This window comes from Xenopus laevis, chromosome 7L (assembly GCF_017654675.1).
Source record: "Xenopus laevis strain J_2021 chromosome 7L, Xenopus_laevis_v10.1, whole genome shotgun sequence".
Classification (NCBI taxonomy): domain Eukaryota; kingdom Metazoa; phylum Chordata; class Amphibia; order Anura; family Pipidae; genus Xenopus; species Xenopus laevis.
The window spans coordinates 234,386-811,101 of record NC_054383.1 but is presented as its reverse complement, the minus strand read 5'-3'; the positions used below and the strand labels follow the sequence as shown (position 1 = coordinate 811,101).

Sequence of the window (576,716 nt, the reverse complement as noted above, 5' to 3'; positions counted from 1 at the left end):
GATCCAATCCCTGTGCTGGTTACTTGCCAGTGACTGTACAATTTGATTCAAATACTGCAAAATGGGACTTTTACATTGTGAATAAGGGAACTGCTATACTTGGAAGGGATCTCTTTGCTGCATTAAACCTACAATTAGTTGATGTCTCATTACTACAGCACCAGTGCCTGACACACAACCAGTGTCTAACACTTCACCACAAAGCGACACTTCACTGGGCTGTGCAAAGAACTTTATACACAAGAGATCAGATATAAAACCAGTACCATTCCCTGATTCAACATGGGATAAACTTGCTATTGATATTGTCGGTCCTTTTACAGATGCTCCTATAGACTGTAGATTTGCTATAACCTTGTTAGACTATTACAGTAAATGGCCTGAAATTGCATTTGTTTCTCATATAACATCAGCTACAGTAATAACATTTCTGTCTACAGTCTTCAGCAGAGAAGGTAATCCAAAGGAGTTAATATCAGACAACGGACAACAGTTTGTTTCATCCAAGTTTGAATCCTTTCTGAGAGAGAGGAATATTGTGCATAGGAAATCTTCAGTGTATTACCCATAAGCAAATGAAGAAATCGAGTGATTCAAGTCTGAAAGAAGCACTACAGAAAGCAAATCTTACTGGGAAATCTTGGAAAGTATTTACAACAGAGTTCCTACATAACTACAGAGCAACGCGCCATGCAACAACCCAATCATCTCCAGCTGAATTATTACATGGCAGACAGATGCGCACTAAGTTACATGTTACAGACATCAAACTTCATCAAAATACTGTGCCTACAAAATCATCTACTGCTGACATTGTCAAACATCAACAACCAAATGCAAGACTTATACTGACAGAAAATGTGGTGCAAGAGAAGTGCACTTTCAGCCTGGATCTTTAGTCAGAATTAAGAAACCAGGAATACTGAAACAAGGACAATCTAAATGTATTACACCACTTGAAGTGAGACGCCAGTGAGGACCATACACATATGAACTGTCTGATGGACGCATATGGAATGCAAGTCGTCTTGCTCCTGTTAGATATGACTTTGGAGAAGCTCCATTTGATGAATAACATTTTCCTACTCCTGATGTCAACTGCAATAGGCCTGAAGAAAGTGAACCTATAAGGCGTACTGAGAGAATTAGAAAACTACCTGCATGGACCCAGGACTATGTGATGTGAATAATGTATATTATTGCTTTACGATGGATTGCTGTTGTTTATTACATTTTCCCAAATGTTTTCCTACTATAGGAGGAATATGTGGTGTTAATACAAATGTAGATGTCACTGTGCTCAGACATACAGTAATGTGTAATGTGCAGCTTAAAAGTGAAAGTGAAAGCTTACTGTTGTGTAATGGCTGCATGAGAACCTGCTAATAAAGCAATGTTATACTTTCCTCATCCTCGGCTGCCCAAAACATAACAGTAGAAGCTGTCGCTGTAAAATACCCCACTTCTATTAAGTTCAACCTTCTGTGCTAGCCAAACCTACCTGCCTAGCCAAAAATATAGGTGCTACACAAATGTGTTGGGGGAGCAGATAAATAATTTGTGGGGCCCACGGTTTCAGAGAATAAGTTATTACCCCAAGACAAAAAAGGACCCCCAGGATCTTCTGCATGACAAAGGATTTTAGAGGCTTTATTGCCTGTGGGAATTTATCTCTATATAATGGAAGAGACTTAACATATGTAAATTGAATCCAAAAAACAATATATTTCTTTGGTTGCCCTTTACAGAAATGAAAGCACTAGAGGCCACCTCATAAATCCTGTAGGAATTGGATCTCACTGGAAGGGGCCACGGGGCCAGTATGAGTGGAATTCCAAGTGGCCATTTATGATGCTGAAGAGTCAGCAGTGAATTATCTCCACTGATGGGACATAATATTCCATTACCTGCCGAAATGAGAGGCCGCTGCTCCAGACCCATTCTAATCCCAGTTCTGTGGCGCCGAGTGGTACCGTAACTACTGAGTTGTAATTAACTTATCAGCACAATTATTAGCTCCTTCTCTTCCCATGAGCCTTGGGACTGGCAAACACTGGCTTCTCTGTACTCACTGCTCTGCTACCTGAGCTCTCGTTTCTTTCTCATTCAATGTAAAACCCTATCTATTCAGTAGGGGAAGGGTTAAAGTGTGACAGAAGCGATGAAGAGAAGTAGCACCCGGCCGGTAGCCCTTTGGCCCTTGTTGAATCTGCTCAGGGGCCACTGGGAACCTCATTGCCTAATGTGCTGAATGAAACTGACGGGCATGAGAGGGTTAATCTGGTCGGAGGATTTATCTCAGGAATCGGAGCTGTAAATGTTTCTGTAAATTCCAAATCGTAAATATCCAAAATGAGATGAACTGGAATCAATATTAATGGGATTTTATGTAACAATTGGATCAGCGCCCAATTAGAATGAAATTCCTGTAGAACTTGGTCTCTTCATCTTTTTTCCACGTAACCCTTTCAAGTCCGCTCTGTAATTGGGACCATTCATGGGCAGGGGATCACCTGTGAGAGGGGCACAATACAAGGGGTTTGGGGGCCACAAGTTCCCTCATTAACCTAAAGTAACTGCCCTGCCTTTTACACTTAGTGGGCTCTGTGGAGCTTTGGGGACCCCAGGAACATTGTACTTTGAGTAATTCTGCTCCTGAGAAATTCCAGCCCCTCACTTCCTAATGTAGGGGAGTCACATTCAGTCTGGGGTTCCACTTTGGGACTGGCTTTATTTTGCCCCTTCTTGTCATTGTTTTGCCTTCTACAGCAGTACAGCAGTTAAGTGGGGTATCCACCTGTATATATCACCTGTATATATCACCTGTATATTTCACCTGTATACTGTATATCACCTATATATATCACCTGTATATATATCACTTGTATATATCACCTGTATATATCACCTGTATATATCACCTGTATATATCACTTGTATGCTGTATATCACCTGTATATATATCACCTGTATATATAACCTGTATATGTCACCGGCATATGTCACCGGCATATATCACCTGTATATATTACCTGAACATATCACCTGTATACTGTATATCACCTGTATATATCACCTGTATATGTCACCTGTATAAATCACCTGTAAATATAGCCTGTATATATCACTTGTAAATATCACCTGTATATATAACCTGTATATGTCACCTGCATATATAGCTTGAATATATAACCTGTATATATCACCTGTATATATATCACCTGTATATATCATCTGTATATATCACCTGTATATATCACCTGTACATGTCACCTGAATATATCACCTGTATACTGTATATCACCTGTATATGTCACCTTTATATATCACCTGTATATATCATCTGTATATATCACCTGTATATATCACCTGTACATGTCACCTGAATATATCACCTGTATACTGTATATCACCTGTATATGTCACCTTTATATATCACCTGTATATATCATCTATATATATCACCTGTATATATCACCTGTATATATCACCTGTATATATCACCTGTATATATCACCTGTATATATCACCTGTATATATCACCTGAATATATCACCTGAATATATCACCTGTATATATCACCTGTATATATCACCTGTATATATCACCTGTATATATCACCTGTATATATCACCTGTATATATCACCTGTATATATATCACCTGTATATATCACCTGTATATATATCACCTGTATATATCATGTCATAGCTTCTACCACCTGGTCAAAGTTAATGAGCCCCCCAGTGTCGGACTGACCCACAGGGAGACCAGGAAAACTCCCGGGGGGCCCAGGTGTCAGGGGCCCCTCATGCTGCTAAACATTTGGCCTATTTCATGGCCATTCCCTATTTCTATGAGAACAAAGAGGCTAAATAGAGGGAATAATAGATTATAGTCTGTAAAGAAAAGAGACTGGAGAATAGAGGCTGAGTGAGGAGAGGAGGAATAATAATACTGAGAGTGGCCCCTGGTCTAAGGGTTTTGGGTGGCCCCTAGTGTCCCAGTCCAACACTGGAGCCCCCCATAACCCCCTCTATACATGGGGAATACGACTGGGCCCATTGAACTGTTGCTTTAGGCGTCGGGATATTTAATCTCGTGTTACCGCTCGTATGGTCTGCGGATCTGACAATCACCGTCTCCGTTCTGTTCCGTCTGACGCGGCAAATAAATTCTCTCTGGAATTAACCGACTATTGTTTCCTATTTCTCATTCCACAAACTTTTATTTGACTTTGATCCAGAGTTAATAATAGGGAAAAGCGAAAACGGGAGATTTCTTCCAAGATTCATTACAGCCTCTTGTCTCCACGGTGACGCTAATGTGTAATCAGAAATAACTCGCGGATTAAATTTATAGGCGAGAGATAAAAGCCGCATGAAATACCTTGTATTGAGTTGGAGGAGAAATAAAACTTAATCACGGGCGATGAGAAGCTCCAATTTGTTGCTTTGTGCCGCCAGCTCCATGAATCAGACAGGGAAGGATCTGTTAACCAGAACCAGCAACACAGAGAGGGACAATTACACAGAAATAATCCTCCTTTATATCAAATTCCTCCCAAACACCCACCCCTGCCCAGCGCATTCCTCATCCAAAACTGGTGCCACTTCTAAACTCATTCATTAACAATCACTCGTCCTGCCCCCCGATTTAATGATGTTCTCTAGACCAGGGCCAAAGGCTGCAATAGGCAGGGACAGACCATTAAGCCATTGTCTGGGGGTTACACCTGCCATGGTTTGTTCTACCACCAGCTACACATTGTATAATAAAGGGACAGTAATGAAATAGAGAAAGTACAGAGAAGAGCAACTAAACTGATAAAGGGAATGGAAGGGATCAGTTATGGGGAAAGGCCAGTTGGGATTGTTACACTGGAGAAGAGACAGTTAAGGGGGGTATGATCACTATATATAAATATATAAGGGGGATATGATCACTATATATAAATATATAAGGGGATATGATCACTATATATAAATATATAAGGGGATATGATCACTATATATAAATATATAAGGGGGATATGATCACTATATATAAATATATAAGAGGATATGATCACTATATATAAATATATAAGGGGATATGATCACTATATATAAATATATAAGGGGATATGATCACTATATATAAATATATAAGGGGGATATGATCACTATATATAAATATATAAGGGGATATGATCACTATATATAAATATATAAGGGGATATGATCACTATATATAAATATATAAGGGGATATGATCACTATATATAAATATATAAGGAGATATGATCACTATATATAAATATATAAGGGGATATGATCACTATATATAAATATATAAGGGGATATGATCACTATATATAAATATATAAGGGGATATGATCACTATATATAAATATATAAGGAGGATATGATCACTATATATAAATATATAAGGGGATATGATCACTATATATAAATATATAAGGGACAGTAATGAAATAGAGAAAGTACAGAGAAGAGCAACTAAACTGATAAAGGGAATGGAAGGGATCAGTTATGGGGAAAGACAAGTTGGGATTGGTTACACTGGAGAAGAGACAGTTAAAGGATAATTAACCTTAAAAATAAGTGAATATAAAATGAATGAGGGGGCTATTCTAAGCACTTTTGCAATGTACATTCATTATTAATTTTCTTTTAATTGCAAGATATTAAGGGATACATGTGCTGTTAATATGAATAAATTGTGTTACAACAGCGCCACCTGCTGGTCAGTTTCCCACCAGTCTGACCAGCAAGTAGTCAAGGAAGTTGTCAGGAGAAAGAAAGAGGCTGATGTTCTTCTGCTTAGGAATAAAATTAGAAACCTTTCTCACATCTTTCCTAAGCAGAAGAACATCAGCCTCTTTCTTTGAAGTCCCTGGTTCCATAAGGAGAGGAGGAGGGTAAGGGCCCCTGTGGCCCCAGGGCAGTGAGTAGGACTAAGTGACTTTCCTTGGAATGTCTCTGGTGAGGGCCAGTGATTGGGAAGGTGCAGCTCAGACAGGGGCCCCTGAGTGAGAGAGAAGTGACCAGGTGGGGCCACATGTAAATCTGGAATCATCGATGTGTCTGAACATCACAAAGAAAATAATATCACAGACTTAATGATAATGTAAAATAATGTTAAAAAAGAAGCAATTTATTGAATTTGTGCATTTACTGAGAAATCAGAAAAGATAAAATCCAGATTTGATGGTGGGAGGGAGGAGCCCAGTAATAAATCTCTTCTATTCTCAGCCCAATATTCCTACATTGCACTTGTCTCCCTCTTTGTACAATAAATTCACTCGCACTTTTCTTCCTCCATTAAAATCCCATTTCCCCGACTCTATATCTTTCCCCAGCCCTTTTTATTACAATCTCCAATCAAATGGCAGAGAAAGATTCCACCCGGCAACTGTCTCCATTCCAACCACATGTTCAGATACTTTATGGGCCTTAAATTAGATCTATCAATGTCCACTGCTCTATCTGCTCCTCAACCTGCTCCTCTACCTGCTCCTCTCTCTCTGCTCCTCTATCTGCTCCTCTCTCAACTCCTCTCTCAACTCCTCTCTCTGCTCCTCTCTCTGCTCCTCTACCTGCTCCTCTACCTGCTCCTCTCTCAACTCCTCTCTCTGCTCCTCTATCTGCTCCTCTCTCAACTCCTCTCTCTGCTCCTCTCTCTGCTCCTCTCTCAACTCCTCTCTCAACTCCTCTCTCTGCTCCTCTCTCTGCTCCTCTATCTGCTCCTCTCTCAACTCCTGTCTCTGCTCCTCTCTCTCTGCTCCTCTATCTGCTCCTCTCTCAACTCCTGTCTCTGCTCCTCTCTCTGCTCCTCTCTCTGCTCCTCTCTCAACTCCTCTCTCAACTCCTCTCTCTGCTCCTCTCTCTGCTCCTCTATCTGCTCCTCTCTCAACTCCTGTCTCTGCTCCTCTCTCTGCTCCTCTCTCTGCTCCTCTCTCAACTCCTCTCTCTGCTCCTCTCTCTGCTCCTCTCTCAACTCCTCTCTCTGCTCCTCTCTCTGCTCCTCTCTCAACTCCTCTCTCTGCTCCTCTCTCTGCTCCTCTCTCAACTCCTCTCTCTGCTCCTCTATCTGCTCCTCTATCTGCTCCTCTCTCAACTCCTCTCTCTGCTCCTCTCTCTGCTCCTCTCTCAACTCCTCTCTCTGCTCCTCTCTCTGCTCCTCTCTCAACTCCTCTCTCTGCTCCTCTATCTGCTCCTCTATCTGCTCCTCTCTCAACTCCTCTATCTGCTCCTCTCTCAACTCCTCTCTCTGCTCCTCTCTCTGCTCCTCTCTCAACTCCTCTCTCTGCTCCTCTCTCAACTCCTCTCTCAACTCCTCTCTCTGCTCCTCTCTCTGCTCCTCTCTCAACTCCTCTCTCTGCTCCTCTCTCTGCTCCTCTCTCAACTCCTCTCTCTGCTCCTCTATCTGCTCCTCTATCTGCTCCTCTCTCAACTCCTCTATCTGCTCCTCTATCTGCTCCTCTCTCAACTCCTCTCTCTGCTCCTCTCTCTGCTCCTCTCTCAACTCCTCTATCTGCTCCTCTCTCTGCTCCTCTATCTGCTCCTCTCTCAACTCCTCTCTCTGCTCCTCTCTCTGTTTCTCTCAACTCCTCCAGCTCCTCTCAAATCAAATCAAATGAGCTTTATTGACAGGAGCAAATACATATTAAGCTTTGCCAAAGCAGGTAGAGGGGTGAAATGGGAGGGATTAGGGGGGGCAGTTTATGGGAATAGGGGAAAGTGGGGTCTCTCTCAGTCTATGACAGTCTCTTACATATTGTGCAGCTATTGTTACTGTCAGTGTCTCTTCTCCCAGTAGGAAGTGGAGTTTCCTCTTTTCTTTTATGGATGTGAAGTCTGGGATGTGACGGGGGGAATCTCTGGAAGTGGGGGTCCCTCAGTGCTGAGTATTTGGGGCTCATCCTCCACTGCCTCCTGGTCACATCGCTGGCACAGTCTGTTCTCTGTGGGTCTGTAGGTCTGTCTGTCCCAGTTCTGTCTCCAAGTTGTGGCCACTCAGTCTGTACATACTCACCATCTGTCTGTCTTTGGGCTTCTGTAGCCTTTCCACATATGGGGCCAGTCTGTACTCTCTCCCCAGTGATTGGTCGATAGAAAGTTTCTGGCAATTTGATATTTCCTTCCTCCAGTCACAGACGTATTGCTCTTTGTATTTGTTTATTGTTTGTGTTATTTGGCCTTTAGTCAGTTGGTGGGAGTGTTGGGTGGGCAGGGTGCTGATCAGTTGTTATTTCAGGGTGCTGATGAGCTGTTATTTCAGGGTGCTGATGAGTTGTTATTTCAGGGTGCTGATGAGTTGTTATTTCAGGGTGCTGATGAGTTGTTATTTCAGGGTGCTGATGAGTTGTTATTTCAGGGTGCTGATGAGTTGTTATTTCAGGGTGCTGATGAGTTGTTATTTCAGGGTGCTGATGAGTTGTTTCAGGGTGTTGATGAGTTGTTATTTCAGGGTGCTGATGAGTTGTTTCAGGGTGCTGATGATTTGTTATTTCAGGGTGCTGATGAGTTGTTATTTCAGGGTGCTGATGAGTTGTTATTTCAGGGTGCTGATGAGTTGTTTCAGGGTGCTGATGAGTTGTTATTTCAGGGTGCTGATGAGTTGTTATTTCAGGGTGCTGATGAGTTGTTATTTCAGGGTGCTGATGAGTTGTTATTTCAGGGTGCTGATGAGTTGTTTCAGGGTGCTGATGAGTTGTTATTTCAGGGTGCTGATGAGTTATTTCAGGGTGCTGATGAGTTGTTATTTCAGGGTGCTGATGAGTTGTTATTTCAGGGTGCTGATGAGTTGTTATTTCAGGGTGCTAATGAGTTATTTCAGGGTGCTGATGAGTTGTTATTTCAGGGTGCTGATGAGTTGTTTCAGGGCGCATGGTTTGCTCTGGGTCTGGTTGTTCAGCCAGGCTTTATGGTGGTGGCTCATGGGGCTACTGTTGTGTAGATGTGAGAGCGCCCTCTTGTGTATGACAAACATTAGGGCAAATGTGCCCAGCTCAGGTCGACAGGCAGAGTTTGAGGTGCTCCTGTGGACCTGGAGAAGGTACTTACAGAATTCCAGGTGGAATATTTCTGTTGGACTAGAATCCCATTTGGATTGGTCTGGGTAAGTGACAGGAGCCCACACTTCGCTTCCATAGAGGAGGATTGGAGTGATGAGACTGTGGAAGATTCTAAGCCAGACTCTCACTGGTGGTTTAAGGTGGTACAGGGGTCTTCTGATGGCATAGAGGGTCCTGCAAGCCTTGTCTTTTAGGGCAGCTATTGCTGGTTTAAAGCTTCCTGATTGGCTGATTTCTAGGCCAAGGTAGGTATAGCTGTCAGTGCCATTCAGTGGGAAGTTGTTTAGTGTGAAGGAGGGATTTTTGTGTTGTTTATTCTTCTTTTGGAAAACCATGACCTTCGTTTTGTTTGGGTTAATGGGCAATGCCCATGTTGTGCTGTACTTCTCCAGTACTGCCAGGCTTGCAGGCCACTCTCTGTTGGTGAGAGGAGAAGGAGATGATCAGGATACAGCAGAACTTCACCTCTCTGTCATTTCAATCCTGGTGCTGAGGAGGAATCTAATGCTGCTCCAGTTCATCGCTCCACACCTCTCCAGGTCACAGATCATTTCAGTTCCATCTCACGTATAACAATGAGAATTAAAGTAATTGAGCCCATGTAAAAGCTTCTCATTTCATTCCTTGTACAGAAGTGACAGCTCTGATGTGTCTCCAGACTGTTCCCTATAGAAAGTTCTATGTTTATTTCAGAGGCTCATGGGATTGTAACCCCTTCGATACTGAACTGCTGAGTTTATCCCGTGGCCCCAACTCTGAGCTTCTGAGCCAAACACAGAAATGTCCGTTAGAGGAACCCCAGGTCTGCAGCTTCAATCTGGTTCCTCTCAACTTCATCTGACACCTCCTTCCACCAACCCTTTATATTGTGCTGTAAGATCAAAATCCATTGAATATTAGTGGGGACAGAAGGAAGAAATGACATTTCTGTGATTATATGGGCAGGGGCAGGTTTAAAAAGACAGGCCATTGTGTATGTGAGTGTGTATGTGAGTGTGTATGTGAGTGAGTGTGTATGTGAGTGTGTGTATGTGAGTGAGTGTGTATGTGAGTGTGTGTATGTGAGTGTGTATGTGAGTGTGTATGTGAGTGTGTGTATGTGAGTGAGTGTGTATGTGAGTGTGTGTATGTGAGTGTGTTTGTGAGTGTGTATGTGAGTGAGTGTGTATGTGAGTGTGTGTATGTGAGTGTGTATGTGAGTGTGTATGTGAGTGAGTGTATGTGAGTGTGTATGTGAGTGAGTGTGTATGTGAGTGTGTGTATGTGAGTGTGTATGTGAGTGAGTGTGTATGTATGTGAGTGTGTGTATGTGAGTGAGTGTGTATGTGAGTGTGTGTATGTGAGTGTGTTTGTGAGTGTGTATGTGAGTGAGTGTGTATGTGAGTGTGTATGTGAGTGTGTATGTGAGTGAGTGTGTATGTGAGTGAGTATGTATGTGAGTGAGTGTATATGTGAGTGAGTATGTGAGTGTGTATGTGAGTGAGTGTGTATGTGAGTGTGTATGTGAGTGTGTATGTGAGTGAGTGTGTATCTGAGTATGTATGTGAGTGTGTATGTGAGTGAGTGTGTATGTGAGTGAGTGTGTATGTGAGCGTGTTTATGTGAGTGTGTATATGAGTGAGTGTGTATGTGAGTGTGTATGTGAGTGAGTGTGTATGTGAGTGAGTGTGTATGTGAGTGTGTATGTGAGTGAGTGTGTATGTGAGTGAGTGTGTATGTGAGTGAGTGTGTATGTGAGTGTGTATGTGAGTGAGTGTGTATGTGAGTGAGTATGTGAGTGAGTGTGTATGTGAGTGAGTGTGTATGTGAGTGTGTATGTGAGTGAGTGAGTATGTGAGTGAGTGTGTATGTGAGTGAGTATATGAGTGAGTGTGTATGTGAGTGAGTGTGTATGTGAGTGAGTGTGTATGTGAGTGAGTGTGTATGTGAGTGAGTATGTGAGTGAGTATGTGAGTGAGTGTGTATGTGAGTGAGTATATGAGTGAGTGAGTATGTGAGTGAGTGTGTATAAATAGTAATTAGAGGAGTAAAACATATTTATTTGCCAATTGCATATTTAGTGGGTCCATTGCAGAACGTTGGCGGTGCCCTGCAGGCTGGAGAGGAACTTGTATTAAACAAGACACTTTAATGGAGAGTAATTTGCTCGCTGGTTCGTTAGTCTCCCTCGTCTTGTCTTGGTCTCACTCCAGGAAACATTCAAATTGCCAGAGAAAGATACAGAATTTATTGGGCTCATTTATTAACAGTGGGCAAATCTGCACTGGGGCAGTAACCATAGCAACCAGCCAGTGACTGGCGTATTTAAGCAGGCTGCAGGTAAAACAATGAATGCAACAATTTCATTGGTTGCTATGGTTACTGCCCATTGGCATATTTGCCCAGTGTTGATAAATGACCCCATTATTTCCAAATCCAAATGTATTTAAATAAATGTCTGTCCTCACCTTCCTCTGGACCTTGTGACTTGTACCACTGCCCACCCTTAGCGGCGCCACAGATAGAGGAGAAGGGCCCCTCTCAATGGACAAACACTGGGGACACAGAGTAGAGAAACAAATGAAATCATTCTGTAACACTTTGTCTGTTCATGAACTACAACTCCCAGCATTCTGCTCAGACACGTGTACCCGCAATACTAATTTCTATCTATGACATCACTGAGGACTGTTTAGAACTGATGACATCACTGAGAACTCCTCACTGGGATTTACATAATAGGGAACTTGTGGCTCGTTTCTAGAAATGCTAATTATGCGGCTCTTTAATTCAACAATATAAAAGTGAAGTGATCTTGACAGCGATGAAGCAAATGAAACCTTTTGTGTAAAGAATAATGTTAATTCTGCAGATAATTCCTCATTATGCTCCACTGTGTTCCCTCTCTCTCCACTTCTCAGTAACAACTTAATTACTACTTCTCTTTATTGGTTACACATGATAAATGAGCAGATACTTTATCTGGTGGATTCACTCAGAAATCCCATATTCCAACTCACGTGAGAACTGAGTTTAACCTTCACTTTGTATTTTGGACTTGGGGTTCGGGAGAAGAGAGACAAATGGGGGAGAAGAGAAATATAGAAGGGGAGAGAAGAGGGAGGATGGGGGAGAGTAAGGCCAAACAGTTGTGGGAGAAAAGGAAAGGAGAAGGGATGAGAGACAGAAGGAGAGAAGGGAAAGGAGGTTAGAGAGAAGAGAGACAAATGGGGGAGAGGAGAAATATAGAAGGAGAGAGAAGAGGGAGGATGGGGGAGAGTAAGGCCAAACAGTTGGGGAGAATAGAAAAGGAAAGGAGAGGGGATGAGAGACAGAAGGAGAGAAGGGAAAGGGGGTTAGGGAGTAGAGAGACAAATAGGGGAGAGGAGAAATATAGAAGGGGAGAGAAGAGGGAGGATGGGGGAGAGGAAGGCCAACCAGTTGGGGAGAAAAGGAAAGGAGAGGGGATGAGAGACAGAAGGAGAGAAGGGAAAGGGGAGTAGAGAGACAAATGGGGGAGAGGAGAAATATAGAAGGGGAGAGAAGAGGGAGGATGGGGGAGAGTAAGGCCAAACAGTTGGGGGAGAAAAGGAAAGGAGAGGGGATGAGAGACTGAAGGAGAGAAGGGAAAGGGGGTTAGGGAGTAGAGAGACAAATAGGGGAGAGGAGAAATATAGAAGGGGAGAGAAGAGGGAGGATGGGGGAGAGTAAGGCCAAACAGTTGGGGGAGAAAAGGAAAGGAGGGGAAGAAAAGAAAAAAATGAAGATGGGATTAAGAAGGGGGTGAGAGACAGAAGGAGAGAAGGGATGTTCTTCTCAGCCAGTGACCAATGGGAGGCAGTTGAGCAGTGACAAGTTGTGACTGTTGATATAAATGTTGTGGAGTCGTGTATCGGGGTTCACAGCTGCAGCAGGTGGAAGCTTTTCAGGTGCCTTTAAGTCTTGTTGAAAGAACTGGAGCTGCTCCCGGGGGAATGTGATGTTCAGCAGAGTTTTCTGGAGAGTGGGTTGGGTTCAGGCCACAAGCAGCAATGTGTATATGAATTGTTACAGGAATGTTGGGGGGCTGAGGAGTGGGGGTGCAATTACCTGTTGAGCTTTGTTGCACAGTTATTTGTGACTAAAGACTGAGGAGTTCAGGAGTCGCACTGCCTGTAACTTACTGAACACTAAGGGGCAAATTCACTAAGCGCCGAAGAGCCGAACGCTAGCGTTAATTCGCTAGCGTTGGGCATTTTCGTTACTTCGCAAATTCACTAACGAACGCTGGCATAGATTCGCTAGTGTTACTTCGCACCCTTACGCCTGGCGAATTTTCGCTACGGACGTAACTACGCAAATTCACTAACTTGCGCACTGTACTGAACGCTACCTTTTACGCCAGACTTCCTTTGCCACCTCAGACCTGGCGAAGCGCAATAGAGTAGATAGGGATTGTTTCAAAAAAAGTCAAAAATTTTTCTAAGTCCCAAAAAACGCTGGCGTGTTTTCTACATTATGGGTGATAGGCTGAAAAAGATCGAAAAATTTTTTGGGGCTCCCCTCCTTCCCCCCTACATTTCCTGACTCATGGCAACTTACCTAGACAGTGGGCACATGTGTAGGGCAAAATAACGTTTTTATTTGATGTTTTGAAGGTTTTCTAGACATTTGTAGTGATTCTACGTATTCCTCCACTGAAATTTGAATTTGGCGCCGTATGCAAATTAACCTTCGCTAGCGTAACTTCGCTTCACTTAGTGAATCAACGCTAGCGCAACTTCGCAACCTTACGCTACCCCTGAGCGCAACTTTGGATTTTAGTGAATTTGCGGAGCGCTGGCGAAACTACGCCTGGCGAAGTGCGGTGAAGCGCGGTGAAGTTGCGCCTGGCGCAACTACGAATCTTAGTGAATTTGCCCCTAACACTTTCATGTTAAAGTCCCGGCACTCACATGACTTGTGTAACATGAAACTCTAATATGAAATTAACTGGATCTGGTTCTGGGGCTCATTCTCAATGTCCCAAAGTAGCGAAGGGAACAGGTTGCGACTTTTAGTCTGAGGTGCGACTGATAAAGAACAGAAATCTCAGAACTAATCAGCAGAACCAGCGGATCAGAACCAGAGAACTTTATCTGTTGCACATTTTAATGGCGTCGTCTGAATATTGAGTCTGATGATGAGAAACGGTGTTGACTCCTAATGAGAAATGGGGCTGGAGGAGGCGCTAATGGGCTTTCTCTTGACACCCCAAGTTCTGCTCATAAGGGGGATCATTAGGGCCCGACACAAGGAAAGATCTGCTCATTAGTCGCATTCACCAGCACCTGATATTTTAGGAAGGAGGAACCCTGGGAAGTTAAGATGGAAGATGGTGTTAGGGGACAAGCAAAACAAAACCAGCCAAAAAAGTAGCCACAAAGTAGCCAAATGCCATTATAAAAGTAGCCCAAAAATAGCCAAATTTGCACAATGAAAAATCATATAAACCTGTTTAAAACTGATACTAATTCAGTTAGTGAGAAAACAAGGAGATCAAGCTAAAAAAATGCTACAAATGTGCCGGAGTTGCACTAGTAGCCAAGATACAGAAGTGCCGTAGTCCCACATGGGGGAACATTCCCTCCCTGATTAGTCTTTCCTCTATTCACTACTGGGGGGAGAATGGGAAAAATCCATAAACTAGAGACCACCCTTCATATGTAACAATCTGAACTAAAACACTGGCACAACCATCACACTCACCATGGGTCTCTCTCTCTTTCTTCTACACAGCCAAACCCACAGCAACTTCCAAAACTAACCCAAATCATTTTTAAAGAAGCCCAATTTGGTGCTAAACCCAAATGGAGGAACAGACCCAAATGTCACATGAACTGCCTTTGATACTTCAGAGCTTGTCATGTAGCAACTCCCTGCAACCCTAGCCACATTATTTAATGTCCCCGATACCTAACACTTATACTTTCTCCATCTTGTCCTACGGTCTCAATATTGCTCTACTGTCTCCATCTTGACCTACTGTCTCCATCTTGTCCTACTGTCTCCATCTTGCCCTACTGTCTCCATCTTGCCCTACTGTCTCCATCTTGTCCTACTGTCTCCATCTTGACCTACTGTCTCCATCTTGCCCTACTGTCTCCATCTTGTCCTACTGTCTCCATCTTGTCCTACTGTCTCCATCTTGTCCTACGGTCTCAATATTGCTCTACTGTCTCCATCTTGCCCTACTGTCTCCATCTTGTCGTACTGTCTCCATCTTGTCCTACAGTCTTAATATTGCTCTACTGTCTCCATCTTGACCTACTGTCTCCATCTTGTCCTACTGTCTCCATCTTGTCCTACGGTCTCAATATTGCTCTACTGTCTCCATCTTCCCTTACCATCTCCATCTTGTCCTACTGTCTCCACCTTGTTCTACTGTCTCATCTTGCTCTACTGTCTTCATCTTGTCCTACTGTCTCCATCTTGTCTTGCTCTCTCCATCTTGCCCTACTGTCTCCATCATGTCCTACTGTCTCCATCTTGTCCTACTATCTCCATCTTGTCCTACTCACTCCATCTTGTCCTACTCACTCCATCTTGTCCTAGTGTCTCCATCTTGTCTTACTTTTTCCATCTTGCTCTACTGTTTCCATCTTGCCCTACTGTCTCCATCTTGCCCTACTCATTCCATCTTGTCCTACTGTCTCCATCTTGTCCTACTGACTCCATCTTGTCTTACTTTTTCCATCTTGCCCTACTGTCTCCACTTTGCCCTACTGTCTCCATCTTGTCCTGCTCTTTCCATCTTCCCACACTGTCTCCATCTTGACCTACTGTCTTCATCTTGTCCTACGGTCTCAATATTGCTCTACTGTCTCCATCTTCCCTTACCATCTCCATCTTGTCCTACTGTCTCCACCTTGTTCTACTGTCTTCATCTTGTTCTACTGTCTTCATCTTGTCTTGCTCTCTCCATCTTGCCCTACTGTCTCCATCATGTCCTACTATCTCCATCTTGTCCTACTCACTCCATCTTGTCCTACTCACTCCATCTTGTCCTAATATCTCCATCTTGTCTTACTTTTTCCATCTTGCTCTACTGTTTCCATCTTGCCCTACTGTCTCCATCTTGCCCTACTGTCTCCATCTTGTCCTACTCATTCCATCTTGTCCTACTGACTCCATCTTGTCTTACTTTTTCCATCTTGCCCTACTGTCTCCACCTTGCCCTACTGTCTCCATCTTGTCCTGCTCTTTCCATCTTCCCACACTGTCTCCATCTTGCCCTACTGTATCTATCTTGTCCTACTGTCTCCTTTTTGTCCTACTGTCTCCTTCTTGTCTGACTGTCTCCATCTTGTCCTACTGTCTCCTTCTTGTCCTACTGTCTCCATCTTGCCCTACTGTCTCCATCTTCTCCTACTGTCTCCTTCTTGTCTTACTGTCTCCGTCTTGCTCTACTGTCTCCATATTGTCCTACTGTCTCCATCTTGTCCTACGGTCTCCTTCTTGTCCTACTGTCTCCTTCTTGTCTTACTGTCTTTGTCTTGCCTTACTATTTCCATGTTGTCCTACTGTCTCCATCTTGTCCTACTGTCTCCATCTTGCCCTACTGTCTCCATCTTGTCCTACTGTCTCCATTTTGTCCTGCTCTCTCCATCTTGTCCTACTGTCTCCATCTTGTCCTACTGTCTCCATCTTACCCTACTGTCTCTTTATTGTCCTACTGTCTCTATATTGTCTTTCTGTCCCCACCTTGTCCTAACATCTCCACTGGAAGGGGACACAGAAGACCCATATGGCGCTGTTAGAGCTGCAGATACAGGGGACCAGGTAAGAAGGGGGGGTTGAGAGCCTCAGTGCTGAACTCAATAAGCCACATGGTGGGTTTGTACATTAAGTAAAATTAGGACACGACCCCCCGACACTGGCAGTGCCACAAATACTCACCCGCTGGGCTAATATGTGAGTGGAGGTTAATGTTCTATATGAGGAGTCTGGTGTTAGTGATTTAGCTCTTTCATTAAGTCGGGAATGGGCCGGTTCCTTCTCCCCAGGACTGGAGATATGAAGCTCATTAAAGTACATTTTTGTGATTAAACATTGAAGTGCTAATTGGGTTCTAAGATTGGAATCAGGGGGGAATTTATTTCAGAAATGGGTCTGAATCAGGCAAAGTGATTATTTCCATCAATTCTGCTCCGAGAGCCCGGGAAGTCTTTATTTACTCTGAGCAATAACGGCGCCGAGATTGGATCTGCCAGAACCTTATTCATGTCCTGCCTTGTTTCATTGTCTCATAATGTGACAGTTTGTGTAGAACAGGGAGGCTACAAGGACTGCAGGGGTTAATGGGCACCTCCATCTCTTCTGTACTGACCAGTCATGTAAATCAGATACATTTATTCATGATATTAAATTCATGGGGAGCTGCACTTTATTATTATTATCCATAAAAAAGGGAAATGAATGTTACAGATTATTCTCTTGTCCCGGGGGGGGGGACACAATGTCGCTCCTCAAGTGCAAGTGGTTCAGTCCCCCCCCCCCGTCTTTATTGTGATTCTGAGACTTTCACTTCAAAACCTCAAAAAAAGAATCAATTTTAATCGAATCATAAAACAATAATATAATCCCCCCCCTCGTGTCTCTCCAGGTCCTACGAGGGCCCCTTGTGGTCAGAATGAGAAGAGAAATGTGGTACTTTGTTTCGACCAATAGGAACATTCCTGCACTTTAACCCTTTCATGGAGTTGAGATTTCAAACTAATAAAGTGTCAGTTACTGAAATCCCATTATTTTACTGGACTTGTAGTGACATCATCGTCATTGAACCAATCATATCCTTCAGCTCTTCAGCGGCCCCAGGGAATTCTGGGATTCACTCGAGATGAAGAACAAAGAAATGAGGAAAAAGCTGAAACTGAAATGGAACAATTTCTGAAGAGGAGAAATCAGTGAAATCAGAGATGTTTCTAGGGTTTGAGTTAGGATTAGGGTTATGGTTTGAAATAGGTTTAGAAATAAGGGGTTGGATTCGGGTTATAATTTGGGTCAGGCCAAGATGAAGTGCTCAACCCATTACTACAACTCCCAGCGAGGCTACTGAAGCTGCATGTGATTGTAATAGGGAGATGGAATGTGCTTGTAGTAAAGGGGAAATACACCCCAACTTGTCTTTCCCCATAACTGATCCCTTCCATTCCGTTTATCAGCTTAGTCGCTCTTCTCTGTACTTTCTCTATTTCATTACTGTCCCACCTTATATATTTATATATAGTGATTATATCCCCTTATATATTTATATATAGTGATCATATCCCCTTATATATTTATATATAGTGATCGTATCCCCTTATATATTTATATATAGTGATCATATCCCCTTATATATTTATATATAGTGATCATATCCCCTTATATATTTATATATAGTGATCATATCCCACTTATATATTTATATATAGTGATCATATCCCCTTATATATTTATATATAGTGATTATATCCCCTTATATATTTATATATAGTGATCATATCCCCTTATATATTTATATATAGTGATCATATCCCCTTATATATTTATATATAGTGATCGTATCCCCTTATATATTTATATATAGTGATCATATCCCCTTATATATTATATATAGTGATTATATCCCCTTATATATTTATATATAGTGATCATATCCCCCTTATATATTTATATATAGTGATCATATCCCCTTATATATTTATATATAGTGATTATATCCCCTTATATATTTATATATAGTGATCATATCCCCTTATATATTTATATATAGTGATCATATCCCCCTTATATATTTATATATAGTGATCATATCCCACTTATATATTTATATATAGTGATCATATCCCCTTATATATTTATATATAGTGATCATATCCCACTTATATATTTATATATAGTGATCATATCCCCTTATATATTTATATATAGTGATCATATCCCCCTTATATATTTATATATAGTGATCATATCCCCTTATATATTTATATATAGTGGTCATATCCCCTTATATATTTATATATAGTGATCATGTCCCCCTTATATATTTATATATAGTGATCATATCCCCCTTATATATTATATATAGTGATCATATCCCTTATATATTTATATATAGTGATCATATCCCCCTTATATATTTATATATAGTGATCATATCCCCTTATATATTTATATATAGTGATCATATCCCCTTATATATTTATATATAGTGATCATATCCCCCTTATATATTTATATATAGTGATCATATCCCCTTATATATTTATATATAGTGGTCATATCCCCTTATATATTTATATATAGTGATCATGTCCCCCTTATATATTTATATATAGTGATCATATCCCCCTTATATATTTATATATAGCGATCATATCCCCTTATATATTTATATATAGTGATCATATCCCCCTTATATATTTATATATAGTGGATCATATCCCCTTATATATTTATATATAGTGATCATATCCCATTATATATTTATATATAGTGATCATATCCCCTTAATTTATATAATAGTGATCATATCCCCTTCTATATATATAGTGATCATATCCCCTTATATATTTATATATAGTGATTCATATCCCCTTATATATTTATATATACTGATCATATCCCCTTATATATTTATATATTACTGATCATATCCCCTTATATATTTATATATAGTGATCATATCCCCCTTATATATTTATATATAGTGATCATATCCTCTTATATATTTATATATAGTGATCATATCCTCTTATATATTTATATATAGTGATCATATCCCCTTATATATTTATATATAGTGATCATATCCTCTTATATATTTATATATAGTGATCATATCCTCTTATATATTTATATATAGTGATCATATCCCCCTTATATATTTATATATAGCGATCATATCCCCTTATATATTTATATATAGTGATCATATCCTCTTATATATTTATATATAGTGATCATATCCCCTTATATATTTATATATAGTGATCATATCCCCCTTATATATTTATATATAGTGATCATATCCCCCTTATATATTTATATATAGTGATCATATCCCCTTATATATTTATATATAGTGATCATATCCCCTTATATATTTATATATAGTGATCATATCCCCCTTAACTGTCTCTTCTCCAGTGTAACAATCCCAACTTGTCTTTCCCCATAACTGATCCCTTCCATTCCGTTTATCAGCTTAGTCGCTCTTCTCTGTACTTTCTCTATTTCATTACTGTCCCCCCTTATATATTTATATATAGTGATTATATCCCCTTATATATTTATATATAGTGATCATATCCCCTTATATATTTATATATAGTGATCATATCCCCCTTATATATTTATATATAGTGATCATATCCCACTTATATATTTATATATAGTGATCATATCCCCTTATATATTTATATATAGTGATCATATCCCCCTTATATATTTATATATAGTGATCATATCCCCTTATATATTTATATATAGTGGTCATATCCCCTTATATATTTATATATAGTGATCATGTCCCCCTTATATATTTATATATAGTGATCATATCCCCCTTATATATTTATATATAGTGATCATATCCCCCTTATATATTTATATATAGTGATCATATCCCCCTTATATATTTATATATAGTGATCATATCCCCTTATATATTTATATATAGTGATCATATCCCCTTATATATTTATATATAGTGATCATATCCCCTTATATATTTATATATAGTGATCATATCCCCTTATATATTTATATATAGTGGTCATATCCCCTTATATATTTTATATATAGTGATCATGTCCCCTTAATATAATTTATATATAGTGATCATATCCCCTTATATATTTATATATAGTCGATCATATCCCCTTATATATTTATATATAGTGATCATATCCCCTTATATATTTATATATAGTGATCATATCCCCTTATATATTTATATATAGTGATCATATCCCATTATATATTTATATATAGTGATCATATCCCTTATATATTATATATAGTGATCATATCCCCTTCTATATTTATATATAGTGATCATATCCCCTTATATATTTATATATAGTGATCATATCCCCTTATATATTTTATATATGTGATCATAATCCCCTTATATATTTATATATAGTGATCATATCCCCTTATATATTTTATATACTGATCATATCCCCTTATATATTTATATATAGTGATCCATATCCCCCCTATATAATTTATATATAGTGATATATCCTCTTATATATTTATATATAGTGATCAATCCTCTTAATTATATTATATATAGTGATCATATTCCCCTTATATATCTATATATAGTGATCATATCCTCTTATATATTTATATATAGTGATCATATCCCCTTATATATTATATATAGTGATCATATCCCCTTATATATTTATATATAGCGATCATATCCCCTTATATATTTATATATAGTGATCATATCCTCTTACTATATTTATATATAGTGATCATATCCCCTTTATATATTATATATAGTGATTCATATCCCCCTTATATTATATATAGTATCATATCCCCCTTATATATTTATATATAGTATCATATCCCCTTATATATTTATATATAGTGATACATATCCCCTTATATATTTATATATAGTGATCATATCCCTTATATATTTAATATATAGTGATCATATCCCCCTTATATATTTTATATAGTGATATATCGTGTCATATCCCCTTTATATATTATAGTGATCATATCCCCTTATATATTATATATAGTGATCATATCCCCTTATATATTTATATATAGTGATCATATCCCTTATATATTTATATATAGTGATCATATCCTTATATATTATATATATGATCATATCCCCCTTATATATTTATATAGATCATATCCTCTTATATATTTAATATATAGTGATCATATCCCCCTTATATTATTTAGTATAGTACGTGATCATTATCCCCTTATAATTTATATATAAGTGATCCCCCTATATCTTCTATATAAATATCTTATATTAGTGAATCAATATCCCCCTTATATATTTTATATATAGCCGATCATGTATCCCCTTATATATTTATATATAGTGGATCATATCCCCCTTATATCATTTATATATAGTGATCATATCCCCTTATATATTTATATATAGTGATCATATCCCCCTTATATATTTATATATAGTGATCATATCCCCCTTATATATTTATATATAGTGATCATATCCCTCTTAACTGTCTCTTCTCCAGTGTAACCAATCCCAACTCTTTCCTAATAACTGATCCCTTCCATTCCCTTTATCAGTTTAGTTTCTCTTCTCTGTACTTCCCCTTTATTTATAATTAACTCCCGGAGCCCAGAACTGTGTTGCTCAGATACTTCGGGGTACATTGCTTCGTCTCCATTGCAGTTAAAAGTGTCTGGTTGCAGCTGTGAGAAGCATCAAAGCCAATGCTCATAATTTGGCTTGATTGTGAGCTCAGTGACCCAGTGAGTGTCAGCGAGACACAGCGAGAGTTGGGGGTCACTGGCTGCCAAGACTTAGGGGCTCATTTTGCTTTTATGTGAGTCGGTTGTGGAATGAGAATCCCTGATGGATGTCACAATGGTGGAGCTGCTGTCAGTCTGATGTAACAAGAGAAATCCCCGAATATCAGGAGCCTTTTTATATTTCCTCTGGTGCCGGAGGGGGGATCTCTGTATGAAAACACCTTTTAGACCCCAAATTATTTGAATTATAAAAAAAAAAATGTATTTTAACCCTCGCACTGCACTGAGTTAGGGTTTTATCTTTTGTACTGGAAAATATCATATGGAATTACCCCAAATAATAAACCCATTGGCCCTTCCTACACCCGCATCTGATAGTCCCAGGGGAGTTACCCCCCTAATCAGCTCTGGTGGGGGAGGGATAATAGAGCAGTTGCTTTTACACCATAAAAAGTGGGGGCTGCCACAATCCAATGTAACAGAACCCAGGGAACCCCCACCCTTTAGTTACAGGGGTCACACAGGGAATTAGTTACTAACACGGGACAAAGGATTGAGATTTGAGGAGACCCTGTGACTGCTGGAGGCCTGAGGGGGGCCCAGACAATCTGTTATTTGGGGTAACATCCCCCACTGCACCCCATTACTCACATAGTCCCCATGCAGAGCTTGGTCAGTGCCTGGGCCGGGGGATCCCATTGTCTGGTGGGGAGTCTCCTTGTCACAGTTATGTCTATAGAGAGGCAGGTGGGGGAAGGGATGAGGTCCCTTAAAGGGGCAGAACACATCTCTTTGCCCCTCTCCTCACAATAAAATACCAATTTCTTTTATTCCTTCTCATTCTCTTCAAAAATGGGTCAATGTTTTGTTTTTTCACTTTTCTACATTTCCAGTTCGCCTTCTGTTCATTTCTCGTTGGAGAAACGAGTGCACGCTCTGTGGCACCAGACAGAGAAGTCTGGGCAACAACTCTGATCCCCCCTGAAAATGAAGATGTATTAGTTCTGCATTCACCAACTGTATCAAGATCAAGGCCTGACGCATTTTGGGCACATGGGCCCTTAGTAACAGTCATTCACGTTCCTGCCGCAATTCTAACGATACAGGACAGCGCCCTCTACTGACACAGAATAACATAACAATCCTCAGTCGCTTGGAAGAACCAGGAGGTGTTGGAAAGGGAAATTGCTTTCAGTTACACCCTTTGTCCTGTGCAACAAATAAAGGACAAGTAATATATATATATATATATATATATATATTATCTGCAGTTGACGCTGATCTATTGGTGACTGGCGCTGAGTAAGTTACTGGTTAATAAATGTCAGTAAAGATCTAGGGCTGATGTTGCACATGGAGGTTTACTGCCCCTTTAATATTTAACATTCAAGTCCAGTGTAGAAATGAGCAGAGTTTGTTGTGTGGGGGGGGTATTTACTAAAACACTGGGCTTGTGGCAACTCCCAGGCATCAGCCATTAGAGTCTCCTCGGAGCTGTGAGGGTTAATGTGTCCCCTTGGAAACAGCAGTAATTAAAGTGACAGTGAATTTGTTGGACTAAATGTCAGTTGGGGGTCCAGTCCCTAAATCTTTAATTAAAGTAACAAAAAGGACCAAACAATGGGCAATTAATTTGCAGATGAATCAATGGGATGGAGTGGGGGGGGGGGCGACGACCTTCCTGACGATAATTAAGAGCCGGACACTTAATAAATTCCCAATTCCAATTAATTCCACTAATGAGACACGTGTAGCGGCTGAAACATCGATTTGCCCCCCCCCATCTCTTCCGACGTCTCTAATTGTGGGAAGCAGGAGGGGGGCACTTAGTAAAGTCACATAATGAGATTCCTGCACCGTCGGTTTCTACTTACGACTCCCCTGCACTGGCACAAGCGACTCCTACAGGTGACGAATAAAGACTGAGCTCAAGCACTGGTGCCCCCCCCACATCAGGGCCAGAATGAGGGAGGCAGAAAGAGGAATGAGTCTAGGGGGGCAACAGTTTTGGGGGGCACAAGGTAAAAGCCTTTGATTCTATAACTGCAGCAGAGGGAGGGGTGGGATTCATGTTTGTGGGTGACGAAAATGTGGGGGGCAATAAAGACAAGGGGCTGGTTATAAGGGGGGGTGGCACTTGGGTCCCAATAGAAGCTGCACCAATGTCAGTTAAGTGGGGGCTTGTGGCTAAATGTGGCAGCTGAGAAGTGGGGGCAAAGTCTGTTCTGCACATGTGACACTTGGGGAGAAGGTCGACGGGGGGGTGGTCATTGGCTTCTGCAGCTTCTAGGGACCCCCAATATTCACCCCCAAACTCTGTAGTTGAGGAGGGTCCTTATGGCTTTGCTTCTGTCATTAATAATAAAGGGGGTCCCTGAGAGACCCCCAACTTACTGAATCCTGTTTGGCCCCTGTATCTCTGGGCCCCACTCCTGATACAACCAGTGGAAACAGACAATGGGGGGCACTGGGGAAACAATGTCACACCGTGGGATTTAGTGGGATCAAAGAGATATAACGGGACATAACGGGATATAACGGGATACAATGGGATATGATGGGATTGTGGCTAGTGTCAGTTTGGGGGCAGGTAACTGAATTCATTGGGGAATTAGATGTGGGGGACATGAGGAATAAATGGGAGGGAGGGGGGAGATATTGTTACAGCCTCTATTACAGAGATTCTCTGGCTCTTTTGGGGTCCCCCCCCCCTTCAAAGTCCAACAATGAACCTCCCCATTAGTTATAATTAGACTAAAGATACAAACTGTGGTGCCAGTGCACTGGGGGCTCTTATTTGCCTTAAATAACCACCCCCTGTATAATGTTACCCCCCCACACACACGGGCCCCAGACCCTCAAAACTCTCTCCCTATTGGTCGATATTGTACATTAATGAATAAGTGACAGCTCCCCAATAGGCTTTAATGGAATATTTGGGGTACATGCGGACTGGAAGAATCTGCCCCTCACTGCGCATGCGCACACAGATCCGCTTGAGCCGCGGGAGAATTGGCTGGTGCTGCCGCCTGGTGGTCAAACTGCGAACTGATCTCTCGTTACAACTGGGTTTCCCTTTTGTCAGTCACAACCGCGGATCCGTTTATTTGTCTCACACTCAGTCCATTCATTGGCCGACCCCATTCACTCACCGACCCCACTCATTACAGGTCACACTGCTGCCGATATCACTGAGGAGCTTTTCCCTCCCACATTTATTATCTCCGCCTTCCCCTGGGGCCCAAACTCATTGGCTGCTCCTCTCCTGTTACGTCACTCACCATCTGCACAGGTAGCCACGCCTCCACTCACACCTGTTCCCTCTAACTTGTAACTTTTCAGCTGCCACACTGACTAACTGTCATACTAACTGACTGACTGACTGACTAACTGTCATACTAACTGACTGACTGACTGACTGACTGACTGACTAACTGTCATACTAACTGACTAACTGTCATACTAACTGACTTGTTTATATACAAGGAGAGGCTGATATACAATAAGGCAGTGATCCCCAAACACTGACTCATGAGTAACATGTTACTCCCCAAACCCTTGGATGTTGCTCCCAGTGGCCTCAAAGCAGGTGATTATTACTGAATTCCAGACTTGGAGGCAAGTTTTAATTGTATAAAAACCGGGTGCCAGCACTAACACCCCAATTTGACACCCGAAGAACATTTTTCATGCTTGTGTTGCTCCCCAACTCCTTTTACTCTTAAATGTTGCTCTCAGCTTCAAAAGGTTGGGGATCCCTGTAGTAAGAGCTCAGTTACAAGGAGAGGCTTCTTCTGGCTGGTTTGGCTTTCTGGGCAGGTAAGGACTGTGTAACTCCTGGGCTGTATCAGTGTAGGAACTTATAGAGAAACTAGACGGAGTGCTGTCCCTTTAAGGAAAACGCCCATAAGGCAGTGATTAGACTAATTAGTTAACATTCAGCCTGATTCATCACCTGCAGCCTCTGAAGCCTCAGTAACTGAACCTCTATTTGTATAATAATAACCTTTGTGTTATACTAATAAGAATTCTAGTGCTGGGGAAACGTTGTGTAATTAGGTGATACTTTATGGGGTGATGGTCATTTGTCTACTTACGTCTTACTCAAGAGTAAATGTCCTAATGTTAGGGACCATAGAGATACGTGCAAGATATTTATTCTCCAGCTTTGTGTAATTCAGCTGCTGTGTGTAAGGTTTGTGTAACTCCTGAGTTGTATACGTGACACAGACTTGAAGGAACAGAAGTTATTCAGCTATAGCAACTACATATACCAACACGTGCTGGGGAAGGAATTACACGGACCAAGTCACAACTGCTTCATATTGTTACTAGTGTGATGCTCCTACCGTGTGTGTTACTCTGTGTGTACTGACAGTTGCATAGTATAGTAATACTGTGTATGTTCCTACAGATCATAATTATCCTCTTTCAACTACAATGTATGTTAATATGTAAAGAGTAGGGATGTAGCGAACAGTTCGCCTGCGAACTTGTTCGCGCGAACTTCGACCGTTCGCGTCCGCCTAATGTTCGCGAACGTTTGGGAACGTTCGCAATTTGAGTTCGCGACCATTCGACCGCTAAAATCGAACGATTTCCATTCGTTCGAACGATTTCCATTCGTTCGAACGATTAAAATCCCTCGACCGTTCGATTCGAATGAAAATCCTTCGATCGAACGATGAAAATCCTTAAAACGTTCGAATCGAACGAAAAATCCTTCGAACGTTCGAATCGAACGATTTTGCGGGTGTTCGAAGCTCGCGAACGGTTCGCGAACCGTTCGCATTTTTTGCCGGTGTTCGCGAACGGCGTTCGCGAACACCAAAACGGCGGTTCGCTACATCCCTAGTAAAGAGTTACAGTTCATCATTGCTATAAAACTGCTGCTCCGTGTATTCATTTCATGAGCTTTTCTGCTGCTCTTATTTACCTTGTTTCCCTAATTGACAGTAGTAGGTGGGGTGATATTTAAGACCAATGTAGACCCAGTCACTAATCCCCTCTCTGGTTTATTTCCCAGCATTCCCTGTGTTTAATATCCCAGAGCTGGGTGCTGCCATACTGCTGTTCTACTCCCCCGTGGAGGGCTGCTTGGTAAGGGGAATAGCGTTGTAAGTGAGCTACAATGATCCCTGCTTGCACTTTGACCCGAGTATATTCTAATAATTTGCCGTTATTCTGAGTTGTAGTAAAGAATGAGTTCCAGTCGCTCTTACTCAGGTTCCAGGGGGTGAGTGTATCTAGAGAGGTTCTCTTAGGATTGTATTATATGATTTCATGGGAGTCCACTAACATGGGAGGAAGATCCCAGATGAGAGTCCACAAGAAGAGAGTGTTCAGCATGCGGTGAGACTGCTTTGCACACAAGAGACTATGGGCAAAGTGTTTGGAGGAAGCAGCAGGGACAAATATCTCAACTAATGACCTGGATGAAAGAATCGTTGGACAAACGGTGGAAAAACTTACAGACAAGGTCCTACATAATCTGCAGAAATCTGAGACCACTCCAACAACCCATGGCAGACAGGCGGGTGCAACAGGTTTGGCCAGTTCTCACATTAGGGCAGATTTGGAAATTGAAGACAAAATGTTCAAAGCTACTGTCACATTTCCAGTCCATGAGGGAATTTTCTTTAGGATGTTCCCCCTAAAGTGGACAAGAGTGGCCAGGAGTTCTCCTCTGCCTGTAGATGAAGGGGTTTCCCTCATGGATTCCACAGAGCCACACCAGAATACAATTCATAAGAAAACCTATAAGCTAATGAAATATGGCTGCAAGAATTGGAGGGAAACATTAAACATGGAGAAGATGGAGCTAAACTATTGAAAATGCTTCAAGACATCAAGCTGGTGGATAATTATTCAGCAGAAGCTTCGATATTAAAATTGACCGCAAAATCTATGTGCATTTGGGTCACAACCAGAAGAAAATTGTGGTTGAAGCATTGGCATGCCCATGTTCAGACCAAGCAAAACGCAGGTTCCTTACCCTTTAAATGGAAGTTGTTGTTTGTGTGGGAGGAAGACTAGCGAATTCAAAGCGGTGTGGGCTGGAGAAGGTTGGGACTCATGGGTGTCAATTATCACATCCTAAGAAACCCAAAAGTACATTTCATTTCCTCAGAAGCCCAGACAGCGCTGGAAAACATTATTCGAGATCTACTGAACAGAAATATAATTTCAAGAGTTCCTCCGAGACTCCAAAATTCGGGAATTTTTTCTCATCTCTTTTTGAGGGGAAAAAACGCCGAACAGAGAATTCAGAGTTATCTTCAATCTGAGCTACTTGAACCCCATGTTGGTTGTGCCATCATTCAAGACAAACTCTGAGGTGAGGTTTGAAGAACTCCTACTTACATATTCCCGTTTGGAAAAATCACAGATAATTCCTCCTAAATCAATATTTTCATTACAATGCCCTCCCCACGGCTCCCAGGATATTCACCAAGATCCCTGCGTCACTGATTGCCAACCTCAGACTGTAGGGGAGACAGATATTTACTCACTGAGAGAACATTTTAATAACGGAATCTTCCCAGGAGATTCTGTCTCGCCGTGTGAAGACCACAGCAGATCATCTGCAGGATCTGGTGGATAATCAATTGGGAAAGGTCATTTCTTATAGAATAGAATTCCTGGGAACATCCCTCAACTCATCCTACTAGAAAATCCCAGAGATTCAGTTGGCCGGATTCCCTAGGACCAGAGCAAGAGAATGTCGGCAAGTGATAGGGAAACTGTGTGAGATCCAGCTCTCCCGGATGCTTCTGTTTGATTTCCTTTCCAAACGGAATGAGAATTGTGCAGAACCAGATCACATTGTCCATTTGTCCAATCAGATGGTGCAGAATTTGAAGTGGTGAATGAGTCCAGTCTTTGTGCACCATTTTCCCTGGAAGTCCTGATCCCTGAATTCAATCACTAGAGAGAAACCCCAGGGGGCCGAGAGCAAACTTCATTCCGCTAAATCAGAGGAAATGGGGTCTTTTTTGCATAGACCTCGTGGCTTCCAAATGCTGTGTAATGTTGAAGTTTGTGTGTTGGACAAAGGATCACAAAGCTGAAGCAACGGGCGCCTTTTCAATCAGTTGGAACTTCAGCAGAGCTTCTCTGATCCCGAGATTCCTCAAAAAGATCAAAAACAACAAGGCAGAAGTGGTTCTGGTTGCACCAACCTCTTCATCTCCCAAACAGACCAGACCTGCTGACTGACCCGACTCTAACCAGCAGTCCCTCAGCCCGCGCCCGACTTCCTTTTATTGATCTGCGCTTCCTCGCGATGACGTCACAAAAGGGGCTGGTTGAGCGTGTGGTTATAAAGCCGGAAACAGCCATTTGAAGGTGGTGGGTGCGGTTTAAGCTCTTCTCCTGCTCTGTCCGCCACCTTCAAATGCCGGTTTCCGGCTTTATAACCGTGCACCTGCTCAACCAGCCCCTTTTGTGACGTCATCAGTGGGACGGGTAAGTGCAGGTCTATAAAAGGAAGTCGGGCACGGGCTGAGGCAGTGCAGGTTAGGGTCGGCACCCGCAGGGCCGGCCTTAGGCCTATTGGACCAATTGGGCCCAATAGGACCCCGCACCATAGATAATATTTCCCCCAGCACATGATGGTGACTGGCCTGCCCCCAACTTTGAGAGTCCAGCCCATCCCCAAATCCATAGGTCCAGCCCACCCCCAACTCTGATAAGCCAGCCTATCCCCCAACTCCATAGGTCTAGCCTGCCCCCAATCCAACCAAGCCTGCTCCCAAACTAATTGGCCCAGTCCACTCCCCTATTTCCTCCCTCTCTCTCTTACCCTGTGTTGTGCCCCTATTATGTGCCCCTATTTCATCCTTCTCACTCTCTTACCTTGTCTGCCCCTTTCCTTTCTATTTTGTGCCTGTATGCCCTTATTTTCCTAAATACTTGGTGTGTCAGTAGCCAGCAACACTTTGTCTAGGGGCCCCACCAACATGGTTCCAATTGGGCCCCACATTTGATAGGATCAGCCCTGGGCACCCGCATAGAGGAGTGCGAGGTCAGCCTGAACTCCGTGGGTATTGGGCCTACACATCACTAGTGGCCAGGCTGGCTAACCTCAGGGCTTGGCTTTTGAAAGAGTAAGTAGCCTCAAGCCTAGAGTATGTAGAGTGGATCAGTGCCGTACAGAGAGATTTATCTTCTTGCTGTACAGGAACAGGGTTTGACCCAAATGGCCCCTATAGTAGAATTCCTTCAGAGAGGATTTGAGAAAAACCTCAGTACAATTTCATTTTCCTCATCCATTGGGCAGAGAAACCTTTTGATCTGTAGGTTCTTCCAGACCCCAAAAAGACTGAAACTCTGAGTTCGATCACGAGTGCCTCCCTGGGACCTCACCCTGGTTCTTAGTACATTTACCTCTGTCCCGTCTGAAGCTTTGGAAGAAGTTTCCTTTAAACTGCTGAATCTGAAGAGGTTTCCCCAGCCGACTCTTCTGCTAGAAGGGCGAGTGAATTCCAAGCACTTTCTATAGAAGGGGAGCCGAGCTTCTTCCAATACATTTATGCCTGAGGTGGTACCAGATCTCAACGCATCGTAATTCCAACTTCAGAATCCTCAGATGAGGAATAAAGATGTCTCACCTTGGATGTCTACCTGGAAAGGCTCCTGTCAGAGACCAACTGCCTCCTGGTAACCCCGGCAGGTGTAAGCGCAGAACTACAACTATCTACATGTATTATTATCATCAAACTACACTCCAGCAGGGCTATGGCAGTGCCTTGGACATTCCAGGCTCAATATTGGGTCGGAGGGCATCTGTAAAGCGGCAGTTTATTCGTCTTTACATATTTTTTTCAAGTTTGATTTTTTTTCTAATAGGGATCTGTCTATCGGTTCCTCTGTCTCAATGGCAGCATTAAATACCGGACTATCCCTCCCTTGGTGTTATTTGGTTATTTCCCATTCGTTGCCAATTGGCAGGAAGAAGAAACCAGGAAATCCTGTCACTAACCGACAGTTTCCTTTCCTGGACTGGAACATGACAGTCAGCAGGGACTTCTCATCCTTTTCGGGGGAGGACTGGTCAATAAAGATGGCAGCCGAGGGCAGAAGTTTTTATAGGACAGGATATTATAGGATATTCCTGTCCCGATCACATGGCAGGGGGAATTAACCCATTCATTGTTCCAGTAAAGGAAAAGAAACTCTGGGCAAGTATAATAGGATTTACTGTTATCCGGCGGCTTCTCACTATAAATGCCCAAAGGAACGGCCTTGGCAAGTGACTGCACTCTTAAGGGGTGGAGCTAGAGGTGGGTGGGACAGAAGAGGGCTGAATTACAGAAAAGAATATGGCAGCTCCCACTCATATGAATAAATACAGAAACCTGTCAATAGCCTGTGCCTGGTTCCTTACTATAACCTTTAGGGAATATAACACATACAGATTCCCATGATTCCCTGTTGTGCAGAGGCTGAAGGACGTCATTAAATACTGGAGAATCGCTGCCCCCCCCCCCGGGTCCTGCCAGACCCCGCCCCCCTGCAGTACCATGCCCCGCCCCCTACAGAATGTGCCACAGGCTCTCTGCACCCTCCTATTGAACAGCTCAGAGTCCATCAGAGCCCAATATTTAGTGTTACCCCATCAGCGCAGCCCATTAATGGGGCCCCTAGCACACCCTCGCCTTCTCCCACCCCTCTGTTTTCTGCTTCCCCCATTGATCCCCAATGAATTTATCCTACTCACCCCTAATCTTCTCCCTTTACCCCAATTTCCCCTGTCCTTGCTCCTCCCTCTTCTCTGATTCCTCTTAATCTCACTCCCCCACAGGACCCCAATCTGCTACTGCGGCCCCCTGGGGGAGTGGCCTGTCTGTGTGGGCACCTTTGTTTATGTCCAGTCCCAGGGTCCTTACTCTCACCCTTCTGGTCCAACTTTAAACAAACTCTTAGTGGGGTGAGATGGTCCCAAATTGCTTTGTACTCTTCAGGAGAATGCGGAAATTAATTAACACAAAAGCACAACCAATAAGAAATAAAGACCAACTGCAATTTCTCAGAGCTTCACCATATTACAAGTTAATTGTAGGTGCAGTTTCCCATAAATCACGATGAGGAACAAATGAGCAGCTGCCCGGCTGTTGGCCAGAACCAGAATTATTATATGGACATGTGAATCTGTTGGGGACAGGCCCAGTGGTGAAAAGAATTCATTTGATATTAACAACCTTATGGGCCCTGGGTCACACTGTGGCTCCCACTAATGCAGATTGTTTGTTGAGTCCATGAGGAGGTCCATGATTTCCAGTCCCAGTAAGTGCGCTGACACTGCCCGACTGAGCCCGGGAGCTGCCATGTGTATAAAACCTATAAAATGCCGCTAGTTGCCTTTGCTAATGGGCTGCGTTTCCCTTATCAGCCACTGAAGGGCCTCGTTCCGCCCCTGTTTCTCCAGCTCCGCCCCAACCACTTCTCTGCATTGTCTATGGTACTCGTTCAGCCAATCAACCTGCAACCAGGGAGAAACAATTCATGTAAAGGGAGGGACCCTGCGTAACTGATCCCCGGCCTCCCCACTTACCTCTATCTATAATTACCCCCCCAGCCATCCCACTTACCTCTGTGTGTGTAAATGCCCCCCGGCCAGCCCACTTACCTCTGCTTGTGTCAGCAGTTGAATGTTGATCATTTTGGCCTGAATAGGAACCAATGTGATTGGCTGGAAGGTCAGGCTCCCGCGGTCCCGGAAATTGTACTGGAAAATAAAATTAGAGATTACTTTTCTCTCCTGTCTGTTCCACTAGCTGAGTGTGAGTGACCGTGTGAGTGACGATGTGAGTGACAGTGTGAGTGTGGTCGAGGGAGAGATGGGGGTGCTGACAGTCACTACTGAACATTTCTTCAGAAAACATTTATTTTATTTATGGGCAGTAAATCGGCATAAAATCAAGAAACCCCTCCCGTCTGATGGGGCAGATTCTGTATCATTGTCTTTTTATGGAGGGACATAGAGGACACAGATACAGGGAACTGCCTCCCAGAGAGGTGGGAGCCATCTTTGTTCTACACCCCCAAAAACCCAACAGAACCTCTCACCTTGGTCTTAGCTGGAACCACCAGAACCAAATTCTCAATCCTGATGCCAAACGAGCCGTCTTCATAATACCCGGGCTCTGCACACAAGAACTTCATTAGATTCCCTATAATACATATGAGCGTCGCCCACACCCTCCACACAGTGGTACGGCCCAAACTCTATTACTCTCTAACCAATCAGCTGCCAGTCTCTCTGCACTAATGTAATGGGGAGGGTACAGGTTCCTCTATGGGCCCCCAAATGACTCCAGGGAAGATCTATATGAAAGTGGGCGCAGGGGGGTATCTGATGGGGGCCCTTGTGTTGGTGCCAAGTAGAGCCCAATGCTTTGAGCCTGTGGGTGGGAATATTGGTGGCCCCGGGGAAACACTGGACCCTACACTAACACTGGGCAGTACCACGGGCCCCATAACTCAGGGGTGGGATCTCACCGTCGGACAGAACCATTCCCGCTTCCAGGGGTTCGTCTGCAAACGTCTTGTAGCTGATGCCACACGGCCCCTCGTGCACATTGAGGAAAGAGCCGACTCCGTGGCCAGTTCCGTGCAGATAGTCCAGTCCGGTGTCCCACAGAGCCGCCCGGGCAAATGAGTCCAGGAGATGTCCTGCAGGAGAGACACATGAATTAGTGGGGAGCAGTCTCGGGGGGGGGTATGGAAGATCAATACAAACCTTTGGTCCCGTTGGGGAACACGGCAGAACTGACAGCGATGTGCCCCTGTAACACGTATGTGAAGCATTCCTGGGGGAGAGGAAAATAATTCATATGGGGGGACAGGGAAGCGTTGGGGTGAGTTTACTAAATGGGGTGCAGGACTCTTAATAAATAACCCGAGTAACTCCATGGTACTCCCTGCTAAGCCCCTCCCACGTGGTAAATGATAAATTAATTAAGAAGGTGATTTCCACTGTACATACAACATATCTTATTTATACACACACACACATATATACACACTCCCATACACACACACACACACACACACACACAGAGCTCTCCATGGGCAGGGAATTACCTTCTCATAGTCAGTGGGGGTCCCAAAGTGCAGGGTCCTGGTAACATCGGTGGTGCCGTCCCTTCAGTAAAAAGAAATGGGCAGAGATTTACTAACAACCTCCCATCAGTCAGAAACTCCCAGCGACCTACTCACGGGGATCCCACATTCCAACATTTACCAACACAAGTACAAAATCACAGGCAGAATGAGGGGTATTTACATTCAGCCCATGTTCATTCCTTGCCCAGTGTCCTTTAGTGAGTTAAAGGAAAACAATATCCCCAAAATGAATACTTGAGCAACAGATTACATCTCTTGCCTTGAGCCACCAATTAATGATGGTCTGTGTGCTGCCTCAGAGATCACCTGACCAGAAATACTGCAGCTCTAACTGTAACAGGAAGAGACCACCTGACCAGAAATACTGCAGCTCTAACTGTAACAGGAAGAGATCACCTGACCAGAAATACTGCAGCTCTAACTGTAACAGGAAGAGATCACCTGACCAGAAATACTGCAGCTCTAACTGTAACAGGAAGAGATCACCTGACCAGAAATACTGCAGCTCTAACTGTAACAGGAAGAGATCGTGTGGTTTGTGATGTGTGCACCATGAATCCTACGATCTCAGGGGGCGGCCCTTCTTTTTTAAAATGGCAATTATCTATTTATGATTACCCAATGGCACATACTACTAGAAAAGTATATTATTATGAAAATGGTTTATTTACATGAAGCAGGATTTTAGATATGAGCTGTTTTATGCAATATATTTTTTACATTGTTTGAGGGGTATAGTTTTCCTTTAACAGGAGAATTAACCCTTTCCCTGAGCCACTGGCACTTCTACCACTCACATTGCATCACATGACTGATCCCCCCTTACTGATGCCGGTAATATTCACGTTATTTTGTGGGACCCACTTTTCCTGCAGAATTCTCTGAACCACTGCACTGTGGGTAAAAATGGCAATTCCCATGAATTTCTGCCTTTTGTACTTGTGTCTGTAAATCAGCTCAAATATGGTTATTCCTACTTCAACCAGATCCCACCCCTGGGGAACACAGGCAGGCCCCACCCCTGGGGAACACAGGCAGGCCCCACCCCTGGGGAACACAGGCAGGCCCCACCCATACAGGGATTAGAGTGAATTTCTTACTTGAATTGAGCTCCAGAATCCAAGAGGAAAATCTCATTGGCCGAGAGCTGCCGGTTTGTTTCGGGGACGGGTCTGGCACAAAACAAATCGCAAGTTAAATGTTTCGGGTCATAAAAGAAGGATTTGGGGGTTACAGGCAAGAGGAGTCTGGGGGTCACTGACAAGTTTTGGGGCGATAAAGGTGACAAGAGCTTTTCTGAATGAAATAGACAAACAAAATTTGGGGGGAGGGGGTCTGTAAGACAGGGGTTTGGGGGGGCTCACTTGTAATGGATGATGGCGGCGTTAGGTCCTGAGCTGGAGATGGTGGCGAAACTGAGTTCTACAAAATCCACTTGTTGCCTGGAGACAGAAAAAGGGCAGTGGGGCTCATTCACTAATTATAAAATAAACTCCTCCCTCACCCCCTGCTCTACCCCCCACATTACTCTACTTAAAGGGCAACTGTAATCTCATGCCCAAATCCCTCGTGACAAACATACATATCACCCTGTGCCCCCCAGTCTATATCAGATAATATCACCCTGTGCCCCCCAGTCTATATCAGATAATATCACCCTGTGCCCCCAGTCTATATCAGATACATATCACCCTGTGCCCCCCAGTCTATATCAGATAATATCACCCTGTGCCCCCCAGTCAATATCAGATAATATCACCCTGTGCCCCCCCAGTCAATATCAGATAATATCACCCTGTGCCCCCCCAGTCTATATCAGATACATATCACCCTGTGCCCCCCCCAGTCTATATCAGATCATATCACCCTGTGCCCCCCAGTCTATATCAGATAATATCACCCTGTGCCCCCCAGTCTATATCAGATACATATCACCCTGGTGCCCCCCCCAGTCTATATCAGATACATATCACCCTGTGCCCCCCAGTCTATATCAGATAATATCACCCTGTGCCCCCCAGTCTATATCAGATACATATCACCCTGTGCCCCCCAGTCTATATCAGATACATATCACCCTGTGCCCCCCCAGTCTATATCAGATACATATCACCCTGTGCCCCCCCAGTCTATATCAGATACATATCACCCTGTGCCCCCCAGTCTATATCAGATACATATCACCCTGTGCCCCCCCAGTCTATATCAGATACATATCACCCTGTGCCCCCCAGTCTATATCAGATACATATCACCCTGTGCCCCCCAGTCTATATCAGATAATATCACCCTGTGCCCCCCAGTCTATATCAGATAATATCACCCTGTGCCCCCCCAGTCTATATCAGATACATATTACCACCCTGTGCCCCCCAGTCTATATCCAGATCACACCTGGTGCCCCCAGTCTATATCAGATAATATCACCCCAGTGGCCCCCCCCAGTCTATATCAGACTAGTACATATCTGCCCCAGTCTATTATCAGATACATATCATCACCCTTGCCCCCCGTCTAGTATCAGACTATAATCACCCCTGATCCCCGCGCAGATTCATATGTGAAATTAATATCAGTACCACTGCTGCCAGTGTGCCCCAACCCCAGTCTATATCAGAATACATATCACCTGTTGGCCCCCCAGCTCTTATCAGATAATATCACCATGTCCCCATCATAATCAATACATACACCTGTGCCCCCCAGTCATATCAGATACATATCACCCTGTTCCCCCCAGTCTTATCAGATACATTCACCCTGTGCCCCCCTATCTATATCAAATACATATCAACTGGCCCCCCAGCTATATCAGATACATATCACCCTCTGTGCCCCCAGTCTATATCTAGATACATATCACCCTGTGCCCCCCAGTCTATATCAGATACATATCACCCTGTTGCCCCCCAAGTCTATATCAGATAATATCACCCTGTGCCCCCCAGTCTATATCAGATACATATCACCCTGTGCCCCCCAGTCTATATCAGATAATATCACCCTGTGCCCCCCAGTCTATATCAGATACAATATCACCCTGTGCCCCCCAGTCTATATCAGATACATATCATCCTGTGCCCCCCAGTCTATATCAGATACATATCACCCCTGTGCCCCCCAGTCTATATCAGATACATATCACCCTGTGCCCCCAGTCTATATCAGATAATATCACCCTGTGCCCCCCAGTCTATATCAGATACATATCACCCTGTGCCCCCCCAAGTCTATATCAGATACATATCACCCTGTGCCCCCCATTCCATATCAGATACATATCACCCTGTGCCCCCCAGTCCATATCAGATACATATCACCCTGTGGCCCCCAGTCTATATCAGATACATATCACCCTGTGCCCCCCAGTCTATATCAGATACATATCACCCTGTGCCCCCCCAGTCTATATCAGATACATATCACCCTGTGCCCCCAGTCCTATATCAGATACATATCACCCTGTGCCCCCCAGTCTATATCAGATAATATCACCCTGTGCCCCCCAGTCCATATCAGATACATATCACCCTGTGCCCCCCAGTCTATATCAGATAATATCACCCTGTGCCCCCCAGTCCATATCAGATAATATCACCCTGTGCCCCCCCCAGGACCATATCAGATACATATCACCCTGTGCCCCCCCCAGTCCATATCAGATAATATCACCCTGTGCCCCCCCCCAGTCTACATCAGATACATATCACCCTGTGCCCCCCAGTCCATATCAGATACATATCACCCTGTGCCCCCCCCAGTCTACATCAGATACATATCACCCTGTGCCCCCCAGTCCATATCAGATACATATCACCCTGTGCCCCCCCCAGTCCATATCAGATAATATCACCCTGTGCCTCATTCTCACCGGCGGAATTCCTCAGCTTTATCCGCAGCAGAGATTTCGGTGACGGTTCCCTTTGGGATCTGTAGGAAAGAACAAAGGGATCTTGGAATAAACGCACAGAAACCTCATCCAATAGCAGTGGAGGGAGGTGAGGCCAAAAGTAGAGATCTCATTGGATATGGTACATTGGTCTGTAATCCCTGGTGATCTCCCACCCCAGGGCTTCAGGTGGGTATATTTTGGGAGGGTTCAGACACCTGTAATGACCCGCCCACAGCACTTTGTCCCTCCCACTTTCTGACTGGCACACACTCTACACTCTATGGGCAAAGTATCCGGACCCCCTTTCCAGAATCAACCAACCTCACTAATGGCTGAACTTGTGGCTGAATGGTAGCAACTCCCTGCGACAACTCCCAGCGACAATATTCCAACATCGAATGAAACCTTCCCAGGGGCTGGGAATGAGATGTTGGTGGGGGTCCCAGTTTTTTGGGCCATAGAGTGGAAATGAAGAATAGAAAAATAAGTATCTAGGGGGAGGTGCAGTTCTACTCTGTCGCTATGTATAAATACTTGGTGGGAAGTGGTTCTCATGTGACAGAACCAGTAGAACCCACTCAGCAGCTGATCACATGATCCACACACTGGTACTGTCAGTACATTAGGAGATAAGAGGGGGAGGAATTGCACCGACACTTCCTGTTTCTTTCAGAAGAATAGACCCGCCTACCTCCTTTTCCAGCCAATTAAACAGCTCACAGAGGGCCACGGCATCTTTCACCTGCAGTGAGTGGAGGAGAAGAGTTTGATTGACACTCAGCATGGCAGCTCCCACCCATACGTCTCAGTGATCAGTACACAGGGGAGGTTCAGTTAATATAAATAATAAGGGGAGATCACACTCACGTGGGCCCTTCTCATCCCCTCTGTCTCCACCGGGTTCTTCACGGCTTTGGCCAAACAAATGGGGCTGTACTGGGACAGGAGCCTGTGGGTCTGGGAAAGGGACAAATATACTGAAACACCCCCAATCCACCTCCCATAGCCCCCCATTACATACCCCCCCCAGCCCCAGTGTCATGGCTGCACATTCAGTGGGACAGTCATGAGGGTGGGTACGGGCAGGTAAGTGGCGGGGGTATTAGGGGACATTATGTACCTTGGGAATTGCCTCCGTCAGGGCATAACTGGCCTTGTCACTGATCCACACTTTCTCCTTGGCAGCGAGTCCGGAGCAGATGCCCTGCAGGGTGGCCAATATGGACTCATACGGCTCCAGCTGGACCAGGAATTCGGGTGGGGGGGAGGAGTCGAGCAGGAGGTGCTCCCTGAATCCCGGATCTGCCACCCGCTCTCCACTGATAAACAGCCTGTGATTGGATAACCAACATGGAGGGCACCATATTACCCTGGGCTCTAACCACTATGTTACCTACTGATATAGTAACCCCGCCCACAGACTCCACCAAGCTCCTCCCCCAAAAGCTCTGAGAAAAGGAAACACCACCCTCCCAGCAGGTGAGGAGTTAATTATTAACCAATAATAAACTGAAGTAAAGAACCTATGCTGATGGTGAAATCTCCTTTCCTCCCCACAAATGAATCACTCATTCCCCATAACCTGACTGTCCTTACAGTAAAGAACCCCTTCCTATGCTGATGGTGAAATCTCCTTTCCTCCCCACCAATGAATCACTCATTCCCCCTCTCTTGGTAGGGAATCCCATAACCTGACTGTCCTTACAGTAAAGAACCCCTTCCTATGCTGATGGTGAGATCTCCTTTCCTCCCCACCAATGAATCACTCATTCCCCTTTCTTGGTAGGGAATCCCATAACCTGACTGTCCTTACAGTAAAGAACCCCTTCCTATGCTGATGGTGAGATCTCCATTCCTCCCCACCAATGAATCACTCATTCCCCTCTCTTGGTAGGGAATCCCATACCTTGACTGCCCTTACAGTAAAAACCCCTTCCTATGCTGATGGTGAGATCTCCTTTCCTCCCCACCAATGAATCACTCATTCCCCCTCTCTTGGTAGGGAATCCCATAACCTGACTGCCCTTACAGTAAAGAACCCCTTCCTATACTGATGGTGAGATCTCCTTTCCTCCCGACCAATGAATCACTCATTCCCCCTCTCTTGGTAGGGAATCCCATAACCTGACTGTCCTTACAGTAAAGAACCCCTTCCTATGCTGATGGTGAGATTCCTGTGTGGCCCCAAGGCATAGAAGCAGCCAATTTCCCTGGATTTATAGCCGGTACAAATGTGCAGGAGTCTGACCTGATAGTGCTGCTCCCTATGATGGCATAAGCAAAGAACACGGGGTTATATTCCACATCGAGGCCTCGCAGGTTGAAGAGCCCTAGAGTTGGGACAGGAGGGGGGCATGTTAGATGCAAATGAAATATTGGGGTACATGATAATATAATGGGGGTACAGGACAGAGTGACACTAGTAAGAAGGTGCAGCACATGACACTGCACTGGGACTATGCTGGGATTTCTTGTGAGGGGAGCTAGAAGGTTAAATAAAGGAGCACATGCAATAAGACGTGTACTTTACCCTTATGTGTTAATTCTGGTATCCAAAGCCATTAATATTTAATTCCAAAGTGAAGTTGTAGATACAAATCTGAGAATGTGCTGCAATATGTGCCTTTATTCACAAACACGACATGTTTCGCTCTTCCTTGCCCTATATCAGGTGTATATATATATATGTGTATATATGTGTGTATATATATATATATATGTTTGTGAATAAAGGCACCTTTTGCAGCACATTCTCAGATTTGTATCCACACCTTCACTTTGGAATTAAATAAAGGAGTACAGAAATGAGGGTACACAGGGCGTATGAACCCCCAGAATCTTCTCCATTCACTCACTGTGTATCAGGGCGATGATTCTCATCCCCCCCCCCCAAACCTACAGGCGACTTCATCCAATCCCGTCAGGACGATCCAGGAGGCTTTCTTCTCCGCCATCTTGGCTCGGAGCGACTCAATCTTTGCCTTCCACGAGAGCCCTGGAGTGGGGGTACAAGGACATGTGAGGGGGCAGTAGGGGAATTACCCTGGTCTGTCTGAGCCAATCACAATCCTGCTTCTCTCCCAGTGATGTTCCTGCTCATTTCCCACAATTCACTGGCACAAAAGAACCCCCTGTAACTGTAACACCCCCAAACAGCAGCAGCTACAGGCAGGGCCCCCGGCTCATATGGAAAGGGAAACATGTGACCTACAAATGAGCTTTTTTTTTAACACAAATGAAAGTGGCAGTTTTTGGCAGTGAATTAACCCATTCTGTGCAGGGACAGAGAAACTGACCCCCACGCAGGGTGTGTATTAAACCTATAGCAGATCCCCTCCCCCCCACTCTGCCCATAGAGGAGTCTGATAGAGAGATACAGACCGGTGTAGTTCAGCCCCAGAGTTATGAGGGGTCGGCAAGGCCTGGTGGGTCGTTGTGCCCAGATGGAGTCGATGAGATTTTCCTGCACAGGAACCAGATGGTGCCCCGAGTTCTTGAGTGCGAGGGACAGGCTCTTCCACTGGTCTGGGGTGAAACACAATGATCCTTTAACAGCAAAACAAGTGGGGTCCCTGTATGGAACAGCCCCCCTCTAGGGATTGAACCGTCTGTGATAGTCCCCTGACTCTATACCTGTCGGCTCCCACCCAATAAGCCCTGAACCACCCCCTACCCCAGATGAACCTGATTGGATGTCCCTGATTGGATGTCCCTGATTGGATGTCCCTGATTGGATGTCCCTGATCGGATGTCCCTGATCGGATGTCCCTGATTGGATTTACCTGTTTGGATGATAAATGGGTCGACTCCAACCCGGGACGAGTCTGGAAGAACACTGATGAGCCAGTCCTCCTGAGTCGGGGTGTCCTTTAACCCTAATAGAGAAACACAAGGCTGAGTGTCAGCAGTACCACCCCCGCAATGGACTTCTCTGATTGGTCTATGCCAAGTCTCACCCATCTTCATGAGGGACCAGTTACTGTCCATTTGCTGCGCCGCCTGCAGGAAGTAACGTCCGTCTGTCCACATGGCAGCTCCCTCCTCCGTTACTATGGCTGTCCCTGTTCCCATGGACATAATGAGAATTAGATACAGGGGGGCACATGGGGTACCAGTCTGATTCCCTAGTGAGGGGCACCTACCTACCATCAAATCCATTCCCTAGTGACGGGCACCTACCTACCATCAAATCCATTCCCTAGTGACGGGCACCTACCTACCATCAAATCAATTCCCTAGTGACGGGCACCTACCTACCATCAAATCCATTCCCTAGTGAGGGGCACCTACCTACCATCAAATCCATTCCCTAGTGACGGGCACCTACCTACCATCAAGTCCATTCACTAGTGAGGGGCACCTACCTGCAGAGCCATCAAATCCATTCCCTAGTGACGGGCACCTACCTACCATCAAATCCATTCCCTAGTGACAGGCACCTACCTACCATCAAATCCATTCCCTAGTGACGGGCACCTACCTACCATCAAATCCATTCCCTAGTGACGGGCACCTACCTGCCATCAAATCCATTCCCTAGTGACAGGCACCTACCTACCATCAAATCCATTCCCTAGTGACAGGCACCTACCTACCATCAAATCCATTCCCTAGTGAGGGGCACCTACCTACCATCAAATCCATTCCCTAGTGACGGTCACCTACCTACCATCAAATCCATTCCCTAGTGACGGGCACCTACCTACCATCAAATCCATTCCCTAGTGACGGGCACCTACCTACCATCAAATCCATTCCCTAGTGACGGGCACCTACCTACCATCAAATCCATTCCCTAGTGACGGGCACCTACCTACCATCAAATCCATTCCCTAGTGACGGGCACCTACCTACCATCAAATCAATTCCCTAGTGACGGGCACCTACCTACCATCAAATCCATTCCCTAGTGAGGGGCACCTACCTACCATCAAATCCATTCCCTAGTGACGGGCACCTACCTACCATCAAATCCATTCCCTAGTGACGGGCACCTACCTACCATCAAATCCATTCCCTAGTGACGGGCACCTACCTACCATCAAATCCATTCCCTAGTGACGGGCACCTACCTACCATCAAATCAATTCCCTAGTGACGGGCACCTACCTACCATCAAATCCATTCCCTAGTGACGGGCACCTACCTACCATCAAATCCATTCCCTAGTGACGGGCACCTACCTGCCATCAAATCCATTCCCTAGTGATGGGTACATACCTACCATCAAATCCATTCACTAGTGAGGGGCACCTACCTGCAGAGCCATCAAATCCATTCCCTAGTGACGGGCACCTACCTACCATCAAATCCATTCCCTAGTGACGGGCACCTACCTGCCATCAAATCCATTCCCTAGTGATGGGTACATACCTACCATCAAATCCATTTCCTAGTGAGGGGCACCTACCTACCATCAAATCAATTCCCTAGTGACGGGCACCTACCTACCATCAAATCCATTCCCTAGTGAGGGGCACCTACCTACCATCAAATCCATTCCCTAGTGACGGGCACCTACCTACCATCAAATCCATTCCCTAGTGACGGGCACCTACCTACCATCAAATCCATTCACTAGTGAGGGGCACCTACCTGCAGAGCCATCAAATCCATTCCCTAGTGACGGGCACCTACCTACCATCAAATCCATTCCCTAGTGACGGGCACCTACCTACCATCAAATCCATTCCCTAGTGACGGGCACCTACCTCCAATGAAATCCATTCCCTAGTGAGGGGCACCTACCTGCAGAGCCATCAAATCCAGAAATGAATTCCCTCCGGCAGTCGCACGGGGCTATGTACTCGCTCTGGGGGAGGAATGAGAGGGTTAAGGGTTAGTGCTCGTTCCATATTCCCAATGCCCCCCAGATACCCCAAGTCCAGTTCTGCCCCTACATAGTGTCCCCCGTGGGCACAAGGATAAAACCCTCCCCTGACCCTGAATATAGTGGCACCCGCCCCACCCTGGATGTGACCCCCAGATACTCTGTGCCCAAACTGCACCAGGGTGTCATTCCAATTGGGGCAGTTGCCATGGAGACCTGTTCATGTTCATGATGAGAGGACACAATACACCCCTTCATGCCCAGGTTACCTTTACAAAGTGGAAACTCAAATCTCTCTCTGAAGCAACATATTGGCCCTCAGTGTACCCCAATAACCAGCCCAGAGAGAGAAACAATACAGGGGGGAGGGTTCGGTGCCAGTGATTGGCTCTGTGTCTGGGCACAATACCTGGTGGGCGTCTCCGGAGGGCACAATATAGGCCTGAAGTGACCCCGACAGGGACGAGCGCATGGCGACTCTCAATTGGCGCAGAATTTCTGTCGTTACTTTGGGGGCCATTGTCAGTGCCTGGGGGGATTAGTTACACACATATTTATATATATTTATATACACACACAGTTACACATTGGGGCGCCATAAATAAATAAATAAACAAAGAATTAAATAAATAAAGTGTTGTCCCCCCCCCCAGTACATAAGTGGCACATCCCCCAGTTCTCTATATATTTATATAAGTCCTGCTCCCCCAGTCACACAGTCAGTCACACACACACAGTCACACACAGTCACACACACACAGTGACACACAGTCAGTCACACACACAGTCACACACACACAGTCACACACAGTCACACACAGTCACACACACACAGTCACACACAGTCACACACAGTCACACACAGTCACACACACACAGTCACACACACACAGTCACACAGTCACACACACACAGTCACACACAGTCACACACACACAGTCACACACACACAGTCACACACAGTCACACACACACAGTGACACACACACAGTCACACACAGTCACACACAGTCACACACACACAGTCAGTCACACACACACAGTGACACACAGTCACACACACACGGTCAGTCACACACACAGTGACACACACACAGTCACACACACACACACACAGTTCCATATTTAGGGGACACATAGTCACTCAGTAGAGCGGTGTCGGTAGAAGCCTATGTGGGAGCAGGACACTCAGTTACCGTGCGAGTCTGTCTGCTTCTCTCTCTCCTCACACTCTGCGGACTACCGGGGCGCCGGGATTGTGGGTAATGTAGTTCTCTGAGGCTGCAACTGATGAAGCCATAGAGGATGATAAATCAGAAAAAAAACTACATTTCCCAGAACATCCCGCGCCTCCGCTCCGGCACAATTCTGTGCGACACAGACCGACCAATGGAATGAGAGAGAGTCACTAAGAGAGTCACTCCGGACTTTCCCCGGAGCGGTACTCACACTCACCCGCCTCTACTCACACTCACTCTATATAGGGAACAAGATCCCTATTTCTCCGCTTTATACTTGAGACTAATGACCCTCCCCCTGTTCCCCAGTCCTTGTTATAGGAATAACGAACAGCCAATCACAGAGCAGCAATCTTGCACCTTCAGAAGCACAAACCAGACAAGCTCCTCCCCCACTGGTACCCCCTGTCCAATCACTTACCTTCTCTCTCATTATTCTCTATATTGTCTCTTGTTCTTATATAAACTGTATGGGACCGACTTCTGTTATATACACTGTATGGGACCGACAGTCTGACGGTTCTGTTATATACACTGTATGGGACCGACAGTCTGACGGTTCTGTTATATACGCTGTATGGGACCGACAGTCTCACGGTTCTGTTATATACGCTGTATGGGACCGACGGTCTCACGGTTCTGCTATATACGCTGTATGGGACCGACGGTCTCACGGTTCTGCTATATACGCTGTATGGGACCGACGGTCTCACGGTTCTGTTATATACGCTGTATGGGACAGACAGTCTCACGGGTCTGTTATATACGCTGTATGGGACCGACAGTCTCACGGTTCTGTTATATACGCTGTATGGGACCGACAGTCTCACGGTTCTGTTATATACGCTGTATGGGACCGACAGTCTCACGGTTCTGCTATATACGCTGTATGGGACCGACAGTCTCACGGTTCTGCTATATACGCTGTATGGGACCGACAGTCTCACGGTTCTGCTATATACACTGTATGGGACCGACAGTCTCACGTTTCTGCTATATACACTGTATGGGACCGACAGTCTCACGGTTCTGTTATATACACTGTATGGGACCGACAGTCTCACGGTTCTGTTATATACACTGTATGGGACCGACAGTCTCATGGTTCTGTTATATACGCTGTATGGGACCGACAGTCTCACGGTTCTGCTATATACGCTGTATGGGACCGACAGTCTCACGGTTCTGCTATATACGCTGTATGGGACCGACAGTCTCACGGTTCTGCTATATACGCTGTATGGGACCGACAGTCTCACGGTTCTGCTATATACGCTGTATGGGACCGACAGTCTCACGGTTCTGCTATATACGCTGTATGGGACCGACAGTCTCACGGTTCTGTTATATACGCTGTATGGGACCGACAGTCTCACGGTTCTGCTATATACGCTGTATGGGACCGACAGTCTCACGGTTCTGCTATATACGCTGTATGGGACAGACAGTCTCACGGGTCTGTTATATACGCTGTATGGGACCGACAGTCTCACGGTTCTGCTATATACGCTGTATGGGACCGACAGTCTCACGGTTCTGCTATATACGCTGTATGGGACCGACAGTCTCACGGTTCTGCTATATACGCTGTATGGGACCGACAGTCTCACGGTTCTGCTATATACGCTGTATGGGACAGACAGTCTCACGGGTCTGTTATATACGCTGTATGGGACCGACAGTCTCACGGTTCTGTTATATACGCTGTATGGGACCGACAGTCTCACGGTTCTGTTATATACGCTGTATGGGACCGACAGTCTCACGGTTCTGCTATATACGCTGTATGGGACCGACAGTCTCACGGTTCTGCTATATACACTGTATGGGCCCGACAGTCTCACGGTTCTGCTATATACGCTGTATGGGACCGACAGTCTCACGGTTCTGCTATATACACTGTATGGGACAGACAGTCTCACGGTTCTGCTATATACACTGTATGGGACCGACAGTCTCACGGTTCTGTTATATACACTGTATGGGACCGACAGTCTCACGTTTCTGTTATATACACTGTATGGGACCGACAGTCTCACGGTTCTGTTATATACGCTGTATGGGACCGACAGTCTCACGGTTCTGTTATATACGCTGTATGGGACCGACAGTCTCACGGTTCTGCTATATACGCTGTATGGGACCGACAGTCTCACGGTTCTGCTATATACGCTGTATGGGACCGACAGTCTCACGGTTCTGTTATATACGCTGTATGGGACAGACAGTCTCACGGGTCTGTTATATACGCTGTATGGGACCGACAGTCTCACGGTTCTGTTATATACGCTGTATGGGACCGACAGTCTCACGGTTCTGTTATATACGCTGTATGGGACCGACAGTCTCACGGTTCTGTTATATACGCTGTATGGGACCGACAGTCTCACGGTTCTGCTATATACACTGTATGGGACAGACAGTCTCACGGTTCTGCTATATACACTGTATGGGACCGACAGTCTCACGTTTCTGTTATATACACTGTATGGGACCGACAGTCTCACGGTTCTGTTATATACGCTGTATGGGACCGACAGTCTCACGGTTCTGTTATATACACTGTATGGGACCGACAGTCTCACGGTTCTGTTATATACACTGTATGGGCCCGACAGTCTCACGGTTCTGCTATATACACTGTATGGGCCCGACAGTCTCACGGTTCTGCTATATACACTGTATGGGACCGACAGTCTCACTTGGAATTAAAGGGACAGCTCTTAGAAATCCCCCACAGTCTAAGGGACCCCAGAATGTGTGAGTGGCAGTTGCGTGTGACCAATCAATGACAGTTGTTGGTTCCCAGTCCCAAATCAGAACGTTCCCCTTACCTGTAGGTCCTGGTGCTGCTGCTGCTCCTCAGTCACTGACGGCTCCTGCCTGGGGGTAATTAGACTTTAGTCTTTAATCACATGATTCTGCTGCACTTTGACCCCACAATCTAATTCCTGTAGGATCCTTGTGTGACCCCAACCAACTCGTAAAGGGGAAGTCTGCCCAAAACTTCTCTTTTCTGTTATTAAACTGATGTCAATGCACAAAAGTGTTTCCCATGATGCACCTCCCCCCATAACTTCCCAGTCTCTATTTATTCTTCCTTCCTGCACTGCTGGTCCTGACTCCTGAAACAATGTAGCACAAGTAGGAACACCCCCCGAGCCCACATGCAAGAGATCATACAGGGGATATTCTGGGGCCCACATGTCCGGCAAGAAAAAGAATTTGGGGCAAGATTAAATGTTTATTACAAAGTACAAAATCTGTAGGTAAAATACTGTTTATTTGTGATTGCGCATGAATTAGCGACACGACTAGTTGCAATTGGTCGGCTATTTCTAGGTTACGTTTCTCCGGTGGCTCATTCCTTGCGCTAAAGTGATACATAGAGCGGGAGAAGAAAGGTGCGACTAGCGGTCCCATATAATCTCATATAGACTCTGCATTTATATCATAGAAAACATAGAGATATACACTGGGCCCCTCCCACAACGCCAGCGATTGGCGACGTCTCACTCTCCAGCGCCCCCTTGGGACCATGGGAAATTTGCTTTTTGTAACTGGAAAGATTTCCTAGTGCAGTGATGCTCAAGTACTACAACTCCCAGCAGCCTCTGTGGTGCCCGTACCCCCACGTGCAGTTAAAGCTGGAGTCTGGGGCCCGTTACCCACAAGGCTTTGCCCAGGAAACAGTCCCAATTCTGACCCTCGTCCAATGGCAGCACTTACATTTTACTGCTTAGAGCCCGCCCCTTTAATATCAGCCCTGCATATCCTGGAGCAAGACTCCGCCCCTGTCCCAGCCCACTGCTAATAATGGGGACAATCTGGTATTTGTGCTCCACCCACTGAACTGGCCCTGGGCAATAGAATGTGGCTACTAATGGCTACTGATGGGGTGGCCCAGAATTCATTATATATTTATATAGGAAGGGGCACAGAGAGGGAACAGACTGGCCCAGGTCAGGAATCTTTGGTTCAGTAAAACATTCTCTATTTGCCCCAAATCCCGGCCTCCCCCCAAAACCCCTCGTGCAGAGACTCCGCCCACTGTCCCCAATTGATGGCACTGGGGGGGGGGCACTGTTTAAAGAGAAAGTATAAGAAGAAGAATAAGGTTGAATTTCCCAGCATGCACAGTAAGATAGTAATGGGGCGTGGCGGTGTAAGTGTAGGGGTGAGAGCTGCCATAGTGTTTGCAGCTATTAGGGGACAGTCGGTGGCACCCAAAGCTCACAGCTAAACTCTCTTGTCTAATAAATCTCCCCCCTTGGCTCTTTCCTTTAACCAAACGACCAACTCAAATCACCCCCCAAACTGTGTCCCCCAGTATTTCACATTTAAATCCCACGCACATTAGTAAGAGCTTTACATGAACCGGCCTGTGGCCAATCTCCCTGGGGTCAGTTTGCCAAGAACTACATTTCCCAGAATCCTCTACAAGAGAAGCTGAGCAGAAGGGGGGTAGTACTGATCTCTAGTCTGAGCGTCTGAGCTGGAGCAAATAGTATGGCAGCTCCTGTGCATGGATGTTATAGTTACACTGTGGAAGTGGCGTGTAAAGACATACTACAAGCATGTGGCCCCGGGGCCCGTACAAGAGCCCAGAGCCGGCTGCTAATAAAAGTGTAAAATTAAAGAGAGATAAAAGCGGCTGGTGTAGAGTGGTAATAAGTATCCATGGGGCACAACTGCCACGTGGAATGCAATGAAGACTGAGGGAAGGTATAACCTTGAAGGTCTGCCCCTCCCCCACACTAGTCTCCTCCCAGGAAAGCAGTCTGGCCACACCCACAGCTAAGCCTTGCCCCACCCCATTCTATCTTCATATTGTGCCTAATATCTGACTCATTTACTAATGGGAAACCAATGACCCTACTTTTTGCCCTTTGCTTTTAAAGGGGAAATAAACCCAAATATATAACATTGCAAGAAAATGGAATTCTGGGTAACCTCCCAATATCCAATCATTCTCATTGGGTTGACCATTACATATAACTATTGGCAGCAGTGTCTGTACATCCTTTGCTATTTCTGCACTGCTGGTTCTGGCTACATGTACCACTAGTCAGCGCTTGCCAAGCCTCCCATTTCCCACAAAGCTTAGCACACACCTGTCTCTTAGACTCACCGCATGCACGACTTTGTTTCAGTGGTGTATGGAGTCAGGGCCAGCAGTGCAGAGGGACTTGCATTTTTATTGTAACAAGAATGAATGAATGGGAGAATGGCTGGCAATTACATTCTATATCGGGGTTTACTTCCCCTTTACACTGAAGAATTAAGGGCAGAATACGCTGTGGGGTGCAGAGAACTGGGGGTGCAGAGAACTAGGGGTGCATCTCTTACCAGTGAAATAAAAAAGTAAATATAAAATAATTAACCCCCCCATTTATAAAACTCCCTGCACTCACGGGGGGGGGGGGGGGCTTATATAAAATCACTTTAGTTTAAGAAGCATCACCCTTGCCCCTCCCCCTCCAACAGTGGCACCTTAATAAAGCAGCAAGGGGTGGGCCTTGATTTGAAGCTTCTCAGACACTACAACTCCCAGAATCCTCTGTAAGTAACAGCCAAGCTGAAGCCACAGACAGCCGGATACAGAGGATGCTGGGAGTCCCAATCTATTTGCAGCCATTAGACAGGACGGCCTCCCCCTTATACAGAGAGACCCTTAGATCAGTACTGCCCCTCCCAGCTCATACTCAACTCCCAGCACATACTCAACTCCCAGCACCCTTTGCAGGCCAGGGATAAGCAATTTAGAGGCGCAGACTTTAGGCTAAAACTGTGGCTATAAAATATATATATATTCTGCTATAGGACAGAAGTGCCCCCGGGGGAATCTGAGGAATAAGTGATAAAATAACTTGGGGTCACACTACTCGCCCCCCTGGAAACATGAATGAGCCCCACGATGAGAGGAGAGTCCCTGGGAAGGGCCCAATACGCTGGTGTTCCAGAAAGACCAGGAAATGAAGCAAAGTTTAACAAACGCTGTGCAATGAGACCCAGGTGCCCCCCAACACTGGAGAAGGGGCTGAACCTGCTCCCCAAAATCTAGTGGATTTGTCCCCAAGTGACCGTTAGGCCTCCAGCTTCTCCTTCTTTTTGTTCTTCTTCAGGAAAGACGGGGTGCGGAATTTCTTCTTCTTCTTGCTGGGGGATTTGGAGGGTGAGCCCTCGGGGGTTAAATCCCCTTCAATAATCTTGTCTGAGGGTCGCACTGTGATCTCCACCGTCTCCCCCACATTCACGTGGCCGACCTGCACCCTCGGATCCTCCCCGTGGCCCCCGATCTCCTTCCCATTCACCACGGCCAACAATTCCGACTGGAACATCAACTCCACCACATGTTCTGTAACAGTCACACACTGGGCTCAGTCTCAGAAAATATCAGCAGCAAACAGTACCGCCCCCGAGGAGCAGATTACACTTCATATTAGCAGCAAATACTCCCTCCCGAGGAATACATTGGGCTCAATCTCAGCAAATACTCCCTCCCCTGAGGAACACATTGGGCAAAATCTCAAATATTCCCTCCCCTGAGGAGCACATTGGCTTTAATCTCAACAAATACTCCCTCCCCCAAGGAACACATTGGGCAAAATCTCAGCAAATATTAGCCAGAATTACTCCCTCCCCCTAGGAGCAAATTGGGTTTAGTCTCCTCAAATATTAGCAGAAAATACAGATTACTCCCTCTTCTGAGGATCAGACTGGGTTTAATGTTGGAAAATATTCCCAACAATTACTCCCTCCCCTGATGAGCAGATTGGGTTTATTCTCATTAAGTATTAGTAGGAAATCCCTCCCTCCTCTGAGGATCAGACTGGATTTAATGTTGGAAAATATTCCCAGGAATTACTCCCTCCCCTGATGAGCAGATTGGGTTTATTCTCATTAAGTATTAGTAGGAAATCCCTCCCTCCTCTGAGGATCAGACTGGATTTAATGTTGGAAAATATTCCCAGGAATTACTCCCTCCCCTGATGAGCAGATTGGGTTTATTCTCATTAAGTATTAGTAGGAAATCCCTCCCTCCTCTGAGGATCAGACTGGATTTAATGTTGGAAAATATTCCCAGGAATTACTCCCTCCCCTGATGAGCAGATTGGGTTTATTCTCATTAAGTATTAGTAGGAAATCCCTCCCTCCTCTGAGGATCAGACTGGATTTAATGTTGGGAAATATTCCCTGGAATTACTCCTGCCCCCTAGGAGCATATTGGATTTAATCTCAGCAAATATTCGCAGGAAATACAGATTGCAATTAATGTACAAATGTATCATCAGAAAACAGCCTTGTCACATGGGGCAGTCATTTTATTTCAACTCGCGAACAACCAATCACCTCCCCTGCCTCATTCCACTGGTTTATACAGTAAAACTGCAGCTCCAGGGTGCGACAGCCCCATGTGACTACGATTTCATTCTTCCATTGGGCTATAACAGAACTAAATTGGCCACTATATCTATATAGCTGTATATAGCGTCTGCTCATTCCATGCTCTGTCTCCCCTAATCTCCCAATAGTGACCCAATTACCTGTACTGGTTACTGGCGTCTGGGGTGGGGATTGAGTTATTACAATTGGTGCAGCATCTTCAGGGGTTAATTCTGGATCAGCATCTGTGGGTTAAGATGTGGGTTAGTGGCCATGCAGAACTCCATGCAAAGGCTGCTGGGACCCTCTATAGCACTGGGTAAGTTCTTGCAGTGGAACATGCACTCCTGAACCAGCAGTGACTAGAACTACAACTCCCAGCATAGTCTCCCAAGCTCAGCTTCCAGTGGGATGCTGGGAAATGTCGATATGTCATGGTTCAGTTCATGCACAGTGTGAGAGGTTAGAGATTTAATAGGCAGAAAACAAGCAGGAAGGGGTTAATGCTCACCTAGATCCTTGCTGTCCAATCCCTCAGTCTCCTCTTCCAGTAATTGGCTGAACGGGTTGGGAGGGAGTGGGGGAGCATTTTCGTCTTCTTCAAACTGATACTGCTGTAAAGGGAAATGAAATGATGAGAAGGGGTCTCAGAACTAAACATGGAGACGGGAGCAAGATTAGCAGCAAAATGGAACCATTAGCCGCCTCTCCCTCTTTCTGCTTTAGTCAATAACCGGATCAGAACCAGCCTCTGCCAGTAGAGAATAAAAGCCGGTTTTACTGGTCCCTTCACATCAGTATAGAAATCTCAATGCTCTCACTTGAAATCTGTGAGATTCCTGACTGCTGCTCCTGGGCGCATATTGATGCAGCTATTCCTACATTCAGATCTGTTCTATCCAATCTCCACTAGAGGGCACTATAAGACAAGTGCTTTGCTCTCAGAGGATAAGTAGTGTTGCTGCTGGGGTTCTGATGGAACATCTAGTGCTGACGCTTTTATAAGAATTATATGCTCAGAGACAATGTATATCAGGGGGCTCTGCTACCGGACTATACCAAGTGCCTGTAGTAGGTGAGTGGCAGTTAGACGTGCGCAGTATCAGTGTGACTTACAGGACTCGGATTCTCAACCACGATCCCAGCCAGAACTTGAGACTGTGGCCCGGCCGTCTTTAGGTCAAAGCGGTTCTGTTCCCGGATCTGCAGGAAACAAACATGGTGTCACTCTCCTGCCTCAGGTTCTACTTAAAGGGGTGGTTCACCTTTAAATTAACTTTATTTTATAGAATGGCCAATTCTAGGCAACTTTTCAATTATATTCCAGTCTTGTCTTCAAATCAGTGCATGGTTTCTAGGCTACTTTGGACCCTAGCAACCCAATTGCTGAAACTGCAAACTCAAGAGCTGCTGAATAAAAAGCTAAATAACTCAAAAACCACAAATAAAAAATGAAAACCAATTGCAAATTGTCTCACATTCTACAAACAGTTAATTCAAAGGTGAACAAACCCCTTTAAAGAGCATTGAGCAGAAATCCAGACTTGGGCCCAACAGGAGGTCCATGAGTAAAGGGCACTGACTGGCCACAGGCATGAGCCCACATTCCACTCACAGTGTGGGCATCTCACGTATAACTGTGCCATCAAATCATTGGGTATTGGCTGCAAAGACTTCCAATGTCAATCAGAATACAGATGGTAAATGCCCCCCCCCCCACACACAGAGAATGAAGAGTATAAAGGACACACAGACGTTGGGGTATCACACACAGGACTGGGGGGGTTAGAAAGACAAATGACCTTGTTCCTGGTCTGCAGGACGTGGGTGGGGTTGGTGTTTAGTGGGACAAACTGGTTGGGGTCTTCTATTTTGATGGGGAACCCACTGCTCGTCTTATTCTGCTGCTCGGCCTTCATCCACTGGGGAGTGAGATAAGAACAAGATGTCAGTGTAGGTCTAGTCTCTATACTCACTGGCACGTATAACGTATATAGGGGATCTCACCATGATCTTGGTGCGGGGGCTCATCTCCCCACTGTACGACTCCTCGGGGACACGGACCCTCATGTAGGTGTTGGGGGAGTTGAGCCAACGAGTTTTCTCTCTCTGCTGCTTCTGAGCGATGAGTCTCAGGGGGGAGTGTTGCATCATGGGATCCTCGTCGAATGAGAAAGCCGTGACAGTTGCCGGGATCTCCACGTCGCTCTTGTGCCGGGGCTTGTCCCGAGTCAGGGGGCGTCTGTAGGCATAGCCCGTGCGGTAGCCCTGGGGGGGACAACAAGCGGATAACAGAAGAGCCAATCCAGTGTGTCATTAGCTGGGCACCTACAAAACACTGACTGGCACAGCTGAATGACAGTTTGGCCAACATTAGTCATAGAAACCTCACCCAGTCAGGAGGGAAAACTGCTCCCTATTAGCAGCATGGCAGCACCCACACATACTTTATAGTTGGGACGAGAGGCAAGAAAACAAACAATGAGATAACATTATATGAAAGTGAATGTAGTATTAGGAACTGCCACTCATATGTGTGATGTATAGGGAGAAAAAAGATGCGCGTCAAAAAATTTTTAGACTTTAATGGGCGTCTGCGACTATTCGCCGGCGGCGAAACGGCTCAGATTCGCCCATCCCTAGTGATGTATACACCCCTCTATATACAGCACTGGGGACTATTAGGCACTGCCCCCCATATGTGCGATGTATACACCCCTCTATATACAGTACTGGGGACTATTAGGCACTGCCCCCCATATGTGTGATGTATACACCCCTCTATATACAGCACTGGGGACTATTAGGCACTGCCCCCCATATGTGCGATGTATACACCCCTCTATATACAGTACTGGGGACTATTAGGCACTGCCCCCCATATGTGCGATGTATACACCCCTCTATATACAGCACTGGGGACTATTAGGCACTGCCCCCCATATGTGCGATGTATACACCCCTCTATATACAGTATTGGGGAATATTAGGCACTGCCCCCCATGTGTGTGATGTATACACCCCTCTATATACAGCACTGGGGAGTATGGGCTCTCAGATGCCCCTGTAGTAGTGGAACCCCCACTAGTACCCCACAAACATAACTAGGGATGCACCAAATCCAGGATTCAGCCTTTATCAAGCCAATCAGAACTTGCATTTGCAAATTAGAGACGGGAGGGAAATTGTGCGACTTTTTGTCACAAAACAAGGAAGTAAAAATGTTTTTCCCCTTCCCACCAATAATTTTATATGCAAATTCGGACCTGTTTCGGCCGAATCTTTTGTTAAGGATTTGGGGGTTTGGCCAAATCCAAAATAGTGGCTTCAGTCATCCCTACATATAACTATATACAGCTATGGGACCTGTTATCCAGAATGCACAGGACAGATAAGGAGTCTTTCTATAAATTGATTCCAATAAGGATAAATGAAATAGCTGGGGAACCCCAGATCAGGGCTGGGGGTTACATGGGGGGATTGAGCAGATCTCTGGGTGACACTAGGAGCTGCCCCCTGATTGGTTGATCTCCCCATTACCCAAGAGTCTCACCAGATTATCCAGCATTCTCATGAGGGACTCAAACTCCAACTCCCCGACTTTCCACTTGTGATCCCCTTCCATGTTAACTCCGCCCGCTCCATTCGCAGCAACGCAGTAAGTGGCGGGTTTGAATTTCTCCAGATCCAGTAACACCAGGTTTTTAACCCCTCCTCCTCCAGCCAGTGCATGAACCTGCAGGGGGATGGGGGACACAGTGTGAGGTCAGTGCAGAGAGACAGAAGTGCTGGGGATTAGAGTGTCTCCCCCTGCTGGACATACCTGCACCTCACAGGCCAGCTGCACATTGTATATGAAATGAAACGCTTCCTCCAGACTCTCCCCCAGGGCCAGGACCCCATGATTCCTCAGCACCAGAACCTGCAAAGACAATGGACCATCAATGAGTAAATGTCTACTTCCCCTTGAAACCAGATCCCCTGAACAAATAATACCTTAGCGCTGGTCCCAAGCACCTTCTGCAGCTCAATCCTCTCCTCCTGCTCATCCAGAGACCCCTGGTAATTGTAATAGGCCACGTCCCCCAGCAGCATGGCCTCCTGGGATATGGGGAGGATTCCACACTTCATAGAGGAGACCTGGAAACAATAATCAAGTAGTAAGAAACAACAAGAACCGGAGCCCAACAACAGGGGCCCAGGAACGTTCTGTGCATGTGCTTCCTGGGAATGTTCCAAGCTCTGCCTGCAGGGGGCGCCGAGTGGCAACGTCAGACATTCTCTGTTTAATCAGTAACAAAAGCTTCTGTCTGGGTGCGGCTTCAGTTTTCCTTTATAGTGGGTTAGTTATGTAAACTTTATGTGCACAAACACACAGAGTAAACCACTCCCGGAGACCTGCGGAAACCAGTCATGCACGCTCTATACAGACCACAAACACTCTCTGACCAGTTCCATGACCATATGAAAGTATAAGGCTGAAGGAAGAGTGTTTTTATACAGGTCATGGAACTCCGAGGTAACTTCTAATATCCTTATATTTTACAACCGGGGTACTTTATTTATTATAATCGACTAAGTTTTAGTGAGTCATGTGACAAAAAAATTACATCACTAAGCTCCATTTATAACCGATGACATCACTAAGAGCCGTAAGGATATAATTTACAGGATATTCCTGGCTCTTGTGTATTATAATAAATAAAGTACCCCTGTTGTAAAACATAAGGATATTAGAAGTTACCTCTGAGGTTACAATACCTGTATAAAAACACTCAGCCTTCAGCCTCATACTTTTATATGGTCATGAAACTCCTCTGTGACTTATAATATCCTTATAATACACAAAAGCCATGCATATCTTGTAAATTATATCAGTTATAAACGGTGAGTTGTGATGTCATCAGTTATAAACGGTGAGTTCTGATGTCATTTCTGTCACATGACTCACTGAAACTTGTGTATTATAATAAATAAAGTACCCCCAGTTGTAAAATATGAGGATATTAGAAGTTACCTCGGAGTTCCATGACCTGTATAACTCGGCCTTCGGCCTCGTACTTTTATATGGTCATGAAACTCCTCAGTAACTTATAATATCCTTATATTTTACAAGAGGGGGTACTTTATTCACTATATAATACACACACTATATATATATGCTATTATTTGGTTGCTAAAGTAATTGGCCCTAGCAACCACTCATTATTTGGAATGAGACACTGCAAGATGAACAGATAATCTGGAATATTTCCCGTTGGATATGAGGAACAGCCGCTCACCCCAGTGCAGGTGTTTCACCCCCAAAACACACAAGTGCCTGAGCAGGGCAAACCAGTCACAAGTAGCCCCACGTGGGCAGAAATGGAGGCAAGTAGCCCAGTACTCACAGCAGCAGTTGCGGGCGTGTGGATGTGGATGACACAACGCACATCCGGGCGAGTGGAGTAAATGGCGGCGTGTGGGCTGAAGCCAGAAGGGTCGACTTGCAGGTTTGTGCTCCCCTGTTCTACCACCTCTCCGATTATGTTCAGCTTCACCTGCAGCAGAGAGGGCAGAAGATTTGGATGGGGGTGTCACAGAGAAAGATACAATAATGGGGAGAATTGCAGTTGTACATGGCAGGGTGGAGCCAGAGCAGCACATACAATCAGTAAGGGTGGAACAGAGTCAAATACAAGGGGTGGAGCCAGGCAGCAGATAGAAGGGGTGGAGTCTGGGGGAGGCTACTTACCAAGTTGGAGGCTGAAGCCTCTGAGAAGGAGAGGCCTCTGGGCATAATGAGGATGTGATCTTGTTCCTTGCTGACTCTCACCTGCCAAGCGCCAAACACAACATGGCGGCATTAGGTGTGGTCACTGACATTCCCCCCCGCCCTCAGCACCAACCAATTCAATCGCACATTTTATTTCTATGTTGATTTTCTTCGATGTTGTCATGCAGCTCAGTCTCAATGTATAGAAACAGATGCAGGTGGGTCTAGTAACCCATAGCAACTAACCCATAGGGAGAGGTTCCTGCTCTGCCAGAGACCCGGGGCAAATGCTGCCATTACAGTAAACTGCTTTCTGCTTGCAATAATGTGACAAATTGAAATATAGAATAAGAAGACCAATTGCAAATTGTTTGTTTTAGGGAATATCTAAAGGACTGCTGCCACCTGATGCCAGTTATAATAATGTGGGCAGTTCTAGGGGTGCAAACAGACTCTTGCTTCAGTAACCCCCTGCACCCAATCAGCAGATGCCCCCCTATTTGTTTTACTGGTTGTACCAGGGCAACTCTACCCCCCCGAAGCCTTACTGTGCCACTCACCGTTATATAGGCATTGCCCAGGTGTGCCCAACCAAACAGATCCGCCAGTCTGTACATACAGGCCAACTTGCAGCGCGCCAGCCTCTCTCCTTTACCCATTGTGCCTTCAACCACCGGGTGTATGTCGTTAATCGGGGTCACCGTCCCCACACCTACACAACAACAGACCTTACACAATCATCCCCAGGATTTGTACCAAAATTATAGGATTCCCTACCAAGAGAGGAGGAATGAGTGATTCATTGGTGGGGAGGAAAGGAGATCTCACCATCAGTATAGGAAGGGGTTCTTTACTGTAAGGACAGTCAGGTTATGGGATTCCCTACCAAGAGAGGGGGAATGAGTGATTCATTGGTGGGGAGGAAAGGAGATCTCACCATCAGCATAGGAAGGGGTTCTTTACTGTAAGGACAGTCAGGTTATGGGATTCCCTACCAAGAGAGGAGGAATGAGTGATTCATTGGTGGGGAGGAAAGGAGATCTCACCTTCAGCATAGGAAGGGGTTCTTTACTGTAAGGGCAGTCAGGTTATGGGATTCCCTACCAAGAGAGGGGAATGAGTGATTCATTGGTGGGGAGGAAAGGAGATCTCACCATCAGCATAGGAAGGGGTTCTTTACTGTAAGGACAGTCAGGTTATGGGATTCCCTACCAAGAGAGGGGGAATGAGTGATTAATTGGTGGGGAGGAAAGGAGATCTCACCATCAGCATAGGAAGGGGTTCTTTACTGTAAGGACAGTCAGGTTATGGGATTCCCTACCAAGAGAGGGGAATGAGTGATTCATTGGTGGGGAGGAAAGGAGATCTCACCATCAGCATAGGAAGGGGTTCTTTACTGTAAGGACAGTCAGGTTATGGGATTCCCTACCAAGAGAGGAGGAATGAGTGATTCATTGGTGGGGAGGAAAGGAGATCTCACCTTCAGCATAGGAAGGGGTTCTTTACTGTAAGGGCAGTCAGGTTATGGGATTCCCTACCAAGAGAGGGGAATGAGTGATTCATTGGTGGGGAGGAAAGGAGATCTCACCATCAGCATAGGAAGGGGTTCTTTACTGTAAGGACAGTCAGGTTATGGGATTCCCTACCAAGAGAGGGGGAATGAGTGATTAATTGGTGGGGAGGAAAGGAGATCTCACCATCAGCATAGGAAGGGGTTCTTTACTGTAAGGACAGTCAGGTTATGGGATTCCCTACCAAGAGAGGGGGAATGAGTGATTCATTGGTGGGGAGGAAAGGAGATTTCACCATCAGTATAGGAAGGGGTTCTTTACTGTAAGGACAGTCAGGTTATGGGATTCCCTACCAAGAGAGGGGAATGAGTGATTCATTGGTGGGGAGGAAAGGAGATCTCACCATCAGCATAGGAAGGGGTTCTTTACTGTAAGGGCAGTCAGGTTATGGGATTCCCTACCAAGAGAGGGGGAATGAGTGATTCATTGGTGGGGAGGAAAGGAGAGCTCACCATCAGTATAGGAAGGGGTTCTTTACTGTAAGGGCAGTCAGGTTATGGGATACGGTAGCAGTAATTACTGCCCAAAAGCATCTGGACCTCATCCCCAGGCTGCTCCTCTGTGTGCGGTTCTTATGGGATAAAGTATGTGCCCAAATGCCCCTATGATACAGTACAGGCTCACCTGGCCCATGTGACATCAGACAATGTATTCAGCAGTACCAGTATATCAGGGAAAGCTTGAGCACAATGTGAAGCCAAACTATAACTCCCAGCAGACAGCAGAGGCCGTGGATCCCTGTGCTGGGAATTAGGAATGTAACCCAGGGAGAGCCCAGGATGGGAAACAACACATGGATGTCTCTCCTGTATATCACCCTGTCTGTAGCCTTCACCTGACTCTAAATATGGGTGACAGGAAGGGGTGCCCTGCCCAAATATAATAATTCTTTGTACAAAGTCCAACTGCTTTTATGGCCTGGCACAGTCTTATCTGCCAGTTCTGCAGGCTTGCCCACTCTGCACCGGGGCTCAGCTGACTTGTTCCATGAACTCCCTGCACATTAACCTGGGGGCTTAGAGGTTGCTGGGAGTTTATTAGAGAGTGGCTGCAGTACCAGCTCCCACCAGCAACATCAAACCCCCAGTGTTTCCCCAGGAATGTAACAGAACAGCGCCACCAGTCATGTGGGCCACTATAAAGTGCAAGCTCTTATGCTTGTTAACCATTTCCTATGCATTATGATTTGCTTTAGCAGAGTGGGGAGAGTCCGGGGGAGAGCCTTGCACCCATACTGTGCCACCTCCATCCGTGCAACAACAGGAATAAATAAGACATTTCAGACATAAAAAAACAGAACTTACCAAGTTGTGAGGAGGAGAAGCCAGAGATGGCGCTGGCGGTGATATAATCAGAGATCTGCTGCAGGGCCAGTAACTCCGTGGGGGTGTTGCCCTTATTCATCTGGTCCAGGATCAGAGTCTCCAGATCATCACGGAAAGCCTGTGGCACAGGGAGGGCACAATACAGGTCTATGCTAAACAGCATGGCATCTCCCACCCAAGAAGAAGAGCAAAAGCCACACAAGCCCTTGGGTCTCTTAGCTTCCCCTTTAATCTCACCCCGATGCATTAGTGAATATGACACAAGCCCTAGTGTCTCTTAACTTCCCCTTTAATCTCACCCCAATGCATTAGTGAATATGACACAAGCCCTAGGGTCTCTTAGCTTCCCCTTTAATCCTCAAATGCATTAGTGAATATGTGGGTGTGTTCTCCAGCGCATGTCACAGGTGAGTCACGCCCCTTTACACGCCCACATCACTATACTCACCAGTCCTGCTGCACGGGCACAATGGCAGCTGCTGGGCTCCCCCCACACACACGGGGCATTGGGATGAGATTAAAGGGGAAGCTAAGAGACACTAGGGCATATTCACTAATGCATAGGGGTGAGACCCTTTTGAGGCCTGGGGCTTGTGGGCACATTAAGGGCCCCCTGGTTGGGCACAGGCCGGGGGCACAGAACTGACAGTTGCACATTCCCCAGAGCCACAGCTTCTGCCAACTGGGAGCAACCTGTGCCCCACCCCCGCCATTAACCCCTCCATTGCCACCGCCTGTGTTTCACTGTCTCCAATCAGGGGTACAAGAAATAAGGATGCGTGTGTGGGGGTGCAGTATAACTCCTTGGGGTGTCCTGTTTCCTGAGCCAGGGGGAGTAATCAGACTGCCCCCCCCTTGTGATGGGAGGGGCACAACTTTATTATGTACATCCCACAAACTGGTTAAAGTTGACAGCCCCCGCACTACCCCAATTGTGATTGTGTAACGAGGCGAGAGGAGAATGGAAAGAATTACTCACCCCCCCCCCAAAATGGGTCTCCAGTGCCAACCTGTCAGGGACCCCCTCACTACTGGGGGCTGAAATCACGGGGGAGCCGCTGACTGTGCAGAATTGGGGAGATGGGCTGAATAAAAGAAGGAAATACGGGGGTCGACGTGCGGCTATGGGGGGGGGGGAGTATATGTGGGAGGAGCCAAGTAAATGCTGAGTTACAATTAACCCTTCCAGCAGCACAAAGAGCTCAGTGGAGACAGGGAGAGTACAGAGAGTGCCCCTGGGCGGTGGAGCTCTTGATTAACCCTTTCAGTATTACAGTGGGGCAGAAAGGGCCCATGGGGGAGGGATTAGGGGAGCACTGGAACTCACGGGGCTCTTTAGGATGTGAGTGACCCTCTTCTTCTGCTCCATCATGTTGAAGTCCTGGCGCAGGTCGGGGGACATGTTTCTCTCGCGGATGTAGCCGGGGTCATTCTCATTGATACGGTCAAAGTAGCCCTCCTTGTGAGGCATGCTGGGAAGGGGTGGGGCTGTGATCACTCCTTGGGTGGAAGTCATGTTCAGTCTGTGGGTGTCACCTGTATGGGGGAGAGTCTGAGTTTAAGACATGATAGAGGAAAGTGATAAAGGGCAATTGCTATGAATATGCAGGAGGGCTGCAGCAGGGTCCATGTGCTATATAAAGTACTGATAGGAAATTCAGTCAGCAGTGTAGCCTGCAGCAGCCTGACAGTTACCCCCACACCCAGCAATGGATTGAGAGAAGGGCAGGGGCTGCACTGCTGATCTCCCCTCTGACACACTGAGCACAGGGGATGCACTGCTGATCTTCCCTCTGACACACTGAGCACAGGGGATGCACTGCTGATCTTCCCTCTGACACACTGAGCACAGGGGATGCACTGCTGATCTTCCCTCTGAAATACGGAGCACAGGGGCTGCACTGCTGATCTCCCCTCTGAAACACTGAGCACAGGGGCTGCACTGCTGATCTCCCCTCTGACATACTGAGCACAGGGGCTGCACTGCTGATCTTCCCTCCAACATACTGAGCACAGGGGCTGCACTGCTGATCTCCCCTCTGACACACTGAGCACAGGGGCTGCACTGCTGATCTCCCCTCTGACACACTGAGCACAGGGGCTGCACTGCTGATCTCCCCTCTGACACACTGAGCACAGGGGCTGCACTGCTGATCTCCCCTCTGACACACTGAGCACAGGGGCTGCACTGCTGATCTCCCCTCTGAAATACGGAGCACAGGGGCTGCACTGCTGATCTCCCCTCTGACACACTGAGCACAGGGGCTGCACTGCTGATCTCCCCTCTGACATACTGAGCAAAGGGGCTGCACTGCTGATCTCCCCTCTGACACACTGAGCACAGGGGCTGCACTGCTGATCTCCCCTCTGACACACTGAGCACAGGGGCTGCACTGCTGATCTCCCCTCTGACACACTGAGCACAGGGGCTGCACTGCTGATCTCCCCTCTGACACACTGAGCACAGGGGCTGCACTGCTGATCTCCCCTCTGACATACTGAGCACAGGGGCTGCACTGCTGATCTCCCCTCTGACATACTGAGCAAAGGGGTTGCACTGCTGATCTCCCCTCTGACACACTGAGCACAGGGGCTGCACTGCTAATCTCCCCTCTGACACACTGAGCACAGGGGCTGCACTGCTGATCTCCCCTCTGACACACTGAGCACAGGGGCTGCACTGCTGATCTCCCCTCTGACACACTGAGCACAGGGGCTGCACTGCTGATCTCCCCTCTGACATACTGAGCAAAGGGGTTGCACTGCTGGTACCGGCCTCAGTAGGAAGGAGCGGGGCCGGAGATAGGGGACAGGACTCGGGAGTCACATGAAAAGCACAATGCGACCTCCCTGCACTGCAGCATGCGATTACATGAGGGTTTGGGCGGTTTCCATGGAAACGCAGTACAAACAACAGAAGCTCTCCTGTGGAACGTGACACAAAACAGAGATTTCTTTGTGGAAGAGACACGGGGTCCTTGTACCAGTCACTCAGGGGCCCATGAAGTCATGTCAGAGCAGCGAGCCAAGGGGTTAACACTTTATGTGCAGCAGGAGGGACACACTCCTTCTGGAATGTAAAGAGTAACCCCACTCCCAGACATTAGCCACATTAGGATTGTGGGAGGCTATGACATCACAGTGTGAGATTATTTCACTGGATGCGTCAGAATGGGACCGAGGAGGGATAGAACCCAATAATTGCCCCATCCCACCCCAGCAGACAAGACAGACTCCTCCCCATTAAAGGCCAAATACACCCAGGATATTCTGTAGATAATAAAGCTTATGGCCCGCGGGCAATCTCTGCTACAGACTCTCTGTCTATTGGTTCCCACTCTGCAACGGCAGAGGCTGTACCCATGTACCTAAAGGTGCTGGGAATTCAGTTGCATGGTTTCCTCTTATAATTAGAGTGGTTTCCCCTTATAATTAGAGTGGTTTCCCCTTATAATTAGAGTGGTTTGCCCCACAATGTCTCTTAAAGAGGAGGGTCTGACTGCAGCATAAGGGCTGGTACCCAGAATATAAATGCCCATTGGCCCCACTGACTCTTATTGACTGGTGTGTGCCGGGCCAAGGCCGCAGGGAGTTGGGTGCTGGGAGTTGGGCCAGTGGGATTTGGCCGCTGGGATCACAAAAGCAGATTCCTACAGGAGCCTGTTGGCAGCAACTGTCAATTGCCATTTATAAACTGCCCCAAGCAGGGGAATTGTTATCCCAAATCTGCCCTTTATCTTGGGAACAATATCGACAATCACTTCTACCCAAAATAACAGCGCAACAAATCGGGTAATCCGGAACATCCCGGTCACATGACATCCCTAGGATATAAAGAGTCTTTTACCATTGGGTAATAGGGCGCTGTGAGATCATGTGACATAGCAGGACGCACAGACGGAGCAGTTACCCTTTAAACAGAATCAGCTGCAACAAACTTTCCATTAATGGGGTGCTTCACTTTCACATTAACCTTTAGTATGTAAGAGAAAGGCCAATTCTAAGCAACTTCTCAATTGGTCTTCATTATCCATTATAGTTTTTTTAATTATTTGCCTCCTTCTTCTGACTTTTCAGCTTTCAAATGGGGGTCACTGACCCCCATGTACAAAACAAATGCTCTGTAAGGCTACAAATGTATTGTTATTGTTACTTTTCATTCCTCATCTTTCTATTCAGGCCTCTCCTATTCATATTCCAGTCTCTTATTCACATCAGTGCATGGTTGCTAGGGGAATTTGGACCCTAGCAAACAGATGGCTGAAATTGCAAACTGAAGATCTTCTGAATAAAAAGCTAAAATAACCACAAATAAAAACCAATTGCAAAGTGTCTCAGAATATCCCTCTTACATTATACGAACAGTTACTTTAAAAAGTAAACAACCCCTTTAAAGGGCTAGTCCACACGGGGAGATAGCCCTGCGTTTGCGGTCGCGGCGACAAAGCGCCGCGCCAGTCGCCGCGACCGGCGCAGGCGACAGTTTTGTATGGGCGCCTATGTAAAAACGCCTGTGCTAACCACACGAGGCGATGCGCTTTTCAACAGTCGCCTGAAAAAGCCTGGCGAGGCATTTTCAGGCGACTGTTGAAAAGCGCATCGCCTCGTGTGGTTAGCACAGGCGTTTTTACATAGGCGCCCATACAAAACTGTCGCCTGCGCCGGTCGCGGCGACTGGCGCGGCGCTTTGTCGCCGCGACCGCAAACGCAAGGCTATCTCCCCGTGTGGAATAGCCCAAAGGGAAAGTAATCCTGTGCTGTGTGCGACTACTGCTCTCACCCTCATCCTACACATACCAGCAATACAGGCTACCCCCGCCCCGTGGCCTTAATGGGGAGGGGCTTCCTATGTAAATAGAGTAAGTGGGCGCTGCTCTGGCTCTTATCAAAGGGCTCCTACTCCCCGGGGGCTGAGCAACTGCCAGTTCTCAGGCTAAAGGAAGTCAAACTCCAGGAAACCACGACTTCTACAAAACTCACTTATTAACCCCCTTTCCTGCCCTATGAGATTACTGGCACCCATCACTGTGCCTGGGGGTAGCGGGTGGGCCCCCCAGTGGGGCTGTGCTTCTCCCTTTCCTCAGTCCGGGCCCCAAATAGGAAGCAGATGGAAAGTGTGGGCCACAGAGATGAGACAATGTACCCCGGGGGCAGATGATCACACGGGGTTACAGGGGGGGCACGTGGCTGTGGAACTGCACAAACACACAGTCCATTTCTGGCGCAGAACTAAATGTGGGGATTCGCTTCCCCTTTATTACAAACAGCTGGAGGATCACAAGTATGTGGGAACACACCCTTATTAACCCCTTGTATGACTGCACGCCAGCATCCTTAGTGAGCGAGAAAGCCTTGCTGCTCCGGTGATGAGGGGGTTAATAGAGTTGATCACATTCCTAATCTCTTCCCTTGCAAAACAGGAGCCACGGGGCCCTCTAACCCCCCCCAGGACTGAGAGAAGTACAGTGCCCCCCCATACTTCATTGTATAAGTGATAGCAGTCACAGAGCTGTGAATTAACCCCCACAGGGATGGGCATTGTGTGGTACGGAGGGTTGTGTGGTACACATTGCACCCCCTCTTCTCTGTTTAGGGGGATCCTGGTGGGAAAGTTAAGACTCCAGATGAACTAATGGCCCCACATTTATTCATTGGCAGGGACACCCCAATAAGAACAAACCCAGAGCCCCCGTCAGATGCAGCTGTGGCCCCCGGTGACGCGCATTCCCTGCAAGTGCCGTTTCCCCAGGAAGATAAAAGCGATGCACATTTCCTGACAGGAAGTCTCTTCCCAAACTGGGGGATGTATCTCTGATGAACCACTTACCCTCCCCCGTCTGATCCACCTCTAAACTGACCCAAAAAATACCCCCCCCCAAGACTTTCCCTGAGTACAGTCGGCACTGAGTAAATAGAAACCACAACAATGTGTAACAATGTATTACAATGTATAACAAATGTATAAGAATGTGTAACAATGTATATCAATGTATAAGAATGTGTATCAACATGCAACAATGCGTAACAATTGTGTATAGGAATATATAACAGTCTAAATCAATGTATAAGAATGTATATCAATGTGTTACAATGTATAACTATGGATACCTGTGTATAAGAATGTGAAACAATGTGTAACAATGTATAACTGTATATCAATGTATAATAATGTGTAACTGTATATCAATGTATAATAATGTGTAACAATGTGTTACAATGTATATCAATGTGTTACAATGTATAACTATGGATACCTGTGTATAAGAATATCAATGGGGCCGAATAGTCCCAATATGCGGTGCCCATGAGCCGACTATAAACCAACAGGCAGCACAGGTTGCATATGGCTCAGTGAATTCCAACATCATCCCCCAGTGTATTAAGTGGAGTGAGTGTAAGCTCTATGGACCAGGCCTTACACAGAAGGACTGCTTGGCTAAGGGAGGGGCCCATACAGAGCCACAACAGCCAATCTTTTAATGGAAATGCACCGAAAGTCTGATTGTAGGGGCTCTATTGTGCCATGGAAAGAGGGGCCCCCCAGCAGTGCACATCACACACGGGTCACAACACTGGGGCAGTTCCCATGAGGTGAGGGCACATCCTACTCCCACTCCTCTCCTGAACTCCATCCGCCACTTCCTCGGCTGCTGCACTACTAGAGGTCAGCAAACACACACGCAGGGGCCGGGGGCAGCGGGACCGGAGGGAGGAAATGGATGAGACACACATATAAACAGCGGCCAGATGGGGAGACCCCGCTGTCACTGAGGGGCCCCTGAACTCTAATAAACCCAGACCAGCCTGCAACACAGCCAATGAGAGGGGGAGACAAGTGAATGGTTTCCAGTGCATGCTGGGAGCTGTAGTCTGCAGAGTTTAGGGGCTGCTCTATGTGGGTTTCATGGGGTACCAGACTTTACTTGCACCCCTAACTACTAACAACAGACCTGTACATCAGCAGCATCATAGCAATCACTCCCAGTCACCCACTAATTCATTCATATACGGCCTCTCTACTCCCTGCAACCCCACCCTGCCCCGAGCACAACACACAGTCCGACACCTCTCTTCCCACATGTAGATTTTGGGTGGGGGCATCTTATTTCCTGAGTGTTAGTCCCCCACCCAGTGAGTAACATCCAGCATGGCCAAGAAAGCAGCAAGCCCCCAACAGACAACACGGCTATTAGTACTCTGGTCTCAGAAGCTTACAATCTAGCAGTTAACACTCACCAAAGGCCAACACAGTCTAACCTTCCTTTTTACAGCAAGCTGCAATGTTTCCCACACCTTAGATCAGAACAAATTAGACTGCAAGCTCTTGAGGCCAGCAGAAGGTAGAGGCTGGTAGACTATACTGCAGCCATAATGCATTGACCCAAAAGCCACCAGTTTACCTGCAGGTTGGGGGGGCTCAGGTTGAATTTTGGGAAGGATGGGGGTCAGAATAAGAAAGTGCTCCCCAACATCCCCTGTCCTGGAATTAGAGGTAAGATGGAGCAGAAGATGTGGGTACCCACTGGCAGCGGGTTCAGTTTTCCTGACCCCCCCCCCCACATCACTATTCGGACCCCCCATCAATGGGCTCTTTACTCAGATACAGACAACACAATGGGGGTCTTCCTGCAGGCTGGGGAGAAGCAGAATTGTCTGAGAGAAACAACTGAACAGAGAGTCACAGAGCAGCCGATTAGCAAAGAGGAGAAAAGCAGAAAAACCAGTCAGCCCACCCAGTCCCTTTCCAGCAGGATAGAGTTCCAGCAAGTACTCAGCCGTAGTAACTACTTATAGTTCCAGCAAGTACTCAGCCGTAGTAACTACTTATAGTTCCAGCAAGTACTCAGCCGTAGTAACTACTTATAGTTCCAGCAAGTACTCAGCCGTAGTAACTACTTATAGTTCCAGCAAGTACTCAGCCGTAGTAACTACTTATAGTTCCAGCAAGTACTCAGCCGTAGTAACTACTTATAGTTCCGGTAAGTACTGAGCCGTAGTAACTACTTATAGTTCCAGCAAGTACTCAGCCGTAGTAACTACTTATAGTTCCAGCAAGTACTCAGCCGTAGTAACTACTTATAGTTCCGGTAAGTACTGAGCCGTAGTAACTACTTATAGTTCCAGCAAGTACTCAGCCGTAGTAACTACTTATAGTTCCGGTAAGTACTGAGCAGTAGTAAGTACTTATAGTTCTGGTAAGTACTCAGCAGTAGTAAGTACTTATAGTTCTGGTAAGTACTCAGCAGTAGTACATAGTAGTACTTTCCTGATGGATAATATACTCCCATACTACAACTTCCAAGTTGTAGTATGGGAGTATATAATCCATCAGGAAAGTAAAGAGCCTCTACTCTTTCACAAGGGGCCTTTAACATCCCTGCATTGACTGATTGGGGTATGAAAGGGTTAATCTGCAGGGGGGGGGCAGATGAGGCAGAACAACAATACCCCAAAATAGTCCCCTGGATATTACTGAGGGATAACCTGCCCCAGCCATACAAATACCATTACACTCATGTGCCAACTGATGGGGGAGCTGCACCCCAAACTGGTTCTTTTGCAGAATGACTGATATTTCCCCAATACCCCCCCCCCCTTACTGTTCTCATTTGTATCTGACTTGGCAAATAATATAGCTGTATTGGACTGTATTCAAGTCTCAAAGGGGTAGTTCACCTTTAAATTAACTGTTACTATGATGTAGAGAGGGATATTCTGAGACAATTTGCAATTGGTTTTTATTTTTTATTATCTGTGGTTTTTAACGTATTTAGCTTTTTATTCAGCAGCTCTCCAGTTTGCAATTTCAGCAGTCAGGTTGCTAGGGTCCAAATTCCCCTAGCAACCATGCATTGATATGAATAAGAGACTGGAATATGAATAGGAGAGGCCTGAATAGAAAGAGAAGTAATAAAAAGTAGCAATAACAATACATTTGTAGCCTTACAGAGTATTTGTTTTTTAGATGGGGTCAGTGAAATAAAAATAAATAATAAAGACCAAGTGAAAGGTTGCTTTGAATCAGCCATTCTATAACATAGTAAAAGTTAACATAAGGGGTAACTCCCCTTTAAACACCTGGCTACTGCTACATTGATTCAGGAGTCGTACCCAGGAGTGCAGACAATACAAACTCAAAACCCAGTAAGAATGAGGAATGAATGGACATTGGGAATTAGATTTTCTTTCATGTGGCATAAAAAAGTAAATAAATAAAAACAGGTTTTGGGTGGAGTTGCCCTTGAAAGGGGCCCATTTTCTTGTCACTGCTGGCTGAGAATGCTGGGATTTGCAGTTCAATAGCAGAGTGCAGGAAGAGCACTTTATTACTGTACATTACGTCTCAGTATAGAGGTATTTATACATAGGGTAGGAGCTGCCATGTTGTTTGCAAAGTGCCCTGAGATAGCAGTGAAGCTGAAGGGCAGTGGAGGAATGTAGCCACATCTCATGCCAATCTCTGACACTAGGGCTAATTGTCAGCTCAGGTGTCAAATCCCCCCCCCCCCGAGCGAGACCCCTAGAGCACATTATATTTAGAAACATTTCCCAGGCACTGAGCCAAATATGTGAGCAGGATTTGCTCTATCCCTTGGGGGACATAATGATTAACTGCAGAGGAGAGTGTGGGTGTCTCTTGTACCCCAATATACCCAGCACCCCCCCCCCTCGCTCATCTGAGTGCTTGAGATGCTCATTATATACAACTCCTCCCACAAACAGTGGCAACACTTACAGGTATATCTCCTGCGGGGGCCCACCTGCCCAATGTACATCCCAGTGAGGAACCAGCCAAAATAATTCCCTCCCAACCCCCAGTCTGATGCACTGCGCCTGCAGGATTCCTGCCCCACAACACTGCACTAAGGAAATGTGACCTGCCAGGAGGAGGAGGAGGAGGAGGAGGAGGAGGCTGAATAAAGTACAATACTGGGCACAGGGGCAGCGTGGGGAACCCAGTTGGGAAATGCATCTACGGTTCCTTCCTGAGGTCTCTCATACACCTGTTCTACACTGACACACACAGGCTTTCTACTGCTAACATGGAACAGACACAGACTGTGGCGCAGCAAGAACGAGAGAGAGACAGCGGGGCGAGAGAGCGACAGCGGGGCGAGAGAGCGAGAGAGCGACAGCGGGGCGAGAGAGAGACAGCGGGGCGAGAGAGAGACAGCGGGGCGAGAGAGAGACAGCGGGGCGAGAGAGAGACAGCGGGGCGAGAGAGAGACAGCGGGGCGAGAGAGAGACAGCGGGGCGAGAGAGAGACAGCGGGGCGAGAGAGAGACAGCGGGGCGAGAGAGAGACAGCGGGGCGAGAGAGAGACAGCGGGGCGAGAGAGAGACAGCGGGGCGAGAGAGAGACAGCGGGGCGAGAGAGAGACAGCGGGGCGAGAGAGAGACAGCGGGGCGAGAGAGAGACAGCGGGGCGAGAGAGAGACAGCGGGGCGAGAGAGAGACAGCGGGGCGAGAGAGAGACAGCGGGGCGAGAGAGAGACAGCGGCTTGGCAAGAGAGAGACAGCGGCTTGGCAAGAGAGAGACAGCGGCTTGGCAAGAGAGAGACAGCGGCTTGGCAAGAGAGAGACAGCGGCTTGGCAAGAGAGAGACAGCGGCTTGGCAAGAGAGAGACAGCGGCTTGGCAAGAGAGAGAGAGAGAGAGAGAGAGAGAGAGAGAGAGAGAGAGAGAGAGAGAGAGAGAGAGAGAGAGAGAGACAGTTACATAGTTAAATTAGGTCCATCAAGTCCAACCCCTCCAAAGTAAAACCCAGCCCCATACACACAGCCCTCCCTACTGTCACATAAATGATATATCCCCATATCTATACTAACTATAGAGTTTAGTATCACAATAGCCTTTGTATTATGTGACAGTTGGGGGGCAGATATTGGACAGGCAGGTATAAATGTAGACGCCCGGGGGTGCAGTGAGTGAGTGCAGGTAGAAGTGGGAGAGGAGAGACAGCAGTGCAGTAAGTAAAAGTAAAGGGCAAGTAGGAACACGGCTGAAGTGGAGAAGAGAAAAGGGTGTGAGTGACACAAGTCGAGTGTGAAATCACATGAGAAGCCGTAGCCAAAGAAAGTTCATTGTGTCCCTCGGGGAAAAGAAAAAGCCCCCAAACCAGAAACAGAGCCCCTCTAACTGCACAGCTGCACTCACACAAGAGGGGCCACTGGGGCAGGGGTATCAGGGATCTGTGGCCCTCCAGTTGTTGTGGAACAGTCATCTGAGTTCTGGGAGTCCCAATGGTACAAGAGCTGGAGGTGATACAAGATGCCCCCCCCATGTACCCTCATCCACTAAACACAGGGGTCACTGCTCCATCCAGCGCTGAGACTTAAAGGGACAGTGATTATAAACTTCTCCTGGGGGGCGGGGGTGCAATTTACTATCACACACCTGTTTCATTCAGTCTGGAGCCACAATCATCTCCTCCCCCCCCCCCACCCCCAATGCAACACATGTGGGATTTTACCTGGGAAGTGCCAATGGATATCCAACAGATCTGCAGCAAATCAACTACAACTCCCAGCACCCCCCTTACACCCACATATCTGCCACAGGAGTAGCCCAAGGGGAGTGATGGCTAATGGGGGGTCGTGTATAACACAGGTAGGTCTGTCACATGACTTGCTAAGCATTCTGGGGGTGCAGAGATCACAATAACGACTGGGTACGACCCCCCAGTGACAGGCCACTTACATTACAGCTGCCAATGGCAATATCCCCAGAATTCCAAAGTCATTTGTCCCCCAGTAACACCCCCTCCCCCCAGGAATGTACATCAGCCTATTGGCCCCGGGGCCCCAGATCAGGCTTCCAAAAATAACACCGACTCCTCTCTGCTTCCCGACACTCACACTTGCTGCTGAGAAACTGAACAGAGGGGCCACCAATCCCCTGATAACGGCGGAAATTTCCTCTCACTCGCACACTCACACTCAGTCGCTCGCACACTCAGTCACTCGCTCACACTCAGTCGCACTACAGGTATGGGTGGGGGTGTGAGGCCCCAGTGCAGAATCAGGTACAAGACAAAGCAACAAACCATTTGTTGCAGCTGCTGGTGTGTAATTACATGGGGGGGGGGTGTAAGGAATGAATGTGAGTAATGACACCAGAGAAGTGAGGGGTCCCACACTATCCCCTCATTAACTGATGCAACACCAATCAGAATTCAGACGACTCTCCTATAATCAGCGGTGTATCAGCAGGGGGAACCAACTGTGCAACTCAACTGCACCTCACTGAACCTTCTAATTCTCCAGCACCAACCCAAAAATCCCACAGCCCCCCGACCCTGGTACCAACCCAATAATCCCACAGCCCCCCCGACCCTGGCAATGAAGTGTCACTAACCTGAACCCCAGAAATACAGGGGTGTTGTACAGGCAGATGAGCAGCCTCTGTCCGTCCCCAGATCTCAGGAGCAAGTGAGGGAGTAACACTGGGACTGTAAATACTCGGCTCCTCCCTCCCCAAATGCCTCTCCCCAGTGACCGTCTCTTTCTGTCTCACACTCCCACTGTGACTGTCTCACCCCCCAGCACATTTATGTGACAGGCCAGGAATAAGCAGGGGGGGGGGGGAGATAGGGAAACTTATCTCAGGGCTGGAGCTGCCACAGGTCACAGTATTTAGAGGAAAAGGGGGATGGAAAAAATCCCAAACACCCAGCACTTAACCCCTTCCCTGACAATCCACTCCATGTAGAATGAAACCAATCACTGGCCAGAGATTTAACCCCACAGCTCCTGCACATACTCACACTGCATCTCCATAGTAACAGCAAGGAGTTCCCTTCTGCACAGACAAATCACGAATGGCACCTCCCCAATCTCCCAGCTCATTCCTAGGGAATTGCCCCACATCTATTGCCCCACACCTAATGCCCCCCACACCTAATGCCAATGGGAAGTACAAAAGAAATGTCACTGGGGTAACAAACCATTACTTTTCTGGGGGGTATTATGGATGAAATTCCATTACCCAGCGACACCCCCGAGCAGGGCAACAAGTGGCAAATAAAAGTAGGGTGAAACCCTTGCAATTTATTAGTGACAAAGCAACTTTTCGGGGGGGGGGGGGGGGGGGTAAAGCCCCTTTTCACTAATAAATTGCCCCCGCTTGTATTTGCCACATGTGCCAGTGAATATTCATGTGCCCATTGGATTGGGAGGTGCCGGCCCTCCATCATTCAGCACCGCAGGGATTATTGTATTTTGCAGGGCAGGGTGTGCGGGTTCGGATAGATTTTGTCGGACCCCCAAGCAGGGAGAAGGCATAAGACACTGACACCTCCCTATCGGTCCCCCCCCCCCAAGCAGGAATGTGGTGTCTCTCCCATCAGCACAACCTCCCCCTCAGCTCAAGCTAATGTGGCCCCTATTGCCCCATGAGTGTACTATATATAACATGTGGGGGGTAAGGGTACAAGCAGGGGTGATTATTGCACACAAATAGCCCATGCCTCTCCCTGCAGACACAGGAGCCAGCTGATTGGCTGATATCGGCCTGCGTTTGTACCCAGACTATCAATCACCCCAACTGGCAGTAGCACCTCCAATATAGGCCCCTCCCCTGGGCTGCCAGTTGGCAGTTGTGCTGGGGCAGTAAGTAAATGTATGGGACAGGCACTATGTTAATAAAGGAAGAAGAGAGCGAAGAGAGATAAGAGAGATATTCCCCCCCCCTGCTGCACAACAACAGGAAACCATCAACATCCACCCACAAACCCCCACCCACTAACCACTAACCCAAAAGCACCCCCTGCACCAGTAACACACAGTCAGGAATTACCGCAGTCTAATAGAGAGTGGGGGCCCCAGGGCTACTCAATGTGTGACAGCAAAACTGACTGATCAGCACTCACTGAATATAATGGGATTTATACCCCCAGTGACAATAACACAAATACCTGTGCTCCCCCCCAAAATACCTGTCACCAAATACCCCTGCCCCTATAGTACCTGCCCTGCCCCTATAGTACCTGTCCCTATAGTACCTGTCCCTATAGTACCTGCCCCTATAGTACCTGCCCCTATAGTACCTGCCCCTATAGTACCTGCACTCAGCCCAGACCTATTATTTCACACAATGTCACAGGATTGAAGGTGAATAGATCAGAAATCCTATTTTATATTTCAATTAAAGAGGAAGGGGAGCTACAGCGGCAGAACTTTCCTTCAGTCCCAGAGCAGCAGCCCAACAAGAAGCAGCAGCAGCAGCACAACAAGAAGCAGCAGCACAAGAAGCTGCAACAGTGAGGGGTTGTCAGGAGCGGAATATTTGCACAATGATTGGGCTGAACAAACACATGGAGCAATAGAGGAGCAATGAGGAAAGTGCAGAACTACAGGGACATTTACACAATACAGTGACGAGGTTCTGCTTATAGAGTGACCCACGAGCACAATATCACTCCGTATCTCTGCAATGCATTTGCCCATTACACACGGCACCCCCTCTTTATTGTGTCCCCCCTCACTCACTGCCACAAAGCCCATTGGCTCAGTAGAGGGGGCTCCATAAAGAGATCCAAAGGCACACGGGACTGACTGCAACATTGCCTTGTGTGTTTAATGTGGAGTGTAACGTTTCGGGGTCACACCCTTTTTCATGCTTTATGCTGCTTAATAAAGGGGCGTGACCCTGAAACATTGCACCCCACATTAAACACACAAGGCAACGTTGCTCACATCAGTCCTATGTGCCTTTGGACCTCTCTTTATGGAGCATCATACGTGAGACGGCCGAATCTCTCTCTCTCTGCACCACATATCTTTACCTTCATTTAAGTTAGGGTGTGCGAGAGGTGGGTGCCAGTCTGTAGGGTGATTACACACAATAGCACTAAATGTTATTCACAGTTTAAAGAGGAACTTACCCAAACACGTGTGCAGCAGGCTCCTCTGCCTCACTGATGTCTCACCTGCAGGGAACATACAATATTAATTAGTGCTGAAGCTGCCATACTGCATATTAATATTACTAAACCGAGTATTGTACTACTCACACCCTCACCTGAACCCACACACTAATGATTATATGTCACCAAACAGCACAACACTCTCATACACTCTAATGCTCTGCTGCTCTGCTTACTTTACTGAATAACTGAAGGGAAGTAGAGACAGTCACACGAGTAACAGAAGGGAAGTAGAGACAGTCACACGAGTAACAGAAGGGAAGTAGAGACAGTCACACGAGTAACAGAAGGGAAGTAGAGACAGTCACACGGGTAACAGAAGGGAAGTAGAGACAGTCACACGGGTAACAGAAGGGAAGTAGAGAGAGTCACATGGGTAACAGAAGGGAAATAGAGACAGTCACATGGGTAACAGAAGGGAAGTAGAGACAGTCACATGGGTAACAGAAGGGAAGTAGAGACAGTCACATGGGTAACAGAAGGGAAGTAGAGACAGTCACATGAGTAACAGAAGGGAAGTAGAGACAGTCACATAAGTAACAGAATGGAAGTAGAGACAGTCACATAAGTAACAGAAGGGAAGTAGAGACAGTCACACGAGTAACAGAAGGGAAGTAGAGACAGTCACATAAGTAACAGAAGGGAAGTAGAGACAGTCACATGGGTATAAGAGAGTCACCAGGAATGCACCAAATCCACTATTTTGTGATTTGTCTGAAAAATAAATAAATCACAATTTCCATGTTGATGAGACAAAAAGTGATAGAATGAGGAGCCCTGGAAGCTACAGGGGGGCCCAGCCTGTGAGTGTCACCTGTAGGAGCAGTATAAGGACGGACACACAATATATACACAATATATACACACAAGAACACTCGGGCAGTGTAACTGTTTGGAACATTCCGGCACAATCCGGTGCTGTGGTGTATGTACAATAGGAAGGATTCCTGTGACCTTGATGGATACGTGGCCCCTGGTCACACGCAGGAGGTAGAACAGGTATGAGGCAGGTAATTACATTAGGGAATGTGGAACCTTCATCGCCCATTACTGATCCCTGCAGCAGGAACCTGTTCAACTACTCCCACATCCTGTGATGTGGCCTTTAATCCAAGGGTAAGTAATGGGAGCAGGGAGTTAAGAGTCATTAGGGAGAGAGAAAATCAATGTCACACAGGAGCCCCCCCCCAATCATGCAGGGGATATATAGGAGGGCTGGAACGTCTGGGCAAGAAGGAGTTAAGTGCTGAGAGTTTCCATGCAGCCGGCCAGTAATCCAATTAACAGGCAATTCCTGGCACTGAGCAACTGCCATCTCTGTAATGTAGCAGCCAAAGCCACCCCAGGCCACAGTAATGAGGGTAAAGGGTAAGTTGACCTCACTAAATGGCCAACTCAACCCACACAAGGTCACACTGAGGGTCTGAAACATTGGGGGCTATAAACTCCACCCTCTGCTGTTAAGAGGCAACAGAAGAGTTAATAGGGTTATACTGTAAGTCTCAATGTGAGGTACCCTCTGTACAAGCAAAAACTTCCCACGCTGCCCAGTTCTGTACCTCACAACTGTGTAACCAGCTGCCATCACAAGCCGCCCCCCTGTCCATGTCACTTACTGGCCCTGGGTATATATGTGATAATAGTGACCCGCCGTGGGTATATATGTGTTATTAGTGACCCGCCGTGGGTATGTCCAGTAATAGGAAAAGAGTAGAGGGCACTGGGAATGAGTAGTTAAGGGCAGAACAGATGGTGCAGGGGTTGGGAGCAGGAAGGCAGTGCATTGGTCATGTGCAGGTGCAGCTGTAGGTGAGACTTACACATCACTCTGTATATCTGCAGGTACAGAGCAAGGAAGCGCTGCTCACAGGGGAAACACTACTATAAACCAGATAAATATATAGGAAGGTCAGTGATCCCAATGTTATTAATAGGGAATAAAGATAAATATATAGGAAGGTCAGTGATCCCAATGTTATTAATAGGGAATAAAGATAAATATATAGGAAGGTCAGTGATCCCAATGTTATTAATAGGGAATAAAGATAAATATATAGGAAGGTCAGTGATCCCAATGTTATTAATAAGGAATAAAGATAAATATATAGGAAGGTAAGTGATCCCAATGTTATTAATAGGGAATAAATATATAGGAAGGTCAGTGATCCCAATGTTATTAATAGGGAATAAAGATAAATATATAGGAAGGCCAGTGATCCCAATGTTATTAATAGGGAATAAAGATAAATATATAGGAAGGTCAGTGATCCCAATGTTATTAATAGGGAATAAATATATAGGAAGGTCAGTGATCCCAATGTTATTAATAGGGAATAAAGATAAATATATAGGAAGGTCAGTGATCCCAATGTTATTAATAGGGAATAAAGATAAATATATAGGAAGGTCAGTGATCCCAATGTTATTAATAAGGAATAAAGATAAATATATAGGAAGGCCAGTGAACCCAATGTTATTAATAGGGAATAAAGATAAATATATAGGAAGGTCAGTGATCCCAATGTTATTAATAGGGAATAAAGATAAATATATAGGAAGGTCAGTGATCCCAATGTTATTAATAGGGAATAAAGATAAATATATAGGAAGGTCAGTGATCCCAATGTTATTAATAGGGAATAAAGATAAATATATAGGAAGGTCAGTGATCCCAATGTTATTAATAGGGAATAAAGATAAATATATAGGAAGGCCAGTATTGTTTTCCAGAAAAGGTGGCAACCCTATTACAAAAGGGTTAAGTCTGGCCAGGGTACCATGGTTATATAATAGACTATGCTGTAGGACACCTCAACTGGTGGCCCTCTAACAGATTTTAATGCCCCCCAGCTCACTTAATGGCCACAGACTTCTTCCTATAACTTTATTAGTGTAATGCAAATATGCAATGCAGTCAAGCTAGGTCTAGGGGTGCACTAAAGGATTTGGAGGAACACTGAATCCTAATTTGCATATGCTCATTAAGGTCATCCATTGTCATGGGACAAGCAGCAATTTCTGTATTAAAGGGGTTGCTCACCTTTAAATTAACTGTTATTATAATGTAGAGAGCGACATTCTGAGACAATTTGCAATTGGTTTTCATTATTTATTTGTGGTTATTTAGCTTTTTATTCAGCAGCTCTCCATTTCAGCCATCTGGTTGCTAGGGTCCAAATCCCCCTAGCAACCATGCACTGATTTGAATAAGAGACTGGAATATGAATAGGAGAGGCCTGCAAATGAGTAATAAAAAGTATAATAATACATTTGTAGCCTTACAGAGCATTTGTTTCTTTAGCTGGGTCAGTGACCCCACATTTGAAAGCTGGAAAGAGTCAGAAGAAAAAGGCAAACATTTAAAAAACTAAAAAAAAAAAAAATAAATAATAAAGACGCGTGACATGTACAACTATGGCCCCTGTGTGACACATACAAATAGAGACCCCGTGTGTAGGAAGCTGAAGTGGTTGGAAGTTGAGTGGCAACGAGAGGAAAATAAATCCTTTCAGTGAAAGCCCACTGTGCCCATGCCCACTGCACCCACATCTCACAGCCTCTCACCCATCTGCAGCACCCACAACTGAACCCTCTGCTGTGGCCCTGGCACTTCTACATGTGAATGAAGTAACGCTCTGTGGGCAAATCTTACTGGTGCCAGTCACTACCCCTGCAGCTGAAAGCAACACTGCTGCTGCTGGCATCCTATTGTAACGCAACAGCAAAACACAAGTCAGTAGCTCGGCAGTACTGGGTTTATTAGGAGTCAATGGGACAGCAACCCAAGAGTTACCAAGCAATAGGGCCAATCAAATGCCAATCAGCACAGGCCACACCCTTGGATTGGGGATAATGAATTTAACACATTAATAGCGATGTACCGAATCCAGGATTCTGTTCGGGTCCTTCTGCACGGCCAAACAGAATCCTAATTTGCATATGCAAATTGGGGGTGGGGAGTGAAATTGCGTGACTTTTTGTCACAAAACAAGGAAGTAATAAATGTTTTTCCCTTCCCACCCCTAATTTGCATAAACAGCCATTGGGTTAATAGGCCCCCCTCATGTCACGTGGGAGCTGCAGATACCCGGCAGGGAAAGACCAGGGGCAGATAATGAAACGCACGGGGGGTCCCAAGGTAATAACTGCACACTGTACATTATTTAGGCACTAACCTTCATCATTTGCAGGCTAATTAGCTGAAGTCCATTAGTGAGAGATGCAGGGGGGGGGGAGGCTGGGGCCCCTTGGGCAATTAACCTGGAATCCACAGTGAGGCTGAGAGGGGCAGGTACGGGGGGGTAGAGTTCTACAAGTTACAGCCCAATCAGAGCCACTAACTCACATGTTCCCTTTGTGGTTGTGTTGGGCAGACAGTTCTGGGTCAGATCTGACTAGGAGAGAGCACATGACTTACGCCCTCACTTCTCAGGGGTTGCTGGGAGTTGTAGTGCCACAAGCTGGACTCCCTGCACACCAGGAAGGGCTACAATGCCCAGTACTAAGGGTAAGTTTTGGTGGGTCATACACAGCTGGATCTCACACTGCCACATCTGCTTCCCATTAGCAGAACTGAGAGACAGACAGAGACAGAGACACACAGAGAGACAGAGAGAGCGGCTGTTTATCACTTCTAGCAGTTTAACCCTCAGTTTGCCAGCAGTACACAGCCAACATAGCATCAAGCGGCACTAAACACCCACCCGGCAAACACTTGTATGTGACCTGATGCCAACATGGCAGCTTCTGTAGCAACAAGTGAGTCGATGTGCCGGTCAGTACAACAGACACAACTGGCTTCCTACAACGAACTAATGAGCCGACTATCAGCTCTTCTGTACAGCTCCCATGCAAAGCCTGGTGCCACCCAAGTGAGTGTCAGCTCTTCAGTAGAGCAAACCCCAGTGAAGGACAGGGGGTTGTTTGCAGCTGGCAGGTGTGACAGTTAAATCAGATGCCCCTGTGGTACCAGTGTCTGACGCTGGAGAAGCTCCCAGATTGCCACAATGACAAGGGGATTCCCAAAATGTGTCAGTCTCACGTGGGTACAAGAGTTGGGACACCTGCTATAGTCCAGCCATTGCCCCCCATTTCTGCACATACACCCGGGTACTCTGTCCTGCCATGTGATGCTACAGAAGCAATAGGGGGGCCACACACTAGAGTCTCCTCATACGATCAGTCTGTGGCACACGTAACAGACTGGGCACCGGCACTTTAATTCTCACCCCCAGGAAACACACACAGGATCTGATTGCACACAGATTTGTTTCCCTAAACTGCCCCAATGTACAGAAACCCACGGGGCAAAACCACCCAGTGCCCTGACCACTGCCACCGCCATGTTCAGCAATATGGCAGCTCCCTCACATATATATTAGCAGTAAGCACAGGAGGGGTTAAGTACAGACACAGGACAATAACCGAGTTAATGGGTTAATAGCCACTCCCTGCAGCCGTTACTAGAGTACAGGCTAATAAAGGAATATAAAGAGTGCCTGTGCCAATCCCCTGCTGTGCAACATGGCAGCACCTACACCCCCTCAAGGGTGTGACCCATATTCTTCACTTTCTCCAGAACTTGGACTGAATCATGGGAAATTTGCAGAGGATCATGGGAAAGAGCTCTGTGCCCTGTTGTACAAAGCAAACTACAACTCCCAGCATCCTCAGCAGCTATTCTCACAGGCTCAATGAAAGGGTTAAAATGATGGTACTGCCCATATCCATGACTGGGTGACAAGGAGCTGGGGGTCAGGCAGGATCTTATCCCAAAAAGAAATCCTGAGCGTGGGAACTGGGGAGGCAAATGGGGGAGGGGCAGATAAGTCTATTCTAGGTGCATTTCTCAACTATTTCAGATAACTACCCCCCCCCAGCTGTTGGTTAACTCTATAAGTGCCTGGGGGCCCCTCACTCAGCAGAGTAACAAATGAGAATCTTTACTCCTGCTCCCCAGATCCACCCCCAAAGCACCCAATTGACCTGCCCTGGGGGCAAATAATACCAATGCACTAGCAGGGGCCAAGGGTAAAAGATCACTGCCATTTGCTGCGCATTTTTATCTGCACTAAAATCTGACACTTGGAGCTGTTGTACTTACTGACCAATCATTGGCCAGAGAGAGGGCCCCGGGCCCCAGTAACAGGCAGCGTAGATATCTGCATGAAGCACAAGTGCATGCGACTCCCTGCGCCCAACAGGAATGTGCCCCCCCACACACCCGTGTACATGCGCCGAGGTCCCTATAGAAACTGACAGTCAGGAGGCACCACTGTAACTTCATTATAGGAGACCAATTAGTGGCCTGTGGGGGGGGTCTGGATGGAGTCTCAGCTGTTTCCTGGGGATCAGGGTCACACAGCGGCTACATTACACCCACAGCACCCTCCCTACTCAGACCCCTACTCCACTGCAGGAATTTGGAAGATAACACATAGATATAGGAACTTGACCAAAGGAGCTACATATATTAATTTAAAACAGGAACCATTAGGTCTTCTCTTTCACTCCCCCAATCCTCAGGTCTCTATCTCCAATCCTCAGGTCTCTCTCACTCACCACCTCTAGGGTCTTCTCTCTACCGCTAATCTCCAGGTTCCTCATCCTCATCACATCACTAACGCATCTGGTCAAGGTTTCTTTCTCTCATCCCCAAAATCATCCAGGTTCTCTCTCTCTCACTCACCCCCATCCCTCCAAGTATATATTCTCATCAAAAAATGACATCCTCAAGGTTCTCTCTCACTACGCATCCCTTAGGTGGAATCTCTATTCACCATCCCAGGTCTACTCTGATACATACAAAGCCGATCTCCCAGGTAATCTCTCTCATACACCCATGCCTCCATGAGTTTCTCTCACTCCCCCATCCTCTAGGTTCTACCTCCTCCCCATGCTCTCTCTTAGGTTCTTCACTCACCCAATCTCATACAGTCTCTTAATCCCCTCATGGGAACCTCAGGTATGATCTCTATCACCCCATGCGGCAGGTCACAGGTCTCTCATCCGCGTCAATCAAACCATCTTCAGTCTCTCTCTCCGTCACCCACCTCAGGTTCTCTCACTCACCCCATCCTCCAGGTCTCTCACATCATAACAATAAAACCTCAGGTACTCAGGTCACGTCACTACACACCGCACCCATTCCTCTCCAGGTCTCTCATATGAACATCCTATCAGGTCATCTCTCACTCACCCATCCTCCAGGTTATCTCTCCTCAGCCCATCCTACCGGTTCTCTCTCACTACATTAAGCTCAGGTATTCTCTCTTCGATCAACTCACATCCTCCAGGTCTTCTATCACATACAGCTCAAGTCTCTTCACTCACCTCATACTCCGGTTCTCTTCACATCACCCATGTAAGGGTCCTCTCTCCTCACCACCAGTCCTCAGGTTCTCTCTCTCTTAGTCACTACCCATAACTCCGGTTCTCTCACTCACCGCCATTCCAGGTTCTCTCCTACTATTAGAAAACACCCGATCTCCTCCAGGTTCTCTCTCATACACCCCCAATTCCCTCAGGTCTCTCTCTCTTCATACCACCATCTCCAGGTTCTCTCTCACGCATCCTCAGGTTTCTCCTACTCACCATGAGCCTCCAGGTTTCTATCCACCATCTCCAGGGTCATCTCTATCACCCCAATCCCTCCAGGTTCCTCTTATTCACCATTCCCTCAGGGTTTCTCTTATAATGACACCCATGCCCTCATGTTCTTTACTCACCCATCCTCCAGGTCTTCTCACTCACCCCATCATCCAGTCTTCTCCATCACCATGCCCTCAGGTTCTCTACTCACCCAATAGCTCGCAGGTTCTCCTACACATCACCCACATCCTCAGGTTTCGTCACTACATCATCTCAGATCTTCTCTCAATCCCCATCTCGGGTTTTTCTCATCACACCGCATGCTAGGTCTCTCCTCACTACACCAGTCTGAGGTCTCTCATCACATCAATGCACCATGCCTCAATGGGGTCTCTCTACTCCCCTATCCCATGACAGGTCTCTCTCTCACTGACCCATCCTCCAGTTCTCTCTCCTACCCCCATCCTCAGGTTCTCTCTCCTTCACGCCGCATCCCTCAGGTTCTCTCTCAGCCATCTCCAGGTCTTCTTCCAGATCCCCATCCTCCAGGTCTCTCTCATCACCCTATCCTCCAGGTTTCTCATGCAACCCCAATTCCTCCAAGGTCTCACCTCACTACCCTCCCATACTCCTCCAGAGTCTTCCTCACTCCGCATCCCTCCCAGGTTACCACATATCACAGACCATCCATCCGTCCTCTCATCACCCCTCATTTCATACCTCGACACAGATACTCGAATCATCACATCACCTCCAACCCTCCCTCAGGTATGCTCTCTCACTACACGCCCATTCCTCACAGGTCTCTCTCTCACTCAAACCCATCCTCCAGGTTCTCTCTCTCTCACTCACTTCCCATCCTCTCAGGTCTCTCCCATCACTCCCCTCCCTCACTTCTCTCTCACTCCCCCATCCTCCAAGGTCTCTCTCTCACTCACCCTCCCTCTCCCGGTCTCTCTCTCAGATCAACCATCCCTTCAGGTTATCTTCTCTGACTCTACATCCTTGCACCCATACTGGTCTTCAATAACTCACACTCCTCACCAGGTTTCTCACTCTTAAATACAGCACCCCCACATCCTCCAGGTTCTCTCTATCATCACACATCACTAGTTCTCTCCTCTCCTACTCACCCAGCTCCAGGTTCTCTCTCAACTCAACCCATTCACCTCAGGTTCTCATTACATCACCATCCCTCCAGGTCTCTCCTCCTCATCACCCAATCCCTCGGTCTTCGATCTTCTCATACACTGCCATCCCTCCAGGTCTCTCATCTACCCATACCCTCAGGTTTCATGATCCTAATCGCTCAGCAACACCACACAATCACCACATCCTGCAGGTTCTTCAACCTTTCCGCTCCCTGCCAGGTTCGTTCATCCACATCCCTCGGTTTCTCACTTCACCCATCCTCGGTCCTCTATCATCCTCCTTCAGGTCTCTCTCTCATCCATCCTCCAGGGTATTATTCACTCACCCCTCGAACCCTCGAGGTCTTCTCACTCACACATCAGCTCGGTTATCATCCACTCAAACCAATACCTCCAGGTCTCTCTATCAACCCATCCCTCAGGGTTCTTCTCAGTCACCCATCCTCAGGTTCTCTCTATACCATAAACCTCTCAGGTACTATTCTCATACCGCCCCAAATCCCAGGTCTATCATACCACTCACACCCATCCTCAGGGTCTATCTCACTCTACCATCCTCAACCCCAGGTTCCATAACTCACCGCCATCTCCCAGGATTCTGCATATCACCTCCCTGCAGGTTCTCATATTTCTCAACCATCTCAGGTTCTCACTCATAACACATTACAACTCTCCCAGGATCTCACTCACTCGATCCTCGAGGTATCTCTCTAATCAATAGACCATCACTCAGGATTCTTCCCCACACAGCAAATCCTCCAGGTTCTCACTCCCTCACAACCCATCCTCTCAGTTTCTCTAACTCAACCCATTCCCTCAGGTTTCTTTCTATCTCATACCCATACCTCAGGTCTTTCATCACCCCATGCTCACAGGTGCTCTCTTCCACTCAACACATAATTGCTCTCCAGAGTCTCTCTCCATAATCCTCCAGGCTCTCTCTCATCACAAACTCATCCCTCCGGATATCATCCCCCAATATACATTAGAACGTTATCCTAAACCAATATCTCTCACTTATCACCGATTCTCTGCAGGTCTCACTTTCATCCACCCAACCTCTAGGTCTCTCACCTCCCATCCCATTCGTTCTCTCTCTCATCCCCTAACCATCCTCAGGTTCTTCAAGGCTACTCCCCGCACACCCATCCCGGTTAAAACTCTCTCATCACCCCATAGTCCAAGGTCTCTCAAGTACACATCAGTCGCTCCAGGTCTCTCATCACTCACTCTCTTACAAGGTTCTTCAACTTCAACGCATCTTGCAGTTTTTTTCACCGCTCCCACAAGTGATGTGTTCCAGCATTCATCCACATCCCCAGCGCTCAATAGTCATAATCGTTGCGTCTCGCGCCTGGATATATGGCAGATTCGGCGCTGGCTTTTGGCTCCTGCGCGACTCGAGACCGCCACTATGTAACAACTGGCCTGCTGCAATTCTCGGATACTGCAGTCGGCGTAGTACAGTATGTCATTTTTCAAATTGTCTTTCCCGATCATAAACCAGAGCTAGCAGTGGAGGTGGAGCTCGTTTGCATGACCCCAAAGTCTTGATTGTACGTTTGTACTCCTGCCCTCACAAAGCTTTACCTCTGGGCACAACACTGGTTGCTCTCACAGATCATACAGGCACTGGTAACTTTCCACCATGCTGGGGGAATAGTACAGGCTCTGTGGTGCGAAGTCTGCCAACTATGTTTTATGCGGCGTCATCTTCCAGAAGCCTACAGGATGTGCTGCGATATCAGTGCGGGAAATTGTTTAGATCAGATTAAAGGGCGGCAGTGGCGTTGGGTTTTGGTGTATGGGACCAACAATTAGTTTATTTTGAGGGAAATTTGGATTCACCAGAGAGTGTTTTGGCCCCGTTGCTAAACTGACTATCAGGTGGGATGACGGAGAGAGGGGGAGGATGTGGCGCGTCATGTGCTTATGGGAATATACCAGATCATACAGGCGGAGGAGTGTGAGTCAGTGAATCCACGGGCGATTAAAGCTGCTGAGATCACCATGAGTTAGCATTTTGTGCAGTTTATCTTGCATGTGTGTGAGGATGCTTTGTATTGCTGTCGATGTGAGGAGACCTCTTCCTTATCTGAGCTGTGTTAGGAGAATTCAACAATCCCAGAGAGCTATGATTGAGATGTACTTGAGTGAAGATGGGTCCTAAAGTCGAGTAATCTAGCACGTAATTGTTGGAAGTGTTCTAAGTGGTAGAGTGATGCGCTTCTGTGATAGAGAATAGATGTCTGTTTGATGTCCTCTTAAATAATTAACATTCCTTGGAAGTAAGAGGACATCATTTTTTTTTCCGCATGTAGCGGAGCAATGTTATTGACAACCCTTTCTGTGACCAACCCTGATTACATGTTTTTTAACAAATTGGCAGGTTTATGAAGTTTGAAAATATTTCTCTCAGTTAAATCCTGTGTTTTTTGTGTTAAGAATTGGTTACAAGTTCTCATTATGCCAGACTTTCGGCTGTTCTGGGCTCTCTGCTACAGCAATTCGTGAAAGCATTATTTGTTTCTTTTACTGGTGTGATATCTGTACAAATGAGGGCTCAGAGGGTTAGTTGTCAAAAGAGGGACAGTCTACGAAAAAGGACAGATAGGAGGTATTACACACCAATGAGCATAGACTAGGTTCCTTCAAAAGGCTACCTGATCAACCAATTTCATCACACCCAATGAACGATCGACGCCTATCCACAAGTCTTCTGCGATATAATCGCTCTTTTCCCATACGCTCTGAATATCAACGTAGCGAAATTGTTATCATTACCGAGAAAATTCTCATGATAGCGTTCAATGCGCACCTTATAAGAAGAGAAAATTGAAATTTATCAGCTATATATACATAGTGTCACCTTGGGACATATTCTGCGAAATGTCAAACAAGAATAGATATACTCAGTTGTGTAGGCACTAATATTTCACTTATATGCTTTAGCCAATAGACCTTGCTAGATAATTAAATAATTATTTATAGACCCACGAATGTACAAGCCATACCTAGATCTACCGTATAATAACGTATTAAATGTATAATATCCTAGAAAAAACCCCAAAATATCTACACAACTGACAGTAAGTGTATAATATATAGAACCCAACCTATCCATATCCACCAGAACAGTAACATGTAATACTATTAAACCCGATCATCAATATACAACACGACAGTAATGCTACTCTTATAGACCCACCATACGTCATATAGCACACAGACGTAATGTTTAAATGAGACACATATACCCATATACCACACAACGATACAGTAGTGTTAATTTCGACCCCATATCAATATACCACAGACACGTAAATGTATAATATATATTAGACCCAACCCATATCCATCTACCATCGACAGTAATGTGTAATATGTAGACACCCATATCATATACACAAGACAGTAGATGTATAATATATAGACACCCATATCATATAACACCACAGACAGTAAGTGTAAATATAATAGACACCCAATCCATAATACCAGACAGTACTGTATAATTAATGCCTTGATATATAACAAAGACAAGTATGATATAATATAGTAGAACCCACCACCATATCTAGTACGACAAGACAGTACAGCTGTATAGCTCTAAGATAGAGACCACCATATCATAATACAGGACAGAAGTGTATAATCTGGACAAAACCATATCATATACACACAAACACCTTATGTCTGTCAGACAAGTATGTTAATATATAGACACGTTTCCATGATCATAGCTACAACAGACAGTAAGATGTATATATATACTAGACCCTTCCATATCATATACACACATAAGACAGTCGTGTATAATATATAGACACACCATATATATTTACACACAGAAAGTAAGTGTATACTATATAAGACGCCCATAATCATCCTAACAACGACAGTAATGTATAATATATAGAACCACCCCATCTATATACCACCGACATTAAGTGTAATAATCTATAGACCCATTATCACCAGAAGTAAAGTTTTAATATATAGAACATAATACTATCCACAGACAGTAAGTGTATATATTAGACACCCCATATATTCCAGACAGAATGTATAATATATAGACACCATTCTAATACTCCGACGTAAGTGATAAATATATAGACCCCATATCATATCAAACAGACAGTAGTGTATATAATAGAACACCCCATAATATACAACAACAGACGTAACTGTATAATTTAGACACGTTACCCCCATATCGTTAATCAGATAATAAAGGGTATGAGTAAATTAGTGAGTAGGGGAGGAGTAAGTAAATACAGACATATTGAATCCCAGCAGCATGTGGGGGAAGTTGTGTTTGGGCTGAGGCCGGGGATGGGGTAAGTGGAACTTGGGGAATAATATTCAGCTGATTGTTTGTTCTGACTAATGGAGCACGAGGTGGGTTGGAGTAGGATATAACAGTAGAGAGTGAACATTTCTGATCAGTTAATAAATCGTTAATGTCCCTAACTGCAGGTGCCAGAGGGAATAACACGGGAAGGAGAGGGGCATTAACATGGGAGATGCACAATCACTTGCAAGTATAGAGATTATATGCCAGGGCTGCTAATGGGAAAGTGTGGAATTTTCATGGATACTTTGGGAAGAGAAGTGGAGCAGATAGAAGAGTAACTTTAGAGGTATTTGGATGTGTTACTTCTACGGGCTGTTGTGCAGGTGCGGGGAGTGCTGGGAGTAGCAGGGCACACTGTTGGCTTCAGTGGGAAAGTCTTATTCAGGCACTTGCTGACATACTAAACGTTTAGCCAACCAACTCAAATACCAGACCCCTTCATTCCCCGGGACCCAACAACATCTTGTTGATGTATCTTTTTTAGTCACAACTCCATTGCACCATTAATGTTTTTAAGGATTATGGACGCCACACTTTCCCTTGTTTCGCTTATAAGTTTACTACAGAGCAGCTGGTCTTGTTGTAGTCTCCTCTTTCAGCTAAAGTCAGGCCAAATAATTGGACAAACCGACGCACTTTTGGACGTATTTACTTGAAAGCGACAGTAAAGTTGTATAGTAAAAAGTATCAGTCCTAGTGTACAATGTAATAAGAGTCGCCCAATATGAACAACAGTGCTGCGAACTGGCGACCCTTGTGTGCCAATGGTCTGCCTGCTGTACTGCTTTATCATTATATAAGCTTTAAAACTGGTATTACTTAACTGAGCCCTGGTATTGTTTACCTAAGATTCGTTACCTCACTATAACTCGTAAGCCTGTAGCTGTAAACCAATGGACCCAGAATCATTATCCCCATGCAACAAGGGCACCAGCATGTATCATATCATATAAGTCCTATCAAGTTCTCTAATCTCCTGTGTAAATTCTACCTGCCCTATGTCCATTGTGTGTTATTACTCTGGCCTGCACTATCTCATGGTGAATACTCTGTCTTACTATTGCTCGTGTGTGTGTCATTTGCGCACTATGCTCGGTAGCCCTTCTACTGTTACCTACATCTTCTTTTCCTTTTCCTACTGGGTTTCTTCATATTGCACTAACCGTCTCATCTTGGGTCTCTGTTCTTCATGCTCTGTCTAACTGTCTCATCTGCTACTGTTTCAATTCTTTGTCCTACCTGTCCATTTGCCCTACTGTCTACTCTTAGCCTACTGTTCATTTGTCTTGTTCCTCTTGCCTATGTCTCCATCTTGCTACTCGTCTTATCTCTTACTGGTCCCCGTCTTGCCCTACTGTCTCTGTCTCGCCTGCAGTCTCGGTCTCGCCCCCCTGCTGTCTCCGTCTTGCCCTACTGTCTCAGTTTCGTCAGCAGATTCGTTGCCAGAAGTCTCCCCGTTCCGCCTATTGTCTCGAGCAGTCTCCGTTCCCCTAGCTGTCTCCATCTCCTAAGTCTCCGTCTCCCTACTGCTTCCATTTTGTCTCTGTTCCCTTTGTCTTTGTCCATCTTCTATGTCTGTCCTAACTGTCTCTATTTGCCCTACTGTTAGTATGGTCTACTGCATCATTTGTCTACTGCTCCATTTTGTCAACATGTTCACATTTTGTCCAATCATGGTCTCCATTTGTCCACTTTCATCTGTCATACTGTCTCCATCTGTCCTACCTTTCGTCTTGCCTGTCTCATCTAGTTGTCTGCCAGCAGTTCCGTCTCCCTATGTATTCCGCCTCCCATATGTCTCATTTTGTCTACTCTCTCCATCTTGCCTACTGTCTGACATAAATAACTATGTCCTAATCTGTTACGTTTGTTTATTTTCCGTAGTCGGCACTAACCAACCCTGTCTCCCTATTTCATGGAAGCTGGGGTCAGGCCACTGCGAGTGGATGGGGGTGATCTGCTCAGAAAAATGACCAAATTAAGAATACAGGAAGCATGATCGGAACAGTCTCATGGTGCAAGTGGCTGGTTCGCATATGAAACGAATCTCAAATATGTGATTTGCGCTGTGATGATGTCACAGGTGATGTCACAGGCGTGAGACACGACTCCCAAACAAGAGCGATGGGGGCCCCGGCATCCAAGTAGGTGTACACATATTCCAGTATTGGGGGAGTGCAGCCGTTTAAAATGCAGCCTTGAGTGCAATAAACTGTGGCCCCCATTTAGTACATAATATTATCCAATATATAAAATGTGTCTCGGGTGTGCCCACAATTGGTGTTGTATCCGTCAGGGCAAAGTGTGTGTGTAACGGGAAAAATTGCATTTCAACTGTGTAACCTATGAACACGTACACATGGGGCCGTAACTAAGCTCAGCCTCTTCAATCTACTTGAAGGGGCAAACCAGGATATCCTACACCGCAGATAGAAGCACTAAGTTCCTAGTGCCTTGTAAAATGAAGGTCAGTGTGCCATGTGTGAGTGAGTGGAGAGCCCCTGTGCGGTGGTAACTACCCATAGGCATTGGACAGTAACTATTAATATAGAACTAGAATGAGTAGGGGATAATGGGTACGCGAGACGTTTCAAATGAGGTAGAACCAGGCGAAAACTGAATTAAGTAATACACATACACAGGAAGCACACATATGGTTGTTAAGTCAGGTTCAGTCCCACCCCCAGAATGGCACAGGTGCAAGTTATGAGACTTTTGCGAGCGAAGACGGAGTAATTGTGCTGTGTCACTCACGATGCAATTCTGTGAATGTCAATGCTGAGACGGAGAATAACATCACCCACATACAAACAGAGGTTACTTCCTTGATAATTTTCATAAAACAACGCTCCACTGTACAGGGCTGCACCTTAAGTCCGTTTTCTGAGAATTACAAAGTTATTTTGGAAAAAAAGGAATTTTTGATAACAGATCTGAGACGCTCCATTATAAAACTGACGGGGGGGGGAGCCGGGAGAAAGGGCCCAGTAAAAGAAGACATATGAGAATAACACAGCACTAATCCTATATACATACAATATATAACATTTAATATATACTGTAATACTGCGTGTGGTGTTGCCACTGATATTGTGAACCTGATTAAACTCGCCTGAGATTAACAGGGGCACGAAGGGGCGGGATCTATATTCCTGGACTGCTGTTCTGTGTTCCTTCTGGCCGGGAACAAGAACAAGAGACGTGGTTTAATTGCTTTATGGCAAGGAAGAAAGAATTAGGGTCTGTACAACTAGTGTTGACTTGATCTTAGGATTCCAAAGAGGCGGGCAATTAGGATGGCTCTAATACAAAGCTTACCTGGTACGAGGAGGGATATTTATGCTGATCACTACTATACATACATACTATAAATGGCATCTCTACTGATTATCTAATAATATTAATAACTAAATATTGTGTATTGACCATTGTGCAACTATAAGAGCACTTTTATGGGGGAATTAGGCAAGTTTGGTAAGAGCAAGGATAAGTTGATGATTAAAAGGCTAAAGAGAAGGGACATCAAGGTTCAAGAAAAACCAGCTTTATTAAGAGTGGATAATTCACTCACATTAAGGGAGAGAAATTACGTTCAAGCCAGACGTTCAGTTCGCAGATTCCAAAGTAGACATGCAGGGTAACCGATATACGCAAATATTCAGGGTTTTCCCCTTCATTGGTCGCTTCACATCAAACAGGAAATCTCCATCTTATATAGAAAAGATATAGAGAGACTGGAATTTCCCTTTGGGACTCATTAAGACCCAACTGAGTCCCTATTAATCTCTTTTATTTCCCCAAGGGATTTAAGGATCCAAGCTTGAACTCTCTTCTGCGCAGTTGTCTTAAAGACCCTACTTACTGAGAACCTGAGATTATGTCACAACTCTAGCCTTTCTGAGGAATCTTAAATTGCCCTTTTGCGGACGAGGGAATATTAACTACTAAGCTGAGGTTCTCTGACAAATACATGCAAGTTTAAACCTTTTATGTGCATTACTCTTAGACAGTGATGCTCCCAAACCTGTATATATACTTAATATTTAATCTACTCTATATATTATAATAATTTAAATATATTACTTATAATTTACCATACTTTATAAAATCTACGTATACAATATTATATAATCAACTCTTATATAATTATAGATAACTCAGCCTATAATATAACTCCTATATAAACTTATGCTTAACATGTAACTCTATAAGGGTGCACTATAATCTAATAATGATAATAAATCCTACATAACACAATAGGTATGACAGATCTATAATAACTCTAACACTAAATAATCATAAATCATACTAAAATATCTGTATAACTTTATACATAACTCAATAATGAATTCGTACATAAATGTAGATAAATATCATAATAAGTATCTAAATAAAATCTATAATAACTCTCAACTCTATAAGACTTACTCATATAATCAAACATTTATTTAACTCCTATAATAACTGATTTAGGTAAAGGGTTTCAGCTGCAGCACTGGGACAATTAATCAGTTAGGGCCATTAGTAATTCCATTCTCTAAATCAGGAAATTTCAACCAGCAATGTCTATGTCAGTTTTACAGGGTTACCTCAATAATCTAATAAAAAAATACAACTGCAGGTCGAAAAACTGCTGTAGGAATACTGTGTATTTAGTAGCAAGGGTGCGCAAGGGATACCTGAATAAGACGGCCAGGCATAACAATCCTAAATGTCTCCTCCTTGGTGATCCATGATATAGATATAACCAGGGTTGAGCGAGGACATAAAGAAGGGGTGTTAAAAAGCAGATATGGGTAAGTTAGGATAAGGGATATTGTAAGATCGTTTATTCTGGAATATGTCTAGTATATGAAACCGAAGGCGTTGTAAGGGAGATATAGAGATATATATAGAACTGGTCTGATTGGGCCCAGCCCAAGGCATATTGGAGAGGCCTTCATTTGGGGTTTTTCTCACACCAGAGTACTTAGAGAGTATATTACAGATGATAAAGTTGAACTGATCATGTTGAGGTCTTTGTCAACTATGTTACTGTACTCAGTTTTATATGTTAGCAATGCGTTACTATATATGTGTTACTGTGATGACTGTCATATGTGTTAATATATCACTGTGTTACTATATTCCTGTGTTACTATAATATTGTGGTTACTTAATACTGTGTTACTATGTTATATATCAGTGTTAATATAATCATAGATGATATATATGATATATAATACTGTGTTATTATAGATTCAATCTGTGTTCTAAGAAATTACTGTGTTATATAATTAAATAGTGTTACTATATTATGTGTATAACGAAATGTTACTATAACCATTACAGTGTTATTATATATGTTTACTCGCTAATCCACATATGAATGTGGTTACTAAATAAATATATCACATGTGCTTTACTAATACATTATCGTGTTTAATTGTTACATAATAGTATACTATACGATTATGTTTACGTATATGTTCTATCGTCCTGTGTTACCATCGTTATATTAAATGTTTATATCATACAGTGTTTGTGTAAACTGTATACTGTGTTACTATCACCAGAGATATATATTATTGGTTTCATGTATATGCTGAAATACACTAGGTGTTATTTAATCAATAGCTTAGGAATATCTCGGGTGTTCAAGTGTCTAACTGTATATGATTACTATATTTAATAGCTATTGTACCATAATCTGTGATATACTCATAATTACCTGTCGCTTACTTTTTATGTTTATCTGTGATGAGGCTGATGTTATGAATGTCTGGATACTATACTAGTTATACCTAAGGTGTTACTAACGGTTTTATAAGTTTCTCTGTGATTATGTGATAACTGTGATTACTGTGATCCTGTGTTACTGCTGTTATAACAAACAACAGATCTGGCTGGTGAATGGCCAAATGTGACTGCCGGGCCCATAGTCTCTCTCTCTCTTTCTCATGGGATTGATAAAGGGTAACTAATCCCTATATTGGCACTTTCTCACCCGTGGGACGTGTAACTGCAGAACCAGCAATACCCATAATTCCTTCCCACTGACATGAACACGGGGCACAGGGGGGTCACTCTGAACATATAATAACCCCCCCCCATAAACCTCAAGAATTTTCCACCTGGGGATTGGGACCATAGCCACCACCTGGGGGAATAACCCCCCTTTCACCTGTCACCACCCCCAACACATGGTACAGGTGAGGCCACAGCACCCGCTTTATATCACAGTGGGGCCCCCCAATGTCACATTTCCCAGCAGTAAGTGTGGGGAGCAGTTTTTGTTGCTCTTCATATTTGGGAAGTACCATGTGATCTCTGTGACAGGGGCCCACACTCTCTGTGAATCATTAACGTTGCCCAAGGGACCCACTTGAGACTCATTCTCAGCACAAAGGAATCCTCCTTAAAAGCCAATTGCCGACACTCGGTGCTTGTGATGTCAGAGCCCCCCCAGAGGAGCCCAGTAGCAGCATCACCCTGAGCAAACTGCCCAATATCTCACTGAGCCTTTACCCACCATCCCACAATTGCGCCCTCATTATATACTGTATATATATATATATTATATCCATAAGGCCCAAATATCCAGAACCCCCCTTCTCTGACTGTCCTTGTACCACAACTCCCAGAATACCCTACCAGACTCCATATCACTAACCCACAGAGATACAGTGGGACCGTCTCTTTTGTTCTGTACTGGGGCTACAGACCCACTGAGCACCCACAAGTACAAGTACAGGGGTCCTGGGTGAGTAATTTCCAGGCAGACATAAAGGGTTAATTTGTATGTTTTGTGGTGAAACTGAACTACTCCTCTCTGTCCTTATTGGGTCTCACCTGAACTACTGCAAACCACTGCCCCCCACTCTCCCCTTCACTCACACCCCAGCTCCTCCCCTTCTTTCTCACTTACACTCCCAGCTCCTTTCCTTCACTCACACTCATCCCCCAGCTCCTTTCCTTTACTCCCACTTAGACTCCTCCCCTTCTCTCTCACTTACACCCCAGCTCCTCCCCTTCTCTCTCACTTACACCCAGCTCCTCCCCTTCTCTCACACTTACACCCCCCAGCTCCTCCCCTTTTCTCACACTTACACCACCAGCTCCTCCTCTTCTCTCACACTTACACCCCCCAGCTCCTCCCCTTCTCTCACACTTAGACCCCCCCCCAGCTCCTCCCCTTCTCTCACACTCACACCCCAGCTCCTCCCCTTTACTCACACTTAGACCCCCAGCTCCTCCCCTTCTCTCACACTACAAGAGATCCTGCTTCAGCTCTATAATAATATAAATGACAAGGGGCGGTGGAACAAACCAGTGGGACCCTGCACATCACTTTATTGGTTGAGTGAGAGAAAGTGCCACGTTATATCCAGACTCTGTGCTGCCCCCTTGTGTCAGCTCTGAGGATTAGCCGTAACTCTGAAAACAGAAAATCAATACATTCTGTACTTACTGAGATTTCCTGGACTGGAACATGGCAGTGGGCACAATAGGGTTAATCCCTCCAGTCATGTGGACGGAACAGGAATTAGTAAGAAATAAAACCAGCTCCCCTCCCCCGTGCCGCCATCCATTGGTTTTCCATTTCCTCTTCCTTCCACATGGCAGTGGGCACAATAGGGACGTAAAAAAGCAACAATAAGCAACTTTTACTTATTCCAAACACTGTTAAGTACTGAGGACCCAACTCTGCAAAGACTTTTGGAATAAAGGTTGAATTTGTAATGTTTTGCAAAAGTGTTCCAAGAAGTCCACACGCTGCTCTGCAAATAGACCTGGGCTCGGAGTGGCTACAATGTACTATAGAGGTGTGGCCTGAACTATAGAGGTTACTGCAGAAGACTTCTCTGACTATGTCCTGAAGTCTTTCATCCAATTGGCACAAGGGTTTTTGGAAGGTTGTCTTCCCATTCTCGTGCCTTGAGCTAAAACAAGTAGGGAATTGCTTTTCCTTATCTCTTTCATTCTATTAAGATTGATCTTTAGGCATCTTACTGCATCGAGAGTCCGCCATTTCTATTCTTCCCAAGGAGCGAGGGTTTTCTAGGAACGTACGAAGAATAATGTCTTGTGACATGTGAAATTTGGATTTAACTTTTGGGATGCACCTCACTGCTGTAGTGTTGTCTGATTTGATCAAGACTGCTTTTGTTGATATAAGAGAGCTGTATGTCAATAGGCTTAGGTGAATTGCTTTTAGCTCCCTCCAGTTGGATGATCTTTCACTGTCCTCTGTGTTCCACCAACCTTGGGTTCTGTATTGTCCCATATGGGCTCCCCATCCTGAGCTTCTGGCCTCTCTGGTAATCAGGACCGCCATCAGAAATCGCAGGGCCCCATATGACAAAATTTCCTGGGCCCCTGGGCAGCGCCCTCCCCACCACACAGTAAAAAAACTAAAAAAATATTGGTGGCTATGGTTCCCACATGTTAATAAAAAATAAAAAGATATTGGTGGTCAGAGCCCCCCATAAAAAAACATTTGTGGCCAGGGCCCCCCATTAAAAAATATTGGTGGCTAGGACCCCACATGAGAAAAAAAAATTGGAGGCCAGCCCCCCCCCCCACATTATAAGATAATTGGTGGCCAGGGCCCCTTAAACGTTCATGCCTTCTCGAATTTAGTGTGGCGTGGCCGGGCCCCCTTACCCTCAGGGCCCCCTACAACTCTCCCCCCCTGGTGGTAATTATGGTCCATTAGCAATGGCATAGGCACCAAAAGGTGTATCTCCACCCCACCCCTCATTCTCTTTCTGCTCCCACTTTCTTCTCCACTTTCTGCTGCCCCACCTTCTGGTCACCTTCTGCTCCACTTTTTGCTCCACTTTCTGCCCCACTGTACCGGAGGTTATACATGGGCAGTTTATGGGTGCAAATGAGTGACAGTGGGCATGGGGCCCATTACTGTGGGTGAGGGGGTAATTCTGGGGGTACTCACAAAAACTACAGGTGAGTTGGATACAATAGAGGGTGGGGCAGAACCAGGGATAGTTTCAGCCAATGGGAGTGAATCATTGTGCAATGACAATGTGGGGACCACCAAGCTTGCCCCCCAGCTATGGGTGTATTTACTACAGGGGCAGGAGGGCCAGTCGTAGGGCAGCAGCAGCTTTATGGGGCAATGGGTTTTGCTTAATGTCACCGTCTTCTCTTGGAGGGTTAAAGGGTAAAGAACTGGGGGTATAAGTGGGGGTATAAGGGAGCTTTACATTCAGACACTAGGGGGCCCCATCATGTGGTGCTACTGGTGTCCCAGTGACAGGCTACAGTGTGTAAATGACACGAGTCACTGGCACAAATAAGGTTTCAGTAGTGCCCCCGGGTACTTACCAGCTCAGGTGCAGCTGAACTACCCAGTCTGACCCACAACATTCCAGCACCTTAGTGATTGGCACACAGTTTAGCCCCAATGTGAGGTGGGCACACACATGCTACAATCCTGCGTCTGCTGCAACTGTGTTCAATTCATTCACTTGTTAGTAAATGTGCCCTCTGCTGTCTCATGGGAGGAACTGCAGGAAATAAACAGATTCACATTTACTTCTGTTACTTCTCTGCGGTTCTGATCCAGTTCCCTCAGCCTGGAAACAATTCAAGTATTTGCTTCAATTCTGCGTCTTAGACTTTAAATGAGGTGCTGCTCTCAGGCACCCCAACAAGCAGCTGGTAAATGTCACCGATACAAAACTTATGGTCATGAAAGTACAGACCAACTGCAAGTTATTGTAGAAAATCACTGTAAGGTGAAGAACTGCAGGACTATGGGCAGAAGAGCTTGCAATCTACACTGCACTGACTTTTCTACTGACTGCTGAAACCTGTTTGGAGAGATGACGAGTCATGTGACTGACAGAAGGGAATGTACCAAAACTGTACCAAAAATGCTAGAAATGCCCCCAGTTCCAGTCCGAACTGGAATATACTGAAACCTGTCCCAGTTACTGAGCTACTGACCCTCCCCCGATCTCTTATACAGAGTCACCGACCAGCACCCCCAGACCCAAAGTCTACTAATAGCCGTGACGTGTTTATGGGACACGTATGTAACATATGACGTACATGGCTGGGGGAATGTATAGACAAGAGACTGCTGGAGGAATCCTCTGGGCACAGAATATTCTGATTGGCCGGGTGCAGAATGAGGCCCCTGTTACTGGGGGGAGGGGACTATTTTATGACAAGACGTGATTGGTTTGTGTCCTTTCCATAAGAAGATCCGGTTATAACATGTGACAGTTCAGGTGCCACACACTATAAAACCTGCTCCAAACAACTGGATCTCTCCCTGATGTGGCCACCAAAGTCATCTGATATTGGGCCAAACGATCAGATTACAACGATGGCCAATCAAGGGAGATCCGGGGCCCATACACAGACAGATAAGCTGCTGAATTGCTCTAAAGCTGCCCATAAACATAGAGCTTGGCAATTTCACCAAACGAGCAGCTCTCGTCCCAATATGATCACATTGAGTTGGGCGACATCGGACTGATCCAATCGTGGGTCTCATCACAGGACTCATCAACGAACAGACACCATCCAATGAGATCTTTAGCCCTGCCCAATCAACATCTGCCCACTTTCCTCACAGTCCCCCATCAACTGGCCCCATACACTGGCCCCATACACTTGCCCCATACACTGGCCCCATACACTGGCTAATAAGCTGAGTGGTCATGTTCTTCTGCTTAGGAAAGATGTGAGAAATGTTTCTAATTTTATTCCTAAGCAGAAGAACATCAGCCTCTTTCTTTCTCCTGACAACTTCCTTGACTACTTGCTGGTCAGACTGGTGGGAAACTGACCAGCAGGTGGCGCTGTTGTAACAAAATTGATTCATATTAACAGCACATGTATCCCTTAATATCTTGGAATAAAAAGAAAATAAATAATGAATGTACATTGCAAAAGTGCTTAGAATAACCCCCTCATTCATTTTATATTCACTTATTTTGAAGGTTTACTTATCCTTTAAGGACCCCAATCAGCAGTTTAAATCTGCCAATGTGAGTGGAACCCCCCATCCACTGACTCCTCATCGCTGTGACTCCAGTTCTGCTCCACTTGTTCTACTCCACATCCCACTACAATGTCTCACTCACACTTAGTCTCACCTCAGGATCTCACACTCTCCAGCAACTTCTCCTTTAATATGATCCACCCCTCCCACTCACCTAGGCAACAGCGAGCAGCCAATAAGAGAAACCTTCATGCAATTCTAGCCAATGGGATTGAGCGTGCTGCTGCAGCCGCCTGTGTGGGAGGGGCTTAGCTGAGTCTGTGACTTGCTGGGACACACGGGAGCCGAGCGATCTCGTCTGACCGGGCGGACATTACTGACGATTCTCATCGCTTAGTGTCCGGCCAGACTGGAAGTTTAGTGCCTGTCCCAAGTCACGTCCCTGTTGTTGCTCCGGGCAGCGTCTAAGTGCGCGTACAGGTCATGTCTCAGAGCAGCCAATCAGCGTGCCTCCCCTGTGCTTGGGGGTAAGGCCTCAGCCAATCAGAACACGTTCTTCTCTAATTCCCTCTTAATTCCCTGAAGCAGCTTCATGGCCGGGGTCACAAGATGAACGAAATTGAATTCCAGGGATTGTGACCTTTGTGAACTTCACGTGTCAAACTGCAGGTTCCTGGGAGTTGTAAGGTGAGTGGGAGTGCGACTGTGAGACAATTAAACTGGGCGTGTCCCTATTTCTATAATAATAATAATAATAATGCCATGTGTCCCCATCTGTACTCACTGGGGGTTCCCATTACCTCACTGGTTTAACCCTCTCCCTGCCACTGAAATCCACCTCCACTGAGCAGAACATGAGGCTTCTCCTGGGCTCCTATTGTAAGGCTTCTCATAGACTCTGACAAAAAGGAAACAAACACAATAATAAATATTTAGATCAAATCTGGACCCGCAAAGGACCATATGGACTTTTTATTGTAATAAATAATATGCACCCCCACCCTCGTCACTGACATTCCCTGATTGGCCCCCAGGCATATGTTTAACCCCTTAATCACCGTAAACCCCCTCCCATTATTATGTAAACCTGTTCAGTGCAAAGTAGACCAGCGTTATGAAACCCGCCTGCTGGCCAGTCATTTAAGGGTTAATATTGAAGTGCTGCCAAAGTCCATCAGTAGGAAAAGCAAATCTCGGGGGTCCACTTACATCAGTGCCAACTGGACACCCACAGATCAGAATAATTAACACTCTCAGCAGATAAGCAATGAGCAGCTTGGTGCTCTGGCTACAGAGGGGTTAATCTTTAGTCTTACAAAGCAGAACATTTCCCATCATGCACAGCTTTCTGCATATTCATAGGGTAGGACCCACATTTCTGCTTTTATTCCAGCAGAGCTTTTTTCCCAGAGTCCAGCTCAACATCCTCACCCTGCCCGCAGAGCATTTCTTCCTCTTCCAGATCCACAGAGCATTGCACTTTGCCCTTGTCTGTCTCACTAGTTTCTGTGGCTCTCAGGCTAAAAATTTCTGTTACTGCAGAGTCCTTGGCCAGTCCTGCAGAGCATTGTACATTGGTTTTGTGATGCAGAGCAGTCATCCTTGCAGAGCATTGTGCCTTGGCTTTGTCCTGCAGATCAATAGTCCTTGGTGATTCCTGCAGAGCATTGTGCCTTGGCTTTGTCCTGCAGAGCACTGTACATTGGTTTTGTGATGCATAGCAGTAGTCCTTGTGGAACATTGTGCATTAGTCAGTCTTGCAGAGCAATAGTCCTGGCCATCCCTGCAGAGCATTGTGCATTGGTTTTGTCCTGCAGAGCATTGTACAATGGTCAGTCCTGCAGAGCAATAGTCCTTGGCTAGGCCCACAGATCATTTACATTGGTTTTGTGCTGCAGAGCATTGCTCCTAAGCCCTTTCATGCAGAGTATCTGCCCAATCACTGTGTAGTTTCCCTCTGTCCTGCAGAGCTTGCTCTCTGTTCAGTGGTCGTTTGCTCAAAATCCTCCTCCCACTGTATCTCGGCCTCTCTGTAATCTGGTGGGGGGGTGAGGGGCTCCGGCCAACGTTCCTCCAGGATCACCCCATTGTTCTTAAATTCATGGATGTCGGAGCTGATTCTCAGCATGGTGGGGCGCTGCACCCGGATCCCCCCCATGGGCTCCACCTTCCCACCTGTGATGTCTCTGTATGGGGGGGGCTCAATATCCGGCACCGGCCCAATCGTCACAGTCCAGACGGTCGCAGGTCCATGAACCATCACATCCTCATAGCGGGGGGCATCGTACTGGGCAGGGTCCCTGGGGGGAGACAGAAAGTGAGTGAATAATATTGGGGGGGGAGATAAAGTGAGTGAATGACATTGGGGGGGGGGGTAGGTACTCAGTACTTACATGTGTGTCTGTCTGTGAGTCTGTCCTGTGCCCCGGGCTTGGGCCTGTGCTCCCCCCTCCTCCTCATTGTCGTTCCTCCTCCTCTTCCTCACGCAGGACGAGACAGAGACCAGGAAAGAGCCAATCACCACCAGGCTGCCGAGCCCCAAGAAACAGGCCCCCAAAATGAACATTCGGTCGGAGATGGTGAGAATCACAACGCCCCCCAGCAGGAACGCCATCCCGAAGGTCATAGCCGTGCGGTGGATCCCCCTCATCACCAGCTGGGACACCATCTTGTCTGGGGGGGAATTAGGGGGCACAATTACACATTGTTGTGTCTTTTTCATCTTTCTCTACTTCCCCCTGGGGGCCCAGGGTTAATCCACTTTCTGCCTCCCCCCACAATCACATGGGGCAGATCCCCCCAGTCACACTGAGCTGCTCATAGGAGGAAACAGGGGGAACTCTGGGAAATAGTTTAGGGGTTGGGTTATCCGACTGGCACATCACTGTGACGCAAGCCTTGTGGCCAAGGTCCATACAAACCTGGCGCCTCTGGGGTTAAGTCACATGACTGTGACTCAGTAATTCCGTGTCACTTCCATGTGGCCTTGGGAAATCATGTGACCTCTCTGCCCGGGTACTGAAATTGTAAGCTCTTGGGGAGAGGGGCAGCCATAGCAATATATAAGGATTAACCCAACCAAAGTAACTGCCATGTATCCACTTTTCCTGTTAGGGCCCAACAAAGGGAACTATTTTGGGGCCACCTGTTCTATATTGGTTATTGTTTTTTTAGGGTCCCAGTGAAGTCTGAGCTTCCTAAAACTTTACCCCCAGTGGGTGCCCTGCAACAAACTGAGAATGAGCAGAAAAGTGTAAGAGAGCAATTAATACAATATGAACCCCAAAACACAGGACTGGGGGTGCAGCTGTCTGAGCTCAGTCTGATCCCACCCCATCTCCTCAGCCGCTTCTAAAACTACTGCGGCTTTTGGAATTAAGGGGTGCTGGGAGTTGTAAAGACCCAGAGGAATGTAGGGTTCACTTTACTGACGTATGAACTGACTGTGTCTTTCACTCGGGCCCTTGTGTCTCCCCTTATCCACAACACGGGGCCACAGACTGACTGACCCATTTAATTCACCAGCACCTGCTGCTCTTCTGTACCTGCAGATTTAATGGGAAAATCCCTCTTATTCCTCATGCCACGTAAGGGGTCACTGACTCTGGGAAAACACAGGGGTCTCCACTAGATGAATACGGATAGATATACAGTATATATCTAGTATAGGTCAATCTAAAAACAACTGGACTTGCTGAGTAATCAATGAAGACGTTTCACATCCGAGCAGCTTCTTCAGTACAACTGACTGGTGTGGGAAGTTCTGGGCATATAAACTCTTCCACTAATCCAATCACAATGGCACTGATTGTAACTCCTGAAATTGATTGTGTGTAGTTACTGTGATAGGATTATCCAATGTGTCATGTGACTCCTACATACAGGTGTTAGTTGTGAGAGTTACATGAATGGACGTGTGACGTGTTGTACAGAAGTTAGAACACATTGTATGTAGCAGACAAGTGGTGTCGAAGGCCCCCGCCTCTGTTCAGGGATGGTTTCTCCACCTTGACATGAATCGTCTCTTTCACGCCTCGTTCAAACCAGCGTCTTCTTTATCCAAGATTTGGACCTTGTTATCTTCAAAGGAGTGTCCCTTGTCTTTTAGGTGTAGAAAGACAGACGAGTCTTTCCCTGTAGAGTTTTGCCTCCTATACTGACCCATTCGCTTGGTGATCAGTTGCTTTGTCTCCCCAATGTATAGATCTGTGCTCTCCTCACTACACTGGACTCTGTATACCACATTGCTTTGTTGTTCTTTTGGTGTTGGATCCTTTGGATGTACCAGTTTTTGCCTCAGTGTGTTGCTTGTTTTGAAAAACACAGAGACGTGGTGTTTGTAGAAAATCCTCCTGAGTTTCTCTGACACTCCAGCTACATATGGGATGACTATGTTTCGCCTACTATGTGTCTCCGGGCGGTTATTTCTATTGGTGTTCCTGTTGGGCTCGGTTGCTGCTGTTTTGACAAAGACCCAGTCTGGGGAGCCACATGCTTTCAAAGCTCCTTTGAGATGTTTTTGCTCTTTGTCTTTGGACTCTGTATCAGTTGCCACACATTCCGCCCTATGGTGCAGAGTTCTAATGACTCCCAGTTTGTGTTCCAGTGGATGGTGGGAATCAAACAACAGATATTGATCCGTATGAGTGGGTTTCCTGTATACTTCCGTTTTCAAGGTTTGAACAAGGCGTGAAAGAGGTGATTCAGGTCAAGGTGGAGAAACCATCTCTGAACAGAGGCGGGGGCCTTCGACACCACCTGTCTGCTACATACAATGTGTTCTAACATCTGTACCCGGCGGATTCAGAACACGTCACACATCCATTCATGTAACTCTCACATGTGACAGCTGTATCTAGGAGTCACATGACACATTGATAATCCTATCACAGTAACTACACATAAATACACCTCTGTGAGTCTCACCTCTCTGAAGAGTTACAATCAGTGCCATTGTGATTGGATTAGTGGAAGAGTTTATATGCCCAGAATTTCCCACACCAGTCAGTTGTACTGAAGAAGCTGCTCGGATGAGAAGTGAAACGTCTTCATTGATTACTCAGCAAGTCCAGTTGTTTTTAGATTGACCTATACTAGATATACTATGACCTGGATGAATTAAAATCTTCATAGTCAGTATATATATATATATGTTCTTACTGAATTTTATATTCCCTTACTGCACGTACGACCCCCATTCACCTGAGTGCTCACTCACCTAGTGCACGTCTGTCTCACAGCAGGATTTGCTTCCAGGTGTCTCTCCCCAGGGAAGTGGGTCTCGCTGTTTTAAACCCCAAATTCTCTCTGGGAGGTTCTGACAGGTAAGTCCATTCACCTGGAAGTTCTGGCTCAGAGATTCAGTTTGTTATTTCCTCATGTGTCTCCTGATTGGGAATGAGCTTTGTTCCCCCAGATTCTGATCCCCAAAACTGAAGTGGAACCCACTGTCCAAACAATGCAATCAGGAATCACTTTGACCCCGGAATCTCTGTCTCATTGCATGTTCTCTCGCGGCTGTGTCTGTCTCTCACTCTGTGTGTCTCTGTACCCGTGAGTGCGGTGTCTCTGTACCTGTGAGTGCGGTGTCTCTGTACCTGTGAGTGCGGTGTCTCTGTACCTGTGAGTGCGGTGTCTCTGTACCTGTATGTACCTGTGAGTGCGGTGTCTCTGTACCTGTATGTACCTGTGAGTGCGGTATCCCAGGGAAAGGTGAGTTCTTTATGACAGAGACAGGCTGTTCTCCCCTCCCAGTCCAGAGCTGAGATTCAGGCCATTCGTAGGGTGTGTTTGTACCAACTGGAACCAACCAGTCACAGAGCTGAACCTCAGAAATATATTTGGCCCCGCCCTTTCTGAGTGCTTCCCATAAGTGACTGTACAGCAGTGTCGTTCCTCAGCCGCATTCCTACTGGGGCGGCCAGAGACCTGCCGGTTACATAACACCCTGTTATTTACTATTGGACTGGGACACAAACAGACCTGTCACTGCACCCAATGACTTGAGCACCCCAATACCATGCACTCCCCCACAAGGGGGGACAGTAATGAAATAGAGAAAGTACAGAGAAGAGCGACTAAGCTGATAAAGGGAGTGATCACTATACAGTATATATATATATATAGATAGATAGATAGATAGATATATATAGATATATATATATAGTCAAATACAAGAGTCCTCTGCACTCAACCCATTATCAATATATTTAAGACAGCGACATTTTGTGCTACTGAAAAATGCCTTACCCTTTAAACAAAACAGGGATTGTTTGTCCATATATTGCAATATATTTAAGCTGAACAACTACGTCACACTCATCCCATATCTGGCCAGTCCTACACTTAATTTTCATCTGATTCATTAAGAATTCTGTTGCTTCATTATACATTTTACACAGGGACTAAGTTTTACCTGCAACTTACTTGCTGCTTTCAAAGTAAAACTCCATAGTTTATACAGGAGCAGTGACCAGCTCCAGGTTGTAGCTCCCACCCTTCCCAGCTATAGTCAGGTGATCCCACTGGTGGCCAATAAAAGGGCAGCCAAGTTTGGGAGTTTTACTTTGAAAGCAGCAAGTTAAGTTGCAGGTAAAACTTAGTCCCTGTGTAAAATGTATAATGAAGCAATAGAATTCTTAATGAATCAGATAAAATTGAGTGTAGGACTGGCCAGATATGGGATGAGTTTATTATTAAATATATTGCAATATATGGACAAACAATCCCTGTGTTGTTTAAAGGGTAAGGCATTTTTCAGTAGCAGTAGCACAAAATGTCTCTGTCTTAAATATATTGATAATGGGTTGAGTGCAGAGGAATCTTGTATTTGTCTATATGTATTTTGTGGTCTCACCCTCATTGCACCCCCGCCTAATGGTTTTTAAAAAATAGTGGTGAGCACAACTTTCCCTTGTTTGTTATAATATATATATATATATATATATATAGATATATATATATATATATATATATATATAAGGGAACAGGTCGGCTGCATTTTTGGAGTCAATAAGGATCTGTGTATTTTCCCATCTTGCCTATGATAAAAGCAGATTAATGGGGAGGGCTAGATCCCCCAATTCAGAAATGTTGGGGTGCTGGTCCTACAGAAAAGTGGGGAAGGCTGGAGTCGGGACTGATCAGGTTCTTTCTGCCACTACTTATTATTATTGTAGAAATTCTCTGTGATCTTGTTCTTCCCATTGGATCATTCCGGGGCCCTCCCGCTGTTTCCTGTTGCCCAATATCCCGGGCTCTTCCTGTTCCCCAGTCAGATCATTATGTAAAGTCTGTCCCTTAATTACCCAGGAAATGAGATAACGAGCGCAAGTCAAGGTCTCAGTGTTACTGACATTTCTATAACAAGACCAATAAAATCTTCTTGTAAGAAGGAACCAGAATGAAACTCCTGGCGGAGCTTGTCACATAGAGAAATGAAGGAGAAGACTGGGGGGCCCCAGGGCCACAGCTCTAAGAGCCATTTGTCCCTCCGATGTCTTTGATTATTGGGGCAACAATGGGTCTCATTTAATCACTGCCCTTGGCTAACAAACCCCACCCCCGCGGGGTCTGGCGAGACCAAACAACAAGTGAAGAGAAATAAACGAATGGTGTTTCACCTGCCTCTTCTTCATCCCACCTATTGGCCACTCATAGGCTCCACCCCTGCACTACATTCAGCCAGAGACTATGCTGATTCCCTGCAGCAGACTAGGGGTTAACTGAGGTTCAGGGAAATTAACCTTTTCCATTGATTAGTGATTATACGCGGGGCAGCCAATCAGATTGTGTGACACTATGGAAATTCCACATTTCTTTATCTCCCAGATATTTCCATAGCGGCCGAACCCTTCGCTTATCTCCCCAACTTTTTACCCAGCAGAGCATTGACCCCCCATTTCTACAGAATACACCCCCACTCACTTACTGACTCCAATGTTGTGTAGAGAAATCCTTAGGGACCACTGGGGCAGCTCCACCCCCAGAAATAATTGGGGCCCACTTATTGTCCCCCCACTTACCCAGCCTTCCTCTTCACTGTCCCCCCACTCACCCAGCCTTCCTCTTCACTGTCCCCCCACTCACCCAGCCTTCCTCTTCACTGTCCCCCTCACTTACCCGGCCTTCCTCTTCACTGTCCCCCCCACTTACCCAGCCTTCCTCTTTACTGTCCCCCACTTACCCGGCCTTCCTCTTCACTGTCCCCCCCCACTTACCCAGCCTTCCTCTTCACTGTCCCCCCACTCACCCAGCCTTCCTCTTCACTGTCCCCCCACTCACCCAGCCTTCCTCTTCACTGTCCCCCACTTACCCGGCCTTCCTCTTCACTGTCCCCCACTTACCCGGCCTTCCTCTTCACTGTCACCCCACTCACCCAGCCTTCCTCTTCACTGTCCCCCACTTACCCAGCCTTCCTCTTCACTGTCCCCCACTTACCCAGTGTTCCTCTTCACTGTCCCCCACTTACCCGGCCTTCCTCTTCACTGTCACCCCACTCACCCAGCCTTCCTCTTCACTGTCCCCCACTTACCCAGCCTTCCTCTTCACTGTCCCCCACTTACCCAGTGTTCTTCTTCACTGTCCCCCACTTAACCGGCCTTCCTCTTCACTGTCCCCCACTTACCCGGCCTTCCTCTTCACTGTCCCCCCCACTTACCCAGCCTTCCTCTTCACTGTCTCCCACTCCTTGGGGAAGAACCTTATTGAGTTGGCTCTGGGGTTCAGCAGAGGAAGTGGTTTTGGCAGCAGCACTCGGGGGGTTAAAAGGAGCAGCAGAGAAATCAGTGTTTCCTGGAGATAAAGTAGAAATATTTATGGAGGTGCAAAGTCTGACCCTGGGGGGGGAGGGGTTGTGCTCTGGGGAGTGTCACCTGATCAGTCACCGGGAGATTTGTTACATTTTGTTATAATTATTCATTTACCCCAGGGGCTGAAGGGGCTGCTGAGAAATGGAGCGACTCATGGACCAAGTGTAACAGTTGCTATGGGACAGACGTTAGTAACGCTCAGGGATGATGCTCACTAGGGGCTGCTGGGAAATGTGGCCCCAACAATGAGTGTGTGTGGGGGGCACTGTGACATCACATTATTCCTGGAGTCTCAGTGACATGTGACATTGCCCGTAGCTGCCCCCTGGCACCTCTAGATACAGTTTGGGGGGATTGTGGGAGTGGCTGTACCCTATGCCCATGGGCCAATCACAACATGCGGGTGCAACAAGGATATAGAGAACAAACACTCCCTCTGGTGGTGAATAATGGAACTGACAAATCACTAACCAGGGGTTTCTGTGGGGCCCAGTACAAGGGTAACACTTGGGACCCCCTGACTATTACTCTACACAGATAAATCATCAAGATTAATTAACAAGATAAACCCAACGTTCAGGCCCTGCAGCCAAGTGTCGCCCCACAGTCATGATCTGGCGGATAGTGGGGCGCAAATCACTCAGGTGGGTGCCAGGAGTCCAAAACCAATGAATATATAACATAGTGAATAAAGTACCCCCTCTTGTAAATTATAAGGATATTACAAGTCACCGAGGAGTTTCATGACCATATAAAAGTACGAGGCCGAAGGCCGAGTGTTTTTATACAGGTCATGGAACTCCGAGGTTACTTCTGATATCCTTATATTTTACAACTGGGGGTACTTTATTTATTATAATACACAAGCTTCAGTGAGTCATGTGACAGAAATGACATCAGAACTCACCGTTTATAACTGATGACATCAGATCTCACCGTTTATAAGGATATAATTTACAGGATATTCATGGCTTTTGTGTATTATATTATAAACTGTATTATATAATAATAAAAGAAACAGCAACAGGCAAATCCTTGTATCACAATAGGATCAACTGGGGCTCAGCACCAACATGTGACTCACAGTGAGCCCCAATAGTGTAACTTTAGGGCCCACTTACCTAGGGTACAAACCCCTCACAGCTCTCAGTGGGGCTAAAGGCTGACACTCACAAGCCATCGAGCAGCACAGAGATTGTCCTGACTGAGGGGTTAATGCCGTTGCCAGGGACAGACAGCAGGAGTCTCCCTATGAGCCGGCAGTAGAAATACAATGAGAGAGGGATGGGGGTACAGAAGGGGGTGAGGGCTTCTTGTCTGTGTCTGGCCAGGGGTCCTGCACTCTACAGGGGGGCTCTGACTCAATGTCTCTCTGACATTTCCCTCTGCCTTTCAAGTGGGGACCGTGACATTCATTAGACAGACAGGCAGGACAATGTGGGGGGTCTCTACCTGCAGCCTCGAGACTATCACAGACACAGAGCAGTCTCACAAGGCAGCGGAGCGACAGACTCACAGGGACCATGTTCTCCAGAAAGAGAAGCTTCACATTTGGGGCCAACGGTGGGTGAGTAGCCGTCTCTTTTACAGCAGTCACTTACACTCAGCTCACTGCAAGCACTCACACTCAGCTGTCTATTACCACAAGCAGTCACTCACACTTAGCTGTCTCTCTCACTGCAAGCAGCCACTCACATTCAGCTGTCTCTCTTACTTCAAGCAGTCACTCAGACCCAACTGTCTATTACCACCAGCAGTCACTCACACTCAGCTGTCTCTCTTACTTCAAGCAGTCACTCACATTACCACAAGCAGGCACTCACACTCAGCTGTCTCTCTTACTTCAAGCAGGCACTCACATTCAGCTGTCTCTCTTACTTCAAGCAGTTACTCACACTCAGCTGTCTCTCTTACTTCAAGCAGGCACTCACTCAGCTGTCTCTCTTACGTCAAGCAGTCCCTCACACTCAGCTGTCTCTATTACTTCAAGCAGTCACTCACATTACCACAAGCAGTCACTCACACTCAGCTGTCTCTCTTACTTCAAGCAGTCACTCACACTCAGCTGTCTCTCTTATTTCGAGCAGGCACTCACACTCAGCTGTCTATTACCACAAGCAGTCACTCACACTTAGCTGTCTCTCTCACTGCAAGCAGCCACTCACATTCAGCTGTCTCTCTTACTTCAAGCAGTCACTCAGACCCAACTGTCTATTACCACCAGCAGTCACTCACACTCAGCTGTCTCTCTTACTTCAAGCAGTCACTCACATTACCACAAGCAGGCACTCACACTCAGCTGTCTCTCTTACTTCAAGCAGTCACTCACACTCAGCTGTCTCTCTTACTTCAAGCAGTTACTCACACTCAGCTGTCTCTCTTACTTCAAGCAGGCACTCACTCAGCTGTCTCTCTTACTTCAAGCAGTCCCTCACACTCAGCTGTCTCTATTACTTCAAGCAGTCACTCACATTACCACAAGCAGTCACTCACACTCAGCTGTCTCTCTTACTTCAAGCAGTCACTCACACTCAGCTGTCTCTCTTATTTCGAGCAGTCACTCACACTCAGCTGTCTCTCTTACTTCAAGCAGTCACTCACACTCAGCTGTCTCTCTTACTTCAAGCAGTCACTCACACTCAGCTGTCTCTCTTACTTCAAGCAGTCACTCACACTCAGCTGTCTCTCTTATTTCGAGCAGTCACTCACACTCAGCTGTGTGTGTGGAGTAGGTGGAGCTTCTGAGTGGCCGCAACCTGATTGGATGGAAATATCAGCACTTTCTGCTGTTTCTTCCTGTGAGTGTTTGTGGGGTGTTACCAAACGGTGTCCCCCACCCACTTGCAGGGGCCCCTGAGGGTTTGACACTGTTTTGTTTTTAGGAAACCAGAGGACACTGCTCTCTGTATCGCTGATGCGATGGACACTCAGGGTGAAACCCCCCAACCGCCTCCGACTCACACTAAGGTCAGTTGGCCCCTGAGGGCCCTAATCTCTGTATCTCTATTGATGCTTTTCATATATTGGGGTGATAGAACAATAAAACTGGGGTGATGCATCTGAGTCTCTCTGTTTCTTTCTTGCCGCACAGCCCGTTGACTTGTTTGAAATGATTGAAAAAATGCAGGTAATAAATTAGCGTGTGCCCCATGTGCCCCTGTCTGTACCCCATCATGTGTCTAATCCCACCCACTGCTGTAATTCATGCCCCCCACCCACCTAATGCATAACCAGAATATAACCATAATAAAAGGGTAAGTAAACCTTTAGAATGGAAATGAAGTTAGTGAGGGCTCTTATTATCTGCTAATAGAATGAATTTAGTACCAACAGCGCCACCTGCTGGTCAGTCCCTGCAACTGTACAGACAGACAGACAGAGACGATCAGAAGGAAAACAGGGAACTGGTCCGATGTTATTCTGCTCAGGAAAGAGATGATAAAATCCATCGGAGGTTTCTGATCTCTTTCCATCTCTCTCTCCCGTCTCTCCTGTCGTGCAGTTACAGCAGGTGGCACTGTTGTTATAAAATTCTATTGGCAGCCAATAAAAAGGTTTTCTTATCCTTTAAAAAGCTGCCCTACAAGAGAGGCTTCCCAAAATAAAAATCTAATTATAAATTCCCCAATAGTCGCAACTTTGTGCAATGTAAGCTGCCATCAGACTGTCCTAGTCCCACCCACAGCTCTAGCCCCACCCACTTTGTGACACTCCATCTGCTTCTTTCCCTTCCTCTCGTGCTCAGCCTCATTCCCACCTGTTCTCCGTTCCCTTAAAGACACATGCGCCTGCTCCTCTCCCTGTACTTCCCTCCCTGCTGCCCCTGGATCCTGTGTTATTGCCCCTGTGTTTCCATAAGTGCCCTGCCCCCTCCTGACTGGTCTCTCTATTGTGTATTGCAGTGCAGCCGACTGGAGGACCAGCGCTGTGTCTTTCCCTCACCCCTCAAGGTCAGTGCCCTACAGATCTGGTTCTGTGCCCCCCATTTGCCCCTTCCTTATTATAGGGCACAGTCCTTATTGGTCCCCCTACACTGTATTTATATGTATGTGCCAATCAGTGTTCCTGGGATGTTCCAGCACAACACTCCATGAGAGGTGGAATTTTAGGGAGCTTCTGTGGCTTATGGTGGCCCCGGGGCCATATTGCTTTTTGTTGCTGTTTATTTGTCTGGTAAATCACATGTTAAGGGATCTGCTTATCATGTAAAGTGTCCAATAGACCCAACACAACACACAAGTCCCGCCCCCAAGGAGCTCTCATGTTCAGCAGGTGACTACAGGGCCCCAGAGAACTAGTTGCCTAATTAATGAATTGATTCTGTCTCTTTAGGGAAGGGGTGATGATGCCACACACCCGGGGATACATAAGGTGAGATTTATTTTTCATACCCCCCAACCCTTGTCTCCTCAGAGGGTCCCACAATAAAGGAGCTCATCAGTTTATATATCTGGGCCCCAGGGTCTAATTAATTGCTGACCAATGGGAGAGCTGATCTTGTAGCAGCTGCTTCATGTTGCCCCCATCACATTTACCCCTCAGTCAATAAATTTGCTCTTCAGCCACTCCCATTATGTCTCTCCGGATCTCTTTCCTCCCACAGATACTAAGGCGCGGCCCCCCTCTCCCTCTCCTTATCCCCCCTCCATTCGGGGGCTACTGGATCGAGGGCACGAGCCACACGTTGCCCCAACCCAGCTCCAACCTCCAGGCCCCCAATGAAAGACTCCACATCCTGCAGTCGGATCCCACGGCCAGGCTTTATAGGAAGCACTTCCTGGGTAAGGTAGGCCGACCTTTAACCTCTGACCCCATGTCCAGCCAGTGCCCCCCATTACCCCAGAGCACATATATAAATGGCCCCTATCAGACACCCCCCTGTAGCTCAGCTTTATTCTGTGCCAGGAACACCACAACTTCTGTACCCAAGATCCTCGACTTGGGGCCCTCGTCTTGTCTGTGAAACTGGAGCAAAGATCTGAGAGACTGCGGCTGATGCTCAGGTGAGAAGAGGCGGCCATATTGGCCAGAGCCATTGATCCATCAGATTCAGGGGTCACTGATGTTGGTATTGGCAGGATTTGCAGCTCAGGGAATGGGGGACCCTCCCCTCTATGTAAGAGAAATGTCTGAGTTTTCCATTTTTATGGCATTTCCTATAGGTGGGATTTCAGGCCGGTTTCACCCTTAGTGGGGCTTTTGTGGGGGGACTTCAGGATTTTCCAAATTATTCTTTCCCAGGATTCCAATTGGAAATCCCATTGTGCAGCTTTATTGGGATCCTTGTGTGGATATAGAATAACATTGTGTCTGCTGATTGGCTACTGAGCCTCAGTCTGTTCTGTACAATAAATGAGACCAATCGCTGGGCAGGAGCCGCTTGGCATTTCTGTATATAAGGGAGGGGCAGAGAATAGGGGTTTGGTGGGTGTGTGTGGGGGGGTGTTGTTATATTGGGGGGGCTGCACTGAAATAACCAGTGAGTGGAGGGTCTGTCAGAGTGAGGGTCCCTGTTTTCTGGGGGCACAGGCCAAGGAGAGGACCTTCTTATTCCAGCCACTAATTTGCCCTTTCATTGTCCAACTCAGATCCAGGACTGGCACAAAACATCAGCTGATAAACACGTCGGGGCTCAAACACTTCCCTGGAGTTGTACAGATGGCACAAGTAAGGGCCCTTTAGTCTTCCTGTGGCCCCTCTTTCCTTTTTGTCTCTTCTCCTTCTTCCCCTGATTTCTATTTAGTCTTTAATGTGGCTCCCCTTCTTTCCTTTCCTTCCTTTAGCTCCACCTCCTTTATCAAACTCCTCCTTCCTTCTCTCTTTAGCCACTCCCCTACATTTAGCCACTCCCTTACCTGAAGCCCCTCCCCTGCATTAAGCCCCCTATTCCTGGTATGTCTGCTCTCTATTGTCCCCCACAGATGCTGTGTAAGGAGTTGAGTGCAGAGAGGTTCTTCCCTGTTCTTTACCTGAAGGTGAGGGGGAGCTGATGATTTGGGGGGGAATGTTGGGTTATTAACTGGGGGAGACAATAAATTCATCACCAGTTGGGGCATTAAATCTCTCTCCATAGGCCTCACAGCTCCTGGTGACCTTCGATGAACATCTCATGAGCAACAACTTCAAGTTTGGGGTCATTTATCAGAAAGAAGGACAGGTGAGGGGTGAGACATGGGGGTCTGGGGAAAGGGGATGGGGGGCAGGTAAGAGGTCGTTGGGGTAGAATCACAATTAATTCCAGAAGGGACGAGAAGAAAAAAGAGGTTCCAGGTGTCCAGCACAAAAATGTCTCCTACAAAATGGAAAATACAGGTTTTTGAAACAAATGGGTGGATATAATGATGGATATAATGGTGGATATAATGGTGGATATAATGGTGGATATAATGGTGGATATAATGATGGATATAAGGGTGGATATAATGGTCGATATAATGGTGGATATAATGGTGGATATAATGATGGATATAATGATGGATATAATGGTGGATATAAGGGTGGATATAAGGGTGGATATAATGGTGGATATAATGGTGGATATAATGGTGGATATAATGATGGATATAAGGGTGGATATAAAGGTGGATATAATGGTGGATATAATGGTGGATATAATGATGGAAATAATGATGGATATAATGGTGGATATAATGGTGGATATAATGGTGGATATAATGGTCGATATAATGGTCGATATAATGGTGGATATAATGGTGGATATAATGATGGATATAATGATGGATATAATGGTGGATATAAGGGTGGATATAAGGGTGGATATAATGGTGGATATAATGGTGGATATAATGGTGGATAGGATATAATGGTGGATATAATGATGGATATAAGGGTGGATATAAAGGTGGATATAATGGTGGATATAATGGTGGATATAATGATGGAAATAATGATGGATATAATGGTGGATATAATGGTGGATATAATGGTGGATATAATGATGGATATAATGATGGATATAATGATGGATATAATGGTGGATATAATGATGGATATAATGGTGGATATAATGGTGGATATAATGATGGATATAATGGTGGATATAATGGTGGATATAAGGGTGGATATAATGGTGGATATAATGGTGGATATAAGGGTGGATATAAGGGTGGATATAATGGTGGATATAATGATGGATATAATGGTGGATATAATGGTGGATATTATGGTGGATATAATGGTGGATATAATGGTGGATATAATGGTGGATATAATGGTGGATATAATGGTGGATATAATGGTGGATATAATGGTGGATATAATGGTGGATATAATGATGGATATAAGGGTGGATATAATGATGGATATAATGATGGATATAATGGTGGATATAATGGTGGATATAAGGGTGGATATAAGGGTGGATATAATGGTGGATATAATGGTGGATATAATGATGGATATAAGGGTGGATATAATGATGGATATAAGGGTGGATATAATGGTGGATATAATGATGGATATAATGATGGATATAATGGTGGATATAATGGTGGATATAATGATGGATATAATGGTGGATATAATGGTGGATATAATGGTGGATATAAGGGTGGATATAATGGTGGATATAAGGGTGGATATAAGGGTGGATATAATGGTGGATATAATGGTGGATATAATGATGGAAATAATGATGGATATAATGGTGGATATAATGGTGGATATAATGGTGGATATAATGATGGATATAATGATGGATATAATGATAGATATAATGGTGGATATAATGATGGATATAATGGTGGATATAATGGTGGATATAATGGTGGATATAATGGTGGATATAATGGTCGATATAATGGTGGATATAATGGTGGATATAAGGGTGGATATAAGGGTGGATATAATGGTGGATATAATGATGGATATAATGGTGGATATAATGGTGGATATTATGGTGGATATAATGGTGGATATAATGGTGGATATAATGGTGGATATAATGGTGGATATAATGTGGATATAATGGTGGATATAATGGTGGATATAATGGTGGATATAAGGGTGGATATAATGGTGGATATAATGATGGATATAATGATGGATATAATGATGGATATAATGGTGGATATAATGGTGGATATTATGGTGGATATAATGGTGGATATAAGGGTGGATATAAGGGTGGATATAATGGTGGATATAATGGTGGATATAATGGTGGATATAATGATGGATATAAGGGTGGATATAAAGGTGGATATAATGGTGGATATAATGGTGGATATAATGATGGAAATAATGATGGATATAATGGTGGATATAATGGTGGATATAATGGTGGATATAATGGTCGATATAATGGTCGATATAATGGTGGATATAATGGTGGATATAATGATGGATATAATGATGGATATAATGGTGGATATAAGGGTGGATATAAGGGTGGATATAATGGTGGATATAATGGTGGATATAATGGTGGATATAATGGTGGATATAATGGTGGATATAATGATGGATATAAGGGTGGATATAAAGGTGGATATAATGGTGGATATAATGGTGGATATAATGATGGAAATAATGATGGATATAATGGTGGATATAATGGTGGATATAATGGTGGATATAATGATGGATATAATGATGGATATAATGATGGATATAATGGTGGATATAATGATGGATATAATGGTGGATATAATGGTGGATATAATGGTGGATATAATGGTGGATATAATGGTGGATATAATGGTCGATATAATGGTGGATATAATGGTGGATATAATGGTGGATATAAGGGTGGATATAAGGGTGGATATAATGGTGGATATAATGATGGATATAATGGTGGATATAATGGTGGATATTATGGTGGATATAATGGTGGATATAATGGTGGATATAATGGTGGATATAATGGTGGATATAATGGTGGATATAATGGTGGATATAATGATGGATATAAGGGTGGATATAATGATGGATATAATGATGGATATAATGGTGGATATAAGGGTGGATATAAGGGTGGATATAAGGGTGGATATAATGGTGGATATAATGGTGGATATAATGATGGAAATAATAATGGATATAATGGTGGATATAATGGTGGATATAATGGTGGATATAATGATGCATATAATGATGGATATAATGATGGATATAATGATGGATATAATGGTGGATATAATGGTGGATATAATGGTGGATATAATGATGGATATAAGGGTGGATATAATGATGGATATAAGGGTGGATATAATGGTGGATATAATGATGGATATAATGATGGATATAATGGTGGATATAATGGTGGATATAATGATGGATATAATGGTGGATATAATGGTGGATATAATGGTGGATATAAGGGTGGATATAATGGTGGATATAAGGGTGGATATAAGGGTGGATATAATGGTGGATATAATGGTGGATATAATGATGGAAATAATGATGGATATAATGGTGGATATAATGGTGGATATAATGGTGGATATAATGATGGATATAATGATGGATATAATGATGGATATAATGGTGGATATAATGATGGATATAATGGTGGATATAATGGTGGATATAATGGTGGATATAATGGTGGATATAATGGTCGATATAATGGTGGATATAATGGTGGATATAAGGGTGGATATAAGGGTGGATATAATGGTGGATATAATGATGGATATAATGGTGGATATAATGGTGGATATTATGGTGGATATAATGGTGGATATAATGGTGGATATAATGGTGGATATAATGGTGGATATAATGTGGATATAATGGTGGATATAATGGTGGATATAATGGTGGATATAAGGGTGGATATAATGGTGGATATAATGATGGATATAATGATGGATATAATGATGGATATAATGGTGGATATAATGGTGGATATAATGGTGGATATAATGGTGGATATAATGTGGATATAATGGTGGATATAATGGTGGATATAAGGGTGGATATAATGGTGGATATAATGATGGATATAATGGTGGATATAATGGTGGATATAATGATGGATATAATGGTGGATATAAGGGTGGATATAAGGGTGGATATAATGTGGATATAATGGTGGATATAATGGTGGATATAATGGTGGATATAAGGGTGGATATAAGGGTGGATATAATGTGGATATAATGGTGGATATAAGGGTGGATATAAGGGTGGATATAAGGGTGGATATAAGGGTGGATATAAGGGTGGATATAAGGGTGGATATAATGGTGGATATAATGGTGGATATAATGATGGATATAATGGTGGATATAATGATGGATATAATGGTGGATATAATGGTGGATATAATGGTGGATATAATGGTGGATATAATGGTGGATATAATGTGGATATAATGGTGGATATAATGATGGATATAATGGTGGATATAATGGTGGATATAAGGGTGGATATAATGGTGGATATAATGTGGATATAATGGTGGATATAATGATGGATATAATGGTGGATATAATGATGGATATAATGGTGGATATAATGGTGGATATAATGGTGGATATAATGGTGGATATAATGGTGGATATAAGGGTGGATATAAGGGTGGATATAATGGTGGATATAATGGTGGATATAAGGGTGGATATAAGGGTGGATATAATGTGGATATAATGGTGGATATAATGGTGGATATAAGGGTGGATATAAGGGTGGATATAAGGGTGGATATAAGGGTGGATATAAGGGTGGATATAAGGGTGGATATAAGGGTGGATATAAGGGTGGATATAATGGTGGATATAATGATGGATATAATGGTGGATATAATGGTGGATATAATGGTGGATATAATGGTGGATATAATGTGGATATAATGGTGGATATAATGGTGGATATAATGGTGGATATAATGGTGGATATAAGGGTGGATATAATGGTGGATATAATGTGGATATAATGGTGGATATAATGGTGGATATAATGGTGGATATAAGGGTGGATATAAGGGTGGATATAATGTGGATATAATGGTGGATATAATGGTGGATATAAGGGTGGATATAAGGGTGGATATAAGGGTGGATATAAGGGTGGATATAAGGGTGGATATAATGGTGGATATAATGGTGGATATAATGGTGGATATAATGGTGGATATAATGGTGGATATAATGGTGGATATAATGGTGGATATAATGTGGATATAATGGTGGATATAATGATGGATATAATGGTGGATATATTGGTGGATATAATGGTGGATATAATGTGGATATAATGGTGGATATAATGATGGATATAATGGTGGATATAATGATGGATATAATGGTGGATATAATGGTGGATATAATGGTGGATATAATGGTGGATATAATGGTGGATAATGGTGGATATAAGGGTGGATATAATGGTGGATATAATGGTGGATATAATGGTGGATATAATGGTGGATATAATGGTGGATATAATGGTGGATATAAGGGTGGATATAATGGTGGATATAATGGTGGATATAATGGTGGATATAATGGTGGATATAATGATGGATATAATGGTGGATATAATGGTGGATATAATGGTGGATATAAGGGTGGATATAAGGGTGGATATAATGTGGATATAATGGTGGATATAATGGTGGATATAAGGGTGGATATAAGGGTGGATATAAGGGTGGATATAAGGGTGGATATAAGGGTGGATATAAGGGTGGATATAATGGTGGATATAATGGTGGATATAATGATGGATATAATGGTGGATATAATGATGGATATAATGGTGGATATAATGGTGGATATAATGGTGGATATAATGGTGGATATAATGTGGATATAATGGTGGATATAATGGTGGATATAAGGGTGGATATAAGGGTGGATATAATGGTGGATATAATGTGGATATAATGGTGGATATAATGGTGGATATAATGGTGGATATAATGGTGGATATAATGGTGGATATAATGGTGGATATAATGGTGGATATAAGGGTGGATATAAGGGTGGATATAAGGGTGGATATAAGGGTGGATATAAGGGTGGATATAAGGGTGGATATAATGGTGGATATAATGGTGGATATAATGGTGGATATAAGGGTGGATATAAGGGTGGATATAAGGGTGGATATAAGGGTGGATATAATGGTGGATATAAGGGTGGATATAAGGGTGGATATAATGGTGGATATAATGGTGGATATAATGGTGGATATAAGGGTGGATATAAGGGTGGATATAAGGGTGGATATAAGGGTGGATATAATGGTGGATATAAGGGTGGATATAAGGGTGGATATAAGGGTGGATATAATGGTGGATATAATGGTGGATATAATGGTGGATATAATGGTGGATATAATGGTGGATATAATGGTGGATATAAGGGTGGATATAAGGGTGGATATAAGGGTGGATATAAGGGTGGATATAATGGTGGATATAATGGTGGATATAAGGGTGGATATAAGGGTGGATATAAGGGTGGATATAAGGGTGGATATAAGGGTGGATATAAGGGTGGATATAATGGTGGATATAATGGTGGATATAATGGTGGATATAATGATGGATATAATGGTGGATATAATGGTGGATATAAGGGTGGATATAAGGGTGGATATAATGGTGGATATAAGGGTGGATATAAGGGTGGATATAATGGTGGATATAATGATGGATATAATGGTGGATATAAGGGTGGATATAAGGGTGGATATAATGGTGGATATAATGGTGGATATAATGATGGATATAATGATGGATATAATGATGGATATAATGGTGGATATAATGATGGATATAATGGTGGATATAAGGGTGGATATAATGGTGGATATAATGATGGATATAAGGTGGATATAATGGTGGATTTAAGGTGGATATAATGATGGATATAATGGTGGATATAATGATGGATATAATGATGGATATAATGGTGGATATAATGATGGATATAATGGTGGATATAATGGTGGATATAATGATGGATATAATGGTGGATATAATGGTGGATATAAGGGTGGATATAATGGTGGATATAATGGTGGATATAATGTGGATATAATGGTGGATATAATGGTGGATATAATGGTGGATATAATGATGGATATAAGGTGGATATAATGGTGGATTTAAGGTGGATATAATGATGGATATAATGGTGGATATAATGATGGATATAATGATGGATATAATGATGGATATAATGGTGGATATAATGGTGGATATAATGATGGATATAATGGTGGCTATAAGGGTGGATATAAGGGTGGATATAATGGTGGATATAATGGTGGATATAATGTGGATATAATGGTGGATATAATGGTGGATATAATGGTGGATATAATGATGGATATAAGGTGGATATAATGGTGGATTTAAGGTGGATATAATGATGGATATAATGGTGGATATAATGATGGATATAATGATGGATATAATGATGGATATAATGGTGGATATAATGGTGGATATAATGATGGATATAATGATGGATATAATGATGGATATAATGATGGATATAATGATGGATATAATGATGGATATAATGGTGGATATAATGGTGGATATAATGTGGATATAATGGTGGATATAATGATGGATATAATGGTGGATATAATGATGGATATAATGGTGGATATAATGGTGGATATAATGATGGATATAATGGTGGATATAAGGGTGGATATAAGGGTGGATATAATGGTGGATATAATGGTGGATATAATGGTGGATATAATGGTGGATATAAGGGTGGATATAATGATGGATATAATGGTGGATATAATGGTGGATATAAGGGTGGATATAATGATGGATATAAGGGTGGATATAATGATGGATATAAGGGTGGATATAATGATGGATATAATGGTGGATATAATGGTGGATATAATGGTGGATATAAGGGTGGATATAAGGGTGGATATAATGGTGGATATAAGGGTGGATATAATGATGGATATAATGATGGATATAATGGTGGATATAATGGTGGATATAATGGTGGATATAAGGGTGGATATAAGGGTGGATATAATGGTGGATATAATGTGGATATAATGGTGGATATAATGATGGATATAATGGTGGATATAATGGTGGATATAATGGTGGATATAATGGTGGATAAAATGGTGGATATAATGGTGGATATAATGGTGGATATAATGATGGATATAATGGTGGATATAATGGTGGATATAAGGGTGGATATAATGATGGATATAATGATGGATATAATGGTGGATATAATGGTGGATATAATGGTGGATATAAGGGTGGATATAATGGTGGATATAAGGGTGGATATAATGATGGATATAAGGTGGATATAATGGTGAATTTAAGGGCAGACCTTTCCTCACTCTTCTCTCTTCTCCCCCTTTTCTCTTCCCGCCTCTCCATATTCTCCGTCTCTTCTCCCCTATGATCCCCGTCTCCCTGTTTATGGCTCAGGCGAGTGAAGCAGAAATGTTCAGTAACACAGAGGAGAGTTTGGGGTTCGTCGAATTTCTTGACTTTCTGGGGGAAAAAGTTAATCTTCAGAATTTCAAAGGGTGAGAAAGAGAAAATTTGCCTCGGGGGCATCATCGGGGTATTTCCAGGGGTAATGGGGGGGGTCACAGAATCTGTTTGTCTGATGATTTTAACCTTTCCTGACAGGTTTCGGGGGGGTTTGGATGTGTTCCAGGGGCAAACAGGATCCGAGTCCATTTACACCACATTCCGGGGGCATGAAATCATGTTCCATGTATCAACCAAACTGCCCTACACCCCTGGGGACCCCCAGCAGGTCTGTGCACTGGAGAAATCTATTGACTGTTGTTCTACTATTTGTCTTGAATCTCCCCCCCCCCCCGAGTCACCCCCAGTCCAGTCCTGACAGTGCCCCCCTGTATTTACAGCTGCAGAGAAAGCGCCACATTGGGAACGACATTGTGTCCCTGGTCTTCCAGGAGGAGGGGGCCGTGTTCTCCCCAAATCTCATCACCTCCCACTTCCTCCACTGCTTCATCGTTGTACAGCCCTGCAACGACCCCACCGGGGCCCCTTACTTCAAGGTGAGCTGGGGGTCTTCCCTTTAAACTGACCTGTCAGGTAAATGTTCTTTCACGTTCTCTGAGGCTCAAATACCTGGACCCCCCCCATGGCTCAGACCCAAATCAATTCATCTCTCAGTACAATGGCCCCCCCCCACCCTAATTCCTCTGCGGTGTCTCTTGCAGGTATCGGTCACTGCCCGGGATGATGTTCCTCTATTTGAGCCGCCGCTCCCTAATCCCGCTGTGTTCCCCAAAGTGAGTGCAACCTCAATGGCCAAGTCATTTATTATTTTCTTTTGCACAAGTTCCCCTTAATTATTCTGCATTTTAATGAAAGTGTTAAAGGGGACCAGTCACCCACAAAAATTATTCAAAATCCTGTTTTATTAAATTAGTGAAGCAAAAAGAACTTCAATTACACTGTATAAACTATTTGAATCTTGTTTCCTTCAGTCTGGGAATTCATAATTATAACAAGCAGACAGGAGCCACTTTGGGGACACAAGTCTTGTATCATCTCAGAATCTTGTTTGTGCAGCAGAATGGGGGAGCTGATGTCCATCCCCATGTCCTGGTTACACAATTAAATGGTGAAGAGATTGGGGGGAATGTGGGGAGAGCAGTGACATGTAGGAAGTGCTGAATGGAAAGTGAAAGTAATTGGCTAAGGCATAGAGGAGGGGCAGACAATATTTGATTGACAGCCGAGATTTTTAAATGAGCTTACAACAGCTATGAATGCTTTAATAAAAAATAGAAATTGGATTTCATGTTTAATTTGAAAAGGACTTTTATTATACAGATTTTAGTGTCTGGGTGACAGGTCCACTTTAATGTTCTGAGTGCAGTGGATTATGGGCTGTGTCTGAGGTCCAATGTTTAGTCAGGGCCCCCCTTAGCTCATACCAAGGTTACAGATATATAGAAACATTGGGGTGTCACCCTGCTATAGTTCCAGGGGTACCCAGGGTACAAATAAACACTCACCCCAAATCTCCCCCTAACTGACCTTCAGACTGGGCCCCCTTAGCTCATAACAAGGTTACAGATATATAGAAACATTGGGGTGTCACCCTGCTATAGTTCCAGGGGTACCCAGGGCACAAATAAGCACTCACCCAAATCTCCCCCTAACTGACCTTCAGGCTGGGCCCCCTTAGCTCATAACAAGGTTACAGATATATAGAAACATTGGGGTGTCACCCTGCTATAGTTCCAGGGGTACCCAGGGTACAAATAAACACTCACCCCAAATCTCCCCCTAACTGACCTTCAGACTGGGCCCCCTTAGCTCATAACAAGGTTACAGATATATAGAAACATTGGGGTGTCACCCTGCTATAGTTCCAGGGGTACCCAGGGCACAAATAAGCACTCACCCAAATCTCCCCCTAACTGACCTTCAGGCTGGGCCCCCTTAGCTCATAACAAGGTTACAGATATATAGAAACATTGGGGTGTCACCCTGCTATAGTTCCAGGGTACCCAGGGTACAAATAAACACTCACCCCAAATCTCCCCCTAACTGACCTTCAGACTGGGCCCCCTTAGCTCATAACAAGGTTACAGATATATAGAAACATTGGGGTGTCACCCTGCTATAGTTCCAGGGGTACCCAGGGTACAAACACTCACCCCAAATCTCCCCCTAACTGACCTTCAGACTGGGCCCCCTTAGCTCATAACAAGGTTACAGATATATAGAAACATTGGGTGTCACCCTGCTATAGTTCCAGGGGTACCCAGGGTACAAATAAACACTCACCCCAAATCTCCCCCTAACTGACCTTCAGACTGGGCCCCCTTAGCTCATAACAAGGTTACAGATATATAGAAACATTGGGGTGTCACCCTGCTATAGTTCCAGGGGTACCCAGGGTACAAATAAGCACTCACCCCAAATCTCCCCCTTACTGACCTTCAGACTGGGCCCCCTTAGCTCATAACAAGGTTACAGATATATAGAAACATTGGGGTGTCACCCTGCTATAGTTCCAGGGGTACCCAGGGTACAAATAAACACTCACCCCAAATCTCCCCCTAACTGACCTTCAGACTGGGCCCCCTTAGCTCATAACAAGGTTACAGATATATAGAAACATTGGGGTAACAGTCACCCTGCTATAGTTCCAGGGGTACCCAGGGTACAAATAAGCACTCACCCCAAATCTCCCCCTAACTGACCTTCAGATTGGGTCCCCTTAGCTCATAACAAGGTTACAGATATATAGAAACATTGGGGTGTCACCCTGCTATAGTTCCAGGGGTACCCAGGGTACAAATAAGCACTCACCCCAAATCTCCCCCTAACTGACCTTCAGACTGGGCCCCCTTAGCTCATAACAAGGTTACAGATATATAGAAACATTGGGGTGTCACCCTGCTATAGTTCCAGGGGTACCCAGGGTACAAATAAACACTCACCCCAAATCTCCCCCTAACTGACCTTCAGACTGGGCCCCCTTAGCTCATAACAAGGTTACAGATATATAGAAACATTGGGGTAACAGTCACCCTGCTATAGTTCCAGGGGTACCCAGGGTACAAATAAGCACTCACCCCAAATCTCCCCCTAACTGACCTTCAGATTGGGTCCCCTTAGCTCATAACAAGGTTACAGATATATAGAAACATTGGGGTGTCACCCTGCTATAGTTCCAGGGGTACCCAGGGTACAAATAAGCACTCACCCCAAATCTCCCCCTAACTGACCTTCAGACTGGGCCCCCTTAGCTCATAACAAGGTTACAGATATATAGAAACATTGGGGTGTCACCCTGCTATAGTTCCAGGGGTACCCAGGGTACAAATAAACACTCACCCCAAATCTCCCCCTAACTGACCTTCAGACTGGGCCCCCTTAGCTCATAACAAGGTTACAAAGAGTTGGTTCCAGTCAATCCCAGAGTGAAGTAATGACCAACCTGATTGAGTGAGATCTAATGTCAGTGCCAGTAGGAGCCTCTGGGTGGCAGTGTTGCACAACTATAATTATGAAGCCTCAGAATGAAGCACAAGTGGCTGCATTGCTACAGAGTATCTAGGGGGGGGGGGTCACATTTATAATGAATTTGGGGTGACTGATCGTTGTAGGGTGAATGTGTGATTTTTTTAGTCCCCTGTTTTACACATGAACATATAAAGTGTCCCCCCCCCATGTGGGAAAAAACCAGGCACATCTCTCTTACTCTCTCTCCCCCCCCCGCCCCCCCCCTCTCTCTCCCCTGTTTATTCCATACAGAATTCCCAATTCCGGGATTTCTTACTCACAAAAATGATTAATGCCGAGGTCAGTTGTTACCAGGCCGAGAGATTCTCTAAACTGCAGGTGAGTGTCTCTGTCCGTCTGTCTGTCTGGTTGGGGATGTCTCATTGACAGATTTGTTCTCTCTCACAGGAACGTACTCGGGGCGCTCTCATAGACAGTCTGTATGAGGAGCTCTCCGTGCACAACCAGAGAGTGCTGGGGACACTGGATGAGAGCGCAGGGGAGAAGCTGGAGAGTGCGGGGACTGGATTCCTGGAGAACATTAAGGTGAAGTGTTGGATTGTGGGACAGAGAGCGCTGATTCCATCAGATCCCCCCACTCACTGTCCAACCCTGAGTCTGGCACAAGGGGTCACCTCCCCATCCTGAGCCCCCCATGTTGGGTACTGGGGATCCCTATAACTATCACTTTCCTTCAGGCACGCATGTCACCCCCAACTCCTTTACTGCATCTACTGGCGCAGAGCCCGACGCATTCCCAACAAATAACTGACACTGGGGCAGAGCCCGACACATTCCCAACAAATAACTGACACTGGGGCAGAGCCCGACGCATTCCCAACAAATAACTGACACTGGGGCAGAGAACAGTTGCTGATGCCCCACTCCCTGCAACTCTCTGTCTATACAAGGTGCCATTTGGATATGGGGTGGGGCTTAATGACCCAGAGGGGGAGGGATCTTTCAGGTGATTGGCTTGTTGTGTCTTGGAAGAGATGGTCCCTAAATACTGGAGCAGACAGCAGGAGTACTGCAGCATTAATACTGTATTAGTCTCTAGTAATAGAAGTATTATTTGATGGCATCATGTGAGGCTACCGGTACATTCCTGCAAATACTGTACATATAATAAACCAATAGTCTCCATCGCTACTCACAGAGCCCGAGTTTTCCCAACTAATGTCCCACCAGGGAGCTCAACCTTCTCTCTCCCCACAGACTTTCTCCATGTCCCTGCGCAGCCCCCAGCGCTCTCGTGAGACCCTCACACGTGGCACCCGAACCAGCAGCATCGCAACTGAGGGACCCCCTGATGAGAAGAGGTATCACTCATGTATTATATGGGATAATGTACCCCCTACTGTAAATGATAAGGATATGAGAAGTCACTGAGGGGTTGTTCTGTGACCATATAAAGGCACAAGGCTGCAGGCTGAGTTATACAGGGAACTCTGAGTATCACTCATGTATTATAAGGGATAATGTACCCCCTACTGTAAATGATAAGGATATTAGAAGTCACTGAGGGGTTGTTCTGTGACCATATAAAGGCACAAGGCTGCAGGCTGAGTTATACAGGGAACTCTGAGTATCACTCATGTATTATAAGGGATAATGTACCCCCTACTGTAAATGATAAGGATATTAGAAGTCACTGAGGGGTTGTTCTGTGACCATATAAAGGCACAAGGCTGCAGGCTGAGTTATACAGGGAACTCTGAGTATCACTCATGTATTATAAGGGATAATGTACCCCCTACTGTAAATGATAAGGATATTAGAAGTCACTGAGGGGTTGTTCTGTGACCATATAAAGGCACAAGGCTGCAGGCTGAGTTATACAGGGAACTCTGAGTATCACTCATGTATTATAAGGGATAATGTACCCCCTACTGTAAATGATAAGGATATTAGAAGTCACTGAGGGGTTGTTCTGTGACCATATAAAGGCACAAGGCTGCAGGCTGAGTTATACAGGGAACTCTGAGTATCACTTATGTAATTTTGGGGTTAATGTACCCCCTACTGTAAATGATAAGGATATTAGAAGTCACTGAGGGGTTGTTCTGTGACCATATAAAGACACAAGGCTGCAGGCTGAGTTATACAGGGAACTCTGAGTATCACTCATGTATTATAAGGGATAATGTACCCCCTACTGTAAATGATAAGGATATTAGAAGTCACTGAGGGGTTGTTCTGTGACCATATAAAGACATAAGGTTACAGGCTGAGTTACAGTTTGAGGGTTCTGAAGAAGAGATGGCAATACCAGACAGACAGACAACAGCCTGGGCAGATTTCGGGGTACAGTCTGTATGTTCCTGTAGGGAAGGGGTGTCCCCAGCAGAGGGCAGTAGATTTACAGTGACAGTTTCAGAGGCTGCACTTTTATTACAGGCCAGAAGGGGGGGGGGGCAGCAAAGGTTCTGGTGCTGGAAAGGGTTGAACCCACATTAATAATATCAGAGGATGAGGGTGAGAGGGGCTAAAATGAGCCAAAAAGCCCTTCATGTACAAATCATGTAACATAAATCAATGCCTTATTGTGATGTACGGGCGACCCCCACTTCCACTGCCGGGGTCGGTAAAAGCCGCACATCACTCCTGTGTAAATTGCACAAATGAAAGTTAAACATGAGGCATTAGGGGCGGAGACATGCAAATCACTCCATTATGTCCCATATATGTATATACCGGGTCACTAACCAATGGGTGAATTAGTTCATAGAGAATTAACTCTTTGGTGCCTGGACGTCACATTAAGGTTTCTGCTTAGAGTCATTTACTCTGCTCTGACCCCTTTGGGGGGGCTTTAATAGTCCCACAGAGATGATCCCGACAGCTCAGGTGGGGGCATTTATCTGCGCAGGACATAGTGGGAGCCCCCAGTCCCACTGCCGCTCATCACCCCTGTTCCCTCCCCTTTATTTGTGCAAATTTTCATCATCTGGACAAGAGCAATGGGGATTGGCTCACGGGAGATTTAAACAACATTGTATCCCCAGCAAATCCCCAGTGTTTTTGTACCAATGTGGCTGTGATTGGTCAGAATGCCGCCCCCCTAAAATCCTGCCGCCCGAGGCCTGGGCCTACGTGGCCTTTCCACAAATCCGGGCCTGGCTCCACTCACTTCCTCTTTATGATACAATTATCTGGAACTAGACAGGAAGTGGTAAGTGCAAGAGAATCTCCTTCCCCCACTCTGCTGATTAGTTGAGATGCATGCCGCAGACTGAACTGATTTCTGTGCAGCCATGTGGTATTCATCTAAATCAATAACTGGTCCTGTAGGACGTGGCTTCAGTATGTGGCCGGTATTAAAGGGGTGAGGTGGCCCCCTTACTGTTAGTGTCCCATGGGCTCCTGGCACATTGGTAGGAGAATATTCCCAGGCCGGGAGCCTATAGGAGGGCGGAGCTGTGGCTTTGCACGTCGGCAGGTGAGAACTCAGGTGTGGGACACATTCCAGGAATAACACAAGATTAGGTTTTATCACAACTGGTCCAACAAGTTCCAACACACAATGATTGTGTCCCCAGTGCTGGGTGCAGAGTTGCCCCTCCCTCATAGCAGCACCCGAGCACCCACATTCCCTCGCACCACTCATTGTGGGGGTCAGTCAGTCAGGAGAAGGGAATGGGGGAGTACGAGGGGCCCAGAAACTCTGGTGTATTTGGGGCTCAGCAGGATAAATATATGGGGGGCTGCTGGGGATTCAAGGGCCCCTTGCTCTGGGCCCCACAGTCAACTGCCCGTGGGACTTAATATTTATTCCCATTGATGATTCTGATGCCGCAGTGGGAGGAGCCAGGGGAGTCACTGCTGTCACTATGGGGCCCTTGTAGGGAATAAATCAGTTTTCAATTTATATAATATACATTTCTATACACTGTGTATCTATCACAGGATGAGTCAGGGGAATGATTTATATGTTTTTATTAAGGGAAATAAAATTACCCCACCCCCACTAAGGAACCTACAAATGGTTAATGCCAAATAACTAAGAAATAATCTCTGGAATGTTCCATTTGGGTCCCCCCCCTCTGTGTCATATGATTGTCCTGGAGAATCGGGGCCCCAGGGATGGAGGGAGGCCACACTGACCTTTCACCTTAACCCTTTCATCTGACCAACCAGAAGGCAGATCTGTCCAGGGGGCAAATTCCTCCTCGAGCAGCAGCAGGTTGTCACATGACTAAGTACACCTGTAACATGTTGGCACTGGGGCAGGACTTGCCCATTTCTGGCCTTTCATACGTTTATAGGAATAAAGTGCCCCCCCCCTTATTATCAGTCTCTATTCCACGTATGAAGGGGGGGTGGATTTAGTCAATATTCTGTACAGTTTGGGGGCCAGGAGTCAGTTCTGATACTGTGTGTGTTATTATACGCATTGCTCAGCGGTCACATGGTAGAGTCACATGGTAGAGTGCAAGCTTCTCATTCTCTCTTTCTCTCCAGGACATTCTCCTAAAATGATGGCGCTCAGGGGCCCAAGAGATGGACTGGCACCAATGCCCCTAGTTGATACCCCAGGAGATTCTCACAGATTCACAATGTTCCTTTTCTTACACAAGACAGGGGCAGTCACTGCTGTACAGAGTTTAGGGACTCAAACCCCTGATTTCCCTCATTCCAATTAGTCACTTACTCAATTAGCTTCTCTCAGCCCCTCCATCTCCATTTTACCCAACCATCCCTCACGTAGTGCCTTCCACTACCTACCTACTAACTACCTACCTACCTACCTACCTACTAACTACCTACCTACCTACTAACTACCTACCTACCTACTAACTACCTACCTACTAAGCCCCCCCAACCACTTTCTCACTGATAACCACCATCAGCTAGGCTCCTCCTACTTGTGTTTCAATTGTGACCTTGTGTTACCTTTGTGTGTGACTGTGGTGTTAATATGCCAATTATCCAAATAAAAACGTGAATTTATCCCTCATTCACCGAGTCTCTTTATCCATGTGACAAATGGTCAGAACCAAGATCAATTCTTGGACTGGGCACAGGCGGAGGGTAATTTGTGTGATTGGAGAGGGTAATAGAAGGAATTTTCTGCATAAATTCCTTCTTTTAAATGTATTATACCTTAGAACACACAACAGATAAATACAGGGCCAATTCCATGTATAATACCCCAGAACCCACAGCAGATAAATACAGGGCCAATTCCATGTATAATACCCCAGAACACACAGCAGATAAATACAGTGTCAATTCCATGTATAATACCCAGAACACACAGCAGATAAATACAGTGTCAATTCCATGTATAATACCCCAGAACACACAGCAGATAAATACAGTGTCAATTCCATGTATAATACCCCAGAACACACAGTAGATAAATACAGGGCCAATTCCATGTATAATACCCCAGAACACACAGCAGATAAATACAGTGCCAATTCCATGTATAATACCCCAGAACCCACAGCAGATAAATACAGTGTCAATTCTATGTATAATACCCCAGAACCCACAGCAGATAAATACAGGGCCAATTCCATGTATAATACCCCAGAACACACAGCAGATAAATACAGGACCAATTCCATGTATAATACCCAGAACACACAGCAGATAAATACAGGGCCAATTCCATGTATAATACCCCAGAACACACAGCAGATAAATACAGGACCAATTCCATGTATAATACCCAGAACACACAGCAGATAAATACAGTGCCAATTCCATGTATAATACCCCAGAACACACAGCAGATAAATACAGGGCCAATTCCATGTATAATACCCCAGAACCCACAGCAGATAAATACAGTGCCAATTCCATGTATAATACCCCAGAACCCACAGCAGATAAATACAGTGCCAATTCCATGTATAATACCCCAGAACACACAGTAGATAAATACAGAGCCAATTCCATGTATAATACCCCAGAACACACAGCAGATAAATACAGGGCCAATTCCATGTATAATACCCCAGAACACACAGCAGATAAATACAGGGCCAATTCCATGTATAATACCCCAGAACACACAGCAGATAAATACAGGGCCAATTCCATGTATAATACCCAGAACACACAGCAGGATAAATACAGTGCCAATTCCATGTATAATACCCCAGAACCCACAGCAGATAAATACAGTGCCAATTCCATGTATAATACCCCAGAACACACAGTAGATAAATACAGAGCCAATTCCATGTATAATACCCAGAACACACAGCAGATAAATACAGTGCCAATTCCATGTATAATACCCCAGAACACACAGCAGGATAAATACTGGGTCAATTCCATGTATAATACCCCAGAACCCACAGCAGGATAAATACAGGACCAATTCCATGTATAATACCCCAGAACACACAGCAGATAAATACAGTGCCAATTCCATGTATAATACCCCAGAACACACAGCAGATAAATACAGGGCCAATTCCATGTATAATACCCCAGAACACACAGCAGATAAATACAGTGCCAATTCCATGTATAATACCCCAGAACACACAGCAGATAAATACAGTGCCAATTCCATGTATAATACCCCAGAACACACAGCAGATAAATACAGGACCAATTCCATGTATAATACCCAGAACTCACAGCAGATAAATACAGTGTCAATTCCATGTATAATACCCCAGAACCCACAGCAGATAAATACAGGGCCAATTCCATGTATAATACCCCAGAACACACAGCAGGATAAATACAGGGCCAATTCCATGTATAATACCCCAGAACCCACAGCAGATAAATACAGGGCCAATTCCATGTATAATACCCCAGAACACACAGCAGATAAATACAGGACCAATTCTATATATAATACCCCAGAACATGTAGGAAAGTCATGGCCATGCCCCCCAAGCCTTCATTAAGGTCCATTATGTTTCTATCAGGAAAGCAGACATGGGGTACACCGGGACATTTTTGGGTGGAGCTGCCATACTGCGTAACAGTGTAAATAACTCAGCAAATCCGATGGGGGTCCAGGTGCACATGCCCCAGACCTTCAGCTTCAAGGATTGTGCCCCTCTAAATATGAAATGCATAAGTCTTGTCTATTAGAGGAGGTTTTCCTTTAAATAAGACCATTTAACTGCATCACTTCTGGTTTGTGCATCAGTCAAGTCATTTGGGAGGATAACTTTTCCCCATAGAAAGATTTGATTGGATATTTGTGCAGGAGGTGGGGCTTGATGAGAGACCCAGCACAGAACAAGCCCCACCTCTAAGGTTGCCAAGAGCCCTGTACATTGGGGTAAGGATTTTGCTCCCCTGATGTGACTCAGAGAACTTGGGCCAGGGGCAGATTCACCACAGTTGCCCTGGAAGGACACAGACTCTCTCCCATTGGTCAGGAAATCCTAAGAGACAAATGACTCTTTGTACAAAACAGTTTATTGGTCAATAAACCCCCCCCCCCCTAAAAAATACAGGGAAAAAAAAGCGACACATCATAAAAAAAAATCATTTGTGTAAAAGTGTTGCTTCTCACTTGCCCCCTCTCTGCCACTCTGTGCCCCGGGCCAGGAGTCACATCCGACTGGAACCTTCAACACAAGCCCCCCCTCAAAAACAGAGGTGCCCTGTGCTAGTGGCGTGTATAGATGGGGGCAGAGAGAGCGCAAGCAGTGAGACGAGGGACACTAATGGCTACCAGCTAACTGCCACCTCACCAGCTGCCGCCCACTAGTCTCTGGCACTGAAGCTGGAAACCGGCTAATGACTGGGCTACGGGCGGAGTGTCAGGAGGTCCCGAGTCTTTAGGGCCACAGACTGATGACTCGCTGGATCCTGTAGCCACAGGCAGTGGGGGGTCATCACAGGGCAGCGCGGGCACGAACAGTGTGGCACTTCTTGCACAAAACATGGCCGTCCAATGGGAAGCAGCCGGCATCATCCGCCTCAATAGAGAGGGGGCAACCGCAGTCCTGTGGGGCCAAACATGGGCATGTGAGATGGTACCAGGGGCAAGGGGCTAACACGTCAGTTTGGGGGGGAAGTGTAAGAGAGAATGAAGCAGAGCGCCCCCTATAGAAAGGGCAGGAACTCACCTCACACTTGTAGCACATCATATGGAAGTTCTTCTCCAGCGCCACCACCCTCACTGTCTCGTCCCGGCCGGGTTCTGGGGCAATGGGGTCTCCACAAACACAACAGCGGGGGGCGTAGCGCCTACAGGGGTGAGAGGCACAAACAGAGAATGTGAAGGAGGGGGGCGGGGGCTGTACAGATAAGGGGGTGACTACAATGTGGGGGGCACTGACCGGTGATAGTCGTTCACACAGTGCGGCAGTTTGTTGTCGTCCACAATGAAGGGTTCGCCCTGGAGGGAGCACTTACACACGGCACAAGAGAAACATGAGGGGTGATAGGATTTCCCAATGGCCTTCAGCAAACGCTCCGTGATCTTCTTGTCACAAACAGCGCAGCACTCGAGTGTGTCCTGTAATTCACAACATTCATTTCTAACTGGGCACCAACTGGCACCAACCCAACGTACCCACCGGCACAGTAACCCACCCCCAACCCAACGTACCCACCGGCACAGTCACACAGTAACCCACCCCCAACCCAACGTACCCACGGGCACAGTCACACAGTAACCTTCCACCAACCCAATATACCGACGGGCACAGTAACCCACCCCCAACCCAACGTACCCACCGGCACAGTCACACAGTAACCCACCCCCAACAAAGCGATGAACTGACCCTCCCAGTGGCACTTACCTGGTAACACTCCTCACACAGCGGCTTCCCCTCGCTCTCGTAGTACTGCTGCCCCTGGAGCTGCTGATCACACCTGGAGCAGGTGAAACACGCCACGTGGTATAAATGCTCTCCGGCTCGTACCACAGTTTCTGTCCGTGACAGGCCCCGCCCACAGATGCCACAGAGTTCTGCCAACAGAGAACTTCATCATGTTACACACCAGCATTACACACTCACCAGCATTACACACTCACCAGCATTACAATCATTACACACTCGCCAGGAACAGCTAATGTGCCCCCTCTTCCAATTCGTTTTTTGGGGCTGTTTTGTTAAGGTCCTGGAACTGGTAAATATAATGTGGCACTAAAGGGCAAGTAACACGAGCAAGTATATAGTTCCATAAATGCATAATTCTGTCTCATGGGGGGGGGGGGGCAGCAAGGGTCAGGAATGAAAAGAGACCCCTCCCCCATAGGGTGATGTCACATGTTGTGACCCGTCCTGTTCCAGGGTATTTGTCAAATCCAAATGCCCAACCCAATGTACCGACAGGCCCAGTCACATAAGCCCCAACCCACTGTACTGACAGGCCAGCTGAGTGACCGCTGAGTGACCGCTGAGTGACTGCTGAGTGACCGCTGAGTGACCGCTGAGTGTATTCCACGCATTACTGGTGAGAAATTGGCTTCCTGTGATTCACATGGCACCAGCCAATGGCAATAGAGATCGGCTCCTTTTCCAGTAGAACCCGCCCCTTTCTGAATCAGTGATTGGCAACTTCACAGCGAGTCACAGAGACAGAAGAGACTCCAGAACCCCAATCTTTACGTACCCATAGTGTGAGCCTCGGCTGCGGGCGGCTTGTCCATCTCTTGCATTAGCTGTTGGGTCAACATCTCCAGCTCCTCCACCTCCTTCATGTTCAGCCCTTGGGAGCCCGACGTTTGGCCCTAGAAGGAGAAATACAAAACCATCAGCCGCACCCCCTAATTTGCCTTGAGAAGTCAGGAACCCCCCAGCCATTTACTGATGGTGCAATTAAACAAGTGTAGCTGTTGCTTTAAAGAAACCCACCTGCTGCCCGGTCACTTTGGGGCCACTGTGCTGCCCCCCGGTTCTGTGGATCCCGTCGGACATGGGCTTTTGGCTCTTTGGTGCTTCAGGGAGGGGTTTCATGTCCTTTCCCCCAGTGAACTGAGCCCCAAAGCTTCTCCCATTCTCTATCTGTGGCCCCAAACTTCTTGTTCTCTGCGCTTGGACCTCCACCGTTGTCTCGAGTTCTGGCTCCGACCCCTGAACATTTGCTCTTGGCTTTTCCAGGACTCGGGGTCTCTCTCGCTGCTGCGCAAAGCTGAACCCGGGGGCTCGGGCACTTGATGAAACTGTAGGGGGAGGAGCTTCATGTTTGGCTGCAGGGGTCACTCTGGGACTTGACTGAGCTGCAGGCAACTTCTCCTGAGATGCCTCTGCGGGGGGTTCTGTTGGTTTTTGGGGGTATGTCACTGAAGGTCTAGGAGTGAATGTATGAGGTGCAGATTTGGGGGAAAATGTGGGTCCAGTGACTGGTTTGGGGGAGAACGTGTGAGATGGGGCAGAAGGGGCAGGAGAGAAAGTGTGAGGAGCAGGTGATGGGGGTGCAAAAGAGACTGGGCCAGAGGGTTTAGCAGCAACAGGTGGGGGAGCAAGAGGCTTTGGGGCAACTGCCATTGGGGCGCTGGGCTTAGGGATGAAAACGGAGGATGCAGTCTTGGGGGCCACAGACGGGGGCTCGGGTTTAGGGAAAGCGGAAGGAGGAGGCGGCTTGGGAAGAACCATTGCAGGTTTGGGCGACTCGCAAGGAGCAGAAGGTTCAGGAGGAGGGGGAGGAGGAGGTGGGGGGGCTGGTACAGGGAGGTCCTGTAGAAAAGACAAAGAAGAAGTGGATTAAAGTCCAGAGCTGAATTTGTTCAATGACCCAATGTCTCCCACTACTCACACTCACCTGAGTGTCACTCACACATTCCTCCAGCGGGGGCGGAGAAGGAAAGAATTCCTCTATGGGAGGTGGGAAGGGCTCGGAAAACTCAGGTGGGGGAGGGGGTGGGAATGAGCCAGAGGGGGAACCCGGTCCCTCATCCCCAAAAGAAGGTGGGGGTGGGGGGAAAGAAGAGCTGGGGGGTGAGATCAATTCCTCACTCGGTGGTGGAGGCGGCAGGATAAAATCTGCAGAAAAGACAAAGCCCCCCCCAATCAGAATCTTGTGCTTGACATTTCTCAGATCTCCGGGGACCTTCCCCCGCTCACAACCCCCATCATTTGACTCAGATGCAGCTGATTGGCTGGTTTGAAAGTGACTTGACTGTTTCCAGCCAATAAAAACCCAGGAAGGGAAATTCTTACCTTCATGGTCACCCCCAGGGGGCGCTGATGGGGGGATCGCCCCAACTTTCCCCACAAACGCCCGGTGCAGCCCAGGCCCAGCAGAATTCTCCTGAGCAACTAAAGACTGTGGCTCCTCCGGGGCCTTGAAAGGGTTAACCTTGGGCTTGGGCGGAACCACGGGGGCAAATTTCTTTGTGGGGTTATAAAAGGAGGGGGTGGAAATGTTGATGGTGAAGGAGGAGGTCATGCGGGTGGCAGGGGCCGCAGGGTCCATAGTGACGGCTAAAAACAGGGAGAGAAAGATTGTCAGCGACAGGATCAACACAGGCAGCAAACTGTTAATTCTCCCCCCAAGGGCCATTTAGTCTCTGCCCTGTGGAGCCCCCGTTATTTTCTACTTATTCACAAGTGTTGTAAGAGCAAAGTATATGGAGAGTTACCCCCAAATCTGCCTGAACCTTCCCTTTCATTTGTACCCCAACCCCCCACCTGAAACTCCTCTTCCTCCCCCCAAACATGAATTCCTTGTTTCATATCTACCCCCTCCCCCAAAATCCAAATTAATTAACCCCTTAACTCACATATCAATATACAGATGATGTGCCCCCGGGGCATGGAATAAAACCCCCTGGGGTCCCGCCCCCCTTGTTTAGTAGAGGGGGATCATATTGGGCCCCAGGCAGATATTACTCAATACTCCGCTTTCCTTAACCCATTATTAGCCAGCTGGTAATTGCATGAGGCCTGTGTCAGATGAAGGGTTAATAGCGCACGTAACCCTACACTCACTGGGATTCCCTTTGGGCTCCTCGCGCCTGAGCCCTCGCACTCTGCGTCTGTTCCTGCGTTTCCATAGAAACCGTCCCCGGGGTTTTGTGCAAAGCTCAGCAGATGAGCCAAGTCACAATTATGGGCCGAGGTTGAGGCCCAGTGTGAGAAGCAGGCGGCCGTGCAACAGGACGACAGGAGCGAGCGGCAACAGCTCAGTCTGGATTTAATGCTTAACCCATTCAGTGCTATAAACAAGCTTTACTTATACAAAGAGTTAAAAGACAAATCAGGGCTGTGCTTTCTGCCCCTGTCACTGTGATTGTTCTGCCTCCCTGACGCCCCCAGCAGGTGAGGTTTAACGTATCAGTAGTTATCCCTCATTTATATAGCACTGACATACGCAATAGCACTGTACAATTATATATGTCATGCGCAGTGAGCTTACAATCTGAGGTCCCTATCACATTCTCATCAGTCCCTATCCCAGTGAGTTTACAATCTAAGGTCCCTATCACATTCCCATCAGTACCTGCCCCAGTGAGCTTACAATCTAAGGTCCCTATCACATTCCCATCAGTCCCTGTCCCAGTGAGTTTACAATCTAAGGTCCCTATCACATTCCCATCAGTCCCTGTCCCAGTGAGCTTACAATCTAAGGTCCCTTTCACAATCATACAAAGCCAGTTGTATCAGGAAACAATTAACCTGCTAGTATGTATTGGGGTGTAAGAGGGAACCCCACATACATGTTCCTTGACCTGCACTGGCAGGTAGTAAATCCAGAATTGAAATCCTGCTCATCTGCAACTCTTCTCACTGTACAACTTGCCCCCAGCAGGGAAGGGGTTAGTGACATCACTTTACTCCTTGCAGCAGAGTTTCAGTTGTGCAGTACAGGGGACCAATGACCTGGGGCAGGAATGAGGTTGCTATGAGTGTGTCAATGTGTGAGTGTCAGTGTCAGTGTGAGTGTGTGAGTGTGTCAGTGTGAGTGTGAGTGTCAGTGTGTGAGTGTCAGTGTGTGAGTGTCTGTGTGTCAGTGAGTGTGTGTATCAGTGTGTGTGTGTCAGTGTGAGTTTGTGTGTGTCTGTGTGTCAGTGAGTGTGTGAGTGTCAGTGTGTGTGTCAGTGAGTGTGTGTGTGTGTATGTCAGTGAGTGTGAGTGTCAGTGTGAGTGTCAGTGAGTGTGTGAGTGTCAGTGTGTGTCAGTGAGTGTGTGTGAGTGTGTGTCAGTGTGTGAGTGTCAGTGTGTGTGTGTCAGTGAGTGTGTGTGTGTCAGTGAGTGTGTGAGTGTCAGTGTGTGTCAGTGAGTGTGTGTGAGTGTGTGTCAGTGTGTGAGTGTCAGTGTGTGTGTGTCAGTGAGTGTCAGTGAGTGTGTGAGTGTCAGTGTGTGTCAGTGTGAGTGCCAGTGTGTGTGTCAGTGAGTGTGTGAGTGTCAGTGTGTGTGTCAGTGAATGTGTGAGTGTCAATGAGTGTGTGAGTGTCAGTGTGTGTGTCAGTGAATGTGTGAGTGTCAGTGAGTGTGTGAGTGTCAGTGAGTGTGTGAGTGTCAGTGAGTGTCAGTGTGAGTGCCAGTGTGTGTCAGTGAGTGTGTGAGTGTCAGTGTGTGTCAGTGAGTGTGTGTGAGTGTGTGTCAGTGTGTGAGTGTCAGTGTGTGTGTGTCAGTGAGTGTGTGTGTGTCAGTGAGTGTGTGAGTGTCAGTGTGTGTCAGTGAGTGTGTGTGAGTGTGTGTCAGTGTGTGAGTGTCAGTGTGTGTGTGTCAGTGAGTGTCAGTGAGTGTGTGAGTGTCAGTGTGTGTCAGTGTGAGTGCCAGTGTGTGTGACAGTGAGTGTGTGAGTGTCAGTGTGTGTGTCAGTGAATGTGTGAGTGTCAATGAGTGTGTGAGTGTCAGTGTGTGTGTCAGTGAATGTGTGAGTGTCAGTGAGTGTGTGAGTGTCAGTGAGTGTGTGAGTGTCAGTGAGTGTCAGTGTGAGTGCCAGTGTGTGTCAGTGAGTGTGTGAGTGTCAGTGTGTGTGTCAGTGAATGTGTGAGTGTCAATGAGTGTGTGAGTGTCAGTGTGTGTGTCAGTGAATGTGTGAGTGTCAGTGAGTGTGTGAGTGTCAGTGAGTGTGTGAGTGTCAGTGTGAGTGCCAGTGTGTGTCAGTGAGTGTGTGAGTGTCAGTGTGTGTCAGTGAGTGTGTGTGAGTGTGTGTCAGTGTGTGAGTGTCAGTGTGTGTGTGTCAGTGAGTGTGTGTGTGTCAGTGAGTGTGTGAGTGTCAGTGTGTGTCAGTGAGTGTGTGTCAGTGTGTGTCAGTGTGAGTGCCAGTGTGTGTCAGTGAGTGTGTGAGTGTCAGTGTGTGTGTCAGTGAATGTGTGAGTGTCAGTGAGTGTGTGAGTGTCAGTGAGTGTGTGTGTGTCAGTGAGTGTGTGTGTCAGTGTGTGTGTGTGTCAGTGTGTGTGTGTGTGTCAGTGTGTGTGTGTGTGTCTGTGTGTCAGTGAGTGTGTCAGTGTGAGTGTCAGTGAGTGTCTGTGTGTCAGTGAGTGTGTGTCATTGTGAGTGTGTGTCATTGTGAGTGTGTGTCATTGTGAGTGTGTGTCTGTGTGTGTGTGAGTGTGGGGTGGAGGGGGGTCTGCACAGAGGTGAGTAATATCTCAGGATTGTAAGGAGGGGGGGTTGTGTCCCTCCCCAGCTTGGAATCATTAGGTTGAGGGGGAGGAGAGAGTCCGAAGAGACAAATAGAGAGTAAGAGACTCACACACTATATACACTATATACATATATACACACACACACACACTATATATACACACACACTATACACACACTATATACACACACACTATATACACACACAGAGCTGCAGAGAAAGGACAGAGAACTTCACTCCCCATCAGAACTGACACTGGGTCTGTAGCCCCCCCCCCCCCCTTGTTCTGAGCAGATTCCCTTCAACAAGATCCAAAAAAGTGCAAATCCGGGTCCTGCCCCCGACAATCAGCAGAACCCGAGTGACAATGAAGTGTCAGAGACTGAGGGAGAGGAGGCTGCTGAGTAAAGGGCAAGTGCACCCAACCCTCCAGCCTTCGCCCCACGTCTGCCCCGAAACTCACACAGGCCCTGGTATTTGACTCAGGCTCCGCCCCCACAGGCCCAAATCATTTGGTACAGGACACGGCCCAGACAATGTGACAAGTACCAGAGTCACGTGACACAGACCAGTCCTTTATATTGGGCCTGGGGGGTCCTCTACATGAAAGTGGGGGGGACTGGTTTGAATTTCAGCTCAGATCTTCCCTGTGGCATTTGCCAAACTTTCCAGATGAGCAGCCGGTCCTTGTGTCCCACAACAATCCCAGTACAGTCCAGTGGCATTTCGGCTCAGCCCCTGGTACTCTCCACTCCTAGTGCAGCCCAACTGCCCCTGTATAAACAACCCCCTCCCAATTCCTCTTGTCCCAGTCCAACTGCCCCTGTATAAACATCCCCCTCCCAATTCCTCTTGTCCCAGTCCAACTGCCCCTGTATAAACAACCCCCTCCCAATTCCTCTTGTCCCAGTCCAACTGCCCCTGTATAAACAACCCCCTCCCAATTCCTCTTGTCCCAGCCCAACTGCCCCTGTATAAACATCCCCCTCCCAATTCCTCTTGTCCCAGTCCAACTGCCCCTGTATAAACAACCCCCTCCCAATTCCTCTTGTCCCAGTCCAACTGCCCCTGTATAAACAACCCCCTCCCAATTCCTCTTGTCCCAGTCCAACTGCCCCTGTATAAACAACCCCCTCCCAATTCCTCTTGTCCCAGTCCAACTGCCCCTGTATAAACAACCCCTCCCAATTCCTCTTGTCCCAGTCCAACTGCCCCTGTATAAACAACCCCCTCCCAATTCCTCTTGTCCCAGTCCAACTGCCCCTGTATAAACAACCCCCTCCCAATTCCTCTTGTCCCAGTCCAACTGCCCCTGTATAAACAACCCCCTCCCAATTCCTCTTGTCCCAGTCCAACTGCCCCTGTATAAACAACCCCCTCCCAATTCCTCTTGTCCCAGTCTAAATGCCCCTGTATAAACAACCCCCTCCCAATTCCTCTTGTCCCAGTCCAACTGCCCCTGTATAAACAACCCCCTCCCAATTCCTCTTGTCCCAGTCCAACTGCCCCTGTATAAACAACCCCCTCCCAATTCCTCTTGTCCCAGCCCAACTGCCCCTGTATAAACATCCCCCTCCCAATTCCTCTTGTCCCAGTCCAACTGCCCCTGTATAAACAACCCCCTCCCAATTCCTCTTGTCCCAGTCCAACTGCCCCTGTATAAACAACCCCCTCCCAATTCCTCTTGTCCCCGTCCAACTGCCCCTGTATAAACAACCCCCTCCCAATTCCTCTTGTCCCAGTCCAACTGCCCCTGTATAAACAACCCCCTCCCAATTCCTCTTGTCCCAGTCCAACTGCCCCTGTATAAACAACCCCCTCCCAATTCCTCTTGTCCCAGTCCAACTGCCCCTGTATAAACAACCCCCTCCCAACCCCCATACAATTCCAGTACAGACAGGCTGTCCCAGTATAATTCCAAGACAAACTCCCTGTCCCAGGCCAGATCTCTTTGCCCAGTCTAATTGTACAATCCAGTACAAAGTGTCCAGTCCCAGGGGCAGGTCGGTCCAATCGCAGAGAAGAAACTTACGGTTTGTGGATCCGGAGCTGTCGGTGCCGGTGGGCGCGGGAGTCACACAGGGAGAATGAGGCGCAGGGCAGGATGGGCGGGGCCTGTACAGAGAGGTTTGGGAGGAGTTAGAGGTTTCTGGGGACCGCCCCCATCGCAATGTGCGCGCCCCGCCCCCCTCTGTGTCACAGTGACGTCACCAGCATGTGTCTCTCTGTAATGTGAGTCTGTTCCTGACTGTACTTGTGCAGCCGCCAGTCTCCTGACCTCTCCCTCTTCATTCTCTTTGCCCATAAAAGGCACAAACTCCCAAATCAGCAGGAAATGAGAAGAAGAAGAAGAAGTAGAAATACCAGAGCTGCCCCTCCCCCTCCCCTAATTAACATTATGAGGTCATATATCACTGTCTGTCCTTCTGTCTGTCACTCTCCTCTGTCTGTCCATCTGTCTCATACAAGGACTTCCTGTTGCTATTTCTGTCTGTCTGTCCCATCAGTAATGATTCGTCCCCAGTATGACAGTTATTACAGGACATTCAGACTGACCCACAGGGATCCCAGGAAACTCTCAGTGACCCCAGGAGTCAGTGACCCCTCGTGTTGCTAATAGGAAAGAAATCCACGGCACACAGGCTACTGCAAGCAAGGAACCCCTTGCACGTTTAATGCGGAAGTGAGCAACGTTTCGGGGTCACGCCCCTTTGTCAAGCCCTCGTGTTGCTAAACATAAGGGACATTATTTATTTCTATGAGAACAAAGAGGTTCAGGGTCAGGCCACACAGGGCGTTTTGGGGAGATTTGGTTGCCTGGTGACTAATCGCCTCGTTTTTGCGGCGACCAATCTCCCCAAACGCCTTCCCTGACTCTGCGCCGGCGCAAATCACACGCGACGGTTCGTTTTCCGAACTTACGGCAACTTCTGTGTTTTTTCATTTTAGCCGGCGCAGAGTCAGGGAAGGCGTTTGGGGAGATTGGTCGCCGCAAAAACGAGGCGATTAGTCGCCAGGCGACCAAATCTCCCCAAAACACTCTGTGTGGCCTGACCCTAAATAGATGGAATAATAGATAATATTATATAAAGAAAAGAGACTGGGAGAATAGAGGCTGAGTGAGGAGGAATAATATTAGTACTGAGAGTGGCCCCTGGGCTAAGGGTTTTGGGTGGCCCCCTGGTCAATGCCTTTAAGAAGGACTTGGATGATTTCTTGGACAGACATAATATCAAAGGCTATTGTGATACTAAACTCTATAGTTAGTATAGATATAGTGAATAAAGTGCCCCCTCTTGTAAAATATAAGGATATTATAAGTTACCGAGGAGTTACATGACCATATAAAAGTACGAGGCCGAAGGCTGAGTGTTTTTATACAGGTCATGGAACTCCGAGGTAACTTCTAATATCCTTATATTTTACAACTGGGGGCACTTCATTTATTATAATACACAAATTTCAATGAGTCATGTGACTGAAATGACATCAGAACTCACCGTTTATAACTGATGACATCAGAACTCGCCGTTTATAAGGATATAATTTACAGGATATTCATGGCTTTTGTGTATTATATGGGTATATATCATTTATGTGACAGTAGGGAGGGGTGTGTGTATGGATGCTGGGTTTTCATTTGGAGGGATCGGACTTGATGGACTTTGGCTTTTTTCAACCCAATTTAACTATGTAACTAACTATGTAAGTCTAGGGGTAAGGAGATCTCAACATCAGCATAGGAAGGGGGTCTTTACTGTAAGTCAAGTGACAGACCAGGAGGAAAGTGCAGCTACATTGTTTCAGGAGTCACCTTTAAATGAAAAATAAAGCAGAGAAGCAGGAGCCCATGAATACACCAGAGTCACACAGAGTATTTGACGTTTCAGCTGCTGCTTATTAGGGTTCAGGGGTTCAGAGGTTCAGGGGCCACTTCTCTCAGGTCCATGTCACATCTGTCTGCTGGAAAAATACAAGTTGTATCTGCCACAAGCACCCGCCCTCAGACATTTCTATTGGTCAGTAGAACCAGGAACGACCTACCCTGCCCTCTGTCATGTGTGAACCTACCCCACCCATGAGGTGCCTCTACCCCACCCACGAGGATATGCCTCTATGCTGCCCCCCTACAGACACACTGTATATTAACATATAAGAGACAGCTCAGCTGCGCCCCCTACAGACACACTGTATATTAACATATAAGAGAGCTCAGCTGCGCCCCCTACAGACACACTGTATATTAACAGGTATATTTGCATGTAGGAGACAGCAGAGACAGATCATATAATTCGGGGCTCACTCCCACACAAGCAGCTGTGTTTGGATGAGTTGTATGAGTGTGGGGACCCCCCGCTAGGCCCCATTCCTATTCCTGTCTCAGTGCAAGTTCTGTTTCTCTCTCAGTAAAATCAATGAGTTGCATTAAGTGAATAATTCCCTTTATTCAGCAGCTGAATGTGCTTCCCATAAAGACTGTTCTGTGCCCCTTACTCTATAATTCTGCTTTTTGTTGCAGCACCTACAGCAGCTCTTTTCTCTGGGTCACCCAGTTCCCCTCAATACCAATAAGAAGAATTATCATTGCTGGGTGTGGGGGATTCTGGGTGCCAGAATACACGGATTATTTGCATCTTTATATAATATGTCATTGGTTATTTGCACCCAGAGCTCAGCCCAGCACCCTAAAGCTGTGGTTAAGTTTTCAGTAAAACAAGAGCTCAGTCTCAATGTAGGGCCCCCAAGGTGTGCTGAAGTAGCTGAGGCGCTGCAGGTGGGTGCTGCTGTTTTGTACATGTCTCTGTCTGACCGAAATAGGTGCCCAGGGTCTTAGACCCCTGGAATCCCCCTGAGGTTGGGGGAGTGCAATGTACTTACTGTATAGTCAGGCAGTTGGGGATGAGTATAACAGAGTGTGAGCTCCTGGGCATCAGAACGTTTTGTTCAGCTTGTTACAATGTATCAGTTGGTTTGAGCATCGCTATGGTTACAGTTTAGGGGACAAATCATACTCGGCATCTGCAGGCGCAGCACAAAGGGAGGTTCCGCTGCACAAAACAGATAAAAACACAGAACTCTCCGACCACAAAGGGGAAGGAAAACCCAACTGTCCGGAAGTTCAGAGAAAATTGAGGGTAAATATCATAATAACAAACTGACGGTAATAGAATCCTGGCAGAGCTGCTCTTAGGGTGGGGCCCCCGGCACCAGAGGGGGGTTCAATAACATCAGTACCTGCAGCCCTGCAACTCCCAGCATCCTGCTTACAGCTGAAGGCTTCTGGGAGTTGTAATTACAATAACAACAGTGGGAGGACGTGTATAGGTCCATATCTTTCCCCATCAGACTGAGGGATCACCCCGGTCCCCAGGTTCTATAAGCAGCATCGGACTGCGGGACACCAAGAAAAAACCCAGTGGGCCTGGAGTTGCCTCACACCTCACCCCTTTAAAACGGAAAACACATATGGAATCCACAGGCTAATTAACACTTCATTTAGGGCTCTTACATACGGGCGGTTTTACTTGCGCTCCCCTGTGTTGCGCTTTTTTCAGCCGCAGGAGTAGACGCAGTCAAGTATTTTGAAGGGGGGCTGTACTCACACAGACGCATGGAAGCAGTAACGCAGGTGGGACACAACATGTTGCATTTTACCTGCGTTTGGCGCATACAAGCGTCGGTGTGAGTACAGCCCCCCTTCAAAATACTTGACTGCGTCTACTCCTGCGCTCCACTGCGGCTGAACGGAAGAAAGCGCAACACAGGGGAGCGCAGGTAAAACCGCCCGTATGTAAGAGCCCTAAATGAATTGTTAATTAGCCGTACAGCCTGTGGATTCCGTTTTAAAGGGGTGAGGTGGTAACCCTGGGTGGGTCCCTCCGGCCAAGACATGTTCCACAGAGCCGGCACTCTGGGGGGGAAGAGGGACAGAGGGGACCCTGCAACTGGGGAGGGGGGCCCTTGGGGGGATGGGGGGGCCCTGATCCAGTCCAACCCTGTCTATGAGTTTACAATCTCTTACAAGTTTCTCAGCAATAGGGAATCTGAAGCTTATTAGTGAGTTTTATACAAGTGCTGACCATGTGACCATGAAGGACTGGGGTTGGTCAGTAGCAGCTGACACTTAAGGCTTGTCTGTGATTGGCTGGGAAGCCATAGGGCGGGGCAGAGATAACGGCCGCACCCCCAGATAGTCGTTGCCATAACAGAATATTAGTGGCAACAATAACAATGATTTGTGTGTCTGGATTATTTTCTAACCCCTCCCTCCCCCATATCTGCCCCAAACACTTACCCTGAGAGATACAGGCGACATTGCCATTGGCTCTTGTGCTGCTCATTGTCTCCTATAGTGTAAATCAGTATGGCAGCATTTAGTGGGAAGGGCACAGGGAGTCATTAGGATTTGTTGTCACCCCTGTCACAGGGAGATTTAAGCATCAGCAAAGTGAGGGGGTCTCTGTAATGTGAATGAGAGTGAAACAATGTGCTGGGAGGCTGCAAGGAGCTTGGTTGTACTCTAGGAGCCCCCATACAGCCCTCTCTATTTATATAGGGCCACACACAGACATCAGCAGTTCCAGCATTGGGCATGGGGGGGGTTAGAGCCAGTGTCAGGCCAGGGCCCTAGAGAATGTGCATGTGCCAAAGAGCTCACACTCGAGAGAACAGATGCTGCAAGTTCTGCACAAAATGGTCTGAACTAGGGGAAGGTGTAAAGAGGTACCTGCCTGGCCCCCTCTGCCTTTGAGCCCTAGGCACGTGCTCTTCTGCCGACCCCTAGTTCCGACCCTGGTTAGAGCCAAAGCCTTTGTGACTCCCATGGCTCCAATTCTTATTGAATTAACAGCATTTTGTGTTTAGGCTTCAGCCCCCCGGGGGAGATAAGTAAATACGTGTGTTTGTGACGGGGGCGGGGGCAACACACTCATTAAAGGGTAAATAGAACAGACAAAGGGAAATAGATGTAGAGATGTGGCCCATGGGATTCAGGCTGAGAATTGGGAGAGTGATAGGGATCTGGGATAGGACCCTGGGGAAGTGGTGCTAGTGAGGGGGCTACAGACTGGCAGTTGGATGAACTCTGGGGGCAGAGCAGGTATGGGGGGGGGTACATAATAGGGACCTTTATTGTAATCACAATGTTATTGGTATGTGAAATAGGTGAATAGGGTTCAGGGGGTCGGAGGAAGAGGCGAGGGGAGGAAGTTTGTAGGGAGCAATTATTGGCATTATCATTGGCCACTCTGAGCCCCAATATTTTCAGCAGATCAATACAAAATAACAAGGGGTGAGACCAGAAAGGAATCGTGAGCACCCATCCCCCATACTACACGTCAGTTCTATATAAATGATACCCAACAGCACCCATCAGTCTAACCGGACTCCCAGCCAACTCCCAGCCAACTCCCAGCAGGTCCCACAATACGTGAGAGTGAAACAATGTGCTGGGAGGCTGCAAAGAGCTTTGGAAAAACATGGAGGATCATAAGGAACATCCGGCGCAGATGGAGCTGGGCGGAAATATCACTTATTATTTAAAGGACAAGGCAACCCAAATAACAAATGCCCTCAGCAACCAGACATGTGACCCGTGGCCTGTTTTGTGCATCACATGGTGCCCTGTTTACTCAGCAGAGAGATGCAGTTCTACTACAACTATTATCCCCCCCTAATCCTCGCTAAACTGGAGGGGGGCATCAGGACCCAGAAACTTTCCATAAAGTACAAAGTGCAAAAACCAACACAAATTGCCATGTTCTTTACCCACAATGCAGCATTTACAGAAAGCCTGCAAGTAACGGCTCCTTAAGGCAAGGGTTAATTGCTGGCATCTCTAGTGGCCCTTGTACTGAAGTTGTAATTAGAGTGCCACTAAACAGCGCCAGATTCTGCACGTGACAGTTGCACTGGGGAATGAGACAGGGGGACAAGGAATTGCAGAGTAAATAATGTGATGCAACATCTGGGACACTGGGAAAGTTCTGCATTCCACTCCCATTAGTCACTGAGCAAACAGGTCTGGGCAGCACAACTCCCAGCACTCGCCACTCACTCGCCGCCCTCACTGTCACTCACACTTCCAGCAAATCACACGCTCAAAGGGGAGGGGCAGGGAGTCTGTAACTCAAGCAGTGGGTGGGACTGCAGTACTCTGATGGGAGGGGCAGGAAGTCTACGACTCAAGAAATAGGTGGGGCTAGAACACTCTGATGGAGACAGGGGGGAAATCTATGACTCAAGCAGTGGGTGGGGCTACAACACCCTTCATGAGATTTCAGCTCAACCCTGTAGCACGTGGGGTTAATTCATGTCCAAAAACAGTTACAATGATAAATGTCCCAATATCCATTACCCAATCCTCTCTGGGTTTATAGTTCTGTGTAACTGTCATTGTGTCTGTCCCTTTCTCTGCACTGCTGCTTCTGACTCCTGATACAACTTCCCAATATCCATTCATTCCTCATTCTCTTCTCTGCACTGCTGCTTCTGACTCCTGATACAACTTCCCAATATCCATTCATTCCTCATTCTCACTGGGTTTATAGTTCTGTGTAACTGTCATTGTGTCTGTCCCTTTCTCTTCTCTGCACTGCTGCTTCTGACTCCTGATACAACTTCCCAATATCCATTCATTCCTCATTCTCACTGGGTTTATAGTTCTGTGTAACTGTCATTGTGTCTGTCCCTTTCTCTTCTCTGCACTGCTGCCTCTGACTCCTGATACAACTCCCCAATATCCATTCATTCCTCATTCTCACTGGGTTTATAGTTCTGTGTAACTGTCATTGTGTCTGTCCCTTTCTCTTCTCTGCACTGCTGCTTCTGACTCCTGATACAACTTCCCAATATCCATTCATTCCTCATTCTCACTGGGTTTATAGTTCTGTGTAACTGTCATTGTGTCTGTCCCTTTCTCTGCACTGCTGCTTCTGACTCCTGATACAACTTCCCAATATCCATTCATTCCTCATTCTCACTGGGTTTATAGTTCTGTGTAACTGTCATTGTGTCTGTCCCTTTCTCTTCTCTGCACTGCTGCCTCTGACTCCTGATACAACTTCCCAATATCCATTCATTCCTCATTCTCACTGGGTTTATAGTTCTGTGTAACGGTCATTGTGTCTGTCCCTTTCTCTGCACTGCTGCTTCTGACTCCTGATACAACTTCCCAATATCCATTCATTCCTCAGTCTCACTGGGTTTATAGTTCTGTGTAACTGTCATTGTATCTGTCCCTTTCTCTGCACTGCTGCCTCTGACTCCTGATACAACTTCCCAATATCCATTCATTCCTCATTCTCACTGGGTTTATAGTTCTGTGTAACTGTCATTGTGTCTGTCCCTTTCTCTGCACTGCTGCCTCTGACTCCTGATACAACTTCCCAATATCCATTCATTCCTCATTCTCACTGGGTTTATAGTTCTGTGTAACTGTCATTGTGTCTGTCCCTTTCTCTGCACTGCTGCCTCTGACTCCTGATACAACTTCCCAATATCCATTCATTCCTCATTCTCACTGGGTTTATAGTTCTGTGTAACTGTCACAAAATGTATTACAAAAAAAGATACTTCATCTAATACTCCTGATACTCATCATTACTGGACCATTACTGCCCCCAGCCCAACAGTTGCCTCCAAGCAATGACCCCCCCTAGTCCCACACGGAGGAATCTCTGCAGTCTGGGGGGTCGCATGGAAAATATCCCACAATACAAGAAATGTCACAGAATGAACCTCGTTTTCCCTCTGGATTTTTTTCTTCTTTTTTAATGAAACTGCGGAGATTGTGAGAGAAACTCCGGCCAAGGACAAAATGTAGGAAAATTCTCTGGTATTTGTGTAGAAGGAACTACAGGTTTAGCAGTGGCTGTAGGAGGGAATGTGACTGGGAATTTGATTGGGAATTGGGGAATGTGTTTGGGAATGTGATTGGGGAATGTGATTGGGAACGTGATTGGGGAATGTGTTTGGGAATGTGATTGGGAATGTGATGGGGAATGTGATTGGGGAATGTGATTGGGAATGTGATGGGGAATGTGTTTGGGAATGTGATTGGGGAATGTGATTGGGAACGTGATTGGGGAATGTGTTTGGGAATGTGATTGGGAATGTGATTGGGGAATGTGATTGGGAATGTGATTGGGGAATGTGTTTGGGAATGTGATTGGGGAATGTGATTGGGAATGTGATTGGGGAATGTGATTGGGGAATGTGATTGGGAATGTGATGGGGAATGTGATTGGGAATGTGTTTGGGGAATGTGATTGGGGAATGTGATTGGGGAATGTGATTGGGGAATATGATTGGGGAATCTGATTGGGGAATGTGATTGGGAATGTGATTGGGAATGCTTAGGATTTCTGCTCCAAAATTCACCTTCTTATCACATAATGAACTGAGCATGAAATACTATGTCAGGGGCACCAACACCTTCATTTACCCTTTTGTCTAAAGTTGGCCATAGACGCAAAGATCTGATTGTAGGAATCGAGGATTCGTATGATTTTCGGACCGTGTGTGGAGAGTCCCGACATTTTTCGTCCGTCGGAGATCGGTCGTTTGGTCGATGGGACAGGTTAGAAAATTTCTGTCGGCTGCGGATAATATCTCTGTGTGTATTGGGGATCGTAGGATTATCAGTGGGAGACTCACCAGCTTTGGTTGGACATAGATATCGTACGATTACTGTCAGGGGCAGAACATTGCTGATCTGTTCTTTAACTAATCTGACTGGTAAGACTTTGATCTGAATGGTTAGTGGCGGGTCGGGAGATGGGAAAGTCCGATCGTACCATGATTCCTACGATCAGATCTTTGCATCTATGGCCAACTTTATTCTGACAGTTACAGGGTCACTCACATATACTGTATATATATATATATGATTTACAACTTTATTCACTATATATATATATATATAAAAGCTGTCCGGCCACCTGACCCCACACAAGCATGAGGGGCACACAGTGGCAACTGGGGGAGGGGTGACAAGCGGGGGAGGGGCAGTGTGCACAGGAGTCTGGACTGGGGGAGACAGATGAGGGACGTGTCTGGCTCCCCCCGACTGTTGCACCCTAGGCATGTGCCCACCCTTAGCTCCAGGCCTGTATGAAGCCGGCACAGCAGCGTGCAAGCCCGAATTTGTGGAGAGGCCACCAAGGCCCGGGCCTAGGGCGGCAGGATTTTAGGGGGCAGCATTCTGCCCAAACACACCCACATTGGTTCAGAAATACTGGGGAGGCACAGGAGATCCCCATTGCTCTGGTCCCGATGATGAACATTTCATTGAATAAAAGTGAGGGGACGGGGTGACAAACAACATCGGGCCTAGGGGCACCTGCTACATAAATACGGCCCTGGCAGCGTGGGCACTAATATACTAATATACTAATATACTAATATACTAATGTACTAATGTACTAATGTACCAATATACCAATATACTAATATACTAATATACTAATATACTAATATACTAATATACTAATATACTAATATACTAATATACTAATATACTAATGTACTAATATACTAATGTACCAATATACCAATATACTAATATACTAATATACTAATATACTAATATACTAATGTACTAATATACCAATGTACCAATATACCAATATACTAATATACTAATATACTAATATACTAATATACTAATATACTAATATACTAATGTACTAATATTCCAATGTACCAATATACCAATATACTAATATACTAATATACTAATATACTAATATACTAATATACTAATGTACTGATATACCAATGTACCAATATACCAATATACCAATATACTAATATACTAATATACTAATATACTAATGTACTAATATACCAATGTATCAATATACTAATATACTAATATACTAATATACTAATGTACTAATGTACTAATGTACTAATATACCAATATACCAATATACCAATATACCAATATACAATATACCAATATACTAATATACTTAATATACTAATATACTAATATAACTAATGTACTAATATTCCAATGTACCAATATACAATATACTAATATACTAATATACTAATATACTAATATAACTAATACTAATGTACTAATATTCCAATGTACCAATATACCAATATACTAATATACTAATATACTAATATACTAATGTACTGATATACCAATGTACCAATATACCAATATACCAAATATACCAATAACTTAATATACTAATATACTAATGTTACTATATACCAATGTATCAATATACTAATATACTAATGTACTAATATACCAATGTATCAATATACTAATATACTAATGTACTAATATACTAATATACTAATGTACCAATATACCAATATACTAATATACTAATATACTAATATACTAATGTACTAATATACCAATATACCAATATACCAATATACCAATATACCAATATACTAATATACTAATGTACTAATGTACTAATGTACTAAATATACCAATATACAATATACCAATATACATAATTAACCTTAACTAATATACTAATATACTTAATATAGCTAATATACTAATGTACCAATATACCAATATGAATAATATAATAATATTACTAATATACTAATATACTAATATACTAATTACTAATATACCAATATACTAATATACCAATATAATAATATACTAATATACTAATATATACTAATGTACTAATATACCAATATACTAATATACTAATATACTAATATACTAATGTACCAATATACCAATATACTAATATACTAATATACTAATATACTAATGTACTAATATACCAATTATACCAATATACCAATATACCAATATACCAATATACCAATATACCAATATACCAATATACTAATATACTAATATACTAACTATACCAATATACCAATATACCATATACCAATTATACCAATTATACTAATATACTAATATACTAATATACCAATATACCAAGTATACCAATATACCAATAGACAATATACCAAATAATATACCAATGATAGCTAATTATACTAATATACTTATGATACTAATATTATACCAATATACCTAATATACAAATATACCATAATATATACCCATATACCAATATTCCAATAATCTCCAATATACTGAATATCTTAATATACTAGATGTTACTAATATAGCTAATATAACCAATATACCAATATTACAAATATACCAATATATTAATATAATAATAATACTAATATACTCATATAATAATGTACTAATGTACCTAATATCTATATACTAAGATAGCCAATATAACCATATACTAATATATAGATATGATACATAATATACTATATATAATAATATACTAAATGTACTAATATACTATATGACTTAATAGTACTAATATAGCTATTGTACTATATACAAATATACTATGTACTATTAATACCTAAAAAAATAACCCTTTAGGAAAAAAATTTTACCATATGTACCAATATAGCTAATATAGCTTAATGTATACTAATATATACTATATAACTAAGATATATAATGATACTAATGTACTGATATACAATGTACCCAATAGTATCCAAATACCAATATACTGAATATATCTAATATACTAATATACTAATGTACTAATATATACCAATGTACCAATATACCAATATACTAATATTACTAATATATACTATACTACGTCAATGGTCTAATTATAGCTAATATACCAATCATACCGATATATATAATCAATATACTAATATATCTAATGTACTAATGTACTAATATACTCCAATGCTACCAAATATACCAATATACTATATATGTGCTAATATACTAATATACTAATATACTAATGTACTAATGTAGTATCTAAACTACCAATATATGCAATATACCAATATATCCATATTTATAATAACTAATTTACTAATACTAATGTACAAATGATACCAATATACTTAATATAATAATATACTAATATATCTAATATAGCTAATGTATATGCTAAATACTAGATATACCATTATACCAATATTATCATAATATAAATAAATATACTAATATACTCATATAATAATATACTAATGTACTAATATAATAATATACTAATATACTAATATACTAATATACTAATGTACTAATGTACTAATATACTAATATACCAACCTACAGCTGCCCGGGGCTCAGGCACATGACTGTGGGTCATTCAGGGAACTCCCAGGCACATAAAGAAGGACCCCCAGCTTTTCCCAAAGTCCAGACACACTGGGACCCTGTGAACAATAGTGGGAAATTCTCCGAGGGACAGAGAAGTGATGGGAGAGAAGACACCAGACCCAGTGACTAAATAGAGAATCATGTGAAACAATGTATCAGGGTAATAAACTGCAAGTGAAACATTGTTTCATTTAATTGTTACTGATCCCACAATGGGGGGCAACGTGGAGTGTAAATGAGCATCGAATGGTAACTGTAAAACCAACCCAACGGGGGTCTGTGAGCGGCTGAATGAGGAACCCAGAAAGGTCCATAACGGCAAATATAGAGTTTCTGTTACTCACCCTAAATCTGATCCCAATTGATATTGACTGAAATATGCACCGTAGCCTGAACATGTACCAACTGAACCCCAATTTGTACCCACTGAACGCCAATTTATATCCACTAAACCCCAATTTCTATCCACTGAACCCAATTTCTATCCACTAAACCCCAATTTATATCCACGGAACCCAAATTTCTATCCACTGAACCCAAATTTTTACCCACTGAACCCCAATTTGTACCCACTGAACGCCAATTTATATCCACTAAACCCCAATTTCTATCCACTGAACCCAATTTCTATCCACTAAACCCCAATTTATATCCACTGAACCCAAATTTCTATCCACTGAACCTCAAATTTAACCCACTGAACCCCAATTTGTACCCACTGAACCCTAATTTATATCCACTAAACCCCAATTTGTATATACTGAACACCAATTTCTATCCACTAAACCCCAATTTCTATCTACTGACCCCCAATTTCTATCCACTGAAACCCAATTTGTACCCACTGAACCCTAATTTGTACTGAACCCAGATGTCAGTCACTGAACCCAGATGTCAGTCACCTCTGCATGGTATGTATCACAGGCTTTAGCAACATCTAAGTAGATCACATCCACTCAATATCTACACTTCCCCTTATCCCTAATGACCCCCTGCAAAAGAATTTCTACCCCTTAGGGGGGATCCTATATACAAGGGGGAGATATTAGGGTGCAGAATGTTGGGAGTGAGACTTTGGGGTGCAAGTGAGATATTGGGGTACAGAATGCTGTGAGTGAGATATTGGGGTACAGAATGCTGGGAGTGAGATATTGGGGTGCAGAATGCTGGAAGTGATATATTGGGGTGTACAATGCTGGGAGTGAGATATTGGGGTGCTCGGGGTGAGAGTGAGGATGGTAGAAAACAACAGACAGAAGATTCTCATGAGCGCGCCTGGTACCCAGTAATGCGCGGCCCCGTCAGAGCAGTCAGAGCGCGCGCCCCGCGCAGCGCAGCCAATAAGAGCCGCCGCTCGCCGCCTGTTTGTGAGTGCTGGAGAAAGAAGGGACGCGCGGATGTCACGTCCGGAACCTCCCGGAATGATGGGCACCGCAGTGACAGGGGAGTCCCGCCCTCGCTTCCCAGTATCTGTCTCTTCCCATCCCCCCGCTCTTCCATTTCGGTGCTTCTTCTCCTCGCCCCCGCGGTCCCCCCAGCCGCTCCCCCGCCTTGGGGGGGGCCCCCCCCCTCCGAACCGCCTCCCGCCCTGCACTGTATCCAAACGATCAATCGGGCTGCATCGGATCCCACAGTGCAGGTAAGTGGCACCCCCCGACCTCCCACATTATTCTGTGATAAATAGACCCCATAATATTACACAAATACTGTATAATACCCCATATATACATCATCTGTTATATATTAACCCCCAATATAATACAGCACTGTAATATAACCCGTCCATATATACAGACTGTAATAATAGCACCCCATATATACACACTGTTATATAAGCCCCCATATATAACACATCTGTATAGTATTAACCCCCACATAGTTTTTGTATAGATAACCCCTCATATGATACAGTCCACTGTATAATAACCCCCATAATAGCACACTGTACTAATGAAGCCCCTCATATGATCGCATCTGTATAATAAAACCCCCATATACACACGGTATAATAACCCCTCATGATTTAGTAACAACTGGGTATAATAACCCCCTATATAACACTGTATAATACGCCTCACTATATACACACTGTATGAGATAACCCCGATCTATACACACATGTATTAACCCCCATATTACACACTGGTATAATAATCCCCCCATATAACACACACTTTATAATAACGCCCATATATCCACACTGTAATAATAGACCCGCATATATACACACTGTATAAATAACCCCCCATATATACACACTGTATAATAACCATCATATATACACATACTGTATAATAACCCTCGAAAACCATAATATACACATCTGTATAATAACCCCCATATATACACACCTGTCATAATAACTCCCCATATACACACAACTGTAATAATAACCCCATAATACACCACTGTATAATAATCCCGCATATATAGCACACTGTTAATAACCCCCATTAGGTACACACAGTACTAATAACCCCCCTATAGTACCACTGTATATGATAAACCCCATATATACTAACTAGTATAATAACCCCCATATGTACAACACTGTATAATTTCCCACATATATACACACTCGTATAATATACCCCTCCAGTTACGTAGCACACTGTATAGATAACCCCGCCCCATATATATCACACTGTACCAATTACCCTGTTCACCCATATAAGACACTGTAATAATACGGTCGCCGCATATGATGATCGACACTGTATAATAACCCTGCATATACACCTTGTTAATAACCGCCCATATATTAAGCATGTATAAGTAACCCCCTATCAGGTCCGGACTGAGATTAAAATAGGCTGGCATTTCAGGTACCACAGAAGCCCAACGAACTCCACATAGAGGCCCAAACAGCTCCCCACAAGCCCCACTTAAATACTGACTTTCTCCTGGCACTTGTATGGGCAGCCCTTCTGGGCATTTTGCTCAGAAACGCCACAGATTGCCCAGTCCGGGCCTGCCTCATATATGCACACTGTATAAGTATACCCTTCAAAGTAATATCCACGACTGGTATAATAACCCCCACATATACACACTGTGTATATACCGTCCGCATAATTATACACCACTGTATATATAAACCAGTGATCTCAATAATATAGCAGCATGCTGTGATAATAACCCCATGATACAGCACTGTATATAGACCCTCGATATATACACTGTATAATGTACCCTGCATCATATACCATCTGTTAATTAACCCGCCCACTATACACACTGTTGTAAGTATCCCCCATATATACACACTGTAATATAACCTCATAATATACAGCACCCTGTATAATGAACTCGCGCATAGTACACACGACTGTTACTAATTACCGCCCATATATACACACTGTATAAGTGATAACCGCCATATATAACACATGTTATAATAACCCCCATATAACACACTGTATTAATATACCCACCCATATATACACACTGTATGATAACCCCTATACACACACTGTAATAATAACTCCTCATATATACACACTGTATAATAACCCCCATATACACACACTGTATAATAACCCCATAGTATCACACTGTATATCCACCCATATATACACACTGTATAGATAACCCTCATATATACCACACTGTATAATAACCCCCCCTAATATGATACAACTGTATAATATACCCCCATATACACACAGCTAGGTATAATAAGACCCCACCATATATAACACACTGTATAAGTAACCCCATAATATAGCACCCACTGTAATAATAACCCCGCATAATATACAGCTATCTGTTATAACTAACCCACGCATATACTACACACTGTATAATAACCCCATATATCACACTGTATAAATAATCCCTCATCATATACACACTGTATAATAACCCTCCATATATACACACTGTTATAATAACCCCCATTAATATACACATGTATATAACCCCCATAGTACACACTGTATAATAACCCCCATATATTAGCCACTGTATAATGAACTCGCTCCATATATACACACTGTATAATACACCCGCATAGATTACACACTGTATAATTACCCCGCATATATCCACACTGTATGACATAACCCCCATATACACAGCTGTATAAATAACCCCCATATATAACACACTGTATAATAACCCCCAATATATACACACTGTATACATAACCCTCATATTACACACTGTATAATATAACACCATATAAGTACATCACTGTATAATACCCCCATATACCACACAGTATAATAACCCCCGCTCGTCCATATATACAACACTGTAATAATAACCCCCAATTATACACACTGTATAATAACGCCCATATATTACACAACTGGTATGAATAACCACCATATATACATCACTGTATCAATAAAACCCCCATCATATACACACTGTATAGATAACGCCTCATATATACACACTGTATAATAGACCCCATATTTATACCACATCTGTATAATAACCCCACATGGTATACTAACTATCATCATACCCCATAATGTACACACTGTATAATTTCTCCCACATATATACACACTGTATAATAAGCCCCCCATAATGATATACACACTGGTATATAACCCCCCATAATGATAACATCACTGTACAATTACTCCCTATATAGCATCCTGTATAGATAACCCCTCATATATACACACTGTATAATAACGCCTCATAATACACACTGTATAATAAACCCCCAATATATACACACTGTATAGATAATGTCATCATATATACACTGTAATAATAACTCCTCAATATAAACACACTGTAATAATACCTCCATCCATATAGCACACTGTATAATAACACCTTCATATTACACACTGTGAATATATTACACCCCCATATTTATATCGACACTGTAAATAATAGATGCTGCATATATATACACTGTATATATAACCCTGCATAATGAAACACAACTGGTATAGATAACCTCATTATACACACTGTATAATAACCTAACATATACACACTGTATAATAACCCCCATTATAAATCAGGACACACTGTATAATAATGCTTCATATATCAACACTGTGATCAATAACCCTCATATATACGACTGTATAAATAACCCCCATATTATAAATCGCATGTATAATAACCATTATAATATTACGACACTGTATATATAACCCTTATATATACACACTGTATATAACTCCCATATATACAAACCACTGTATAATGTACGCTTCATAATATGACAGCACTGGTATACTAGACCTCAATATATACACAGCTGTTGAAGATAATAACCCTCTATTTTATATCAGCACTGTATAAAAAAACCCCATAATAACTACATCACTTGTATAATATAACTCCCAGTATATACAACTTGTAATATTAGTACGCGTCCCATATATGACAGACATTGTATATACCTCCTCATTATACACGACTGAAGGTAAGTACCGGCTCCAGTATGATGGTGATGTCACATCTGTGTGGTATATAACCCTCATGAATTATAACATGGCACTGTATAATAACCCCATATGATTTAATACGTGGTAGTAGGATAACTCTTCCATATAGTACACCAGGCTCTGGTTGTAATTATAATGCGGCTCATGGATATACACACTGTTAGTGAGTGTATAATCCCGCTCATATAAACTTCGACAGCGTTCGCTGTATAATAACCCCCATATATACAGACACTTATAATAACCCCCCATATTTACACACTGTATAATAACCCTCAAATATACACATGAATAATACGCCCGCCATATATACAGCACAGTATAATAACCCCCATATACTACATCACTGTATAATAACGCCCCATAGTACAGCACTGAATAATACCTCCCATATATACACACTCGTATAAAGCGGTGCCACCTATTATACTACACTGGTATAATAACTCACTCATTGATATACACACTGTAATAATACCCTCCATATCAGTACACACTGTATAATACCCCCCATATAATGAGACACTGGTATAATAGACCCTCTATATAGCATTGTATAATACCCATATATTACAGCACTGTATAAATAACCCCCATATACACACGTGAATAATAAGACGCCCCCGCATAGTATAGCACACTGTATAATACCCCCCAATATAGTATCAACCACTGTAGGAATAACCATAATATATACTGATCACTGTAGTAGATACCCCAATTAATGAAGTGTGACATACTGGTATAGATAACTCCATATATATCACCATGTATATGATAACCGCTCATATAACAATGAACCGCTAAATAACCTCATATATCACGCATGTGTATAGATAAGCCCTGTCGTATGTATATTACACACTGTATATTATACGCCCTCATATATACAACTTGTATAATAACGCGCCCCTATATATACAGCACGTGTATATAAGCCCCTCATACTATAGACACTGGTATAGGGGTTGATACTCATATACACACTGAATTAAATACCCCCATATATACAACACTGTATAGATAACCCCATGATATACATAACTGTGTAAATAACTCCGCATATTAGGTTAAGCACACGTGTATAGTGATAGATCCTCATATATACCCACTTACACTGTATATAACCTTCAATATAGTACATGCACTTGAAGTAATAATATCCCGATATGTTATGCGCGACAGGCGCTTGTTATAATAACCCCGCATATATGACACACTGTATAATGACGCCCATGAATATACACACTGGTATAATACCCCCTCATGATATAGAAACATGGTAATAGTAACGCCTCATTATATACACACTGTATAATAACCGCCCCCCGTAATATAACACTGTAAATTAATAACCCCTTGCATTATAGTAACAGCTGTATTAAATAACCTTCCCATTCATATTAGACACCGTGTATGAATAGCGCCCATATAAGAGTACTGTATGAATACACTCCCATATATACGCACTGTTAAGTAATAACCTCGATGTTTATATAGCACGTAGACTAATGGCTGCTGTAGTATATAGACCGCCCCATGATATACAAGTGGTATATGTGATAACCCTGATATATACACCTGTTAAGATAACCGCTCATGATATACACCTGTATAAATATCACCCTCATATACTTGATCGAATGACTGTTAGTATATAATCCATCATGTATATAACACTAGTATATAACCGTCATATATACACACTGAAATTCAAGTAGACCCCCATATAGCTTCAGTCACTGTATAATAACCCCCATATATGACACACTTATATATACCTACCCATATATACACACTGTATAATGACCCGCCCATATATACAGACACTTTGTAATAATAACCCCCCCAGTTAGATACCGACACTGTATATTATAACCCGTCTATATATACACAGTGTAATAAATGACCCCTGGCTACGTTGTAGCATCTACTGTTATATTATAACCTGTCTCAATATATCAGCACTGTATTAATAACCCCCATATATATAGATGTCAGTATGAAGTAAACGTCCCGATATATAACACTGTATAATAGACCCTGTCTCCATATATACTACATGTATAATAACCCTGCAATTGATATGTGACCCACTTGTTATAATATACCTTCATATATACACACTGTAAGTAGATAGACCCCTCATATGAGATTACACAGCTGTAGTAATAACCCCATAATGCATAACTGTATACATAGACGCCCCATATAAGTACATAAGCAGCTGTAGTAGTTACGTCTATCCCATTAGTAGAATATGCAGTTGATAATAACGTCCCATATATAGTGTATGACTTGTGTATAGTTTTGTATAGACCCCCATGAGTATAGCCATCTGTATAATAACCCCCATATAGTACATCAGCTGTATAATAACCCCATGATACAACCAGCTGTCATATGATAGCGCCTCCGATTATAACTAACACTGTATAGGATAACCCCATAAAAGTATGATCATGTCGACTGGTAGTGTAATGTATCCCTCAATTATGTATAACACTGGTATAGTATAACCCCTCCGTATATACACACTGTATAATAACCCCCATATATACAACTGTTAATAACTCCCCCTATAGGTATACACACTGTATAATAACCTTATACACACACACTGTATAATAACCCCCCATATATACACACTGTATAATAACCCCCAATATATACACACTGTATAATATCCTCATATATACACACTGTAATAATAACCCCCCGTATATACACACTGTAAATAACCCCCATATTACACACTGTATAATAACCCCCCATATATACACACTGGTTATAATAACCCCATATACACACTGTATAATAACCCCCATATATACACACTGTATAATACCCCCATATGATACACACTGTTATAATAACCCCCATATATAGATACTGTATAATAAATATATACACACTGTAATAATAACCCCATATATACACACTGTATAATAACCCCCTATATCACACTGTATAATAACACCCCATATACACACACTGTATATATAACCCCCCATATATACACACTGTATAATAACCCCCATATATAACACTGTATAATAATCATATATACACACTGTATAATAACCCCCCGTATATACACACTGTATAATAACCCCCATATATACACACTGTATAATAACCCCATATATACACACTGTATATAAACCCCCGTATATACACACTGTATAATAACCCCCATATATACACACTGTATAATAACCCCCATATATAGATACAGTATAATAACTCCCATATATACACACTGTATAATAACCCCCATATATACACTGTATAATAACTATATACACACTGTATAATAACCCCCATATACACCACACTGTATAATAACCCCCCATATATACACACTGTATAATAACCCCCATATATACACACTGTATAATAACCCCCATATACACACACTGTATAATAACCCCCCCGTATATACACACTGTATAATAAACCCCCATATATACACACTGTATAATAACCCCCCATATATACACACTGTATAATAACCCCCATATACACACACTGTATAATAACCCCCCATATATACACACTGTATAATAACCCCCATATATAGTACCAATCTGTTCTCCTTTGTGCCGCACAATAAGGGGCTCTGCACATTGTGTATATTGTGTTTAATATTCAGGGAGTTCTATTTGTTTCCATAGGCAGTGAAGGGGCACCTCTTGACTGGAAAGGGTTAAAGGATGCTGACCAAGGAACCATGGAAAACAGCTCAGTGCACGGCAGCAGCACCCACCGGCCTTCCAATGAGGTACCCCAGTGATTGTACCCCACTTTCCCCTCTTATGTTTATTTCTGCAGAGAGGGGAAGTTGAGACAAAAAAGAAGGAGTGAAAGAAATTAGAATTGGTGTAAAACGGCTGTTTCCAACACTCACCATCCACCGTGTGATTTGTAGAATTGGAAACAGACCAGGAGTGATCAATGTGCCATCACCTGTCATTGGTGCAGTATCAGGACATGTTTCGGGAGCCAGTCCCTTTGTCAAGTGAAAACAAAAAAGCAAATGAACACACTTTACATAGAATCAGAACCACATCCCTTTGGTGCAGGAGCTGGTGATAATCACCATTAGTCCATCCCATAATCACATGTGTAATATCACCGCTGACATTAAATCCATTGCGTTGAAATGAAAAAGTCCCATAAATGAACAGTCCATTAGGGCTCTTACTCATGAGCGTTTTTACCTGCGCTCCCCTGCGTTCCGTTTTTCGGCGTTCAGCCGCAGGGGAGCGCAGGAATAGACGCATTACATTATTTCCAATGGGGCTGTACTCACACAGGCGCATGTAGGCGCCGAACGCAGGTTGAGACGCAACATGCTGCATTTTTCCTGCGTTCGGCGCCTACACGCGCCTGTGTGAGTACAGCCCCATTGGAAATAATCTTATGCGTCTATTCCTGCGCTCCCCTGCGGCTGAACGCCGAAAAACGGAACGCAGGGGAGCGCAGGTAAAAACGCTCATGAGTAAGAGCCCTAAGTTCATATATATAAAACACAATGATATAATTTAGACACTGCGCATATTAAAGTAAAAGCATAAGGACAATGCCTGCCCTAAATACCACTCAATCTCACAGGTCGCTATTTTATATACACTTACGGGTTATATTTACTTATGGTCCAATATCGAGGGTTAATTAACCCTCGATATTCGACTGTCGAAGTTAAATCCTTCAACTTCGAATATCGAAGTCGAAGGATTTACCGCAATTTGTTCGATCAAACCATTTGTATGAAAAAGCGTTCGATCAAACGATTAAGTCCTTCGAATCGCTCGATTCGAAGTATTTTAATCCATTGATCAAACGATTTTTCTTCGACCAAAAAAAGCGACCTTCCCCATTGGCTAACATTGACTTCGGTAGGTTTTAGGTGGAGAACTAGGGGGTCAAAGTTTTTTTTAAAGAGACAGTACTTCGACTATCGAATGGTCGATTCGAAGTCGTAGTCGAAGTAGCTCATTCGATGGTCGAAGTAGCCAAAAAAACATTCAAAGTTTTTTTTTATTCTATTCCTTCACTCGAGCTTAGTAAATGGGCCCCTTACTGTGTCAATAGGAAACGTTCTACTACACTTACTTTTTGTATCTCTATTCACTTTCTATGTCTGGGACCTGCAGAAAACAAAGATACATTAGAACTTTATTACAAGAAACATTTGTAACTAAGTTGGTTCATTCTATCTAATTGTCTTATCCATTTGTAGTAACAGATTAACTCTTTCTCCAGCTCTAGAGTTTGCTTCAACCCTATCAAGGACTCTCCATCTTAACTGCCAAATATGATGCTTGGCTTCAAAAAGTTTCTCAAATAGGAATTTGTTAGGTTTTTTAGGGGTTAAAATTCCTTATATAGCCTTTATGTTCTCCTATACGGACCCTTACTGGCCTAGTAGTTTGCCCCACATATGTGCACCCCCAGGGACATTTAATTAGAATTGAATATACACATTTATTATATAATAATAATTTAATTTATTATACTACATGGGAACTTTCACTGGCGGCACATCTTCTTACTGATATAATAAATCATATGAAGGGAAGGGTCACTCGTTCACCTTTTATAATGGAATTACACAGCCCACAGATTAGGCAGGAAAAGTTCCCATTGTGGGTTTGCTTAGAAATTTTGGGGTGTTGTTATAAAGCTTTTTAAAGTGTGTTAATTTGTTTTTTTTGTTTTTTTTCACTTCAAAGAGGGACTAGCTCCCCAAAACATGGCGTGATATTATACCAATAAATAGTGATTGCAGACGAAGCACTGCTGACTCCTGCTCTGTTTCCAATTCTACAAATCCATTAGGGGGATTAGAGTCAGAACTTGTATCAGTTTCTTATCATTTACAGTAGGGGGTACATTATCCCTTATAATACATGAGTGATACTCAGAGTTCCCTGTATAACTCAGCCTGCAGCCTTGTGCCTTTATATGGTCACAGAACAACCCCCCAGTGACTTCTAATATCCTTATCATTTACAGTAGGGGGTACATTATCCCTTATAATACATGAGTGATACTCAGAGTTCTCTGTATAACTCAGCCTGCAGCCTTGTGTCTTTATATGGTCACAGAACAACCCCTCAGTGACTTCTAATATCCTTATCATTTACAGTAGGGGGTACATTATCCCTTATAATACATGAGTGATACTCAGAGTTCCCTGTATAACTCAGCCTGCAGCCTTGTGCCTTTATATGGTCACAGAACAACCCCTCAGTGACTTCTAATATCCTTATCAATTACAGTAGGGGGTACATTATCCCTTATAATACATGAGTGATACTCAGAGTTCCCTGTATAACTCAGCCTGCAGCCTTGTGCCTTTATATGGTCACAGAACAACCCCTCAGTGACTTCTAATATCCTTATCATTTACAGTAGGGGGTACATTATCCCTTATAATACATGAGTGATACTCAGAGTTCCCTGTATAACTCAGCCTGCAGCCTTGTGCCTTTATATGGTCACAGAACAACCCCTCAGTGACTTCTAATATCCTTATCATTTACAGTAGGGGGTACATTATCCCTTATAATACATGAGTGATACTCAGAGTTCCCTGTATAACTCAGCCTGCAGCCTTGTGCCTTTATATGGTCACAGAACAACCCCTCAGTGACTTCTAATATCCTTATCATTTACAGTAGGGGGTACATTATCCCTTATAATACATGAGTGATACTCAGAGTTCCCTGTATAACTCAGCCTGCAGCCTTGTGCCTTTATATGGTCACAGAACAACCCCTCAGTGACTTCTAATATCCTCATAATACCCAAGAGCTATGAATACCCTAGAAATCCTTATAATCAGAGCTTAGTGATGTCATTTTTGTCACACGACTCACTGAAATGTGTATATTATAAAGTACCCCTTCTGTAAAATATAAGGATATTAGAAGTCACCTGTGAGTTCTATGACCTGTATAAAAACACTCGGCCTTGGGACTTGATTTTTTATATGGTCATGAAACTCCTCGGTAACTTATAATATCCTTATATTGTACAAGAGGGGGCACTTTATTCACTATATTATTTAACGTGGGGACACAATGCTATACAGTAAGAGATACATAATATCGGATGTTTAATACAGTAAAGGGCAGATTCCGCCATGTAAATCATTAGATAAAATGACTGTGCAGCTCATTGTTATGGGAAGTTTATTCATGTCACTAAGTGGTAATTTTTCTATTAGTGATGTCACAAGCTAAGGATTGTATCTCATGATGTCACAATTGAATACTGATAACAATATTATTAGCATCTATTAATGGAACACAAACAGAAATTATAAAGTATTCCCATCAGTCCCTGCCCCAGTGGAGCTTGCAATCTAATTCACAGTCACACATGTTGTGGCCAATTTTGTCAGGATTCAGGAATTGATACCAAACACACGATGGCTAGTGTACCCCCTGTCTGACGAAGGGGTACGCCCCTGAAACATTGCATCATTGACGTAAATAAACGTGCAGGGGTTCACCCCGCTACACTAGCCATTGTGTGTTTGGTATCAATTACTGAATACAAAGTGGGAGAGTCGCCGACCTCTCTCACCAACACCGAGCAGACACAACAGGAGAGGAGGGGGAAGGGAACACTGTGGTTCGTTTGCTACAGTTTCGTCAGCAGCCAATGAACCTGTTTATATATTTTTGGGATGTGGGAGGAGCTTGAAGTGCGCAGAGCCCGGCTCTTATATTAATGGAAAGCACCTGCAGAAGGGACGCAGCTCAGTATTTATAGGAAGGTGCAATCTTAGATTCTGGGAGTGCCGAGCTGTTCCCTCAGGGCAAACTGCGGGGGAGGGTATAAAGGGCAAACATTTGGTGCATTAAGCTGTTTTTGCACTTTGCAGCATGTCCTGTTTTTTGTAAATTAGGCCTTGTTACAAACTCATTGCGTTGGGTTTCTCTGCCATCTAGTGGCCAAGTGGAGCATGACAGTAACAAGGACAGAGAGAAAGAATAGAAATGAGATTTTCTGCAGGTAAATAAAGGAAACGCTGAGCAGATTATACAGAGATAGCATCCCATGATGCTTAGCGGCACGTATACAATATCCAGGCAGTCTGACTATACCAATATTCTGCTTCCCCGCTGGGAGAGGGACACCCCAGTAGGAGCTGCAGTTTATGGAACTTGAGCCCAATATTTCAGCACAAATGGGGTTCAGCCTGGGGGAGAATTGTTGTTAAAATTAATTAACTCCCTTTTAGTAGTAGAAGTGTCTCTTGAGATTAAGTTTTGTTGTTATTAGTTTCTCTTTGGTGCAATTAGATAATGAAGAGACTGGGCACAATGTAATTCCATCCTGCCCCCCAAAATATCAGCAGCCCTGCGGGGCCCGGGGCCCTATAGTGAGCTCAGTGCTGCACAGTTATACTTGATATTTCTCCATCACAAATTCAACAGGAATAGATGTAACAGTAGTTTTTTAGAGGTTCTGTGACCATATAAAGGCACAAGGCTGCAGGCTGAATTATACAGGGAACTCTGAGTATCACTCATGTATTATAAGGGATAATGTACCCCCTACTGTAAATGATAAGGATATTAGAAGTCACTGAGGGGTTGTTCTGTGACCATATAAAGGCACAAGGCTGCAGGCTGAGTTATACAGGGAACTCTGAGTATCACTCATGTATTATAAGGGATAATGTACCCCCTACTGTAAATGATAAGGATATTAGAAGTCACTGAGGGGTTGTTCTGTGACCATATAAAGGCACAAGGCTGCAGGCTGAGTTATACAGGGAACTCTGAGTATCACTCATGTATTATAAGGGATAATGTACCCCCTACTGTAAATGATAAGGATATTAGAAGTCACTGAGGGGTTGTTCTGTGACCATATAAAGGCACAAGGCTGCAGGCTGAGTTATACAGGGAACTCTGAGTATCACTCATGTATTATAAGGGATAATGTACCCCCTACTGTAAATGATAAGGATATTAGAAGTCACTGAGGGGTTGTTCTGTGACCATATAAAGGCACAAGGCTGCAGGCTGAGTTATACTGGGAACTCTGAGTATCACTCATGTATTATATGTATAATGTACCCCCTACTGTAAATGATAAGGATATTAGAAGTCACTGAGGGGTTGTTCTGTGACCATATAAAGGCACAAGGCTGCAGGCTGAGTTATACTGGGAACTCTGAGTATCACTCATGTATTATAAGGGATAATGTACCCCCTACTGTAAATGATAAGGATATTAGAAGTCACTGAGGGGTTGTTCTGTGACCATATAAAGGAGTTATACAGGGAACTCTGAGTATCACTCATGTATTATAAGGGATAATGTACCCCCTACTGTAAATGATAAGGATATTAGAAGTCACTGAGGGGTTGTTCTGTGACCATATAAAGGCACAAGGCTGCAGGCTGAGTTATACAGGGAACTCTGAGTATCACTCATGTATTATAAGGGATAATGTACCCCCTACTGTAAATGATAAGGATATTAGAAGTCACTGAGGGGTTGTTCTGTGACCATATAAAGGCACAAGGCTGCAGGGTGTATTTAGGGGAGTCGGTGGTGCCAGGGTGGGCAGGAGGGGTGAGAGGGGGTTCTAGGGGGTGTTTGGAACATTATGTGGATGAGAATTTCCTTCTGTTGTTGGAGATGTTGGTGTAATTGTTCCCCAGGGTCCCCCCTCATTTCTTGTGTCTGGGAGTTGCTTCTCCCCATATTTCTGCCCCCCTGTGACTCTGTGTCTGTCTCTTTTGTGACTGTTCTCCCCTCTCTCTCAGACCCGCACTGAATTCTCCTGGGAAGGATTTAATGTGAGTTCAAATGATCTTGTGCTTCTGCCCCATTTTACTTTGCAGCTCCCCCCCCTATCAGGCCCCCAGTATCATCTGTTTTTCTTGTCACCCCCCCAGCCGGGTGCTATTGAGGTCTCAAATCATTCACCAACTAAACACTGGATTTAATACGCTCCCCCCATATTCACATTTTCACCCCCAGTTAAACAGGAAAATAATAAAGTCTTATCTGAACACTCACTTCTCTCCTCGCTCTGTCTCCCCCGTCTCCACTGCCTCTACAGTCTCTCTCCTGTCACCTCTCTCCTGTCACTTCTCTCCAGTCTCTCTCCCTGTCTCTCTCTCTCTGTCTCTCCAGTCAGTCTCTCTCTCTCCTGTCACTTCTCTCTAGTCTCTCTCTGTCTCTGTCTGTCTCTGTCTCTCTCTCTCTCTCTCTCTCTCTCTGTCTCTCCAGTCAGTCTCTCTCTCTCCTATCACTTCTCTCCAGTCTCTCTCTCAGTAGACTGCGCCCCCCTGGCATGTTGTGTGCATGTGTCACTTGCCCCTATGCCCCCCCTGTACCCACATAACAGATGTTGTCCCCCCTGTGTGTTGTCCTGTTGGAGGGTCACGCTGGTCTCTCTCTCTCTCTCTCTCTCTCTGTCCCTCTCTCTGCTCTGAGCGAATGTCTCCTCTCTCTTTTGGTCTGACTGTCAGTTCTCCATGGAAGATACCACCTCGATCCTTCCTCGACTGAAGAGACACTCTAATGCCTATGGAATTGGTGCTCTCGCCAAATCCTCTGTCAAAGGTACTGTACCCCTCCCTAAGTGAACCTGAAGCCACGCCCCCAACGGGCACACCCTTACACCTCTTCTACCAGTCACGTTCCATTTCATAACTTGGCTCCTCCCTCTCTCTCCAAGGTGTCTCTCGGACCATGAAGGATCATGTGACCAAGCCAACTGCCATTGGGTCAGGCCGTGTTGCTCACATGATTGAGTGGCAGAGTTGGGGCCAACCCCCGGCCCCCACAACTGAGACCACCCGAATGGACAGCGATGCCTATTCTGACCTGAGTGACGGAGAGAAGGAGGCTCGTTTCCTTGCAGGTGAGTCACAATATATCAGTGCAAAGCCAAAAACAGGGCATGCTGGGAATTGTAGTTCCAATACATGAACATGACTAATAACATAGTATTTGCCTGGCACTGCCTCATCCTATCTGCCCCTCCAAATCCCTCACTGCCCCATTAATCTGCTGTGCTCACCCGTTGCCTGTGTGTCTTTGAGTGTGAGTGGGAATACATTGTGTGTATGTCCTGAGTGTGAGTGTCAGTATATAGTGTTTGTATGTCCTGAGTGTGAGTGTAAGTGTGAATACATTGTGTGTATGTCCTGAGTGTGAGTGGGGACTGTTCTGTGCTCACCCATGGAGTGTGACTTTGTGGTTAGTGGAGGGGGTGCAGGATCGCAGGCAGAAGGTCAGGGTTTCGGGTGACACTGGCAAATGCGACTCATAACTTTCAGCAGAAAGAAGACCCGGCAGTGGATAAAGAACAGTAAAGCTGAGTCCGGGGAATGGAATGTGCCTGTGAATAAAGTCCAGGACAGTGTGGCTGGTACTTCCCCCGGGTGCTGCTCAAACACTGAGGGCAGGTAGGGGCCTGGGGGTGGGGGCAGGTAGATTTTAGGGAAGAAGAAGATCAATCCCTTATCTGTAAATCAGACACATTTATCAGTCCAACACTGCAATTCAGCACAGTCACTTTCTGACTCCACCCTCCCATTATCTGAGCCCCCAAGTGGGTGATACTGCTCTGAGGTCTGGTATGGGGGGGTGCATGTTACCTTTACTCCTTCTGACTTTATTTCTATTTATTTCTATTTATATTTCCACTTGAGGGTCAGTGCCTGGGAATAAAACAATGTGTCCCACACCCTCCCCCCTTGGGAACAGGAGGCTGTGACTTTGGGAGGAGTTTGGGAACAAGACGTTGAAGGGAAGAGGAAGAGATTGGGAACAAGACGTTGAAGGGAAGAGGAAGAGATTGGGAACAAGAGGTTGAAGGGAAGAGGAGAAGATTGGGAACAACATGTTGAAGGGAAGAGGAGAAGATTGGGAACAAGAGGTTGAAGGGAAGAGAAGGAGATTGGGAACAAGAGGTTGAAGGGAAGAGGAGAAGATTGGGAACAAGAGGTTGAAGGGAAGAGGAGGAGATTGGGAACAAGAGGTTGAAGGGAAGAGGAGAAGATTGGGAACAAGAGGTTGAAGGGAAGAGGAGGAGATTGGGAACAAGAGGTTGAAGGGAAGAGGAGGAGATTGGGAACAAGAGGTTGAAGGGAAGAGGAAGAGATTGGGAACAACATGTTGAAGGGAAGAGGAGGAGATTGGGAACAAGAGGTTGAAGGGAAGAGAAGGAGATTGGGAACAAGAGGTTGAAGGGAAGAGGAGAAGATTGGGAACAAGAGGTTGAAGGGAAGAGAAGGAGTTTGGGAACAACATGTTGAAGGGAAGAGGAGAAGATTGGGAACAAGAGGTTGAAGGGAAGAGGAAGAGATTGGGAACAAGAGGTTGAAGGGAAGAGGAAGAGATTGGGAACAAGACGTTGAAAGGAAGAGGAAGAGATTGGGAACAAGACGTTGAAGGGAAGAGGAAGAGATTGGGAACAAGAGGTTGAAGGGAAGAGGAGAAGATTGGGAACAACATGTTGAAGGGAAGAGGAGAAGATTGGGAACAAGAGGTTGAAGGGAAGAGAAGGAGATTGGGAACAAGAGGTTGAAGGGAAGAGGAGAAGATTGGGAACAAGAGGTTGAAGGGAAGAGGAGGAGATTGGGAACAAGAGGTTGAAGGGAAGAGGAGAAGATTGGGAACAAGAGGTTGAAGGGAAGAGGAGGAGATTGGGAACAAGAGGTTGAAGGGAAGAGGAGGAGATTGGGAACAAGAGGTTGAAGGGAAGAGGAAGAGATTGGGAACAACATGTTGAAGGGAAGAGGAGGAGATTGGGAACAAGAGGTTGAAGGGAAGAGAAGGAGATTGGGAACAAGAGGTTGAAGGGAAGAGGAGAAGATTGGGAACAAGAGGTTGAAGGGAAGAGAAGGAGTTTGGGAACAACATGTTGAAGGGAAGAGGAGACGATTGGGAACAAGAGGTTGAAGGGAAGAGGAGAAGATTGGGAACAACATGTTGAAGGGAAGAGGAGAAGATTGGGAACAAGAGGTTGAAGGGAAGAGAAGGCGATTGGGAACAAGAGGTTGAAGGGAAGAGGAGGAGATTGGGAACAGGAGGCTGTGACTTTTGGAGGTAATTGGGAAGTATCCAATCTTCTCTTGATCCCCCCAGTCTCCTCTTCCCAGTCTTTAGCTGATCCTTGTGACCTGTTATTCTGTTTGTCCTTCTATTTCCTCCGACTTCCTCTCTATTCCTCCTGTGCTCAGTCGTCTCTAATTCTTGCAGTCCTCTGTATTCCCCTTTGTGCCCCACTTTTCCCAGTTTCTTCTGCATCTCTTTCTCCCCATCTGTCCAGGGTGTAGGATTTTATATACAATTTATAGATACTATGTATCATGGATCAGCTTGTTCTGTAGGTTTCACCACCCATTTATTGTTCCTGGTTGTAATGAAGGGCATTTCCATTTGCTAATTATGTGCTCGGGGCAATTAGGCTCCTCTTCTGGGGGAGAGGGGGGGCAGGTTATAAAAAAAGGAAAGTACTGAAAATGAACAAATTCCCCAATCTCTGGGGCGACATTCCCTTCCTGACACAATATCCAAATGTAATTTGGTGCTCCCTCTATTTGTGCAGTTTTATTCCCCCAGAACCCCTCAAATCTGTCTTGTCATTGGCAGGAGTAATGCAGCAGTTTGCCATCTCAGAGGCAACTCTCATGGCCTGGTCCTCTATGGATGGGGAGGAAGAGAGCGTCAACTCCAACCAAGAGAGACAGAGCGAGACCTACCAGGAGCTGCTGGAAAACCAGGGTAAGAGGCAACAAATGAGAGAAATGGGGTCCCAGTGAATGAGGCAATGTGACCTCAGAGTGGCGTCTCCCAGGGAAAGGCACCCCTAAAATTTATTCCTCATTAAGTGTCTGACATCACTTGAGGGCGGAGCAGAAAAAAGAGCTAAGAGCTCCTCCCCTAACTGCCAATCTCCCTGCAGTATGTGACCAATGAATGGAACCTGACAGAGTGATCTATGGCCATTAGGAGCCAATGTCAGGATTCCACTGCTTCCTGGTACCAAGGGTTAATGTTAAAGGTGAACTAAATCTCAGCGAAGAATCTGAGCGGAAATTCTGCACATTATGTAGGGGTCCTGCCCAGGGCCCCCACAGTCCTTTCGCATTACAATCACAATATACAGTATATAGACTATAACAGGCACAATATACACTATATAGACTATAAAAGACACAATATACAGTATATAGACAATATGACAGTCACAATATACTGTATATAGACTATATAACAGTCACAATATACAGTATATAGACTATAACAGTCACAATATACAGTATATAGACTATAACAGACACAATATACAGTATATAGACTATAACAGTCACAATATACAGTATATAGACTATAACAGACACAATATACAGTATATAGACTATATAACAGACACAATATACAGTATATAGACTATATAACAGTCACAATATACAGTATATAGACTATATAACAGTCACAATATACAGTATATAGACTATATAACAGTCACAATATACAGTATAGAGACTATATAACAGGCACAATACAAGGCTGATTAGTGATGAATTCACATCACATGGCAATATAGAAATCAGTGCAGTCTGTAGCATCAGTTTCCATCAGGTGAAGAGTCTGGGGGGCTGGAGAGAGGGGGGTCACTTGTCCATCATACATTCCCTCTTCCTTATACGTCACCCCCGCACTCTGTCCCCCCCCCTTCCATGTTTACCCTCCGTCTGTCGTTGTCACCCCTTGGGAGGAAAACTCTGAACTGACATGTGTGGGGCAGACTGACTCTCGGAGCACCCTGGGGGGCAGTGTCTCCAATACGGGTGGTGGGGGGAGTGCAAGGAAGGAAAGGCAGGTTCTAGTTATAGGGGATTCAATTATTAGAAAGGGGAATCTGTCGTAAGGCCCCTACATGCCCAACAGTCTGCTGCTTGTCTGGTGCTGGGGTTCTGCATGTGGTGGAACGAGGGGACAGATTATTGGGAGGGGCTGGGGAAGACCTGGGAGTTGGGGTACACATAGGTACCAATGACAAAGTTAGAGGAGGAGGTGAAGTCCTCAAGAATGATTTTAAAAAACTAGGTGCAAAGCTGAGGGCGAGGACTTCCAAGGTCATTTTCTCAGAGATATTCCCTGAGCCAGGAGCAACACTAAGGAGACAGCGGGAGTGTAGGGAGATTAATGTGGGGCTGAGAGATTGGTGTAGGGAGGAGGGTTTTGGGTTTTTGGAGAACTGGGCTGATTTCTCAGTCGGCTACAGGCTCTTTGCTAGGGATGGGGGCACCTCAATGATGATGGGGCAGCTGTTTTGGGAGAGAAGATGGCTAGAGGGTTGGAGGAGATTTTAAACTAGGTGTGGGGGGAGGGATCAGTAAAAGATTCAGTGGAAGACAGGTTAGATGAGATAGTGGGCAAAGAAAGGGAAAATGGGGGAGGAGATTTGGCTGGGGGTTAAGGATAGGGAGGAGCACATGTCACATGTTCAATATGGGACCAGTATTAAATGTATGTTTGTAAATGCAACAAGTCTGACTGGTAAAATGGGAGAACTGGAGTTGCTGGTACTGGAGGGAAAATATGATGTGATTGGCTGAAACATGGCTGAATGAGTCACATGACTGGGCAGTAAATATCAGTGGCTATACTTTGTTTCGGAGGGACAGAGGCAAAAGAAAAGGAGGAGGGGTATGTCTGTTTGTTAGGCAGGATTTAAATCTAATATAAAGGAGGAGGTTATGTTAGAAAATGAGGGGGCAGAAGTCGTATGGGTGGAGTTCTTCACCAATTGTAAAGAGTCCAGCAAATTAATTGTAGGAGTCGCTATAGACCCCCTAATGTAAGTGACGAGGATAAGCTCCTGATGCAAATAGAAAAGGCTGCTAGTTTAGGTAAAGTAATGATAATGGGGGATTTTAATTACCCAGATATTGACTGGAGCAACGGTACTGCCAGATCAGTTAATGGGAACAAGTTTATAAACTGTTACATGACAATTTTATGGCACAGGTTGTTGAGGAGCCAACCAGAAAAAATGCTATTGTGGATCTAGTGATCTCTAATGAGCCAGAACTTATAGCAAATGTGCAAGTCATTGAACCCCTGGGTAATAGTGACCATAATGTTATATCATTTAATGTCTGGTGCAAAAAACAAATATATACTGGGGCAACAAAAACCAGGAATTTTGGAAAAGCTAATTTTAGTGCCTTGAGGGCTGCCCTACAGAGTATTGATTGGGGCATTAGGTTTTCAGCTAAAAACACAGAACAGAAATGGTTGTCATTTAAACTGATATTAAATCATTACTGTTCTCAATTTATTCCCTTAAGGACTAAACGTAGAAGCTCTAAGAATCATCCTGTGTGGCTTAATACAGAGGTAAAGAAGTTAATGGGAAAGAAGAGAAAGGCATTTAATAACTACAAATCTGTAGGGACAGAAGCTGCATTTAATGAATATAAACACTGTAATAAATGTTGTAAATCAGCAATCCGGAAGGCTAAGAAAAGAAATGAAGAGTACATTGCGATGGAGGTGAAAACTAACCCTAAAAAGTTTTTTAAATATATTAATAGTAAAAAGATGCAGGTTGAGAGTGTTGCTCCATTAAATAATGGTACCAGTATGGTTGTAACAGATACAGATAAGGCAAATGTGTTAAATCAGTTCTTTTCTTCAGTGTATACAATAGAGGAGTGTGAGTTCCCAGGCTCACTTTATAACTGCACTAATGGCTCAGCTCAATCTAGTCAGTGGCTGACTCAGGATATGATTCATAAAGCTTTAATACAAATTAATGTAAACAAGGCTCCAGGGCTATTCTTCCACTGTATAGAGCACTGGTAAGGCCCCATCTAGAATATGCCCTACAGTTTTGGTCTCCATCACTCAAACAGGACATTATTGTATTAGAGAGGGGACAGAGAAGGGCAACTAAGCTGGTAAAGGGAAAATCTTAGCTATGAGGAAAGACTGGCCAAATTGGGGATGTTCACTCTGGAGAAGAGGCGCTTAAGGGGAGATATGATGATTATGTATAAATATATAAGGGGATCATATAATAATCTCTCTAATGATTTATTTACCAGTAGGTCTTTCCAGCTGACACAAGGTCACCCATTCCGATTAGAAGAAAAGAGGTTCCAGCTAAATATTGGGAAGGGGTTTGTTACAGTGAGAGCTGTGAAGTTGTGGAATTGTCTCCCTGAATCAGTTGTACAGGCTGATACATTAGATAGGTACAAGGAAGGGTCGGATGCTTTATTCACCAGTAGCTCCTCCCAGCAGACAGGAGGGAGCCAATGAGATTAGAGGAGGGAAAGGGGTGTTACAGGGAGAGCTGGGAAGTGAATCAGGGGTACAGGCTGATACATTAGATAGGTATAAGGAAGGGTCGGATGCTTTATTCACCAGTAGCTCCTCCCAGCAGACAGGAGGGAGCCAATGAGATTAGAGGAGGGAAAGGGGTGTTACAGGGAGAGCTGGGAAGTGAATCAGTGGTACAGGCTGATACATTAGATAGGTACAAGGAAGGGTCGGATGCTTTATTCACCAGTAGCTCCTCCCAGCAGACAGGAGGGAGCCAATGAGATTAGAGGAGGGAAAGGGGTGTTACAGGGAGAGCTGGGAAGTGAATCAGGGGTACAGGCTGATACATTAGATAGGTATAAGAAGGGGTTGGATGGTGTTTAGCAAGTGAGGGAATACAGGGATATGGGAGAGAGCTCATAGTACAAGTTGATCCAGGGACTGGTCCCATTTTGGAGTCAGGAAGGAATTTTTCCCCCCTCTGAGGCAAATTGGAGAGACTTCAGATGGGTTTTTTTGCCTTCCTCTGGATCAACTGGCAGTTAGGCAGATAAAAAAAACCCAAAAAACTAAAAGGTTGAACTTGATGGAAAACTTACTTACTATGTCTTTAATCATTGGTCTCCCCTTGTTTTCTCTGTTTGTCAGATAACATTGCCCAGACGCACTCTGATTGTTGGCCGCACTCCTATGTGTCCCAGGGGCTGTACTGTCTGGGCTCGTCGGAGGCGTGGGCGAGCAGTGAGCAGTCTCTAATGGGGTCCCCTGCGCCCCCTGGAGGACCAGACTGTATCCCGGGCCCCGAGTTTGAGGAGAGACAGCTGGAGAACATCTGTGAGATTAGCCCTCAGCTGCTGCACTCTAAAATCTCCCCCATGGAAGAGGATGACGTGTTGTGTCACGACCTGCAGTCTCTGTCGCCCCAGCGGGAGGATTGCGAGACCCCCCCACACAGCCGCAAGGTGTCCGACGTGGCCACTTCAGGAGTGCAGTCGGGGGAGGAGGAAGAGGAGCGAGAGATGGAGAACTGAGAGTGTGCGAGACTGCTCTGTGTGAGACGCTCTGGGTGTCATTTATCATGGGGGCGGCATGTACGTTTTCCTGCGGTCGCTATGCAGCAAGGTGGGTAGTGACAGGAAGTCTGTGTTTTTCTAGCGTCTTTTATTTTGGGGGGTCCTGCGTCTGACCCCCCATTGTGATATCAACACTTTGTGTGAGTCACCTTCATGCACGTCACATGCATTCCTGCCCCCGCACGATTCCCACAGCAGGGGGGTTAGTGCCATTCATGGGGTGCACGTATTAACCCTGCAAGTGCTGGGGGGCTGTGACAAGCCTTCAGACATCACTGGGCACAATTCTATGCATCTGAAACGGGGAGCGGCACCAAATGTTCCATCGTCCCTTCTTGTTGTTTTGTGCGGTGTCAGAATTGTGTTGTTTATTTGTGCGACGGTTCTGCAGTGTGGCCCAGTCTCCCCAGCAGAGCGGCAATTGGTCCCCAGGCTGCACTCGGGGGGCACTGTCGGCCACACAAACCAATTGGCTTTCTCAGGAACTGCTCTTTCTTTTCTCAGTGGGCATTACATTTGCTGGCCGGCCAATCGGGGAGCTTTTTATTGACGTGTCATACGCAGGACCTGTTCAAAGTCATTGGTTTTCCTTAACGGCGCAGTTTTATGCTCTCCTTATGCACTTCAGTTAAGAGCCCAGGTATGGAAGTGGGTGGGGAGGAAGAGGCCAGTGTTGCCCCCCGGGTGGCAATTTGTCTGTGAACGAGTAGTTTTAGCGTCAGTAGAATAGTCCGTAGTTAGGTGACATCTGAATGGCAGTTCCCTCAGTTAAAGGGGAACTATTTGCAAAAAAAAAATGTGCGTAACCACAGTGAATGTATCCAATAAGGGCTGCGGGTCAGGGAGGTGACTCTGTGTTGATAAATGACCCCCAGAACGTGAGAGTGTTGGACAGAACCATCATCTCCCAATTGAAGAAGCAGCGGCCGGACTCCGTGGCCCCTGGCAACTCGTCTTCCCTGGTACCTTGGAATGTTCCCGTGGTCCAACCTGGAAAGATCAGGGGGCCCAATTTCTCCAGCAAACTGGATCCAACCTTTGTATTGGCAGCGGGATGGATCCAACCTTTGTGCTCTCTGGAAGAAGGTGGAGCACTTGGTGGGAGGTGACTGCTGCGCTGGGGGAGGTCTCGCATGCCTTACAGTGACCTCCCCAAAAAGACCCGAATCATTGCCAAAACCCTAAAACTGTGTAACTACATTCCTGCCAAAGACCTGCAGAGCCCAGCTTCTTTAACCCCATCCCTGCCAAAGAGCTGAAAGCATTGCTCCTAATTGCCAACGAAAGCCCCCGGGGGATGCTCTGTTCCCCCACTGCCTGCTGACGCTCAGGATCACTCTACTAACAGGTGACCCAGCAAAGTAACCATGTAATTCATTGGCCGAATCCTGCAAAGCTTCTCTGTACTTGTGTCTCCCCCATCTGCAGAGCGTTTCTTCCCAGACACCTGCAGAGCATTGCTCTTCCCTGCACTTAACCCCGCCCTAAACCCCTGCAGTCTGCTCCATCCCTGCACATTTCCTAATGGCGCTCAGTCTAACAGTCTGATTGGCTTGTTCAGAGCAGCAGTGAGTTCCAATGCAAGTGGTTTATGGGTGGCACTGTGATACTGTGGGGCATTGCGTGGGGCATTGTGGGGGGCATTGCATGGGGCATTGTGGGGGGCATTGTGCTGCCAGTTTATACAAGGAAAGCTTTTGCCGCGAGTCTCTAGAAATCCAGGCAAGAGTTTTCTATAAAAGGGAATAAGTGAAAATTGGAGAGATAATGTTATTTGTGCATATTTTGTATCATGAGTCGGAATTCTAAACCTGATGCAGACGCAGATCAGTCCAAGTTACACTAAATCCCAGTGGCCAGTGAACTCTAAGAAAAGAAGGGCTCTGATTGGCTACTGAGCATGGATCCAACTCAGCCAATCACAGGGACACAGGGAGATTGGAATTTTATAAGAAACACAGAGAGCCTCAAATGGTCAATCTTTCAGATTCTGCCCAAAATTACTTCCACCCACCCAACTGTTGTTAGACACACTGGGGCTCATTTATCAACACTGGGCAAATGTGACCATGGGCTGTTACCTATAGCAACCAATCAGTGATTAGCTCTATAAAGCCGACTGCAAGTAGTACAATGAATGCAGCAATCTGATTGGTTGCTATGGGTAACAGCCCATGGGCAAATTTGCCCAGTGTTGATAAATGAGACCCACTGACTGACTGACCAACTCACTGGAGCATCAGCAGATTTTTTCAAGATGTTCAATAAATGAAGCAGTTGATGTGGATGACACATGTATATGGGTTGGGATGGAGCGCCAGAGTATATGTACCAAATAGTTGCATGTCAGGTCTATGGTATCGGTATGGCAGCTTTACAGTCTGAGTGACAGTCACATGTGTCTAAGCAGGTTCTTATGTAGGGTTCTAATTTAGGACCTGTTATAGCAACCCATACTGGCCCATACAAACCCATACTGATGCATACTGATCCATACAGACCTATACTGACCCATACTGATCCATACAGACCTATACTGACCCATACTGATCCATACTGACCTATACTGACCAATACTGATCCATACAGACCTATACTGACCCATACTGATCCATACAGACCTATACTGACCCATACTGATCCATACTGACCTATACTGACCAATACTGATCCATACTGACCCATACTGATCCATACGGACCTATAATGACCAATACAGACATAGCAACCCATACTGGCCCATACAGACCCATACTGACACATACTGATCCATACCGACCTATAATGACCAATACAGACCTATACTGACACATACTGATCCATACAGACCTATACTGACCCATACTGATCCATACTGACCTATACTGACCAATACTGATCCATACTGACCCATACTGATCCATACGGACCTATAATGACCAATACAGACATAGCAACCCATACTGGCCCATACAGACCTATACTGACACATACTGATCCATACAGACCTATACTGATTCATACTGACACATACTGACCTATACTGATCCATACTACATAATGAGACCCAATTAACCAAACGAGTCATAGATATAATGATTGTTTTGTAATTATTGGGATATTTGTGTGATGTGCCCCCCAGGGATTCGCAGTTCATTTAAAGTAGAAATTAGAGGGAGGGGTCTAATTAATGGGATGATAATATGGGGGCCTGGCCTTATTTACAGAATACAAATTTGGGGTTTGCTATTCAGGTCTCAGATTTTTTTGGGAGGGGAGGGGAGTCATGGCTCCAACATAGGAGAGTTCTGAGAAAAAACAGGTATTTCTGCTCTCCTGGCTGGAAATGGTTACAGAACTATTTCTAAAGAGTTTGGGTCCCCCAGCCCCACTGTCAGGCAGATCCTGTACAAATGGGGGAGATTAAACCCCACTGTTACCCTCCCCAGGATCGTCGGACCAGCAAATATCAGACCAACAGCACAGCGGGTATACGGGGGTCTCAGACCTGAGCTGAAGATGTTTTATAGGGAGGAATGGGTTAAAAGTCCAACTCCGAGCCGACGTGTCTGGACTACATAAGGGTACGAGGCCGAAGGCTGAGCAGGTCATGGAACTATAAGGTGACTCATAATATCCTGATATTTTCGAACAGGGGGTACATTATTTATATTAATACACACGTTTTAGGGACTTGTGACAGAAATGACATCACTAATCACTGACTATGACCTATGACATCATCATCACGTCACCTCTACTTATCCTTACATATAACATTATGCATGGGATAAGTCCTTTATATACTTCTGTATATTGAACAATATTATATCATGAAGGGGCCACATTCAGGAGGGTCCAAGTTCTGTGCTACTGGATTGGATCAGTACTGACTGGGCTCACAATTGGACTCAAACTAGCAGAACCAATAAGTTCAGATGAAGCAAGTTCTCTCCAGTCCCATATCAGCTTTTATGGCGTGGACTGGAGGCCTTAGAGCCCAAGGTACCAAAGAGCTGACGTGAAACTCAAGCAGTGAGTATGGGCTTTACCCCCATTGTTGTCCCAATCAGTGGCACCTTCTCAGGCTGCTGTACCACCACCCCTTGGCCACTGTCCCTCATGGTACCACAGGCCACTCATCTTCTTCATCCCCTTACCTGGGCCCATTGCCTGTAGTGAAAGCTTCTAGCCATGGTATACAGACTATTGTGTGTCACTCATATACACTATTTATAGGGATTCAGGGTCACAGGCACCAGCTCTCCGACTCTCTGGACCCCACCAGCTACTTCAGGATTCACAGTGTCTCATTGTATGTGAATGTATCTCTGTGGAGAAGCAACGGGTTCCTTCTGCCCAAAGCACAAACCTGAAAGATCTTACCCAGCACATTCTATACATGGCAATAAAGCCCAAGTCACTCAAAGTACCTTCAGCTTCCACCAGTGAGACCCATACAGACCCACATATGTACTAATGGGAATACCACTGAGCATCATGGGAGATTCTCCTGTGTGTTCTGGTTTCAGCCAGGGACAAGTGAAGTGTTCAGTTGGGTTGTGCATTAATGGCCGGTGCCGGGCACATCTGTGGGTGATGGGGATGGTCGGTGCCTCTGTATCAGGATTTAAACGCTTTCTGTCTCATGGGATACTGACCAATAGGGATGCACTAAATCCGGCATTTCGGTATCGGGACAGGTACCGAATCCTCCACAAAAGAAACCTAATTTGCATATTCCAATTTGAGAAAAAAGTAAAAGTTGCTTCAGTTGTGAAGAAAATTGTCACATTCAGTTGTCCAGAGCTTAAAGTCCTATGGCCAAACACTAGATCCCCAACTGAATCCTGGAATTGGTGCATCCCTGGCCCAAAGTCTTTTCTTTGGTTACCGTGACCCTCCTTTTCATTACTGGCCAGTGGCCCCCAGAAATGTCACTGTGAGTTCATGGTCGATGGATTCCCATGTCTCTTAGTGGGCAACTCTGTGCCAAGGGCTACTGTTGGGTGAAGGAGAGACAGATGTAATATATGTTATAAGTAGAGCTGCTGAGCTCCGCGCGGGAGTCTTGCTCTGCACAAGCTTCTCTCAGCCCAGTGTCCCACCTGAACATACAAAGCTCTGCAGGGCTCTGCGGGGGAGGCTCTGTTATTCTGTACCCCCAGTCACTGGGATTTATGGGGTTTTTTTTTACATTTCTGATGTTTTGATTTTTGCCTTGTATCTCATGGGACTCCTATTTTTATATGTTTATATGTGTATATATATATAATATGTATGTATGTATGTACAGAGACACATACACATATATATACAGTATATATACACATACCCCCACGCACGCAGGAGTAGATATATTCCAGGGGGAGGTCAGTCAGCATGGGGAGGGTGCACGGAATAAACAGAAGTGACAGACAGCTTTCCTTGCCTTATTGCTCTGTCTGTCTGTCTGTCTGTCTTTGTACATTTATCTGTGTGAGAAGCCGATGCCCCATGTCCCTCACTGAACTGCACTGGGGTACGGCTGGAACTTGGGGGGTTCCCTATAGGGATTGATAAGTCGCCCAGTTTGGATGTGGAGTCTTTGGATTCGTTTTTGTGGACAAGAAAATCTGGAGCATGAACATCTGTGTGTATAGGGGCATGAATGTGTATAGGGGCATGAATGTGTATAGGGGCATGAATGTGTATAGGGGCATGAATGTGTATAGGGGGGCATTACACCCAATCTTACATTACTCAATCCTTACTGAAAGGAGCAGTAACTGACAGTGAACTTTGTGATACATTTGATACGAGAATTCATTTCCTTTTATAGTTCTGTAATTAGCAGCGAATGGCTTCTGATCCATGTTTCCCCCCTGCACCTCTGATCCCATCTCATTCCCCAACATTCCCAATATGAGAGAAGCCATTAGACCTCTGTGTGGTAGAATTTGCCTTTGTATGGCCAGCGCCACTAATATATAGGGATAAGGGTAGGAAAACTTCCCCTTTAAAGCAGTTGTTCACCATCCAAACACTTGTTTTAGTTCAGTTGGTTTCAGATTGTTCCCCAGAAATAAAGACTTTTTCCAGTTACTTTATTTCTGGTGAAGTGTTGGAAGGTGAACATTCCCTTTAAGGATGTGTGTGAGTGTATGTGTGTGAGTGTATGTGTGTGTATGTGTGTGTGTGTGTGAGTGTATGTGTGTAAGTGTGTGAGTGTAAGTGTGTAAGTGTATGTGTGTGTAAGTGTGTGTGTGTAAGTGTATGTGTGTGAGTATATGTGTGTGAGTGTATGTGTGTGTATGTGTGTGTGTGTGTGAGTGTATGTGTGTGTGTGTGTAAGTGTATGTGTGTGAGTGTGTGTGTGTAAGTGTAAGTGTGTGTGTGTAAGTGTATGTGTGTAAGTGTATGTGTGTAAGTGTATGTGTGTGAGTATATGTGTGTGAGTGTATGTGTGTAAGTGTGTAAGTGTGTGAGTGTAAGTGTGTAAGTGTATGTGTGTGTAAGTGTGTGTGTGTAAGTGTATGTGTGTGAGTATATGTGTGTGAGTGTATGTGTGTAAGTGTGTAAGTGTATGTGTGTGTAAGTGTATGTTTGTAAGTGTATGTGTGTATGTGTGTAAGTGTATGTGTGTAAGTGTATGTGTGTGAGTGTATGTGTGTAAGTGTGTAAGTGTATGTGTGTAAGTGTGTGAGTGAATGTGTGTAAGTGTGTAAGTGTATGTGTGTGTAAGTGTATGTTTGTAAGTGTATGTGTGTAAGTGTATGTGTGTGAGTATATGTGTGTGAGTGAATGTGTGTAAGTGTGTAAGTGTATGTGTGTGTAAGTGTATGTTTGTAAGTGTATGTGTGTAAGTGTATGTGTGTAAGTGTATGTGTGTGAGTGTATGTGTGTGAGTATATGTGTGTGAGTGAATGTGTGTAAGTGTGTAAGTGTATGTGTGTGTAAGTGTATGTTTGTAAGTGTATGTGTGTAAGTGTATGTGTGTGAGTATATATGTGTGAGTGTATGTGTGTGAGTATATGTGTGTGAGTATATATGTGTGAGTGTATGTGTGTAAGTGTGTGAGTGTATGTGTGTAAGTGTATGTGTGTATGTGTGTATGTGATTATGTGTATGGCTTAGCAGGAGGTTTGGGAACTGGGATGTTGGGACACCATTGGAAGGATAAGCAATATCATTGGGTAGAAATGTCCCAATCCACCATTTTTGTATTTGGTTACAAAACACACAGCTGATACTCCATTACTAAGAAATTGTGTGTCTGTAAGAATAACCACCATTTTTAGTTGCCTGGCTCTTTAATGATGTGTTGCACCCCATGTCTTATAATGTAAGGCCACTGTCTAACCCAGGAGTCCCCAACCTTTTTAACTTGTGAGCCACATTTAAATGTAAAAAAGAGTTGGAGAGCAACACAAGCATGAAAAGGTCCATGAGGATGTCAAATAAGGGCTGTGATTGGCTGTTTGGTAGCCCCTAAATGGACTGGTAGCCTACAGGAGACTCTGTTTGGCAGTACACCTGTTTATTTATGCAACAAAACTTGCTTCCAAACCAGGAATTCAAAAATAACCTCCTGCTTGGATACTGCTGGAAGCAACATCCAAGGGGTTGGTGAGCAACATGTTGCTCGCGAGCTACTGGTTGGGGACCACTGGTCTAACCCAAAGGGATGGGTGGGAGGTGGGTGGGCAGAGTATAAGGAAGGCAAGATGGAAGGACAATGGACCCTTCTTATTAAATGTGTTATTTGTTTGGTGCTCGGGACTGACGTGGGCTGGAACAAATGGACAGACTAGTGGAGGGCCGGAAAAGAGCCAACCCAAATACAAATAGTCATATAATGGTTCTAGTGTAATAACCCAGAATATAAAGCAACGGTGCAGTACCAGGACCCCTGACTAATACTGACCATAATATTCTAACCCTTCTCTACCGTTCATCTTTACAAAGAGAAACACATTTTAGAAAACAAAGAATCTAGAAATGGCAGGAAAAGGGAATTTCACCAGTTTGGGGCAGTACTTCGAGTATGAAACACAGAACAGAATCATTGTCCTTTATTATGTAAAAAGAATTGAAAGGCATTATGGGTCCACCTATATGGCTAAACTCAGATGTGTGGCCACTAATATAAGGGGACAGACAGACACATTGTATTGTTCCTATAATTATCTCAGTAAGTAATAAAAAGCAACAGAAACAAGAGATTACTTGTAGCACTTAAGACAAATCCCCAAACCATATTAACAGTAAAAAGGTGAGGCTTGAGAGGCTCCATGAGAAATCGGAATATTTTGGTGACTGGGGATTGTAATAAAGCAAATGTGATGAATGATTGTAATTATATAGAGGGGCCAGTGTTACAGGACTTACAGTGTAGCAGTACTGAAGGTTTAGCTCCAAAATAATGAGCAGCAGCTGACACAGGGCATGGGACTCACATATTTAGCAAAGTAAATGGGAACAAGATTTTGGGGGCTGTCAGGCTGCCTAAATCAGTTGAAACCCAATTACCCCCAGAATGTCTGTGAGTTGCCACATGTGCTGCCTGATAAGATACAAATCTCTTTTCACTTTCACTTGGTTCTTATTATTCAGAATTCCATTAGAACCCCAAATCTGCAGTAGGGCCCCTCAGATGAGATTCATGTGAATATGGGGTGTGGGTGGGGGGAAGATTATTTAGGCACAGTCCGGGGCAGCTAGAATTGCAAAAAAATATTCTGATTATTTCCCATTTGACCAATGAACAAGGACAGCCAATCAGGTTCATTTTGAGCGTGGTTTGGGATCAGCACTGGTCAGTTATTGGTTATTGTATAAAACATATGAATAAATGGGGATTTGTCCCAAAGCAGCTTATATTTACCCAATGAACCCATTACAGAATGAATAGAAGTTGCTCTGTATGTATGCAGAAGAATAAGAGAGAATTATTTAAGGACTTGTGGGTAAATGGGCACATGTGTAAATACAGTCGCCCTGTGTGGCCAATCATTGGCTTCTTCATTAATCTTTATTCACATTAAGACTTTATGCTTTTTTACATCATGCTGAGGCTGAAGCCCCAGAAACGATTATGTAAACTATGAATCCCACCATTGGTTTTACATTAAAAAAAAGACAGTAGGGGCCATTATGGGCAGCAGGTCAGATTACGTATCAAAGACTGGAACCCAAAACCCCCAGCCTTTTATGTTTATAAGAAAATGAATGAAATGTCTGAATACCACTTTCTTCCATCTCCAGTTACTACAGTGATCCAGGGCAACCATACTGGTTGTGGAATCTGTATAGGCCCCTAATATTTCTGAGGGCCCTTAAGGGTAATAATACTGTCAGAAGGTCCAGATTTTCTTCAAATCCAAATGATTTCCTTGCCAGGAGCCTTGGCATGGAAAATAACTCAACCAGCATCGCTATACTAGATGGCACATGACATAGACAAAGACCTCAGCTAGTGCCCAATACTAGATATCACCAGACATAAACAAAGGCCTCCACTAGTGTCCCTATACTAGATGGAACAAGACATAGACAAATACCTCAGCTAGTGCCCAAGTACTAGATACGACCAGACATAAAGAAAGGCCTCCACTAGTGTCCCTATACTAGATGGAACAAGACATAGACAAAGACCTCAGCCAGTGCACCTATACTAGATAGCACCAGACATATCTACTTTGGTAATTGTGTTTGGAGGCCAGATCCCATGTAAGTTTGTACAATGAGTAGAGCTATGAAATTCCTTATAAGCACATGAAGGTGGGGGGGTATTGTAAACAGTGAATAATGTATCTTTGGTACCAGGAGGTTGCTGTCAGGCAGTAACTTTCATAAAATCCTCAAAATCATTAGGATTCCAAAGGCTACAGCGGTGCATCTTCATCACTGTGCTCGGTGGAGACCTGGAAGTCTTTGAGAATTTGGGAGACGTTTTCTGAACCCTGACCAGACAGATCATCCAGATCAGAGTCTGGGGTCGCCAGGTTTGTAGGGTCATCAGGCAGCATAGAAGGGTCAGGGGAAGGAGGAGCCTTGGGGACTGGTCTGTGGGAATTCTTCTGAGACATTGACCTCCTGCTATCCCGAAAACTGGCCAAAGGAGGGCGCAGACGAACCCCCGATTGGGCAGTTCCTTCAATGGCTTTTTGCAGCTACAAGAGGAAAAGAAATTAGTGAAAAATCTTTAAGGTGATCTTTATTAAATGTTACTTTCAATAAATTTAGTAGATAGAATGTCACATATGACATCTCTTTTGGTTCAGGTGTGGTGGGTTTAATACTTTTGGGTTCAAATATCCATTTCATTGACTAAAATGTGCTCCCCAACTAGTCTTCAGGCTGGACCCCCTTACCCCATAACAAGGTTACAGATATATAGAAACAGTCACCTTGCTATAGTTCCAGGGGTACCCAGGGTACAAATAAACACTCACCCCAAATCTCCCCCTAACTGAGCTTCAGACTGGGCCCCCTTAGCTCATAACAAGGTTACAGACATATAGAAACATTTGGGGTGTCACCCTGCTATAGTTCCAGGGGTACCCAGGGTACAAATAAACACTCACCCCAAATCTCCCCCTAACTGACCTTCAGACTGGGCCCCCTTAGCTCATAACAAGGTTACAGATATATAGAAACATTGGGGTAACAGTCACCCTGCTATAGTTCCAGGGGTACCCAGGGTACAAATAAGCACTCACCCCAAATCTCCCCCTAACTGACCTTCAGACTGGGCCCCCTTAGCTCATAACAAGGTTACAGACATATAGAAACATTGGGGTAACAGTCACCCTGCTATAGTTCCAGGGGTACCCAGGGTACAAATAAACACTCACCCCAAATCTCCCCCTAATTGACCTTCAGACTGGGCCCCCTTAGCTCATAACAAGGTTACAGACATATAGAAACATTGGGGTAACAGTCATCCTGCTATAGTTCCAGGGGTATCCAGGGTACAAATAATCACTCACCCCAAATCTCCCCCTAACTGACCTTCAGACTGGGCCCCCTTAGCTCATAACAAGGTTACAGACATATAGAAACATTGGGGTAACAGTCATCCTGCTATAGTTCCAGGGGTACCCAGGGTACAAATAATCACTCACCCCAAATCTCCCCCTAACGGACCTTCAGACTGGGCCCCCTTAGCTCATAACAAGGTTACAGATATATAGAAACATTGGGGTGTCACCCTGCTATAGTTCCAGGGGTACCCAGGATACAAATAAACACTCACCCCAAATCTCCCCCTAACTGACCTTCAGACTGGGCCCCCTTAGCTCATAACAAGGTTACAGACATATAGAAACATTGGGGTAACAGTCATCCTGCTATAGTTCCAGGGGTACTCTGGAAAGGATACTAGCACTCACCCTAAATCTTATCCTAACTGGGCTTAATGCTGGGCACCCTAACCACTGATCTAGGCCTCTTGGGCTCCAATCAAAAGTGTGGGGCGCTCTAGTATCTAGTACCCTCTCACCTCTTTCAAAGCGACGACTCCTCTGAGTTTTCCCCCGTGGGTTATGTAGGCCTGGCTGAGTCCGAGGAGGGAGAAGAGAGTGTGAGTCTGAAGAGAAGAGACAGTCAGTGAGTATCATTATAACTGGGAGGCCACTTAGTGCTACTGGGCAGGAGGGTTCCCTACCTTATGAAGGGATGTTCGCTCCACAATCTGGAATGGTGACGGGTCAATCAAGCAGCTGTCGAATGAAGCCCGTTTTGAAAGTTCCTGCTGCTCCCACACAGTGATCTGCAAGTGCAAAGCCTTTCAATGTAATTTCAATACCATTTGAACCTGTTGCTCTATCACATCCCTCTGGATATTTTTCATGGCAAAGCATTGTTTCTAATTGCAAGGCTCATTTCCCAAACATAGGGCCAGAATGGGACTAATATCTGCTAAGACAGGGGCCTTTTACCCTCTATTAAAATACCTCTGCCTTTTCTCTTACCTCTTCCGGTGTCATTTTCTCTTCAGGCTCTGATTCCTGTAAAGAGTCGACAGTTATGCCTGTTAAATTATAAGCTGCAGAGCATTTCTTATTTCTTTAGAGGGAGGGGGTGCAGACATTAAAATTCATGAAAGGGTGCTTCTTCTGAAGTTCTTGGGACCCTAATATGAATTCTGTGGGCTCAGTAATGAACACTAAAAGGGCAAGATGGAGACAGTAGGACAAGATGAAGACAGTATGGCAATATGAAGACAGTAGAAAAAGATGGAGACATTAGCTCCAGGTGGAAACAGTAGGACAAGATGAAGACAGTGGGGCAAGATGGAGACAGTAGGACAAGAGGGAGGCAGTAGGGAAAGATGGAAACACTAGGGCAAGATGGAGACAGTAGGACAAGACGGAGACAGTAGGACAAGATAGAGACAGTAGGGCAACATGGAGACAGTAGGACAAGACGGAGACAGTAGGACAAGATAGAGACAGTAGGGCAATATGGAGACAGTAGGACAATATGGAGACAGTAGGACAAGATGGAGACAGTAGGACAAGAGGGAGGCAGTAGGGAAAGATGGAAACACTAGGGCAAGATGGAGACAGTAGGACAAGACGGAGACAGTAGGACAAGATAGAGACAGTAGGGCAAGATGGAGACAGTAGGACAAGATAGAGACAGTAGGGCAAGATGGAGACAGTAGGACAAGATGAAGACAGTAGGACAAGATAAAGACAGTAGGACACGATAGAGACAGTAGGACAAGATAAAGACAGTAGGACACGATGGAGACAGTAGGACAAGATAGATACAGTAGGGCAAGATGGAGACAGTAGGGCAAGATGGAGACAGTAGGACAATCTAACACTTGGCCCATATTCCTGCAATACATTTTTTTATCACCTCACATACTGCAGATCATTCATCCTCTCCTCTAATTCCTGTTCAACATGAAGCCATATTTGCATAGAGCAAATGATTTTCTATTGTATCATCTCAGCACAGACCCTCATATTCCTCTGACCTGTGGTGTGTCTTGTGGTTTTGGTGCCTCAGAGCCACAGAAGATTCTGTAAATTGCTGCACGAAACCTTCCACAGGAACTTTCTGGAAGAGAAAGAAAGTTGGTAAAGGAACCAGTAGAAGCCCGAATAAATAATACATTTGGTACAGTATTGACAGGATGGAGAAAGGGGGTTAGATATTGATCTCTGCAGCAGGAACTCTGAGACTGGGTTATTTACCAACTTATTTGGGTACTAGTGTCCCAGTGTTGCACAGTCTGCAGGGAAAGCTTAATCTTTTGCTCACTGGAGATACCCAATTCTTATGGGGATCTTACGCAAGAGTTGGAGATAGCACATATGGGAAAGTCTACCCTCAGAAGGAAAGAAGGGCTGAGGGTCCAGAGTTTAACTCTTCTGCCCATTGAGAGCCATGATGTCCTCATTTGGCATTGGCACAGATGATATTTTCTGTTTCTCTGTTGCTTTGGGTCCAGCCATGATTGTTATGGAGGATTGATCTGTATATTCTTGGTTCCTAAATTATATCAGTGATGTGGCTTACCTGGTTGTGCCTGGGAACTTGGAGGCTCCACTGAATTATTTGAGGGGATGGGACCATTACATTCCTCAATAGGCTGAAAAAACAAGAAACAAATTACATCCCATTGTGCTCCTTGACACTCTTTAACAAAGAGGGTTGGTTGTGATGTAATTTATTTTAATAATATGTACGTTTGTGGTTTCTTGCTGTGTTTGGTCATTGGCTGCTGCTAAATTCCACTTCTGGGCTTTCACTTCACCCCAGGAGCACAAATGAAGCCTGTTACATACTCACCATGACTGCAAGAGGGAGGCTGCTGTAACCACCAATCAGGCAAATTAGGGACTTCTCACTGAGAAACTGCCCCCCCCCTCATTAATGACCTTACTTGCCTCTCAAATGCTTCTCTGTTTTCATACCTTACCTCTTTCTTCTCTTCCTCTTCACCTGCCGTCTCCTCTTCATCTACATATTTGAATGAGTCTCTTTTTCCTGCTACATCTGCAGCCTTTTGACCTCTGTATGGTGGAGAGGCCAGGTGCTCCCTTCGCTCTCGACTGAGGAGTCTCTCCAACAGCGCAGTGATCTCGGATCTTTCTACAGAGCCAAGCAGGACCATACTATCTGGAATAAATAGTTTCACTCAGGGTGACTGGGGAATGGGGCCGGTTCTGGGTTCTATAATTTTACAATGTAAGTTTCTAGACCGACATTGTACATTGCCTAAAGCTTTGTACCTGCTGACTCAACCAGAGGTAGCGCTTTGTGGGTGCAGCTTTGCAGAACCTTGAGCAGGTCTCCATAAGTGCAGCATGATGTGATGTAATGGATGTCTCTGACCATGATGTCTTCTACAAAGATGTTATATTTACTGGCAGAAAGGAGAAGATAGTCATATGCTAAGTACATAGAAACAATAAGAACAGAAAGAATTTGTGTTTGTGCCCTGTTCGGTTCTGTGCCCAGATTCCCCAAATTAGCCAATACATTTTGGAACCAACCCAGTTGGCCTGGCAGTATTTTGTTTCCAGAATGGGCAGCTACCCAATAGGTCTGGCCAGTACAGCCAGAACACCTGCCTTAGGTGGCACATACCTCTTGTTGGCTCGGCATGGAGGGGATAGAACTAATGTTAGGAGGATTTTCAAGCTTTTCTTTGGCAATAGATTAGCTGAGCAGCAATCGGGCAAATGTTTGCAGTGGTATGGGAGGTCTCACCTAACATGGCATGAGGAGAGATCAGGCAGGTACGGCAACCTCTTGGTCTGGATGATGGAGTCGTATAAGCTTGGCTGAAGGTTCTGGGCAACAACATTGGCCATAATGACAGAGATCAGCATGGGAAGGATGTGAGAAATCTGCCCGGTCAGCTCAAAGCAGATCACAGCCGTGGATACGGTGTGTGTAACAGCCCCTGTAAGAGCTGCAGCTCCTAGAGAACAACCAATAGGGAGAAGGGTTAGATGGGCTCAAGCTTCAGCTCTGTGATCAAGCTGCATCTCCCAGGGAACAGACAATAGAGAGAAGAGATAGATGGGATCAATCTCCAACTTTAGGAAACAACCAACTGGGTGAAGGGTTAGATGGGATCAAGCTTGGGCTCTTAGGGAACAACCAATAGGAAGAAGGGTTGGATGGGATCAAGTATCAGCTCCTAGCAAACAGCCAATAGGGAGAAGCATAGATGGAATCAAGCATCAGTTCCTATGGAATGGCCAATAAGGAGAAGGGTCAGATGGGATCAAGCATCAGCTCCTAGGGAATAGCCAATAGGAAGAAGGGTTAGATGGGATCAAGTATCAGCTCCTATGGAACAGCTAATAGGCAGAAGCATTAGTTGGGATCAAGCATTAGTTCCTAGGGAATGACCAATAGGGAGAAGGGTCAGATGGGATCAAGCATCAGTTCCTAGAGAATGGCCAATAGGGAGAAGGGTAAGATGGGATCAAGCATCAGCTTCTAGGGAATAGCCAATAGGAAGAAGGGTTAGATGGGATCAAGCTTGGGCTCCTAGGGAACAGCCAATGGGGAGAAGGTGGGATCAAGCTGCATCTCTCAGGGAGACTACTATAGGGGGAAGGGTTAGATGGCTATTATTAGGATGTTATATTAACTCCCAGTGAGAGAACACAAAGGTTCCCAGCAAGTGGACCACGATGGAAATATAATCACCAATTACTGCGTAGCCTCCAGGTACGATCTTGTACACAATTCCATCAAACAGAATTCCATTGGGGAAGAGATATGCCATTAGCTCCCCAATTAACCTCCCAAAGGCTGCCCCTGTGGAACAAAGTAAATGTTCAGCCTCTGTTTGTCATGATGGAGTCTTTTTTATATACAATCTGGCACAGCATAAAATCTATCGGCTATAAAGTTCAAAGCCCTTGAAATCCAATGGCAGGAGAAAGTAGAGTCACCCAATCAGAGGCAGGTTTGCTGAATTTGAGGAGATCTGCACCAATCTTTGTCAGGAAAGAGTACAATTACCACTGGCATTAATATAATGATACCACCTTTCCCCCCCCCACAGTGACCGGCTGGGTTTTTCTAATATCAGACCCGTTCATCTCATCACCAGTCTCTTACCAAGCACAAAGACTGGCATGAAGGTGCCACATGGTATTGGCATTGTAGTTGCAATGACCGACATCAGGAACTAGAAAAGGAAACACAAGAGCATTGAGCTTATTAGAGAAAACTGTTACATACAGTTCAGTCCTGTCCCGTCCATGTTACATACAATTATCATTAAAGTCTATACTGCCTGGTTCTGGTCCTTCCAATCTATTTTACGCAGTCCTGTCCCTTCCATGTCCCATCTATATTCCTTTCCCTGCACTGAGAGCTCCCGGTACCGGAGGCCCAGTTCATCACAAAGACTTCTGTCCATCCAGCAACAACCTTGCCCCTAATGTGCCCCACTGAGCCACTTTAGCTCCAGTTCTAGTACCAACACGATGGGCACTGCATTTTATATTATACTATAGAGACTAGACCAAGTGCTCTTCCTACATTAATGACAGCACCCAACAGAATGTGTATATATTATGTCTCTAGCCACTAATACCATTAAGATCCCTCATATTGGCCCACCTATAGCGCAAAGGGCACCCTGACTGTATCTGCTCTGGTCACAGGTCTAATCTGACGGACAGGTGGGTGACTTACCTTCATGACAAAGAAGAGTGGAAGAGTGATAAATACATTCGGATAGACAAAAGCAGCAGAACGACCCAGCAGTGAGGGGTCCCCTGTATATTTTGTCCACGTGTGGTTATCAAACAGGACACTGATACTCTCCCGTGGCATGAGCTGTGGGGCAGTGAGAGAAAGACAAGGCATGAGACAGGGCAAGACAGGTATAGGGAGAGATAAAACATAAGGGACAGTTGTGAGTTCCAGTTCCCAAACTGGGGTGACATAAAGGCAAACAAGGAATCTGGATCTAAAATACCCTTGACTGCCAAACTGTAAGTCCACATGGCAGGTAGGTCATGGTATGTATCAGCTGAAAGTGCCTACTCACTGCCCTTTAGAGAGAGGAATTTTTTTTTGACGCGCGTCTTTTTTTTGGACGCACAATAATGCCATACAAGTCTATGGGGTCATTTTTGTGGCAAAACAAGGTGAAAAAATGTGCCCATCCCCACAAAGGACCAAAGTGCAGAAATGTGGCATTTGGATGGTTCTAGGAGTGATTCCTGGGGGGGAGGTGCGGGGGGTACTTACCGCTCCAGCCATATACTGCCCAAAGCCCGGAGGGAAGGTGAGAGTCGCAATGCAGAAGGTAATGGCAGCAGGATAAATGAAACGACTGGCACAGACACAAAGTAAAAAAAAAAAAAAGAAGAGAAATTAACTTACTGTTATAAAATCATCATTTAATTCCATGGAATTTAGGAAATCTCCTATATTTAGTCATTTCACATTTACATAGAAGGTGAGATTGAATAAAGACACACAGCCATGACCTTGCTGGTCGTTCCTGCTACTAACGCCGGTATTAGGGCATTTTAGAGAATATAGTAATGGGAATATGGAATTGTTGAGAGCTGAGGGTGTAGAGAAAATGATCTTAGGTCCTAGTGGGGGCAATTTCCAATCCAAATGACTACGTGAGGAGCTGCGATGGATTTATAAATGATACACTAGGCAAACCCAAGGATTAGTGATGTGTGGGCCGGCCCGAAGCCCATGTTTCAGGTGGGTTTGGTTGACACCTGCTCCCGAACTTACTGTGCCCCACTCCTGTGTAAGTGGAGTCTATTTATAGTCCCCACCCCTTCCGTGACATCAGAGTCAGGGACGAGTCGGGCTCAGATATATAAGGATGCAGGCGGGGGTGGGACGGGTCGGTGCGGGCAGCACAACATTAGGGGAGGGTTGAAAATTTACCGACATGCACATCACTACCAGGGATTAAATTCAGTATTTCATATTAGCGATGCACCGAATCCACTATTTTGGATTCGGCCGAACCCCCGAATCCTTCGCAACAGATTCGGCCGAATACCGAACCGTATGTGAATCCTATTTTGCATATGCAAATTAGGGGTTGGAAGGGGAAAAAATGTTACTTAGTAATTTTGTGACAAAAAGTCACGCAATTTCCCTCCCCGACCCTAATTTGCATATGCAAATTCAGATTTGGTTCGGCCAGGCAGAAGGATTCAGCCGAATCCGAATCCTGCTGAAAAAGGCTGAATCCTGGCTGAATCCCGAACCGAATCCTGGATTCGGTGCATCCCTATTTCATATAAACTGTGCTAATATTCTAGATAAAAGGAGATTCCATATACTGTCACCCTGCTGTCCGACTATTGCACCCCCACTGTCCTACTTCATACCTACTACATCATGAAAAGCAATTAAATGCGTGACATGAACTGCCCCCCATAAAGCCTTGTGTGTTCATAACCATAATGACATTCTTCAGAACATAATATTAAATGTGATCCCATAGCAAATCTTCAGATAACCCCCACATATGTCAGACTTACAGGCCTATAATTGCCAGCCTGAGATTCCCTTTTTAAATAATGGAATTTCCTTAGCTTTCCTCCAATCTATATATACCATACCAGATAAATGTAAGTTTGAGAAAATCAGATAAAGCAGCCTGGTGAAAACTAACGTAAGTTATCTAAGTACCCAAGGGTGTATTCCATAAGGATTTGAGGCCTAAGTACCATGTTTGAGCTAAGCCTTCTGTACTACTACAGAGTAAGTTCTGTTACTGCTCTGTCTATATTCAAAGGGAAAGAAATGATTCAGCACAATTTTCAAAGACCACAGTTACCAAACCATTTCTCTCTTTTTTGGGGCTTGCCTTCCCTCAAACTTTGGACCAAATCATTGTATATTTAATATTCGGGTTTAATCATTTTTGGATTTGAACCCAGCAGCAGTTTCTTTTCAGCTGAACAAGAAGCATATTCCAGTCCTTAGCTAATGAAGTTCTAGAGCAGTGTTCCCCCACCAGCGACTTGCAGGCAACATGCTGCTCAACGACCCCTTGGAGGTTGCTGCCAGTGGCCTCAAAGCAGCTGCTTATTTTTGAATTCTTGGCTTGGAAGAAAGTTTTATTTAAAAAAAAAACAGGTCTACTGCCAAATAGAGCCTCCTGGAGGCTGCCAGTCCACATAGGGGCTAACAAATAGTTGATCACAGCACTTATTGGGCACCCCCAGGAACTATTTTCATGCTGTGTTGCAACTCTTTTTAAATTTGAATGTGGCTCATGGGTAAAAAAAGGTTGGGGACCCCTGTTCTAGAGAGTAGACCAGGAGAGTATTTGGCTTGATAAAAGGGAAGTGTTCTGGAGAAAAAAAAACCCAATGATCAAAATGCCTGGCCCTTTGGTGTCTCAGTCTCACTTACTAGCGGCTGAGGAAGCTGCTCAGAGTCTGGTTCCGGCGGATCCCTTCCACCACCTGTCGGTTCATGAACACAAAAAAAGCACCAAGGAATCCGCAGCAGATTCTGTAACGGAACAAGAATTATTTTACTCTTAGCATGTGCTGGGCCAGATCCTATTGGATGAGAAATGCTTAAGTCATGGTTCCCCTGAATCAGAATTGAACTAGGAGAAACTTTTTCATGACATTGAATCCAGTCAATGAAAGAACTACAGGCAATACCAAAGAGGTTCTGGATAACAACCAGCCAGCGGCCCTACATTTATATGAGCACATCTTACCCAATGACAGCAAATGCCGGGAGTTCCTGGAGGTCAAAGGGAAACTCCATGCGGAAGTTGGTACGAAAGAGAGCGGTGATAGTAACTGAAAGAGAGGGAAAACGCACAGGTACATATGTCTAGGATTTACCTACAGAGACTATAACACAGATAGTTGGAGGAGGAGTGGCTGGGATTATCTGAGGCCCATCTGTATTTATTGTAATCTAAAGATGTGACAATGCTACATATAATCTGTATATCATAAAGCATTCAGGCCTAGCTATAGCCAATACAAGATTAGTAGTTGGAGGAAGAGAGGTGGACCTATCTATAGTCATTATAAGGTGATTAGTTAGAGGAGGAGAGGTGGGATATAAGGAGACCTAGCTATAGTCAATACAATATTAATAGTTGGAGGAGAATAGGTGGGATTTTAGGAGACATATCTATAGTCAAAACAAGATTAGTAGTCGGAGGAGAAGAGGTGGGATTATAGGAGACGTAGCTATAGTCAATACAATATTAATAGTTGGAGAAGAGGTGGGATTATAGGAGATTTAGCCATAGTCAATACAAGATTAATAGTCGGAGGAGAAGAGGTTAGATTATAGGAGACCTAGCTATAGTCATTATAAGGTGATTAGCTAGAGGAAGAGAGTGGGATTTTAGGAGCCATAGCTATAGTCAAAACAAGATTAGTAGTTGGAGGACAAGAGGTGGAATTATAGGAGACCTAGCTATAGTCAATACAATATTAATAGTTGGAGAAGAGGTGGGATTAAAGGAGATTTAGCCATAGTCAAAACAAGATTAGTAGTTGGAGGAGTAGAGGTGGGATTATAGGAGCCATAGCTATAGTCAATACAAGATTAGTAGTTGGAGGAGAAGAGATGGGATTATAGGAGACCTAGCTATAGTCAATACAATATTAATAGTTGGAGGAGTAGAGGTGGGATTATAGGAGACCTAGCTATAGTCAATACAATATTAATAGTTGGGGAAGAGGTGGGATTAAAGGAGATTTAGCCATAGTCAAAACAAGATTAGTAGTTGGAGGAGTAGAGGTGGGATTATAGGAGCCATAGCTATAGTCAATACAAGATTAGTAGTTGGAGGAGGAGAAGTGGGATTATGTGAGACCTAGCTATAGTCATTATAATAACTATAGAGGAATGGTTATTTAGATGGTTTTGAATGGAATTTATGATTATGGGGTCAAGACAACATGGCTAGGGGTGTAGATGTCAGAATGTTGTGTTGCAAGGCAACAGGTTACTTTTCATGTGAATTCTTCCCTAAATTGTACCATCAGTTAATCATGTGAAACATCTACCCACCGGCGTCCTTGTTCCACACGGCAAATACTCGGAACATGAAGGCACTAAAGGTGGCAGCAAAGAAACCCCGCCAGTAGTTCCTCACCGCAAAATAGGAAGAGGTCACCTCAATACTAAACAGAACACCTGTAGGAGATGGAAGGGGCAGGAAAATACAGTATGAAATACATTAAGTGCAATGTAAATATTTCTTCCTTAAATTCTCAGATGTGACCAGAATCTCTCTACACTGTGCCCCCCGAATCGAATGATCTCATGCCCCTAGTGTATATGTTCCTGCCAGTTCCCTAACCCTGTGCCACCAGCTCAACTGCCCTTCAATCTGCTTCTGTATTTATTAACCCCTTACCCATATTGTGTATGTTCCAAGCACTTTCCTTACCCTACTCCTACTTAACCTTCCTCCACACTAGACCCAAGTCTGCTAAACTATTGCCCCCTATTGGGTATCTTCATTTTGTTGCTGTCCAGTGTCCAGATTGTTCTCATCACAATTCCATACAGACAGGCCAACTTAATCCATATCATCCAGTCCTTGATTTCCTTCTGCCTCCTTGTACTTTATGCTCCAGGGGCAGTAGATACTTAATACCATTACCCTGCTGGTGCCATGGAGTTAGTTGACCTCTCTGAATGTGATCAGTTTCTCAGTTTTGAGTCAATATCCTATCACTTGCCTCCCAGGGGGGTTCCGAAGCAGCATCCAACACCAACAGCACATCCCACTGTGAGAACGTCGGTGTAATAATACGCTTGCTACTGAGAGATGGTGGTAGGACACATGACACAACCAGCAGAGAGACACCATCGGGAAGAAGTCATGCCACCAAGGAGAGAGGCCCAGCCAGGAGAGAATATTACCATCATTAAGAGAGGCACCACCAGGGCAGAGTAACACCATCACCACCATGGTGAGAAACACCAAGCCACCATGAAGTAGTATCACCACCACCAGCAGGAGAGGCACCACACCACCAGGAGAGAGTACAGTCATCATTGAAAGAGGCATCACATCATCAGGAGAGAATAAGGTCACCATGGAGAGAGACATCACACCACCAGGAGGGAGAACGTTTGCCATTGAGAGAGGAACCATGTCAACAGGAGAAAGTTGGGCCACCACGGTGAGAGGCACCACAGAATAGAAGATTACATATCCACCCAGGGAATAAGAGAAGTAGAAACGTCAAAGGCAAGATATAGGGAAATAATCCAATTAAACAGACAAAAGCACAAGGGGGGCAGAATATAGTGCATGTGATGTTAAAAAGTAATTCATCAGAGAGACACTGTGAGACAACCAGAAGTGACAGACAGTGAGAGAGATGCAAGTAGTATGAGACACAGAACTACAAGTATTATAATTACGGAGGCCACACACAGTACACAAGAGAGGGCACACGGTGAAACAGTGGAATGGAAACTTATTATGGGATATGCAAAAGGCCAAACATATTAGTGGGACCGTGGGAGAGGGGCAAGAGAGCTACATGTCTGGTAGGGACAACAGAAACAGAATTTTGTGCATTTTGGTGACAAGGTGAATCTTGTTTAGTACAGAGAGAAGCTGTTATCTCTGGGGAGAAAAGCCCAATGGCTTGAGAGAAGGTTCCAATTCCCATTGAGAAGGCTCCCAGTCCTATGAGGAAGTATCAAAGGTTCCAACTCCCATTATAACCTGTTCCAACTCCAAGTAAAAGATTCTGACTCCCCATTAGGTTTCAATTCCCAGTGGAAATGTTAAACTCATAAAAGAAGCTCAATTTTCCTTTTAGGGCTTCAACTTCCCATGATAAGGTCTTAGTTAGAGAATATTCTTAAACCCTCGGAGAAGCTTCCACCCCTAGATGTTACTAACTGAAAGAAATATGATTACACCCCTAGATGTTACTAACTGTAGTAGAGAAGCTTCCACCCCTAGATGTTACTAACTGAAAGAAATATGATTACACCCCTAGATGTTACTAACTGTAGTAGAGAAGGTTCCACCCATAGATGTTACTAACTGTAGGAAAGAGGGTTCCACCCCATGGCACTTCTCGTGGTTAAAGGGATTCTGCCCCTGCCTGTGTGTAGCTCCCTCTGCCTCTCTCTTGGGCAAGTGAGTGAAACAAATATGAAGGAAACAGAAAATGGCTTTAAGGTTAACACAGAGGGACCAGCACTTGCCTCCCATGGGCGCAGCAAAGCAGCATCCAACCCCAACAGCGCAGGCAGCAGGTAACAGTTCCAGAATCCGGAAAGGATCCTAAGTGGGGTGTTATATACATGTATATATATATATATAGGGCTTTATACAGTGGGGAGGTCAACACATATGTAAAGACACAAACACGGTCTCTTTTACTAACATACGGCCTGTTCCACATCTGCCCAGGGAAATATCCCATAGCAATGCAGGGATGTGCCTAATGTAAGACTGGTCGCTAGGGATGACTGTATGGGCAGATGTATTCCTATGTTAGTAAATGAGAATCACAACGTCAGAGAAATAATCTCACAATTTCCAGTGACCATTGTCAAACCAAACAGCACAAAGTTGCCCCAGGGTGTGAGGGGGTCACTTGTCATTAGATCAGACATTGTCTCCCATCTGCAGGACATTACACAGTTGTGTGGCTGACACATTGTTATGGGACTGTTGGTTGGCTGCTATCAGCCTACTGACCTGTGCTCATCTTGACCAGGTTTATTGGCCAGGCTAACCTTCAATTTGGCTTCTGTATGTCAGGATTCTTCTTAACTTCCAGGATCTGGCCTCCCTATCTAGTAGCCAGTCCACCACCCTCTCCATATTGCTCCAGAGACCTTCAATCAACATAATCCAGAATCTTTCTACCTATACATACTGCTCCAGCATGCTCCTTACACTCAACTCCACTATCTAGTTTTCCCTCCAAGCAACCCTCTCATGTCCCATGATGTCCCATGATGTCCCATGATGTCCCATGCCCCTATCCAGAGTTCCTCCTCCTCTTTCAAGTTCCATCTTCCACTACAATGTTTCTCTTTCCCCATCCTATTCCATCTCCCACTGCAGTGTTCTACTCCTACTCCAGTCTGTTCTACCACTTTACCTCCCTGCTCCATCTTTTTAAGTTTTCATGTTGGACCCTCTCCCTCCTGTCTCAGCATCTACCCCAGATGTTCTCTCACTCCATCTTCATTTTTTCACTTCAGTTTTACCTTGATTCATCCTAACTCAGCTCCCATCCCTCCCATCATTCTCCTACTCTTCTTTATACCACCTACCAACCCTCATGCCCCACACTGACCCATCTTTCATCCCCTCATTCTCCTGCTCCATTCAATTCCAGCTTCCAACCCTCCTGCTCCATTCTGACTGATCTTCTACCACCTCATTCTCCTGCTCCATTCAATTCCAGCTTCCAACCCTCCTGCTCTATTCTGACTGATCTTCTACCACCTCATTCTCCTGCTCCATTCAATTCCAGCTTCCAACCCTCCTGCTCCATTCTGACTGATCTTCTACCACCTCATTCTCTTGCTCCATTCAATTCCAGCTTCCAACCCTCCTGCTCCACCCTGACTGATTCATCTTAACTCAGAATTTCACAGACAGATATGCTGCAGGGTTCAATGGGTTTGTGCAATGTGTTGTAAGAGTAGTTAAACAGTCTACTTTAGGGCCACAATGGGGCCCTGCACTGTTCTGTATAGATGCTGACTGTGTGTTGAAATGTTCTACTGAAGCACTGGAGGTACCTGGGGTCTACTCTATGTATTACAGGATTGCTATGGCCTGTGTAATGAACTGCAGGGGTTGTGCAATGCAATCTATGGGATCATGTACTGCACTGACCATCTCAACTGCCACTTGTGCTACCTAACTGCCTTGTTGGTTTAGAAACCATGGCACTTGGAAGAGTACAGACAATCTTATTCTATGTATGGGGCCCCAAAATGGGTTTCAGACCTGTATATGGGGTCTCCCATTACAACATGTAATATGTTTCACTTGAAGACAAAATAAATCATTCATTTAAAAGGAGTTTGTGACCCCAGAATTAATGTGGCTCAAGACAACACAGCAGAAAAAAAGATATTGAATATTTTTGATTTTTGAGTCCCCCTAGTTTAGTAGAAAAGTCACCCCAAGAGGAGGAGAAAGGGGTATAGTAAAGGTTCAGCTCCTCCACTCCTCTGTGACTAGGGACTATTACTAATCACTAGCCGTGGAGTAGTCAGTAATAGAAGCACTAAAGGGGCTGCTCCCATGGAAAAAAGAATATGGGGGAGCCAAATCCACCCCACGTGATAAAGGGTGGAATTTAAATATCTCAATAGAAATTGTCCCTCCTGCACAGAAAGCCCAGTAATGGATGGGTTAATTAGGGCCCCTTCAGTAATATTGAATGGTTTGTTGAAAATCCCTCCCCTGCAGAGAGGCCAGTAACAGACAGAAAAATAAAGTTCCTATACATAAAGAATACATTGATTCCTCCTGGGTGGATCAATAAAAGTCACACCCCCAGCAGAAAGGACACACCCCTGGATGAGTTCACAGAAGCCCCTCCCCTGCAGAAAAGACACTCACAGCAGCCACTCCAGCTTCACAGCCAAAGCCAGTTGTAGCCAATCAGAATCATCACAAGAGTCAGAGAAAAGGAAACAGTTGTGAATCCAGAGGCACATTCAGTAAGTAACAGCCGGGGGTGGGGGGGGAACAGTGTGGGGCCCGTCCAAGGCAGCTCCTTACCTGGTAAACTCCACAGAACACCGACATGAACTTGCTGAGGACAACTGAGCAGATACTTGCAATGTGGACAAATGGACCCTAAAAAGAACACCGACACTTATTATCCAATATTCTAACCCCACCCCCCAGGAAGCTTATTTCTATGGAACCTTCAAAATAAGGGGGGGTTGTAATTGTATTGAATGGCCTGACCTGCTTCTGGCTCATAATAACATGTGTGGGCTTTACAGCACCAGACATGGGCTAGTGAGTAAGCAGGGATACAGTCATTTTAATATTTCATTAGCCCCCCTATACCCCCTGTAACAGAGCAGTAGTAGGCAGTCCATACAACTGTCACTTCTTCTTCATGGACACAGCCCAGTGTACATTTACACCTCCTATTAATTATCTGGGGATCTCTGATACAAAACCCAACTGCTGTGTAAGGAGCCTCCCATGTGTTTCCATTGGATATATCTGGGTGCAATATAAACTGGGGTCCCCTGTATATGTTTATGTGGAGGTGCGACTGCAGGAGATTGTTATGATGGTACTTGGCTAAACAGAATTGTATCATCGTTACATCTTTCTGCCTATTAATTAGCTAATTATATCATTATAATGTATGCAATAAAGAGGGCACCTTGAGTTACTTACCTCCTTGCCCAAGGGCATGCCACTGCCCAATGAGGCTGTCAGACCAATCACTTTGGCTACAAAGGCTTTTAGGGTCAGATATTCCTTCAGCACTACCCCACGAAGTATCACTTTCAACTCCGGGATTCCTGAACCTGCCAACCCCAACATAGGGTAGATAATTACTCGGAGCCTACGTCATCTTGTAGCAAATTCCTTCTCTGAGCCCACTTTACCTCAGGGTAAATGACTACTCTGAGCCTACTTCATCTCAGGGCAAATACTACTCGGAACCTACTTCATCTCATGGCAGAGTACTACTCTGAGCCTACTTTATCTTAGTGTAAAGGACTACTCTGAGCCTATTTCATCTCAGGGCAAATGACTACTCTGAGCCTACTTCATCTTGTAGCAAATTCCTACTCTGAGCCTACTTTATCTTAGGGCAAATGACTACTCTGAGCCTACTTCATCTCAGGGCAAATGACTACTCTGAGCCTACTTCATCTTGTAGCAAATTCCTACTCTGAGCCTACTTTTTCTTAGGGCAAATGACTACTCTGAGCCTACTTCATCTCTGGGCAAATGACTACTCTGAGTCTACTTCATCTCTGGGAAAATGACTACTCTGAGCCTACTTCATCTCAGGTCAAATGACTACTCTGAGCCTACTTCATCTTGTAGCAAATTCCTACTCTGAGCCTACTTTATCTTAGGGCAAATTCCTACTCTGAGCCTACTTCATCTCTGGGCAAATGACTACTCTGAGCCTACTTCATCTCTTGGCAAATAGAACTGAAGACTGCTAGTAAGTGATATACAAAGCCCATTTCCCAGGGGCAGACAATACACAGTACCTATGGCCTGTGGAGATACAATGTGGCAAAACACTGCAGCAAAGAGAATGAGGACGAGAGGATAAGAGACCCAGGCCAGATACTGGATCCAGACGTTTGGAGAGAGGGACTCGTACATCCACCTGTAGGCTGTGAGACATGGAAATAAGAATCAGGCTCCCAGGGCCACTTACAGACAATCATAAGGCAAATTTGCCAGTTCGAACCAACACCCATCATACCCACTAACACCCCATTGCCCTGCTCTAACTAACCATGCCCAGCCCCACCATCACCCTGCCCAGGTCTATCAAACCCACCCCTTCCTTTCAAGCTGCTCCCCATTTGTGCCAAGAAGAAGAGGACAAGTTGCACCATCATTACAGTGCGGGGGGTTCTGCTGGACTCTGGGGTTGGACAGAAGGGCAAATCCCATTGTGAAAGTGAATGCCGTTACCCTGCAGACTTTTGGAACTGGCATAGTCCATACACCAGCTGACTATCGCCATCATAAAGCCCAACAGAACCAGGAAAATCCAGTCTTCTGCAAGCTTCTTTATGATGTATTGTTTCAGCCGGTGGATAAATCCTGCAACAAGATATCAGGGGGTGAAACATAGAGAGGGAACCGGCTGAATCCAGACATTTGGCTCATACAGCATCACTCTGTATAAAATACCACCACCACCACCACCACCACCACCACCATCATCATCATCATCATCACTCTATCTGCACTGAAATGAATGGGGTGTTCTGCATTCTCATGACCAGTGGCAAAACTAGATGGTACTGGGCCCCACAGAATTTTAGGGCCCCAAACATATCCATAGATTGCTCTGTTCTACCAATAGATATTGAAATTGCTAATTTTCTGGACCTCACAGGGCCCCCAGGGTCTGCTTCCCCTGTAGTTACACCCCTGCTCATGACAGCGCTTTGTTTTACTGTTGATTGTTTGGAGAGATTGGGGTTTCCCTGTAAGAAGTGGGAAGCCGGATCATTTTTAGAATATTCATTGAGCTCAGTCCCCCCCTGATAGGTCTTGTTTTTGTCCACTGACCCACCATAAGTCCTGAGGCAGATGAATATTAATTGGATCAGGTCATTGTATTTCATTCCTTCAGGTTACGGACAGAAATTGTATCGACTCACTAATGGGACTTTTATCTCATTGTTACTTATTATTTGTGCTACAAATACACTGCAATCGTAACACAACAAACACACAACAATGTAGAGCTGCACTTACTGTGGCACTTGGAGTAACATTCTTTGTGGACCTCAGTGGGTTTGGGGGGTTCCACTTGCTCCTTTTCCTGCAGTAACTTCACTGCTTCTTTCCGTGCAAATTGGGAGAGCTCCTCCGTGTAGTGTCCGTACGTCTGTGAAGGCACCAGGTACAGTTACAAATAGAAATATATGAGATCTGATCTCTCCTGTCAAACATGAGCAACCCTACATCCTCACTATTCTATTATATGGACAAGATGTCCAGGGTTACGGTTAGGGTTACAGTTAGGGTCACAGTTGGGATTAGGGTTATGGTTAGGATTAGGTTTAGGATTACAGTTAGCGTACAGTTGTGATTAGGGTTAGGTTTAGGGTTCTGATTACAGTTAGGGTTAGAATTACAGTTAGGGTTACAGTTGGGATTAGGGTTAGGGTTATGGTTAGGATTAGGTTTAGGTTTAAGATTACAGTTAGGGTTACAGTTGGGATTAGGGTTAGAATTAGGTTTAGGATTAGGTTTATTGTTAAGGTTAGGATTACAGTTAGGATTAGGATTACAGTTAGGGTTAGATTTACAGTTAGGGTTAGATTTACAGTTAGGGTTACAGTTGGCATTAGGTTTAAGGTTACGGATAGGGTTAGGATTAGGTTTAGGTTTAGGGTTAGGTTTACAGTTAGGGTTAAAATTGGTATTAGGGTTAGGGTTATGGTTAGGATTAGGTTTAGGATTACAGTTACGGTTACAGTTGTGATTAGGGTTAGGTTTAGGGTTCTGATTACAGTTAGGCTTAGAATTCCAGTTAGGGTTACAGTTGGCATTAGGGTTAAGGTTATAGTTAGTAGTAGGTTTAGGGTTACAGTTAGGGTTACAGTTGGCATTAGGGTTAGGTTTAGGGTTCTGATTACAGTTAGGGTTAGAATTACAGTTAGGGTTACAGTTGGGATTAGGGTTAGGGTTATGGTTAGGATTAGGTTTAGGGTTAGGTTTAGGATTACAGTTAGGGTTACAGTTGAGATTAGGGTTAGGTTTAGGGTTATGATTACAGTTAGGGTTAGGATTACAGTTAGGGTTACAGTTGGGATTAGGGTTAGGGTTAGGTTTAGGGTTATGACTACGGTTAGGGTTAGGATTACAGTTAGGGTTACAGTTGGCATTAGGGTTAGGGTTATGGTTAGTATTAGGTTTAGGGTTACAGTTAGGGTTACAGTTGAGATTAGGGTTACGGTTAGGATTAGGTTTAGGGTTATGATTACGGTTAGTGTTAGGTTTACAGTTAGTAATACAGTTACTATTAGGGTTAGGATTATGGTTAGGGTTAGTTCCAGCTACTTGTCTCTAGCATCAAATTGTAGATGTGCATAAACTCCTACTGTCACTGATTCCTGGTTCAAATATTTGGATTCCAATCCCTCCCGATGACACCCAGACCTTCAAGTCTCCTCCAATTTCCTCTTGAACACAATTCAAATATAGACACATGCCCCCTATTCTTTGCTTCTATACTTCTTCCTCTTCTCATTGTATACCTTTATCCCATTCCCAACTGGAAAACTTCTCTCCAGCTTCTGCCTGTCTCTACAACTCCCTGCACAACCTTTAGGTCTCTACAACTCCCTGCACAACCTTTAGGTCTCTGCAACTCCCTGCATGACCTAAACGTCTCTGCAACTCCCTGCATGACATATCAGACGCCTCTTCCCTGCAAAGACCCCCAGTTAAGAGACACATAAATAATACACATTGATTAATCTGTTTTAATAAACCCTAATCCACAATCTTGTCATTTGTTTCCTTGCCCTTTAGATTGTAAACTCTTGTGAGCAGGGTCCTCTGATCTCATGTTTATTCTGTATCTCCTGACACCAGAAATGATGCCTTTTTTACATCTATAATAATATTGGCTTAGCACGCTACTTATAATTTTTCCATAAAGTATTTTCCAGATGCTTTTACATTACCTGTCTGATCCCCCATATTCCTGTATGAGGGGGCGGCCATATTTGTGCAGCAGGAGTCCGTTAGCATTAAAAACTTTAACTGACAGTTTGAGATTGGACAGTCAGATTTAGGAACTTCAACTCTCAGCAAAAAACCAGCATGACCTATAGGTAAGTTTTATTGTACATTCATATTTTAAAAAGTAGTTTTTTAGTGTCAGTATCACTTTAAATGAATATGAGACCCCTGTTTGTTAATAATAAATGTAAAGACCTGCGTAAGAAAGAAATGATGATGATGAAGATGAAGAAGAACAGTGACAGGACTGACCTCCCTTATTATTAATTCCCTGTTTTACATCAAGTTCCTAATTAACCCTTTGAGTTCTGGTCACTGTTTTGGAACCACTTCAGCAGTTAAAGAGGATTCTCCTGCCCTATTCTTTGTTTTTAACCAAAATGGTGTATTTTTTCCCCAGTGTGAAACATTAGGAAAACTCTGGGAAGCCACAAGAACATCTGCACCACGGTATATGTGTGGCACGTGCTGAGTGTGGCGGGGGGGATTCAGTAATTACAGAACAACTGAAGCCCCATTACATTGAGAAGGGAGTAAATAATTCACAGCATTGGGATATAAGATGTGGAACCCCTCTGCCCCCCTTATTCATGGTCCCATTACCCAGAATTCTCTTTGTCCTGGAGTAGGATGGAACGATACTGGGGAAGAGCTGGGGGCAGTCAGTGCATTGAGTAATAGACACAGGTAGTAACAACCTCCCTCCCAACAGCCCCAATAATGGTTCAGCACTGACTCTCTCCCAGCAGCTGGTGTATTGAATCAGCAGCGCTACTCTCTCCCAGGACCCAGTGTATTGAATCAGCAGAGCTACTCTCTCCCGGGACCCGGTGTATTGAATCAGCAGTGCTACTCTCTCCAGGCAGCCGGTGTATTGAATCAGCAGAGCTACTCACTCTCGGAACCTATACTAACAGATTAGTAACTTTGCTGAATACCCAGGACCTCCTGGAGCTTCTGGACTAGAATCACAACCCAAGTGTAACCCCTATAGACCCTGTAAGGGAAAATAGATTTCAACCCCCCCCCCCATAGATCATACTCCCCACCTGCAGACTGCAGAGAACATTACCCCCAAATCTTTGGCTCTAAGAAAGTGTGGCCCTTGACGTTAGGGGCCGACCCCCGGAAAGTCTTGTTTGTGAGGTGAAAGTGTTACAGATGTTACAGACCTGCAGGTTAATATGAGTGGCCCCTGCCCCACACTCATTATGTACAGCAACTCCGCACGTCACACTCACCTTTCCCTTTATTTACCTTATAATTAACCCTTATGTCTCTTTAATGAGTCTGCACCCGGGAACAGCTCTCACCTTCAGCCCCACACAGGTAAGTACCACAGAATTACTACTGATTTATCCTCTACAATCATCCCAATCTGTAACTGGGGTTATTTACTAATGAGCCGCTGAAAAACTTTGGGCCCTGTAAGTAGTGGGGAGTATAATTGGGGGGTAAATGGGCCCTGTAAGTAGTGGGGAGTTCTTTTAGGGGTAAATGGTACCTGTTTGTTTCATTGTTAAAGCAATGGCTGGGGAAAGATGGGGGTGGACTGATGGTGCAAGGGGGGGGGATGATTATATTTTTGGGAGGAATCAAGGGGTGACATGTAGGGAATGGAATGTAAAAGATAAGAATTTAACAGGCATTGGGGGGCAACAAGAAGGTATGACAAAAAGGAAACTCTTGCTGGGGGGGGGAGCTCTATTCTTTGGTCTCTGCCAGCACCTTCAGTACAGGACCCCTATAGTAATGGTATACCCCAGGCAACTGTAATTTTCATGGGCGGGTCTCTTAGATTGCTCCGCCTACAAAGGGGAAATTGAGTTTGTACCTGAGCAGGATTTCACTGACCCAGCAGCCAGAAGTGTTATCATTAGGGAGGGCCAGAGATAAGAAGGTACAGACCCAAAGTGTTTCTCATTACTGGATATAATGGCAATAAATATACAGACCTAGTGAACTTCCCCTTTAATAATGCCTTTACCTAATGTAAAAGTTTAGTGGTGCTTCACCCACAATCTACTGACGTCTCCCTGCTGCACCCCTGTACATAGAGTGGCCCTTAGAGACTCCCCAAAAAGTACAGTACTCCCCAAAAAGTACAGTGTCACCCAGACACAAAAATCTGTATAATAAAAGTCCTTTTCAAATTAAACATAAAATCCAATTTCTATTTTTTATTAAAGTATTCATAGCTGTTGTAAACTCATTTAAACATCTCAGCTGTCAATCAAATATCACCTGCCCCTCCTCTATGCCTTAGGCAATTACTTTCACTTTCCATTCAGCACTTCCTACATGTCACTGCTCTCCCCACATTCCCCCCAATCTCTAATTACCATTTAATTGTGTAGCCAGGACATGGGGATGGACATCAGCTCCCCCAATCTTTTCACCATTTAATTGTGTAACCAGGACATGGGGATGGACATCAGGTCCCCCATTCTGCTGCACAAACAAGATTCTGAGATGATACAAGACTTGTCTTAATAACAGTGTCCACTAAATGGCTCCTGCCTGCTTGTTATAATTATAAATTTCCAGACTGAAGGAAACAAGATTCATTTATATAGTGTAATTAAAGTTCATTTTGCTTGACTAATGAGATAAAATAGGATTTTGAATATTTTTTTGGGTGACGGGTACCAAGAAATTCTAATTTCTTTCTATGGGACAATCTGACAGTCACATGAGTACCAGGAAATACACTCCCCCGTGCAAAGGAAGCAGAGACAGTCACACGAGTACCAGGAAATACACTCCCCCGTGCAAAGGAAGTAGAGACAGTCACACGAATACCAGGAAATACACTCCCCCGTGCAAAGGAAGTAGAGACAGTCACACGAGTACCCGGAAATACACTCCCCCATGTAAAGGAAGTAGAGACAGTCACATGAGTACCAGGAAATACACTCCCCCGTGCAAAGGAAGTAGAGACAGTCACACGAGTACCAGGAAATACCCTCCCCCGTGCAAAGGAAGTAGAGACAGTCACACGAGTACCAGGAAATACACTCCCCCGTGCAAAGGAAGTAGAGACAGTCACACGAGTACCAGGAAATACACTCCCCCGTGCAAAGGAAGTAGAGACAGTCACACGAGTACCAGGAAATACACTCCCCCGTGCAAAGGAAGTAGAGACAGTCACACGAGTTACGAGTGCAGAAATGGGAGCACCCTCAGCTGTATTACATGCAAAATACTCAAGTTACTGCAAATCAGCAGAAGATTTGGTGCCAGACAATTCAGTTTGGAGTAGAGACATTAAGGTGCTACTTGGGTGGGACATGGGTTTGCACTTTAAAATTCATGGAAATGTGCAGTGTGTGTATAGGGAACCCTGTTGGACTCTACAGCTTGCTCTTCACTCATATCACTTGTTTATATAATGAGTGTATTAATGGGAGGTGCAATATACGATCTTATGGGTGCAAATCTGAGCAGGTTTTGGCCCTAGTGCTGCACCTGATAATAGAAATGGGGGCCCATGATCATTTAATCCATCATAGTGTCCCTGTACCCAGAATGTCACATTATACCCGAGTGGAACTGCCCCTTCCTAGCATGCTCGCCCCCCAGTAAAACCAGTAGGTCTATAAATAGCCCCAGGAAAATTCCCAGTTTACACCTGGTTTGAGGTTTTGGCGACCTTCCTTTCCCAATTCCATCAGATTGGCACAGGCCCTACCTGTTTTTGAGATGGGCGCTGCTCCTCCAGAGTTTCCTGTAGAGGAGGGGGTGATGTCTCGCTGGGGATCCCATAGCTGGAACAGTCTCGCAGTTGCATATATTGGTACTGAGGATCATCTCCCCACCAGCCTGACTTCCGCTCATTGCCTTCACTTGCCTTGGGGTCCTCCATGTGAGATAAGTGCTTATCTTTGCTCATCCCTCTGCCTGTCAATCATTCCTCCTTACTGTCCCTTGTCCCTCATAGGAATTAACCCTACTCTCTGGATGTCTCTTTCTCTCTCTCCTCAGAGTTGACCTCACTTTTTCTTTTTAGAATCGGCCTCTAGATTCCAGAAGTCACTTTCCAACTGAAGTCTCCATATTTGACAGGTATCTCTCTGCCCCCCAACAGTCTCTTACAGTCTAGAACTCCTGTAGCTGTCTCAGACTGACAGTCCTGTGCACTCCTTGGACAGTCTGTCCCTTGAGGGCTCCACTAGAGACATCTGGGGAAGGTTCAAGTACAGGTATATGGAGATGGGGATATATATAGACCAGCACGTGACCACTTGCAAAACCTGAGATATTAAATAACAGTCAAGGAGCCAGAGACGTGTGGGTGAGGGAAGTGACAGTCACATAGGGACAGTGACACCAGGGCAAGAAAGAAAGAGAGAGTAAGGAGGGGAGTGAGACTAAGTGCACTGGGGGTGCAACAGATGGAGAGAGACAATCAAAAGTGACAGATGGACAAGAAGGGAAAGAGAGATGAGTGAGGGGTTCCCTAGTGAGTGAGGGCAGTGTGAGACAGATACAGGGGTTCCCCAGTGAGTGAGGGCAGTGTGAGACAGATACAGGGGTTCTATAGTGAGTGAGGGCAGTGTGAGACAGATACAGGGGTTCCCCAGTGAGTGAGGGCAGTATGAGACAGATACAGGGGTTCTATAGTGAGTGAGGGCAGTGTGAGACAGATACAGGGGTTCCTCAGTGAGTGAGGGCAGTATGAGACAGATACAGGGGCTCCCCAGTGAGTGAGGGCAGTGTGAGACAGATACAGGGGTTCTATAGTGAGTGAGGGCAGTGTGAGACAGATACAGGGGTTCCTCAGTGAGTGAGGGCAGTGTGAGACAGATACAGGGGCCCCAGTGAGTGAGGGCAGTGTGAGACAGATACAGGGGCTCCCCAGTGAGTGAGGGCAGTGTGAGACAGATACAGGGGTTCCTCAGTGAGTGAGGGCAGTGTGAGACAGATACAGGGGTTCCTCAGTGAGTGAGGGCAGTGTGAGACAGATACAGGGGTTCTATAGTGAGTGAGGGCAGTGTGAGACAGATACAGGGGTTCCTCAGTGAGTGAGGGCAGTGTGAGACAGATACAGGGGCCCCAGTGAGTGAGGGCAGTGTGAGACAGATACAGGGGTTCCTCAGTGAGTGAGGGCAGTATGAGACAGATACAGGGGCTCCCCAGTGAGTGAGGGCAGTGTGAGACAGATACAGGGGTTCTATAGTGAGTGAGGGCAGTGTGAGACAGATACAGGGGTTCTATAGTGAGTGAGGGCAGTGTGAGACAGATACAGGCGTTCCTCAGTGAGTGAGGGCAGTGTGAGACAGATACAGGGGCTCCTCAGTGAGTGAGGGCAGTATGAGACAGATACAGGGGCTCCCCAGTGAGTGAGGGCAGTGTGAGACAGATACAGGGGTTCCTCAGTGAGTGAGGGCAGTGTGAGACAGATACAGGGGTTCCTCAGTGAGTGAGTGCAGTGTGAGACAGATACAGGGGTTCCTCAGTGAGTGAGGGCAGTGTGAGACAGATACAGGGGTTCCTCAGTGAGTGAGGGCAGTGTGAGACAGATACAGGGGTTCCTCAGTGAGTGAGGGCAGTATGAGACAGATACAGGGGCTCCCCAGTGAGTGAGGGCAGTGTGAGACAGATACAGGGGTTCCTCAGTGAGTGAGGGCAGTGTGAGACAGATACAGGGGTTCCTCAGTGAGTGAGTGCAGTGTGAGACAGATACAGGGGTTCCTCAGTGAGTGAGGGCAGTGTGAGACAGATACAGGGGTTCCTCGGTGAGTGAGGGCAGTGTGAGACAGATACAGGGGTTCCTCAGTGAGTGAGGGCAGTGTGAGACAGATACAGGGGCCCCAGTGAGTGAGGGCAGTGTGAGACAGATACAGGGGTTCCTCAGTGAGTGAGGGCAGTGTGAGACAGATACAGGGGTTCCTCAGTGAGTGAGGGCAGTGTGAGACAGATACAGGGGTTCCTCAGTGAGTGAGGGCAGTGTGAGACAGATACAGGGGTTCCTCAGTGAGTGAGGGCAGTGTGAGACAGATACAGGGGTTCCTCAGTGAGTGAGGGCAGTGTGAGACAGATACAGGGGTTCCTCAGTGAGTGAGGGCAGTATGAGACAGATACAGGGGCCCCAGTGAGTGAGGGCAGTGTGAGACAGATACAGGGGTTCTATAGTGAGTGAGGGCAGTGTGAGACAGATACAGGGGTTCCTCAGTGAGTGAGGGCAGTGTGAGACAGATACAGGGGCTCCCCAGTGAGTGAGGGCAGTGTGAGACAGATACAGGGGTTCCTCAGTGAGTGAGGGCAGTGTGAGACAGATACAGGGGCTCCTCAGTGAGTGAGGGCAGTGTGAGACAGATACAGGGGTTCCTCAGTGAGTGAGGGTAGTGTGAGACAGATACAGGGGTTCTATAGTGAGTGAGGACAGTGTGAGACAGATACAGGGGTTCCCCAGTGAGTGAGGGTTTAGTTCTACCCTGATGGTTCTAGAGCGGCTCTGTCTGATCAGATCCCCACCAGATGGACATGGTGCCCCCCAAGCACAAGTCTCTTTGTATAACATTGTGAGGCCACTACAATCATAGCCAATTACCCCATGTATAGAAAGCCTTGGCAGGGGGTCTGAATGGGGCAACAGAGCTGACTTACCCCCCATGCAGAGGGGTGACCAGAGCTTGCGCCACAAAACCCCCAAAGTGATGGCAGCAAATTGTCCAAAGTAACGGAGCAGGAGGGCAGAGTGAGGCAATGAGGAAGCTCTGGTGGCACCTCTAATATTAATGAGAATAATAATAATAATTACTTTATGGGCACTGATAGGAGATAATAATGTTCCAGACTCGTGCCCGGCCAGAGGTGCCAAGTTCTGAACTGAGAGATAATTGTGCCCAGATATTCCCAATGGTCCCACTAAATGACACCCTCACCCCAATTCCTGCAATCGACTCTTCTTGACCCCCACCAACCTGCTCCAGATATTAACTGCCCCTCAGTCCCCTCATTGGCTTCCCAATTCTACAACTCTCTGATTGGCTAAAGGAGTCTCCCCTGTGAGGCTGAATTGGAAACTGGTCAGTATGGGGGGTACTTGCTTCTGCAAATTAGGGAACCCATCCCCATTTCTTTAGAGGTAACCCCCCAAATCCACACTTACCCAGTTTTCACCTGCTCAGCTCGTGTTGTCCACAGTGTGCAATTAGTGTACCCCAATCTGCGCCCCAGAAAGGGACACTCCATTAACTTTGTTGGTCCTACTAAATAATGGGACAAGTCCCTATTGGATAAGATTCTGAGAGGGGACAACGATCACTTACCCAAACCTTTTTGTTCACTGACATTTCTCCCTCTTGATAAATCCTTGGTGTGGCCCCTCAGATGAAGTCTCTCTCCTTGTGTTCTGGGCAGTGCTTGGGGCCCCTCAGATGCAGTGTTTCTCCTTTTCTTCTGGGCAGCACTTGGGGCCCCTCAAATGCAGTCTCCCCCCTTTTCTTCTGGGCAGTGCTTGGGGCCCCTCAAATGCAGCGCTTGGAGTTCTAGAAATGAACTACCTTTTGTTGTATTGTGGGCAGCCCCAGGGTGGGGTCTCTCTGATGAAGACCCCCAGGTGTATATTCTCAGCAATGCTTGAGGTTTGTGTAATGAAGTCTCTTTCAAGTCCTATAGAGGAATGTCTCTTGTGCGGCTGTCTCTCAGTGCATCACTCTGCCAGGCAACTGTCTCACCTTTGTGTGCATAGAAATATGTGGGAGAGTCTCTCAGGCTTTATATTACCCCTGCCCTCCTGCCCTCCTGCCCTCCTGCCGCCTCCAATTAAACTCCATCACAGATATGGGACCGTTCCCTTTTCTCACAGGAGCAGTGACATGTGGCCTCTGTGTGATTTATAACCTCTCCGTACCTGTGCCCTTTATATCCTTTGCCCCCCTAGCCTGGCACTGGCCCCGGACTCTTGTACTCATTGTGCCAACCTGCCCAGCCTGGGATTCCACCTTCTTTTCTGCCATTTATTCACAACACACCGGCACCCCAACATCCTGAGATACACTATAAACAGGCACCCCAACATCCAGACATATACTATACACAGGCACCCCAACATCCTGACACACACTATACACTGGCACCCCAACATCCAAACATATACAGTACTATACACTGGCACCCCAACATCCTAAGATTCACTATACGCAGGCACCCCAACAACCGTAAATTCGTGAAATGAATGCATGCCGATTGGTCAGATACAATAAGGGATCGGCCAATACACGGGCAGCTTTAGACTCAGCTGGTTCCAAAGCCTTATTGGCTGGGGCATTATTGTGGCACAGGGAGACACCAGCTGGACTCAAGGTTATTGTGCCATGTGATATTGGGCACACGAGAATAGTGAGGCACAGCGGGCACTGATCTTACTATAAAGTCTCTATCTGGAAGGAATTGTGTTATTATTTTGTTTACTTCATTGTTGTGTTTAATATTCAGTGTGACCTTGTGGGACCTCACAGTGCGGTGCGACTATAAATCACTTATGGGCTTTCAGCCCAGTTACACAGTTTCCCATGAGCCCCAGCACTTCCGGATGTGACAGCTGATAAGCCAGTGCTGATAAATGGCCCCAGTCACAGGGGAGATAAGGGCCCCGCAGGCCCAGGAACACAACATTCAGTACCAGCGGGGCCACTCCAGGGAGAGACATTGAGTGATTGGGCAGAACTGGTTAATCATTACTGATGGGATGTGAGTAACTGAGCATTGCCCAAATCATCATCACCAACGTAAAACCATCATCATCATCATCCTCATCATCATCCTCATCACCGGTCCGACTCCCCAAGTTGCTCAGTATCTCATAATCCCACACCCCAAGTTGCTCAGTAGGTCCATGTCCCTCACCTCAAATCAGCCTGAATGTCCATTAGCCTAAACTGCCTAAAGCCCAACTCCCACAGAAGAGTAAAAGTAAGAAAGTTTGGGTGAATGAGCGGAGGGTATCGGTGCCGGAGAGAAGCCCCCGGCTGGTTCAGTTGCAGAATATTAATAACAGAGGAATTTCCCAGAGGATTAACATGAGATTGAGATGAACAGGTTCTGATTATGGAGAGAATGTCCCGGGAGCAGAGAAATCCCAATTCTTACCATAGAAATCGGCCAATGGTGATTCCTGTTCATCCTTGTGGGTTCCTGAGTGGGAATGAGTGGAAATGAGTGGGAATGAGTGGGAATGAGTGGGAGTGAGTGGGAATGAGTGGGAATGAGTGGGAGTGAGTGGGAATGAGTGGGAGTGAGTGGGAATGAGAGGGAGTGAGTGGGAATGAGTGGGAATGAGTGGGAGTGAGTGGGAATGAGTGGGAGTGAGTGGGAGTGAGTGGGAGTGAGTGGGAATGAGTGGATCGGGCACTGGAGGGACAACTGGCAGTGAGGAGGGAGGCAAGTGGCTCAGTGAGAAAGTTGCAGATCAGAGATAATCTCAGAAAGATATGAAGCCACAAAATCTGTCATCACCTTTTCATTGGTCAGATAAGCCGAATATAATTGTTACCCGTGTGGCATCACCCACAGGACAAGAGTGGGGGGGGGGTGACCTGCTTGGGATCAGTCTGGGGCTGCGCAGTCATCTGATTCCATGAAAGTTTGAAAAACAACCGTATTAAAAGGGGCTGAATGAGGATTGGGAATAGCAATTCAATGTGATGATGCGTAACAACTGTAATCACTATATGACATCACACGAGCGATGATGCGTCATTATTGCACACAAAGTTCCTCCCTCACTTGCCTTTCTGCAATGGACACGGAGAACCAGGGCTTTGTTGTGGGGCGACTTGTGCCCATGTTTCATTCAGGGTCAGAACTAGGGGTGCCAGTGGGGGCACCTGTCTGGGGCACATACATTTTGGGAAAAGGGAGGGGCTCATATTAAGAGAAAGTTTATTTCAGTTTTATTTTCCAGTGATCAATACCAGTCTTGCCTCTCCTCACTGACTCCCCCACTAACTCTGCCAGACAGTGGGACATGGGGGGCTGCTATAATGGGGGACACAGATATTGCCCCCGGCTCTCCCCCGTTCCAGGTAGTTTGTCCCGAGTACCAAGTGAACATTGTGCCGCAGATTTAAGTGGCCCCCGTTGTGGTGGAATTGGTGGATTTGCTGCACTGGAAGGAATGAGCCAGTTTGGGTCTAATCAATCCCTTCCTTTTCATTGGCTGACACACAAATCTCTGCCAGGTTGTTATGGGCCATGTCAGTCGGCAACCAGAGGGCTGCTCACATTAAAGAGGCACAGAGCAGGAATGTAAAATCAGATTTAAAAAATGCTTGAAAACAAAAAGAAGACCAACTGTAAATAGTGCAACAATAGCACTGACCTAAAGTACCCATGACCCTTTGCAACAATGTTTCCACTGAATGTGAAGTGTGGCCCCGAGGAGAATGGGCCCAACAGGGAGAACAGAGATTGTGAGAAGAGAACACAGATCCGTCTGGGGGTATAGAGTACAGTAAGGAGCACAGATGCAGTTGGGGGTATAGAGTACAGTAAGGAGCACAGATGCAGTTGGGGGTATAGAGTACAGTAAGGAGAACAGATGCAGTTGGGGGTATAGAGTACAGTAAGGAGCACAGATGCAGTTGGGGGTATAGAGTACAGTAAGAAGCACAGATGCAGTTGGGGGTATAGAGTAGAGTAAGGAGCACAGATGCAGTTGGGGGTATAGAGTACAGTAAGGAGCACAGATGAGGTTGGGGGTATAGAGTACAGTAAGGAGAACAGATCTGTCTGGGGGTATAGAGTACAGTAAGGAGCACAGATGGAGTTGGGGGTATAGAGTACAGTAAGGAGCACAGATCTGTCTGGGGGTATAGAGTACAGTAAGGAGCACAGATGCAGTTGGGGGTATAGAGTACAGTAAGGAGCACAGATGCAGTTGGGGGTATAGAGTACAGTAAGGAGCACAGATGCAGTTGGGGGTATAGAGAAGAGTAAGGAGCACAGATGCAGTTGGGGGTATAGAGTAGAGTAAGGAGCACAGATGCAGTTGGGGGTATAGAGTAGAGTAAGGAGCACAGATGCAGTTGGGGGTATAGAGTAGAGTAAGGAGCACAGATGCAGTTGGGGGTATAGAGTAGAGTAAGGAGCACAGATGCAGTTGGGGGTATAGAGTACAGTAAGGAGCACAGATGCAGTTGGGGGTATAGAGTAGAGTAAGGAGCACAAGGGGTATTACAGGTTTATTCATTATTCTCGGGGTACAGCTTTAGAGATAGGGTGCCCTATGATATCTGATTATTGTTAACTCTTTCATTCCCTTTATTTGTTTGGTTTCCCCTCTGTGCACATTTCCCAGTTCAATTTAAACTGCAGATTTTCCCACAGACAACAATGGAGTTTTAATGAGAAAACCAGAAGGTTATTTTGCATTTAATCAATTCTGCCCCATAATTCTCGTGCTGGTGCCGAGTGGGAAGTGAAATATTAGAAGAGATTTGAGAGACGGAAGCAGCAGCCTGAGCCCAATCCCTGTGGAGCACAATGATCCCGGGGGCACATTCATTGCCCCCCCCATACACAGTCTGATGCCCCTTCACATCCCAGTCCCCCTGGGAATCTAAATCCCTCGGCAGAGCAGGGGGGGGTGAGCAGGTGCGGCTATAAACCCGGAAGTCGGAAGTGTAAGGTGGGGGGGGGGGGGAGGAAGAAGAGCTCGACCCGGACCCGACCGCCACCTGCACGGGGGTGTGTGATTGGCCTGAACCCGACCCACTCGCGGCCCCCACGGGTATTGGGCCGACCCCCCATATCACTAACCCACAAGTGCTGTATATTGTGACACACAGACCAGACACCCACTCAGTGGCGTAACTACCGGGGGAGCAGGGGGTGCGATTGGTCCAGGGCCCCCACCCCTCAGGGCCCCCCGGCAGCTCGTGCACCACTGGATTCAACGCAGAAAATATCGTATGGGGGGGCTCGGCTGCACGTCCCGCGCCAGGGCCCCCCCCCTCTAGTTACGTTACTGCTCCACTGCCCCCAGTCCCTCTGTCACACAGATTTGTGGGGAGGACCCATGAGTTTAGGGGGCGACTGCCCAATCACCCCCCATTGGTTCAGTAACACTGGGGATACACTGGGGACACAACAGTTACTTCAATCTCCCTCCTCACAGACTGGGGCCCCACACTCTCACAATGGCAATATTTCCCCACCTTTTCCCTATGAAATATTCCTTTTTATTCACATCATTTATTGAAAGTCAAAACCATTAGGTGTCAGGAAGGAGTGGGGGGAAGCTCAGCTACAATGGAAAAGAAAAGGTGAATCTCAGGCAAATCACATGGAAAATTGGGGAAATCATTTCATTATAAAATGGAATTTTCAGGTGAGAACTAAAAGCAGTTTCCATATTTGGGGTGAGAGGAATGGGGGGGCTTGGGTAGGAAATAAGTTGGGGACAGACAGACAGAAGCCATGAATCCCACTGGGAAAAGCAGGAGATTTCGGGGCCCACTCTGAGTCTGTTCCTAAACCCCTGGAAACTCACCTCCCACTCAGCTCCACTCCTACTTAGCTCCACTCCTACTCAGCTCCACTCCTACTCAGCTCCACTCACCTTCCATTCAGCTCCACTCCCACTCAGCTTCATTCACTCCCACCCAGCTCCACTCACCTCCCACTCACCTCCCACTCAGCTCCACTCACCTCCCACTCAGCTCCACTCAGCTCCACTCAGCTCCACTCACTCACTCCCACTCAACTCCACTCACCTCCCACTCACCTCCCACTCAGCTCCACTCACTCCCACTCAGCTCCACTCCCACTCAGCTCCACTTCCACTCAGCTCCACTCCCACTCAGCTCCACTCCCACTCAGCTCCACTCACTCCCACTCAGCAGCAGCAGCTTCTCCAGTCAGATGCCTCTCACTCAGCCAATGGGGCACGTAGAATTGCTGCTGCTTGTTGCTCCTGAGAGCTGTTAGTACATTACATGGAGGAACTCACCAGGGTCTGTTGGTAAATGAGGGTCTTCCTTGGTGACTGAAAGCCGGACATGACCAGGAGGCGCCAGGAGATCAGGAATCTGCTCCAATAAAGAGAGAGACACCAATTCCATAAGTGCCGGGTGTTCCCTGTATTTTCCCAACACTCACTGGGACCAACAGAGACACATCGGCTGTCACACGAGACTTCTGCTCGAGACATCAACTGTCACATGGACAGCCAAGAATAACTGTGTGTCAGTGTCTTATTGTGTGTCCTGAAGTGTCAATGATTGTCAATCAGATCTGGGGGGGTGATCAGGACTTACAGATTTAGGGGGAGCAAATAGTTACATAATTACGTTGGGTTGTAAAAAGTCCATTAAGTTCAACTCCCCCCCAAAGAATCCCAGATCCATATACTCACACTAAATACACTATATACTCATATACTAACTATAGAGCTTAGTATCACAATAGCCTTTGTATTATGTCTGTCCAAGAAATCATCCAAGTCCCTCTTATAGTCATTAACTGAATCATCCCCCGGCAGTGCATTCCCCAACCTCACTGTCCTCACTGTGATGAACCCCCTACTCTGTTCCTTTAAATGAAACTTCTTTTCCTCTAGTCTGAAGGGGAGGCCTCTGGTACGTGATTCTCTTTATGGGTAAAAAGGTCCCCTGCTATTTGTCTATAATGTCCTCTAATGTACTTGTAAAGTCTAATCATGTCCCCTCACAAGCGCCTTTTTTCCCCCAGAGAAAACAACCCCAACCTTGTCAGTCTCCCCTCATAATTTAACTCTTCCCTCCCTCTAACCAGTTTAGTTGCACTTAGTCTCTGCACTCTCTCCAGCTCATTTATATCCCTCTTAAGGACTGGAGTCCAAAACTGCCCCCATACTCCAGATGAGGCCTCACCAGGGACCTATAAAGAGACACAATTATGTTTCATCCCTTGAGTTAATGCCCTTTTTTATACAAGAACTTTATTTGCTTTAGTAGCCACAGAATGACACTGCCCAGAATTAGACAACTTGTTATCTACAAAGACCCCAAGATCCTTCTCATTTAAGGAAACTCCCAACACACTGCCATTTAGTGTAGAACTTGCATTTATATTATTTCTGACATTTAGTGTATAACTTGCATTTATATTATTTCTGACATTTAGTGTATAACTTGCATTTATATTATTTCTGACATTTAGTGTAGAACTTGCATTTATATTATTTTTGCCAAAGTGCATAACCTGCATTTATCAACATTGAACCTCATTTTCCAGTTTGCTGCCCAGTTTTCCAGTTTAGACAAATCACTGTGCAAAGTGGCAGCATCCTGCATGGAACCTATAGTTCTGCACAATTTAGTCTCATCTGCACAAATAGAACCAGTACTTTCAATGGCCACCTCCAGGTCATTAATAAACAAGTTGAAAAGCAAGGGACCTAGTACAGAGCCCTGCGGTACTCCACTAACAACACTGGTCCAATTAGAAAATGTTCCATTTACCACCACTCTTTGTAGTCTATCTTTTAGCCAGTTCTCTATCCAGGTACAAATACTATGTTCCAGGCCAACATTCCTTCATTTAACCAGTAACCTTCTGTGTGACACTGTATCAAATGCTTTAGCAAAGTCTAAGTAAATCACATCCACTGTCATCCCAGAATCCAGGTCTCTACTTACCTTCTCATAAAAAGAAATTAAGTTAGTCTGGCAAGATCTATTACACATAAAACCATGCTGGCACACACTCATAGTATTATGATTTGCTATGAAGTCCAGTATCTTATCCTTTATTAACCCTTCCATAACCATTCCTACCACTGATGTCAGACTAACTGACCTATAGTTTTGAGGCTGAGAGCGGGATCCCTTTTTGAATAGAGGCACCACATTAGCAATTCACCAGTCTCTCAGCACTATGTCAGATCTCAATGAATCCTGAACAATGAAGTAAAGAAATTTGGCAATCACAAAGCTGAGTTTGTTTAGTACCCTGGGATGAATCCCAGGGAGGGGTAGAAGTGGCAGAAAGGCAAGTGTCAGATGAATAACCAGTTCAGTAATGGCCTCAATGCCCAGTTGCTCCGGCTCAGGACTGGGAAGCGAGGAGTTAATATTTTATAGGGTTACTGCATCTGCCGAGCACATTCCTGTGGGAAAAACATTTAGTGATGTCACTGGAATTGACGCAGAGGCTGGAATGATGTCACTGAAGTGTTTCCCACGGACACAGTTTTGTGTCAATCTCCTGAAATAAAACATTAACCAGTGTGACACCGGGGGGGGGGTCATTATTTACACACAAGTGTTTCTTCCTAAGGGACAGAGATTTAACAACACGTGCCCCATACAAGATGGCATAAATAACCCCCTGTTCCCCATCACAGCCCCCAAACCTCCAGCCCTTTCCTTCCCACACTTTCTTATCAATAAAAAGCTCCAGGGTGAGAGTGTGGCCCCTTTAAATAATAATAATAATAATGTCAATATAAAAATAGACAGAAAAGCAAATGTGCTGAATCAGTTTGAGTGAATCCAATAGAGGAGTTAGTGGGGAACAGATGCCTCAACTCAACCTCCTCTGTAATAAGTTGCCTATTGGGGTGCAGTAGTCAGACACTGGGGGTTCAGTAGTCAGACACTGGGGGTGCAGTAGTCAGACACTGGGGTTCAGTAGTCAGACACTGGGGGTGCAGTAGTCAGACACTGGGGGTGCAGTAGTCAGACACTGGGGGTGCAGTAGTCAGACACTGGGGGTGCAGTAGTCAGACACTGGGATGCAGTAGTCAGACACTGGGGGTGCAGTAGTCAGACACTGGGGGTTCAGTAGTCAGACACTGGGGGTGCAGTAGTCAGACACTGGGATGCAGTAGTCAGACACTGGGGGTGCAGTAGTCAGACACTGGGGGTGCAGTAATCAGACACTGGGGGTGCAGTAGCCAGACACTGGGGGTTCAGTAGTCAGACACTGGGGGTTCAGTAGTCAGACACTGGGGGTTCAGTAGTCAGACACTGGGGGTGCAGTAATCAGACACTGGGGGTTCAGTAGTCAGACACTGGGGGTGCAGTAGTCAGACACTGGGGGTGCAGTAATCAGACACTGGGGGTTCAGTAGTCAGACACTGGGGGTGCAGTAGTCAGACACTGGGGGTGCAGTAGTCAGACACTGGGAGTGCAGTAATCAGACACTGGGGGTTCAGTAGTCAGACACTGGGGGTGCAGTAGTCAGACACTGGGGGTGCAGTAATCAGACACTGGGGGTTCAGTAGTCAGACATTGGGAGTGCAGTAATCAGACACTGGGGGTGCAGTAGTCAGACACTGGGGGTGCAGTAATCAGACACTGGGGGTTCAGTAGTCAGACATTGGGGGTGCAGTCGTCAGACACTGGGGGTGCAGTAGTCAGACACTGGAGGTGCAGTAATCAGACACTGGGGGTTCAGTAGTCAGACACTGGGGGTTCAGTAATCAGACACTGGGGGTGCAGTAGGCGGGATGTATTTGGATTGTACCAAAGCAAATACTGTGCCCCAAAAACATCTAACAGCTAATTGTTACTAAACTGGCTACAGGATCGGGTACAGAGGGTGGTTGTTAATGGGACATTCTCTACTTGGAGTAAGGTTCTTAGTGGGGTCCCCCAGGGCTCAGTATTGGGGCCACTTTTATTTAACTTGTTCATTAATGACTTAGGGGAGGGTGTTGTAAGTAATGTATCAGTGTTTGCAGATGAGACAAAACTATCAGCCCAATTAATTCCATCCAGGATGTGGCACTTGCAACAGGATCTTGACTAACTGTCAGTCTGAGATGAAAAAAAGACGTAACTGCTGCAATCTAGGAGGCCAGTCGAAAGAGCTATAGTTTCTGGGATATAGTCCCCCCCCAGTTCACAGGGTGAACACAAACACAAACCCCCCCCCCCAAAAAAAAGAAACTCTGTAATTTAGTTAAAAGGTGTCACACAACTGGTATTCCTTACGCGTTTCATACCCTCTGGTACTTATTCATGGTTATTCCAGTCTATGGAAGTGAAACTGATTATAACTATTAATTTTTTCCCTTAACATGTGGGGGTGCTGAGTGTTTCAGGCAGCAGGGGGCGCCACTCAGTACTTGGTGTTTCTGTATTTAGTGCCCCTCATACAGATGCCCAGAGGCTGCAACTTACACGTTGCTCTTTAGCCAGACATTCCAGGGGCTCAGTGGGTTCTAGTGCTGAGTTTGATTTTTGCTTGGGTGCTTTGTGAGTTATATGTGGGTGCTGTGTGGGTGCTATGTGGGAGCTGTGTGCTATGTGGGTGCTATGTAGGTGCTATGTGAGTGCTATGGGGTGCTGTGTGGGTGCTATGTGGGTGCTGTGTGGGTGTTATGTAGGTGCTATGTGGCTACTGTGTGGGTGCTGTGTGCTATGTAGGTGCTGTGTGGGTGCTATGTGGGTGCTGTATGGGAGGAGTTTGTATGTGAGGTTTTCCAAACACAGGCAGCAGGTTCATTGGCTCCTGATGAAATCAACCCTAGTGTATGTGAGAATATTATAGGGACCTGAAATTGTATCCCCCCCCCTCCTCTTTACTGCTGAGCAGAGACTGTCCCGTCCCAAAGCCTAGAGACCCCCCAGGCACTGAGTAGGGATTGGGCCTGTGCAGCAGCCGTAATGAAGTGCAAGCTCATTGGTCACAGCTCAGAGGGTGTCTCAGTGTTATTGCTGCACACGCAGGATCTGATCAGGGCTGATTTATAGGAACTTTCAAAGGCCAATTAGCTCAATAAATCAGATTGGCCGAAGGAAAGTAAATAAAAGCTTTGCCCGGGTGTGAGACAGTTCCATTCCCAGCCCCCAGGCCCAACTGTCAGTGAGGGAAAGGGGAAGGTGAACTGACAGTTTTATTTACCCCAGTATTTATGGCCTGACTGAGAGTAACTGCCACCCGGACCTTGTGTTCAGCAAATCAGCACCACTGGCTCCTTCCACCCTCCCAACATTACTCTACTCTGAAATGGGCCAGATTGTAAGCTCCATAGGTTTCGCTTCACTGACCCATTCCTTATCCGCAGCACAAAGCAGACTAGGTGGGGGCGCTGTTCTACTGTAGCCCAATGGGAAACAATGGTTGCTGTGACTGTTGGTGGGAAGTGGTATTACAAGTAATCAGCTATTAAACCTTCTCCCCTCTCAATGGAAACTGACCGAGCCCTCGACTGCAAGCTCTCTGGGTCAATTTCTACTTTAATAAGAATTCATACAGTCCATGTTACACTATTAAGGAATGGGGCGCACAGTGCGGCACCCCAGAAATACACAATATAATTACACCCCAGAAATACACAATATAATTACACCCCAGAAATACACAATATAATTACACCCCAAAAATACACAATATAATTACACCCCAGAAAGTGCCCTCGCATTAAAACCTGTGGCTGAGGGAAAAGGTGCTTATTCTATAGATAATGATTGGGAAAGGCTCTCACTTTAGAACCTACAATTCCTGGGAAGGGAATTAAAATGTAGAACAATATTATATAAATGGGATTCTTTGTTTTACAGGTGATAGAATCTCTGCCCTGAGCCAAAGCACAAAGATCTGAACAGTGACCCGGCACAATACATTTCTGCCCAATATTGAGCCATTTTGTCCAAGGCCTGAATATTATTATTAATAAATATTGAAGTATAAATATGAAATATTAATGGAGCTCATAGAAAGGCTCCCAGTTTTGGCTGGTTATTGGGAGGTGCCAATAATGTCTATATAATATGAGGGGTGCAATGTGATAGAAGAGATATTATAAGAGATATATTGAGTGAGTTGTGGGGGTGAATATATACCCAGCTATGTTGCTGTATCATTTCTTGCAATATAAAGGTGCAGGTGAGTAATGCATTAAATGCGTCCCTGATAAGAGAAAGGACCAGAGATTTATGCCTCAAACCAAAACCCCCGCTGGCTCCCAGGGCAGAATCTGACACTTTGGTGAATGTACAGCCCCCCCCCCCAGGCATTTGCTTTGCCCACACATTACTCATTTGGGACTTGCTGTGCCAACAATGTGTCCCAGGGCTCTGACGTCTCCCAACAGCTGCTCCTTCAGTCCCAGCCCAGGGCTCCCCCACATGGCAGCTGTTGGTATTGCAGGGAGCAGTTTCATGCAGTGGGTGCAGGGAGTGCAGTGGGTGCAGGGAGTGCAGTGGGTTGTGTGTCAGGGCCCCTGACTGTAATGAGGAGCTGCCAGTGATTTGTGGGGTGCCACCCGGGCCCAGGCAGCTGTAATGAGATGCCAGTGACACGCCGTCACCACAGCAACACAAGGGTCGATTTCTTGTTGTCAGCTCTGTGGGTGTTAAATTCCCCAGGGGGGGGGAGCTGTGCGCCTCTCATGTGCCCCCTGCTGCTTTCTATGGGGAGAATCCAAGCACCAAAGCTCCGTCTCATAGAAAGTCACATAAATGGAGTGTTTTTATCTTATTTCCATGAAATGATCAGAGGGGAACGCCGGGGGGTCCTGCTCCCTAATGCCCTCCAGCCCCCCTCTCCTTGATGCACCTGCTATTACTGCCTGTCATGTGACCTGGAGCTGACAGTTAGTTGTTTCGCCATTTTATATGTTCAGTGTGGGGCTTTTTAAGACCCCCATACACAGCCGATAAAAGCTGCCGACAGAGCGAGTCGTTAGCTCATTGGCCAAGTGGGGGCCATCAAACAGGCTTCCCCGATCAATATCCCCATCCAGCAGGTTAAATAATCGTCTCGGGTTGTATCTGTGCGTCTGCGCCCGAGATCCCACCACCCGTAACGGATCCATTATGATCCAATCGTTGGGCCCTAGGGATCCGCCCCGATATCACCCACTTCAATGTCCCCATATCGGGAGAGATCCGCTCGTTTGGTGACATCACTAAATGGGCGGATCTCTATGTCTATGACAATGTGCAGTAGGAAGTGAGTTGCCCTTTGGCAGTCAGAACCGACAGTTCACTAGGCAACATTACATTTCACATCAGCCCTGATGCCCCCAGACAAGAGCCCCCACTCTGTGCCTATTACCCCCAGACAGAGAGGCAACGCAGGAGGAGGGTCGTGATTATATTATAAGCAACTCGCATGGCTTTGTACAACAGTACAGCACCCCCACACTGGAATATTAGGGACTTGGTTCCCCCCAGTGTGAGGCTCCAGGTGTTTAACCCCTCGCAGGCGTTGGACTCACTCCCCTCAAACTCATACAATAAACTCACCAGCAACTTCATGGGACAAACACAATGTGACTTTATTGGAATAACTAATGAAACTTTGGATATTTCCCCAAATATCTCCCTATTCCCGGCCCATGAACAGAAAAATCTCCAAAGAAACTCCTGTCTCAAATAAGTAGAAGATAAATAGCGACTAAGGTTCTAGTGGACCCAAGTGGACTCTCTCCTTGTGATTCCTCGTGGCTCTTTCATATCAGACATGCGGCACCCGGAGAGACCCCTATAGAGAGAACGGCAAGAGATAAAGGGGAAATAAAACACAATGGCACTGGGAACACCAGATTGTTGCAGAAATGTGCCCTATGATTGGCTATCGTATGTCACATGTCACTATTAGGCTTTCAGCAGCAACAAATGGCCGACCTGTGGATAAGGGGCATTTTCAGTAATGGGGGCATTTCCATTAATATTCTCAGCCCTGCTTGTCCTGCAGACACAAGTCTCGAGTGCCGCTCTGGTTCTTTTCTATACAAATATACATATATTGGGAGGTTTCCGTATCCTCCAATCACAGGGCACCCAGCGAGCCTCATTATCTACACAAGGGGTGTGCGAGTGTCAATTAAACAACATTGAGGGGAACACGAGGAAGGGGAGAGATGTCATGTGATGCCCCCTGGTGGCAGGACTGTGACATTACAGTGTTTGGATCACTAGTTCTCTCACAATAATGAGGCTCAGAGGATCCCCCAAACCATGAAGGGGAACGGGGGGCTGCATGAGAAAAGAGGGGGGTCAGGTTGCATGTACCCCCAATGTGAGAGCGAGGTCAGACCTCCCTCTGTTTCCTCTACCCCCCCAAACCCCTGTGGTCTGTGGCCCAAAATGTGTCCCCCGCAGGCAGAAGGCTAAAAGGCCGACACTGTAGGTAGCGACTTCTACCAAGCCCTCACTTATAGCCAGTGTTTGTCTCCATAGCACCCAACACCATTGTGATAGCCCCTCCCCCATGTAGACAAATGGGCTTGTGGGAAATAGTCACTTATTCAGTGAGGGGTCCTGTCTCCCCCATATCTGAACCCAACCCATTATATTGTATACGTCCAACTGCCAGATCATTCTATAGACCCCAAACATTACCTGTAGCACATGTGCCCCCCAGCTCGGCCCTGCAGGAAGGCTCCTGTGCCCCCATATGGCAGCACACCCGGGGGGGGGTTATTAGCAAGCACAGTAAGGAAGGAGGTCTCCTCAGGACATGTTGGAGTCTTTGCACTGGGAATACTGGGGAAACTGGAATGTTGTTGGCTTGTTGCTTGGCTGGTACAACTGACCATAGTCTCCTGCAGGGTAGGGGCCTGAAAGCAAAGAGAAAATATACAAATATCAGAACTCAGCTCTCTGGGTGCAGAACCAGGTGATAAGTCTGACACACAGCTGAGATGCCATTGGCCAAGAGGGACAGCCAATGAGCTCACAGCACAGGGGCCTGATTATTATGAGCCAATGACGTCATAGAATTCTATTGAGATCCTCTGGCCAGATCTCATGGAGGGCCACATCCAGCTCTGTTCCTCTTATCAGGGCTCCATATTGAGGGTTTCATATTGAGGGGTCAATATTCAGGGCTCCATATTGAGGGTTTCATATTGAGGGGTCAATATTCAGGGCTCCATATTGAGGGTTTCATATTGAGGGGTCAATATTCAGGGCTCCATATTGAGGGTTTCATATTGAGGGGTCAATATTCAGGGCTCCATATTGAGGGTTTCATATTGAGGGGTCAATATTCAGGGCTCCATATTGAGGGGTCAATATTCAGGGCTCCATATTGAGGGGTTCATACGGCTCAGTCGGTGCAGTTGGTGCCAGACGCCTGTTCCTGTATCTGAAGCATCACAAACTCAATATCTCAGTACTTACACACACACATATATATATATATATATATATATATATTCCCTCCCTGCCCCCCAGTAACAAGGGGCTGTTCCCCCAATTAAACCTGCGTTGGCTCCTTTATACTCAGGGCCACTGTCTCTTGTTGGGGGTAATTTCGCTCAGGGGCAGCTACAGATACCTGGGGATGAATCCTGCCCCATCATCTCTGCCTGTCCTGTTTCCTATTGGATTAATTAAGGCCAATAATGGGGATAATTAGGAGTTAAATGACAGTTATTACCCAGAAGACACTGCTGCCCATACCTGTCCTGTTTGTCCTATTGACACTGCTGGGGGTGATAAGAAGGGGCAATTAGGGCTAAAAGTGCAGATAATTGGGGATTCAATAGAAATGATTAACCAGCTGCCAGGGCTCCTCGTCCTCTTGTTGCTGCTGCTGAACCGGTTCTGGTTCCTGATCCATTTCTCTGCCTGTCCCGTTTCTTCTCTATTTCTCTGGCCGGTGCCACTCGGTGCAGCAGGTGGGGGGTTCATTGGGGGGGCACAGGGGGATCTCGGTACAAAGAAGCTGCTAATGGAACTGGGGAGGGAACCCGTCAATTAGAAGTTGGGGGATTCCCACAGAGCAGAAGCCCAAGCGCTGAGGGAGGGAGATGTTTGAATTGTGAGCGCCTCCCCCGGCCGTGAATGGTTTGTCCCAGGTAGAGGCTCGGGCCGGGGCAGTTGGAAGAGACTAAGGAGAGGGAGGGGAGAGTCGGGAGGAACTAGTTGTGTGGGGGGAGGAGGAGCAGGAGGGAAATGTCCCGCCCACGAGGAGCAAAAGCAGAAAGACGTGACAGTGTCAGACTATAATAATATGTGGGGGGGTCAGTGGAGTAAAGAGGTTCTGCAGCGGCCAAAGCCCGAGACTCATTCTGAATTCTGACTGGCCCTGCGATAAATTCATCTAAACAAACTCGTCTCCTGATTGGTTCTAATTGTTGTTTAACTCTCAGGGCTCCGTGCGGCTCCTGATTGCACCAAACTTCTCTTTTCTATTATATTAATGTCTCGATGTTATTGGATCAGTCGGGGCTCGGGGGGAGGGGACAGAAACCCGCGCACACGGGAGAGATGAAGGCGAAGGGGGCGGAGCAGAAGGAGAGACTCCGATTGGTGATGGAGACACGGGGGAGGAGTCACACGTGGGACTCAAACTGGACATGTGGCCCCTCCCCCTCTGGGAATCAGCGCGAGACTCGAAGCCACAAAGCGTCGCGGTTCCTCGTTATTTGTTTCTATTTGATTCTTCCGTTTCCTTCACTGTGGGTCACGTGTCTGTAGCCTCGCGGGGAGGAGCCAGTTACACATGTGACAAAGTACAGGTGCTGCACTACTTACTGTACAACATTACAGCTGGGGGGCACTGACTGACTTTAATTCATTTGCCCTGAACTGGGGGCTCACATGAGCCAGACTTGCATTTGCCCACAGTCAGGTGACAATATAAAGTGTAATATAAATACAAATAATATGGAATAAGTAGAATTTTATGTGCAGACGACACCCCCATGGGCCCAGTTTATATAGAAGAAGATCAGCGGCACATTTACACCCACTGACACTTACACGGACCCCTTTATACCCCTGAAACGCTGTTCTCTGCCCCCTCACATTTGTCTCTTCCCAATTCATGGGGGGGGCAGTGCCCAATTCTCTAGAGACAGACCCACGTGACACAATCACATCAATAAACAGGAGATCCATTGGCTCAATTGTTTCCTTGTCACAAACACAATCAGTTCTGACTGCCCATAAAGAAACTCAGCAGTCGCATCAATTCACTTTCTCTACTGGTACAACTGTACACTCTATTCACACTATCACACCAGTATGTCAAGTTGAGTGTAAGCTCTGTTGGTCAGGCTAAGAGTTAAGTGCAAGGTGAGTGGCTCAGGTTGAGAGTGTAAGCTCTGTTGGTCAGGTTGAGATTATTGCTCATTGTCCAGGCCAGGAGTTTTGCTCACTAATTCATTATAATGATATAATAATAATAATAATAATATTGAATTTACTCTGTGCACTTTCACCCCCAAGCCCCACCCTCTGGCGCATAATATTTAGATGATGTCATTTCCTGGTTGGTGCCAGGGGGGGGGTGTCTGGGAGTTACAGCAGGACTGGGGGGGGGGGTGGCCGGGAGTTACAGCAGAACTGGGTGTGAGAGGAGATGGGTCTCACCGTGTGGCTGTTGCTGTTGTGCTGGGGGCTCTGTAAGGAGACAGTGGGGCCCCTGAGGGGGGTGTAATCCATGTGCCTGGGAGAGACAATGAGATGTAACGTGTGTTTCTTCTCAGCAGGTTTGTGCCAAGATGGGCGTGTGGTGCAGGTGCCATTACTTTTAGTCGCCCGTGTGGGGGCTGAGATGTCCCTGAGGTGCCGCGTGACTGACAGCAGCTTGAGCAACACCCTGTGGTACAGACAAGGGGGAGACGGGCCGCTCACACTGATTGGTCACACGTACAGGGGGGGCACCCCCAGCATTGAAAGTTCCTTCTCTGGGACAAATATAACAATTAGAGCCGAGAGCACCGACAGCTCCCTCCTCCTCATCTCTGGTGTCTCTGGGCAACACTCTGGCACCTACTTCTGTGCCGGCAGCACCCACAGCGACACGGGGAGGGGGAGACTCTGTGCAGAACTCACACCCCCTAAACTGTGTAACTGACCCCCCCCCCAACAGCACAAACTGCTCCCCTACACACAGACCCCACAACTCCCAGACCCAACTCCCTGCACAGAGGAGCTCGTTCCTGGGGAGGAGCCAATCAGAATAAAGATTTATTATCAGGGGGAGGGGCTGGGGAGCAGTTTGGAGAAACTGAGAGTATTTGTGCCTCTGCCAATCCCTGCACTTGTCTGTCCGTTTGTCTGAGCCGAAGGTTGGTGTGGGGGGTTAGTGATGGCACCCCCCCTACATCTCCTCCTCCACGTGTGGGGGCTGCACTGTGAGTAGAGCTGGGGGGCAGTTCCTGGTGCCCGTGTGTCGTGGGCAGGAGACATATAGGCATGAGAATTAGAGATGCTGAGGGGGGAGACATTTAGGTGACACTCAGGGGCCCACATGGGATTTTTAGGCTCATTTGCATTTTACTGCGATTCACAGAGGCACTTGGGTCAGTGGGAGAGAGTAGTGTACGGTGAGTGTATACTCAGTGTACAGTGAGTGTAGGGTGAGTGTATAGTCAGTGTAGGGTTAGTGTATAGTCAGTGTATTGTGAGTGTAGGGTTAGTGTAGGTTGAGTGTAAGGTTAGTGTAAGGTGAGTGTATAGTCAGTGTAGTGTGAGTGTATAGTCAGTGTAGGGTCAGTGTAGGGTTAGTGTAGGTTGAGTGTAGGGTGAGTGTAAGGTGAGTATATAGTCAGTGTAGTGTGAGTGTATAGTCAGTGTAGGGTCAGTGTAGGGTTAGTGTAGGTTGAGTGTAAGGTGAGTGTATACTCTGTTTAGGGTGAGTGTGTAGTCAGTGTAGGGTGAGTGTAAGGTGAGTGTATACTCAGTGTAGGGTGAGTGAGGTAAGTGTTGGGTCGGTCTCACAAGTTCTGTCTCTGTCCCACAGTCTGTCTCTGTCTCTCGGCTGATGTTGTACAAACCCCCGGACTGGTTGTGTCTCGTCCCGGGGCAAATGTCAGTCTATTGTGTGAACACAAGGACTCGGGTTTCCTCTATAAGTTCTGGTACCGACAGGAGAAACACCGACCTCTGACCTTCATAGGGTCCGTACACACCACCCAGAGGCCCAATATGGACAGAGAGTTTGATGGGAGAATAAAGATCCAGCCCCAGTCTGCCCAGTCGGCTCAACTAATAATCTCCAATGTGTCCCCCAGTGATGCAGCGATTTATTATTGTACCAGCAGCCCCCACAGCGACACGGGGAGGGGGAGACTCTGTGCAGAACTCACTGACACCCCCCACCCTCCCTGCACAACTGTCTCACCCCCCCATACGTACAAATGATGTGATCCAGAGATATTGTCATGTGACCCATGTGCCCAACAGACTTCTTCTGCTTCTGGGGGGTCTTCAGAAGTTCCCCATAAGCGCAGCCCCCTGGAATCTCTGGGTGTTTAGTAAATAACCACAATTTGGGGATGCAGTGACCCTATTTAGGGTGGATTGTACCAAACTGCTGACATGGAGAGTACAATTGAGGGGTGCGATTAATTACTCCCAGGGTTGACAATTCTGTAAGAAACCCCCCTAGTTAACTCACTCCGCCTCTAGGTTTGTTTTCTCCGGCCGTGCCCCCCAGTCTATACAGCGGGACATGTGGGACCCGAGACCCCTAATTTGTATTTGGGTTAAACCCAAAGATTTTGGTCTGTTTACTGGTCATAGGGATGGGGGGGGGGACAAATACTGGGTCTTAGGGACCCCACAATCTACTGCATGTAAATCAGACTGGTAGTGACATAAATTGGCCACTAGATGCCCCCCATGAGACATAGTTGAAGTTTCCCCCATAATAAGATTTTAACGCAGCGATTGAATAGGTGGGACCCCCAGCCCCCCAACAAATAAGAGAGAGTTCTGATCTCCCCCTGTTGAGCCCCCAGTCCCAAATGATGAGAAATATCCACCTATTAATAAAGAAATAAATCCTGAGTTAACCACTAATTAAGGATTATTATTTAATTAATGCAGTAAATACTAATGAGCCATTCGTTTTTTCGCTTTTGCAAAACCCCATAAGATTTATATGAGGGAAGTGGAGTCACTTGGTGTCTGAAATCTCACAATGCGCCTAAAATACATGTTACCCTGGGGCAAATAACAGTTCATGGGGCAGATTCACTGCTGGGCACTTTATTAAGTTCTATATCAGTAACTGGGTCCTAATGTCAGGGCTGCAGGGGCAAAGAAATGAGCAGAAATATTAGGAATTGCTTTGCTTCCCCTTTAACAGTCACTGTCTATCACAATGATGTCAGAAGAGTCAGTGATGTCATTTCCTGCTTGGGGCCCCCATGCATCTCACCTGGTTCAGCCCTCAATGTGTCTGTGGATCTCGGGGTGATGGGACCCTTTTTGTGCCTCTTTCTTGCCCTGTGGGGGCCACAGTGTAAGCAGATGAGTATTAGTGTGAGTAAGTGTGATTATAAGTGTGATTATAAGTGTGAGTGAGTAAATGTGAGTATAAATGTGAGTGTGTAAGTGTGAGTGAGTAAGTGTGAGTGAGTAAGTGTGAGTGAGTAAGTGTGAGTGAGCAAGTGTGAGAAGAGTTGCAGAATTGAGTGTCAGCTCATTACACTCTGTTTCCCAGCAGTCTGTGTGGCGCAGCCAGTTGTACAAATTCCCAGGTCTCTGGTGGTCCGGCCGGGGGGTGACGTCACAATTGAGTGCCAACACAATGACAGCAGCAAGCTCAGCAAGTACTGGTACCAACAGGAGGGGGGCAAAGCGCTGGTGCTTATGGGGTACACCTACACCACCAGTACCATAGAGATGGAGAAAGAGTTCAGCGAGGGGAGATTCACCATCACCCCCAAATCTACACAACACAGTGTCCTGACCATCTCTGGTGTCTCTGCCCAGGATAGTGCCACCTATTACTGTGCCAGCAGCACCCACAGCGACACAGGGAGGGGGAGACACTGTGCAGAACTGACACCCCCCGACCCCTCCTCCTTGCACACACTCCTCCCCCTGCACCCCCATATCCATGATCCACAGTAACTGACAGTTTATTAGATACACAAATAGTAATAACTGTAATTGTACCTATTGGTTGTGATAACGTGGCACAGTGTAAGGAGGGTGCAACAGTTGTTGGGGTTCATTCTTATTTCTGCTTCTAGATTGTAAGCTCTGAGTACCAGGGCCGCTGAAACTGTCAATAAGTTAGAGCAGTAATTACATTAATTAGGATCAGTTTGGTGCAGAACGACACGTGCTACATCCACCATCTCTCATATAACGGCAACACGGGATGTGGTTTGTGGGATTTTTGGTTCTTAGAAATTGCTGTTTATTTGCCTGTCCCCCCCCCCCCCCAGTTAAAAGAGAAAATGAATGAAAAAAAACCACCAGTTCATGAGAATTGTAGGGGCCCAACCACACAGAAGACTGAAGGAGGCTTGGAGTGGAGGGGGGGGATAAAGAGGAGCCCAGGTGCTGGTCTATTGGACAGAGACTCCCTATGACAGTTTAAACTTGGGGCACCCCAGCCGTCAGCACCCATATATGAGACTGGGAAGAAGGGAGAGTTGGGGTGGTGGGTTCCCTACTCAATACTTTGTGCTCAGGACAATGAGGTCAACCAAACTCCTCCTGGGAATGTGATTAAATACACAGGGAATTGCTCATTGTGAGGATTGATAATGTTTCCTGATTTAGGGCAAGAGATGAAGGGGGCAAATGTAGGCGCAGGGTGTGGGGGGCAAGGGGCCCCTGTTGAAAAGAAACCAGGCAGGATGAAAAGAGAAGGGTGACTACTGGCCCTAAGTAACTTCCTGTGGCCCTACATCTTATTGTCATTGGTGCAGCTGTATATAGGGAATGTAGGTGGGCGGGGTATGGATCTTGAAACACTGTCAGTCACACGAGTGGGCGTGGCATTGGCTCAGAACCAATGAGAGTGCTGGTGAGGCATTTAATCAGGGGCCCATGTAACTCAAATTCTTATAACCTGGAGTCCATACACAGCCTGTAGGAGACCCTGGGAAATGGTGGGATTTCTGGGCCAAATTCTGCTCCTGTACATTCCAGCCTGTAAGTCTGACCCAATGGAATAATGGAAGAAGGGGGTGGTGGTGAAGCTTGTACATTAGTAACCCATGGGACCAGACCCATTTGGGGGTGTAAGATGTCAGATTTGGATAAAACAAACCCTGTGACTGTTGGGGGGGGGGCATGAGAGATACAGGGGCCCAATGGGACTCAGAGAATTGTCTTCTTATTATTCTCTTGTTATTCCTCAGGTGTCGGGCAAGTGACGGTGACACAAAGCGAGAAACTTCTATTAGTGAAGAGAGGGGGGTCGGTGCGGATCACTTGTCACCAATCTGCTGCTGATTATTTCAACATGTTCTGGTACCAACAGAAACCGGGGCAGGGCCTGAAGCTCATGGTCTGGTCAACTGGTGCCAATGATGGCAAAATGGAGGGGGAATATGGGCAGAGGTGGCAGTTGCACAGAAGTGACACCCACAATTGTGTTCTGAATGTGACCGGAGCAGAAGCAGAAGATGATGCCCAGTATTTCTGTGCCGCCAGTAACACAGACACAGACACGGGCACAGACACTGGCACAGAACCCACGGGCGACACCTACTGGCACGACTGCCCATTGGCAGGTGTAGGGGCAAAAACCTAAAGTCTGTATTTATAGTAAGTTCCCCTTTTATTCATAATGTTTTCCACACTCACCCCCATGTCCTTCTGATTATACTGGTGCCGCCCAACTGTCCCAAGCCCCCCATTTCTTACTGGTCAATAAATACCCTCCTGTATCTCTTCCCTTTACTCTCGGATCCAGCAATTTCCTTACCCCCAATTCTCCCATACACAGGACTTACCTCCCCTATTTTCTCTTGGATACAGGACCTCTCCCTATACCCCCCGCCAGCTTGTGCCTAAATTCAGCAAAACAGATAAAAGTAACAATTTCTATATTTCGACATTTTCTGTCTGTCCCAATTCATAGGACATTTCATATGACGACATTAAATATCCAGTTAAAGGGACACCACCTCTAAGTTAACTCTTAGCATGTTACACAATGGCTAATTTTAAGCAACATTTTAATTGGTCCTCATTTTTTAAATAGATTCTGAATTATTTTGCATCTGCAGCTGACTCTTTCACTGACCCCATCTAAACACCAAATGCTCTCTACAACAAATGTATTGTTATTGCTACTTTTTATTACTCATCTTTCTGTTCCAACCCTCCCCTATACATATTCCATATTCTCATTCAAATCAATGCATGGTTGCTGGGGTAATTTGGACCCTAGCAACCAGTTTGCTGACGTAAACTGGAGAGCTGCTGAATAAAAAGCTAAATAAGTCAAAAACCAGAAATAATAAAAAACAATTACAAATTGTCTCAGAATATCCCTCTCTACATCCTACTAACAGTTAATTTAAAGGTGAACAACCCCTTAAATAACCTAAAATGAGATACATCTTCCCCAAGAGTATCCAAATTCTTCTCTGTATAATAGATTCTTTACCCTGTCCCCTAAATCATATACAATTTCAATAAATATTGGTTAAACAGGTCAATTTCTTAATTTGCTGTTGGGCCCATTAATCTCTAGTTAGGCCACTGGCCCCACCCCTAATATTGAGTCAGTTGTTCCTCTTATAGGACAAGGGAACCCCAGAAAGACATCAATGTGCCCCAAATGAATCCTCAGAAACTAATTTTCTACAGGAATCTTCTCATTTCTCAGCCTCCAGCAATTTCTTTTTACTGAGAATTCCTTTGAATTAGTTTCTTTCCTTATTTACCCAAGAAGATATTTCTGGAGGAAGAAGCAACAGTCGCCCCCATCGCCGTCCCTCAGACCTGTCAGAAAATCAATTTTATTATTTGAGACTTTTTTTGAGCCTGATCCAGGGTTTGTACAGGTGGGACGGAGGGACAGAGGCTTTCAGTCTCCATTGTTCCCAAAAAGTTCCAAAAATCCAAATTTCTCAACTTGTAGAGTTTAACGTCAGCCAAATGCACGGGGTCAATAGGAAGGCAAAGTTAAACTGGTGCAGAATCACGTTCATTGCTCTTCATTGTTACACAAGCTCCTCCCCAATGTAACAATGGCTCCCATGATGCCAATTTCTTTCAAACATGGCGGCCGGTCTCCCATATAGAAACAGGGGTGACTGGGTCATGACAACTTTGTATCCACAACCTCAGCACTATTAGTATCTCCAGCATGTGACAATCACAAGTCCAGCAGTTTTGCTATAGGATGTCGCATGCTCCGCCCACACAGCTCCGCCCACACAACTCCCGCTGCACATCACTCTGCAGATTTGAGATCCTCCAGCTGTACCGGGGGGCACCACTTTTTCCTCCCTATCAGTAAAATTGGCATCAGGCATCAAACCAACCCACCAGGCAGTAACGTACCAAGGGGGAGGAGCAGTGGGAGGGGCACAGAGGAGAATGTGCTGAATGTTAATCAATAAGTGAATGTATGGGAAGCCATGATAAGGACTTCAGCAGGGGAGGGGCCTGTTCTCACTTGGATGAGAGGGGGAGGGGTATGGTAGCAGGTGAAATAACTGCTGCCAAAAGGGGTGGGACAATAATATATGCACCTCCCCCATGAGTCAAGTAACTGTGAAAGGGGGTGATTCTATTGTGTTTGTCTGTGGGTCCATTTGGATCTATTCCACCCGCTCAGCAGAAGCTTCAGGAGAATGAGCCGGAGTCTGGCAGTGCCCACAGGGCTGAGCTTTCTGTTGTGTCAGTAACACTGGGCTCTAACGCTGGGCTTTAACGCTGGGCTCTAACACTGGGCTCTAACACTGGGCTCTAACACTGGGCTCTAACACTGGGCTGTATGGGCAGGGTGTGTGCAATAGACTGGGTGCAGGGAGTTTCTGTGCTGTACTGAATAGACAGAGAGGGTGATATACAGAACGTCTTGCCGGGATACAGGAGGATAGACTGTAACTATATATTACACAGTACATTCCCAGGATACAGTGGGACATGGGGTAACAGTATATATATATATATATATATTATAACAAGGTACTTATTTATATTCTTACAGGTGTGTGCCAGGGGCTGGTGGTGACCCAAGAGAAAAGGCTGCTGTTGGTACTGGTGGGGGGGTCGGTGGAGATCCCCTGCCGGCAGGATGGAGACAACCTCTACATGTACTGGTACCAGCAGAAGGCAGGAGAAGGGCTGGAGCTCATGGTCGTATCCGCAGGGGCAGATGCCAAACAGACAGTGGAGGGCAAATACGCAGGAAGGTGGAGCCTGAACAGAACCGTCATTGGGAACATGAGCCTAAAAGTGACAGGGGCTGAGGCTGGAGATTCCGCCACATATTTGTGCTCAGCGAGTCTCACAGACACTGAAGCCACTGATCAACCTGCCACAAAACTCTCTCCAATGCAATTCCCCAGTGTGACCTGCAGGGGGAGGCACTTCTGTAACGTTGCACTGAATCCTCCTCTCATGTCATCTTTCATTAGTCGTATTCTTCTTTACTTATACTGCACAGTCCTGCAAACAGACAATATATCAGTCCCTGACCCAGTGAGCTTACAATCTAAGGTCCCTATCACATTCCCATCAGTCCCTGCCCCAGTGAGCTTACAATCTAAGGTCCCTATCACATTCCCATTAGTCCCTGCCCCAATGAGCTTACAATCTAAGGTCCCTATCACATTCCCATCAGTCCCTGCCCCAGTGAGTTTACAATCTAAGGTCCCTATCACATTCCCATCAGTCCCTGCCCCAATGAGCTTACAATCTAAGGGCCCTATCCCATTCCTATCAGTCCCTGCCCCAGTGAGCTTACAATCTAAGGTCCCTATCACATTCCCATCAGTCCCTGCCCCAGTGAGCTTACAATCTAAGGTCCCTATCACATTCCCATCAGTCCCTGCCCCAGTGAGCTTACAATCTAAGGTACCTATCACATTCCCATCCATCCCTGTCCCAGTGAGCTTACAATCTAAGGTCCCTATCACATTGTCATACGTCCCTGCCCCAGTGAGCTTACAATCTAAGGTCCCTGTAACATTCACACACACTAGGGACAATTCTATCAGGAGTTAATTAAGCCGTCTGTATGTATTTGGATAGTGGACACGGATAGACACAGGGAGGACATACACCCCCTGCAGGGTCACAGCAATACAACTGACAAGACTAACCAGGAATAATAATAATAATAATAATGATAATGATAATGACAGGAATAGCAGGACAGGGCCAGCACCCAGTGCTGAGGGAAAGAGATGGACAGGACTGGGTACCTGAGGATTCTTAGTTGCACCAAGAGTTGTGGGCTCAGTACCCTGGGGGCGGGGCTACAAGTGATAGGAAATTAAACTGACCATACAGGGGTAGGTGGGTGTGTCTGTATCTTTATGGGCCCTCCCCTCTCAGGTGGGACTACATTGGTGCATTGCTGCTCCTCCTCTCCCAATGAATCTGCAGAGGCACAAGTTATGATCCAATCAGAATGGAGATGGACAGCAAAGATCTTCTCGTTTGTTGACCTGGTTAATGTGTGTGGCCCTTTAACAGTCATTCCCCAGAGTAATAGCACCACCCATAGAGCTGTGAGTATTAGTACTGATTGTTACCCAAATACACCCCCACTCACCCCCTATATCTGCAGGGGCTCCCCTGAGAGTGAGACTAACCTGTGCTCTGCTGTGACGGGTGTTGGGTGCCCCCTGCTGGTGGCTATTCCCTGTGCCAGGCTCATATGCTGCAGTACCAGTCCGGCTGCCCAAGGGACATTTCCTTTTCTTTATGGCATCCACCCCCCTTCCAAATCTAATGCCCGTTTTAGATTTCTTTTTCCTGCTCCGCAATGAGCCACTCCCCCATATCGAGAGACTCCTCCTCCCAGCTAAGCCACTCCCCTATACTGAGCCACTCCCAGGTGGCTCCTCCCATTGCACCCACATGCATCTCGGCTGAGCAGCCAATGGCACAGGTGGGGTTCCCATTATCCTGTTCTGGGGCATCAGGGGGTGCCATGGACACAAATCATTTATTTTTCCCAATATAAATGAAATATGAAGAAGATGCTTCTCCCCAGTTACACACACAGGGTGACGGGACAAGAGAGGATAGAGGGGGTGGTGATAAAGCCTGGAGGTTGGGGGGCACCTGTGTTTATATTTGAGGTGAGTATGGGGGGCATCTGCACTAAGACTCAGGGACGGTGAGTCTAAGCCCATAGGTTCCCAATAACAGGGACCTAAAACTTCACCAGAACTTCATTAGAGACAATATCTGAATCCTGTAGTTAAATATCCTGATACCCCAGGGGCCACAGTCTCCAGTCCCCCAGTTATAGGGAAGGGGCAATATATTTGTCTTATGTCCTACCTGTGGTTTAATTACAGTAACTGATCATTTCCCAGGGGCCAACAGCAGCCCCTTACACTGTCATCTGGTGGGGGGATCTATCTGGTGGGGGGATCTATCTGGTGGGGGATCTATCTGGTGGGGGATCTATCTGGTGGGGGATCTATCTGGATCCAATATGAAAGTGTTACAAGAATTTATCACTTTACAACAGATTAAATTGTGCTTTTATTGCCACACAACATGTTTCCAGCTTGTGAGGCTCTTTGTCAAGTGTGAAACAACCAATAGAAAATGGAAATTGACTTTACAGAAGTGACATATACAGGTGTAGTTCCACCTCCCCTCATGTACTAACCACCAATGCATTTACATAAGCAATAGAAAAAGTTCAATTAAAGTCAAACATGCAAATAGAGTGAGGGGGTGTAAAGAATAACAATCTGTTTGATTGGAATGAGCATTACCTGCTTCTGCCTCTATATAAGCCAAGCAGCCCATTCAGAGAACCTGTGTATTAGAACAACTTTATATATAACACTGACAAAGGTTCTCATGAATTAATCGTTAAAGCTTCGCCCATACGTTACCGTTAGCCGTATTCTGATTGTTCATGACAATCGACTAGGGCAAGAAATGTAAATCTGGAAAGTAAGTAAAAGAGAGTCATTTTCATACCTCCCAACTGTCCCTTTTTCGGAGGGACAGTCCCTCTTTTGACAGCTCAACCCGCAGTCCCTCATTTGTACTGGAAAGTCCCTCTTTTCTCTGCACTGAACAGCCAGAAAAAGAAACAACGTTTCTCACTTAATTGGCTTTTAGCAGAGAGCCCAGAACAGCCAACAGGTGCAAATAAGAGACTTTGTAACAATTTTGAGACACAAAAACACAGTTTAGATAAGGAGAAATATTTTCAAACTTTCATAACCTGCCAAATTTTGTAAAACAAACATGGAATTAGGGGGTGTGGCCACAGAAAGGGGTGTGGTCAAGAAATTGCTGCGCTACATGCGGGAAAATTTTTTTTGTCCCTCTTTTTACTTCCAAAATGTTGGGAGGTATGTATTTTAGTATTTACATTGCAGTTTATAGGAAGCATTTTCCACTCCATGGATTGACCACATTCAATTTCTTGATCCATTTCTCTTTGTGTTAATGTCAGTTCCAGGTCTCCACCTCTAGGGGGCAACACATACTACTTCCAAGAGCAACCGCTTTAGTTCTTTCAGATTGTGGTTCGTTCCTGACAAATGTATCTGTGTAAGTGTGTATGTTCCCTTCTTATAATTACGGATATTCCCACGTGTTCCATAATTCTTCTTTTCACTGGTCCACCAGTTTGTCCCACAGAGACCTTCCCACACGGCCATTTAAGCAAATAAACGCAGGTATCACAGGTGCATAGTGTTGTAGTTGGACTGGGGGACCATGTTGATTGAACTTATTACTGTTAATAATAGAGGTACAGAATACACATATGTGCCCTTTTAGGTTTACCCAAGAATCTCTAGGCTTTTTTTAGGGGGATCCTTTTGGATGGATGAATAAGTTGCCTCTTTTATAGCTAAATATAGGGGCAGTACTGGAACATTTACTGAGTGTCTTATGTTGCTGAGTAATGGAGTAATATTTAGAAACAATACTCTCTATAGCTTTGCAATATGTACAGTATCTGTTGGTGCTCTTTGCTTTGTACATTGAGGTCTTTCATTTCTACCCGTGACCTCTCGTCTATACATTTGTCAATAGACTTTTGATTATGGCCTTGGCTTTAAAATCTCTCTTTTAAGTTAGTAGTAGACTTTTCTAAATTATTATCATTATTATCTGACGAGATCCGACGGGCTCTTAGGAACTGTCCTTTAGTGATGCCTTGATGACATGTAAGCTGGTTATATGTAGCATGTTCTTTCTATCTGTGTCCTTATGATAAAGGCATGTTTGATCCTTTCCATCTACTACTTCAAGATGTACATCAAGAACATTGAGAGTGTCCCCCCTATTTCAATGTTAAGGTTTTATGTGTCTGGTGTGCTGAGTCCGCCATCTTTTTAAATGTTTCTACTGGGCCGTTCCACAGTATGAGGGTGTCCTGCACATGGGGGTCGTACCGAATAATACGTTTGTTATACCTGCTCTCTAGGAACAGCTTTTCTCCAAATCTTATACTGACACATTTGCAAAAGTGGGTGCGACTGTCGCCCCCCATAGTTGTACCTTGATGCTGCCAATAATACTTCCCTGCAAACCTAAAATAGTTTTTTTGTTAAACAATCAACAATAAAGTATATGAATTGTGGTGTCAGGTTAGTATCCATCAATGCCCCCTGTACCACTTGTATCCCCTCTTCTTGTGGAATGGAGGTGAATAAGCTTCGTATGTCAATACTGACCAATTTCATTTCAAGCTTTTCTAGGGCTTTTATGTTACACAACAAATCAATGGTGTTTCACTTATTACGAGTTGTAAGAAACCCCTAATATGGTAGAAATGGTGGACTCAGCAAAGCAGGCACATAAAACCATAACATTGAAATAGGGGGGGACACTCTCAATGTTCTTGATGTACATCTTGAAGTAGTAGATGGAAAGGATCAAACATGCCTTTATCATAAGGACACAGATAAAAAGAACATGCTACATATAACCAGCTTACATGTCATCAAGGCATCACTAAAGGACAGTTCCTAAGAGCCCGTCGGATCTCGTCAGACATAAATAATTCCAAAAAGTCTACAGCTAATTTAAAAGAGAGATTTTAAAGCCAAGGCCATAATCAAACGTCTATTGAAAATGTATAGACGAGAGCTCACGAGGAGGCGCACACAAGAATAGAGGCACAATACTATCTACCAAATTTCCAGGATTAACAGTCGCTCCCTTAATTTTTCTTGGGGTGTCTATCTTGTGGGGGTGTCTATCTCATGGGGGTGTCTATGTGATAGGGGTGTCTATGTTGTGGGGGTGTCTATGTGATGGGTTTGTCTATGTGATGGGCTTGGGGTAGAAAGGGGAGACCACTGTTTGGGATCCAGGATCTTAAAAGAGAAATTGTGGTTAAAGCCCTGGGGGCCAATTACAGGCAGGGCCCAACTGAGATGTGTAATTAGCCCAATCCTGGCAGAACAATGTTCTATATGATCATTTCATTGGCTGGTCTTGGAGAAAGTGGGAGGTGTCCAGGTTTTCTCGTTTCCTGCTCTGGGGCCCCCCAGGCATCTCAGCTCCTCCATCTCTCACTGAGTCTGAGGCTTCTAATCAATGGGACCCCTATTGCGCCTTTTCCTTACCCTGCGGGGGCTGCAGTGTGAGCAGATCAGTGTGTCTGTCTGTCTGTCTCTGTGTGTGTCTGTCTGTCTGTCTGTCTGTCTCTGTGTCTGTCTGTCTGTGTCAATGGATATTTGTGTTGCCATAATACAGAGAACATAGTGGAGGGTCATTAAGGGACAGTCTCCCCTGACTGTAACTGTCTCTCTGCCCCGCAGTCTGTCTCGCTGCTCCTGTCCTCCAATATCCAACTGTGCAACTGTCTCACCCGGGGGACAATGTGACTGTACAGTGTGAGCACAATGACGGCAGCTACATCAGGAAATACTGGTACCGACAGGAGAACAACGGGCCCCTCACACTCCTGGGCTCAACCTACACCACCCAGGAGGCAACTGTGGAGAAGGACTTTGCTGGGGGCAGAATAATTATCCAGCACAAAACTGCTCAGGGGGCCGTTCTGATAATCCTCCGTGTCTCCCCCCAAGACAGTGCCCTGTATTATTGTGCCAGCAGCATCCACAGCGACACAGACAGGGGGAGACTCTGTGCAGAACTGACACCCCCCAGAGACACCCCCCCCCTCATCCCACAGCACAAGGCACATTATCAGCAGCACCAAGTCAATTGTAATTATACACAAACTGATTGATTTAGCCCAAATATTTCTACTCACTGGGCAACATTTCGGGCTCTCAAGACCCTTTATCAACCCACAGCACAGCGTCCCCCCTTACAGACACCCTCCCCCCTTTCAGACTAGATGGGACAGACATAAGACAGTACTGGGGGGGGGGATAAATATGAGTCCTTAAGGGTTAATGGCAGATTCGTGGAGATAAGTCGCCCCAGCAACAAATCGCCTCTTCTTCGGGGCAACAATCTCCCCAAACTGCCTTCCCACCAGTTATAATGAAATATCCCCAGCGGGATGCCACTCGCAGCTCTTCGTTTCCCAAAGTCGAATCCTGCTGAAAAAGGCCGAATCCTGGCCAAATCCCGAACCAAATCCTGGATTCGTTGCATCCCTAGTTTCCTCGCAAGGCGACTTCGGGCGACTTCAGAAAACAAATCGCCGCAAGTGCCATCCCGCTGGGGATATTTCATTATAACTGGTGGGAAGGCAGTTTGGGGAGATTTGTTGCTGGGGCGACTAATCTCCCCGAATCTGCCCGTGTGCCGTTACCCATAGGTAGATAGTGGAGGCGACAGACTAGATGGGACAATCATTATTTTTTCAGCTCATGCCCCCAGTTTTGCCACATTGTTGGGGAGTCATGTGGACACTCCAGTAGCCTTTGCTGCAGTTGCCCCGTGACCCCATTGGGTGTAAATGGGCCAATAAGATGCAGTTTGTCTGAGTTATTATTAATGATGATGAACTTGGAATGGAATGTGAGGGTTACAGGGAGTTGCAGATCTTTGTGTCGTTGGTGGGAGTGAATGAAAGAAAGGGGAGTGGCTAGTGAAACAGCAGCGGATATTATTGGATATTATAAGAAGCAGATTGTGCCCCACACTGATGTTCCCTTGTGTTGCGGGAGAATTAAGGAGTAGTTGGTACCATGACAAAACAGCTGATTCTGCTCATGGCGCTGATGTCCCCCCACTGTAAGACTAAACACGAGGCATTGGGTGTCTCATTAGATAATGAATCGTTATGTTACTGGGGCCACCGACAGAACCAGTACCATGATGTCCAATGGCTAATTCTATATAAATAATTAATTCTATATAATTAATTCTATATAAATAATTCTATATAAATAATTCTATATAAAGTTTGTGTGTCCCAGGTGTGTGCCAGGGGGTGCTGGTGAAGCAGGAGAAGAGGCTGGTGTTGGTTCCATTTGGCCAGTCAGCTGACATTCCTTGTAATCAGGACCAGTCCACTCACCTCAATATGTACTGGTACCAACAGAACCCCGGGGAGGGCCTGAAGCTCATGATTTACTCTACTAATGAGAAGGAGGAGAAAATGGAAAAAGAATACGAGGAGAGATGGAGCCTGAATAGACCTGACATATACAATTCTGTTCTGAGGCTGAAGGAGGCAAAGATGGAGGACGCGGCGCAGTATTTTTGTGCATCTCAGAGTATCACAGACACAGACACGGGCCCAACGGCTGCCACAAAACCCCCCGACTGGGAACAACCAGCACCTGTGCCCCCCCAGCCTGAAACCTCCGGAAGCACAAGCCCCCCCTGATACTAACTATTGCCTGGAAACATCTGTTATTTACTCCCCTCTCCTGCCCCTTCACTTCCCCCCAATAAACGACTGGCTCCCCTGTCACACACAGTAAGACTCCTGAATCCCATTATAGACCTGGGGCCTATTCCTTTAATGACACCAAACTCCTGGGACACCCATATTCCTTGGCAGCACCTCACCCTCCATGTAGCACCCGAGATGCCTCCTACTCTCTACCCTATTGCTGTGCAGGAAGGAGAATTTGTTCCCATTTGATTGGGCAGAGCAGGTAGAGGCATCAGGTTAAAATGCACTGATTGGCTGTTATTGGCCTGAGTGTAAGGAGAGCTGAGTGTGAGGAGGGGAGTTGAGTGTGAGACGGGAGCCGAAAGTAAGGAGGGAGCTGAGTGTGAGAGGGGAAATGAGTGTGAGGAGGCAAACTGAATGTGAGAGTGGTGCTTAGTGTGAGAGGGGAGCTGAGTGTGAGCTGAGTGTGAGCTGAGTGTGAGCTGAGTGTGAGCTGAGTGTAAGGAGGGGAGCTGAGTGTAAGGAAAGAGCTGCGTATCATAGGGGAGCTGAGTGTGAGAGGGTCAGTAGGACATATTGGACCGAGTGGGAAGGAAGAGCAGATGGGATGAGCTGATTGGTTGTTATTTTGCTGAGTGTGATGGAGGAACAGGAGGAACGATTTAATTGACTGTCAGTTAATTTGCATTGATGAAATTGGAGCCAATTCAACTGAAATTCAAGTTAATTTGCAGGTATATTTGTTCATGTGACAAACTTCTCAATATCCATATAAACCCGAGTATCTGAGAATGGAGACCCCCCCCCCGGCAACTACAGGGGAGAATAATGTGTCTGACCCTATGGGTGCTGGGGGCACTATCTGTAGCCAATCAGGGCTCACAATGAATATGGGGAATGATTGGTGTTTTTGTGGGTGGTTAAAGGGGGCTCTGAAGTTTCATGTTGGACTTCTATATACAGTATATATATATATATATATATATGTCCCACACTGAGTATTGGAGGTATGAGTGTATATGGGAGTGTATATGGGTGTATATCAGTGTATATGGGAGTGTATTTGGGTGTATAATGGAGTATATGGGTGGAGATCAGTGTATATGGGAGTGTATATGGGAGTGTATATGGGTGTATATTCGTGTATATGGGTGTATATTCGTGTATATGGGAGTGTATATGGGTGTGTATCAGTGTATATCAGTGTACATGGGTGTATAATGGAGTATATGGGTGTATATGGCAGGAATAGAATTATAAGTGACTGGGTGATTGGGGGAGTCACCTTCAGTACTTGGTGGCTGTATAGAGTTGGCAGATAGTAGAATATAAGTGACAGTTGGTGGTTGTGGGGGTGTCAGGGCAGGAAACAGAAGGGAATATTATTATGTTTTGTATTTTAGGAGAAGAAAGAACAGAAGGAGCTGTTGGTACCAAGACTATTTGGCTGCTTCTGCTCCTGGCGCTGATTTCTCCTCACAGTAAGACTGGAACCCAAACTCTTTGCCTCTCTCTCTTTATGTTGTGGCCCTTCTGGAAGGGACCCCTGTACTGGTCAGATGTCACATTGAGACACACACAGGAGTTTAGATTTCATTCTCTTGCCCCAGTCTGTACAGTAATTGCCCCTCTTTATGTCTCACAGATGTGTGCCAGGGGGTGCTGGTGAAGCAGGAGAAGAGGCTGGTGTTGGTTCCATTGGGCCAGTCAGCTGACATTCCTTGTAATCAGGACCAGTCTACTCATTTCCCTATGTCCTGGTACCAACAGAACCAAGGAGAAGGTCTGAAGCTCATGGTTTATTCTAGCGGCGCTGGGGACCAGAACATGGAAAAGGAATTTGGGGAGCGATGGAGCCTGAATAGATCCGACGTATATAATTCTGTTCTGACGCTGAAGGAGGCAAAGATGGAGGATGCAGCGCAGTATATATGTGCATCGAGTATCACAGACACAGACATGGGCCCAGCAGCCGCCACTAAACCCTCTGGTTATAAACAGCACGTGTGCCCCCCCCAACCCAAATAACTGCTCCTCTTCCTTATTAGCAGTGCACTCCCACAAACCCCCAGCCTTTCTCCTATTAACCATTGCCTGTCCTACTCCAGCCCCTCCCTGTGCACATCCAATGAGCTCCCCCTGCCATGGTAATAGTTACCCCCTTTGTGCCCCTCACTCACATCCCATAATTCCCATCACTTGTCCTACGTCTCCCAGTAGGGGCACATTTAGTTTTTCTAAAGAGACTGGACCCCTAAAGAGAAGAGAAATTGCCCATACCCATAATGCTCTGGGGGAGATCCTTGAATTAAACCAAGGGTTTCCCTGCAAATGAAGCCTTGTGTGCCGGTATCTTTGTTCCATGGAACACTTCTGTATCCTCTATTACTGAGCACCAGGCTGTTGTCTCCAGGGGTTGCCGTGGGTGGGCGCCTGCTCTATCCTTTTCCAGGAACTTTTGCACCTTGCCATAAAGCACCGTCTCACTGTTGCACTAAATACCTCTTGAACCTCACAATCCTTGCCCCACATTTCCTGCCGTTATTCATTGCTGACTGGTCCCTGCCCTATTAAAGGGTTAAATTCCTGGGGTTCTATCACCAGTGCTCATCTGAGGGGGGGACTGGGGGACATTGGGGGGCTAACAGCACCTTGCAGGGATATTAAGACACTGCTTAGCGTTACCTGCAGTTAATAGAGACGGGGGATGGGAGTGAGGGGCAATAGGAAACCTCAAAAGAATTATGGGGAGGGAAGAAAATGCCCCATAGATTACACTGAGATGATAAAACATGTACATCTGTCCATTGTATTGTCTGTCTGTCTATCCAGTGTCTGACACAATACACACACAGGCTAAAGCATCAGGATATATTGTAACAAATACTAATAACTTGTGTTCCCTATTGGGTAGTGCATCTATGGGGACAACCTGAGCCTCAAGTTAATGTGGGAATGAGACTGCTGCTCCTTTGTTTCACTGGCTGTCTGTCTCCTGCCTGTCTGTCTATACCAGATACTGTCTCTTCTTCCCTTAACTGGGTGACTTGTCTATCTGGACTCCCCCTGACACCCCCCGTCCATGGCTCTTCTTCCCTTATAATGAAGCTGCTGATGTGGGAAGAACCCCAATACTTCCCTGACATTATGTCACATTATTTAGTAACTAACATTTCCCTGTATAACACACGTAATATGAAGGGGGTGGGGTATGTATGAGAGGGGGGGGGAGTGTGGGGGTTAGTGGAGGGAAATGACATTTTGTCTCATGAAAAACTCCAAGTATCACAAGACAAAGGTCCAAGATAGACAGACGGAGACAGAGTGAGAGACAGTGAGAGACAGACGGAGACAGAGTGAGAGACAGTGAGAGACAGACAGAGACAGAGTGAGAGACAGTGAGATACAGTGAGAGAGTGCAGTACAGTCTCACAAAGACCGGCAGGTTCTTCTTTATTGAGCAGAGAGATCTCAGCCAAGATATGAGTGTGCAGATCCCTCTACTATTGACTTTGACTCCCCTCATATGTAAGTCTGGGCCTGGGGTGGCCAAGCTGGGGCAATATATATACAAATGTGACTTTGAAGGGCTGGATGGACTATTTGGGTCGTCTGTTTTATGTGGGGGAGGGTGTAATTCTGCAGTTTTTCCCACTCACTTTGCTTTGTGCCCCACAGCTCTGTGTCAGGGGATTGTGGTGACTCAGGAGAAGAAGCAGCTGACGGTGAATCCTGGAGACTCTGTGGCCCTTCCCTGTCACCATGACGATAAGTCTGGCACCTATGATACTATGCTCTGGTACCAGCAGAAATCAGGGGGGGCACTGATGGTCTTGGCTGTATCCATAGGAAAGAACGATTCCACCATAGAGGAACAATTCAGGGACACTTGGACTATGGAGAGACCCGATATCGAAAACTCAGTTCTGAGCAGGGGGAATGTGGCCCCCCAGGACTCAGCAATGTATTATTGTGCAGTGAGGAAACACAGACACGGAGGCTAAAGTCTCCCCCAACACAAAACTGACTGGGGCACAAACCCATCTGCTCCCACACTGGCCACCAGAAGGCGCTCTGCCCCCACTAGTCTCTCATTCCCCTTATGTTTGGGTATGTATGTATGTATATGTATGTATGTATATGTATGTATGTGTATGTATGTATATGTATGTATGTATATTTTTATTTGTATAGCGCTCCTTGAGGGCAACGCACTGTACAACAAAACAATAAATTAGTAGTAACAAACAAGGGGTCATTAGAAATACAATTCACATAAATATAAAAAATATAATTACAATACAGATTAAGTGCTCAATGTCATGGAAACAAAAGGCTAGAGGACCCTACCCCATAGAGCTTACAGTCTAAATGGGAGGGTAACATACAGACACAATTCAGAGGGGTATTAGAGGGGTATTAGAGAGAGAGAGAGATAATGGGGCTGATTTAGGGAATCTGATACTAAAGTGCAAGTAGCCAATAGCAATTAATCACTAGTTAGATTTAATCAGTTGAATATTTTTGTAAAATAAAAGCAAAGACCTGATTGGCTAATGCCACCTGTTAATACATCAGCCCTTATACACAGGAGCCCCATAGAATCGGAACCTACAGGAAAATCTGATCCAACAACCGGTGCCATAGCTTGACTGATCCCCTTTAATCAGCCACTGGACCCCCACCATGTTCACAGTGTAATGCAATTACCCAACATTCAGTGCTCATATCATTGTACCTTGGCCAAGCCCTACAAACCCAGGACTCTACCCTACACATCCCTAGTGTCCCAAAGCCCCATGGCCCTACAGCTACATTCAAGTGTGACATTCCCAAGCCTGGAGAATAGAACTGGGACAGAACCCAATCTTAGGACAAGTCATTGGGCAGAAAACACAAACAGTATAATTTGTCTTTGGCAACTTTGGTCCAACTACCCAGACTACAACCAGGGCACCATAAGACTCTGTGCATTCCCATTCCTACAGTATAAAATAGATCCCACTGGATTCCCCTTGTTGCCCGTAGCCTTTCCATTGTTCCTCAGCTTTGTGCAACTTCTCCTCTCATCTATTGTAGCTCTCGGGATGTTAAATTGCACCTGGCAAGATTTCAGTCAGTTGGGAGGTTCTATAGGAGTCGTGTCTGGCAGTGAGTGGGGCGGGTGGAGGTTAAGGGAGGTGGTTCTGAAAGGAAATGAATTTAGAGGGAAGTCCCACAGTCCAACTCAAGCTTCAGGCTCATCAGAGAGAGATGGGGAGACAGATCCTGTGGCTTTTCCTCATCAGTGCCCTGAAATGTATGATTTATACAGGGGGGAACCTACTGGGGGTCACAGACATTTCCATTAGTGTGGCCTTGGGGCATGTCGGGCTCTTCCCCCACTCACTTCTCTTTCTGCCCAGCAGGTCTGTGTCAGGGGGTTGTGGTGACTCAGGAGAAGAAGCTCATTGTGGCCCATCATGGAAAGTCGCTGGCCATTCCCTGTCAACATGATGCCACTGACTATCTCAATATGCTCTGGTACCAGCAGAGGCCGGGGAAGGAACTGAAGCTCTTGGCTATATCAGCGGGCAAGGGAGATACCACCATAGAGAATGAATTCAAGGGCAAATGGACAATGGAAAGGCCTGATGTTCTGAACTCAACCCTGAACAGAGATAAAGTGGATGGAGAAGACTCAGCAGTTTATTATTGTGCTTCCAGCCAACACAGAGACAGAAGAAGAAGTCTCAGCCGACACAAAACACCAATTATCTGCTCTCAAAGTCTCCAGCAGGAGGCGCCCTCCAACTTTCTGTCTCTCCCACGTGTCCTGAGCTGGACCAAAAACAATAATGATGTATGATGAATGAATAGTTCATATAAATCAGTATTTATTAGTAATAAATGAAGGTATTATTACATATAGTTATGGCCAGTGAATCTGTTATTTCAATATTATATTCATTATTCTACATGAATTCACTAATAATACATTTATTTTTCCCAATGCACTGACTTTCCATGTGGGAAGAGATTTGGTCGTTATCCCCCATTGGTACCGTGATGTACTGACCAGGACTGGTTGATCTCTGACCTTATTGATCGTTATTGGTTATTGATTGAGTATTTCAGCACCTGCACAGCCCCAGTATCTTCAGACACTTTCATTCTGATGCCAAAATAAGGGCCCAAATAAGTTTCTTGTTCACTCTATTTAGTAACAATCTGCTTAATGACCTCCCACCCATTGCTACATAAGAAAATTGCTCCAGTAATTGATGTCTGATTCTGAACCTCTTGATCTTTCACTGCAAGGTCCTAAACCAGACTCAATGTTGTATCTATTTTGACCATTTTTGAACATTTTCCACTGGGACTGCCCATTCCCTACCTGAGATCAGACTATTCATGTTCCACCTTATTTCCTGCTCAGGGGAGCCCCGTGTCCCACCTAATCTCTTCCCCTACTGGGTTCTATGTTTCTATGGATACTGACCCATCTGGGCTCCCATTCCCTTCCTGCCTGAGATCAGACTATTCATGTTCCATCCAACTTCCTGCTCAGAGGAACCTTGTGTCCCACCTAATCTCTTCCCCTACTGGGTTCTATGTTTCTATGGATACTGACCCATCTGGGCTCCCATTCTCTTCCTGCCTGAGATCAGACTATTCATGTTCCATCCAACTTCCTGCTCAGAGGAACCTTGTGTCCCACCTAATCTCTTCCCCTACTGGGTTCTATGTTTCTATGGATACTGACCCATCTGGGCTCCCATTCCCTTCCTGCCTGAGATCAGACTATTCATGTTCCATCCAACTTCCTGCTCAGAGGAACCCTGTGTCCCACCTAATCTCTTCCCCTACTGGGTTCTATGTTTCTATGGATACTGACCCATCTGGGCTCCCATTCCCTTCCTGCCTGAGATCAGACTATTCATGTTCCATCCAACTTTCTGCTCAAGGGAACCCCGTGTCCCACCTAATCTCTTCCCCTACTGGGTTTGATCCGTTTCGCATGTACAGACTCCTCCTTCAGACAAACAAATAGACACTATAGGGGGAGACTGGAGAGGTGGGTGGGGATAGAGACGGGGAAGCGATCAGGAAACACCTGGCACAGTCGGGCCCTTGGCAGACACTTGCGTTGGGGTTTTTCCCATTAGCAGAAACATTATTGGCTTTAATTGGAGTGAAATGAAGATCCGTCTGTATCTGCTGCTCAGCCTGTTCCCGTGTAAGAACTTTATTGGGGTGTCCTGAGCTCAGTGGAATGAGTGGAGGCAGATACAGGGTCAGCTGACTGGGGCAGATATAAATATATGGACGGAGGAAGAGAATTATAGTAGGGGTAGATATATATAAGATATATGTATAAGAGATATATAAGAGATACAGTATATTTGGCTGGTTGGAGGGGCAGATTTAGTCTGGATACAACAGAAGGGCCTGGAGTGGGAAATATAGTGAATTCCTTGTGGGACCGACTGTCTCTCTCCTTTCCAGATCTCTATGTGGGGGTTGAAGTGACTCAGAAGAACAAGCTCCTTGTGGTTCAGGCTGGGAGCCGAGTGTCCCTAGAGTGTGAGCAGAATGACAAGAGCTATTTCTATATGTCCTGGTACCAGCACAGGCCGGGGCAGGGGCTACAGCTCATGGTTTATTCGGATGATAAAGACTCAGGGAACATGGAGAAGGAATTTACCTCCTGGAGGCTGGAGAGACTCAACATCCTGAACTCCAACCTGATTCTGGAATCTGCTGGGAGTGAGCACTCGGCTGAGTACTGGTGCGCTGTCAGTATGCACAGCAATGGAGCCCGGGGCTGCGGGCAGCACAAAACCTTTTGCATCCAATGGAATCTTTATTATTTCCTTATAGAATATAAGTGAGTGCACCCTCTGCCCAAACTTCTCACCCACTCACTCATGGTTATAACCCTATGGCAGCTCCACCCATACAAACCCTTTGTACCAGGCAGTGACACAGAGTCTCATTCCACTCATATTTTCCTGAGATTTGGGAAAGTTTTATCCTTTTATTTGGCCTCATTGTGCAGTAAGCAGGAAAGCTCTGCACTGACCGGTTGCTAAGGTGAGTACATTTAGCAACCAGCCAACAATGAATTGCAAAGAGAACTTTAATATTAATACTGATATAGTGCCATTGCAGTGTCATACAGAGTATAGGGGTGCAAACACAAGGGGTTACATTTCCCCAGAATAGACACACAGTTACATTTGCAAATTGCTAGGGGGGAAATGGATGATATCACAAGAGCTTACAATCAAAGATGAAAATGATGGGAAAAAGTAAGACAGGAATTTATTGACTGACACCCCAAATCATGCAGTGATCCTGCAGACAGTTGTGGGGAGCAGAGGTGAATGCAGAGGGAACAGGTTGAGTTAATTTTGGCCCCTTCGTGTAGTGACCCACCCAGACCAGACGACCAGTTTGTCCATGAAGCACTGCTAAAGCTCAAAGAGATTTTATAAGTGTGTAACAGGGAAGTTTGGGGAGGGGTGTTGGTGGGGGAGGGGAGACATTTGCTGGGGGAGGAGCCTCTGAGAACAGCTCCAGGGGAATTGGTATAAGGGGAGGAGCCATACAGAGGGAGGAGGAGCCTGTGCATTGCTGTCAGGTGGAGCAACTGAACCTATCGGACCTGCACTGGCTTCTCATTCAGGGAAAGTCAGGCCAATCTTTTGGGTACAATGAGCAGAATCTTTCCTCTGGGTTTAGTCCTGAACCTTCTCACATGTAAGACCTCGGGGTACAGCTGGGGGTAAAGACCCTAATGTAAGCGAAAGGGCACCGGGGGTGTCTATTTGGGTATTGACTGGTAATGGATTTCGGCTTCAGATTCTGCAGTTACAGACTGAGATACAATGTAACTGCTCAGACAGTGAGACACAATGAGACACAATGAGATAGAATAGAATAGAGCGAGACAATGAGACAGTGAGATAGAATGAGATAGAATCAAATAGAGTGAGACAGAGCGAGACACATAGAGACACAGCGAGATACAGTGAAACAAAGTGAGACAGAGTTAAATACAAAGAAATACAGTGAGACACAATGAGATACAATAGTGAGACAGAGAGAGACATCCCCATCAGTCTCACCCACTCCTCTGCTCTGTCTCTCACAGGTCTGTGCCTTGGGGTGAAGGTGATTCAGGAGCCAAAGCTTGTGGTTGTCCAGGCTGGGAAACCAGTGAATGTTGGGTGCAAACATAACGACAGCTCCTACATCCCAATGTTCTGGTACCTCCAGCAGCCGGGCCTGGGGCTGAAGCTCATGGTTTACTCAGCTGGTACTGGATTGGGGGATATGGAGGAAGGGTTCAAGTCCTGGAAGCTGGAGAGACCAGAGGTGCTGGAGTCCAAACTCACCCTGGAATCTGTAGGGAGCAGTAATTCGGCTGTTTATTTCTGTGCTGTCAGTATCACAGCCACAGGGTCCAGGACAGGCGGCAGCACAAAACCTGCTGTTTAGGGTGATGATCCTCTAGATGGAGCTGTTCCCTGGCTGTAGATTCACTCCCTATAAAAGATACAGTTATGGTACAGAGGGAAAACAGGGAAGAGAACCACGTGTGGTTAAAAACATTTTTTGACTTCATTGTTTCTTGGATTCCAAAATAATGGGTTCAGTGCATCCCTAAACAATTACATTTTAATACAAATAATTTAACACAAATTTTTTTTGTAGACACAAAAAATGTATTCACTTTTGTCTTTCAAAATTAATTTTTGTATTCAGAAAATGCATTTTGCTGACAAAATTATTTTTGTAGACACACACTTAGTTTGCATTCATAGAATGAATTTTCAGATTACAACATAGATTGGGCTCATTTACTAAACTAGTATTGTTTGCAAAGTGCAAGATAATGGCACAATGTGTCTTTGCCAACAAATATACAATGTGTGGATTTTGAATTTACAAAATGTATTTAGTGTTTCAAAATGTACTGTGTATAAACAGTGTTCTGGGACTAGTCAATAGACAAACAAAAGCAACATTTGATGAATGTCCAGTTATAGATTAAGGGGCAAAAAATCCTGTTGGGGCAACATTATGGGAACAGATTTACAGGCAGAGCTCAGTGTCAGGGGCAGAGAATGAGATTTTAATGTTTATGTGACCACAGTCTGGATATGGGGCTGTATAGAATCCAGGTACAAAATATCATTATTATTATAAACATGTATTTATATAGCACCAACATATTGTGTAGCGCTGTAAAGTAAATGTGATTATACAACTAAATCACATGAATTCTATACATAGAACATATGGAGTTACATACATCACAATCAATACCGGTACAAAAGGTGAGGAAGGCCCTATGCAGAAAGAGCTTACACTCTAAAGGGAAGGGAGTAATACACAAGGTGTGGGAGTGGGTAAGATCAGAATTAAGTATCATTAGATATTGTTGACAGATACAAAGGGTTCAGTTACAGGTGACAAAAGTCTCAGAATAGTCTCTGGGGCACAGTCTGAACAGTTTGGGATGTGGTTCCCTATACAGAGATATGACTTGGTTTAGTTAATGGGATCATTTTAAAGGGATATTGTATGGGGAACTGAGTCTGTATTATTATTACTGTAAATGACGTCAGAAAATTTTCATGATTCACCCCCAACCCCCAACCCCCAGTTACTTCCTGAGCTGGAATGGAAACGGCTGAGATATTTCACTTGTAGCGAAAATGAATGAGAAGCTTTGAAGCACTTGGGAGAGGGGGTACAGTATAGTAGGGTTAGCCTAAATAACCAATGATAGATAGAAAGAGAGAGATAGAGAAGAGAGAGAGAGAGAGACAGAGAGAGAGAAAGATACAGATAGATAGATAGATAGATAGATAGATAGATAGATAGATAGATAGATAGATAGATAGATAGATAGATAGATAGATAGATAGATAAATAGATAGATAGATATACAGATAGATGGATGGATGACAGATACATAGATAGATAGATAGACAGATATACAGATACATAGATAGATTGTCTTACAATGAAACTTTTACTTTCTCCCAGGTAATGGGATCCCAGAGACTGAGCAGAACAATGAAATTAATCCTATTGCTGTTGGCATTGGACATTCCATCATGTAAGTTTGGTATAAAAGAATAAAAGGGGCTCATTAATTCACATCCCTCAAAATACAAGGTGCAAACCATTAGGGCCACTACATTTGCACCCCCACAGTTCCTTTATCTCTTGCAGGTCTGACCCAGCTCATAAATGTGACTCAGGACTACAGGTTCCTAGCGGTGCCAGAGAGAAGTCCCGTGAAGCTCCATTGCAGTCATAGTGCTTCAGGCTTCTACTCTATGTTCTGGTACCAACAGAAACTGGGCCAGGGTTTGACGCTTATGGTCCTTTCATCAGACACAAAGCCTGGGAACATGGAGGAGGGCTTTAAAGAATGGAGCATGGAACGGCCCGATACCCAGAACTCCTATCTGAGTATTTCTCAAGTGGGGTCTGAACACTCGGCCGTGTATTTCTGTGCAGCCAGTGATCACAGTCACTAACATGGGAGTCAGTCTGGGCAAAAACCTTGAGCTGAGAGACAGAGAACAAGGAGGAGCCTGCCCAGACCAATAGAAATGTATATTCTTACATAGGGCTGAGAGCTGTCGGCCAAATTGCTTTCCCTTTCCTTTAATCTCTATTTACCCCCTGTATCTCCCCATTCTCTATTACCTCCTAAATATTTCTGTCCTTCTCTCTTTTGCACCTGTTCCTCCATTTCTGCAGGTGCTGAAGTCTGAAAGCATAAGTGGGGTGTTGGGCTTGTGGGTAGATAAGGGCTGAGGTTATAGGTGGGGCTACTATATACACTATATAGAGTAATAGTCAACGGCTGTCCCTAATTTGCATGCCCCCCCCCAGGTACTTCCTAAATGGGTAAGGAAGTCGGAAGTGGTGGCTTTGAGATGAAAAAGCCCTTTGTAGTAGAAATGGTTGGAAAGAAGAGAAGCTGAGATACAAGGGGGGAGAGGAGGTACAGTCTGTAGGTTTAACCAAATGGGGGATTGTTGGGTGACATTTATAAGGAAACTGCCATATTGCCATTTTCTTCCAGGTAATGGACTGCCAGGTACTGAGTGGAAGAGCGAGGTCCATCATATTCCTCTTGGTGCTGGATGGTTTCCTTTGTAAGTCATGGGCATAAGAATGGGGCTTATAGGAGTTAGTTGGGGGTTTCCATATTAAAATATTAGTGCAGGATGTTATGGAGAAATGCAATGGGTTACAATGGGTTAAAATCCAAATTGATCTCTGAGAACCTTTAATACTTATTTATAAAGTATTTATAAAAACACTCAGGTTTAAATAAAAAAAAAGATGTAGATATAGAACACTGCCCCTCCTGCCCCCTCACATTCCCTCTGTCCTTTACAGGTTCAGCCCAACAGGTGAAGGTCATTCAAGACCAAAAGTTCTTAGCGGTTACATTGGGAAGTTCTGTGAAGGTTCAATGCAGTCACACTGGGCCGAGCTACTACGCTATGTTCTGGTACCAACAGAAACTGGGCCAAGGCCTGAAGCTTATGGTCCTTTCATCTGACACAAAGCCTGGGAACATGGAGGAGGGCTTCAAAGAATGGAGCATGGAACGGCCCGATACCCAGAAATCTGATCTGAGTATTTCTCAAGTGGGGGCTGAGCACTCGGCCGTGTATTTCTGTGCTGCGAGTGATCACAGTCACTAACATGGGAGAAAGTCAGTGTACAAAACCCTCAGACCCACAGAATGGCCTTGCCCAGACCAGCAGGGGGAGCTGTCGCCCAGTGATAGAACCGGAGCTGTAGGGCTGAGGGTGCCAGAGGCCTTGGGATTGAGCACAAAGTAAACTTTAGGGGCTGCCATGTGACTTTATTCTGCATTTTCCCAAGGGAATTCATATTCTGTCCCAATAGAGATCCAATACACAATGGGCTGCAGAGCATCACACAGCGCTGAGCAAAATGTATTTACAGCATCATAATAATCTCTATTAATAAATCCAGCCTTTAGGGTCCTGTGAATGTTCCTTAGTCCTCAGTCATGAGAGTTGGGCCCACTGGATCCCCACCAGCAAGTGGCTCCATGTCCAACCCTTCATTAATCTTAATTATTGTCTCTATTGTTTCCTTCTTACCTCACTTCTGTCTCTATGTCTCCCCTTCTGCCCCTCTTTATCCATCTGTTCATTCTCTGATTCTTTGTCTCCCACAAGGGGGACATTAATGTTGGGAGACTATTGGAGACTAAGAATAGGGTTCTTTTAACAAGAGTTGTTGTTCGTCATACAATATTTTGAAGTTTAATCGTGTTGTTTGTATCAGTCCATTGTGTAACACTAAAAACACTTACAATTCCTTTTGTGAAGTTAATGGCATAGTCTACCAGGAGAAACTTATACTCCACACACTCTAATTCATTTTGTAAGTGAAAAAGAATTTCTGAGAGTGAAAATTTTTGTGGTTAAGAAATTATCTTGTAAAAACCAAATTAATTATGTGATTCTATAGTTACATTTTGTCCAAACAAATGTTATTTTGTAGTAACACAAATAATTCTTCTTTAGTTACAAAATCAGTTTTATATAATAAAATGTGTCCATTTGTGTTCAAAGCAAAAACAAAAAATATACTGTCCATATGTCAGTTACATAATTAATTTGTCCTGACAAAACTTTTGTTTGTTGACATTAGTTTTTGGAGTTTCTGTAATTTCATGTAAATAAAATGCTGTGTATAGTGTTAAGATGGGTCCCCGGGGGAAGTTGGAAACAGGAAATGAGGCGTTTGCCCAAAACCACTTCCTGCCCAGAGCAGTTCACTGACAGCAGAGGGAACAGAGACACCAGGAAACAGGGAGGGGGTGCAAGGGGTCCATATTTGTACATAATCCAACCCCCACCAGACTAAAGGGACATATCTACACAATTATTGCATCTGCTCTAGAAGGAACAGCAGAAAGAGAAATGCATGCTGGGGGCTTTGTGATCATTATGGGGGCTCTCGCTCTCCCATGTGAGTGATAAAGAAGCCTGGGAATGGGCCCTAACCCTAACCTTGGACCAGGCAGACCCCAATACTAAAGGGAAGATCACTGAGCCAGAGGGTGGGCTTCAGGTCTCTGAGAAAGGATTGGGCGTAGGAGGCAAATGTTTGATGATTGGGGTCGAAATCTACTCCTAAAGTTGCACGACCAAAATTGTGCTGTACAAAGTCTTCAGCTTTAATTAAGCAGGACAGGTAACCCATCAGCTGAGTTAATTCCCAGCAGTATTAGGCAATAGAATAAACCATGTGCTTCTCTCTCTCTCTCTCTGTTTCTTTCAGGTCAGAGTAATATGGAGAGTGTGTTTCAGGAGCACAAGTTGATAGTGGTCCCTGCTGGGGGGCCAGTGGACCTTTACTGTAAACATAATCACAGCAACTCCATGGCAATGCTCTGGTATCAGCAGAAGACTGGGCAGGGGCTGAAGCTCATGGTCTATTCCTCAGGTCCTAATTCTGGGGAAATGGAAGAAGGATTTCAGTCCTGGACACTGAACAGACCTGATATTTTCACTTTCAACCTGAGCCTGAAGGCTGCAGGGAGTAGTGACTCAGCTGAGTATTTCTGTGCTGCCAGTATCCACAGCCACCAAGCCCAGGGATGGAGGCAACACAAAACCTGAATCTTAGCACCAACCCTTAGGCAACCTGAAGGGGCCCAACCTAGAGCTCAGACCCAGCAGTTAAATAATATTGACTGGGTAGGAAATGTGCTGAGAGGTCAGTAGCTTCCGTAGGGGCCCCTTCCCTAAAGATTCAATGTGTCAGGAGTAAAGGTACAGAAATGGGCCTAGGGGTCAACCTGAAATGGCTACAATGTGAGATTAACCCATTGCCTTGGTCCTGATCTTTCTGGTACCACTGCAAAGTTCTGTTGTCAGGGCAGCCCAACCTGGAGTTCTGTAGCCAGGGTCCAGTCTGCTCTTCTGACTGTGGCTCCTACACAAGGGATGGACCCAGTTAGGGGCTGGTTCAGCTCATCTACAGCCTCTTCCCGGATAAGGGCTTCTCTTGGTTCCCCAGCTCTGAGATCTGTTGTTCTGAATAAAGCAAAACCTGCAGAACTAAATGCTACTGATATATGTGGGACAGGCTGTGACTATCAAGGCGGGGGGGGGGCGTAAACCAGATCTTTCCTGTGTATAACAATCAGTAGAACAAGCAGAGACAGGTGGGGAGAGAATTATCCAAAGGAGGTTCCTGGAGGTATCAGGCACTCAGAAATATGTTTCTATAGATGAGTCCTGTTTTATATAATAAAAATATAAATATTGGTCTGTTCCAGGCATGAGAGATGGAGAGATTCCTCATGGTGCTTCTGATTGGGAACTTTGCCAAAGGTAAGAGCGAGTCTCAGGGACTAGGGTTGCCACCTTTTCTGGAAAATATACCGGCCTTTCTATATATTTATCTTTATTCCCTATTAATAACACTGGGATCACTGACCTTCCTATATATTTATCTTTATTCCTTATTAATAACATTGGGATCACTGGCCTTTCTATATATTTATCTTTATTCCCTATTAATAACATTGGGATTAAGGTGGAACAAGAGCGTTGGCTGAAGGACAGGATTATGGAAACACAATGGTGTAGACATGGGCAGAAGATAGTGGGAGGCTTTAAGGTGAGACATGGGCAGCTCTATCATTGTTATTATGGATAATGTTCTTTAATCACCCCCTCTGTCTGCAGGTCAATATTCTGGGGCAAATGTCACTCAATCCCCGAAGTTTCTACTCATCAAACCTGGGGAAAGTGCAGAGATTCAGTGCCACCAAGATAACAAGAACTTTGACTACATGTACTGGTACCAACAAGTGCCCGGGAAGGAGCTGAAGCTCATGATGCTCTCGAGAAATTCAGCTTCTGTAGAGATGGAGAGTCAATATGAGGCCGAGTGGGAGGCAGAAAGAATAGGGGCGATGAACTCCAGTCTGAGGCTGAAGAAGGGGAAGGTGGAAGATTCTGCCACGTATTTCTGTGCAGCGAGTTTACACAGTCACTGACATTCTAGTAACACCTGCCACCAAACCCACGGCCTGGCACAGCTAGAGATGTACCACCGGGCAGCAAGGAGAGTCCAGGCTAGGAAATGATGGGTTAATCAACTAAGTGCCCCTGGCCCTTTCCACCCCTCATAAATGCAAGTTGGTACAGACCTGTCAGATTCTGTTCATTTACAGAGATATTTTATTATTTCATATATTGTTGTACATTTCTTGTTTGCCTTAAATTTCTCAGAGTTCCCTGTATAACTCAGCCTGCAGCCTTGTGTCTTTATATGGTCACAGAACAACCCCTCAGTGACTTCTAATATCCTTATCATTTACAGTAGGGGGTACATTATCCCTTATAATACATGAGTGATACTCAGAGTTCCCTGTATAACTCAGCCTGCAGCCTTGTGTCTTTATATGGTGACAGAACAACCCCTCAGTGACTTCTAATATCCTTATCATTTACAGTAGGGGGTACATTCTCCCTTATAATACACGAGTGATACTCAGAGTTCCCTGTATAACTCAGCCTGCAGCCTTGTGCCTTTATATGGTCACAGAACAACCCCTCAGTGACTTCTAATATCCTTATCATTTACAGTAGGGGGTACATTATCCCTTATAATACATGAGTGATACTCAGAGTTCTCTGTATAACTCAGCCTGCAGCCTTGTGCCTTTATATGGTCACAGAACAACCCCTCAGTGACTTCTAATATCCTTATCATTTACAGTAGGGGGTACTACTGTAAAAACAGTGATGGGTGAGATTTCAACAACTCACATGTGGCCCCTGACTATTTATAAGGGCCCCCCATTATATTGTTGTTGGATACATTTTCTTGTGCCAATATTTAGAATATATATGAGCAGCGTTTGGGGTGTCGGATTCTTTACAGAATGAAATCAGATTAGAGCAATGTAAGTAAATAAAGAAACACAAACAGGAAACAGCACTTCCTGGTGGGGCCCCTAGTATTGGGGGGGGGTAGCCGCTGAGCGTAAGGGCAGTCACTGCTATAAAAAATCCATGGAAAGATTTCACCACTTCCTATGAATAAAACTGAGTCCAGGCCTTGAACCCCACAATATACAATAATGGGCCCAGTACAACAGGGGTGGTGCCGACACATAAAGGAAACTCTGCACCTGCCTCTGGGGGGGGGAGCGGAAACCAGAGCTTTCCTGTATATAAGAATCAGCAGAGCACCGGGGGGGGGGGGTATTGAGAAACCTCCCAAACATGTGTCTGTAAATGAATTCTGCTTCTGTGTAGGGGGGGGGCTGTGTCCGGATTCAGACACAACAAACATTTCGCTTCTATTGTTTGGGGGGCACCAGCCTTACTGTATGACATGGGGGGTTACCTGACTGTGTTGCTGCTACTGAGCCTCCTCGTAGGTAAGAGCGAGACATTTGGGGATTGGGGACATACTAGTGGGGTTCAGTCTCAGGAGAACTGGGTTGGACTTGTTTTTTGGGGACACGGGAGGGACAAGAGCTCAGGAGAACTGGAGGAGTCTTAATGGATTTGGGTTGGGTGGGGGGTGCTGGATTTTAGGAGTGAATATGACACATGGGTGGGATTATAATAGATTAATATTAGATTAATAATGGATTATAGTAAATTATAGGCGACAATTCATTGGGAAAGGTCTGGGAATCATCTCTGGTTTTTGTCTCCCCTAAAGGTCCCAACTATGGGGTGAAAGTGACTCAAGTCCAGAAGCTTCTGATTATCAAGTCGGGGGAAGCTGCAGAACTTTACTGTGAACATGATGACAGCAGCTACTATAACATGTTCTGGTACCAACAGAAACCGGACCAGGGACTGAAGCTCATGCTCCACTCACTAAATGTTGGCTCTGAAGATCTGGAAAGTGACTATAAAGACAACTGGGGGACCGATAGAAAATTTGTCCTGAATTCAACTCTGATTCTGAAGAAAGGGAACGTGGAAGATTCTGCCACTTATTTCTGTGCTGCGAGTATCCACAGTAACAGAGGGCACCGCAGCGCCTGGCACCAAACCCACAGAGAGCAACCAAAGTACAGAGAAGAGCAACTAAACTGATAAAGGGATCAGTTATTAGGAAAGAGTTGGGATTGGTTACACTGGAGAAGAGACAGTTAAGGGGATATGATCACTATATATTAATATATAAGGGGATATGATCACTTTATATAAATATATAAGGGGATATAATCACTATATATAAATATATAAGGGGATATGATCACTATATATAAATATATAAGGGGATATGATCACTATATATAAATATATAAGGAGATATGATCACTTTATATAAATATATAAGGGGATATAATCACTATATATAAATATATAAGGGATATGATCACTATATATAAATATATAAGGGGATATGATCACTATATATAAATATATAAGGGGATATGATCACTATATATAAATATATAAGGGGATATGATCACTATATATAAATATATAAGGGGATATGATCACTATATATAAATATATAAGGGGATATGATCACTATATATAAATATATAAGGGGATATGATCACTATATATAAATATATAAGGGGATATGATCACTATATATAAATATATAAGGGGGATATGATCACTATATATAAATATATAAGGGGATATGATCACTATATATATAAATATATAAGGGGATATGATCACTATATATAAATATATAAGGGGATATGATCACTATATATAAATATATAAGGGGATATGATCACTATATATTAAATATATAAGGGGATATGATCACTATATATAAATATATAAGGGGGATATGATCACTATATATATAAATATAAAGGGGATATGATCACTATATATAAATATATAAGGGGATATGATCACTATATATAAATATATAAGGGATATGATCACTATATATAAATATATAAGGGGATATGATCACTATATATAAATATATAAGGGGATATGATCACTATATATAAATATATAAGGGGATATGATCACTATATATAAATATATAAGGGGGATATGATCACTATATATAAATATATAAGGGGATATGATCACTATATATAAATATATAAGGGGGATATGATCACTAATATATATATGGGATATGATACTATATAAATATATAAGGGGATATGATCACTATATATAAATATATAAGGGGATATGATCACTATATATAAATATATAAGGAGATATGATCACTATATATAAATATATAAGGGGGTATGATCACTATATATAAATATATAAGGGGATATGATCACTATATATAAATATATAAGGGGATATGATCACTAAATATAAATATTTAAGGGACAGTAATGAAATAGAGAAAGTACAGAGAAGAGCGACTAAGCTGATAAAGGGAATGGAAGGGATCAGTTATGGGGAAAGACAAGTTGGGATTGGTTACACTGGAGAAGAGACAGTTCTTGTGAATTTGGGGGGTATATTTGAGACCCCTCATTACAGACATTGCAGCTTTGCTCTTGTTTTGCCTCTGTAGAAGTCTGGGTGCTGTTCCGCATCCTCATATTTTTGTCTTGTTTGTTATTGTCGAGGGCAGAGTGTGAGTGAGACGTGCAGAGGGAATGGGGCAGATTAACACCTGGGAGTTCCCATGTCCGTCAGACTCCCGGCAGCCTTGGAGATATAAAGAGAATCAGTAACATTACACAAGTCTGGTCTGTCTGTATCACACCTGCAAATACCCCATTACCTCTCCCTGAGACTTCAGATATTATAGGGGACATTACACTAGGGCCCCTCTCACCCCCATTGTATTGAGTGTCAGTAGGACAGGACTCCTGGGGTAATAGCACAAACCCCACACTAGGGGGCAGCAGTTGCTCTAGGGAAATTACTGGGGGAGTTGCAGCACATTGAAGATACATGATCACCTGTCCAGTTTTTCTGGGGATGAATTAATGTTGGGGGTGTTTTTTCATCTAGTTTGTAGTGACTTATGGGCAACAACATTTCAGCTTCTCATTTTACTTGACTTATATCCTATTTATAACAAACATTACAAGTATTTAGTATAAATTTTACACAACCCCTTGGTATATTACCATTAAACCTGTATTTTCTATGTCTTTAATGGATTGTTTACTAATGGATTGTAAATACCGTTTAGCCAACATGGGCCACTAGTAAGCTCTTGTTGTTTAGACTTTACTCTGCTTCAAACTGAAGTTCTGTTCCTCTAGTCTGAAGGGGAGGGGGGTCTGGATCCTTGTTCTTGTTCTATCTCCCAATATCTGCCTATAATGTGTAATGTATATGTGTTTGTATGTTATTTACACTGCCTACAGGGACACAGCTTGTTATCCACAAATCCCCCCAAATCCTTCTCAATTAAAGGGCTACACATTTAAATGAACTAGTATGATGCAGAGAGTGATTTTATTTTAGGTTTTTTTTTTCATTCATTTGTTTCTTGTTCAGCTGCTCCCTAGTTTGGAGTTTGAGCGTCTGGAAAATAAAAAGGAGACGCCCTGAATATAAAGATAAGCAATAAAAAGTTTCAGTAATAATAAAATTATAACTATCACGGAGCAATTTGTTTTTGGCTGAATGGGTCAGTGACCCCTATAGGAAAGCTGGAAAAGAAAATAATTAAAAACTAGGCCAATGGAAAAATTGCTAAAAATGATACTTCATGTGAGCTTCCCCTTTAAGTACACCTTATTGCATTTATCAACATTATCAATACGACTGTGTAACTGGACTACTGAGGGAACTTTCTCTACTTGGAGTAAGGTTCTTAGTGGGGTCCCTCAGGGCTCGGTATTGGGGCCACTTTTATTTAACTTGTTTATTAATGACTTAGGTTAGGCAAATCCTTGATGGAGAAGGAGCTGGGGTACTGGGGTACTGGGGTACTGGGGTACACTCCCTCTATTTCTTTCTCAAGTGAGAATTCAATGACTCAGGGTCCAACACTGACTTTGCTGGAGCTCGTGTGCTGCTGTGTCTGTTGCCAAATGTGACATTAAATCACTATTTTACCTTGTGCTCAATAATCCTTAGTGTTTAAAAGGGGAACTAAACCCTAAAAATGAATGTAGCTAAAAAAATTTCCTATTTTATATAGTGAACTTATTGCAGGAGACTAAAGTTTGAGCTTGTCAATAGCAGCAATGATCCAGGACTTCAAACTTGTCACAGGGGGTCACCATCTTGGAAAGTGTCTGTGACACTCACATGCTCAGTGGGCTCTGATTGGCTGTTGAGAAGCTAAGCTTAGGCTCGTCACTAATTATCCAGCAGAAAATGAGCTTCCCTGGCTGTAATATAAGCTGATGCTACAGGTTTGCTGATTATTCAATTCTGATGCTAATTGCACTGGTTTCTGTGCTGCCATGTAGTAATTATGTGTATTAATTAGTGATGGGTGAATTTATTCGCCAGGCGCAAATTCGCGGCGAATTTGTGGCGAATTTGCGCGATTCACCGTCAGCGAATAAATTCATGAAATGCCCCTGCGAATAAATTCGCGAAACGCCCGCGTCAAAAATTCGCCGGCGTCAAAAAAAAATTTCCGAAAAAACGGGCGCCGGCGTCGAAAAAACGGGCGCCGGCGTCAAAAACGGGCGCCGGTGTCAAAAATGAGACGCCGGCGCCATTTTGCGAATTTTTCACCGTTTCGCGAATTTCGCGTAAAATTTGCAAATTTTTCGGCGAAGCAAAACGGCGCAAATTCGCCCATCACTAGTATTAATTACTAATCAGCCTTATATTGTGACATTTCTATTCTATGTGTACTGTATATTGTGAGTGGCTCCCTAAGCTCAGTAAGTGACAGCAGCACAGAGCAAGTAGAAGTAGTAACCTCGGCTGTATGCTGCAAATGCACGGAGTTTGTCAGGTAAAATGGGAGACCTGGAATTAATTGCTCTAAACATTATGATATAATTGGTATCACTGAGACCTGGTGGGATGAAACATGTGACTGGATTGTGAATTTAAATGGTTACACCCTTTTTAGGAGGGACAGAGGGATTAAATAGCGGGTGGAGGAGTGTGTTTGTATGTAAAGCCTGAATTAAAGCCATGCGCTAAAGAAATAACAATAGCTGCCACTGGTGAGGGTGTAGAATCCCTCTGGGTAGAGATTTTGACTGGGCAAAAGGTAACAAAAAGAATTCTCATTGGTGTATGTTATAAAACCACCTGGTATAAGTGTCGAGTATGAAGCCCAGCTACTCTTGCAGATACAAGCGGCTTCACAGCTGGGTCACGTTGTTGCTATGGGTGACTTCAATTATCCAGACATTGACTGGGTAATGGGGTTGCTAAGACAGAAAAAGCTAGTAGGTTTGTAAATATGCTGAATGACAACTTTTTATTCCAGCTCGTTCAAGAACCTACTAGGAATAACTCTCTTTTGTACCTTGTAATAACTAACAATACTGAACTCATCTCTAACATTTGTGTGGGTGAGGGGCATTTAGGGAATAGTGATCATAACATGGTCTCCTTTGAGATTCTGTTGCAGAAGCAATTCTATAAGGGAGTAACTAAAACACTACATTTCAGACGTGCAAACTGTGACAGTATAAGGGCATCTCTGCAACATATTAAGTGGGAAATGCTTTTCACAGGGTTAAACACAGAACAAAAAAAGTCTTTATAATAAATCTACTTGTCAGTATATTCCACTTGTAAGCAAGGAACGTCGTTGCAAAGCAAAACCTTTTTGGTTCAATAGAAGCGTTGGTGTTGAGGTGGGTAAGAAAAGACCTGCTTTTAAGGCTTTCAAGTTATCTGGTACAGCCGAAACATTTATAAGGTACAAGGAGGCCAATAAATCATGCAATGAAGCTATAAGGCAAACTAAAATTGCTATAGAAAAGGATATTGCAGCAAGCAGTAAAAAAAATCCCAAATTATTTTTTAAATATGTTAATAGTAAAAAAGATGAAGCAGGAATGGGTGGGACCCTTACTATCAGAGGGGAGTCAGCTGGTTGATGAAAACAAAATAAAAGCGCAGATTCTGAACTCGTATTTTTCATCTGTCTACACAAATGAGGAACCAGTAAGTGAAGGTTTCCTTATTAACAGTCCCAATTCTAGTAATACAACTAATGATGCATGGTTCACACATGAGGAAATTCAAAAGAGACTAGAACATGTTAAGATTAACAAAGGTTCGGGGCCAGATGGTATTCATCCCAGGGTAATTAGCGAGCTTAGCTCTGTGATTGCCAAACCTCTTTACTTAATTTTTCAGGATTCATTGAGATCTGGCACAGAGCCGAGAGACTGGCGAATTGCTAATGTGGTGCCACTATTCAAAAAAGGATCCCGTTCTCAGCCTCAAAACTATAGGCCAGTTAGTCTGACGTCAGTGGTAGGAAAGCTTTTCGAAGGGTTAATAAAGGGTAAGATACTGGACTTCATAGCAAATCATAATACTATGAGTGTGTGCCAGCATGGTTTTATGCGTAAGGCTACAAAGATAGACTACAAAGAGTGGTGGTAAATGGAACATTTTCTAATTGGACCAGTGTTGTTAGTGGAGTACCGCAGGGCTCTGTACTAGGTCCCTTGCTTTTCAACTTGTTTATTAATGACCTGGAGGTGGCCATTGAAAGTACTGTTTCTATTTGTGCAGATGAGACTAAATTGTGCAGAACTATAGGTTCCATGCAGGATGCTGCCACTTTGCACAGTGATTTGTCTAAACTGGAAAACTGGGCAGCAAACTGGAAAATGAGGTTCAATGTTGATAAATGCAGGTTATGCACTTTGGCAAAATAATATAAATGCAAGTTATACACTAAATGGCAGTGTGTTGGGAGTTTCCTTAAATGAGAAGGATCTTGGGGTCTTTATAGATAACACGTTGTCTAATTCTGGGCAGTGTCATTCTGTGGCCACTAAAGCAAATAAAGTTCTTGTATAAAAAAGGGCATTAACTCAAGGGATGAAACATAATTGTGTCTCTTTATAGGTCCCTGGTGAGGCCTCATCTGGAGTATGGGGGCAGTTTTGGACTCCAGTCCTTAAGAGGGATATAAATGAGCTGGAGAGAGTGCAGAGACTAAGTGCAACTAAACTGGTTAGAGGGAGGGAAGAGTTAAATTATGAGGGGAGACTGACAAGGTTGGGGTTGTGAGGGGACATGATTAGACTTTTCTTTTAATTCAGTTTAATGGCGATGTAAACCTGACCCTTCCAATAGCTACAAATAAAATCAGTTACAAACAACCGTGTGTTTTGTGGGATCACACAAGTCTGTAAGGTGCAAAACAGAAATAATCTCCATAGAACCAATTAAATGTATCGCAGATGGCAATGAGCCCACTCCATCCATACAGATTCCATAAGCAGAACAAGGTCACTGATAGGATATTTATGTTCTATATGTGGCAGCTGGGACAAATTTCCATGTTGGGGAAAAACACACATGATAAGTAAAAGGAAAAATTGATATGGTCTGTCTCACATATAAATACAACTCTCTTCTCCACCATCACCACCTCACAAACTGCTACTGATCTCCACCATGAAGTTTCTTTTGCTCTGTGTCCTGCTGGGAGCGGCTGGTGAGTCCTCAGCCTACTAGAAATGAACAACCTTTTTACTGGCAAATACACTGCAAATGATATTACTGCTGGGCAATTCATTAGTAGGGGTGTAAAAGAAATGTCATCATTTGTATAGAAGGGGTTCATTACTATAAGGGCAGTCAGGTTATGGATTCTCTACCAAGAGAGGGGAATGAGTGATTCATTGGTGGGAAGGAAAGGAGATCTCACCATCAGCATAGGAAGGGGTTCTTTACTGTAAAGGACAGTCAGGTTATGGCATTCTCTACCAAGAGAGGGGAATGAGTGATTCATTGGTGGGAAGGAAAGGAGATCTCACCATCAGCATAGCAAGGGGTTCTTTACTGTAAGGGCAGTCAGGTTATGGGATTCCCTACCAAGAGAGGGGTATGAGTGATTCATTGGTGGGGAGGAAAGATTTCACCATCTGGCTGAAAATGATCCAGATATCAAGTGGGAAGGTTTGAAAATCCTGACAGACAAGGACAGCATTGCTTTGTAGACTCATCTTTCAATGGGTCTCCATGATCTGGCCTGAGGCATGGGTGGCTGACTAGACATTGGTTCCCAGACTGTGGAACAACTCACTCTGGAAGGGGCAGTGAGGCTCAGCATGTTAGGGTAAGATGGGTGGAGAACACTTTGTTGCTCCTAGATACCTTAGATACTTTAGATACTTGAGAAAACTTACTTGAAGTGAAACTGAAGTGACAGTTGGGTTAAAACGTATTTGCTGCCACTCAATTCTCTCAAAATTCTCATTGCTGTAACTAGTCACCAGGCTTGATTATTGAAAGTGAGAATTGTCCATATGGACATAGCAGCCCTATGAAAGCAGATCTGTAGGTCCTACCACTTGCTTCATACCCTATGGAGATGCACCACTCTCTGCTTCTGTCTGCTCAGATGGAATTACTCATAGACTTGCCTTGGCACGGCTGGAACCCAAAACACTTTGTGCCCATAGAGTATCATTACAATTGTCATTTTTGCAGCAAGTGCATTTTTTCACGTGGAACATTCAGATTTCTTATACAGTAAATTAAATAAGGTGATTACAAATGTGGGAAACAGAATGAAATTCTAGATGAGACTATAGGCTGTGCCAGTGCCACCCAGCGATTCATGTACCTGTGACCGACTCACCACTCATTGACTTTCCTTCTCTTCCCAGCTGCCTTTGATGATGATAAGATCATAGGGGGCGCCACCTGCGCCAAGAGCTCTGTCCCCTACATCGTCTCCCTGAACTCCGGGTACCATTTCTGTGGGGGGTCCCTGATCACTAACCAGTGGGTCGTGTCTGCCGCTCACTGCTACAAAGCGTAAGTCATGGACATTATGGACTTTTAAGGTTGGAGACCTTTAGAAACGTTCCTCAGAGAGTCGTTGAGAGGAATGGATACTTCCATTAACTCTTCTCTCTCTGGTTCTATGTGATTGTGTCACATCCTATTTAGAATACTGGGGTTCTATGGAAGTGAATGAAGTTAAGAAGAAATATTAGCAGCAACTGTCAATGGAGGGCTTGAAGGACACAAAGTCCTTATCTGGAAATAACCTCAATGCTCTGTGATGCACATTTATGTTCTCATGTCCTTCTCTGTCTATAAATATATTGATCTGTACCTGTAACCTCCTATTAACCCTTTCCTTGCAGGAGCATTCAGGTCAGACTGGGGGAACACAACATCGCTCTGAGTGAGGGAACCGAGCAGTTTATCAGCTCCTCAAAGGTCATTAGACATTCTGGCTACAACTCTTATACCTTGGACAATGACATTATGCTGATCAAGCTCTCCTCTCCTGCCTCCCTCAATGCCGCTGTCAATACCGTGCCACTGCCCTCCGGTTGTTCTGCCGCTGGTACCAGCTGCCTGATCTCTGGCTGGGGCAACACTCACAGCAATGGCAGTAAGTCAGCAACTCACTTACAACACAACGTTCACAAACAGGGGAGCAGTAAGACTAAAGCAGTGCATCTTTTAATGAATGTGTCCTACCTTTAGGCAATTATCCTGACCTCCTGCAGTGCCTGAATGCCCCCATCCTGACTAATGCCCAGTGTAACAGTGCCTACCCAGGGGAGATCACCGCTAACATGATCTGTGTTGGCTTCATGGAAGGTGGCAAGGATTCCTGCCAGGTAAGTCTCCCCATCCCTGTAGTACTGATTCCCCATGAGTCACAAGGTGGCCCTCATGAGGCTCCCAGTTGAAGTCCATGGAGGGAAATGTCAAAATGTCATTGAAAGAAATTCTATGGGTTTTTTTTGTAAAATATGTGCTGGGTCCTGTTGTGTTTGTTTCTAATAATTCCAATAAATTCTACAGGAATTTGCCCAAATACTATTTAGATACTGCTGAGAGTAAGCTGTGCCTCGCCAAGGTTTTACCAAAGATACATAGTATTCCCATTCATTAGTACAGAGGCAAAAGCAAGTATTGTGCAACAGTCACCAGACAATTAGAGGGCAGCTTAGAGCCACTAACAAGAGCTCATGTTGTGTAGACATCAACCATGGAACATCCATCAACCATGAAAGGTCCAGTTAGGAAAATTTTCTTCTAAGATAGGAATCTGCAATCTGCATGTGCCACTCAGGCTTAAATATATATATCAGCAAGTCTCCAAGAACTTTATCAGACACCCAAGAACTTGTCAAAAGCTCATCCTGGACATAATTGTCCCATCATGCAATGTAGCAAAATATCTTCTATTCTTACATTTTTCAGCATAATCTATAACGGTCTATCTTTTTCCCCAGGGTGACTCCGGTGGCCCCGTGGTGTGCAATGGGCAACTGCAGGGTGTGGTGTCCTGGGGCTATGGCTGTGCCATGAGGAACTATCCTGGTGTCTACACCAAGGTCTGCAACTACAACGCCTGGATCCAAAACACCATTGCTGCCAACTAAATCCCTTACTTTCCTCAATAAATACATAATAAAGTAATGATTTGCCATATTTTGGTTTTTATTCAACACAATGCAATTTGTTAGCTAAAGAATCAAGAAAACAACACACATAAGGAGATATCTCTGAACATTGCTGATGTATCCATACACTTCTATATGAAGATAGAAAGTCATTCTAGGGCAGTTCTGGGTAAAAGCGACTGAAGGACAACCCTAAGGATATAAACTACAGATCAGATACAGATCTATAACAAAAAAATTGGTCCCTGTAGTTGGGAAGGAATAAATAGACCACAGATCTCACACTTTCCTAAATGTCTCGTATTTATCTGTGAGTAAGTTAGTTAGTCTTTCATTATGTGCAAGAAGGATCAGTGATAGTGATTAGACAAAGTAATGAAGTAGTTAAAGTAAAAAGTTGTGTGACCTGCAACACAAGGAATGTCATTTATGTGGAAAGTTGTAGTTGCGGTTACCAATATGTGGGGGAAACAAACAGGCCTATTAAACGTACAACATTGGAACATGGAAATGGTATTCTTAACATTATGTCTTTTATTAAAGGGGACCTGTCACCTTACAGGAGAACTAAACCCCCCGTTAATCAAAAACCCCCATCCCCTTCCATCCATTGCCACCTCACTGCTTTCTCCCTCCTTAGTAACTCTGTAGAAAAAGTGTCATGTACCTTGTCATATTCATGCAGAGTATTAGGGTAGTGCAGCGGAGCTCTCGGGCGCCATCTTCTGTATCTTCTGGTTCCCAGTGGAAGTGAGCGCCGGCAGGGAGCTGTTCCGCACATGGGCAGTTGGGACCATTCTGGTATTTGTGCCTACTGTGCATGCGCGGAAAGCTCCGAAGATTGCCCAAGGAATTATAATTATAACAAGCAGACAGGAGCCATATTGTGGGGACACAAGTCTTGTATCATCTCAGAATCTTGTTTGTGCAGCAGAATGGGGGAGCTGATGTCCATCCCCATGTCCTGGTTACACAATTAAATGGTGAAGAGATTGGGGGAATGTGGGGAGAGCAGTGACATGTAGGAAGTGCTGAATGGAAAGTGAAAGTAATTGACTGAGACATAGAGGAGGGGCAGGCGATATTTGATTGACAGCTGAGATTTTTAAATGTGTTTACAACAGCTATGGACACTTTAATAAAAAAAAGAATTTTGGATTTCATGTTAAATTTGAAAAAGACTTTTATTATACAGTTTTTTTATGTGTGGGTGACAGGTATCATTACATTCTTCATTTGTTAACTTTCCAATTCCACTATATCGATAGCAAAATGCTATCTCTTGTGGTAGAGATTCTCTTTTTGGCCGTTTTAAACACCTAGTGTTGTCAGGATAGTGCCTGACAGATAATGAGAAGTCTGCCTCCTTGTTTTGATTGACACCATGAAACGTTGAAAAAATGTTCAGCTTTTCATCCTCAACAATCAATAGAAAGTGTCGATCAGCCTCCAAACTCTTCTTTTCAAAAACCCTTAATGAACTTGGGGGTGAAGATGTCCCCTCGCATGGTTCTTCTTGAGTTTCTTCAGCAGCTGTCATTAAGGATGAATTATCTGCTGGTTCCATAGAAATATCTTCATTGTGTGATGTTTCCTCTGTAATGTCTATTCTCAAAATAATGAAGAACAAGGTGACTCAGAAGATTCAACCTCTTCAGGTAGAACATCAAGATCTACTCTCCCAGCTTTCTCAAAATAGCTCTCCATTTTTTGTCAATGTTCTGGTTCAATACTTTGCCTTTTAGCTTTTTCTTATTCAAGTTTGTGATCAACAAACCCACTAAGCTGTTTTCTTTTGTCAGTCAATATCAAAGGAAAGCTGGAAGAAAATACTCAATCCATGAATGCAATGGCCTCACACAAAACACAAAATTCCCATCTGCTGATGGATTTTAAATTAACAGTAGATAAGGGAGAAAAAAGACATTCAAACCAGTGATGTTGTCTATTCCCAGTAGAAGAAAGGAGGTTCCGGTGAAATATGCAGAAGGGATTGTTACAGGGAGAGCTGTGAAGATGTGGAATTGTACAGGCTGATACATTAGATAGGTATAAGGAAGGGTCGGATGCTTTATTCGCCAATAGCTCCTCCCAGCAGACAGGAGGGAGCCAATGAGATTAGAGGAGGGAAAGGGGTGTTACAGGGAGAGCTGGGAAGTGAATCAGGGGTACAGGCTGATACATTAGATAGGTACAAGGAAGGGTCGGATGCTTTATTCAACAGTAGCTCCTCCCAGCAGACAGGAGGGAGCCAATGAGATTAGAGGAGGGAAAGGGGTGTTACAGGGAGAGCTGGGAAGTGAATCAGGGGTACAGGCTGATACATTAGATAGGTACAAGGAAGGGTTGGATGCTTTATTCAACAGTAGCTCCTCCCAGCAGACAGGAGGGAGCCAATGAGATTAGAGGAGGGAAAGGGGTGTTACAGGGAGAGCTGGGAAGTGAATCAGGGGTACAGGCTGATACATTAGATAGGTATAAGAAGGGGTTGGATGGTGTTTAGCAAGTGAGGGAATACAGGGATATGGGAGATAGCTCATAGTACAAGTTCATCCAGGGACTGGTCCATTTTGGAGTCAGAAAGGAATTTTTTCCCCTCTGAGGCAAATTGGAGAGACTTCAGATGGGTTTTTTGGATTAACTGGCAGTTAGGCAGGTTATATATAGAATTAAGGTTGAACTTGAAGGACGTGTGTCTTTTTTCCACCCAACTTTCTATGTTACTGTGTAAATGTATATTTTCCCCACACATCTCTAAGGAGGATGAATTCACAAGTCTCCTTCAGTGAACTGAATGTCCTTAGCCACTGAGTCCTCCCTGGACACCTGAACAATATTGGGGCTTATAGAGCAAATCAGCATAAAGCGCCACCCTCACAATCAGCACCAGCGTCTGTTCCTCAATACTAACAGCTCTTTAGAACATCACATCCAATGTCCACATGTCTTTATAGCCAATTCATTTGCTAGATTGTACATGTTGTTCAAGTTCAGCAGCACCTTTTTAATATCTATGCAGAGATCTGTCCCTTGTTTTCATAATCCCCAGCTTTTTGCTCCAGTGTCAGTTAAATATTAATTATAAAATAAAAAGCCCCTTTTTTCAGATTTGGATTTTTAGCAGCTTTGTATAATGAATCTCTAAATATCTGAGGTTTTTGTTTTCCTTTAAAAAAACGTTTTCCCTGTAAAATTGGAGCTTTAATAGATAGGCGTCTAGATGTAAGAGGTGTCCGCTTGCCACCCCTAAACATCTCGCAGCCCTAGGCCGGGACCTGGTGGCCTATTCCCAAATCCAGGCCTGGAAGAGGCAGTAGAATTGTATTAACTAATCATATAAAATGTATAAGAAGTCTAGTAATTAACATTAAATGGCTGAATATCCAATTCTTGTGAATAACTGGAGGAGGAAACACTTGGGCTCCTTCACTGTAAGATCTTTATTGGGTTATTGATCTCTATTGAGGCAAAGAAGAGACAGTGGTTGGTGACCATCAATACACCATCAATGTTCAATATTAAACAAGCTGAACCTTAGCTCACAAGTAATTATTTAAAGATACAATACACACATTAAACTCTTACTTGATTATTCTCACCCCCCAGGAACATAATTATCTAATGAGACTTTTGGGGGAAGGTATGGCTTCTCCAGCAGGCGCATTACACCCGCTCTTAGTCCCGATCCATTTATATTCATTGTTACATTTCTAGATTAAACACTCATAAAGTACTAAATGTTCCCTCCCAATATAACTATGAATGCAGAGGGGCAAATGACCCAATAATCCAATAATCTGGCCCCTTGGTAGGATTTCAACAATTATTAGACAATTATCAGGTTCATGGCTATCGTGTGAATGAGAAGGAAAAGTCTTTTTCAGTTGAAGCCGAGTTCTCCATAAATCAGTTCATTTTGAATGTTTAAAAAAAAAAAGGAAATTAATTTTGATTTTTAAAAAAGAAGGTTTTTGACTTTATTCTCACTCATCCAATGGTTTGTTTAAGTCTTCCAGAAGAGCTTTGGAGAAGCCGCACACCACACAAACCCAAAGATTCTTATCCTGGTGCCCAGCGATAGAGGAATCGGCCACCTCACAACAAGAGTAAGAAGAATTTCACTGGCCCACAGGAGTGTGTATATCAGGGGCCTTAACTGTCTGCTCACATAAAGCAGTGGTAACTCAGACAACCCAGAAACAGCAGGTCCCTGGTTCAACTCCAGGCAGGAGATCACTGACTCTTTCTATTCTGATATCGGGTGGGTTTTTTCTTTTGCAGAAGGCTACTTTCTGTAGTTAAACTGCAGAGAATCAGTCCAGCAAAGCCACTAACATTTTTGGTATCAATTTGAAACATAATATTTGTACTTGTATTTGTACCTGGATAGAGAACTGGCTAAAAGATAGACTACAAAGAGTGGTGGTATATGGAACATTATCTAATTGGACCAGTGTTGTTAGTGGAGTACCGCAGGGCTCTGTACTAGGTCCCTTGCTTTTCAACTTGTTTATTAATGACCTGGAGGTGCCATTGAAAGTACTGTTTCTATTTGTGCAGATGAGACTAAATTGTGCAGAACTATAGGTTCCATGCAGGATGCTGACACTTTGCACAGTGATTTGTCTAAACTGGAAAACTGGGCAGCAAACTGGAAAATGAGGTTCAATGTTGATAAATGCAGGTTATGCACTTTGGCAAAAATAATATAAATGTAAGTTATACACTAAATGGCAATGTGTTGGGAGTTTCCTTAAATGAGAAGGATCTTGGGGTCTTTGTAGATAACACGTTGTCTAATTCTGGGCAGTGTCATTCTGTGGCTACTAAAGCAAATAAAGTTCTTGTATAAAAAAGGGCATTAACTCAAGGGATGAAACATAATTGTGTCTCTTTATAGGTCCCTGGTGAGGCCTCATCTGGAGTATGGGGGCAGTTTTGGACTCCAGTCCTTAAGAGGGATATAAATGAGCTGGAGAGAGTGCAGAGACTAAGTGCAACTAAACTGGTTAGAGGGAGGGAAGAGTTAAATTATGAGGGGAGACTGACAAGGTTGGGGTTGTTTTCTCTGGGGGAAAAAAGGCGCTTGTGAGGGGACATGATTAGACTTTACAAGTACATTAGAGGACATTATAGACAAATAGCAGGGGACCTTTTTACCCATAAAGAGAATCACGTACCAGAGGCCTCCCCTTCAGACTAGAGGAAAAGAAGTTTCATTTAAAGGAACAGAGTAGGGGGTTCATCACAGTGAGGAGGACAGTGAGGTTGGGGAATGCACTGCCGGGTGATGATTCAGTTAATGACTATAAGAGGGACTTGGATGATTTCTTGGACAGACATAATACAAAGGCTATTGTGATACTAAACTCTATAGTTAGTATACTGTAGATATTGGTGTATATATTTGAAATATGAGAAATGTGCATGTAAATATGTACAGTATAGTTCAGGCCAACGTTTCAGTCTCCATCTAAGACCTTTGTCAAGACCCTACAAAGTAATTATTTTTAATAGTTAAAAGTTCCCGGTGTGCATCTGTTTTTCAAGGATTTTTTTGTATAGCTGATAGCACCCGGGTCATTTGGTATTCAGCGTGGAGTGCTGGAAGTATTTTTGGATTATATATTTATAAAGTACAGTATATATATATGGGTCGGTGTGAGTGCATGTATGGGCACTGGGTTTCATTTGGAGGGGTTGGACTTTTTTCAAACCAACTTAACTATATAACAATTTCTTCTGTAGAATTGACACTATGTGGCCAAATGTTGTCTGCCAAGATTCTATTTCAGGATTAGTCTTTTATCATTTTAAATTGAGAAATATATTGACCTCCCCAAGGCTAAAAACAGGACAACACAGTTGTTTCCTGTGACTCTATGAGTTTGAACAGCAAAACATAAATAAACTCCATAGAAAGGACAAAATTAGAAGCAGCTGTCAAAGAAACACCTTTATCTCTATCTACAACAAGGTCACTGATAGGCTTATACTCATTTATGTTCTAAATACGGCAGCTGGAAAATATTTCCATTTTTGGGAATAACAAAGGTGAAAAATAAGAGGATGAAAATATCTGTTTAAGTTAAAGTATAAATACCAAATGTTTCTCCACCATCACCATCAACTTCTGCTACTGATCTCCACCATGAAGTTTCTTCTGCTGTGTGTCCTGCTGGGAGCGGCTGGTGAGTCCTCAATCCAAAAGGGTCGGGACAATTAGACTGGTAGAAATACAAACTGAATCCTACTGTAAGAGGGTGGGGCAAGAAATGATTTATTGGTGAGGGGATAAAAGAACATAAACATAAAAAGAGTTTCTTCACTGTAAGGAGACTCCCTACCAAGAGAGGGGAAGATAAAAACATTCTTGAATGGAGAGGAATGTAGATTTAACCATCCGCATAGGAAGACATTCATCCCTGTAAGGACAGTCTGATCATGGGCTTCCCTGTCAAAATCGGGAGTATTCATTAATGCAGAGTAAAGGTGGGCCCAGTTACCAGTTGGAGCCATTATAATGTTTGTAATATACCACATTAGCTTGGAGGTACAGATGGGCCTGTTTCCCCATTTATACATTGTACATCCAGAGAATCTCACACAAAGTCACAGACACTTTTAGCAGATGAACCTTCAGATGTAACCTCCCCAATATTTAATAAAAAAACTAGGAATCAAGTATGCTATTAAATATATATATACAAATAAACTGTAGTATATAAAGAATCAATACAGGAACAATAAACTATGTAATTATACAATTATATAATTACAGTTATTAGTCCATTTAAAACATCTCCTCTGGTAGATAGATAAATAGACAGATAGATAATGATTGATAGATAGATAGACATATGGATGACAGATATATGATAGATAGATAGATAGATAGATAGATAGATAGATAGATAGATAGATAGATAGATAGAAAGCTAGACCGACTGACAGACTGATAGATAGATGGACAGACAGACAGGTAGGTACTTTATAAAACAATTATAAGATTTAAAGAGAACATTACAGTAGATCTGAATACCAGCTGTACCCCAATGCAACAATAATGCAGTTGGTTGTGGAACAAACCCAAGGCAGCAAGTTGACTGCAATACTCATTGGGTGTGTGACACACTTGACAAAGGGCTCCGCCCGAAACATGTTGTGTAACTCTACCTCCCAATAAAGAGTATTGCAGTCAACTTGCTGCCTTGGGTTTGTTCCACAACCAACTGCATTATTGATACATTGATTTGGGATATCGAACACAGGATAACCCGTGGAACTAAACCAACAAAGACTTTTGGTGAGCCGCACCCATTCCTTTATTTGAAGTACCCCTATGCAACCCAACCTCTTTTATTCATAGACTTTCCTTCTCTTCCCAGCTGCCTTTGATGATGACAAGATCATAGGAGGCGCCACCTGCGCCAAGAACTCTGTCCCCTACATTGTCTCCCTGAACTCTGGGTACCATTTCTGTGGGGGGTCCCTGATCTCTAACCAGTGGGTTGTGTCTGCTGCTCACTGCTACAAAGCGTAAGTCATGGACATTATGGACTTCAGTGAAACATTCAGATTCCCTTTAAGGCTGGAGACCTTTAGAAACGTTCCTCAGAAAGTCGTTGAGAGGAATGGATTCTTCCATTAACTCTTCCCTCTCTGGCTCAGTTCTGTGTGATTGTGTCACAACCTATTTAGAATATTGGGGTTCAATGGAAGTGAATGAATAAAGTTATGGAGACATATTAGCAGCAACTGTCAATGGAGGGGTTGAAGGAAACAAAGTCCTTATCTGGAAATAACCTCAATGCTCTGTGATGCACATTCATGTTCTCATGTCCTTCTCTGTCTATAAATATATTGATCAATACCTTTAACCTCCTATTAACCCTTTCCTTGCAGGAGCATTCAGGTCAGACTGGGGGAACACAACATCGCTCTGAGTGAGGGAACCGAGCAGTTTATCAGCTCCTCAAAGGTCATTAGACATTCTGGCTACAACTCTTGGACCTTGGACAATGACATTATGCTGATCAAGCTCTCCTCTCCTGCCTCCCTCAATGCCGCTGTCAATACCGTGCCACTGCCCTCCGGTTGTTCTGCCGCTGGTACCAGCTGCTTGATCTCTGGCTGGGGCAACACTCTCAGCAATGGCAGTAAGTCAGCAACTCACTTACAACACAACGTTCACAAACAGGGGAGCAGTAAAACTAAAGCAGTGCATCTTTTAATGAATGTGTCCTACCTTTAGGCAATTATCCTGACCTCCTGCAGTGCCTGAATGCCCCCATCCTGACTGATGCCCAGTGTAACAGTGCCTACCCAGGGGAGATCACCGCTAACATGATCTGTGTTGGCTTCATGGAAGGTGGCAAGGATTCCTGCCAGGTAAGTCTCCCCATCCGTGCAGTACTGATTCCCCATGAGCCTTGGTGCACATTTCTTTTCCCCTTGAAATCCACATGATAAAAAGGCTTTAAATAGACATTTTCTGGGTGTCTCACTTTTCCAGCATGTGTGCACGATCCTTTTCAATGATACATAGTATCCTATGCTCTATGTTCTTAATAATTCCAATAATCTTGATACTGGAATATGGCATCTTAGAACCCCAAAACAAGAGCAAACACACATGTCTCCAGCAACTCTCCAAACCCCATAACTACTTCATGTCAAACTCTCATGCTGGATGTAACTGTCTCTCTTGTAAAGCAATGGAAGGTGCTGTGTCTCTTTCCTTCTCTCCTTGTCAGCATTTCATAATCTATAACGGTCTCTCTTTCCCCCCCAGGGTGACTCCGGTGGCCCCGTGGTGTGTAATGGGCAACTGCAAGGTGTGGTGTCCTGGGGCTATGGCTGTGCCATGAGGAACTATCCTGGTGTCTACACCAAGGTCTGCAACTACAACTCCTGGATCCAGAGCACCATTGCTGCCAACTAAATCCCAGAACTTTCCTCAATACTGTGATTGTTTCCCATATCTTGTCTCATTCTTTTTGTAAAATGTCTCAATAAAGGAAATCACACTGATGTGCCCATATACTGTACGTGTCATTTACGCTACAATACAACATGTTCAGAATGAAATATCTTTCCTTAAATAGGAAGGCAAAGTAAAATATACCGTATATACTCGAGTATAAGCCGAGTTTTTCAGCCCCCAAAATATGCTGAAAAACTCTACCTCGTCTTATACTCGAGTCAAGCGCAAAAACGGTCGCCGGCGTCTAAGAATAGTCACCGGCGTCCAAGAATAGTCTCCAAGAATGGTCCATGAATGGTCGCCGGCATCCAAAAACGAGACGCCGGCACCTCCAATGGGAGCAGAAATCCTCAATTTTTTGATTGAAACTTACCAGAAGCTGCTGCATTTCTCACCCTCGGCTTATACTCGAGTCAATAAGCTTTCCCAGTTTTTGGAGGTAAAATTAGGTACCTCGGCTTATACTCGGGACGGCTTATACTCGAGTATATACGAAGTATTATGGAATTTGTTGTTCTGCCCCAGCTGACCGTTACACATATTTTTATCACATATCATATCAAAAGCATTGTCTTTACTTGGTTGGTTAAGGCATTTTGCGTATCTGGTAGAGAAGGCAGAAAAGTTTGTACCTAGCCAGACTTAACTTCTAAGCTACTTCTTTTTTTTTTTGTTTGAAATATTTTTTTTTGGTTTTCACAACAAACCATAAAAATCATTATGATAACAAATAGTATGCAAAATAAGAAGATTAATACAATGACATATTATACCGAATGAAGTAATATGTAAAATAAAATAGAAACTAACAAGAACTAACTATCACTAACTAAGCCAGTGGACGCATAGACATTCTGAAAAGAAAAAGAAGAATACTTCTGTTTCTTAATAACTCAGATGTTTGATTTGAAGCATTTCACAACTATATGCTGTTAATAAGGGGTTACTAGTCAACGTTGCTCCTTTAATTATACTTAAATTACATGACTCCATGATGTGACCACAAGCAACTACTTAAAGTGACAATTCACGTGGAAATGACCTTTAGTATGATACAGACGTTGGAATATTAAGGGTAATTGCAACTGGTCTTTGTAGATTATATTATTATGTAGTTGCTAGGATCCCCTTTACATTAGCAACCAGACAGTGGTTTGAATGATGCACTGGAAGATGAACAGGAAACAGACTGAAAAAGACAATAAATAGAGAAAAACATTAAAGGGGAACTATTGCGAAAATGAAAATTTAATATAAGCTTCCTCATACTGAAATATAAATACAGTTAATTAAATATTCTGCATTGTTTCTGAAATAATCAAGTTTATCTTCACTATTCCTCTCTCAGCATCTGTTTCTCTTCATTCTGTCTTCATGCAGCAGTTGGGTGTCAGATATTCACTGACATAAATCCTGCATGTAGAGAGACATGATGTCTGGTGATTCAACATGATCCCCCAGCATACCCTTGTAGAACCAGTCTCTTGCCCTAATGGCTGCTATAAGCCATCCACATATTTGGCTATTTTTACAGCTACAGCTAAGAAACATGTTGGATGATGCCTGATTATTCGGCTGGATATCAAGTGAGCTGAGGGATGGTTTATACATGGACCTGTCATATACACATTACATAAAAGTCATAAGAATTTAACACTAGTGATGGGCCAATTTATTTGCCAGGCACAAATTCATGGTGAATTTCTGCGTTTCACCACCGGTGAATAAATTTGCTTGTGAAAACGATTAACGGACGCCCATTGACATTAATGGGTGCCGGCATCAAAGTTGACTTTGTTGATTTTGTACATGTCATTGGCAACATAAGCCCTGGGGAATTTCCCATTTGTTACCATGGGTTCCCATCGGCATGGCGCATGATTCGGGCATAAAGGCACTCAGGTAATTGATGAATGGTAATCAGTGATGAGTGAAATATTTTGCCATGTTTGCAGCAAAAAGAAATGCCCATAGACTACAATGTATTGTAAATAAAAAGTTGAGCAGCTTGGAAAAAGTTGGGCAAAAAACACCTATTGATATTAACTAATTTTGCAAATGTTTACTCATTTTGCACATTTTTGGCAAAGCAAAATGGGACTGAGTTGCTAGACTAGTAATATAAGGGTCCCCCAATTGAATTTGTACATCTTGATTGGAATTCCTACTGTATAAGAATTGTTTTAAATCAAATTTTCTTGTAGTTTTTGGGCACTGCTAAGGGATCCAGTGTGGCACCCTCATAGGCCCATTCCTTTATGCATATATACAAAGCCTGTCACTTACTGGGCCACCCGCTGTTTCATCAGAATGGGGTTTATTATAGGCACTATATAGACAAACGATTTTTTCTGTGGTTTGAGTAATTTGAATCAAATACTGTATCTTCAAAAATAAATGATTCACAGTGAATACAGACGGTCACTGCATGCAATTTCTGGATGCCATGGTATATAGAAAGACAGGGTCGCCTATAGGCTTCAGACTAAGTTCTATCAATAGCCTCTGATAGGAGCAGTTTCCTTCACTAGTTGTCGCCAATAACATCTATTGGACTCGCTACCCACGTCCCAGATGTTACATGACTTGTGACAATCAGGAAAGAACTATATTATTTTAGAGAAAGTCACCCTTTTCCTTCAATAAAATACCATATTAAATCAATTACCCTACTATAGGAGATACCTCTACTTGGCTAATTGTACAGAAATTGCCCTCAACCCAGTACCAATTTGTGTCTCACGTGTGTATAATCAATTCACAAGTTCATGAAATATAAATAAAAATATGGAACAATAAACCTTTAAAATATTTCATGAACTCAATTCATGAACACCAATTAATAAATACCCTACGGAAATTAATTGATACCCATAATGAATTAATTGCAAATCTATCTGTGTCAATGAAAGTGCCACATTTTTCCAAAATCACAAAAATGCCAGTGCAATAATAGACTGATAATTGATTCAAGTTAAAAGAAATTATCATGAATTATGCCAGACAGAAATCACCTTAAAGGAGAAAGGAAACCCTGTAGAAAAAACCCTGTACCCCCCACCCCATGTAGACCCCCCTCCCTCCTCCCCCATACTTTATACTTACCCCTCATCACACATTCTGGCAACGGACTTCATGGCATCCATCTTCTGGGTCCTCGGTAAACTGACTAGGAGATCGGTATGTCGGCGCATGCGCAGTTGGCACGATTTACCGTGCATGCGTCGAATTTGACGGAGATTGCTGATCTCTACAGGGTTTCCTTCTCCTTTAATAAATAGGATAAGAATAGAAAAATTGAAATAAAATAATGGTGGAGCTGTTCCCTTAAACTTCTATCCTCAGTTTTGCTAATCCCTGGGAATGAAGCCAATGGGCTGCGGTCACACAAATGACCTTTCCTAAACTACATGGGAGAGACTGTTTAACCTACAAAACCACAAACCCCATGGTTCTTAGAGGGAGAACAGCTTGAAGTAAAAGAATCAGGAGATCATTTCTGGCACTTTTATGATTGTGGAAAAACGTGGCACTTTAATTGACACAGATATATTTGCAATTATTTCATCAATTAATTTCCGTAGCGTATTAATTAGTCGGTGTTCATGAATTGAGTTCATGAAATGTTTTAACTATTTATTGTCCCACATTTTTCTTTATTTACATTTCATGAACTTGTGAATTATACGCGTGAGACACAAATTGGTACAGGGTTGAGGGCAATTTCTGTACAATTAGCCAAGCAGTGTCTGTGTGAGTGTTGGAAGATTTAGAGAGACTGTTATTTGCAGAATTCTGATCCTGCACTGGTAGAAATGGTGGTGGAACTCTGCTATAGTTTATATAAATAAACTGTTGCGTAGCCATGGGGGCAGCCATTCAGTTTGCAGTTGGGCTGTAGGCCTCTTGGTTGTACAGAAGATAACAGATAAACTGAGTAGAGTACAATGGCTTAAGTGGAGATAAATAGGGGCTAAGATGTCATTAATTCTTCCCTATGCATCTCTAAGAGGGAACAGAAATTCTACAAAAGGAATTTCACAAACACCTTCCTGATAAGTCTGAAACTGTATGGAAAGTTGTTTGCCCCTCTGTGTACTTTCCATCATCATCGTCCCAAGGCCACTTATATTTATACTCTGCGCTTCTATATATAGACATAGAAAGGTAAAAAGTCAAGGGCTGATCTTTAGGTTTGGGTATAAATATCAAAAGTTTCTCCTGCAGAACATCTACTTGGACACATCTCCACCATGAAACTTCTTCTGATCTGTGTGCTCTTGGGAGCAGCGGGTGAGTCCTCTTGCCAAATGTCTCTTACTTAATTAGTCTCTTATTCTCGCCTTTCTATTTTATGGTACAAGAGTACCCTATTATGTTATTGTTGTATTTTAGGGGAATGTCCTTACATTGGGTAAAGAGCTTTTAGCCATTTGTTAGTGCAATCTATTATTTTCCCTACTCTTCCACCATTTGCTTAACTACTATAAGTTTGAATAAATGTGACTTCTCTTCCCAGCTGCCTTCCCAGCTGCCATCGATGATGACAAGATCATTGGAGGTTCTACTTGTGCCAGGAACTCTGTCCCCTACATCGTCTCCCTGAACTCTGGGTACCATTTCTGTGGGGGGTCTCTGATCTCTAACCAGTGGGTTGTGTCTGCTGCTCACTGCTGGAAAGCGTAAGTATAGAGTCCTACATAATATGACCAGAACCATGGGGTTCTACTGGAATGATCAACATCATCATTTTACCAAAAACCTTATACAAATTATTCCTTTGCCATGTTAATTTCCAAGCTTATTCCCCAAATACAATCTCCTTTCCTGTGTATAGTAAATTACTCCATACATTTCCTTCTCCATTGACATTAAATTTCTGTCTATTTTACTTTACCTTAAAGGAATGTACAGGTCAGGCTTGGGGAACACAACATCGCCCTAAGTGAAGGAACAGAACAATTCATCAACTCTGCCAAGGTCATCAGACACCCCAACTACAACTCCAGGACCATCGACAATGACATCATGTTGATCAAACTTGCCTCTCCTGCCTCCCTTAACTCCAATGTGAATGCTGTGGCTCTGCCTTCTAGTTGTGCCGCCGCTGGTTCCAGCTGCCTGATCTCTGGCTGGGGGAACATTTCCACCACTACCTGTAAGTTATCTGAACAAGAATCTGTAATGAACAAATACCCACTTCTGTGGGTCAAAGTCTTAAAGAATAATTATACTGTAGCATAAGATTCTGCCCCTTGAACCTACAGCTCAGCCACAGTCCATGTGAGGTCAGATTCACGTCCCATTCACATACATATAAATTCTTCTTTATTTCTGAGTGGATAACTCTTTATCAGTCATGTATTGTGGGTCTCTGAGGAGAAAGTAAAAGAAGGTCCACAAAAATTAGAAACTGCCCAGTTTGTAAAAGATGTATTTCCTTTGTAGTTTGCCTTTAAATTCCAATGTAGATATCCTTGTAGGAACAATTGGAAAGATGTATTAAAAATAAATTCAAGTTTTTGAAAAACATCATCTCCAAAGATAAAAATAAATTGAATAAACAAATGTATTTGTTTTCAGGCCCAGTGTTTTGACTTCGGTCATTTCTTTGTTACCAAGGCACCTGCCCAACTGGCAGTGATGGGACAAGTCTACGCAAGGAAATTAGTAGCTGTTCCCTGAAGCTGCTTCTGAATAGGGTTCCTTGCTTTCGGTGGGGGAATAATGAGTGACTTAGAGTTAAGCTTTGTTGTCTAACCCACATAAAACAACAAACAGCCTATCTCTATGAGTGGCAGAGATTGGTGACAAAGAAGTCTCCCACAAAACTGACCCCATACAGAGACACAATCTCTACCAGCTGTGCGTTCCAGGGAAGACTGAAATGAAGATTCCCCTGGCAGAATCATTACACATTTTACTTACATTTTATAGGAATATAAACTAAAATTAATCTCTACTCAGAAACTGAACAAATATGTCTACTGTACAGCTCAACATGGGGGGTAAAATATGTACATCTCAGTTAAATGCTACAATATCTAGTCATTTAACTTTTTATTTTTTAGCCAATTACCCCGACCTTCTGCAGTGCTTGAGTGCCCCCATCCTGACTACCGCCCAGTGTTCCGGTGCCTACCCCGGGCAGATCACCAACAACATGTTCTGTGCCGGATTCTTGGAGGGTGGCAAGGACTCCTGCCAGGTAACATTCCATCTCAATAATGCCCCAATACTTAATTCTCTTATTTCAGTAATGCTTAATGCAGTTTTCAAGGTGACTCTCAGTCATCACCCATTTGCCTGAAGGTTCATCTTCCATAAGAAGTACAGCAACTTAATGTGAGACCTGTTCAATAACAATCTCTCCTGTTTTTAGGGTGATTCTGGTGGCCCCGTGGTGTGCAATGGACAGCTCCAGGGTATTGTGTCTTGGGGAATCGGTTGTGCCCAGAGGAACTATCCTGGTGTCTACACCAAGGTCTGCAACTACAACTCCTGGATCCAGAGCACCATTGCTGCCAACTAATCCTTTAACTTATTGGAAAGTATAATCTTTGGTTCTTGGCACAAATAAAACTCGCACAAGACTTGAAACAAATAAATATTTTAATGTCAGAACATTTACTGTTTTGTCTTCTTTGTATGTTAATTTTTGTAAGTCTCTTGTGTTTAGACCTGCAGCCAGAAATACTAAGAAACCAACAGGTATAACACACTTTCCGACCAACCAAATGCTGTTAATGAAATATCACTACATAGTTACATTTGAAAAAAGAGTTGAAAAAAGGCAATTCATGTCAACCCCTCCTAATGACCCCCAACACATAGACATACAGACTTACTGATACACTAAAGATCACTACAGTCTTGGGTATTCTGCTTGTCCAAAAAAGTTATCCAAGACCCTCTTAAAGTCATTTATAGAATCGGACATGATAACATCCTGGGAGGGCATTTTCCAACCTCACTGCCTTCACCATTTGCGATACTTCAAATGAAAGTTCAGCTCCTCTTGCTCTTTGTTCTCTTCTATTTCAAATTAAGTTTCTATCTGTCTATAATGTCCTCTAATGTAACTGTAAAGACTAATCATGTCCCCTCGCCAGTGCAGGACTGAGATACAAAGTACGCCCTGGTATTTCAAGTGGAAGCCCAGACAGCTCCCCGAAGTTCAAAATAGTGATTTTCTATGGCATTTTACAGTAGACCATTTTGCGTTTGCCAGAACCTACAGATTTCCAATAAGAGCCTGCCCCACGCGAATGTCTTTTCTCTAGAGTGACAACCTCAACCTTTAATCACAGATTCACTGCTCCATTTATTTTGCCAGTTTCCCTTGTTAAGAGCTAGAGCCCAAAACTGCACCTCATACTCAAGGTATGATCTTACTAGGGATCTATAAAGAGGTCATTAAAGGTAATGCCATTTTTTAGGGTTTTTCAAGTTTGGTAACACCCAGGATAAGACATGTCTGTTCAACTCAGTGTCCCAACCATGTATTTGCTGCCTTACATATTCTTGAAAACTGTGGTTGAATGACAAATACACTATTTTTCTTTGTATCTGTTATTTGATTAAATGCTAAGGCAAAAGTTTGAATCTCTGAGGGGAGCTTGAGTGGAAAAGTCAGACAACAGCAACAGATAAGGGTAAATAAAAAGTTAACCATTAGAAATCTCCCACAAGATAGAATTTATTGGAACTTCCAGTATGGTAAAAATAAAGGAAAGGGTCAGTTGAAGAGAATTCTTCTGCAGTCAGTTCAAAATAACATTAAGAAGAGTTGAGTTTTTAAATCAGCCAAAACTTACAGCTTGATTATACATTTTCAATAATATCCTGCAATTCTAAGACAACATTTTAGAATATCTTCATATACTTTGGAGTTTGCAAAATCCAAGGATTAAGTAGAATCCTTTCTATAGGGATTGCATAAGAGATATAATACTAATTATCAATATATTCCTTTTCTTCCTGTACAGAATAATTCCAAATGTAATGCTTCTTCTGCTTGTCCTTTTCTCCTATCTTGGAAAACAAAAGGCATCAAATTCATAAAACCCATTGTGGATGTTGATAATAGGGATTTGTCATCATGGCAGCCCCTTAAACTCCCAGATGGAGGTAAATATGGGTTATTACCAACCGAGAGGCTCCCACAAATCTATACTAAGCCCTAAGTGGTTGTCTTTATGTCTTTATATCAACATCCCATTTGGAAACCGCTTGCTACATTTATAGATGATCCAGCTATTGTTAATATCTGAAACTTAACTAATAATTTGTGGCTTCTTAACAGCGACCAAAGATTCTTTTTGGATGAAACCAGTATAAAATGGTCTCTATTTCTGGGTACTCCTATATTACCTGAGCATTTGACTTCATTTTTGAAGGCCTGTAACAAATTAATTGATACTGAAATATGGGAAGAACACAATTTTAGTTTTATACATTTAGCCATTAAAACTTTCAAAGTACAAATACTAATACTAAATACTAAAGTCATATTAATAATGTTTGCCCTGCTTTAAATATCTAAACTAAATCCATTAATATGTCTGCTTAACCTTCCAACTGATATCAGCAAATCATTTTAGTTTAATGGGAAAAGAAATCCAAATCCAGAAAAATTCCTTCAGTGTTTCTTTGAGCCAGTGTTTATAAACACAAGATCAATCCCCACCCACCTAGGAAATTGGATGTTTTCAAATATCTTTATGAATTATGTTCATCTGAGAGCATCACATTTAGATTTGGTAAATAGAGAAAAGAATACATGATAAAATGTTCTCCAGACTTTGACTTTTTTGAGTAATAAGGACAGAGAACACATTTCTCAGTTAAGATTCAATTATTCATTTAAATTATTTATTCAGTAGTTATGACAAAGCTTTTTCTATTTGGATTTAATGACCTTTGCTTGTATTAATTATAACTTGAAATGTTCAGCAATATTCATATTGCAGTTTCTGATGTGTGTGATAAGATCAAGCCTGTTTGTATTGTTCTTATTTGATGTTTTGTGGCATTTTTTTTATAAATGGCAAAACAAATTATTGAAAATGAAATGATATCCTGCAATTCTAAAAATGTTTTATCTACAGGCACTTACATCTTTAAGGATTTTAAGAATATAGAAAGATTCACTTACAATCCAGAATCTCAATCAAATAATAAACTTAAATTAAAAAAAAGGAATCCTTTCAAACAAAAATCCAGATCTTACAGATAAAATTATCTGTTACAAAAACCCTAATGTTACTGGCAATATCAGCATTTTCAAGAAAATTCCCAGAGAAATATCCTTTCTGACCATACAGTGATAGAGATATGACTCAAAACTGTTCATCTTCCATTTCTATTGTTGAATTTGTCTATAAAGATTCTCATTCATGCCGGTCATGAGATACAGTATCTAGTAGACTTTAAAACTTTAAGGGGGGAATTGACAAAAGTGGAGAGAGACCATTTTTGGAGTAAAAGTGGTGGTAAACTGGTTTAAAATACTTTCTTCATATTCACAAACAGAAATCCGCCTAAATTCCCACTCAACCACCACTTTTAATTTTTAGTGAAAGAAAGACAGTTTACAGACACTTTTATGAATTTTTCTTTCAAACAACATAAAAATGACATTTTAAACAATATTTTTCTCCCAACATTTTAAAACATGGAGTAAAGCTCATTGTAACTCTTCCCCATGTGTCAGATCAAGTCTAAAATAATTTGCTCTGCTTTGGTTCTCCCAATATTCATTTCACACCTCTTGCAGGTGCCCCATTGTTGAATTAGCATATTAATAGGGATCAGTATTTTATAGGCAGGGCACAATTTTGTGTCTAATCCTATAGGTGTAAAAGCCTCAATAGTAAAACACTAGTGATGGGCGTTTCGCTTCGCCGAAAAATTCGCGAATTTCGCGAAACGGCGAAAAATTCGCGAAACGGCGCCGGCGTCTCGTTTTTGACGCCAGCGCCCGTTTTTTTCCGCGAATTTGCGCCTGCCGATTAAATTCGTCCATCACTATAAAACACTGAGTAAACAAAAAAAGTGTATTTTATAAAATTTGATATGTAAAAAGTTTTTAACTCACACTTGCATTATTTTACTAATTTGAGGCAATATTAGCAATTTGAGTGAATATATTATCTAAATATTATCCCAGCCATTTTTTTAGTTTTAGCAGCACTTAGACACGTGACCTAAAACATATTTCTGATACAAATCTGTATATTTTTATATTTAGAGCCTTATATCTTGTTACAGAATTGGAATTACCCAATGTCGGTAGATTTAGAAATCCCAGGTTATCCTGAAAAATGATGTATACTTTTCCTAGGTAAAATAAACCCCCTCCTCTGGAAATTCCAATTTGTTGACTGACTGACAGGTTTAGTAAGAGCTAAAGACAAATTCAGAAAAAATGTCATTAAAATGTTGTGCGAAAGACAAAATTTGAAAACTGTTTGTTTAAAAGACAAATTCACAAAAGTGGAGATAGAGGTTTGTGAATTTGGTGGGAAATCCAACATTCTTATCTTCATCTTTTATTTTGTCACAATATTAACACTTTTGTGAATTCACCACTTTTCTTGAAAAAGTTTTAATCCACACCCGAGCGGCTTCTTCAGATGAGAGATGTGAAAACGTTTTCAAGAAAGCTTTAAAAGTCCAGTTGCCCTTTGACTTTATTCTACTACATTCTGTCTATTGTAGAATTATATATTATTTGAGATTTAATTCAAATATTCTTATTGGTTAAATTCTATTAAGAATGTTTATTCGGTTTCTTAAGGAAAGAAGTGACGTTCGATATATTCCTACATTGTTACTATACATCTATATATAAGTATCTATATATAGTACATCTGAGTATATTAACTGAATATTACAGTTTCATCATTTTTAATGTAGTAATATTGTGTGGAACAGTTACCTAAGTATATGTCCTAGTCACTTGTGCCGGTAAAAAATTATTTTTTGTATTACTAAAATTATTATACAATCGTCACTTCTATTGTCCACTATAAATAAATCATCTCAGTATCTTCTAATGGAATGTAAATAGAATCAATTCACCTATAAAAAGATCCAGAATTTGACAAGTATTGTAAAGATAAAGATGTAGAGCAGGCGTAGCTCTTCTTCAGGACAATCACTTAAATCATTCAGAACACAATAAACCATAAAAAAACAGCCAATGGAACTATACCTGTAAATCATTCCTTGTTCTATAGGCTTAATGGCAGCTAGAAGCTACTTAATTGGCTTGGGCTTAAAATCTCCGCGCTTTCTCACTACAGCACCTGAGTTAAGGGTAAGTGCACCATGGTCTTACTACTCAGTCTACTCAGTTTGCTGCAGGATCTGATTTTAAATGCACTACAGACTTAGGGGAATATTTATCAAAGAGTTAAGTTAAAGTTCACCACAGTCCTCTAGAGTGAAATTCTGCCACTCTCCATTCATTTCTATGGGATTTTTAAAAGAGTATTTATCAATGGGTGAAAGTGAAAGTTCATCCTTCGATAAATATGGCATTCAAAATCCCATAGAAATGAATGGAGAGTGGCGGAATTTCACTCTAGAGGACTGTGGTGAACTTTAACTTAACTCTTTGATAAATATACCCCTTAGAATGCTAATAGACAGTGTAGGACTCCCTTACAATGTGTAGTCTTGACCTGGCACGTGAGCTTACATATTTTGGCCAAAGTGTGGTACTAACACCTGATTTTTTGTAATAATTATTTTTAAAGGCAAACCATGCCTGGCAATCTCTTCCTTCTTTTTGTATAGAAATAATGGCTTTATTGTTCCTAGCAGTTGGTCAACTCCAAAATGTGGGTTAGACTGAGTACTGGCAATTTCTTTCTTTGTTTCATGCATTTTTTTGTGCTTCACGTTTTAACATTGATAAAATCGAGTTATGTCTTTTCATTTCCCCAAAACGCCCTTAGTTGCATTTAAAAAAAGCTTTTTTTTTTAATTCAAATATCCTGTGCTTTTGTTTTGGAGTTAAGTATCTGCCACAAAACACACAAATGACAAAGATGGATATTTATGGCCTACATTGCCCAAAGATTTATAATGAGTAAGGAAGAGCTAAAAGTTAAAAACAGATAAAATAATTCCATATTAACAATGGAAATGGACGAACCATTAAATAATCAGTTTTTAAATAGAATTAGAAGGATTAAACTGACTGAAAAACACCTCCCATGGATAAAATGGTTAAAAAATGGTTAAATGATCTACAATTTGAAATTACAACATGTATGTTAATATATTAATTTTAAACAATTAATTAACACTTTTCTGCAAAAAATGGTTGTCTTAAATATGGACATAAGCTTCCCAAAGTTTGACATGATCTTTAAAACTGCAAAGTAACAAATACATTCTGGAAGACACAGAGACTTATAGTAACGGTAACACCAGGACCCAAGTGTCTTTGACGTCACAACTAACCACACTCAATATTAATAACTACAGTGTTAGAAAATATGTCGTCAATGAAGGACAGATTGAATCTAGAGTAGAATTGAAGAGCAGAATTTCACAAATGTAATGATAAATTCTACACTGCATTTATGTTCAAATGGAAAAGATTTTTGAATTTCATGGATCATATCAATAGAAAAGAGATCCATTATATTATTTATTATTCTACAACAAAGATCTAATTCTTTAAGATCTTCAATAATATGATTTGTAGCACATGTGTTACTAGGCTTTTTCTTACTTGTTTTATCCTCTTGCATTTACTTATTAACCATTGTATGGATGTTTATTATACTTTCAATTTTACTAAATACAGTATCTTTCAGGCAATGGTATTATATTGTTAATGAATTTATTTAATAAAACCTTTATAAATATATCTTGGATGAAAACAAAATGATTATAAATGAAAGATTATGGGGCCGATTCATCAAGCTCGAGTGAAGGATTCGAAGTAAAAAAACTTCGAATTTCGAAGTGTTTTTTGGGCTACTTCGACCATCGAATGGGCTACTTCGACCTTCGACTACGACTATCGAAGGATTCGAACTAAAAATCGTTCGACTATTCGACCATTCGATAGTCGAAGTACTGTCTCTTTAAAAAAAACTTCGACCCCCTAGTTCGGCAGATAAAAGCTACCGAAGTCAATGTTAGCCTATGGGGAAGGTCCCCATAGGCTTTCCTAAGTTTTTTTGATCGAAGGATATTCCTTCGATCGTTGGATTCAAATCCTTCGAATCGTTCGATTCGAAGGATTTAATCGTTCGATCGAAGGAACAATCCTTCGATCGTACGATCGAATTTTCTGCGCTAAATCCTTCGACTTCGATATTCGAAGTCGAAGGATTTCAATTCCTAGTCGAATATCGAGGGTTAATTAACCCTCGATATTCGACCCTTGATAAATCTGCCCCTGATTATTGAAAGTAGTTCTCATCTGGGTTTTGCTTTTATTAGGCTACTCATTAAGGCCTTGGGGGAAGACCATTAAGGGGCCTATTTATTAAATGTTGTTCGAGGTTTTAGAGGGGAAAACTCAAAATTTTAGAGATTTTTTTTACCCCAAAGCTGCTAAAAATCCAAATCCAAAAATACTCCAGCTAAAACCTGTCAAGGTCATGTAGAAGTTAATGGCAGATGTCCCTTTTACAATTTGTTGATGTTGCGATCTGTGTTGGTTTTTGTACCACGTTCTGAAAAAGTCGGGTTTTTCAGATGACAACTCAAAAAAATTCGAATTGTTTTAGGATTTTGTAGAGACTTTTCCCACACCAACTTTTTCGAGCTGATTTAATAATAATTGTGGATGGGAGTTAGGTGGACTTTGTTTTAATTAAAAAAGTTAGATAAATTTGAGTTTTAGTAAACCGTCCATGTTATCACTGACATCATAGTGTCATGCTGTGGGCATTGCAAGGCAATTATACTGTATTCATGCATCTTGCGTGTCCTTTTCACAATTTGTTATGTGTTGTATCAGCAGCAATAACATCAGAACAAACTAATTAACCAATTGGCTGAGTTTGGATGAAAATATTCATGTTGTGGTTGTTTGCTAAGAATAAAGTGTTTCAGTGCATTTCACTAATATGTTCTCTGCTTAGCCAAGTGGGGAGCACAGAAGGAGGGATTATTATTCAAGCCCATTGGTTGCAAGAAGAATCCAGGCTGAGAGAATGACTTCTCTGCTTTCTTTTTGCTGATGATACTTGTGAGCAAGTTATTGAGACATACAATTTTTCTACTTCAGGAAAATCAACAACCATTGCTGTAAAAAAGAACAACTGAATCAAAACATGGAAAACTGGATTCATTTTATGAATGGGGGGCATGCATTCTACTTTTTCCTTGCTATAAACAAGCATCAGCTCCTCGGGTACAGATCTTGTCTGGTAAGAGTACCCATATGTATTTGCATTTCTTATATGAAGAACCCCAAACAAAGTAACACAACTGTGAATTATATTTAAAAAGAAAAAACAGTGAGACTGTAATGGCAATCTGCATGGAAAGAATTTCACAAACACATTCCTGATAAGCCTGAAATCCTCTGGAAAATACAAGATTGTGAGTCCCTCTGTGTCATTCCCATCACCCCCAAGGCCACTCATATGCATACTCTACTTCTATTTATAAATATAGAGGTGAGCTATGAAGGACTGATCTATAGGTTTGGGTATAAATACCAGAAATTTCTCCTGTAGAACATCTACTTGGACACATCTCCACCATGAAACTTCTTCTGATCTGTGTGCTCCTGGGAGCAGCGGGTGAGTCCCTTTGCCAAATGCCTCCTTCTTCTCAACCTCATATTTGACTTTTTTTCTGAGAAATCTTGAGAGCTTCCATTCTTCTACATCTACTGCTATGCGGGTTTCATAAATGACAATATTACTGTGAAGGTAAATATTTAGACAACATAAATGAATGTGACTTCTCTTCCCAGCTGCCTTTGATGATGACAAGATCATTGGAGGTTCCACCTGCGCCAGGAACTCAGTCCCCTACATCGTCTCCCTAAACGCTGGCTACCATTTCTGTGGGGGGTCTCTGCTCAATAACCAGTGGGTTGTGTCTGCTGCTCACTGTTACCAATCGTAAGTATAGAGTCCTACTAACCATCACCATGGGGGTTGACAGTATACTCACATACTCACAGATCCTAAAAAGGGGGGAAATGCATCTATAGAAATCTTTATCATAAATTATTATTATTACATTTAGACTGTATAATGAGTCTCTTCAACTAATTGTTTGTGGGAAATTAGATGTTATTGAAATATATCATTATAAAATATAGAGACAAATGAAGATTCTTTCTGAGTATAATAACCAACAATATTCTTCTTATTTCATATTAAACCCAAGCTTGTTCTCAATTAAAATCTCTTTTCCCTTGTATGTTGAATCTTCTCACCCCATTTTGTAATTCTACTTTCCCTTGAAGGAGCGTCCAGGTCAGGCTTGGGGAACACAACATCGCCCTAAGTGAAGGAACAGAACAATTCATCAACTCTGCCAAGGTCATCAGACACCCCAACTACAACTCCAGGACCATCGACAATGACATCATGTTGATCAAACTTGCCTCTCCTGCCTCCCTTAACTCCAATGTGAATGCTGTGGCTCTGCCTTCTAGTTGTGCCGCCGCTGGTTCCAGCTGCCTGATCTCTGGCTGGGGCAACACTTCCACCAGTGGCTGTAAGTTATCAGGACAAGTCATGTAGATTCTGTAATGAACAAATACCAATTTCTGTTGGTCAGGAATAATTATACTGCAGTGTAAGAATCTGGCCCTGAACCTCCAACTCCAGCCACAGTCTGTGTGAGGTCAGATTGCACATAGATAGATTATTGTTATTGCTGATCCACTAGTGTCAGGTACCATGTCTACTATTAAGCTCAGTATCTATTTGGTAAATGTGTGATTCTCAGATATTTATTCCATAAATATTTAATATCTACATTTTTATTTTCAGCCAATTACCCCAACCTCCTGCAGTGCTTGAGTGCCCCCATCCTGACTACCGCCCAATGTACAGGTGCCTACCCCGGTCAGATCACCAACAACATGTTCTGCGCTGGATTCTTGGAGGGTGGCAAGGACTCCTGCCAGGTAACTCACCCCATTCCCTTGACGCCCCAACATGGAATTCTCCTAATTGGGTAATATTTTTAGAGTGCCCCACCATCATCACCTATCTGCCCGAGGATTCATCTTCCATAAGATGTACTGCAACTCATTGTGATATCTGTCTAATAACAATCTGTCTTTTCTTTAGGGTGACTCTGGTGGCCCCGTGGTGTGCAATGGACAGCTCCAGGGTATTGTGTCTTGGGGAATTGGATGTGCCCAGAGGAACTATCCTGGTGTCTACACCAAGGTCTGCAACTACAACTCCTGGATCCAGAGCACCATTGCTGCCAACTAAATTTTAACTTATTGGAAAGTCTCAGTTTTGGTTCTGATTCTATGGCACAAACAGGATTTTCAAATAAATATTTTATTTAACAAGTGGGCTGTCAGATCATTTATTGTTGGGTCTTTCCTAGATAATCAGGGGCATCACTCAGAACCTCCAGGAATGTCCATTTGTACTGACATAAAAGGAATTTGTGTTAATTTCTGTAGCTCTCTTGCATTTGGACCTACAACCACAAACACAAAGAAACCACATTAGTAGTATTAGTAATGTAGTGACATTTTCATTGTGCTGGAGACATTCTGGTAGCAAAAATGTCTATAGACAAATACAAGAGTCCTCTGTACTCAACCCATTATCAATATATTTAAGACAGAGACATTTTGTGCTACTGCTACTGAAAAATGCCTTACCCTTTAAACAACACAGGGATTGTTTGTCCATATATTGCAATATATTTAATAATAAACTCATCCCATATCTGGCCAGTCCTACACTCAATTTTATCTGATTCATTAAGAATTCAATTGCTTCATTATACATTTTACAAAGGGATTAAGTTTTACCTGCAACTTAACTTGCTGCTTTCAAAGTAAAACTCCCAAACTTGGCTGCCCTTTTATTAGACACCAGTGGGATCACCTGACTATAGCTGGGAGGGGTGGGAGCTAGGGATCTCGCGGACTGTTCGCCCGCGAACTAATTCGCGCGAACATCGACTGTTCGCGTCCGCCGAATGTTGGCGAACGTCGCGCAAAGTTCGCCAATTTGGGTTCGCCTTAGCTGGCGCTTATTTTTGACCTCTCACCCCAGACCAGCAGATACATGGCAGCCAATCAGGAAGCTCTCCCTCCTGGACCACCCCCACACCCCCTGGACCACTCCCCTTCCATATATAAACTGAAGCCCTGCAGCGTTTTTTCATTCTGCCTGTGTGTGCTTGGAAGAGCTAGTGTAGGGAGAGAGCTGTTAGTGATTTGAGGGACAGTTGATAGTAAGTTTGCTGGCTAGTAATCTACTTGATACTGCTCTGTATTGGAGGGACAGAAGTCTGCAGGGATTTGAGGGACATTTTAGGTTAGGTAGCTTTGCTGGCTAGTAATCTACCTTCTACTGCAGTGCTCTGTATGTAGCTGCTGTGGGCACTGATCTCTTCTGATCTCATCTGCTGACTGCTGTAATAACCCAATAGTCCTTGTAAGGACTGCTTTTATTTTCTTTTTTGTTTTTTTACTTTGCTACTATAAGAGCCCAGTGCTATTAGTCTAGCTGTGTTGGGGAGTGGGACTGGTGTGCTACTGTGCTGCTCCTAGTAGTTCAGCAGCACCAACCCGAGTAATTTTTTTTTTTAATATACATATATATATTTTTTTATTTTACTTATCTTACTGTTCTTTAACGTGTCCAGTGCTGTTTGCTGTTCTTCATAGTAGTGCACCAATAGTAGTGCACTTGCAGGCATTATTTGCCCAGTGTGTTCTTCAAACAACTGCCACCTAGCTGTGTGAGCTTGTTCACATTCTGTCTAAATATCAATAATAATACCGTCTCCAGAAACACCACCTGAGTGACGTTTTCCAAGCAGCAATAATATATTCCGTATCCACTGCTGTAGTAGTGTATACGTTGACCTTGCAGACATTGTTTGCCCAGTGTGTTCTTCAAACAACTGCCACCTAGCTGTGTGAGCTTGTTCACATTCTGTCTAAATATCAATAATAATACCGTCTCCAGAAACACCACCTGAGTGACGTTTTCCAAGCAGCAATAATATATTCCGTATCCACTGCTGTAGTATATACGTTGACCTTGCAGGCATTGTTTGCCCAGTGTGTTCTTCAAACAACTGCCACCTAGCTGTGTGAGCTTTTTCACATTCTGTCTAAATAACAATAATAATTCCGTGTCCGTAAACATCACCTGAGTAATGTTTTTACAGCAGCAATAATATATTCCGTATCCACTACTGTATACGTTGCCCTTGCAGGCATTGTTTGCCCAGTCTTTAACCAAGTGCCACCTAGCTGTGTGAGCTTTTTCACATTCCGTGTCCAGAAACATCACCTGAGTGACGTAGTGTGATTTCTGCCCTTTACAGCACAAAACGCAGCGCTGTGTCAACAATGGATTTTTCAGAAACATTTTTGCCCTTGATCCCCCTCTGGCATGCCACTGTCCAGGTCGTTGCACCCTTTAAACAACTTTAAAATCATTTTTCTGGCCAGAAATGTCTTTTCTAGCTTTTAAAATTCGCCTTCCCATTGAAGTCTATGGGGTTCGCGACATTCGCGAACCGTTCGCATTTTTGACGCAAGTTCGCGAATATGTTTGCGAACATTTTTTCCGCCGTTCGCTACATCCCTAGTGGGAGCTACAACATGGAGCTGGTCACTGCTCCTGTAGAACTATAACAAACAAGGGAAAGCAATAGAATTCTTAATGAATCAGATGAAAATTAAGCGTAGGACTGGCCAGATATGGGATGAGTGTGACGTAGTTGTTCAGCTTAAATATATTGCAATATATGGACAAACAATCCCTGTGTTGTTTAAAGGGTAAGGCACTTTTCAGTAGCAGTAGCACAAAATGTCTCTGTCTTAAATATATTGATAATGGGTTGAGTGCAGAGGACTCTTGTATTTGTCTATATATATTTTGTGGTCACAGCCTCCCCCCGCCTAATGGTTTTAAAAATTAGTGGTGAGCACAACTTTCCCTTGTTTGTTATAGCAAAAATGTCTGTCAAAGAGTAATGGGTGAGACATTTTCTCAGCAATATCATACTTGCAATTTATAGATAGACACTCCCACTTTTAGGGGGTTATTAGCTAAAATCCAATCTTATCTGATTTTTCATTGAACAAAGCTTGACCAAACTCCCACCCTCAATTTTGCCTTATTTATCATTAAAATAACTGGAATAAAATTAAAAACTAAAAAAGATTTCGGAAAAACTTGATAAATTCTGGAAAAAACCTGACTCCTGATACGATTTTTGCTGACTTTTCTCCTGAATCGCTTGATTATTTTGGTTATTGCCAGAAAACCCCATATTTTTGGGATTATCAGGCTAAACCCAGTGCAAACTACAATATCTTCAAATTGGAATAGTGACATCTGCCATTGACTTATAAAGGAGCTTGACAGGTCTTGAGATGGCAGATTTTCTAATTCAGGCTTTTTGCAGCATCAGGGTAAATAAATCTCGAAAAATTTAAGTTTTTACTCTAAAAAGGCCGACCAGAAAAATTTGAGTTTTAGTAACTAACCGTTTAATGTCATATTTTGCATGGGGTAGGTAGACAGCACTTTATTTCATCTACTAACTACTCAATGATATAATGGCACACTTGAGAAATGGTTGGAGAAAATAAGCAACTTTATTCCATCCCAGTTATTAACAGAAACATGTTGCCTTAAAGAACTGTCATGCACCAACGGAACCTTTCCAACCAATCAAAAACAGTTTATTAACCAGGCCCACCTCTGTTGACATCTCAGTAGGTGGCCATTTAATCTGATAAACTCCGACTTTAACAACGAGGCCCCAGAGCTTGAACTTTTTCCTCCATTTCAAGACCCTCTAACTTAGGTCTTGGCCTCCCTCCAAATTGCAAATGCTTTCTCTATTGCTTCCTGCAATCCCATGTTGAAAATATCGAGACCAATGTATATTAAATGTAAATTGCAGAAAAGGCCTGGATCCTGTGCTTCCAGCTGGACATGTCGGTAGGTTGTCATGTTGATGGTTCTCACAAATTTGGCCATCCTGAAGTTCAGTTTTCTTCTGGCTGTCTCCAACGGACGCATTTCTGCCATTTGCCAGCAAGGTCTAGGAATGACCTCAGACCAAACAACCAAAATGTCCGGCAAATACTGTCTCATTTCAGTGAGGTCACTTATAATTGCTCTTGTTAGGACCACTGATCTAGTGTGACCTAAATCATTTTCCCCCCAGATGAATTAAGATCAAATGTTGTAAAGACCATTTGTTCAGCATTTGGATAAGGGTCTCCATAAACTGTTTCCATCTGAGGCCCCTTAATCCCATCCAGTTAACAAAGGACATCTCTTTGTTTAAGTCCAAGTTAAGTTTGTATGGCTGCTTCCGGCCCTCCTATATGAGTGGCCAATTATCCATATTATTATGACCTGTAAAATGATACAAACTCGCTAAATCTCGCGTAAATCTAAAATCTCTCCGATGCCCATCTACCAATGCATTTTATCATGGCATCAGGAAGCCCCCATAAAGCGGCCTGTGTTGCTGCCCCTATCTGGAAGGAGTGTGATTGGTATAAACCTGAGGCTGTTTGTAATTCCTCTGGCCTCTTATTTGCAATACCCTTATTTACAATACCCTTATTTGCAATACCCTTATTTGCAATACCCTTCATGATCTACCCTGGTCTCTTAGTGATGTCTGTCTGGCCTGACAGCCTCAAAAAGAATGAGATTCTCACTAGTGATGAGGGTATAAATTCGCCAGGTGCGAATTAGCGGCTAATTCCGCATTTCGCCACCAGTGAATAAATTCGCAAAACTGGCGCTAAAATTTTGAGGCTCGTCAGAAAAAACGATTGCGTCAAAACCATTGTGTGCAAACATTATTCAGACGCCCATTGACATTAACGCCAGCATCAAAATCGACGCAAGCATCAAAATGGATGTGGGGCTCAAAATTCATGCTTTGCAAATTTTCATAGTTTCACGAATTTCCCTGGAAATGTGCGGATTTTTTGGCGAAACGGGACAAATTCGCCCATCCCTAATTCTCACCAATTTGCTCCTGATCGTGGCTGCTGAGTGCTGAGCATGATAATGTTCCAACACAAACAAAAGTATTAAGTCATTGTCACTTAAATTACTTTTAATAAGATTTACTATGGAGGCCAGAGTAGACTGCAGACATACTCTGGACATGGTGTCCTTTCTGCTTCCACATCTCCTGGCAGCTCCCGAAAAGCCTCTAACTGGAATTGAGATAAGAAATCAGCTCATTTGTTATCCTTCCCTGGTAGGTGCTTTGCTTTAATGTTCATATTCAGCTGCAGGGTTCTTAGTACAAAATGATGTGTCCCCCCAAATATCCATAGCTACTACTTTTAGTAAAAATTGTAGCAATACTAAGTTCTTAGTTATGCTTCCATTCATCAGGCCATGGTATGATAACCTCCAAAAAATGCAGTTCCAAATTGTGTGCAAATGAGGACCTCCTTTATATCACAAGTTATCCTAATGTGAGAATAGGGGGTAGAATGACCTTCAGTTAATGCTGCCAACCTCCTATTGAACACTCTCCCCATGGGCCTAACCAGAGAGGCAAAACTGAGATGCCCAATAAGAGACTGCAGTTGTTTAAGAGTGATTTACTCAAGGACCAAAGCTGAATCAACTAAACTGTCTCTAGGCCGGCAGAACCCAATTGCTACTCTGCCAATTTCTATGCCCAGGAATGTGATAGTAGTTGTTGGGGCTATTGTTTTATACTGAGCTAATGTACTGGCTAGTCAAATAGAAGTGTTCAATCATTTCTGGCAGTGCTGTGAATTACTGGGACCAACAACAAACAAAAAATCATCCAGGTAGTAAATAACCAGGTCCAAACCTGTCTCTTTACTCACTACCCACTCAACAAAAGATGAAAACATTTCTACAGACAGGACAGTGAACAGACCATAGGCAGGGACGTAAAAATAACCATCAAAATGGAAGCCCAGTCATCTAAATCACTGCGGGTGAATGGGAAGAAATCTAAAGGCCGATTCAATATCTGTTTTTGACATTAGTGTAACTGGGCCACATTTGTTGAGCAAAGATAATGCAGATTCAAATGATGTATATGATACACAACATAATTCTCTATCAATTCCATCATTGATTGAGAGGCCAATTGGATAGGATAATAATGTATAAGGTGATATGAATTAGATTCCTTTTTAGGTACTAGCCCAAGTGACTAAGATTGAATATTAGTGCCTCAATAAATGGCCCTTGAACTCTGCCCAATGCTATTTCTATAAAAAAAATTCCCGCACAATCGCTGGATTCATTTGGACTGACTTAAAGTTATTGGGTATAATTTCAGAGAATCTTGTTTCATCACATGGAGGGAACAGTGTGTGAACCAGATGGGGACATAGCAGGCCACCCCCGCTCCCCACATATCCTGAAGCTCCCCCTTTCTTTGAACTTCTTCAGTTACCGCTGCAAAACATACTGACAAAAGCCGCTCTTGCGCTGCCTTTTATACTCAGACGGCCTCAAAGGCTATGGGCAGTTGGGGGCAATTCCTTGGTTATGTCATTATCAATGAAACAGATAAAAGCCCTGGAGTTGATTTGAGGGGGGGGGTGTATGTGGAACAGACAACATGAGGACAAAGGAGCTCTCCATGCAGGTGAAACAAGTCCTCCTTAAGCTGCAAAAACAGAAAAAACCCATCCGAGAAATGTCTCCAATATTATGAGAGGCAAAATCTCCAGTTTGGTACATGGTGAGAAAGAAAGAAATCACTGGTGAACTCAGCAACACAAAAAGACCTGGACGTCCACGGAAGACAACAGTGGTGGATGATCTCAGAATCATTTCCATGGGGAAGAGAAAGCCCTTCACAAGAGCCAAACAAGTGAAGAACAGTCTCCAGGAGGTAGAGTCTCCATATCCAAGTCTACCATAAAGAGAAGACTGCATGAAGTAAATACAGAGGCTGCACTGCAAGGTACAAGCCACTCATAAGCATCAACAATACAAAGGCTACATTGGACTTTGCTAAAAACCATCTAAAAAAGCCGCACAGTTCTGGGAAAATATTCTTTGGACAGTTGAAACCAAGATGAAGCTCTAGCAGAATGATGGCAAGAAAAAGTCTCGAGAAGGGTTGGAGAGCTGATGATCCAAAGCATAGCACAGTTGTGTATAAAACATTTGGGGGGCAGTGTGATGGCTTGGGCGTGATTGGCTGCCAGTGGCACTGGGACACTAGTGTTTATCCATCATGTGACACAGAAGCACAAGAATGAATTGTGAGCTCTTCAGAGACACTGTCTGCTCAAATCCAGCTAAATGCACTCACATTGATTGGGAGGCGTCTCATAATGAGCCAAAACATAGAGCCAAAGCAACCCAGGAGTTTAATAAAGCAAAGAAGTGGAATATTGAGCTGATGTGAAGCCAATTGAGCTGCATTTCACTTGTTGAAGACTAAACTTGGGACAGAAAGGCCACAAACAAAGAGCAAGTGAAAGAAGACGCTGCAGTAAAGGCCTGGCAGAGCATTAAACAGGAGCAAACCCACAATCTGCTGATGTCCATGAGTTCAACACTTCAGCCTGTCATTGCCAGCTAAAGGGTTTCTACCAAGTATTAGAAATTAACATTTTATTTTCAGTTTTTTAATTTGTCTAATTATTTTTGGGCCCCTGAAATTAAGTTAATTCTTCACATTTTTATGCAATCTCTTTGTATAACCCACTGAATTACATCTGAAAGTCTGCAGTTCAACTACATCTGAGTTCTTTCATTTAAAATTCATTATGGTCATGTACAGAACCAAAATTAGAAAAAAGTTGTCTCTGTACAAAGATTTACGGAACTAAATGTACCTGTATGTCTGTCTGAAATGGAAACAACTAAAATATGGACATAATAAGGTTCAATAATCCTGTCAGTCATTACACTATAGAAAACTGTGAGCCAGAACCAATGAGACAAGAGATAATATCAGGATGTGACCGCTCAGATTTGCTGGACCATGGAATCAATGAGGGAAGAGATGTAATAAAGTGGTCTCCAATACATGAAATAATGAGATCCTTATAATAAAGAGATACAAGTGATAGAAGAAGACAGGAACCACCAAGTCTTGTTCTACTTCCAATGCTTCAGTCAGGGGAAAAGGAAAATGAATGGATTTTAGGCAAACTGATCATTCATCTGACACCCAACTTCTGAATGAAAACAGAATGAAGAGAAACAGATGCTGAGAGAGGAATAGTGAAGATAAACTTGATTTCTGAAAGTGTACAGAATATTTAATTGATTATATGTGGAAAGTTTCCTATTTCACTATGCAGAAGCTAATATTCAATTTTAATTTTTGCAATAGACCCCCTTTAATGATTGGTCAGGTAAGAGGAAGTTAAAAGGAGGAGGAGGAGGAAAATGAATGGATTTCAGGTAGAAGATTCAGCAGAGGCAAAAGAATAGACTAATTGACTAATAATAATGTATTTCCTCCTTCTCTGATTGCTCTCAACTCTAACACTAACCCATCCCAATTCATCTTTATTTGGTGCATAAAAACCTCATGCCAGGCAGTTTGTCAATCTAAATTGTATCCACAGTGGGAAATAGGACAGAACAGATGGTCAAACTGGAGGACAGACATCAACACTCTAGAATGACTGGAAAATCTAAAGGTTTAGGCTTTACTTGAAACATAAGGAAAATGGATTTTTGATAGTGCCATCAGAAAGCGAAAGGTTAAAGAGGTAGGTAAGCGCCAGGCTTAGTGTAGAAAAAATGGGTGAAACAGGTGACAAGGTATGGAGACAAGGAGCAGGTTTTGGAGCAGAGCAAGATAATTCTATTGATTGTTGCAGAGGTGAAAGAGTGTAAAGTAGATGTGAATGTTCTGCAAGTTAATTTGAGGTTATCAACCAATGTAATGCTGAGTCTAATGAGGTCTATTTTGCACTCCCAGTCCATCATGATACAATGTGCACACTTGTGCAAGATACAAGAAAAAGATTGTGTCAATGTATAGAGTTTTGTACCTTGAGTAAGTATGAAGCAGAGGGTTGGAAAGTAATTGAGAACAATAACTAAGAATCCCTCAGTATAAGGATAAACCCCCACAGCTGAGTCTATACATAAAGGCCACACTACTGTTAGTCTTTTGCAGGTGCTCATGGCTATTCAATCTCACAGTCTTCCAGACTCTTAAGGGGGGTTGAACTCATAAAAACGTCAATAATAAAAGAATCATCATTGATCATTACATTTATAGATAACGATGTTCCACTTCTGACAAATTCACAGAGCAAATTTCCACTATTTTCCCAATGTGTGCACCAGAAATCTTGGTGAAGTGAGCAGGGGTATTTAGCAACAATTCTGCAGTCATTCTGCTTTTCCACAATCCATCTCTTCACAATGGAATAAAATGATAGAGGGGGTGGAACACAGAGTTTATTCACCATTTCTACATGACCCAAATGAATGAGCTCCATCAGCTCTTGATAGAATTCTACACGTCTCTTAATAACTTGCTTCACAAATGTCAGCTATTAATTCTATGAATACTTCTCATTAGAGGCATACAGAGCCATACAGATATAGGATATTTTACTGATTAACCCCCAGGGTAGTTCAGCTTTATTATGATGTAGAAAGGGATATTATGAGACAATTTGTAATTGGTAGAGATGTCGCGAACTGTTCGCCGGCGAACTTGTTCGCGCGAACATCGGGTGTTCGCGCTCGCCGGAAGTTCGCGAACGTCGCGCGACGTTCGCCATTTTGGGTTCGCCATTGTTGGCGCTTTTTTTTTGCCCTCTCACCCCAGACCAGCAGGTACATGGCAGCCAATCAGGAAGCTCTCCCCTGGACCACTCCCCTTCCCTATAAAAACCGAAGCCCTGCAGCGTTTTTTCACTCTGCCTGTGTGTGCTGAAGAGATAGTGTAGGGAGAGAGCTGCTGCCTGTTAGTGATTTCAGGGACAGTTGAAAGTTTGCTGGCTAGTAATCGTTTTGATACTGCTCTGTTATTGGAGGGACAGAAGTCTGCAGGGGTTTGAGGGACATTTAAGCTTAGGTAGCTTTGCTGGCTAGTAATCTACCTTCTACTGCAGTGCTCTGTATGTAGCTGCAGTGGGCAGCTGTCCTGCTTCTGATCTCATCTGCTGACTGCTGCAATAACAGTAGTCCTTGTAAGGACTGCTTTTATTTATTTTTTTGTTGTTTTACTACTACTACTACTACTACTATAAGAGCCCAGTGCTATTAGTCTAGCAGTGTTGGGGAGTGGGACTGGTGTGCTAATCTGCTGCTCCTAGTAGTTCAGCAGCACCAACTTTAATTTTTTTTTTTAATATTCATTTTTTTTTTATTTTACTTTTTTTTATTTTACTACCGCTGTAGTAGTGTATAAGTTGACCTTTTAGGCATTATTTGCCCTGTAGGCATTATTTGCACACTGTTTTCTTCAACCCGCCATCTAGCTGTGTGACCTTGTTCACATTCTGTCTAAATATCCATAATATTACCGTCTCCAGAAAAAACACCGGAGTGACTTTTTTCAAGCAGCCATAATATATTTTACGTAATCCGTATCCACCGCTGTAGTAGTGTATACGTTGACCTTGTAGGCATTATTTGCACAGTGTTTTCTTCAACCCGCCATCTAGCTGTGTCACATTTTGTCTAAATATTGATAATATTATCGTCTCTAGAAAAACCACTTGAGTTACTTTTTTTCAAGCAGCCATAATATATTTTACGTAATCCGTATCCACCGCTGTAGTAGTGTATACGTTGACCTTGTAGGCATTATTTGCACACTGTTTTCTTCAACCCGCCATCTAGCTGTGTGACCTTGTTCACATTCTGTCTAAATATCCATAATATTACCGTCTCCAGAAAAAACACCGGAGTGACTTTTTTCAAGCAGCCATAATATATTTTACGTAATCCGTATCCACCGCTGTAGTAGTGTATACGTTGACCTTGTAGGCATTATTTGCACACTGTTTTCTTCAACCCGCCATCTAGCTGTGTGACCTTGTTCACATTCTGTCTAAATATCCATAATATTACCGTCTCCAGAAAAAACACCGGAGTGACTTTTTTCAAGCAGCCATAATATATTTTACGTAATCCGTATCCACCGCTGTAGTAGTGTATACGTTGACCTTGTAGGCATTATTTGCACACTGTTTTCTTCAACCCGCCATCTAGCTGTGTGAGCTTGTTCACATTTTGTCTAAATATTGATAATATTATCGTCTCTAGAAAAACCACTTGAGTTACTTTTTTTCAAGCAGCATTCATATATTTTACGTAATCCGTATCCACCGCTGTAGTAGTGTATACGTTGACCTTGTAGGCATTATTTGCACACTGTTTTCTTCAACCCGCCATCTAGCTGTGTGAGCTTGTTCACATTTTGTCTAAATATTGATAATATTATCGTCTCTAGAAAAACCACTTGAGTTACTTTTTTTCAAGCAGCATTCATATATTTTACGTAATCCGTATCCACCGCTGTAGTAGTGTATACGTTGACCTTGTAGGCATTATTTGCACACTGTTTTCTTCAACCCGCCATCTAGCTGTGTGAGCTTGTTCACATTTTGTCTAAATATTGATAATATTATCGTCTCTAGAAAAACCACTTGAGTTACTTTTTTTCAAGCAGCATTCATATATTTTACGTAATCCGTATCCACCGCTGTAGTAGTGTATACGTTGACCTTGTAGGCATTATTTGCACACTGTTTTCTTCAACCCGCCATCTAGCTGTGTGTATTATCGTTTCCAGAAAAACCAACTGAGTTTTTGTTGTTGTTGTTGTTTTTTTAAAAATAATGCCAGGCAAAGGCAGGCCGCCACGCAGAGGCCGTGCTAGGGGCCGTGCTGCTATGCAATCCTGTGGCCCTAGCAAATTGCCCAGTTTTAAAAAGCCAATGACCCTGAACTCCCAAAATGCTGAAGAGGTAGTTGACTGGCTTACACAGCACACCCCATCCTCTACCGTTTCTAACTTTACCACAACATCCTCCTCATCCTCCACTGCTATGGCCACCCCACGTAACACTTCCTCCACCACCGGTGCCCCTTCTTCACTGGGGTCAGAGGAGTTATTTTCCCATGAGTTTCTTGAACTGAGTAATGCGCAACCATTATTGCCAGAAGAAGATGAAGGAGATGAGGACCTTACACCAGATTTAATTCTGGCAGAGAACACGATAGAGATGGACATAATGAGTGATGAGGAGGAGGTCCCCGCTGCTGCTTCCTTCTGTGATGTGTCAGAAGAAATTGATGCATCTGAGGAGAATGATGATGAGGAGATTGATGTTTTGTGGGTGCCTAGTAGAAGAGAGCAAGAGGAGGGTAGTTCAGATGGAGAGACGGAGAGTCAGAGAGGCAGTAGGAGAATAAGACTTAGAAGAAGCAGGGAGGACAGCCCGCAGGGATCAGTAGGGCAACAACATGTATCGGCACCTGTGTTCAGCCGGCCAACGCACCCGCCATTGCCGCCAATGCCGCCAATGCCGCCAACTTCTACTGTTACCGCCAGATCGCACACTTCCAAAAAGTCAGCAGTGTGGGATTTTTTTAATGTGTGTGCCTCTGACAAAAGCATTGTAATTTGCAATGAGTGCAGTCAGAAACTGAGCCTTGGTAAGCCCAACAGCCACATAGGTACAACTTCTATGCGAAGGCACATGAGCGGCAAGCACAAAGCACTTTGGGAGCAACACCTCAAAGGCAACAGGCAAACTAAAAGCCACACTCCTTCTGGTCCAGCATCTTACTGCTCTACCTCTGCTCTCCTTGACCCGTCTGAACCACCCTCCACTCCGCCTTCCACCTTGACCACCTGTTCCCATTCCCAGTCATCTGCCACCAGCCAAGTTTCTGTGAAGGCCATGTTTGAGCGTAAGAAGCCAATGTCTGACTGTCACCCCCTTGCCCGGCGTCTGACAGCTGGCTTGTCTGCACTCTTAGCCCGCCAGCTTTTACCATACCAGCTGGTGGACTCTGAGGCCTTCCGCAAATTTGTAGCAATTGGGACACCGCAGTGGAAGGTACCCAGCCGCAATTTTTTTTCTAAAAAGGGAATACCACACCTGTACCAACATGTGCAGAGCCAAGTTACCGCATCTCTGTCACTTAGTGTTGGGCCAAAGGTCCATATGACTACTGACGCATGGTCCTCCAAGCATGGTCAGGGCAGGTATGTCACCTACACTGCCCACTGGGTGAACTTGGTAATGGCTGGGAAGCAGGGAATGGGTAGCTCAACAACAACAGTGGAGTTGGTGTCACCGCCACGGATTGCACGCGGTTCTGCCACCACCTCTACTCCTCCATCGCTCTCTACCTCGTCTTCTTCTTCTTCTTACTCTGCTGCTGGGTCCTCCTTCTCCTCCTCCACACCTGTGCACCCCAGCTCCCCCTAGGCTATTCGACGTGCCAGGTACGCCGTTGTCACGCTGTCTTGGGGATGACGTGCCTGGAAAGCAAAAACCATACCGGATCTGTACTCCTGTCATCTCTGCAGTCACAGGCCGATCGGTGGCTGACCCCACACCAACTGCAGATCGGAAAAGTGGTGTGTGACAATGGAAGCAATCTGTTGGCAGCGTTGAGACTAGGCAATTTAACACATGTGCCCTGCATGGCACATGTGTTAAATTTAATAGTCAACGTTTTGTCTCCAAGTACCCAGGATTCCAGGACGTTCTCACCCAGTCCAGAAAGGTGTCGGCCCATTTCAGACGTTCCTACACAGCCATGGCACGCCTTGCTGACATTCAGCAGCGCTACAACATGCCAGTCAGGCGTTTGATTTCTGACAGCCAGACTCGCTGGAATTCAACGCTCCTTATGTTGGAACGTCTGCTGCAACAACAAAGGGCCGTCAACGAGTACCTTTTTGAACTGGGTGGTAGGACTGGATCTGCACAGCTGGGGATTTTTTTTCCCCCGTTACTGGGTGCTTATGCGCGATGCCTGCAGGCTCATGCGACCTTTTGAAGAGGTGACAAATATGGTCAGTCGCACGAAGGCACCATCAGCGACCTAATACCCTTCGCTTTCTTCCTGGAGCGTGCCGTGCGACGAGTGACAGATGAGGCTGTAGACCAGCGTGACGAGGAGAGCTGGAAGCGCACGATTTCTGGTCGGAATCACCAGAACGAACCCAGGCACCTGCTGCAACGCAGGGAGAGGTGCCAGAAGTGGAGTCAGAGGAGGAAGGTGGCTTTGTGGAGGAGGAGGAGGAGGACCAACAGGAGCAGGCTTCCAGGGGGCTAGTGGTGACCTTTTGGGGACCCCTGGTCTTGTACGTGGCTGGGGGGAGGAGACCGTGGATGATGCAGTCCTTGATAATGAGGAAGCGGAGATGGATAGCTCTGCATCCAACCTTGTGAGAATGGGGTCTTTCATGCTGTCATGCTGTTGAAGGACCCCCGTATCAAGAGGCTTAAGGAGAAGGACCTGTACTGGGTCGCAACGCTACTAGACCCTCGGTACAAGCATAAAGTGTCAGAAATGTTACCAACATACCACAAGTCCGAAAAAGATGCGGCATTTACAAACCAGCCTGCAAAACATGTTGTACAATGCTTTTAAGGGTGATGTCACTTCAGGAACTCATCAACATTCCAGGGGCAGAGGTGCAGTAATCCTGCCACGAGCACACCTGCAAGGAAAAGCCCTTTGGCCAGTCTGTAACGTCAGACATGCAAATGTTTTTCTGTCCAAGGCAGCGCCACAACCCTTCTGGATCCACCCTCAAAGAAACGCCTCGACCGGCAGGTAGCGGACTACCTGGCATTAACTGCAGATATCGACACTCTGAGGAGCGATGAACCCCTGGACTACTGGGTGCGCAGGCTTGATCTGTGGCCAGAGCTGTCACAATTTGCCATGAACCTCTTGTCTTGCCCAGCCTCAAGTGTGCTCTCAGAAAGGACCTTCAGTGCAGCAGGAGGGATTGTAACTGAGAAGAGAACTCGCCTAGGTCACAAAAGTGTCGATTACCTGACCTTTATTAAAATGAATGAGGGGTGGATCTCGGAGGGTTACTGCACGCCGGAAGACTTGTTCTGACTTCTATGCAGCTGTCCTTCTCTTCAAGCCTCATGACTCCACACACAGCTGTCCTTTAGCGTCCTCCTCCTCCCTCCGCCACCGTTACAAACTAGGGTGCAAACCCTACTGGTTTAATTTTTTCTGGCCTCTGTGCTTCAGTGGCTGCAACCAAAAAAACTGGGCAAACAATGTCTACAAGGTCAACGTATGGCAAAAAATGACTATTTTCAGCATTTATATGGCATATTTTTTCTGGCAACTGTGCTTCAGTGGCTGCGTCCAAAAAAATGCATATTTTCTGCATTTATATGGCATAATTTTTCTGGCCTCTGTGCTTCAGTGGCTGCAACCAAAAAAATGCATATTTTCAGCATTTATATGGCATAATTTTTTCTGGCCTCTGTGCTTCAGTGGCTGCAACCAAAAAAATTTATATTTTCAGGCATTTATATGGCATAATTTTTCTGGCAACTGTGCTTCAGTGGCTGCAACCAAAAAAACTGGGCAAACAATGTCTACAAGGTCAACGTAATGGCGAAAAATGACTATTTTCAGCATTTATATGGCATATTTTTTATGGCAACTGTGCTTCAGTGGCTGCGTCCAAAAAACTGGGCAAACAATGCCTACAAGGTCAACGTATGGCAGTTGTTTAAAGAGAACAGTAGATTACTAGCCAGCAAAGCTACCTAAGCTAAAAATGTCCCTCAAATCCCTGCAGACTTCTGTCCCTCCAATACAGAGCAGTATCAAGCAGATTACTAGCCAGCAAACTTACTATCATCTGTCCCTGAAATCACTAACAGCTCTCCCCCTACACTATCTCTTCCAAGCACACACAGGCAGATTTTTCAGATACATTTTTGCCCTTGATCCCCCTCTGGCATGCCACTGTCCAGGTCGTTGCACCCTTTAAACAACTTTAAAATCATTTTTCTGGCCAGAAATGTCTTTTCTAGATGTTAAAGTTCGCCTTCCCATTGAAGTCTATGGGGTTCGCGAACCGTTCGCGAACCGCTCACGTTTTTGCGCAAGTTCGCGAATATGTTCGCGAACTTTTTTTCCGACGTTCGCTACATCCCTAGTAATTGGTTTTATTTTTTATTATGTGTGGCTTTTTGAGTTATTTAGCTTTTTATTCAGCAGCTCTCTAGTTTGCTATTTCAGCCATCTGGTTGTTAGGGTCCAAATTCCCCTAGCAACCATGCACTGATTTGAATAAGAGACTGGAATATGAATTGGAGAGGCCTGAATAGAAAGATGAGGAATAAAAAATAACAATAAGGGGCACATTTACTTAGCTCGAGTGAAGGATTAAAATGAAAAATACTTCGAATTTCTAAGTTTTTTCTGGCCCAATTGGCTACTTCGACTACGACTTTGAATCAAACGATTCGAACTAAAAATCATTTGACTATTCGACCATTCGATAGTCGAAGTACTGTCTCTTTAAAAAAACTTCGACTAAATACTTCTCCACCTAAAACCTACCGAGCACCAATGTTAGCCTATGGGGACCTTCCCCATAGGCTTTCTAAGTAATTTCCGATTGAAGGAAAATCGTTTGATCGATGGATTTTTCCTTCGATCGTTCGATCTAACTAAATGCGGTAAATCCTTCGACTTCGAAAGGATTTTACTTCGATGGTCGAATATCGAGGGTTATTTTCTCTCAATATTCGACCCATAGTAAATGTGCCCCTTAAGTGTAGCCTTACAGAGCATTTGTTTTTAGATGGTGGTCAGTGACCCCATTGAAAAAGCTGGAAAGAGACGAGGGAGGCAAATAATTCCAAATCTATCAAAAAAAAAAGAAATAATGAAAACCAATTGAGAAATTGCTTAGAAATTTCCATTCTATAACATTCTAAAAGTGAACGGCCCCTTTAAGAGTTTTTTCCATTTATTGAGGTATAACTCAGATACAGCTGTTCATAATGTCTGTAGCTGTTAGATGATCTTATCAACATCAACATCTGATATGAACATATAGGAGGTGAGAGTCAGAGAACAAACGAGGGGCCAATTACAAAATGAACAGAGTTATTATATAGAGGTACCGGATTATCTCATAAAATAGGAAACAGGGTCAATGAAGGTCTTATTGTCTGGAATGTTTCCACTTTCAATTACTTGCCAGAGGTTTTGCTTCACAATTCTCTTATTTCTTCCAATGTTTAAGTCCATTAGAAGTTAAAATTAAATAGATTTGATTAATGGATATATTTTTATATTTTATTCTCTACCCCCCTGTGCAGAAATAATAGTGAAATATGTTGAAACACAGTGAGACTGAGTACAAATTGCTTCATGTATGGACAAGGAATTTCACAAACACATTCCTGATAAGCCTGAAATCCTCTGGAAAATGGTAAAGATTGTGAGTCCCTCTGTGTCATTCCCACCACCCCCCAAGGCCACTCATATTCATACTTTTTACTTCTATTTAAATACATAGAGGTGAGAGGTGAAGGGCTGATCTGTAGGTTTGGGTATAAATACCAGAAGTTTCTCCTGCAGAACATCTACTTGGACACATCTCCACCATGAAACTTCTTCTGATCTTTGTGCTCCTGGGAGCAGTGGGTGAGTTCCTTTGCCAAATGTCTCTTACTTAATCTTTATATTATTTGTTACAAGAGTTTATTGTTGTATGTTAGAGGAAAAGCCCTTACATTTATCTATTCATTTTACCCATTTGTCTATATTACTGTGAAGATCAACATTTACACAATAAGAATTCATGTACCTTCTCTTCCCAGCTGCCTTTGATGATGACAAGATCATTGGAGGTTCTACCTGTGCCAGGAACTCTGTCCCCTACATTGTCTCCCTGAACTCGGGGTACCATTTCTGTGGGGGGTCCCTGATCTCTAACCAGTGGGTTGTGTCTGCTGCTCACTGCTGGAAATCGTAAGTACAGAGTCCTACATAACATGACCAGAACCATCGGGTTCCACAGGAAGTAAATCTTTATAAACATTTAATGACGCACCAAAGTTGATGTTACAATAGTCAATTATATCAAGTGATTAAAAAGTTGAATCCTTTCTGGGACAACTGAATACGAAACAACATTATACTTATTATTCCTTTGCCATGTTAATTTTCAAGCTTATTCTCCAAATAGAATATCCTTTCCTGTGCCAAATGACTCCATCCATTTTCTTCTTCATTGACATTACATTTCTGTGTATTTACTTTCCCTTAAAGGAGCGTCCAGGTCAGGCTTGGGGAACACAACATCGCCCTAAGTGAAGGAACAGAACAATTCATCAACTCTGCCAAGGTCATCAGACACCCCAACTACAACTCCAGGACCCTTGACAATGACATCATGTTGATCAAACTTGCCTCTCCTGCCTCCCTTAACTCCAATGTGAATGCTGTGGCTCTGCCTTCTAGTTGTGCCAACACCGGTACCAGCTGCCTGATCTCCGGCTGGGGAAACACTCTGACCAGTGGCTGTAAGTTATCAAAATAAATACTGTTAATTCACAAATATCAATTTCTGAAAACTTTCGAGACCTGGGGAATAATTATAAATATAGTGCAGCAAGATTCCACCCAGAAACACTCAGTTCCAGCCAAACTCAGCCACTTCCCTGTCTTATACAAAAAAATGTTCTTGAATCCTCAATGGGTTAATATTTATTTTTAAATGGAGGGTGGAGAAAAAAAAATCTCACATTTTGTACTTATTGATTAACCATGCGTGTTTAGTATTAATTTGAATTTGAGGAGGAACAAGATTCAGAAATGCTCCAATTACAGATAATGAAAAGATGCTGTGACATTTGGGAAGGAGCAGTTTGCCTGTAAATGATTCTATGGGTTTCCCTTGAACACCTAAGACTCAGTGTTGTCCCTTCTGCAGAAGATCCATTTCATTGTTACTAACACAGTAGCTCATGTTCATGTCCAATCACTGATTAGTAGCTGCACCTTGTAACCAGATAGAACCATGGGGGGAATAACTTGCAACTTACTCACATAAAACAACAAATGAGTCTCCCACAGAGACTTTATCTCCACCAACTGTGGATTACAAGGAAGAATTAAGGCGCCGTTGACAAAATCACTTCTAATTATTCCCTGGTCATTACAGATTCTGGTGCCTTATTGCTGATTCACTAGTGTTACTGTAGTTGCTGTGTCGTTGTCTACTGTGCAGCTCGGTATGGAAAAAATATGGAGAGTCTCACATAAGTGTTGCCAATATCTTGTCATTTAGTATCCAAACTTTTTATTTTTTAGCCAATTATCCAGACCTCCTGCAGTGCTTGAGTGCCCCCATCCTGACTACCGCCCAGTGTTCCGGTGCCTACCCCGGTCAGATCACCAACAACATGTTCTGTGCCGGATTCTTGGAGGGTGGCAAGGACTCCTGCCAGGTAACTCACACAATCCTTCTGATGTTGCATCACTGAATTCTTCTAGGTGGTAAATACTGAACTTTGTTTTCATGGTTACCCCTAATAATTATCTGTCTGCCTGAGGATTCATCTTCCATAAGAAGTAATGCATTGAAATGTGAGATATGTCTAATAACAATCTCTCTTTTCTGTAGGGTGACTCTGGTGGCCCCGTGGTGTGTAATGGAGAGCTGCAGGGAGTTGTGTCCTGGGGAATCGGTTGTGCCCAGAGGAACTATCCTGGTGTCTACACCAAGGTCTGCAACTACAACTCCTGGATCCAGAGCACCATTGCTGCCAACTAATCCTGTAACTTATTGGAAACTCTTAGGTTTTGGTTCTGATTCTATGGCACAAATAGGATTTTCAAATAAATATTTTATTTAATAAGTGGTCTGTCAGATCGTTTAAATTTGGGTCTTTGATAAAAATCAGGGGTATCCCTCAGAGCCTTTAGGAATGTCCATTCATACTTACATAAAATGGGACAAGTCTTGTTTGTAGCTGTACCTCTGTTGGGTTTGGAGCTGTAGCCAGAAACACAAAGAAGCCACCAGGAACCATACATTGTCCCACCAAGAACTTGATCTATCCAGTAAGTGTCATTGTTGCAGGGGAATTTGCACAGATGATCTTGTTGTCTCGGGACAGTTACAGATTTGGCACCGATGCATTTGTGGGTAGTTTACTTCTGATCCATGTTTCGTAAAATAAACCCACCAATGAACTGCTGGTTTTAAATAGATGACCAGTAATGCTACCTAGTAATTGCTTGCTATGGGCTGCAACCATCAACATCATACAGGGGCTGAATCTTATGTTAGAAAATAAACAACACTGCACAAGAACATTTTGGAAGAAACTAATGGATAAACTTAAGAGACCAATACTAATATTAGAGCTAAAGGGACAACAACAAACGGATAAGATACTGGACTTCATAGCAAATCATAATACTATAAGTGTGTGCCAGCATGGTTTTATGTGTAATAGATCTTGCCAGACTAACTTAATTTTGTTATGTTTTTGTAGCCGAGGATGAGTACAGTACAACAGTGCTTAATTAGCAGGCTCATGCAGCCATTACACAACAGTAAGCAACTCTAACACCACAAGCTGTATAGAAAGTATGCACAGTACAAGTCTTGAGCACAGTGACATCTACAGGCCATTTGTATAAACACCACATATTCCCCCTATAGTAGGAAAGCATTTGGACAACTGTAATTTTAAAACAATATTATACATTCTTCACATCACAAAGTCCTTGGTCCATTCTTCTTATTATTATTATTATTAACATGTATTTATATAGCACCAACATATTGTGTAGCACTGTAAAGTAAATTTGATTATACAACTTAATCACATGAATTCTATACATAGAACATATGGAGTTACATACATCACAATCAATACCGGTACAAAAGGTGAGGGAGGCCCTATGCAGAAAGAGCTTGTGGATGTGATTTACTTAGACTTTGCTAAAGCATTTGATACAGTGTCACACAGAAGGTTACTGGTTAAATGAAGGAGTGTTGGCCTGGAACATAGTATTTGTACCTGGATAGAGAACTGGCTAAAAGATAGACTACAAAGAGTGGTGGTAAATGGAACCTTTTCTAATTGGACCAGTGTTGTTAGTGGAGTACCGCAGGGCTCTGTACTAGGTCCCTTGCTTTTCAACTTGTTTATTAATGACCTGGAGGTGGCCATTGAAAGTACTGTTTCTATTTGTGCAGATGAGACTAAATTGTGCAGAACTATAGGTTCCATGCAGGATGGTGCCACTTTGAACAGTGATTTGTCGAAACTGGAAAACTGGGCAGCAAACTGGAAAATGAGGTTCAATGTTGATAAATGCAGGTTATGCACTTTGGCAAAAATAATATAAATACAAGTTCTACACTAAATGGCAGTGTGTTGGGAGTTTCCTTAAATGAGAAGGATCTTGGGGTCTTTGTAGATAACAAGTTGTCTAATTCTGGGCAGTGTCATTCTGTGGCTACTAAAGCAAATCAAGTTCTTGTATAAAAAAGGGCATTAACTCAAGGGATGAAACATAATTGTGTCTCTTTATAGGTCCCTGGTGAGGCCTCATCTGGAGTATGGGGGCAGTTTTGGACTCCAGTCCTTAAGAGGGATATAAATGAGCTGGAGAGAGTGCAGAGACTAAGTGCAACTAAACTGGTTAGAGGGAGGGAAGAGTTAAATTATGAGGGGAGACTGACAAGGTTGGGGTTGTTTTCTCTGGGGGAAAAAAGGCGCTTGTGAGGGGACATGATTAGACTTTACAAGTACATTAGAGGACATTATAGACAAATAGCAGGGGACCTTTTTACCCATAAAGAGAATCACGTACCAGAGGCCTCCCCTTCAGACTAGAGGAAAAGAAGTTTCATTTAAAGGAACAGAGTAGGGGGTTCATCACAGTGAGGACAGTGAGGTTGGGGAATGCACTGCCGGGTGATGATTCAGTTAATGACTATAAGAGGGACTTGGATGATTTCTTGGACAGACATAATACAAAGGCTATTGTGATACTAAACTCTATAGTTAGTATAGATATGGGTATATAGAATTTATGTGACAGTAGGGAGGGGTGTGTGTATGGGGCTGGGTTTTCATTTGGAGGGGTTGGACTTGATGCACTTTGTTTTTTTTCAACACGATTTATTTATGTAACTAGGTAACTATGTAACTATGAGTGAATACCGGTAAGATAACTGCTTTATACAAAGCCTATTTATTGTTATGTGAATTTTTTTAGAAGTTACTTTAAACTCATGAGAATCTTTTTCCTCTAAAGCCATGAATAATATTTTATTTATTAAATGTTATGGACATTTGTTTCCATCAGATTATTTTTTCTTTCAAACAGGTCCTCCAAGTCCTCCAGTGGCCATTTGTGGGCATTGGCGCTCATGTAGGCCTTTTTTATGTTTCCAGTGAGGTGCCCAAAAATGTATTCAGTACATGTACTCATCCATTTCCCACTCTTCAAGCCTATGAGATTCTGATTTATATTCCAAAGACTGTGTTTTATTTTTGGTTTTGGCCCTAGATTTTCTGCTGCAATTATATTTATTCCAATGCTGTGTCCTATCTCCATAGATATGAGGCTGCCATGGGGGGCTTCATTTGTTCCTCACATGATAGCAAGTGAAGCAGGGCAAACCCCATATCTTTTATAATGTCAAGTGATGTAACATTTGGACGGTGGGCCCCTTTGTCAGACATATAGACGTGTGGGGGTTCACCTGCTTCACTTGCCATTGTAATTCTGTTGCAGATACGTGGGACAGGTGCTGACCTCTCTAACCAGTTCCAGGCAGTTCTATTTTTGGGGTAAAGAGGTGTATTGCTCTCCAAGGCTTCCCTTGCCCCTCATATGCAAACCTATATATGAATTAGTGGGAGCGAGTGGACTGACGTGTCTGGAGATAGAAATCCTTATTGCGACCATATGTCACTATATTGATGAGCTCATTTCCATCTGGTCTGGCTCCCCAAAACCTCTAGGACCTTCACTTGTAAATAGCCCCGTGATTTCTCTACAGACTTGCAGAATAATATATTCAAAGGGGAAACTTCCCTGTATTCCAGTGATCCTTAAATAAGGAAAAGATTTTTCTTCATCAAAGTCCTATGTCATTAATCAATATGGATATAAATATTATATTTCCCAGCACCTCATTAGTTACAAAAGAACAAAAAGTGTTTTTCTAGGGAAGAACAAGCACTGGCAGTTTTCATGTGGGAAACGTGTGGATGTTGCAGTCGATGCAGAAAAAGCTTTGTGTAGTTCTTGTTGGTTTTATTTACAGAATTCTGATAAGTAATTTGGTATCAGTGGAAATTTTCTTCCCTTGATAAAATCCATTTCTCTAAACCTAAAATGCCTGTAATAACATCATGGTAAATACCTTCCCCTGAGTCCAGTTAACTCATATGAATATTGTTAGAACCAGTCAGGATCAATTTAAATTTAATTCAAGTGTCTAGGATTCTTCCTGCATCCCCCACTGGGATCCACATATTTATCTGAGAGAATCACATTTACATTAAGAGGCAACAAGTACATAACAAATAGTCCCTGTGTTTTACATTTATAAACATGAATCACTAGGAAAGCATTTGCCAGTTTATCCATTAATAAGATATTTTATTTTCTAAAGAATCTATAGAATAAAAAGAAATTGCTGATTGGCCAGGGACAGACGAGATATGACTAATAAACTTTACTAAATGACCTGGTCTTCCTTAGGACTGGAGGTACTGAGAAACTACACCGTTTTTGGGATATATTAAATGATAATAACCTCAACATCCAATTGACATTCAGAAGAGAATATGTTTTTTTTTTATATAACTTAAAATTCAAAAAGAAAAGGTTGTGGGAACACTCCATGGCTAAATAAAAATATACTTAATTACAATGGAAGTGCTACTGATCTGGCCAAATTAACTACAGACATAGAGAAAAAGAAGAAAGATTGATCAATGCACATTCCCTGGTCCCCTGTCATGTCAGTAATCTATACAGATGCATGTATTTACAAAGACAGGGGTTTTTTTGTTACAAATTTATGATCATAAGATTGATAAGCCACCATACCACGTCAAGATAAAACCCATATGGTGGTCCCTAACTGTTTACCTCTGGTCATAATACTCAAATGCCTCCCGGCATTACCTGAAATAAAGGTCTCCCGACCTGGGCATTGGTTTTAATCATAGGGCTTAGTCCTCCACCGCCATTAGCTTTCAAATGGGAGAGATAACCGAGACCCCAGCGTTGGTTCCATAAGACTAATCCTCCCCCACTTGTGGCTTTTAAGAGAGAGAGAAACTGCCCAGACCAACACCCATATCTAAAAGCACTGTTCCACCGTTTAAAGGGATGGGTTTTATATCATTTATTTTTATATTTTTTTCCTTTTCCACTTGATGGGAGAATAAGAAGGGGTTTATATAGGAAAGCCACTGCAACTTACTCTATACAGTAGAACCCCCACTTTACATTTTTCAGGGGACCGGGAAAGAATTATGTAAAACCCGGGAAAATGTAAAATCAGGGAAATGTGTTAAAGTAACTTTTTTACTCAAGTTCTGAAACCATATAAGCAAATCAGTCTTACTTTGAGATACAATATTTACTGGTTAATAACAAGGGTTAAACATTGCCGGGTTAATGTTACACTATGGGGGGCGAGTTCAAGAGTCTCTTTCAGTCACATACACAAGCTAAAGCAATAAGTGATTGGTGCAGGACTGTATAAGGGACAGACTCATTGCAATTGACCATTTATAGGCAGAACCAGGGCAAAATATACATCTGGTTAGGATTTTAAGCCTCTTTATTTTATAAATAACATTCATAGAGGAAACAAAGCAGTTTTTAGGAACACCAGGACAAAATTTTGATGTAAAATCCAAGAAAACATTACTTCAAATCAGGGAAATGCACCCATAGAAATGCATTATAATTTGGTGGCACCACAAATAAAAAATGTAAAATGCGGGAAAACTTAAAATCAGGGTAGCGACACCAGAGAACTTCAAAAGAGGCCGGCACAAGCCTGCACCCACAAAGTACTGAAACCAAAGTCAGATTATAGTAGCGTTAAAAGGCTTATATTTTATTTTCCATAATTAAAAACTAAGGCCTGACGCATTTAGGGGCAAATTCACCAAGGGTCGAATATCGAGGGTTAATTAACCCTCGATATTCGACTGGGAATTAAAATCCTTCGACTTCGAATATCGAAGTCGAAGGATTTTGCGCAAAATACTTTGATCGAACGATTAAATCCTTCGAATCGAACGATTCGAAGGATTTTAATCCAACGATCGAAGGATTATCCTTCGACCAAAAAAACGTAGCCAAGCCTATGGGGACCTTCCCCATAGGCTAACATTGGGTTCGGTAGCTTTTAGGTGGCAAACTAGGGGGTCGAAGTTTTTTCTTAAAGAGACAGTACTTCGACTATCGAATGGTCGAATAGTCGAACGATTTTTAGTTCGAATCCTTCGATTCGAAGTCATAGTTGAAGGTCGAAGAAGCCCATTAGACGGTCGAAGTAGCCCAAAAAACACTTCGAAATTAAACGTTTTTTTACTTCGAATCCTTCACTCGAGCTTGGTGAATGGGCCCCTAAGTCATAGGCTAAACATTGAACAATACATACAGGATATTTAAAAGAAAAATAGCCGGGGGCGCATGCGCGCGCAGTCCAAGATGGCCGCATCCTAAGACTGCTCCGCACCGACCAGCTACTTTCCGGCTTGCGTTAGCTTCATACCTGGCTTGGAGATTTTGTAATTGGCTACCCTGGATTATTTTGGCCGTTGTCCACTTCTATGGCGAGTCAGCGGACTCGCAGAACACGGAGTACACGAAATACAGGTACACCTAAACAGACGCGGTCCATTTCTGAGCTCCTTACCAAGTCTAAAAGAAGTGCGTCATCACCTTCGCATGCTGTAATGGATTCTCAACCGAGCATCTTTGATAGCCAATCCTCGGAACAACTGACCCAGATTCACCAGACTCACTCCTCCGATGAGGTACTCTTGGGTAAATTTAAGCTTCTCCTCCAAAGTGAGTTGGAGTTAACGGCTACACGGATCTCTACGGACCTGACGAGACAAGTCGCAGACCTGGGCCAACGGATTGCTGGGACCGAATCGAAAATGGATGACTGTATTACGGTCCTGGATTCTCACGAACAGGATATTATTACTCTACAATCCCAACTAAAGGATGTACAGGATCGGATAGAAGATTCCAACAACAGATCTAGGCGAAACAATATTCGGATTCGTGGCCTTCCAGAAAGTATTTCTGACCTGAGGGTGGCGATACTTGAATTACTACAGACCCTGGCTCCTGACCTACCTGTTAAGAGGCTTGAGATGGACAGAGTTCACCGGGCGCTGCGACCACTTAGACCAGATGACCCCCCTAGAGATATTATTCTCCGATTTCACTACCATCAAACCCAGGTAGCCATTCTTGCTGCGGCTAGAGCCAAGGGTAAGCTGATTTTCCAAACATATCCTTACCAGGTCTATGCTGATTTGTCACCGACTACTCTACAAAGGAGAAGGAACTTGGGCCCTCTCACAGTTATTTTACAGCAACGTAAAATTTTATACCGTTGGCTGTTTCCGTTCCGTTTGCTCTTTACCCATAATAATAGACAACACTCTATTGTCTCCCTGGAGGAAGGTCGTGATCTTTTCGTGAAGTTGTGATTTGCGGATGCTACCTTGAAGGATATTCCTACCTCCGCCAACCCTTCACGCAAATTATCTCCGATTTGGGAGAAAGTACGGTCACTTTCGCAGAAGTCTTCCGCCTCTTCCCTATCTGGGCATAGCCCGAGTTCCTCGAAATGAAGTTTACCTGCTTCTGAATGGTCTCTGGATGGTCGTTGCTGGAATAGGATATTTGTAATAGGTGATCAAGGCTGACTCTTTTTGTACCGTGACGGTTTTGTAACTACACCTCTTTGATCACCAGCTGGCCTTCAGGTTCTCTGTTTCCATCTATTTCTGGGTTAGCCAAATGTATATATATGCCTCTGAGATTTTTTCTTCGGTCTGTTTACCCAAGTTTGCTAGGTTTGATATGTTGCCATGCCATTTCAATAGTGCTGGTTGTACCATGTTTCCCCCCAGTAAGTACAGGTCCCTTATGGCTCCCCTCCAGGCTGGTTCCGAGGAGGTTCCATTGGTTTCCTCGTATACTTATAAGTGCTGCGGATTGCAATGTACTATTATGTTTTTGATTTTTATGCTTTTGATGTTTTCTTTCTCATTTTTTTTCCTTTTTCTTTTGATTTCTACACTGCAATTTACTTGTGCGGCTGTTTTATGTGCTAGGATGATGGTCTTTTCACTTAGCCCTGTGTGGCTTGTTTATGTTTATCACCACCTGTTTTTAAAAATAAGGAAACTTCTTCTCCTTTACAGCCATGATGTCCCTTAAAATCCTAAGTCATAATGTGCAGGGCTTTAATTCCCCAGTTAAGAGGACTAAAGCTTTTGCTCAATACTCTACTCTCCGTGCTGATATCATTTGTCTACAAGAGACTCATTTCTCCCATGCTTCACATCCTAAATATTTTCATAAAAGGTATACTAAGGTTTTATTGTCTACTAGCCCAACTAAAACTAAGGGGGTAGCTATATGTTTTCATGCTAATCTCCCAGTAGTCATTGATAAGGTGGTTTCTGACCCGGACGGACGATACATTATAGTTAATACGCTTATTGGTGATTTGCCTTTGACAATTGTGTCCTATTATGCTCCCAATGTCCACCAGTTAGATTTTATGTTAGCACTGTTTGATCTCTGTAAGCAAAACCAGGTGGGCTAAATGGTTATTTGTGGGGATTCAAATATGGTTTGGAATCAGAGACTTGATCGGTTATCGGTTCCTGCGAAACAGGGGGTTGAGGGCCCTAATAAAGATGCCCAACGGTTTAAACATTTGCTAAGCTCCCATAGTTTTGTAGATGCTTGGAGGGAACTGAATCCTGATACCCGCCAATTCTCTCACTATTCTGCCCCTCATAAGGTATCTACCAGAATTGACCATGTATTTTTTACATCTGCTTTAGTTGCTTCACTCCAAACCTCTAAAATAGTTAATACCTGCTGGTCTGATCACTGTCCGGTCCTGGCCACCCTATCCCACCTTTCTACGAGTCCACCGTCTCGATTCTGGAGACTTAATGATTCGCTCTTAAGCTATCCAGATATAGTTCACAGGATTAAGGGGGATCTTGATAATTATTTCAAGGAAAATCTTCCCTCTGTCTCTTCGCAGACTTTATTGTGGGAAGCCCATAAACCCGTTCTGAGAGGGATCTTTATCCAGATTGGGTCCCAGCGGAAAAGAACCAGACAAAAGGCCATTGCTATTTTGGTTAAGGAATTAGACAGATTATCTGATATTTATATAAAATTCCCTACAGAGTCCCACCTTTCTCAGCTCCAAAGAGATCTAGATTTGCTTTTAACCACTAATGCCGAGAAAACCTTACGTTGGGCCAGACATAGACTATTCAGTTCTCTTGACAAACCGGATAGAATGTTGGCTCGTAAACTCAATGAGAGAGATAAACCCATTTCCATCCATAGAATCCGTACCTCCCAAGGCTCATTAACTGGTAACCCTTTAAAGATGTCTGAAACATTTGCGTCTTTCTATCAGAAATTATATGCCAAACCCCCTATTACTTTGGATAAAAGATTTGAAAGTTTTTTTAAGGATCTTGATCTACCTAAACTTACCCCGGATCAGGCTCTTTATGTAGATGATGTTATAACACCGGAAGAGGTCTCTGCGGCCATTAAATTACTGAAATCTAATACTGCTCCTGGTCTCGATGTCCTTACGAACCTCCATTACAAAAAATTCTCTAAGGAACTGACCCCCTATTTGACCCATATGCTTAATGGCTTAAGGGAAGGCAGTTCTCTTCACCCAGAATCACTACAAGCGAAAATTTCAGCAATACCTAAACCTGATTCTGATCTCTTTGATTGCAAAAATTATAGGCCTATTTCGGTTTTGAATACGGATATTAAAATCTTAGGTAAAATTATAGCCACGCGTATTAACACCTTTCTCCCCGATATTATCAATAAAGACCAGGTGGGGTTTGTTCCTGGGCGCCAGGCTTCTGATGCTACTAGGCGTCTGATACTTTTTATCCAGCAAGCCCAGGCAGCTGATGTTAAGTCTATGATCCTCAAACTGGATATTCGTAAGGTCTTCGATTCGCTATCCTGGGACTACCTTTATTATGTTCTCGGTAAATGGGGGTTTGGATCTAAATTACTCACGTGGGTTCGGGCACTATATAACTTTCCGTCCGCTTTGGTTAATATCTTAGGCATTACATCGAAAACTTTTCCGATTTGTAGAGGGACTCGTCAGGGTTGCCCCTTGTCTCCTAACCTTTTTAATTTAGCAATAGAGCCTTTAGCAATTGCGATTCGTTCCAATCCCAACATCACGGGCATTACTGTAGATACGGAACATACGATCTGACCCTTATAATTTCCAAACCTATGACTTCACTTCCCAATTTATATAAACTTTTAGATATATTTGGTTCCATTTCGGGACTGCAGATGAATCATCAAAAAACTGAGTCCCTTAATATCAATCTTTCACATGAGGTTGAAAAATTACTTAAGCTTAATTTTGAATTTGCCTGGCAACCTCACTATATTTCCCTTTTAGGAATTAAATTGGCCAGGTTTTTTGACAATCTTTACAAGTATAATTATCCGCCAATGTTTAAGTCTTTAGATGCCCTTTTGAAGAAATGGAGCTCTCATACTATATCCTGGGTAGGTTGTATTAACTCTGTTAAAATGACCCTCCTCCCTAAGCTATTATACCTATTTAGGACGCTACCTATTCCGATTCCTGTCGGCAGTCTAGAATGGTTTGAATCATCTATTGTTCGGTTTCTTTGGGCTGGGAAATCCCCTAGAGTTAGTAAACTGACTTTGTTTCAGCCTAAGAACAGGGGAGGGTTGGGGCTCCCTAAACTCTCTTTTTACTATAGAGCTGCCCAATTGGCACAGATTTTAACGTTCCATCCTACAGACAATAGTCCACACTGGGTCTCTATTGAGGCCTCCTTTACACAACCATATTCACCCATTGCTTTAATTTGGTGTTCCCCGGGGAAAAGACCCAAGATACTTAGTAGGTGCTTTCAACACACTCTGAAACTTTGGGATACTCACCAGAAGAAACTACATTTATGTTCTCCCTTTAGGCGTGTAACTCCCATCTTTCGGAATCCACTATTTAACCCGGGACTGAAAGATTGCTCAATTTGTGTGGTGGACCGAACGCAATATATATACGGTGGGTCAGTTGTGTTCGCCCTCTGGTCCTCTTTCCCTGCACCAATTGATTGATAAATATTCTATCCCCTTGGGTGAACGGTTTAGGTTACAACAAATCCTTCACTTTGTTCATTCCCTATGGTCTGGAGTTGAGCCTACGGCTGTTCCATCAACAGCCTTCGAAACCTGGTGCATTCACTCCCCTAGATTACGCAAGGCGGTTTCGTATATTTATGACTTCTTTTTTGATTCCCCGCAGCCTTTGATGTTACCGTATATGTTGGCTTGGCCTAAGGATCTTTCCCGTGATCTAGATCGTAAAGATTGGGACCGAGCATGGATTACGGCTAGGAAATCATCCAATAATGTGTCTTTGCAGGAGTCCAATTATAAAGTGCTTTTTCGCTGGTATCTCGTCCCAGCCCGTATAGCAAAATGTTCTCCTTCAGCTGACCCTGGTTGCTTCAGAGGTTGCGGTGGAATAGGCTCGATGTATCATACTTGGTGGTCTTGCCCTATGGCACGTAGATTTTGGATCAGAGTGTTTAATATGGTTTATTCTATTTTTGACGTTTCCCTACCCAGGGATCCTGCATTAGCGTTATTAGGAGTTAAGCCGGAGGGTTTGACCCATGCCCAATTCCGACTGTTTACCTTTATTATGTCTGCGGCCAAAAAGACCCTAGCTCATGCCTGGAAACAGAGGTGCATCCCATTTGACCCTGTAAAAGTTAGAGTCGACTGGATTATGTGGCAGGAAAAGATGACTAGCATCCTACTAGACACACATCAGAAATTTTTAGTGATCTGGAGTCCCTGGATTGAGTATAGATTTGGGCCTGGTGTTCCTAGCATTCTTTTTTCTTTATAGTAACAAGAGTTTTATTTTGATGTTAGTGTAGAAATGGTTTCATTTCCTTTTTCCATTATATATATATTTTTTTATTTGATTTTATTTTCTTATTGTTTTAACGGATATTCACTGTTGTGTATTTTATGGTACATTTAATTGTGGTTGTTCTATTGTTAATATCTCAATACCAACTGTGATTTTCTGTGTCACCTTTGATATGCTCTGTATTCCTATGTGTATTAGAGATGCTTCTGTGGTAATAATGTTATGTACAACTTTTTTGCTATATTCAATAAAAATTGATTGAAATAAAAGAAAAATAGCCAACCCAAGGCCAAAACAATACATAGGTTAACTTAATGACTGATTACAAAATATAAAGTTACTAAGTAAATATATTAATAATAAGGAAAAAGAAAAAAGGGAAAAAAAAAAGGAATGTGTCACGTTTGGCACCCTGTATCCAGAACCCAAGTTAAGCTCCCTGGTCTCGGCTCTCACTTTTGCCTATAACAGCCGCCTTTCACCTCAGGAGGAGCCCTCGGCTAATCGAATGCTGCCAGGTCCAGCAAAGCTACAGGTTCTGGACGAGCAAAGGGGCACAATCGTCTCACCAGGATACTGGAAGGAGAACACCACCAGGAACAGACCGGGCCAACACAAGTAGGTTAGAATAGTCAGTGCGCCATAGGGGAACCAGACACTGAGGAGAAAGGACGCATGTGGCGGGCGTCCCCTCCAGAGACATGACGGGGGAACCCACCGCCCACTAGTCCACCAGGGTAAGTCCTTACAGAATGACTTACAGACCCAAGGCTGCGCAATGGGTGCCAACATGGCGCCGGCGTATGCCAACATCTTTATGGACCAATTCGAATAAACCTTTATATTTTCTCATGGAGAGTTTTCAGGCCACATACACTCATTTATGAGGTATGTGGACGATACGTTTTTTCTATGGACAAGCAGTTACGAAAATTTGATGGAGTTTGTTAACTACCTAAATAGTGTACATAACTGTGTCAAATTCACTGTTGAAGCACACGCGACGGAATTACATTTCCTTGATGTAAACATTATACGGCAGGGGAATAGATTTGTAACATCAGTTTTTACTAAACCAACTGATAAAAATAATTTGGTTCGTCCTTCCAGTCAACATCCACCAGGTGTATTTCGTGGTCTCCCCAAAAGCCAGTTACTGAGGGTAAGACGGATCACGTCTAATGACGAATTGTTTGAACAGGAGTCCTCTAAGATCATTAAGAAATTTGTTGATAAAGGCTATATTGTGGCAATAATAGAGAACGTTGCCACAATTTCTAGACAGGATACCTTACAAAAGAATAAAGCAACACGTTCAGCTAATACACGGATCCCATTTATTTCCACCTTCGATACGAATTCTGCTAAGTGTAAAAAAATCATCTTGAATTTATCCTAAATTCGGACAAATATTTAATCTTCCCCTCATATTTTCATATCGACGGGGAAAAAATATTGGGGATCTTATTAGAACACGCACCACTAGGAGAGGGGATTTGCATGTATCCACTAATATCAAAGGTACATTTCCCTGTAGGCAATGCGGTCATTGTAACGGGATTATGGCAGGTGATGCGGTAATGCAGCCATCATTGGGTACCAAACATCAGGTCAACTGCTTTTCCACATGTGACAGCCAGAATGTCATATACTGTATTAAATGCCCGTGTGGTAAGTCCTATGTAGGACAAACCACTAGACCGATAAAAATTCGTTTAAATGAACACAAATCTGTTATACGAAATTTTAAAGCAGATAGTAATAGTGATGTCGAAGAGAAGGGCAAGACAAAGAAAGAGACACTTCTAAACATTTTTTCTCCCATGGTCACCAAGTGTCACAAGTCAGATGGCAGATATTGGAAAAGGTCACCGCAAGGCATGGGCAGGATATTAAAAGGCGGCTTCTCCAAAGAGAATGTTTTTGGATTTGGCTTCTTCAAACTCGTGATCCGAAGGGACTTAATGAGGATTTTAATATGTCATGCTTTTTGTAATCAAACTTTGTTCAGTTTAGTCAGTTTTTAAATTTTAAATTATACACTTCTGTGGGTATTAGTTTTTCCAGTGGCGTATCTAGATATTACTGGGCCCCACAGCAAATTATTTTTCAGGCCCCCAAAATGTTTAGAGGTTGACTTGTTTCTCCAATATTTATTGAAATTTTATATGAATTAGGGCCTCATGGGTAGTGATGGGCGAATTCGCGGCGAATTTGCGTGATTCGCTGCCAGCGAATAAATTCGCGAAACGCCTGTGAAGATTCGCGGAAAAAAATCGCCGGCGTCAAAACGTGTTTTTCGAAAAAACGGACACCGGCGTAAAAAACGGGCACCGGCGTCAAAAACAGGCGCCGGCGTCAAAAACGAGACACCGGCGCTGTTTCGCAAATTTTTCGCCGTTTCGCGAATTTCACGTGAAATTCGCAAATTTTTCGGCGAAGCGAAACGGCGCAAATTCGCCCATCACTACTCATGGGGTCCCTATACCTCCTGTGCCCCCCTGCAGCCGCAGGGTCTGCTTCCTCTATAGTTACGCCCCTGAGTTTTTCTATTGTATGTACTTTTATGACACTTTACGTATTGTACACTATTTATTGGATCATTTTAACTATCTATGAGAAAGTTTTTTAGATGTGTTCTTAACTTACACTGATTGGATAATTAATGATGACACGCTAATTGAACAATGCACTGCTCTATTTATTTGCACTCTGTATGTAGATCACGTATGCTTGACAAAACGTTGCATCGCACTCCGCATTGAAATACATTTTTGAAGATTTCTCACAGTCCTGTGTGCCGTTGGAACTCCTTTGCTGTACTCTGTTGTGGGGCTGCCGAACCTCTGCCAGTGAGCACCAGGCATTTTGCGGATCTGTTGGGTGTGCGAGATCCTGCTTTGTTCCTAGCTTACAGAATGACTATCATACGTAGCAGGAGACATCAAAATTCAGACCTAGGGGTCTTATTTTGTAATCGGTAAATAAGTTAACCTATGTATTGTTTTGGCCTTGGGGGTGTGTCTATTGAATCCTAGGATTTGAATGTCTTCTTTGATTGACACATCGGGTAGCACCGCCTACTTGTTTCCCATTGGCTATTTTTCTTTTAAATATCCTGTATGTATTGTTCAATGTTTAGCCTATGACCAAGTGTCCCTGGCAGACACTAAATGCGTCAGGCCTTGGTTCTTAATTATGGAAAATAAAATATAAGCCTTTTAACCCTATTACAATCTGACTCTGGTTTCACTACTTCGTGGGTCCAGGCTGGTGCCAGCCTCTCTCTCAGTTCTCTGGTGTTTGCTCCCCTTGCTCAAGGTCTGGGGCGTGTGCACCCGGCAGGTCTGGACTGAGAATTAAAGTACACAGAGGCCCAATCAGCCCACACAGAGGCCCAAAAAGCCCCTACCAGCCCATTTAATACTGACTTTCTATGGCACCTTATAGCAGCCCCTCTGGCATTTGCCAGAACCCACAGATTGTCAGTCCGGGCCTGGCACCCGGGCCCATCGTATACAGCGATAAGATCAAACAACGCATCTAAACTTAGTATATACTGGTTACATAATTGTATGGTTTCAAATCAGGGTACTACATTGTATTGTATTACATTGCGAAAGATAACTACCAATAGAGAGGGACCCAGTGAGGGAATTTGTACAAGTCAGATATAATTATACTGACAGTAGAACAGTCAGGGAACAAGCCAGGGAGTGAGGGTTCTTCTAAAATTCTCATCAGGAAGGAATATATTATTGCCCTGAGAAAGGGATCAGGACTAGTGATGGGCGAATTAATTCGGCAGGCGCGAATTTGCGGCGAATTTGCATGTTTTGCCGCCAGCGAATAAATTTGCGAAACACCCTCGAAAATTCGCGGCAAAAAATCGCCGGCGTCAAAAAATGTTTTTCGAAAAAATGGGCGCCGGCGTCAAAAACAGGCGCCGGCGTCAAAAACGGACGCCGTTTCGCGAATTTTTCGCCGTTTCCTGAATTTTGCGCGAAATTCGCAAATTTTTCGGCGAAGTGAAACGGCGCAAATTCGCCCATCACTAATCAGGACAACATTCTCTTATGGTAAAAGAGTGAGAGAATTTTCCTCTTGAGCTTCTCATTGCTCCAGTGTTTAGTTCACAATATAAAGAGCTCCTTTATTTGTACAATTCAGTCTACAATTAATGTCCAAGTGATTCACACTCTGTTTGTCTATGCTGGGTTAATACAAAATGAGTTTGCTCTAGAATGCATAATCCCATATATTAGATTTAGGTTTCCCAACTGTAATTTATCTCAGTATTTTCTGAAAAAAAACTCCGGACAAATCTGCACAGGTTTTCCCCCCTTATTTATTAATACACTTTCCCGAAAATTTTGTTTGCGGGGAAAAAAACGAAATTGTGAAAAATAGGAATCGTACAAAATTTTTTTGAATTATCCACCCCAAAATTTCAGATTTTTACCCAAAAATCATGAAATCTTTGGATTATAGCACGAAACCCATTTCAGATCAAAAAATCTTCTCCCATTGACTTATGTGCAACCTCAGAAAGTCTGAGATGCCTGATTTTCAGATTCTGACTTTTTCCATCCTCGGAGTATAATAAATTCCAAAAAACTTTGTGTTTTGCAATTGATTTTCATTTTTTATTATTTGTGCTTTTTTGAGTTATTTGTCTTTTTATTCATCAGCTCTCCAGTTTGCAATTTCAGCAGCTAAGGTCCTAATTCCCCTAGCAACCATGCATTAATTTGTATAAGAGACTGGAATAAGGGAAGATTGTATCATACTTACCGTGATCTTCCTTTCCCTGGCCCTCTCCATGTCCATACTTGCTGGGATAGCCCCTCCCTCTCCCTCATGAAGAACCCAACCCCCTAACTTATAAATTAGGAGGACCTCCCCCACCTCGGTGTCTTAGTAAAAAGTTCTAAACTCTACCAAAACCAAGGGAGGGAACCTGACATGGAGAGGGCCAGGGAAAGGAAGATCACGGTAAGTATGATACAATCTTCCCTTTTCCCTGGCCCTCTCCATGTCCATACTTGCTGGGACTTAAAAAGCGTACTGTCCCTGGGTGGGTAAATAAGACTCCAAGCCATTATGCTGAAATTTTATTTGGCTGAGGTAGCCGATATCAAAATGCTTGAACCAAACTGTGCATATTCAGAAGATCTGACATCCAGCTTATAATGTGAGATAAAAGTGCTCGGAGAAGACCAGGATGCTGCTTTGCAAATCATTTCCAGTGAAATGCCTGCCTCTGCCGCCCAAGAGGTTGCCTGACCCCTGGTTGAATGTGCCTTGATTCCTTCTGGTTCTTTTAGATTTGCCGAAGAATAGGCTTTCTTGATTACCAAACAAATCCAAGTAGAAATTGTAGAGATGGCCGCAGCTTCCCCTTTTCTTGCTCCTCCAGGCACCACAAAGAGTCTATCTGACTTCCTGATTGCTGAAGTCGCTTCACAGTACATCTTCACATGTTCAGCTACGTCCAGTTCCTTCAATTCCATATCCAAATCTTGGTGAACAAATGTAGGGACTACAATCTCGTCTTTCAAATGAAAAGAAGAAACGACTTTCGGTTTAAATGAAGAACAAAACCTCAAGATTAATTTATCCGGAAAGATATCAGGACTATCTTCCCCATATTTCAATGCCTGTAGTTCCCCCACTCTTTTGGCTGAAGTGATTGCCACTAGAAACACCACTTTGAGAGTTAAATTCCATAAAGTCATAGGATGCTTGACTGAAAATGGATCTGAAGACAGCATAGCTAAAACCAACGGCAAATCCCAGTTCGGGCATCTTAACCGTCTTGCCGGAAGTATCCTTATGGCTGCCTTAAAAAATCTGACTAACAAGGGGTGATGGGCCCATGTTGTCCCTGAGATAGCCGAAATTGCTGAAACTTGCGTTCTTAGAGTACTAACGCTTAAGCCTCTATCCATACCTGCCTGCAGAAATTCCAAGATCTTTGAGGCTGATATCTGTTCTGTGGAACTCATATTAGAATGTGTTTTAAACAATTCCCATAATCTCGCGTACTTGTTGCTGGTTGAGGGCTTTCTAGACTGTAGTAGGGTATGAATGACCCTGTTAGATAGCCCATGCGCTTCTAGACCTTGCCTCTCAGCCTCCAAGCCGTAAGGGACAGTGCTCCTGGATCCGGATGGACAAATGGTCCTTGAATCAACAGGTTGCTTGACGTTGGAAGTTTCCAAGGTTCGTCTATTGACAGCTGGATTAGGTCTGTAAACCAGGGTCTTCGTGGCCATGCTGGAACTATACAAATCACATCCGCTTGATCCTCTCTTATTTTCTGAATCACTTTCGGTATCAGAGGAAGAGGAGGAAAGATGTAACCTAAATGGAATCTCCATGTCTGTGTCAATGCATCCACCGCTAATGCCTTGGATCCCAACTCCTCGAATAGAACTGAAGACACTTGGTGTTTATGGATGATGCCATCAAGTCTATGGAAGGTTGGCCCCACTTCTGCACTAGTGTCCTGAAAATTGTCTGATTCAGACTCCACTCGTGTCTGTCTGCGAAGTTCCTGCTGAGCAGATCTGCCACTATATTCATTTTCCCTGGAACGTACACTGCTGTCAGATCCTTCAAGACATTTTCTGCCCACTGTAGTATGGGATACACTTCTTCCAAGAGGTCCAGACTTCTTGTGCCTCCTTGCCTTCTTATGTAAGCTACGGCAGTGACATTGTCTGATCTTATCTTTAGTCTTGTGCCTCTTAATTGATCTTGAAAGAAAACACAGGCATGTTGAATTGCCCTTAGTTCCAAGACGTTTGATGGCACGTCTGATAATGGATAGGGCCAGCGATTCTGTGCTACCCTTGATCCTAGTTCTGCACCCCAGCCTAGACCTGAGGCATCCGTAGACATGACGACCCAAGCTTCTTGAAACAATTCTGTACCCGTGTTTTTTCTCACTTGTTCTTTCCACCTAAGAAGAGATGTTCTCATTTGAGGCAGCATTTTTATGTTCTGCGCTTGGGATTTCCCGTCCCACTGGCGCAGAAACCAACATTGAAGAGGCCTCATCCTCCAGTGGGCCCACTGGACTAATCCTATTGACGAGGACATCATTCCTAGGATTTTGAGCAATGTTTCTGCTGATGCTTCTGTAACTAACATTAGTCTTTCCACCATCATGATTAAAGATTTCTGCCTTTCCACTGAAAGAGACAGTCTCCCCGAGATTGAATCTATTATTGCCCCCAGGTACGTCATCCTTTGAGATGGAATGAGTTGACTTTTTGTATAGTTGATGAGCCAACCATGTGCTATTAAGGTCTCCAGACACAGATCCCTGTGAGAGATTGCCTGTTCCCTGGATGAAGCTAATAGGATTAGGTCGTCCAAATAGTGGAAGATTCGCACTTTCTTCCATCTGAGATGAGCCACTAGGGTAACTAACACCTTTGAGAACACTCTTGGTGCTGTAGCTAACCCGAAAGGTAGGCACCTGAATTGATAATGATAGTTTCTCACTGCAAACCGAAGGAATCTTTGGTCTGCTGCTGCTATCGGGATATGGTGATACGCATCCCTGATATCCATGGTACACATCCAGTCCTCTGGTGATATGGCTGACTTCACCGATCCGATGGATTCCATTTTGAAATGTTGAATTCTCAATGTTTTGTTGACTCTTCCTAAATCCAGAATAGGTCTCCATGACCCCGTGGATTTTCTTGTTATGAAAAACCGAGAATAAACTCCTGTTCTTCTCTGGTTTTGCGGAACTTGAACAATCACTTGCTGCTGTTCCAGTTTGGCAAGGCAGACTAGAAACGCCTCTCTCTTGGAGACCTCTGTGGGTAGAGTGGATAACAGGAATCCTGAAAAAGGGGGAATGGATGAGAATTCCAGATTGTAACCTTCTCTCACAATTCCTTGAACCCATCTGTCTTCGATGGATTTTTCCCAGGCAGCCTGAAAAAGATGAAGTCTCCCACCTACGGCAGGCCCCTGGGTCGCACCACCTTCATAATGGTTTGCGGGTATTCTCTCCTGTCTTACCCCTTGGCAGACGAAAGAAACCAGATTGTCCTGCCTTCCAACTGTCTTGCCTTGCAGTTTCCCTTCCCGACCGAAATGATCTCCGATCGTATGGTGTGAATCTACCTCTAGTTGAAGTTTTCCCTCTTAATGATTGTCTCCATGGCTGACGTCTCTTTTTCTGAGGCAACGACTGACTTTTGCCTCCTGATGCCTTTGATATGAGGTCTTCCAACTTTTTTCCAAAAAGAACCTGTCCTTGGAAAGGTAACGAACATAGAGTTGCTTTAGATGCTGCATCTGCTTCCCAAGCTCTAAGCCATAATGCCCGTCTTGGCCTTGGCCACTGAAATATTAGCAATTGCTGGTTTAAGGCTTTCCCCAGTTACCGAGAAGATTCTTTTTAAATCCGCATCCATTCTCTTGTCCATTGGGTCTTTCATTACCCCATGGTCTTCAATCGGCAATAACGTGTTTTTTGAGATATTCAAGACTGGTGCATCCACTCTAGGCATGGTACAAAAATCTTTCACTTCATCTTCTTTGAAAGGATATAGCTTATTACATCTTGGTTGCATGGTACTTCTTTTTGACGGAATATCCCATTCCGTTTTAATAAGATCCATAACTTCCTGATGCAAAGGAAATGTTTGTCCCTTTGGTTTGGAACAAGGTAAAAAAGATGCCGATGATGAGGCTTGATTATCATCTTCCAGGGCTAGTGAAGCCCTTACTGCTCTAATTAAGGGCTGTATTAAGGAAAAATCAAAGGAAGATTGAATATCTTCCTCCTCCTCAGAAGAAAAAGACATATCTTCCGCCATTCCTACACTTGTATCCTCCATTTCTGGATCAAATTCCACCTGGGGACCTCTTGAAGTAGAAGCTGTAGCACTGGAAACTTCTCTAGCTACTGCCTCCTTTATCCAAGCCAGAATTCCTGCGCTTGTGCCTGTCTCTATTCCCGATGCGGCTGTTAGGCATGCCTGACATAGCTTTTTGTCAGGTAATGGAGGTTCCATGCATCCTAAGCATTGCTTGGATCCTGCTTGTTGTGCCTCCTCTCTATCTTCTGCGATGTTCTTAGAACTCTCTCTTGACCTTGATGGTCGCATGTTGGCACTGTAACCAAAAATTATGGTAAGCCAAGAGACAGTGATCCCTTTTTTTTTTTTTTTTTTTTTTCTTACCTCAACCAGGGAAGGAAGACTTATCCGGGGTGGCAGTTGGGATGAATTGGAGCAAAGAATACCTGCAAAAGGAACGCAAAAAAAAATCACAAAACAGAACCTCTAGGATTCTGAGCAGGTCCCCTTTAAAACATCCCTCTACCTACCTAGCAGAGCACTCTACTGCCAGCGTGTGATGTGGACGCCATCAAACACGAGGCAAAAATGGAGAGCACCTAAATAGGTATTGCCCCTCCCCTCCTGACTCCTCACGCCCTTGCAGTACAGAGGGGCCTATACGGAGACTTTTGAACCAAGCCTGAGGCTATTCCGCCTTCCCCAACGCTAAGCGCCTCCAGGAAGCAGAGCGCATTCGGAAAGTAACGCTATGCGTGTCAAGACTCGTTTCCATACCGGATGACGTCATCGGTGCGCGACCTACATGCTGAATTACCTGTGCTCTGCCAGACGGTGCCTACGCGAATCCTGGACTGCTGCCACCCCTCCTGATACCTGCTGATGCGACTAGGCTGGGAGGAACAGCCCTTTTCCTTTCGGACGCCCTTGGTGAGGCAGGCCGATTCGGAACAGGTACAGGGAGACGCAGCCAGCCAACTCACTAGGGAGCCGCATACATGAGGTACGCTGCAGAGGGAAAAACTTTAGGCAAAAAAAAACCCTCGTCTCTGGGACGCTTTTCAGCCCCTGCTTCCTTCCCTGAAAAATAAAATTAAGCTCCTGAATACAGGAGTGAGGAAGAAGAAAGAACCCAAAAAAGACACCGAGGTGGGGGAGGTCCTCCTAATTTATAAGTTAGGGGGTTGGGTTCTTCATGAGGGAGAGGGAGGGGCTATCCCAGCAAGTATGGACATGGAGAGGGCCAGGGAAATGAATAGGAGAGGCCTGAATAGAAACATAGTAACATAGTAACATAGTAAGTAAAAAAATAGACACACGTCCATCAAGTTCAACCTTTTAGTTTTTTTTGTTTTTTTTTTAATCTGCCTAACTGCCAGTTGATCCAGAGGAAGGCAAAAAACCCATCTGAAGTCTCTCCAATTTGCCTCAGAGGGGGAAAAATTCCTTCCTGACTCCAAAATGGACCAGTCCCTGGATCAACTTGTACTATGAGCTCTCTCCCATATCCCTGTATTCCCTCACTTGCTAAACACCATCCAACCCCTTCTTATACCTATCTAATGTATCAGCCTGTACCCCTGATTCACTTCCCAGCTCTCCCTGTAACACCCCTTTCCCTCCTCTAATCTCATTGGCTCCCTCCTGTCTGCTGGGAGGAGCTACTGGTGAATAAAGCATCCGACCCTTCCTTGTACCTATCTAATGTATCAGCCTGTACCCCTGATTCACTTCTTAGCTCTCCCTGTAACACCCCTTTCCCTCCTCTAATCTCATTGGCTCCCTCCTATCTGCTGGGAGGAGCTACTGGTGAATAAAGCATCCGACCCTTCCTTGTACCTATCTAATGTATCAGCCTGTACCACTGATTCACTTCCCAGCTATCCCTGTAACACCCCTTTCCCTCCTCTAATCTCATTGGCTCCCTCCTGTCTGCTGGGAGGAGCTACTGGTGAATAAAGCATCCGACCCTTCCTTGTACCTATCTAATGTATCAGTCTGTACCCCTGATTCACTTCCCAGCTCTCCCCGTAACACCCCTTTCCCTCCTCTAATCTCATTGGCTCCCTCCTGTCTGTTGGGAGGAGCTACTGGTGAATAAAGCATCCGACCCTTCCTTGTACCTATCTAATGTATCAGCCTGTACCCCTAATTCACTTCCCAGCTCTCCCTGTAACACCCTTTTCCCTCCTCTAATCTCATTGGCTCCCTCCTGTCTGCTGGGAGGAGCTACTGGTGAATAAAGCATCCGACCCTTCCTTGTACCTATCTAATGTATCAGCCTGTACCACTGATTCAGGGAGACAATTCCACATCTTCACAGCTCTCACTGTAACAAACTCCTTCCCAATATTTAGGCGGAACCTCTTTTCTTCTAATCGGAATGGGTGACCTTGTGTCAGCTGGAAAGACCTACTGGTAAATAAATCATTAGAGAGATTATTATATGATCCCCTTATATATTTATACATAGTCATCATATCACCCCTTAAGCGCCTCTTCTCCAGAGTGAACATCCCCAATTTGGCCAGTCTTTCAATACAATACAATAATGTCCTGTTTGAAAGATGAGAAATAAAAAGTAGCAATAACAAGTACGAATTTATCTCAACATTTCCAGCCACAAACTCCGAAGTAATCCACATGTGTTTTTTTTGGCGTAGTTATTGTTAGATTTTCATGAATATTTGCATTGTGGGTAAAAATCTGATTTTCACAATTTTTTTCAGATTTTTCACCAGAAAACCCAGATTTCTTTTTGCCTGAAAACTCTAAAAACTTCGGGGTATTGCTTGAAACCCATCGCACACAAAAAAAACTTCTCCCATTTTATATGCATCCTTGACAGGTCTAGATTAGGGATGTAGCGAACCGCCGATAATGTGTTCGCGAACGCCGTTCGCGAACACCGGCAAAAAATGCGAACTGTTCGCGAACAGTTCGCGAACTTCGAACATCCGAAAATCGTTCGATTCGAACGATCAAAGGATTTTAATTGTTCGATCGAACGATTTTCGTTCGAATCGAACGAAAATCGTTCGATTTTAGCGACCGAATGGTCGAATGGTCGAACGATTTTGACGCGAACGCCTATTGGCGAACGTCGCGCGACGTTCGCGAACTTGCGGCGGACGCGAACAGCCGATGTTCGCGCGAACAAGTTCGCCGCAGAACAGTCCGCGACATCCCTAGTCTAGATGTCGGATTTTCTAATGTGGACTTTTTCCATCCTCGGGGTATAATAAATTCGGGAAAATTCGCAATTTTTTAAAAGCCCAATATTATACTAAAAAATCACCCCATGTAAAAGCTGGAAAGAGAAGAGGTAGGCAAATAATTTTAAATCTATATAGAAAAAATAATGAAGACCAATTAAAAAATTGCTGAGAAATTTCCATTCTATGACATTCTAAAAGTGAACGGCCCCTTTAAGAGTTTTTTCCATTTATTGAGGTATAACTCAGATACAGCTGTTCATAATGTCTGTAGCTGTTAGATGATCTTATCAACATCAACATCTGATATGAACATATAGGAGGTGAGAGTCAGAGAACAAACGAGGGGCCAATTACAAAATGAACAGAGTTATTATATAGAGGTACCGGATTATCTCATAAAATAGGAAACAGGGTCAATGAAGGTCTTATTGTCTGGAATGTTTCCACTTTCAATTACTTGCCAGAGGTTTTGCCTCACAATTCTCTTATTTCTTCCAATGTTTAAGTCCAGTGGGAAGTTAAAATACATTTGATTAATGGATATATTTTTATATTTTATTCTTTACCCCCCTGTGCAGGAATAATATGAAATATGTTGAAACACAGTGAGACTGAGTACAAATTGCTTCATGTATGGACAAGGAATTTCACAAACACATTCCTGATAAGCCTGAAATCCTCTGGAAAATGGTAAAGATTGTGAGTCCCTCTGTGTCATTCCCACCACCCCCCAAGGCCACTCATATTCATACTTTTTACTTCTATTTAAATACATAGAGGTGAGAGGTGAAGGGCTGATCTGTAGGTTTGGGTATAAATACCAGAAGTTTCTCCTGCAGAACATCTACTTGGACACATCTCCACCATGAAACTTCTTCTGATCTTTGTGCTCCTGGGAGCAGTGGGTGAGTTCCTTTGCCAAATGTCTCTTACTTAATCTTTATATTATTTGTTACAAGAGTTTATTGTTGTATGTTAGAGGAAAAGCCCTTACATTTATCTATTCATTTTACCCATTTGTCTATATTACTGTGAAGATCAACATTTACACAATAAGAATTCATGTACCTTCTCTTCCCAGCTGCCTTTGATGATGACAAGATCATTGGAGGTTCTACCTGTGCCAGGAACTCTGTCCCCTACATTGTCTCCCTGAACTCTGGGTACCATTTCTGTGGGGGGTCCCTGATCTCTAACCAGTGGGTTGTGTCTGCTGCTCACTGCTGGAAATCGTAAGTATAGAGTCCTACATAACATGACCAGAACCATCGGGTTCCACAGGAAGTAAATCTTTATAAACATTTAATGACGCACCAAAGTTAATGATACAATAGACAATTATATCAAGTAATTAAAAAGTTGAATCCTTTCTGGGACAACTGAATATAATAACCAACAACATTATACTAATTATTTCTTTTCCATGTTAATGTCCATACTTATTCTCCAAATAGAATATACTTTCCTGTGTATGCTAAATGACTCCATACATTTTCTTCTTCATTGACATTACATTTCTGTATATTTACTTTCCCTTAAAGGAGCGTCCAGGTCAGGCTTGGGGAACACAACATCGCCCTAAGTGAAGGAACAGAACAATTCATCAACTCTGCCAAGGTCATCAGACACCCCAACTACAACTCCAGGACCCTTGACAATGACATCATGTTGATCAAACTTGCCTCTCCTGCCTCCCTTAACTCCAATGTGAATGCTGTGGCTCTGCCTTCTAGTTGTGCCAACACCGGTACCAGCTGCCTGATCTCTGGCTGGGGAAACACTCTGACCAGTGGCTGTAAGTTATCAGAATAATTACTGTTAATTCACAAATATCCAATTCTGAAAACTTTAGAGACCTGGGGAATAATTATAAATATATTGCAGCAAGATTCTACCCCTAGACACTCAGTTCCAGCCAAACTCAAACTCTTCCCTGTCTTATACAAAAAATGTTCTTGAATCCTCAATGGGTTAATATTTATTTTTAAATGGAGGGTGGAGAAAAAAAATCTCACATTTTGTACTTATTGATTAACCATGCATGTTTAGTATTAATTTGAATTTGAGGAGGAACAAGATTCAGAAATGCTCCAATTACAGATAATGAAAAGATGCTGTGACATTTGGGAAGGAGCAGTTTGCCTGTAAATGATTCTATGGGTTTCCCTTGAACACCTAAGACTCAGTGTTGTCCCTTCTGCAGAAGATCCATTTCATTGTTACTAACACAGTAGCTCATGTTCATGTCCAATCACTGATTAGTAGCTGCACCTTGTAACCAGATAGAACCATGGGGGGAATGAATTGCAACTTAATCACATAAAACAACAAATGAGTCTCCCACAGAGACTTTATCTCCACCAACTGTGACAAAATCACTTCTAATTATTCCCTGGTCATTACTGATTCACTAGTGTTGTTGCTGTGTCGTTGTCTACTGTGCAGCTCGGTATGGGTAAAAAATATGGTGAGTCTCACATAAGTGTTGCCAATATCTTGTCATTTAATATCCAAACTTTTTATTTTTTAGCCAATTACCCCGACCTCCTGCAGTGCTTGAGTGCCCCCATCCTGACTACCGCCCAGTGTTCCGGTGCCTACCCCGGTCAGATCACCAACAACATGTTCTGTGCCGGATTCTTGGAGGGTGGCAAGGACTCCTGCCAGGTAACTCACACAATCCTTCTGATGTTGCATCACTGAATTCTTCTAGGTGGTAAATACTGAACTTTGTTTTCATGGTTACCCCTAATAATTATCTGTCTGCCTGAGGATTGATATTCCATAAGAAGTAATGCATCTCAATGTGAGATATGTCTAATAACAATCTCTCTTTTCTGTAGGGTGACTCTGGTGGCCCCGTGGTGTGTAATGGAGAGCTGCAGGGAGTTGTGTCCTGGGGAATCGGTTGTGCCCAGAGGAACTATCCTGGTGTCTACACCAAGGTCTGCAACTACAACTCCTGGATCCAGAGCACCATTGCTGCCAACTAATCCTGTAACTTATTGGAAAGTCTCAGCATTTTTTCTGATTCTATGGCATAAATAGGATTTTCAAATAAATATTTTATTAAATAAGTGGTCTGTCAGATTGTTTACATTTGGGTCTTTACTGATAATCAGGGGCATCACTCAGAGCCTCTAGGAATGTCCATTAATACCTACATAAAATGGGACAAGTCTTGTTTGTAGCTGTACCTCTGTTGGGTTTGGAGCTGTAGCCAGAAACACAAAGAAGCCACCAGGAACCATACATTGTCCCACCAACAACTTGATCTATCCAGTTAGTGTCATTGTTGCAGGAAAATTTGCACAGATGATCTTGTTGTCTCGGGACAGTTACAGATTTTGCATCTATGCATTTTGTGGGAAGTTTACTTCTGATCCATATTTTTCAAACTATAGCCAACAGGGATGGGTGAATTTGACCCGTTTCACTTCGCCAAAACTTCACCACCAGCAAAAATTTGCCAAAATGCACTAAAGTCTATGGGCGTCATTTCCGCAGCTAAACTCGGTGAAAAAATTCGCTCATCCCAAATAGCCACAAATGAACTGCTGGTTTTAAACAGATGACCAGTAATGCTACCTAGTAATTGATTGCTATGGGTTACAACCATCTACAGCATACAGAAGGCTACTAACTGTCGGCAGTCAGGCAAATCTGAGAACCCTTGCTAGCATTGGAGGGAGAGACTGGAAAACCTGGAACTTAATGATAAAGTGTCCTTCACATCATGGCCCTTCAATGTAACTCTAAGTGCGATACTAAAAGGTGCAGTTCACTTCTCTACACAAAGTCCCTTCTACGAGTTATTAATATCCCAGGGAGTTCAGCTTCCTGAAGTGATTCCCCTTGGTGAACAGTTTAACACAAGAGAGGCTACACACACTTGCGTGTTTGCCATTATCCTGACAGTTGACACACTGGAGTTCACAAACAGGGATGACAGTGGTGACAGTCTCATTTTGAGTGTCTTGCAGATGGTCAGGTAAAAGGCTGGTCACTCTGTGTAATTGGAGCTTCAGGTCTCTTCTGCCTTGAGGAGCAAGTCAGGCAACTTTCCTGGTCAACTGAATAGTTTTTCTTTCACTTTGTGGCAGGGAGTGACCATAACCTCCAGTTTGGGCACAATTAGCAGGCTCCTCCTGATTCTCCTTCCTTTCAATATGTTCCCTGGGGCTCCAAGCTTTCTTCAGGCACTTGTACTCATCCCATTCAGCTGCTTCAATGACATTGTGACATCTTGGGCTGGAGCTAACAATATAAAGTGGAGAACTCTTGAGGGCCCTATGGAATGGGGTAAGGGCCTTCTGCACCTCCACAGTTGTTAAAAAGTTTTAAAGAGGAGACTGTGTCTTAGTAGGCAGATGATCCTTCCAGGACAAATAATAATAAAGGAAAATATATCTGTGTTTTCTAAATTCCCTGAAATTATATATCATCTACTGATTAAGACTGTGCCTTTAGGTGATTGCATAAGCAGAAAATGAAATGACTGAACGATGGACAAAATAATTTGATAGCTTTTTGTTTTCCTGAAACTATTCTTTCTTGAAGTCTCTACATGGTATGCAAACTGTGAGGCTTAATCAATGAAAGCAAGACATAATATCAATACATGACTTACAATATATATAGATCTAACACTCATCTTGGACAATGAAAGTAATTATAGAAGCAATGCAATAAATTGTTCTCCAAACCAATGAATATTGAGGTCCCCAGGCTGAAGAGCCACAAGTAATAGAAGAAGATGGGAACCACCAAGTTTTGTGCTACTGTCCATTCTTCAGCCAGGGATGAGGAAGCTTAGAGGAGAAGGATGAAAAGTTTTGCAGCATGAAATTCAGTAAACTGATCAACTACTGCATAAAGCATTGACCATGATAATAAGATAAAGTGTTATTACCTCATCCTCTTGATGTGATTGTTTATACTTTGTATTTAGTTTTCACCACCAGATGTCCTGATGAGTTATTACAAATGAAATTGTCACTGATGCCTTTTTTTTGCTATTGGCAATGTCATTATATGAGTAATGTTATCAGTAATTACATCCTAACAAGCTTGTAAACTTGTAGATCAAGAGTTTAAAAGAAAATATTATCTGGTGCACGTCTTGTTTAATGGACAGTTTAAAGTTTCTTTCATTAGGAAAAAAAATTTTGGGGATGCAAAGCCAAAACAATCAAATCAATAATAAATTACATTTTATCACAATTTTGCAAATTCAATAAAAGAAAAAGTGACTGCCATCACCAAGGGGGTTATTTAGTAAAATCCACTTTTATCTCATTATTAAAATTAAGAAACCTCAACCAAATACCCATACTCGATGTTACCTTTTTTTTTTTTTTTTTAAAAGCTTGATTTAATTGGTTGGAGTAAAAACCTGATAAAATTGAGCAAAAACCAAAATCCAAAATCTTACATTTTTTCGGGGTTTTTTCCTTGAATCGCTTGATTTTTTTTCAGGCTTTTTCCTGTAAAACCCGAATTTTTCCAAAAAGCCCGAAATGGACAGACTAATTCCAGCGCAGGCCATAGATACTTTCAAATAGGATAGGGACCTCTGCCATTGACTTATACACAACCTCAGGTCTGAGATGGCAATTTTTGGATTTGGGCTTTTAGCAGCAACTAACTTTAATACATCTCGTAAAATGCTGAGTTTTAAAAAAAACCTTAAAAATTTGTGTTTTGCCACAAAAAGCCTGACCAGATAAATTCGGAGTTTAGTAAATAACCCCTCCAAGTTTAGACTATTTAGAAAAATGAAAACAAAATAACAGGCTTATAAGAGGATCCATGTAAAAATTCCAAACAAACCGAACTAACTCTACAATTGACTTTCTAGGATATGGGTGTACGTCAAATAACCTGTTCACCAAGGTTCCAATTTGAACACGTTTCTCTCCACAGACAGACAGCACTCCAAATTCTTGATTAAAATTTGCCTTTATCTATTTCATCTTGGGGCAGCATAAGCATGCAACGTTTCGAGTGGCACTCCAATGTTTCGAGTGGCTTGATAAAGAGTGGAGTGCCACTCGAAATGTTGCATGCTTATGTTGCCCCAAGATGAAATAGATAAAGGCGAATTTTAATCAAGAATTTGGAGTGCTGTCTGTGGAGAGAAACGTTATAAGAGGATCCATCCTGATCTGGAAGGCCAAAAAATATTGATACTTCAGGACCATTCAGTTTTATTTCTATGAAAAGAAAGATGTTTACCAGGTCACACCAAATTATGCACTAGCTGATTGTAAACCTTTCTCTAAATTTCCCAGCTAATCCAAGAATATTCTTACATGCAGAAACCTGTTCCTCTGAGGATCCTGAAGTATCTCATGATTTTATGAGTCAACTTAAAATGCCTAAAACATTTTCAGTGCTCAGAGAAATTTCATAATGAAGCCAAAGATCACTCTCCGGGGCAAATTCACTAAAGTGCGAAGTGCTAACGCTAGCGCAAATTTGCCAGCGTGACGTCATTTTGTTACTTCGCCGATCTACTAATGGGTGCTGGCATAAATTCGCTAGCAAAGTGGACCTACTCTAGCGCTACTTCACACCCTTACGCCAGGCGAAGTTGGGCTATGGCGAAGGGACGTAATTACGCTAATTCACTAACTTGCGCATTGTACTGAACGTTACTCTTTTGCGCCAGACTTATAAGCCAACTCATAGCAAGTCTGAAGTATTTCCTTATATACAAATGTTCCGTTAGAAACAATAACTGAGAATGGAAAAAATATTTTAATGTTATTACATAAACTGTTTAGAAATCAACTTCTAGAAGTAAAAAGTAATCCAATTTACAGAGAAACTTTTTCAGTTTGGAGATTATTACATAAGCTATATAAGTCAAACTATAAATTGACTGCTTATTTGCCTTTAACAAAAAACAAAAATATTCCTTGTTCTATCTTCTCTCCAATGTTAACTTCCTGGAAAAAGAAGGGTATTCGTCTGTTGATAGACATTATTTCACTTTCAACAGGGAAACTTCTTGGTTGGGATGAATTTAGTCTTAAATTCAATATTCAGGAGAGGAGAAATTGTTCTATCTTCAACTTGCTCGTTGGTTTAATAAACTTGACACAAAGGAAACTTTACTTTCTTATAATTCCTCTTTATCTTCCTTTTTCAACAAATGAATCTATTCCAATTTGGATATTAACATCAGATCCATTCAATCAAATTTATGGAACAACATGGATTTTAAGCCCCATCCGATGGAATCAATGGCAAAAAAGTGGTCCATCTATTTACAAAAAGAAGTTAAAGATGATAATTTCACAAATTCTATCAATAGTTTGAAGTGTGGAGAGGACAAAACTAGAGATTAATTCATTTAACATACAAAGGTTTTAATTTTAAATCTAAAAAATACAAAATTCCTCAGCAACTTTCCAAAATGCAAATGTCCCTCTCCAAATTCATTCCATCTACTTTGGGAATGTAAAGAAATTACACATTTCTGGACAGATATTAAAAATGACCTAAGTAATGTCTTACCTTCAGAGATTTCTCTATCTCCACAAGATTCCCTTTTGGGGTTGACAAGTTCTATCGATTTATTATTATAAGTACGAAAAGCTAAAGATTTTAGTGCTGCCCACATCTCTAAATTTATAAAATTGTTTTTTGCTGGAGCTCGGAGAGTTATTTTTAAAAAGTGGATAGAAAAATCTTTACCTTCCTTAAATGAGGTTTTAATTGAGTTAAAATCTCTTTACACTAATGAGGCAATTAGTTATAGAGTTGAAAGTATACATAATCGCTTTAAGTTCTTATCTACATGGAAAATTTTCTTTTAAACATTGGACTCTGAAGAAAGAGTTAAATTCAGCAATATTCTTAAATGTTCTATAGATTCATAATAATTTATTATATTCTAGCCTATTGGTTTTGTGATACCTGCAAATAGTTTTTGAATGCTGAATCTCAATGTTATTGATTCATGATTTTCTGTATTATTATTATGATTTTTGTCATGATTTCATTTGCTTATTTTATATTTAGTTCTCATATTACTAATTGCTTGTTTTCTATAATGAAAATACTTGAAGTATTTTCTGATTTCTTTATACCAATCCATCTTGGATATACTTTAATCCAACAAAACTCTACATTATACTTCCCTTCATGAAACAGGGTTGAGAGCCAATTCAATTCTGTGATTCCAATAATTTATTAAGTAATGTAGATGACACAAAAACTGGGCAATTGTAATACTCAGACATCACTCCAATTTCAGTAGTCAGATTATTTGATTCAATACAAAATTCCTTGGAAATTTAACATATACATATCATTCAGACTGGACTTCATTTGGATGATCCATGAAAGACGTATTGTTCAGAGATAAATCTTCTTATTCTATGAATTCTTCATTGGGACACGTTGGGGGGTGGCAACAATAAGAGGAGAAATAATGAGTTCATGATAAAAGAATCTCTAGAAGTGCAGTGCATTTAAGTTTTCAATCAATCCAGTTTATGGGTAATGATACCAATAGGCTCAGGGGGTCTGGGCATTGACGCTCATGTAGGCACTTGCATTTTGGAAGGAGAATGAGGTGTTTCCAGTGAGGTGTTCAAAAGCAGGAAAAACTTACCACAATTGCCTACAGGGATGGTGGAGAGGAGGAGGAGGAGTGGTGGGAAGAAGGGGTGGAGTAATGGATGAGGAAGGAGGGGTGTGGATTGATTGGGAGTGTGGATTTGAGGGTGTCAGTGTGGGCATTCAGTACATATACTAATCCATTTCCCACTCTTCAAGGCTATGTGATTCTGCTTTATATTCCAAAGACTGTGTTATAGTTTTTGGTTTTGGCCCTAGATTTTCTGCTGCAATTATATTTATTTCAGTGCTTTGTCCTATCTCCATAGATATGGTACTGATATGGGGGCTTCCTTTGCCCATCACATGATAGCAAGTGAAGCGGGATGAACCCCCACACTTTTACAGTGTCGAGAGATGTAACATTTTTGTCAGAAATTTAAACGTTCACCCCACTTCACTTGCCATGGTAATTCTGTTGCAGATACGTGGGACCTCTCTAACCTGCACCTGACAGAGAGAGTCTGGGGTAAAGAGTTATATTGCTCTCCAATGCTTCCCTTGCCCCTCATATGCAAAGCTATATATGGATTAGTGGGAGCGAGTGGACTGACATCTCTGGAGATAGTAATCTTTATTGCGACCATATGTCACTATATTGATGAGCTCATTTCCATCTGGTCTGGCTCCCCAAAACCTCTAGGTCCTTCACTTGTAAATAGCCCCGTGATTTCTCTACAGACTTGCAGAATAATATATTCAAAGGGGAAACTTCCCTGTATTCCAGTGATCCTAAAATAAGGAAAAGATGTTTCTTCATCAAAGTCCTATGTCAATCAATATGGATATAAATATTATACTTCCTAGCACCTCATTAGTTACAAAAGAACAAAAAGTGTTTTTCTAGGGAAGAACAAAAAGCACTGGCAGTTTTCATGTGGGAAACGTGTGGATGTCGCAGCCGATGCAGAAAAAGCTTTGTGTAGTTCTTGTTGGTTTTATTTACAGAATTCTGATAAGTAATTTGGTATCAGTGGAAATTTTCTTCCCTTGATAAAATCCATTTCTCTAAACCTCAAACGCCTGTAATAACATCTTGGTAAATACCTTCCCCTGAGTCCAGTTAACTCATATGAATATTGTTAGAACCAGTCAGGATCAATTTAATTAACCAGTCAGGATCAATTTAAATTTAATTCAAGTGTCTAAGATTCTTCCTGCATCCCCCACTGGGATCCACATATTTATCTGAGAGAATCACATTTACATTAAGAGGCAACAAGTACATAACAAATAGTCCCTGTGTTGTACATTTATAAACATGAATCACTAGGAAAGCATTTGCCAGTTTATCCATTAATCAGATCTTTTATTTTCTAAAGAATCTATAGAATAAAAAGAAATTGCTGATTGGCCAGGGACAGACGAGATATGACTAATACACTTTACTAAATGACCTGGTCTTCCTTTGGACTGGAGGTACTGAGAAATTACACCGTTTTTGGGATATATTAAACATCCAATTGGCTTTCAACAGACAAATTTTTGTAATTTATTTTATATTTCTTTCCTATTTCTTCTGATGGCAGAATTAGAAGGGGTTTATATAGGAAAGCCACTGCAACTAACTGTATATTATATTGTGAAAGCCAACTACCAATAGAGAGGGACCTAGTGGGTGAATTTATACGTCAGATATAATTATATTGATAGTAGAACATTCAGAGAAAGAGCCAGGGAGTGAAAGTTCTCCTAAATGTAAATCAGGAACTGGATCAATTCATCAGATTTATAGGATCCTTTTGGGAATCAGTGGAGAAATGTCAATATTATATTGAGGAGATGCTGGCAGATTTGTTACATGCAGATCCTGTTTTAGCCTCAGTCATTGGACCTCATCCAAAATGCTGTTGATGCCCATCACCCAATCTGAGTCTTTTATTTGTACAACCAAAGGGCTGATTTATATGCTTGTAATAAACTTTATGTATGAAAAATAAGTCAAGCATTGAAGCTGGGAATATGGGAATATCACCAGCACTGATAATGCTCTAGAACTCTTGAATCCTGGGTAATGAGGGGGGAGGGTCAGAACAACATTCTCTTATGGTAAAAGAGTGAGATTAAAAGAATGAGAGTTTCTAATTGCTTGAATGTCTAGTTCACAATACTTTCATATACTGAGCTCCTTTATTTGTGGAATACAGTCTACAATTAATGTCCAAGTGATTCACACTCTGTCTATGCTGGGTTAATACAAAATGAGTTTGCTCTAGAATGCATAATCCCCTATATTAGATTTAGGTTTCCCAACTGGAAATTATGTTACTATTCTTCTCAATATTTTCGGAAGAAAACGCCGGACAATTCTGCACAGGTTTTTTTGCCTTATTTATTAATACACTATCCCGAAAATTTTGTTTGAGAGAAAAAAAAAAACAAAATCGTGAAAAATACGAATCATACCTATTTTTATGATTTTCCACGCGATCATATTTTTTCAGATTTTTGCCCAAAAATCCTAAAATCTTCAGATATTTGCACTAAACCCAGTGCAGATCAATTGACTTATATGCAACCTCAGCAGGTGCCAAATTTTCAGATTCTGACTTTTTCCATCCTCGGAGTATAATAAATTCCGAAAAATTTGTATTTTGCAGTTGGTTTTCATTTCTTATTTTTTTGTGTTTTTTTGAGTTATTTCGCTTTTTATTCATCAGCTCTCCAGTTTGCAATTTCAGCAGCTAAGGTCCTAATTCCCCTAGCAACCATGCATTAATTTGTATAAGAGACTGGAATATGAATAGGAGGGGAAACAGCTGTTCATAATGTCTGTAGCTGTTAGATGATCTTATCAATATCAACATCTGATATGAACATATAGGAGGTGAGAGTCAAAGAAGAAATAGGGGGCCAATTACAAAATGAACAGAGTTATTATAAAGAGGTACCAGATTATCTAATTAAATAGGAAACAGGGTCAATGAAGGTCATATTGTCTGGAATGTTTCCACTTTCAAATTACTTGCCAGAGGTTTTGCTTCACAATTCTCTTATTTTATCCAATGTTCAAGTCCAGTGGGAAGTTAAAATTAAATAGATTTGATTAATGGATATATTTTTATATTTTATTCTCTACCCCCCTGTGCAGAAATAATAGTGAAATATGTTGAAACACAGTGAGACTGAGTACAAATTGCTTCATGTATGGACAAGGAATTTTGCAAACACATTCCTGATAAGCCTGAAATCCTCTGGAAAATGGTAAAGATTGTGAGTCCCTCTGTGTCATTCCCACCACCCCCCAAGGCCACTCATATTCATACTTTTTACTTCTATTTAAATACATAGAGGTGAGAGGTGAAGGGCTGATCTATAGGTTTGGGTATAAATACCAGAAGTTTCTCCTGCAGAACATCTACTTGGACACATCTCCACCATGAAACTTCTTCTGATCTTTGTGCTCCTGGGAGCAGTGGGTGAGTTCCTTTGCCAAATGTCTCTTACTTAATCTTTATATTATTTGTTACAAGAGTTTATTGTTGTATGTTAGAGGAAAATCCCTTATATTTATCTATTCATTTTACCCATTTGTCTATATTACTGTGAAGATAAACATTTACACAATAAGAATTCATGTACCTTCTCTTCCCAGCTGCCTTTGATGATGACAAGATCATTGGAGGTTCTACCTGTGCCAGGAACTCTGTCCCCTACATTGTCTCCCTGAACTCGGGGTACCATTTCTGTGGGGGGTCTCTGATCTCTAACCAGTGGGTTGTGTCTGCTGCTCACTGCTGGAAATCGTAAGTACAGAGTCCTACATAACATGACCAGAACCATCGGGTTCCACAGGAAGTACATTTTTATAAACATTTAATGACGCACCAAAGTTGATGATACAATAGTCAATTATATCAAGTGATTAAAAAGTTGAATCCTTTCTGAGACAACTGAATATAATAACCAACAACATTATACTAATTATTTCTCTGCCATGTTAATTTCCAAACTTATTCTCCAAATAGAATATCCTTTCCTGTGTTTGTTAAATGACTCCGTCCATTTTCTTCTTCATTAACATTACATTTCTGTGTATTTTCTTTCCCTTACAGGAGCGTCCAGATCAGGCTTGGGGAACACAACATCGCCCTAAGTGAAGGAACAGAACAATTCATCAACTCTGCCAAGGTCATCAGACACCCCAACTACAACTCCAGGACCATCGACAATGACATCATGTTGATCAAACTTGCCTCTCCTGCCTCCCTTAACTCCAATGTGAATGCTGTGGCTCTGCCTTCTAGTTGTGCCGCCGCTGGTTCCAGCTGCCTGATCTCTGGCTGGGGGAACATTTCCACTACTACCTGTAAGTTATCAGAATAAATACTGTTGGTTCCATAATGAACACATTTCCATTTCTGAAAACTTTAGAGACCTGGGGAATAATTATAAATATATTGCAGCAAGATTCTACCCCTAGACACTCAGTTCCAGCCAAACTCAGCCACTTCCCTGTCTTATACAAAAAAATGTTCTTGAATCCTCAATGGGTTAATGTTTATGTTTAAATGGAGGGTGAAGAAAAAAAAATCTCACATTTTATACTTATTGATTAACCATGCGTGTTTAGTATTAATTTGAATTTGAGGAGGAACAAGATTTAGAAATGCTCCAATTACAGATAATGAAAAGATGCTGTGACATTTGGGAAGGAGCAGTTTGCCTGTAAATGATTCTATGGGTTTCCTTGAACACCTAAGACTCAGTGTTGTCCCTTCTGCAGAAGATCCATTTCATTGTTACTAACACAGTAGCTCATGTTCATGTCCAATCACTGATTAGTAGCTGCACCTTGTAACCAGATAGAACCATGGGGGGAATAACTTGCAACTTACTCACATAAAACAACAAATGAGTCTCCCACAGAGACTTTATCTCCACCAACTGTGGATTACAAGGAAGAATTAAGGCGCCGTTGACAAAATCACTTCTAATTATTCCCTGGTCATTACAGATTCTGGTGCCTTATTGCTGATTCACTAGCGTTACTGTAGTTGCTGTGTCGTTGTCTACTGTGCAGCTCCGTATGGAAAAAAAATATGGTGAGTCTCACATAACTGTTGCCAATATCTTGTCATTTAATATCCAAACTTTTTATTTTTTAGCCAATTATCCAGACCTCCTGCAGTGCTTGAGTGCCCCCATCCTGACTACCGCCCAGTGTTCCGGTGCCTACCCCGGTCAGATCACCAACAACATGTTCTGTGCTGGATTCTTGGAGGGTGGCAAGGACTCCTGCCAGGTAACTCACACAATCCTTCTGATGTTGCATCACTGAATTCTTCTAGGTGGTAAATACTGAACTTTGTTTTCATGGTTACCCCTAATAATTATCTGTCTGCCTGAGGGTTCATCTTCCATAAGAAGCAATGCATTGAAATGTGAGATATGTCTAATAACAATCTCTCTTTTCTGTAGGGTGACTCTGGTGGCCCCGTGGTGTGTAATGGAGAGCTGCAGGGTGTTGTGTCCTGGGGAATCGGTTGTGCCCAGAGGAACTATCCTGGTGTCTACACCAAGGTCTGCAACTACAACTCCTGGATCCAGAGCACCATTGCTGCCAACTAATCCTTTAACTTATTGGAAAGTCTTAGGTTTTGGTTCTGATTCTATGGCACAAATAGGATTTTCAAATAAATATTTTATTGAATAAGTGGTCTGTCAGATTGTTTACCTTTGGGTCTTTGATGATAATCAGGGGTATCACTCAGAGCCTCTAGGAATGTCCATTAATACCTACATAAAATGGGAAAAGTCTTGTTTGTAGCTGTACCTCAGTTGGGTTTGGAGCTGTAGCCAGAAACACAAAGAAGCCACCAGGAACCAGACATTGTCCCACCAACAACTTGATCTATCCAGTAAGTGTCATTGTTGCAGGTGAATTTGCACAGATGATCTTGTTGTCTCGGGACAGTTACAGATTTTGCTTCTATGCATTTTGTGGGTAGTTTACTCACGTTTATTAAAATAAACCCACCAATGAACTGCTGGTTTTAAACAGATGACCAGTAATGCTACCTAATAATTGCTTGATATGGGCTACAACCATAGCCCATAGCAAGCAAAATCTGAGAACCTTTGCTAGTATTGGAGGGAAAGAAGAATAGTTTCTCTTTCACTTTGTGGCTGGGAGTGACTAGACCCTCCAGTTTGGCAACAATTACCAGTCTCCTCCTGATTCTCCTTCCAATCTATATGTTCCCTGGGGCTCCAAGCTTTCTACAGGCACTTGTACTCATCCCATTCAGCTGCTTCAATGACATTGTGACATCTTGGGGGGGCTGTGGCTAACAATATAAAGAAGAGAATTCTTGAGGGCATCATGGAATGCTCTACAGTTGTTGAAAGAGTTGAAAAGAGTTGAAAGAGGAGACTGTTTTTTTAGTAGGCAGATGATCCTTCCAAGACAAATAATAATTAAAGAAAATATATCAGTGTTTTCTAAATTCCCTGAAATGATATATGATCTACAGATTATGACTGTGCCTTTAGGTGATTTCATAAGCTAAATGAAATGACTGAGCTATGGACAAAATAATTTAATAACGTTTTATTAAAGTCTTTCTTTCTGAAAGTCTCTACATGGTATGCACACTGTGAGGCTTAAACAATGAAAGCAAGACATAATATATATACATGACTTACCATATATAGATCTAACACTCAGCTTGGACAATGAAAGTAATTTTAGAAGCAATGCAATAAATTGTTCTCCAAACCAATGAATATTGAGGTCCCCAGGCTGATGAGCCACAAGTAATAGAAGAAGATGGGAACCACCAAGTTTTGTGCTACTGTCCATTCTTCAGCCAGGGATGAGGAAGCTTAGAGGAGAAAAGTTTGGAGGCATGGACACTTTATAGTTTCTTTCATTATGAAAAAATATATAATTTGGGAGGTTAATCCAAAACAATCAAATCAATAATAACAATTATTACAATAATCAATCACAATTTTGCAAATTCACCAAGTACGTTAATAGAAAGAAAAATGTTAACCAGTGACTGCAATTACCAACGGTGTTATTTACTAAAATCTGGTTTCATCTCATTATTTAAATAAAAAAAAAACACGGCCAAACTCCCATACCCGATCTTTTTTTTTAACAAAAAAGCTTGATTTAATTGGTTCGGGTAAACACCCGATAAAATTGAGCGAAAACAGAAATTGTACAATTTTTTCAGGGTTTTTTTCTGAATTGCTCAAGTTTTTGGAGCTTTTTTACGAAAAGCTAGAATTTTTCAGATTTATCCCGAAAAGCCCATAATGGACGGATTTTCTGGCTAATTCTAGCACAGATTAAAGAAACTTCCAAATAGGATAGGAACCTTTAGTTTCAGATTTGGGCTTTTTGTAGAATTGAGCTTTAATAAATATCAAAATTTTTTCGAGTTTTAAAGAAAAAAACCGAAAAATTTGTATTTTGCCCCAAAAAGCCTGACGATAAATTTGGAGTTTAGTAATTAAAACCCCAAGTGTAGATCATTTAGTTACAACGAATTGACAGACTTATAAAAGTATCCACCTAAAGTGATCTGGAAGGCCAAAAAATATTGCTTTTTTTCAGGACCAATCAGTTTTACTTTCTATGAAAAGAAGGATGTTTACCAGTTCACACCAAATTGTGTACCAACTGCATGTAAAGTTTTCTCTAAATTTCCCAGCTAATCCATGAATATTCTCATCATTTTATGAGTCAAGTTAAAATCTAAAACAGCAACAGGAGAATGAAATGACTCAAATAACTTCAGTGCCCAGAGAAGTTCAGAATAAATCCAAAGATCACTCTTGTAGTCTCTCAATACAAAGAGATGAAGGTGTAAGCAGAAAACACAAAATCCAAACCTCAGTCTAACATTGAAAAGAAAACTTGATATAATATTCATTAATGATGCTTTGCCTTACTTACTTTCTAAAATGTATTTATATCAGAGGATTTCACAGATGCTATATTCCATATTGTTAATATTTAAAAAGTAATTTGTACCTCCATAATGCTGAAGGGAAAAAAGCTGCTGCTACAACTATTAGCTCTCATGTGAATTCTATACAATTTATGTTAATGCTTCTGTTTTTGTTTTTAGAGAGACTTATAATGTTTCTGAGCTCTTTACAAAACACAGGACACTTTGTTGCTATTCCGTTTAATTTCTATTTCTAGAGGAAGATTTGTGATAACTCTTATCTTAGAATTACAGTATATATAGTGCAAAATATACAGTTATTTGAGTGTTCTGGTTTAGTCTAAGGTAACATGAACATTACAATGCTTCTAACATGTGTAACTATGTGTGTCCTCATGGTGGGTATCTTGGATAGACAAGTCTGTAGCATCTTGTATTACAGTGTAATAAGTATACCTGGCCACTAGATGGAGATGGTAACCTGGTCACATGATGTAGAATAAAGTGGGGTCGATGGCCTTAAAAAGCCTCTTTCACTCAGTGTTTTGTAAACTGCACCAAACTAAGGACCCCTGTGGTCTGAAACATGTCGTGCCATGCATCTCTGAATAAATTCGCAAAGAAATTGCACTTATCCGCTTTCCAGTGAATTTTCATTCAAAACATAAGAAACTCAATTGCTTTAAAGAGTAAAAAAAACTTGAACACTCTAAAAACATTCAACTCTTCATTTTCAGTGAGTCTTGAAAATATTTTTTCAACAAATGCAAAATTTTAACATAACTTGAACTTCAACATTTCCATCTCCAATTTTCTTCTACAGAAATCTGCCAATTTAGCTGCAAATTTTTTACATTTGAGCTTAATTAATCGAAATTGTGTGCTTTTACTTGAATCACAGTAAAAACTCAAATTCTAATGTTAACAAACCTTCCCCTCAGTATATGGCTAGAAACATAGTTTCACTATATCATTGTTAATACATTCTCATTCTGCTCATCAATTACAATGACAATTCAATGTCACTTAGAACCTTGGCATACTGTATATAAGAATCTTATTGAGATGCATTCCCCTAGATAAACACCCTTAAACTATTTCTTGGAATGTAAATGGTCTGAATTCTCAAACAGATAAAGCCTCAAGTCAAGAGACCCATTTGACAGACATAGGGTGGGACAATGTAAATATTCTTCTGCTCTAAAGAAAAAGGAGGTGTAGCAATGCTGATGAATAAAACCATCAATTCACCATTAATATACTAGATTTATGAGCCAAATGATAAGAATCATGAGGGTTTTTTTACAGACATATTGAGAAATAAACTGATTTCCCTTCCTTATCAGAGTGTAATGGTGGGAGGAGGAACTAAATGAGGCCCGGCCTCTGCTCTCCCAGTGTTCTCCCAGTGTAGGCATCGATTCGCCTAACGTAAGCGCGCACGTCAACATGTCCAGCATCAGCGTGCCCGGCATTGGTACGCACAAGTTTGTTTGGCTCAAAAAACTCTCTTTAAAAAGAAGCTCAATGATTCCCTCAGTGCTTGGTTCTAATCCTAGCTGTGTGGACTTCGTTGATGCTTTCTGATCTACTGTTTACAACCTCGGTCTGTTTACCTACTCTGCTTGAACTCCAGACCTCGACTTGTTTTGCGACGCTCTTCTGTTTCCCCTCACTGAACTCAGCTCTGTTCCAGCTCCAGGCGCAGATGTGCTTGTGGTGTGGTGCATGGGACGCAAAGGCCTTTTTGATTTTTTGTTTATTTTGTGCCCCTGAGGAAGATCCTTAAGGTCGAAACGCATTGGGCTCACCTTTTTATTTTTAATTATGTTTCGTAAATTATTTTTGCTTATTTTTTTCTTCTTTTTGTAATAAATTAATTTTGCTTTTCAAATAGGGTGTGCTATCCATTATTTTTAATATTTGCAATTCGATATGGAGACCCTTATGGGGAGTCACCTATGGATTAGCACCCCGTAGTTCGATTTAAGGGTGTGCGCCTTCTCTCTTTATTCTCCTATTCTATGAATTCTTCATTATTATGGGACACATTGGGAGAGCAACAATAAAAGGAGAAATAATGAGTTTATGAGAAAAGAATCTCTAGAAATACAGTAAAACAATTTGATGTCCCTGAATTTAAGTTTTCCAGAATGGACACTGTTTGGATGCAGAAAAACTGGGGTTCTACAGATTCCGCTAAATGCTAACTATATGAAAAACAAACTGAAAAAAAAAACAAGCTGAAGCTTATATTGGAAAATAAACGCTACTAACCAAGAACATTTTGGAAGAAAGCATTAAAATTAAAATAATGGCTAAACTTAAGAGACCAATATTTTAATACTAATCTTAGAACTAAAGAGACAGAGAACGTCCAACTGGGTGAATACAGTAAGATAACTGCTTTATATATAGTTTATTTATTGTTATGTGAATTTTTTTTTAAATAAGCTCCTTTAAACTCATGTAAATCTTTTTCCTCTAAAGACATGCATTTTATCGTATTTATTAAATGCTATAGACATTTGTTTCCATGAATTCATTTTTTCTTTCAAACAGGAAGTTCTCCAGTGGCCATTTATGGGCATTGAAACTCATGTAGGCACTTGTATTTTGGAAAGTAAAGGAGAATGAGGTGTTTTCAGTGAGGTGCCCAAAAGCAGGAAAAACTTGCCACAATGGCCAACAGGGGTGGTGGAGAGGAGGAGGAGGAGTGGTGGGAAGAAGGGGTGGAGTAATGGATGAAGAATGAGGGGTGTGGATTGATTGACATGGGAGTGTGGATTTGACGGTGTCGCTGTGGGCATTCAGCCCATATACTAATCCATTTCCCACTCTTCAAGCCTATGTGATTCTACTTTATAGTCCAAAGACTGTGTTTTAATTTTGGTTTTGGCCCAAGATTTTCTGCTGCAATTATATTTATTCCAATGGTTTGTCCTATCTCCATAGATATGGGGCTGCCATGGGGGCTTCCTTTGCCCCTCACATGATATCAAGTGAAGCGGAACAAACCCCTGATAATATTTTATAATGTCAAGTGATGTAATGTTTCGGCAGTGGGCCCCTTTGTCAGACATATAAACGTTTGGGGGTTCACCCCTCTTACTTGCCATGGTAATTCTGTTGCAGATATGCGGGAGAGGTGCCGACCTCTCTAAACTGCACCCGGCATTTCTATTTTTTGAGAGGCTGAGGGAAAGAGGTATATTGCTTTCCTAGGCTTCCTTTGCCCCTTCATATGGAAACCTATATATGGGTTTGTGGGAATGAGCAGACTCACATCTCTGGAGATAGAAATCCTTATCTCAATCATATGTCACTATATTGATGACCTCATTTTCATCTGGTCTGGCTCCCCAAAACCTCTACATTTGTGCTCATAAATAGCCCTGTGATTTCTCTACAGACTTGTAGAAAAATATATTTAAAGGTGAAACTTCCCTGTATTCCAGTGATGCTAAAACAAGGAACATACAGTATTTTTCTTCATCAAAGTCCTATGTCATCTGTATGGATATAAAGATTATATTTCCTAGAATGGATAGCTCCTCATTAGTTACAAAAGAACAAAAAGTGTTTTTCTAGGGAAGAACAAGCACTGGCAGTTTTCATGTGGGAAACGTGTGGATGTTGCAGCCGATGCAGAAAAAGCTTTGTGTAGTTCTTGTTGGTTTTATTTACAGAATTCTGATAAGTAATTTGGTATCAGTGGAAATTTTCTTCCCTTGATAAAATCCATTTGCTCTAAACCTAAAACGCCTGTATAACATCTTGGTAAATACCTTATTGAGTTAACTCATTTGGGTGGCAACAAGTACATAACAAATAGTCCCTGTGTTGTACATTTATAAATATGAATCACTAGGAAAGCATTTGCCAGTTTATCCATTAATCAGATCTTTTACTTTCTAAAGAATCTGTAGAATAAAAAGAAATTGCTGATTGGCCAGGGACAGACGAGATATGACTGATAAACTTTACTAAATGACCTGGTCTTCCTTAGGACTGGAGGTACTGAGAAACAATACAGTTTTTGGGATGTATTAAATGATAATAACCTCAACATTCAATTGACTTTCAGTAGAGAAAAGGTTGTTTTTTTATAACTGTGAAGATTTTCATTCATCCAGGTCATGGTATATCTAATATAAGTAATTCTAAAACAACTGGACTTGCTGAGTAATCAATGAAGATATTTCACTACTCATCCGAGCAGCTTCTTCAGTTCAACTGACTGGTGTGGGAAATTCTTGTCATATAAACTCTTCCACTAATCCAATCACAATGGCACATTGTAACTCTTCAGAGAGGTGAAACTCACAGAGGTGTGATACTATGGGGTTACTGTGATAGGATTACCAAGGTGCAACTCCTAGAAAGAGGTGTTACTTGTGAGAGTTGCATGAATGGATGTGTGAAGTGTTGTACAGATGTTAGAAGAGCATTGTATGTAGCAGACAAGTGGTGTCGAAGGCCCCCGCCTCTGTTCAGGGATGGTTTCTCCACCTTGACCTGAATCCCCTCTTTCAAACAAGCGTCTTCTTTATCCAAGATTTGGACATTGCTATCTTCAAAGGAGTGTCCCTTGTCTTTTAGGTGTAGAAAGACAGACGAGTCTTGCCCTGTAGAGTTTCCCTCCTATGTTGAGCCATTTGTTGTTTTTGTATGTAATTTATTTTATATTTATTTCCTATTTCATCTGATGGGAGAATTAGAAGGGGTTTATATAGGAAAGCCTCTGCAACTAACTGTATATTACATTGTGAAAGCCAACTACCAATAGAGAGGGACCTAGTGGGTGAATTTATAGGTCAGATATAATTGTATTGATAGTAGAACATTCAGGGAACGAGCCAGGGAGTGATGGATCTCCTAAACTCTTATCAGAAAGGAATATATTAGCACCCTGAGAAAGATTTACTATCATCAAAAGCCAAAGATGTAAATCAGGAACTGAATTAATTCATCAGATTTATAGGATCCTTTGGGAATCAGTGGAGATGCTCAACTTGGTTCTGTTCACTATAAATATAAATATATATTTATATATCTATATGGGCCGTAGAATGCATGGCTTGTAGCAATGGGGTTAATTGCCCAGGTTGCAACAATGTAATTAGTGATGTCATGTCCGGTAAATTGATTCAAACAGCTGATCGGCTCATTAGAGTGCAATGCCTATATAATGCCTTTGTTGATACGAAACCCGTCAGGAAATGTGATGGTTTTAACAAGTTGAAATAAAGTTCTTTACTTTTATGAGTGCTTGTCAGCTTTTCTTCTAATCAGTGGAGAAATGTCAATATTATATTGAGGAGATGTTGGCATATGTTACATGCAGATCCTGTTTTAGCCTCAGTCATTGGACCTCATCCAAAATGCTGTTGATGCCCATCACCCAATCTGAGTCTTTTATTTGTACAACCAAAGGGCTGATTTATATGTTTGCAATAAACTTTATGTAGGAAAAATAAGTCAAGCATTGAAGCTGGGAATATGGGAATATCACCAGCACTGATAATGCTCTAGAACTCTTTAAACATAATAGAAAATTCCCTCCTGACAGTAGACACTTTTTGGAATGCCAAGATGGGGGTAGTGTTAATCTTAGCGCCAGTGCCAAAACTATAGAGGAAACAGAGTTAGGGGGCAGGGGGCCCAGTCTGCTTCCTCTTTAGAGATCCCCCCTCCACAGCAACTGTCCTATCTAAGAGCTGGCAGGGAGCTGGGGACACGAGGGTCCGACTGGTCGACTCATGGGGATGAGGCTCAGCCTCATATAGTTATCCCACTGCTCATGGCTTAGGAACTAGCAAAGTATCCCTGGTAATGGGGGGGGGTCAGGATTATTAGATTTAGGTTTCCCAACTGGAAATGATGTTACTCAGAGTGACACATTACTATTACCCATGAGGAAGCCTATGGCTAATGGAATGAAGTTAGCCTGCAGCGGCTATGGGTGCCCACTGAGCATGGGTGATACTTAGGGGGTTATTTAACAATGTTCATAATTTTTTTCATAATTTGAATTATTTTGCACAAAAAAATCATGAATTTGAAAAAGGTTTACTTTTTTTTTCTCCAAAATAAAACAAAAAAGCATGAGACTTGAGAGGTCATGTAGAAGCCAATGGGAGCTGTCGTATGGCAAAAAATGTAACTATTGATTCATTTCTAGTCTTTTGAGTTTTTAATATATTTTATATATTTTATATATTTTTATTGAGCTTTTCAATATATTAAAAATGGTAAATCAAACAGAAATTTGAGGTACTGATATTTTTGCCATGGTTTTATTCGATTGGATTCAAGGTTATTCAAAGTAGAAAACAATGAAAATTACACAAATACAAATTTTGATAAATAGGCCTCCGAGTATCCAGTGTTTGTGGAAATTCTGTGATGCTTTGGTCTCCTGATAGCTTGCCTCCAATATAGAAACTTCTTCCCACTGGGGCATACAGTGCTGCAAATACATAAAGTATTTCATTAATCTGCCCCAAGGTCTGCAAACCCCATTCTATTTTGCATTAGTTGATGCTGTTTGGGTAGTGCTAGAGCAAATCATATTCCAATAGGTGCAGAAAGGACCACTGACATTTTCTCATTCTTTATGCTCCCAACATCCATTTCCCTCCCAGTCCATTGTCCTTCCAATGCTGAAATGTTGTCTTGTTACCCCACATGCATCTCCACTGATAGGAATGAGTGAGAATATGAAGCAACATTCACACTTCACAACTTCTTGGCCAAATCCTCACATTGACTGAAACGACCCCAGAAGTATCTGGTAAATACATCCATACAGTTTCCTTGGCAGGAGAGAAGCAAATGCCCAGACTACACTTGTTTCACAACACGGTCCTTTTGTAACTATACACAGACTTGTGCTGGTACCACATGTGTCTAATTGTTGTCTTTGATTGTGGCATTTCTATTGCTTCTGCCCATTCATCAATCTGGGACTCCATTGCCTTTAACTCAAACTCAGGGGCTTTTATCTCTATTTTGTCTTACTCTAATTGGAGCAAGTGGAGCCATTTCTCAATCTCCATCTGTGTCTCTGCAATGAGTGCCATTGTATATACAGGTATATATATACTGTTGCTTCATTAGAGGCTAAAGCCAAAATTAAATCTTTACTTCATGCCTCTCTTTTAGCTTTCTCTTTTCATTTTATCCAATGCCCTTTGGTCAGTTATAGCTAAAAAAATCTGTTCAATTGTGAAATGGGTGCAGGCCCAACATTTGTCAATAGCAGTTTTATGTCTGTGATCCTAAGGAGTGGGGGTTTGACTGTGCATCTAAACTTGGTCAGTGTCCCAATTATTCTGCTTCATCTTTTCATATTCCTTGAAATTTCCATCCCTTTCATTCCATTTCATCTCCCCATATTCTCCCTTAGCACAATGAACCCATTTCTCTATCTCTTCTATGTGTTGTTTAAGAGTTGGAGACATTCCTGCAACACAAGAGGGTTTTGATGGGGAATCTTTTAACGGACACATGGGAACAACATTTGAACAACAGTTTTTGCCATGCAGAATGTCTGAGGGTTTTAGAAAATAATTGACTTATGAAGAGGAAGTTGAACAATGAACATTTTTAAAAACTTTCTTCAAACATGGATCCACTGGGCTTTATCAAATTCTTCCTCACATTCTTCCTCTTATAAAAGGTTTAAGTCTGATCTCTAACTTATCTGCAAGTTTGGAGAAATTTGTTAAATTCTAATTCAAATTTAAATTGCTGTTCTTATAAAATGATTTGATCTTTTCTCATTAGCTTAAAATATCAGTTTTTTCCCGTTTTGCAGCCTCTTGTAACCAGTGGACAAGTAAAATTAAATCAGTCTGATCAACTACAGTGAAATATGTTGTATCTCTAATCCTCTGCCCCCACTGAAAGATGTTTAATGAGAAAAACAGTGAGACTGAGTGCAAATTGCTTCATGTATAGAAAATGAATTTCACACATTCCTGATAAGTCTAAAATCCTCTGGAAAATACAAGATTGTGAGTCCCTCTGTGTCATTCCCATCACCTCCAAGGCCACTCATATTTATACCCTGCACTTCTATATATAAACAGGTGAGTGATGAAGGGCTGATCTATAGGTTTGGGTATAAATACCAGAAGTTTCTCCTGCAGAACATCTACTTGGACACATCTCCACCATGAAACTTCTTCTGATCTGTGTGCTCCTGGGAGCAGCAGGTGAGTCCTCTTGTCAAATGTCTCTTACTTCATGAGTCTGTTTTTCTCAAACGTCAGTGTGAAAGCTTCCAGTAAGATTTGTGCTATTTGAGATTTGACTACATTACTATGAATATAAATATTTAAACAATATGTGACTTCTCTTTCCAGCTGCCTTTGATGATGATAAGATCATTGGAGGTTCTACCTGTGCCAGGAACTCTGTCCCCTACATCGTCTCCCTAAACGCTGGCTACCATTTCTGTGGAGGGTCTCTGCTCAATAACCAGTGGGTTGTGTCTGCCGCTCACTGTTACCAAGCGTAAGTATAGAGTCCTACTAACCATCATCATGGGGTTTGACAGTATACTCACATACTCACAGATCCTAAAAAGAGGGGAAATGCATCTATAGAAATCTTTATCATAAATTATTATTATTATTATTGTTACATTTAGACTGTATTATGAGTCTATTCAACTAAGAAAATAGATGTTTTTTGCAACAGGTAATTATAATACATAAACAGAGACAGAGAATATAATAACCAACAAAATTCTACTCATTATTCCTTTACCTTATTAAAGCTTATTCTCCGAGTTTTTCCAGAATTGAACAATTAAATAGAACATCTCTTCTCTATTGTCTTTTCATTTCTGTGTATTTCTATTTCTTTCCTTTAAAGGAGCGTCCAGGTCAGGCTTGGGGAACACAACATCGCCCTAAATGAAGGAACAGAACAATTCATCAACTCTGCCAAGGTCATCAGACACCCCAACTACAACTCCAGGACCATCGACAATGACATCATGTTGATCAAACTTGCCTCTCCTGCCTCCCTTAACTCCAATGTGAATGCTGTGGCTCTGCCTTCTAGTTGTGCCGCCGCTGGTTCCAGCTGCCTGATCTCTGGCTGGGGCAACACTTCCACCAGTGGCTGTAAGTTATCAGGACAAGTCATGTAGATTCTGTAATGAACAAATACCAATTTCTGTTGGTCAGGAATAATTATACTGCAGTGTAAGAATCTGGCCCTGAACCTCCAACTCCAGCCACAGTCTGTGTGAGGTCAGATTGCACATAGATAGATTATTGTTATTGCTGATCCACTAGTGTCAGGTACCATGTCTACTATACAGCTCAGTATGGGAAAAATCTATTTGGTAAATGTGTGATTCTCGGATATTTATCCCATAAATATTTAATATCTACATTTTTATTTTCAGCCAATTACCCCAACCTCCTGCAGTGCTTGAGTGCCCCCATCCTGACTACCGCCCAATGTACAGGTGCCTACCCCGGGCAGATCACCAACAACATGTTCTGTGCTGGATACTTGGAGGGTGGCAAGGACTCCTGCCAGGTAACTCACCCCATTCCCTTGATGCCCCAACATGGAATTCTCCTAATTGGGTAATATTTTTAGAGTGCCCCCCCCCATCATCACCTATCTGCCCGAGGATTCATCTTCCATAAGATGTACTGCAACTCATTGTGATATCTGTCTAATAACAATCTCTCCTTCTTTTAGGGTGACTCTGGTGGCCCCGTGGTGTGCAATGGACAACTGCAGGGTATTGTTTCTTGGGGAATTGGCTGTGCCCAGAGGAACTATCCTGGTGTCTACACCAAGGTCTGCAACTACAACTCCTGGATCCAGAGCACCATTGCTGCCAACTAATATTTTAACTTATTGGAAAGTCTCAGCTTTTTTTCTGATTCTATGGCACAAATAAATAAATATTTCATTTAATAAGTGAGTATCAGAACATTTATTGCTGGGTCTTTCCTAGATAATCAGGGATTCACTCAGAGCCTCCAGAAATGTCCATTTGTACTGACATTAAAGAGGGGCAAGTTATGCTCATTTCTGTAGATCTCTTGTGCTTGAAGCTCTGGAACCACTGGTGCAAATAGACACTTAATTACACTTCTTCATGATGTCTTGAATAAAACTCTAAAACCAACTGCTGGGCTTGAAATGAAACAATTGCATTACTACCTGTTGTTATAGTGTGTAGTTTGCAGTTGTCATCTTTAGCCCCATCAGTGTCACTTTCCCCAAGCTCTTATGGGGGGGCAGGTTATGGTGCGGCAGATGTGCAGACACATACAATTTGGATGAGGAAAGCATTGAACCCCAACGCTTCGGTGAATAAACATTCCTGGCCCACCAGCTAATATTACAAATAAAACACTGTTTTTATATATTATTATCATTATTGCTCATTATTCATTATTTATTCAGTCATAATACTTCATTCCCACAGAATTTTCATAAACATCACCTTTGGGAAAAAATTAAAATAACAAAGTAACATAGTAAGTTAGGTTGAAAAAAGACACACATCTATCAAGTTCAAGTTTATGTCTATATATAACCTGCCTAACTGTCAGTTGATCCAGAGGAAGGCAAAAAAACTAATTTGCCTCAGAGGGGGTAAAATTCCTTCCTGACTCAGAGGTTCAATGGGACCAGTCCCTGGATCAACTTGTACTATGAGCTCTCTCCCATATCCCTGTATTCCCTCACTTGCTAAACACCATCCAACCCCTTCTTATACCTATCTAATGTATCAGCCTGTACCCCTGATTCACTTCCCAGCTCTCCCTGTAACACCCTTTCCCTCCTCTAATCTCATTGGCTCCCTCCTGTCTGCTGGGAGGAGCTACTGGTGAATAAAGCATCCGACCCTTCCTTGTACCTATCTAATGTATCAGCCTGTACCCCTGATTCACTTCCCAGCTCTCCCTGTAACACCCTTTCCCTCCTCTAATCTCATTGGCTCCCTCCTGTCTGCTGGGAGGAGCTACTGGTGAATAAAGCATCCGACCCTTCCTTGTACCTATCCAATGTATCAGCCTGTACCCCTGATTCAGGGAGACAATTCCACATCTTCACAGCTCTCACTGTAACAAACCCCAACAAACGTTGGTGTAACCCTGGTATTCGTATTTTTTAGAATGTGTTATAACCACTAGAGGGCATTGTAATTTTAATGTATATAAGGGAAGCTGTATATAATACTGATCATACTTTCATCTTGAAAAAGAACCAGTCAGATGGTCCTGTGTCATATGTGAGAAATAAATGTCATTTTATTACTGGGAGTGCTGCAAATTCCATTGAAACCTGAATGTAAAGCCTGTGAAGGTGAACACATGATGATGTGTGGACCCCTTTAATAGAAAAAGCAATCACTGAGGAGCTGGGCCAACAAGACATTTTTGTGATTTTTTTATACGTTAATTTACCAGCTGTTACATTAGATATAACAATGGGCAGCACTTACCTGTAAGAAGAATTATAGCCAGTATATGTTTCTAAGGCATAATCCCAGCAACCTTTGTTTACCCATCCAATTGGACAGGCTAATTGTCAAAGAAGAATTTGTAGGATTAGAGAATGATGCACAAAATTGTAATATGATCAGTGTGACACACATAACTGTGCAACTTAACAGCAAAAATAACACCCCCTCCCCGACCCAACACTTACATTGAAGAAAAGGAGATGGTGCCTTTAAGCCCTTTGGTACTTTTAACAGACAATGGATAATTGCAGCCAAACTAATGAGAGCAGAGAAGTAGTGATGAGATACGTTACTCTACATAATAAACATATTGGATAATAAAGAACTCAATTAATTGCAATACTACATACAGAATGTGGTGTATCTAATGACATGCATGTGTTGTACCATCCAATATGTAGAATGTACAGTTGTGTGAACATATAAACCAAGAAATCAAAGGGACGGTTGTCTCACAACATTTTACACAAAGTAATGGAGGAGATTGATCATTTCTATGAATTCAGGGTATAGACAAGGTAGGAATAATGAGACAAATTACGTAGGTTATCGCAGTTGGAGGTGAAGTGGATTTTTTAATCGAAACACCCGTGAACAAAATGGTCCAAATGTGAAGCTGCTTCATAGAATGTACAAAATGGTTTTATACAAAGTTCTGATCATTAAATTATTAGTTTGGATTATGGATTTATGCCAATATTTTGTCACTTACAAAAGAACCAGTCGCTGTAGCAAATTTTATAGAGAAGGAAATAATTTGTGAACAATATTTGCAATAAGAAGAAGCTACAATTGTAACTAACGTGTTCCTGCAGCCTTGACTTTGTTTAAGTGGATAGGGTGATTGTTTCACAGAGGTTGTGTTATAATATGCAACAAGGGGTTAATGTGTGACAGGGACCACATCATGGATGGATGTAATGGTTTTAAAGTAAATGTCTATGACTCCGTGTGTATTAGTGATGTGTGTGCTGGTCTGAAACCCACAGGACCGGACAGGACATTGCAAAAAATCTTTGGGTCTGGTTTGTGTTGAGCGACCTCTAACCCTAACCTGTGACCTCACACTGCTGACTTCTAATTTCCATTCACTGAATTCATACACTTGCACCTGCCCCGCCTCTCCTCTTTTGTGACATAACAGTGGGTGGGTCTATAAATAGAGGAGATGGAGTGGGCCGGGCCAGGTTGGGGTTGGGAGGGGGCGCACATCACTAGTGTGTATACGCCTCAAATGCATCCGATTTTTAATATGTGAAATAAAGATTGTCAGGTATCAGTATCAGGCTGATTAGCAGCTATTTTGTGTGAATTGAAACAAAATATGCCTAATATATTTAAATAGTTGTTGTTCCACTTACCTTCTTCTTTAATACAATGGTCTCCAAACCTGCTGATGACCCTGTTGTCCCACTGGTCTCCTGGGGCAGATGTAGAAAAACAATGGACATTGTACATGATCTGCCCTCACTGGTTTCACTTTGTAGCAAAAGCCAATAGAAAACATTGGAAGAAGAGATGATGGGCCAACATTTTGTCTTTTTGATGACTTAACACAACACATGTGAAGCACATGGAATGAAGCTGGGGGGGGTGAGAGGACAGGATAGGGCCCTTTTCCATCTGTATAACTTTAAATACAAATGTGGCAGATATTTTTGTTTTTCACATGCAGAATTTGATTTCTGCTACATTTAAATGAGACCAAGGCCAAATGCTGAAAGGCTGATGCAACATGTGATGCAACACTATGTGCTGGACATTTTCTTTCATCACTCGTTCATTTGTATCAATTGGTGAAAAGACTTTTTTTCTGACCAAAGAAGCTCATGATATTTCTGGTTACTGTGCCTAATTAGTAGCACAACATTATTTCAGCAGAGCAAACAAACAGAGAACTAAGGAACTAAATGACGTCTCTTCACCCTTGATGTCCAGAAGTTGGCGTTCATAGGGCCTCAGCCTGAGTGGAGGGAGATGCCCCCCGTCTGTCTTCTGGACTTTACTCCTCCAAACTTGTCCCTGATGCACCAATTCAGATCACTTGTAGACCATGTGTCTCACGCATTCCACCACCTGATTCCACAACTGTTTGTGTTTGGCACCATTGATCCAATGGGACTGAGCACCACCAACAAACCCCACTGTCTGATAATTGTGTCACCCAGAGCAGCATTCTCCTCAATGGAAAAGTGGGGGGCAATTTTACAACTTGGACAGACAGTCTTCAGTCACTTAATCTGTCCCTCTCCCTCCAGATGTCCTTACTGTGTCCTCCCACTCTGTGTCTTCACAATCTCCCAGTGTCCCTTCTGTCACCCCAATCCACCCATTCCCTTCCCCCAACTCCCTCTAATAAAACCTGCTTCTATTCCAAATTCTCTCCCTCAAATCTGATCCCAGGCTTCCCCTCCTTCGTCCACTCCTTCCCCTCCCTCTGAGCAGCCTGTGGTAGTGGCCCTAACATCTTCCTTCCTCTGGGGCTCAGGAAAAGTATTCATCCTCTCCCTCCTCTGGCCCCTCCTCAAACAACTACTGACTCCTCCCACTCCAATTGTGCCATGGCTCCTCCTTCTCCGTACCCCCCACTTTCAAAGTGCTTTTTGGGCAGCTCCAAGAAAAAAGACTGCATGGCTAGAAATGTACTTTCATTCTCTGAATTATTCAAATCACCATTTTGACATTAAAAATTATTTCAAAGGCATTTTTGTTATGGGGTAAAAGTAATTCATGTTTAAAATTGTGCTGTGACAGTATCAAAGTCTCCTGCTTTATAAATATTTTATTTCTAGTTTTTTTTTTACCTTGGATGGTGCAATAACAGAATTAATATCTTTGGGATTTATGTGTGCAAAAGAGATTTTACTGAAAAACTTGTTTCTACATTTAGCGAGAACAGGAGAGAAGAGAGAGAAAAGATAGAAGAGAAGAGTGGAGGGCACCAGGCCATTAGGGGCAGATTTATCAAGGGTCAAATTTCAAAGTAATGGGAGTTTTTTTGAACTCCCATAACTTCGAAATTCGAATAAAAAAAGACCAACCGAAATGTATTAAAAAAATCAAAGTTTTTAATTGTGTGTGAATAGGCTGTATTCAATCGTTCGAATCGAAGTGAGATCAAATTCTATTTAATTCAATTCAAAGTATTTTCAAATAAAAACTTTGATTTTTCAAAGTCCACCAATAGGTTGTAGGAGGTCCCACATAGGCTAAAACAGCAATTCGACAGGTTTTAGATGGTGAATGGTCAAAGTTGTATTTTTAAAGAGACACGATAAATACATGATACATGATAAATTTCAATATTCGAATTTTCAAATTTTTTTCAACTTCAAATCGAATTTGAACTGTTCCCTAGTCGAAGTACACAAAAACAGCTCGAAATTAGATTTTTTTCTTCTTCGAATTTTCAATTCAACCCTTGATAAATCTGCCCCTTAGTGTTGCCTCACTGACTTGGCACAGCCCTCCATTAATCTTTAGGGAAAACATTTATTTGGTTTATTCTATATTTTATTAAGATTAGACAGTGTTTTTTTTCTTTATTTCCAAAGTTGTGAATTTGGCATCAATGTCAGTTTCACAATATTTGTCTTAAAATGAATGTCAGCATCTCTGTCGTTAGAGTATATCTAGAGTTCTATGAGTATTTGTGAAGACTAGTCATAAGTAAATCTGTCCCGTGTTGCTTATTGGGGAAATCCACAAATTGGCAAATATTGCCGTAGGTTTGCAAATAATTTTGTCGATTTTGGAGAAAATCCATGTCTGCTTAAAAATTGTGCTCATCACTATTCAAGACCTTTTTTCTATCACATCTCATTGAGAGAATATCTGGTTTAGATACTAACAGAACCCACCATTGTATATATTTTATATCACTGATATTAATACTCACTGGAACTGGAACATGGACTGAACATTGTCCTGTTTTTCTTCCAACAGTTTCCTGTCATTTTCTTACTCCTGTACCTTGGGGGTTGGTGCAGAAAGTCCTTTTCTCAAAGACTGAATTATCTCCAAGCTCCAATGAGATTAGCTGAATGTAACAAACCTGATCAAGCATTATGGGGTTAAGTAATAAAAGGCACTAAGTTTAACCAGTTACAGTGACCTATAGCAACCAATCAGCAAGCAGCATTTACTGGCCACCTGTTTAAATGCAAATATTGTATTGGTTGCTATGGGTTACTGCTCCTGGGCAAACTTATCATCATCATCATCATTTATTTATATAGCGCTGTCAAGATACGCAGTGCTTTACTGCAGTTATAGCAAACAGGGAATAAATGGTGGATAACAAACAAGGATTACAGATACAATAGGGTTAGAAGGACCTAGAGATTAGAGTTTACAAACTAAAAGGTTAGGGTACAATTGAGACATTAGGATTGTATAAACATTTTGTCATTTTTGATACAGCAATGATTAATTAAGGTACATCGAATAGGCCTCTTTAAACAGGTGGGTCTTTAAGGAGCGCTTGAAAGTTTGGAAGGAAGGAGAAAGTCTGACAGCTTGTGGCAGAGAGTTCCAGAGAAAAGCAGAAGCCCGAGAGAAGTCTTGTAGGTGAGAATGGGCAGAAGTGATCAGAGGAGAAGTGAGGGAAGATCAGAATGGGTAGAAGTATAGAGAGAAGTCTTGTAGATGAGAATGGGCAGAAGTGATCAGAGGAGAAGTGAGGGAAGATCAGAAGCAGAGAGAAGGTTTCGTGAAGGAGTGTATTTGGAGATTAGAGATGAAATATAGGGAGAGGTTTCATTATTAAGGGCCTTGAATGTGAGTGTAAGTAATTTGAATTTGATTCTAGAAGAGATTGGGAGCCAGTGAAGGGACATACATATGGGAGCAGCTGATGTTGAGCGGTGAGATAGATGAATTATTACAAATGGGGGATTCTATTTTTATGGGTAGACAGTGAAGCAATATAATCAAATTTCTAGTATTTTTAAGGTTCTTTCAAATATGAAAAAACAAAATAAAGATAAAAAAACTTCATCACTAAAAATCATCTACAATGAAACAATTGTAAACAAAATGAAAAACAATAAACACATTCTACTCTTCATGACTATGGGGCTCATTTATCAACATTGGGCAGTAACCCACGGCAACCAATAAGTGATTGACTTTTTTTATGGGCAAATTTTCCCAGTGTTGATAAATGACCCCCTATGTGTATTGAAAGTTTGACTTCTCTACAGAAACTAGTCAACTTAGTTTTTTGTTTCAAGTCATAAATCTCAAATTAAAAAATATTCAAGATGATTTTTCAATGATTTTTTACACCTTATCTTAAAATTCTTGTACTTTTTTTGTTGGAGAATTCACACTCTTTATATTCCATGAAATAATTTGGACGATATTCATGTTGTTGAGATATTGGATTGTATAGAAAAAGAATAAGAAATGCAATGAGACTTTATTATTTTCAGTTCTCACAATGCACATACAATGGGTCATATTCAATGTGATGAAAAATCCCAGATTTGTATAAGGGCAGTTACCTGTGTTTCCCTTTAGTATTTCTCCAGGTCAAACCCCAAACCTCTGCAAACTGCAGACTAAGTTGCCCAGAGACCACAATCACAATATTAGTCAATCTGTAAAAGGACTCCAAGCTCCGTCTCCATTATGGATTTGCCTAGTGCAGTCCCATTAAGGGTATAAGTGGATATTGTTACATCCCAGGTGCAGGACTTTACATTTATCAACATTGAATCTCATTTGCCACTTAGCTGCCCAGATTGCCAGTTAGTCAAGATCCTGTTGCAAGTGCCACATCCTGGATGGAATTAATTGGGCTGATAGTTTTGTCTCATCTGCAAACACTGATACTTTACTTGCAATCCCCTCCCCTAAGTCATTAATGAACAAGTTAAATAAAAGTGGCCCCAATACTGAGCCCTGAGGGACCCCACTAAGAACCTTACTCCCCACTGTCCAGCATCTTACTTACCACATCATAAAAAGCAATCAAATTCGTCTGACATGACCTATCCTTCATAAAGCCATGCTGATTTTGCTCATAATGACATTCATTAGGACAACATTTTGAATGTGATCCCTTAACAAGCCATGAATGTCAAATTTACTGGCCTATAATTACTATATAATCCTATATAATCCTCTTTTAAATATAGGAATTACATCAACTGTCTTAGTCTGAGGTTATTATTACAAATCCTAAGGGCTTTCATTTGATGATGATGATGACTTTGGAGGGTTAATAAGAACTTCCTTTTTCATTTTGCCAAATGCTGAGTACTATCTTTTTGTGGTGGGTCTCTAACAGCCAGGGGGTCATTTCTACTACAGAGTGGAACTGAGAGGGTAGAGGTTTGTGTCTACCAGAAGTAAAATATTGTAAAGGAGACTTGATTAGATCAACGAGACAGAACAGGAAAAGTGTTCAAAAGTGGTGTCACCACCAACCCCAGTAAATGACAGAAAGAAGAAATAACCAAGTTGTTTGAGGGCCATTGTTTAGGGGGTCTCTGAAATATTCACTTTCTGATCTTTCTACTTAATTGCAAATATGTGACCATCCAATTTGTTTTTAGGAAATATTTAATCTTCTTTATCCATTAATTTAAATGTCAGTTCTCAGATTTTTTGCCCATTTGAGCCCAGTCTGGATTCAGAATTGAAATTCAACTTCATTATGTAGTTTTTCTTTTCTCATTCTCTGCCCCCCCCATGTAAAGGTAAAAACCATGAGCTAAAGAACAAAACTGAGTGGAATGGCGAGTGTTGCAATCGGCTTAATGTATAAAAAAAGAATTTCACAGAATTTCAACAGTCTTGATAAGCCTGAAATCTCATGTAAAATGTTTTGCGTCATTCCCATCACTCCATCAAGGCCACTGATACTCATGTTTGGAGAAATATATATGGATATATAGATAGAGATGAGAGGTGAAGGGCTGATCTGTAGGTTTGGGTATAAATACCAGAAGTTTCTCCTGCAGAACATCTACTTGGACACATCTCCACCATGAAACTTCTTCTGATCTGTGTGCTCCTCGGAGCAGTGGGTGAGTCCTCTTGCCAAATGTCTCCTACTTCATGAGTCTGTTTGTCTCATCTTTATATCACATGGTACAACTCTTTCTTTGTGTATCATGGGGAAAAGTCCTCACATCTACTGCACAATTAGCACCAATGATTATACTGCTGTGTAGATAATATTTAGACAAAATGAATTCATGTGACTTCTCTTCCCAGCTGCCTTTGATGATGACAAGATCATTGGAGGTTCCACCTGCGCTAAGAACTCTGTCCCCTACATCGTCTCCCTAAATGCTGGCTACCATTTCTGTGGAGGGTCTCTGCTCAATAACCAGTGGGTTGTGTCTGCTGCTCACTGTTACCAAGCGTAAGTATAGAGTCCTACTAACCATCACCATGGGGTTTGACCGTATACTCACATACTCACAGACCAGAAAAAGGTGGCAAATACATGTATATAAACGTTTAGGATATATAATTATTACATTTGGACTGTAGTATGAGTCTCTTCAACTAATTGTGCTTTCAGGAGAGTTGATGTTAGTGCAATAGCTAATTATAATACTTTTAGATTCAAACGTGAATCCTTTCTGAATGTAATAAACAAAAACGTATTCTCCAAGTAAAATCTCTTTTCCCGTGTATGTTGAACCTTCTCAATGTATATTTTGTTTTTTCAATTCTACTTTCTCTTAGGAGCATCCAGGTCAGGCTTGGGGAACACAACATCGCCCTAAGTGAAGGAACAGAACAATTCATCAACTCTGCCAAGGTCATCAGACACCCCAACTACAACTCCAGGACCACAGACAATGACATCATGTTGATCAAACTTGCCTCTCCTGCCTCCCTTAACTCCAATGTGAATGCTGTGGCTCTGCCTTCTAGTTGTGCCGCCGCTGGTTCCAGCTGCCTGATCTCTGGTTGGGGCAACACTTCCACCAGTGGCTGTAAGTTATCAAATACCCATTTTGAAGGATGTATTTTTTTTACTGTGATGAGAATGTAGAACAAGGTGAATGAAATATGATGCAAAAATTTGAAAATATGAATTTGCTTTTTGACATTTTGGGAGGTGCATTTCTAACTGAAAATGTCCCTGTTGAACCCAACTGACACAGTTGCAACTTTTTACAGAAGAATCATTTTTTTGTTTCCAACACAACTGCCCAACTGTCAGTGATGGGACATGTCCATGCAGGAAGAATAGTAGCTGCTCCATGTAGCTGCCCACAAAACACTATATATTTCCATGGTCAGAACAGATTCTGGTGCCCCAATTGCTGATCCAGTAGTGTCTGGTGCAGGTCTTTTTCTACTGTGCCTCTCAGTATGCAAAAAAAACAAGTTTTGTAAGAAAAAGAGGAAGAATTAATGTTCCCCTGGTAGAATCATCTATAATTATCCATTTTGCCAAAATATTATAAAAATATAAACTGGATTTTAACTCTCACAAATGCTTTATATGTTCCCTTATGTTTTCTGGTGCCCCAATTGCTGATCCAATAGTTTAATGTGTTGTGTTGTGTTGTCTACTGTACAGATCAGTGTGCAAAAAGCATGTTTGATAAACTTGTGAATAGATTGTTACCTGTATCCAGTCATTTAATATCCATACTTTTATTTTCAGCCAATTACCCCAACCTCCTGCAGTGCTTGAGTGCCCCCATCTTGACTACTGCCCAATGTACAGGTGCCTACCCCGGTCAGATCACCAACAACATGTTCTGTGCAGGATTCCTGGAGGGTGGCAAGGACTCCTGCCAGGTAATTCAACTCAATTTATTTATACCCCAAAACTTTCTTAGCTGGATAATGCTGAATGTTGTTTTCAGGGTGACCCCCCCCCACCAATAATCAGCTGTGTGCCTGAGGAGTCATCTTCCATAAGTAGTACTGCAACTTCATGTGAAATCTGTCCAATAACAATCTCTCTTCTCTTTAGGGTGACTCCGGTGGCCCCGTGGTGTGCAAAGGGCAACTGCAGGGTATTGTGTCCTGGGGAGTCGGCTGTGCCCAGAGGAACTATCCTGGTGTCTACACCAAGGTCTGCAACTACAACTCCTGGATCCAGAGCACCATTGCTGCCAACTAATCCTTTAACTTATTGGAAAGTCTCAGTTTTGGTTCTGAACTTGTACAAGACTAAAATAAATGACTACGTCAGCACATTTACTGTTTGGTCTTCTTTGCTAGATAAGTCTTTCAGGGGCATGATATTGTTTCTGTCTCAGGTGCCGTTCGTATCTGTACCTCACTTGTTTTTGGAGCGATAGACACAAAGAATCCACCAAGTATCACACAGTTTCCCAAGAACCATGTGCTCTTATTGGACTCATTGTCCTTAACAAGCACTGAGAGAGTAAATGTATCAGTTGTTGTCTATAAGTATAACTAAAACTGGAGTTCACAGACAGACTGTGATGATAGGATAGCTCAGATCAAACTAAACAAACCGCTCTTGTTCCCCTTCAAGCTCCTAGAATGGATCATCTCTATTTTTCTGAACTTCCTGCCCACCAACGATCTACTTGAACCCATTCTGTACGGTTTCCAAACAAGTCACTGTACTAAAACTGCTCTAACTAAGATCACAAAGCCTTGGAAATTACCACAGAATTTAATCAGAACTTTTATGTTCGTGGTCTCAACAAAAACTGTACATTGTAGTAGTCATTTGTATTACAGAGGGCAGTCTGGAAAGTGCAACAAAAAGGCTACAACTGGCCTTTGTTCAACTTTGTTCAAGTATCCACATTCAGAAATGTATTTTCTTCAATAATTGGAGCACTAATATCCATAGTATTTAGTTGGTAAGGTATCACTTACATTATTACACTTCCTACACTACAGATTACTATTGGTCCCTTCCTTTTGTGCGTCACCCACTTCCAGCAGTACCTTTGCTTTAAAGGAATAGTTCAGTGTAAAATAAAAACTGGGTAAATAGATAGGCTGTGCAAAATTAACAATATTTCTAATAGTCAACTAACTCAGAGTTAGAGAGCTGAAAAGCAGGAAGTAGTGTTCTGGCTGTTATGTTACACATCCACTCACTCCAGCCTTTATACATTACATTTTTGCCTAACTAACTATATTAGATACATTTTTTATTTTGCACAGACTATTTATTTACCCAGTTTTTATTTTTAAACTGAACTGTTTCTTTAATGGACTCTCACACCCCCTTTATAGGGCTTAACCCAATGGTACAGGTATGGGATACATTCTGTTATTCAGAAATGTCTGAATTACGGGATAGCTGTCTCCAATATACTCTTTTTTATGCAAATAATACACATTTTTAAAAATGATTTCCTTTTTCTGTCTAATAATAAAAGAGTTGCTTGTACTTCATCCAAACTAAGATCTAATTAACCCTTATTGTGCCACCTGTGCCTTTTTACAATTTCCACCATTGCTACAGCTTCTTTCTATAAACTACAGTAGTGTTTCTGAAGCAAACAGTTCAGTTTTACCAGTGCAGGGCAACATTACATGATGTTTCTATTACTTTTAAACACTTTCATTTTCATGACTGTTCCTGTAAGCATGTTTAAGTTATACATTTCCTTCACACCTAAACCAATACATTTGGGTTTTTTCCACCCCATAAGAATGCAAGAACTCTTATGGCAGTACTCTGATGGAATGTAATGCCTATTTTAAACTTTGGTCCAAGATGTGTCAATATCATTAGGAAAAGAACACAGATACTCAATAACTGTCAAAAACATGAAAAAAAAGAACTTATTCTTACAGAGACGCACTTTTCTTCCATCATAGCAAAACTTTACATTGACGAAGTGGAAAAGAAAGAGCTGAACATCTTCAAGGGAAAGTCATTGGTTCAGATAGATAGATGACATCTGGGTCAAAATAAAAGCATGTGAGGTTCCAGCCTACGCTAACTTCAGAAACTCAGTGGACATAATGTTGTATTCCACCTGTGCTTGATGCTTACATGTGTCTATGTGAGTTCAGACCCCTAAGAAAGAATAGATTGTGTTTCATCCTGTGCACCCCTGTAGTTGAATGCTTTAAAACTGACTGCAGGGGAGCGCAGGTAAAAATGATGATCAGTATGAGCCCTAAGCCCTGAAACTCCCAGTTGCTTTATTATCAAAGCTCCTGAGCCTGATCTAGCACTCGATTCTGTGATTCCTGGTTCCTGTGTCCCTGCCTGATTCCTGCCCAGGTCCTCGTTCCCTGACCGATTCCTCGTTCCTATACTCCAGTCCCCATCCTGTGCCACATTACTTTTTGCTGTTGATTTACTGGTTTGACCTGTTTTTCAGCTATGCTTGCCTGCTGCCTGCCCAGCCTGCCTTTCGGATTTTCCCCGTCTTCCGCCAGCCCTGACCTTCCCGCCTGTTGCTGGATTTTGCCTTTCCTGTTACTAGTCTCAACTACAGGCTTGTAATATTGGAACTTATTGTTTCTCACTTTGCATTTAACATTATTTTGTTATTTTTCTTCTTCTTTATTAAATCTTGCTTTTCCCCATGCCTTGTTTTATGGACATTATCCATTCATTAAAGGAAGTATCCCGGGCTATTCAGTTTGTTTCATGGAAGTGGAGGACATCTCTTCTTCCTCTAATAATAAATTGTAGTTTCTGGACAAAGAGGTTAAAGAATTTGAGTCAAAAACTGAGGGCTTGGAGAACAGGTCCAGAAGAAATAACTTACACTGCATAGATATTCCTGAACTTTACAAACAAGACTCAGTTTTTGAATTACAGTCACAATGGTTACCTAGGGCTTTAACTTTGCTAAAAGAGATTCCCATAGTTAAAAGAGTACATAGAGTTGGGTCATTTATTGATAATAGAATCCAGAAACCCAGATTTTAGTGAAAAACTTGTGTTTAGCGAGAAAAGGAGAGAAGAGAGAGAAGGAGGAGAAGAGTGGAGGGCACCAGGCCATTAGTGTTGCCTCACTGACTTGGCACAGCCCTGCATTAATCTTTAGGGAAAACATTTATTTGGTTTATTCTATATTTTCTCAAGATTAGACAGTGTTTTTTTCTTTATTTCCAAAGTTGTGAATTTGGCTTAAATCAATGTCTCAGTTTCACAATATTTTTCTTAAAATAATTATCAGCATGTCTCTGTCGTTAGAGTATATCTAGAGTTCTATGACTATTTGTGAAGACTAATCATAAGTAAATCTATCCCGTGTTTCACAAATTGGCAAATATTGCCTCAGATTTGCAAATAGTTTCATCAATTTTGGAGGAAATCCATGTCTGCGATGTTTGCTCATCGCTATTCAAGACCTTTTTTCGTAGGCTGATATTTCCCCCTCTTGGAGTTCCTTTCCAAGAATATCAATGAGCAATGATTTGAATAAGCAACATTGTTACGTGTAAATAATCTTATTAGTTGCTGTGGGTTACTGCTCCTGGGCAAACTTAGAGTCTTTAATTACAAATGAGGGATTATATTTTTTATGCATAAACAGTGAAGCAATGTAATCAAAATTCTAGTATTTTTAAGGTTCTTTCAAATATGAAAAAACAAAATAAAGATAAAAAAACTTGATCACTAAAAATCATCTACAATGAAACAATTGAAAAACAATGAACCCGTTCTACTCTACATGACAATGGGGCTCATTTATCAACACTGGGCAAATTTGCCTGTGGGCAGTAACCCACGGCAACCAATAAGTGATTGACTTTTTTTAGCCAGCTGCAGGTAAAACAATGAATGCAATAATGTGATTGGTTGCTATGGGTTATGTTATGTGCCCAGTGTTGATAAGTGACCCCAATTTGCCTTAAAAGTTTGACTTCACTACAGAAATTTACCAGCTTAGTTTATTGTTTCAAGTAATAAATCTCAAATTCAAAAATAGTCAAGATTGGGATTTTTTTTATTATGAAAGACTTGTGTAAACTCAAATTGTGATGTTGATAAATCTGCTCCTAAGTGTGTGAGTTCAATTTGTCAAATGCCTAAATATGGTCCTTGTTCAAATCACCCTCCAAGTTTTTTTCTATTTTGTACATAGTTAAGTGTTTATTAACCAGCTTGCACCTGCAAGAGAAACTCACGTACCAACTTTTTATCTTTTTTTGAAATTGCTATTTGGGGTATGAAATTCTTTGTGTTCCTTGAATTAAGGCTGTATAAGTATTTAACTTCTTTCATTTATATTTTAAAATCCTTGTTCTTTTTGTTGAAGAATTCCCACACATTTTAGTCCATATTGGAGGATATTCATGTTGTTGAGATATTGAAATGTACAGAACAAGCATAAGAAATACAATTATTATTTTCAGTTCTCACAATGCACATACAATGGGTCAGATTCAATGTGATGAAATCCCCCTAATTCAAATGAAGATTTTACCATTGGAAATCTGTATCAGGGAAACATTTGCGCTCCTGTCTATTGTTAAAGACAAAAGGTAAATAACTTTAGACTGAAGGAGAAGCTGATCATTACCCAGATATTTATAAGTTATCTATGTTTCTCTTTAGTATTTCTCCAGGTCAAACCCCAAACCTCTGCAAACTGCAAACTAAGTTGCACAGAGACCACAATCACAATATTAGTCAATCTGTCAAGTTCAGGACTTTTCTTGTATATGTTTTCCAGAAGTTTTCCAGTAGCAAAGTTGTTTAATGGTACCCGAGAACATGATTTTATCAAACAGACTCTCCAGCTTGATTCTTCATCACCAAGAGATGATTGCACTTCAAATAAGGGAACATTTTGGGTGATTCTGCTGCAATGTTCACATTTCTCACCCTCCCCTCTGCTCCAATCCTGGGTTAAAGTCTTCATTAGGGTAAGTAAATAATAAATAAGTAAATGGAATTGCGGCACATAAATGTCAGCCAGCCTTTTACTTCAGATACTAAGCAGATATTTCAGCTAATGAAGGGCTTTCTGGTGATTTTTAGGAGGGTAAATGGCCAGTCTTCCCTGAGCTCAAGTGCCTTATCTGGAAGTCTTCTTTTTAATGAGGTATATAGTAACATAGTAACATAGTAAGTTAGATTGAAAAAAGACACACACCCATCAAGTTCAACCTTAAGTCTATATATAACCTGCCTAACTGCCAATTGATCCAGAGGAAGGTAAAAAACCCATGCGAAGTCTCTCCAATCTGCCTCAGAGGGGGAAAAATTCCTTCCTGACTCCAAAATGCAATGGGACCAGTCCCTGGATCAACTTGTACTATAAGCTACTGGTAAATAAAGCATTAGAGAGACTGGTAAATAAATCATTAGAGAGATTATTATATGATTCCCATATATAAATAAATACATAGTTATCATATCATCCCTTAAGCGCCTCTTCTCCAGCGTGAACATCCCCAATTTGGCCAGTCTTTCCTCATAGCTAAGATTTTCCCTTTACCAGCTTAGTTGCCCTTCTTGTTATCCTCTCTAATACAATAATGTCCTGTTTGAGTGATGGAGACAGAGCCGGGCCAGACCGACCAGGCCGACCTGGCCGGCCGTGGCGCCGGCTGAGCACATGCATGCACGAATCGGAGCTCTTGCAAGCGAGTTGGCATGAGCAGAGTCCTGAATCGGTGTCTGTGGAAGTACAACAAGACAAGAAGAGAGGGACCAGAGATAGGGTAGGTGACAGAGCAGGTACGTGCCTGGCGCCCCTCCAACTTTGCGCCCTAGGCATAGGCCTACTCTGCCTACCCCTAGTTCCGGCCCTGGATGGAGACCAAAACTGTAGGGCATATTCTAGATGGGGCCTTACCAGTGCTCTATACAGTGGGACCCCCTCCTCCCGTGACTCTCTGCCCCATTTAATACAACTCAATACCTTATTTGCCCTTGATGCTGCTGACTGGCATTGCTTGCTACAGACAAGTTTATTATCTACAAGGACTCCAAGCTCCGTCTCCATTATGGATTTGCCTAGTGCAGTCCCATTAAGGGTATAAGTGGATATTGTTACATCCCAGGTGCAGGACTTTACATTTATCAACATTGAATCTCATTTGCCACTTAGCTGCCCAGACTGACAGTTAGTCAAGATCCTGTTGCAAGTGCCACATCCTGGATGGAATTAATTGGGCTGATAGTTTTGTCTCATCTGCAAACACTGATACATTACTTATAAAACAAAGATGTTATCATCCAATTTGTTTTTAGTAAATATTTCCTCTTTATCCATTACTTTAAATGTCATTTCTCAGATTTTCTGCCCATTTGAGCCCAGTCTGGAATCAGAAAGAAATTCAGCTTCATTATATAGTTTTTCTTTTCTCATTCTCTGCCCCCCCCCCCATGTAAAGGTAAAAACCATGAGCTAAAGGACAAAACTGAGTGGAATGGCGAGTGTTGCAATCGGCTTAATGTATAAAAAAAGAATTTCACAGAATTTCAACAGTCTTGATAAGCCTGAAATCTCATGTAAAATGTTTTGCGTCATTCCCATCACTCCATCAAGGCCACTGATACTCATGTTTGGAGTAATATATAGTGGATAATGTACCCCCTACTGTAATTTATAAAGATATTATGTTACCGAGGAGTTATGTGACCATATAAAAGGACGAGGCCGCAGGCCGAGTGCTTTTATACAGGTCACATAACTCCGAGGTGACTATTAATATCTTTATAAATTTTAAGTGGGGGGTACATTATCTATTATAATCTACAGTTTCTGGGTTCAGTTTTACTTTTAACTTTTTTTGAAGTGTCTCTACAAGTTGATTTTTATCTTTAACTGCAGCTCTTTTAGGTACCTGTATTTTATTGTTGCTTTCTAAATGGCACACGTCTCCTGCAGCTGCCTCCCTGGTCTCGCTCTTTTCCCTCACAGGATTCCTCTACATTTTCACTCCCCCTCCCGTCCACTATCTAAAGAATCGCTCCCCCTCTGTGTCACATCATTTTCTTTTACCGGTCATGCAGGGAAGGAGGGGGAGCGAGTGGACGGGAGGCAGAGCGAGACTTTGTAGTGTAAGGGAGGCAGAGCGAGATTTAGGCAGTGTAAGGGAGGCGGAGCGAGACTTCAGACACTGGACGGGAGGGGGAGTGAAAATGGAGCCGAATCCTGTGAGGAAAGCGACACCAGGGAGGCAGCTGCAGGGAGACTTGTGACAGGAGTGAGACATGCGATGAAGGAAAGAGAAGCCCTTCATCGCATAAAACAGGTAAATCCATTGTGGGAAGTGATTAGATGGGGAGCCCCGAAAGCTATAGCGGTGGGAAGCAAGGCAGCAGCTGCGAGTGCTGTCTCTTTAAGCTTATAATTGGCGCGTTCTGACGCATGAACGCGCCGTTTATAAGGATATAATTTACAGTCTGGTCCCATAGGGAAATGACCAGACTGTAGATTATATATGGATATATAGATAGAGATGAGAGGTGAAGGGCTGATCTGTAGGTTTGGGTATAAATACCAGAAGTTTCTCCTGCAGAACATTTACTTGGACACATCTCCACCATAAAACTTCTTCTGATCTGTGTGCTCCTCGGAGCAGTGGGTGAGTCCTCTTGCCAAATGTCTCCTACTTCATGAGTCTGTTTGTCTCATCTTTATATCACGTGGTACAACTTTTTCTTGGTGTATCATGGGGAAAAGTCCTCACATCTACTGCACAATTAGCACCAATGATTATACTGCTGTGTAGATAATATTTAGACAAAATTAATTCATGTACCTTCTCTTCCCAGCTGCCTTTGATGATGACAAGATCATTGGAGGTTCTACCTGTGCCAGGAACTCTGTCCCCTACATCGTCTCCCTAAATGCTGGCTACCATTTCTGTGGGGGGTCTCTGCTCAATAACCAGTGGGTCGTGTCTGCCGCTCACTGTTACCAAGCGTAAGTATAGAGTCCTACTAACCATCACCATGGGGTTTCACAGTATACTCACATACTCACAGACCAGAAAAAGGTGGCAGATACAATTAGACTGTATTATAATCCTCTTCAACTAATTGTGCTTTCAGGAGAGTTGATGTTAATGCAATAGTTAATTATAATACGTTTACATTCAAACATGAATCCTTTTTGAATATAATAACCAACAACTTTCTATTTTTATTCCTTTTCCACAGTAAGCCCCAAGCTAATTCTCCAAGTAAAATTAAAATTAAATGAAACATCTCTTCTCCATTGTCTTTTCATTTCGGTGTATTTCTGTTTCTTTCCCTTACAGGAGCATCCAGGTCAGGCTTGGGGAACACAACATCGCCCTAAATGAAGGAACAGAACAATTCATCAACTCTGCCAAGGTCATCAGACACCCCAACTACAACTCCAGGACCATCGACAATGACATCATGTTGATCAAACTTGCCTCTCCTGCCTCCCTTAACTCCAATGTGAATGCTGTGGCTCTGCCTTCTAGTTGTGCCGCCGCTGGTTCCAGCTGCCTGATCTCTGGCTGGGGCAACACTTCCACCAGTGGCTGTAAGTTATCAAATACCCATTTTGAAGGATATAATTTTTTTACTGTGATGAGAATGTAGAACAAGGTGAATGAAATATGAAGCAAAAATTTGAAAATATGCATTTGCTTTTTGACATTTGGGGAGGTGCATTTTTAACTGGGAATTCCCCTGTTGTACCCAACACACTTCTTTCAGAAAAAAACATTTTTTTGTTACTAACACAACTGCCAGTGATGTCCATGCTGGAAGAATAGTAGCTGCTCCTTGAGCTGCCCACAAACACTGTATATTTCCATGGTCAGAACAGAATCTAGTGCCCCAATTCCTGATCCCGTAGTGCTTGGTGCAGGTCTTCTTCTATGTGCCTCTCAGTACACAAGAAAAAGGGGAAGAATTAAGGCTCCCCTGGTAGAATCATTTATAATTATACATTATACCAAAATATTACAGAAAATATGAACTGGATTTAAACTCTACTCCCACAAATGCTGTATATGTCCTATCTGTGTTCTGGTGTCCCAATTGCTGATTCAGTAGTGCCAGGTGCTGTGTCTTTGTCTACTATGCAGTTCAGTATAGGAAAATCATGTTTGATAAATGTCGGAATAGATCATTGTTGCCTATATTGAGTTTTTTATTATCCAAACTTTTATTTTCAGCCAATTACCCCAACCTCCTGCAGTGCTTGAGTGCCCCCATCCTGACTACCGCCCAATGTACAGGTGCCTACCCCGGGCAGATCACCAACAACATGTTCTGTGCTGGATTCTTGGAGGGTGGCAAGGACTCCTGCCAGGTAATTCACCTCAATTTATTTATGCCCCAACACTGATGTTTCTTAGCTGGATAATGCTGAATGTTGTTTTCAGGGTACCCCCCCCCAATTATCATCTGTGTGCCTGAGGATTTATCTTCCATAAGTTGTACTGCAACTTCATGTGAAATCTGTCCAATAACAATCTCTCTTCTCTTTAGGGTGACTCTGGTGGCCCCGTGGTGTGTAATGGGCAGTTGCAGGGTATTGTGTCCTGGGGAGTCGGCTGTGCCCAGAGGAACTATCCTGGTGTCTACACCAAGGTCTGCAACTACAACTCCTGGATCCAGAGCACCATTGCTGCCAACTAATCCTTTAACTTATTGGAAAGTCTCAGTTTTGGTTCTGAACTTGCACAAGACTAAAATAAATGACTACGTCAGCACATTTACTGTTTGGTCTTCTTTGCTAGATAAGTCTTTCAGGGGCATGATATTGCTTCTGTTTCAGGTGCCGTTTGTATCTGTACCTCACTTGTTTTTGGCCATAGACACAAAGAACCCACCAGGTACCACACCGTTTCCCAAGAACCATGTGCTCTTATTGGACTCACTGTCCTTAAAAAACACTGAGAGAGTAAATTTAGAAGCTTTAAATATAAGTATAACTAAAACTGGAGTTCACACACACAGACTGTGAAGATAGGATAGCTCAGATCAAACAGCTCTTGTTCTCCTTCAAGCTCCTAGATTGGATCATCTCTAGTTTTATGAACTTCCTGCCCACCAACGATCTTCTTGAACCCATTCTGTAAGGTTTCCACACAGGTGTTATATTTCTTCTTCTTTATTAAATCTTGCTTTTTCGTATGCCATGTCTTCTGTTCATTATCCAGTCATTTATGGAAGTATCCCGGGCTATTCAGTTTCTTTTATGGAAGTCTTCCTCCTTTAATAATAAACTGGTGTTTCTGGACAAAGAGGTTAAAGAATTAGAAACAAAACCTGAAGACTTGGAGAACAGGTCAAGAAGAAATAACTTACACTACATGGACATTCCTGAACTTTACAAACAAGAGTCACTCATTGAATTTCATTCACAATGGTTACCTAGGGCTTTAGCTTTGCTAAAATAGATTCCCATAGTTAAAAGAGCACAAAGGGTTGGGTCATTTATTGATTATTGAATCCAGAAACCCAGAAATGTCCTGGCAAGATCCTTTGACTATCCTGACAAAGATAAAATACTGCAAGCTTATAATTTAAAAACCCAGAAATCTGGTTTTAGAAAATAACCCATTTTTCTTCATCATCATCAGAAAAGAAACAAACCTTCTGTAAAGGCTGTCGAACCCTGTCTCAGCTTGACATAAAATTAGCCATGATGTCCCTGCTATTCTGAAAGTGCTTTTACCAACAACAAACTTCTATATCTGACTCTCCATGATCTATGATATCAACTAGATAATATATTTACAACGGAGGAACTAACGGCAGCAATTAGTAGTCACCCGCCTAATAAGAGCCTAGACCCATATGCATTTAGCTCTGGCTTTCACAAAGAATATGAACAACTATTACTCCTTTCCCTACTTAAACATTTCAACTCTATTTCAGGGCAACAACGTTTTCACTGTCAAGTCTAAGAAGCCCAGGTCACAGTTGTACATAAACCTAATAAGGGCCCAGCTCTCTATGGCAGCTATAGGCCTACACTAGTGATACATTTACTAGAGAAATGATAAGCTAAGATGGCAGCAAGTGGACTTCAGCAATCAGCATATCATCCACTTATACATCTGGAACAGACCAGTTTCATTAAAGGGAGAGAAGTCACGATAATTCTACCAAACTTGTAGGCTTACAAAAAAAAAACCTATTGCTATAATTAACAACCAATGCTGAAAAGGTGTTTTGACGAGTCAATTAGTCCTATCTAAGAATAATATTGCATTTACTTTAAAGTAATTCATCTGAATTTTTTCTGAAAACAAAATCGACCTAACTCTCTTCCACGATTTAACTCATTTATCAATAATTTTCCTCAAAAAAACGCAGCAACAAAACATCACAACAATATCAAGTGTCAATTCCCATAGTATACTAGATTGACACGCCAAAAACTCAATATTATCAAATTTGCACTACGAAAACTCAACTTTTTTGGAGTATAGGACAAAAACCCCAACCTTTTCGAATTCTCCAGCCCAGATCATGATGTCAAGAAACAGCTTCAAGGACATCTGCCATTGACTACATGACCTCGACAAGTTTGAAATGGGGCATTTTCCGATTCCGATTTTTAGCAGTTTTGGGGTATGATAAATCTCTAAAAATTCAAGTTTTTTCCACAAAAAATTATTCTCCCTAAAAACCTCAACCATAAAAAATCAAGGTTTAATGGGCTCCTAGTGTGCTCCACTTCTTTGCTCTCAGCCTCAGTCCCACCCAATATGGCTGGTCAGTTATCTAAAATCTGAAAGGCCACCAATGTTGCCATTAAATTATATTTTGCTTAATGTAAGGTTGTAAGGTTGAAGGGAGTTGTTGGTGGCAGCAGGAGGGTCACATCATAGTATCCAACAGCCACTGCTTTAATGGAGACTTTTAGAAGATGTGCAAATAGATGTGCTGGGAATGAGTTCTAAAGCAGGTCATAGATGCACAGATATAATCATACGAAACAGGTTTCAGAAGATTTTCCTCAAAATAATCAATACCAGATATCAGACAGGTTACTACATTTCTGTTAGCTAGAGATCTTTGCATGTGTTGCTTTTATGATGATATCCATGGGTGATTTTGCTGAAAAGCAAAAAACAAAAATTTCCAATAGGATCAGTGCAGCTCCCATTGACTTCTATAGGTCGTCGACTGCTTTTGCTTTGGTATTCGTTATTTGTGGTTTTAACATTTCATAAATCTAGTTTTAGAGAATTTAAAAAAAAAAACATAAATTTTTAGGGTACATATATGATTTGTGAATAAAAAATGAATCTAAATTGTAGTAAATACAATCTTTAGAGTGCATGTAAGTAGCCCTTACTAGCTCCTCTATTTGTATTCTAAGGCTTTTAGATCATGTCATGTATGGCAAGTTCAAACCCCAGGGGAGTGACTGGATTCTGTTCTAGGTGTGCTCTTTTGCATCCATGTCAGGAACAGACTGCTGTCAGAACCATAAAATCACACAGTGGAAAGGAACAGGTAGCAGGAATCCAAGGAAGAACAATCTCAGGAATCAGAGCACCAAGGACCAAGTTTATTTGACCTATAATGGGCAGTGAGTAAGTGCAGAGCAGGGGCTTCTATAGCCAGAATAATGACTTATACTGAGCACCTTAGCAGCAGCTGAATTCAGCATGCCTACCAGGGAATTCAAGGATATCAATAACATTGAGCCAGGACCTTAAATGTCTGCTCATATAGAGCAGAGGTATAGGTGTCTGTATAGTAGCCAGCAGGTCACTGGTTCAAACCCAGCCACAATGTTACAGACCACCACATATCTCCCTAAGCATAACCATTATAACAGCTTGCCTATATCACTGGGTTGCCTTGCAAGTTGGTCTCTTACAGCAGCTTCAGTTATAGGAATGTCAGAAGTTGTTGTTGGAAGTCTGTCCCTTTGTGTTGGAGCTGGAGGCTTTAGACCTCTGGAATCAGCTTGTCAAATCAGATGCATTGTGGGATTTTATCTGTGGCATCAAAGGCAGTGAGTTTGAGTTGGGATGATTTTTCCTGGATAAAAAAAGAGGGCTTTTAGTCTTGATGTGGCCAAAGATCCATCATTAAGAAAATTTGTAATACACACTTGTGTTTCCTTGGAAATGTAAATGCTTGTATCTATTGAGGTACATCTAACCCTCTCTCTTGTTATGTTCAAAACTGCATGTTACTGTTCTCTTCCCTTCTGTTTTTGATGATGATTTTGGTAGGTCAAGAAGAACTTACTTCATACATTTGATGATAATCTTGGAATGTCAAAAATAACTTCCTTCCTGCATTTGATGATGATGATGATCTTTGAAGGTTAAGAATAACTTCCTTCCTGCATTTGATGATGATGATCTTGGAAGGTCAAGAATAACTTCCTTCCTATGTTTGAGAATGATGACCTTGGAAGGTTAAGAAGAACTTCATTCCTGCATTTGATGACGATGATGATCTTGAAAAGTTATGAACTTCCTTTATCATCTTGCCAAATACTGAGTACTATTTTTTTGAAGGGCCTTTAATTAACAGCCATGGGCTCATGTCTGCCACAAAGTTGAACTGAGGACCACTAAATGGCAGAAATAAGAAATAGGCCAGTTATTTGAGGTCCATTGTTTATGGAATCTCTGAGATATTCTTGTTCTGACGTTTCTATCTATTTGCAGGAGTTGTATCTTCTCTAAAACATGTTTGCAATTAGTTTTTTGGAAAATCTTTGATCTTTATCCCTGAATTTAAATTACTGGTATCTGTTTTTCTGCTCCTTTGAGCTCAGTGGGGAATCAACTACATTGTAAATTTTATTTTCTCATCCTCTGCATCCCTCTGCACATTTAAAAACCATGAGCTAAAGAACAAGATTGAGTGGAATGGCGAGTGTTGCAATCTGCTTAATGTATAAAAAAAGAATTTCACAGAATTTAAACAGTCCTGATAAGCCCGAAATCTACTGTAAGTGTTGTTTTGCGTCATTCCCATTTCTGTACCAAGGCCACTGATATTCATGTTTGAAGTTCTATATTTATATTTGTATTTGTCTATATTTATATGACATAGAGGTTAGAGGTGAAGGGCTGATCTGTAGGTTTGGGTATAAATACCAGAAGTTTCTCCTGCAGAACATCTACTTGGACACATCTCCACCATGAAACTTCTTCTGATCTGTGTGCTCCTCGGAGCAGCAGGTGAGTCCTCTTAACAAATGCCTCCTACCTTAGGAGAGTTTTCAGTCTTCTAATATAATGACTTTGCTATTTGGAGTTTCATAGATGACTACATTAGTATGAAGATAAATATTCAAACAATATGTGACTTCTCTTCCCAGCTGCCTTTGATGATGATAAGATCATTGGAGGTTCCACCTGCGCTAAGAACTCTGTCCCCTACATCGTCTCCCTAAATGCTGGCTACCATTTCTGTGGGGGGTCTCTGCTCAATAACCAGTGGGTTGTGTCTGCCGCTCACTGTTACCAAGCGTAAGTATAGAGTCCTACTAACCATCACCATGGGGTTTGACAGTATACTCACATACTCATGGACCCTAAAAAAAGGGGCAAATGCATCTAATGAAATCTTTATCATGTATTATTACATTTACACTGTATTATGAGCCTATTCAACTAATTGTGCTTTAACGAAAGTAGAAGTTAGTGCAATAGTTGGTTATAATACTTTAAATTCAAACATGGGTCCTTTCTGAATATAATAACCAAGAACATTCTAGGCATTGTTCCTTTGCAATATTAAAGCTTATTCTCCAAGAAGAATCTCTTTTTCCAGAATTTAACAAACATCTCTTCTCCATTGTCTTTTCATTTTGGTGTATTTCTGTTTCTTTCCCTTGAAGGAGCGTCCAGGTCAGGCTTGGGGAACACAACATCGCCCTAAATGAAGGAACAGAACAATTCATCAACTCTGCCAAGGTCATCAGACACCCCAACTACAACTCCAGGACCATCGACAATGACATCATGTTGATCAAACTTGCCTCTCCTGCCTCCCTTAACTCCAATGTGAATGCTGTGGCTCTGCCTTCTAGTTGTGCCGCCGCTGGTTCCAGCTGCCTGATCTCTGGTTGGGGCAACACTTCCACCAGTGGCTGTAAGTTATCAGGACAAGTAGTTTAAGTGCTGTAATAAACAATTACCCATTTCTAAAGGATATATGTTTTAACTTTGATGAAAAGGTAGACCAAAAGTGTGCAGAGCAAGGTGAATAAAATGTGAAACAAAAAACTTGTAAAATGAATTAGCTTTTTGACATTTGGAGAGTAGATTTTACTGCGGTACCTGACACATATAGCTGTGACTTCTGCAGAAGAACAATATCTTTGTTACCAACTCAACTGCCCAACTGGCAGTGATGAGACAGGTCCATGCAGATTAGTACCTGCTACTTGTAGCCGACTAGAAATAGGGTTCCTTGCTTTTTGTGGGGGAATAATTGGTGACTTGCCCCCATAAAACAACAAACAGACTTATAAAAATATAAACTGGATTTAAACTCTGTATACCGGTATGTTTTCTGGTGCCCCAATTGCTGATCCAGTAGTGTCAGGTACTATGTCCACTTTGTCTGCTGTACAGTTCAATGTGGGAAAAGCCTGTTTGATAAATGTGTGAATAACAGACAATTGTTGCCTTTATCCAGTTATTTAAAATCCAAACTTTTATTTTCAGCCAATTACCCCAACCTCCTGCAGTGCTTGAGTGCCCCCATCCTGACTACTGCCCAGTGTTCCGGTGCCTACCCCGGTCAGATCACCAACAACATGTTCTGTGCCGGATTCTTGGAGGGTGGCAAGGACTCCTGCCAGGTAACTCACCCTATCTCTATGATGCCCCTAAACGTATTCTCCTATTTGGGTAATGCTTAATGCAGTTTTCAGGGTGACTCCCAATCATCACCCATCTGCTGGAGGATTCATCTTCCATAAGAAGTACTATATCTCCATTTCAGATCTGTCCAATAACAATCTCTCCTGTTTTATAGGGTGATTCTGGTGGCCCCGTGGTGTGCAATGGACAGCTGCAGGGTATTGTGTCTTGGGGAATTGGATGTGCCCAGAGGAACTATCCTGGTGTCTACACCAAGGTCTGCAACTACAACTCCTGGATCCAGAGCACCATTGCTGCCAACTAATATTTTAACTTATTGGAAACTCTTGGTTTTGGTTCTGATTCTATGGCACAAATAGAACTTGCACAAAACTGAAATAAATAAATTACTTAACAAGTGAGCACATTTACTGTTTGGTCTTCTTTGCTAGATAACCCTTTCTGGGGCAATCATTAAAGTTTCCCACCAACCTGATGCTGTTATTGGACTCTTTCTTATAAAGAGAAACTGAGAGTTTATCAGCAGTTTTGTATATTTTGAGGAGATAAGCTTTTGCAATGATAGGGAAGTGGGTTTCTTGAGAAGAGAAAAGACAGTGACACAAACATTGCAGGACAACAGGAATTTGCATTTACATTAACTGAAAAGCACATCAACAAGCTGATTGTCTTTATATCTCATCAAAATTCAAACAGTGTGAGAATGTAGTGTCCCTATATGGGGTTGACCCAGATATTTGGGTAGAGCAGAAGCAGATCCAGTCTGGATATCTTTGAGTTCTGGCAAATGTCAGAGGAGTCTCTATGAAATGTAAATGGGCCACTGGGGAGAAGTTGGGCCGTTAGGGGTCAGAGGTCAGGCTGAAGGTGTAAATTGATTTCTCTCAGTATCAAGGGAGAAGCTATAGGTAGAGGTAGTGGTTCAGGATCGTCAGACTGAGCCACACAAATGAAATGCACAGTTTTCTGCTTTGCTGAAATTCTTTTAACAAGAACAGCATCTGTTACAATGCCTGAGCTGCAGAGAAGAAGCAAAGAGAAGTAATATTAGTGATCTGTAATCATATCGAACACTTTAGTAATGTTTGCTAAAAAACCTAACATCTACTGGGGCAAAAAGGATTTAAGCAAAACATGTTGGACCAGGGACACTGTCCCATTCTCCTACTCTTTATCTCACTGTTGCATTTTCTACATATTCACATTCTCTCCTTTCAAATAACCTCGAAAATGCTTGGTAACAGTGGTACCAGTGCTTCTGCTTTAGCCTGGATCTCATCCTATCTCTATAAGTGCACCTACAATCCAACAGTCTCTACCAGGACCTTTTCTTCTGTTGGAGTGTCCTGGTCTGTTTCTATTTCTTCTTTCCATTTGCTCTCTTAGTGACCATATCACCATTCTAGACATTGCTTTAGGCCCGTCCCTCATGTTTTCAGCCCACACAGGATCCCTGAAAAGAACATGCCACTTCTTTCTGAGTAACATGGTGGAAATAATTGCTTTTTCTGTTCTACTACTGCTAAAACATTGATCCAGGCCCTTATCACACCCAGGATAGGCAGATTTATTATACCCCGAATCCAAAAAACCGCCATCTCAAACCTGCCAAGGTCATGTAGAAGTCAATGGCAGATGTCCCCTTTTACAATATGAAGATATCATGATTTGCGATGGGTTTCATATGATAATCTGAAAAATTCAGGGGTTTAGGGCAATAACCAAAAAAAATCAAGAGATTCGGGTGTCAACGATTCAAGTTTTCTACTTTAAAATATTTTATTTTATTTTCATATTAAACAAATGAAATCAGGATGACAGCAAATGTTATGCAGATGAAGAAAATATGTTGCATTCTATACAATGGCATGATGCAGATTCAAGTTTTCACTTGATTTTATTAAATCTTTTCCTGACCGGACTTTTTCAAGTTATTTTATTAATAAATAACATAAAATTGTGGATGGGAGTTTGGTCGAGCTTGGTTTAATAATATTCGAGTTTTAGTTAAATGGCAGATACTGGTTGCAAAGTTAACAAAATACTGAGTTAGAGAGATTTGGGATGTTGTACCGTGTAAGCCAATGAAAAAATGCAAAAAATGTAAAGTTTGGTGATACCTTTTATTGGCTAACTGAATAAGTAACAATTGCAAGCTTTTGGGGCACACGGGCCCCTTCTTCAGGTAAAATACAAATGAAAGGCTGGAAAGGCACATCATATATAAATACTGTTAGATCATTGAAAAAGGGTTTATGGGCAATAAATTAGAATGTTACAGATAGACAGAGATAACGTCTAGAGATAATAAAAGTAACTAGAGAGGTACATTTCCTGAAGAAAATGTGAGTGGTGCTTGCCGTGGCAAAACTCAGGCCCAAATCTGATTGGCTGTTGTTGCCCCGCCCCTTTTTTTCCTAATTGTGAACCACAGTCACTCAGTGACTAACATACCAAAGTTTGGGAATGCTGTCATTTAATGTGTAAAAATGGCAGCATTTCTATTTTTTTCTATTGAAAATCAATGAATGAAATTCGATTGGTTGTTGGTGGCTCCGCCCACTTTTTCTAAACTTGAAGTGGAAACCCCCAGCGACCACATTTGTGATATTCAAGGTCCCTGACATCAATACTGAGAGAATGGCAGCCTTCTTAATTGTTCCCATTAAAACCAATCAAAGAAATCTGATTGGTTGGTTTTGGCTCCACCCACTTTTCTTAATTTTAATCCCAGTCCCCCAGTGACCAACTGTGCCAACTTTGAGGAGGCTGCCATTAACCGTCTAAGAGCGGCAGCAGTTTAACATTTTCCTATTTAATTGAATGGCTGAAATTTGATTGGCTGTTGTAGACTCCGCCCACTTTAGGTAAATTTTGGCTGCAGTCACCCAGTGACCCACGGTGCCAAGTTTGGGAGCTCTGGCTTTATTACTGTGAGAATTACAGCTGTTTACATTTTCTCATTGAAGTCAATAGGGAAAATCTGATTGGTTGTTTGCGGCTCCGCTCACTTTTTTGGGTCCCCAAAATAGGACAGAAAAGTCACAACACCCCATTCCCGAATAAGATGAACGGTTTGACACCTCATTCATGGGTCTGCGACAAACTAATTATTCGATAAATTCCCCATTATAAGTCAATGGGGCAAATTTGGGGACCTCTCCTGCCCCGGGGGTAAAACTTATACCCTCGTGTGGGGTATCATCTGACACAGGTCGCAAACCTCTTCAAATGTGGTAAATTTAACGTTTCTACAAGATTCCCTCTCTGCGCTAGAATCCGTCAAAAGTTGGCCTCAATGTTAATCTATGGGACTTTTCGGGGTGGTTAATTGCCCCCGCAAGGGGCAATTAACCACACACCCCTTAGAAAAGTCATACCACCCCATTCCCGATTAAGCCGCACGATTTGACACCTCATTCATGGGTCTAGGACAAACGGTGCGGGACTAGTTACGCGCCAAACTTTCATACGGAAGAAGAATAAAAATAAGTTTGCAAGATAACAGTAGTGATGCTTTGCTTCGCAAGCACCACTAATGAGGATGGGTTGTAAATAGTCCAGGGGTCTGGATTCAGTCAGGTCACATAACTTGAAGTAGACAAGACAGAATAGGGTAAGGTTAACAGAACAGTGCAAATTAGGAATTGGACAAGATACAGGTACATATAAATAGACTACAAATAGAAATTGTGACCTACATAATATATATTTCCAGAACCTCCACTCCTAGCATACAGACAGTCCCCCCATTTAAAGGGAATGATTGTGCGTAGCTCTCTACAAGGCCCTGCAGAAAATGGCACATCTCCCTGCCTGCAATAAAGGGGTGAAACCTGTGCACACATATATGAAGTAGACCAGGTACCAATACCGCACCCTCCACAGGAACACCTGATAAAAGGTTCATTTACCGGTAAATCAGACAACGTGGTATACCTAATAATGTGTTTGAAATGCCCCACTACAGGACTCTACAAAATGTGGGAGAAACAGGACAAACACTGCGCCAATGGATAAACTCCCACAGGTGTAACATCAAACATGGCAACCCAGATGGCCCAGTGGCAGCAAACTTCTGCAGCAATACCCACACCATCAAAGATCTTCAGGTCACAGTTTTAAAGGGTAACTTCAAGAGGCAACAGGAGCAGAAGGAGTGGGAATTCAAACTCATGAGAAAGTTTAACACCCTAGAATGTGGCCTGAACAGAGACAGGAGTTTTATGTTAAGGACAATCTACAACTTAAAAGACACTTTTCTTAGACTGACTTCATAACAAGGTGCTGACTGTACTAGTGTTTGCTTCCTTGACTGAAGCTAAAGTGCTTACCCTAGGGGGCTTAGCAATATCAGGGCTGAAATATTGTCTTATCTTAACAGGTCACATTTCCTATTTGTATTAGTCTATTTATATGTACCTCTATCTTGTCCAATTCCTAATTTGCACTGTTGTGTTAACCTTACCCTATTCTGTCATGTCTAGTTCAAGTTATGTGACCTGACTCAATCCAGACCCCTGGACTATTTACAACCCACACTAATTACTTTTATTATCTCTACACATTATCTCTGTCTATCTGTAACTTTCTAATTTATTGCTCATGAACCCTTTTTCAATGATCTAACCGTATATATACTGTATATATGATGTGCCTTTCCAGCCTTTCATTTGTATTTTGCCTGACGAAGGGGCCTGTGTGCTCTGAAAGCTTCACATTGTTACTTATTCAGTTAGCCAATAAAAGGTATCACCAAACTTTACATTTTCTGAGTTAGAGAGAGGAAAGTATCTGCTGGAGGTTCTGCAGCCAACAGGAGAGGGGAAATATGAAATTTTGTTTCCATTGTGCAAACAATCCAACTGCCTCAGGATTAACATAACACGATTAACTGAACTAACAAACCTTCCCAGAATAGATCAGAGCCAGCACAAACATTTGGGTTGGATACAATTAGCAAACGGACTTTGCCTTTGGGAGCTAAACATTTGCCGATTGTCACCTACAGATTCTAGAATGGACAAGGCACAATCTCCATCTACTGAACTTTCCATAAAATGTTTCATTTCTTTCCCTAAATAAGGAATATTTTATTTTATAACCAGCTACAAAAATTGTGTCTCTACAAATATCAAAGCAAAAAACCAATATAAATACATATATACAGTAACCTTGTTAAATACAAACAACAAATACATTTAATAAGATTCCCAAAACCACCACAAAATGATCACTAACAGTTGTGTTACTTGAACCCTAATACATTGGCCCCCTATGGTAACACCTCAATATCGAAATGCTGGGACCATGAACCCCCACTCTTCAATATCAAAATGCTTGGACCATGAAACCCCCAAAAACCATAAAACAACTGCTTGCCAAAGAACAAAAACTGTACATTGTAGGGGTCATTTTTTTACACACTTCCTTCCTCTTTTGCACACAATTTTTTTAGCACAAGGACCCGTAGACCCTTAAGAGAACTCAACTCCCCACTAATAAAAACCCCTACACAGTACCCAGAATAGTCCTCCCCTCCCTGCTCCCCCCCCCCCCGCATAGGTGATAACACCTAGAAGGGCCCCTAATCCTTTACTCGCCTATAGGTGCAGAGTAAGAGCAGCGGAGCTCATGGGCACCATCTTCCTGCTCTTCTGATTTCTTTGGGTCTTTTTCCTTCCCTTCGGCAATTTCCATCACTTTTGGCGCATGTGAAGTTGCTACGAACTGGAAGCCTGCTCCATCTGCACATGCGCCAATACCGGAAGATGGTGCCAATGAGCTCCACTGCGCTTACTCTGCGCCTATAGGTGAGTAAAGGATTAGGGGCACTTATATGTGTTATCACCTATGCGGGGGGGAGCAGGGAGGGAGGACTATACTGGGTACTGGGTAGGGGTTTTTATTAGTGGGGAGTTGAGTTCTCTTAAGGGTCTACAGGTCTTTGTGCTAAAAAATTGTGTGCAGTAAGTTGTTTGTGGGTCACGGTATCAAACACTTTGGCAAAATCCAAATAGATCACATCTACTGCCCCCCCACTGTCCAGCATCTTACTTACCTCATCATAAAAAGCAATCAAATTAGCCTGACATGACCTATCCTTCATAAAGCCATGCAATTTCCATTTATTTATTTATTTATTTATTTATTTATATCTATAACTAGAAAGCTATGAGCATTACTCAGTCAGATTTACATTAAGTATGTATGTTTCTTTTTTAAAAAAAATATTCTATTATATACAGTATTCTATTATATAAAGATGTCAATAGTGAGCAATGCATATATGTATATATATATATATATAGTTGTTAGTTAATGTTGGCAGCAGAAATAAGCCTTTTGCAAGGTCACTGATATGTTAAGTCTATAATTGGATAGAGCTCTATTTACATTTTAGCTGAGGGTGGGAAGAAACAGGAAGAAATGTGCAGTCCCTGAATATAAATATCAGTTTTGTTGTGTATTAATTTGTATTTCTAGCTGAATTTCCACCATGAAGCTTCTCTTGGTGTGTTTTCTACTGGGGGCAGCTGGTGAGTCTGAACAACACTTAAACCTTATATTCCCAGGTGCCTCCCTGTTCCCCAGCCAGTTCTTATCCCCATACCTTAGGTTCTTTATCAATTTCCATATTAAAATGGAATCCCAGATCACAAGAAAGCTACAAAATGGCAGATGCAATTTTAGATCAACAATCTCAAATATCTTTATTAACTAAAAATCCTCCAAACATGATCTCCAGCCATTGGCGCCTTCTTTGGCAAGCTTATCCCTTCATTGAATGCCAGGAATATAATTCTAGTCAGTCACCTTTACTCACATTGGAGGTGTGTCATAATTTCCTCTTTATCTCATTAGATTTCCAGTAGTAACTAGATGTCCCTGTGACCCAGGGAATTGACTATTCCAGGATATTCCAGACTCTCTTCCTTCTCTTCCCAGTTGCCTTTGATGATGACAAGATCGTAGGAGGCTACACCTGCGCCAAGAACTCTGTCCCCTACATCGTCTCTCTAAACGCTGGCTACCATTTCTGTGGGGGGTCTCTGATCAATAGCCAGTGGGTCGTTTCTGCCGCTCACTGCTCTATGAAGTAAGAACTTTCATCTGACTGTGTCTATAAGTGTCTCCAGAAATTCAACACATTTCCCTGAAATAAATAAATTTCAGTATTTCCCACACAGTATAATGTTACATTAGTCCTGAAGAACAAATCCCATCATCTGCTCCTTCTCCCTTATGGGTGCTACTCCTTTATTTAACATATGTGCAGCCCCTGTGTTTATTCCAAGGTCACACTGTTATAAGTTTCTGGAAAATGTCAATTTTCTACGCTATTTGTATTTAATACACATGTTTTCCCTTAGATTCCTCTATATCAGTTGTCTTATCTTATGGTTCAATTCCCCCTTGGATGCAATGTTCATGAATGGGATGAAGGTTCCCACATGAAATGCCTTGCTAACTCCACATTAAGCACTTGCAATTCACCAAAAATGCTTTGGTTGCTACTGGTAACTGCAGTTGTGATTCTTTTCATATACATCAGCAAATTAGTATTTTCTAACCGATAATTTGATTTATGATTACTATATCAGGCTATATAAGAATAACTGATGATGAACAATGGACCATGCAAATCCAACCATCTCCCAATAATGTTATTCTTAATGCTGTTTCCTTAAGTCTTTCAACATCCAGTTTTCTACAGAACAGGAATCCCACTGGTTGCTCCCAGTATTCAGTTGACCAGACATGTTGGTGTATGAGTCTTCTAACCCAGAAACCCATTATTTTAGTAGAAGCAGAAGATAAAAGCCTAGGGAAATAATCCAGGCTAGCAGCAATACAAAATCCTGACACAGTCCAACACTCAAGTCTTCCTAGGAAACACTTATTCTTACTGATACAGTGTAGAACTTCTGTCCTACCTTCAGAAGCCAAGTTCTGCTGCTTTTCTGCTTTATGTGACCCTTCCTCTGTCCCCTACATAAGTATTTTCCTTTCCTACTCTCAACTTAAAAGGTTGAGTTCCAGGAAATCTCACTTTACTACTATGTATTATCTGGGCTCTTATCATTTGTGATTAATATATATCCTTTCTACTCGCTTATTTAGTAAAATTGAGGTGCGACTGGGAGAACATGACATCAAAGTGACTGAGGGGACAGAACAGTTCATTACGGCGGCAAAGGTCATCAAGAACAAGGGTTACAGTCCTAAGACCTTGGACAACGACATCATGTTGATCAAACTCTCCACCCCCGCTATTCTCAATAACTTCGTCAACCCCATTCCACTACCAAAAGGCTGCGTAGGCCCCCGTGCTGACTGCCTCATCTCTGGCTGGGGGAACACGCTCAGCAGTGGAAGTAAGTTATATTAATGGCATCATCACTAGAGTGACATTTAACAATAATCTTTGGAGGGGAATACAGTTTCATTCTGATTGAGATAAGTCCAGCATATTGAATGATAAATGGTTGTTATTAACGTGAAGCAACTTACTCCAGGTATTTTCTTTCTTTCTTTCTTTCTTTCTTTCTTTCTTTCTTTCTTTCTTTCTTTCTTTCTTTCTTTCTTTCTTTCTTTCTTTCTTTCTTCTTTCTTTCTTTCTTTCTTTCTTTCTTTCTTTCTTTCTTTCTTTCTTGCACAGATAGAGTATCCTAATTAATTTGTTGGTTCTTAAAATATCCAAAGGAAATATGGCAATATTGAAAATATGGAAATATGGAAATGTGTAGGTGTCATCGCCAAAATGGCCTTTTATGAAATAGGCCATACATACTTACAGCACATTTCAGCAGGAAATCCTGCGAAGAGATCCGATAAAATGGCAGCAGAGGTATTCCCTGTATTAAGTACAATTCAGCAGGAACAGCCTCCTAAATTTGCTCATAGTCTGCACAAATGATACAATAAATCAGTGACAGTGTGGGTATTCTCCTTTACTAATTAATTTGGCATCTGAATTTTGTTTTTAGCAAACTACCCTAATCTCCTCCAGTGTGTAATTGCCCCTGTACTGACGGATGATGAGTGCAACAAAGCTTACCCGGGGGAGATTACCCAAAACATGATCTGTGTTGGTTTCCTTGAAGGAGGAAAAGACTCCTGCCAGGTAATGACATTAGCCAAACTTTCTGCGGCAGACTCAGAGCCAAAAACAGATGTACTCCTTGAAATATATTTTGTTGTGGGCCCCAGTAAATACCTGTAGTGCCACTGCTGCTCCCTGACAATCCAATCTGTATTAGCAGAAGATTCATTATCAGTGGGTTGTTGGGACCAGAAGGACAAGAGATGTCATTTTAACTTACAGCCCAACCATCCAGGTCATGATATTCAGTACTGAAGAAATCAGGTCAAGTAGGGGTTATTGTCATTTGTACCAGAGTAGGAATTCTTGCTCAGCAGAAAATAATAAGATACATTTATATTTTTTCAGAATACATCAGAAATCAGTGCAGTAGGTACACATGTATGCAGTGATACATAACAGGACAATGAGAACATAAGTTGAGACAAGTCCTAATAACTGGGTTGTTTTACCTTCATCAGGATTCAGTTGGGATTAGTCTGACTGCTCTTGGGACGAAGCTAAAAAAGAGACTTTTGCTTCAAGTTTTTATTAATGATAAGTCTATTGCAACTGATCTTGCTAGGTCACCCAACAATTCACCAGTCATAACCACCCAGTAGAACTGGAGGAGGGTCAGCAAGTTCAGTTCACTTAGACTTATCACTACTGGGTACTGTTTATATGCAAAAGGCATTGATGTTCTGTAGATAACTTTAACCTCCCAACCAATGTAAAGCTGATCTTCCCAGCATCCCCCATCAGGCAACTCACAGACCCATAATAAGAGTTGTAGTTCTGTAATAAACTGAAGCAAAATTCAGTTCTGGGTGGAGAAGGAGTTAATGCCAGTTACCGGCAATGGAAGAGCTGTTTTTCAATGCTGATTGGCAAAGGAACCCAGTGAGTACATGGTTAATAGAAATCTAAAGTGTCTCATGGATTAAGGGGGCTCTTCAAAAATGGATTTTTTTAAATAAATTTGTGTTTATAAGGAAAAGGTCAAACTATCCCAGTCTGTAGAGATAATATTTCAAATGTTCAGAGACATTAAGGCAGACACTGTGGGAGCAAACAAAGCCTGGTTAATTTTCCTCACATATTCCATTATTAGATGAGCAGAGACCATGTTGCCTCAGAAGGATTGGTTGTATCAGATGGTTCTATTCATAAAAGTCCAGTTCTATTAACATCTTCTCCCAATTCTTCTCTCCACAGGGTGACTCTGGTGGCCCCGTGGTGTGTAATGGGGAGCTGCAGGGCATTGTTTCCTGGGGTTATGGTTGTGCCCAAAAGAATTACCCCGGAGTCTACACCAAAGTGTGCAACTACAACGCTTGGATTGAGAGCACAATAGCAGCAAACTGAGATGTATCTACAGCATATCAAAGTGGTGGGTGGGAAATGTTCTGTGTTTGAAAAGGAACCACTTATTCCATTGGCTGCTTTGGAAAATATACAATAATTACAGTGAAAATGAAATTCTGAATATATCTTGTACGTACTTGTGTAAGTCGCCTTGTGACACACTCGAGGAAAGGGACTAGGGGCACAAGCTGATGTGTTCTGTATGTTCAGCTTTTTTTATTAAGTTGGGGTGCACTTTGGAAAGAGCCCTGTATAACAGCAAGGTACCCCACTGCTACTGGCAAGTAATGGGACCAATGTCTTCTAATATTAGCTGGGCAAACACTTCCGTGTATGCACCTCCATCACAAATAGAGCAGATTTGTAGTTGAACACTTAAAGGCTAATAAGCTGGAGGTCCACATGGTCTTGCAGAACAGGAACAACTTTATTCACAATCACTAGTGTAGCTTCTCCAATCATAGTAATCACACCAGGGTTATTATCAATAAAACCGACCAAGGATTCACAGGCCTCTGAGCCTGCCTAATGCCTACCCTCCTGCTCTCCTCTTCAGGTCAAGGGTTTTGCACTGTATAGTCTCCAGGTGCAGGGTCTCAGTCTTTGTCAGGGCCCTAAGGCCGTATATAGTGCTAGGTTTCCCTTTTCTGGATCTCTGTCTGGGAAGGTACCACTGGGACACTGGCCTCCTCCTTACTCCTCCTTAGAGGCTGAGCTGCTTGACTAACTGACCTACCACTATCTCTAACCATGTACCAAAAATACAGGTCTCATTTACCACTTGCAGTCCTAACTCTTGACTCATTCAAGGGTACCCCACGGAGATGGCAAGCCTTAGGATCTTTGGAATCATCCACCCTTTTTCTCACATCAGCAAATAAGGAGGTAAACAAGGAGAGAGTCCACAGGGTTCCTCACATCCTTTGAGGCAGTATTACAAATTTGCATCAACACATCAATTCAGAGGCAGAAACATGTGACAACCCTGTGGGGACAGCTTACAAGTTGCTAGGTGCACCATCAGGGTCTCTGGACAATGACCCAGATTCCCACATATTGGAACAGGTAATACACATAAACTAAATTCCTATTAGTCTATGATCCCTACACTATGGGACAGTTTTGCCTGAGGATAGAGCTACCCCCTTTGCTATACCTTTTAGTCTGAGCCCAGGCTGCTCTTGCTCACTAGTTCTACCTGCCTCACTTTCCCAGAAAGTACTATTACAGAGAACAATCTTGCCCTGAATACACCTCATTAACAGGGTCCCTGTTCCCCAACTTCACCAAGGGTCTCCATACTCTTGGGGCCTCTTCTTTATTGTGGCCTAAGTCCCAGGCTCTCCAGCACCATCCACTCCCCCCTGAAGTGGAAATCCAAAGAGAAAGTACCACCCTCGGCAAAACACTGTACTGTGGCAAGAAGTGGACATCAGCTTCTGGACCAATAATACATTTATGCTAATAAGCACAACTAGATTTCCAGCCCAGCAACTGGGGAATAAGGAAGTGTAGGGATTTAAAGCCTTAGGGGTTATTAATCTGACGGGTCCCTACATAAGGAAATAAAGCAAAATAAATGAGACATTTCTGGCAGGTAAAGATGCACAATCTGGAATATGTTTTGCTGTGGGGCCCAGTAAACTCCTGTTATGCCACTACTGGTCCATGACAGTCCAGTCAGTCTGTATCAGTAACATCAAAGATCCATTATCAGTGGGTTTTGTGGTGTTTCCTTTTGATATCTGAGACCAGAAAGACAAGGTTTGGCAAAGAGATATGATATTTAACTGACAGCCCATTCATCCAGGTCATTAAATTCAGTATCGAAGAAGTCACGTCAAGTAAGAGTAGAACAAACCCAATCAAGCAATGGAAAATCCAGAAAATGCGAAGCCGTGTTGCCCTTACTTGCAAAGGTACAAATTTGCCTTTTAGTTTGTAGCATTAATCTTTCCCACATTCTGCAGCCCTTTAATATTGCTTTGGGGTTTCATATGATGAGAGAACTTCGGCTTTGCTTATACAAAGAATCAGCAACTCGGCTGCTTCCAAACGATCTCAGTGGTTTGTAAGCCACAATATAGTTGCAACAAATAATCCAAATCGCACCACGAGTCCAGGAAAGTAGCAGAAATAAAACAGTACAATACAATATAATATTTATAGGGAGGTTGATGTACAACCCCCAGAAGGCCCTTCATAAATACATTGTTGTTGCACAAAAGCAGTGCTGTCTTCATTGGAAATATACAGATGTTTATGCTCCATTCCAGAGTGTACAGACCTGAGCCTAAGGGCAACTCCCTGGAGTCCTTATGTGAGAAACACAAGAGCAGAAAGAATCCTGTGATACATAAAGAACAACAACAACCCAAGCACATTAGTTATTTATCTCTCACTAAAGCTGCTTTATGAACTACTGTATGTAACCATTGGTACCCTACCAAAAATATACCCAACATATCTGAACTAAAAGTGGAACAATAAATTCCTATCCATACAGTATCTCAGTTGTATCTTCTAGGGAGCTTGTTTCTTTCATTAGAAGAATATATAACCCAGCCCAACCCAAAGCTTGTTACAAGGGGTCCAGTGGAAAGTTGACATTGCTAATTACACCCATTAGATTGACACTTGTTTTCCTTTCTATAAGAATATAGAGACCTGATACCAACTTCAGCTTCTCTTCTCACTACCCCAAAAAATTTTTATGGATACCCCATATCACAGATTTGAACTTTTTAGTCAATACAAAATACTGCTCTTGCCTAACATCTTCTTAACCTGTACCAAGTTCTTTTTTTTGGGTCCCTCCTAATTCTGCACTCAGTATAATGTTCAGATCATTTGCCCCTTTGCGGTTGGTCAGTGGAAGGTAAAAGTCCCTTCTACACATATGTATGTGCTTCCCCCAGCCTTGAGATTCTCCCTTTTTACTCAATGGTCTGTTCTTATATTGATTACTGGTGTACATCACTTGAGATACAAATTATATTGGTGTATTGTGTTTGACCTAAACTAGGGGGATAATGATATTTAACAAGCACATGGTATATATTGTTTCTATTTGTTTTGTATGTAATATGATACAGAGGAAGCTAAGATTCCCCAAGTACCTGGGTATATAGCCTATTATTATTGATTGGGAAGTACATACCATTAACCATTTTTGTATTTTTTTTGTGTTTTTAAAAGCTCATGTGATGCCCTGAACAACTGAACACAACAATATTTGTTGAACCACTGTAATCAGCTATAATCCCTTGTCACTTCCAACGGTGTATTACAAATCTACCAGTCAGGTGGCAGTCAGGTGGCAGTCAGGTGGCAGTCATATGTCTGATACACTCTTGGATCCATGGGCCTCAGTTAAATACCTTGTACAATGTTTGTGTTCTACATGGGACAATAGGTTTGTTTTCCTCCTCAAACCTGATGTCAACAGAGAATTTCCCACCTTCATTAACAAGTTATTTATATTACAGAGATAGGTTTAACCTCAAGGTCACTGATAAAGTCAGTTCAGGTACGCTGCTCTGTATATGTTTCTTATAACAAGGCCAGAGAATGGTAAAACAGAAGGAGGAGAAGACTATAAATATTTGCTTCTATAGAATAGGTCCAGGTGTCTTTCTTCACCATGAAGCCCCTGCTGATCAGTATGCTCTTGGGAGAAGCAAGATGTCCTGATAGAAAATTTGAGTTCTCCTAGAGAGGGATTAATAAAAAAGGATTAGGAATACGATGTCATATCTTGATCTTCATTTGTTTAGCCCAAAAGTAGGGATAATTGTTATATCATTCACATACAGATTTAGGTTTTGTGGATTATTCATTCAAACAAGTGAACTCAACAAGACCTCCAGATCTCCTCTTTCCACATTTAAACAAGTTAGCAAATTGTCCTCTACTGAGCAAGCAAACACCTTGGTTAAACAAATTCCTTGCATATAAACATGATAAACCTGCTCCCCCTTTAGCTTATGGTCTAGTCCGCTGTTTATAAGCTAATATAGGTGGTTTATTTTCCCAAATGAATCTTGAAAAAAATGCTTTTCTTGCTCTACTTTATAAAATAGTAGTATATAATTCCTAGTGTAATAGTTTCCACTCGCCCTGGTGGTCTAGTGGGGGGACGGCAGGGATGCCTGCCACCCCCTCGGCGGGACGCCCTCTGCGCCAAACCGTTCCAACGCAGGCGCGCGTGCGCATCTCTTCCTGGTTTGTAGCGCATGCGCACTGACGTGAATAGTATTTAAAGAGACTTCAGTGTTTATTCAGTGATTGGAGTTTGTTCCTGGTGCTTCTGAGCGGTTTGCTATTCTGTTTTTGAACCTGTTTTGCTTCCTGTTGTGACCCCTGCCTGGCCATTGACTATTCTGACTTCTGGATCCTGACCCCTGCCTGATTACCGACTACCTCTTTTGCTTAACCCTTCTGATTGACTTCCTGGTTTGACCCTTGCCTGCCTGACTATGTTTATTCTCTGCCTGCCCCGACCCGGCCTGATCTGACTACTCTATTGCCTAACGCCTTGTATTACGACCTTCTGCCCAAAGACTCTCGCTAACAGTCGTGCCCCTCTGCCTATCCAGAACCTCTAGCCTTGCACCTCTCGTTTAAGTCCTGGTGGCATCCAAGTAGCTGAGGCTCCTCCCGACGCCAAAGGCGGTCACACTACAGGCGACGCACAAGCCCAGACCAGGGTGCTTGGCATTTGTTCTGGTGTTGGGTGCCGACCGTGACATATAGCATATAATACTTTTTCTGTTGGAGCATTTTAACCTCCTAGATATTTAATTAACACTTTATTCCATTGAAAGCGGAAACTACTCTTCATACTGCTCCATGGGGGCATGGGCAGTATACAGACTGAGATAGGATCAGACATAAACTTTCTATTGTAAGAACAAATATGGGGTCCCAATTTAAAAATGATGCCATGCCAAAGACTTGTGTAGTCTTGAGACATGGCTCAACATTCCATACAGGATTTTGTCCTATTGGTCAATGCCTCACAACAGATATGGGGTCATTTCTAAACCCTGGGCAAATTTGCACTTGGGCAGTAACCCATGGCAATCAATCAGATCCTTATTTTATTGTTCTAAATGCAGTTGGATGAAAAAGCTCATCACTGATTGATTTCTATAGGTTACTGCCCAGGTGCAAATTTGCCCAGTCTTTCTAAATGAGCCCTACTGAGCCGTAAAAAAAGCTGTTTACAGAATGTGGACCTTGCACTCCCCCTGCACTCATTACTCTGCAATGGATATTTCCATGGAAAAACAAAAAAAAAATGAAATGATAGAAACCTTTAAATGGGCAGAACAGGCTAAAGGAAGTTGTTAAATATGCTAATAAAATGAGGAGAAACAAAGGTCACTTTAGCAGAATAGGAAGATTTGACAATTGGCAAAACTTTAGAATTTTATCTTTTCCCATAAATAAGGGTGCAAATATGTTCAATGGATAATGATATTGGATAATGATATTGTGCAGCCCACACACAAGGTTGTTGTTCTCTTTGCCTTTTATGATTATTTTCTGGGGCATGTTAGACCTGGGATGGGCTGAAGAGTCTTTCTTGTTACACATCATTCATTGATCCAAGGACCACTAGGGCCACAAATATTTCAGAATCGTGTCTGTGTGAGCAAGGAATGAGTGAGAATAGAAAACTAAGATGGAGAAGATGGAAGCTTTGGAGATTGGAGAGAATTTGAGTCATTAGAAGAGAACAATTTTGTTGAGGAGTCCTAATTTCTGGTTGGTTCTATGAGTTTCTTCTGTTTTGAGAAGCCCCTACAGAAAAAAGAGGAGAAAACAGAAAAAGAGATGAGGGATCTAGAGATTCCAGGTTCGCAAACCACATGAACATGTGAATTAATTACTGGGAGATTAGGGGATAATGTATGTGGGTCTCTCCCTCTGTTATGCGTTTATCTCAATGCCATTGGATTGGCTGTCCAGAGGCAGGTTCCTTTTAGGGACAATTCTTCTTTCTTATTACAGACACTGGGCCCCAGGGTGAGCACAATTCATTTGCAGTTTTATACACTCATACAGTTTGTTCAGTAGATGGTGCTATGGCATCTCCCTGCCTGTTAGAATGAAACCAGAATCTATGTGAAAAGAGACATATGTGTTTGTGTGTGTCTGTGTGTATAGATTGTAGTTTACCGGAAATATAATATCTGTAGTATATTAAAACTTGCAGTAGAATTATGGTAAAATGCAAATAAACCTTTCTCTTGTATCTTTAATACTTTGCTTTCAATCTTTAATAAAACTGTACTTTGTATTTATTACTTTTCAGTATTATTGACCCCTGTTTGTTTTATTAGGGGCAGATTTGTCAAGTGTCGAATTGAAAATTCAAATTTTTAAATTAGAATTTCGAGTTTATTTTAGTGTAATTCAACTAGGGAATAGTCCAAATTCAATTTGAGTTTAAAAGAAATTCAAAATTTGAATTTCCAAATTTATCATGCACTGTCCCTTTCAGAATTCCAATTCCCTATTCCCCATCTGAAACCTGCCGAATTGGTGTTTTAGCCTATGGGGGACCTCCTAAAATCAATTTTGTTGGACTTTTGAAAAAAAAAAATATTTGGTGAAAAACTCAAATCTAATTAGATTTGATTTGAGTTTGCAGGTCAATCCTATTCACCCGAATTTACAAAAATTCGAATTTTTTAATAAATTTCAATTGGTCATTTTTTTTTAATTTCGAGTTTATGGGAGTTTGTGGGAGTTTTTATAAACTCCCATAAACTCTAAATTCCCCCTTAATGTATTTTTCTGCTGTACAGTGCTGCGTACACAAGTAGTGTGTATATCCATAAAATTATACATACATACATACAATAGGGTCAGAGAAACAATTCAGCTTCTGGCAGGGGTAACAAGGGATATGATAAAAGAATGCATGACAGCATGGTTTTAGATTTATGAAATAAATCTCTTTCTTGAGGATTTTTACATCCAGTTCTGACATCATTTTATTTGTGCCCAGAAGAACAATGTGCCAATATAGTACAAGGCAATGCCCAGGCCACTCAGACATGTCCAGCAACAACCTCAGTTTTTTGAGGACAAGTCATTAAATGTAAGAGGATTATTACTCTTCTGGGCATATGGTATCAGGAGACTGACCACTGGCCGATCCCTGATTGGTGTTAGCCGTTCTTGGTACTTTATGTTGCACAGGAGTCACATTGTGTGCACTAGCCCAGCACAGGTTGTGTGTGTCTTGTGGTGAGTCTGCCCTTCTCAACGCTAGGAACCCTTGCACATGTACCATGCATATATAAGGAGGCTTCAGTCATTCCCTGTGAATCATTGGCTTAAATTTAGCCTGTTATCTGGATCTCTGCCTGCCTCTGACCCCCCTAAACTGCTGCCTGCCCTGACCTTTGGCCTGCCTCTGATTTTGCTACACTACTGCCTGCCCTGACTTTTGCCCTACCTCTGAAATCACTACTTGCTGCCTGTCTCTAACCTCAGCTTGTCTTTGACGTTGCTACATTGCTGCCTGCCCAGACATTTGGCCTGCCTCTGATCTTGCTACACTGATGTTTGCCCTGACCTTTGCTCTACCTCTGACCTTACTACATTTCTGCCTGTTTCTGACCTTATCATGCCTCTAACATACTTTGCTGCCTGCCCTGACCTTTGCCCTACCTCTGACCTTACTACATTACTGCCTGTTTCTGACCTCATACTAACCTCAGCCTGCCTCTAATATCGCTACATTGCTGCCTGCCCTAACCTGTTGCTTTTGCACTCCTGCTAATTTGCAAACACAACCCCTGCTTTCACCACCAGGGGCCCCTGGCTGTGAGGTCCCTCAGTGTCGCTTTCACTACAACGTGGTTTTCATGTGAATTGTGACATATGGGAAATTACTTTATGGGTCATTAGTTAGAAACTAATACAATCTTAGAATAAAAAAGTCCTACAATAGGAATATCCTTGTATATTATATACAGTGGATCCATTTACAAAACAAAAAATATTCAGAGGGACTCAGCACATATTGTGAACCCCCGCCACCCACTTGTGTCTCTGATGCCTTTCCACTCGTGCCCAGGTAAGAGAGCAGCTTGGGAGGGGGTTTTATTAGCTATACAGGCAGACCCTGCAATCAGTAACAATCTGCCCCCCCCCTCTTTTACATCAATAGTTACACCAGTGTCAAGGACCATTATTGGGACCTTCTGCTGGCCGAGCAGCTCTGTAACTGTAGGTGCATCAAGGGATGTGGGAAGCCAAGTGCAGGTCACAGCTGCTGGTATGGGCAGAGGTCCATCTTATTTGTTTAATAAGTCCCGCAGCTGTTGGTCACCGGTGAATTTGTCCTTGGTGTCCTCAGGTGCCCTCCAGCCAACAAATGGTTGTTCCCTTGAGGACAGTATAAATGTGGGACTCACAAGTCCCCAAGTGCAGTTCAGAACTCAGAACAAATAATATCAACCATGAAGTTCCTCGTCATCTTGGTCTTGCTGGGAGCAGCCGGTGAGTATAGACATTGTGGGGACATTTCCTAAGGGGTGATACGAAACAACACAGGAATTATTGGCTAAATAGTTTCTCCTGGACCATGTGGTTTGTCAGATGTTATACACAATTAGCATCTACTGATCAGTCTCACATATAACATATCACTAATAGCCTCAGCCACTAACCTCGACTTTTAGATCAGGTTTAGATTAGTTTAGATGAGCAACTTGTCAGGGAAAGTGAACATTTCTATTGCACTTGTTAAATGCCGGTGTCACTGCTTCTTCTCATTAAGGGAAACTGCCACTGGTGCCCCAACAAGAGGCCCAGCTAATTGTCATCAGGGAGTGTAAGGGGCCGTGTGTGCACATTAATTCCATAGCACATACACAATTCCAAATTTTCCCATAATAAACTATGAGTTTTAGTTATGGAATGAAATCTGGCCCTGATTTGGTTATTTGAGTTAATCATCACTGTACAAAAAAGCAATAAACTTACCCTATTTGGGAAAAGATCATCTCATTCCTGAAGTTTTTACTGGGTCAGATTATATAGTGATAAAGGGATCGTCCTTTATTCATTCATCAATTCATCAGGTTACAAAACGTTATTACTTGTCAATATGTCTTGGTTGCTAAGGAGACCTTCATCAGACCTTGCCAAGTAGAGCGTACAATCCAAAATCACTTCCTGCCCCAATGAGCTTACAATCTAAGGTTCCCATCACATTCCCTTCAGTGCCTGCCCCAATGAGCTTACAATATGAGGGCCATATCACATTTTCATGCTCAGAAGCCAATGAACCTGCTTGTATGTACTTGGGGTGTGGGTGTTAACTAGAATACCTGGAAGAAACCCACAATGTTAAACCAACATTATGAGAATCTGCAGTGATTTTTTCTTTACTTCTAGTTTACCAACTTTAGTGAATATACTGCTATAATGTTTCCCTCACCTGTGTGTGAGACTCTCTCTTCTGTGAGTATTAGGAATGTCCTTTATGACATTTGATGTCCTTTTTTATCTTTAGTTGCTTTTGAAGATGATGATAAGATTGTAGGGGGTTTTACGTGCGCCAAGAACGCTGTTCCCTATCAAGTGTCCCTAAACGCTGGTTACCATTTCTGTGGGGGGTCCTTGATTAACAGTCAGTGGGTGGTGTCTGCCGCTCATTGCTACAAATCGTAAGTTACTCATGACTCCCCTTTTCTCTCTGGGGATCTTTTCCTAATTGTTCATATTAAAAGGTCTCAGTCAATAGGGCTATAGCTGTCTGTGTAGTCCACTCCTTGGCTGCCTGTATGTATTGTATTTATGATTCCTTGTGTTTCCTTTAGTCGTATCCAGGTCAGACTTGGGGAGCACAACATCGCTTTAAATGAAGGGACAGAACAATTCATTGATTCACAGAAAGTCATCAAGCACCCCAACTACAACTCCAGGAACCTGGACAATGACATCATGTTGATCAAACTTTCCACCACTGCCAGACTTAGCGCCAACATCCAATCCGTGCCTCTGCCCTCGGCCTGTGCTTCTGCCGGCACCAACTGCCTGATCTCTGGCTGGGGGAACACCCTGAGCAGCGGCAGTAAGTCAGCAGAGAGAACTATATTGGGACCCAAACTTCACAGTGGATTAATAGAGTCCCACAGTCAAAACGCATAATGCAAAGTGCATTGTATTTACAGTATGTAGCTACAAGAACTGTAGGCACTTGTGTGGTTGTACAGTTACCACCAGGGAATGGTTTCCCAACATGACTAGGTGGCTTAATGGTCCAATGAATTCATGTTCATTTCATCATTTTATTTGTGCCCAGTACAAAGCGATGTATATGGAACCATTTGCAACTAGCCATGTCCCCAGTGATACCGGGTCAGGCACAAATACCTGTTATCAGGACATGCCCATACTGGTTCATTGTAAGAGAACACTACTCAACAGGGAGGTCATTAGGAGGTGATAAGGGGCACTATGAGAAAAAAAACTTTATGTAATGGTTCTTTGGGGCAAAGGAATCTGATTTAAAAACTACTTTATAGAAGCAAAGAAAGCCCTCCAATTGGGATATTCTTGTATTATATATATATATATATATATATATATATATATATATATATATATATATATATATATATATATATATATATACACACAAAAGCGAGTGGGGTCATTGTGCCTATAAATGGTATTTATGCAAGAAATATATTATACAGAATTAAACAGGTTTATATTTCCTTCCTACACAGCCAATTACCCAGATCTCCTGCAGTGCCTGAATGCCCCAATCCTGACTGACAGTCAGTGCAGTAACAGCTACCCCGGGGAGATCACCAAGAACATGTTCTGTGCCGGCTTTTTGGCTGGTGGCAAAGACTCTTGCCAGGTAATTCTCTCTCCCTTACCCCAATATGTTTGTTTCATCAATTGCTTTTGTGTTAGAGCTTGGGGAGATGGGAAACCAACTGATTTATGTCTCTTCTTTCACAGGGTGATTCTGGTGGCCCCGTGGTGTGCAATGGGCAGCTGCAGGGTGTGGTATCCTGGGGTTATGGCTGTGCCCAGAGGAACTATCCTGGTGTCTATACTAAAGTCTGCAACTTTGTGACTTGGATCCAGAGCACCATTTCCTCTAACTAAATCCTCCTTCCCCTGAGGAACCTCTCCTGTCCTGATGTAGAGTCTAGATACTCTCATGGTTTCCCAAAAGCAAATAAAGTGATCATTTCACCATATTCTGGCATTTGCGTTTCTTTATAGAATCTCTGAATATATATAATTCCAAACAGAGAATGATTACGTGGGGATTTATATGATAAGTGTCTTTGTGTTGAAGATAATGGCACAAAAGCACAAACCAGTAAGGAGTACAGATTTTATTGCCTGAAATTATAACCCACTATAATTGAATAATGAAATGGAATGGGAGAGGGTAGACAGTAGAAGTAGGACGGCAGCAGCAGAGAATTCAGGGTTAGGTTCAATTTGATCATCTGTGTTAATCTGGTTCCATTTTCTTTGTTCCTACAATCAGAGCTCAAGGGGTTACATTTAGATTTGTAATCACTGAATACTAAACAGCAAACTGTCCTCCCTTCTGGTGTCATATGCTGGGGCCACAATATCCCAATAATGTCCCTATGTCCCTATGTAATACAACAGCGCGTGCCTGACGCAGTTCTGGTGAGAGAGATTTCTCACTGGTGCAATTTCTCCCATGTAGAATTGAGCTTTTGTGCAACTAGTTCACCCATGTAACTGCTGCAGTTGGACAGTAGTGATGCTGTGTATTTGTCCCGTTTAGCTTCACCGAAAAATTTGCACATTGAAGTCAATGGGCATCAAAATTATTTTGACACATGTCAGTTTTGACGCCTGTGACAATTTTCCGAAAATATTCTGACACGGCAGATTTTTCGCCAGTGAATCTTTGCTGCAGTTTCACAAATGTGCGAAATGTGGAAATTTGCGCCTGGCGAAATTATTCACCCATCACTATTGGACAGTTTTATGGAGGGTTTAGATCTGTTTTAAGGCAGAAACTCCAGTCTTTGTGCTGTACAACAGATAATAAGAATGACTATTTGAGTTTGACACTGTTGTCCAATTGCCCCGACTGTGTAATCCAGGGGTGTCCAAACTTTTGGCTTCCCAGGGCCACATTGGAAGAAGAAAAATGTTCTGGGGCCACACTCGAAAATACACACAAACACTGTGGCTAACTTTTGATTTGTTTTATTGTAAAAGTAAAAGATAAGAGGGTATCATAAACCCAGTAGGATTTCTGACATTGTGTTTGAGAAACGAATGGATCAATATCTGGTTGAATGGAAGTAGTTGCAATTCTCAGTCAATTCTCAAGGTGCTCCTCACATAATTTGGTTCTAATTTTACTTTTAGTGTGTTCATTCTTGAAAAAAGTTGCTCACAAATGTAGGCGCTGCATATATCCCTAGCATAGCGGCGATGCCACTGAACAATACTTACCTGCCTTTGTAAGTAACCAAACGCTCACTTGTTAACTGCTTTTCCTGCACTAGGAAGCCACACACCGCACACCCCATGTCAAATTAAAAGCACACATGCACACAATTAGCGACCGCGTAATACGCTCTCTGTGCGTGATATTACAACATGACCTTTCCTGGACTGACAGAAGTTCAAGCTGGGCCACATTCATATCCATCCTGGGCCGCAGGTTGGACACCCCTGCTGTAACCGAATTCACCATTTCTCTTTGGTACATAGAAGCCACGCCCACATGCCTATAGTAGTGCAAGTAGATTAGAGGCAATGGCCCACTTAGCACTTTGTCACCCACAAGAGATACATAAGAGTATTTTCCCTTGATTAAGTGAATCTTCAGAAGGAATATCGGTAGCCCCACCCTCACTTTTAGAAAAACTTAGCTTTACAGTAACAGACTTATGGTGATTGGTGAACTATCTGCAGCAGCTTTGATTGGCTGTGCCTGTGAATATTCTTTGCATGTTGAACTGGATGGCCAATCACAAGTGCATATGTAAATATGGCAAGGGGATAAGTGACCATATGAAGGTTCCACTGGGAACTCCTCTCTCCACTGCACCTTGAACAAGGGGTTTAAGAGATGGTGTATAAAATCAGCCCAGTTCAAAATGATTAAATTGCATATATACAAATTTCGAATTTACAAGGATTATATATTATATATAAAAAACAAATATAAATGCTGCCAGGTTTAAATCTATGTTTAAGTCATGGGGTTGTAGACTATTTAGCTCCAAAATCCAAAAGGTTTCTCTTTGCCTCAACCTAATCAGTCTGTCGCCTCCTTTAAAACTAGTGGGTATTTGTTCAAGCGCCACAAACACTTGGGACCAAGGGGTCACGGCTCTCTTTGTAGTGTCTTCAAACATTATGATTTATTTTGGTTTTCCAGATGTTACTGATTTGCTCATAGATCCTCCTTCCTACACTTCTTTTAGTTCTACCTATGTACATTTTTAATCTATCCAAGAAATCCCTTACAGCCAATGAAATATCAGTATTAAACAAAGGCCTCAAATTTGCCCCTGGTTGTGGACCAAGTACATTTGAGATTTACGTAGATTTGCATTAAGGTATCTGCCAACTTACTTTTAAATGACACGTAAGAGCTAATGGGGAAACTATTGCTAATTTAACTCAGTCCCCAGACACAACTATCAAAAGGTTTGATGGTTCAGTTAAATCTAATTTTTCTCCAAAAGATTCACAGGGAGAAAACATAAAGATGTGCCATAAAATAGTCCAAGATGAGATGATCAATGCTTTATTTTATTTTTATTTTACTTTATATGGAGCAGAAAAGAAGGCCCTACATAATACAATGAAAGGTAATAAAATGATTATTAAAGAGAGGGGGGTCATACAGCAAAGGGAAGATTACGTTAGTGATGCTTTAAGACAAATGAGTGACAAAATAGGTAAACTAAGGAATTGACACTTCTGTTAAAAGAGGCAAATGAGAATAATATATTGGAAGATGGGGGTTCAACTATTTGAACAACCTTAACCAAAGGATAGCAATGTATTATCATAAATCAAAAAAGGTTTTGGTGGTCCCTCACTCCATACGTTTCAGGGTGTCCTCAACAGAGTAGTCCCCCCATCAAGCCACAAATCTTCCAAATCAACTTAACATGAACTCTGGAGACCCACGGTAATTTCATTGTACTTTATTTCACAACATGTTTCCGAAATAAATATCCTTCATCATACACCCAATGTATTATCATCTCCCCAAGATACATAAATGTCTTAATAGCCCTCCTGGTAAGTCTATTTAACTGATAATCTGTCAGAAATTGAAGATGTCTACTTACAAGACATTGTACAGAATTGACATTATATTTGTGATACAACTGTTCTTTTAAACAAACAAACAAACAAACAAACAAACAAACAAATAAATATTAAGTGGGAGGAAGATTATTATTATGTCTGGAGAACGTGTCACTATATGTTAGTAGTCCACATGTAAAATGGACGAAATATATTTGTGAAAAACGAAGGAAAGAAAGTGAATATTCTGTACCCTTGAAGGAGTTCCTTGTACGCAGTATTAGTTATATTTTAACAGAATACTATTTCTAATTTGAAATCACAAAGCAGAATAAGCTCCCTTCCAACCTCCAATTTTTTATGAGGCATTTCATTATAAAATCTCCCTTTTTACGAAATGTCTCAATCTCACTATGAGAATTTTGTAACATTATTCTAATAAGACAAGACAATAAACATGCTTACCCTTTAAACACAATGACCTGAGTGTACATACCCCAGGTCCCACACGACACTCTATATTTAGTAGATAGAGGATTAAGCAAAGTCCACACTCACCAAAGAAGACGAGTGGCCCGGGTGCATCGCCCAAACCCATAGCTGTGGGTGATATGTGCTCCAAACGAAAAATTGCTGGCAAACACTCCAAGGTCCCCTCGTGGGGTAAAATCATAAAAGTTTATTTCAGCAGTTTAAAAGAAACATTGTTGTCCTGACGCGTTTCGTATCAAAGATATTTAGTCATAGGCACAATGCACATTGTATCAAACGGTTATTTGAATCTAAGAACCAGTAGTGACTTTATCATTCACTATGGGGCACATTTACTAAGCTCGAGTGAAGGATTCAAATGAAAAAAACTTTGAATTTTAAAAAAGAATTTGGGTACTTGGACGATCGAATAGGCTACTTCGACCTTCGACTATGACTTCAAATTGAACGATTCAAACTAAAAATCGGTAGACTATTCCATCATTCGATAGTCGAAGTACTGTCTCTTTAAAAAAAACTTTGACTACCTACTTCGCCACTTTATACCTACCGAGCACCAATGTTAGGCTATGGGGACCTTCCCCATAAGGTTTTTATAAGGTTTTTCTGAAAGTAGGAAAATCCTTTGATCGATGGATTAAAATCCTTCGATCAATGGATTAAAATCCTTTGAATCGTTCGATTCGAATGATTTAATCGTTCGATCAAATGATTTTCCCTTCGATCGATCGATCAAAGTATTTGCGTTAAATCCTTCGACTCATGAAACATGATTTTATGTCATTTTACTAACGATCAGATTTACTTTAAAATTCAAATTTTTTTAACTTTGAAAATTCACTCGAACCTTAGTAAATCTGCCCCTAAAAATACAATCTAACAGATCTTAATTCATACGATTTTTATACAATATTTCATGAATGTAGATGTTTCCGTATAACTTTCAGTTACAGAAGCGCAATCTGCATACATTAATTTCAACTATAAACAATTTTGAAATTTGAAAATACACCCTATTTGCAGCTGCAAGGAACAGATATGGGTAGTAAATTTGCACCTTCATAATGCCATTATGTATATGGGGATATGGGAGGACATTAACCTTTGGAATAATATTCAGTTTGTAGAGCGCTAATGATTTTAATAGATTTATTAATCAGAATGATTTGAATTTGAGGTTTTCTGCAGAGGTAAACGATCTTGATATTACAATGTTTATCCAAAATAGAAAAAATGAAAGTAAGTTATACAGGAAAGTCACTTATAGAGATGGCCTATTGAATGCCAGCAGTGGGCATTTTAAGGGTCTAGGAATCAAATATACGGGTGGTTTTCAGTACCAGATACAATGAAGCAGATGGGCATGTTAAACATATTATCTTGTAACATTGGCATTTAATTACAGCAAATCCAATTGTATATTGATAAACCTAGGGTGTCATTTAGAAGGGCAAGAACCATCACAAATATGGTAGTCCCAGCTAGTGCTATAAAATATACTTTTTTTGGTTAATCAGTGTTTTACTTGTTTTGTTAATGAGGCTTTTATGCCTATAGGGTGCCCTGACTATAAAATGCTGATCCCTATTAATATGCTAATTCTTCCCTAATGGGGCACCTACAAGAGGTGTGAAATGAAGTTTGGCTGAACCAAAGTAGAGCAAGTTATTTTAGAATTGTTCTGACATAAGGGGAAGAATTATATTGAGCTTTACTTCATTTTTAAAATGTCGAGAGAAAATGTCATTTAAAATGTGTTTTTTTCGCCATTTTTATGTCGTTTGAAAGACAAATTCATAAAAGTGTCTGTAAACTGTCTTTCTTTCACTAGAATATGAAAAGTGGTGGTTGAGTCGGAATTTTCTGTTTTTGAATATGGAGAAAGTATTTTACTCCAGTTTACCACCAATTTTACTCCAGAAATGGGCTCTCTCCACTTTTGTGAATTCCCCCACTGTGTTGGGTGATGGCAGTGCTTTCAAAGCTGTATGACTGGCCACCAAGTGGACCTAGAGTAATGGCAAGGGCCATCTAAAAGCTACCAAAGGTAATATATGGGTCAAAATGTCTACACCTAAAGCTAAGCTTGAAGGTCAGTTATGGGGTAAAAATGATAAGTGCCACAGGGTACCCTGACCAAAGGATGGACTTGAACTAAAAAAGTCCTACAAACACAGCACCGGGGGTTAAAGAAAAAGTCACAAGAAGATAACAGTGTAAAGTCTGAGTACAAACCTGATGATGGTCACATGAGAACTTACAGCTGGGAGTAGAAGATGGAAGTGAATCAACATGGTGGTAAAAGAAACAACAGCCAAAGTCATCAAAGAGATCAATGCCAACTAAACCTTCTGCTTGTTTTCCCCAATAATATTACTGGTTGGTTTGATAATGTAATCCTTGGAACTGCCATGTGGGTTGGTTTGGTGTTAAAATACAAGATTATAAAACCCTCTTAATAAGCCCCAAGCGGCAACAGTATTGTCCAGATCACTATGAAGACCCTCCTGTTGTTCTCACTTCTGGGACTCACTGGTATTTACTCCTTTTTCTGCCTCTAATTTTGGTCAGAATTTCCCACACTAATTAGCAACAAGAATTAGGCATTTAGGAAATGAAGAAGAATAGTTTCCTGCAGAAACCTGATCTTGTGTATGAAGTGCAAGCTTGTTGGGGTTTGATATTAACAGCTCTATAATAGTAATAGCATGTCGCTCTAATCCTCCGTATGCTATGCCTCATGAAGAGACACAAATAGTAAAATCCTGCATTTTTACACAAATTCATTAGCCAATAAATGGCATCACTTTCCTGGACCTTCTTCTCCAATGGTTCTGGGCTCCCTGGATTTTTTAGTACATTAGGGCAAATGGCAATAAGTTAGGGTACAGTAGGTACATGGGTGCACTTGGGCTCTTGTTAGGGTGTTATTTGGGTTCATTAGAGTTGGTTGTTAATTAGTATGCAGTAAATTAGTGATCAGCCAGTTAGATTTCTGTACTGTACCTCTAATCATATTGTAAAGAATGATTCTTTGAATCCCCCCCCGCTAGGATTTTGGGGGTGTTATTATTATTTATGGCTGAATCGCTCTCTTTATTGTGCTGATATTGGCAGTGGCCCAGCCCATCGAAGATGATGATAAAATTGTTGGCGGTTACCAGTGCTCTGTTCCATATCAAGTATCCCTGAACTCGGGGTACCATTTCTGTGGGGGGTCGCTAATCAACGAACTGTGGGTGGTGTCTGCGGCTCACTGCTACCAATCGTGAGTATTAGTAAAGGAGATTGGGGGTTTCAGTGCCAAGTGAGAAGGACCTGGCTCCTGACTCCAGGGGACAAGACAACTAAGGTTCATTTAGATTTGGAGAACCTTTGGCAGATACAATTAAATGGATATTGATTGATCTAATTTTTTTCTCTCTCTTTGCAGAAAAATGGAGCTCAGGCTGGGAGAGAATAATATTGAGATGTTGGAGGGGACAGAACAATTTATCCAGTCTGCCAAGATCATTCGCCACCCCCAATATAACAGTTGGACCATTGATAATGACATCATGTTAATTAAACTGCAGGAACCTGCCCAACTGAACAGTGTGGTTCAAACCATCCCTCTCCCCACTGAGTGTGCTCCTGTGGGGTCCATGTGCCTCATCTCTGGCTGGGGAAACACTCTGAGCAGTGGAGGTGAGTATCTGCCATATCTGCCCTAAGCTCTTCATCCATCAATAACTGCTGGAACATCTTGGGAGTTGTATCTCTATCACTATCAGTAGGTCTCCTTCCCACATCCCTACATATAAGTACACATGTCTCATTAGCTCCACATCACTAAACATGGCCATGAACGCAGAGAAAATGGGAGGCCGTTTGATCCAAATCACCCCAACTACCTTACTGTTCTATTGATGACCCACTGGTCCCCCCTCTTTACTTCCTACCAGCTTAATGGTCAGACATCCATTGCTCTGTATATGTCTGACATAATCCAGAACAACCAATCAGATGTTTGCTGTATTATTTGAACTACGCTGATCACATCTAGTGAGTGGCTTCTGTGGGCGACTATAGTAAATCTGCATCAGTTTATAGTGAATGACGACCTATGATCTGGAACTGAGAAGTTCTTGTGGTGTTACAGGGTAAATCTCCTAAAAATCAGAAGCACTTCTCAAGCTTTCGCTGCACTTCCCATAGATGTCTCATAGGTTTCCCATAAGTGACCAACAGGTGTCTCATATGTGTCATAGGTAACCATTAGATGTCTCATTGTGTCGTATGTGTATCCCATTTATGTCCATTGCGTGAATTTAACAGAAAAGGTTTAGTTTTTCTTATATATTTGCTTCAAGGTCATACAAATGTGGAGTCAGTCACTATGCCAAATATCCGGTGCTACACGGAGGACATACAGCCAAAACCCAATGCAATAACAAAGTCCAGAATAATTAAACTTACAACTCACCAAATCCTACAACAATTATTTTTTTAACTTTACTTGTAGGAAAAAAAGTTTAGGGGTCTACATAGTAACATAGTAACATACAGTAGTAACATAGTAACATAGTAACATAGTAAGTAAGGTTGAAAAAAGACACATGTCCATCGAGTTCAACCTTTTTTTATTATTATTAACTACCTATCTGCCAGTTGATCCAGAGGAAGGCAAAAAAAAACATCTGAAGTCTCTCCAATTTGCTAATGTAATTTTCTAATGTATCAGCCTGTACCACTGATTCAGGGAGACAATTCCACATCTTCACAGCTCTCACTGTAACAAACCCCTTCCCAATATTTAACTGGAACCTCTTTTCTTCTAATCGGAATGGGTGACCTCGTGTCAGCTGGAAAGACCTACTGGTAAATAAATCATTAGAGAGATTATTATATGATCCCCTTATATATTTATACATAGTTATCATATCACCCCTTAAGTGCCTCTTCTCCAGCGTGAACATCCCCAATTTGGCCAGTCTTTCCTCATAGCTAAGATTTTCCCTTTACCAGCTTAGTTGCCCTTCTCTGTCCCCTCTCTAATACAATAATGTCCTGTTTGAGTGATGGAGACCAAAACTGTAGGGCATATTCTAGATGGGGCCTTACCAGTGCTCTATACAGTGGGACCCCCTCCTCCCGTGACTCTCTGCCCCATTTAATACAAGTCAAGACCTTATTTGCCCTTGATGCTGCTGACTGGCATTGCTTGCTACAGACAAGTTTATTATCTACAAGGACTCCAAGCTCCGTCTCCATTATGGATTTGCCTAGTGCAGTCCCATTAAGGGTATAAGTGGATATTGTTACATCCCAGGTGCAGGACTTTACATTTATCAACATTGAATCTCATTTGCCACTTAGCTGCCCAGATTGCCAGTTAGTCAAGATCCTGTTGCAAGGATGCCAATGAGCTTGGACCCAACCTTAAAAAATATTTGTACCACAACAATCCCATAAAACCAGTGTAACAAGGAGCCAGTTTATAATTCAGGAGCAAACGCCTAAAGTCCTGATGTTCCCCCCTAACAGTTAATTATCCGGACCGGCTGCAGTGCGTCGATGCTCCAATCCTGAGCCATCAGCAGTGCCAGGAATCCTACCCCGGGAGAATCACCAACAACATGATCTGCCTGGGCTACCTGGAGGGGGGCAAGGACTCGTGCCAGGTGAGAGGCTACTGTGGGGGGAATATTCAGTAAGGACAGGGGTGAGAGTGCAGAAAGCTACAAGGGAACTGCGAGGGGGGAAATCTGAGCTGCCCATGTTGGTTACAGTTTCCCAATGAGCTGGAGAAGCCAAATTCTTGTCTATAAAAATATAAGACTCACCTTCCAAGTTCAACATTAACTGGGGCTCCCTTGGCCCATAACAATGGCACAGATACAACAAAATATCCAAACGATGCTGTTTCACCCTAAGTTCCATGAATTTCTGGGCAGAAAATAAGTTTTTGTCATCACCTGATGTAACAAGACTGTTCAAAGGTTTGGTTCACCTTTAAGTTAACTTTTAGGCTGTTATAGAATGTCCTATTCCTATTCATTATTTTGTATGGTTTTTATTTATTTAACTTCCGCTTATGCCCCTTTCCAATTTTCAGCTGGGGGCCACTGTCTCTCATTCAAACAACTATCTGGTTAATAAACCCTTATTAATCAAATAGAGGCTGAAATAGCAAACACAAGGGCTGCAGTGCTGGACAAAAAGCTAAATAAATGAGAAAACACTTATAATAAAAAGCAAAGACCAATTGCAAATTGTCTGCAAAAATGTCAAAGAATATCAATGTCTACATTATACTAAAACAATTTAAAAGTGAACTACCCTTTAAATCTAACATGAACTGTCAGTTTTTCATAGAGTTGCCCCAACTTTGTTCAGTGAGAGTAGGAATAATCACTTGGTACAATGCAATGACATTACGTTTGTCTCCCAAGGGCGACTCGGGTGGTCCGGTGGTGTGTGATGGACAGTTACAGGGAGTGGTGTCCTGGGGGAGAGGCTGTGCCCTGCCGGGGTACCCGGGGGTCTATACCAAGGTGTGTAACTACCTGTCCTGGATCGACGAGACCATTGCTAACAATTAAATATCAGTACAAAGAACTGGGGAGACTCGGATCCCAGCAAAATGTGTCTAAACAATAAAGGTGAATTATAACCTGACAAGTCGTGATATTTCTTATGTGTAATAATCCCCCTGTATTACTAGCGAGCAAGAGGCTCCAACTCTAAACGATAAGACTGGGGCAAGTCTTAATCATGAGGGTTTCAAGGTGCCCAGGAACTGGGGAAATAATACTCAGTGGAACAAGCTCTCCTTTGCTGCAGGGATTGGGATTGGTTCCACTGGATAAGAGACAGTTAAGGGGGATATGATCACTATATATAAATATATAAGGGGATATGATCACTATATATAAATATATAAGGGGGATTTGATCACTATATATAAATATATAAGGGGGATATGATCACTATATATAAATATATAAGGGGGATATGATCACTATATATAAATATATAAGGGGGATATGATCACTATATATAAATATATAAGGGGATATGATCACTATATATAAATATATAAGGGGATATGATCACTATATATAAATATATAAGGGGATATGATCACTATATATAAATATATAAGGGGGATATGATCACTATATTTAAATATATAAGGGGGATATGATCACTATATATAAATATATAAGGGGGATTTGATCACTATATATAAATATATAAGGGGGATATGATCACTATATATAAATATATAAGGGGGATATGATCACTATATATAAATATATAAGGGGGATATGATCACTATATATAAATATATAAGGGGGATATGATCACTATATATAAATATATAAGGGGATATGATCACTATATATAAATATATAAGGGGATATGATTACTATATCTAAATATATAAATATATAAGGGGGACATGATCACTATATATAAATATATAAGGGGATATGATCACTATATATAAATATATAAGGGGGATATGATCACTATATATAAATATATAAGGGGGATATGATCACTATATATAAATATATAAGGAGATATGATCACTATATATATAAATATATAATGGGGATATGATCACTATATATAAATATTTAAGGGACAGTAGTGAAATAGAGTGAGAGAGTGTATAGTGATCCCCCAGCAGACAGGAGGGAGCCAATGAGATCAGAGGAGGTTCCATGTTAAGGTGGGAAAGGAGTGTTACAGGGAGAGCTGGGAAGTTGTGGGGTTCTCTTGATGAATCAGGGGTACTGGCAGTTACATTAGACAAGACAAGTACAAGAAGGGTTGGATGACAAATAAGATGTAAAGAAATACAGGGTTACTGGTGTTACAGGACAAAGTTGACTGGTCTGAAAGTTTATTTTTCCCCTCTGAGGCAAAATGGAGGGGCATGGGAAGGAGTATTTGCCCTCCTCTGGATCAGCTGGCAGTACTTGGAAGCAGAGACTGAAGGAAGGAGGGTGAAACTGTGAATGAAGCTGGAAATGTCACATGTTAATAATTAATTCTATTCTCTAGTTACCAATAAAGACCATTAGCAGAAAGAGTACAGAGAATGACAACGAATTGATTAAAGGGAATGGAGGAATAAAGTTGTGAGAATATCTGGGGTTGATCAGACTGTACTAGAGCTCACGCTTGGCCATTTTCATAAATGGGCAAAAGGGGCAATTGCCCAGGGCCATCACTGGACCTTTCATCTGATGTGACTACAGAGTGACTACTGGAGCTTATTCATATTTCCTTGAACATGGAGCCCCCCTTTTGATGTATGTGACCCGTTACCCCCAAAATTTAAACTCTCCTGCCTATACATGTGCTTTCTGCTCTGTTGGGCATTTGTATCGAGACTAACTGTGTCTCCCACTGATATAATTGTAGGATCTGTCCCCAAACTGTCCCCAATCTGCTGGAAATCACTTCCTCACTACAAGGTCCCTTTCCACCCAAAGTTGCCCCACTGGGTCAGTGCCAAGGCCTCTTTAGGTCCAGTTAACAGAATGTGTCACATGGTGCCCCTGCTCATTAACCAGGAAGCTTTGGGCAAATGGGGCACCTGGGCACTCAACCTCTTGCCCTGAGCATTCCATAGGGTTTATTGGGGGAAGGAACGAGAGAGACGCAGCTGCTTGGGAAGTGCTACATCTTCTGTGGGTTCAAATATGACCATTTCCTTCTAAATTGTAATAGGTAAGGTATTAAGACACTGGGGTATAAGGATATTAAGGCATTAGGATATTAGGGGTATTAGGATATTAGGGGTATTAGGATATCAGGATATTGGGGTATTAGGATATTAGGATATTAGGGATGACCACATACAAATGAATAGAAAACCATTGTAGTACCATTACAAATGCAGCTAATAATACAAAAGCTGAAACAACAGCGGCACAACATTTTAGGAGACATCACAATTCTGATCCAGGTAAAAAGTCATTTTGGCCTATTGAGAAGGTGATCCTGGCCATTAGGAGAGGGGATTTGGAACAAGAACTGCCCATGGATATTTTGTCTCTATTCCCCATGGTATAAATGAGAATAATGAGTTACAGCTTATTTCTAATGATATATATCAGCAGTAAAGTTTAAGATGTGAACAAGCTATTCCTTAATTGTTATGAGATGTGCCTGCTAATAAGCTTATACAGGGGTGTAACTAAGGGGGTGCAATCACACCAGGGTCTGCACCCACTTGGGGCAGACGCTTGCGCCGATGTGAAGGCACATGGGAAACTATGGCTGGAGGGGGGTGAGGTGGGGGCCTGGCTGCACGGCCTGCACTAGGGTCCGACCCTTCTTAGTTATGTTACTGAGGAAATATTAACTTCTCCCTATACTGTGTAGTCACTGGGCTGAGAGATAGGAGGGAGGAGAGATCATGGGGAGGTGACGTATACATGCGAGTGTGGAGCGCATGTGAATGTGCATGTGAATGTGCATGTGAATGTGCATGAGAACAGGAGCACACGTTCGGGAGTGTAAGTGTAAGCAGTGTTGGACTGGCCTGCCAGGATACCAGGAAAACTCCCGGTGGGCCAAGGTGTCAGTGGGCCCTCCTGCTTCTAAATATTTGGCTTATTTCCTGGCCATTCCCTATTACTATCAGAATAAAGAGGCTAAATAGATGGAATAATAGGTTATACTATGTAAAGAAAAGAGAATAGGAGAATAGAGGTTGAGTAAGTAAAGGAAGAAAATAATACTTTGAGTGGGCCCCTGGTCTAAAGGTTTTTGGGTGGGCCCCTGGTCTAAGGGTTTTTGGTGGGCCCCTGGTCTAAGGGTTTTTGGTGGGCCCCTGGTGTCTCAGTCCGACATTGAGTGTAAGTGATGTATTTTTACAGTGAGACAGCCCCCCAATATAAACACACAACTTTAAAAGAACACTGGAGAGAGAGGGAAAGTTAAAGCCTCTGGCGAAACGCACTTCAGGGCAAATGAAAAGCTCTTCCTCATTGTTTTTACTTTTAATGCTGGAATTCACTACGTGGGGTAAAGCAACTTGTGGCTCAGCATAGGAGGGTGAACTCTACAGGACAAGACTCGTCTGTCTTTCTACACCTAAAAAGACAAGGGACACTCCTTTGAAGATAACAATGTCTAAATCTTGGATAAAGAAGACGCTGGTTTGAACGAGGCGTGAAACAGGCGATTCAGGTCAAGGTGGAGAAACCATCCCTGAACAGAGGCGGGGGCCTTCGACACCACCTGTCTGCTACATACAATGTTCTTCTAACATCTGTACAACACTTCACACGTCCATTCATGCAACTCTCACAAGTAACACCTGTATCTAGGAGTTGCACCGTGGTAATTCTATCAAAGTAACCCCATAGTATCACACCTCTGTGAGTTTCACCTGTCAACTCTCTGAAGATTGGCACATATAGGGGAGACACTGGCACATATAGGGGGAGGGTAGCACATACAGGGGAGAGAGTGGCACAAATAGGGGGAGAGTGGCACATATAGGGGAGACTGGCACATATAGGGGAGAGACGGGTACATATAAGGGAGAGTGGCACATATAGGGGAGAGTGGCACATATAGGGGGAAGTGGCATATATAGGGAGAGACTGGCACATATAAGGGAAAGAGTGGCACATATAGGGAAAAGTGGTACATATAGGGGAGAGACTGCCACATATAGGGGAGAGTGGCACATATAGGGGAGAGTGGCACACATAGGGGAGAGACTGGCACATATAGGGGAGAGACTGGCGCATATAAGGGAGAGAGTGGCACATATAGGGGAGAGTGGCACATATAGATGGAAGTGGCATATATAAGGGAGAGACTGACACATATTAGAGAGAGACTGGCACATATAGGGGAAAGTGGCACATATAGGGGAGAGACTGGCACATATAGGGGACAGTTTCACATATAGGGGAGAGTGGTACGTATAGGGGAGAGACTGGCACATATAGGGGAGAGACTGGCACATGTGGGGGAGAAAGAATGGCACATATAGAGGAGAGTGGAACATATAGGGGAGAGTGGCACATATAGGGAGAGAGTGGCACATATAAGGGAGAGAGTGGCACATATGGGGGAGAGAGAATGGCACATATAGGGGGGAGAGTGGCACATATAGGGAGAGTGGCACATATAAGGGAGAGAGTGGCACATATGGGGGAGAGAGAATGGCACATATAGGGGGGAGAGTGGCATATATTGGGATGAGAGTATGACTCAGGGAGAAGAGAAGGACAGGAGAAAGGCATCTTGGGCACAGTAATTATGAGGGAATATTTTGTTCCCATTGATCATTTGTAGGATGTGAGTATTTGGGGCACACAAATACACAGATTCGCATCAACACACAAACATACACACACACACACACACACACACACACACACACACAGACACACACATACACACACACACACACATACACACACACACACACACATACACACACACACACAGACACACACATACACACACACACACACACACACACACACACACGCACACACACACCCATAAGGGGAAGAGAGATGCCATATGTGACAGATCCGGTGCCAGAGACAATAGTAATAATGAAAATAATAAGGATTTGCTTGGGGCCAGTTCTGGGATTTGTCAATATTCTCAGGCCCAGTGACCTCCCCCCCCCACCTGCCATTTCTCACCATCTGGCAAACAGGTCCAGTGTCCTGGCAAGTGACCCAGAAAGCCTGTCCCTGAACAAATCAATCAAAATTAACCCTATGTACACCTCACATTCCTGTCTTTCTATACGTAGTGAATGAAAGGGAAGTGGAATCGTTATATCTCAGTTTTACTTCTAATTATCTAACAAATGGGCACCGGGCATGTAGAAGCCCAACAGCAAGTTTCCAGCAAGCCAAGAACATGGAGCCCAGACTTTATCTATAGGATCTGATCATCTGACAAATGTCATAGACAGACATTATGTATTACCCTGGGGGGGGGCTATTTGAGCTTCTGTATATCTGAAATACCAACGTCTGTTATGAAGCTCAGTTCAACCTGATTCTGCATGTGAGTATGGGCACGTGAGTGAGTGCATGTGAGTGAGTGCATGTGAGTGAGTGCATGTGAGTGAGTGCATGTGAGTGAGTGCATGTGAGTGCATGTGAGTGTGGACATCTGAGTGCATGTGAGTGAGTGCATGTGAGTGAGTGCATGTGAGTGCATGCATGTGAGTGAGTGCATGTGAGTGAGTGCATGTGAGTGAGTGCATGTGAGTGAGTGCATGTGAGTGAGTGCATGTGAATATGTTCCATATAAGGGTTACAGGTAGGAGCAGATTGTGCCAATGGAGAGAATGTGCTGGAGGCCACTCCTGCGGCCCCTGGGAACCCACAGATGGTTTGGCCGGGCGCTGAGATCAGGAGATGGGGGGGATATAAGGAGCAGTCGGGGGACAGGGAAGGAGTCACTGCCCAAATATGAAACGGCTCCTCTTTGTCTTATTGCTGGGACTGGCTGGTAGGTTTTATTGGGTCTCTTTGGAGACTCCCTGCGGGTCATTGGGTCTGTGGAATAATTCATCAATTAATTAATGAGAAAATTAGACACACAATTTTGGGATTTTGGGAAACAACAATTATCAACTGAGGGTCTGCAGCAGCTGCACAATATACAGTGAGTGACCCCGGCTCTGCTCCGGGCAAATTACTATTAGTCAGTAGGGAGCCCCCTGGCACTGGGCACATTACTATTAGTCAGTAGGGAGCCCCCCGGTTCCTAGCACATTACTATTAGTCAGTAGGGAGCCCCCCGGCACTGGGTGCATTACTATTAGTCATTAGGGAGCCCCCCAGATCAGGCAAACCCACTTATCTTGATGCTGCCAGACACTGTGGCACAAATTGGCATCCCATGGAATGGACATTAAAATGGGCCATTTGGTGGCTGAGTAGACTCCCAGAAGCTTGGAAGGACACCCCAATATCTGCTCTGTGCCAGGCACAATAGGGTACAGGGCCCTAGTGGGTAATTTGTGCCCCAGACCAAAAGGAGAGCAACAATATAGGGACAACGTGTGATGTCACATGAGCAGCATCGGGGTCTGGGGTCTCCCCAATATAATGATGCCTCTGCTAATGAATGTCTCTCCCCAGCGGCACTCCCACTCAGCACTGATGACGGGGAAAGGATTGTTGGGGGCCATGTCTGCCCAGAGCAAACTGTTCCCTACCAAGTGTCCCTGAATTCCGGATACCATTTCTGTGGGGGGTCCCTGGTCAGCACCCTGTGGGTTGTGTCTGCCGCTCACTGCTACAAGACGTAAGTGATAATGGGAACATGGTCTGTATAAAGGAGAATCCATATGGAATACTGTGTTGGGGGGACACAGGAGATGGAAAGTCAACATGGAATTTTGTTTAACATATTGATGAGTGGATTCCTGTTTATCTGGATATTTCCAGCTCCTACAAGAAAGTCTCTGATGGTATTTAAGTTCTCGGTGACTATTTTGACTAAAATAGATGTATAAGGGGCTGTATGAATAACTGGTCTATTTATATAAATCATTTCAATAGGATATTAAGCTTGGTAAGATTTGGATTTTCTTTTAATTGTGTTACAACTTCATATTAAATCTAATTCAAATGGAATGTTCTAGATAACTGAGATATGCAATGACCCACTATATAAACTATATTTCTATATATACTATATTCATATATATCCACTATATTTCTATATACACTATATTCATTAGGGATGCACCGAATTCACTATTTTGGATTTGTCCGAACCCCCGAATTCTATGCGAAAGATTCAGCCGAATACCGAACCAAATCCGAATCCTAATTAGCATATGCAAATTAGGGGTGAGAAGGGGAAAACATTTTTTACTTCCTTGTTTTGTGACAAAAAGTCACGTGATTTCCCTCCCCACCCATATTGAAATTAGGATTGGGATTCGGTTCAGCCGGGCAGAAGGATTTCGATGAATCCGAATCCTGCTGAAAAAGGCCGAATCCCCAACCGAATCCTGGATTCGGTGCATCCCTAATATTCATATTTACAGTCATATGAAGAAGTTTGGGAACCCCTCTCAGCCTGCATAAGAATTTACTTCACTTCCAAAAAAAAGATAACAGTGAACATCTGAGTAGCTGGGTGTTTTCTGAACAAAGATTTTTAGTGAAGCAGTATTCAATTGTATGAAATTAAATTAAATGTATAAAACTGGCTGTACAAAAAATGTGGCTAATTTGAATGCATGTAACTGCTCAATATTATTACTGATTACTGGCAACACCAAATTGGTTGGATTAGCTGGTTAAGCCTTGAACTTCATAGGCAGATGTGTCCAATCATGAGAAAAGGCATTTAAGTTGACCAATTGCAAGCTGTGCTTCTGTTTTCTCTGAAGAGTGACAGCATGGGATCCTCAAAGTAACTATCTCAGAGGTTTAAACTGTCAGTTCCAACTGTAAGGAATGGAATGAGGAAATGGAAGGCCACAGGCACAGTTGCTGTAAAACCCAGGTCTGGCAGGCCAAGAAAAATCCAGGAGCGACATATGCGGAGGATTGTGAGAATGTTACAGACAAGCCAAAGATCATCTCCAAAGACCTGCAAGAAGATCTTGCTGCAGATGCAGGTGTATCTGTACATCGTTCTACAATTCAGCACAATTTGCACAAAGAACATGTGTATGGCAGGGGGATGAGAAGCCCTTTCTGCACTCACACAAACACACTCGCTTGTTCTATGGAAAAGCTCATTTAGACAAGACACAGGCATTTTGGAACAAAGTGTTTTGGACTGATGAGACAAAAATTGAGTTATTTTGCCATAACAAAAAGCACTTTGCATGGCAGAAGAAGAACACGGCATTCCAAGAAACACCTGCTACCTACTGTCACATTTGGTGGAGGTCCCATCATGCTGTGGGGCAGTGTGGCTAGTTCAGGGGCTGTGTGACTAGTTCAGGGACTGGGGCCATTGTTAAAGTCCAGGGTCGGATGAATCCAACCCAATATCAACAAATTCTTCAGGATAATGTTCAAGCATCGGTCACAAAGTTCCGCTGCAGGGGTCGGATATTCCAACAAGACAATGACCCTAAACTCACTTGGAAATCTACAAAGACATTTATGCAGAGGGACAAGTACAATATTCTGGAGTCCCCCGACTTGACTATCATGGAAAATCTATGGGATGATTTGAAGCAGACTGTCCATGCTCGGCAGCCATCACATTTAACTGAACTGGAGAGATTTTGTATGGACGAATGGTCAAAAATAGCCACATCCAGAATCCAGACACTCATCAAAGGCTATAGAGTATTGATGGAATATCTCTGTTGGGGTGCCAACATTTATGCACCTGTCTTATTTGGTTTTGATGTATATTGTATATTTTCTGTTAATCCAATAAACTTTATGTCACTGCTGAAATACTATTGTTTCCATAAGGCAAGTTATATATTAAAAGGAAGTTGCTACTTTGAAAGCTCAGCCAATGAGAAACAAAACTCCAAAGAATTAAGAGGGGTTCCCAAACTTTTTCATATGTATATACACAATATTTATATATACACTATATTCATACTCATACATATACAGTGTATTTATACACATTCACTATATCTATGCATATATTCATATCTTCTCCCAATGTGCATTTTCTTTAGGCGCATGAAAGTGATTCTTGGGGAGCACAATATTAGGGTTCTAGAAGGGCCTGAGCAATTTATTCAGTCAGCTAAAGTCCTGGTGCACCCTCACTATGATGCGTTTGTCCTGGACAATGACATCATGTTGATCCGACTCAGCAAACCTGCCAGAATCAATAGTCGGGTTCGGACCATCAGTCTCCCCACTAACTGCGCCGCTGCAGGAACAGACTGTCTCATCTCCGGCTGGGGAAACACCTTGAGCGTTGGGGGTAAGTGCAACAATGTTTCAGATTGAATGAAAGGGGTTCAGATCCATTCTGGGGTATCCCACAGATACTGTCACGACCGGCACCCAATACCAGAACAAGTACCAAGCACCCTGGTCTCGGCTCGGCTTCACCAGTAGTGTGACCACCGTTGGGCTTCTGGAGGAGCCCTCAGCTTACTTGGGTGCCATCTAGACTTAACGAGGGGTACAAGGCGAGATGTTCTGGCTGGCGAAGGAGCACGGCTGTTAGCAAAGTCTTTTGGGCTGAAGGTCACGGTACAAATGGAGCAGGCAAGAGAATCCTCAGACAGGCTGGGTCGAGACAGGCAGATATCAAGAATCGTCAGGCAGGCAAGGGTCAAACTGGGTTGTCAATCAAGGGGTTAAGCAGGAAGAGTTGTCGTAGGCAGGCAGGGGTCAGGATACAGAATGCAGAATAGTCAGGGACAGGCAGGGTCAAACACGGGTAATCAGACAGACAAGATACAGATCAGATGCACAAGGCTCAACCACTAGAAACAAGTTCTGTCATGGGCAAGGGGCTGTACACTGAATGGGCCTTAAATAGCTTTCAAAATTCGCGCCAAAACGTGCGCAAAAACACGCTGGCGCAAACACGCCAGTGCGCCTTTAAGAGGCGCGCAGGCGCACCGCGCGCACCCTAGAACCAACATGGCGCCGGAGCTAAGTACCATGTGGCGGGTGTCCCTGCCGCACAGGTAGTTTTCTTACAGATACAGTGACAGACACACTTTAAAAATCCCGTCTGGAATGAGTTTGTTAGGCCTGGGAAATCACTAACAACTGCCCCACAACAATAACCCCTGGTACAACTAAATGCCCCGGGGATCAGTCAGGAACTCACAGCATGCGGGAATTAGACAAATTTAGGTTGAGAGACCTCAATAATAAAACTGGAATTATGTTAGAAGTCTAATAAACAAAATAATAAATAAAAATGATTGACTGTCACTCACATACATTTTGGAGGATTCTGTGAGGGAACGGGAACAACAATTCTCCCTGAAAGAAAATCCTCGATTAAATGTCTTGTGTCCGGGGGAATTTACTCACAGACCTTCTGATAATCCCTTGGTTTATTGAGAGAATTATGATAATAAAGAAGCAGATTATTGGAACATGAAATAGATGGTGATGTTTGTTTCATCCCCCCTTGTTGACCCCATACTGAGTGAGCAGGAATGTCGGGGGTCATACCCCGGGTAAATCACAGAGAATATGGTGTGTGCAGGATTTCTGGAGGGGGGCAAGGACGCATGTCAGGTCAGCATCCAGGGGCCACTCTTCATATTCAAGGGGGGCTTCTTTTACTGCACAAATATGATTGTGGGAAAGGACAATAACACCCCTGCCTAGCAAAAAGAAGGCTGAACCAATGCATTCCCGTCATCTCTTCCTTTTCCTATATCTCATTCTTAATATATCCCAATATAACCACCATCTCTCTTAATCTAAGGAGCTCATTTACCATTCCCAGTGTTTCCATCCATAATGGGGGGAAATGTGAATTAAGTAATGGTTCATTTCGAATTAGTTTGGCCACTAGGTGACAGCGAGTACCAAGTATAATGTGAAGTTGTTGATAGTGAAAAGTGAATAAAGAAAACAGAAACAGGAGATGTCGGGCCATTTTGGCAGTGATAGAGAAAGGGACCTCAGGTTTTAAAGTTACACACGATGTCCTGTATCTCCTCATAGTAACACATAATAAGTCAGTTTGAAAAAAGACACACGTCCATCAAGTTCAACCTTAAGTCTATATATAACCTGCCTAACTGCCAGTTGATCCAGAGGAAGGCGAAAACCAATCTGAAGCCTCTCCAATTTGCCTCAGAGGGGAAAAAAATCCAAGATGCAATGGGACCAGTCCTTGGATCAACTTGTACTATGAGCTATCTTCCATCATCATTACCTCTTCCCCAAAGCTTATTCCCAATATCTCCCACATTGGTAATATCTTATATTTTGTATATATCCCATATCCCTAGTTCTTCTTCATTCCCAGTATGATTTCACCTTGTTCCTCTGAACTCATTCCTGGTCTCTATCTCCATATCTTTCTTAAAGGGGACCTGTCACCTTAAGCAATTATTCCAAATTATGTTAGATCATGTTGGTCACGTGAAATAAACTTTACTTAAACATAGAAATTATTTAAATTTTCTTTCCTTCCGTCTGGGAATTCACAATAACTGCAAGCAGGCAGCCGCCATTTTGTGGGCACTGTTATTAAGACCAAAATCTCCCAAAATCTTGTTTATGCACCAGAATGAGGCTCCTGGTGGCCATGCACTGGCTACACAATTAGATGGTGGGGAGGGAAGGGGAATGTGAGGGGTGCTGGGAAATCTCAGAAGTGCAGAGGGGAAAGTAATTGTCTAAAGGCATGGAGGAGGGGCAGGCAATATATGATTGACAGCTGAGAGTTGTAAACAAGTTTATAACAGGTAGAGATGTTTTAAATAAAGAAAGAATTTCAGTTTCATGTTTAATTTGAAACAGACTTTTATTATACAGCTTTTGATGTCTGGGTGACAGGTCCCCTTTAATCCCAGTTCATTTCCAATATAATTTAATTTCCCAGTATCCCTAACTGATTCTCAGTGTATCCCTCATTCTCAATTTCCAGTGCACATTCCCATTATTTCTCTCTTTTCCATTTCATTCTTAGCATTTCCCTAATTTCTAACAGAACCCCCATATCAATACCCCTTTGAGTTCTCTTGACTATTCCCTGAATCTGTCTCATTCCCAGTATCTTCCTTATTCCTAATCTCTTGTATTCCATATATTTCCCTCATTCCCAACCCTTCCCTGTCCTTGGCTTTTTTCTCCATCATCCCCAATATCCCCTCATTCCCAATGTCTGCATAACCTGCAATATTTAACCCCAGTGTGTCTCTAATTCTCTAGGGTGACTCCGGGGGCCCCATGGTGTGTAACGGAGAGTTGCAGGGAGTTGTATCATGGGGTGAAGGCTGTGCCCAGATGGGATACCCGGGAGTCTATACCAAGGTGTGTAACTATGTGGATTGGATTGGGCAGAACATAAACACTTACTGAATACGGAAAACTCTGAAAAATAATGAAATTCAATTCCCCAAATGCTGAAAATGTGTTTGATTTTTTTCCTTCTAATCATGTCACTCTCTATGGGGGTCAGGCAGTGGGTGAGCCATAACTCCCGTGACCCAGGGAATTTAACAAGAACGTTTCTACTCTGTATCCTGAGCCCCGTGTTTATATGGCGCCCACATATTCTGCAGCCAATTACAGAATTGCGTATCATTCACTTCAGTCCCTGCCCCCAGGAGCTCACACTCACATTCACACACACTCGGGTCACTTCTATCAGGGACAATGTATGTATCTGGGCTGTTGGAAGAAACTTGGGGTGCACAGAAGAACCCACAAACACGGATACATTTTGTTCATTAGCCAGAGCTTTGTCTCATATAGAGGTGCCTCACATATACCGTATATCTCTTCATCCTGATCCTATAGGAATGGAACAGTGGCATCGGCCCGGGCATTAGCCCAATTTGGCATCTACACCCCCCTGTGCTATTGGCCACAATACTGCCCTGTTAACCCTTTCACTCACACCCCCGTTTGCTCAGAAGAAGGAAAAATCTGCAGCTTGTGGAGCAGAGGGAAACGTTGCGGTATAATGTATAACGTGGGTATATGGCCCCCTCTGCTGGTGAGGAAGGAACATTTTTGGGGTGTTGAACGAGTTCATAAAGTGGCAGAATTACCCCTCCCCATCCTCTATATTAAACACAGTGCTCAGTGTAGACAATAACAACCCTATTTATTCCTGCACCCTCTTCTGTGACCCCCCCACACAGACCCCAATGCCCCCCACATGTACAGATAGTGCCCCAAGCTACATCTGTGATTAACCTCCATCTTCCACTAAAGCCCCACTGATCCTGGGGGGGCAAAGCAAGTGCCGTGGAGGTTTCAGAGGGTGTGGGAAGATGGGGGGGGCTGCAAATCTAATGATTATTGTTTTCTGAATAATGGCACAAATAAAAGTGACACTTTTGAAACAATGTACAATTTCTGTTAAACTAGTGCAGGACTCAGGGATCCACGACCCCCCGGGCCCAACCGTAAGGGCCGACTCCTCCCACTGCACTGCCATTCACCCCTAATGCACCATCCGCCTGTCCGCACCTTGTGTTACCCCCTCCCCTACTCCTACTTAAACTTGTGGTCATTTGTATTGGTGGGTGGGGGGGCAGGGTTAGGTCAGTGGGGCTCATGAGACCACCCAGATCTTCCCAGTCGGACCCTGCGCTAGTGAATTAGTATCTGCGCAAGTGCAAATATAACTGGGGTACAAACCCACAGCAAGGTGACCCCCATATTGTGGCTCTGGTCATATTGGCCCAGGGCTGCCCTTCCCCCATCTGATTCCCCCCACCAACCAGAGAGGGGGGTCGCCCAGCATTAGATCACTATTAAAGGGATGGGTGTGGGGGGCTACAACATACAGAGATACACAAGGGGGGGTCAGGAGAAACCTTTCCCAAAATTGTCTGGGTCACTAAAAGGTGGAGGGGGGGTTTATGATGACAGACCCATGATTTTGAGGTTATACTAACACTTACTAGTGAAACAGGGGGGGGGCAGGGAATGTGCATTGATCAAACCCCCCTCTTTTGTATATTTGTAACAATTTGGCCAAATCAGTTGCTCCCACAACCCCCCTATTTGTGTGCATAGATATTAAAGGGTTAACTCAGAAACAACAAATTTGCCCTTTTAGTTATTTCCTGCTGCTCATTGGGGAGGAAGTGACAGTTATGGGCTTTGATGCTGCAGGTTGGAAGGGACCCTCATTAGGATAAATATAGACACTGAGAAATGCAAAGAGATGTGATGGGGAGGAATGAGATGGAACAATTGGTTCTGACTAATGAATCCAGGGCTTGACAGACTGGGGCTGTCCCTTCCAGTGTTTATAAAATTCATTTGTCTGGAGCACATTACCCTTTATTCCCATGGGATGGTCTGGACCGTGTTACCCTGTTCTGTCTCAAGTCTGGGCTCAATGGCTTGGAGTGAAGTGAAATGGACTATGATGTCATTGTAGCATCACAAGGGAAGGGGGCGTGTTCTGCTGTGACATCATGAAGAAATATAAAAGGTCATCCAATGACAAAAGCACCAGCCACATAGACAGGCATTATACTGGGGGAACAAGACCAGATCAGCGTCTCTGTATAATGTCCAAGACTGGGCCCAACAGGAGCAGATTAGTGACCCCTCAGGTACCCCTGGATATTGGGGTTATTTAGGGTGACACCAAGTCACTGAGCATCACTTATTAATGGGATATAGAGGAAAATGCCTCTGGGAAGGAGAAACAGGGTTGTTTGTGCCTTATTTCCCTCTGTGTGATTTGGACCATGGATCTGAGGATTCCTGGATAAGGAAATTGTATATTCATTAGAAAGAAATGTAATAATTTGTAACATTCCCCACTGAGAGTCAATGGGAGAGCGGCCGGTGCAGGACTTTCTATCAGACTCCCAGCAGCTCCACCTACAGGCTGAGAGGAGAATGGGAGCCAAGAATAAACCCTCCCAATTCTTTTTGTATGAGAGTGTAACGTTGTGGGGACAGGGGGGGCACCGTGGTACAATCCTATGAGAAGCCTTTACAAAAACCCCAGGGGATTCGACTCACAGAGGAAATGAGTCCGGGGGAGAGAATTGGAGAGGGCGGGTGTCATTGAACCTGAGACTAAGAGGAACAACACAAACCCCGGATTCTTACAGAGGAACAAAGAAATGTGGGACAATCCCAGGAATTACAGAATATTCTCTTGTATACAGGAAAAGACTCCGGATAATCTGGATACAATGCAGGATATGGGCCTGTTTATTTCAGTGGATTCAATTCTGGTGCTGGTGTCACTGTGAGCTCTGCCCCACCAGTATTTGGGACTGGAACCTTCGTCAGCATCTTAGGTAAGTGACAAGAATATGCCATGTGGGTTGAGACGGGCACTTGGTGAATATGTTGCTTTATGGAACAGGAGCCGAGTGATAATGTTTGCAGGGGAGGGGGTCTCTAAGGATTTCTTCTAATTCTTGGCCCAAATGCTCAAGACATTAAAGTACTGGTGGCCCCAAGTCCAACTTAGACTGAATCATTTTTAGTCTTTGGATTCAGAAGAAAAGGTCTCAGTGTTTGTCCCATGCAGAAGCTTAAGGCCAGATCTGCCCTCTATAGCGGGTAAATTGGGCCTCTTTGTGCCCAGGTCTTAGTCTGTATGGGGCAGTTCTTGCACCAGACTCCCACTCTGTGTAATTATCAAGCTTACTTCGGAGATGGAACCATTCTCACAGTTCTGGGTAAGTTCTTGGCTCTGGTTAAGGCTGATTGACAAAATCATGAGTGGCCCTGAAGCCTAAGGTTTCTACACAAGTCTGAGAAATGATATTCCCCAAGGAGTGAGGTCAGACAGCTGGGGCTAGTGTGAGTGTGAGTAATAGGACTGGGGACCTATGTTAGTCTGAGTGAGAGTGATTGTTGTTTGAGTGTGAGTAGTAGGACTGGGGACCTATGTTAGTCTGAATGAGAGTGCTTGTTGTATGAGTGTGAGTGTGAGTAATAGGACTGGGGACCTATGTTAGTCTGAGTGACTGTGCTTGTTGTATGAGTGTGAGTGTGAGTAATAGGACTGGGGACCTATGTTAGTCTGAGTGACTGTGCTTGTTGTATGAGTGTGAGTGTGAGTAATAGGACTGGTGAACTATGTTAGTCTGAGTGAGAGTGCTTGTTGTATGAGTGTGAGTGTGAGTAATAGGACTGGGGACCTATGTTAGACTGAGTGACTGTGCTTGTTGTATGAGTGTGAGTAGTAGGACTGGGGACCTATGTTAGTCTGAATGAGAGTGCTTGTTGTATGAGTGTGAGTGTGAGTAATAGGACTGGTGACCTGTGCCAGTGTGAGTGAGAGACCCGGTGATCTGTAAAAAAACAAGTCTCAGATGCTTCTTGGGAGAGTCACCAGCCAGTGCCCGACATGTCCCCCTGGGAGTTGCACATTGCTGGGCAGGGGGTGAGTGCCAGGCTGGGGGCTGAGGATAGTCAAGATCTCAGGGAATATTCTGACTATAAGAGGAGAAGCTTTGGGGTTGGGTTTGATAAAAAAAAAAAAGCAAGGGTTGGGGCAAATTTATTGAGGGTAATTCTAACTTTACTTGTATGGCTGTACAGAATCTGGGGGTGTAGGATACTTATTAGGGCACAATACGTTCCCCATGGGGCAGTTTGGATGAGTGGGGCAGGTTTTCTGAGTGAGACGTTTCTCTGTGACCTACTCTGCAGCTTACTTTGGAGAAGGAACCATTGTCAGTGTTCTGGGTAAGTCCAATATAATCACCTCCTGTAAAAGTGAGGGGGCTCTAAGCTGCGATAGACCTGTTTGGGCCAAACCAACAAATGCAAGTTAGATTGTAAGGTTTGGGCAGTTCTGATAGACCCACAAAGGACTAGAATTCACCTCATGGTTCTTGGGTTGACGAGAGATAAGGGGAATCAGTGTTCAGGTCCATTCAGTGCTCCATTGTAATTTGTGCAGAAATGCCACTGATTTATGGTCCAGGGCCAATGGTGAAGGTGTTAGAGTGTTGGAATCCCAAGAGCAGACCTGTGTGGGGCACATTTGTGTGACAGTTTTGCGCAGGAGCTGTGCCAATGTGCGGGCCAGAACAGACTGTACTTTGGAGATGGCACCATAGTCACAGTCCTAGGTAAGTCTTGTTGGAGGTCTGTGTGTCTCACTGCTGTTTGTGTCTGGGATGGTAAGTGTGGGGTATCAGTCACTAGATTGTATGTTCTGGGGCTCCGTGGGACGTGTATTGTCGGGGTCGGTGTCTGTGCCGTTACAGCACTGCTGGGCAAGGGGATTGGGTTCAGCCAAGTAGCACTGTGATTCTGGTTACGCACAGACGTTTGGAGATGGGACTCTTCTAACTGTGCTGGGTAAGTCTTGGGGGGCTGGTCAGGAATAGGGGAGACTGGTCCATGTACATGGGAAGGGGTGGTAATGTGGAATTACTGTATATATATATATGAATATATATGAATTGAGAAACTTCTCAGTCCTTGTGGATAAGGTGTCTGGGCCATTGTAGTGGATTTGGTGCAGATGTGAGTCAGTGTGTTCCTACAATGCTCAGTATTTCGGAGAGGGGACACTGCTCCATGTAATGGGTAAGTGACAGAGAATGGCTGCAACTCAACTGATTGGGGAGAGTAATCGATATGTGAGTGCGAGTGAGAAGCCAACAGTCTGTATGTGAGGGTAAGTCTGCCTGTCAGTATGGCTTAGTGTGAGTGCAACTCAGTGAGGGGAGTGGGGATTTAGTATGGCTAATTGTGGCTGTGACCGCTGACAGACTGTATTTTGGCGACGGCACAATCCTCACTGTTCTCGGTAAGTGAGTCAGGGACTTACCTTTTTGCCCTGTGAGAGTCTGTGTGTGAGTGTGAGAGAGGGTCAGTCTGTGTGTGAGTATGAGAGGTTCCTAGCTGTGTGAGTGTGAGTGCAATTCAGTGAGGGGAGTGGGGATTTAGTATGGCTAATTGTGGCTGTGACTAATGACAGACAATATTTTGGAGAAGGCACAATCCTCACTGTTCTCGGTAAGTGAGTCAGGGACTTGCCCCTTTGTCCTGTAAGAGTCTGTATGTGAGTGTGAGTGTGAGAGAGGGTCAATCTGTGTGTGAGTATGAGAGGTTCCCAGCTGTGTGAGTGCAACTCAGTGAGGGCAGTGGGGATTTAGTATGGCTAATTGTGGCTGTGACTAACGAGAGACAATATTTTGGAGACGGCACAATCCTCACTGTTCTCGGTAAGTGAGTCAGGGACTTGCCCCTTTGTCCTGTGATAGTCTGTATGTGAGTGTGAGTCTGAGTGTGAGAAAGGGACAGTCTGTGTGTGAGTGTGAGAGGTTCCTAGCTGTGTGAGTGCAACTAAGTGAGGTGAGTGAGGATTTAGTACAGCTGAAGGCGGCTGTGACTACCGAGAGACAATATTTTGGAGACGGCACAATCCTTACTGTTCTGGGTAAGTGACTGAATTTCATGGGTTTTACCCATTTGCCCCAGGAGGGTCTTTTATATTCAGTGTGAGTCTGAGTGTGAGTGAGGTTGCAGTTGAGGCGTTAGAGCGAGAGGGACAATAAGTCTATATGTAAGTGTAAGAGGGGGCAATAGTTTGGTGTGTGAGTGTGTGAGAGGGCAATCAGTGAGTGGGAGTGCTTGTTGGTGAGGGGGGAGTGAGGATTTAGTACGGCTCATTGGGGCTGTGAATGCCGCTGTACAGTATTTTGGAGACGGCACAATCCTAACTGTTCTAGGTAAGTGGCTGAATTTATATGTCAATTTGAGTGTGAGTGAGGGGCAGTCAATGAGTGTGAGAGAGGGATAATAAGTCTATATGTGAAGGTGAGAGAGGGGCAATAGTTTGGTGTAAGAGGGACAGTCAATGAGTGTGAGAGAGGGATAATAAGTCTATACCACTCACATTTGGATGAGGGTGAAAAGAAAGAAAAACTCTAAATGTCCACTTGCCTTTGACTCAGTTCTACTAGATACTGTATATCATGAGCTGGATAAATGAGAATCTTCATATACATGTCTATATGTGAGGGTGAGAAAGGGGCAATCGTTTGGTGTAAGAGGGGCAGTTGGTGAGTGTGAGTGCTCATTGGTGAGTGGGAGTGAGGATTTAGTACGGCTCATTGGGGCTGTGACTGGCCAGGCACAGTATTTTGGAGACGGCACAGTCCTGACTGTTCTAGGTAAGTGGCCAAATGGAAAAACTTTTACCTCTTTCATCCATGAGAACTTGTCACTGTGAGTTTTAGTGCAGGACTGGGGCAATTGGTGTGGGAGTGAGAGAGAGGGGCAATTAATATGTGAGTTACAGAAAGAAAGGGTAAGTCAGTCTGTTAGTGTGAGAGAGAGGGTAAGTCAGTCTGTGAGTGTGAGAGAGAGGGTAAGTCAGTCTGTGAGTGTGAGAGAGAGGGTAAGTCAGTCCGTGAGTGTGAGAGAGAAGGTAAGTCAGTCTGTGAGTGTGAGAGAGAAGGTAAGTCAGTCTGTGAGTGTGAGAGAGAGGGTAAGTCAGTCCGTGAGTGTGAGAGAGAGGGTAAGTCAGTCTGTGAGTGTGAGAGAGAGGGTAAGTCAGTCCGTGAGTGTGAGAGAGAAGGTAAGTCAGTCCGTGAGTGTAAGAGAGAGGGTAAGTCAGTCTGTGAGTGTGAGAGAGAAGGTAAGTCAGTCCGTGAGTGTGAGAGAGAGGGTAAGTCAGTCTGTGAGTGTGAGAGAGAGGGTAAGTCAGTCCGTGAGTGTGAGAGAGAAGGTAAGTCAGTCCGTGAGTGTGAGAGAGAGGGTAAGTCAGTCTGTGAGTGTGAGAGAGAGGGTAAGTCAGTCTGTGAGTGTGAGAGAGAGGGTAAGTCAGTCCGTGAGTGTGAGAGAGAGGGTAAGTCAGTCTGTGAGTGTGAGAGAGGGGAGACAGGATTTAGAAGGGGTAAATGTGACTGTGAATGCCGAGAGACAGTATTTTGGAGACGGCACAATGCTGGTTGTTTTAGGTAAGTGAGTTCATGACTTTTACCCCATTGCCCTGTGAGGATGGACGTGAGGGACTGAGAGGTGAAGAACTGCCCAGCAAGTGGCCCACCCTGTATAATGATAGTGGGTTTGGGGTTCTGGGAGTTAAATACAATGTCTCTATTTATGTCCAGTCCACAAGGCAAAGTACTTGTACTCGGATCTGTGTGTCCAGAACTTGCCCACCTACCCCCCATATCCAGCAGGTATAGGAAACAAGAGCACAGGCAGCACTGCACGGGCATTTGGGTTGTTTGGGATATTTGAGCCATATCAGTGTTGTTTCAGCCTTTTCTATGGCACCAAATGAGGCACATTTACACCGAGGGCAATGTTGTGCATGCCAGTCCATACCACCTATACAGTCCATAGTATCCATGCCACCTATACAGCAGTCCATACAATCCATACCACCTATACAGTCCATAGTATCCATGCTGCCACCTATACAGCAGTCCATACAATGCATGCCAGTCCATACCACCTATAGAGTCCATACAGTCCATGCAATGCCAGTAGCTGCCCATGTGCCCTGTGAGGCTTTATCCCTTCAATGTATTTGTGGCACAAGATCTTGTAGGGCTGAGACTTGACCTTGGGGTATCACACCATGAGTTTACAGTAGCAGATAGAATTAAGCCCTAAAGCCCATGTACCCTCAGAACACAACCCTTCTAGTGGGGAGCCTGGGCACGGGGCTTTTTGTACAATAATGTAACAATGTGGGACTGGGGGAGCACCATGATACAAGCCAGTGGCAGCTCTTTACACAAACCTGGTGGCACCCTGCATGGCACTATATGAATGATTTAACTTGGCAGCACCTGCCCTGGGCTCCACAGGATAGTGAGAATGGGCAGTGTTGTCATAAATACCCCAGTGAGGGTAGAACATGGGTTTCAGTGCCCAGTGTGGGGGAGGAGCGGCTCAGGACTGAAGTTCTCAGGTGTCTGGGTTGGGGGTATCTCCCTATAGAAAGAGATGAGTGGGGGTTTTCTGCTGGGGGGTTATCTCTGTGCAAACACTGCTGCTTACTTTGGAGAAGGGACTGTGCTCACTGTGTTGGGTAAGTGTGAGAGTGGGGCAGGGGCAACTGGGAGGGAATGCCCGGGGGAGTTTTTATGCGCCCATGTCGGGCTGTGACTTCTGGCAACAAGGTCACTTTTGGAGAAGGAACCATCCTCCATGTACTGGGTAAGTTGGGTTCTGTGGGGACATCCAGTATAATGTGAGTGCCAGGGTTGCACCCGTTCTCCTGCAACCAAGGGTGGGATTTATTTTATTGAAAGAAGGGGGAGCGCTGGGGGCATTAATCTGTCAGAACTGCCAATAGTCTCTTTGCCAGGGTCAATAGGTTTGACTCAGTCATGTCAGTGCCCTCTCCTGCCCTTCTGAGGTTCTGGTGCTGCCGACTGGCAGTGTGAGTGACAGAGCTCAGTACTTCGGAGAGGGCACTCGGCTGCTGGTTCTGGGTAAGTTCTTTGTTAGAGCCCCCCGAGTTATCCCCCTGATTTTAATTCCCCTCTTTATAAGTCACCCAACCCATGTGACTTAAAAGAATGACCTGCAGGAACTTGTTCTTTATATAAAAGATTGTCCACGGGGTTATTAACTATGTGTTATGTATTCTTATCCATGGAGGGTTATTATCTGTGTGTAACATATTCCCATGGGGTTATTATTTACATAATATATTCTCCTGGGGGTTATCTGTGTGTAACATATTCCCATGGGGGTTATTATTTACATAATATATTCTCCTGGGGGTTATCTGTGTGTAACATATTCCCATGGGGGTTATTATTTACATAATATATTCTCCTGGGGGTTATCTGTGTGTAACATATTCCCATGGGGTTATTATTTACATAATATATTCTCCTGGGGGTTATCTGTGTGTAACATATTCCCATGGGGGTTATTATCTCCCAGGGGTTGTTATCTATGTGAATCTTATCCAGTATAAATATAATATATTGCCATGGGGATTATTTTCTGGTACAACAATTATGAGTATTTATTAGTGTCACATGACAAGAAGCAATGTAATAAATAATGAGCTGACAATGAGCCGCACAAAGGTTTTTGCTTAGAGAAGGGACGAGATCTGAACTGGGGGGTAATTTCAGGGAAAATAGCCCAATTGACAGGTTAGTTCTGTATAACTGTTATCAAATGGGAAAATATTCATTTATTAACTTTTTTAACAACAGGCAGAATGTCATTTCAACACAAGACCTATTTGGTATTTTCCCTTTTTAGCAAAAGGTGTACACTGCCCCTTTAAATATCCCATAGGCTCCAGTCTCCAGTTTGGAATGTACCATGGGGGTGGGGGTGAGTCAAGAATCAGTGAGTGAAAGGGTACAGTGGGCTCAGATAAAGGGAGACATCGCCCCACACGTAACAAGTTGCACAGAACACCATGGGCACATGTGACTGGCACCTCCAAATCCTTCTCTAAGAGCCAAATTCCAGAAGGTTCCATTGAGGGCTTGGTATTTGGTGAGGCTCAGTCTCCTCATGGATAGTTATATAGTCATAACTCGGGGGGACTCCTTTGCCTTTCTGCCACACACAAGACACTATCAGAGCTGGCTTAGGGCAGAGGGGACAGAGGGGTCTCTGGATATTTTCATTATTTCAGCTTTGTGCAACCGGTGGCCCTCCATACAATAGGGTGCATGGCTGCATCTCAGGGTATGCTGGGAGTTACTGTTAGGGGATTACTGGTTGGACAACCCTGATAAATACTTTTCCCAACAAATTGGGTGTACCCAACGTATTTCCAGGGGCCAAAGTTTTCTTCCCCTCCATTGGAAAGATCTCCTAGTGCAGATTGACCTGAGGCCTCACATGACTATATATTCATCTAGTGCCCATTAAATTGGGGATTAGGTGACCCCTGCTTCATAGTTCCCCAGTTATAACCCCATGTGCAGTTTATTGCCTTAGGACATTAGTGGGTAGAATCTGATTGGCTCCTTTGGACAGGTCAATATTCCTCAAACCAACCTTGTATGAATGGACCAATGAGTGGACATTAGTTGGTAGAATCTGATTGGCTTCATTGGGCAGGTCAATATTCCTCAAACCAACCTTGTGTGAATGGGCCAATGACTGGCTTTTGCCGATTTCAGAGAAAGGTCAAGAGGAGAAAAACGTGGCAAATGTGGCAATCTTCCGGCCAAACCCCAAGGAACAGACTGACCATGGCTACTTGTCAATAGTCTGTTTGGCCAGTGGCTTCTTCCCAGAACACGTCCAGCTTCAGTGGAAAGTGAATAAGAAAGAACGGGATGGAAGTCAGGGAAAAGCCATAAAAACTGGGGACACCTACTCCATCAGCAGCCGCCTCAGCCTCACCAAGAATGAGTATTATAATCCGGACAACACCTTTGAATGTTCTGCCGGGTTACGAGGGAGGACTGACGTGAAGACGGAATCTATCAGGGGAGAGAAAAGTAAGGAGACCAGGGTTAGGGTTTTATTTTATTGCTAAATAAAAGAAAAAATGGGGCCCAAGGGATAGACAATGATAAACTGTAGTACCAGTCATTGGGGTAATGGTTTGGGTGATACTAATACAGTTATACTGGCAGAACAGGGGCAAAATAACCAGCCTATCAGAGTCCTGACCAACTCTTTTGTGTTTTTTTCAGGTTGTGGCGTTTCCCCTGGTGAGTGTGAGATTTACCAAGCAAACACCACTGTACAGAGATACGGTCCAGGGGTCCTCTGGTATTTCCCCAGATCGTTCATATTTTGTTTAGATATTAAGTCCATACTTTTCATTTTCTTTCCCAGTGTCAGAAGTTCCCCAGGAGCCAATCAGCAGCGGCCTAACATGTCAGTGGGGTAATAAAAGCAGATTTGCACATAGGGCTAAGTTACACAGTTAGGTGCAAATTTGCATCATTGTAGTTTTGTTATATAACTAGTAGTCTGATCAAAGCAACATGCTGATTGGTTGCTAGCGGCAACTGAACTGGTGCACTTTTAGCAACTATGTTAGTAAATGAGCCCTTACATCTTTTGAAACAGAAACCAGACATTTGCACGAACAATATGAACAAATGGTGCAACAAGGGCCCTTGACTTTAAGATGTTGCCCTGCGGGGCCCATTGTTTCTCATTCCTGCTCTGTGTCTTTCAGATGAGTTGAAACGCATTGTGAATAATGGGGTTTACTCTTACATCCTAATCCTTTGCAAGACCGCCCTCTATGGGCTCATTGTCACGGCTATCGTCTTAAGGAAAAAGGTTAGATGTTTATTTGAATTGCATTGTTCCTCAAAATACCCAACCCCAGCCCCAGAAGTAACTGTCCCATCCCTTAAAATATCAATCCCATTCCTAGAAATAGCTACCCCATTCCTTTCAATACCTCCCTAAACCCCTGAAAAACTACCCCATTCCTTACAATACCTTCCTGAACCCCAGAAATAACTACCCCATTCCCCACTCAAATGCTTTACTCACATGCTCATTCTCACTCATTCACTCTCTCTTTCCCATCAGGCAATTGCAAATGCTTATTAGTGAGGGCTGGAGAGTCGGAGGTTTGGCTTCATATTGGAGATGTAACTGCAGCACCAAGCAAGTGACTAGAGAGATCTTTGGCCTGAAGAAGGGTGAACAGAAGGAGGCTTATGGGTTGGGGGAGGCATGAGGGGCTTCCACTTGCAGTATTTATTCATTTTCTGCCTGCACTTATTATATCCTGCTTAATAAAAACACATTTACTGGACGCTGAAGGAATTCTTTATTCATCTGTCCATATAATCGGTGGTCCACCCCACAAGGAGGCCTATCAAGTGTCCAGGGATTGGTACAAAATTTTGCCGAATACGTAATCAGGGTTAGTTTTATGGTGAGGGTTAGTGTGGTGGTCATGGTGAGGGTTAGCAGGGTGGGGCAGCTTTGGACTTATAGAAGAAAACATTGGCTACCCCTTGCTTACATCATGGAGAAACCTGACAGAAGGCAGAAAGTAATATCTATACCAGGGTCACATCAGTAGCCCCTTATTGAGAGCCCATATGTATGGATACCACTCAGATACATTAAGCACTATCTCCTGGCTACATTGCCCACCACAGAGTTCAATAGCTACCATTCAGCTTGATCGAGGACCAGTTTCAGAAGGACAGCAGATACATCACAGATAAGATACTTACTAATAGCCTATGGGAATGGCCACAACTCAGATCAGGGAGCAGCTCTTGACTGATAAAAGCCAATTGGTGCAGGATTAGTCATGTTACTAATCCTGCACCAATTCATATTGGATCACTATGGCTACCACTCACTTAAATGAAGGAGCAACTAATAACCAATAGCAGATATCAGCTACCTCTCAACCAATCTGGGGGCTCAGTGAGCAGTTTCCAAATTTACATTAGGGTCCAATTCCTGACTAATAACAATGGCTATCACTCATACTCATACATCATGGGCCAGTGCACAACTGACAAGAACAATGACTACTATTTAGAAAGATACTATTCTATATCTTGGTATCACAGGTTTAATGGCTCTTTAATAATTTACTTAGAGACAATTTCTCTTTGTTATTGACCCAAATAACCAGTTCTGTATTTTCTCTTATATTACAATCTCCTCATCCCTGGGCAGCTCTTTGTTTCCTTATATCAAACCAATGTTATTGAAAGACAACTGTTTTACTTGGGACACTGATCAGAGTAATGAATCCAACAATAATTGGGACACTGATCAGACTAATGAATCCAATACTATTTGGGGCACTGATCAGACTAATTAATCCACTAACACTTGGGGCACTGATCAGACTAATTAAAGCATTTGATACAGTGCCACACAGGTGGTTACTGGTTAAATGAAGGAATGTTGGCCTGGAACATAGTATTTGTACCTGGATAGAGAACTGGCTAAAAGATAGACTACAAAGAGTGGTGGTAAATGGAACATTGTCTAATTGGACCAGTGTTGTTAGTGGAGTACCGCAGGGCTCTGTACTAGGTCCCTTGCTTTTCAACTTGTTTATTAATGACCTGGAGGTGGCCATTGAAAGTACTGTTTCTATTTGTGCAGATGAGACTAAATTGTGCAGAACTATAGGTTCCATGCAGGATGCTGCCACTTTGCAGAGTGATTTGTCTAAGTTGGGAAACTGGGCAGCAAACTGGAAAATGAGGTTCAATGTTGATAAATGCAGGTTATGCACTTTGGCAAAAATACTATAAATGCAAGTTCTACACTAAATGGCAGTGTGTTGGGAGTTTCCTTAAATGAGAAGGATCTTGGGGTCTTTGTAGATAACACGTTGTCTAATTCTGGGCAGTGTCATTCTGTGGCTACTAAAGCAAATAAAGTTCTTGTATAAAAAAGGGCATTAACTCAAGGGATGAAACATAATTGTGTCTCTTTATAGGTCCCTGGTGAGGCCTCATCTGGAGTATGGGGGCAGTTTTGGACTCCAGTCCTTAAGAGGGATATAAATGAGCTGGAGAGAGTGCAGAGACTAAGTGCAACTAAACTGGTTAGAGGGAGGGAAGAGTTAAATTATGAGGGGAGACTGACAAGGTTGGGGTTGTTTTCTCTGGGGGAAAAAAGGCGCTTGTGAGGGGACATGATTAGACTTTACAAGTACATTAGAGGACATTATAGACAAATAGCAGGGGACCTTTTTACCCATAAAGAGAATCACGTACCAGAGGCCTCCCCTTCAGACTAGAGGAAAAGAAGTTTCATTTAAAGGAACAGAGTAGGGGGTTCATCACAGTGAGGACAGTGAGGTTGGGGAATGCACTGCCGGGTGATGATTCAGTTAATGACTATAAGAGGGACTTGGATGATTTCTTGGACAGACATAATACAAAGGCTATTCTGATACTAAGCTCTATAGTTAGTATAGATATGGGTATATAGAATTTAATTAAAAGTAGGGAGGGGTGTGTGTATGGATGCTGGGTTTTCATTTGGAGGGTTGAACTTGATGGACGTTGTCTTTTTTCAACCCAATTTAACTATACAACTATCCATTAATGCTTGGGGCACTGATCAGACTAATTAATCCACTAATACTTGGGGCACTGATCAGACTAATGAATCCACTGATTGACAGGTACAGGCCCGGACTGGCAATCTGTGGGTTCTGGCAAATGCCAGAGGGGCTGCTGTATGGTTCCATAGAAAGTCACCATATAGTAGGCTGGTAAGGGACTGTTTGGGCCTCTGTGTACTTTGAATGGCAGGGCCTATTTTGACTCCCAGCCCAGGCCTGGACAGGTACATATTACTTATTTACTGAACTGATCTGGAAGTCTTTCAGTATTAACTGAAAATAAGAACATGGGATGAGCATAAAAACCACTGGTATGTCCACCAAGAATTAGTCACTTTTACGGGAAAGCTCTTTTATATAGCTGAAAGGAAGTCTACCCAACTGGGTTATGTCCAACATGACAGGTGTCATCTGGAAACTAACCCTAACCCAAAATGGTTGTCTCTGGAAACTAACCCTAACCCAACTAGGGTGTGTCTTGGAGACTAATCCAAGGCACGGGCCTAGGACGGCAGGCGACATGCTGCACATTAGTTCAGAAACACTGGGGATTCGCAGGAGATACAATAGTTTTTTAAATTTCCCTTGAGCTACATTATAAAACCCCATTGCTCTGGTACCAATGATGAAAATTTGAGAGAATAAAAGGGAGGGGACAGAGGCGATGAATGACAGCGGACCTAGGGACAGCTGCTATGTAAATTCGGCCCTGACCCTAACTCAACTAGGGGGCATGTCTGTAATAAACACTCACCCTGGGGGTCTAGTGGGCCGGCGGGGATGCCCGCCTCACGGTGTCTCCTCTTTGCCTGCTGTCTTGTGAATGCCTTAGGGCGCGCACTTCCTGATTTTTTGTGCGCATTCTCGTCTGCGCTGTGACGTCATCGCGCACTGGCGCACGGTTTTAAAGGTATTTAAAGGGGCCTTTCTTGAGAAATCACTGCCCATTGTAGGTTCATCTTTTGCAAGTTCCTGGGTGCTATTTTGATTCATTCCGTGTACTGATTGGTGTTCTGACCCTGCCTGCCTGCCTGACTTTTCTGACTTCTGTGTTCCCGATCTCTGCCTGTTATCCGACCATTCTGAAATCCGTAATCCGACCTGTGCCTGGCTTGACTCTTCTGATTGATATCCTGGTTTTGACCTTTGCCTGTCTGACTTTGCCCGAATTCTGCCTGCACTGACCCTGTCTGGTTTGACTGCGTTTTCTGTCTGCTCCTTGTATTGTGATTGTGACCTTCTGCCCAAAAAGACTTTACTAACGATTGTTCCCCTTTGCTCACCCAGAACCCTTGGCTTGGCTCCTCTCTTAATAAGACCTGGCGGCATCCAATTAGCCGGGGGCTCCTCCCGAGGTGAAAGGCGCCTGTTAAAGGCGGAAGCAAGAGCCGAGACCAGGGAGCCTAGCATTGGTTCTGGATTTTGGGTGCCGATTTGTGACAATGTCTTGGAAACTGACCCTAACCTAACTAGGAAGTGTCCTGGAAACTAACCCTAACCCAACTGGAGTGTCTCCTGGAAACTAACCCTAACCCAGCTAGGGCGTGTCTTGGAAACTAACCCTAACCCAATTGAGGTGTCTCCTGGAAACTAACCCAACTGGGGTGTCTCCTGGAAACTAACCCTAACCCAGCTAGGGTGTGTCTTGGAAACTAACCTTAAACCAACTAAGGCATGTCTTGGAAACTAACCCTAACCCAACTGCGGTGTCTCCTGGAGACTAACCTAACCCAGCTAGGGCATGTCTTGGAAACCAACCCTAAACCAACTAAGGCATGTCTTGGAAACTAACCCTAACCCAACTGGGGTGTCTCCTGGAAACTAACCTAACCCAACTGGGGTGTCTCCTGGAAACTAACCCTAATCCAGCTAGGGCGTGTCTTGAAAACTAACCCTAACCCAACTGTGGTGTCTCCTGGAAACTAACCTAACCCAACTGGGGTGTCTCCTGGAAACTAACCCTAACCCAGCTAGGGCGTGTCTTGGAAACTAACCCTAACCCAACTAAGACATGTCTTGGAAACAAACCCTTACCCAACTGGGGTGTCTCCTGGAAACTAACCTAACCCAACTGGGGTGTCTCCTGGAAACTAACCCTAACCCAGCTAGGGCGTGTCTTGGAAACTAACCCTAACCCAACTAAGGCATGTCTTGGAAACTAACCCTAACCCAACTTGGGTGTCTCCTGGAAACAAACCTAACCCAACTGGGGTGTCTCCTGGAAACTAACCCTAATCCAGATAGGGCGTGTCTTGGAAACTAACCCTAACCCAACTGGGGTGTCTCCTGGAAACTAACCCTAACCCAACTAAGGCATGTCTTGAAAACTAACTCTAACCCAACTAATGCATGTCTTGGAAACTAACCTAACCCAACTGGGGTGTCTCCTGGAAACTAACCTAACCCAACTGGGGTGTCTCCTGGAAACTAACCCTAATCCAGCTAGGGCGTGTCTTGAAAACTAACCCTAACCCAACTGGGGTGTCTCCTGGAAACTAACCTAACCCAACTGGGGTGTCTCCTGGAAACTAACCCTAACCCAGCTAGGGCGTGTCTTGGAAACTAACCCTAACCCAACTAAGACATGTCTTGGAAACAAACCCTTACCCAATTGGGGTGTCTCCTGGAAACTAACCTAACCCAACTGGGGTGTCTCCTGGAAATGAACCCTAACCCAGCTAGGGCCTGTCTTGGAAACTAACCCTAACCCAACTGGGGTGTCTCCTGGAAACTAACCTAACCCAACTGGGGTGTCTCCTGGAAACTAACCCTAACCCAGCTAGGGCGTGTCTTGGAAACTAACCCTAACCCAACTAAGACATGTCTTGGAAACAAACCCTTACCCAATTGGGGTGTCTCCTGGAAACTAACCTAACCCAACTGGGGTGTCTCCTGGAAATGAACCCTAACCCAGCTAGGGCCTGTCTTGGAAACTAACCCTAACCCAACTAAGGCATGTCTTGGAAACAAACCCTAACCCAGCTGGGGTGTCTCCTGGAAACTAACCCTAATCTAGCTAGGGCATGTCTTGGAAACTAACCCTAACCCAATTGGGTGTCTCCTGGAAACTAACACTAACCCAACTAAGGCATGTCTTAGAAACTTACCCTAACCCAGCTGGGGTGTGTCCTGGAAACTGACCCAACTGCGGTGTCTCCTGGAAACTAACCCTAACCCAACTGGGTTGGCTAACCCCAGCCTTCAATTTGCTAGACAAATCATAAATAGTAAAGAGTTATTAAATATAATTTTCCAACTTCTTCAGATTCTTCAGTCAATTCTCCCTTCAATTGTTAACATCTATACTCAGTTAGTTACAAAGATACATTCTCCACAAGTGGAGTTGCCCATGGTAAGCAATTGCCCTTCATCAGTCTGCACCAGATGAAAAATGATAGCAAAGATCTGCCCTTGTTGCCTTGAGCAACTTCACCAGTGCAATTTGCCAAATATATGTTTCTAAATCATTCCCAGTATTTATTCTGTAAAATGATTACTGTTACATACATGGATTGTTTTCATTTAGCAAAATTTTTTAACACATTCTAATAGCTATCAGGTTATGGGATTCCCTAAAAAGAGAAGAGGGAATCAGTGATTCATTGGTGGGGAGGAATTCCCTACCAAGAGAGGGGAATGAGTGATTCATTGGTGGGGAGGAAAGGAGATCTCACCATCAGCATAGGAAGGGGTTCTTTACTGTAAGGACAGTCAGGTTATGGGATTCCCTACCAAGAGAGGGGAATGAGTGATTCATTGGTGGGGAGGAAAGGAGATCTCACCATCAGCATAGGAAGGGGTTCTTTACTGTAAGGACAGTCAGGTTATGGGATTCCCTACCAAGAGAGGGGAATGAGTGATTCATTGGTGGGGAGGAAAGGAGATCTCACCATCAGCATAGGAAGGGGTTCTTTACTGTAAGGGCAGTCAGATTATGGGATTCCCTACCAAGAGAGGGGAATGAGTGATTCATTGGTGGGGAGGAAAGGAGATCTCAGCATTAGCATAGGAAGGGGATCTTACTGTAAGGACAGTCAGATTATGGGATTCCCTACCAAGATTAGCAGCATTACTAGAGACTGGTGGGCCCAAGTCCAAATTTGGCTACACTAAGGATTATCATTCCCTCCTGTGACACTGAATTGCTGGCCATGCTGCTGGGTTAGAGTGGGATCAGTTTGCTCTGCATCCGCATTTTAAGAGTGTTGGAAAGAGTAAACGTGAGATGTGTCTGTGAGCAGAAGCTGTTTCGGAGCTAACATGTCAGGCATTAGGACCAGGCAGAGTAAACAGTTGGTCTATATTTTGAGGGGCCTGTGGGTGCTGCTGGGCCCTGTGTGCACAGGTGCTGCTGTATATTTAATCTCTGTGGTTTCATGATTAAGGCTCGGGCTGCGTTGGGTTAAAACTGCTGAACTATTTGTGAAGTTCTGCAGATCTTTTCCTGGGCTCCTGCCTGCAGATCTGGGGCCCCGGAAGGTGTGGGTGAGGCAGCAGCTTTCAGATCTGGGGCCCCGGAAGGTGTGGGGGAGGCAGCAGATCTGTGTTACAGGAAACCAGAGCACGTTGTTTATTTTAAATGTGACCACAAGTGAATCGTGTGTTTGTGCAAAATAACTGCCACGGAAATCACACGCTCACGTCTCCCACACAGGCTCCATGAGTCACAGGAGTCACAGGATGCAGGTGTGGGGGCCAGGGGGGTCAGGGGGCTGCATATCTGCTCAATATCCCCCAACCCACCCACTACACTGAGAGGACTGATAATGTACCTCCTGTATCATGTGCAATTATATTCTGTGGCTTTAAATGAGAGTGTAAGCTCTTTGGGGCAGCAGGAAGTACATATCACTACATAGAGTATTCACATAGAGTGACTTTATAACATATTAGTGCAAATCCACAGTACAAGGAGAGTAACAACCATTCAGTCAGCTGTTGAACTACATTTCCCAGCATCACCTGGCAACTTGTAAATGTAATTGGGTGTGGGGCTGGGAGATTAGCAGCAGGAGTGTGTAAGGCCGACAGCCCCTGCTCTATATATTGTGCTCTCTCTGGGGGAACAGAATGAGCAGATAAACTTGGAGGAAATGTTGTTGCCTTACAGTAAAAAGGCCTATGGAGTGCAGCAAATTACCATTGAACAGCTGGTAGGGCATATCTGCCAGTGTCTATCTGCCAGTTTATATGTGTCAGTGTCTATCTGCCAGTGTCTATCTGCCAGTTTATATGTACCAGTGTCTATCTGCCAGTGTCTATCTGCCAGTTTATATGTACCAGTGTCTATCTGCCAGTTTATATGTACCAGTGTCTATCTGCCAGTTTATATGTGTCAGTGTCTATCTGCCAGTTCACGTGTCAGTGTCTATCTGCCAGTTTATATGTACCAGTGTCTATCTGCCAGTTTATATGTGTCAGTGTCTATCTGCCAGTTCACGTGTCAGTGTCTATCTGCCAGTTTATATGCACCAGTGTCTATCTGCCAGTTCACGTGTCAGTGTCTATCTGCCAGTTTATATGTGTCAGTGTCTATCTGCCAGTATATATGTACCAGTGTCTATCTGCCAGTTTATATGTGTCAGTGTCTATCTGCCAGTTTATATGTGTCAGTGTCTATCTGCCAGTTTATATGTACCAGTGTCTATTTGCCAGTTTATGTGTCAGGGGAGCTCCTCTTTGCCTCCTGCTTTTGAAATATTGGAGGTCCCAGTAATGGATGGGATGCTGTATGGCAGTGAGTATTTTGCCTGTAGAGGGACAATAGACTGAACTCCTAACATCTGTGTTTAACCAATTTACCAATAGCAAATATCTCTTTGCATCAGTCTGGAGCAAATTAGTAAATAAAAGCAAAGATTAGTGAGAAGAGAAACATTTCCCCATGTACAGATTTGGCTCAGTGAATATGGTTTTCTTTGCACAACAAAATATAAAGATTTGCGACAAATTCATCCGTCACTTTATCCTTCCCCTCTCTCTTTCCACATGAACGGAAGGGATCTGAGCGTCCCCTGTATAAGGACAGACAAACACAAGAAAGTAAAAGAGAAATAAATAGAATGGAAATGACAGAGATGTGGGGAAACGTTTCAGGAAACATTGGAAGAAGCTAAAGTCAGAGGCAGTGTTACAGGAGGACATTGTGATGCACCCGGGACGTTATTTAGAAATAAAAAGAAACTCACTAGTCAAACAACAAAAAATAACAAATTTGCACCACAAGAGGAATATTATTAAAGGCAACTACAAATGTTTCAAAAAGGCTTATACAACCTATAACATATTCATACACAGAATAAAGACATTTAATAGTAAAACAGGACAGACATTTGATAATAATACAAGAATTACACACGTCAAACAAAATATGTGCCGTAGAGACTGGAATGGAAAAATAATGCCCAGAGACATTAAAGCAGGAACCATTTTTATGGTGGGCATTTGTGCTGCATCTCAGGGACCCCCAGGAAGTAAACACTGCAGAGATGTCGTAGGCAAATAGAGCTTAACAGCTGTTATATATATATATATATATTATACTCATTTTATACCTTGGGGGTATAGAGGGTTGAGTATCCCTGATTTACATATATATATATATATATATACCGTATATACTCGAGTATAAGCCGAGTTTTTCAGCCCCAAAAATATGCTGAAAAACTCTACCTCGGCTTATACTCGGGTCAAGCGCAAAAACAGTTGCCGGCGTCTAAGAATAGTCGCCGGCGCCCAAGAATAGTCTCCAAGACACCGGCACCTCCAATGGGAGCAGAAACCCTAAATTTTTTGATTGAAACTTACCAGAAGCTGCTGCATTTCTCACCCTCGGCTTATACTCGAGTCAATAAGCTTTCCCAGTTTTTGGAGGTAAAATTAGGTACCTCGGCTTATACTCAGGACGGCTTATACTCGAGTATATACGGTATATACCCCCATCAGATTTCATCCCGATCCCCCTTGACATGGGCATGAGTCTGATTCCTAATCCCCGGGCCCTGACTGCACCTGGGGCCCCTTCTTCATTGTGTTTGGAAAACCAGTGATATTTGGGTCCTGTGTAAAATGCATGAAAACTTGCAGAGGCCCCTGTGCAGAATCAAAAACAATGTCAATATGATTTCTCCATGTCAAACTGTGAGCTCCTTTGGTGCAATTTATAGGGACCTGTAAGAACCAGGGAAACATGTGGCTCCCAAGTTCATTTCCAGCAAATATAATAAGTCCTAATATATCAATTATATATAGATAGAAACTCCTTGCCCACAGCACAAGTATTTTATTCATTGCAAAACTATTGTTGTTGTTTATTTATGTGTCCCCGCAGGTTCAGGTACGTGAGCCGTAAGAAGCTCTCGCTGGCCATTGGCACTACTGGGACATTTAGAATCGACATTATATCAGGGGGCGCTGGCACAGGTATAGAGCACCTCGGGGTGACAGTTCATTGGCTGACAGTGTTCTTGTAGATGAGGGGCTAGTTTGTTACAGTTTTGGAGCAGACCCTGGAGGGTTAAATAAGGATTTGGATCTTGTTGCCTTTAAATGATTTGAATGTTTATTGTGCAATGAGTGTCTCACTGTTTGATACTGGAGTTCTATGGCACAGATGGCTGAAAGAGTTTTGTACATAAAGCTGACACTCATTCCCTGACAAAGCAGAGACACCACCATGAAACGCATAGGACATAGGGACAGTCTAAGAGATTGATCATTACACTCTGGATTGTGCACGACACTTGTGTCACACTCACAAAAGGTGCAAATTTACACTCTCTGCCTTTCTATCCTATGAGAGTCGGATGATTTGGATTCAGCATGTTGTTGAAAAAAACAGAAATGTGAAGGAGCACAAGTTCGAATCCGTTTATTTGATAGAATTGGATTTCACGCTTCCCCTTAGTCTGGTGATTTCCCCTTTATTTCATTTCTGGTATTGACACTATGGCAGTGCCCCTCCTTTTTATCTGGGGGCCTGGTCACAGCCGTTGGAGCTGATCTCCCTCACCCTATAGTCTATACAGGACTTGCCCCTTATAAATGAAAAGCCCTTATAGGAATCAGCACCTCTATGTGGTAAGTTTATTCGGTCAGACTATTCTGAATAGATACAACTTTTCACTTTTGCCACAAAGAGGTGCTGCAGCAGCAATATTTCTTCTAGTGAATGATTTGCCCCTGGCAAAGGCTTTGACACTGCGTTGCACCTGCCCGCAAAGGTGGTTGAAGCACAGACTACTTGTATTACTACTTGTATTACTACTTGTATTACTACTTGTATTACTACTTGTATTACTACTTGTATTACTACCTGTATTACTTTTATAGGAATCAGCAGACTTAGTCAGAGGGGTGGGGAAGGGGTGTTTTACCAACATAATGGGCACATGGAAATTTGGTGCAATCAGTTCTTAGGCACAAGCAGCCCTGGTTCTAGGCAATGGGAGTAACCAGCAGAGAGATGTAATTACAGGGGGAACCTTTATTAGTATTAATTATTGTAGCATGAAGCTTGAAATATGAAATATAAAGACATTACAGAGAGAGAGAGTAGATGCTGTAATACAGGGGGAACCTTTATTAGTATTAATTATTGTAACTGACATTAGATTTTAACACAAATCTGCAGGATGAATAATAAGGCTTCTGATGCACTGCTAGTGAGCAATAACAAGTAATAATAGAGTGAAATATAAAATATAAAGAAATGACAGAGAGCGTTAGTTCTACATACGGAATCACAAAGTCTCTGGCGCATGATCTTCAGCTTCCCAATAACTAAGTGACCCCAATTCCCGGCACCCATTAATGGCTCCATGGCAAAGTCCCTTTATACCAGAGAAACCCCCCAAACCCCAAGTGCTGAATTGTGTAATATTGTGTCCAAATTGTATCAACTTTGTACCAGACCATGTTTGTTACTATTGATCTAGAGTGGAGCACACGGGGCATTTATTGATCTAGAGTGGAGCACACAGGGCATCAATTGTTCTAGAGTGGAGCACACGGGGCATTTATTGATCTAGAGTGGAGCACACGGGGCATCTATTGATCTAGAGTGGAGCACACGGGGCATCTATTGATCTAGAGTGGAGCACACGGGGCATCTATTGATCTAGAGTGGAGCACACGGGGCATTTATTGATCTAGAGTGGAGCACACAGGGCAGCAATTGTTCTAGAGTGGAGCACACAGGGCAGTAATTGTTCTAGAGTGGAGCACACGGGGCATCTATTGATCTAGAGTGGAGCACACTGGGCATTTATTGATCTAGAGTGGAGCACACGGGGCATCTATTGATCTAGAGTGGAGCACACGGGGCATCTATTGATCTAGAGTGGAGCACACGGGGCATCTATTGATCTAGAGTGGAGCACACGGGGCATTTATTGATCTAGAGTGGAGCACACAGGGCAGCAATTGTTCTAGAGTGGAGCACACAGGGCATTTATTGATCTAGAGTGGAGCACACAGGGCATTTATTGATCTAGAGTGGAGCACATGGGGCATTTATTGATCTAGAGTGGAGCACACAGGGCATTTATTGATCTAGAGTGGAGCACACGGGGCATTTATTGATCTAGACTGGGACACACGGAGCATCTTTTGATCTAGAGTGAAGCACACGGGGCATCTATTGATCTAGACTGGACACACGGGGCATTTATTGATCTAGAGTGGAGCACACGGGGCATTTATTGATCTAGAGTGGAGCACATGGGGCATTTATTGATCTAGAGTGGAGCACACGGGGCATTTATTGATCTAGACTAGGACACACGGAGCATCTATTGATCTAGAGTGAAGCACACAGGGTATCTATTGATCTAGACTGGACACACGGGGCATTTATTGATCTAGAGTGGAGCACATGGGGCATTTATTGATCTAGAGTGGAGCACACAGGGCATCTATTGATCTAGACTGGGACACACGGAGCATCTATTGATCTAGAGTGGAGCACACAGGGTATCTTTTGTTCTAGATATACATTATACTGTACATGTTCTGACTCCTGTCCCTAACTATGAACCCAACCCCTCTATTTACTCTCACATTGTTGGGTGGGTGCAGTTGTTGATTCTTGGCTCTAAATGTGTCGCACAGGACAGACAGACAGATGAGCTTCCGTGTGTCCCACTTTATGCCCCGACCGGGTGCCACATGTGGGTGCTCAGACTGTGAGGCGCTTGATGTGGGTGCTCACACGTCACTGTGTTACTACAAAGGAACAAACAGCGGATGCACCTGCCTCATTGCACCCCAACGGCTCCCTGTGCACCTGTGTCACTGGCCAAACCAGTAGCCGCCATCTTGTGTCATGTGACTCCTCTGTATCACCCCCACATTCCTACATACACATTGTATTCCTTCAGGCCTGGATTCTGGGGGACACCCCCATATTGTCATCTTTGATTGAATGGGAGGCGTTTGATTCAGATTCCTCCAAATCCACAACTTTTACTCTGCCCGATGCTCAACCACCCCCCCCCCCTCTGAGGTAAACTATTTCCTTCTAATCATTGTAAGGGGGGCACCACTGTCTCTACACAAAAATACCTCCCTTTGTTTTTATGTTTTTTCTCTATTAATATCATTGTCATCAAGCAACATTGTTACCTGCCAGGTGGAAAACTACTGCTAACAGACCACTGGCCTCGGAGAGAGAGAGAGAAGGAAAGGGGCTCCCCAATATGGTTCCATAAGGTATCCCCAAAATATCAGGCCACCCAGTGTTTCTACACCATCCCCCACCGAGTGACCCTGAGATTATAAATGGCCAAATGTATCTTCATTGCACAAACTGGTGCAAATAATGCAGTGTTTGTTCTGTGACCATATAAAGGCACAAGGCTGCAGGCTGAGTTATACAGGGAACTCTGAGTATCACTCATGTATTATAAGGGATAATGTACCCCCTACTGTCAATGATAAGGATATTAGAAGTCACTGAGGGGTTGTTCTGTGACCATATAAAGGCACAAGGCTGCAGGCTGAGTTATACAGGGAATTCTGAGTATCACTCATGTATTATAAGGGATAATGTACCCCCTACTGTAAATGATAAGGATATTAGAAGTCACTGAGGGGTTGTTCTGTGACCATATAAAGACACAAGGCTGCAGGCTGAGTTATACAGGGAACTCTGAGTATCACTCATGTATTATAAGGGATAATGTACCCCCTACTGTAAATGATAAGGATATTAGAAGTCACTGAGGGGTTGTTCTGTGACCATATATAGGCACAAGGCTGCAGGCTGAGTTATACAGGGAACTCTGAGTATCACTCATGTATTATAAGGGATAATGTACCCCCTACTGTAAATGATAAGGATATTAGAAATCACTGTGGGGTTGTTCTATTCCCCTCTATATTTTATGTGTAATTGCACCGTTTTCTTTTTATGGCTGAAATGGGGTGGAACATTTTGGCAAAAGTAAATCTAGGGGTACGTATGAGTGGGGGGTATGAGTGTCAGTGGGGGGTATGAGTGTCAGTGGGGGGATATGAGTGTCAGTGGGGGATATGAGTGTCAGTGAGTGGGGGGATATGAGTGTGTCAGTGGGGGGGTTAGTACAAAGGCAGTGGGTTGGGAGGTGTCACTGTGCATCACTGGCCGCACACAGATAAAGTGACTGATCTTGGGGCTTCGGGGATTTGATCTCCAGGAAACTGATCTTTCCATTTTCAGTTCTGTTCACCTGGAAGCCATCTTTGTAGCCCTCTTCATATGTAGGTTTGTCTCCCCGGAGCTGAGTAGAGATGAGCTGTAGGCCGTGCCCGTCTCTCTGTTGGTACCAGAACATCCATTCATAGTCACTTGTCTTCTGCTCACATCTCATTAGGGCGGCAGAACCAGCTCTGGTTATAATGGATCTTGGCTCCTGGGTGATCACAACGTTCTGGGTGAAACCTGCGGAACACAATGACCAGCTGAGCCTTTGCCTGACCCACAGGGTCTCACTGTCCCCCAATACTTGATGTTACCCCTATAGTGCGGCAATTAAAGGAAAACTCAGAGATAACAAGTAGATTTGCAGTGTTACATTTGTATTTGCAGCACAGAATGAGATACAGCCTTTAGAATTAATCCATGTGGATCAGAACCTGCAGAGGGAGCAGCATTTGGGGGGTCTGTGTGTTGCCCAGTACTTACAGGTCGGGATGAGAAGGCAGAAGACCCAGCTCTGCATTAGGGACATGATGATACTGACTTCCTCCCCACTGTGCCCCCTACACCCCACTCTCAGACAGGAAGTCACATGGGCTGAACCTCTCATTAACCCCTTCCTGGAAATGTACACATTATAAAATGATCCAGTTAATAACAATGGGCTCCTGCACTCATTAATGGATTCTTCTCTGTTTTGCCCCATAATGTGCCTGTGAAGGGGTCAGTACTGGGGGTTGATACTGTACTTACAGTCAGACGTTATTAAATCAGTGATTAATCTTAATTATTGTTAATATGATGGGAATGTGTCATCCCTTAAACTTTATGTTTAAAAAGGAAAACTTACATGTGAGTGGGGGTATGAGTGTGTCAGTGGGGGATATGAGTGTGTCAGTGAGTGGGGGGTATGAGTGTGTCAGTGAGTGGGGGATATGAGTGTCAGTGAGTGGGGGATATGAGTGTGTCAGTGAGTGGGGGATATGAGTGTGTCAGTGGGGGGTATGAGTGTGTCAGTGGGGGGTATGAGTGTGTCAGTGAGTGGGGGATATGAGTGTGTCAGTGGGGGATATGAGTGTGTCAGTGAGTGGGGGGTATGAGTGTGTCAGTGAGTGGGGGGTATGAGTCTGTCAGTGAGTGGGGGGTATGAGTGTGTCAGTGAGTGGGGGGTATGAGTGTGTCAGTGAGTGGGGGGTATGAGTGTCAGTGGGGGGTATGAGTGTGTCAGTGAGTGGGGGGTATGAGTGTGTCAGTGAGTGGGGGATATGAGTGTGTCAGTGAGTGGGGGGTATGAGTGTGTCAGTGAGTGGGGGATATGAGTGTGTCAGTGAGTGGGGGGTATGAGTGTCAGTGGGGGGATATGAGTGTGTCAGTGGGGGGGGGGTTAGTACAAAGGCAGTGGGTTGGGAGGTGTCACTGTGCATCACTGGCCGCACACAGATAAAGTGACTGATCTTGGGGCTTCGGGGATTTGATCTCCAGGAAACTGATCTTATTACTGGTGGTTCTGTTCACCTGGAAGCCATCTTTGTAGCCCTCTTCATATGTGGGTTTGTCTCCCCGGAGCTGAGTAGAGATGAGCTGTAGGCCGTGCCCGTCTCTCTGTTGGTACCAGAACATGGTATTATAGTCTGTTGTCTTCTGCTCACATCTCATTAGGGCGGCAGAACCAGCTCTGGTTATAATGGATCTCGGCTCTTGAGAAATCACAACATTCTGGGAGAAACCTGGGCAACACCATGATTAGCTGAGACTTTGTCTTACCATACGGATCTTACTGTACCCCCATAGTAAGTGTTACCCCTATAGCAAGACTTGTGGGAGACAAGAAGGTCTTAGAGGAAAAGTAAGAATAGAGACTCCCCTTATGTACTTCTCTGAGTAGCAGGAATGAGATTTCCAGCCTTTAGAATAAACCCATATGGATCAGAACCTCTGAACCCTTCCCTGGTAGATCCATTTCTCCAGTACAGTGTAGACCAGTGACCCCCAACCAAAGACTCATGAGTAACATGTTGCTCCCCAACCCCTTGGATGTTGCTCCCAGTGGCCTCAAAGCAGGTGATTATTTTTGAATTCCAGACTTGGGGCAAGTTTTGATGCATAAAACCTGACCCGACTGTCAATCCACATAGGAACTACCAATAGCCAATCACAGCCCTTATTTGGCACCCCCAGGAACTTTTTATATGCTTCTGTTGCTCCCCAACTCATGTTACAATGGAATGTGGCTCACGGGTAAAAAGGTTGGGGATCCCTGGTACAGAGGGTGCGTCACTTGGGGGGTCTGTGTGTTGCCCAGTACTTACAGGTCGGGATGAGAAGGCAGAAGAGCCAGCTCTGTATTAGGGACATGATGATACTGACTCCCTCCCCACTGTGCCCCCTACACCCCACTCTCAGACAGGAAGTCACATGGGCTGAACCTCTCATTAACCCCTTCCTGGAAATGTACACATTATAAAATGATCCAGTTAATAACAATGGGCTCCTGCGCTCATTAATGGATTCTTCTCTGTTTTGCCCCATAATGTGCCTGTGAAGGGGTCAGTACTGGGGGTTGATGCTGAAACAAACACAAAGTAGTGCTACACACACACATTCTCACCGCTCTTTGCAGCGTCGGGTGCCGTCTGTGACTCTGTCTGCCCAGGTCTGATTCACCTACAAGAAAATACTTCAGCAGCTCCGATTAAGGTGAAAAAATTGTTGCTTTATTCGTGCCTCAAACTAAGCAACGTTTCCAGCCCTTTATCAAGCCATCAAGGTTGATGCTGTACTTACAGTTAGATGTTATTAAATTAGTGATTAATCTTAATTAATCTTAATATGAGGGGAATGTGTCATCCCTTAAACTTCACATTTAGCACCAATGTTCTGTGTTTGAAGGCAACGCAACTGGTGCATGTGAGTGCAAAAAGGTTCAAGTGCAAAAAGGTTCAAGTGCAAAAAGGTTCAAGTGCAAAAAGGTTCAAGTGCAAAAAGGTTCAAGTGCAAAAAGGTTCAAGTGCAAAAAGGTTCAAGTGCAAAAAGGTTCAAGTGCTTTGTGTATGGGGTGTTAAAGTCCTGTGGCATGAGGATCCCCTCCAGTAATAAAGCTATGGGACATCTTATCTGGAGGCCTCAACCCATCACTGCACAAGGATAATATATAGAATATATGAGAAATATTTAGTATTATTAGACATTACTATACACTTAGCAATTTCCAAGAACGAGGAGAGAACTCAAAAGTAGCAAATTATGCTGTGATTATATTTATTCAAGGCTACTACACGACATGTTCAGGGTCCATGTTGACCCTTTATCAAGTGTCAACTATACACATGGATTGGAGCTGCAATATTTTTATGTTTTTCTTTATTTTCTCCTCTTGACAAAGGCCAAACTGATGGAAGAGACCTTTACAAAACTGGGGGTTTGGGGGTCAAGTGAATAAAACAACCCCAGATATACATTGGAGAAATGACCGGAATAAAATGCCCCACATTCTATTGGAGGGGTGAAGGGGAATGAAAACCCCACAGATTGTGTTGTTTATTGGTGCAAATCCTACGTATCATCAAAATGTTGTATATTCTCAGCAACTTATCACCTTAAGAAAGGACACAGCAGGGTACAATCACCAATTGGACATATTTTATTAATTTAAAAAGAGAAAAGAAAAGTCAAGTATATATAAATGAATATATATGAATATAAAGACATACGGGTTTTACTTTTCATTTCTCTTTTTAAATCTCTTTAAATCTTCATCTTCTCCAATTTGCCTCGGGGGGGCGGAGTAATTTAATCCTGATGCTGGTGCTGGAGGGAAAATATGATGTGATTGGCTGAAACATGGCTGAATGAGTCACATGACTGGGCAGTAAATATCAGTGGCTATACTTTGTTTCGGAGGGACAGAGGCAATAGAAAAGGAGGAGGGGTATGTCTGTATGTTAGGCAGGATTTAAATCTAATATAAAGGAGGAGGTTATGTTAGAAAATGAGGGGGCAGAAGTCGTATGGGTGGAGTTCTTCACCAATTGTAAAGAATCCAGCAAATTAATTGTAGGAGTATGCTATAGACCCCCTAATGTAAGTGACGAGAATAAGCTCCTGATGCAAATAGAAAAGGCTGCTAGTTTAGGTAAAGTAATGATAATGGGGGATTTTAATTAGCCAGATATGGACTGGAGCAACGGTACTGCCAGATCAGTTAATGGGAACAAGTTTATAAACTGTTACATGACAATTTTATGGCACAGGTTGTTGAGGAGCCAACCAGAAAAAATGCTATTGTGGATCTAGTGATCTCTAATGAGCCAGAACTTATAGCAAATGTGCAAGTCATTGAACCCCCCAGTAGTGACCATAATGTTATATCTTTTAATGTCTGGTGCAAAAAACAAATATATACTGGGGCAACAAAAACCAGGAATTTTGTAAAAGCTAATTTTAGTGCCTTGAGGGCTGCCCTACAGAGTATTGATTGGGGCATTAGGTTTAGTAAAAACACTGTAATAAATGTTGTAAATCAGCAATTCGGAAGGCAAAGAAAGGAAATGAAGAGTACATTGCGGCAGAGGCTAAGACAAACCCCTTTTCTTCAGTGTATACAATGGAGGAGTCTGAGTTCCCAGGCTCACTTTATAGCTGCACTAATGGCTCAGCTCAATCTAGTCAGTGGCTGACTCAGGATATGATTCAAAAAGCTTTAATACAAATTAATGTAAACAAGGCTCCAGGGCCTGATGGCATACACCCCCGGGTTCTAAGAGAGCTTAGTTCAGTTTTAGACCAGCCCTTATTTCTGATTTTCTCAGATTCACTGTCATCTGGTATGGTGCCTATGGATTGGAGAAAAGCTGATGTTATTCCAATATTTAAAAAGGGTTTATGATCTCAGCTTGGCAATTATAGGCCAGTAAGTTTGACATCGGTGGTGGGCAAATTATTTGAAGGCTTGTTAAGGGATCACATTCAAAATGTTGTCCTAGTGAATGTCATTATGAGCAGCAATCAGCATGGCTTTATGAAGGATAGGTCATGTCAGACTAATTTGAGGTAGGTAAGATGCTGGACAGTGGGGGAGCAGTAGATGTGATCTATTTGGATTTTGCCAAAGCGTTTGATACTGTGCCCCACAAACGACTGCTTTCTAAACTAAGGTCTGTTGGGCTTAATGAAGTCGTTTGCACATGGATAGGAAACTGGCTACAGGATCGGGTACAGAGGGTGGTTGTTAATGGGACATTCTCTACTTGGAGTAAGGTTCTTAGTGGGGTCCCCCAGGTCTCAGTATTGGGGCCACTTTTATTTAACTTGTTCATTAATGACTTAGGGGAGGGTATTGTAAGTAATGTATCAGTGTTTGCAGATGAGACAAAACTATCAGCCCAATTAATTCCATCCAGGATGTGGCACTTGCAACAGGATCTGGACTAACTGGCAATCTGGGCAGCTAAGTGGCAAATGAGATTCAATGTTGATAAATGTAAAGTCCTGCACCTGGGATGTAACAATATCCACTTATACCCTTAATGGGACTGCACTAGGCAAATCCATAATGGAGACGGAGCTTGGAGTCCTTGTAGATAATAAACTTGTCTGTAGCAAGCAATGCCAGTCAGCAGCATCAAGGGCAAATAAGGTCTTGACTTGTATTAAATGGGGCAGAGAGTCACGGGAGGAGGGGGTCCCACTGTATAGAGCACTGGTAAGGCCCCATCTAGAATATGCTGTACAGTTTTGTCTCCATCACTCAAACAGGACATTATTGTATTAGAGAGGGGACAGAGAAGGGCAACTAAGCTGGTAAAGGGAAAATCTTAGCTATGAGGAAAGACTGGCCAAATTGGGGATGTTTACACTGGAGAAGAGGCGCTTAAGGGGTGATATGATAACTATGTATAAATATATAAGGGGATCATATAATAATCTCTCTAATGATTTATTTACCAGTAGGTCTTTCCAGCTGACACAAGGTCACCCATTCCGATTAGAAGAAAAGAGGTTCCGCCTAAATATTGGGAAGGAGTTTGTTACAGTGAGAGCTGTGAAGATGTGGAATTGTCTCCCTGAATCAGTGGTACAGGCTGATACATTAAATAGGTACAAGGAAGGGTCGGATGCTTTATTCACCAGTAGCTCCTCCCAGCAGACAGGAGGGAGCCAATGAGGTTAGAGGAGGGAAAGGGGTGTTACAGGGAGAGCTGGGAAGTGAATCAGGGGTACAGGCTGATACATTAGACAGGTATAAGGAAGGGTCGGATGCTTTATTCACCAGTAGCTCCTCCCAGCAGACAGGAGGGAGCCAATGAGATTAGAGGAGGGAAAGGGGTGTTACAGGTAGAGCTGGGAAGTGAATCAGTGGTACAGGCTGATACATTAGATAGGTACAAGGAAGGGTCGGATGCTTTATTCACCAGTAGCTCCTCCCAGCAGACAGGAGGGAGCCAATGAGATTAGAGGAGGGAAAGGGGTGTTACAGGGAGAGCTGGGAAGTGAATCAGTGGTACAGGCTGATACATTAGATAGGTACAAGGAAGGGTCGGATGCTTTATTCACCAGTAGCTCCTCCCAGCAGACAAGAGGGAGCCAATGAGATTAGAGGAGGGAAAGGGGTGTTACAGGGGAGAGCTGGGAAGTGAATCAGGGGTACAGCCTGATACATTAGATAGGTACAAGGAAGGGTCAGATGCTTTATTCACCAGTAGCTCCTCCCAGCAGACAAGAGGGAGCCAATGAGAATAGAGGAGGGAAAGGGGTGTTACAGGGAGAGCTGGGAAGTGAATCAGGTGTACAGGCTGATACATTAGATAGGTACAAGGAAGGGTCGGATGCTTTATTCACCAGTAGCTCCTCCCAGCAGACAGGAGGGAGCCAATGAGATTAGAGGAGGGAAAGGGGTGTTACAGGGAGAGCTGGGAAGTGAATCAGGGGTACAGGCTGATACATTAGATAGGTACAAGGAAGGGTCGGATGCTTTATTCACCAGTAGCTCCTCCAGCAGACAGGAGGGAGCCAATGAGATTAGAGGAGGGAAAGGGGTGTTACAGGGAGAGCTGGGAAGTGAATCAGGGGTACAGGCTGATACATTAGATAGGTACAAGGAAGGGTCGGATGCTTTATTCAGCAGTAGCTCCTCCCAGCAGACAGGAGGGAGCCAATGAGAATAGAGGAGGGAAAGGGGTGTTACAGGGAGAGCTGGGAAGTGAATCAGGGGTACAGGCTGATACATTAGATAGGTACAAGGAAGGGTCGGATGCTTTATTCACCAGTAGCTCCTCCCAGCAGACAGGAGGGAGCCAATGAGATTAGAGGAGGGAAAGGGGTGTTACAGGGAGAGCTGGGAAGTGAATCAGGGGTACAGGCTGATACATTAGATAGGTATAAGAAGGGGTTGGATGGTGTTTAGCAAGTGAGGGAATACAGGGATATGGGAGAGAGCTCATAGTACAAGTTGATCAGGGACTGGTCCCATTGCCATTTTGGAGTCAGGGAGGAATTTTTCCCCCTCTGAGGCAAATTGGAGAGACTTCAGATGGGTTTTTTTTGCCTTCCTCTGGATCAACTGGCAGTTAGGCAGGTAAAAAAAGGCAAAAGGTTGAACTTGATGGACGTGTGTCTTTTTTCAACCTAACCTAATATGTTACTATGTTACAAACAGACGAGTCCCTGGCTAATTTCAGTGACCCTGAATTTCCTTTATTGCTAAAAAGCCATCCACCCCTTATTTTACTTGTCTAATGTATTCATGGAGAGAACCCCACAACCTGCCAGCTCTCCCTGTAACACCCCTATCCCTCCTTAACATGAAATCTCCTTTACTCTAATCTCATTGGCTCCCTCCTGACTGCTGGGAGGAGCTACTGGTGAATAAAGCATCAGAGTGTTTATTGAATGGTTTCCTTATATATTTATATATAGTGATCATATCCCCTTATATATTTATATATAGTGATCATATCCCCCTTATATATTTATATATAGTGATCATATCCCCTTATATATTTATATATAGTGATCATATCCCCCTTATATATACATATATAGTGATCATATCCCCTTATATATTTATATATAGTGATCATATCCCCTTATATATTTATATATAGTGATCATATCCCCCTTATATATTTATATATAGTGATCATATCCCCTTATATATTATATATAGTGATCATATCCCCCTTATATATTTATATGTAGTGATCATATCCACCTTATATATTTATATATAGTGATCATATCCCCCTTATATATTTATATATAGTGATCATATCCCCTTATATATTTATATATAGTGATCATACCCCCTTATATATTTATATATAGTGATCATATCCCCTTATATATTATATATAGTGATCATATCCCCTTATATATTTATATATAGTGATCATATCCCCTTATATATTTATATATAGTGATCATATCCCCTTATATATTTATATATAGTGATCATATCCCCTTATATATTTATATATAGTGATCATATCCCCTTATATATTTATATATAGTGATCATATCCCCCTTATATATTTATATATAGTGATCATATCCCCTTATATATTTATATATAGTGATCATATCCCCTTATATATTTATATATAGTGATCATATCCCCTTATATATTATATATAGTGATCATATCCCTTATATATTTATATATAGTGATCATATCCCCTTATATATTTATATATAGTGATCATATCCCCTTATATATTTATATATAGTGATCATATCCCCTTATATATTTATATATAGTGATCATATCCCCTTATATATTTATGTATAGTGATCATATCCCCTTATATATTATATATAGTGATCATATCCCCTTATATATTTATATATAGTGATCATATCCCCTTATATATTTATATATAGTGATCATATCCCTTTATATATTTATATATAGTGATCATATCCCCTATTTATTCAAGTGTCATTTTGCCATTTTCTCCCAGTAAGACATATGGAGAGTGGGGGCTGATGTTGCCTGTAGTGAGGGGGGGATATGAGTGTCAGTGGGGGGATATGAGTGTCAGTGGGGGGATATTGAGTGTCAGTGGGGGATATGAGTGTGTCAGTGGGGGGTATGAGTGTCAGTGAGTGGGGGGATATGAGTGTGTCAGTGGGGGGGGGGTTAGTACAAAGGCAGTGGGTTGGGAGGTGTCACTGTGCATCACTGGCCGCACACAGATAAAGTGACTGATCTTGGGGCTTCGGGGATTTGATCTCCAGGAAACTGATCTTTCCCTTTTCAGTTCTGTTCACCTGGAAGCCATCTTTGTAGCCCTCTTCATATGTGGCATCGTAGCCCCGGAGCTGAGTAGAGATGAGCTGTAGGCCGTGCCCGTCTCTCTGTTGGTACCAGAACATGTTGTCATAGTCACTTGTCTTCTGCTCACATCTCATTAGGGCGGCAGAACCAGCTCTGGTTATAATGGATCTTGGCTCCTGGGTGATCACAACATTCTGGGAGAAACCTTGGGGCAAAATGATCAGTTGAGATATTGTCTGCTTTATTGGGGTATCACTGTACCCCCAAAGTTGCTGTTACCCCTGACTAAGTCATCTAGCAGACAAGAGGGTCCTTGGAGGGAATGTGAGAATATAGTTTTTCTGTAACCCCTTCCTATCTCCTCTGATATCATTAGGCTCTAGTTGTCAGACCCATTGAACCCCTCCATAATAAATAAAGGGGTTCTGTCCATTCTGGAGGGACCTGCCCCACTCCCAGTACTTACCGGTGGGAATGAGAAGGCAGAAGACCCAGCTCTGTATTAGGGACATGATGATTGTGACTCCCTCCCCACTGTGCCCCCTACACCCCACTCTCAGACAGGAAGTCACATGGGCTGAACCTCTCATTAACCCTTTCCTGGAAATATGCCAATGACAGAATGTTGATTCTCATGGTGTGTGTATATGTGAGAAATATACTGACCATATAGGTTTCTACTACTACTAGGGGCAAAGACTTCTTGTAATACCAGAAATAAATACATTGCAGAGGCTGCACCTAAATATGCCTGGAGATTTGTCCCCTTACAGAGCTCTTCCAGTCTGGATGGGTTAATAGGGAAAGAAAAGTGATAAGGAAAGTTTGGTGTCCCAGGAATGTAATTAAGGCTGAAAACCCAATCTAATGTCTGACCAACATTCCTCCGGCTGTTGTTTAGCAACTCCCTGTACCCCAACAGCCTTGACACCCTACACATCTCAACATACATCAATGTAGTTTGTGAATGGCTCAAGTTTGCACCCATTTAGAATTATTCCATGGGGATGCCAATTCAATGCCCACTTACCCCTGCATCAGTCCAAGGGTGACGTATATCGTTGCTTTTTCTGTAACATATTGTATAAGCAGATTGGGGGGTACTGCAGGGGCCAGACAGTGGGGTATGGGCTCAGGGCACATCCTACAAGGGCTGAGGGTTCACCTCTCTTAGGATAATATGGGGTTCACCTGTATAAGGATGGGATAATGTGGGGCTCATCTCAATAAAGAAAGGAAAATGAGGGGCTCCTCTGTATCAGGATAGGATAACGTGGGGCTCCTCTGTATTAGGATAGGATAATGTGGGGCTCCTCTGTATTAGGATAGGATAATGTGGGGCTCATCTCAATAAAGAAAGGAAAATGAGGGGCTCCTATGTATCAGGATAGGATAACGTGGGGCTCCTCTGTATTAGGATAGGATAATGTGGGACTCCTCTATATTAGGATAGAATAATGTGGGGCTCCTCTGTATTAGGATAGGATAATGTGGGGCTCCTCTGTATTAGGATAGGATAATGTGGGGCTCCTCTGTATTAGGATAGGATAATGTGGGGCTCCTCTCAATTAAGAAAGGATAGTGTGCAGCTCCTCGGTATTAGGATAGGATAATGTGGGCCCCTCTATCTCAGAATAGGATATTGTGGTGCTCCTCTATATTAGGATAGGATAATATGGGGCTCCTGTCAATTAAGAAAGAATAATGTTTGGCTCCTCTGTATTAGGATAGGATAATGTGGGGTGCCTCTATATCAGAATAGAATGTTGTGGGGCTCCTCTGTATTAGGATAGGATAATGTGGGGTGCCTCTATATCAGAATAGAATGTTGTGGGGCTCCTCTGTATCAGGATAGGATAATGTGGGACTCCTCTGTAATAGGATAGGATAATGTAGGCATGACTTTTATTTGGATAGTATAATGTAGGGTTCACTTTAGGAGGAAAGGTTTTTGTTATGGTTTCCCCTCTGTCTGTTCCCCTGTGAGACTCCAGGCACAATAGTAGGTCCCACTGTCATTCACTTGAGCTGTGCTGGACCTGATAGAGAACTGGCTGTTTGTAGGTCTCTCTGGCTGGAAGTGACTGAGTGTTAGCTGCTCGACTGAATCTTTGGATACTGAGTAGGACAGAAGAAGTAGAGTGCCTCCAGTTGGCTCTTGTCTGTACCAGTACATATTGGGAGTGTCAGCTCCATCTACTGTGCAGTTAATGGACACGGGGTGCCCGGGGGGTGTGACAAGAACAAGGGGGGACTGGCGAATGGACTGAGAGAGGCACAAGGACACATGGAGAGAGACAAGAGTGAGGAGACAGTTCATGGCTCCGGGAGAGACTGTCTAATGGCAAAGCCCATAGCCCAGACCTTGTAGTAACTTCTCCTACTGCCTCTCTGATGTGCCTAATTCTCCCCCAGTCTCACAGTGACACCTTGTGACCCACATAGGAACATAAGGAAGAGTCACGTACAGCAGTCAGGGGGTTCCCTTCCCCAAACGTTTCTCTTTATTGAGCAAAAGGATCCAATAGAAATTCATGCTCAGGATCTCGGGTATCCAAGGGGGCAGCACCCATGCCGACACCCCGACACCCACTACTGTCCCCCCATTAACTCCAATAATCTATAACCTGATCTTCATGTTTTACCCTTGTGCCCTAAACACCCAGTTGGAGATTATTTGTTGGATGGATTTCAGTTGGAGGGGGGTAAAACTAATATTTGTGAATAGATCAATGAGAAGGTTCTGTCCCCGACCCCTCAAGCTCCAGAAACACAAGATGGGGCATTGGGCTGGTGGCATCAGGTTGCCCCAGGAACTGCTGTGCATTTAGCAGAGTGGGGTATAAAGTGCTTAAAGGTGGGGGTATATACTGGTATATATGGGCATAACTGGCATATACTGGACATACCCAAGAAGAACTGGGTAGAACTGTATATAATGATATAACTAAGCACAACAGGGTACATCAGGGTATACACAGGGAGAACTGGTTAAAAGAGGGTATAACAGGGTGTAAGGGTGCAGATGGGTATTACTGGGTATAAGGGGTATAACAGGGTGTAAGGGTGCAGATGGGTATTACTGGGTATAAGGGGTATAACAGGGTGTAAATATTTGGTCAAAACCAAGACTAGGCCTGGATTGGGATTCAAATTAGGTCCTGGCATTATGGGTACACAGAGGTCCAATAAATAGTGAGTAGTGATGGGCGAATTTCTCCCGTTGGTAAAAATTTTGTGAAAAAATTGTAAAAATCTAAAATTGACGTCCGCGTCCAATTCTGGACACACGCCCGAAAAGTCACTCGGGTCAATTTTGTTGCTGGTGTTAAAGTCAATGGGTGTCCAAAATTTTTGATTCGTGAATTTATTCGCCCATCACTAATAGTGAGTATTGCCCCGGTTACTGGTTCTGTTGTAGGAAAATCATCAAAGGGGATCACAGGGTACCACCCATTTTAGGGTCCTGACTGGCTTTCCTTTGGGGCCACACATGCCGTTTGGGGCACAGGGGGCCCCTGACATTATATAACTGACCCGTTTTCTGTATCTGGGGTTTTTTGTCAGGCCCCCCCAGGCCCAGCCCCACTGTGTGACTCCAGGCACAGAAATAGATTCCAGAATCATTCAGAAAAACCCCATCAGAGTTGAGGCTGAAGTTTTCTTTGCTGCTTCGCTTTGCACTGAAGTGACTAAGTGTCAGCTCTTCTACTGAGCCAGCAGCAACTGAAGAAGCTATAAAGCCAAACGTTCCCCCTCCCTGGCTCTGTCTGTACCAATACATGTAGGGGTCCCCAGCACCCAGCACCCGGCAGCTCAATTCCACCTTGTCCCCGGGGCGGAGAGTCAGTGCTGGGGGGGATTGTGTGATGGACTGAGACAGGGAATGGGGGAGGCAGAGCAGGAGGAGAGCGAGAGACATGGAGACGTCTGACTTTCGTTCTTTTATTTCTCTCTCCAGACTGTCTCTTGTGAGTGTCTGTGGGACAGTCTCACACCCCTCCCTCTCTGTCTCTGATGTTTGGCAGAATGTTGTTCAGTTTCTCAGAAAAGACTGGGAGCCTCAATCTCATTACAATATCATTATAATCTCATTACAATCTCATTACAATCTCATTAAATCTCATTACAATGGTGCCACCTGGTGGCTCAGGGAGAGAATTGCACATCAGAACAGTAATAATAAATTAAATAAAGAACCCAATGGGAAGGGGCAGATCTGTGGGTCTCTCTCGTGTATCAGGGGGTGCGACACTCAGTCCTGGCTCCCGTGGAGCTGACAATCACACTCTGACAATGTACATGGGGGGGGGTAGAAGTGACTGGGGGCCCAAGAGTTGAACCTTGTTCTGGGGTCGTGGAGCTGCGCCACTGGTGAGATAATTGGGGCAGGTATTTATTCTATTGTCAGCTGGTTGTCACATGACAGTTATTATAGGGGGATTTGCAGCCCCGTCTACAATGAGGCTTTGGCAGTTGGGCCCCGGGCCCCACAAGGTAAAAGCAACTGGGCTGGTTCAGAGAGTGTGAGCTGGGGGGGCACTGGTACCAACTGGGCCAGACACTGGTTGTTGTATGTAACACATTAACCATTTATTAACTGCATGAAATTCTAACTCCAAACCCAACAACTGAAGAACCTTAAAGGGAAAGTTCACTTTCCAACACTTCTTTCAGTTCAGTTGGTTTTAGACACTTCCCCAGAAATAAAGACTTTTTCCAATTATTTTTTCTAATATTGAAGTGTGAAGTTTCATGATTCGCTTTCTTATGTGTTTGTGAAGCAGCTGTGAGAGGGGGGTCAGCGACCCTGTAACTGATCCATGAGTTGATCCACGTGTTTGTCCCTGCTGAGCAGAATCTCTGGGTTTCATAAAAAACAGATATTAGAATTGATACAATAGTTACACTTATATTCCCCATAGATCCTACTGAGAAATGGATCAACTAATTGTAACAACTAATTGTAACAACTAATTGTAACAAATTATAACAGAATCTGCACCTGAATTACTGAGCTGTCAGACTCAAACACCACAGACACCAACATTCAACTTTACACTTAGATTTTGGAAAAACAGTAAAAAATAAATAATGGAAAGTAATTTAAAAAAGTTTTTATTTCTGGGGAACAATCTGAACGTAAAAAAACTGTTTGGAAGGTGAACATCCCCTTTAATATACAATGACCCCCCTCCCTCCTTAGAGACAACAGGGGACCTCTCTCTTATAATAGATTTGTATTTAGTTTTAAGATGCTGATTTATGTGTGGAAGGCACCCCTATAGTACCACTAATACTCCACCCATATAATACCCCCAATACCCCACCCATATAATACTCCTAATACCCCACCCATATAATACTCACCCCTATAGTACCACTAATACCAGCCCATATAATACTCATCCAAATAATACTCCTAATACCCCGCCCATATAATCCTCACCCAAATAATACTCCTAATACCCGATTATTATAATAATTTCTCCCAGACAAAAAAGGCGCCACAAGAAAAAACGTCCATTGTCTTTAATACATTTGGAGTGAGAAAAAACCATCACTCACATAAAATATTGTGACACCAGTTGACTTTTTTTTCATCGATTCACAAATTTTTTGTAGTTTTGTGAATTTTTCAGGGAAGCAAAAGGGACAGACTGGCTAATCAGTAATGGCAGCTGTATTACCCGACCCTCACGCTGCACGGGGGCAAATACTGCGATTATGTCCATGAAGCTCAGTTGCAGGTGAGAGTTTAGCAGAGTTAAAACCCACAGGACTTTATGTTTGTTGTTCAGCCCCAGATCTATAAGTTCCAAACTCCTCGTACACCTCCGGCCTGTGCCCCTCCCCCTACGGCAAACACGTAACCTGGGCACGAGATTTGAAAACTGGCTCAGGACATTTTGCCAGTGTCACTTGCTGAGACTAAACGGCAGAAAATAACTTTGTGCGGCTGCAGATTGAAATGGCTCCATGTACAACATTCATTAATCACATGAAAATGCAGAATAATTCTACATGCGCCAACTGAAATCTGCAGCCACACGCAGTTATATTCCTGGATTTAGTAGCCCACGTGTGACTGTGGCAAATTGCTCCTGGTGCCATTGCCCTAAAAGGCTCATTACACTGTATGGCACCCACCAATTGGCCCCTCACACCCCATGTCATATATTACAGGGGCCACTGTGTCATATGTTTCAGGGGCCACTGAGTCATATATTGCAGGGGCCACTGAGTCATATATTGCTGGGGCCACTGAGTCAAATATTGCAGGGGCCACTGAGTCATATATTGCAGGGGCCACTGAGTCATATATTGCAGGGGCCACTGAGTCATATATTGCAGGGGCCACTGAGTCATATATTACAGGGGCGACTGAGTCATATATTGCTGGGGCCACTCAGGGCTCGCAGGAGTGTGTGGCAGGTGCAAAAAGCTGTGCGGGTTTTTGTAATGCCCCCCCCTTCACTTGCTCCCCTGTGTGACTCCAAGCACAATAGTAAATTCCACCATCTGTCTCCTTTGCTTCTTTGCTGCTCAGACTGAAATCGGATTCACTGCTCCTCTTTGACTGAAAGTGACGGATTGTCGGCTCTTCTGCCGAGTCCTTCCCAAAGGAGAATGCTATGAGTTCTAGCCCCCCCCTACCTACATCCTGCTTGTACCAGTACATATAGGGGTCTGAGGCTCCCACAACTGAGCAATTCAGAGACACGGCCCCTTCTAGGGGGACAATGAGAATGTGGGGGGTCTGAGTGATGGTCTGGGACAGACAGGGCAGGACATAGAGGGAGAGGAGGGTCAGGATCATTTCCATTGTGACAGTCTGGATGTATTTAATGGCAGATTTCCTCATTTCTACATCAGCCTCCCCACCCCCATGTCATTGCCAACCCCCCCGGGCCACTGCCATCTCCTCCCATTTCCGATGCACAAGTGTCAGTTACAACAATAGACAATTGCTCCGTGTGCAGCGACACCCTGTGGCCAATTCAGTAACTGCAGTGGAAACAAACATATTGACATAAACCACATTTGTAGTTAAGTCCAGTTAGACCCCCACTGGGTGTGACACCCTATTATATGCGCATTGTGGGTCACCCATGATTTTGTGTGGGGGGAGGGACAAAAATGTATTTTATTGTGGAAGGCCACCAAAATGAAAACCCCGGGCCCCGGCCAATACCAAGTGCAGCTGATGGGGATTTCACAATATATATAGATAATATATTCACAGTACAGTATTAGGTGTTATGGGGGGCTGTAGGTTGGGGCTCACTGTATTAAAGGCATGAACCTTTATTAATATGAATCATTTTTATTAACATTAATAGAAATATGAATTGAATTCATCAGGATAAATGTTTGAGGCTTCTGATTCGCTGCTAGGGAGCAATAACAAGTACAGGTATGGGATCCATTATCTGGAAACCCCTTATCTGGAAAGCTCCAAATTATGGAAAGGCCATCTCTCATAGACTCCATTATAATCAAATAATCCAAATTTTTCAAATTGATTCCTTTTTTCTGTGTAATAATAAAACAGTCACTTGTACTTGATCCCAACTAAGATATAATTAATCCCATTAAAAGTAAAACCAGTTTATTGGCTTTATTTCATGTTTATATGATTTTCTAGTAGATTTAAGGTATGAAGATCCAAAATATGGAAAGCTGTTAGCCAGAAACCCCCAGGTCCCGATCATTGTGGATAACAGATCCCATACCTGTAATATGAGAATGAGATAGAATGACTGAGTTTATTATTAAAGAGATTAGATAGAGAGTCAGCTCTGCATCAGTCCAACACAATCACAACCTCTGGATCGTCTGTTTCCCAATAACCAACAAATGATCCAAATTCCCGGCACTCATTGATGGCTCCAAGGCGCAGAGCCAAAGTTGAGGCTCCTTTTTCCCACGAGACCTTGAACCCCCAAATGCCCAGCAGTACAATATTCCGCATAGACTTAGTTACTCAGTCACAGTTACTCAGTCACCTCCCTGTGCTACAGACACTGTCCCAGTAATACACAGTAAGTACATCACAGACACTGGATTCAAATCTCCCGAAATCTGCCAAGTTTTACTTTACTCATGAATGACTAGAAATTCAATCTCTATATATAGTGACTCATTATAGAATCCACCTGCACCCCCATACTTACTGGGATTTGGGGGTTCCCTTACTGCTGCAGCCACAGGAGCCCCCACTTATTACACAAGGACACTCTCACACTTGTGTCTCTCACTCACAATCACACAAGAGCCGGAGAAGGGAAAATAGGACTTTATGTAGAGCAGTGACCCCCATTTGCCTCCTCTATTTAGGCCCCAGCATTTCAGTCTCTTTGCACTGACTGTCCTGAACTCGCCCTCCAGCACCAGTGATTCATGGGCCTCTCTCTGTTAGTTTTGGGGCTGTGGGTTCCCCCACCAGAGAGGCCAGAAAACTCAGCCCCTGCACTGAGATACAATTGTAACTAATAATAGTTCCTGAAACGTAATTCAAAAATAGGCTTTTGAAAGAGAAACCAGAATAGGCAGCCCCTGCACTTAGATACAATTTTAACTAGGGATGCAACGAATCCAGGATTCGGTTCAGGATTCATCCAGGATTCAGCCTTTTTAAGCAGCATCCAAATCCTAATTTGCATATGCAAATTAGGGGCGAGGAAGGAAATCACGTGACTTTTTTTTGTCACAAAACAAGGAAGTAAAAAATGTTTCCCCTTCCCACCCCTAATTTGCATATGCAAATTAGGGGCGAGGAAGGAAATCACGTGACTTTTTTTGTCACAAAACAAGGAAGTAAAAAATGTTTCCCCTTCCCACCCCTAATTTGCATATGTAGGATTCGCATTCGGTTCGGTATTCGGCCAAATCTTTTGTGAAGGATTCAGGGGTTAGGCCGAATCCAAAATAATGAATTCAGTGCATCCCTAATTGTAACTAATAAGAGTGTCTGAAATGTAATAAAATAAGAGGCTTTTGGCAGAGAGAACAGACTACTCAGCCCCTGCACTGAGATACAATTGTAACTAATAAGAGTTTCTGAAATGTAATAAAAGAATAGGCTTTTGGCAGAGAGAAAAGAATACTCAGCCCCTGCACTGAGATACAATTGTAACTAATAAGAGTTTCTGAAATGTAATAAAAGAAGAGGCTTTTGGCAGAGAGAACAGAATACTCAGCATCTGCACTGAGATACAATTGTAACTAATAAGATAAGTCACAGCTTAAAAGGCAATTTCATCTTCATTAGCAAAACTGCAATCACACAGTAGAATTACTACAGAAAACAGAAAACCAGCATATTAACTCCAGAAGTGCCAGTATAAATGAAGGATAATCAGATTAAACCCACGATAAGAGAGTTGGAAGGTAGTGAATATTGTGTGGGGAGTCCCTCGCCCCTATTTGCTGGTGACCAGACCCACAATGATTGGTTCTTCTCCCCACGGCCGGGACATCTCTGATGGAAACAAAACATTTACCCGATTTAGAGGTTTATTAATAAATAGCAAAACAAATGTGGGAGGAGCCAGGGCTGAGAGGCTGCACTGGGGCAATTAACCCTTAGACACACCCATTCCCTTCTGCACTGGGCCTGACTGTATATCTGGCACTTTACCAGTAGGGGTCAATGTACTGCTAATTTCTCTCTCTATAAAAGCCCCTCTTAGAAACACCCCCTGTTTTTAGGGAATTAGTGGCCCCATAAGGGAAGTGGCCAGTGGGGCTCATATCTTGGCTCCTACAGAGACTCAGTCCAGCCATGATTTGCCCCTCACTGGCTTTTAGTGCAGCTCAGAGGAATTTCTTTATTGGGTCAGAACCCACTTACGACCAGTCAGCGCGACAAGCACAACCCCTGCTTTGCCTGTTTGGGACATTGTTAACCCCTGCTTTGCCTGTTTGGGACATTGTTAACCCCTGCTTTGCCTGTTTGGGACATTGTTAACCCTTGTTTTGCCTGTTTGGGACATTGTTAACCCCTGCTTTGCCTGTTTGGGACATTGTTAACCCCTGCTTTGCCTGTTTGGGACATTGTTAACCCCTGCTTTGCCTGTTTGGGACATTGTTAACCCTTGTTTTGCCTGTTTGGGACATTGTTAACCCCTGCTTTGCCTGTTTGGGACATTGTTAACCCCTGCTTTGCCTGTTTGGGACATTGTTAACCCTTGTTTTGCCTGTTTGGGACATTGTTAACCCTTGTTTTGCCTGTTTGGGACATTGTTAACTCTTGTTTTGCCTGTTTGGGAGATTGTTAACCCTTGTTTCGCCTGTTTGGGAGACATGTGAGAGGGATGTGACAGTTACCAGCTGCTCAGGTGATCTCAGAGATTACACAGGTACCTGTAAGGACAGTAAGTAAGTCTGACAGCATTGAGGGAGCCCCTGTTATACCTTCACCGAGGGACACATCTAGTTGTCTCCTCATTCACACACACAGTCCAATTTCCACGTTTCATGTTAATCGGAGCCTATTTCTGCCCTTTCATTTAGGCTGCAGTGTCTTTTCCAGTCTAATATGTTATAATCACCGCACGCCTGTAGTTCTACTGCACTGCTGGTTCTGGCCCTCCGCTGACCCGGCAATGTCCCTTAGCAACAGCAAAATTTGTTCACAGATCCACACACAATATTTCTGCAGTCAGGGAACTTACCCCTTTTATTGTGTTGCCACAGTATCAACGTTTGGGGAGCAGCCCCTCCATTCATCAGGATTAGACACAAGTGTTCAAACCCTTTTATTCCCACAGTTCTGTCTCCTCTCCCATAATTTCAGCATCAAGTGCAAATACAAAACCCACAGTGGATTCCCCAATGTGCCAGTCAGTAAAGTGCAAAGTCCATATTGTTGATATTAAATGTCACAAAGTTCATATTCCCAGAGACATAACATATTACATATTACATATTACATGTTACATATTACATATTACATATAAAATTGATGACATGTATTAGAAGAAAGTGGTTACATCTAGTAGAAAGATTGAATTCAATTTACTCACAGCCAGTGTTACTATTACCTTAACTCATTTGTTACCCCCCCCCGGACTTTCTTATCTGTGAAGAAAAAAGGGGGCACAGGTGAAAATCAGCCAATAAAATTCATACACTAATTGTCTAATCGAGATGAAGGGAGGGTGTGCTCCCCAAATGTTGATAAGGGGGATAAGCTCCCCGACTGCAGACAAATTGTGTGTGCGGATCCGTGAAGTTTGTTCTTTTCCAGTCTATCCGTTTCTTCCTAAGGCCCCCCCCACTGGTACCCACACTATCCAGCTGGCACGTGTTGGGGGACTTTGGGGTACACACCAGGGTTATACTGGGGGCTATTTGTACTGAGCCTTTATTAGAGTATTAAGTCATTGGTTAGAATTGTCCTGTTATTGTCACAATATGTAACAGATCACTGTCATTCCTGTGTGTCTGGTTACTGGATCTCTGGGGTGTGACCAGGCTGCAGGAGCACACGTTTAGGTACATGTACAGGTGAGTTACATATATACAGGCCCAGGTGTAACCTAGTGTGTCCTGCTCTCTGCCAGTCTGTGTATCACCCAGAGTATGTACCAGTGAGTGTGCCCTGATCATGCTGTGCCAGTCTGTGTATGTGCCAGTCTGTGTATGTGCCAGTCTGTGTATGTGCCAGTCTGTGTATGTGTCAGTCTGTGTATGTGCCAGTCTGTGTATGTGCCAGTCTGTGTATGTGCCAGTCTGTGTATGTGCCAGTCTGTGTATGTGTCAGTCTGTGTATGTGTCAGTCTGTGTATGTGCCAGTCTGTGTATGTGCCAGTCAGTGTATGTGTCAGTCTGTGTATGTGCCAGTCTGTGTATGTGCCAGTCTGTGTATGTGCCAGTCTGTGTATGTGTCAGTCTGTGTATGTGTCAGTCTGTGTATGTGCCAGTCTGTGTATGTGCCAGTCTGTGTATGTGCCAGTCTGTGTATGTGTCAGTCTGTGTATGTGCCAGTGGGGGGGGTCCTTTCAGTCAGTGCCAATGTTTTATGCCCAGTTGCCTGTCTATGAGCTGTACTGTGTCTCTGCCACCTTGTGCATATGCCAGTCAGTGCCACCTCGGGAAGTTCCTCCATCACAATAGGACAATGACATTTTCTGGAGAGCCAATGAAACAATTCTGCTCCTGTATTGGGCCCTCACACCTCCAGGGGCTCTAATGGCTGCAGATGAGCTTTCAGGAGCTGAATACTACTCAGGATCTTCTTCTGGTGCCCGGAGAGAGTCACTCCCATTGTCCGGATATCCCTGAGCAGAGAAAATATATGGATTATTGATCAGCAGATATCCCTGAGCAGGTGAAATGTATATATTATTGATCAGAGGATATCCCTGGGCAGGGACTTGTGTTGGACTTTATTTATATTTATTATTGTTACTATGGTTTTTTTTTTTATAACAACAGGACCCATAAGGAACCAAACCCAAAAGGAACATGTATCAGGGACACACACAAAAGGTTCTTCTTACTCTGCCGTGAGCCGAGAAATGGCCTCCAGTGTTGTGTATCCGGCTTTGTCAAAGTTCTCCTTGTATCTCTGCATCTTGATGGCCTCCAACCATTCGTGGGGAGAGGAGAGTGAGGGCAGATCTGGGGGGCAGTTACTAAGAAGAGGCTGTGAGGGTCTGAAGGGAAGATTGTTATTAGTCCTGACCCAGAAGACTGGATTAAACATATAAAGTTACAGTTGTGTCTCTACGTTGGGTGGGTAAGAAGGCAGAGTAATGTGTTTTACCCCATAAGTGATCATGTGAACTAATTTCAGACACGTGCCCCATTCATACTCAGAGATACATGGAAACACTCAGCAGGTGGGCACCACAGTATAAAGAAGAGAGTTGTGCCTTTTTGTATCCCTATAGGATGTACCCAAAATACAGTCACTGCTCAGATGTACTGGGTGTCATCTCTCTCTCTCTCATCCCTATGGACATCTTGGAAATGACTAGAAAGTAGGAACCATCGGATGTGGGAGTTTTATCTTGGAATAGGCTACTTTGAATATTTCTGTAGGACCTGCCTAAGGTAAAGCCACTGGCCAGATGTACCAAGTCCCATCTATCTAAAGCAAACACCAAGAAAAAAATACCCCAAATACCCAGAAACCAGAAGGTTGACAACATAGGATGTGGTGGAGTTATAACTTAGGATAGTCCTTTGTATATATCCATGTAGGACCTGTCTAGGTGTAGTCACTGCTCAGATGTACCAGGTCCCACCTCTCTGACACAATCTCATTAGATCTTTACTCAGAAACCAGAAGATGGGCACCATGAGATATAGGAGGATTTATATCTTAGGAATGGTCTCCTTTATATTATATATATACCTCTAGAACCTTCCCAAAGTGGAGTCACTGCCCAAATATACTAGGTCCCATCTCTCAAGCCCACCCCATTGACAATTACCCACAAACTAGCAGGTGAGCAGAGAAGTCACTTGGCTTAATATAAAGCAGATGGTTTAAGGGCAAATTCCTTACCTACTAGATGAGACCCCCACAGATTTTAAGCAGTTTGGATTTCTTATCATTCGGTCCAGAGAGCTAACAATCTGCTCAAAACGGGGCCTCTGGGCGCGCTCTCTCTGCCAGCAGTCTAACATCAGCAAGTGGAGGGCAGTGGGGCAGTCTGGGGGTGGGGGCAGTCTGTATTCTTGCTCTAGGGCTTCCAGGACCTGAAAAACACACAAAAGGAATAGGTTAAACAGTCAGGAATTCACTTGTGGGTTTGGGTAAGGGAGATTTTCAGGTCACACTGTTTGAGACCCCCATCCTATTGAACAGGGTGCTAGTGTCCCCAATAATGAAGTTTCAAGAATGAGGAGGGTTGAAAGAAATGATTCCTGCAAATTAATTGGAATTAATTAAAAGTAAATGATTTATGGGCAACAAGTGTATATGTTCTCCCAATGCAATGGGTACCCCAAATACATATAGGCCGGTTAATTAACTCAAAATATTAAGGTATTATCCTAAGGATTGTAATAAAGTTATTCTGCCTTTGTTCTTCTAAATCCAAATACAATTTAAAGCACAGTACCTACCTTGTCCAGTAGGAGGCACTGCATGACATGTTTCTCGCCTTATAAAGCCATTTGTTACTAACAAAAAACTTTGTGGGGTGCAATGAGGTTGTGACCACAAAATTCACATTCACAGACAAATACAAGAGATCCTCAATATATTGATAATGGTTTGAGTGCAGAGGACTCTTGTATTTGTCTATGTGTAGTGATGGGCGAATTTATTCGCCAGGTGCGAATTCATGGCGAATTTGCGCGATTCGCCGCCAGCGAATAAATTCACGAAATGCCCGCAAAAATTCGCCGGCGTCAAAAAAAAAATTTCTGAAAAAACGGGCGCCGGCGTCAAAAACGGGCCCCGGCTTTAAAAAAATGGGCGCTGGCGTCAAAAACGAGACGCGAAATTCGCGAATTTTTTGGCGAAGCGAAACGGCACAAATTCGCCCATCACTAGCTATGTGAATTTTGTGGTGACATCCTCATTGCACCCCCGCTTAATGTTTTTAAAAATTAGTGGTGAGCACAACTTTCCCTTGTTTGTTATAACAAAAACCTCTGCCGTAAATAAATTCTGCACCCGAGAAAAAGAAAAGGTACTTGCCTACATATATGTGCCTCTATAGCTGAATTGCCTGTGGTGCTGCTTATATAGTGAGATGCAAAATGGCAAGTAATTGCAAGTGTGCCCTGGATTTAATGCAAAAACACTGGAGCAGGGCATGGGAAGTAGGTGCAGAGAGAAGAAGGGAGACCCAGTATAGATTAGGCTCATCAATAAGGCAGTTGAAGTCAGAGAAGGGCAATGTCAGAGAAGATCATGGGCTGTCGAGGGTATTCCATAGTGCCCATCAGAAGGGAGTCAATAAGATCATGGGTATGGGCATTAGTGGGTATTCCATAGTGCCCAGTAGAAGGGAGTGAATAAGATCATGGGTATGAGCATTAGTGGGTATTCCATAGTGCCCAGTAGAAGGGAGTGAATAAGATCATGGGTATGAGCATTAGTGGGTATTCCATAGTGACCAGGAGAAGGAAGAAGAAGAATGTGGAGAGAGGAATGTGCGCTATAGTGGGGATGGATGGGAGTATACAGGGTAAGACCAGGGTTGTGAATGATACAGATAGAGACAGATGTGTGAGGAGGACAGAGGGATGGGAGACTGGAACAGAAGGGAAGCAGATGGGTCACTCGGAGGGGTGTTTAGGGCAGTGGAAGGTCTGACCAATCCAGTGAAGCAAATAATAATAATAATTCAGTGCCTATTAATTAAAGAGTCAATGACAGTAAGAGGCAGAAGAGCAGTGTTAGCAGGGTAACTGGCAGCTGCAGGGCAGGTAATTGGGGCAATACAGTGTCAATATCCCCCTCACCTCCTGATTGCTCATATCCCAATATGGCCGCTCCCCATAGGAAGTCACTTCCCACATGACAATGCCGTAACTCCACACGTCACTCGCACTGGAGAACTTTCGGAGCTGGAGAACTTCTGGTGCTGTCCATCTCATGGATTGTCTTGCTCCCTAAAATACAATGGGGACCAAGCAAGGCTCCATTTATTGTTGGACAGTAGCAGTTTACAGAATACAGCTGGGAATACAAGAGGAGATCCACTCATTTAACAAGGTCCCTAAATAAAAAGATCTCTCCCTGATTTGACCTTATAACTGATGGGTCACATCCAGATACCCTAATTCCAATGTATATGGGGTACTAAATGATATGTAATAAGTCTCAGGCATCAAATATAATGCATCACAGGGAATAAATCATCCAATCAGAGAAATATCCAACCAATATCAGAGAAGAAGCCATCCAATTACTGAGTAGGAACATGACATTACAAGGAAGAATCCAACCAATCAAAGGGAAGAAACCATCCAATCACAGGGAGAAACTAAGGTAAGACGCCAATCACAAGACTTATGGGCGGGATGTTGAGTTGTTGGGTTGAGGGTTGGTACCTGGTCAGGTGGGTGCAGGCTGGCCACTTTGCACACTAACTGGCCATTAACCAGGACATTGTGCGCTGCCAGATTACGATGATTGTAACTCCTGTCGGACAGGTAGCGCATTCCTGAGGCAATTCCTCTCAGCATGGAGACCATCTGCAGGGTTGAGAAGCCCCCCTCACACTGCTGAGAAAACAGAAGCCAGAGACACTCATCCCTCTGTCAGAATATTCCATATACAACATGATGGAGAAAGTCCAAGAGCAACAGAACCAAGTCCACATGTATTAAATATAGACTAGTCAATGGATGTTTAGGCATGTACCAACCCCTGCTAATATGGGTTTGCCTGAATTCCCAAATCTAGGGCTAGGAATTTGGCCGAATACTGAACCAAATGTGAACCCTTCATCTGTGCTGGTGCACTAGCAGAAACACTCGATGCACTTGCAAAGATTTTTATAGTTAAATCGGGTTGGCTTTGGTTTGCACAGGCTCATGGATTCGGCCAAATCCTGATAAAAATCGCTTCAGTTGAGTCAATAACCTAATCCAGGATTCAGTGCATTCCTACTTCTTTTGCTGCAGGACTGGCAATGCCAGGTCTGAACTGCAAAACCAGTGCCAGCGCTACACCACTAGATGAGGCTTGCAATCTTGCAGATGACACAAAACTATCAGCCCAATTAATTCCATCCAGGATGTGGCACTTGCAACAGGATCTTGACTAACTGGCAATCTGGGCAGCTAAGTGGCAAATGAGATTCAATGTTGATAAATGTAAAGTCCTGCACCTGGGATGTAACAATATCCACTTATACCCTTAATGGGACTGCACTAGGCAAATCCATAATGGAGACGGAGCTTGGAGTCCTTGTAGATAATAAACTTGTCTGTAGCAAGCAATGCCAGTCAGCAGCATCAAGGGCAAATAAGGTCTTGACTTGTATTAAATGGGGCAGAGAGTCACGGGAGGAGGGGGTCCCACTGTATAGAGCACTGGTAAGGCCCCATCTAGAATATGCCCTACAGTTTTGGTCTCCATCACTCAAACAGGACATTATTGTATTAGAGAGGGGACAGAGAAGGGCAACTAATCTGGTAAAGGGAAAATCTTAGCTATGAGGAAAGACTGGCCAAATTGGGGATGTTCACTCTGGAGAAGAGGCGCTTAAGGGGTGATATGATGACTATGTATAAATATATAAGGGGATCATATAATAATTTCTCTAATGATTTATTTACCAGTAGGTCTTTCCAGCTGACACAAGGTCACCCATTCCGATTAGAAGAAAAGAGGTTCCGCCTAAATATTGGGAAGGGGTTTGTTACAGTGAGAGCTGTGAAGATGTGGAATTGTCTCCCTGAATCAGGGGTACAGGCTGATACATTAGATAGCTTTAAGAAGGGGTTGGATGGCTTTTTAGCAAGTGAGGGAATACAGGGTTATGGGAAATAGCTCATAGTCCAAGTTGATCTAGGGACTAATCCGATTGCCATTTTGGAGTCAGGAAGGAATTTTTCCCCCTCTAAGGCAAATTGGAGAGGCTTCAGATGGGTTTTTTGCCTTCCTCTGGATCAACTGGCAGATAGGTAGTTAATAAAAAAAAAAAAAAGGTTGAACTCGATGGACATGTGTCTTTTTTCAACCTTACTTACTATGTGACTATGTGACTATGTAATTGGACTGTTCTCCACCAGATGAGGCTTGCAATCTAATTGGACTGTTCTCCACCAGACGAGGCTTGCAATCTAATTGGACTGTTCTCCACTAGAAGAGGCTTGCAATCTAATTGGACTATTGTCCACTAGAAGAGGCTTGCAATCTAATTGGACTGTTCCCCACTAGATGAGGCTTGCAATCTAATTGGACGGTTCTCCACTAGATGCGGCTTGCAATCTAATTGGACGGTTCTCCACTAGATGAGGCTTGCAATCTAATTGGACTGTTCTCCACTAGATGAGGCTTGCAATCTAATTGGACTGTTCACCACTAGATGAGGTTTGCAATCTAATTGGACGGTTCTCCACTAGATGAGGCTTGCAATATAATTGGACTGTTCTCCACTAGATGAGGCTTGCAATCTAATTGGACTGTTCTCCACTAGAAGAGGCTTGCAATCTAATTGGACTGTTCTCCACTAGAAGAGGCTTGCAATCCAATTGGACTGTTCTCCACTAGATGAGGCTTGCAATCTAATTGGAGTGTTCTCCACTAGATGAGGCTTGCAATCTAATTGGACTGTTCACCACTAGATGAGGCTTGCAATCTAATTGGAGTGTTCTCCACTAGATGAGGCTTGCAATCTAATTGGACTGTTCTCCACTAGAAGAGGCTTGCAATCTAATTGGACTGTTCTCCACTAGAAGAGGCTTGCAATCCAATTGGACTGTTCTCCACTAGATGAGGCTTGCAATCTAATTGGAGTGTTCTCCACTAGATGAGGCTTGCAATCTAATTGGACTGTTCACCACTAGATGAGGCTTGCAATCTAATTGGAATGTTCTCCACTAGATGAGGCTTGCAATCTAATTGGACTGTTCTCCACTAGAAGAGGCTTGCAATCCAATTGGACTGTTCTCCACTGGATGAGGCTTGCAATCTAATTGGACTGTTCACCACTAGATGAGGCTTGCAATCTAATTGGACTGTTCACCACTAGATGAGGCTTGCAATCTAATTGGAGTGTTCTCCACTAGATGAGGCTTGCAATCTAATTGGACTGTTCTCCACTAGATGAGGCTTGCAATCTAATTGGACTGTTCACCACTAGATGAGGCTTGCAATCTAATTGGACTGTTCTCCACTAGCTGAGGCTTGCAATCTAATTGGACTGTTCACCACTAGATGAGGCTTGCAATCTAATTGGACTGTTCTCCACTAGATGAGGCTTGCAATCTAATTGGACTGTTCTCCACTAGATGAGGCTTGCAATCTAATTGGACTGTTCTCCACTAGATGAGGCTTGCAATCACTGAGGAAGGGACAGGTGTTCCCAAAAAATTGGGATCACTCCTGTTGCAGCATACTAAGGTATTGCCGTTTTTTCTATATTGGACTAATTGCTGGCGTATAACTAGGCCAGTGCCATTGCCTTTCACCCCTTAAACTGAACTTTTTTGCAATCTAATTGGACTGTTCTCCACTAGATGAGGCTTGCAATCTAATTGGACTGTTCTCCACTAGATGAGGCTTGCAATCTAATTGGACTGTTCTCCACTTGATGAGGCTTGCAATCTAATTGCAATTCACCCACTCTCCACTCCGCTCACCCTCAGAAAGGCATCCAGTGCCCCATTCTCCATGTGTTCTGTGAGGATCATGATTGGACGGCTCCGCGTCACAGCCCCCTCCAGATGCAGCACATTGGGGTGATCAAATTGTCCCATGATGCTCGCCTCACTCAGGAACTCCCTCCGTTCCTTCTCTCCACTCCCAGTGCGCAAAGTGCGAATACACACGACCATCTCTCTTTTACCCGGGAGGCACAGACGCCCCCGACACAGCTCCCCGAAGTCTCCTGCAGGACAAACATAGAAGGGGTGCTGAACCCCATCACTGCCTCTCTGGACTCGTTGTCTTTGCTCCAACTTTGTATCTATACAGAAGCCTAATATGTGTGAGTGAGCCCACAATACAGAGGCAGGATAGAAACCAGTACAAGAGTCAGATGATGGGGGAGGGGCAGTGACCCATAACCCGTACCTGAACCAATCACCTCCTCAATCTTCACAAATGTCACATCAATCTCACGAGCGAATTCATGAACCGCCTCTGTGGGGTCCTCATAGGTGGAAGGGTCAATATAATATTTCACCCCCAAACCTGAAGGCAAATGAGAGTTCATTTCAGCATCTCCTGGGGAGGGGTCTCTGAAGTTACATTTTATGTTCTTCCCTATAATGTGGCTGATGAGCAAATCGGGGAGAGTTCTGCTGTATTTTAGTACTTGGGGTGGGGGATAAGATTGGGGGTCACTGGAATGGGGGAGCTGAAGGAACTACTGTAGGTATAGGGTATGTGGGTAACACTGGAATGGGGGTGACTGGAGAGAAGTGGGGATAAGTGGTGACTCTATGGGGTGTGGGTGACTGGATTGATGGGAATTAGGATGGGGGTCAGTAGGGTAGAAGAAAGGCAGGACTGGAAAGCAGTTCACATACCAGATTTATCTCATTGACTTTTTTGTCCAGTGATAAAGATCACCCCCCAATTCAATTTGTAGGGTTCTGGGGATGGCCTTTAGCATAGAAATAACAATCCCAGATCTGTGCTGGAAGGAAGGTCTGACTGAGTGAGACCCTCTGTCTGCAGATGCCTCAGGGGGGCACTTGGGGTAACAAGAAGAATTAGAGCAACATGCGCCCTACTTACCCCTAGAGGTGATATAATGCTGCAGTCTGTCTGTATAGGGGCTCTCCCGTCTCTTACTGTAACACAAGGGAAAACGGGTCAGTACCATGGGACAGAGAAAAGGGGGGACAGAGGGTTCATACCCCACTAATCCTGATACCCACATAAACATCTCTGAGCTTCACCTTCTTCTGACACACCCTACAGGCTTCCCTGGTCACTCAGGATAAACGTAGGGCTAAAGTCAATGGGAGATTTAGTAGAAGGTGTTTGACAGATCAGATCTACAAGTCACATGGGTCACAATATAATGGGACGGATCTGATGTGCCTGTGGGAACGTTGTGTCTCCATCCAACGGGATAAAATCTCTGGTGTCCCACCCATTTTTTCCCCATTGAAATGCATTGAATGACGGATGTTGATGAACAAACTGCACCATCGACTTTATCTGATCCGATTTTACTGTCCCGTTACACTGAGGAGCCCCCCCCCCCCTTCTCCAGGGATGATCCTGGCCCCTTTGCAGTCTGCGTTGGCTTTCTGCGCCCCCCCCCCCCCCTATTGTGCTTAATTTCAAAATTAAATATAAAAAAATGTGTTTGCTCTTTTGAGAAATAGATTTCAGATCAGAATTCTTCTGGAGCAGCACTATTAACTGATGTGTTTTGAAGTAAATCCCCATGACAGTATTTCAAAGTTCTCAGCAGCTGCAGTTAGTTATGGTGGGGGTTTATTTTGGGCACATTAGTAACATGCACTGGTTTATGGATTAACTGCTGTAACCGCTGCACATTCACTTTTCCTCCCTAATTCTGTATTTTTGGGTAAGTCCCACTGGTGCCCTGTGCCATGTTACAGACCAGGAGAAGCAAATACCAGTAAGTAGGAACTGATTCTCCTTTATCTCCTGCCCCCGCCACTCACTTATCTCACTGTGTTTGGGGCCATTGAAAGAATTTGGGGAATGGAAGGGAAGGAGTCGAATGTGGAAGTGGCACCTTTTAAAGAACAGAATTAAGAAGAGAACAAGAGAGAGGCCAATAAAGGCCAAGACTCCCAGACAGGACCCAACGATTAGAGGAAGTTTGTCCACTTTGTGCTCTGACTGCTCCGAACCTGCACAGAGAAGGAACCAGCATTAGTCACCCCAATACACAGGGACCCTAATACACAGGGACCCTAAAATACAGATTCCCTCTCCCTAATACACAGGGACCCTAATACGCAGTTTCCCTTGGCCTAATACAATAACCTTAATAGAGAGATATGTCAGTACATGGAGTCCAGTTGCTGAATTTATCAGGATGCTCCACTTTGCCTTTATTTACCCAACCCTAATACTGAGGTTTCAGCAGGGGCCCAACAGATTTGATGTATAAATGGTGTCACAATTGTGTTTTGTTCTCCCCACGTCCCACTATCCAGTTACCCCACAATCACTCACACTGGGACACTTACCCCCAAGCAGTGTCTGGAAGTACATATTCCCACTGAAAGCTCCGTAGCCCCCCTCAGTCCGTGCTCTGACCTGGAAGGAATAAATGGCTCCGGGGTTCAGGCCTCCAATGGTCGCTGTGTTGGTTTCAGTGATCAGATAAAGGGACTCGCCCTCGTCACCCTGCAGACAGGTCACATGATCATCAGGACAATAGTCACTTGCTTCAGTCGTTACAGGCAGCGGCCAATGATGTACCTCTATCCTGGGGTAACTGGGCCCATCTATACCCTGAGCTAATGGGGTATCTTACATACATTACACTGCCTCTATCCTGGGGTAACTGGGCCCATCTATATCCTGAGCTAATGGGGTATCTTACATACATTATTGTACCTCTATCCTGGGGTAACTGGGCCCATCTATACCCTGAGCTAATGGGGTATCTTACATACATTACACTGCCTCTATCCTGGGGTAACTGGGCCCATCTATATCCTGAGCTAATGGGGTATCTTACATACATTATTGTACCTCTGTCCTGGGGCAACTGGGCCCATCTATACCCTGAGCTAATGGGGTATCTTACATACATTACACTGCCTCTATCCTGGGGTAACTGGGCCCATCTATATCCTGAGCTAATGGGGTATCTTACATACATTATTGTACCTCTATCCTGGGGTAACTGGGCCCATCTATACCCTGAGCTAAAGGGGTATCTTACATACATTACACTGCCTCTATCCTGGTGTAACTGGGCCCATCTATACCTTGATCTAATATATACATTACACTGCCCACCAGTCTGGCATATGGTTCATGGAACATGTTAGAGTGAAGGTGAGGAATTCTACACGATGGCTGTGGGTCAGAGGGTGTTGGTACCTTTTCCCTGTAACAAAGCTGATAATCCAGGATTTTGCCATTGGGCTGGTCAGGTTCCGGCCATGTGAGGGTGATGCTCTGTTTGGATCGGCTCACCTGGTGAATGATGGGAACTGCCGACGGAACTGGGGGGGGGGGTTGGATAAAAATAGAAAGGAAGAGATTGAAGAGATTATTCTCCAACAGCAAGTCCTAGATGCACAGATGCGCTCGCAACAGGGACATGTGACTCAGGGAAAGGGACGCTTGGCCGGAGCTGTCACTCTGAATTTAGGTCACCTCATCACCACCGAGACCCTTAAAACCCAGAACATAGCAAGTCATTATGCACAGAGACATTCACTGAGAATTCAGAGCCCCGGGGTAGGCACACAGCTTTCCTGCTCTAATTCCCCTCCTGTATTAGTCCCACCACCCCTGCTGGGAATCTGTTCCCTGTCTCTATCCCCCTTTCTGTAAAGTATCACTTCCTTATATTCCCTTTCACTGTCCCTCCTATTCCTTTACTGTATTAGTCCGACCACCCCTGCTGGGAGTCTGTTCCCTGTATCTATCTCCCTTTCTGTAAAGTATCACTTCCTTTTGTTTCCTTTCACTGTCCCTCCTATTCCTTTACTGTATTAGTCCTACCACCCCTGCTGGGAGTCTGATCCCTGTATCTACCCCCCTTTCTGTAAAGTATCACTTCCTTATGTTCCCTTTCACTCTCCCTCCTATTCCTTTACTGTATTAGTCCTACCACCCCTGCTGGGAGTCTGTTCCCTGTATCTATCTCCTTTCTGTAAAGTATCACTTCCTTATGTTCCCTTTCACTCTCCCTCCTATTCCTTTACTGTATTAGTCCTACCACCCCTGCTGGGAGTCTGTTCCCTGTATCTATCTCCTTTCTGTAAAGTATCACTTCCTTATGTTCCCTTTCACTCTCCCTCCTATTCCTTTACTGTATTAGTCCTACCACCCCTGCTGGGAGTCTGTTCCCTGTATCTATCCCCCTTTCTGTAAAGTATCACTTCCTTATATTCCCTTTCACTCTCCCTCCTATTCCTTTACTGTATTAGTCCTACCACCCCTGCTGGGAGTCTGTTCCCTGTATCTACCCCCCTTTCTGTAAAGTATCACTTCCTTATGTTCCCTTTCACTCTCCCTCCTATTCCTTTACTGTATTAGTCCTACCACCCCTGCTGGGAGTCTGTTCCCTGTATCTACCCCCCTTTCTGTAAAGTATCACTTCCTTATGTTCCCTTTCACTCTCCCTCCTATTCCTTTACTGTATTAGTCCTACCACCCCTGCTGGGAGTCTGTTCCCTGTATCTATCTCCTTTCTGTAAAGTATCACTTCCTTATGTTCCCTTTCACTCTCCCTCCTATTCCTTTACTGTATTAGTCCCACCACCCCTTCTGGGAGTCTGTTCCCTGTATCTACCCCCCTTTCTGTAAAGTATCACTTCCTTATGTTCCCTTTCACTCTCCCTCCTATTCCTTTACTGTATTAGTCCTACCACCCCTGCTGGGAGTCTGTTCCCTTTATATATCCTTCTTTCTGTAAAGTATCACTTCCTTATGTTCCCTTTCACTCTCCCTCCTATTCCTTTACTGTATTAGTCCTACCACCCCTGCTGGGAGTCTGTTCCCTGTATCTACCCCCCTTTCTGTAAAGTATCACTTCCTTATGTTCCCTTTCACTCTCCCTCCTATTCCTTTACTGTATTAGTCCTACCACCCCTGCTGGGAGTCTGTTCCCTGTATCTATCTCCTTTCTGTAAAGTATCACTTCCTTATGTTCCCTTTCACTCTCCCTCCTATTCCTTTACTGTATTAGTCCCACCACCCCTTCTGGGAGTCTGTTCCCTGTATCTACCCCCCTTTCTGTAAAGTATCACTTCCTTATGTTCCCTTTCACTCTCCCTCCTATTCCTTTACTGTATTAGTCCTACCACCCCTGCTGGGAGTCTGTTCCCTTTATATATCCTTCTTTCTGTAAAGTATCACTTCCTTATGTTCCCTTTCACTCTCCCTCCTATTCCTTTACTGTATTAGTCCTACCACCCCTGCTGGGAGTCTGTTCCCTGTATCTATCTCCTTTCTGTAAAGTATCACTTCCTTATGTTCCCTTTCACTCTCCCTCCTATTCCTTTACTGTATTAGTCCTACCACCCCTGCTGGGAGTCTGTTCCCTGTATCTATCCCCCTTTCTGTAAAGTATCACTTCCTTATATTCCCTTTCACTCTCCCTCCTATTCCTTTACTGTATTAGTCCTACCACCCCTGCTGGGAGTCTGTTCCCTGTATCTACCCCCCTTTCTGTAAAGTATCACTTCCTTATGTTCCCTTTCACTCTCCCTCCTATTCCTTTACTGTATTAGTCCTACCACCCCTGCTGGGAGTCTGTTCCCTGTATCTACCCCCTTTCTGTAAAGTATCACTTCCTTATGTTCCCTTTCACTCTCCCTCCTATTCCTTTACTGTATTAGTCCTACCACCCCTGCTGGGAGTCTGTTCCCCTGTATCTATCTCCTTTCTGTAAAGTATCACTTCCTTATGTTCCCTTTCACTCTCCCTCCTATTCCTTTACTGTATTAGTCCCACCACCCCTTCTGGGAGTCTGTTCCCTGTATCTACCCCCCTTTCTGTAAAGTATCACTTCCTTATGTTCCCTTTCACTCTCCCTCCTATTCCTTTACTGTATTAGTCCTACCACCCCTGCTGGGAGTCTGTTCCCTTTATATATCCTTCTTTCTGTAAAGTATCACTTCCTTATGTTCCCTTTCACTCTCCCTCCTATTCCTTTACTGTATTAGTCCCACCCCTGCTGGGAGTCTGATCCCTGTATCTATCCCCCTTTCTGTAAAATATCACTCCCTTATGTTCCCTTTCACTCTCCCCCCTATTCCTTTACTGTATTAGTCCTACCACCTCTGCTGGGAGTCTGTTCCCTGTATCTATCCCCCTTTCTGTAAAGTATCACTTCCTTATGTTCCCTTTCACTCTCCCTCCTATTCCTTTACTGTAATAGTCCTACCACCCCTGCTGGGAGTCTGATCCCTGTATCTACCCCCCTTTCTGTAAAGTATCACTTCCTTATGTTCCCTTTCACTCTCCCTCCTATTCCTTTACTGTATTAGTCCTACCACCCCTATCACTTCCTTATGTTCCCTTTCAGTGTCTCCCCTACTTTTTCTTCACTACAGTGATCCCCAACCAGTAGCTCGTGAGTAACATGTTGCTCCCCAGACCCTTGGATTTTGCTCCCAGTGGCCTCAAAGCAGGAGTTTATATTTGAATTCCAGACTTGGAGACAAGTGTTGGTGCATAAAAAGCAGATTTACTGCCAAACAAACAGAACTGTAGCTGCCAGTCCACATAGGGGCTAACAAATTTGGCGGCTAATCTTGTACTTCTGCCCATTACCCACATGTTTTCCATATACTTTGTGGGCACTTAGTGAATAGCAGTGCATGGAAAAACCAGTGCCCCCATGTAACTACTTGCTCTTTAATTAGGGTTAATTGCACTTGAATTGCCTCACGTGGGGCAAACAACAAAGACAATAATATTTGGATTGACATAGGAAATAATGAAATCTGCCTGTACCCCTCTATAAATGGCTGTATGGTTCAGGGGTCTGTGTTGCCCCCCCACACACACAGCACCCACTCACCTGATTGGCTGATACTGAGGTTCAGAGACGAGTGCTTGGGTTGCTCAGGGCTCAGCTCTGACACTTGGTTGACCGCCTGGACCTCGAGGGTATAAGCCACCCCAGACAGGAGCCCAGACAGGTGCACCTTGGTGTGAATGAGCCCCACTTGGCTGGGTCTGAAAGTGACTCCATCTCCACATCTCAGGCAGTGCCCCCCCAAACACTCCTTACAGGCCACTGAGTACATCACCTCTGTGCGCCCTCCCAGCTCCTTGGGGACCCTCCAGCTGACAGAAACTGCTCCAGGGCCAATCACCTCGTAGTTCAAATCCCATGGCGCAGAGGGAGGTCCTGAAAGGGAGGAGGGATAATAAACTGAACACATATACAGCGCAACTACATATTACATGTATGTTCCCTTTCACGTGTTTTGCAGTCGGTTTTGGTCCAAAGCTTTCCTTTTGCCCATTCTACCCACCACTTCTGCTTGTATTTATAGGCTCGTTATATATAGAAGCTCAATGTATTTCTACGCACACTATATTTATATGCTCACTGTATTTATAGTCTCATTGTATTTATAGTTTCATTGTATTTATAGTCTCACTGTATTTATATTCTGACTGTATTTATAGTCTCACTGTATTTTAGGGACACTGTATTTATAGGGACACTGTATTTATATTCTGACTGTATTTATAAGGATACTGTATTTAAAGAGACAATGTATTTATATTCTGACTGTATTTATAGTCTCACTGTATTTATAGGGACACTGTATTTATAGGGACACCGTATTTATAGGGACACTGTATTTGTATTTTGACTGTATTTATAGGCTCACTGTGTTTATATGCTCACCATATTTATAGTCTCACTGTATTTATATTCTGACTGTATTTATAGTCTCACTGTATTTTAGGGACACCGTATTTATAGGGACACTATTTATATTCTGACTGTATTTATAGTCTCACTGTATTTTAGGGACACCGTATTTATAGGGACACTGTATTTATATTCTGACTGTATTTATAAGGATACTGTATTTAAAGAGACACTGTATTTATATTCTGACTGTATTTATAGTCTCACTGTATTTTAGGGACACCGTATTTATAGGGACACTATTTATATTCTGACTGTATTTATAGTCTCACTGTATTTTAGGGACACCGTATTTATAGGGACACTGTATTTATATTCTGACTGTATTTATAAGGATACTGTATTTAAAGAGACACTGTATTTATATTCTGACTGTATTTATAGTCTCACTGTATTTATAGGGACACCGTATTTATAGGGACACTGTATTTATATTCTGACTGTATTTATAGGCTCACTGTATTTATAGGGACACCGTATTTATAGGGACACTGTATTTGTATTTTGACTGTATTTATAGGCTCACTATATTTATATGCTCACCATATTTATTTATGGGCTCATTGTATTTATAGGGACACTGTATTTATAGGCTCACTGTATTTATAGGGACACTATTTATAGGGACACTGTATTTATAGGGACACTATTTATAGGGACACTGTATTTATAGGGACACTGTATTTATAGGGACACTATTTAACGGGACACTGTATTTATAGGGACACTATTTATAGGGACACTGTATTTATAGGGACACTGTATTTATGGGCTCATTGTATTTATAGGGACACTATATTTATAGGCTCACTGTATTTATAGGGACATTGTATTTAGAGGGACACTGTATTTATGGGCTCACTGTATTTATAGACACAATGTATTTCTAGACTCACTGTATTTATCGGGACACTATATTTATAGGCTCACTGTATTTATAGACACAATGTATTTCTAGACTCACTGTATTTATTACGAGTGCTGATCCATTAGAGCTATGCATCCCACATTGATGTTAAAGGGTGAGAACTAATTGGATTCATTGCAAATATATTCTCCCGCAATTGCTCTAAAAACCAGAAGAAGTTACAGTCATTAAGAAATGCTTTTGCTTTTTCTCTTCTTTTTTATATCCCATTATTGGGCAGAATGCATTTGCAACACAAATTCTTTGTTCTGAATTTACAGTGAGCATAAGGCTTCACTTTCCCTTTAATCCAGTAAAACTGAGATCTAATCACAGGGAAAAACACCTACCCCGCCCCCGTTCCCTAAGGATCTGAGTGTGTCTCCGTGTGCCCTTCCCATTATACAAATATATTCCTGGTTCCTCTGGCAATGGACATGTGGGTGGGGAAGTGGCAGTTATTCACCCTTCACTGGCATTGCCAACGCATAAATCAAAGTGCAGAGAATGAAGGTGAAACATAATCTGGAAATGATCCAACAGAACCAGAGTCAGGTTCTTTCCTCCAGCCCTGAGCCTCCTTTATATTCCAGGTATAGTCTATATTGTACCATTTCTGCCAACACTGGTGCCCACACCCATGTGCCCCTCTGGCTGCTCAAACACTACAACATAAGCCCCTTTATGGGGGGTGGGGGGAGTGCACTGCTCCTGGAGGGGTGTCTGGCCAAGAATCAAGGTAGAAATTAGAGAAGCCCCACCAGGTGTTTTCAGAACCATGAACACCTAATACATCTGAGCTGACATTCGATTTTGTTTGTATATCTGTGTTCTTTGTTCAGTTCAACTTATCTCATTCGTTGTGGCCCTTTAAGACTCTATTCTAGAAGGGAAGGAATGGCTACAGCTCTGTGTGATTGTGTGAGAAAAACCTGGGGTGGAAAATGCCTTTGTGGCTACTCACAGAGTTAGGTCAAGAGACTGGGAGACCCCCCAATAAATGGTCTGAATGCCAACCGTCCTTTCATTAGTTGGGTCTATTTGTTTATAGGCTGCAAAACATTTTCTCACTGAGCAACGACATGATTGAAGTGTGTTCTGTAATTCATCTTTCATGAAAAATATCACAATATCAAGATGTACACTTATTATCCAACAAAGAGCAGGGCCGGATTTACATAGCGGGCGCCCCTAGGCCCACTGCCGTTTGTCCCCCCTGTCCCCTACCCTTTATTCATGCAAATTTTCATGTAGATTGTACCTCCTGCTCATCCCCAGTGTTTTTGAACCAATGTGGGTGTGGTTGGGCAGCATGCCGCCCCCCTAAAATCCTGCCACCCTAGGCCCGGGCCTAGATGGCTTTCCCACAAATCCGGGCCTGACAAAGAGACCACGATGTATTATAAGGCATGTTACTTTATCCCCTACTGTAAATGATAAGGATATTAGAAGTCACTGAGGGGTTGTTCTGTGACCATATAAAGACACAAGGCTGCAGGCTGAGTTATACAGGGAACTCTGAGTATCACTCATGTATTATAAGGGATAATGTACCCCCTACTGTAAATGATAAGGATATTAGAAGTCACTGAGGGGTTGTTCTGTGACCATATAAAGGCACAAGGCTGCAGGCTGAGTTATACAGGGAACTCTGAGTATCACTCATGTATTATAAGGGATAATGTACCCCCTACTGTAAATGATAAGGATATTAGAAGTCACTGAGGGGTTGTTCTGTGACCATATAAAGACACAAGGCTGCAGGCTGAGTTATACAGGGAACTCTGAGTATCACTCATGTATTATAAGGGATAATGTACCCCCTACTGTAAATGATAAGGATATTAGAAGTCACTGAGGGGTTGTTCTGTGACCATATAAAGGCACAAGGCTGCAGGCTGAGTTATACAGGGAACTCTGAGTATCACTCATGTATTATAAGGGATAATGTACCCCCTACTGTAAATGATAAGGATATTAGAAGTCACTGAGGGGTTGTTCTGTGACCATATAAAGGCACAAGGCTGCAGGCTGAGTTATACAGGGAACTCTGAGTATCACTCATGTATTATAAGGGATAATGTACCCCCTACTGTAAATGATAAGGATATTAGAAGTCACTGAGGGGTTGTTCTGTGACCATATAAAGGCACAAGGCTGCAGGCTGAGTTATACAGGGAACTCTGAGTATCACTCATGTATTATAATTGATAATGTACCCCCTACTGTAAATGAGAAGGATATTAGAAGTCACTGAAGTGTTCTATCTCCTAACTAACAGTTGTTATTACTTGCTGTACATTCATTTGAGACATAATTCATTCTGATACTAAGCAGAGTCCATGGTATTTTTATTAGGGTCAGGGAGTTCAGGGTCCCTTTCCCCCAGACCTCAGTTGACTAATGTCCCAGTAACACCTCTCAGTATTTTAGAAATAGATAGTGGGACAAAAAGATTTGGAGTGCATAGGGCTGCGAATTTTTCATGTCCATTTTACAAAATTTGGCAGGTTTGAAAACATTTCTGTGTTTTTTTATGTGTTATAACAGTTTTGCTAATGAAGAGGCAGACAGTGCCTAAACTATGGGTCTATCCATGATTGCTGAGGGACAAGCAATATCTAGACTATACGTGCATTCTTTACTATTGTGGGATGGCCAATACCCAGAATACAGGTGTATCCCTTATAGCCAATACCCAGAATACAGGTGTATCCCTTATAGGCAATAGCCAGAATGACTGAAGCCGTTACATAGCAGCATTGTGTGCTGAAGACTCACCAGTACAGGGGGATTGTGGGTTCTCGTCTGGGATGCGGTAAAACCCCTTGTTACATATACAGCTCAGTGCCCCCGAGGTTATGGTGTTGCTGTTTGTTGGGCAGGGAAGGCAGCGGCTAATTGGTGATTCGGGGGGCTTGTAGGTGCCAGGGGGACAGGCTGTAGGAGGGAAAGGGAAATGGTTACACACATGACATGGCTCAATATCAGTATAACTTGCATAAGAAATCAGCTATTTCAAGGCAAACTATGCCATACGATTTGTTACGCAGATGGAATTTGTGCTGAAAATAGTTGATAAGCCCCCAACTAAGTGGCCCCACATTGTGCTGAATGGGGGCAGAACTGGATTCCTGGGGACACACAGATCTTTGTGAAACAGAATGGGAGGGGCAGCGGCAATTCCATAGGGCTGAAAGGCAGGGGGCAAAGTGCAATAAAAAAAAAGATTGCCCCATTTTCCTGCCTCTCACATGGTTAATGTCCCACTAAGAATCAGGTACTGGGCAGGTGCAGCAATAGGTAAGGGGGGGGGGGTTTCAGAGGGATTTGGGGATCCCAAGGGGGAAGGAGCAGCGAAGGAGAAAGGGGGGAGACTGCAATGGGTCATGTGATCAGATATTTGAGGTTAGTGAGGGCAACATAAATATATTTGGATATAATCAGTAGTGTGAAGCCCCCCCCTTGAAAGAACATTTCATACACAGTAATGTGAGAGCCCCTCGACATTCATTATATGTTGGGGGTGAGGGCCCAGTTCCAGATCCTCCAATAGATACACATTTCATTGTGTGCCCCCCCCCCCTGTCCAAGAACATTTTCAGCTCTGAGTGGCAGAATGGGGGGGGCAATTCCATCAGGTTTCCAGCTGAGTGACACTTGGTGATTTTCCTCTTGTGAGTAACGAGGATTTGAGCCCCTGCCCTCAGCTTGGCCCATATGAGCCACTCACTGACGTATACACTGGCCTCCTCCATTATTCAGCAGCCTCCGATTTCTTCACTGAGAATCAATTTGAGCAGAAAAATCAGTAAAGTGTTGTGTGTCCTGCCGCTGAGCCTTAACCCTCCCTCTGCCAATCCACGTTCCACTTGTAGAAATCTATTTATATACATATATATATATGGACAGTGTATATACAAATATATAAATATGGACAGTGTATAGACAAATATAAATATATGGACAGTGTATATACATATATATATATATATGGACAGTGTATAGACAAATATAAATATATGGACAGTGTATATACATATATATATATATGGACAGTGTATAGACAAATATAAATATATGGACAGTGTATATACATATATATATATATGGACAGTGTATATACAAATATATAAATATGGACAGTGTATAGACAAATATAAATATATGGACAGTGTATATACATATATATATATATGGACAGTGTATAGACAAATATAAATATATGGACAGTGTATATACATATATATATATATGGACAGTGTATAGACAAATATATATATATATGTACAGTGGCATAAGTTTTGGCTCCCAGGCCTCCATGCAAAAAAACAAAAACATTTTGGGTGCCACTGGCCTGGATGAAATCACAGGTACCCCACAATGTGCAAAACCACAACAAATCACATACACCCCCTGTGGCCCCCCTAAAGAGAGGAAGCAGAGAGGAAGCAGAGAGGAAACAGACTGGGCCCCTACTACCCATATTCCTCTATATGTGGGCCACTGTGGGATATGGGAAAGTGTGCGGAGCATTTGCTGAAGCAGATACAGACCAGGTGCTACAGGTTATAAATATCCATATAAGAAGATAAATATAAAGACAGATATAATCACAAATGTCCTGTTTGCATGATTTGGAATTAAATATAATCACAACTAATCCATCTGGGGCAGTTTTTAGTGGTGAGGCCACAGGTTACATACGGCGTTCTATTATTTCTATTTTAATATCCAGCTGTTGTACAACTATAGCTCTCAGCACCCCCTGGCACAGATTTCTAGGGGAAGGAATTGTCCACCATATGACAGCAAATCGTGACAGATAAAATGCCACTGTCTCCTGACAGTAGTGAATGAAAAGTGCCATATTTGACTCACGCTAAAAAGATGCTCCTGTTGACTTCAAGCGACAATTTTCCTTTTTTTAACAGAAAATTCAGCTTTTCTAGTGCAAAAGGGCTCAATTGTGTAAGCGCTGGTGGGCAGCAATGCAGGAGCTCCTCACACCAGCCTGGGGAAATAATTAGGAATTAAACTCACTCGGGTCACTAACACAGAAGAAGGATTTTGGTTTATGTTAATGACAGATACATTTCCCTTTTACTGTAAAACCCTTTCACTGATCCCCCACCAGTGTCGGACTGGGATGCCAGGGGCCCACCACAAAACCTTAAACAGTGAACCCACTTTCCTAACTATTATTCCTCCTCTCCTCAGACAAGCTCTTTATTCTCCTAGCAGTGGCGTAACTAGATATTACTGGGCCCTGCAGCAAATTAATTTTAGGGCCCCCAACATATACAAAGGTTGTCCTATTTTACCAGTATACACTGATATTGCTCATTATTTGGGCCTCATAGGGCCCCCTATACCTCCTGGGCCCCCCTGCAACTGCAGGGTCTGCTTCCTCTGTAGTTACGCCCCTGTCTCCTGGTCTTTTGTCTCTACTTACTATACTTTATTCTTCCACTATTAAGCCTCTTTTTTTACCATCAAGAAATAGAGAATAAAATAGGCCAAATGGTTAGACCCACTGACACCTGGGCCCACTGGGAGTTTTCCTGGTATCCCGATGGGCCAGTCCAACACTGTCCTCAGATGCTGATCCCTCGCATTTCTAAGTGCAAAAAACGATCATGCATGTGCCCCCCCTCCCCAAAATGCTGATTTCCATTGATGCAAAAATTATTCCATTCATGGAACATGATAATTTTTTAAGGATAAAAGGCAAGATAATCAAGCCCACAATTTGGCCAGTTTAATGTGTAATTTAAGTACAACATTAGACCCATATATTGTTCAGAGTACAAACAGATCTCTTGTAGCTGCCAGTCCACATAGGGGCTACCAACAGCCAATCACAGTCCTTATTTGGCACCCCCAGGAACTTTTTTCATGCTTTTGTTGCTCCCCAACTTTTTTTATATGTGAATGTGGCTCATGGGTAGAAACGTTTTGGGACCCCTGATGTAGAGTAAAAGTATTTCATAGGGGCTAACACATTCACATTCATGGCTATCACATTCACTTTACCATAAGTCTCCACTATAATTACTGACTAATGGACTTATTTTTGGTTAATGGGGGGGGGGGGGGTTCCTCAGGAGAATGAATTGCATTTCAGCAGATTCCCAGATGGGAGTTTAGGCAGGTTTTTCGGTCATTTACAGTAACACCAGAAGGTCCCTTTCTATTGCATTGTGGGTCATTATGCTGTGTAATGACATCTCCATTGTGGAATTCCCTTGGAGAAAATTAAATGAAATTAAAGGCTGCTTCTTTTTCTTATATGGGAATGTGGCATCAGCAGGGAATTTTCCTTAATTCTAGGTCAGTTGGAAAATGAAGAGAATCCCCGGAGAAGGGGAGGAAGAACCGGCACAAGAGAATTCAGGCCACAAGAAAACAAAGGGATGCAGAATTCCTGTACATTAATGTACATTGTCCTGCCATGTTGGCTCGGGGCGAGATGGAGAGGAGCCTAATAGAACATGAAGTAGATGCACAAACACCATGTAGGAAAACACTTAGAGGAATGAGCCTGGGGCTACGAGGGAATTCGAGAGACTTTCTGCACCACTGTTCACCCTGCACCTGTTTCTGCTCTAACAAACCCACCAGGGACCCAGGAAATCTTCAGCTTCACAAAAACCCATGAAGAACCTTTCATGTTCAATTAACAGATGAGCCCATTATCAGATGGAAATAGGAAGCCATCTGGGGGGACAGTTCTGGGTCAATTATTCCTAACCTTCTCCACATGGGAACCAACTCTAGAAAGAGACTCAGCCTGAGATTTCCTTCAGATTAAATCACAGAATTATGACTTTCTCTAGAGAGAGGCATTTAGAACATAACCATATTCCATACATAGGGATTCCCTCCAGCATTTGCTAAACTGCAGCCCAGGAGTATAGATGCAATACTTTAGAAACAGCAGGAGGGCCACAGGGCCCATTATTTAATGACGGCGCTTCTTCCTATATTGCCTATGTTTATTTTTGCCTTAAAATCTACAATTCCTTTAGAATTTTTTAGGGTTAATTAGTTTTTTTGTTTATTTGGCGTTCTGTTGCCATGAAGAATTGATATTTCAAATGATACATTATTAGAAAACCAACAGGTGGTGTCATCAAATCCATTTCCAGCTCAATTTGGCCTTCAATCTCCCACCCAAAGGAAAGAGATTATGGCTAAATGGATTGAAAGGATTAGATTGAAACAATCTCCTTGGTCAGGGAGAAAAGCAGGACAGGATGGGGAGAGGCGGAATGGTAATATACCTTGTCTAAAGGGAAACATTTGGGGTGATAGAGGCACAGCACCCCTACATACACTGTCCATTAATCCCATATTTGTCTAGATCTACAGGAAACTTTTGCATGTGACCATGCTTTGTTGAAATTAATTCATGTTTATCACCATCTGTTGAATTTACTTTTAGACACTAAACACTTATAGAATATTGGTGACTGCATTCTTCCTGAATCACACATTATGGTATGTTTGGCTGGGTATATGGGTTATGGAAGGTGTGCTTGGGTGGGGAGGTTATAGTGGATGAATAAACTGTAGATTGTGGATTTACATGAGAACAGACATTATTCTGGGGGTTGGTCAGGTTGGTCAGGAGTTCATAGTTGGCATTATTGGGTGTAACTGTTGTTCGGAGTTCACTGGGTGCAGATGTTATGGTGCTTGCTGGTTGGGTTCATAGGTTATACAGGGTTTGGCTGGGTACAAATGTTATTGTGGGGATCACTGGATACAGATGCTTAGGTGGGTGTTGAATGGGTACAATATTAATGGTATGATTTTGGTTGGATACAGAGTCTGTAGTAGGGCTGGTTGGGTTAGCGTTATGGAAATGATGAGTGGAGGTAGTTAGGACTACCATGTGGATTTTGCCTGGACATGGTACGGTGGCTTGGCAATTTCATGATCATAACCTTGTAACTAAAAATCGCTGGTTTTGAAAATGACTGCATTTACACAGATACTATTGATCAATCCATTCTTGTTGGTTGGGAGTAGAGGCTATGTTTGTTGGGAGCCTGATGAAAGCGATAGCCCCATTCAGTTCATAAAGCTCTTACCTGTACATTTGGTGCCATCCTCATTCTCGGCTCTTCCTGGGTTACAGATACAACTCCCACTAGAGACCATCCACTCTCCCTCCCCACCACAGTGCAGACTGAGTCGAGCTGTTCCAGTAGATTGGGCACCTGTTACACAGGCCCCTATGGCTTCTGATAGTGATGCCCCTCCTTCCCCACTAGAAGGGGTCTCAGGGAAAGATGCCAGTCCCTTCACTGTAGAAGGGCACTTATAGAAGTAGACTTTTACCCCAGCCAAAGAGAGACAGGCTCCAGAATCCACAAAGGCCAAATAAAAACCTTTCCTGGTTACTGGCCCAAAGTCTAGGATTCTTTCATCCATGTGCGGCCCCTGCCCCCCCTTCCCAGGGTCCCTTGTAAAACTCTTGCCTGGTCCTATAGTGTCTACCTTCACCCAGTTTTCTTCTACCCATTCCCACTTCTCAGCTTCTGCAGGGCCGTCTGCCTGACGGTAGTAAAAGGTAAACGTTTCTCGACAAGCCAGATGGTTTCTCTTTGGTGGTGGCTTCAAACTGGCACAATCCCGTACAGAAAATCGCAACTTAGCATATACCCGCCGGGCACGTCTGCTCTCAATGTACCCAGTGCGCAGCCAATTACTCTGGTTGGAGTGTTGCCCGTAAGCATTACAGACTTCGTACGTGCGCAGGAGGCGACGTTGTCCATCCAGAACACTGACTTCATCCCACTGCAGGAAGGGGAACAAAAAAACTGATTTTCCAAATCAAGAAAAGAAAGCACAACAATCATGCTAATGGGCACACCAATAATTTTTATCAACCCAAATGCGCATGGCCACCTATTCCCTAACCTCCTGAGATCAGATTAAAAATAGCCCATCTTATTCAAGTTCAGGGGGTTCATGAGTCTATCCAAATATCTCTCCTATAGAGTTCTATGTTTCTATGGTTACTGACCCATCTGGGCTCCCATTCCCTTCCTGCTGGAGATGAGACTGTTCATGTTCCATCCAACTTCCTGCTCAAGGAAGCCAAACAGATAAGAGGACAAATATATCTGTGTGCGGCACCTACAGGCAACATTCTGGGACATTGAGGACCTCACCTCAGGCAATAGCACTCTGGGAAATTATCAAAGGCAGCAAAAAACTGCTGAGGATGAGGAAGACAGTGCAAGTAGTGGGAATGGGACTGTGGCTATGGTTTGGGGCAAAAGTTCTGGGCATGGGGTTTCTGCAACATCCTAGTTAGGGTTTTATTTCAGATGAACCTCACTATTCTTCCCAGGATATTCTTGTACCTGTAGAAAGTGACTTTTATGGCTATAATATAAACATGTTTTGGGGACTGGGACTATTGTTGAGACTAAAAGAGGATCTAGAACCCCAAACATTCCAAACTCACTGGTTCCAAAGAATTTGCCCAAATTCTGCAAATAAATACTTCATATTAACCTGTTCCTGTATTAACGCATTGGGGTTATGGCTGCATCAATATAACTCACCTGTCCCTGTGGGTAAGATGACCAGCCAATCTCTGAAGTCTCTTGAGTTGTATCAAGCAGATCCTCTGAGAAAGAAAGAAAGAAAGAAAGAAAGAAAGAAAGAAAGAAAGAAAGAAAGAAAGAAAGAAAGAAAGACAGAAAGGAATATTTCTCATATTTTACATATTTTTTCATATTTACATACATAAATTAGTGAGACATTTAATGGGAGCTCAGTTTCATGCCCCATGGGGTAATGGAGAAGAGCCGATCTGTAATATTGAAGATAGTTAAGCAATGTACTGTGTTCCTGTTGGTCATTGCTTGAGGGGCCACATATTATATATATCTGTATGGCACCACTAGGCAGTTGAGAAAACAAACTACAGAAAGTAACAGTTTCTTCCCTTATCATAATGGGGTCCTCAGAGCTCCCCACAGTCATTAGATCAGCACCTCTTAGTGTAATAATGTGATACCGGCACCATTTAGGTTTGAGGGGTGCACATCTGGGGTTCTACGCTGTGCACCCAAAGTATAGATCAGACATTGTTTGAATCCCCATGGTGAATGAACGCATATGAAATCCATACAAGGATTTATAAGGTAAGTGATACAAGCAATATAATAAAATGTACATTTTGGATCAGATTTCTTAATAACAAAAAGTAAAAGGTAATAATATAATATTACCTAGTCCAGGGTTAAAGTTCTTAGTTCAGGGGTTAAACCCATGATGATGATTTAAAAGATTTAAAAGAGTCACATGACCTAATTTCCTAGTGATTTGCTTTATATATGTCCATATATATTCATATATGCAATGTGCATTATGGATTCCCTGGGACAGAATAGAACTTCTTGGAATATTCGAGCGCTGAATAACATTGGAAGGTCTCTATCCCTTTAATGAGAGGGGATTGAATCAAAGGGAGGGAGTGTAGAGCTGACACTTTGTGTTGGTGGCGAATGTGGAAAATGTCACATTAATGGGGGCACGGGGGGTAAGATGTGTGCGCAAGTGTCAGCTTACTGTAAGTGGCGCCAAATGCAGTTGGTCACATTATTGTCACTATTGGTTAAGTCCCACACTATAAAACATTCATGTTGCTTCTGTATGTCTTGCCTTTACCCTCCCCTTTACTTCCACTCAATTAGCCCCCGGGGGAGCAGACGAGACCCCTCTCACAGTGTCACAGTTCTAGACTTGTCACATTATTTCCTTCTCACTGTGTTTGTCCTGCGGGAGGCGCTGCAGTCACCTGCCCTGACACCGAGAGGTCAAATCCCACCCAAAGTGTCCTGGAATTACTTCTCCTTTATTTGCCACTTTCTCTGAAATCCACTGGCTCTGCTCTAATACTCTCTGTGCCCCTGTTCCTCTGACACCCCCACCTCCCCGGCAAATCCTGACTCCTTTTCTCCGGGAATTGGGATTTGGTGTTGGCAGAAGGGAAAGTAGGTCAGAGAATTCATCAGCTGAGACCAGCGCTGACCAACCTCCTACTGTGCAGCTTCTGCCTGCGACTCTGCCATCTACTGGGGGGCTCGGCACAAACTGGGGTTACAGGCGTTCAGCCAAATTAAGATAAAATGGGGTCCTAGGTACAGTAGTGATTCGGGACCCCCACCCATTTCCCTGCACTTTGTCCCCTCACCCACTTGCTTTCACTTTATAGCCCCAGTATTTTTATAACAGTGTCCCTTGAGTGCCTCCCCCCCCCCACACCAGTTCCCTCAGACACACGCAGATGGTTATTATTCACAGGGGTAAAGAGCCCAGATATTTGTCAGTAGATGAGGCAGAGGGAGAACAAACAGGGAATTATCAGGTAGAGAGTCCAGGTGTTGGGAATTCCATGGGGCAGAGGGAGAACAAATAGGGGGTTACGGGGTAAAGAACATGGGTTTGGGGAATTTGATAGGGCAGAGAAATAGCAAACAGGGGGTTACAGGTAAAAATCTCAAGTATGGAGATCCAATGGGGCAGAGGAACAATAAACAGGGGGTTACAGGTAAAAATTACAGGCATGGGGATTCCATAGGCAGAGGAAAAACAAATAGGGGGTTACAAAGTAAAAAGCTCAGGTGTGAGGGATTCCATGGAGCAGAGGAAGACCAAACAGGGGGTTAATGGGTAAAAAGTCAAATGAGGGGAGCAGATGGGGAAGATGAGGAGCAGGCACCTTGCTTGAGAGTTTGGAATCAGCAGGTATGAGTGTGTACTACAGAGACCCAGTATTACCCTGCAATGCCTTAATGGGCTGCACATATTCTATTATATAGTGCCAATTATAGCAAACTAAATATTGATAAAAATCCAGTAATTTGACCTTATCTGATCCCATTTCTCCTGTCACTTGGGCTGAATTCAATTCTGGACTAATGGGTGGCACAAAACTCCCAAACTCAAATAGGGTTACATCTGTACTGGAAGGGCCACTGTCCTTTGGGAGGATTCTTAATCTCTTGACTAATTCAATGGAAACAAAATGCCTGGACTACGGCGTGGGCATCAGTGTGGGCATTTGGAGAGTGTTCTCTGACACCTTCTTTTTGCACACTATTCTGTAGGTGCAAAGTGACAATGGTGCCCTTACTCTGTCCCCTACATTAGGGGTCAATAACATGTGAATTAGACTTTCCCAAATCCTAAACTCCACTGGTACAATCTGCTAGTTTGGCATGATACACAGCACCTCATAGGGCATAACATGGTACATGCTGAATGGCACATACTGGTGCCAAATGATTGGGTCACAGATAAACATACAATGAGTGGCACACACTGAAATTGACAGAGACTCTCACTGACATACACAGATTGGCACATGCTGATTTAGGGGTACCCAAATTCTGGCACTGACTGGCACCTGCTGACATCCAGTAAGATACACACAATTACTGATATTGGCACATACATACTGGTACTGATTGACTTATCAGCAGTGTCAGTGGTACTTGTTACACACTGACTGATTGGTACTGACTGGCACCCACTGACTGGCATTGACTTCCACATACTGATAAACACTGACTGGCACACAATAACTAACACACTGATGGACTCTAACCCTATCTGACACTGGTAATGCCCAGCACACACAAACAAACACTGGCACATAATAACTGGCACACACTGAGCAGTAAGTTCCCAGAATAGTGATGTGTATATGGCAGGGGTATAAAGAGGCCACTTACCCTGCAGTGGGCACACAAGCGGCACCAACATGTAGAAGCACAGCACTGTGTTCACCAGCATTGTGGCATGACTTTGCCAATCACTGGACTCATTCTTGGTCCCTAGGACATGCCCAGAGTTATCACAATTTTTGGTCCATCTGTCAGGGGGTGATGCTCAGTCATGCCACCTATTGCTTGTAGAGTGCCCTCTCCCTGACACAATGTCAGGCTGATTTCCAGCTGGTTCTGTCAGCTTCCCTTGCTTTTGTGAGACTGTGATTCCTGCACACACCCTGCCTCCCCTCCCAGATGTCACATTAATCCCCCCACCCGCATCTCCGACTACTTCTCCTTCCAGCCCCCTGGCATCAGCATCCCTTCTGCCTGCGTGACCATCACATACATAGAGCTCCCTCCCTGTCCTTTCACCCAGCACAACCCCCAGTTACCCCAATAACTGGCACATTGTACAGAATGTTTATCCTTGGCACAAAGTGCAATGAATTCAGCTGCCACTTCCAACCAGACCTCTGCCAGCTGGGCATCACACTCTTATGTGCTGTGGAAAGGCCATACCCTACCCATACCCTGCACACCAGAGTGTGACCCCAATATCAAAGCCCAGATATAAAATACAGACAATCTGGAACATAAGGGGAAAATCTGCCTGAAGTAAATCCGCTCCTGATCCATATTTCCTTTAATCTAACGGAATTATCTGCTTTGCATTATTACATGCTCAACCAAGTGATTATCTGAGGTTTCCTGGGGTGTCCCCTTCAAGGAGAGATGCCCCCAACTTTCCTGCTCTTTCTTCTGCCATAATGTCCCCTCTAAGAGAGACACCGTTATTTTGTGCAATGGAATCCCTGTACTGTATGTTATAACCTATACTATTCCCTATAGATACCTACAGCCATAGATACTCTGTGCAATAGAATCCCTGTGCGGTATTTACCATATACTCTTTCCTATAAGCACCTACAGCTATAGATACTGTGTGCAATAGAATCCCTGTGCTGTATGTACTTACCCTATGCTATAAGTACTTACAGCTGCAGATATTCTATATTGTAGAAACTTCATGCTATAGATATACTGTTGTAGGTACCCTGTGTTGTATAGTATATTTCCTTTGCTGTTCATATTCAATGCTGTAGATACTTTGTGCAGTATATATAGTATGAGATGTACAGCTAGTGAGTGAGTGCACATTGAGGAAGGGCCAAAGGGGGACGGTGTGTCAATGGATCACATATTAGAAACTGTCAGTAGCGAGTAGTGAGACCCAATCTGTACAATAGCAAATCACCACTGCACCATATAATCCTAGGGGGGAAATATAAGGACATGGGATTTGTGGCTGAAGGGTTAGTGATTTAATGATAATAATATCTCTAGTAGTGATGCAGGTATATTCAGGTATATTCAGAAGACTGCAAGAGAAGATGGTGGATATCAGGAGTCCGGGAGACTACAGGAGAAGCTGGTAAAGGCCAAGAGTCCAGGAGACTACAGAAGAAGACGGTGGAGGCCAGGAGTCCAGAAAACTACAGGAGAAGATGGTGGATTCTCACTGAGAAGGGCACAGTCCTAAGGTGCTGCAGGACGAACACAGGTGTGATGGGTGGGAGGGACGATTGGAGGGAGGAGGCTTGTCTCATTCACTTGATTCATCTACAGGTAAAAAGGGACAAAATCACCTTCACCTACATGCAAATCAACAGATTTCTTGCATTTGTGCAGTGTATAAAAGTGAGGAACCCTATAACCAAAGAAGGCTCCATATTCGCTCATTGTCAGCATTACACACAAAGGTAGGCTATATTAAGTGCTCACTTATTGCCTTATAATACAGATGGGTAAAGAGAGGAGCCCATGCAAATGCTCAAACATTCCTCAGAATAAAAATGGGGAAAGGCTTATTATTCCCCTACAATATACAGTATGTGAAGGAAGGCCTCCTGTGAGTGCTCACTCATTACCCTACAATATATGTGAAGGAAGGCCTCCTGTGAGTGCTCACTCATTACCCTACAATATATATTGTTGGTGCCCTCTGTTGACCTTATGATATTACTATGTAGACATTTTGTAGGATTATCTCCGCCCCAGGGAAAGTGAAGGGAGTGGAGTCTCACCCTGCGGTTCTGTACTATCACTGTGTGATTGCACTCCATGATGGCTCTCTGGGCCTTTGCTCTGGTCTCATCATCCCAGTCTACTGTATCCATCGAGAGAACGGCATCCATGACACTGAGGGGAGAGCAGAAGGCAAGTTGTGACTAATTGGTGGAGTCACTGCCCACAGATGATTATGGACCTTACCACTCTTCGTAAAGAAAGAATTGCGAATAACCAACATACCTCACCCCATGCTACAGTAAGAACTGTCTTGTTCATTTATTTTCTAAGGGTCCTGTTCTGCCTCCCATTCACCCTTGCCCAAGTATTTCCTTAAACGCCTCCCTACTTGGGGGGATCTTCCAATCATTGAAGCTAACTACTTATTCAGGGAAATGCCAATCCTGTAGAAGCAATTGTTAATAAATTCAGAACTGCCTTATACCCCCTTAGAATTAACCTTCCTCGTCACCCCTGGCACCTCTGTGAGTGTAGATAAAATTGGTTCTGGGAGAAGGAACTTCAGCCAACGAAATGCAGATGCACACCTGGTCCCTCTTTCGACGTTGGCTTGACATTAAACACGGGTAATAACCCTTGAGCAGATACGTGTGCTGGATTAATTCTATTTCTGGGAGAAGGACATGCCGTTCCTTATGCTTTTATATATCATGGGACTCACCTCTCCACTGGATCCATACCCAATGCCTCAATCACGTGGTGAAGGTCATAGTAGCTCCAGCAAGCAGCGATAGGAATATATGGATAATAAAAAATAAATCCTAGGCACATCTCATTCAGAGAGCTGGGACCCCCCTGTAACAAGTAAACAATAACATCATATTGACTCGGCAACTGTGGGTTTTGACTTTCACTGAAGTAAGAATTTTCCTTTTCATGTTCTGTTTGGGGAACATTTGGTGCTAAACACAGACATTTGGGTGCTGAATGCAACTTACATAAGTCACAGAATCTCTGTCCATCGTGTTCCCTGTGCATTCAACCACAATCTGGTCTCCCTGAAAATGGGAGCAAAACTCATTAAATACCCCAGGTCCTAAAAGGCGATGGAAAACCAAAAAATTGAAGTAATCTTAATCAGAGTTTGTGCAATTTACATTCATTTTCTATGTTTATTGCTTTCTGAGTAGGTTTTTCATCTCATAAGAGACCCAGACAAATGTGGCATCTGCAATGATGTTGGTGTTGTGTGTCGCCAATGTATGACATGGCTGTTGATGGGATGATGTCAGGGGTACGGTTAGTACATCCATCGGACACAAGAGAGGAGGATTTCTGCCTGGTTTGCTGAATGTTGAAAACCGGCAGACGGTTTTGACCTGGACAACTCCTTGAAAAACTGGACTGTAGCCTTTTTCATTTTTAGACTGCTAATAACAGGTTTTTAGCTCAACTGAAAGTCAGCAATGCTAGGGTTAACTAAGTCCAGGAAGTGCATAGACATGCATGGAGCGTGAGAGTCTGTCAGAGAGACAGCTGCTGTGCTGAGACCGACCCAGCAGTATAAGTCTGTCTAAAACTCTGCTTATGTCTCACAAACAACTGGAAATAGAAAGTAAAAATAAAGGGCAAAAGTGCTTAGAGGACCAAACTGAATAAGTTTATATCAAATAATGTGTTGATGTTTAGTTCCCCTTTAACATCTGCTCTGGCAAATGTTTATTAACTGTTTATTAGTCAGTTCCATAGACTCCATAGTTTGGAGCAGAGCCATGTCAATTGGATTGTGTTATTGGGGTTTCATGTATATTCTGTATCTACACTGGCACCCTTATATTTTATTGCATTTATGTTTCAGTCAATGTTAAATAACCTGTAGAGTTCGTTTCTATATCACATGATCCATTAGTCAAGGCTGAAACCCATACCATTTTTATAGTAATAGCTTCAGGGAAATATCGGATTTGTTGGAAACCAAAATCATAGGAATTATCCTGCCCAAGACTGCCAATGAGAGTCCCATTCCTGCAAGAGAAAGAGGGGGTCACATTCGCACATGCCATGGTTTAATCTAGAACCCTGCATCTCTCCTTCCTGCTCCTCAATATTCTTTCGTTGGCTTATTTTGCTACTTTCACTTCCCTACTTGATTTATTCTTATGGCTTTCAGAGTCAACTCTTGGCTGACCACACTCAGATGCCCCCTGCCACCCTATGGCCAATGAATTTGTCTCTGTGCCAAGCAACCGCTCCTGCTTCCCTATAGGCCACCAGCGCCACTTTCACAACATAAGAAATGGCCCTCTGCAGCCCTCCTGCCCCTCATTATTATTGAGAGTACAATTTACATTTCACATTGCTGTCACTGACCCTTCAACTGTGCCCCCATACTTAACTGCAAACAATTGGACTTTTTGACCTGAAACTTGGTTTAGAATCAGACATGAGCCTTATTTTAATTACTATTTTGTACTGTAGAACAATGCATGTTATTAAAATGGACCCAGACACTCTAAACAGCAAGGGGACCCATTTTTGGTTGATGATGATGAAGAATTCTTGCTTTATGATGACCAATGATCTACTAGGACACTGCTTTCTTGTTGCTTCCTTCAGGAATGTTCAAGAGATGCGCATTCCAAGTGTAATTCCATTCCATGGTCCATCAGACCCTTCCCCTCACTCTTCAAAGTGTTATATCCATTCCTACAACCTACACCTCTCTGTTCCTAGTGTGGAATCTATAGATAACAGAAGGCTGGATTTGCCTTACTCCTATTGTACCAAACTCTGGTTCCTTATGTGATGATGGTGACAATAAAGACAATAAAATAGATCATCTTCCCCTGAAAACTCTCTCCTGGCAGTGCAAGTGGCTTCCCTACTCCCACTAAGATCCAGTGTCGGACTGGGATGCCAGGGGCCCACCAGAAAACCTTAGGCTGAGGGCCCACTTTCCAAACTTTTATACCTCCTCTCCTCACTCAACCTCTTTATTCTCCTGGTCTCTTTTCGATACATATTATATTCTTCCATTATAAGCCTCTTTGTTCTCATAAAGAAATAGGAAATGACCATGAAAAAAGCCAAATGGTTAGAAGCAAGAGGCCTACTGACACCTGGGCCCACTGGGAGTTTTTCTGGTATCCCGGAGGGCCAGTCCGACACTAAGATCCCTAGTTCAAGGGGAGAATACACCACTGAGAATACCCTTTGTACCCAATGTTTTAGCAACTGTTTTTATTAATGTACAGACAACATTACTAAAGCCAACACACTATTATTTATAAAACAAACATTGATGTGTCTCTGTATTGAGCACTTTGGCAAAATGTAAGTAGTGTGATATGAAGTGCACCCCTTCCAAAACATATCCTTGAATGTGATCTTTTATCAAACCCTCAAATAACTTGCCCCCACAGATGTCAGGTGTTCTATAATTGCCAGGTTTCCATCATAATCCCTTTCTAAATATTGGAATTACATAAGCCAGTCCATAGGTACCATACCATATAAAAGTGAGTCTAAGAAAATGAAAAAAATAGTCTGGTTAAACTGAACTAAAACTCTAAACCTCTGAAAGGTGTATTTCCTTGGACCCTGTTCACATTAGCTCTGAGTAAACATTTAAGTACCATAACCAAAATAATTGCATTTTTAATTGTTGTTTTACAGCACTTTCTATAGTATTTATGTGCTATTCATTTATCTGTCCCCTCTGACTTTTCTCATATGTTTTTCTTTCCCTTCCTATTCCTTACATTTGAGTTAAGCCACATTAGGGGGTCCTTAACATTTTATTTTGGATTTTAATTGTTGTCAAAGCCATACATTCTTATTGACCATGGCACACTATGGAGATTGCACCTATGGATTCAACTGTTACCTATAATGCAGCAAACGTAGGCCGTGTCCCGTCAGGTGGGCATGTAGAAGGAAAGAAGAAGCGATCAGATCCTCCGGCGGTTCATCTAAAAGCTGAAGGAAGATTTGAGTTACTTTTCATGTAGAAAGTAAAAGCATTAAAATATTTGAATATGTGTGACCCCAGCGCCCCCAGTCCATGTCAGTAATTATAACTTTCCCCTAAGACTCTGATAGGACTGATGTAAAATTACTGAGCCTTCAGGGTTTTTTTCTGAGGTTATTTTATTTTAATTTTATTTATTTTTTTATTCCTGTTTTGATCTGTAACTGGGATAATGAGTGCTAGCAAGATTGAAGGTCTGCACGGTCTGCCATATGTATGTTGGGAACAAGAGATCCACAATACTTACCTCTGTGGTGGTTGTGAGCAAATTGCCACTTTGGAGGCTGGACTTCGAGTCACTAGAGCAACAAATTGCAACACTGCGGTCGATTGACAATCTTGAAAGGAGTCTCTTGCTCACTGAGCAGGACCTAGCGGGGTCAGATAGTTTGGGGGGAACAGAACAGCAGCAGGATATTGAGGCAGTTAGCTGGGTGACAGTTAGAAAATCTAAGGTGGGCAAAAGGAAAATGGAGGCTGATCCGGAGCTTATACATAGCAACAAATTTGCCAGATTATGTGAAGATGATGGGAGTATGAACTCTGGATTGGCAATTCTAGATGGGGCTGATCTCTCTAACAGCCGGGAGACCAGTTTCTCTAGTAGTGGTGGGGAGGAGAGGAGAGTCAGGACTAAGCAGATTGTGGTTGTAGGGGACTCAATTATTAGGAAAGTGGATAGGGGAACAGTTTGCTGTCTACCTGGTGCCAGGGTTCGGCATGTGGTTGATCGGATAGAAAAATTATTGGGTGGGGCTGGGCATGACCCAACAGTCTTAGTACATATTCGTACTAATGACAAAATAAATGGTAGATGGAAGACCTTAAAGAGTGATTTCAGGGATCTAGGCTCTAAGATCAAGGAAAGTTCTTCCAATGTCATCTTTTCGGAAATTTTGCCAGTGCCACGTGCAAGTTTAGGAAAACAGCGGGAGTTTAGGGAGCTAAATGCGTGGCTCAAGTCTTGGTGCAGGAAGGAAGGGTTTAGGTTCCTAGAGCACTGGGCTGATTATTCCTTGGGGTACAACCTATACAGTCATGTCGGTTTGCACCTCAATGGAAGGGGGTCCACGGTGCTAGGGGAAAGAATGGCTAAGAGGTTGGAGGAGTGTTTAAACTAGGCAAGGGGGGGTGAGATAAAGAATTATGGGGAAGCCAGGGTAGACGGGGCAGTGGGGTTAGTAAGGGGTCATGGGGGAGGAGTGAGGGGGGCATACAGTTTACCAGCTAAGGAGGTCCCTCTGTTACAAGGAAAACAGAATAATACTAACTTAACATATAATTCTTCACTAAGTAATGCAAATTTCAAAAGTAAAAGTAGTAACCTCCACTGTATGCTGCAAATGCACGGAGTTTGTCAGGTAAAATGGGAGACCTGGAATTAATTGCTCTAAACATTCTGATATAATTGGTATCACTGAGACCTGGTGGGATGAAACATGTGACTGTGAATTTAAATGGTTACACCCTTTTTAGGAGGGACAGAGGGATTAAATAGCGGGTGGAGGAGTGTGTTTGTATGTAAAGCCTGAATTAAAGCCATGCGCTAAAGAAATACCAATAGCTGCCACTGGTGAGGGTGTAGAATCACTCTGGGTAGAGATTTCGACTGGGCAAAAGGTAACAAAGAGAATTATCATTGGTGTATGTTATAAACCACCTGGTATAAGTGTTGAGTATGAAGCCCAGCTACTCTTGCACATACAAGCGGCTTCACCACTAGGTCACGTTGTTACTATGGGTGACTTCAATTATCCAGACATTGACTGGGGTAATGGGGTTGCTAAGACACAAAAAGCTAGTAGGTTTGTAAATATGCTGAATGATAACTTTTTATTCCAGCTCGTTCAAGAACCTACTAGGAATAACTCTCTTTTGTACCTTGTAATAACTAATAATACTGAACTCATCTCTAACATTTGTGTGGGTGAGGGGCATTTAGGGAATAGTGATCATAACATGGTCTCCTTTGAGATTCTGTTGCAGAAGCAATTCTATAAGGGACCAACTAAAACACTAAATTTCAGACAATTACAAACTGTGACAGTATAAGGGCATCTCTGCAACATATTAAGTGGGAAATGCTTTTCACAGGGTTAAACACAGAACAAAAATGGGAAGTCTTTATAATAAATCTACTTGTCAGTATATTCCACTTGTAAGCAAGGAACGTCGTTGCAAAGCAAAACCTTTTTGGTTCAATAGAAGCGTTGGTGTTGAGGTGGGTAAGAAAGGACCTGCTTTTAAGGCTTTCAAGTTAGCTGGGACAGCCAAATCATTACAAGGAGGCCAATAAATCATGCAAAAAAGCTATAAGGCAAACTAAAATTGCTATAGAAAAGGATATTGCAGCAAGCAGTAAAAAAAAATCCAAAATAATTTTTTAAATATGTAAATAGTAAATAAATTAAGCAGAGGGGGGTCAGCTGGTTGATGAAAACAAAATAAAAGTGCAGATTCTGAACTCATATTTTTCATCTGTCTACACAAATGAGGAACCAGTAAGTGAAGGTTTCCTTCTTAACAGTCCCAATTCTAGTAATACAACTAATGATGCATGGTTCACACATGAGGAAATTCAAAAGAGACTAGAACATGTTAAGATTAACAAAGGTCCGGGGTCAGATGGTATTCATCCCAGGGTACATAGCGAGCTTAGCTCTGTAATTGCCAAACCTCTTTACTTAATTTTTCAGGATTCATTGAGGTCTGTCATAGAGCCGAGAGACTGGCGAATTGCTAATGTGGTGCCTCTATTCAAAAAAGGATCCCGTTCTCAGCCTCAAAACTATAGGCCAGTTAGTCTGACGTCAGTGGTAGGAAAGCTTTTCGAAGGGTTAATAAAGGATAAGATACTGGACTTCATAGAAAATCACAATACTATTAGTGTGTGCCAGCATGGTTTTATGTGTAATAGATCTTGCCAGACTAACTTAATTTCTTTTTATGAGAAGGTAAGTAGAGACCTGGATTCTGGGATGACAGTGGATGTGATTTACTTAGACTTTGCTAAAGCATTTGATACAGTGCCACACAGAAGGTTACTGGTTAAATGAAGGAATGTTGGAACATAGTATTTGTACCTGGATAGAGAACTGGCTAAAAGATAGACTACAAAGAGTGGTGGTAAATGGAACATTTTCTAATTGGACCAGTGTTGTTAGTGGAGTACCGCAGGGCTCTGTACTAGGTCCCTTGCTTTTCAACTTGTTTATTAATGACCTGGAGGTGGGCATTGAAAGTACTGTTTCTATTTTTGCAGATGAGACTAAATTGTGCAGAACTATAGGTTCCATGCAGGATGCTGCCACTTTGCACAGTGATTTGTCTAAACTGGAAAACTGGGCAGCAAACTGGAAAATGAGGTTCAATGTTGATAAATGCAGGTTATGGACTTTGGCAAAAATAATATAAATGCAAGTTATACACTAAATGGCAGTGTGTTGGGAGTTTCCTTAAATGAGAAGGATCTTGGGGTCTTTGTAGATAACAAGTTGTCTAATTCTGGGCAGTGTCATTCTGTGGCTACTAAAGCAAATAAAGTTCTTGTATAAAAAAGGGCATTAACTCAAGGGATGAAACCTAATTGTGTCTCTTTATAGGTCCCTGGTGAGGCCTCATCTGGAGTATGGGGGCAGTTTTGGACTCCAGTCCTTAAGAGGGATATAAATGAGCTGGAGAGAGTGCAGAGACTAAGTGCAACTAAACTGGTTAGAGGGAGGGAAGAGTTAAATTATGAGGGGAGACTGACAAGGTTGGGGTTGTTTTCTCTGGGGGAAAAAAGGCGCTTGTGAGGGGACATGATTAGACTTTACAAGTACATTAGAGGACATTATAGACAAATAGCAGGGGACCTTTTTACCCATAAAGAGAATCACGTACCAGAGGCCTCCCCTTCAGACTAGAGGAAAAAGAAGTTTCATTTAAAGGAACAGAGTAGGGGGTTCATCACAGTGAGGACAGTGAGGTTGGGGAATGCACTGCCGGGTGATGATTCAGTTAATGACTATAAAAGGGACTTGGATGATTTCTTGGACAGACATAATACAAAGGCTATTGTGATACTAAACTCTATAGTTAGTATAGATATGGGTAGATATCATTTATGTGACAGTAGGGAGGGGTATGTGTATGGGGCTTGGTTTTCATTTGGAGGGGTTGAACTTGATGGACTTTGTCTTTTTTCAACCCAATTTAACTATGTAACGATGGTGAAATCTCTGGGGACACTAATCAGTAGCCATACCAGCAGGGGACAGGTTAATCCCAAGCTTATTATTCATGACCTAAAGTCACTTCCAATATTTGGTTTGACCATCTCTGCTTGCATGTTCCCTGACATTCTAGTGGTATTACCAGCTCCTATTTCAGAGTTAGTCCTAAAAACTCAGAACAACAGGGTTAGACAAAATGCAAATCAGTTGAAGCTCAAGGGATAAAAAGAAGGATAGAGTTTGGGCCAACTGTGTAACTAGTTATCAGCCACTAATCATGTACAATAACTAAGTGTGGGTGCAAAGTGTGAGTAAATTGTGAAATAGCTCACAAGGCAACTGTTTGACACCATGGCTAAACTGGCCAAGCAAAAAGGCACAAACATGAAACATTCTGCTATTGCCTTATTGAAGCTTATTGAGATAATTTGGGGAAAGGTGAACATTTGAAATCCTGGGAAAACCAAAATCATACAGTTTTCATAAACATTTATTAACAAGTACCCTTTGAAATAAATAGTGCTCAGCGTATGAATCCAACAATTGTGCGCATGATTCATCTTCAATGAGAGTTAGGGGCTAAGCCATGTTGCGCATCCATCCTCTTTCTGATTATTAATAATTATTCCCTTTTATTCTGCAGGTTCTAATTCATACCTGTGGAATCAATTTAGTGTCACAGAGGCCATAGCTTCTAAAGTTCTTTGATCCGGGTGGGATGAACTGAATGGGAAAAGTGAAGACCCCCAACATTAGGACGCCTGCATCGTATTTACGTACTTCTGGGGTGTACAAAATCCTTATTCCAGAGTTATCCTTAATTCCTGGAAAAGCACAACTTTGTGTCAAGCACAACACAACTCTTTGTCCAAACATTACAGCTATAAGCACCGTGCCTCCCCCAAAATGACTCAGACTTTATTTTGCCCCAAGTTTTCACCACTTCCAGCACTGTGCCCCTCCCATGATTTCTCCGACTTAAGCTTCCCCTAAGTTTACCCATAGAGCTTGCACATGATAAGTAATGTATACAACAACGACCTTCACCAGGTACCTGAGATTCCATCAAAGTTGCTGTAATGGATTTCATATCGAACATACTGAGGGTCATCCTTGGTACCAATAGACACACCAGCATTTTCTGGAAAATAATAGTCCTGGAGAGAAAGAAAGAGAAAAAAGGGTTAGAGAAGAACTTAACACTTTTCCATCATCTGGAAAATCATCTTAATGTCTTTGAACAAACTCTTCTGATGTGTAAAGAAACCAGACATGGAAGGTGAAAATGAGCTGGTGAAAGGAAAGAAACAGCTCAATCATATGTTTGAAGAAAATTGTGTATTACTGTTATTTATACTAAGCAGAACCTTCAGGATCCTCACTCAGGGTCTCAATATATCAATAGAACTGCTTGTAGCCAATACAAAGTTTGTATTTAGACCTTAGATCCTGACAAATACTTTTAGCCTCCCCCCTCCACAATACTCTTTTTTTACTTTTCTTCTGCGAGTACCCCAAAATGTTCTTCACTTGGCATTCCTGTTGCTTCATCTCACCTCTCCCCCGACAGCCCATCCAAACAAGACATTCATGCACTGGAAATAGCGGCTGTCTCCCCCATGGCAGTATCCAGGCTCAGGGATAATCTCCATGTTGTTATCGCAGGCGTAAATCAGAATGTGATGGACAATGCCTTCACTCTTGGGATCAATATTCACCTCATACTGCAGGATGAGAATGTTAATAAAACAATGTAGCCTTGGCTTAATGAAAGAGAAAGAAGGAGCCAAAGCCACTAAGGCCACATCTAGAATTGCTTTTATGGCACTTGGGCAAAGGGAAGTTTTATAAAGACAAATACTCATTGGTTTCCACACAAGCATCTTATACCCTGGCACGGGCAGACCAATACCCCAGGGAAGGATTCCTATCTGGGAGAATAAAACGATGGAATATATATTTACAGATAGAGAATGGGGCAGAATATAAGCATATCTCATATACATGTACCATCCCCTTTCTAAATTAGTTGGGACATTGACATTGCTCTCAGTATGAAAGAAGGGGAGATGCACCCCACTCTCTGACTCAATGTTGGACAAATGTTGCAACAATGAAAGAATCATATTCCTCATCATAGAATTGCAAAGAAGTTGAGGATTTAATCGATGGACAAGGTACATGTGTAATAAATGCTGTGGGCAAAACCAAATCCCAATACTTGTGCTCTTGTGCTTGATTGGCCTATTGCCCCACTTCTGAAATCAGTGCATGTACCCCCATGCCATATCTGCCAACCGACATAAATGAGCTTCACCCGGGTCATCAGCATTTGTAGAGCAAGGACACCTCAATCTCTTTGTTTTGCAATGAATACATTAATGAATAACATAACATCTTTGGCTCTCGACATTATGCTACACAATATCACATGCAGATCCATGCATCCAGTCCAATTCCCACTCCTGGGAAATTCACTTAAATTCAGGACCAATCTGGCCATGGCCAAAGGTTCTGTGCCAACCCATTTTTATAGAGGCCAGTGTTTATATATGAATGGTTATAGGAGTACGACAGTATAAAAAGTAAAACAGAAAACATATGCCTTTACCCTTCTATGAGCCTGAATAATTGTTCCAGCAAGAGGGGGTAACTGATCCAATCTTGTGCCATCAGAGACAATGGGCCACATTCAATTCAGTGAGAAAAGGGTTCATTATGTGAAAACTCATGGACAAGATTCAATCTGAGATGCAATTCAGAAAAACGTATCTCATGGTTTATGACGGGAAAACTCTATTATATTAATTCCAAAATAAATGGTTCCAGTATGACCTTAAAGGATCAGACTAGGGCAGTGGTCTTTGAATAAAGATGTTTATGTTGCTCAGTGCGTAGGGAGCAGGTGAATGACAATGGGGCAACTGGCAATATTGACAGGGATGTGGTGATCACCGTGAGCCCAGGAGAGGGATATAGCGGGTGGAGGGGTCTGGACTAGGATGGGGCACTTACCTTTACAATGTGATGTTTTGTTGCAACTTGAGGCAATGGAATGAAGGTGCAGGCATAGGTGGTGTCCTGTTCTGGGATCAGATACTGGTGGAACAGGCATAGAATTATTATTATTATTACAATACAGTATTATCTGTGGGTTGTGCAAGAGGGACCTGATGGTGCAGTCACTGACAGACAATGTGCCAGTGTATTAGGATTATGGTAGGTGGTGCCAGGGACAAATTTAGTATCAAATATTAGGCTAACCATACATTAGCATTTACCCAGAGCAGTCCCCCAATACTTACATCGTTCATCTTTATATCGTAGTAAAGGAGGTTGGCGGGCAGATTAACTTCAGACTTTACCTCCATAAAATATATGGACCTGGAGAAGGCGTTTTTTGCTCCATCCTGCAGATCCTGACGGTCTCCAAAATATGCAGTAACATATGTGGTACAATCCTAAAGTGAGAAGCACAAGGAAAGTCTCTGCTGCACTGAGGTCTATGAACTTTAGATTCCCATTTGTTATTGTAACCCCCAAACCTTGCTTCTACAACAGGCAGCTCCCATCAACGCACTAGTCCCATCTCAATCCACCCAATTCCCATTCTTATGATGGCACCGCCACACCCCATCACTACCCTGCACTTTCGCATACCAGTCGTATCATATATTGTAAAGGTGATAACCCTAGTGCAACATGCCATGTTGTTTTGCACTGTGCACTATATGGCATAACTCTTTGCACCTCTTTCTGAATGCAATACTAAAGATCTGCACAACGGTACACAGGGCTTAGTGGCTAACTAGAAGAAGTACAAGCTATATGAATAACTCTTACAGCCAATTTAGGTTAACAGTCTCTAAAACAGCTCTGGATGGGCAAGTTTAAGACACAGTTAGGGTTAGTCTTTGCCCCAATATCCCTTCTCACGAGCCACAGTACCTCTACTTGGATCAAGGCAGTGATTGTAACATAGCAGGTACACACACAGTAAATGTTGTTGAAGTATACTCACACAGGTAAACACCAAGAAAAGGACGGCACTCCGGTACGAAGGAATATAGTTATATTCCATACTCCTTTAAGGATCCAACGCCCTACGCGTTTCGGGAATCACTCCCTTAATCATAGGCAACTCACACAGGGGCCACATTATTGTGTTCTGCCAATATCCTCCCAATTGTACATTACTCTAACTGGAGTGCCTCCAACAATCTCAGATGACCCCACGCACAGAAGACCCCAAGCATATACTGTATTTAGTGCTGGTCATCTATCCTGTCCCTTCTTGCTTTCCTGGATGGGCTATCTAGATAATGGCTGTTGGGGGTTCTTCGTAGCTTCAGCTGGCTGCCATATCCAGGCTCCCCCTGGGTCCCCACAAAGAGAATACTATCATTGTCTGACAGCTCTTCTGGCTGAGTCCACCACTTGGGTGATGGGCTGATTGAGTGATTGATGGAGGGCTAGCCTATATGAGTGGGTGGGGGTATGCTGGCATGCTAAAAAAACTAATTGCCAAGGGGACCAGCAGTACTATTTACCACTGGTGCCATTTCACCTAAAGTTTCACCAGGGGCATTGGTAAAATATGGAATGGCGGGGTATAATCACTGCACATTAAGGGGCGATCCTGGCCCTCCACCACCTGAGGCAGCAGCAGGTTCTGCAGTCCCCCCTCCCCCGAGTGCTTATCTTTTTGCGCCTGAGGGGGTCCAGAGCGGGCTAGTACGCTAGCGCAAAGAGCCTAACTGCGCACTCTGTGCTTGAAGAGCAGAATTTCTGGTGGGAAAACCGGAAATTCAGCTCATAAAATACCAGGAGCTGCATTTTTGCCGCCCCTAGTACCTAGCGGGGCGCTGCCGTCTAAGGCTACAGCCTCAACTCACCTCATTGGCGAAGCACCCCTGTGCACATTATGTATTCTACTTTATAAAAACTGTTGATTTAGTAGATACAATGTTGAGAACCTGTTGCCCTAATCAGTGACTCGGTGAAAAACTGCACAGTTTGGAGCTCAGATGAAGAAGAACATTCTGTATGAACAATGTCTGAAACTATTTAGAAAAATGATCAGCTTGATGCTACAGAAACTGGGACAGTAGAGAGGCTCTTGGTACTAACCTCAAAGGCAAAGTCCTGTGGGTCACAAGTAAACCACTTGCGCCACACTCTGAGGACACTGTGGGTCTCATTCCTCCTCAACTCTAGGAACTCATAGTCCTGGAAATCATCCTTTGTTGGGGGCCATTGTGAATCAATATAGGCATCCTGCATAGTAGTAACATATTTGTTAGAAATGTCAGTGGGCAAATTCTTCATACCAACTTATGGCTGAGAGGGAAGAGAGACTGGTGCCTAAAGCAGAAGATGTTCCTTAATACAAGAAAAGAGGACTTGGAATATATGTAATTATTTGAGTTGTGCTGCTGAGATTCCCTTGGATATTTACAATAAAGGGAACTCACATTAACTCATTTACATAAAATATAATTTGCATAAAATGAAAAAACTCTCAGACTCACATAGAAAAATGTTTCTGTGTCTCCATTCCAGCCTCCAATGACAACATCCGAGCCTGTCAGAGACCCTTCAGAATTCAAAGCCAAAGCCACCCATGATGCTCTTGGAACCTGAATCTCCAACACAATCTCCTGATTTTGTCTATCGACCCCCCATCTTAAAAGAGTAGAATCTTTTCGACCCCGAACCGTCATCACTCGGGAATGTTGTAAGTCAATCCCCCAGCAGCCGATAATGGAGATGGACCCAAAAAGGAAAAGCCAAAGGTCCCACATTGTCAGTCCAAGTGATTGTAGCTCACAGCATTGGGGTCAGGAGATCCATTGGATTTGGTGATTACAAATTGGTCCGAAATACCTTTGATAACATTCATGCAGAGGGTTATATAAGCTCAGATTTATCTTGCTAATCTGGGATGGGGAAATACATGATATGATAAGTAAATAAAAAAATTCTCTTGTGTAATGAAACTGATCTCCCAGCTTGGTGGACAGGCTCACGTAATAGACCTGGAAGATGTTCAGGCCTGGGTGGGACAGTAAGGACTTTACATTCACGTCTCACAGACATAGGAGAAACACCAAGTTTAAAGGTGAACTAAACCCTAAAAATGAATATGGCTAAAAATGTCATATTTTATTTACTGAACTTGTTGCACGAGACTAAAGTTTGAGCTTGTCAATAGCAGCAATGATCCAGGACTTCAAACTTGTCACAGGGGGTCACCATCTTGGAAAGTGTCTGTGACACTCACATGCTCAGTGGGCTCTGATTGGCTGTTGAGAAGCTAAGCTTAGGGCTCGTCACTAATTATCCAGCAGAAAATGAGCTTCCCTGGCTGTAATATAAGCTGATGCTACAGGTTTGCTGATTATTCAATTCTGATGCTAATTGCACTGGTTTCTGTGCTGCCATGTAGTAATTATGTGTATTAATTACTACTCAGCCTTATATTGTGACATTTCTATTCGATGTGTACTGTATATTGTGAGTGGCTCCCTAAGCTCAGTAAGCGACAGCAGCACAGAGCATGTGAATCAGTGAATCAGCAGAAAAGAAGATGGGGAGCTACTGGGGCATCTTTGGAGACACACATCTTTACTGCAGAAGGGCTGTGGTTGCCTTGGGCTGGTACAGAAGCCCAAAAAATCTTGTACAACATTTCAAGCATACGTCTTTATTTAGGCTTTAGTTCTCCTTTAAATGAAACCTCAAGGCAGCACTTGGTACCATTGAGTGTGTGTTAATGTCTCTACAATCCATTAGGATTAGATACAGAGATACATATATAAATACACGTTTATTGTATCTGTAGCTGTAAATCTGCACTGGGTCAAGGACAGACAGAACTTTAACAAACAAGGGAAAGTTGTGCTCACCACTATTTTTAAAACCATTAGGCGGGGGTGCAATGAGGCTGTGACCACAAAATACATATAGACAAATACAAGATTCCTCTGCACTCAACCCATTATCAATATATTTAAGACAGAGACATTTTGTGCTACTGCTACTGAAAAATGCCTTACCCTTTAAACAAAACAGGGATTGTTTGTCCATATATTGCAATATATTTAAGCTGAACAACTACGTCAAAGTCATCCCATATCTGGCCAGTCCTATGCTCAATTTTCATCTGATTCATTAACAATTCTATTGCTTCATTATACATTTTACACTGGGACTAAGTTTTACCTGCAACTTAACTTGCTGCTTTCAAAGTAAACCTCCATACTTGGCTGCCCTTTTCCCAGCTATAGTCAGGTGATCCCACTGGTGTCTAATAAAAGGGCAGCCAAGTTTGGGAGTTTTACTTTGAAAGCAGCAAGTTAAGTTGCAGGTAAAACCAAGTCCCTTTGTAAAATGTATAATGAAGCAATAGAATTCTTAATGAATCAGATGAAAATTGAGCATAGGACTGGCCAGATATGGGATGACTTTGACGTAGTTGTTCAGCTTAAATATATTGCAATATATGGACAAACAATCCCTGTTTTGTTTAAAGGGTAAGGCATTTTTTAGTAGCAGTATGCACAAAATGTCGCTGTCTTAAATATATTGATAATGGGTTGAGTGCAGAGGACTCTTGTATTTGACGACAGACAGAACTTCACTGCCTGTGCATATTTATCAAACACCAGCCTGTCTCATTTCACAGCAAGCAAAACTCTGTGCCCAGAACCAAAACCCATATCCGGTGTAACAAGCAGTAATAACCAAATTTCATGTAACTGTCGATGGCTAGATTTAAACTCATGACCAGTTGGTTTAGGATTATCTTTCTGTATACCTAGATTAGGGGGATCCAAAGGCTGATGGACTTTTCAAAACTCTGTATGTTATTGGCTGTACTTGCCTCCTCCTCTGCTAGCACTATCTTGTAGGCTTGACTTCTGACTGTTGACCTGTGCCTGGGCTGACCTCATTGACCTCTACCCCATATGACCTTGACTTGTGTCCTGACTGCTTTCTTATCCATTCTTGTTTCTACTTTGAATATCTGGACTTGTCCACTTCAGATAAGCCTGTAGTCACCTCCTTTTATTTCAACTTTGTTCTCAGACTTCTCCCCTTCCTTCTCCTCTCACCACTCCAACCAATTCTCCACTGCAGAACTTCTCTCCAGCTTCTCCTTGTCAGACTCTTACCATCCTTCCCAACTCTCCCTGTTTAGGGAAGCTCATTCAATCTATCTTGATTGATCAGGCGTCAACTTATCATAAATCCCCAATTGTTTCTAAATTCCTTATGTTTTAAATCTACCCTAACCCTTTAGATTGTAAGCTCTTATGAGAGGGACACTCTGATCCTATTTTTACCCTGTAATCTTTCCATACCATTGTTGAATGATGTACATTTGTTATTAATGAATGTAAAGTACTGCGTAACTTGCTGGCACTATAGAAATAAATTATATTGATGACGATGATGATGATGATGATGGTAGGGTTGAAGCCATAGTTTATTTCTTGTGTGTCCTCATTTTCTTAGTACCCTTGCCCAATCCTCACTTTGTAGGCATTTAAGAACCCAATTATGCAAGATACTACACAAAGGCTTTTCCTGAAGGAAAGAAATAGTTGGGGTTCTCCCATTGCCATGTGTTTTTGGGAAGCTCCATCAATATAGGAGTGGGTTTAGTAAGATATTGATTGAGTCATGTGGTCATTTCATGCAGTCAATTGCTGATGAGTTTATAGGGGCCACTGTGTGATCTCATCATTGGTTCAGGGGCTAAATCAGCCTGATCCAGTGCCCCGGGTGGGTGAATCAGACACAAAGATAAAGAAATGGAAGATTATAACCAGAAATGTGACTGCTGAAGCCAATATCAGTTCAGCCACATTAAAATGCAGCCCCCCAATAAAGTGCCTTGGGTCGCTAACTTCAATTCATGCATTTCAGTGTATCCCCCAAATTCATGATCAACTGACGTATATATCAGGGTACGGGGTTCCCACAGTTCTGTTGCTGAACTCCCAAATATAACAGAGAAGAGACGGGAGGTAAATCCTGATACAATTGATGGGAGTTTAATTGGGCAGATTGGAATAAGCGATTTCTCAGTATCCCAGGATTCCATGCAACACCATGGCCACGACTAAGCAGAAAGTGCAGAGGGTGGGGTGCAGAGTGTGACATTGTGTCACATGACCTGATATCTGATCTTCTGGAACAATCATATCCAGGGGCTCCCTAGTGTCACTGCTGCTTTCAATGAAGAAGATTTCTCTCATTCTCTGCACCCCTGCAATGAAACACACAAAGGCCTATTTAATGACTCCTCCCATAATGATTAACCCCTCCCATACTGACAGGGTGGGTGTGGCACATGTCTAACTCCTCCTACACTGGTACAGTGGGTGTGGCACATATCTAACCACTCCTACATTGGTACAGTGGGTGTGGCACATATCCAACTCCTCCTACACTGGTACAGTGGGTGTGACACATATTTAACCCCTCCTACATTGGTACAGTGGGTGTGGCACATATCTAACCCCTCCTACATTGGTACAGTGGAGGTGGCACATATCTAATTCCTCCTACACTGGTACAGTGGGTATGACACAGATCTATCCCCTCCTACATTGATACAGTGGGTGTGACACAGATCTAACCCCTCCTACATTGGTACAGTGGGTGTGACACAGATCTAACCCCTCCTACACTGGTACAGTGGGTGTGACACAGATCTAACCCCTCCTACACTGGTACAGTGGGTATGACACAGATCTATCCCCTCCTACATTGATATAGTGGGTGTGACACAGATCTAACCCCTCCTACATTGGTACAGTGGGTGTGACACAGATCTAACCCCTCCTACACTGGTACAGTGGGTGTGACACAGATCTAACCCCTCCTACATTGGTACAGTGGGTGTGACACAGATCTAACCCCTCCTACACTGGTACAGTGGGTGTGACACAGATCTAACCCCTCCTACACTGGTACAGTGGGTGTGACACAGATCTAACCCCTCCTACATTGGTACAGTGGGTGTGACACAGATCTAACCCCTCCTACACTGGTACAGTGGGTGTGACACAGATCTAACCCCTCCTACATTGGTACAGTGGGTGTGACACAGATCTAACCCCTCCTACACTGGTACAGTGGGTGTGACACAGATCTAACCCCTCCTAAACTGGTACAGTGGGTGTGACACAGATCTAACCCCTCCTACATTGGTACAGTGGGTGTGACACAGATCTAAGGCCTCTTACATTGATACAGTGGATAAAATGAGTGTGTGGTCACACTGTTGGTTCTTACACACAGGAGCGCAGTGGCGTTGAACACGTGAGACTCAACATACAACTGTACTGTGGCCCCATTGTTACGGGCCCCATAGAAAACAATGGTCTCTGTTAATTCCTGCACTCCTGGATGAAAGAGTCAAGTCCTATGTGTAAGGGCCCCTAGGAAGATGTAGAAGGCGGTAGAGTTGTGCAAGATTAAATATAATTGGATAAACTCATCATAACCCTATAATGGAAGGTATCAGTTATACGTTGGGATTAACCCTTACTGTACCCCACACAGTCTCATTTTAACCCCATGAGTGTTCCTAATAAACTACTCCTGATCCTTCTGACGGTTCAGGCAGGTTTGATCCACTTTTCCCTGGGTTTTCCTTTATCTCTTTCCCATGAATTATTATATGTTATTATATCTCCAGTGTATAGAGAGAACTTTGTCACCTTCAGGCCTGTAGTCTCCATCATAGTCGTATTCACGAATATCCAATTGGACCTTGTTCTGGGACCCCCGGGAGAGGAAAGGAGGGAGGAACAGGGAGAGGACAATGAGGAGAAGGAACAGGGAGTTGGGGGGTCTCATCTCTTGATTCCGCTGCAGGGAGTCTCAGTCTCCAGCCAATACCAGTGGATATTTCCCTGTATATTAATCACAAAACAACCTGTCATTTGTATTTCTCTTTTTTCTTCTTCACCTTTAAATAAACAGTGTTATGTAGAGACTGATATTCTGACACTTATTTAGCCTTTTATTCAGCAGCTCTCCAGTTTGCAATTTCAGCCACCTGGTTGCCAGGGTCCAAACTCCCCTAGCAACCATGCACTGATGTGAATATCAGACTGGAATATGAATAGGAGAGGCCTTAATGGAAAGATGAGTAATAAAAAGTAACAATAACAATACATTAGTAGCCTTACAGAGCATTTGTTTTTAGATGGGGTCAGTGACCCCCATTTGAAAGCTGGAAAGAGTGAGAAGAAGAAGGCAAATAATTCAAATGCTACTCAAACTAAAAAATCAAGACCAATTGAAAAGATGCTTAGAATTAGTTAATCTATAGCATAAAAACATTTAAAAGTAGAGAGGGGTATTGTGAAAGTCTAGCAGGTGTTTCTCTGGGTTTTTTTATCAGTCTGACCCTGATACACTGTCTGGCCTGGGAGACCTTAACCCTGATTTACTCTTTGGTTGGGGGACCCTAACCCTTATTGGTTGTTAGATGGGACCCCGATACTGATGTGCAGCAGATATTTGCAGTTTTGGGGAATATTCTGTCATGGCAAAGATGCTGGTCCTCATTCAGTAAGAGCAGGAGCTGCGCCGGCCACAAATGCAGGTGAAATAATCGATATTAACTCTTTGAGTGAAGGTTTGTGCTGCTGTATTCTTATTATTAATTTGTTCCCTGCAGTGGGGTACAGAGTAACGGGAAATAAAGACCAGGGGTAACAATTCCATATCCAGAATAGACAGACATTGTAACATCTGAATATAGTAAGGAGACAATTGGGGGTGTAAGTGACTGAAGTGCAAGTTGTTGTGCCCAGAGCTAAGGGCACATGGAACCCCAGTCACTTAGAATTAGTCACAGCATTGTCTCTGGCAAATGTATCCGACTGCACATCCAGGAATCCAATGGAAAAGCCTTTAGTTGTAACTTCATGGATTCCTAGTGTGGAGCCTTTAGTTGTAACTTCATGGATTCATAGTGTGGAGCCTTTAGTTGTAACTTCATGGATTCATAGTGTGGAGCCTTTAGTTGTAACTTCATGGATTCATAGTGTGGAACCTTTAGTTGTAACTTCATGGATTCATAGTGTGGAGCCTTTATGTGTAACTTCATGGATTCATAGTGTGGAGCCTTTAGTTGTAACTTCATGGATTCATAGTGTGGAGCCTTTAGTTGTAACTTCATGGATTCATAGTGTGGAGCCTTTAGTTGTAACTTCATGGATTCATAGTGTGGAACCTTTAGTTGTAACTTAATGGATTCATAGTGTGGAGCCTTTAGTTGTAACTTAATGGATTCATAGTGTGGAACCTTTAGTTGTAACTTCATGGATTCATAGTGTGGAGCCTTTAGTTGTAACTTCATGGATTCATAGTGTGGAGCCTTTAGTTGTAACTTCATGGATTCATAGTGTGGAGCCTTTAGTTGTAACTTCATGGATTCATAGTGTGGAGCCTTTAGTTGTAACTTCATGGATTTCATAGTGTGGAGCCTTTAGTTGTAACTTCATGGATTCATAGTGTGGAGCCTTTAGTTGTAACTTCATGGATTCATAGTGTGGAGCCTTTAGTTGTAACTTCATGGATTCATAGTGTGGAGCCTTTAGTTGTAACTTCATGGATTCATAGTGTGGAGCCTTTAGTTGTAACTTCATGGATTCATAGTGTGGAGCCTTTAGTTGTAACTTCATGGATTCATAGTGTGGAGCCTTTAGTTGTAACTTCATGGATTCATAGTGTGGAGCCTTTAGTTGTAACTTCATGGATTCATAGTGTGGAGCCTTTAGTTGTAACTTCATGGATTCATAGTGTGGAGCCTTTAGTTGTAACTTCATGGATTCATAGTGTGGAGCCTTTAGTTGTAACTTCATGGATTCATAGTGTGGAGCCTTTAGTTGTAACTTCATGGATTCATAGTGTGGAGCCTTTAGTTGTAACTTCATGGATTCATAGTGTGGAGCCTTTATGTGTAACTTCATGGATTCATAGTGTGGAACCTTTAGTTGTAACTTCATGGATTCATAGTGTGGAACCTTTATGTGTAACTTCATGGATTCATAGTGTGGAGCCTTTAGTTGTAACTTCATGGATTCATAGTGTGGAGCCTTTAGTTGTAACTTCATGGATTCATAGTGTGGAGCCTTTATGTGTAACTTCATGGATTCATAGTGTGGAGCCTTTAATTGTAACTTCATGGATTCATAGTGTGGAACCTTTAGTTGTAACTTCATGGATTCATAGTGTGGAGCCTTTAGTTGTAACTTCATGGATTCATAGTGTGGAGCCTTTAGTTGTAACTTCATGGATTCATAGTGTGGAGCCTTTAGTTGTAACTTCATGGATTCATAGTGTGGACAGCCATAAAGTTACAAATAAAGGAGTTTTAATTGGATTCCTGGATGGTGCATCTGATACATTTCTTGGATGTCGGTTGAAGTGGACACCGTTTAACTGGCATCTGAATAATTCTCAGAAGATTGAAAAACTTTCTGAGTGCTGGCTCATTGCTTTTCTTTGAACCGCATTCTCTCTGCCCAGACATGCCACGTTCCCCTAGATAGTCAGCAGTTGGGTTCCATGTAAGAGAATGCCCATGTAGTATCCATAGTTGCAGGAACACAATCTGACCTCAGTGTCACAGACTGGCACATCTATTGGCACAAGTGGGTGGGGAAGTTTTCTGTAGGACTCATTAGACTGGAATAGTGGGGGAAATGCTGCATTGTGGGTAGAAAATCCTCATTAGCACTGATTACTATTATTGATTATTGCATTGATGATTGATTATTGAAAATGAGGCTCAGAGAGTTGAGTAGCCACAGGGACATGAAATAAAAACAGTCCATTCATTTCTATAATTACCCACCTCAGTAATTGCTCCCAGCTCCACTGAATCTCTCTGTCTCACCTGCACCAACTGTCACTTCCAACTGCCACAGGTGTCACTTCCTGCCTAGCAGAGAGCAGGGAATCATGGGAGATCATTAACCACCATCCATTAAGCCCAATTGTTATGAATGTTCTGTATTGTTTATCTTTGTTTGGGTTTAGGTCCAATGGGGCCACTGTTTGTTGCAATCAGTAGAACCTATTTTATTCATCATCCAGACTATTGCCTGTTACTAAGTAAGTGGAACCCTAGCAACCAGAAAACTGCTTAAGTTGTAAGATTCAGAACTGCAGAAACAACACAGAAAATGATTAATTTGTCTCCATTATAGGAAAATATAACCTGGGCCCTGATTTTCATATAAAAATCCTTTTATTTAATGTGCATCAGCCGCTGCTTCTCAGGACAGCGATACAGAACAGGAATTACTAAGTCATTTCGTTTTGGTTTCCAGCCCTGTATCCCAGGGTACAACTGGCACAACCAGATCAACCAGAACCTCATCAACCCCCACCCGGCACCGCTCAGGATTAGATGAACCAGGACAAGGCACAGGGAAAGGGACATGTCTTTTTCACTGCCATTTTGAGTAGTTTTCATGTTTTTCACTCACACTCACAATAAAATGTTTCATGTTTGTGAGTGTCCCTTTAAGAGGAATCCTCTAAATACCTGTGCCCCAATATGTGCTTTTGGGTCAGGCCAGGTGGATGTTGGTTCTGCTCTAAGTGGGTCACTGATTCCTTTGTCTCGCTGAGAACTTTCCAGTCCTGGGGAGTTGGGCCCAATCCAAGATCCTTGAGAAACAGCAGCTCTTGCCCCGAGCCTCTCTCCACACTGGCACTGCCACGGGGCATCATTAGGAACATGAAACTGCCAGATAAGGGAAGCGCTCACTTCCGAATCAGAAACCAAGTGCCAGATAAGACTGTGAGATTGGCCCCAACCCCTGCGGCACTTACACGGATATTAACCCTTAGCAACACACACTGCTGTTCCACCAACCTGGACTATATCACTCGTGTATGATAAGGGATAATGTACCCCCTACTGTAAATGATAAGGATATTAGAAGTCACTGAGGGGTTGTTCTGTGACCATATAAAGGCACAAGGCTGCAGGCTGAGTTATACAGAGAACTCTGAGTATCACTCATGTATTATAAGGGATAATGTACCCCCTACTGTAAATGATATGGATATTAGAAGTCACTGAGGGGTTGTTCTGTGACCATATAAAGGCACAAGGCTACAGGCTGAGTTATACAGGGAACTCTGAGTATCACTCATGTATTATAAGGGATAATGTACCCCCTACTGTAAATGATAAGGATATTAGAAGTCACTGAGGGGTTGTTCTGTGACCATATAAAGGCACAAGGCTGCAGGCTGAGTTATACAGGGAACTCTGAGTATCACTCATGTATTATAAGGGATAATGTACCCCCTACTGTAAATGATAAGGATATTAGAAGTCACTGAGGGGTTGTTCTGTGACCATATAAAGGCACAAGTCTGCAGGCTGAGTTATACAGGGAACTCTGAGTATCACTCATGTATTATAAGGGATAATGTACCCCCTACTGTAAATGATAAGGATATTAGAAGTCACTGAGGGGTTGTTCTGTGACCATATAAAGGCACAAGGCTGCAGGCTGAGTTATACAGGGAACTCTGAGTATCACTCATGTATTATAAGGGATAATGTACCCCCTACTGTAAATGATAAGGATATTAGAAGTCACTGAGGGGTTGTTCTGTGACCATATAAAGACACAAGGCTGCAGGCTGAGTTATACAGGGAACTCTGAGTATCACTCATGTATTATAAGGGATAATGTACCCCCTACTGTAAATGATAAGGATATTAGAAGTCACTGAGGGGTTAAAGTCAATTGGTGTCCATTCAATTGACGCGGCTGTCTAATTGTTGACAGCGTCAAAAAAAATTAAAGAATTTATTCGCCGGTGGTGAAATGTGCACATTTGCCGTGAATTTGCGCCTGCCGAATAAATTCACCCATCACTACTCAAATCGTATGTTTTAGATAAAATGACAGAAACAACCAACCAGTGGCGTAATTAGAAGTTATTGGGTCCCACAGCAGATTCCATTTAGGGCCCCAAAGTATTGGTAAATTGACGGATTCTACCGAGATATTTTGTAATTGCTCATTAGTTTTGGCTTTACCGGGCCCCTCACACTCATGGCCCCCCACGGTCTGCTTCCTCTGTAGTTACCCCCCTGTCACTAACATAGAATTATACAAAGAAATGTTCCTTTATAGAAATCCATAAAAAGTTTATTCCAATCTCAGTCCTGCAAAACCCTCAACCCTCCCCAAATGCCTCCTGTGACCCCCCCCCCCCCCCCGTAGTTTAGTGAAACATTAACCAGTCAGTGGCTACGGGTTACACTGATATTCATGGTGAGTTGTTAATATTAACAGTGCTATGTGATTAACACACACATATTAATAGGGAACATTACAAGATTTCCAATGACAAGTCCCAGTGCTCCAGTCAAGGTAACTCCATGTGGCAGTTGTTACTAATGACCTGGTATTAGTTCCATTGACTGGCGCCCCCTACTTGCTGTGTTGTGTCATTAAAGCACAGGGCCAGGGAATATTATACAGACCAGTAGCACCCCCATTCTGCTTTACTTATCCAAATGCCATTTTAAAAAAGTCAATTGGAACAAACTCTTTACTTTTGGGGAGACTGATTTAGGTTGAGCACAAAAATGACCTCTGCATTTGCTCATGAGCCTCCACCTGCAGGAACTAAGGTTGCCATCTTTTCTGAAAAAAAAAAACATTTTCTTTTGTTATATTTCTGCCCTATTGAGCCGATCTAATGAAGGATTGTTGAAGTTGTGATTTCTCTTCTCCTGGTCAAAAAGCAAAATATTACTCAAGCCCCTGATATTGTACCAGTGCATTTCCTACACTGACCACTGGGTGGCACCAAATGCAACAGACAAGCCGGCAGCTCCTCTATTTGCGGCTCATTCATAAACTTCGCTCAATGACCATATTTGCCCTTTGCAGGTTATATTTCTATAGCTGGATAAGGGTGGGGTATTTAAACAGAATTGCACATTATTTTTTGCACTGTGAATGTCCACAAGAGCTTTATAAATATGGCAAATATTTCTGCACACTCTGCGTTTGAGTTACCCCACAACTTTCATGGCAGAGAAAATATTCAAAGAACAGTTCTACAAACTGTGAATTGAAATTACTGCCAAGGCTCCAACCTCACACAGCGGCTGCACTTACACAAACAGCCGTCTCATTAGTGACAATTTGTGCACAATCAGAATTCACAACAACCAGAGAGTCACAGCAGTGTAACCATTTAGGGTAAGGCCAGACGAGGAGATTCAGGGAGATTTTGTCGCCTGGCGACTAATCGCCACGTCTTTTGCGCGACTATCTCCCCGAACTGCCTCAGCGTATTTTCCCCATAGGCTACAGCGCAAAATCGCCCCGAATCTCCTCGTCTGGCCTTACCCTAAGGGGCAGATTCACTAAGCTCGAGTGAAGGATTCGAATGAAAAATACTTCGAATTTCGAAGTATTTTTTTGGTACTTCGACCATCGAATTGGTTAAATTCGTTCGAATTCGAACGAATTCGAACGAATCGAACGAAAAATCGTTCGACTATTCGACCATTCGATAGTCGAAGTACTTTCCCTTTAAAAAAAACTTCGACCCCCTACTTCGGCAGGTAAAACCTACCGAAGTCAATGTTAGCCTATGGGGAAGGTCCCCATAGGTTTGCTAACCTTTTTTTGATCGAAGGATTTTCCTTCGATCGTTGGATTAAAATCCTTCGAATCGTTCGATTCGAAGGATTTAATCGTTCGATCGAAGGATTAGCGCTAAATCCTTCGACTTCGATATTCGAAGTCGAAGGATTTCAATTCGAGGGTCGAATTTCGAAGTATTTTTTACTTCGAAATTCGACCCTTAGTGAATCTGCCCCTTAGTGTTCAGGAAAAAGCACAAGAAATACAAACATTTGTGAAATGATATGCGATGTGTGAATTTTATACATGATCCCGACTGCAGGGGGTACCATGAGGTATAGGGGCCCTAATTAATAAGCCATTGCAATATATATTGGAAAAACAGGAAAACCCCTGGATGTTTGGGGGGCCCTTTGCTGTGGGGCCCAATAACATCTAGTTATGCCACTGATCGCAGGGGGTGTTGGGGGTGGGAAGATTGAGCGTCAGGTTTCGCCCTTTAAACTGCAAGTCACAGTTTCCCCGAGTAACTGAAATTGTTACAATAGTTTATTTGCTTATCTTAAATTGTTACAATAGTTTCTTTTCTTTTTTTTTTTTTTTTTGCTTTCAATAATTTTATTGAGTTTTCCATAAACACAATAGAATATATTACGCAGATTGAGTATGTCAAGATAACAAAAGAAAAGAATATACAATGCTGTATAACATGCCAAAGATACAAACACATATCTATAAATATATACTCAAAAGCACACATTCCAAAGGAAAATAATTAACATAGTAAATAAAATAATGAAGTAAAGAAACAATAATAAACCAAACTTCACTCAGTGGATTTACTAATCAATGTAAAAAGAATTATCAACAAAAATGGCAGTATCAAGTATCCAAAATATGCATGAACTGATAAAGCCACCTTACATTTCAATATATTTAGATTTGTAATAGTTCTAAGACTTTAGTTTTTTGACCAGGATCGATTAGTTTGAAAAAAAGAGACCAGTCATCCATGAATTTGCGCTTTAAATGTGTTTCGGATGTTTTTGCCCATATAGCTTCTTGCCAACACAAATTATTTATCTGTGATAAAATATCTTTCATGGAGGGGGGAGATTCTAAAAGCCAATATAAGAATAACGTTTTTTTCGTAGCTAGTTTCTTTTCTTTTCTTAAATTGTTACAATTGTTACAATTACTTTGTTACAAAAGTACTTTGTTACAAAAGTATCTAAGGATCTATTCTGGGCTCTCTCTGCCAAAAGCCTTTGTATCTTTTTCTGGCAGTTCAGTGCAGGAGATCAAAGAGAAAGTCGAGACATTTCAGTAACAATCCGGGACTGTCTCGCAATCATACGGGACAGTTGGGAGGATTTTTCATTTTTATACTGACTCCCATTAAGGTTCCCAGTTCTAAGACAATGCAACTAATAGCTGAGACTTTTCCCCTGTCTGCCCTACGTGAGGGTCTTTGTTACAGAGTAGAGGCACCATCCAGCCCCCCAAATGTAACAAATGTGTAACAAGACTTCACACAACAAAGTGTCGTTTCATATCCACAGACCCTTCATGAGGTTTATACACAACCAATGACCAACAAGTGTAGCAGCTCCATCATGTGGAATACAAGGAATTCTCTGACAGACTGTGTCTGTATTTATGTATATTCCACCACAAACGGCATAAACACAAACAGGAGGATGGTTATTATAAAATAAATAGAGAAATCTGTCCTTAGTTGTTTCAATACACAGTTTGGAAGTGGTCCCTGTCCTGAAGAGCTTACACTCTATGAGGAAGAGGTGACAAAGGCAAAATAAGTGGGAGAGTATTGCCATCTATTGGCCTGGCCTGGTAATGCATCAAAGTTAAACTCAATTTAGATCTGATAATATTATTTGACATGTATATCATAGAACATATAATACAACATTATCAAACATACAGAAGTGACAGTTGCAGGCGGGTTTCTCCGACACTGGTACAAAGTCCGGGTTCTTTAATTGTATAAAAAAGAGGAATCATTTTGCCCATAAAAAGCCCTTACAGCTCAAAGCATCACATAAAGAAATTGCTCCCAGTGGGTTTAGCTCTGTATTTGGCTTCACATCACTTAAGCTTTTGCTGTCCCACCGCTGGGGGTCAATGTCACCTTTCCTGACCTTCACAATTGGTCACATCTGGTCACTTATAGGGTTAAATTGAAGTCTCATTGGGTTCATGTATCAAACCCCCCTGTCACTGTTAGTGCCCATCAAACTGTCACTTTCATTTCAGGCATCTAATAGACTTAAATGGAAACATGTGAATTGGTGTCGGGGGGGGGATCCCTAGCAATAAATCACATGACTCGAGTAACCACAGAAATTTGCCTCTCAGGGAGAACCAGCAAGGGTTAAATCCCCTAGTCTGCATGTTGTAATATGAAATGTGCTGGGGCTGCTGCTCACACAGAGGGGACTGGAGGTGACTTGGCTGCTCATTACTCAATGTGACTCATTTTAGGGCTTTGCTGGGCCCCTCACCACATGCTCCGCCTCTTTGGGCTTCAGTTGGTGCTGCTGGAGGATTCAGGGCTCACGATTTGAGAAGAATTAACCCTGAGGTAACCAAAGCCTCAGAGAAGTCCGGGCTGTGGGGCCCCAGTGAATGAGGAGCAGCTAGTGATGAGCTCCTGTTAGTCAGTGAGTAAGAGCAGATCTGTGTTGTATTTAGGTCCAGTCCCCCCTACACAAGTTCCACATTAGTATGGGCCAGGTACCCCTGTAACCCCCAGATTTATGCAGCAAGTTTTCAGCCCATTGCCACCTCACCCCTTAAATACCAGTCACATATTGAATCCACAGCCTTCATGTCTAACTAGCAATTCATTCATGCTGCAGACTGAACTGATTTATGTACAGCCATGCATCATGCATCATGGGGTTGCTCACCCTTTAAATTAACTGTTAGTATGATGCGTAGAGTGACATTCTGAGACAATTTGTATTTTGTTTTCATTTTCTATTATTTGTGGTTTTTGAGTAATTTAGCTTTGTATTCAGCAGCTCCTCAGTTTGTTATTTCAGCCATCTGGTTGCTAGGGTCCAAATTCCTCTAGCAACCATGCACTGATTTGAATAAGAGACTGGAATATGAATAGGAGAGGCCCGAATAAAAAGACGAGGAATAAAAAGAAGCAATAATAATACATTTGTAACCTTACAGAGCATTTGTTTTTATATGGGGTCAGTGACCCCCATTTGACTGGAAAGAGTCAGAAGAAGAAGGAAAATAATTCAAAAACTATAAAAAAGAAAAAGTGAAGGTCAATTTAAAAGTTGCTTAGAATTAGCCATTACAGTTGCCGGCGAATCTGATTGGCTGGACATTAAACTTTGAGAATGGGGCTTGAGAAGAAAAGCTGCAGCATTTCTGGGGGGGGGGGTGAGTAGAATTTGGATCCGATTTATAAGGTCTGTCGTGGGAGGTAAATACCCCAATCTGGAAGTACTTCAACCAATCCCCAATCTGCCTTTGTCCTTGTTAACCCTACAGTCCCTGACTGGTTATGGCTCTGCAGCATTAACCCTTCCCTTGCCTGCCAGGCTATTATCACACATTAGTATTCCAGCAGAGAATGAGTCACGTCTGTTTATGGGCAACATTAACCCCCCAAACAAAACGATCACCCTGCGCTTAAGGTCAAATTGATGATGTCATTGTAAATTCCCGCAGTGACGGATATTTATTGGGTCATGAAAGTTCAGTCTCTACGGGATCCTAGATGTGTTTTCTTACATGGAAATGCAAATCATTGGGTTTATTGATGAAAAATTCTAGTGGGGCCACAACACTGCACTAAAGGGGCCATTTACTTTTTACAGGTTCAGTTCTGGCTGCAAAGTCCCATTCAATAAAAGTTCTTATGTCCAAAGCCGATCCTTGCACTTCCATTCAGTTGCACTTCCATACGGTTGCACTTCCATACGGTTGCACTTCCATACGGTTGCACTTCCATACGGTTGCAATTCCATACGGTTGCACTTCCATTCAGTTTCACTTCCATGCGGTTGCACTTCCATGTGGTTGCACTTCCATACAGTTGCACTTCCATAGGGTTGCACTTCCATACGGTTGCAATTCCATACGGTTGCACTTCCATTCAGTTTCACTTCCATGCGGTTGCACTTCCATGTGGTTGCACTTCCATACAGTTGCACTTCCATAGGGTTGCACTTCCATACGGTTGCACTTCCATACGGTTGCACTTCCATACGGTTGCACTTCCATACAGTTGCACTTCCATTCAGTTGCACTTCCATGCGGTTGCACTTCCATATGGTTTCACTTCCATGTGGTTGTTGCACTTCCATGCAGTTGTGCTTTGTCCCTCCTCCTGTTATAGATACAGCCCAATTGTGTCTATTTGCTTGCGCTTATAGAGCCGAGCGCACATTTCCATTGCATTGGCCTCTGATTCAAGGCAAAGTCTGCACATTTTGATGTCAGTGTAATGCATTGTGGAGAAAATCGTGGCTTCTTTAATCACTTTGTACACTGCCCTTATGGTAAATAACCCGCTCTCCAAGGGCCACAGAAACAGCCATTTGTGGGGCCAGAGAGGTGACTTTCTTATTGTATCTGAAGCATCCAAGGAATGTCTATTCCTACTTGTTGTGGCACAGTGTATCTGATTGGCATTTTAATTAAAGGTTCTGTCACTAGTGAACCCAATGGCTCAGGGAGAGAGACAAATAGATGTATCAGTCCCAACATGTTTTCCAAAGAGACAGTGTTCCACCTCCTGCAGCTGCTACTGAGAGACTGCCTCCCAAATTGTTTCTGTCTCTGTAACACAGAATCACCCCCCGAGTTGCACCCACATTCCCAACCCTCAACTTGTATGTTATCTGCAATGAATGTATGCAGTTAAAGTAGATATGATCCAGTATAAGCATAATAATAAATATTAAGGGGATATGATTACTATATTAAATAATATAAGGGGATATGATCACTATATATTAAATATTATAAGGGGATATGATCACTATATATAAATATATAAGGGGGATATGATTCACTTATATATAAATATAATAAGGGGGATAGGATCACTATATATAAATATATAAGGGGATATGATCAGTATAATAAATATATAAGGGATATGATCACTATATATAAATATAGATAAGGGGGATATGAACACTATATATATAGGATATATCATTAAATATTACAGAATATGATCACCCTGATATAGATGAGATAGCATATGATCACTATAATAAGCACTATAATAAAATAATATACGGGGAATATGATCCTAATATATCACTATAATATAACAATACTGTAGAAGGATATGAATCTATGGCGAATAGTAGATTCATATATATCAGTGAGAGGATATGATATATACATATATATTATGAATATATAACAATATGAATGGGATATAAATCTCAAGTTATATTGATCACGTTATAAATAAGTATTATCAATAATTAGTCATGATCACTATCATATTATTAATATAGATAACGTCAGGGGATATAGTCACTAATACCCTGAATATAAATAAGTTTTATAATAAAGGGAGCCACTATCATAAACACAAATATGATAAGGGAATTGATCCGTACAACTATATATAAATATATAAGGGGACTAATGGTAACAGTAGATGACATAATAAATTATGTATACAGATAGCACACTATATTATAAATACTATAAGCAGCGGGATATGATCACTATAGTATAAATATATAAGGGGATATGATCTGATCACTATGGGGGAGAGATCTACCATCTACATATTGGGGAACTGAGTAGATGCCACTAATATATATTGATAGGGGGATAAAATACCTGAATCTCTATATATGATCAATATCAGGGGGTATAGAAGAGCTACCTAGTTTATAGACGACTAAAACTTATAAGGATATTAGCCCCCAGACATGTACATCAGGTCTGGAAACTCCGAGTAACTTCGTGATACCTTGGGGGTATTTATTTTTATGTCTAAAATTTCACTACAGAACATGTATACTAACTCACCGTTTTAGTAACTGATGAACATCACAATATACCACCGATTATAGTGAAGAGGGTATAGATATATATTTACAAGATATTCATGACTTCTATTGTATTATGAAGATATAAAATTTATAATAAGGACAGTAATGAAAATAAAGATACACATTATAAACTGTAAAAGGGAATTTGGAAAGGGATCAGTTGAGTATGGGATGGAAGGAAGTTGGGATTAGTTACACTGGAGAAGAGACAGTTAAAGGCACCTGTCACCTCAAAATTGCCCCCCCCCCCCCACCTGAGGTGCAGGCTAATATAGTCAAAACTCAGTTTTGCAGGAAACAATTTATTAGTGACAGGTGCCTTTAAGGGGGAGGGGTTCTATCTATTCTGCCTTGAAGTGTCAGCAGTAAATTACAGTCAGAATTGATTTCCAGTTTAATTACTTTTTCCCATTGGTTGAAAAATTCCTGGATTTCTCCCACATCCGACATGAATAAATGGGAAAGTAACAAACACAGGATTGGGGGCAAAACTCCAAGACAAAACAGCAAAATAAACAGAATTAAATGAAACAATAAAGAAGTAGAAATGATCAGAGAGTGATTGTGCCAATCTTTCTTTTCCATTTAGAAATTGTTTCATTTTGCCTTTATAATTATTATTATTATTAGGAGTCGGAGACAGCAGTGCAGAGAAGAGAAAGCGACAGACACAATGACAGTTTACTTATTCAGCAAATTCTATAAATACCGCCAGGAGATAGAGGAGAAAATAGAATGGATATTGGGAAAGGTTGTGATCGGAGTCAGAAGCAGCGGTTATGCAGATGTACAATAGGGACAGATGATAAACACTTGACAGTTACACAGAACTATAAACCACAGGTGAGAAGAGGAGATGAATGATGATTGGGAATGTTGAGTATCAGTGGAGTACGGGAAGCAGCAAGTGCATATAGGGACAGCACAATGGAAAGTTACACAGAACATAAACCCGTGAGAAGAGGAATGAATGGATATGGGGAAGTTGTCATTCAGGAAGTCAGAAGCAGCACAGTTGCATGTAAGAAGAATAGGGACAGATACAATGACAGTTACTACTGATATCTAATAAGCACCTCGTTTGAGCACATGATGAAGGAATGATGGATATTGGGAAGCTTGTATCAGGAGTCAGAAGCAGCAGTGCAGGAGAGACAAAGGAGCGACCGAGACACAATGATATGTATACAGCAGAACTATAACCCAATGGAAATGAGATGAGGAGAATTGAGTATAATTGGGAGTTTTGTATCAGGAGTCACAAAGTGCAATGAGACCATATGACAGTATACAAAGAATATAAGACCCCAGCATGAATGAAATGGGAAGAATGGCATATTGGGAAAGATGTATCAGTAGTCAAGCGCAGGACAGTCCATGAGAATGTCACAGTATTCAATCACTAGTTGATGTATGCTAGGATAGTTCATTCATGTGGACATGAACTATATGTGAAATATTATCCATTCATGTATACGTAACAAATATATGTATACTTCTGCTAAATCTCCTCTCAGTCTGCTCTAAAATGAAGAACAGCTATGGGGGTACACATTTTAGATTAGACAAGTAGGTCTAATGCATCAATTAAGGAGCCAGTTATTCTGAAAGAGTGAGGTCTAATACATCGTCAAGTACAGGGACCCCCAAAGACTTTATTAGACCTAATTGTTGCTCAGAATCCAGCTCCGACTCCTGCATGAAGACAGAATGGGGAGAGACATTTGCTGAGAGGGTCAGAGAGAAGAGATTATTTCAGGAACGGGTCAGAATGTTTTACTGATTTTTATTTATAGAATAGTTCTCTTATATTTCTTGAGAAAATAAAGGTTATATTAAGAGTTTCATTTCCTGATTTCAGTCTTGTCGATGGTATTAGTAATTCCACTACGTCTCCTAATTCTGAATAAATGTTTCTGATCTGAAACTAAAATGGTGAACTGAAAGTATACTATATCCTACATTTAAAATCCCAAACGGATACACGGGTATGATTAGGTGTGATCACCTAAGAAAAAGGCAGAGTGCATTAAAATAACGGATATGAATTTGTAAGTTACTGGGTGACCTATCATATAATTAACCTGGCACGGCTAAAAGGTAAGATGGGGCCTTTAATTGGAATGGGATCATTATGATATCTGCTATATAATTTAGCCGAATTCTGAATCCTTAAAGATTGGCCTAATATCGAGATAAAATGTAAAACTAATTATGGCTTATATATATAATAAGGAAGAGTACTACATAAAAAATGAATCAAGAGTATCCTGTATGGATTTATCTGATACCTTAAGGACAAGGAGATAACTTGATCATACCATATCCTCGAGCATATCTCAATAATGAAAAGTATTACAGCATGATGCCAATTTCAAAAGTAGAACTTAACGAATAATTTATTCCTCCCCTTGGGCGAATTTAAATTATTGTGACATGTGTGTCAACAGAATTTGGGGACAGATTGAAATCAAATCTACCATATATGAGAGTTTTTCCCCTATAGTTATACACATACATGCCCTCCCTTAAAATACACTTTTAATATCTTCAATGTGCGATAATAAATCTGAATTTGAAATCAATTCTGAGATTGTTGTTGTGTTGCAGAATAGTTCTCCTATATCTCAAACTGAGCTGTTCTCATCGTAGTCTGTTTGGAATGGTATGGCAAGAGAGATACACAGCTATTTATATATAATGTTAATGTAACTGAGCACTAAATAAAACTAACAAAGCCGGATAATGCTGAATAAAACATGGATTCTCTTGCAGCCATTTGGGCACCTACACTATGTGTATAGGTACGCAAGCAGCCAAATGCTGTACTGGTTTCCCTCATAATCTGAACTTTTTCATAAATAAAACACAGGGTGTCGGACAAATTATATATATTACTGGGGAGTCTTCACTTCTAATTAGTCATTTAATTGGAAATATATTATTTCAAGTAATGATATCTAGAAGACTTGGATTTGCCATGACCTCACTATATTGGTTATTACCCATACGGTTCAGCTTCATGATTTCTGCTCAATACAATTCGCTCTCATAAAATTTGCCAATATACTAAACCAGAATCCAGCGGCTATGATTCAATAGAACAAAGAGGGATATTTCAGAAAAGATTGAACACGTAATTCCAAGAATTGTGAGAACACTGAACAAACAACACAAATAAAGGTAGGGGAGATTATTCATATTGGGAAATACAATATACAGCATTTAATTATTATTTTATATTTTAGGTGCAGTCACACAAATAAAAAGATCACATTCATTAAAGTGTGCTGTACTTGTCCCTCACTTAGGGGAGAATACTAGGGACGTTGTTTCTTGGTCTCTCGATTTGAGTGCAAGTAAACATTTCTGTTTCATTCAGAACATGCATGACTCTAGTTCACAACTATATGACAATTGAGCAAATTATTATATAAGTCTTGAACACTTATTACTCCTGGATTGTATAAATGTTTAAACAATAAATTGTGGGGATTTATGTACAATCTACACTGCAAAGTAAAGTGAGTCCTTTTTAAAATGGTCACCAGTTATTTATGAAACCGTTAAAAGAAGGAAATCGGGTGAACACTTACGAATTGTGTCTACTTGTAGCGAAATGCAAAAAGTGGGAGCCCTTCAGAAAGGGGGTTGCGTTAACGATGATAATCATAAATTAAAAATTTTAGGTTAATAGAATTAGTTAAAGTATATTTCAATAAGCCCGCTCACAGAAGAGAATGAAGCTGAAAGCTTTCATGTGACTATATTATAAAAGGGAGAAGTGCTGTGGATTTTCACAAAAAGAATATATGGACATCTTTGCTTTTTAACCTAAATGTATTTATTCAATCATAAAAATTATTCCTTTTAGAAACATGAAGTATTGATTCATGAGCAGGGTGTTCAACTGATAAAAAATGCGCGATGGAGGAGAGAGAAGTATATAGCTCATAAAATATGTAAGATTCTTAAAGCTTTGGTGGATTGGGAGCTGTGCATGATTATGATATCGATTAACTTCCATATATACCACAGACATGCACCGCATGAACATTTATCTAAGGAAATTGATATATACCTTATTGTATGTATAAAACGCACTGAAAAGAGAATCAGAAATGAAAGCACACAACTTCTCAAATTCTCGGTGACACCCCATGAAGAATCAATCATTTATCAACTCACTACAAAAATTATTATTTCAGAACTTCTACTATTCCTACAGTAATTGATTTTGTACTATGTGGTTCTTTATGTGATCTCGCTGACCACAAGGGGAAATCCTAATAGGAGATTGAAAGATAGTACATTTCGGATATACGTGATTTATTTGAGGCCAATTCTCATGGGTATCAAACAAAGTACAACTAAAAGAACTTTCATTCATCAAATCCATCTGTCTTTTCATGTTCAACACTCTTATTTCCAACCAACCGAGCATAAAATTGAGGGAAGATTTAAGTTTTTGGAGGAATTTCCTTCTCACTTCATTTATCCTCAATGGTCCTAAATATTTGAACCACTCTTCAAGAGATCCTAGAGCCGGAGGAGAGTCGCAGAGGTGAGAGGCTGTCACTTGTTCATGAGGGGCAATTACGGCTAATGGGCAGGAAGAAAAATGGGGCTTTAATGATGGGATTTCCTTGTGTTGCTATTAGGGATGCACCGAATCTGCTATTTTATGATTTAGCCGAATTCTGAATCCTTTGCAAAAGATTTGGCCTAATATCGAATCCAATCTAAAATTTGCATATGTAAATTAGGGAAAGAAGGAGGAAAGAGTACTGTGTGTTTTGCATGTGGTTAAAACGTTTTTTACTTCCTTGTTTGTGTGAAGAAAAGTCAAGTCATTTTTTGGAGTTCGGCCAGGCACTTGGATTTGGTTGGATCTGAATCCTGCTGAGAAAGGCTGAATCTTGGCTGAATCTTGGCTGAATCCCGAACCAAATCCTGGATGCCCAGTGCAAGTTCCTTCAGCTGATGCCATTTCCAGTAGAATAACTTATTTTGCCCCCCATGGGGCCCTTATTATTGTGCCATGTGTTCAAGGATTGAGGGAATACAGCTTGAAATCAATTCTACATATATGAGAAGTTTTTCCCATATTAGTACATAGCAGCCTCGCCTTAACATCACTTTTATTCTTCATTCTGATAATCTGAATTTTGAAATCAATTCTATTTATTGTTGTGTTGCAGACAAGTCAAATCATACGAGCTGTTCTCATGGGCCATTAGTTTGGGCTGGGATGGTACCAGCCTGGCACAGAGAGATACACAGCTATTTATATATAATGTTGTTTATGTAACACTGAGCACTAAATAAAGGCACTAACAAAGCCGGATTATCTGAAGGAAAACATGGATTTCTCTTGCAGCCATTGGGCACCTACAACTATGTCCATCTTATTTAGGTACCAGCAGCCAATGCTTCACTGGTTTCCCTCATAATCTGAACTTTCTATAAATCCCCCAAACCAGGGTGTAAATAGTTAATATTCTGATGTGCTGAGTTCACTTCTAATTAGTCAGTTAATTGGAAATAATTATTTCAAGTAATGAACGCCATGACCTCTTATTGCAGTTATACCAGAACATACCGGTTCCACTTCATGTCAGCTTTGTGCTCATACACCCATCCAAATGCCAAAAATATGACCAGAATCCAGCGGCTAATGCCATTCATAGAACAAGGGGAATATCCCAGAAAATTGCCCTCAGCTTCCAGAATTGTGAGAATGTGTTGCACTGAACACAACACACACACATAACACAATATTAGGGAATATCATTTGGGAAATACAAATATTACAGATTTAATTCATTTTAGGTGCAGGAAAAAACAAAAATAGTTCCATTTCCATAAATGTCTTAACTGCCTCATTAGGGGGACCTGGGACAGTTGTTCTTGTTCTCTTTGAGGGGAAACAGGTTCTGTTCATGCAGATCAGTCACTATTTCCATTGCCCAATATTTAGTCTGACACCCTCCTGATTGTTTCCCTTTTTATATGTTTAAACAATAAATTTGGGATTTATTATTCTACTCTTGCAGCAGTGTCCTTTTTAATGTCACCTTTTACTTGCTGGGTTTGGAAGAAAGGAGAATCGGGTGAATACGAATTGTGTCTATTTGCAAGAAAAGTCAATGGAGCCCTGTCTCAGAAAAGGGGGTTCTTACAGTGTATTAATAGTTAATTAATAGTATTAATAGTATATTAATAGCTCACGGGATGAATAACCCTTTGCATTTAAAAGGGAGTCTTGGTTTTTACAAGATGTTGGCATTTCCTAAATGTATTTATTCAATCATAAATTTCTTATTGAAACATGAAGATGTTCATAGCTTAGGGTGTTCACTGATAAAAATGCGCGTGGAAACACAAAATATATACAAAAATGTAAGATTCTTAAAGCTTTGGTGGATTGGACGTTGCAGATTATATATCTGCCTTAACTCCATATATCACAGAATCACCGACATGAACATTTACACAGGCTCTAAGGAAATGATATTATATTATTATAAACCACTGAAAAAAACATCAGAAATGAAAGAAAATCCAATCCTCGTGACATGGAAGAATATGAATTAATAAATCCAATTATCAACTCCACAAATAGTATTATTCAGATTCCAGCTATTCTCCAAATGTTGACTATGTGGTTCTTTACATGTGATCTCCCTGACCACAAGGGGATCCTAAATTGGGAGGATTGAAAGATACATTTCAGATTTCTGATACATTTATTGCCAAATTTCTCATTGGTTCAACAAAGTACAACTAAAAGACACTTTCATCTCATACAAATCCACTCTGTCTTTCATGTTCAACAAACTCTTATTTCCACAACCTGAGCATAAAATTAGGAAGATTTAAGTTTTTGGAGGAATCCTACTCTTAATCCTCATCCTATAGAAACCACTGCTTCAAAAATCTACAATTTGAAGTCTCTCCCAAGTCTTTGGTTGCCTTTAGCAATAACTTTAGTAGATTGTCACTTGGTTCATATAGAGGCTTTAATTCCAACTCAGAAAACACTTTCCTTTCAAAATGCTCTAAATGTGTCTTCCCTCAACCAAATAAATACAAACCCTATGGGAGTGCTCATTAACAAAACATTTCCAGAAGGAAATGGAGAGCCATTTAAAATCCATATCTCTTTTACATTGTAAACTGACCCCCAAAATTGCTTTATTAAATAAAACTGCTAACTTGGACTTTAATAAAAGCCCTATCTGAGTGGATATCATGACAAAAGAGAAAGTATTTTTAGACACAATGAAGACCAAGTAAAATTTGATGTCATTTTATTTGGATCAAGGGATAAATCAGACTTTAATAAGTTTAACCTTTAGATATTTAGCACAAGAACCCAACTAGTTGTTTCATTCAGTTAATGTAGATTGTTACTCAATATTACCTGAGTTGTTCATTCTCTATGTTATTAATGTTCTTTCAATGATATACTGTATTAACTATGTATCCTATGTATCCCCTTGATAGATCAATTGTTATTGCATTTATCTAAATAAAAATTAACAAAAAAAAAGTTGAATGAAAGGAAAAAAAGAAGCAATGGAACCTGAGTAAGGAAAACAAAATGGAAAGAGAGCAGAAGGGAAATGATAAAACACAGGGAGATGGTGGAGAAAGGAAGAACAAGAGTAGGGTGAGAAATGAGAGAATGAGAAGAGAAACACAGGCCAGGGAAAGGGGGGAACAGAATACAGAGGGGAGAAGAAGAGAGAAAAGCAGTGGGGAATGGGAAGCAACAAAAGAGAATAGAAAGGAATAGAAGGGAAGGGACAGGATAAATGGAAGAGCCAAACAAACATTGAAGAATGTGATATTGGTAAATTGAGGAAAACAGTGGGAACAATGAACATTAGGAGAGAAGCTGGAGTAGAGAAAAATTAAAATAAGAGGTTGGGTGGAGAATATCCATGTCTCCCCCTCTCCCTGTATCCATTCCCCATTGCTGATACCCAGTTATACCCATGTTTCTCCATGTATCCATTCCCCATCTCTGATACCCAGTTATACCCACGTCTCTCGCTCTCCCTGTATCTCCGATACCAATTTCTAAGGAACAGAAAGAGAAAGAAACTGCCCCAATGATGGCTGAATGCGGGAGGGAGACTCCTTCCCAATCTGATCATGATGATATAACAGTATATTTTTGTTATCTAATTATCAGGCTGCTTTGGAGCAAAATAGTTAATTATGAAGATACTCTGTCCAGTCAAATTTTATGCAGAAGTAGGTGCAACAATGATACAGAGAGGAGCCTTATTATGTAAAGAGAAGTCATTTGCATTAGGTATTACATATTGATCTTTATTTGGGTGTGTTCTAGCACTTTATTTACTGTGGCTATACATAATATTGTTGATATCTCTGCAGGGAACCAAGTTCAGTATCTTTCTTTATTTAGACTTGGTGCTGTTTTTATCCTCCCCTGGCTAATGGACTGGCTAATGGACTGGCTAATGGACTGGCTAATGGACTGGCTAATGGACTGGGTACATCCTCCATGTTAATTAGGGTTCTACCTCCTTATCACCCAAGATCCTGCCTACTCAAGAAATGGCCTGCTGCTTAGGCCTCAAGGTTCTGCACACTTCTATTCCCATTATCCTTCATGGTATTACCTTGGTTCTGTTTTTTATCCCTCTGGGTTCTGTATATATGGGGTAGTAGCACATTATCCCTCAGGGCACTGGCTCTTGTTTATGTGAGTGTGAGTATGAATGTGAGTGTAGGAAGTTGCAGTTAGTCAGTGTTATCTAGGGGCCCCCAAATCTGAAGGTTTCCCTGTACAGTTACATGGCAGGTGATTTTGGTATCTATAGTATTAAATGAAATACTCCCACGTCTCCAGCCATTAGCAACATCGAGTTCAATCCCAGTTTCTAAGCACTCACCAGTTCTTATGATTTTGTTGGAATGTGAAGAAACACAGGGAGCGACAGAGAGAGAAAACAGAGACCCCAGTGACCTCCCCAAGTGCCTCTCCAACCCCCCCTGAGCAAAGGGAGCTGAATGAAGGCACGTCCCACTTGTAACCCCATTAAACTTTCTTCTCTTTCTCGGGAAGGGAAAACTCTGGGTTCTGATTATGATCCACTACAATCTGCTTCTTTGTCTCCTGATTCTCACCAGTATTCTCTTCAGAGCCTTATTATTGGTGATTATGGACCTGTCTCCCCATGTGCCCTCTCTGCCCGTTGTTTGTATTATCACATTTATCTAATTAAATGTTAGTATAAAGGTGATTATTATGCAAGGATAAATGTCAGACTCATAGACTCCAATGAATTGCTGCCTCCAACTGTACAGTTACTTTATAGAGTGGCAGAACCCCTGCGTGGCAATGACTGGGCCCTTATTTAATCAGTGGAATTTAGAGACTCAGTAACAATAAGGTGTCTCCCCTTGGGTCTGAGTTGCGTGAGTGTCCAGTTAACCCCTCCACACCCAGATCTTCATATCATCACATACTCAAGTGCTTATGTTCAGCATGTTATGGAAGATTAACGGGAAGGGCTGGTCACAAGAAAATGTGTTTAATGACTATCATTCTGTATAATAATCCAGGATAAATGTACAGTTCTGCAACTGGCATTTGAAAACATGTAGCCAATGATACATTTAAAGGGATGAACCAGTTGTATGTATGTACGTATGTATGTATGTATGCACGTATGTATGTATGTATAACTTTAATTGTAAAGTGCTGTTAAGGAGCCGCAGCGCTGTACAGAGCATAAAAGTACAATATATATAAAAGTATACATGGGGGAGACAAATCACATAATAAATATATAAAGAATCATATCAGGACAAAGAGCTTAAGTGCTATGTGGTAAGAGACATAGTGGGAATGAGGTCCCTGCCCTGTAGAGCTTACAGTCTAAGTGGATGGGAGGATAACATACAGGTACAAATTGGAGATGAAAAAGTGCACAAGGTAAGGCTTAGTCAGTAGGGACAGGACTAGGCTAATGTTCTAGTGCTCCAAAATGTAGACTCCTTGGGGTATATTTATCATATTTATCAAAGAGTGAAGTTAGAGATCAGCATTATAAGCTAGAGTGAAATACCACTTTTCTCCATTAATTTCTATGGGATTTTTAAATGCGTATTTATCAAAGGATGAAAGGGAAAGTTCACCATTTGATAAATACGCCTTTAAAAATCCCATGAAAATGAAAGGAATGAGGTGGAATTTCACGCTAGTGGACTGTGGCGATCTCTAAATCCACTCTTTGATAAATACACATTCTCTCTCTGAAGAGAATGAGAGAGGGTTCCATACGGAGGAATTCTGGGATGGAGTCACAGAGGTAAGGAGCAGCAAGATAGAAGGGTTTGAGACGAGAGGTGGCAGTGAATGTGGCAGTTGTCCTGTATTAAAAGGGGAATTACATCATCGGAGGAAAGGGATGTTCTTTCCCTTTATACAGTTCTGGTAATGCCCCATATAGAATATACCATGCTGTTTTGGTCTCCAATGCTCAACTGGATTTTGAATTGAAGAGAGTCCAAAGAAAAGCAACTCAGCTGATAAAGAGAATGGAAAGTCAGGACTGGTTAAACTGGAGAAGAGGCAGTTTAGGGGGATCACTATATATAAATATATAAGGAAGATATGATCACTATATATAAATATATAAGGGGTATATGATCACTATATGTAAATATATAAGGAGATATGATCACTATATATAAATATATAAGGGGGATATGATCACTATATATAAATATATAAGGGGATATGATCACTATATATAAATATATAAGGGGGATATGATCACTATATGTAAATATATAAGGGGGATATGATCACTATATATAAATATATAAGGGGGATATGATCACTATATATAAATATATAAGGGGATATGATCACTATATATAAATATATAAGGGGATATGATCACTATATATAAATATATAAGGGGGATATGATCACTATATATAAATATATAAGGGGGATATGATCATTATATATAAATATATAAGGGGGATATGATCACTATATATAAATATATAAGGGGATATGATCACTATATATAATATATAAGGGGGATATGATCACTATATATAAATATATAGGGGGATATGATCACTATATATAATATATAAGGGGGATATGATCACTATATATAAATATATAAGGGGATATGATCACTATATATAAATATATAAGGGGATATGATCACTATATATAAATATATAAGCTAAGATATGATCACTATATATAAATATATAAGGGGGATATGATCACTATATATAAATATATAAGAGGGATATGATCACTATATATAAATATATAAGAGGGATATGATCACTATATATAAATATATAAGGGGATATGATCACTATATATAAATATATAAGGGGGATATGAGTACTATATATAAATATATAAGGGGATATGATCACTGTATATAAATAAATAAATAAATAAGGGGGATATGATCACTATATATAAATATATAAGGGGATATGATCACTATATATAAATATATAAGGGGATATGATCATTATTCATAAATATATAAGGGGATATGATCATTATATATAAATATATAAGGGGAATATGATCACTATATATAAATATATAAGGGGGATATGATCACTATATATAAATATATAAGGAGATATGATCACTATATATAAATATATAAGGGGATATGATCACTATATATAAATATATAAGGGGATATGATCACTATATGTAAATATATAAGGGGGATATGATCACTATATATAAATATATAAGGAGATATGATCACTATATATAAATATATAAGGGGATATGATCACTATATATAAATATATAAGGGGGATACGATCACTATATATAAATATATAAGGGGGATATGATCACTATATATAAATATATAAGGGGGATATGATCACTATAAATAAATATATAAGGGGGATATGATCACTATATATAAATATATAAGAGGATATGATCACTATATATAAATATATAAGGGATGTGATCACTATTTATAAATATGTAAGGGGGACAGTGATGAAATAGAGAAAGTACAGAGAACAACGACTAAGCTGATAAAGGGAATGGAAGGGATTGGGGATATAGGACTGCATTGAAGAATAAAGTGCAAGTCCAGTCTGTTAGAGTCCATATTCTTTATAAATACAATTGCATGTATGGGGGAAGTAATGCCCACTAACCCTATCACTTAATGCCCGGGGAGGTATTTTTATTTTGAACTCTGTTGAGTCAAACACACCAGGGGTAATTTTCCAGTCTCTCACTGAGGGCACTGGGTTTGCAGAGAGGCAGTTGCCAAGTACAAGGCTGTGAATAAACATCACCCACTCCCTTCCCTGGACAGGGTTCAATAGTCATTAATCTTCCTTCACTGGAGAGGAGCCAACAACTGCCTGTTGCAGGGTGTCCTGGTTTCATGGAGAAAAGCCCCCAGTGGGGCAGGTTTATTATGTTTTCCCATCATACAATTGAATTCAGCCACTGGTCTTGGCAGTGCCCCTATTAAACAGCTGCTGTAGCTTATAGGGGCATTTACAGATAACTGGGAAATAAGCACAAGAGCTTGCACCTTAGTACCCCTTCATGCCCCTTCATGAATCTCTTCTTACCCTGGTCTGGCTGGGAGCTGCCCGTTGAGGGGTAAATATCAGACGTGACTTGCAGGGCACTGTCCTGTTCTTACCTCCTGCCACAGAGATGATATTAATTACTGGACCCCTTATGGGCAGCTCCCTCCTTAGAACAGCATATCCCAAGAAGATGTTTCTTGCCCCACTACATAATAGATCCATAATCCCCTGTGTGTGGCCTTTTGTCTGACCCAGTGCTGGGCCAAGTCTGCTGTACTCCATAGGCCACCTCTCACTCCCCGGCCCCCGTGCATGAGGACGCATGAATAGGTGTGTGCATGTAACAATGCAGCAAGGAGGGCTATGACCAGCAAGTGGGGGGGGGGGACAAGGGCCTGGACTAGGGGTGGGCAACAGAAATGATACACACCTAGTGGGCCACCACTAGCCACGTACCTCTTGTGCTCCTGTGCCACTGACTCCATTACATCCATGAATATAAAAGGAAGTTTTTCTCTTCTCATTAGGTGGGCTCTTCCTGGGCTGCCCATATCCTAAATCATTTTCTGGTACCCCCCCCCCCGTGTGAGACAGTGGGTTAGACATTGGGGTGCTGAGATACACAAGGGGTTCATGATAATCGCTGCCTCATTATATTGCTCTACTTTTCCTCTATTACCTCTACTAATTGCATCTAATTTGCCCAGATTTCTAGCTTTTCTGCTCACTCTGTGTCACTTACATGGGATGGGGCGCTGGATAGTTCTCATTTTGGAAATGGAAGGACAATCCCAAACTCTGCCCCCCAAGCTTCACGATATCCCCAATACCAAAGACTGGGACCTGGCCAGACCCCCCAGAAAAAATGTCACAGACAGCAGAGGCCACACATCTCTGTAGAGATCACTGAGGTTCATTAACAGTGGGGAGACCTTCTTGTCATTTATAGACAATGAACCCCTTCTTCTGACATTGGCATCTTCCCAGCATTCCATCTACTTTACAGAGATTATTAGGGTTAGGGTTATTAGAACCTTCTCTCTGCTTGGGGCATTATGCTGACCCCCCCCCGCCCAAATGCTATACCCTTCCTTACTGACAGGTTAAACAGCTGGTAACTTTCCCGGGACTTTAGGGATATTGGGCTCTTACTATAAATCCATTTGTAGCTTTATCTTTAGAAGGTTCCAGAGGGAAGAGGAAAGCCAAATAAATGAGGAGGTTCAGGTGAAGCCAAAGAGCTGCACAACTGCTGGAGGCTCCTCTAGTGGAGAAACATGGGAAAACCAAGGTCAATGCGTTCACTGATTGGCCGAGTGCCCGGCTTTAATTACACAGAGGATCTTCACGTATTTACATTCTTGTCATGAGAGAAGTGTCTTTCCTTTGGTGCCAACTGGGCCCAGAGCCAAATGCTGGGAGGAGGGAGGGAAAGTGTCTGTGTGAAATGGGAAAGAGAAGGAAAAGAAAGGGAGAAGGAAAGGAGAACGGGAAATGGATGAAGAAAAGGAAAAGTCCGGGGGAAGAGAAGGAAAGGAAAGAGTAAGTGAAACCACTTTAATTTTGGGTTTCCTAGGAAACAAAAGCTGAACCCCAGTGGGTGATGGGATGCTGGTATAAATATATGGATATTGTGATATTCATTGTAATTTCACTGTAAAATCGCAGTGGGGCTGGGAACACTGACTACTTGTAATTGTGACACATAGATTAAAGGGTAACTCTGACCCCACCCACTGGCTGCTGCTGGTATGACATCATCACCTGCTCTGAAACTCCCTCCTGACCCCCAGTAGCTGCTGCTGCCCCAGCACCATTTGCTGCTTGAAATCCAAGTGGCTGCAGCTGGTATGACATCATTAATCCCTTTCTCATTAATCCCTTTTGAGATTCCAGTATGGTTGCTGGTATGACATCATTAACCCCTTTGAGGTTCCAGTATGGGCTGCTGGTATGACATCATTAACCCCTTTGAGGTTCCAGTATGGGCTGCTGGTATGACATCATTAACCCCTTTGAGGTTCCAGTATGGTTGCTGGTATGACATCATTAACCCCTTTGAGGTTCCAGTATGGGCTGCTGGTATGACATCATTAACCCCTTTGAGGTTCCAGTATGGGCTGCTGGTATGACCTATGTAGAAAAGAGATTTGGTAACAATAATGGAAGCAGGGGGCCCTCAACCGTGGGGTCTGCTTCCTCTATTGTTCAAGAGTTCCGTCGGCTCTCAGGTGGGAGAGCGGGTGGTTATTTATACGTGAGCAGCAAGACATTTTTATCCAAAGATTTTTTGGCAAGGGGACCCGGCACAGAGTAGATACCCACGGATGGTGTCAGCGAAATGATGTAGCGTTGCTATAGAAGGTGCCGACTCCACAGCGGATGGGGGGAGCCTGGTAGAATAGGAGGTACTTAGGTAATGGTGGGGGAAGAGGTGCAAATCACCCACAATGCTTAGGGTTGCCATATCACCCCTTTAATGTAGGACATTTACTGAATCCACATGCTGCAAGTTGGATGCAAATCCAAAGGGGAGGGAGAATATATTCAGTTTTGCTACCGACACAATTTGGCCCAGAACTGGACATCCCATGTAAAGACCTGGACAGGAGCATTAATATCCCGGGGAAGGGAATTCACAAAAGTGCATAAAACTAAACTTGGAGTAAGAAATATTATTGCAGTTAAAAATAAAGTACATTGACAAAAACCATAGTCCATTCTGTATAATATTTGCGCTACCTAATTATTCCAGAGAGATCCAGAGTACAATTTCTGGCAATTTAAAGATGGTGCAAGTTTTTGGGAGATAGTAACAATTTTCTGCTGCCATTAATAACATTGTACACAGAAGAGCGGTGTTACACTGGCAATTTGCTTTACTGCAGGTTAAAAAAGGTTTAAAAAATTCACATTCAGAGAGAATTTGTGGTTCAATGATTTTCTGGTGCAAATAAACATTTTACTGCAATTTCATGCCAAATTCATCTTAACTACACTTTTGTCTGTTCCTCACACAATATGTAAATCATTATGGGAAATGGAATCTTCAAGCTCACTACTATTGCTATTGTTTTATGTAGTCAGGATCAGCAGTGCAGAAAAAAGAGACACTGCTTTAAATAACAATATACATGTAGCTACATTTATTGCTGTTTTTTTACGTATTGCTTTAAGAAACTAAATATAATGACAAAACCCCAACGGGAATAACATTTCCAAATACACAGTAACATCCACGTAACTGGTTATTAGTAAACTGTAGCCTCAAAGCATCGAAAAATATATTATAAAGTGTGGACTTACCTAATCCTTAAAAATGATTGCGTGTGTGTTTTTTTGATACTGAACAACAAACAGTGCAATTAAGTGAAACAAACGTCACAATACACATTGCTTAGAGAAATATGAAGTTGAAGATAATATAAAAGTTATAACAATGAAATGAGCAGAGAATAACAGTGATGAACTTTCCAGAAGTCAGTAATGTTTCCTTGTGCAATGCAAGTCTGAATAATAATAATAATAATAATAATAATAATACTGGAGGAATCTCCTTTCTGGATATAATATAACAATATAATAATGGATTTCAGTTTCCAGGGAACAGAGATCAACGTCACTCATTCTCATTCTTCGTTTCCTAAATATTTTCCATTTTATAATACATTTTAGATGGTTTTTAAAATGATAACTTCATTTGTACAAAGGATTTTAAAATTGCTTCTCTAAGGGGCTGATTCACTAAGCTCGAGTGAAGGATTCGAATGAAAAATACTTCGAATTTCAAAGTATTTTTTGGGTACTTCGACCATCGAATTGGTTAAATTCGTTCGAATTCGAACGAAATCGAACGAATCGAACGAAAAATCGTTCGACTATTCGACCATTCGATAGTCGAAGTACTTCCCCTTTAAAAAAAACTTCGACCCCCTACTTCGGCAGCTAAAAGCTACCGAAGTCAATGTTAGCCTATGGGGAAGGTCCCCATAGGCTTGCCTGTGATTTTTTGATCGAAGGATTTTCCTTCGATCGTTGGATTAAAATCCTTCGAATCGTTCGATTCGAAGGATTTAATCGTTCGATCGAACGGAAAATCCTTCGATCGATCGATCGCAGGATTAGCGCTAAATCCTTCGACTTCGATATTCGAAGTCGAAGGATTTCAATCCGAGGGTCGAATTTCGAAGTATTTTTAACTTCGAAATTCGACCCTTAGTGAATCGGCCCCTTAGAGTAGGAGAATAGTGACGGGCGAATTTGCGCCGTAAAATTCGCGAAACGGCCCCGGCGTCTCGTTTTTGACGCCGGCGCCCGTTTTTTCGACGCCGGCGAATTTTTGCCGCGAATTTTCGAAGGCGTTTCTCAAATTTATTCGCTGACGGCGAAACGCGCAAATTCGCCGCAAATTCGCGCCTGGTGAATAAATTCGCCCATCACTATAGGAGAAGTCTCAATCAGTTTCTTGAATATAATTCTTTGTGCTGCTGCTAAGAATAATTTCAGAGATTTCAAAATGTGAGAGAATTTTGAATTATTAATTGTGGTAAAATGGGAAAACATTCTAGAGTTCAAAAAGAATTCAGTATCTTTCCTGCAGTTGTTTTCCAATGGGACACTCCCACAGCAGAATGAAAGAGTTAAGACAAAAGGGAACAACATTTAGGGAAATTATTAAGATATTTGTTTAATTCTGAGGGAAACTATATCTTTTGTATACCAGACTAATACATCTATAGATTTGATCTCTTCAAATTTCAGATCATAAAAAACTATGAAAATTATTCACAGAAGTAACTAAAGAGTCAGTAGAAATTCCCCATTAGAGATAATTTGCCCATTTTGCTGTGATTTCAATGAGATGAGGTTAGAGATCAAATAATATTCCACAGTTTTGGCAACAAAGAAGACAAAGAAGACAAAGAAGAGGTGACGTTGTTAACAAACATATCAATGTAAATTAGTTGGGTGCTTGGAATTCATTTTGCTTTAACGGAGATGTAAACCCAAATGACAATGACAATGACAGTTACACAGAACTATAAACCCAGTGAGAATGAGGAATGAATGGATATTGGGAAGTTGTATCAGGAGTCAGAGGCAGCAGTGCAGAGAAAGGGACAGACACAATGACAGTTACACAGAACTATAAACCCAGTGAGAATGAGGAATGAATGGATATTGGGAAGTTGTATCAGGAGTCAGAGGCAGCAGTGCAGAGAAGAGAAAGGGACAGACACAATGACAGTTACACAGAACTATAAACCCAGTGAGAATGAGGAATGAATGGATATTGGGAAGTTGTATCAGGAGTCAGAACCAGCAGTGCAGAGAAGAGAAAGGGACAGACACAATGACAGTTACACAGAACTATAAACCCAGTGAGAATGAGGAATGAATGGATATTGGGAAGTTGTATCAGGAGTCAGAGGCAGCAGTGCAGAGAAGAGAAAGGGACAGACACAATGACAGTTACACAGAACTATAAACCCAGTGAGAATGAATGGATATTGGGAAGTTGTATCAGGAGTCAGAAGCAGCAGTGCAGAGAAAGGGACAGACACAATGACAGTTACACAGAACTATAAACCCAGTGAGAATGAGGAATGAATGGATATTGGGAAGTTGTATCAGGAGTCAGAGGCAGCAGTGCAGAGAAGAGAAAGGGACAGACACAATGACAGTTACACAGAACTATAAACCCAGTGAGAATGAGGAATGAATGGATATTGGGAAGTTGTATCAGGAGTCAGAAGCAGCAGTGCAGAGAAGAGAAAGGGACAGACACAATGACAGTTACACAGAACTATAAACCCAGTGAGAATGAGGAATGAATGGATATTGGGAAGTTGTATCAGGAGTCAGAAGCAGCAGTGCAGAGAAAGGGACAGACACAATGACAGTTACACAGAACTATAAACCCAGTGAGAATGAGGAATGAATGGATATTGGGAAGTTGTATCAGGAGTCAGGACCAGCAGTGCAGAGAAGAGAAAGGGACAGACACAATGACAGTTCCACAGAACTATAAACCCAGTGAGAATGAGGAATGAATGGATATTGGGAAGTTGTATCAGGAGTCAGAAGCAGCAGTGCAGAGAAAGGGACAGACACAATGACAGTTACACAGAACTATAAACCCAGTGAGAATGAGGAATGGATGGATATTGGGAAGTTGTCAGGATATTCCTTTAAGTGCAGCAAATGTGACTTACTATGAGATTCCTGTTATATTTTGTGATTTTTCAGTGATTCATTAGAGAGAATGATGTTGTTATAATCAATGGAGAAACTCTAGAGAAATTCTAGAGAATTACCAAGGAAACGACTGATATCTTTGAATATAAAAAACATAACTGCAAAAAAACAAAATAAAAAAGGAAAGGAAAATCAGGGACATGGGAAATTCTGTTTAATAACAACATAATTCTGTGTTTGTGAGCAAAGTCCCAGCAAGGAGTGCAAAGGGTTAATAGTGTGAGATTTATTCAGTGCGTTATATAAATGCAAAAAATGTACCAAGAATTCCGCCCAGAATCAGTGGCTCGTCAGTGTGTGATAATTGCAGCTTATTAGTCTAATGACTAGGAATAACCAGATACACATTAACCCCTTGTGTACCACCCTGTGAATTCATTTTTCCACCAATGCCAGTAGTGTAACTTCGGGCTCATTCTCAGTTTTCTGGTGCAACCCATCTGAAGTCTCTCCAATTTGCCTCATAGTTTGGAAAATTCCTTCCTGACTCCAAAATGGCAATGGTACCAGTCCCTGGATCAACTTGTACTATGAGCTATCTCCCATATCCCTGTATTCCCTCACTTGCTAAACACCATCCAACCCCTTCTTATACCTATCTAATGTATCAGCCTGTACCCCTGATTCACTTCCCAGCTCTCCCTGTAACACCCCTTTCGCTCCTCTAATCTCATTGGCTCCCTCCTGTCTGCTGGGAGGAGCTACTGGTGAATAAAGCATCCGACCCTTCCTTATACCTATCTAATGTATCAGCCTGTACCCCTGATTCACTTCCCAGCTCTCCCTGTAACACCCCTTTCCCTCCTCTAATCTCATTGGCTCCCTCCTGTCTGCTGGGAGGAGCTACTGGTGAATAAAGCATCTGACCCTTCCTTGTACCTATCTAATGTATCAGCCTGTACCCCTGATTCACTTCCCAGCTCTCCCTGTAACACCCCTTTCCCTCCTCTAATCTCATTGGCGCCCTCCTGTCTGCTGGGAGGAGCTACTGGTGAATATAGCATCCGACCCTTCCTTATACCTATCTAATGTATCAGCCTGTACCCCTGATTCACTTCCCAGCTCTCCCTGTAACACCCCTTTCCCTCCTCTAATCTCATTGGCTCCCTCCTGTCTGCTGGGAGGAGCTACTGCTGAATAAAGCATCCGACCCTTCCTTGTACCTATCTAATGTATCAGCCTGTACCCCTGATTCACTTCCCAGCTCTCCCTGTAACACCCCTTTCCCTCCTATAATCTCATTGGCTCCCTCTTGTCTGCTGGGAGGAGCTACTGGTGAATAAAGCATCCGACCCTTCCTTGTACCTATCTAATGTATCAGGCTGTACCCCTGATTCACTTCCCAGCTCTCCCCTGTAACACCCCTTTCCCTCCTCTAATCTCATTGGCTCCCTCCTGTCTGCTGGGAGGAGCTACTGGTGAATAAAGCATCCGACCCTTCCTTGTACCTATTTAATGTATCAGCCTGTACCACTGATTCAGGGAGACAATTCCACATCTTCACATCTCTCACTGTAACAAACTCCTTCCCAATATTTAGGCGGAACCTCTTTTCTTCTAATCGGAATGGGTGACCTTGTGTCAGCTGGAAAGACCTACTGGTAAATAAATCATGAGAGAGATTATTATATGATCCCCTTATATATTTATACATAGTTATCATATCACCCCTTAAGCGCCTCTTCTCCAGCGTGAACATCCCCAATTTGGCCAGTCTTTCCTCATAGCTAAGATTTTCCCTTTACCAGCTTAGTTGCCCTTCTCTGTCCCCTCTCTAATACAATAATGTCCTGTTTGAGTGATGGAGACCAAAACTGTAGGGCATATTCTAGATGGGGCCTTACCAGTGCTCTATACAGTGGGACCCCCTCCTCCCGTGACTCTCTGCCCCATTTAATACAAGTCAAGACCTTATTTGCCCTTGATGCTGCTGACTGGCATTACTTGCTACAGACAAGTTTATTATCTACAAGGACTCCAAGCTCCGTCTCCATTATGGATTTGCCTAGTGCAGTCCCATTAAGGGTATAAGTGGATATTGTTACATCCCAGGTGCAGGACATTTATCAACATTGAATCTCATTTGCCACTTAGCTGCCCAGATTGCCAGTTAGTCAAGATCCTGTTGCAAGTGCCACATCCTGGATGGAATTAATTGGGCTGATAGTTTTGTCTCATCTGCAAACACTGATACATTACTTACAATCCCCTCCCCTAAGTCATTAATGAACAAGTTAAATAAAAGTGGCCCCAATACTGAGCCCTGGGGGACCCCACTAAGAACCTTACTCCAAGTAGAGAATGTACCATGCAAAAAACATATGAAAACATCAATCTACAAATATAACCATTTAATTTAACAACAGTATAAAAATTTCACATCAAATTATATATATATATATATATATATATATATATATATATATATATATATATATATATATATATATCCCTGTGTGCAGCAATAGAAACCCCCCTGTCGGCCCTGTCCTTGATATCACAGTCTCCTGGCTCAGAGAACCTGCCTCTCCCTGACTCTGTAACTCCAGTAGTGACTCTATTGAGCGCTAATTCCCAAGGGTCCAACTCATTTCCTGTAATAAGTTGCCACCAATCCACCAACTCTGGCCACATACTGTCCCTGCAGACTGACAAGGGCCCGGAGCTGTGACAATACACTCCCTTAGCAACACTTTACCGACATAACTCCAGTCCTTACTAATTCTTTTATCTCACTAACTACTAACTGTTGTAGCAAAACCCTCTAGGCCACCTAAGTGACAACTAGTAAACAAAAAACTCAAAAACCAACTCTCAGTTCCTGAGGGGAGGGGGATGGGCAGGGACTCAGCTTTTTTGCTGGCTAACCTAAAATGGTGGCCAGCTGTCCTTAGCCTAGACTAAAATGGCTGCCCCCAGATCCACCCCCAGTCTATACCTCCCCCACATGCTGCGCTACAACCCAGGGTGACTCTTAGAGGCTGCACTTGGTCATGGCCACCCCTTCTCCGAGCCTGGCTGTCTGCTGTCTGTCCAAACAGATAATGGCACTCACAGATCCCACAGACGGACTAAAGAACTGAGAACTTTATTTCAGGCCACAAAGCCAATTAATACACAGCCTTACGCTGTATTTGGCTGTTTTGAATAACTTACTATATTTTTAGAATTATAGTTTTTTTGTATCTTGTTAATTATGAATAACTTGCTCTTAAATACCCTTTATTGTACATTGTTTTTACTGTTCCTCCCTCCTTCTGTTGGTTAATTAATGCACTTTAGTGATTGGTCAGTTTGGGTTATATAGATGATATACCAATCTGTTTTGCTTTGCCTATGATTAAATGCCCAGGGGCACAAAATGTGTTAGGCTATGTATTTCTCATACTTTGTGGCCTGAAATAAAGTTCTCAGTTCTTTTAAAATCCTGTCTGCCCGATCTGTGAGTGACTGACATTTTGTGTTTTGGTTGGATTTCTCCACCTTGAGCTGTAGGTCTGGGACCTGTGCCCCCAAACCCCACATACTACTGGTGAGATTACAAACTTACTGGCCTTACACTGGGAATTCCTGGCTCACAAGAGAAGGCCCAAAATGTAGTCTGTACACATGACCTGAATAAATCACTTTTTCACAGTGTGTACTCATTAGTATTTTCCTATTGAATAACATAGTGCTGTATCTCAGGCTATACTCATTCCAATGATTATATCATGAGGGGTTTGCCTGAATGTTTTATAGGGATCACGACAATACTAACCATTTAGGGGATGTAAAAAATGTTATTAGTTGTAATATTTACTTTGTTATTGGTGCTCATTGGGGTCTTATACACTGGCATTTGAAACCGTTGGTGAGGTGGAACTCGTGAGGCAACTTCAGACGACTTTGGAAAAACGAAGTGTTCCGAGTGCCATCCTGCCGGCGATTTACATTCTATCCAGAGGGACGGCAGTATGGGGAGATTAGTCTTCTCGAAAATAGCTCTTCTCTCAAAATAGCAGCGTGTGTCTCTGCCCGTAAAGTCAATGGGTGTTTTTTCTTATGGCGACTTTTTTTCTCCAAATGCATTAAAGTCAATGGGCGTTTTTTCTTACGGCGATTTTTTTGTCCTAATGCATTATTAAAGTCAATGGGTGTATGGCACCAACGTGTGGCCACATAAAAGATCCATGTGTCATGTAGGAGTTTGACATAAAAGAATAATTGTGTTGGCTACTGATATTTGTTCTATATTTTTATTCATATAGCGGTAATTATGCACACACCAGTGTACA

At 43.1% G+C, this 576,716-nt stretch overlaps 32 protein-coding genes, 1 long non-coding RNA gene, 1 pseudogene and 9 gene segments (V, D, J or C); 32 read left to right on the top strand and 11 right to left on the bottom strand.

Moving 5' to 3' along the window:
* Positions 1-32,566: 32,566 nt before the first annotated feature.
* Positions 32,567-45,639, bottom strand: xpnpep1.L (X-prolyl aminopeptidase 1L homeolog; the record flags this gene model as incomplete). The annotated part of the gene is given in 20 exon segments (NM_001091276.1): positions 32,567-33,046; positions 33,194-33,292; positions 33,634-33,710; positions 34,066-34,239; positions 34,307-34,376; positions 34,651-34,711; positions 35,793-35,864; positions 36,057-36,134; positions 38,564-38,622; positions 39,276-39,326; positions 39,452-39,541; positions 39,705-39,915; positions 40,833-40,914; positions 41,484-41,579; positions 41,966-42,109; positions 42,367-42,459; positions 42,541-42,645; positions 44,333-44,396; positions 44,824-44,943; positions 45,611-45,639. Coding segments are annotated over 19 exon segments (1,866 nt in total). The 3' UTR covers positions 32,567-32,917.
* A 3,244-nt stretch (positions 45,640-48,883) lies between these two features.
* On the bottom strand, positions 48,884-76,617 carry add3.L (adducin 3 L homeolog; the record flags this gene model as incomplete). Its single annotated transcript, NM_001091606.1, is given in 15 exon segments — positions 48,884-52,010; positions 53,200-53,283; positions 53,550-53,652; positions 54,155-54,241; positions 54,841-54,960; positions 55,046-55,306; positions 56,592-56,774; positions 56,862-56,960; positions 57,035-57,178; positions 58,429-58,578; positions 58,773-58,853; positions 59,354-59,505; positions 61,669-61,807; positions 63,017-63,225; positions 76,572-76,617. Coding segments are annotated over 14 exon segments (2,064 nt in total). The 3' UTR covers positions 48,884-51,738.
* LOC121395742 (octapeptide-repeat protein T2-like) lies at positions 71,733-75,951 on the top strand. The gene is made up of 2 exons (XM_041570022.1): positions 71,733-72,303; positions 75,839-75,951. Exons 1-2 carry the CDS (start codon positions 71,733-71,735, stop codon positions 75,949-75,951), a joined length of 684 nt encoding a protein of 227 aa, XP_041425956.1.
* A 25,773-nt stretch (positions 76,618-102,390) lies between the features above and the next one.
* On the bottom strand, positions 102,391-103,393 carry LOC108695990. The gene is made up of 2 exons (XM_018224949.2): positions 103,065-103,393; positions 102,391-102,971 (listed from the first exon to the last, which is right to left on the bottom strand). The coding sequence occupies exons 1-2, from the start codon at positions 103,391-103,393 to the stop codon at positions 102,611-102,613; spliced, it is 690 nt and encodes a 229-aa protein (XP_018080438.2). The 3' UTR covers positions 102,391-102,610.
* Positions 103,394-110,773: 7,380 nt separating this feature from the next.
* Positions 110,774-132,433, top strand: LOC108695989 (rap1 GTPase-activating protein 1). The gene is made up of 18 exons (XM_018224948.2): positions 110,774-111,048; positions 112,364-112,448; positions 112,573-112,608; positions 113,384-113,431; positions 113,814-113,852; positions 114,085-114,267; positions 114,387-114,484; positions 115,070-115,148; positions 115,403-115,456; positions 115,555-115,638; positions 123,898-123,998; positions 124,105-124,234; positions 124,347-124,502; positions 124,668-124,739; positions 127,726-127,812; positions 127,882-128,019; positions 128,692-128,795; positions 131,938-132,433. The coding sequence occupies exons 1-18, from the start codon at positions 111,005-111,007 to the stop codon at positions 131,948-131,950; spliced, it is 1,551 nt and encodes a 516-aa protein (XP_018080437.1). The 5' UTR covers positions 110,774-111,004; the 3' UTR covers positions 131,951-132,433.
* Positions 132,434-134,859: 2,426 nt separating this feature from the next.
* On the bottom strand, positions 134,860-146,900 carry LOC108695689 (zyxin-like). The gene is made up of 10 exons (XM_041570085.1): positions 146,833-146,900; positions 143,987-144,069; positions 138,576-138,839; positions 138,178-138,398; positions 137,271-138,092; positions 137,029-137,146; positions 136,212-136,381; positions 135,747-135,925; positions 135,534-135,654; positions 134,860-135,410 (listed from the first exon to the last, which is right to left on the bottom strand). The coding sequence occupies exons 1-10, from the start codon at positions 146,883-146,885 to the stop codon at positions 135,300-135,302; spliced, it is 2,142 nt and encodes a 713-aa protein (XP_041426019.1). The 5' UTR covers positions 146,886-146,900; the 3' UTR covers positions 134,860-135,299.
* Positions 146,901-157,736: 10,836 nt separating this feature from the next.
* On the top strand, positions 157,737-185,353 carry LOC108695983 (protein FAM131B). Of its 3 annotated transcripts, XM_041570082.1 has the most exons (7): positions 157,737-157,766; positions 165,228-165,334; positions 171,351-171,383; positions 172,062-172,155; positions 172,271-172,456; positions 175,195-175,326; positions 179,530-185,353. In XM_041570082.1, the coding sequence occupies exons 2-7, from the start codon at positions 165,284-165,286 to the stop codon at positions 179,910-179,912; spliced, it is 879 nt and encodes a 292-aa protein (XP_041426016.1). In that variant the 5' UTR covers positions 157,737-157,766; positions 165,228-165,283; the 3' UTR covers positions 179,913-185,353. The 3 variants fall into 3 exon arrangements, with proteins under 3 accessions (XP_041426016.1, XP_041426017.1, XP_041426018.1); XM_041570083.1 differs by lacking the exon at positions 171,351-171,383; XM_041570084.1 differs by lacking the exons at positions 157,737-157,766; positions 171,351-171,383; positions 172,062-172,155 and having other exon boundaries at positions 165,231-165,334.
* Positions 185,354-189,704: 4,351 nt separating this feature from the next.
* On the bottom strand, positions 189,705-214,827 carry clcn1.L (chloride channel, voltage-sensitive 1 L homeolog). The gene is made up of 23 exons (XM_018224665.2): positions 214,067-214,827; positions 208,378-208,510; positions 207,583-207,714; positions 207,147-207,275; positions 206,311-206,444; positions 205,672-205,749; positions 201,629-201,707; positions 200,952-201,077; positions 199,633-199,717; positions 199,314-199,415; positions 197,163-197,247; positions 196,602-196,745; positions 196,020-196,089; positions 195,603-195,713; positions 194,649-194,862; positions 194,168-194,301; positions 193,855-194,054; positions 193,452-193,524; positions 192,907-192,989; positions 191,891-191,926; positions 191,584-191,688; positions 191,419-191,505; positions 189,705-190,087 (listed from the first exon to the last, which is right to left on the bottom strand). Exons 1-23 carry the CDS (start codon positions 214,265-214,267, stop codon positions 189,800-189,802), a joined length of 2,829 nt encoding a protein of 942 aa, XP_018080154.2. The 5' UTR covers positions 214,268-214,827; the 3' UTR covers positions 189,705-189,799.
* A 19,785-nt stretch (positions 214,828-234,612) lies between these two features.
* Positions 234,613-236,539, top strand: LOC121395799. Its single transcript, XR_005962683.1, has 3 exons — positions 234,613-234,676; positions 234,761-235,411; positions 236,020-236,539. It is a non-coding gene; the product is annotated as an uncharacterized LOC121395799 (long non-coding RNA).
* Positions 236,540-236,621: 82 nt separating this feature from the next.
* On the top strand, positions 236,622-238,139 carry LOC444844 (T cell receptor beta variable 20-1). The gene is made up of 2 exons (XM_041570021.1): positions 236,622-237,525; positions 237,730-238,139. The coding sequence occupies exons 1-2, from the start codon at positions 237,327-237,329 to the stop codon at positions 238,137-238,139; spliced, it is 609 nt and encodes a 202-aa protein (XP_041425955.1). The 5' UTR covers positions 236,622-237,326.
* An 892-nt stretch (positions 238,140-239,031) lies between these two features.
* On the top strand, positions 239,032-239,881 carry tcrb.b12.L (T cell receptor beta/TCR VDJ BV4 BJ9 L homeolog). Its single transcript, XM_041570078.1, has 2 exons — positions 239,032-239,174; positions 239,384-239,881. Exons 1-2 carry the CDS (start codon positions 239,129-239,131, stop codon positions 239,776-239,778), a joined length of 441 nt encoding a protein of 146 aa, XP_041426012.1. The 5' UTR covers positions 239,032-239,128; the 3' UTR covers positions 239,779-239,881.
* A 1,106-nt stretch (positions 239,882-240,987) lies between these two features.
* On the top strand, positions 240,988-248,308 carry LOC121395741. The gene is made up of 4 exons (XM_041570019.1): positions 240,988-241,880; positions 242,194-242,580; positions 247,967-248,139; positions 248,237-248,308. The coding sequence occupies exons 1-4, from the start codon at positions 241,835-241,837 to the stop codon at positions 248,306-248,308; spliced, it is 678 nt and encodes a 225-aa protein (XP_041425953.1). The 5' UTR covers positions 240,988-241,834.
* A 607-nt stretch (positions 248,309-248,915) lies between these two features.
* LOC108695687 lies at positions 248,916-249,957 on the top strand. The segment is given in 2 exon segments: positions 248,916-249,359; positions 249,545-249,957. Coding segments are annotated over 2 exon segments (459 nt in total).
* Positions 249,958-251,126: 1,169 nt separating this feature from the next.
* Positions 251,127-253,973, top strand: LOC121395740. Its single transcript, XM_041570018.1, has 3 exons — positions 251,127-251,450; positions 251,615-251,959; positions 253,648-253,973. The coding sequence occupies exons 1-3, from the start codon at positions 251,357-251,359 to the stop codon at positions 253,971-253,973; spliced, it is 765 nt and encodes a 254-aa protein (XP_041425952.1). The 5' UTR covers positions 251,127-251,356.
* A 369-nt stretch (positions 253,974-254,342) lies between these two features.
* LOC108695982 lies at positions 254,343-256,220 on the top strand. The segment is given in 2 exon segments: positions 254,343-255,268; positions 255,378-256,220. Coding segments are annotated over 2 exon segments (543 nt in total).
* A 191-nt stretch (positions 256,221-256,411) lies between these two features.
* Positions 256,412-258,314, top strand: LOC121395793. The segment is given in 2 exon segments: positions 256,412-257,188; positions 257,458-258,314. Coding segments are annotated over 2 exon segments (426 nt in total).
* Positions 258,315-258,330: 16 nt separating this feature from the next.
* LOC121395794 lies at positions 258,331-259,624 on the top strand. The segment is given in 2 exon segments: positions 258,331-258,714; positions 259,109-259,624. Coding segments are annotated over 2 exon segments (393 nt in total).
* A 1,298-nt stretch (positions 259,625-260,922) lies between these two features.
* LOC121395795 lies at positions 260,923-261,981 on the top strand. The segment is given in 2 exon segments: positions 260,923-261,085; positions 261,202-261,981. Coding segments are annotated over 2 exon segments (381 nt in total).
* Positions 261,982-262,000: 19 nt separating this feature from the next.
* LOC779058 (T cell receptor beta variable 10-1) lies at positions 262,001-262,986 on the top strand. The gene is made up of 2 exons (XM_041570079.1): positions 262,001-262,139; positions 262,387-262,986. The coding sequence occupies exons 1-2, from the start codon at positions 262,070-262,072 to the stop codon at positions 262,695-262,697; spliced, it is 381 nt and encodes a 126-aa protein (XP_041426013.1). The 5' UTR covers positions 262,001-262,069; the 3' UTR covers positions 262,698-262,986.
* A 983-nt stretch (positions 262,987-263,969) lies between these two features.
* Positions 263,970-264,610, top strand: LOC443734 (TCR VDJ BV7 BJ7; the record flags this gene model as incomplete). The annotated part of the gene is given in 3 exon segments (NM_001091844.1): positions 263,970-264,003; positions 264,316-264,602; positions 264,604-264,610. Coding segments are annotated over 3 exon segments (316 nt in total), but the record flags the coding sequence as incomplete, so codon positions are not given.
* A 554-nt stretch (positions 264,611-265,164) lies between these two features.
* On the top strand, positions 265,165-266,331 carry LOC121395796. The segment is given in 2 exon segments: positions 265,165-265,373; positions 265,731-266,331. Coding segments are annotated over 2 exon segments (360 nt in total).
* Positions 266,332-267,288: 957 nt separating this feature from the next.
* On the top strand, positions 267,289-455,377 carry LOC443731 (TCR VDJC BV5 BJ1). Of its 2 annotated transcripts, NM_001091843.1 has the most exon segments (8): positions 267,289-267,436; positions 267,727-268,024; positions 445,617-445,629; positions 448,405-448,450; positions 453,768-454,091; positions 454,290-454,307; positions 454,784-454,890; positions 455,149-455,377. In NM_001091843.1, coding segments are annotated over 8 exon segments (873 nt in total). In that variant the 5' UTR covers positions 267,289-267,390; the 3' UTR covers positions 455,170-455,377.
* MGC64344 (Trypsin) lies at positions 274,520-277,540 on the top strand. The gene is given in 5 exon segments (NM_001086301.1): positions 274,520-274,587; positions 275,765-275,915; positions 276,251-276,504; positions 276,600-276,736; positions 277,358-277,540. Coding segments are annotated over 5 exon segments (732 nt in total). The 5' UTR covers positions 274,520-274,547; the 3' UTR covers positions 277,508-277,540.
* On the top strand, positions 283,619-286,561 carry LOC108695979 (trypsin). Its single transcript, XM_018224936.2, has 5 exons — positions 283,619-283,719; positions 284,917-285,067; positions 285,434-285,687; positions 285,783-285,919; positions 286,323-286,561. The coding sequence occupies exons 1-5, from the start codon at positions 283,635-283,637 to the stop codon at positions 286,470-286,472; spliced, it is 777 nt and encodes a 258-aa protein (XP_018080425.1). The 5' UTR covers positions 283,619-283,634; the 3' UTR covers positions 286,473-286,561.
* LOC108695981 (trypsin) lies at positions 291,454-293,092 on the top strand. The gene is made up of 3 exons (XM_018224940.2): positions 291,454-291,672; positions 292,586-292,722; positions 292,897-293,092. The coding sequence occupies exons 1-3, from the start codon at positions 291,543-291,545 to the stop codon at positions 293,044-293,046; spliced, it is 417 nt and encodes a 138-aa protein (XP_018080429.2). The 5' UTR covers positions 291,454-291,542; the 3' UTR covers positions 293,047-293,092.
* LOC108695984 (trypsin) lies at positions 301,219-303,039 on the top strand. Its single transcript, XM_018224943.2, has 5 exons — positions 301,219-301,297; positions 301,474-301,624; positions 301,975-302,228; positions 302,507-302,643; positions 302,810-303,039. Exons 1-5 carry the CDS (start codon positions 301,258-301,260, stop codon positions 302,957-302,959), a joined length of 732 nt encoding a protein of 243 aa, XP_018080432.1. The 5' UTR covers positions 301,219-301,257; the 3' UTR covers positions 302,960-303,039.
* On the top strand, positions 320,320-322,521 carry LOC121395797 (trypsin-like). Its single transcript, XM_041570080.1, has 5 exons — positions 320,320-320,362; positions 320,539-320,689; positions 320,990-321,243; positions 322,034-322,170; positions 322,347-322,521. Exons 1-5 carry the CDS (start codon positions 320,323-320,325, stop codon positions 322,494-322,496), a joined length of 732 nt encoding a protein of 243 aa, XP_041426014.1. The 5' UTR covers positions 320,320-320,322; the 3' UTR covers positions 322,497-322,521.
* On the top strand, positions 346,886-349,016 carry LOC121395798 (trypsin-like). The gene is made up of 5 exons (XM_041570081.1): positions 346,886-346,928; positions 347,105-347,255; positions 347,565-347,818; positions 348,554-348,690; positions 348,867-349,016. Exons 1-5 carry the CDS (start codon positions 346,889-346,891, stop codon positions 349,014-349,016), a joined length of 732 nt encoding a protein of 243 aa, XP_041426015.1. The 5' UTR covers positions 346,886-346,888.
* LOC108705898 (trypsin) lies at positions 358,034-360,246 on the top strand. Its single transcript, XM_041570017.1, has 5 exons — positions 358,034-358,073; positions 358,250-358,400; positions 358,710-358,963; positions 359,763-359,899; positions 360,076-360,246. Exons 1-5 carry the CDS (start codon positions 358,034-358,036, stop codon positions 360,223-360,225), a joined length of 732 nt encoding a protein of 243 aa, XP_041425951.1. The 3' UTR covers positions 360,226-360,246.
* Positions 370,744-372,456, top strand: LOC121395739 (trypsin-like). Its single transcript, XM_041570016.1, has 5 exons — positions 370,744-370,783; positions 370,934-371,084; positions 371,448-371,701; positions 371,989-372,125; positions 372,294-372,456. Exons 1-5 carry the CDS (start codon positions 370,744-370,746, stop codon positions 372,441-372,443), a joined length of 732 nt encoding a protein of 243 aa, XP_041425950.1. The 3' UTR covers positions 372,444-372,456.
* LOC108695987 (trypsin-like) lies at positions 381,074-383,219 on the top strand. Its single transcript, XM_018224946.2, has 5 exons — positions 381,074-381,113; positions 381,304-381,454; positions 381,784-382,037; positions 382,718-382,854; positions 383,033-383,219. The coding sequence occupies exons 1-5, from the start codon at positions 381,074-381,076 to the stop codon at positions 383,180-383,182; spliced, it is 732 nt and encodes a 243-aa protein (XP_018080435.1). The 3' UTR covers positions 383,183-383,219.
* prss2.L (serine protease 2 L homeolog) lies at positions 390,104-392,673 on the top strand. The gene is given in 5 exon segments (NM_001095641.1): positions 390,104-390,228; positions 390,752-390,902; positions 391,240-391,493; positions 392,134-392,270; positions 392,450-392,673. Coding segments are annotated over 3 exon segments (417 nt in total). The 5' UTR covers positions 390,104-390,228; positions 390,752-390,902; positions 391,240-391,363; the 3' UTR covers positions 392,600-392,673.
* Positions 397,074-399,182, top strand: LOC108695986 (trypsin). The gene is made up of 5 exons (XM_018224945.2): positions 397,074-397,128; positions 397,269-397,419; positions 397,791-398,044; positions 398,623-398,759; positions 398,936-399,182. Exons 1-5 carry the CDS (start codon positions 397,089-397,091, stop codon positions 399,083-399,085), a joined length of 732 nt encoding a protein of 243 aa, XP_018080434.1. The 5' UTR covers positions 397,074-397,088; the 3' UTR covers positions 399,086-399,182.
* LOC108695985 (trypsin) lies at positions 405,217-409,355 on the top strand. The gene is made up of 5 exons (XM_018224944.2): positions 405,217-405,320; positions 405,730-405,880; positions 406,906-407,159; positions 407,772-407,908; positions 409,085-409,355. The coding sequence occupies exons 1-5, from the start codon at positions 405,281-405,283 to the stop codon at positions 409,232-409,234; spliced, it is 732 nt and encodes a 243-aa protein (XP_018080433.1). The 5' UTR covers positions 405,217-405,280; the 3' UTR covers positions 409,235-409,355.
* On the top strand, positions 417,653-420,483 carry prss1.L (serine protease 1 L homeolog). The gene is made up of 5 exons (XM_018224935.2): positions 417,653-417,757; positions 418,776-418,929; positions 419,083-419,336; positions 419,998-420,134; positions 420,239-420,483. Exons 1-5 carry the CDS (start codon positions 417,718-417,720, stop codon positions 420,386-420,388), a joined length of 735 nt encoding a protein of 244 aa, XP_018080424.1. The 5' UTR covers positions 417,653-417,717; the 3' UTR covers positions 420,389-420,483.
* On the top strand, positions 426,474-430,705 carry LOC108695980 (anionic trypsin-2). Its single transcript, XM_018224938.2, has 5 exons — positions 426,474-426,580; positions 427,163-427,313; positions 427,479-427,732; positions 429,572-429,708; positions 430,480-430,705. Exons 1-5 carry the CDS (start codon positions 426,541-426,543, stop codon positions 430,627-430,629), a joined length of 732 nt encoding a protein of 243 aa, XP_018080427.1. The 5' UTR covers positions 426,474-426,540; the 3' UTR covers positions 430,630-430,705.
* LOC108695681 lies at positions 436,510-443,052 on the top strand (annotated as a pseudogene).
* A 13,585-nt stretch (positions 455,378-468,962) lies between the features above and the next one.
* tcrbb1-a (T cell receptor beta/TCR VDJ BV1SI BJ1) lies at positions 468,963-470,035 on the bottom strand. Its single transcript, XM_018242793.2, has 2 exons — positions 469,839-470,035; positions 468,963-469,595 (listed from the first exon to the last, which is right to left on the bottom strand). The coding sequence occupies exons 1-2, from the start codon at positions 469,960-469,962 to the stop codon at positions 469,282-469,284; spliced, it is 438 nt and encodes a 145-aa protein (XP_018098282.2). The 5' UTR covers positions 469,963-470,035; the 3' UTR covers positions 468,963-469,281.
* Positions 470,036-470,707: 672 nt separating this feature from the next.
* Positions 470,708-471,707, bottom strand: LOC121395737. The segment is given in 2 exon segments: positions 470,708-471,079; positions 471,662-471,707. Coding segments are annotated over 2 exon segments (360 nt in total).
* A 6,782-nt stretch (positions 471,708-478,489) lies between these two features.
* Positions 478,490-479,152, bottom strand: LOC108695686. The segment is given in 2 exon segments: positions 478,490-478,831; positions 479,093-479,152. Coding segments are annotated over 2 exon segments (360 nt in total).
* A 5,883-nt stretch (positions 479,153-485,035) lies between these two features.
* Positions 485,036-485,491, bottom strand: LOC108695685. The segment is given in 1 exon segment: positions 485,036-485,491. A coding segment is annotated over 1 exon segment (456 nt).
* Positions 485,492-489,673: 4,182 nt separating this feature from the next.
* LOC108695684 (ephrin type-B receptor 5) lies at positions 489,674-519,601 on the bottom strand. Of its 2 annotated transcripts, XM_041570076.1 has the most exons (16): positions 519,519-519,601; positions 516,339-516,403; positions 514,854-515,562; positions 509,536-509,694; positions 504,978-505,310; positions 501,320-501,444; positions 500,455-500,614; positions 499,995-500,112; positions 499,016-499,071; positions 498,347-498,466; positions 497,914-498,161; positions 494,653-494,826; positions 494,062-494,211; positions 492,149-492,342; positions 491,136-491,291; positions 489,674-490,913 (listed from the first exon to the last, which is right to left on the bottom strand). In XM_041570076.1, the coding sequence occupies exons 1-16, from the start codon at positions 519,577-519,579 to the stop codon at positions 490,805-490,807; spliced, it is 2,937 nt and encodes a 978-aa protein (XP_041426010.1). In that variant the 5' UTR covers positions 519,580-519,601; the 3' UTR covers positions 489,674-490,804. The 2 variants fall into 2 exon arrangements, with proteins under 2 accessions (XP_041426010.1, XP_041426011.1); XM_041570077.1 differs by lacking the exon at positions 509,536-509,694.
* Positions 519,602-522,003: 2,402 nt separating this feature from the next.
* On the bottom strand, positions 522,004-535,552 carry LOC108695683 (putative DBH-like monooxygenase protein 2). Its single transcript, XM_041570014.1, has 13 exons — positions 535,361-535,552; positions 534,960-535,106; positions 534,409-534,540; positions 533,135-533,290; positions 532,845-532,928; positions 531,386-531,553; positions 530,884-530,986; positions 530,487-530,653; positions 525,472-525,563; positions 523,514-523,610; positions 522,584-522,643; positions 522,307-522,440; positions 522,004-522,028 (listed from the first exon to the last, which is right to left on the bottom strand). Exons 1-13 carry the CDS (start codon positions 535,550-535,552, stop codon positions 522,004-522,006), a joined length of 1,557 nt encoding a protein of 518 aa, XP_041425948.1.
* Between the last annotated feature and the right edge of the window lie 41,164 nt (positions 535,553-576,716).

What these genes read in the sequence shown, in the direction of transcription:
- LOC444844 (XM_041570021.1), top strand. Translation starts at nt 237,327, where the DNA reads ATGAGCAGAAATATTAGGAATTGCTTTGCTTCCCCTTTAACAGTCACT. An exon ending in TGCCCTGTGGGGGCCACAGT is followed by an intron (nt 237,526 to 237,729) that starts GTAAGCAGATGA and finishes GTTTCCCAGCAG; the next exon opens with TCTGTGTGGCGCAGCCAGTT.
- LOC108695689 (XM_041570085.1), bottom strand. Translation starts at nt 146,885, where the DNA reads ATGCCCAGGAGCTCACACTCTGTTATACTCATCCCCAACTGCCTGACT. An exon ending in CAGCTCCGGATCCACAAACC is followed by an intron (nt 138,840 to 143,986) that starts GTAAGTTTCTTC and finishes CCCTGTTTTTAG; the next exon opens with CCGTCACTATGGACCCTGCG. An exon ending in TGTGTGAGGAGTGTTACCAG is followed by an intron (nt 135,926 to 136,211) that starts GTAAGTGCCACT and finishes TGTGAATTACAG; the next exon opens with GACACACTCGAGTGCTGCGC.
- LOC108695979 (XM_018224936.2), top strand. Translation starts at nt 283,635, where the DNA reads ATGTTTCTCCACCATCACCATCAACTTCTGCTACTGATCTCCACCATG. An exon ending in GCTGCTCACTGCTACAAAGC is followed by an intron (nt 285,068 to 285,433) that starts GTAAGTCATGGA and finishes CTTTCCTTGCAG; the next exon opens with GAGCATTCAGGTCAGACTGG. An exon ending in CAACACTCTCAGCAATGGCA is followed by an intron (nt 285,688 to 285,782) that starts GTAAGTCAGCAA and finishes TCCTACCTTTAG; the next exon opens with GCAATTATCCTGACCTCCTG.
- LOC108695986 (XM_018224945.2), top strand. Translation starts at nt 397,089, where the DNA reads ATGAAACTTCTTCTGATCTGTGTGCTCCTCGGAGCAGCAG. An exon ending in TGTGCTCCTCGGAGCAGCAG is followed by an intron (nt 397,129 to 397,268) that starts GTGAGTCCTCTT and finishes TTCTCTTCCCAG; the next exon opens with CTGCCTTTGATGATGATAAG. An exon ending in GCCGCTCACTGTTACCAAGC is followed by an intron (nt 397,420 to 397,790) that starts GTAAGTATAGAG and finishes TTTCCCTTGAAG; the next exon opens with GAGCGTCCAGGTCAGGCTTG.
- LOC108695684 (XM_041570076.1), bottom strand. Translation starts at nt 519,579, where the DNA reads ATGCTGGTGAACACAGTGCTGTGCTTCTACATGTTGGTGCCGCTTGTG. An exon ending in TGAGGAGGTGATTGGTTCAG is followed by an intron (nt 498,162 to 498,346) that starts GTACGGGTTATG and finishes TTTGTCCTGCAG; the next exon opens with GAGACTTCGGGGAGCTGTGT. An exon ending in CACTGGATGCCTTTCTGAGG is followed by an intron (nt 494,827 to 497,913) that starts GTGAGCGGAGTG and finishes CTGTTTTCTCAG; the next exon opens with CAGTGTGAGGGGGGCTTCTC.
- LOC108695989 (XM_018224948.2), top strand. Translation starts at nt 111,005, where the DNA reads ATGTTCTCCAGAAAGAGAAGCTTCACATTTGGGGCCAACGGTGG. An exon ending in GGAAGCACTTCCTGGGTAAG is followed by an intron (nt 114,268 to 114,386) that starts GTAGGCCGACCT and finishes ATTCTGTGCCAG; the next exon opens with GAACACCACAACTTCTGTAC. An exon ending in GATTCCTGGAGAACATTAAG is followed by an intron (nt 128,020 to 128,691) that starts GTGAAGTGTTGG and finishes CTCTCCCCACAG; the next exon opens with ACTTTCTCCATGTCCCTGCG.
- LOC779058 (XM_041570079.1), top strand. Translation starts at nt 262,070, where the DNA reads ATGGACTGCCAGGTACTGAGTGGAAGAGCGAGGTCCATCATATTCCTC. An exon ending in GGTGCTGGATGGTTTCCTTT is followed by an intron (nt 262,140 to 262,386) that starts GTAAGTCATGGG and finishes TGTCCTTTACAG; the next exon opens with GTTCAGCCCAACAGGTGAAG.
- clcn1.L (XM_018224665.2), bottom strand. Translation starts at nt 214,267, where the DNA reads ATGAGCAAAGATAAGCACTTATCTCACATGGAGGACCCCAAGGCAAGT. An exon ending in CCGGCATTTGCTGTCATTGG is followed by an intron (nt 199,416 to 199,632) that starts GTAAGATGTGCT and finishes GTTCCGTTACAG; the next exon opens with AATCTGCTGCGGATTCCTTG. An exon ending in AGAAAATGACACCGGAAGAG is followed by an intron (nt 191,689 to 191,890) that starts GTAAGAGAAAAG and finishes TTGCACTTGCAG; the next exon opens with ATCACTGTGTGGGAGCAGCA.
- LOC121395739 (XM_041570016.1), top strand. Translation starts at nt 370,744, where the DNA reads ATGAAACTTCTTCTGATCTGTGTGCTCCTGGGAGCAGCAG. An exon ending in TGTGCTCCTGGGAGCAGCAG is followed by an intron (nt 370,784 to 370,933) that starts GTGAGTCCTCTT and finishes TTCTCTTTCCAG; the next exon opens with CTGCCTTTGATGATGATAAG. An exon ending in GTGGCAAGGACTCCTGCCAG is followed by an intron (nt 372,126 to 372,293) that starts GTAACTCACCCC and finishes TCCTTCTTTTAG; the next exon opens with GGTGACTCTGGTGGCCCCGT.
- LOC108695983 (XM_041570082.1), top strand. Translation starts at nt 165,284, where the DNA reads ATGGAAAACAGCTCAGTGCACGGCAGCAGCACCCACCGGCCTTCCAAT. An exon ending in GGAGGCTCGTTTCCTTGCAG is followed by an intron (nt 172,457 to 175,194) that starts GTGAGTCACAAT and finishes TGTCATTGGCAG; the next exon opens with GAGTAATGCAGCAGTTTGCC. An exon ending in GGAGCTGCTGGAAAACCAGG is followed by an intron (nt 175,327 to 179,529) that starts GTAAGAGGCAAC and finishes TCTGTTTGTCAG; the next exon opens with ATAACATTGCCCAGACGCAC.
- prss1.L (XM_018224935.2), top strand. Translation starts at nt 417,718, where the DNA reads ATGAAGTTCCTCGTCATCTTGGTCTTGCTGGGAGCAGCCG. An exon ending in GGTCTTGCTGGGAGCAGCCG is followed by an intron (nt 417,758 to 418,775) that starts GTGAGTATAGAC and finishes TTTTATCTTTAG; the next exon opens with TTGCTTTTGAAGATGATGAT. An exon ending in GAACACCCTGAGCAGCGGCA is followed by an intron (nt 419,337 to 419,997) that starts GTAAGTCAGCAG and finishes CTTCCTACACAG; the next exon opens with CCAATTACCCAGATCTCCTG.
- tcrbb1-a (XM_018242793.2), bottom strand. Translation starts at nt 469,962, where the DNA reads ATGAGAGGTTCAGCCCATGTGACTTCCTGTCTGAGAGTGGGGTGTAGG. An exon ending in CTGCCTTCTCATCCCGACCT is followed by an intron (nt 469,596 to 469,838) that starts GTAAGTACTGGG and finishes TGTGTTCCGCAG; the next exon opens with GTTTCACCCAGAACGTTGTG.
- LOC121395742 (XM_041570022.1), top strand. Translation starts at nt 71,733, where the DNA reads ATGGAACAGACACAGACTGTGGCGCAGCAAGAACGAGAGAGAGACAGC. An exon ending in AAGAGAGAGACAGCGGCTTG is followed by an intron (nt 72,304 to 75,838) that starts GCAAGAGAGAGA and finishes TTTCAATTAAAG; the next exon opens with AGGAAGGGGAGCTACAGCGG.
- LOC121395741 (XM_041570019.1), top strand. Translation starts at nt 241,835, where the DNA reads ATGAGCCGGAGTCTGGCAGTGCCCACAGGGCTGAGCTTTCTGTTGT. An exon ending in CTGCAGGGGGAGGCACTTCT is followed by an intron (nt 242,581 to 247,966) that starts GTAACGTTGCAC and finishes TCTGCCCCGCAG; the next exon opens with TCTGTCTCGCTGCTCCTGTC. An exon ending in CAACCTACACCACCCAGGAG is followed by an intron (nt 248,140 to 248,236) that starts GCAACTGTGGAG and finishes TCTCCCCCCAAG; the next exon opens with ACAGTGCCCTGTATTATTGT.
- LOC121395798 (XM_041570081.1), top strand. Translation starts at nt 346,889, where the DNA reads ATGAAACTTCTTCTGATCTTTGTGCTCCTGGGAGCAGTGG. An exon ending in GCTGCTCACTGCTGGAAATC is followed by an intron (nt 347,256 to 347,564) that starts GTAAGTATAGAG and finishes TTTCCCTTAAAG; the next exon opens with GAGCGTCCAGGTCAGGCTTG. An exon ending in AAACACTCTGACCAGTGGCT is followed by an intron (nt 347,819 to 348,553) that starts GTAAGTTATCAG and finishes TTTATTTTTTAG; the next exon opens with CCAATTACCCCGACCTCCTG.
- LOC108695981 (XM_018224940.2), top strand. Translation starts at nt 291,543, where the DNA reads ATGTTGATCAAACTTGCCTCTCCTGCCTCCCTTAACTCCAATGTGAAT. An exon ending in GAACATTTCCACCACTACCT is followed by an intron (nt 291,673 to 292,585) that starts GTAAGTTATCTG and finishes TTTATTTTTTAG; the next exon opens with CCAATTACCCCGACCTTCTG. An exon ending in GTGGCAAGGACTCCTGCCAG is followed by an intron (nt 292,723 to 292,896) that starts GTAACATTCCAT and finishes TCCTGTTTTTAG; the next exon opens with GGTGATTCTGGTGGCCCCGT.
- LOC121395740 (XM_041570018.1), top strand. Translation starts at nt 251,357, where the DNA reads ATGTTTTGTATTTTAGGAGAAGAAAGAACAGAAGGAGCTGTTGGTACC. An exon ending in GGCGCTGATTTCTCCTCACA is followed by an intron (nt 251,451 to 251,614) that starts GTAAGACTGGAA and finishes TATGTCTCACAG; the next exon opens with ATGTGTGCCAGGGGGTGCTG. An exon ending in AGCCGCCACTAAACCCTCTG is followed by an intron (nt 251,960 to 253,647) that starts GTTATAAACAGC and finishes TGTGCCCCACAG; the next exon opens with CTCTGTGTCAGGGGATTGTG.
- LOC108695683 (XM_041570014.1), bottom strand. Translation starts at nt 535,552, where the DNA reads ATGACGGTTCGGGGTCGAAAAGATTCTACTCTTTTAAGATGGGGGGTC. An exon ending in CAAAACATCACATTGTAAAG is followed by an intron (nt 531,554 to 532,844) that starts GTAAGTGCCCCA and finishes CTCATCCTGCAG; the next exon opens with TATGAGGTGAATATTGATCC. An exon ending in CAACTTTGATGGAATCTCAG is followed by an intron (nt 530,654 to 530,883) that starts GTACCTGGTGAA and finishes GTGCTTTTCCAG; the next exon opens with GAATTAAGGATAACTCTGGA.
- LOC108705898 (XM_041570017.1), top strand. Translation starts at nt 358,034, where the DNA reads ATGAAACTTCTTCTGATCTTTGTGCTCCTGGGAGCAGTGG. An exon ending in GAACATTTCCACTACTACCT is followed by an intron (nt 358,964 to 359,762) that starts GTAAGTTATCAG and finishes TTTATTTTTTAG; the next exon opens with CCAATTATCCAGACCTCCTG. An exon ending in GTGGCAAGGACTCCTGCCAG is followed by an intron (nt 359,900 to 360,075) that starts GTAACTCACACA and finishes TCTTTTCTGTAG; the next exon opens with GGTGACTCTGGTGGCCCCGT.
- LOC443731 (XM_041568467.1), top strand. An exon ending in CTATCGTCTTAAGGAAAAAG is followed by an intron (nt 454,891 to 455,148) that starts GTTAGATGTTTA and finishes CTTTCCCATCAG; the next exon opens with GCAATTGCAAATGCTTATTA.
- LOC108695990 (XM_018224949.2), bottom strand. Translation starts at nt 103,393, where the DNA reads ATGAAAAAGACACAACAATGTGTAATTGTGCCCCCTAATTCCCCCCCA. An exon ending in ACTCACAGACAGACACACAT is followed by an intron (nt 102,972 to 103,064) that starts GTAAGTACTGAG and finishes GTCTCCCCCCAG; the next exon opens with GGACCCTGCCCAGTACGATG.
- LOC108695984 (XM_018224943.2), top strand. Translation starts at nt 301,258, where the DNA reads ATGAAACTTCTTCTGATCTGTGTGCTCCTGGGAGCAGCGG. An exon ending in GCTGCTCACTGTTACCAATC is followed by an intron (nt 301,625 to 301,974) that starts GTAAGTATAGAG and finishes TTTCCCTTGAAG; the next exon opens with GAGCGTCCAGGTCAGGCTTG. An exon ending in CAACACTTCCACCAGTGGCT is followed by an intron (nt 302,229 to 302,506) that starts GTAAGTTATCAG and finishes TTTTATTTTCAG; the next exon opens with CCAATTACCCCAACCTCCTG.
- LOC108695987 (XM_018224946.2), top strand. Translation starts at nt 381,074, where the DNA reads ATGAAACTTCTTCTGATCTGTGTGCTCCTCGGAGCAGTGG. An exon ending in TGTGCTCCTCGGAGCAGTGG is followed by an intron (nt 381,114 to 381,303) that starts GTGAGTCCTCTT and finishes TTCTCTTCCCAG; the next exon opens with CTGCCTTTGATGATGACAAG. An exon ending in GTGGCAAGGACTCCTGCCAG is followed by an intron (nt 382,855 to 383,032) that starts GTAATTCAACTC and finishes TCTTCTCTTTAG; the next exon opens with GGTGACTCCGGTGGCCCCGT.
- LOC108695985 (XM_018224944.2), top strand. Translation starts at nt 405,281, where the DNA reads ATGAAGCTTCTCTTGGTGTGTTTTCTACTGGGGGCAGCTG. An exon ending in TTTTCTACTGGGGGCAGCTG is followed by an intron (nt 405,321 to 405,729) that starts GTGAGTCTGAAC and finishes TTCTCTTCCCAG; the next exon opens with TTGCCTTTGATGATGACAAG. An exon ending in GAGGAAAAGACTCCTGCCAG is followed by an intron (nt 407,909 to 409,084) that starts GTAATGACATTA and finishes TTCTCTCCACAG; the next exon opens with GGTGACTCTGGTGGCCCCGT.
- LOC121395797 (XM_041570080.1), top strand. Translation starts at nt 320,323, where the DNA reads ATGAAACTTCTTCTGATCTTTGTGCTCCTGGGAGCAGTGG. An exon ending in GCTGCTCACTGCTGGAAATC is followed by an intron (nt 320,690 to 320,989) that starts GTAAGTACAGAG and finishes TTTCCCTTAAAG; the next exon opens with GAGCGTCCAGGTCAGGCTTG. An exon ending in AAACACTCTGACCAGTGGCT is followed by an intron (nt 321,244 to 322,033) that starts GTAAGTTATCAA and finishes TTTATTTTTTAG; the next exon opens with CCAATTATCCAGACCTCCTG.
- tcrb.b12.L (XM_041570078.1), top strand. Translation starts at nt 239,129, where the DNA reads ATGGTGGGATTTCTGGGCCAAATTCTGCTCCTGTACATTCCAGCCT. An exon ending in GCTCCTGTACATTCCAGCCT is followed by an intron (nt 239,175 to 239,383) that starts GTAAGTCTGACC and finishes GTTATTCCTCAG; the next exon opens with GTGTCGGGCAAGTGACGGTG.
- LOC108695980 (XM_018224938.2), top strand. Translation starts at nt 426,541, where the DNA reads ATGAAGACCCTCCTGTTGTTCTCACTTCTGGGACTCACTG. An exon ending in CTCACTTCTGGGACTCACTG is followed by an intron (nt 426,581 to 427,162) that starts GTATTTACTCCT and finishes TGATATTGGCAG; the next exon opens with TGGCCCAGCCCATCGAAGAT. An exon ending in AAACACTCTGAGCAGTGGAG is followed by an intron (nt 427,733 to 429,571) that starts GTGAGTATCTGC and finishes CCCCCCTAACAG; the next exon opens with TTAATTATCCGGACCGGCTG.